Source organism: Drosophila kikkawai, chromosome 2R (assembly GCF_030179895.1).
Source record: "Drosophila kikkawai strain 14028-0561.14 chromosome 2R, DkikHiC1v2, whole genome shotgun sequence".
Lineage (NCBI taxonomy): Eukaryota > Metazoa > Arthropoda > Insecta > Diptera > Drosophilidae > Drosophila > Drosophila kikkawai.
In genome coordinates this window covers 9826337-10319744 of record NC_091729.1, presented here as the reverse complement: position 1 = coordinate 10319744, position 493408 = coordinate 9826337, and the positions used below count along the sequence as shown (strand labels likewise).

Sequence of the window (493408 nt, the reverse complement as noted above, 5' to 3'; positions counted from 1 at the left end):
TTTGCCCAACGAAACCGAAGCGAAAACTTTTCAAATTAAGTCCCAGCAACTGGGGCCGTTCCTCCTGGAACCCAGCCATTATCTCGCAATGGTTATGGGCGGGGTCCTGCCCCCACTCCCACTCCCACTCCCTGTGTATATGGAAAAAGTTCGGAGCCAGAGCTCTGGGGAGTAGCTACGGCTAGTGTGAGGCTGTTAAACGTGCGGCATTATATTAAGACTTCATAAAAGCGCAAATAATTCGCTGGCAAAGGGCGATCGATAAATATATGTATGTGCAAGGCAGGGGACACACGGAGGGATATAGCCATGCCAGCCACCGACCCAGGCCCAACAGAGCAACTCAGTAAACTCCGACGACTGAGCGGCATTATGCCATATCATTCTTGATGAAGCCGATAAAATCCCATTATTAAGGGGGCCCGCCCGTCCCGCTCGCTCTCGGGGTGGCTGCCGCCTGCGGACAGGCGAGACAAAAGATTCGCTCATCCGCTATGAATACCAAATCTCCGCGAGAGCGAGAGCGCGGCTCCTCTTTGTGCCAGCCTCGTAATAGCCGCTCAGCATCCGCTCTGCACCGCACAGATTAGCACCACTGGCCTGCCATTGGCTGGCGCAACGACGGCGGCCATTGCGCCGCGCTGCCTGCCTGGAGCGGGCGAGGTATAAAAGGGCGAGGGATGGCTGAGAGAGGCACACTCGAGCTGTGACCGCCGCACAGTCAACAACTGCCTCTGCCTTTGAAAAGCCTCCGAGAACCTCACAACTACCTACGACACTCTGCAGCCAAGATGCACGGATACCGAACCTACAACATGGAGAGCCACCACGCTCACCACGACAGCAGCCCCGTGGACCAGAAGCCCCTGGTCGTCGACCTGATGGCCAGCCAATATGGCAAGCCCCAGACTCCGCCTCCCTCTCCAAATGGTAAGTTACAAGAAAGAACACTTTTCAATTGACTTGAAACTAACTTTAGACTCTTCTCTTTTGCTTTATAGAATGCCTCTCCAGCCCGGACAACTCCCTGAACGGCAGCCGCGGCTCAGAGATCCCCGCTGATCCCTCGGTGCGTCGCTACCGCACTGCCTTCACCCGCGACCAGCTGGCCCGCCTCGAGAAGGAGTTCTACAAGGAGAACTATGTCTCCCGGCCCCGTCGCTGCGAGCTGGCCGCCCAGCTGAACCTGCCCGAGAGCACCATCAAGGTGTGGTTCCAGAACCGCCGCATGAAGGACAAGCGCCAGCGCATCGCCGTCGCCTGGCCGTACGCCGCCGTCTACTCGGACCCCGCTTTCGCCGCTTCCATCCTGCAAGCGGCCGCCAATAGCGTTGGGATGCCGTATCCTCCGTATGCTCCAGCAGCCGCCGCCGCCGCTGCAGCCGCCGCTGCCGCCGCCACGAACCCCATGCTGGGCGGAGGCATGCCTCCGATGTCGATGCCTGGAATGGGCGGTATGCCCATGCCGGGACACGCTGGACATGCTCCCTCCCCGTACGGACAGTACCGGTATGCGCCCTATCACATCCCGTCGCGCCCAGCTCCGCCACATCCCGCCGCCGCTGGCCCTCATATGCACCCGCACATGATGGGCTCCAGTGCCGCCAGCTCCAGCTACTCCGGTTCAGCTGCCGCCGGCCTCCTGGGAGCCATGCCCACCTCCGTCTCCGCCTCCGCCTGCTATCCGAGTCTGAGTGGTAGTGTGCCCAAGACGCAGACACCGCCGCTGGATCTGCAGTCCTCCTCGTCGCCGCACTCCTCCACGCTCTCCCTGTCGCCGGTGGGCTCTGAGCATGCCAAGGTGTTCGACCGGAGTCCCGTGGCTGTTGCTGCTCCTCCCATGACCACAACGAGTCCGCTGCCCGCCCCAGGACTGCTGATGACCAGCGCCAAGAGACCCGCCTCCGACATGTCGCCGCCGCCCGCGACCACGGTGATTGCGGAGCCCAAGCCGAAGCTCTTCAAGCCCTACAAGACTGAGGCGTAAGCCCTGGAAGACCCCGAGGATCCCCTGAAGATGCCCCAAAGATTGTACAAACTAGAGTTAGACCTCGTCCCTGCCTATTTATTCCCGAAGATTGTACCATAAAGCCGTAGATTAGCCCAATGTAATGCTATTAAGTAGCAATTAAGTTGCGAGATCGAAAATAAATACAAAATATCTGAAAAGTATACGACATATCTATTGTTCTACCTGGGGAGTGGCTGAGTGAGTGAGCGAGTGAGCGAGGGAGTTGCTCTTACCTGAGTCACCATAAACCTGGCTGCTCGGATTAGGCATGGAGAAACCTGGCAGAGACAGCTGCTCTCTGACTGACTGCTCTCCCCTGAGCGACGACCTTCGGTAGGGAAGCTGTGTGGAAAATCGGAGCGAGTGCCGAGTGTCCTTCGGAGTGGCCACCCACAATCAGAGAACGAGGGAATCAGGAAATCAGGGGAGATCCACGGGGGTTTGGCACAAGCCAAAAGGACATAGGGAGTTACGGCCAATGGCATATTAATGCGAATCGGGCAGATCGGGGCAAGGATGAGTTGTTACCCCCGCTGGGCCGAAGCCTTGGCCCACTCCCTGCCACGCGTCAGGTTGCATTGCCAAAACGGAATCAATTGCCAGTGTCCTCGGATTGGGCTCGGCTAATTAATTGTCACCTCACCCGTGGCGCTCTCTTTATATCCTTCCTGTTGTCCCTGGCCTTATGTTTGTTTTCTCTGCGCTGCCAAAACGATTGTCATAATTGAGAAATCATCAGCAAGGACAGAGAGAGAGAGAGAGAGCAGGCAGGTCCTGCTGGGAATCAAATCCCGATTTAATTGCCGGGCCAAAACATGTGTTTCAATTGCTCATCCCGGCTCAAAGGGGTGTCAATTGCTCATAATCCCGCAGCTAAAAAACCAAAGTCAGCTAGAGGCAAGGACTCGGAGGGGAGTGAGAGATACAGGATAAGGATACAGATACGGAAGCCACCCCTGAACCCGGGCCTCTATCTGATATCTAATTGAGCGCCTGGGCATCAAAACATGTTTTGACACTTGCCAGGCGAGGCATAAAAAATGGTCCATGAAGTGGAGTCGCACCCCTTTTCCCGCACTGCTGGTGCCTTGGCTGGTGCTATCCTTCGGTATCCTTTTGGGGGATGCAACACCCCGCACACAAGTGGCAGCATTTTATGATTTGATAATAAAGATACGCGCCACACCAGGGCTTTGCCCCGGGGGAATCCCAGTATCCCAGTATCCGAGTAAATTAAAAAATAGCAAAACAGGAAAATCTCTGCAGGATTCATGGCCTCAACGGTGGTGGCTACTACTACTGCTACCTCGTGCAGGTTGACAATTAATCATGTGGGGATTAGGGATTAAGGCGTGTTGAAATACAGAAATCATCAAGTTGTTTATTGGAAAATTATGCCGAAATGGCCGTAGCGAGGATTAGGCTGGCACAGAGAAGCAGCTGGGAACTGGTACTCCCCTGGCACTCCCACTACCCTGCTCTGCTGGAGGCAGCTGCTCAAAGAGTTAACTGAATAAATGCGATATTATTATCAATTAGGCACTCGCCTCTAATTCGGCATTGTCTCCGCCCGAGGAGCCCGAGAACCCGAAGCCGAGCTCACATACTACACATCCAGCGTTTATGGGGGCAATCAATGTGCGTCTCCGTGGATACATAGCCCATTCTGTGCCGTGTGTGTGTGCGTGTGTTTTTGAGCCATGAATGGCTGCCACTTCATGCGAAGTTCTCCCACGTTCGCTCCCATAAGAAAAACAATGCATTATTCAACAGCCCAAGGCTCGGGCTGCCATATGATGTGCAAACAAAATTAAGTTTTATTGGGGCGTGATGAGTGAGGGATTGGTCTGGGTTTCGTCTTCGGTTTCTGTTTCTGTTTCAGTCCCTGATTTCTTTTAATAGTGAATTAGCACCTCTGAACTGGTCTCTACTACATGGTTTATGGCATCCTCTCCTCCCGGCCCAGCTGCTATGTAGCTATCCGGAGCCGACAAAAGGCAGCTTTTGTGGCCAAAGACGACCGCAATTCGGACTCTCCATCGATTTATGAGCTATGAATTTCACACTAACTGTCAATGAATATAAAGTGATCATCAGAGCCGTCGAGAGAGAGAGAAACGGCAAGATCTGAAGCTGGCCAAAGATCTCGGGGTTTTGTTATAAAACCCCTCGAAAAGCCGTGAAGAGAAAGAGCTACTTCCCAGAGCTGGACTCCGTATGGAGAAAACACTTGGAAAAAATTGAAGGAATATTTGTTTAAGCTTTAAGAAGATCATAAGAAACTTAAATCAAATGAATTTGAGTTTTGAAATAGAAAATTGAATATTAAAATATTTTATTTGTATCTAAAGGATACATTATAGCATCTTGCATAGATGACGAAGAAGGACAAGGACATGAAGTAGGCTCAACTTAACACATCAGTGTGAATTTACTATCAAATAAAAAGGATATCCAACCATTCATTACCAAGGAATAGTGAATCTCCTATTCCTTTTCTGAACCTATATTTTCCCCTCGTTTTTCCCAGCATAATTGCACTCTTAAGCCCAGAGACTCTCAAGCCGCTAAACGAAGTTGAAAACGTTTTATGATTCTGCCAAATAGACGAGCCGCAAGTGGCGGGGGTTTTGCAATCAGCCAGCAATGAATAAACATCTTTGTAAAATGATGATGCCAGCACTGAAATAATTTCACACGTTTCACGCACACACAGCATCCCGAGATGGAACTCGTTTGTTGCCAGCATATATATACACGATATTCGATATATATTCATGCGTCATGTGTCCACCGATTTATGAGTCGTGTCTCCATGTCTCCATGGATGTTTGCCAATTTGCACGCTGTCCATTAACGGACCATGCGCCGTTTATCGGATCGCCGCCAATTCATTCTGGCAGCCTCATCATTTTCATGGATATTAACGGCCAGATAATCGCGACAATCAAATTTCTGGGGGGGCGGCGAGCTCTATTTAGCCAACATTTCCATATGATGTACATTGCCAGGGGGGTGAATCGGACTGCAATTGGTCAGGGTTCACAATAAATGGCATTGCTGAATGGTGGAAGCGGCGATAAAGTAGCCGGAAAATGGTCGAATCAATTGGACGAACCCTGATGGATCTGCTGTGGCCAACCAAGAGATGCAAGTTTCGGGTCATTTCCACAGTTTCCACAGGAGGAGGAGGGGGAGGAGTAGGTTGGAGAGGGGGAGAAATAGGACCATAAATCTGCAGGCCAGATAATGAAACTAGAATGATTGCGGCAATCACTGGTGTGGCGAGTGGACTCCTTGCCAGCAGTGGCACCTCCTCTGCGCATGTCCTGGATACACACACACTGTCGCTGCTCTCACATAGTGATAGATACAGGACCCAGATACATAGAACGATGCCGCTGCTATACATTATGTGGCCGAGGATTACAGATTCCGGACTCCGATCCTGCGCACGACGTGTCAACTTTATTGCGGTTTGACTTTGCCTTTGCCCCTCGAGAGCCTGGAACCTGGAATCGGGAACCGGGAACCCTCCTGACCCACGGCGACCCGCATCCATTCTCCGCTCATGATTTACAATTCACGTTTTTTTTCGCGTTATTTTTTTAGGGGCTTTAATGGCCATCGTAAAGCCGCAGGACCTGGAACACGGCACCATTAGCTGCTCTCTCTGCGAGCTCTGCTCACATTTCGCGCACTGATTCTAAAAAATGAAATCATTTTTTCTCGAATTTCACGTCGCGTCTCGAGCAGGACTCTTTGTCCTGGCCAGACCCTTGTCCTTTTTTTCTCTTTTTGCGCGCTAGCCTCTCCGTGTTGTGTTTTTTTTAGCGCTTCGCCTTACCTAGACAGGATTTGCCGCTGGGTTTTTGGCTTTTATGGCTGAAGAGATGATATTATGCCGGCTTTGTGCGCGGCCTACGGTTCCGTTTTTTAGGCCATAAAAATTAGGCGGCATAAAAAAACTGCATTGGAATTCTAGTTCTAGTTTCAGATTTTTAGGTTTCCAGATTTTCGACAAAAAAATTCGCAATTCGCGGAATTCGGAAGCGGAAAAGAATGGCCTGACCTTGCCTTCTTGCGAGGGCCGTAAAAAAATTGACTCGCTGCGGTGCGCGATATATTTTTTAGAACTGAACTGACCGTTTGACTTTCCCTAGATCCCTACATCCCTAGATCCGCAGATCCCTAGATCCTGTATCGTAAAAAAGCGGGCATTTTCAGCTACAAATAATCGGTTTATGGGCCCGGCCTAAAAAACTAAGTCACAAAGTCACAAGGTTAACCTGGAAATTGGCTTGGTTAAGGATGTGTCACATCCCAGCCGCAGATACGCGGAAACCCGCAGGATCCCAAGGCGGAGATACTTTGAGGTACGAGATCAAAGCTCCTTGCGCCGGAAGAATTCCCCCGAAGATTCACACGATTAGCGGGGGATGCCTCTCGCTCTTTGAAGCCGCCGCCCGAGTGACATGCAAATTAGGCGAATTAATTGCGGCCGTGGTCACGCCGATTAAGGAGCACAGCACCCAAGGTCAGCGCTCCTCCCTCCACGCCAACCGCCAACGGCAGCAGCGGCACCGCAACCACCGATCCGAGTGACCTTCGACCTGCTCGGTGTATCGTGTGTGTGATTTTTGTTCATCTTTTTCACAGGCCATTTGCGTTTGCTTCTGCTGTCCTTCTTCGGCATGTCCTTTTTTCTTTTTTGCATGCTAAAAATCAAGAGATTGTTGATCTGTGCGATCTTAGCCGGAATTCGAGCGGGATTAGGCGTTTACGACCCTCAATCCTCCATAAAACACTAAGCGCTTTTCGCCTAATGCATCCAAGCATCTGTATCTGTATCTGTAGCTGTCGCTGTAAATGTATCTGTATCTTTAGCTGTGACTTTTTAATAGAGTTCTCTGAGGAAAATGGCTGTCTCCCGATGAATGGGAGAGGAATCATCCCCATTGGCAGCTGGGAATCCCGCATCCGGATAGCGGGGGAAGTTGCCGTTCCCATTCCCAAAATACCCCATGGATGCCATCAATTAGCATACAATTAAAAAATGCTTAAACAGGGAAATCGACTTCGAGTCCCGAGTGTCCCAGCCGCAGATGCAGCCGCAGATACATATTTGTATCTCCAAGTGGCGAGGCCAGGGCAGATCAAAGCGACGACAACATAATTGCTGCTTCACTTCACAGTTCTCAGGCACTTAAGATATGTTCATATGGACAACTGCAGTTCCTATCCAGAGTATCTGTGCAGAGAGAGAAATTTAAGTATGAAAAGGGAGTAAATTTAAAACTATCTTATAGGATTAGAATTGAAAAGATGTATCTAAAGACTATTTCAAGAAGATTCAATAAATAAAGTTATTTGAAAATCGTGCAACATTTCGTGCTACTTTTTCAACTTGACTCTTATTTCTTCAAGTGCATACATATCTGTATCTGTCGTGGCCCTTATCAAGCTCCTTGCCAGCATCTTTTTTATGTCTGACTGATGGTGGGCCTGCTTCGAGGGCAACTGGCGCCTGCTAATTGAGATTGCGGCGATCCTTTTGGGCGGCCCACTTGAGGCCAGTGTCCTGCAGCACTTCCGCACCGCGCCACTTCCTGGTGTCCTTGAGAGGGATCAAAATGTAGATCCGACTAACTACGGATAAGGATCTGCATTTCCTTACATCCAGTAATGATAAGCGCGAGAGGAAGAGCGCATACCTGTGTGTCCTAGTCCGAGACTAATCCACAAAATATTGTCAACTCTTTGGCTCTAATCTGCGGCCTAATCACTTCCCTGAAACGCATAATTGTGCCGCGGCTTTTGATACGCTAACAGGAGCAGGGCGAAAGACACCTCTTCCATGCCAGAGAAACCCGGCCGAACCGCAGCCAAGTGGCAGCCGAGATTGGCAAATCCGCTGCGGGACAATGGCAGGAGAATGGCCAACAAGTAGCGGCGAATTAGCAATCCTATCATGCTTTTATGGCCGGGCCCAACTCTTGCCCGCGCAGTTCAGTTGAATCGGAGGATCGGTACCAGGACCTGGATCTGGGCCAGTCAACCCCTTTAGGGCGATAATCCTTCTAAATGTTTGCATTAATTTCGAGGCGTAAACGGATTAGGGCGGGCTCGCTGGGCGTTACCCGCAGCAGAAACCGCCGAGGACCTGCTCCTGCTGATGCTGCTGACCTGCACTCACTCGTTCCCTCGGCTCTAATCCTTTCGCATTTGCAACTGACTTCTGCACTGGCTCCGCCCCTAATCCTTTCTGCCAGGAGGACACGCCGCCGTGGACTCTGCCTGCGCCGCGAGAAGGGATACCGCGCTCTGTCTCCGGGCCAGGCGAAGTCCAGTAACCGGATTAACTGCGATTACCCCAGATGATCCGCAGAAAGTCAATCTGGCAAGGGGCTAATTGAATCCTGAATCCTTTCCAATCCTTTCGCCCATCGCCCCCTTCTGTTTATTTGTTTGTTTTCGTTTGTTTTGAGAATTTCTGGCAATTAAGTTGCCCCGATTGGATGCGCGGGGGCGGGCTTAGCGAATCCTTTAGCCATACCTGTCGGCCCTTCGCCAGATCCTGCCAAGGCTGCAAAGTCAACAAGTCAGCGGCGAATTTCCCTTTTGTCCTCCGGTTGCGTTTTTTAGCCCTAACTCTCAGGTTTTTCTTCAGCCAAATTGCGGAGATGATGCGGGGATTATGCGTTCATTGGGTGCAATTATGGACACATCCTGCGAGGCTGCGCTGAAACTTCCTGCTAAATCCTTTCAGCGCCTGCAGAACCCCTTTGTGTCCAGTTGCGTCGGAGACCTTGACGGCGGGTCCTCCTCCGCAGCATTGCAGCAGCTTGCGTAAAATTTCATAACCCTACGAAAGGCGTTTCCGCGGAAACTCTCCTGCATTATCCTTTTTACCTCTTGCCAATCCGTTGGCTAAAAAACAGCCAGGACTTCCGCGTAACGGCAAGGCAACAAAAAGTGGCTGCAAAAAACGGCGGAAAATGAAAGGAAAAACAATTGCCAGGTAGGAATCGCATGTTTGCGAATTCCGGCAAAGTGAGGTCCGGTTATATAACGGGTTTTTATAGCCAGAAGCTGCCGGAAAAGGCCGTCTCAGTGGCCGTTTTGATTTCGGCAGCCTCCGAGTTTCGCAGTTAATTGCCCGAAGCGACCAGCAATTGCCGGCAATTATAAAACGGCGCAGATGCGACACTGCCTCTCTAATATCCGACTATATCTCTCTGATATCTCCTCTGTATCCCAAAAAAGAAAGGAGGCAGGATGCGTGGGTGGCTGCCGCTCAACGGGTGATAAATGTGCGTGATTTGGAATGAATGCGCATCGATTAAAACCGCAGGGCAATCAATTTAGCGCCTTTTACGCCAAATTGGCTCGTACACAACCAATTAATGTCAGCGGGTGAACTCAACTGACACCCCTCATCCCTTCCACCGAAAAGCCACCCCCGAAAAACAATTACCAACAAAGGGAGCCGGAGGTGGCGAGGATTCCGCTCAATAAACCTCCAATAAAGCGAATCCAGCGCGAGGCGTCGACGTCTAATTGCTGTTAACTCGTCAACTAGGAGACCGGCACCCACTCCCTCATTTTCTGCTCCTTTTGCTGCCAAACAGCTCCTGATTAAACGCAATGTAGGAGGAAGTTGTGCAAACAGGAGAGCTTCTTTAGTAACTTACCAGATTTTACACACACTTGATTCTTGCTAAAAAATTATATACGATATTTATTTATTTTCTTTATTTTAAAAGATTTTTGGAATCGATGTCCCCAAGTATACCAATTTAGCAACACACATCAATCGAAAAACATATATATTATAATATAGAAATGTATTGGATTTTGAAACAGCATCTGTCTTGTTGTATGAACCTCAATTATTTATTTATTTAGGGGATTAATCATGTACACACTAAAATAAATATTTAGGATGTATTAATGGGAAATATATAGGAAATATCTTACTTATTATTAGGAAATATCAAAGGAACCCTAAAACTCCTACCTATACTTGTAATATTTTTTAAGAAGATGGAAACTATTAGCATTATATTAAGTTCATTTCTTTAAATTGTTTTATTATTGAATTGAGTAAAATCGTATTTAACTATTCTGTTATAATATATAACTTATAACTTATTAACTATACTAAAACATTAAAACTTATCTAAAACAGAATTCGTGTGTTAAAAAGCCAAGATCTTTAAAACATTTTACTTTTGGAAATAATATTAAGTTTACTAGGATTACAAAGATTTAAAAGAAAATTAACACAATCTGGCTGTCACAATTAAGTTTCTTAATAAAGTAAATACGAAATTATAATTTGTTAAACAAATTCAAATCAAATAAAAACAAACTTTTAAAGATAAAACCAATTTGAAATGTATTTAGAAAGAAAAGTAGCTTTACTCCTACATTCCATTTCATTTTGAGTTAAAGAAATTTCCTTGTAAGGAAGACCAACTGTACAGCAGACTCTTTTAAAAACAAGGAGAAAGTGGGGGTACTGGGGCGGCGGGCAAGTGTGCTGTTTGCATCATACACCGCAATGAATGAGTGCCCCATAATTGTGACTTTGAGTTTGAGGCGATGCCTCTGCCTCTGCCTCTGCATCTTCCACTTCCTCGCTTTCTTTTTGTTTTCTCTCTACCGACGGCCATCTTTATCAGCCACCCCCACTCCCCCTTGGCGACGCCCTTCCATAAACTGGTTTCTCTCACTTTTTTCTTTCTTTTTCGCGCTCTCTTGACGCAGTCGCTCTTTGGCCGACAGAAACTGCCGCTGATTGGTGGACTCTTTTTGGCGTTTTCATGGAGACTTTCTTGCTCCCATCTTATTTCGCTGAGCAGAGGAAGAGCAGCCACGCCTAACGGAAGCGCTGCTTTCTCCTCTGCCGGCGTCGCTGCTGGCGAGGAAGAAAAACAAAACGAAACGCTGCCATAATTGTCGTTAATGCCAAAACCATGAATACTAAAAAGTTTTTACGAGCATAAGCTGCAGTCAAGCGGGACTGCACGAGATGATGTTCGAATATAAACTAGAATACAAACCTATGCGACATGAAAAGATTGAATTACTAGCTTTTTTTGATTAAATACAAGTTGAGACTAAAAAATTTAGTCGTTTAAAAATTATATTTATTAAAATATTTTTTAGCATTTTATACTTAGTGTATTTTACATGAATTATGCGTAAAATTCAAAGAATACATACAACATACAAAAAGTTTACATCCACTATATGTAATGAATCTGAAAAGTATGCTACATTTTGTATACTACTTACGTAACTTCTTACGTCTTATGACCAGTGAGGTTCAGAGCAGGCAGCCATTGTCAGCTAGCATTTTTGAATCTCGAGGCTTGAGTAACCAGCGTTGCCAGACTGCGCGTTCGTGAGGGTTTCAGCGTTTGAGTGTGCCCAGATGCCGGGAAAGCGTAGATTTTCTGGGTTCTTGAGATTTTTTAGGGGGAAAACAAAATTAATTAATCTGTTTATTTCATAACTTAATTTGTGGATCTGGGTGAACAGAGATGGTTCGAATATCAGCTATGGTTCGAATATCAGATGTGGCTTGAGTGTGGCTGCGATTCGAATATCAAGAAATACCGTATTTAATGGATTTGAGATTTTTTAGGGGAAAACCACACTGTTTCTGGCCACACTGACTATCCAATTCTCCACCGCCGCCTGCTAGCGGCTAAAAAATTAGAAAAATAGTTCAAACTCGCCGATCGATTCGATCCGATCCGTGACAGGCCGACCGCAGACGCGCCGCCAAAAGTGAAAGTATTTGCATACACAACAAACACCCGTCGCGGAGTGGGAGTGGGTCACCAGGAAGAAGTGGAAGAAGAAGAAGCAGAAAGAGGCGGAGGCAGACACAAAAAAAAAAGCCAAAGAAAGCAGGGGCGAAAAATCGGAAATAAAGTGCATTAATCACTGCTAAAAAGGTCAATTCGAGTTAGTTATAGTTTAGTACAACCACATACACGTCAGTGCAATTTATATCGTAAATATATGTGACGAAAATCGGTGTGTTCAGTGTGCGAGCGAGACAGCAAGAGAAAGCGAGGCGAGGCAGGAATATGGGCACAACAAAAGAGCGAAGAGAGCAGAGCGAGGGCGACGCCGCCACAGCCGCTGCCGCCACCCACACAACAACAACAACAGCAGCAGCAACAACAACTGCGGCGACTCTAGAAACAACAAAAACGGAATCAGGAGCAGCAACGGTAGCCACAACAACAACAACAACACCAGCAACAGCAACCACGGCGTCGCAGGAAAAGAGCACGAATGCCGCCAAAAAGATTCGCCGCGCCTTCTCCTTGCCACGCAATCCCTTTCGCTGGTCACGTAAATTCAAAACATCGACGGCCACGGGCGAATTGGGCGAGGACTCCGGCACTACCGGATCCCGCAAGGATAACGCCGAGCGACGTGGCAGCCATACGGCCATATCGTCCTGCGTGGGAGGGGGACGTGGTCGCTCCGGCAGTATTGTTTCCCTCAGCAGCTACGAGGCCCCGACGACGGTCAACGCCAATGCCAACATCAATGCCAACAACAATAACAACAACAACAATAGTGGCAGCAATGCAAACACCACCGCCAATAATAATAACAACAACAACAAGAGGACACGTGTCCTGCGTCGTTCGTCCTTCAGGAAGTTTCTGAACCGGATCGCCCAGCATCTGAGCTCCACGGTGAATGTTGTGGTAAGTTCCATTTAAATACTATAAGCAAACAATGGTTTTTTTGTTTTTAGACGAACTCACCAGGTATTTCAGGAAGACAATCGAACGCAGGGTTTATGCGTCAATAAAGTTTCTGAATTAAATGTTGTAATTTATGAGTAATTGTAGCTGTACATTTCAGGAAGAAATGTAATGAAATAATAAGCTTTTTATGCGTCATTAAATTGTGATTAAAAATATTATAAAAATAACTAAATGAAGCAGTAGAAGCAGCTCAAATTTTAATACTAAGTATCTCCATAGTCGTCTTAATTTATTAAAATTTGTAGTATGGTAAGAATCTATTCTTACCCTAATTCTTCCTTATTTTGATAAATAATATGATAATATCCTAATAATCTTTTCTATTTCGCTTCTTTTCAAATAGGAACTTAAGTCTTATTAAACACCAGAGGTGATATAATAGGCCCTAGGTCCCCCTAATCAGTAAAAGTATTTGCAATAAGAATACAGTTCTATTCATCTGATTCTGTAACGATTAATCTACTCGCAGGCATAACAATAGTTATTGTGCTTAAATTATTAGCAAACAAGAAAGTGTAACAATGCCATGTTTACTTATTGCAAGCTGTCTCTTGTTTGCAATTTAAAGTGTGCGCATAAACGTAGTTTACATAGTTGCAGTCACCGGAGTGCTTCACCTTTCTTTCTTTCTTTCTTTCCCTTTCTTTGTTCGCTGTGCTTAGAGTGCAGCTTCTAATAGCTCGGAACTCTGTGCCGCCTTGCTCCGTATATGGACTCCATATTCCACACTCCGTGCTCCGTGCTCCACAATGGCTCTTATCAGGGAGCTCCGGCTGTGTATTTATGAAAGGCATCGTTTAGTGCGTTATCGGCCGCTTTGTTTTGCTCGCGTCTCGTGCGCCTGCTCTTTGGTCTTTGTCACGGCAGCATCTGTCTCCGAATTGGCATCGTTCTTTTGTAACGCTGCATTTCGCCCTGACTGTTCAGATTTCGTGGACTAGTACTATATAGTACTAGTCAGCACTGGGCACGAATCGCCCTTTGCCACGTTTCACATGCTTTCACTCACTTTTTGTTTTGCTTCCCCATGCTGAGTCACCGCCTGCCCGGGTCCGGTGATAAGAGATACAAAGTATCGTGCCGAAAAGCGGCTTATTGGGACTTTGGCTGGCACTTTGCCTTATTGCGGGGAGTACGGAGTTTCGGCATGGTAATCTATATAGATATATACCTATATATATGGCATGCCACATTCTTTGTTCGCCAGCGGATAAAAAAGCCTTTGTTTACACAACTATAAATACATCGGATTGCGCTTTTTTGAAGTGTATCTCAAATGTTCTACGCTCTTCAGGCGGCAGAAATTTACGATTACCATACGCGAGGACAGCGCATGGAAATTAATTTTATTTTTAAACAATTGCTGTCTCATTATTATCATAATTTTTGTTGTTATTCCAATGAACAAAAAGAGGTTTTCGGGGGGACTGTAACTAGGTGTAGGTGGGCGCCTTTTGTTTTGCAGACAGCAATTGTTCAAACAATTTTTGTGTAAATGTTGCCAACATTTGTTGCTCCTCTCCTCCAGCTCCCTGCTCGCGCTATAATAAACAAACAAACAAACAGGCAAGCGAGCAAGGCAGACACAAAAAACAAGAGTTTTTCAGGTCGTGCGCTGCTGGAGCGAGACAACACAGTTAATGATGGAGTGCCTCGGGTAGAGATGGAGCCTCTTCGCTGCCACTGGGGAATCCAACTCCCGGCAAGGAGAGGCGCAAGCTGACAAATGTGTGCCACGCTTTTGTCTGAGTTTCTTACGTTTCCTAGGGGGGAAAGCGACAACGACAACTGCCGAAGACAAGTGCAGGGCACAATGACACACCCCATAACCTCCTCCTCCGCCTACAATCCCTATCTCAATCCCCCTCCACTCAATTTAGCGATAGGAGAAGCAATTCGTGGCTTCTGGAATTCAATTTGATCTAATAATACTTACAGAGGAGGGTGTAGCGTGTGTGTGGACAGTCCAAGTTCACAAAGTTGAATTATTTATCTGCGACTTGGGGGACTTTCTGAATAGAGAATGATATCTATTTTTCACAAAACCAAAGTCAAACTGAGAAGTATTTCAGAGCCTGCTTAAAATATATTTTAACATATTTGTAAAATCATGACTAACTATATTCTTCTAGTTTAAATTCCAAGCAAAATGTGACTTTTTACATTTCCTTTTATAATTTCACCCTTAAAGAAGCTCCACTGTTTCCGAGTGATTGCTGTTGCTGTTGTAATGGTTTGATTAATTGTAGAGGGCAAGACCTTATGGACGTAGTGCAGTTGACCTTTTTGGCGCTTTGAATTCCAGAACGATAACCGCATACGAAAACAGTTTTAATTTCATTCAAAAGCTAAGCGGCAATGGCGGGTGTTTGATATTGGGGTAATTGGGGGAGTGGAGCACGTGAAGAGCTCAATGAAAACTACTCAGTGTCCGGTTGTGTTGAAGCTACAACTGGCGTTGTTGTTGCTGCTATTAAAGCCATACGAAACCGGGGGGGAAGCTGCACTTTAACGAGAATTGGAAAGCTCAGCTTACTATATATTTATTTGCCTGCTTTATTGCCATATAACTGCACCGTTATTTGGGGTACAGACTTTTGGCCAGTTGCGGTTGTAGTTGTACTAAATACAACTTATAGTCGTTGCTTTTGCTTCTGTCTGTCTGGGTTACCTTTTGTCTTTTTCTGGCACCTTTCACCGACAAAAGAAAACGAAATAGCAGCGAAAAACGAAAAATGAAAAACTGAATACCGAAAACAGTCGGTGGCAAAGCCGATCAACAAGTCCGTACTACTACTATACGGTTGCGCCTGCTGTCTGTCTGTCTGTGAATAATTTCTTAATGACATTATGTGGCAATTGAGCATTGTTGTTAATGCTGTTTGCCGCTTCCAGCGATTACCTCATTGTAAACAATTGCTGTGATTTATGATTCACGCCACTGGCATTTTGTATCTCGCGCTTTTCCTCTCTCTGGCATCGCGCATTTCGCATTTCGCATTGATTATATTCAGAAGCCCAGTTTTGAATAACTGAGAAACACACTCAACACACAAAAGCGGGAGAAATATACACATATAGTACATAATAGTAGCGCGAAAAGCGGAAAAGCGAAATGCGAATAGAAAAACGAAATCGCACGGCGAGAACTGGGAAAAACAACATCAACAGCAATAATATGCCTTATTAAAGATTGCATGCCAAAAATTGCAAATGGCAACAAATGAATGGTGTGTGTGTGTGTGTGCAAGCGGTGCGGAAGGGGGAGGGAAATGTGGTTTTCGGAAGGAGGAAAAGCTATGGCGGAAAAGTCAAAAGTGACACTCTGTGTGTGACGATCTTAACAATAACAAGAACAACACGTGATGTAGAGGAGGCAATTTTTCACCTAGAAAAGTATTTTTGGAATCTATGATAACGGTTGGATTTTAGAAATATTTTAGTCTTGACATTAGTATTTTTAATAGGGTATTTTGGAATATTTTAAATTTCATTTTCTTATTTCTATTGTAAACAAATTTTCTTTCAAATCTAAAATAAATAGTAATAAATTAATATTAGTCATAAAGTAATAATTATTTAATTAATTGCATTATTTTTCTTATGGTAAATAAAATTTAAAATAAGTAGTAGAATTGTGGAATTGTTACTAATTATAAATAAATTTTCTTGTATTTAGAAAATCCAAAAAAAAAAATAATAATAATTCGTAATCATTATGCATTATATATAAATTTTATAACCAACTTAAAACGTACCTATATGATTTTTATAAACGAAGAAGCCTAACTGAAGAATTTCGTTCATATTTCCATTGACTCATTATTTAAGATGTAATTCTTTCAGTGTAGCTCTTACCTTGAACGTACAGTGCCCAACCGTGCTCGAACTTCAATTAAAACAAATACATAGATCTCCAAGGGTTCCAAAAACAGCTGTTTATATATACCTTTCTCCCTGTGCAATCATATTCAGTTTTGTCTATTTCCGTAAGCTTTAGCTTTTTAGCCGCCCTCTAAATTGTGGTTCATGTTGTTGCTCTCTAGTTTGCCGTCACTGCTGTTCTAGTTGTTGTTTTTGTTGCACTTGTTGATGCCTAGATTAGTACGTAACAGCGTGTGCTTGCAGTTCCCTCCTCCAGAAACCCCCCGTCCTTCCTTGCACAAATAACACCTCCACCTCCGTCACTGTTTATTCGCTTCTGTTTGCTGATTTTCTATGATATTTCAAGTGCACGAAGAGGGGTGGCTTTCCAAGGGGGCTGCTTGTATTCGCGATTTGGTTGTTTTCTTTTTTTTTTTGCATTTTGTATTTCCGCCCCAGTAGTTGTAGTTGTAGCAGCAGCAGCAGCAGCTCACACGTAACTTTTGCTGTTGTACAACGGTGCGAATTGTTGTTATTTCTATTGCGAATACTATGGCTACCTATTGTTGTTGCCTTTTTCGCTGGGATTGCCTCGCACGTTTTGCACTCGCCACTGCCTCCTATCTCTCTCGCTCTGTATTGCTCTCCCTCTTTCGCTCAATTCGCTTTCAAGGTAAAATCAATTGAGATCAAACTAATTGAAAAAATGTTTTTCAGAATTTTTAGCCTTTGCATTTATTTTCGTACTTCCATGGCCCGGCGCGGCGACGGCACGTTTATTTTCATAAACAATCATTTTGAAATTAACATTTCGGTTTCAAGGGGGCCGCCCCACGCCATGCCGGTACATTGTATTGTATTCCGTTCTTTTTTTTTTGGGGGGAGTGAAAAATTATGTTTTCAGCGCTTAGGCTGTCTAATTGGCCGTTACTCTTTTTTGTTTCTTGTTTAGTTAGTTTATATGTATATCTCTGTGTTTCCAGACAGCTACGAAAAAAGAACCACGTCATTCAGAGTTAATTACGCGCTTCTCAGGTCGCCCCATCGCCATGATATATGGCCATAAAGTCGCATAAAGAGTCCAAAAACCGTCATCAAGAAGACCAGTAGTCCACAGGGGCCACCCCTTGCACCCATACAGTTACTATACTATATGATACACAGAACGAAAAACTAATGGGTTTCTAATTCAAAGGAAAACTAACTTAACTTTTATGTTAGAATAAATGAAAAGGAATTTATTATATAGAAGAAATTAGAAATTAAGAATACGAAGGTCGGCAAAAACGTATATTCCATTCTTAAATATAAAATATATTTTCTCTTTCCTTCTAAAAATTAATTTAGATTTAAATATAACATTTCAACATTTCATTCAACTGTACTTGCCCCTTTTAAATTCAAAGCTGAATGTTAATTTAAGTAAATGAAATACCGCAGAATACATTTACACCATAACACATATTCCACAAATACTTTTAATTAATGCCACAAGGTCAACTTTCATTTAGATTACACAAACTCAACATTAATACTTATTAAAAGCCTGCCAAACATTCAAATAAATTTCTTTATCTGTACCTTCTCATGATTACACATACAATGTGACAAAATTTCCAAGTGAAAAGTACAAATTAATCGCTGGTCGCGTCTGCTGTCAAGCGTTTTGCCCTTGGCAGAAAAGCGTGGGCCTAGAGACCTGGCAAAAATACCCAGTCCAAGCCGAACGTCACATATCAGTTAAAGTTGACAGAATCCATAGGGGCGAACAGTGCCGACCAGCAGTGTAAGAGTGAGCAGATAAATCAAGTCTAAAACCTGAAATATGGGTTCGACTAAAATTCTCAATCATCGGATTAATAGCACGTAAAAGTCGCTCCAAATGAATCATCGCTAGAGTCCAGTTTTGCTAAAAACAATAACTCGGTTACGTAGTTAATTTAATCATTAAGTGATCACGACACCCCAGCTGAATGAGGGCCATTAAATATTGTCATGAATGAGAGCTAAATGCCAGCAGCTATCACTACAAGTGACTGGCGCACTCGCTCATCGGGAAGGGTTCTATTTGTTATTAATTACTCGTATCTGGAGAGTGCCCCCCAGAGGTGTTGCACTTACGCCACGCACTGTATATGTAGATAGCACTTGTGTATCTGATAAGCGGCGACGACAACGACGGCGACTCGTATCGCAAGGTGGCCTGATTAGAAGCCCATTGTGGGCGCAACCTTGACAGAGCTCGCGTTCGCCACGTAATCGCGCCCCTTTTTCAGAAATGGGCGTGACAACGCCCTGCAAGGTGCTAACCGCGTGCGAGAGTCACTTGGCGGCAATTGCATAACACAATAGATCTAATTAGTTTGCTGGGAGGTGGTTAAAGGCGGCAATAAAGCGATTGCGTCTGGACGGGGCTCGTAGAAACCATAAAGCCAGCTAGCCAGATGTTTGCCCAAGCGCCATTTCAAGTTCATATCTCGCTCTCTGGCAGAAATCCGCAATCCCAGCCTTGGAGCTCATAAATCTCAGCGCGAACTGGAATCAAAGATAATACTGGTGACGCGATCATAGGTGTCACGTGATCGTTTGGCGGCGGGTCGAACTCATTGTTGGCAGCGTTTAAAGTCTGAGAATCGAATGCGATTTCACGATTGACGAATGGGTGGCGATAATGCGAATCATATACGCATATATATAGAGGAGCTCTAATAATAGTCTGCTCGATTGGCCCATTAATAAAATGCCGTCCAACCGGTAGGAGAACTCTCGGTTGGTTCCACAATGGCTTTCAGATCGCTCTCAATTCCGGACTCGATCTCGATCCCACTCTCCGGACCAATTTCATTCATGCCCTGACCAAGATCTCTCGGCGGTAATAACAGCCTCGTGGGGCAGCAATTATCTTCAATTATTTACAATTATTTAATAAAACGTAAGCGTAACAGCAACGAGTTATAGATACAGAAATATATAGTAGGTATCTGCATCCAGTGCTTGTTATTACGTAAAAAGACAAAAGCAAATACCTGGAGTGCAGTGCAGTATTGTATTTATAAGTTATCTGGTCCGCTGGGCTTATCACAAGAGCTCTGGCCGCATAAACACACGGCGCAATGGAATTTTTGCTGCCGCCTGAAACGAAAAACGAAAAAAAATGAACAAAAAACACACACACATACACACAAAAAGGCAGCAAGAATTCGAGAAGCGGGCATAATAATTCGATACATCAAGTTAAGCGGAATACGTTAATGTAAACAAAGCCTTGGGGGATGGACTAGCTGCTAGCCGACACCCATTGAACGTGGGGCAGTGCACGAGGAGGCGACACTTGATACATAAAGAAAAACATTTGGGGCCACTTGGCCACTCGACTCCCGCCGCCCGCAAAACGTATACAAACAAAAGGCGGAGAAATTTGCTTAAATTTATAAATAATAATGACGATGATGATAAAATTGCCGGCGCAAATTGAGACAAGTGGCCCAAGTATTCTATGCCTCTCCGTATTTCTGGCTCAATTAACCAGCCGAAAGCCTGGGGAAAATGTATGTAAAAATGGAATGAAAGGCTGGCGAACGCGGCGTATGCGCAACGTCTCGAAGTCTGCTCCGTCGTCTCCAGCTGTGTGAGAAATGCTTCGCATAGCGGCCTGACCACCGCGATTAGGTCAGCGCTGATATATATACCATATACATACATATATATATGGATAGCAGCTAGATCTGGACATGCGTTGGTTCAGAAATTCCACTCAATTTATTCATTGAGGCTTTGCCCGTGGAACCTGGAACCCTCTGCCTATACCTCCCTACTCTTTCTTTTTTTTTTTTTTGCCATTTTAATCCGCGGCTTTGGCTCAGCTTACATCATGGTCGGGCCCATTTTAATTGGGTTTGCCTCTAATGAGCTGAGCTGCTTAAATTCGGAACCCTTTTAGCTTAGCGCGGCGGCGCCTCTTAATTATTAAGTAAATCAGCTTTTTGGCGAACCAAGGTTAGGGCTTTAAACTTAAGTCTTCCTAAAGAGAGCGGAGGAGAGCCAAGTTCGTGCCCTTTGCAGGGCATCTTTCTATTGTCCAAGAGGGGAGACCACTCGAGAGCAGGCACTTGGCCGCCATTCAATATGGTCCACTCACTCCCCCAACCGGAGGGAGAACACAATACAAATGGCATTTGTTCGATGCAGTCAACGTCAGTTCAATGTCAATTTGCTGGCCAACAAAAGCAACAATTACCCAAAGACGACGTCTCCTCGGGTTCTGAAACAACAACAAAGAGTCTGGCTAGGGGAATGGGAATGGGTTTGGTTGGGTTTGTCATGGATGGTGTCACTAAGCTTAAGCGAATGAGACAACGAAATCCCGGCTAATGTCTTGGGAACTTTTGTGCTGCACCGTGATGTGGCAGCTTGAATATCTGTGCTAACTGTCACCTGGAGACGAACCCCCAGCTAACTGAACACTCCTCTTTCTCTCTCTCTCTCCTCCTTTATCCGGACTGCCGCATCTGTATCTTAGTCGGAGGAGCACAACTCGCCCGCGAACCGCATCGCCTTCATAGATATCGTGCCATTTTACACCGGATGCTGGCGCAGAAAAGAGGTACCCGAAATCTAATCAGTGGGCTAGAGCCTAGCCTCCTGGTTGTGTTATGATCATCACCACCACCAGCCCTGCCCTGCCCACACAGAGATTTATTTCCCTTTTGGCCAATTTACCATTGGCCGTTGCTGATTTCTTTGCCAGTTATTTAGCTTTTTGTTTCCTATCTTGCGTGGGTTTTCGCTTTCAAAAAACCGGCTTTTGTGTTCGATTTGCGCTTCTTTCGGTCGCTTGTTTTGCCCACTTTTTTTAGTTGTTGTTGGCTCTATTGAATCCATTATTTGCTGGCTTTTTGTTTGATATTTTTTCTTGTTTTTTTTTTTTTGGTACAACACACTCGTATATCGTATATCTCTCAGCTGGCATCGATTCGCGCGAACGATGACGTTACCTTTTTGCCTCAGGCTTACTCATCTTTTGTCCGCTTTCGTCACCATATTTTCTTGCTGCATTTCCTAGGGAAATCGGGAAATATGTACATAAGCCCACTTAGCATTGACCGCCCTGCAACCGCCAAGAGTGACCTCCATAGGCGGTTTCGCGGCTGCCAATTTCATAATCCACAAAATTTCATTGCTGAACGCAACGCGGAGCCCGTTAAAGGCACTCGTGTGTTTCCAGAGCGTGTTTATAATATCGTAAATTCATATTTGGACGCCGCTCCAGTTGCACAAAGGCCAAGAGATTGCACTGGGGGAATCACCGCAGCCAGGCGAACACCCCATTTAGAGCTGTATTGTATTTTTATTATTATTTCTTTGCTTTGCTTTTATTTTGTTTTATGGAAAATTTTCGTTGAGCAGAGGAATTCCATTAGGAAGACACACCTCCTCCAACATCCCGATTAAACCAATTTCGATTTCTTTGGTGATTAACACCGAAATTTTCCAGACGATTGAACCCAAGCACACCCCGTCCAGGTTTACCCATCTCCTTAGACCCCTCGCCATAGACTACGTGTACTCCTAATTGGTTCATTAAATATATATCTCGAGCGAATTTCGCGGAAATCTTTGACTCATCTGCATATCATAAATATCCGCTAAACGATTATTATTTACATTTTATGAAAAGAGTATTTTGTTGTTCGACAGACAGACAGGCCTTTCTTTTTTGCAGCTTGTTTTCTAAATTCATTTCTTCATTTATCGCAAATTGATGTCGGCGAGCTGCGCTAAACCATTTTTAATTGGCAACGAAATTGAAACCCAATTGGCCGCCCGACCACTCCACTCCACTGCACTCCGGTGTGATCTGGAAACGAGTTTCTTGAGCAGCCAATTTGTACTCCGACTAACATAGTTCTCTGTTTTCCACTCCCCGCAGGCGAACAAACATGGTCAGGGATCTTCAGCGAATGGAGGAGCAGCCGGCAGCGGGGAGCGAGTACCGCCAATTGGCGGCTATCAGTGGCCGCCAGACCAGACGCCCGGTGTGATGGGACTGAAGAACCATGGCAATACGTGCTTCATGAACGCGGTGCTGCAGTGCCTCAGCCACACGGACATCCTGGCCGAGTACTTTGTCCTAGACCAGTACAAGGTACAAAGATCACTTGCCATCCAGAAAGACTTGCCACTAATCTCTGATCTTTCCCTCTCTCTCCGTCCTTCAGGCTGACCTCAAGCGACGCAACAAGATCAACTCGCGCAAATTCGGCACCAAGGGTGAGCTTACCGAGCAGCTGGCCAACGTGTTGAAGGCTCTCTGGACCTGCAAGAACGAGAGCGACCACAGCACCAGCTTCAAGGCCGTGGTGGATCGATATGGCACGCAGTTCCGCAGCTCCACGCAGCACGACGCCCAGGAGTTCCTCTTCTGGCTGCTAGACAAGGTGCACGAAGACCTCAACACGGCCAGCAAGCGGCGCTACAAGAGCCTCAAGGTGGGAACCATACCAAGTTGGATACCAAGATCGCGCCTAACGCATTCTCTTCCTTGTTCTGCGCAGAACTCGTACGGACGCTCGGACGAGGTAATCGCCGCCGAGACGCTGGCCAATCACATTCGGTGCAACAACAGCTTCGTCCAGGCCGTGTTCCAGGCCCAGTTTCGCTCCTCGCTCACCTGCCCGCGCTGCGAGAAACAGTCCAACACCTTCGATCCCTTCCACTGCATTTCCGTGCAGCTGCCGCAGCTCACGCAGCAGACGATCTTCGTCACTGTGGTCTACATGAAGCAAGTGCCGCGCCAGGTGCGGATGGGTCTGCGAGTTCCAGCTGGATCGCCGATTGTGGCCCTGAGGGAGCAGCTGCAGACGGACACGGGCATCGATGGAGCTCGCATGGTGCTGGTGGATCTGAATGCCGAGGGATTTACGCGCGTCTTCTACGACACACAGCCGGTGGAGACACTGGCCAGCATTGAGACCATCTACTGCATCGAGGTGCCGGAGGCGACGCCGGCTTCCAAGTCCTCTACTCCGGCCGAGACGTCGGATAAACCGGCTCCCGTAGCGGCAGTTGCCCCTGCCCCAGCCGCAGCTCAGTCGCAGGCGGACCTGCTCCTCTTAGTGGCCAACGTTTACCGAGCGAAGGACGGCAAGGATATCACGCGCTTTGGAGCTCCGTTCAGCATGAAGGCGCCGCGAGATTGCTCCTACCAGGACCTGCAGAAGCGGATGCTACGCGAAATGGCGCCGCTGCTCAAGCCAGAGGTCTTCTCCTACGCCACGCCGCTGGCTGAGATGTTCCGGATACGCCTGCAGGATCCCTCTGCCGATCCGGACACCTATTTGGAGCAGGTGGAGCATCCGCTGCTCACCGAAATGATTGACATGGCGCTGTCCGTGCTCTCCTCGGAGGCGGGGCCGCAACACATCAAGCTGCTGCTGGAGTGGAGCTCGCCCGAGGAGCACTTCCTTAGCAAGCAGCAGGACGTGGAGGAGGCCGTTGTAGAGCACGAAAGCGTGGCAAGGCTAAGTGCCAGCAAACCAAGCGACACTGCCTCGCTGACTCTGGAGCAGTGCCTGGAGCACTACACCAAGGCGGAGACGCTGAGCGCCGAGGACGCCTGGCGTTGCCCGCATTGCCAGCAGTACTTGCCCGTGGTGAAGACACTGGGTCTGTGGTCGCTGCCGGATATCCTGGTGGTGCACTTCAAGCGTTTCCGCCAGCACCAGGCCAAAGGTCCCCAGGCGGCCAAGCTGACCACCATGGTCAAGTTTCCGCTCACCGCCTTCGACATGTCGCCGCATCTGGCCCGCGGCGTCCATGAAAGCGCCAGCAGCTCGCTGGGTATTGGAGCGGGACTGGGCCTTGGCCTGGGCTCAAATCCCTGGAAGCGTGGCCGCTCCGGCGACTCGCGATCCTCCACTCTGAACTCGCGCTGCGATCCGAAGGACACGCGCTACGATCTTTACGCCGTGTGCTACCACCAGGGCGATACGCTGGAGACAGGCCACTACACGGCCGCCTGCAAGAATCCCTACGACCGCCAGTGGTACAAATTCGATGACACGCGGGTGAGCAAGGTGCCCGAGGACGCCATCGAGCAGGACATCATCAACAACGAGGCCTACATGCTCTTCTATCAGCGTCGCAGTGTGGACGCCGGCGAGTGTTCCGGCTCCAGCTCGAATTCCGGTGATCACTGGGTGTCGCGCATAGCCCCAGCTCCCTCGTCATCGGCCTCCTCCACTTCTGGCAAGGAGAAGGAGCCGGTGAAGCTGGAGGGCTCCAGTGAGGTCACCGAAACGTCAGCTGAGAAGGCTCAATCCAAGCCGGTGGATATACCCAAGATCTGCAAGGAAAGAGATGAAGGTAAGGGGATCTAAAATTGTATTTAAGTGGACACATTTTAACCCAATGCCTTGGTTTCGTTTTAGTTGTTGAAGAGCCAACGACTGCTGCCCAGGAGAAGCCTGTGGAGGTTGTCCATAAGCTCAACATTGAAGAGATCGCTTTTGCCGATGCCGATGTGGATACCAGCTTAAGCGAGACCAGCAAGACTGAGGCAGTCCCAGCAGCAGCAGCGAAGGATGAGCTTCAAGCGCTGGCCGTAGAAGAAGTCACTCCCATATTTGCCATGGACGAAGATTGCGCCGATTTGGTGGAGGAGGAGGACAAGAAGAAAGAGGAACCCGAGCCAAAAGAAGTCAAATTATCCGAAGCCCCCGCTGAAAGCGAACTAACCTCCGAGGCCAAGACCAATGGCCATGTAAGCTCCTCGTCGAGCTCTTCCTCCTCCCAGAGCTCGCTCTCGTCGCGCTCCTCGCCGAGATCGCTAAGCACCTCGGTGACGGCGGCCTCCACCCTGCAAAATAAGTTCAACGGCCACATGAGCACACCCTCGGCCATGTTCAATGGCAACGGCAATGCACCGCAGCTGTCCTCCAGCCTGCAGTTGTCGCGGCAGGTGTTGCAGAATCACAACTGGCAGGGATCTAGGAGCAGCGTATCGGCGGTGGAGAATGCCACGCACCACCAGCAGCAGCTAAGTCTGCGACATTCCTTCTCCACGAGCTCCAACTACACGGAGACGCTGTCGTCGCTGCTGCGCAAGACGGCGAACACGTGCAGCAAGGACACGCTGCTGCTGATTGACCAGCAGGGCCACCGTCATCCCGCGGGACTCATAGAAGACGACGATGATTCATACATGGGCAGGTCCCTATGGGTAAGTTCAAGAATTACTACCGAGTGAACGAATTCGCATTAATTGAAGCAACTTATGTTAAAGATCTCTCCGGTGACGCCACACAAACTCATCACTGTTTCACCCAAGAATTAGATGCGATATTATGATCCAGGGAACGGAGCATGGACGGAAAACGATACCGAAACAGAACATACACAAACGCACTATATAGCTATAAGCCTAAAGTTTACTTTATATGATATTTCGCGAAGAAGAAGATGTTATACAACTCTGTTTACTTTTAAGATATGTACTCATATATACGATAGTTGCAATATTGCATTAAGTTTGAAAAGTTGAAAGGAAACTTGAGTAGCAAGGCAGAAGGAGCCCGTTACCGTAGCCGTAAGCCCTAGGATTATTTATTCGACGAGGATGCGTTTTCTTTATTTCCCCTAACGAATACATGGACACATTGCTTTGATATTTATTGCGCCAAAACAGTGAAGAATAAGTACAATTTTATTTGATTTAGTTCCCCCCTTTTCCACACGACTCTACCCCCTCTTGTATAGTTCTCAAAACCATCTCTGACGTAACGATGAAGTGCTTGGCATACTAAGTTTAGTTTTTTGTACACGAAACCAAGTTTCAGACTACAATCTATGCGTATAGTTATAGACCTAAAACCTAGATCCTATGTATATTCTCTTTAATTACTTGATTTGTTTATATATATATATTTAATCTATTTGCTAAAACCGTGTCATTTTTTCACAACCACATATACAATTCTGGCACAACTGCAGATGAGAACTTCTTTCGACTCGATGTCTGGCTGCGTTTTGTGGGTGCGTTTATAATGCGGATCTATATATACAAACAAAAAGATATACACACCATATATATATATATTACTTTATAAATAATGTATTCTACATGTAGAAGAAAGCATTACACCAAAACACATTATATTGATAAAGACTCTACGACATTGTTTTCTGCAGAGAGAAAGAACTTTATTACGGTGTAAAATGTTCACAGTGTATTCGTAAATAAACGTGAAGTTGTTGGATATGAAAAATGATTTTTAAATTGGTAAGAATATAAACTAATGGGCAAGAAAGCAGTATATATGGGGTCATATAGGAAAGACAGATAATAATATTTATTTTCCTCATAAAAACACCGAAAACGGTTTTCGAACTAAACAAGAAAGGAAGCTAACTTCGGCACTCCGAAGTTTGTATACCCTTGCAGATTGGTTTCGATGTTTATATTATAGATTTAAATGCTGAAAACACTCACAAAACAGAGTTTCATTAAATTTTACCTATACTTATTATGTTTACAGTTTAACAGTTACAGTTTTACATTCCCAGCTTTACATATTTTATACATTTACCGATCGCTTCTATGGCAGCTATATGATATAGTCGTCCGATTTTTATAAAATTTATACCAAAGTTCTAGAATAATAAAAAAAGCTTATATCTGAGAGTAGATAAACTTACGTTGAAAAACAACGAAGTTATAATTTTTATACCCTTGCAGGGTATTATAATTTCAGTCAGAAGTTTGCAACGCAGTGAAGGAGACGTTTCCGACCCTATAAAGTATATATATTCTTGATCAGCATCAACAGAGGAATCTTTCTAGATATGTCAGGAAGAAATCGATTTTTTGGCCATTTTTGCAAAATTTGATAAGGGTTATTTGATCATTAAAATTAGCAAAAATGGCCAAAAATTTTGATTTCTTAAAATTTTAAATTTGGCATGCAGTTTTTTTAAATTAATAAAAACTAACACAAAACTGCTTTCCGAATCGAAATTAATGCATTTTTGGCTTAGCTATGATATATTTTAATTGTTACCTGCAAGGGTATACAAACTTTGGCTGGCCAAAGTTAGCTATCTTTCTTGTTTTCTATAAATTTACCGATCGTTCCTATGGCAGCTATAAGATAATAACAATAAAACTGCATACTCCGTTTTGCCTTAATATTTACGCAAAATTTTTTAAGAATTTTTAAAGAAAAATTGGAAGAAAAAAATTGGTGCCATTTATTGTGATAATTTTGGGGGGAAATAAACATTTTTGAAAATTTATAACTCAGCCAAAAACGCATGAATTTCAATTCGGAAAGCTGTTCTGCATTTTGATTTTCTTAAAAACTTAACTATAATTTAATTTAATTTTCCATAGCTTTATTTCTTATATTTACAGCACTCCAATAGCGAAAACGAGAGCGTGCGCAGGGATCTGGGAAACACAAGTTCATCAAGTTCATTGTAATTGTTGTAATGATCACCTGATCGGCAGAGGTGAAGCTGGAGGAGCGAGCAGCTGGGATGACAGATCTCAACCCGACAGCAGTGGAGGACGGTGATCGGATCTCGGCTCCTGCAGCAGGCGTAAATAATTAAAATATTTATAAATGCAATTTAAATATGTAAATGTTATTGATGGAACACACAAATATGAATCAATAAAAGATGGTGCAATTTTTTTGTGAAGGCGGCATTTATTTGGGATCGTTTGGGGAAAAATCTAATTATTTAGAAAGCAAAATCTAAATTTTAAAATTCGTTTTCTGAATTTTAAACATTTTTTTCAGATGTTTTACAATTCTTCTACATTTTTAAAAAATTGTTTTAAATTTTTAAAATTTTTCTGAATTTTAAATTTTTTTTCTGAATTTTAAACATTTTTTAGATTTTTTATATTTATTTAAGAATTTTTTTAGAATTAAACAAATTTTTTTAAATATTTTAACTGCCAAATTTGAATTTGAATTTAACTGCCAAATTTGAATTTGAATTTAACGAAGATCAGTTTCAGTGTGCCCAGGTGCAGTTGTAAAATAAAACATAAATTTGGATTCAAAAGGTTTGAGTCTCCGCTAACCTGCGCCGGCTCCTTAATGGTTTGGAACTTGGACATTTTATAACAGTTTATACCAGTTTTCAGTTGCTTACTGCTGATTTCTGTTCGCCTGTTACCCCAGTTTGGGAAACGGGCAATTTGCTTGGAAATGTTCGGAAATTTGGATGGGCTGCTGTAGGGATGTTGTTGTAAAAAGGTTGTTGTTGCCATAAGCTGTTGTTGTCAGCAACAAATAAGTATAAATGCATAAAATGAAATATAACAGTTTATACCAATTATAATTTTTCCCTAATGTTTTTATAACAGTTTATACCAGTTTTCAGTTGCTTGCTGCTGGTTTCTGTTCGCCTGTTACCCCAGTTTGGAAAGCGGCCAATTTGATTGAAAAGTTTTGCTCACTTGCATCAGTGATGCTCAGCTGCATCAGTGATGCTCATCTGCACCAGTGATGCTCATCTGCATCAGTGATGCTCATGTGCATCAGTGATGCTCATCTGCACCAGTGATGCTCATCTGCATCAGTGATGCTCATCTGCATCAGTGATGCTCATCTGCATCAGTGATGCTCATCTGCATCAGTGATGCTCATCTGCATCAGTGATGCTGATCTGCATCAGTGATGCTCATCTGCATCAGTGATGCTCATCTGCATCAGTGATGCTCATCTGCATCAGTGATGCTCTATTGGGACAAAATGCATCTCTAGCTGCCAGTGATGCTCAACTAGCTATTTTGCATTATTGGGACAAAATGGAATCTCACTAACTGCCAGTGATGCTCATCTAGCTATTTTGCATTAATGGGACAAAATGGCATCTTACTAACTGCCAGTGATGCTTATCTAGCTATTTTGCATTATTGGGACAAAATGGCATCTCACTAATTGCCAGTGATGCTTATCTAGCTATTTTGCATTATTGGGACAAAATGGCATCTTACTAACTGTCAGTGAGCTCATCTAGCTATTTTGAATTTTTTGCATTTATTTCTCACTAACTGCCAGTGATGCTGATCTAGCAATTTTGCAATATTTGATGTTTTTTCCATTGTCCACCGCAAGAATGCCCTTCTATTGAGCCTGTTTAAATTATCCCACCCAAAAAAAAAAACCGCATCCTCCTCATAAGTCAAAAATATCAAAGTTTTAAAGGTTTTTTATTTACTTCAGCTTTAAATAAATAAAAGAAGAAAAGGTGAGGTATGTGGAAATGTCGGAGGTCGTTTCCAGTGGTTTCGGCTCGGTCTTGGTGGCACCCTTGTCGTGCTGCCCCAGCACCTGGTCCGCTTCTGCTCCTCCTCGTCCTGATCCTCCTTGCCAACGCTCTCTGTCTCGCCATCGGCATCCGCTTTGAGTTCCTGGCAGCTTCCTGCAATTATATTTAAAAAAGGATAGTTTTTGGGAAAAAATACTAATATTCAAAAAATCATAACTAAGTCAAAAGTGCATGAAACTCAATTCGAAAAGCTGTTCTGAGTTAGTTTTTCTAAGCTTAACAAAACTGCATACTACGTTTATGGCTCTTTTCAATTTCATTTTTTCCCAATTTTTCTCATATTTTTGAAAAATTGGTGCGATTTATTTTGATCATTTTTGGGAAAAAAACCTCATTTTCATTTCATTTTCAATGATCATAACTCAGCCAAACGCATAAAATTCAATTCGGAAAGCGGTTTTGAGTTCGTTTTTCTAATACTTACCTGTAATTTTTATATAATTTTTTGAACAAAAATGAACAAGGGACTAAGTTTTTGCTACTATTTTTAGAATTTTGGTACACTTTTATGAAAATCGGACAACTGTCATATAGCTGCCATAGAAGCGATCGGTAGATGTAGAGAAAATGTAAAGCTAGGAATGTAACTGTAACTGTCAAATTGTTTTGTGTGTGTTTTCAGCATTTTATTAATGTTATATATTTTCTTTTATTTGTGATTTTTAATTATTTAACCAGAATGGCTCGATTCTTAGTAATCCAATTGCAATCTGCAAGAGTATACGAACTTCGGCGTGTCGAAGTTAGCTTCCTTTCTTGTTTTCTTATTTATTTCTCGATCGTTCCTATGGCAGCTATATCATATAGTCGTCCGATTTTCATAAAATTTTTATCGAAAGTCTGAATTCTGAAATAATATAAAATGGCCATATCTGAAAAATGGTGCAAAAATGTTGAAAAACAGCAAAGTTATAATTTTTTTTTTTTAAATATATCGAACATTTGTATGGCAGCTATATGATATAGGCGTCCGATCCGGCCCGTTCCGACATATATAGCAGTGAGAGTATATAGAAGACTATATGCAAAGTTTCATTCAGATAGCTTTAAAACTGAGGGACTAGTTTGCGTAGAAACAGACAGACGGACAGACGGACAGACAGACAGACGGACATGGCTAGATCGACTCGGCTGTTGATGCTGATCAAGAAAATATATACTTTATAGAGTCTGAAAGGTCTCCTTCACCGCGTTGCAAACTTCTGACTAAAATTATAATACCCTGCAAGAGTATAAAAATATTTGGCTTAGTTATGATCGATTGCAAACTCCAAACTCTGTTTTTCGATTTTTTTAAGGGGCTAATTCCCCTTAGAAATATTTTATAACCCACTCAATTTTACATTACTTCCGACGATTTCTTGTAATTTTACACCCTTACAACTCTAGCTTTAACCGCCCAAAAGTATGCCTTGAACCAGGAAGACCATCTCCAAGCTTGACTCTCTCTTGGGCTATGCAAAATTCAAGGTAGAGCTTTCTTTCTTTCCACTTTCTCAACGCCGACGTTCTGCACGCTCTTGAACAGTTGACCGGGGCTTAAAAGCAGACCTCCGCGGAGGTTCAACGTCTGCAGCGATTCGGTTGGTGTCTCAGTTCAGTTGCTGCACTTGACGCGTCTGGTTCTCTGCGCTTGCCATTGCCCATCACTGCGAACGGTTCGAAAGGAGAACGGAAGAAGGCCAAGTCCAAGAGCCGAAGACTCAAAGAAGAACCTAGAAGAAAAGTGCCGAGTGCTGAGTGCGTGAGGAGAGGAGCGGAGATGGATTATCGCCTAGTGCTGGTATGTCATCATTACGGGTGTGCTAAGTGCCGACGACTCCAAGTCAAGTTCGTTGCCCAAGTCTTTTGTTTTGCAATGCGCTAACATTGGCGGACTAAGCGATCACGGCCCACTCTTTACTACCGTTACGTTACCCACTAGAGCTGGCTGGGAACCCGAACCCGAACCCGATTCCGTACGATTCTGGAGCATGCTAATGAATTAAGCTAACTGTGGAGCAGCCTAACGTTCCGCTCGTTCCCGTGCCGAGCAACTTTCCCGTTAGCTGCGGTGGTGTGTGGCACGCAACGAGTTCTATTCTGGCCAAGAATAGCGAGCTCCCAGCTCAGCTCAGTCGTTGGCCAGGTTTCCAATCTGCAATTGGGCTAACAATATTTACCTATGCAAATTGGGATCACTCCGTTTTTGGGAGCAGGGCAAACTTGTTTTTTGGGTCCCATTAGAAGGGGAAAAACAAAAGAACGAGCTCCGTCAAGTGACCCAATTTCGGATTTCATTCGGCGGCGTATTCAAATTGCGCTGTGAACCATGTCACGAGTCCCGAAAGAGAGAGAGAGAGAAATTCCTCAGCTTCGGCTGCCGCACTGCATCCGCCCACCAAGCTGCGCCACTTGACCTGAATAGCTGTGCGCGGCGGCGGCTCTGTCTTGGGGAGGTACTTTTGATTTCGTTCGCCCAGAATTTCAGGGAAAGTTCCGACGAACAATTAATGGTCAAGTGAGCAGAGAGATGCAAAAGTGGCGACTCGGTTTCAGTTGCTGCGTTTGTTTATCTTCACAGCAACAGAAACAGAAACTTGGAAACTTTCGCGCTTTCGCCAAACAACAAAACAACCAAAAGTGTCTGGGGCTGTGCGGGTTCAAAAGAGATCGCTTCTTTCTCCGGAATCCGGACAATGCCTGGCCATTCATGCGGGCAATTAATCTGACTCATGTGCGCGGCCAGTCCCTCGGCAGGTCCGAGACATTACACCAGCACCGTGACCATCTTTTCTCGCTTGTCTTTGTAGAAAATTCTCAGCTTTCTGCTGTTGGCCCAGTTGGCCAGAGCCCAGCCCCAGCAGCAGCAGCAACAGTCGGCGTCGGACTATGGCGAGGAGCAGCCACCGGAGGGATACTATGCCTTCGTGGAGTCCCCCAATGCAGTGCCGCCCAAGGTCAGGCTTCCACCCTACACATTTGTCAATGCCGACTGCAAGGACGTGGCCGCCGGCAAGAAGTCGGCGGTGTCCGTCCATAACATCTGCGGAGATCTTAACAAGGGTCAGATACCCAAGAATCCGCTGGGTCAAAACGTACTTGGCGAGCCCTATCCCTTGTAAGTAATATGGGCTTCTTCAATGGTAACCAAATATCTCTAAAGCATCCTTCTGCAGTGAACTCATCCGTAATCAGACACTGAAGTTTCTCTCCAAGACCCTGCCCGTCCTCAAGGCCGATGACACTCTGCCCAAGGTCACTCAGATCATTCGTGATGAGCCCGTTGAGCAGCTGGATAGCAACAATATCGATAGGCCGTATCCGCCCGGAGGATCCACGAGAGTACGACGTAGTGAGCCCGAAGGCATAGAGGTCAACGAGTACAGCTACTTTGATCCGGCCTTGGACGAGGAGGACCAGCATCATCAGCGGGAGCATCAGCAACGCAGAGCCGCCGAGGAGCGGAAGCCACGAAAGTTCTGCGATGGCGGTGGAGTGTAAGTTGAGACTTTCGAATATATAAAATCAAGGGGATTGTAGAACTTGTAAGGTTTTTATGCGGATATTAGCCGTGGAATTCATCTCTTAATTTGCCGCTAGAAAGGCCCCTTTAAGGAGGTCATCCATTAATCATTAATAACGCCAACAAAACTCTGAAAACAAAGAATTTAAAACCCAGCAAGAACGAAAACTAGGTGGCCATTTCACTTTTCATAGAATTTCTCATGAATATTAATATTTCTTTGCCGATTAAAAATCCAAAAACTGGAAACAGGCATTCCTCAAACTTCTGTCCCCTCAGCTCAATAATCTCTATATTTCTTCGACAGATTCTGCACCCTGTATAGGGCCATCCAAGGAGACACCGGTGGTTCTGCCCCAGCCACGCCCACGGCAGAGCGTCGTGAGGAAGTGGGACCCATTCGGTACGAGGGTCCACCCACGCCCTGTCCCGCCAAGGTGGAGTACGCTACGCCCGTCTTTGCCAAGAATTATCAGGGAGCCTGGCGCTATGTGGTGCAGATACCCTACGAGGGCTACTTTACCCAGACGGTGGAGGTGACGCGCTGCATCCAGGCACGCTGTCACTACCTGGACGGTGGCTGCCTGTCGTCGCCGCGCTGGGTCAGCCTGCTTGTGGCGGAGATCTTCTATCCGAATGCCGAGGACACAGTGCCCTCCAGCTCAACCACTACGCAGACGCCCTCGGTGCAGGACTTCCAGGCCTACCAGCAGTATCTGCAGAAGCGAGCCGGCGTGGCCACCGCCTCCGATGGCACCTCGGGCGGCTCGGCATCGTCGGCGGGCGCGGATGCCCACTGCGATGGTAACGATGAGCTGGGCTGCTTCCAGGTGCGTCTGTACTACGACTGGTTCCTCATTCCCGGCTCCTGCAAGTGCTGGCGTCCGGATTACTTTGCCAAGTACGTGCGCCGAAAGTCGGTGGCCGATTTGTGAGGCTTTACTCGAACTGCATCAGCGGAATTCCTAGCATAAGTTTAAATCCTAGCACCTAGTTACATACCTACTACTATTGAGATGAAATGCTCATTCTAGTGATCCTTTCGGGGCGGAACCCGGCCCCCCAGGATCGCGTAGAGTTTGCAGTTCCTGCAACACAGATACATCTACCAGATACATTATTAACCTAGGCAATTAGCTCCCTCTTTCGACTGATTAAGCCAAGCGCATTGAATTTCTACTAATAAACATAATACTTCTCCCTAAAATTTGTCTGCTCTCTTTTATCCACTCTCTCGCTGGGATTTGGGCTAGGCCAGAGTACCAGTGCGAGCCTCCTCCTGGCGTACCTCTCCCGTGTGTATCTGTGTGTGGGTTGCGCGCTGAAAGATCCACCGAAAAAGCCACAGAAACCAGTCGCGCAAGTTGCGCATGCGTGCGAGACCCGAGACTCGAGAGTCAGAAGACACGAGCGGCGGCTCTAGTGTGCAGTCAATATAACCAGTTGGTTGGGTTTGGGTGTTTCGTGTGGCGGGGAACCGAGCCAAGCTGCATTACATACACAGCGGATTGGATTGGATTGGATGGCATCGGCACAAGCCATCAAAATAGGTGCAAAGCTGGCGCAGAAGCCTTGACGAACGGCCTCAAAAGAACCGCTCGGAAGAACTGGATTCAAATTGGATTTCAGGAGTTGTTGTAACATTTCCGCATAGCTTGGGTAAGTTTTAAGGGGATAGAGATTGTTTATAAACAAAATAAAGGTAATACAAGTCTAGAAGCAGGTATGCATTTTAAATCTAAAGCAAAATCTTTAAGAATTGGGGGTTTTCTGCGGTAAGAAGAGTTGATTTTAGAGTAATTTGATAATAAAAATAAACAAAAATCGACAGACATTAGTAGTTAAACCTTAAAACCTTAAACCTTTTCTAAGCTGTATAAATACTCTTTTCTGGGTTAAAATGTTCAAACAATTTAAAGATAACGTTAAATATTGATTAATAAACAAAACCTGGTAATAAGTAAAAGCCATAACAAACCCATCGAATTTCTAGACGAAAAGAAGCCCAGGCTCAGTCGAAGTTTGTGGCCTGAGTCTTTCGTTTTGACACATCTTCTCGGTTCTCTCAAGATCTCTTTTATCTTAAAACCGAGCGTGCCAAATTCACACACATTCCATTTTGGACTCTGCCATGCAAATGAGCTCCCATGAATATTCAGTTATGCATTGGGACCAAGCGTGGGACAAACATCCATAATCCCACCTCCACTTTCCATTGTGCAGACCAAGATGCTCCGCCAGAATATCACCAGCACCAGTCTGCTCAACCTCAGCCTCAGCGATGGCGGAGGAGGAGGTGGAGCAGGTAATCCTAGCCTGACGGCTCAGCCTCAGCCACAATCCCTGGACATGGACGCCTTACCCAAACAGTTTGTGCTCTCCATGAAGAAGCTCTTCGACATCCTCGATGACAAGCAGAGCGGCTATGTGCGCTACACGGACATCGAGAAGGGCTGGCAAGACGACGGATCCAAGGGATTACCGCGTGGCGTGCTGGATTCCCTGCGTCGCGTCACTCCCACCAGTGGACTGCTCTCCTTCGAAAGATTCTGCGCCGGGCTGAAGCTGTGTCTGCTCCGCAATCAGCAGCAGGCTTTGGGAGAGGTCAAGATGCGGCCCCGTTCCCAGGTGAACCTTTCGTCGGAGATGGACTACAGTTCGCCGGCACCGCCGCCAAAGCCACCGCGACAGGTGCCCACAACATCGCCACCAGCTTTGGGCAAAGCGGACATACGCCATGCCCTCCAGAACTGGCAGCTCAATCTGATGGCGGATGCCGGCAAGCTTCCGAAGTTGCCGCAGACGAGGGAGCAGTTCGAGCATCGCGGCTCGGCAGATGGCGGCTCCTCGTCCACCTCTGCCTCGGCCACCGATTGGAGCCTAGCAGCCCTGCCCGCCCTGCCCAAGAAGTCCAGTAGCAAGCGGAGGGAGTCGCGAAGGCACACCCTCCAGCACGGCATCGACTACAACATGCTGAAGCGGATGAAGCAGCTGGAGGAGCAGCGAGAGCTGCTGCTCTTCGGACTGGATGGCGTGGAGAAGGCGCGGGACTGGTACATGCAGCAGGTGCTCAACGTTCAGGAGCAGATCAAGTATTTCGGTCGCCTGGGAACCAGATTTGTAAGTGCCTCTATCTTCTGCCTGACTAGAACCGTAGTTAAACTTATTGATCATATTGCAGGACCAGTGGTCGGAGCTTCAGCAGGAACGGCTCAACTTCCAGCGTGCCCGCGTCTTGGAGGCGAATCGCAGCCTTCAGATTCTGGCCGACACCTGGGAGCACGGCGGCTATCCGCTGCACATCAATCTGGCCCTGCCGTCGCCCGCCGTCTCCAAGCCCCGCCAGATGTCCGACCTTTTGAGTCGCGTACGCGAGAAGTCGCCACTCCTGTCCGATCTGTACGAGGCGCAGCAGCACTCGCACTCTCACGCCCATCCGCAGTTCCTGCGTGCCATGTCCTCCAACTTTGTGCTGAGCCAGCCCTCGCCGGTGAGCCAATCCTCGGCGGGTTTGGGCGACGCTGATGTGGTTTACTAAGAGCAGGATGCGACGACAGAGACGATTTCACGAGGGGATTTGTAAATATTTAGTGTATTATTAAACGACTCAATGGACTCAACTAGACTAGAGGCTAGAGGGGATTGGGGTAGCGGCGCATGTACTTGTTCAGCTGCTTGTAGTTGAGGTTGTTGCCCGGCTGCACGATGCCCTGGTTTATCGTCTTCTTGGCCTCAAACTTGCGGTCCATGTAGCACTTGAAGCAGTTTTGGAACTGGCTGATCTCCTTGTGGCAGTACTTCTCCACGAACTCGTTGTCCTTCAGGCAGGCGAAGAGCACGCCCATCTCCTGCAGGCAGGCCACATCGTTGCCGGAGTCCGCCTTCCCGCTGACTGTGTTTTTCAGGCGCAGCGGCAAAATCTCCTGGAAGGGCACGTCGGCCTCGTTTTGCGGCGCTCGCCCACGGGCGGCAAACAGGGCACTGGGTACTCGCATCTGGAAGCCCGAAAGATCAGTAATGGCTCGGTTTTAAGTCACATTCCGGCATTGTTTCACTCACATCTCTCGCCTCGTAATATCCAGACAAGTCGCCCCAAACAGCTGTTGGCGTGTTACATCACGACCGCTGACCAACACTGAACCAGCCGTTGCGCGACTCGCGACATTTGCCAACACTGCCGTGTCCTGCGCCGTTTACCAGCCCTGGTCGGGAACAACAAAGTTGACAAACAAATAAAAATACGCGAAAAACGTAAATAAGCAACGTGCGGGCGCAAGCCATCAAGTCCAAACGGAGCCCCGAGCACCAGATCAATGGAAGCCGCCGAGGACAGAGACCAGGCGGCGGCGGCCCAATGCGTACCAGCTCCAGACGCCGTCGCCGATGCTGAGCAGGAGGACGATCTGGGTCGGGATATTGACCCCCTGGGGCTGTGGGACGGCGGTGCCACGCTGAGCAGCCGGAAGCGCCAGCTAAGCCGCTTTCATCCGTACCATGGCTCCAACATACAGCTGGGCGACGATGCCACCGTCGCCTATCGCCGGGCCAGCTTCGCCGATGCGTTGACCTTCTCGGAGCGCCCGCTGGCGCCGGGCGACATCTTCCTGGTGGAGATCGAGAAGATCGAGCGCGGCTGGTCGGGGCACATGCGCCTGGGCCTCACCGAACTCACCCCGAATGTGATCCGCACGAGCAGCGAGGGCCTGCCGCACTTTGCGCTGCCCGACTTGGCCAATCTGGGCAACAGCTGGATCTACCCGATCTCCAAGTTCGAGATGAACCAGCGCCAGGAGCCGAACGACATAATTGAGCCGGAGACGGTCGACCAGCCACACAGTAAGTTAGCTTCTTAAAGTTGCAGGGAATCCCGATCTGTACTTAATCCTTGTTTGTTAAGGAAACCTTTTGGGCGATGCGACGCACGTGCGAACGCCACGCGGCCTGCTACCAAAGAGACTGCTGCGCCCCTCGATGGGCAATGGCAACGACTCGGACATCCTGCTCACGGACAGGGGCTCACGCATCGGCATCATCTACGTGCCGACGGTGCAGAGTGCCTCCAAGGGGGAGCTGCACTTTATCATCAATGGGGTCGATCATGGCCCCGTCTCTCGTGACATTCCGCTCAACAGGTCGCCCCTGTTCGTCGTCATTGATGTGTACGGCACCACCAAACAGATAAGAATCATCCAGCTGGAGGGCAGTAAGTGGCAACGCCTTGGCTTTGCTTTCTCCTTCTCATTTGAATTCGTTTCTTCCCCTAGTTTTGTCCCTGCAGAGCGCTTGCCGCAACGTCATCCTGGAGCACTTTACGGCGAACACTATCACCAAGCTGCCGCTACCGGAGAGCATCAAGAGATTCCTGCTGCGCCGCGATTAGAATCTGGACTATGGGCGCGCTGTGTGCAAGTGTGAATGAAAGATGCGTGTTTGAGGGAGAGTGTGCATGAGCCTGGGTCGTGATAGCCTGTTTACCCACATATATACATATACATATATATATTTTATACGCCTGCAGCGCCACTGAAGTGCCCGTTCATTCCCCATCCCGCCTAGGAGGCGCTTATATATTGTAGTTTTTGTAGACAATTATTGTACTTTCAGTTCGAGTTACCTACACCAATACATGTACTCTCGACGAGCCTATGTTGTAGAACATAACCCTCGCCGTCGGCGTTCGTGTATGTCTCCAGCTCCAGCTGGAGGTCGGGGAGGGATCCTCTCCGACCGCCCTGCCTTTTAGCGTTTCGGTCCCGGTCCTCACTCAAGGCGATTTCCGTTTCCATTACCTCTAAGTATGTTGTTGCTAAATGTAAGTTAAGTCCACGTAATAAAAGATCGATCAAAGTCGCTATAACCGCCTGTAATCGTACTTCGAAACTAGAGCTCTTTATTCGTGGATAACATATAGAGTGTATGTGTGTGTGTGGATAGGGTTAGGAGATACTGTTGTTCTGCTCACTTCACTTGCCGCGATTCTCGGCCAGCTTGGCCTTGAAGATGGCCTTCAGCTCGTCGGCGCCCTCGCCGTTTACCTCCTGGTAGTACGGCAGCTCGGCGAGACGCTTCAGCCAGGCATTCAGCTTGGGGAACTTGAACTCGTCGATGATGGCCACTTCGTTCACCGATGTCACGGTAGCCACGGCGCAGAAGTCGGCGATGGTCAGCTCGCTGCCGCACAGGTAAGGCTGGTCCTTGAGGAAGCCCTCCAGGATCTCCCAGCACTTCTGGACGTAGGCGATCTTGTCAATCGAGCAATCCGTGGATCCATTGTACAGAATCGGCTCGTACAGGAAGCGCAGGCGGGCGAACAGGTGGCCAGAGTCCAGGTGAAGACGGGCATCCACATTGGCGCGCTGCACCAGGTCCTTGGGGTAGAGCTGCTGCTGCTCCTTGCCGTACTTCTCCACCAGGTAGGAGCAGATGGCGTGCGAGTCAATGATCGTGGCCTCGCCATCGATCAGCGTCGGGATCGTGTGCTGGGGGTTCAGCTTGAGGAATTCCGGCGTCAGATGCTCACCCTTCAGCAGGTTAATTGGCCTGGGTACGTGTGGAGACAGTTGTTAATTGAGTTAAGTTGAACGTTGTGTGTGGATATGGGGGGATGTCAGTCAGTGTGGGAACCTACCTCAGTTCAAGGTCGAGCCCGATCGCCTTGGCCGTGAGCAAAACGGCACGGGATGGGGGACTGAGGGTGGCGTAATACAGAGCTGGCTTCGACATGGTGGATGAATCACGGGATCTGGAGGAGAACATTATGTTAATATGCGTTTCTGATTTTGTTTAGGCTAAATTTGGCTTAGCATATAATGATTATTTTCTTAAAAGATCATTTTTCTTTCTAAGATTGGAAACTACAAAAGAAAAACTTATAAAGGTTAAAAAACCTGGTTTTTGATAGGATTGTTGTATAATTTAGTTAAAATATACCAACTGACCTAAGCCTTACATTCCTAATTTCAGCTTAGGCTAATCTTCATTTATAGGGTAATCATTATGTCGATTGATAAACTTGAACTTCTTATTAAGAAACTAACCCAAAGTGCGTTCTGGATAAGGTCAAAGTCCAAATTTTAACTGGTTCAAGGTATAGTCGTGGGATAAACCTATTTGTACAGACAAATCATACGATTCTGCTATCAATTTCCTTAAAAGCTAATCTTGTGGTTCTTTGAAAATAACTATACTCCCCTTTGTATTTCACCATTTCCTGAAACAATGAATACTTCCGATTTAATCTTTGCCATTATTTTTACACTATATTAAAGGCCTTATAAGTATATGTATCTTTTAAGACAACTTCCTAGCTACGACTATGGATAGTCAACCTCAAAGATATAAAGATAGAATTAAGATCCTGAAAAACTGCCCAGCAAAATGTCTAGAGTGGACTTTTAGGAGCAGTTAGGTTTACAGCATAACAAAAGTGAACATTTCCTGTTGACTTCAGTAACTCCTAGAGCCACCCTCGCCGCAAACAGTGTGTCAACAAGCGCGATTCGATCCCCGATCCCCGAGCCGCACTAACCGCGTGTACACACCCTGGGCCAGACTACGTATGTATACCACCAAGCAAAACCAACTCGGACACTGACACTTGCACCCACAGAAAAAAATATCAGATAACCCACGGATCTATGGCACGATAACTGGCCTGCTTATCAGGAAGGAGGCCACTTAATACATGGCAAACACCGCAGACCAAAAGGAACAGCAAGGGGGTGGTCTGCTTCGCCCCCTTACGAGCCGCCCATGTCACCGTTCCGCCGTCCCCTATGCCCCACACAGGCCGCGCAACTTGGAAATTAAGTTTACAAAATAAATGTAATTAGCGGCTCACAGACACACACACGCACACACAAAATCTACTGGATCACGCCTCTCTTGCGCCGGCAAATTGTTTTTATAGTGCCAATGCAGCAATTTGTGCGCCTGTGTGTGGGTTCGGTTCTAATGGGGGGGCTGGCAGGCTGGCTGAGTTCGCGCATCCCGTGGAGAATTGCACACAATCACACTTAATGCTAGTAGGTTAGCTCACTCCCACTGAACTCACAGTTTTCTATGACCGCTCGCCACAAACTCGCAAACAGAAATGAAACCGAGTACTGCGACATTTGCTTTAGTTTGGGATTGCCCGCACGCACACATGACCAGAGCGGCTCTGGTGTGGGTGAGAGCATGATGCAACTGAGCAAGGTGGCTCCCATCAGCTGCGTTGCGGAGTACCGTACTTAAAAGAGAACAGTTTGGGCTTTGGGACCACCTTATTTAACTCCACCATGGGTGAGAGTGGCGCTCTCTCTGTAACTCTCTCGCTAAGATGATGGATGTTATTATTCCATTCGTTTATTATTCATAGGGTTTTGGTACAGGTTAAATCATAATATTCATTAGGCTCTACGAGTATATAATATATCTGTATATATATTGTAGCAGTGGCTCCGTTGGAACTCTCTATTCGCCTGGATCCTTGAGCACGAAGAGAGGAGCACAAAGTAAAAGTAATCGTATTGGATTATCCATAAGTTTTGATCGAAGCGAGAACGAAGAAGCACTAAACACTAATACAAGATCGGATCGTGGGGCGAATAGAGAGCGAGAGAGTGAACATTGCTCGCGTCATCGGAGATTTCCCGGGGGATCGATCCATCCATCACATCATTCATCCTTTCTAGTTGTCCACCATGCTACGCTTGAGCGCCTCCTCCAGATCGGCATCGAAGCTCTCTGGCTTTGAGTAGTCCGCCTCGAACTTGTCCTTGCTGGGCTCCTTCTTGGCCTTGCTGTGGCCGTTTTGTTTCTCCTTGCCAAAGGAGCTGTTGCCAAAGTCACTCGAGAAGTTGTGCGCCTCAAAGGCATCGAACTTGGCAAAGTTATGATTGTCGAGCTGGCTATGGCCCACCTTGAAGTTATCGTCGAAGTTGTCATTGAAGGCAGCCTTTTGATCGCTGGGCTTGGTCGTTGCTCCAATGGATGCCGCCGTTGAGTTCTGGTTCCCACCAAAGTTGTCATTAAATGCATCGAAGAAGGAATCGTTGAGTTTCGTATTGCTAGTGGTTATGCTCTTCGTTCCTGTTCCGGATCCTAGTCCTGTTCCTGTTCCTGCCGTGGCTGCAAAGTCATCGAAATCAGCGAATGCGTCCAGCGCTGTCTGGGACTTCTGGTGGTGGGGCTTGGAGCTGGAGTGATGCGAAGATGTGTTCGAGTGGTGCGAGGGCGCTGGACTCGAATTCAGGTTGAATGCATCGAACTGCGCCAGCAGATCGTTCTGAAGGGGCGTGTGGGCCTTGGGCTTAATGCTGTTATTGTTGTTCGCTATATTACTCAGCGTCTTGGTCGTGGATCCCATTTCATCTGCGGGTTTAGGGGTCATTTCAGATGGTTATATTCAATGATCAACAAACTTTCTACTCACCCTCTGAACTAAAGTCCTCGGCAAAGCTCTTCTTCTGACTGGCTCCCTTGCCTGGGCCTTCTAGATCCCCCTCATCATCGTCCGCAAAGGGATCCTTGATGCTGAAGGGATCCTCGTAGCGGTAGTCCTTAAAGGGATCATCCTTAAAGTCCGTGGGCCCAGTGATGAGGCTGGGAGTGGCTGCCTGCTGGCTGCTGCTGCTGCTGTTAGCCGCTCCAAAGGCATCGAAGACGCTCGATCCCAAACCCAGGGCCGATCCCGTACTGCTCTGGCTCAGACCCGAGCTCTGCAGCGGAGTATTGGAACGCGACAAATGCTGGTTATTTGAGCTGGGGGCGGTGGTGGTGCTACCTGGCGCTACGGCACCCGATCCCGCCGTTGCCGCTGGGGCTAATGCGGATGCTAATACCGAGGTCGCAGCTAAGGCTGAGGCAGCTGCCGTGGATGATGATGACGGGAGTAATGGGTGCAGGGTGGCTGTGGATGTGGGTGTGGGCGTGCTGGCAGCCTGGCTGCGCCTCGCAACGGGATCGTCAAACAGCGAGAAGCTGTCGAGCAGCGACGCTCCAGAGGAGAATGGAATCGCGTTGGGAACCGGGGGAGCTGGTGATAACGCGGGCAGGGGCGTGGTGGTGGTGCTTGGAATGTTGTGAAGCTGTGTGTGGGTGCGTCATGTCGTGTCGTTGTTGGGGAATAGAAATGAAATGAAACAAAATTAAATTAAAACGGAATCAAATTAAGCACGGGAATCAGAGATTACACAACCAAAGGGGGGGTAACCGAAAACAAAACCGAGGTCAACTAAAGCGTTCAAGCAGCCACCTATGGATGAGGGATGTGGGATGTGTCCAGACCAATACCCAGACAAGTCGCAGGTGGTACGTTGAATGATGTCGAACATAGATATTCTTTATTAATAATGCAAAACGTTGATTTTTTTTTTTGTTACATTCATTTTGTGTTTTCGGTTAGGCTTCCCTCTAAAACTTTGTTCTCTCTATAATATATGTGTTTAATGTTATATGCTCGGAATATGTTATTCTCGGTAAAATCAATGCACGGGAAGCTTGTTAGTTTCGGTGTGGTAGTAATCAAGGTCTGACAATCTGACAATATATTAATGCATACAAGTACTTTGATATAGTTGGAGTTGCGTGAGAGCTCCTGGCCTAACTGGGGCAATGCCTTAATGACGCTACGTAGCTGGCGGCTAATGGGCTTTGTTTGTTTGGTAAATAGTAGTGGACAGGCAGCAAGGCAGTCCGAACTCCAGCGGCAGTTCATGCATATGGGTGTGTGTGTAAAATGCAGGTAATATATTTTTATATATATAGTATGGCTGTATAATTGCTTTAAACTTTAGTATTCGCATATGCAGAAACAACAAACAACTCGCATTAAATTCCTGGCAGAGTTCTCGCCCCCACGAAACAAACTAGTAATAATAGTAAGTTAATACAATACTGACACTGCCCAAAGGGTCTGGAATCGAACTAGAATTGGAACTCGGGGATTCGGGTTTGGGTCTGGGGTATCCTTCCGATTTGTGACTACATTTATTTAACACGATACGTAACGCTTGAAATTGATTTCTTTTTCTCGAGTTGGCTGAGTGTTTCGATTGAATTGATTTAGTACATTTAGCTAATTAGGCATGAACGATAGATAATGCTGCTGCGTCCTCTAGTAAGTACATATATACCATGCACCGCGACTGATATACAATGTGATGCTGCTGCGAGTAGCTTTGTACGCTCAAATTGATTTGTTTCGTTATGCTGCTAGAGGACGAGGAGTCCATTCATTAACTGAGTATGTGTGTTAGTACTTGGTATATATATTTATATCGTATATAGAATGGGGTTATCTTAAGATGTTCACTGAAAATAGAGAATTGCAGAGATGAGAGACCAGAGAGAGAGAGACGGTTAGTTTCAGCCACCAAAAGCAAGGGCTACCATAAGCTACGAATATGAAAGCTGGGTGAGTTGTGGGTGGTAATATATGATCACTGGTGCCTCACTAGCCACTACGAGGGGTAAAAACCAAAGGGCATACAAATCGAAATCAAAAAGTACTCAAGATCTACGCTCTTGACAGAGGGTGCTTTCAAAAGTGGTTTATTTCTACGAAAAAAAACTTAGGAAATGTTAGTGATAATCGTAAACGTAAAACCGGGGATTATACAACAACATTTTGGGGGTGCCGGGTGCCGGTGCGCATGCATTACCACCGATCCCAGCGGACACTGAATTGTGAAGTACCCACCTTATTGTCAAAGTCCTCAAAGTCAGCGAACCCTCCGCCGCTGCCGCCAAATCCGCTTGTGGGCTGTAACAGAGATTCGGTTAATTTACTCTCCCTTGTTTGGTACTCCCTCTTCCGATTACCTGGGATGCTCTTGGTGGCGCTGGTCGCGGGGGCGGCACCTTGGACTTCTTTGGCGGCAATGCTGGACTAGGGGACTCCGGTCTGGGCGGGGGACCCGATTTTTGCGCGTTGGGGCTAAGCACCTGACCCTGGCCAGTGGGCGCATGCAGTGCCGCAAACGGATCGCTGCCGAAGTCATCCTTACCGGGCTGTGTATATGGAATCGGATTAACTTATAATCTCTAATTAAGACCTCGTTCTTGACCCACCTCTGGGGTGATGGCGTTGCTCTTGTTAGCGGCAAAGGCATCCGAACCGAAGGGATCCCGCTGCGTCTGTCCAAATCCTGTGCCGGCACCGCTCTGATTGAAGGCATCGAAGCCACTGTCGAAGCCCGAGCTCATGTTGAAGCTGTCATCGAAGCCGGCGGAGATGACCGGCTTGCTGGCCTGCTGCTGGCCAGAGAAGGGATCGCTGGCAAAGCCATTGGTGGCCTGATTGGCCGCACCGCTGTTGTTCTCCTCGAAGGGATCGTCCGTGGGCATAACCACCTCCTTGTTCATCGTCTTGCGGGCCTCGTCAAAGTCCGGCTCGATCTTCAGCTGGTACTCGGACACTAGCTCTGCGTTCTGGTTCTCCATGGCAGCCCGGCAGATGAGCAAGGCGTCGGTCATCTGGCGCTGCGTCTCCATCAGCTGGGTAACCATCGAGCGAACCTTGAGGGCGGATAGTTATGAATAGAGAGGTGTCCAATAGAGAGTGATCTGCGCATCTTACCGAGCTGATCTGCAGCTGAGTGTTCTGCAAATGCTTGGTCAACTTGGACAGCTCCCGGTTGTTGTCGTCGTACTCCTTTTGCAGCGACGTCTCCTCATCCTTGAGCTTCTGCAGCTCTGAGCGCTTGGCGTTCAGCTCGCCCTCCTGCTCGTTGATGGTCTCCTCCTGCATCTGGCATTGGTCGCGTATCTTGGTCACCTGCAAGAGAGGGTATTCCGGGATAAGCAGGGAGCTTAGAAGAGCCAAAGCTTCGCACAACACTTAAGCCAACATAAAAATATATCACATGAACGAGAGCGAACGGAACACAAGGCAAAATATATACAGAAATCATGAGGAACTGAAACAAACCTGATCGTTGGTGCGCGATATGTCAAGACTTACGTTGGCCAGCACGGCCGTATTGTGGCTAACCTTATGGGTTCGTAATTGTAAGTGTAAGTGCATTCACCAGTTTAGTATGGGTTTAGCCAATTGTTAACAGAGTGTTTTGTTGGTTGGGGGAACATGATAAAGAAAGGAAACCAAAGTTGTAAAGTTGTAAAATGTAAAGTAAAATAAATAAAAGGTAAAACCCAAGGGCAAGGCAAGCAAAGATTCCCGCAGATTCTCATGCAAAATAACTACTTGAGCCTGAAGGTCGTCCAGTCGCTTCTGGGCCTCTCCTCGCTGATTTTCCAGCTGCTTCAGCGTGGCCGTCAGAGTGTCCAGTTCGCTCTGTTTCGGATAAGGAAAATATGTCATTAGGATGTTTGACTTTTCCTTATAAAAAAAAAGAGGTAATCAACCCACCTGCAGACTGCGCACTTCGCCGTTCTTGATGCGCACATCCGCCTCTTTTTGGGCAATCTCGGTCTCCAGGACTCGCCGTTCGCGTGCCAGCTCCTCGATCTCCTTGGATATCATCTCCAGCTCCGGATTTGAGTACGTGGGCTTCACCTCCTGCGGCTGCAGGTCCACACCGGACACAACGGCGCGCATTGAAGGCGGCACCATGTTAGCGTTGAGCACATGCGGCGGATCAACGCCGCGCTGCTTGCGCTCAACGAACCACATGGCCAGGGCGAACTGCTCCACAGTCAACTTGCCCGACTGATTGGTGTCGCACAGAGCCCTGAAATTATATGGTTAATAATATATTATATGATTACTATGGGTTCACTCTCATATTGCCATAATCCTCACCAGATATCCGCCAGGCTTCGCTGTGGTATACCCGACTTGATGAAAATGTCCTTCACCTCGAGCCCGGAGACTAGACCGTCCTTGTCGAGGTCCGACTGTCGGAAGATGTCCTCAAAGCGCTTCAGTTCAGCCGGTGTGACCACCCAGTCGGCGTTGGCCGTCACGGAGGGCGGAGCTCCGATGGGTATCAGCGGATCCGTTTGGATCAGCGGCTGGGAGCTAACAGCGCCCACAGGGGGAATGCGCGTCATAGGCGGCACAGCCACTGGCAGAGGTGGAATGGCCGCCGGCGGGGCAATGTCCTTGGGGAAATTGGCAACGAAGCCACCATCACCGAATCCCTCGCCGCTTGGAGCACGCGGCATGGCCGCCCCCGCCGGTGGTGGGGGCATGGCGGGCTTGGGCGGAGGTGGTCCCGAGCCACCAGGCTTCCTTAACTCGGGCGGCAGCACGCTGGGAACTGTGCGCTTTTGCAGTGTCTGGTAGACGAGATGCATGGCCACAATGAACTCGTGCTTGTCCAGGTTGCCGTCCTTGTCCTGATCGGCCAAATCCCAAATCGTGCCCAGGATGTTCATCGGCAGCTTGGAGTCCATCAGCACGCCCTTCACCTTGTTGCCCGGCAGCATGCCGTTGTGCGGGTTCAGCGACTCAAAGAGCTGCTCGTACTTGAGCCGATCGATCACACCGATGGACCAGTCGCCGTTCGCCACCCCGCCACTGGACACCGGCACCGTCTGGATGCGCGACGGCATCGTTTTTGGTATTTCACCCTGGCGACGGCGAGTCAGGTGACACAAAACAGATTAGTTACCCATTTTGGGCAGGCGACGATCGCTGATTACTCACCACCTTCGGCGGATTGGCAGTTTCCACATAAATGTTGTTCATGTTGGCCACTTGTCCCGCCTGCGACAGCGACACCAGCTTAAGGGCCACGAAGAAACCCGGCTTGTCCAGGAAGCCCTTGCCGTTGGGATCGGACAGGTCCCAGATCCTGCTCAGGACCACGTCGCTGAGGCCCGACTTCTTGAGAAACTTGGCCGCCGTCATGGCCTCAATCGCCCCGGTGCCTTTGGGGTCAATCTGCAAAAATCAATAGGGGGTGGGTGTTGGTGGTGGTGGTTAACGGAGGCGGATTCCAGAGCTTCGCTGGCATTCCTGGGCTACCCAAGGCCGCGCCCGCGACGCGCTCACCTGTTTGTAGTAGGCCTCGTAGACGCCTATGTGCTTGCCGCACACCTTCGCAAAGTCCAAATTCATGTCGCGGACTCAATTCCACCAGAGCTTCTGCCTTAAAAAAAAACGCGTAAGCGCAAGCCCTGCCTGTTATCACTCAATCGATTTTTCTCTGGCGGAAACGCTGACCGCAATCCTTATCGGCGGAAGTCCGCGCTGCCCTGCACCTGTTCACCAGCGACGACTTAAGCCAGCTGAGCTTTTCACAGGTGATCTGAGCGCATTGCGGGCCCTAATTTAGCTACAAATTAAATTTTTAAAACGCCCGATTCTTTTGCACGGGTTCTCCACGGAGTGTGACCGGAGACTTTGAAGCGGGATATACTGGATTTGTTAAAATACTGAAGCAGTTGATGGTCATACTGAGCGATGAAGGATCTTTATGTATATCGATAATCTGATATCGATAAATATATCGGTATCGATTTCGTTTTGAATGTATTTAAAATAAATAATATGAAATTAAAGTTTCTGTTACGAAAACATTAATACAGAGTTAAAAAACGTTTGCTTTGAAACTGTAAGAAGCTATGATTTGGGATATTGTATTTTTTTTACAGTTATGAAAGCAGTAGTTTACAAAATAATTGTTTAAATATTTTCTATACCAAAAAAGCAGTTATAAGTTCAATATTCCAGAGAAAAAGACTGAAAATATTTCCTTTAATTTGTTTAATTTCCCCTTTCAAGCTGGAAGCTTTAAAAATAACTCATAAACTTGCACACATGCACCTCGAATGAGCATGTACAAGTTGCAATGCAATTTGTTTGGCCTTTTTTTATAACGCATTTCCCGCTTTAAAGTCCAATTTGACATGATTGGCATTAAGCCTATAAATGGTTATGCAAGTCATTAACCAGTTTAAGCCTTGGCTACTTCAAGGACCCGGTTTTATTCACCCAATTTACAGCAATTTATATGTTTATATAGGCCAGTATATCATTAATATAACGATTTGTTATCTGGATTCAAAATCGTGTTTGTTTATTCAAGTTTTCAATGGAATAATGGCAAATTAATTGGCTAACAGGTGTCTTTTAGAGATCTCAATTATCAGGACACAATCATTACTCAAATCAGCGCCATATTTACCACTTAAAACTGGGTTAAAGGAAGCAGGTTGCATAAGAAACGAATTGAGATATTTACTTTCACATTCATTGCTGACTTTCGAGACCGTTCAATTATGGCCACTTAAAGTCTAATCACACCCCGCACGCACAGCCCAATCTCTTTCTCTCTTACTCTCGAGCTTTGGCTGTAAATCCCCCGAGTTACAAGCGAGATAACAAGAGAAACGGTGATTAGGTCAAGGTTGTAGCCATCGCCGTTGTTACCCTTCTTTTGGAGATAAAGCGAACGTGCCGAACTCTGAAGATTTGGGCGGGACAGAAGAGTATAGAGGAAGAGAGAAGGCAAGACGCCGCTCCAAAAAACAAGTGAAGGTCGTTGACCAAATGCAGTGTGCGCGAAGGAAGCGGCTGCGGCGGCGCTAGACGAGTGCAAGCGAGACCGCACTTTGCGAACCCGTTAATCAGCCAGAAAGAGCCGTTAATCGCTGCGAAGAATTGCAGTAACGAATTTCCAGGCGTTCAAAAGCAGCGGGAAGGAAAATGGACGGGGGCACGAGCTGGACAATGGGCAATTAGCGGCGAAGAAAAAAAATCGGAGCCTAAATTTGATTATGAAATAGAATGGGCATGTAAATGCTATGGCCTGTCTTCCGCGTCTCTGTCGTTTCGGTTTTTTTTTAGTCTTTTTGCGCTTTTGCGAAAATAAAAAAATTTTACCTGGCTTTGTTTTAGTCGCTGGTGTGTGTTTAGTCGAATTGTTGCTATTGCCACACGATGGATTTTAAAATAGCCAACTCCGCGGCTAAGTATGTTTTCAATTTAATGACTGCCAGTGATTGCACAAAATTCCAGGCAACCAGGCAGGCAGCCAGTCAGTCATAGATCACATAATGCGCACTTGCGACTCCAGCCCACATGTACATACTGTGCACCCCGAAACGGCGACGGTGGCCACGAAGTCATGCCGTGGGTTCCCACAGGCACTGCAACTGCTCCCGGGGTAGCAATCACGATCGGATTAAAACGGACGGATCGCATTGCCAGTTGCAGCAGCAGCCATGTCTTAGGGGTTTGAGGTTCCTCTGGCAGCTACTCCTACTCTATTCCCATGAAAAAAGAAACATTATTTATAGTTTGACCCAATGCGACTACACAGATGCCAAAATAGCCAGCTAATAATGCACTGAAAAAATAAAAGTCCCAAAATAAAAAGGGGGATTTTTATGAAAACAGAATAGATTATGAATTCTTATTAATTGTATAAGTTCTTTACAAAGCTTTATTGTCTAAAAAAATTTGAATCCCAGGAAAAATATTTGAAAATATTTATGGTTTTTTGTTTTTGTTTAGAAATATTTCTAAAATATTTAAATATTTTTAAATACAACAATTTTTTAATTCAAAAACGTGCCTTAAAGGAAAGAAAGATTCCAAATCCATTATGGTGTTCAAAAGTTGGCTAGAATTCTTTTATACAAGGAATCCTTTTCAATTGAAATTCTTTTTAAACTAATGAAAGTTTAAAGTCACCGATTTTGCCTTATGTTTTACTCTGTTAAATAAATATGTATTTAAAACCAAATAAAAGGCTCATATATTTTTTATGTGCACTTCTTTTATGGCCCACTCTACCACATCGCGATGATATGGATGACCCCATAAAGCTCTATAAGCTGATATCAAATATGTAAAATATATCAAATAACCAAAACGCATTGTGCTTAGAGCTTAACCTTCTTATTGTCTCTTGCCACTTACCACACTCGGCGGGTATCGAATTTTGGCCATTTTTGGGGTTTCGGCCTGTTGGCTTTGGAACGCATTCAAGCCGAAGTCAATAGCCTCAGGGATTTGCATAATCCCAGCCCCAGCCCCAGCCTCTCGAATCTTGAATCTCGGTCTCCAGTCCCGGATCGTATATATCATATGTCCAGACCAGGTGTGGGTCCAATAAAAACGGAAGCTTTGGCCTGCAATTCGATAAAGTAAGTCGCTAAGCTCAAAGCGACCGCTGACTTTAATGTGGGTCTGTGTACCACCACAGATTTCCATCCACTTCCTAGCTATTGTCTGTAGGATATCGACCCGGTTAATCCCAAGCTCCTGCAGCCATCCCCCTGTTGATGTTGGCTGAAACCGAAACCGAAACGAGTTTTCATATAACACCAACGTTCGTTCCCCCAACTGACTTTTCATTACTAAGCCAAAATCCACAACAACAACGGTAGCGGCAACAGCAAAGGCAACAAACGGCAACCAAAAGAGTTGCGAATGCGCCACACCGTCTGTCCGTCGACTTGCGCCGTTGCGAGATATAGAAAGACAAGACAGTCCAATTTTTCGGTGTATATAAGCCGAGTGCAGCGGCTCAGCGATTCAGTCCCAGCTTGGATCTCGTTACCCGTGCAGCACAGCGAACCGTGGAGTAATTGTTCCCCCGTGAGACGTCGAATCAGCAGCTCAACAATGCGAATGGTAAATCCACAAAGCCGAGCCCCTGCCCAAGGATCTAAATATACAAAATTGTGGCTGATGTTGAAGTGTCCAATGTGTGATGATCAGAGATCTAAGATATAGAGTGAACCGTGCCCGTATCCTCCATTGCAGTTCGTACTTCCTTGTCTCGCCGTGTGCGTGGCATTGGCCCACTTTGGAGGAGCAGTCGAGGAGAATAAGGCCGAAGGTGATGGCAAGACCGTGGAGAAGAGGGGCCTCCATCTGGGCGACTATCATCACTACCAGCCTCATCATGAGCACCACCACGAGCACATCAAGACGGTGACCATTGAGAAGAAGGTACCGGTTCCGTACACGGTCACCAAGCATGTTCCATATACCGTCGAAAAGAAGGTGAGTTTAGAGTCCTTTTTTAAAGGATTCTGTACATATTTTCGAGCCTCTTAAAGTGATCAAAATTGCTCAAAAAGAACTTCCTTATCTTTTATGATACTCACTAATTCCCATATACAGATCCCATATGAGGTGAAAGTGGATGTGCCCCAGCCTTACATCGTGGAGAAGAAAGTCCCCGTCCATGTCAAGGAGTACGTTAAGGTGCCCGTCCATGTCCCCAAGCCTTACGAGGTGATCAAAAAGATCCCCTATGAGGTGAAGGTGCCAGTTGACAAGCCGTACGAAGTTAAGGTCCCCGTACCCCAGCCCTATGAGGTCATCAAGAAAATCCCTTATGAGGTCAAGGTTCCAGTTCCCCAGCCTTATGAAGTGATCAAGAAGGTCCCGCATGAGGTTAAGGTTGAGGTCCCAGTTCCCAAGCCATACGAGGTGATAAAGAAGGTCCCATATGAGGTCAAATATGAAGTGGAGAAGCCTTATGACGTGGAGGTGCCAAAACCATACGATGTGGAGGTTGAGAAGCCATACACCGTGGTCGTGGAGAAGAAGGTGCCGTATGAGGTGAAAGTGCCAGTCGACAAGCCTTACAAGGTTGAGGTGAGTAAAGATTAGTCAAATAGGTTCCCAATATCCTTTAATAAGAAACCTCTAACAAAAACTCCTTTAAAATCACTTTATTAACCCATCTTTCCATTTCTATTCCAGGTTGAGAAACCTTATCCTGTCCATGTGAAGGTGCCCGTGCCACAGCCTTATACCGTGGAAAAGAAGGTTCCTTATACCGTCGAGAAGCCCGTGCCGTATGAGGTTAGGGTGCCCATCGAGAAGCCAATTCCCGTCTATTCCGAGGTGAAGGTTCCAATCCACAAGGAGATTCCCGTCCCACACAAGTACCACGTGGAGGTGCCGATCTTCAAGCATCACCACGAGCACGAGGATGATCATCACGAGGAGTACCAAAGCCACGGCCATGGCCATGGACACTACTAAGGATCTCCCCGGAATTAACCGAAGCCAGAAGCACAGAACGCGAGCACAAGAAGATGAAGAAGCAAGAGGAGGAGTGATAAGAGATGACGAAGAACGAACAGGGAGGAAGAAGAGCGCACGACAAGCAGCGAGCGAGTCCATCTGTATCTCTCAGATACATCCGCGCAGCAACGTTGAGCTGGACGTTGAACGGGTGACACGAGCGGGAGGAGAAGAGGAAGGATGTTTAGGAGAAGAAAGAGGAGAAGAGGAAGAAGGAAGAGGAGGAGATGCCGCTTCTCCAGAGCCAGAGCAGAAGAGGGAGTACCACCAGGGAGTAGCAGTGAGAGGACAAACTAACTCGCTACTCCCGTCGAGATCTTGCGGAAGCCAAAACCCCCCCAAAAACTTATTGGTTTCCGCATCAGTTTTAAGCCAAATGTGTTAGTACTTTTATCATTGTGTTAGACCCTACGATTTCTATTTAAATTATAAGCTAAAGAAACACTGACAAGCACAGCGCGAAAATTAATGGGTTTGTCGGGGCAGAGCGTGCGCGGGCGCGGACGGAAGTGAAAGTGAAAATTGAGCAGCGAGCCATGGCCAAGAAACCACGTAACAGGCAACACTCATGGCGGAAAATGGAGATGAAAATGAAAGAAAACCAGTTGCCACTTACTACAGTCCGCTCTCAGTGGGTATTCTTCTGGCCAGTTCATTATGCAAGGAGCGATCCGATCGGATTGACGATTGCGTCATCGGCCTGCCAAATTAATTGCAGGAAGCACTCGCCGCCGTTCAAAACTTGGCAACATTTTCGCAATTATGGCGGGGCCGTCATAATCGCAAACATAATAGAAGGGAGAGGGGGAACATATACTGATGCATAGATATTGCCAACCAAAAATTGATGGCTACACATGGGAAAATAACGTTTGCTACTGAATTAATTTGGCTGGGATCCACAATATACCACAAAAAGCTGGCTTAAATTAGCATTTTCCAACAGTTTATCTTTTTCAAAGATCGAAGACATTTCCAATCACCTTAATTTTTCTGTGTGTACATTTTCGTGGATCTATTTGCAATTGAATCCGTAATAAACACAAAGACAGTTACAGTTCAAAAACAAAACGCCACTTCAAGTGCGCAATGGCCTCCTTTTGGCGAGGTAGTAAACGCAAAGCGTAAACGTAGCGCATAGCCAAATTGCATTTCGCAACATCAGTTACTGCAATTACCCATCAAGTACCCCACTAATTGCACTTCGATGGTGTAAGCTTTGGCGCGGGCTTACTGTTTGAAATTTGGCGCCTCCATCAATAACAGTGGCAGATTAGCCGGCGGGCACACTAGATGTATAGCGATAGTTAGCCGTTATTTTCACCTGAAAACAGCTGTTCTCATACAAACTGCAGAAAATATCTAACTATCGCAATATATGGCCGATATTTTCAGTAAAAATTAACAGCGACAGGAAATACTTTCACTATAATTCATTTTTGTGCCATTAAATAAAAGATAATTATTAAAATATTTAATTTTAATGGCGAATACAAAAACTGCATCGAAACCATTTTATTACATTAAAAAAAATTGTTGAATTTTTCATTGGATACATTTTTAATGATAGATATATTCCGCCTTTGGTTTTAAAAAACGCCAGAACCGCCTAGCGGTTAAAAAGCTAAATTAATAACACTGACTACAACATTCCACCAACACTGCTATCGATCTGGCAGCACCGGTATTAATTTTGTTGTTGTTGTTGCAAAACCGCTGTCTGTATCCGTTCGCGAAAAAGACTGAATTAAAGCCGATAAAATGTCGGTTACTATAACCAAATACCGCAAATCCGGCAGCGGTTTAGTGGACTTACAGCCGGGCGTGGTTTTAAAACCAATAACCATTGATCCCCAGCAAATAATCAGGGTAAACTAAACTCCACCAAGCAAACAAACAAATTTTTTCCGATTTGTTGACATTTGGCGTTGCCAGACCGGGCCGAAGAAGCGCTCCAGCGCGAACAGCTGTTTAGAAAAATGTGCAAGGGCCGTAGTCGAGATTTTGTGAATTAAATTTCCATTTATCTGCACAGAAACCCGTCGCTGGGAACCCCCAGTTGGAGGCGCGAAATGCCACTATAAGAGTGTCCTCGGGCGGCATCGTAATCAATAAAATACCTGCTGTCATAAGGCCCAGCATGAAGCGAGCAGCAACGGCGACTACGATCGGGGCAACAGGAGCTGTTTCAGCGACAACTGCAGCAGGTACAGTGGGTCAAAAGCACGAGAAACGCAAAGATACTCATTTAAAAATATGCTATATTTCTAGCATCCCTGCCAAAGACCCCGAAATATGTAATAAAAGCCAGTGGCAGTGGGTCTTCCTCCCTGCAGTGGCAGGCCAGGCGGGACTCCCAAGGTCTCGGCGTGGCCATCAGTTCATTGCCGCCCAACACAATCATCAAGGCTACGACGCGGCAAGCGCTTGTGCCACCGCTTGTCGCCTCCACAACATCCTCTTCAACTGCATCGCCACCATCTACGCCGAGTACCAGCCGGACAACATCGGTTCAAAACACCCCAACAGTATCGGCGGACTCCAGAGTCACCTCCGCAGTGCGTCAAGCTGTGTTTATAAAGCGGAATCTCCCGCTGCCGCAGCGGAGCATGCGAAGTCTCACCCTAAACTTGATGGAACAGTCCACCATGCTCCATCTGGGCGTTGCGGGGGAGCACTTGCCGCTGCTGAAGCGCCTCATTTGCCGGAATGCCAATATCACGCATCTTGACTGCTTTATAACCCTAAGGAAACTGCGGCAAAACGAACCCTTTGCCTTGCTGGCGCAGTCCTTCGAGCTGAGCGAATGGGATGTAGAGGAACTGTTCAAGCGCACGCTCATCAAGTTGGCCCGCTGCCTGGCTCCGTTTATCCGCTGGCCAGATGCCCGACACCACAATGAGCGGCTCAAGCATACGCCGCTGGAATTCCGCGCGAATCTGTTGCACCTGCGCTCTATGATCGAGTGCGTGGAAACGGATGTGGCCGAGGGTCTACGGTGGGACAGTTCCAGCAGTTACAAGTTTATACTGTGCTTCGATACGAATGGTGAGGACAGGAACATATAAATTATAATGTCTTAAAGGTCTTAATGGTGTTCTCTTCCTTCCCCAAGGCGTCATTAGCTACGTTTCCAGCGCCTATCCCGGCAAATGTGATGATCTTCAGCTTTTCGAGGCCAGTAAATTTCGCGATAAGATACCCAAGTACCTGACGTTGTGCGCGGAGCCGGGCAAGGCAGTGCCGCGTGTCCGAAAGACTGAACCAGACGATGAATCGGGAGATGAGCTCGACTATCAGCCGCCAGTGGACCAAACGAAGCGATCCCTTAGCAAGTTTGAGGCCCAGCAATTGGGCGGAAAGTTGGCGAACCAGCAATCCCTATGCGTGGTGGACGGCGCCCTCACCTCGAAACGAGCTCCTTCGATACAACTGCCCACGCTAAGGGTCCAAGAGCAGACATGCCGGGCCCAAATGCGGGATATGATTGATAATTTCCGGGAATTCCGAATACTGGGTCATTCGGCCATTCAGAAAAGGTCGCTGCTGGGCTATCTCGATGAAATGATAATTGTGGCAGCTGCTCTCTGCAACCTCAAGCGACAGGAGCTGCACTCTTAGGTTACAACCAATTAGGGTCTAATGGGCGGGTCTCCCTTAAAGTTATCTAGTTCTTAAGCTCGCCAGATATGACATATATTTTTATACTTTAAAGTAACTTAGATGTTGTTTTGAATAAAAACATAAAATTAAAAGAAATTTAGTGGGAACTCTGAATTAAATGTTAAGTGTCAGCTTAGAAACTCGTTTCACGCATACCTTACTCTAAGCTGGCTGTTTGCTCAGCTGCCACATTAAAAACACTTGTTTCTTTTATAATTTTGCTTTATTTGATTGACAAAAATACAAGCAAAACCAAGTAAATACATAATCAACGAAAGTTGTTCAATGAACCGCAGCGCGCAACAACATTGCCAATTTGAATTTGCAAAAGAATACGTTTCAAGTCGTCTGTGATAGATATTCCAAGGGGAAGCGCTCCGGTCGCTCCCATCTTCCGCTGCAACCGCCCTTTAGTTCGTTCTCTCCACTCTTAGGGGGTAATAATTAAAAACTTGCTTAGTTAATAAGTGACTCTGCGTACTACTAGCTAAACATATATTGTATATTGTGTGTGTGTGTGTGTGTGTGTTTGTGTTTGTGGTGTGTGCCTGACAGAACCAGCTCTAGAGCTCCTCATCCTGACATTATAACAAGTATGGTGTTCCATTCATCTCAGAGCTTCTGGATAATGTCGAACTTCTTCTTGAGGTCCACACTCTCGTTCTTCGGGTCGTACTTCTTCTTGGATGCCAGCTTGGCACGCATTTCGGCTGCTGTCAGCGGCAGGTTCAGACTGCCCGCTCGATTGCCACCGGTCGCCGTCGCTGGAGGTGGCGTTATGGGCGTGGACATGCCATTGGTGCCATTCCCGTTGGTGTTGGAGACGCTGCCATTGTTGTTTAGCCCGGCCACTGTGGCGGATGGTGGCGGCGGTGTGCTCATCAGCGTATTGTTGTTGATCGGCGAGGAGGGTTTGTTGCCGTTGTGCTGCTGCACGGGCAGAGGACTAACCACGGGCGGCGGCGACGGGAGACCCCTGTCGACCACATCCAAGTCGGAGGCATTCATGGTGCTGCCGCTCTGAATGCTGCTGGCATTGGAGGATCGCTTAGTGCTCACCATGCTAATGCTGCTAATGTTGGCACTGGCTCCTGGCATCTCCTGCTTGGTGCCCTCGTAACCATTCTGGCTGGACCCATTTCCATTGCCATTGCAGGCGGCAGCGGCAGTAGCTGCTTGAGGAGACTTCGCTTCGATGGCCTTGCCATCCACATCGATGAGGAGCAAACGAACCTCGTTGGCAATGGCCTTGATCCGGGCCACCACCTGCTTGTGGGTCTCGCTGCCAATGGACACTCCGTTGACCTCCAGGATACGATCGCCCTCCTTCAGACCAGCCGCCTCTGCCGGAGAATCGGCATCGACCTTGCCGATAAACTGTCCTGGCTTCACCTTTTCCGAGTGCAAATTAAAGCCGTAGCCATCGAAATCGGGCCTCTTGACTATGTGACAGGTCTTGGTCACGCCCGGCGGCAAAGTGGGCGGTGTGGGTGTCTTGGGGGAAGTGGGCGTGGACATCGTGACTTCTGTGGAGGCAAAGAACAAATATAAATATTATTTTTAATGCATTCTCAAGTTTGGCATGGGGATTTTGAGAGAGCTTAACCGCAAACTGACTTGGCTCATTGAATTGGCGACAGCGATATGAATTTGTTTGGTACTGTTTACTTTTTCGATATTTGTGTGATGATACCCTAGATATACACAGCTTTTAGGGTATATTAATTTATATGCATTTTTAGTTTTCTGCCTAATAACATTTACATAATCATTTATCATATAATTTCCAGCTAAACAAAAACTATTTATTCCGTTCGCTTATTCCTTTACATTGCAGGCAAAGCTTGGAAGCGAGAGCGATAGATATGCAGATTCTGTTCTGTTTTTCCCATTTACAGGGTAACAATCAATCGCATTTGGTGCGTCCACAAATTTGCCTCTAACATTTCTCATTTGGCGTCGAAACATTTAGTGATAAAAGGCCAGATTCCATAATGAGGTTTTGTTCCTTGAAAAGCGAGACAAGAGTCTGGAATGAAAATGTCACAATATCGTGCCAAGTTCGTCATTAAGTTGTGTGCTTTATACGGAGAGAGAGGGAGGAGTTCAGCGTAGGCGGGCATTCAACAAGTCCAGTGGTTATATACATTCATACTATATATTTTTATGGCAATCGGCAACTACTGAATGATAACGGAAACTTCTCGCCCATTCAGCTTTTCGGCCACCTTATCGCAGGCTTCCTTTATGACAGTGCCGCGCCGACATTGACAATACGCTGAGTTGGACTGACCCACATTACCAGCTGACCCCAAAATGCTTGAGAGACCCTGGTCTAACGGAGAGTCCAGTGTCCACCATAGTTTGAAATCCGTACTACGTGCTGTTTGTTTGGCTCTATTTATTCCAATTGGCCAAGCGATTGTTTCTATGGCAAGTACTTGCCATAATTGTAATTGCTCGCCAAACGGCGGCGTTTATGGCCGTGCTTGAGTTTGGGTTTCGCGATGGGCCGTGGAAACCTGCGAATGCCCAAATAGAAATTCCACATGCATGTGCTCATGGGTCAAAATTGATTTAGTACGCCTGCTTATCGCTACAACTACACCTGCACGAAGACAATTTGCTGGTAAGGAACGTGATTTTCCTGTAAAATTGGCAACAGAATATGGCAACAGTATTTGTAGTTAAATATAACCCATAATGTGTCACAGAAAAATGTGTAAAATTTATAATGGGAAATGCGTTTTAAGTTACATAAATAAAAAAGTAGGAAAGCTACAGTAGAACTTTATTTTATGTAACTTGAAAGGCACCTTATGGGTATCTAAACCATTTTGGATTTAGATAAATGGAAATTGCTAATTCACTTGGTCTAATTATACTTAAATTTATGGGAAACCAAAAATAAAAACAGTTTGGAAGACAAAATAGGTACATGTTTCAAAAATTCCGAAACTTTATTATCTAATGTATCCATTTTTATATTAATCTAAATTTATTTCTAAAAACAAATGTCTAAAAATTCCTGATGACCTTCAGGACTTAAACTCTGAATTTGACTTGTAAACTTGCTAATTAGCCATGAGACACACATCGCTTGTAGTCATCGGGGCCTCTCACAATTGAAATCAGATATTAATTGCCCGTAATTTTCAGTCAACGAATGCAGCAGAAACTTCAAAGCCCCTGAACTTTAAATAATTAAAAAAGAAACAGAAAGCAAAAATACTCCAATCGCAGAGTGTCAGGCTTTGCAAATTACAAAAGGCATTTTTGTGTTCCGCCTCGGCTTGAAAATTTGTTTGCCTTTTATTTTCGTACTTATTTATGTTTTTGTTTTGGTTTTTTTTTTTTGCGTTGAAAGTTGAATCATCATCAGAGGAGAGGCTGTAAGATTTATGAATGTTGGCATTAGCTCTTGACGATCACGCCCGCTTCCTCCTCAAATGCGAGGGCTTAATTTATTGGAACAAGATGAGCTCGTGGATAATGACCTTGACTTTCCCACCCACCGCCAATTGTTGTCCAGCCTCCCCCATTGTAAGCGATTTTTAATTCAATACAAAGGTAAACAATGAGGCGCAAAAAAATTCAATTCAGAACCAACAATAAGATTATTTGTGGGTGCTTTAGGGGGGATCTGTTTGCATGGGATGATGGGATTGAAATAATAATAATAAAAATAATAATAATAATTGTTTTCACTCGCATGTATGTGGGTTTATGGCACTCAACCGCTCGATTTGGATTTCTGTTAGGAAGCGGAACTGGCATTTGGAAAATAACGTCACAAACAGGCAACTCAAACAAAGAAATCGTTAAATTGATAGACGGAAATTAAATGCTCGCATAATGCTGTATTTGTAGTTAATAAGGTATACCAATTATTATAAAAATGGCCATTAAATGTAATTGAAGATGGTGCTAGAAAATAATGGAAACTAATCAAGGGTTTCTTTTGTCTTGGTCAATTTTGACTAATTATAAAGCAATTGGTCGGGTTATTTGGCAGGTATTTTAATTATATGTTTGATTATAAGGTTATATAGGGTTTCACGTTCAATGAAGTGTTAAAAAGTCATTGAAAAATTTAATAATAAATTTATTACTTAATTCAAATTTGAAGGATTTTGTGGACTAGAACTTTGTATATTACTATGCAAGGATAATTATTTTAAAAATAAACTAAATTACTTCTAAATTGTTTTAGTTTCGATTTTTAATATTTTAAATGCGTTCGTAAATTAGTGCATTTAATAAATAGAAAAGACTTCAAGTTGATTATATTTCATTATTAAATATTTTATTATCCAAGTTCTTAAAATTTTCTTATAAATACCATTTTTCTTGCTTACTTTTCTTTATTTTCTGTAGGAACTAAGCTATAACTTGACCAGCTCTATAATTGGTACTCTTTCGCAAATTCATAAATCGCTTTTTGTGCCCTGTCAAGCGATTTCCCGTTCGCCAGTTGCCTCTATCCCTTCGGGTTTTCTCTCGATTCTCTCCGCTTCTCGAGCCTCGAGAACTGCGCAAACTTTAATTGAATTTGCAATCAAGCATGAAGTACACACACGCACACACACACTCTCGTGTACCCTGTCAGGTTTTATCATTCAGAATGCTGGCCAAAAGCCCCCTTACCCCCCTCTTGACAGCCCGCATGGGGACAGCAGCAGACAGCCTCCATTGTTGTTACCTACTGTTTGTTTACCTAAGCGGTTTCTCATCATTAAAGCAAATTAGCCGTTAGGCACTTACAGGTAGTTGATTTCGATTCGCCTAGGGATTCTCCTCCGATTCTCCGCCCCGCCATATCCGTTATATACCCGAAAAAAAAACATATAGGGTATCATGAGATTTTCTCAACGGGAACTCTCTCGGTTTGGGCGGCAAACTTGCAAGTTAATTCTAATTAAATTCGGTTTATTGTTACCTTTTCGCACACTCGAAATGAAATTTAATTATAGTCTTTGTAAATAGGCAAACTCTGGAGTCGATAAAAGGAAAAACACAGTCGAATAAATGAGATAAAACTAATTTGCGCGGGGGATTATTCTGGTCTTATCGCAATAAAATTTTAATAAGCATACGTCTCATTGCTGCTTAGGTGAGAAATTCATGAGGCGAGTGCTAAACACCTGAGTCATACCTGGGGGAATTTGCGGGGTGTCTGCGGGGTATTTAAGATATCAATTCCTGGGAACGGATTGGAAATCAGATATTACCGAGTTGGTCGACTCATTCCTCAGCGATTTCCTTTCCCATACAAAAATACTAAATATTCCAGAGTCTAAAGCAATTATTTACAAATTAGTTCCTACGGGCTTTACCCTAATGTCCACCTCCTCGGGCTAATGCGATATAATGTACGCGAATCTGTGGCAAAACTCCCCTAAATACCCTAAAAATCTCAAATAGCCCGGTCATAAATGGCTAAATGAGTAGAAAAACTTGACTTGGCTCTTTATAATTATTATGTAACCCCCCCACTCGCATCATCGGGCATTTTAAGCCAGCTAAAAATAATAAAAATATCAGCTTGTGGCAATAATATTTCACTGCCAAGTGAAGCCGCAATGATAATTCCACTGTTTGTTAATAAAAGTGACTAAAAGTTTGAGGCTACGTAATAAATTAAACAAAGGCTGACGACATTTGCGGGTTCACTTTGGAGTGCTTCAACATCAACTGAGATTTTTATGCAAGCAATAAAACATAAAGAAAACATAAAAAAGTAAACTGAAAGCGAAGAGAGCAGGAAGAACTTTCACTATCTGCGAATCGTGATGGGAGATTTTTAAAGCAAATATATAGCGATTTTGTACAGACTTCAAGGAGGCACACGTATAATTGATTTTCGCTGGTAGGTCTCTATCCTTATCTTAACGATCTGAGACACATTTTAATTCTTGTGTTTGACTTTATCAAATATTGTGGCCGTGTTTAATAGCTTCGCCAGCCTATCTTATCGCAGGCTGTTTTTTAATTAAGGAATTTCTGGCCCATGGCCCTTGTCCGCTCTCGCTGATATGCATGGCTAATTATGTGAGGCTTTATTTTTTTCGGGAGATGACGCCAAAGTGATTAGTTTTAGGGTTCGCTTAGCACCTAAGACGGATACAAGTGGTGACAGTTTCACAGCAGCCCATGAATCACTTGCACACATCTCCATAAAAATTCATTAGCAGCTTCCCTCCTCGCACAAAAGATTCGAGCTGAGAGCTGTGAGTTTTCAGATGCTAGAAGAAGATGCGTCTTGGGTTGTTGTCGCCGCGGGCGTCTGAGAATTGTTAGCAAATACCTTGGAGTACAGCTGGGAAACTCTGCGAAACTGGTTATGATTATTTATTTTTTGCATACCCATTGCTAATGAGTACAGCGAGGGGTATTATAGGCGAAACTGGAGGGTTGTAACAGGTCGATGGGGATTAGAGAAAACTGGTTAAACCTAAGCCTTGTAAGGACTATTTGTTAAGTCTTAAATTTCTTTGTTTTTATCATAATTCGAAAAGAGAAACTATTTCTTAAGTATTATCTAAATTAGTAGTATTACTTTAAGCACGGGTATACTATATTCGAGACATCCTAAACCTCACATTCTTACTGTGGTTTTTTATATTATTCAATGACAGCGACGAATGCTGTAATGTGAATGTAAATCTGTCTGTGACTCTGACTCTGAATGTGACCTGGCTGGCCCCTGGCTTAGAAACTGAGGCTTAAACTGAGCTTCAAGTGTCCAACTATCAGGCAGGTGCATTCAGGGACAGGTGAGAGAAGGCACTTGACTATAAGCCCTTGTCTTGCTAATTAAGCCCCGCCAATTTTAAATATTTGTTAAAATTAAATATTTACCAATCGTTTTGCTATGTTAATATGATTTTTATGGTTTATTTTCTTTGGCTGGTCACACGGGAAAGTCAGTAACAGGTTTGTATATTTTATTTCTTTCTAATTTGGGAAAGCAGTTAAAGAGATGCATTCATTTTAAAGCTGAGACTATAAATAGTAATTTATTTGTTGGGCATCAAATCTTTACTTAGGAGATGATCAGGTGATCATAAAGTGAAATAAAAATAAGAAAAAGCCTTTTTTAATGTAAAGAAATTCTCTTATAAGTTGTATTTTCAATGTAATTAACTTATCCTATGGTACGTTCTTTTCATTTTCATATAATTCTTGATCGTGTAATAAATTAAAACTGAACTGGTAAAAACAAGTGAATCTTGCAATTACGCCTTGTACATTTCATTACCAGCAAAAAGACAAGAGTCGGAAAAAGAGAAACCCCAAGAGGTTTTACATATATCATTTCTTAGCGTTTCAGGTTTCTGGTTTTCGTACAACGGATCTCAGGGCGTGCTCAGCAATCAATCAAAACTTTAATAAGCAATTTGCAGAGTCGCCAAAAAAACAACAGGAAAAACCAAACCAACAAGCTGCGGAGCCAGCTGGGGAAATTACGTGTAAAATTATAGAACTCGCCACGGCAAGAGGAAGTGTCAATAAGGAGGAATTAAAACGCTGCCAAAGCAAGTCTGCAGATGCAACACCAACAGCAACATCGGCACAACACACAAATTGTTTTTGGCTGTAAGCCATGTAGTAACCGACTTGTTTCGCTCACGAAAAAAGCTCATAAAACTTGGCTGAAAAATTCTAGGCGCAATGTATCTGACAGAACGTGTGCATGTGGCACCGCGTAACCACCACACACACACATGCCTTTTGGCTCACAGAGATACTCGTGCACACAGAGCCGCAGATACGGCGGATACCAACGCTGACGACACTGCGGGCCGAGTACAGAAACTTTTTAGCAACCCGCAAAATAATAATAAAGAAAGAAAAAAGAAAAAAAAAAGGTTTAAAGATCGCCCTAAGTGAGGAGAACTGGGGGGACGGCAGGGCGACCAAGGGAGAGCCACTTAGAAGCAGTATCTGTGTATCTCTGTATCTGTAGAAACCTGGTCCTAACCAAATTCATTTTGATGCTGCGGCTGCCTCAAATATTTTTCGTGCGTTCAGTCGGTGAATATTTTCGATATACCCTTTCAAAAGGGTTATTGATCTAGATAAGTCAGGATGATATTCAAGAACCTATTTATTTTAAAATTTCTTCCAAACACTACAAGTATGAAAAGGTACCAAGGATGCATTACAAATTCCGTTAAATGTGTCCCTATTTATATAACTTTATAATAAAATATTGGAGTATATTTATAATAATTTTCATGGCATCCTATATTATTATATTTTTGCATATCCCTATAGAGCATCTAAAATTCGTTCCTCTGAACTCTCAATTCTTCTTTCCTGTTGCGTCTTGGATTTCGTTTTATTCTGTTTCTGTAGTTATTTTTTTGGTTGAGCTTGAGAAAATAAAAATTGATTCTAGAACCTGTTTTTTGGCTTTGCCCGGGTCTGGTCTCCTCTCCGTGGCCGCTTTGTACTGGCCTTTTGAAATATCTTTGGCTTTGTACTTGTTTCGTTGCTGCTGCTGCTGATGTTTTTAGGCGTTTCTTCGGCTCTTGAATCTTGTTTGAGCCTTTTGTCCGATACAAAAAAACATAAAAAAAAGCAACAAAAAGGGAGTAGTAGTAGGAGAGCCAAACATTTTTTGTAAGAGATCCCAGAGTCAGACCCGAAACTCCGGACGGGACTGGGCTTTCGTTTTCGTTTGTCTGGCTAGCCCGACCCATCCATTTAATAAGGCACATATTTTGTATAATTTATACCATTATTTATTTTTTCTCGTTTTTTCGAAAGTTTATCAAAAGCGAAAAGCAAAATTTCTAAGCTTGTATTTGATATATGAACTTGCATGGCTTTTGGGAGAGTTCAGCTTTTGTTTTTTTATATAATACTCGAATCTCGAATCGACTGCGTCAAATGTTTTCTCAGTAAAGCGAAAGACCTTGAGAATATTATAAATTAACGTTTAGAAAAAGCGATGATCGCCAGCTTAAGTATAAATAATAATCATGTACAAACAATACTGGGGCCAAGTGTGCACACAAACACGTTAATGGTATAAAAAAAATACATTTGAAAATGTTGAAAAATACCTGTAGAAATATATACTACACGTTCAGGTAGCATCTATTGTGCATAGACACTGCAATTGTTAAGGTTTTCGCATGCCAGTCAAAATGCAAATGAATGGATGTGGGAACCTTATGAGTCACGACTTGATTTTCGCCTAAAATATGATAAGTAGCCTGAAGTTTCGCGAATTCTATAGAAGCTCGTCGGTTATCATTGTTTACTTATTTCGAATTCAAGGCTACGGATACGAAAATGCGATCAAACCAGACACGATCACTTTCGGCCTTCATAATCAGCTGTTTGCTGGCAAAAATAGCTAATGATTTATAGTTGGGATATTGGGCTTTTGGGAACATTGCCTTTATTCTTCTTCACTTAAACGCATACTTAATCAAAATATCTTTATCTTTGTGTACACATGGGTTAAAATTTGGTCTTTAAATGAATTGGTTAGGGGTGTATCTATAGCGATCTCTCTTTCGCTATTGAACGCCTTCTGGGAATGGCTAAAAAAGGTGTTACGGTAAGACAATCCTTTCTTGGTAAGCACTTTTGATCTTGAACCTCAGATTAACAGGGTTTTTTCCTGAAAACTTCTAATAATTTATAGCACACCTCTTGATTTGTAAATATTTAGTGATAGGTAACCTATTTTTAGAGGCCATGGACTTTATTGGCACATCTTAATCCCATCTTGTCTGATGAAATTCCATAGATTCTGGGCCAGTCCCCCCCTTTTTCCAGAAACTGGTTGTATTTCGGCCATTTCCTATGATCTTGCACAGATCTTTCCATCCGCGAAATGTGTCAAAAAGCTTTGGTCTGCAACCGTGTTAAATGCAAAGCTCGATCGCTAAATTCCAAAGACGCGATCATTAATCGAATTAGCATGGCGTATAGTCACTATATACAGCTGTGTTCACGGAAATAGCAGTGCGACAGACGAACAACTTCAAAACGTTTTTTTGTACATATTCCTTTTTGCAAGCTGATCTATTGCACATTGTTTTTGTAAAATGGAACATAAAGATAAGAATCAAGAAAAAATTCCGTTAGATTTGCTCTATTTTTATGTTTTATTGATATTTTTTCACATATGCAGCTCGTTTTGGCCGATCACTGAAATAGCAGTATTTAATTTTCTTTCGCAAAAAGTGCCGAAATTTCTTTTAATTTTGTAAAAAATGACTTTAATTAAGGTCGTTATTATAGTTTATACTATAATACACCTTTACAACGCAAAATAAAATTATTTTAGTGGGCGCAGGACCTCACTGCTCCATGAGAGAAAGATATCAGATAATTTAGCCTAGAAAGAAGGGCAAAACATGTAAAGAGTCTCTAAATCTTTCAAATTGTTCTTTTAAAATAGTTTATAAGTCATAAAATATGAACCGAACCCAAAAAAACCGAGGTACGATTCGCAAAAACACAATTGTACAGGCTCGACGCGTACTTCGCTTCAGCAAAGCTCGTCCTTTTGCATCCTCTAGGGATATATGAGCGGGAATTGGGATGGGAATCAGTCATGGGACCATTCGCCGGGGACTTATTGAATAAATTTTAGATTCGCGAAGTCCATGGAAAATGTCACTGCTTGGTTACAGGCATATCAAGGCCAGATTGGAGTTCGCCAATAGCCACTTGAACTGCCACATATCAAATTGCGTAATATCCTTTGGACAAATGACTCCAAACTGGTTTTATTTGGTGGAATAGGACAAGACAATATGTCCGTCGACCTCCAGATATATAGTACCCCCCAAACCATACGCTGAAGACGCTGGCCTAAAAATCATGGTATGGGTATACATTTCATACAACGATGTAGGTCCCGTATATATGATCTGTCGGATCAAAGACCATTATGTTTATGTCCAAATATTAAAAACTGTCTTGCAGCCGTATCCTGATGAAAATATGCCATTAATTTGGACATTTCAGCAGGACAGTGACCCTAATCATACCAGCAAGGTGGCCAAGGAGTGGGTTCTTAATGAAAAAGTGGATGCACTGCCATGGCCTGCACAGTCCCCGGATATTATTCCGATCGAAAACTTATGGGGGACATCAAGGGCTACGTATTAAAGAAGTTTCCGACTTCTAAGCCGCAGCTTTGGCAATTTGTGCAGGAGGAATGAGGCCATATTCCCCTCAAGCGTTGCTAAGACTTGGTGGACTCCTTGCCACCCAGGTTTGAGGCTATGATAGCTTCTAAAGGCTATTTAACAAAATATTAGATCATAGTAAATTAGAATCTAAGAAGAAGTAGGTTTCTTATACGATATTTTTAAATTTATGATGAATTTTAGTTTTTCACTGCTATTTCAATGAACGGCATAATATAGACCTTTTTTGTTCATATTAGCTATATCTTCTAAAAGATTTATGTTACCTAAATTAAATGATTGTGGTATTGTTAACAATTAAATACACTAAGCCTTTATGAAAAAAAAATTTATGAAAATAGTGTTTGTAACAGGATTTTCCGATCTTAAACGTGCAGGTCGTTGGGCACTGCTATTTCCGTGAACACAGCTGTACATAGCAGTGACAAGCGCAGAACGCTGAAGATTGGATCTGAATCGTGGCAGGTGCCACACAGGTAAGCCCACAAAAAGATAAAAAGAAACAGTCTGAAAAACACATAGAAAACATAGCAAGAAACCAGTAATACACGCGACAAAAATGCACAACCAGCAAATCAGGTGAAGTAAACCGGTGAATTAATAGCTGCAGCAACAACAACGACCGACTAAAATAAAAGCAAAGTCTAAACAAAAACATAGAAAAAAGCAAAGAAAAAACCATCAAAGAAACCTGCTTTGGAACATAGCTGGAATACCGGAGTTGACACTTGGTATGGTGTGGATTTTGGGGAGTGCCTGGAAGAAGAAGGCGGTGGTGGTGTTGGCGGCGGAGGAGAAAGAGGAGGTGGGTTGAAAAACCCGTCGCACTGAAAGCGAATTATGAATAGCGCCAAAAAGAGAGGCCGCCAAGAGATAAGCGAGTGCGAAAAAGAGAAGCAATATCGCATGCATGTCGCATTCGCACTTATGCAATGCGATCGATCGAGAGAAAGGAGGGGGCAAGTGGCGGTGCGAGCCAGAGGGGAGGCAATAAATCAAAACAATTATTATGTAAGGCGGTGTTTTGCGCTAGTGCGGCCAAAACAGTTAGCAGGGCAACACGTTTTAGAGGTACGCAATATAAATGTATTTTAATTTCGTTTATTTAGTCTATTGATTCAGCTTGGGTACACCGAAAAAAATATGGCATCATTAGTACATGAATAATAAATAAGATCGTTGCGGAGTTCCTATAGATATTTAAACTTATATTTGTTTTATCTTCTCTATATTTGATGAAAATAAAATTATCGAAGTATAACTTCGATAAAAATTCAAAAACTATATTCAGTGTTTATTATTTTAATATATTTGAAAGTTTATTTAGCAAAATGATTTAAAATTAATTGAAACAGTATATAAACATTTAAATATTTAAATAAATAATACAAGTTTTTATCCCCTTAGGGATCCCATTAGTAAATAATACAATTAGGCATAATTTGTGCTCAGTGCATCGGTTAAGGCTGATTGCAGCTTCTCTCGCCTCTCGCTTCCCACTGGAAGTGCTTACTCTTTTCCCCAATCCCGAAGCGCTTTGCGTGTGTAAATTGTTTATTTAATTTCATTATTGAAAATGCTATTTTTATGGCTTTCAATTTGGCTGGCTAACAAATCAAGTGAATTTTTATTAAGTTTGTTAAATCATGGCAAATGATTCAATGATATTTGCTGGGGGGATTACACATTGTACAATATATTTTGCACATTTATGTTTAGCACGTTTCTCCAACTAATTGATTTAATTGATATTCTCGCCGCGAATTCTGCCCAAGTTCAGTGGATTTCAAACTGTCTCAAGGCTGCAAATTTCTCGACTTACCGCTAAATTAAATAGAAACCGAAACAATTCCCTTTCAAATGTCTCGTTGTTGTTGTTGCTGTTGTTTTTTTGCGCTTCTGCTGCGTTGTTAAATTTGGAAATGTTGTTGCAGTTGCTGATGCTTTTGCCACACTCTTGCTTTTTTTTTTTGTATGCAAACGCTGTTGTCACTCACACTCGCGCTTATTGTTGTTGTTTAAGCCTTACTTATCTTTTAATGAAGGAGCTGCAGCAGCAACAACCACAGGCGATGAGGAGCCGAACGACGAACGACAAACGAAAACGAACACTCGAAAAAGTCTATCGTCAGAAAGTAACTGTTGACAGGAGAGCGAGAGAGAGCGGACACGACGGCGGCGGTGTTGTTGTTTTCCTGCTTGGTCGCTGCAGATCCGTTGGAACGTTGTTAACGCTTTCGCGGGCAAATCGAAACTGATTTCGGCAGGTGAGACTGAGAGACGACGGAGTCACAGTCACTACTTCACCAGGTAAGTCCCGATCTTTATCGCCGTGTATTGCATACTTTCAGGTTGCGCACTGGAAATATAGGAGATCGGGAAGGGACTGCAATATCTACTACATTTTATTAGAATATACTTTTTAAAAATCAATAAATACAAAAGTACATACATATTTAAAAACAATACCAATATTCCTTTTACTTTTTAGGTATAAATATTTAGATTTTATTGCCTTTATATGTATGTAAATATAAAAAATATATTCTTCTAAAATAAAAAATAATATAAATTAAATATTAAAAATAAGATCCTGCTCTACAGATAATTTTCCATTCACACCAGGCTTTCAATAACACCCCCTAAATCCACATGCATATTTCAATACGTGCTTTTAAAATCCATTTTGGGTGGAATTAGGCTGAGACTGTTTTGAGATTATGGTTTCGCTGCAGATCCGTTGGAACGTTGTTAACGCTTTCGCGGGCAAATCGTAACCAGTTGCCAATTCAGCTATTTTCCCACTATATCCCAATATATCGATATTTTTTGCCCAAATATCGAAATCGCGATATTTTTGTTTGATATTTTTAGATATTTTCTCCTTGGTCACTCCGAATTTCAAAGCAAAATGTTAGTTAAGGGGGGGGTAAGGTTAATTCGGTGCAAAAATGCACACTTTTCAAAAAAATGTTGTGGCGAAACGGCTTAAGTTAGCTTAACGAATTAAATACCATATAATAACACAACATTTGAACAGTTTTTGATAAATTTTTTATTGAAAAATATTTAGAGGTAGAGGAGTTATAGGGAATCTCCTGAGTCGTCTCAAAAAAAAGTTGGTTTGCGGTGTACATCCTAACTGTCCACAGAATCATCCGATCTACAAAAATTATACCTCATTCGTTAAAGGATAAGCGTCCCGAGGTATTCACAAAGAGTTTTTATTTTTAAAATTTTTTCCCTATTTTTTATCAAAATTTGAAGTCCAACCCCCGATTTTTGACTAAAAAATTAAGTTAATTTGTTAAATAAAAAATATAAGAAAATTAAAAATGAAAAAAAGCTCGACGTGAATACCTGTAGATTTATCTAAAGAAGTTATGTTCCAAATTTTACCGATTGGTTCAGTAGATTTTGAGTTATCGTGTACACCGATTTTCAAAATGGCATTTTTCAGGAGAGCGCTTTAAACTTTGTTATTCTCATACATTGAACACCAACCGACCTTCGTTCAACTCCGCATAACTTCGTCAATTTCACTCTGATCGATGTAAAACTTGGAAACAATATTCTTAAGATGTTGAACTTTAAAAATAAAAAATAAAAAAAAATTACGGAAAAAAAAAGAATTAAATACCTTCCCCCCCCCCCCACCTTAAAACCCCCAAATGATAAAAACCCACTTCTCATTACCTACTAGCCATTGGATAATGCTTTCTTTTTACGCAAATCGAATAATTACTAATGGCAGCTGTATATTTTCCCACACGTGTGTAGGCGAAAAAAAAGTGCAAGTTGCGGCCAAGTGGGGAACCCAAGAGGAATCATCCTATTCACTACAGATTAACGCTTTCAATAACACCCCTAAATCCACATGCATACATATGTTTTTCAATATATGCTTTTAAAATCCATTTTGGGTGGAATTAGGCTGAGATTACTTTAGTCCCGTGTTCAGATTATGGTTTCGCTTTCATGCCTCTTTTACCCACAGAACCCTTGACTCCATTGTCTTGCATTTCAGGCCGATTTCATGCCTATTGTCTGTCCTCTTATCTGTTGTCCAACGCTGCTGTTTCCAAGCGAGTGCCTCACCTGTATGGAAATCAATTGGCAGGATGAGGGAAACGGTTTCTGCATCTGCATATTCCTTTCCTTCTTTTCCTGCATTCTCCGTGCAAGCCAAGTCCAGTGAACATTAATGTGGGATGATCTCTTCGGGGACGATGCCTGTGAAAAAGTAATCAATTTTTACTAAATACTCTCCAACAAGGAATATGTAATCTAGGCTAATAATCGAAGAGCAATGGGGTGGCAGCGGCAAATAGACAGCTGGTCACCTGTACTCTTTTGGCTTGCTCTGACAGCTGACAACTGTCACTTTCGGCCTGCCTCACCTGACGTGTGCTCATGGAATTTATTTAATTTCCGCCTGGCCATTGAAGTAAATTGACTTTCGCCGCCCTCCCACACACCTACTTCTCTATTTCACTGCATGTGTGTTGGGGACAAACAAAAGCTGTGTGCTAATGCAAATTTAGCCCGATCTTTAGATAAGTATCGGGTATGGAATAGCTAGCCAAAGTTGCACAAAGCATTTTACAGAGAAAATATGGTTATTGTAAATAATAAATCATAAGGGAAAATATTTAAATATCTAATATTATGGTATTTCTATGTAATAAAAATTCCTATCAATGTTCGATGATTCTACCTTTTTGTTTTTTGCTTTTCTAATTAATTTTTATTATTAAAATAAATAAAAATTAATCGATATTGTACATGTTTTTCGCAGTGCTATTTAGATGTTTTTAGGGACTCCGTGGCGACATTTCGCTGCTGCGCTCTTATCGCTTTAATTAGTTTTTCAAAAAGTTGGACCGACAAAAACCCTCAGAATAGGCAACGGGACGAAGGGGCAGCAGACAGACAGATAGTTGGGATAGAACTGTATACTGGCAATTATGAAATTGCTAATAAGTCCGCACTTATTGCGGGCCAAATGCATTTAAGGCGCGACTCCTTTACATTTAATTAAGGCCAAGTGAAGGGCGCCACCTGCTCCGCTTTCCGATTTTCCAGATTTCCTGTTTATCTTTTCCTGGGGGCACCGACGGCGCCTTCTTTTAGCCCCCTGCCAATTTGCATGAATATTTATAGGAAATGCAACTCTCGGGAAAGCGTCGCCGGATTAGGCACCAAATTTATATGCACAAAAAATAAAGGAAAAATGAAAGAAAATCAACAAAAACAAAAATCGTTAAAGAAACGAAGAAGGTGCGAATGCAAAACTCCTTGAGATTCGGCCAAAAGTTTCCGGCACCTGCAATAAAAAAAGTTTTCCCTAATCCTCCAGGGGCTTTTCGTAATAAATGATTTAAACTTGCATTTGCAATGAAGGAGAAAAACTTAATGAACGAAAGCTGCACAGATATCTGAAGAATATCGAAAAATCTCAAATCCCCAGGGAAATTTAACGGTGGGAATTTTTTAGTAGATACATATTACCAGAGATTGTTTAAGATTAATTTTTAAACAAATTCAGCAAAACAAAATATAAAAAATATTATATTTTTATTTTCTATTATTTTTATTCCTCATTTATTATTTTTTTTTACCAAATTAATTTCGATGAAAGAACGAGATCCGAGGAAACTCAAATGAACTTTTTTTTGACCAAAGAAACCGTGCAAAAATCGTTCAATCTTCTTAAGCAAGCGACCAGGCGCCGAGAAAACACAACAGGCCAACGAAACCGTTTCAATTCAGCTGAGAAATAATAAAAAATAAACGAACAACTTTACGCTCGCAGCTGCGAATTGTAATTAGCCGGCATGGCATACGCGTGCGTGTGTATGTGTACGAATGTGTGGGTATGTTCGTGTTTGCTTTGTCACGGTTCTTTGCTTACAGCCGTCTCGCTCTAGCGTTCGTCGGGCCAGCTGGCCATCCCTTTCGCTCGAGAGTCGAGTGTATTTTACAGTTTTGAAACGATCATGCGGGCGTCTGGCAAATGGGAGGGCTGCGAGCCGTGTGCTTCTCAGTGCTGCTTGCCTGGTATTCACATGGATCACTTTATCGATTTTACGAAGAAGCGAAAATATGCGATCGATTTAATTTTTGTGATCTCGGAATCGGAATCATTTTCAACCGCCGCCAGATGATCGTGCGGCTTTTTTCAGTGCGAAGCTAAAATCGACCGCGACAGCGGAGACAAAGCACCGCAAAAGAGCATCACCACTGACAACGACGACCAGAGCGATCGTCAAGTGGCGGAATAAATACACGGAACGTGTGTTTTCTGTTAATAAACCAGAAAAGTAAAATAAAAAGAGGAAAAAAAGTACTTGGAGATGCCGGGGATTGAACCCGGGGCCTCTCACATGCAAAGCGAGCGCTCTACCACTGAGCTACATCCCCTGTGCCGGCAATGTCCGCTAAATGCTGTTACAAGCCAAGAGCCCAAGACGAAATGGTGACGCAGCAGTTAGTAAATGTTTGTATGTTGTTGGTTTTGCGAAACGAAAAGTTTAGTGCATAAGGCAACAAATTGTATTTTAATTAAAAAACAAAACGTAATAAAGAATATGAGAACAAATGAAATATATGAAATTGATTAAGTAAGGCTTATTTATTTGTTTAACTTCCTAACAATACATTTTTTACAACTCAGTTGGTTTTACTTACAACTCTTTTTTTTTGCTCCTTACTTGTCGTACTCTATAGTTTGAAAACATCCCTATTCCCGGTTAGGCTTGTGCAAAATGGAATTTGGACACCGGTATGTGCAAGGGGGATGTAGCTCAGTGGTAGAGCGCTCGCTTTGCATGTGAGAGGCCCCGGGTTCAATCCCCGGCATCTCCAAGTACATTTTTTGTTCTTGTTTTTTTTTTCTAATCTTTCTTTTTTCATGTGTGTGTTTTTTTTTCGTTTTCAGCTCTTTAAATGCGTTTTGGAGCCGGTGGCCATGGCCAGTGACTTGATTTATGCGCAACGAGGCGGCAATAATGAATTATTTATGCCAATTTACGGCTGCCAGGCAGGTCTGCATGTCAATTGGCAAGAGCACACAACTATTTCGGGGAAAGAGGGGGCTGGCCGTGGCCAAAACTTGAACGATTCTGTTGGCCAGTGTTTGACTTCTGGCAGCATTTAAGGCCGAGCCGTAGCCACAATGCAGTCAAGTGGTTAAAATGTGTATACCCAAAGTGCTGTGAAAGGAAATTGGCTTGTTCTCACTTTGCAACACACTTGCTCGCTGCTGGAAATTAAAATTAAATTTTGCATGAGCCGGGCCAAGCTCAAATATTGGCCAGGCCATCCTGGACAGGCAATTGATTTTGTTGCGGTCGAGCGTGAGGGCGAGAGAAGGGATTCTGCTCCAGGAATATGGCTTGCATTTTATTTGGTACACTCGGTTTTGACATCCTTCGAGGCTCCTGAGCGCAATGCCTTATTTTTCTTGACACGCATCTTGAGCCTTATCAATTAGTAAGGAATTCAGAGGGCAGAAATGAAAAATATAAATCCGAAAATGCTAAATGCTAAATCAGAAATGCCAAATCCCTTAGCCCAGACACAAGTCGCATAAATAAGATTATGCCAGGTCTCGTGTTGGATTGAAATTAATTACCATAACGACGTCTGGTCGTGTCAGTGTGTGGGATTTATTTGCCGGCAATAAATATATTATAACATTGAGCTCAACTGTGCTGCTGCTGTTTGGGCCCTGATGGACTTGAAGGCATAATTTGAATAAAAGAAAATTCAAATCGAAATTGTCACACAGAATTTATGTAATTGCATAAACACCGCAAGGACATCGAGAGAGTGTCCTGTCTCGAAAGGCCAAGCCTCGCCTCGGCTCGATTCGGTCTGCCTGCCTGACTGCTAAATAATTGAGGAAACAAACTAAACAAATGACATAACCTCAATTTCATGACGTCCTGGTTCGAAGCGAAGGCGGCCAGTGTGTGGCTAGTACACACTTGGATTTGCCTCAGGAAAATCTGGATGCAAATGTGGGTGTTATCGATTTTATGGGCTGTCGCGTTCAAAAGGATCTCCTGGTTGATTAAAGCAATTGTTAAGGTCTTAATTAGACCCAGGTTGATCCAAACAGATTAGTTTAAGTAACTCAGCTGAGATTATGAGCTTTTTGGGTTATTAGAAAGATCGAGTTCTGTGTGTTGTGTTGATTATAAAAGAATTTTGGATCCTTGGGGAATAAAGATTAACTAATCAGAAGTTTAAAACGAATCGCGTTATATGATTAAAACCTTTTCTAAAATAATAGATTGAAAACACTTTACTGTTTTCGAAAGCACAGCACCCCTAAAATATCTCCCAAAGTAGTGACATCGTCATCAGTCATAAAAGGACTTGTTTAAATGAAGCCTTATTTAAAATAATCTTTTGACACTGTCTAGAGAATAATCCCACATCCATAACCTTCAATCCAGTCACTCTAAACCATGCCACCTCACCTCAGGTTAAAACGTTAATGCGCTCAATTCCATTATGGTTTATTCCTTCACTCTACTGCGGCTTATGTTAATCGCCTGACCCCAAGCCCAAGTCCAAGCCGATTCCGTGCCCAATCGAGTAAGAGAGAGAGGCCTCTAATTAGGCAACCACAAGTGCAGGCGCCGATAAGAAATTGGAATTGGAAATGCAGAAGCATTTGGGGCTGTCAAGGACCTAAGACCCCGGCTTAATCACATTAAATGCACATTTAAAATTCTCTTTCGGCAGTCTCCAGCCTGCGAGTGCCAGTATCACATCGTCATCGTCATCATCATCATCATCCTGCGGACGAGTATCAATGTCCGGGGGTTTTTGCGAAAGTGAAAAACCTATACATATTTCCGCTTCCAGGCAGCGTGTGTGTGTGTGAGAGTGCTGAAGAGAGAGGGGAACTCCGGCCAAGGATGGCGACTAAAGGACATCTGGCTGTGCGTGTGTGGTAAATTAATAATGCATTCGATATCGAAGCCACTTTGCATTCAAATTCAATTGTGCATGCGTGCAAATTCAATTCCCCAAAGCCCAAAAGCATAAACTAAATTATATTGCTGCAAATTTAAATGCGAAACTATATTTGTGTGCCTGCCCGGTGGGGTAGAGTTGGAGGCCGAGGCCAACTGGCCTGGGAAGTGGACCCGTGACAATTGCAATTGCAAGTGTCAAAAAAGGAAGCGCCGCAGCCTATGGAACCCCCAGAAATACGGCCAAACTCAACCCCAAACCCAAACCTAGGACACAATCACGTTTCAATTAACAGCCATGGCCCGCACTGTACTGGCCATTCGGTGCTGGCCATATTCGTATGTAAAACACGCACGCAACGGCTGCTCATCGGGCAGGGCTTAATGGCCAGAGTCCTGGACATCATAATTCCGGCCGCAATTCCCAAACACCGCAAACACATGGGGGACGAACATGTGGGGCTGGGGGGCTAGCTAGGAGGCTAGGGGTTAAGGGTTAAAGGGTTGGGGATGAGGTTAAGGAGGAGAGCAGAAAGGGAGGGGAGGGAGTTGCAGCCAGCCAGGGCAAAGTTCTATGGGGCGCATGAACTAATTACGTTAATATGCGACAACGTTTTCATAGGCGAAAAATGTTTTCTGCACTGCGGGCTTCGTACACTTGAAAAAATCAGCTTAACTTGAAAAATGAGAAGGTTTTAGGAAATTATAAATAATAATAAAAGAATATTCTTAGAAAATTTTCGGAATTTCTTAATAGAAATCTTTTCTGATAAATGCAATATAAGGTAATTTTATTTATGTGATGTCAAAACTTTAAAAATCGTAAAAAAATATTAAAAATATTAAATATAATTCAAATTTTTTTCAAATTCTTTAGTTTTATAATTTTGCATATATTGTTTTGTTCATTGATTTATTTTTATAATTTTAAGTTTTAATTTATACTCCGATTTTTTCGAGTGTTCTTCCAGAGAGATAGGGGGGTCGTGTGCTTGCAATTGGATAACCAGCGACAGTGCAAATGTGTGGAGAGCAAATCAGGAGGCACTAGAGTTATGCTCGATTGGTTTTCGACGGGGAAGAGTCGTCGTCCGCCTTGCCAGAAATTGGAGAGTTATCCAAGGCGAGCCGGTGCGTCTAGAATTGGTATTTTCCCCAGAAAATAGGAACATTACGAGGGTTACAGCCGACTGCGGTGCATCAACTGTCAGTGGGGAGCGTCTCTGCATGTGTCCTAGCCTCCACATCCCCACCGACACACACACCGACACACACACAGCCCCATTTCGCATCCACACATCCCCTAGAGAAGCTGCAACTGTTTGGATGCCGGGCTATTAAGAATGCCAACACAACGGACCCGGATGAGCGGACGTGGACCAGTTGCGTACGTGTTGAACGTCGGTTATCATACCTGCTGTAGAACACGCTAAGCCCAGCAGCATTACCGTGCTCCGATCCCCGATCCCCAACCCACTATAAATATAGCTATATAGCCAACCATACCACCCCCCCGCCCGCTGTGCATTCATAAATAAGACATCCAACGAGGCAGCCTCAGCAGGGAGCACATCTCCAGCCTGACCTGTCCATCCAGGTTAACAGGGGGGCGAAAGTGACCACGACCCAGGGCCAAACCAACACTGAGAATAAATAATAAGAAAGTAAAATGTGGCTATCATTCATAATTTAGATTCTTAATTGAGTTTTAATTTAATTGAAAAGATAAAATCTAATATATCTCTTTTAAGATTCATATTTAAATATAATTTGTTCTTGGTTTAATATTTAGAAAATATTTTGTAGTTTTAAGTAACGGAATATAAACAATAGTTTGTTAAGGAAATGTAAAATTAAAAAATGTCGTTGCATACTTTTACAAGCCACTTTAATTGATGTGAAAACTACCCTACTTTTTTTGTGAATTGCTAAGGTATTTAAAGACTTTTAAAAATTGTATTTTATGGAATCCCATTGTTTATTTAATGCGAGTACAAAAAGCCCGTTTTTAATGGTGCTAATCACTGAATTCGTTAACATTTTAATGGATTTTTTTTGGGTTTTCAAGGGGGTTTCTCAAATTTCATAAGAAGTTTTCTTGTAGTGAAACTCCCCCGTGAACGTTGAGCTTGCACACACACACATATTCGATCAGTCACTCACGTACGTCCTCAAAGTCCTGCGGCATCGTTGTCCTGCGGAAAAAGGGGGCTGACAGGCTGCGAGGCAGATGGCCAGATGGATGCTGCTGCTGCTGCTGTTGACAGTGCCTGCTGTCATTCATTCATTAATGCATTTTCCTGATTTTCACTCATTTAACTCTATAGATTTTTCATTTTGCCTATTACGAGCCAGGACATCAGTATGGGACACACAGCAGGGTCATAGAACAAGGGCGGGAGGGGGCTGGTCTGGCGACAGCAACAGAAACAGGGACGTGGCTCATGGCTCTCCGCTCTGGACTCTCGGCTCTCGCATGTCCTGACCTCTTTGGCCTGGTCGGTTGCCTGTTGGTTTTGTCCTGGCCCCGGGAGCCATGCTTCATTTACTTTGTTGTCGGTGGCCATTAGTTTTGACGCACTTTGGACCAGGTCTCTCCACCTGGGACGGGCTGCTGGGCTGGCGGAATGTTTCAATGCCCGAGGGCTGAATCCCGGCCGGCATTGTGGGGTTAAGTGGGCCGTGTGTATATTGTGTGTTTGTGTGTGTCGTCTGGGGGTGAGGATAATGGATTGACAGGCTTCGTTAGCAGGAGCTGAGCTGAGGTCAATCGAATCGCAGGCAAACTTTCAAATATATCACTGGAAATCAGCAATCGATTCCGGATGCAAATCGTAATCGATAGAAAGTAAACATGCGTATGTACATATATCCTTGGGTTAAGTTTGCAAATTGGTGATTAGATATGCTAGCTTATGGGAAAAGGCAGGGATATCCTTGGAAAATATATGATTACATATAGTGAACTATAAAACCATATAGACTGTTTTTATAAGAAATTTAATCAAGATAAAAACATACTTTGTAAAACGCCTAGCATCCTTTATTTTCTTCTTCCAAAATTCTCATCCATCCATAGCCTATCCTTTTGCACATCATCTGAATATCGGTAAGCTCCTTCAATTTCAATTTAACCCCATCAATCGAGAGGTAAGCAAATTCATACTGATGCTGCAGCACCGCAAGAATCATCCTTCCAACTTTCTATTTTCTGTTTTTCAACACTCGATTGTATGCTCCGTCTCCTCCTTCGGCCATCTCACCTGGCTCAAGTGTCGCCTTTTTTTCTGTAGCCTTCCTTGGGCAAACACAGACGACACTTCTTCGGCTTCAGCTGCGTTTTATCTGCTCCCCGATTTTCCAAGCGTTTAGGCAACAATAACAGCAACAGCGGTCAGAGAGCCAAGGCGAGTAAACAAAAGTCGGAATCAAGTCCTTCAGTGGGTGTCCTGCCATGTCCTGTTACTGGGGGTGTCTTTAATAAAAGTAGCTATATTATGGATTGATTATAAATTAAAATATATTTAGAGGAATTTATCGAAGAGAAGTTAAACAGTAACAGTAAAGAAATGATTGTGCCAAAATTAAAAATATTTAATTATAATGAACTTATTAATATTATAAAATAATAATTAGAATATAACAATTAAATATTTGAATCTTAATAATTATTAATTATTATTTAATATCCTTTATAATTTTTATTTATTAAAAAAAACCTGTAAATTATCCTTCTTTCTTCAGAAAATAGCCAAGTGACCAGCATCGCCTGCAACCTTCCGATTTTCCCTTTTTCCTGACGCTGTCCACACTAAATGACGCTCGAGGGCAACGACAAGGACTCGACGCCGGCGCCGCTGCCAGCGTCGAAAAGTCAAAAGGCCACGACTTGGTCTAAACTGACTTTGGCTTTTCAGGTATAATTAATCTTGTTTAGCTCTTGTTGTTGCCCGGACTGCTGCTGCTCGACTCTGTCTGTCTCTCAGTCTGTCACCCTGGGCTCCTATGTTGTTTGTTTGTCTTTCCATTCGGCTCCAGCTCCTTGAACAGGATATTCGCCCCTTCTGGAAGCGCTGCCCAGTAATGTATTTAGAACGAGTTTAATTTGCTCGCCAGCACATTTTTCTCCTTGGCCGAGAAGAAAGGAGGAGAAGAGGAGGGGAGACAGGAGAGAGAGCGAGAGTCCTGGGCCAGGTTAACTATTAATTTTCGGCCCCTGAGCAAGATTAACGAGTGCATGATTGCCTCAAATGGTCTACGAAAAGGGGGTGGAAAGGCAGTGGGCGGTGGGCGGTGTCTTAATGCCCAAATTCATGGCATACTTCAAGGCGACCCTAGACCGAAATTTATTTTCGTCCATTGCAATTTTGTCGCCATTTTCAAGTTGATTTTTATTTTGTTTTTTTTTTTTTCCTTTCGCTCAGGTTCAGGCTCAGGCTCAGGGTTGGTTTTTTTCTCCTTCTTATTCCGCCAACTGCAACTTCTTCAGCTTCTTAGTCCTTTTTCTTGAGGGCGGCCACCAGGGCGGTGGTAATTAATTTTGTTTCATGTCACAGCTGCTCGGTGAATTTATTTTGTTTACAGTTTGGCCAGATAATTGCAGTTCAGTTTGCATAGCACAGTTTGAAAAGCATTTTATCAAATCATTATAAGAACTTTAATGGGGTTTATAATGGATTATTGAGCATTAAATCGATGTGTGAATAGAAATATAAGAAATAATATCTCTCGTCATTTCATACCTGTTTCCTTTCTCGTTGCTTGCTTGTAAGAAATTCTCTTTACTCGTTCTTAAATCGTTGTTCGCTTTTCTCGCCATCTTTACTCGTCATTGTTACTTCTCGTTACAAGTTCTCGACGACTTTATTTCATTGTTACTCGTCCTTAAAAGTTTACAGCGCCTTTACTCGTCATTGTTAGTTGTCGTTAGAAAGCCTCGACATCTCTACTCGTCATTGTTACGTGTCGATTTTTATCTAGATGTAAATGATGCTCAGCTTCTTCTACTGACGAGTAAGAGGTGGCTCCGCTCTAAAACAGCTTTATATCCAAATTTGCTGATGTTAACTGACAAGATCTTTGTATGGTTTTGACAGAAAGCCAAAGTTTTGATTTATTTTTCCAGAAATCGGTTTCCCAACACTGATTTTCTTTCAAAAGTAACTCATCGATTTCTGGCTTTGGTTTCCCTTTGGCAGAAGAGATCTACGAACAATTGGGAATCCAAATGAGAAAACGGAAAATTGTAAAATGAAGAAACATTTCGCATTGATTTTGCAAATCTGTAAGCCCAAACCGGAGAGGACCTCTCAACCTCTCGACACGAAACGAAACGAAAACTCTGACAAAAATTGCTTTCCTCTTCTCCGTCGTTGGCTTTGTTTTGTGTCCAAAAATGCTGCTCGTTTTCGCATTTCTTGTTGGCTGTTAAGTAAAATGTTTTCATTGTATTTGAAATGCTGCCAGCAGTAGCAGGAGCAGGCAGAGCCAGGCGAAAGGACAGGGATTGGCTGCACTATGTTTGTTTGTTATTGCAACAAAGCTGGATGTGTTTTTGCAGTTGACACCTGAAATGCAAACACATTTGCCACAGCCGCTGAACAGGATCAGCATTGGAATCAGGACGACGCACAGTAGCGCCTCTCGAACAAAAGCCGTTGCAAAAATCGAAAAAGTCGTTGTCGCAAAAATGATTTTAACCATACTTATTCGACAGGAAATTTCCCATGGATTCAGAATCTGCTGTAAAATCAATTTTCGGATTTTTTTTGTAGAAGATATGAGCATTCAAAGTTGAACTTTGTTTCCATTTTTGCATCATAAGAAAAAAAAAGGAAAAATTTGTTGACTTTCAGGTAAAATTACACAAAAACTATATTACCTATCGCCATGATTTTTGCTTTAAATAATAGACACATTCATAAACTATAACCCAATCCAAAAAAAAAGGAGAATTGGGTTAGGGCTTGCACAGGTAAATCGCTACCTGCCAGGTGTCCATTTTTTTCACTTTTTTTTGGCTAAAGTAGTCTATATCTTTTTTGGATGGGCTGAGCCACTATACACACTATAACTACGACCTTTGTGGATCTATTCTGGACCAAAATCAACTTACATCTGCTGCGTCGAGCTGCGTCCCCGGAAATGCAACAGCATAAACCAAAACTACTCAGGGTTAAATATACCAAAATACCGACTCAGCTTCATACTAACCATAAAATATACTAACTGTAGCGCGTGTCGGTTACACGTTTAAATAAAAAAAAAATTTTTTTTTCAGTTTTCAAATTATTTTTATCTGAGCAAATACATAAAAATAAAGATAAAAAATTAAATAAAAAATATTTTTAAAAAATTGTCTTCATTGAGAAAAAAATATTTCTTTACTTTGATACCCTTTAAAAAGGCGAATGAGTGGGCGTGGCAGATTTTCCAATACATATGTAAATTTTACAACAATTAACAATCAAATGGCGTTTAAATTATTTAGTTATCTTATTTTGTTCAGAAGTTATGATTTTTGCAACGTAAAATGAGAAAAGGCGCTACTGTGCGACGGGACGAAGGATGCAGATTACAGAAATGCAGATGCACCAGCTGCTGCTGCTTATGGACCAGGATGAGCACCAGGAAGAGTATATATATGTGTGTGTGCTAGTGTGCCTGACAAGCTGCAGTTGTTGCACATGAAAGAGTTCGAAAGGCAAAAGTCTTGTTTTCATTTTCCAGCTACACGGGAAAGTCGAGCCAGCGCTTGACTGTCGAACTTGCCGCCGGAGGTCACTGCCAGTTGACCCAGAGTCTGGCAACCAAATGATTTCCAATATGTAACCAGCCATAGCAAGTTCTGGTCTCCATCGTTTAATCTATTAATCTATACATTTATATTATAAAGCAAAACCTTAAAGTTGATGTTATGAAAAGAGTTACCCAACTTTGCTCAGAGTAAGCTGACTGAAAAATCAGTTTTCCCCTTCCAACAATATTCACTGTGTATACCCGATCGGAGCTGAGTAAGCCATAGTCCTCCTCCTTGATCCCTGTGCTGGAATTTTCGACCTCTGCTCGGCGCTGACAGCCTTTGGACCGCATTTGCATTAAGTGCCGCTTAACACGGAATCTCAATATTTTATGCAAAGTACTGTCCTCCGCCTCCAAGCGCGGCGTATCCTTTTGCATTGCCGAAATGTTGTTGTCCTGCTGCGACAGTCGGGTTTCAATAACTTCCAGGGGTAGGACATGAAGTCTGCGAAAAGCCCATGAATCACGGCAAGTCCTCCTGCGGCTCCGATTGACTGTCAACGGGATTTGGTTGCATTGCATCTGCTTGTGCTGCTGCTGTGGGCTTGGGCTTATGCGTCCTTCTGCTCCTTCTGCGATTTTATACACATAAAGTCCTTGGGCACCTGAGGAAGTTTTCAGTGAGGGTTCTTGTGTGGTTTACTGAAATATTTTTTAGTGTGTGGAAAGGTTATACCATATACTAAGAAATATATTTTAAAGGTATAAATAATATTTGTTATTAATTTTTTAAATATGAAACTCGATCTAGCTTCTACCTTGAACTCAACTCGCTCGTCGTTTCACTCGTATGCTCTTTCTCGTTGCCTTGATCGTTTAATGTTTACGTCGTTGTTATTCGTTGTTATTCGTTGTTACTCGTTGTTAATCGTTGTTACTCGTTGTTTTTTTTGTATTTTTATACCCTTGCAGGGTATTATAATTTCAGTCAGAAGTTTGCAACGCAGTGAAGGAGACCTTTCCGACCCTATAAAGTATATATATTCGTGATCAGGATCAACAGCCGAGTCGATCTAGCCATGTCCGTCTGTCCGTCTGTCCGTCCGTCTGTCCGTTTCTACGCATACTAGTCCCTCAGTTTTGAAGCTATCTGAATGAAACTTTGCATATAGTCTTCTATATACTCTCACTGCTATATATGTCGGAACGGGCCGGATCGGACGACTATATCATATAGCTGCCATACAAATGTTCGATATATTTTTAGAAAAAAAAATTATAACTTTGCTGTTTTTCAACATTTTTGCACCATTTTTTAGATATGACCATTTTATATTATTTATAAATTTTGTTTAAAATTTTATGAAAATCAGACGACTATATCATATAGCTGCCATAGGAACGATCGGGGAATTAATAGAAACAAAATTATAGATTCGTTGTTTTTCAACGTATTTTCATCTACTCCGGGATATAAGCTTATTTTATTATTCTAGAATTTTGGTATAAATTTTATGAAAATCGGACGACTATATCTTATAGCTGCCATAGGAACGATAGGGAAAGTAATAGAAAAAATTACAACTTCGTTGTTTTTCAACGTATTTTCATCTACTCTGAGATATGAGCTTAACTTATTATTATAGAATTTTGGTATAAATTTTATGAAAATCGGTCAACTATATCATATAGCTGCCATAGAAGCGATCCGTAGATGTAGAGAAAATGTAAAGCTGGGAATGTATAACTGTAACTATCAAACTGTAAACATAATAAGTATAGGTAAAATGTTATGAAACTCTGTTTAGTGTCTGTTTTCGGAATTATAATTTATAATATAAATATGAAAACCAATCTGCAAGGGTATACACACTTCGGCGTGCCGAAGTTAGCTTCCTTTCTTGTTTTTAATGAAAGTCGATCTAGCTTTTAGTTTGAACTGAACTCTCTTCTTTTTTCTGGCTCAAGCTCTATCTCGTTGCCTTGATCGTTTAATTATTTCGTCCTTGTTACTCGTTGTTTTCGGTATTCGTTCGATACTCTCGTCGTTCTTCTGATCTTTTTACTCGTTGGCTAGATTTGTTCTTGCTCGTCGTTCTTCTCTAAATGGTTCTTGCTTAGGCTTATACCTTGGTTCTAGTTTAATTTTAAAAGAATGGATTATGGATTTCGATGCTTTCAAGTAACTAAACTAAAAAAAGAAAGTAACTTTTTTTTATAATCAAATTTCCTTGTTTCTCGAACTGCTTCTGCTTCGCTGCTTCGATCCCTTTATCCATTTACCTGGGCAACCTTTCAGCTGCAGTCCATTGTGGCTGAATAGGAATTTGTGCATTTTGGCGATTGCCTAATGCAGCGTTGCATAATTTCAGCAAAAATCAAATATTTGAGCGCGAATCTTTTGTGCCCCATCTACTCTACGTACTAACCTTTACTTCCTTTCTTTTATATATATATATATATTTTTTTTTTTCAGAAAACCCGAGCAGTGAAGCAATCCTTGGAAGGGCAAACAAACTTTTTGCCAGCGCGCCAGTTAATTTAGTCAATTCAGCGAGCGACCTGACCCCGGGAACCCCTTGAAAAAACGAGTGAGGAACCGGCATTACCTCATAAAAAAAAGAATGAGAAACTTGCATTCCGACGGGTGCATTACGTTTCATTTGATTCAGCTGCTGAAATTCTGTATGCAGTGCGAAAATTGCAAACTAAGTCAACAGAAAATTCCCCCAACCTCCCCGAGGCATGCGGGGGATACTCTGATTAAAATTTAAGTTGGCTTTTGCCTTGGCTGGCTAAAATTTCACTCACTCCCCCCGCATTATGCACATGCATACATAATTGGGATTGTGTTGCAGTTTGGCCACGCAATTAGCTAAAATTTAATGTGAAACCAGCTTTTCTCGGGAGGTGCATATCCACGGCTCAAGGCATGGCAATTAGGAGAATTTCCCGAAGTCTGGTCTTCTGGTATCTTCGAGTCCACGGGGACAGTTGGCCAAAATAAATGGCCTGGCAAATTCGGGGCACTAAATCAGTGCAATTTCATATCACACCACATTACTCACCGGTAGCCTGTTGTTTATTCGTAATGCATTTTTGTTATATATCTCCCCTATATACATACATATACTATATATATATTTATATGTGTGTATACCCGGCCTGTGCAATTTTGCTAAGCAAACTTTATGCTCCCCCACCAAGTGGCCATATTTCTAGTGGCCCTGGTAAAAGGTAAGAGCCGAGAAAAAGGAACCAAGGAGCAGGAATGCAAATTTATGGTCAGACAAAGTTGTGTAGACATTGCAAGCGGTGGCAGCAATTATATATTGCAAAGGGGGCTAGGTTTCCAGAGGTGCCAAGGGGGAGGTGACCACCAGAGGGGCCAAAAGGTTAGGTGGCGGGGCAAAAGTAAAAGTGCCCCCAAGGTGCAGCATAAAAATGATTAAATTTCCCTCGTGGAAAAATGTATTTTTTCCCCGTTTAGAATTTCTAGGACAACCTTCGATGGGGAATCCTCTTGGTTTTTTAATAAATATTTCAGGTATCCTTTATACCTTTTTTTTTTAGAGGAAAACTCTATAAAAATTAATCGTTTCTTCTCTGAATAAAAGGAAAACCCACTCCTTTTACTTATTTATGTGTACAACTTTTGGCCAACTTATTAAGTAAAGTGGTTTGGCCCAATCCAGAAGCCATAAGCTCTATCAGAAAGTTGTAAAAGCCGCTTCTCTAATATATACAAAGGCACCTTGAGAGCCGGAGCAAAGATTTACTTTGGCAACATTTCAATTAGGAGCACATTTTTGTGCTGATCAATAGGGAAAAAGTTTTGGTTTGGCCGCAAAACAATGGCAGTGCACAGCCAGGACGAAGGAGAGTCTCAAGAACTGCAGACGTTGGCTAAAAAACGCAAACCCAACCCACAGACTCTCCTTCATTCCCCTCAATTTGTCCCTGTTATGCAAGAGCCTGGGCATCCACCTGGCGAATAAATTACGCACGCACATTTGTCGCTCGCCATCTCGCTTTCGCTGTCAGCCACCGTCGCCACCTCTGCCACTTCCGTTTCCGCTTAAGCCGAGGGATCCACTTCCGCCCGACGCTGCCAGTGCTGCTGCTGCTGCATCCTTGTGCCGGCATAAGTTAATGCGTCTTTATAGGCAATAAAATTTAAGTTTGCCAACTCCCCTCGCTGGCTGGTTAAATTTTTCATGAGCGATTCCGTCTCCCTCCCTGCCGCCCAATAAGTTTGTGCTACCAAAAAAGTTTCCCTAAAACTTAACAAAATTTAGTGGTGCCTGGAAAGTGGCAGTGGGAGTAGTGGTCGTGGTCCTGGTGCAGGTCTTGGTCCTGGCCATTGGCCCTAGCTTGTTGTTCTTGTTAATTGAAGCGTTTGGTTAGTGCAGAAATTAAGTTGGCGGCGGTCTTGGCCACTTGGGCACTTTTACTTACCATTTTCGAAACATAATTACCAGTTAATTTTTTATTAAGCAGCAATGAAAGGCGTCTGCTCAGGGAGATAAGGCAAGGATCATGAAGTCAAGACAGCTTAAAATACACTTTACACTACAAAATTATTTAATATCGAATAAATCAGCTCTTAAAAACTTTAATTGTTGGAAACATAACAATCTGTTGAGCCCTCACAAGCGTTCAACATTGGCCTTAGTATCCCTAACCTTTCGGGATTGAACCCTTTAAATTATTACTAATTCCCCCCAAGGACATTTATTGACACGTAAATTGCTCCCGAGCAACGGCAACAACAAGTGTGGGATTGTTGTCCTGTATCCTTTGCCCGCAGGTGTAACAGCAAGGTGTACGTGCTGTGCAAATATTTTGCTTGGCACTATTAAATTTTACTAAAAACAAACGGAACGGATCCCGCTCGTCCATGCCCACGTTGGAGCAATTTTTAATTAACGTGATTAAATTAATTTAATGAGCTCTCTTACTCGTCCGTTGCTGCCTTTAAACTCACTTTAAGTGACAATTAAATTTTCATGTCCTGCCCGAGTGTGTGTGTGGGTGTGTGGTGTAAGGACAACGTCAGCGACAACGAGACGTAAACATAAACGCCACGTTACGTGTTATGTACGACAGGAAATGATTTTTACGATGCCCAGCAGCAGCAGCAGCGGCAACAACAACCGCACCACATGTCTCATCAACGTCAGCTAGCCAACATCCTTCGTGGCGGAGTAGAGGGACATGGAGGAAAACAGAAGGGTTGGGGCGGTTGGAAAACTCCGCCGACAGGGAGAGGACACTTTGGAGCGGCATTATCATTAACAACATCATGCGAAAGTGGCCGCCTGCTTGGGCTTGGAGCGCATATACACAAATGCACAGAGAATATATTATAAAATTAATTTAAATTATTATTAATAATTAAAATAATAAACTCTTTGAATTTATCTAACAAATTATAATTTTATAAAGTCTTGAATCATAAAATAATCAAGAAAGTTTAAAAGTAAATAAATACTTACTGATAACTTACTTTCTCTCTACTTGCCACCCTTGATAGCCAGAACTTAACTCTTTAACAAATTAATTTATTAATATGTAATTTAATCCTTGAATTCAGTTCATAGTCTTTCCTCTCAGTGTACTATATATCCCACGTTCGCTCCCATATCGCACACACATTGTCAATTGCCGGCGCTGATAAGGGGCGGGTGAGGTGCCACCGCCTGATAATAAAGCAATTTCTGTGTTAATTTGTATGCCATGACCGTGTAACCCCACTTGCCCTAATGGATGTTCTCCGGCCAGATACTGCGGCCAATTGAAGTCAGCGATATGAGGGATAATCCCCAAGAATGGCAAATAAATGTCGGCAACAAGGGAAGCCAGGTGTCTGTCATGTTTCTAACTTGACAGAATAAGGCTACGAATATCTAAATTTAATATCATCAATATTTTATAAAATATTTGTAGAAAAAGGGAATTTTTTACTTATTAAAATAATATATAATATAAAAAAAATAAAAATATAAGTCAGGATAAATATAAGGATGCAGATAAAATTTAAACCAAATGTCTTTCTTTAACTATTATTGTGTTAAATTGTATAACAACTATGATAAAATTGCGATTTATAAGAATATAATTGTATATTCTTAAAAATCCCCCGTTTATTATTAAATTTGTATACAATTTGAAGCAAAAATATTTAAGGAAAGACATTTGACTTAAATTTTATATTTTATTAACAGAATTAAACGCTATAAGTTGTAATACCCTTATAAGCTACAAAAACTATAGATTAATTAAGAATGTGTCACTGACGCAACTTTGCCTACAACTTATTGAAATATTCAATGCTTTTATGACCCAGAAGTTACCCAAAGCCTGACCTCATTGGTATACTCTTTAAGGGTATTATAATTTTAGTCAGCAACACAAAGAAGAAATCTATACCCAACCTATAAATAATATATAATCTCAATCAGCATAAACAACCGAGTCGATCTAGCATAGAACCACATTTTGTCATAATTTTAGTTAACTAAAATTTTTAAATTAATAAATTCCTAAGATTAAATAAGTGCAGATTTTTTAATCTGAATAAAACTGGAAAAGAAAACAAATATAAAGTTATGCAGTTCCTTTGAAAATTTCAAACTGCTAGGGTATACACACTTCGGCTTCCCGATGTTAGCTTTCTTGCTTGTCCCAAATAGTTTAACTTGCAAAGAATTTCCATTACCTTACCCTCTTAGGGTTGAGTAATAATCTCTGGCAATTTTTCAACAATGCGGCACTATCAACCCGACAATTTTCACCTTTTTCGATATCAATAATCCGCACCCATTAATTACATTTGGTTAGGAGTCAGGGGACGTGCACTCAGGTGAGTGTCGGTGGGGCAATATTTTGTGTCCGCTGCCAACTAATTGCAACGGTTACGACGCCATATGGCCACAAAGTCATCGAAAAGGGGAGTCCCCGAAGGACCTAGTATCCTGCATTCGAGCCAGCGATGCAGCGCGCGCTGGTGTGTGAAATAGACAACTTACGTGGCCATCGCTTGTGTCTGTATGCGTGTGTGAGAGTATGGGGGAGGATGCCAAGTTGCAAGGAAAAATGCGGAGGAAAATGGCAAGTTTCTTTGCCTCCACGCCTCTGCTCACCAACTCGCTTTACTCTTCCTGCACATTTTTCACTGCCATGTGCCAGGTTCATGTCGTTTGCTTTCGCCCCTTTTCCCGGACTTTTCCCTTTTGGTTTTTCCACTTTTATTTTCGTCTTTTTTTTCTCTCTCTCAGTTTTAGTTTTCCTGCACTGGCACTTGGGGAATTTACGTGTGCATGCATACGCTTAGTTTCCCATTCCCCGCAGAAAAGGGAAAGCAAATTTGAGAGCCAAGTTCCCTTTGTCGGCTTGGCCTCCTTTTGTTTTCTGGCTCTGCGGTTAAGCAGAAATAATGCATGTGGGATGTGAGCATTCTTAGGCGAAGATATATGCAGATGCATTCCCCTCCATGCCGACATAAGCCCAAGCCATCAACAATATCTCAACTAATGACAGATTGCAGGATGCTCGCATACATTACCTTTTCACAATTCGCCAAATAGCTGACACACTGACATAAGTCCTTGGGAGTTTTACTAACTGTTGAGTTGTTGAAGTTGATGTTGAATTTTGATTGACATACCGTCTGATTTATGTTTTAAAAGGTCCTTAGCAATATATTATTTACAAAAATAAAAACAATAAATATATATTTAAATCATAATTCAAATATTTAGCTTCTGGATATGTTTCTCCCTATTTTTCTTTAGGTTGGATGATAAGTTAAGCAAATAAGAGCTATGAGTGAAATAAAAGTTGATAAAAGTTGATAAAAACTGACAAATAACTTTAATTTTCAAATTTAAAAATACAAAATTTTTACTTTACTCATAACTCTGATATGGGATCTCTGATCTAAACTAAGAATTAACGTATGTCAGTTTGTTTTCACTGAGAATTGATCCATTTCGCTCATATGTATCCGAGCTTTTGCGGTTTTGGGTTTTTATATAAATTATCCGATCCAATAAAAGCTTTAGGATATAATATTTAGATTTTGAGAACATTCATATCACCGACTATAAAATACCCGGCAAGGGTATAAAAAGGGAAATTACCTATTAAACATCCATGAAACCACGACACCCAAAAAACCCGATAAAGAAAAAGTCCCATTTTATTTTTTTTTTTGTAATTTATTTCTTGTGTTTTATTGTATTTCATTGTTTTTGTTGTTTTTCATTGATGTTTGTTGTTTTCATGTTTTGTTTTTTGTTGTTTGGTTTTTTTTTTTTTTAATTTTTTTCCCATTTACTGCTAAATAACTTTAAATGTTGTATTTTCATTATCAATATAATTCATTCTTCGTCATCTTTCTCACTTGCCAGCTTCTTATTCATTTTCATCATATCTTTCATCTCTTTCATCTTCTCGTTGTTGTTGTTGCATTTTGCAAGATTTGTTTTCGCTTTGCTTTTCCTTCCTTGTTCATTCTTTACATGAATAATAACTAAATTTGTTCTCATTATAATAATAAATATAATAATAATAATAATAATAATAGGTAATAATGATTTGTTTATTAAATATTTTTAAAAAATTTTCGTTTTTTTGTGTGGTTTTTGTTTTTTATATTTATTTTAGGAGTATATGTATCATCGCTATCATTTATCATTCGTCAGAGGGCCGTTTTGCCCACCCAAACTTGTTCTCATCGTTATTCTGTCCCACGGGGGGAACTCTTCCTGCCAAAAACTCCGTATCTTACGAACTATTATTCCAATTCATCTTTATTTGTATATGTGTATAGTTAAGTTGTATATACTAGTTCATTAATGTATATTTAATATATGTTTAATACAATGTATATTTATAAAAAATAAAACAAACTACAAAAATATATATGAACACAAAAATAAACAACGAACAACAATTATTCCCTCCTAGACTTCCTTTCGCGAGTATCACAAACACAAAAAAACGACGTAAGACGGAGAAATAATATGTAGAAACTTAACTGAAGTACAAAACAATATAGATACGAGGAGATATAGATAGGACAATCGAGGGCGGGGTTGGGCAGAGGGCTCGACTTCGATCTCTGCGTGAAGAACATAGCGAAAAATTCGTTGATATCACCTGACAAAAATGAATAACTACTTACAGTACGTACAAACATATGCCGTGTATCATAGTGTAATGCCACAGTATGATTTACCGTTGGATCTTGAGTAAAATGAACTGTCCTCTCACACTCCTCAATAAGGATCCTCTTAATATTCTTTACTCTTTTATCCTGCTCTCTCAGTAGTACAATAAATTTAGTTTTCTTTTACGTTGCAACATTCAGTAATTGTATTTTTGTTTTTGTTTGTTTTAGTTTTAGTTTCGTTTTTGTTTTTCTTTCAATAAACACATCACATCATATTCACAATTAATAATCATAATGATCTAATATATATGTGTAAATATAAACTAAAATTAACAATAATAACTATGACTTACAATGAAGGAGACTCTACACATAACTACATTAAACCCTTCCTCCCTTTCTGTCTGTTCCTGTTCCTCCGTCCCAGAAATATTCTCTTGTATTGATTATAGTTTCTGAATGCAGAAAGCATTGCTCGGGCGCCATTGTACACGCGTCAAGTGAAAACTATTCAGAACGTTGAAAGGATCGCATCGAAATCAATATGTATATATATTGGTGTATATATTGGTTTGATGTTAAGGCAAATAAAAGTTTCGTTTCTAGTTTACAAACTCGTGCTATTCTACATGCGCGTCTACACATACTAGGGAGATGTCAAGTCGAACAGAATTCCTCCGAAATCTCTTATGGTACAATGATTCTATAGTGTCTATATGTGTATGCAGTTTAGTTTGCTTAGTAACTAGGATTTCTCATTTCCACTTATTTGAATTGCATTTTTTTCTCATTTTTTCAACTTTATTTTGTATTTTTTTTTGTGTTATTTTAAGAACATATTTATTTTTTACACAAAACTTTATTTATTTTTTTTGTTTGCCATTTTGCAGCTTATTGTATTACTCATTTGTCGTTATTATAATAAATGTTAGTAACTGTTAAAATGTCGACGAGTTTTTAGTTTTGAGAATCTACGAGTATGTGTGTTTATAATTTATCATTTATCATTTATCTTTTATTTTACTTGTTTATGTTATCTAGTTTAGTTTATTATACCCTTGCAGGGTATTATAATTTCAGTCAGAAGTTTGCAACGCAGTGAAGGAGACGTTTCCGACCCTATAAAGTATATATATTCTTGATCAGCATCAACAGCCGAGTCGATCTAGCCATGTCCGTCTGTCCGTCTGTCTGTCTGTCCGTCTGTCCGTCTGTCTGTCTGTCCGTCTGTCCGTCTGTCTGTCTGTCTGTTTCTACGCAAACTAGTCCCTCAGTTTTAAAGCTATCTGAATGAAACTTTGCATATAGTCTTCTATATGCTCTCACTGCTATATATGTCGGAACGGGCCGGATCGGACGACTATATCATATAGCTGCCATACAAATGTTTGATAAATTTTTAGAAAAAAAAGTATAACTTGGCTGTTTTTCAATATTTTTGCATCATTTTTGAGATATAGCCATTTTATATTATTCCAGAATTTTGGTAAAAATTTTATGAAAATCGGACGACTATATGATATAGCTGCCATAGGAACGATCGAGAAATTAATAGAAATAAAATTATAGCTTCGTTGTTTTTCAACGCATTTTTATTTACTCTGAGATATACGTTTTTTTTATTATTCTAGAATTTTGGTATAAATTTCATAAAAATCGGACAACTATATCTTATAGCTGCCATAGAAGCGATCGGTAAATGTATAAAATATATAAAGCTGAGAATGTAAAACTGTAACTGTCAAACTGTAAACATAATAAGTATAGGTAAAATGTAATGAAACTCTGTTTTGTGAGTGTTTTCAGCATTTAAATCTATAAAATAAACATCAAAACCAATCTGCAAGGGTATACAAACTTCGGCGTGCCGAAGTTAGCTTCCTTTCTTGTTTTTTATTTGTAATTATTCGTTTACAACTGTTCCACTTGCTGCTGTCGCCACACATAGAATTAAGGTCTGCTTATAATGGACGGAAACTTATTAGGCATTCTTATTTGGAGAGTACGGGAAGTACGAGTAAGTTGTCTTGCGGAGGCTTCGAAGAGAGCGAGCTGAAGTTGAGTACTACGATTAGGTTAAGGTATCAAAGAGAGAGAGAGAGAGAGTGAGAGTGGGATCCAGGTGATGGTGATAGTGGTAGAAGTGATAGTAGTTGCGATGATGAAAACAAATTTCCGTATATTATAGCCAGCCCTTAAATGTATATGTAGGTAAATCTGTTATTGTTGAACAATTATTAGCTAGATGTCGAGTATTATTGGTGTTATCCGTTATTGAATGGAGATATTCGTACGCTTGTCTCGAGATGGAACCAATTTAAAAATACGTTTAACTATCCTGCTAGCAGTGGCTCTCTTTACTCTGCCTGCCTGCCTCAGTTAAATTATTATTCCTCGTTCGTTTTCGTTTTCATTTTCATTTTGTTTCTTTAAAAGATCACATTTCATGTTTAGTTGCCTTTAGTAAATATATATATATTTGTGTTAATGTATATATATATACGTGTACAGACATAAATATATGTAGTATATATACATATAGTGTATATACGTATGCTTGCTTGTATATATAATAATTAGTTTCCGTTCTGCAATTTATTGTAATTGTTATTCTGTGTGTTTGTGTGTGTTCCAAATACAAGTTTTTCGAGTGTGTTTAAAAACAAGTCACAAGTCGTCTTAATTACAACAGAGCCGTCGTGGGAAATAAGTTCAAGTCGCATATAGACTGGGCAATGGCTATATACATATATAGTGCTTACAAATCGGTTTGCATAGGAAGAGATATATAATAGTACGATACAATTTCGATTTCTGTGTGAGCTTACTCGGGGCCATTCATTTACTAGAGAATTCAGCTAAATGATACACTTTAAAAAAGTCTCCGTCTTTGTTTGTTGCTGCAAAAAATTCTTATCGCTTTAGATTTGATTAAATTTGTGGTTGTTCACCGCATTCGATTTTGTTTATCAGTGTGGTTTTTGATGCTTCCTTTGTATATAAAAAATATGGCTTCTCTGGCTGTAGTTCTGCTGATTTATATTGATCGTTATTATAAAATGTAAAAAAGGATTATGGTTTCTGTACTCTGTATCTGATTTCTGCTTTCTGCTTAATAAAATCTCCGTATGCACATCTGGATCGTTTGCCTCTCGCTTGTAGTAAATCGTTGTTGCAAAAATAGGACGTGACTGTACTTTTCATCTTCATCCTCATCGCTATCGTTATCGTTATCGTTATCGATATTATTGTTATTGTTATGAATTTATTATTAGTTGTTCTGCTGCTTACTTATGGCCTATGTAGATTCTGTTTTGTTTTGATTAATTTTGACTATTTGCCATGGAGAACTGCTCTGTTTGTCAGGCTTAACCTTAGCTAATATTAACACTCCTCACTAATTGTTTATCCCCTTTTATGTACCGGTATTCACTTTTATTTTGTATTTTTATTTGCTTTGAAATATGGAACACTAGAGTTTAAAATAGTTTGTAACTAATTTTAATGCAACTGCGCTCTCCTCTCCTATTTTTTTCGTCCTCTTGTTAAGTTCAATTTTTAATTGCTAATTTTCTTTTGTTTTTTGTTTCTTTTAACAACACTCTTTTTTGTTTTCGTTTTTATTTCGGTTTTTGTAATATTGTGTAGAGTCGTCACTCAATATTTTCCCTCTAATGCATGTCACTTGATGTGCAAGTCGAATGCTTACACCTTTAAGTCTTGCTATACGTACGAAAGAGTTCTGCAGAGCTTTCATCTCTCAGCCCCAAATAGTACTTTCGGTTCTTATTTTTGTAAATAGTTTGTATCAACCTTTAATTTGCATCAAAAACTTCAATTTCTGTATCTTGTGTGAGAGTGTATTAATGTTCGTAGAATGTGATTGTTGAAGTTTTTCGTTACTAGACTTTAGACCTTCAGCCAAGTTCTGCATTTGCCTTTTGATTTGTTCCAATTTCAGCTTGGAGACTGGGGATTGGATATTTATGATTGGTATACGTATCGTGTGGCTTAGGTTGTGAAGAATATATATGCAATATAAGTTATCTAGGTGATGTGTGGAGTTGACAAAAAACGAGTATTCCAATGAATTAGGTAGGTGACAAAACTTTTAATTGAAAAACGCCTATGCGGTGTATTTTCGGGAATCACTGGAGATTTGAAAACGTATATTTAGTCTGTCTAAAAGTAGGCAATGATATACATAGTTGAAGTTCTGTGAATTCTCCGTAGCCGTAAAGATCTTTACAATTTCTAGTTATTTATTTCACAAAATTATATTTCATTGCATACTTTTGGGTGCCCGAATAAATTCCTTTCAAATCTCTAGAGATTTCACAAACGATACACTCCGATTTTATTGACTTAATATACGATGCTTGTGGGAAAATGAATGGAGCCGCCTCCTGATACTCCTCTGACCCAGACCCCCTTCTAGATGCAGGTCGACGGCGCTGCCACTGTTGCAGGCGCCGCCATGGTGATCGTGGTGGCCGGCATGGCAGCCACAGTGGTGGCCACCACAGTGCCCATCTGCGATGGATAATGATGACCCACGTAGGCGTGCTGCTGTTGCTGCGGCGGCGCCGGCTGGGCGGTGTACTTCAGCAGATGTTGCTGCGGTGCCGCCTGCAGCGAGATGAAAGGCGTCGCCTGGATCGGGATGCAGTTGGAGTTGTAGTCGCTGCTCAGCACCAGAGTGGGCGTGGCATCCGTGGTGTAGTAGGCCGGAGAGGCCTTCAGGAAGGTGGCCTGCTGGGGATACTGCTGCTGGGGCGTGGGCATGGTGGCCGTCGAGGTGGTGGACAGCGTGGTGGCCGAGGAGAGCGTGGGCGAGGTGGCTATCGAGCAGGAGGACGACGAGGAGGCCGACGAGGGCGAGTAGGGAGAGCTGCAGTGGTAGGTGATGGTGTGCTGCTGCTGATGTTGCTGCTGCTGCGAGTGTTGCTGCTGCGCGTGTTGCTGCTGCTGCTGATACATGTTGCTGGCGTGCTGCTGTGCTGCCTGCTTGCTGGCGTTGCTGTGATAGTAATTGTTATTGTTGCTGTTGCTGTGGTAACTGAACTGCTGCTGCTGTTGCTGCGGCAGAGGCTGCTGTTGCTGTTGCGGCTGCTGCTGTTGCTGCTGCTGCTGCGGCTCAATGATGATCAAGTTGCTGGCGCCGTTGTAGGCAGCTGCTGTCGCAGGATTGGGAACAGCAGCCGCCGCCGCCGCCGCCGCCTGCTGGTCACTGGGACTGGTGATCATGGCCGCCATGATGTTGGCCGGCGGCAGGACAATCGGTATGTGGTAGTATTTACACTGCTTGCGGCGGCACTGGCTGTTGGCATGGTCGCGGCAGACAGCAACACGTTGATCAATCACCTCGACCTTGTCATCTGTCGGGCGTGTCGTGGGAGCGTTGGAAAGCGGGGGATAGAGAAGAGAGAGCGGCACGTTAGTAACTCACAGGTAGGACTGGGCGCAGGCTAGTAAGTTGGTTTTTGGCATTAGAAAACAGTGAAAGCTTTTCCAAAAATTGTTCAAGTATTTTTCGGTAATAATAAAGTGATCTTTACAGCAGCTGACTCTCAGACAATTACAATCTCATGAGATCTTGTATGAAACGTGGGGAGAACAGGAGACTTTGCTGCCCGGAATAGAAACCTCTCGCAAATATTGGTTCTTTACAATATTCCATCATACTTTTGTGTATTTTTGTGTGTGTAATTATCTTGACAGAAAGCCAAAACTCAAATTTATTAAACGAAATAAAAGAATAAAAACAAATTTAATGGTTTTACATTTCTCAAAACGAAAGACATCAGCCAATTGAGCAAAACTAAACGGAATTACTGGTTGTGTTCTCCTAACTACAACTTAGGCTTAAATCGGAAATCATCTCAACAGTGTCTAGGAGGAGAAAGCACTAAAAGCGTTTAAGATTCAAGATATAGATGTGGAACTAAACCCAAGAGAGCGGGAGGGGAGGGGAGAGTACAGCGAGATATAGAGATAGTAGATAGATAGATAGGTGAACTGAGGGGGAGGAAGAACTTAGGCACATGCACTTACCTTCAGTTAAATGAACGAATCTACAATTTAACCGACTGCACATAGATCTATTAAAATCTTGGCACACCGGGAGGGTGTCCAGTAACTATATAGATTGGGCATGAGAGTTTTTTGTTTGTTGTCGTGTGTGTTTTCGGTTTTTTTTTGGATATGGCGGGATGCAAACGGAAACCAATTCAGGAAATCATAAAGAGTATGTAGGTTTTTGTGTTTGATATTCGGGGGAGTTGGTATTTTTCGATATATATTTTTTAATATATATATATTTCATCGGTTTTCAGTTTCGAAAAAAAGAGAAGAGCAGAAAAAAGAAAAGAAAAAGAGCACAAATTAGTTATATCTCTTATAGTATCGAAATGGTTCACTAGAATGGTTAATGGTTGGTTAGAATAAATACGGTTTCGGTTTTACAATTGCTTGATGTTGGTTGGTGGAGTTCCAGATGTTAGTCGTAGTTAATAGAGCTAACTAGAGATATATGTTGGTATAGGTAGTGGGTATGTCTTCTTATCGGTTGTTTCACATGATACATTTAAAATATATAGATACTCGTATGTTAAGCTAAGTAGTTTTCTCCTTGACTTAAATGGTCTAAAACAAGGCGGCAGAGTGGAAATCATAAGATATGGCAAAACAATAAGAATCTCTGTCTTTGTCTTGATCTTGAGGGGATCTGGTTTGGGGGATATACATACATCATATATATCGCATGTGTGTGTGTGTGTGTGTTTGGTGTGGGGGAACTCAAACGTTAGCTTAGAAATAAAGTTTATAAAGATTGCCACGAAATAAAACACTCCGCTAAAGCAGCAAGTATTCGCTCTGAAACTCAAACTGAAGAATCTGGGCCAAGAAAGCTAACAAAAAGAAAGCTTCGGAAGCGAAGCGCCTGAAGGAGCCAGCTGTGGCTATCTGGGTATGGACTCACTCGTATCTCTGTGTGTGCATGTGGGCTAAGGAACTCAACTCAAAAATGATCTCTGATCTCTCTGATCTGATCGATCTGATTGCTTTTTCTTAGGTTCTATTGGGGCTGTACTAGGCGGTAACAATTACATATCCTAATAGGCGGCACTAGAAATATAAGAAAAGAGAAGAGAAAGAGAGAGAGAGGAGAAAGAGAGATCGTAAAAGTGGGGTTAATACTTTTTACCATCGTCAGATCGGGCCTAGTTTCGGTGCGGCAACGAAAGAGGGGGGAAAATCAAAAGCTGCCGAAAAGCCGAACTCAAAGTTCCTTGCTAGGTATATATAGTATCTCGCTAAACTGAAGCACACGAAAAGCTGGAAGCCAGGGCAAAAGCTAAGCACACAAAAGATCGGCGTTGGAAGCTTCGCCGGGGAATTATTATCGAGGATTAAGAGTGGGAATGTCCTAATTACCTAATTATGTAAAAGGTGCCGTTCACTAGCATCGGACACTGAGTGTACAGGAGACCCCGCTCCGGTTGGGCTACACGATATCGAAATATATATATATGTATAGAGAGAATACACAGAGTTTATATATAAAGTAACACCTCTAGAGTTCGGTTTAGGTGTGGGTGGTGGGTGGCTGTTCTGGTCGTTGTGGCAATGAGGTGTATTTGTGTGTGTGTGTGTGGTAAACAAACAACTGCTAACAGCTATGACACCCCGAGGTGTGTCCAGCTCTCATGTCTCATGTCTCACGGCTCAGAGCTCCGCTCCTCCTGACATCACCGTCTCGGCCACGCCTTTGGCCCAGTTTGTTTGTTTATTTGCCTGTTTGCTCGCTGCCGATTCCAGAGCTGAGCTGAGTCTGAGGAGCGGCCAGGCATTTAATTTGATTAACTGAAATGGGCCACGGGGACTCCCACCCACCTTTACGAGTACTTGCTGCTGCTAGGTTGTGTTTTATTTCCAGTCAAGGGTTAAAAATAAATAAAACTTAGCATATATACTATATAGGGAGGCAGGCCATGCGGGACAGAGCGCGGTTAGGCAGGGCAGACTGTACCTGACCGCTGGCGTCCGTGTAGATGACACAGGAGGCGTTCAGGGGAATTTTCGGACTCGCTAATCGCGGCCGAAAAAAGCCAACAAAATCATGCAATATTTGTACAGAAAAAATATACATGAATATGGTGTATAGTGTGAGCGTGTGGTTTGGGTGATAAGAATGAAAAATATATATATGCATAATCGTTTTAATTTCGGTTTTTGTTGGTTTTCCATGCAGCGTTTGTTTTTCGATCCAAATCCGTGCGTGATTGTTGTTATTCATAAATTAAATATATATAAATATATATATTGCATGCAAATATGGTGAGAGAACATTGTTTTCATGTTTTAAATATTATTTCATAGATTATTGTTGATTTTTTTGCGCATGTGTGTGTTAGCATGTGGAAAAAAAGGTAGAAAAATTGGAAGAAATAATTATTTTTATTCGTTAAAATCCACTGAAGATAAATGAAAATTAATTAGTTTGCAGTAAAAAAGACAGAGAAAGAGAGACTTAAAAGTTAAGCGTAAGCTGCATATGCGAAAAACAAACTTTTTTGTGTACCAAAACCAACTTTCCACCTCGTTGACTGTCCGTAATTTTCGCCTTGATTTCGAATTATGCAAATAGAGTTGAAAAAGCCTCGGACAACAAAAAAAGAGCGCCAAACAGCGGCAAAGGTTTGAGCAGGAAATAAAAGTTTGGGCGCCTCCTGGGCCCCAAAGGACACGAGTTAATAAATGTAAATGTGTGACACCACGCCTCCCCCATTAAAATAACAATGTTTTCGTGTTGTAATTACGGCTTTCAGTACCCCGCATCCAGGCCCCTTTTGGCCGGTTGTGTAATTAACTTGTTGCTGGCGGAAAAGTTTACTTTTTTTCCAGCCGGCTTTGCTGTTGTTCGCATATGCAAAAAAGCAAAACGCACTTAAAACTATCGTAGATTAGTCGGGTTCAGTTCGGTTCGGTCTGGGGTTTTCGGGGGGTTTTTCGGGGTTTTATAAGCTCGATGGCGGCGGCAGCGCGGCAGGCAAATTAGCAAATTATAAAACTGTAGCATACTTTGTCGGGTTTCGGGTTTCGGTTTGGGGATTTTGGTGGGTTAGTCGGCGCTGCAAATAAACGGGGATTAAGGTTTTAACGAAAATAAAAATATATATAAACAGCATTCAAGCGCAGGCTTAAGCCAATGGCAAGCGGAAACTGAAAAAAGCAGAAAGAAAAAAACATAAACGATGAGTAAACAAATTAATAAACAAATTAAAACGCAGCAGCTATATATAGTATATAGTATATAGTAATTGCATTTCGAAGCGCATTTCAAACTTGTTACTGCGGCAGCCGTAAATGCTGGAAATGAGAGGAAAATAAGTCAGAGGGCAAGGGTAAGCTCGGTTCGGTTATCAAGCAGGGACAATCGCTCCTCACAGGACATCATCATCATCATCATCATCACACAGAAACAAAGGCAAATACTTACTACATACATATACACAAACAAGCCTGCAAAAGTCAATCAAATATATGGTAGAAAAATACATGTAGGGGGGCAGGCGGCAGTGGCGTAGATAAATTTTCAAAAGGGGAAAGAAACGCAAGAAAACTTTCACTAAGATCTTTGGGTTTACCAGTTTGCCTTGTTGTGTGTTTGGGTGTTTGTTTTTTTTTTTTTTTTGGTGTGTGGTGTGTGTGTGGTTCTGGACTATATAGCTTCTGGATTCTCCAGCGCTGGAAGCAGTATTTCTATTTGGCACTAGATGTTCTCGTTCTCAAGCGATTCGCGCGGTGACTTCAAAAGCAACTTCACCTAAAAAAGCTTCTCTCGCAACTACTAAACTTTGGCTAACTAAATGTGGGTGTGTTTATATAAATGTGAGTGTGTGTGTTGTGATGTGTGGTGTGTGCATGTTGGTTAAATATTGTGTGTGTGGGCGGAGACACCAGTCTCCTTTATGTTTCAACGACCAAACATTTTACATTTTGCGGATCTTTTCTGATATCCAGCTGTTACGAAAAAGAAAGAAAAAAGTTGGTTTGAAAAGAAACAAAAACAGAAGTCACATGTTAATAACATTTTCTGGCCAACAAGTGTATTGTATAATGTATGTGTAGATCGGTGAGCTAAGCAGATCGGATATAGGATCGAGCAGGAACTTTAATTTGCCACGATTTTTTAAGCTTGACATTTAAAATTATAATTAAAATGATTTCATTTTCACAAATTCTTGTCTCCGATCTTCCTTAGCTCAGTCGATCGAAGCTGGTAAAGGACAAACATTTCTACGACGAAGAAAAATAAAGAAAATGGTGACATACTTAGCATCTATATAGCAAGGTATCAGTTATCGTATATCGTATCATAAGAATACCATTATTTTGGAGGGGAGTAAACAAAAGCTTGGTTTTTTTTCCATATTTTTTTGGGGGGGCGGTGCACCAGCTTACCTTAGAAGTGCTTTCATATAGCTTTACCATCATACCATATCATGCCTCAGAAGCCATACACGAGTTATATACGAGTATGTTGTATGTGAACAAACGCAATGTACGAGTAGTAGTAGTAGTAATACCGGTCTCGACAGCGAGCGAGAGCGATTGCGAGAGAGATACGTATATATAGAGGGTAGAAAGAGACAGCCACTTGCAACGTCACTGCGTGATATTTCATACTCAATAGTCATATCGGAATACTTGCTACAAAAAGTTTCTGTTTCATTGAGCACATGCTGAAAAATTACAAATTACGGTCCAATCGAAAGAATCTCAAAGATAAAATCATGTACAACGATAGGAAAATCAACGGAAAACGCAAGAAAGTCCAACTAAATGAAGGTAAAATCAAAGTAATTACATGAATTCAGGTCGAACAGCAGAAGGTTCTAAGGTAAGGCAGTAAATATCGATATGTATCGATTTCGAGTTGGAAAACATTTTTGATCATATATCGATATTTTGTAAGGAATTGTTCAATGGTAATTTGGGATTATCGATATTTATTGCCGTACCGGACATTTCTCCCCGATATACGTCCTCAAGCGTACTTCCCCCGATAAGTTTTCCGATTTTTAGAGAAAGACGAGCGCTTTCGACGGGCAAAGGAGTAAGAGTAAGGTAGGTAGAGTATGCTCGAAGGAGACGACGGCATTGTTACTGTTTCTTTGGCAGCGCTCTAAACGCTTTTTGTAATGAACTCAAAGAAAAGCTTCAAGTTGTGTGAAGATCTTTTGTAGGTTTTTAAGATATCATGCTAGGGGTAGAGTTTAAGTAAGTCAGAAAATCTTGAGCCTGTGAGAGTTACATCTAGAAGATAGAGATACAAAGTTGCTTGCTTGAAAAAGAGAGTCTTAGATTAAAATAGAGCAAAATGTTTGGCAGAAACTAAAAATGATTCGAAGCATTTTCCTTGATAACATTACAAAAAGCGCTTAACTCTAGTGAGTATATTGGATATTGACATATATGTAATATATATTATTAAATTCCATACACAAGAACAGCTTTAGTCAAACAATAGGTAATATTTATCTGGATCATCCAGCAAGCCAGGTGTGTATCGAGAGTTCTACCAAAGAAAATCAGGTGTACGGTGTGTGTGAGTGTGTCGGGTGGGTGTGTGTGAGGAAATCAAAAGGGCTTTTCTTTTAGTCGAGCAGAGAGCACATTGAGTTTTACGTACGCCTAGACAGTTATCACCGAGGTTCGTTAATAAAAGAAGCGCTTAAGAAAAAATATCGATATCGAAATCGAGTAAGCTTGACTTAACATAAATCTTAGCAAAATGAGTATACCAACTGAGACGTAAAATCATAAATACACCAAACTAAACACAAATCGAAATAATCATTAATCGTTAATCGAAACAGCCAACAAATAGAGAGAGAGAGAGAGAGAGATAGAAAGAGACAACGCACAGCAAACTGTTGTTTATGGATTAGTAGTGGGTGAGAAAGAGAGAATGTTAGTTTTGGTTCGATCACTTTCCAAGGTTCGAGTAAAGAAGCCAACAACTTGTTTTACGGTTTTTACAATAAAACGTATATAATATAATTTCAATATAATTTGTTTGTCTTTATAATAATAATAATACGACTAATGTTAGCACAGATATAACATATTCATTAGTGTTTTTGCTTGTGTTTAGATGTGTGTTTTTGTGTGTGTTCTTCGGCATAAATATGCATATATTTAAATGTTATGAATAATTCCTTCTTCAATGTTTCTTAGCTTGCTCTGTTATTCTCATCTTTGACATGCAATCGAATTGCCATACTTTTTTCGCTCACTGTTCGTCGATGGGAGAGTGATAGCAAATGAGAGCCGGCTTCGGTCTATATTTCCTTTTTTCTCAGTGTAACGCGTGTAACGGTTGTGTGTGATTTGAATTCCGGTTGAAGGCTACAAATCAAAAGGAGGCAACTAGGTGGATTCCACTAAACTAAGACTTCTATTGGACGGTACTGTACTTCTATCTATCTTGAAGAAGGCTCGAGACCCACTTGGATAAATGTTGGAATCGAGTGTGGTTCTCTAAGTGGTTTCGTATATGTATATTAACTCTTTCTTTGTTTTTCATCTTATTTGGTATATTGAAAATCAGCCTAACTCATCATCAATGTTATCCTAGGATGTCAACTGACAATCCATTGCTATATTATTCCATTGTTTTGTTAACATTTTGTTCTGATCTGTCTGTTTGTTGCTGTGTTTTTCTGGTGCATTGCAAAGTTGGAAAAGAAGCGGAATAAAAGATATGAGCTCTTAGATCGGAAATATGCAAGTTGGTTATATCTTGGCGCCATGCAGTGGTGAGTGTTTTGGTTTTTATTTTTCTTGGTTTTTTTGTTTGCTTTAGTTCTTAGTTAGTTCGAGAGCGTTTTCTAAACATTTTCGCAGAGTTTTCGTTTGCTGAAAATTATGGCCAACGGCAACAGTTCTACATTTGTTAACGAAAAAATTAACCATACGACACATACTTTTAGGCAAGACATTGAGATATATGTATGATGGATATAGTAGGTATACTTTTATCTGGATTAGCTTAAATATGTTGATTCAATATTATATTCGTTTGCCGCAGTCAAACGCTGCACGTTTAGTAAGCATCTTCTTATCGAGTATATAGAGTAAGCCAAGCATTAGCTGGCCATAGGCGTATATAGTAGGTTTATGTTTAGGTAAATAGTATATTCAGGATTTTACATCTAATTCTCTACCGTTAGCGTACTCATTTTGCTTGCCATTATATTCTAAGAGCTAAAACATATATAGGATGAGATGGCGCTAGTTTTTGGGAGAGGGATCCGATACCCCTTCTGGGAAGAAGCAAGTGAGGGAAGCGGATTGGGGGATATATAGTATATATAGTATAAGTCAGGCAGTCCTACGATTATGTGAGTGTTTCCGTGTGGATGTGAGAGAGATAGCGGGGCTGGGGCGCAAATGAGTCAAATAATTAGATTCGAGGGTTCAGGGATCAAGAGAGTTTTAGAGATAGTGTGTTGTGCTCTGCCCAAAAGCGCTCGGCAATGCTGGTGTTCGGCGGATCGGGATCTGATATGTCTAGATATCAAGGGAGTGTACATTTAGATCGGGAGTGAGATGTGAAAGCGGCACAACAGAAAACGATTATCAAGTGGATACCGAAATAAGTAAATCAAATAAAGTAAAATACCAACACACAATAAGATATATATATTTGTTTGTTCGTAAACTATATATTTAGATAAACACACGGTATTTCAAATAAAACATTAATAAAAACTATCGAAACTAAACTAGAATTAGGATTAGAATTAGGATAAGAATTAGTGGCAAACATCAAATCGTTGTAAGACATTAGAAGTACTTTAATTAAAAACAATTTTACAGAGATTATCGTATATATCGAATAGTAATGTATGATGTATAGGATGTTCTCGGATATGGAGGTTTTTTTTGCGGGTGCGGGGGGTGTAGGCGGGTAGGCGGGCAGGGGGGGACTCTAAAACTTAGGGTGCGCAAGTCAGTGGCATAATTTTATCTCCGGTTGCTTCGTTCGCTATTATATATCATTTAAAATGGGGAACACACGTCCAAAAATTATATAATAAACTACGCTAAAAACTTGGCGTATAAGTACATAAAACATATATATAAGTATATAAATATCAACGTAAGAAATACATAGAAAAGAACGTAAGGAAAACGGATGATAATCACACGAGATCTAACATTAAAAACTTAGTTCTGCTTGTCAATGATTTTATTCTTTGCTTAACATTTCGGTTACAAAAAGGAAACAATTTATAATACATTAAAGGGGTGGATAGGCGGGAAAGATTTGGGTGACAGATGAAGATCGACAGAGGGTTGATAGATAGATATAGACAGAGAGAGTCGTTAGAAATCAAAAGGTTTTACATAGTTCTGGTCAAATCTCGAGACAACAAAAGATTAACATAAATCAATTTAGCTGGCTTAACAGTCTGAAAAGGTGTATGGGTGTTCGGGTGTTGGGTGTTCGGGTGTCTTGAGTGTGTTAGAGTGAAACGGATAGAGAGACGTGATCGTGAGCGGTGACTGTACTGTAATATCTGATTAGTAAGCTAGACATACGATTTACAGATCGATCCTGGTCATGTTTATGCCTTTTCTCTGGAGGCTGAGCGTGTGGTGGATGAGCGTGTGTTAGAGTACATAGTGTGTGTGTGTGTGGGTGGGTGGGTGTGTATATATCGTATATCGTTTATGGGGTAGCAGCATACAGCACGTACAGCTAGGTATATATATGTATATATGTATATCGTATAAGTATTCTATATAAACTAGACAATATTCGTTACGCATTTCTCGTTGCTCAACAATTTTTTAAACAATTACAACAGCATTCACGCTAGCTAGCTAGCTAGTTTTAGGAAACAGAGACAGCGATAGAGTTATACAAAGAGAGAGATAGAGAGGCGCGGAAAAATGGATGATGAGCGGGAGCGAGAGAGAGACGGCTATGCGGACTACCGCAAGTTTCGGGGAACAGGGACGGCAATATGGCAGACAAGCATATGCAGGCAGCAAACTAGCATACACAACTGTACCCAGCATCATCCTTTCGTTCGCAAAAAGCTTATTCCCTATCACAGTTCTTCGTTGTGTCCTTCGGCTCCCGCTTTTCCCGCCCTCGTCTATAATTCATCGATTGCTATAAACTAGAGTTGACTAAGTGCTATCCGAAAAAAGGAACTTAAGTAGTACTATCAGCTAACATCTGTTTCTCCTCCCTTCGCGTGCGCTTTGAAAGCTTCGTTTTTCTCGTTTCGTTTCTCGTGCGAAAATGGCAACACTTTTGAGTCACAGTGAGGTTATGTTTCGTTTGTCGAATAACTTAATGGCAAAAAACTATCATCAATTATCGTTTCGTCAGCAAGTTTGGGGCATTTGTGGTTAGTATTTGTTAGAGACTTGCAGGGATCTTCGATCCCAGAGTTATCGTGTCATGGTTGGTTTCGTACGTTCCTAACGCTATGAGGCCTATGGTACAACTAAGGTCTAAAAACACTTTTCTCCGTTGTGGTTTTATAGTAGAAACTATACCCTTTCCGAGAAAAACTGAGGCACATAATCTTACGTCTTCTTCGATTTGTTAAACTCTAATGAATCTAATTAAGTGTGACTTTTCCATCTCTGGATGGTTTTGGGGTCTTAAGTACAATTTTAGTGTGTGCCTATCCTACCAGGTTGCTTCCTAGGAGGTCTTCATCTTCTTGTAGGGATTCAGGACCATGGCACTGCCTTGACTGCCTCCTTGGGCGGCTGCTGCTGCTGCGGCCGCTGCAGCTGCTGCATATTGCTGCGCTGCAGCAGCTTGAGTCGGTGGCATGGCATAGGCCGCTGTGGGCATCATTCCCGGATAGAAGTAGCTCTGGGCCTGAGCATATGGCAAGGACGAGGGTGCCCGCAGCAGGGCAGCAGACTGATACTGACTCACTGAAGTGGCCCCAGCGGCTGGTGAACGAACGGGAGTTCCAGGAACCGGAGTCGACAGTCCAGAGCTGGTCATTTGACGCAACTGAGCTTGGGCTTGGGCCTGGGCTTGAGCTTGGGCTTGGGCCTGAGCCTGCATTTGCATAAGGGTAGCCATGGACACTGCCTGCTGCTGAGGAGCTTGAACTGGCTGCGGGCCCGCTGCAGCGGCCACATAGCTCTTGTTCAGGGTCAATCCCGTGTAGGCAGCCGCCGCGGAGGAGGCACCCGGCTTAGAAGCCGCACTGGCCACCTTGAGGGCGTAGTTCTTTTGGGCCACTTCCTTGGCCAAGGCAGCGGGATCGGTATAGTAGCCACTGGCACCAGCAGTGGCTTGGGGAGCTAGTCCCGCAGCCGCAGCATAGGCTGCATAGGCCTGTTGGGCATAGGCGGCCTGAGCCTGGGCCTGGACTTGAGCCTGCACTTGTTGCTGCTGCTGCGCTTGCTGCTGCTGCTGCTGTTGCATCTGTGCCTGGGCGTAGGAGGGACTGGAGCTGGTGAGGCTTACCATGGAGGAGGTGACCCCGCCATAAGGGTTATACAAGTTGCCATAGCTATAAGCGTAGTTGATACGCTGCATGTTGGCCTGAGCCTGTGCTTGAGCCTGAGCCTGAGCTTGTGCCTGAGCCTGAGCTTGAACCTGAGCCTGGGCCTGCGCCTGAGCCTGAATCTGGGCCTGGTTTTGGTAAGACACTGCCGGAGCAGAGGTGGTGGGTGTGGGCAGAATGCCGGTGCTATGACCATTCACCGAGTAGCGCTGGTATGAGGTCTCCCCATTGTGCTTGCTATAACCCCGACTGGGTGCTGCTGCCGGGTTGCTGCTGCTGCTGATGCTGTCTGCATCGCCATTAGCCTCGTCGGAATATGCCGACTTGAGCTGGCCATTGGTCAGATTGTTATTGATATAGGACAAGTAATTGTTATTTTCGCCATTGGGCAAAGGCAGAAGGCTATCGGCAGTTGGGACGGAGGAGGATGCCTCCGAATTGGGATGTGGCGATGTTGCCTCATTCGGTGGCGTGACCGAGGCGGCAGGAACACTAGTGTCTTGAGCTGCACCTGCTGCTGCTGCTGCTGCTGATGCTACTGTTGCCGTGTCTGTGGTTATTGGTGTGATTGTTCGTGTTGTTTCATTACAATCAGTTATTGGGGGACTTGGATTCGAATTCTGATTCTGATTCTGGTCACTGTCTGGATTAATGGCATCGCTGCGATCTGCATTATCGCTGGCCTCACCATCATCGACAGGGGCGGAAGTAGCCACAGGACCTGCCTGATCGGTATTCTGATCGCCATCATCTTGGTGGTTATCTTGATCGTGATCCGGATCACTCTCATTGTTATTAGTACTTGCTATAGCAGATGATAATGCTGATGTTGTTGCTGTTGTTGTTGTCGATGATGATAATGGTATTATATTGGTATTATTAGCAATTACAGCGTTTATGGTACTTTTATTATTAATATTATTAATCATATTATTACTGGCTGTTGCTGTTGTAGTTGTTGTTGTTATGGCGCTACTTAATTGTAGTAGTTGTTGTTGTAGTAGTTGTTGTTGATGTAGTTGTTGTTGTTGTTGTTGTGGTTGTTGTTGTTGTTGGGGATACTCACATGAGACTGGCACATAGGGCTGCATTAACTGCTGATAGGCGGTCGCACCGGGCTGATAAACTGGAATGCCAGACTTTTCGGCAGCTGGACGTTTGAACGGAACCATGCCAGAGAATTGCTTTAGGTCCGCGCGGGGGAAGAAACACAAGAAGAACAGAGTAATTAATTAGTAAAATTTTTATGATATATTTTAGCTTAGTTCCCGCTTAAAGTCTACTGGTAACCATATACATAATATAAATAACAATTGGCTTACAAACGAGCTTGCTTTTTAGTTAATTTTGAGATTTTTGCGCTTTGTTTTCTATTTTTATTTCGCCAATTTCTATTCGTTTTCTCATTTTTCTTGGTGAGAATTACCAAAAATTATACGAAATGTCACAACGAAAGAATTATTCAAACTAAATTCGAACGGATATCGAAAAGGAAATCTAAACTTAGGCGGAGTACTATATAGTTGGCAACGAAATGGAATCGAAAGTGCGTGCAGGTTGGTGGAAAAAGTGGTAAAAGCTTTGGCATTTAACATCTAGATAGTGGATATATTTCTATTGGATATATATTTATTGAATTTGATTTTTTGTAATTTTTATCCGATCAAATTTAATGTTTTATGAGTGTGTGCATTGAAGCTTTAAAATGTTTTTTTTCCTCAAAACTTGATTCCCCTTTGAAGCATCTTTTGTTTGTTTGCCAAATTTCAACTGTTATTCGATTGATCAATTTTATATTGTTGTGTTTCATATAGGTTAAGCGTATTTATCGATTGATTTCGGTTGATTTTGAATGCATGCATTCCTGGCTTGGTTAGTAGCATGTCTGGATATAACATATGTATTTATCGCAAGTTATGGATATTCAGGCAGTAGTCTTTATGGTGTATATATAATATTTATAGTTGGCGGACTACTGTAGGTGGCGATTGTCATTCAGTTTGGAGTACTTACGAAGTTTTCATAGTAAAATGAACCAACCGTTTTAACATCCATCTTTTTTGGCATTTATCGATTGTTGTTGTTGATTATGCAGTTAGTGTATGATTTGTTGTTGATTGTTGTTGGGGTTATCATTGTTTGATTGATCAGGATTAGCACACACAGTTCGCAGTTATTATTGATCGATTTCGATTCGATTCGATTCGGAAAACAGTGAGTAGAGTAGTAGTAGAGGGTGGAGTTTTGTAACGAACGCAAGAGTTTATGGAATCGAAGAGAGCAAATGAAGAGGAGAGAAGAACACAAATGAAATTAGTGGATATATCCTGGGCACAGTACAGAGTGGCATTATGGCAAATAATTCAGATACATATATACATAAACGGAGGGGGTTACGGTACACAAGATACTTAGTCCTAGTGTGTGTGAGTGTGGGTGATGTAATGTGATGTACGATGTACGGAAAACGGAGCGGGATAAACAAAGTCGGCTGCATGGTGCGTGTTCAGCTTATTAACCAGGAAAAGCACTTAAACAATTAAGCTCGCGAAATGCAATCAGCGACGGAGGCAGAAGCGAAAGAAAGAAACTTATAGTTACCGCCAAAAGGTGTGGCGGTTTCGGATACAGGTACAGGGATACATAGTTACATAGCTACAGCTACAGCCTTGGCAATTATCGGTTAAATCATTTTAATTAACACCTGGCAGGGCAGGGAATGTGCTCGCTCGTGTTGTGATTGTGATTTATCATATGCCACGTGTAATTGGTTAAACTCGCTCTTGCCGTTGCGAAAAGTGTGTGTGTGAGTGAGTGTGCGAGGTGTACGTGTGTGTTTGTGCTTTGATTAGTGTAGATGTGCGAGTGTTTGCGCTTTTGATATATCGGATAATGACTTCATTTTGTAAATTAAATGCCGGGGCTTGCATCCCGGATAATAAACGTTAATTGATGGCACTTTGATGTGCATGCTACTGACTAACTGAGTGGGCGGGCGGATGATTGAGTGATTGAGTGGGAGGTGAGTGAGTGAGAGATTGAGTGACTGCATAACAGACAAGGTGCGCCGCCCCCTATGTTCTGTGGTTGGGTGAAAGTTGAAAGCAATTCCTTTGACGCCGCAATAAGGACATGTTGGGTTTGTTCATAATTTAAGTGGTGATTACCGAGAGCTAGCTTGTTTTATAAAGTTGTAGTTTGGTGTTGCCAAAAGAATTATTTAATTATTTTTAAACTTTTTAAAGGCGGCTCAGAAATTGCTATTATTAGAAGTATACTTCAAATATTTTATACCCTACTTAACCTACAAATTGGTTAATTAAATATTACATAGCATACTTTTAAGCATTATTCCAATTGATTTGAAAGCCATAGCAATTTCTGTGGCACCTTGTTATATTCATTTCTTTTCTTTACTATACCACAACACCTATTTTGTCTTATAACAACCTTTAATTAAACTTAGCTCTAATTTATGGCAGATTCCCTTTTTCGGGATTCTCTTCGCCCGCCAAAAAGCATGCAACAAAAAACGCATAACTCTTTCAACAATCAACAAAAGCGTGTTATGTAATTAACAGTTGTCAAATAAACAAGAATTCAAACGAGTTAGAAAAAAAAGTTAACTAAAACACAAAATTTAGAAGAAAAAAAAAAACTAAAACGAAATTCAAAATTCGATAATCGAAAAACGGAAAGGAAATGAAAAAAAAATACCAGTGGGAACATGTCGGTTGTGTCCGCCGCCCGCTTCTTGCCCACTTCCAGTGTGTGATGGCCCATGACAGCGGCGGCAGCGGCTGCAGCAGCGGCGGCGGCAGCGGCAGCGGCGTTGTTTGTGGTTGTTGTTGCTGTTGTCGATGTTGCTGCTGCGCCAGCGTTGCTGTTGTTGATGTTGTTCAGCTGGTGTTGCAATTGTTGTTGTTGCTGGTGATGGTGTGCCGTAACTGGTGAGGTCTGTGTGTGTGTTTTGGGTCGTGTTTTTGTGTCATAGTTTTTGATATTTTTGTGCAAAATATATAATTTTTTTTAATTATAAATTAAATATTATAATTATAATTTTTAAGAATCGCAATAAACAAATTTGGGAATTTCGTGAAATAGTGAATGGTTTTTGTTTTTCAATTTAAATGAAACCATGAATGTACGAAACATTAAAATTTTAAATTTAAATTAAATTTAAATTTAAAATGTAAGATATAAAAATTATTTTCCAATTCCAATCAAACAGGGATTATTCCAGGCATATGAGCAGCCGTCATAAATATGCAACAAATTATTAAAATATACAAGCATTTAAATGATGCGTCCATTAAATTTTTGAGGGATTCCAATTTGAATTATTCAAGCGGTAGTGGTGTTGAAATATTTTTTGTTTACAAACATTTTTTGTTTGTTTGCATTTTCCATGAATTATTAATTATTGTGTCCAATTTGAATTTTTATTTTTTTTCGGCAGATGAGAAATATTTGTTTGAATTGTTTTAAAGTGTGCATTTTGTTGATGTTTCGTGTTCGTACATATATTGTGCATATTTATGTGTGTGGGTATTCAGTGGGTGTGTGTCGATTCCATCCATCGTAGAAGCAGTTACAAGTGTGTGTGTGTTTGTTGTATGTAGTGTGTGTTTGTTGTTGTTGTTGTTGGCACAGGCGAACAGATGAAAAATACATAATAGTAGAAGAGTACGGAAGTGTTTTGATATCGATAAGTAAATAAATAGAAAAAATCAAATTGTACGTATATATAGAGATTATATTCGTAGAGAGATAGGAGATAGAGAGAGAGTAAATATGAACAAATCAAGTAGAAATCAACGGTAATTTAAATAAACACGATTTCCATTTGATATTGCAAGAGAAAGAGCCTTAAATAAATGTTAGGATAATACCAGCTAATTGTTATGATTAATATTCGTTTGTGTTTGTAGTTGGTTTTTTTGAAAGAAGCGTAAAATCATGTTAGTTTATCTTTTAGTGTGAGGGAAAAGCCATTGTTTGAGAACTGCTTTTCAAAAAAGAAGAAGCTTGCGAAAGCCAGCAAAGTGTGAAAGCCTTGTTTTCTTTTCTTACATTCTAAATATCTTAATCTTTTGGCTTATGAACTAACTTAGGTATGTCTTTTGGGGTATTTTAAGCTTCTTTAAGTTGCCAGAAAACCTAGAGATTATAAATATTGATAATAACCATGATATAATATTGAGGTCTTAAATATTTTTTAATGGATAGATCTATTTGTAGCTTTCCATCAATACTTTTTCAATGCTGACGAAACTTTGAAGCTTCCGATATTTTAAAAATCGATTTTATATCGGAAAATATCGATTTTTTTGGATAGTTTGAACAATTTTCCATTTAAAACCGATTAATATCGATATTTTTCCTGCTCTACAAACAACTCAGACTTGATTCGCTTATTTTGACTTGACACATTCGCATTCGAGGTCTCTTTGGGAAACTGGGATATAGAGTATGTACCGATATACCTACCGATGCATCGTTGCTGCTGTATGTATATATATTTAATAAACTTTTAACAACTCAAATACAAATGAAATGATATAGTTTTTGACCCACTTACATTTCGTAGGCTTAGGAACGAAATCATGTACAGCTTCAAATCCCCGGCAAAGTTGCGACCCCAATTTTCGTAGTCGTAAATTCTCGGGACAGAGCTCAATGCTAATGCGTTTAACACCGCAATTGGGCGCTGCTCTACCCCATTTTCCACGAGACAACTGGCCCCATGTGCGCCTCTAATAACCAAGAACGACAAAATAAAGATAAACCAAAACATAACACTGGCAAAAAAAATAAAAATTCGAGGGGCAGGTCACACGAAAGAGTGCACAAATTTGCATTTAAATGGGCGGCGGAGAGGTGCAAAAAGGGGGTTATCATCTCTTTTTCGTTTCTCCTGTGGGGTTTTTTTTGTGGCCAGCCTGCCTTTTCTGGGCTAGTGTCACTGGCAATGAATGCTACAAATGGATTAATTCGCTTGGGCGCGACAACTTCGTGGGGTGCGCATATATGGCCGAGTGTGTGTCCTGGGGCACCGAGTCCATAAAAAACCAGGCGGTCTGTGGAGACTCTCTCTCCGGCGGACAATTCATTGGCATGGAAATCTCTGCTTTTAGTTAATTTTCCGGTTCAAACGTTATCCGGCCCCGACTAATCCATGTCGTTCGTGTCCGTTTCGGTGTCCGTGTCCGTATTCGTATCCGTGTCCTGTACAGGTTGACATTTACATTTTCGGTCAGTTCGTTGGCGCAAAGAAAAAAAAAAGGTGAAAAAGAAGGCGAAACCAGGACTCCTGCCGTGTGTGCACCCCTCGCTTTTCACTTTTCCTCTGGGCTTTTTTCTTCCGGGAAGGACGAGATGCGGCTGCTGTCACGCTTACATGTTGGGATTATAGTTTTGTGGGGTCCCCGGGTCCTTCGATGCGGCAGGTGGCATATTTGGCAGTCGAACTACACACATCGAAGTCCCTTTTTTTCTGTCCTTTCCGACGGCTGACATATGGGAACGTTTTGATTTTTTTGTATTTTTTTTGCGGTGACCCAGAATGCCAAACAGCAATCATAATAAACAGAACTTAAACGCTTATCAAACAGGAACTCAGGGAAATTATATGGGGAAAATCAAACACAAATATATGCAAAGGCAAAGTTTTTTGTGTGTTTGGTCTGTTTTTGTGGTGTGTGTGTGGTTTTGGTAGAGTCTGTCGATTACGCAGTACATATATGTATATAGAGAGATAACAAGGTATATAACTCGATTATAAGTTGGGTAAAATCAGCTAACATTATGCGGGGTTTATGGTGTTTAAAAATTAAGGAAAGATATGGGAGATCCTTCAATCAAAGCAAAGAGATTTACCAGAAAAACTCTTTACTTTGCATGCGGGTCTTGGTTTATATTATATACATAGGATATAGCCGAAAATATTGATAGGAAATATATATATTTAATAACTTGTAACAAGTCTACTTGATATGTTAAAGGAAGAATGGAAAATATAAAGAAAGAGTTATTAAACAGCAGCGCTGCATCGGTTTATATCTTTGACTATATAAAGCTCCAATAAAATGATATCTATGATGTGTCTTTGTTTCGCTATTATAATTTATATGTAACCTATAACTTTAAAGTATTTATAAGGATCGTTTTGGATTTTATGACCTCCCAGCTACGGTGAAATATCAACAACATTTTGCGGGATATCCGAATAATGCACGACATATAAAATAAAAGACAAACACAACATGGTAGACAGGTGCAATAAGGTAAGCGTTTAATTCCCTTTTTTACCAGGGCCATAATCACATTAAACGAGCACCCATAAATACAATTATCAGCTGCTCTGGAGGGAGAGGAGGAGTGGGTGCTTTTGGGAACGTATCAAAGGACATTTTCATACAATAATCACGTTTGTCGTGCGAGGAGAGGCGAGCCCCCGATTGAATTACGCCTAAAATGCTGCAACAATTTTTCACTTTATGCGATATTATGCTGCAATTATGTGTGTCATCTCCCCGCCTCGCCGGGGCACTCCATGCCGTTGTCGTTGTTGTTTGTTGCGTCAAATAAATTTCCAGCAGAAAGCAATTAAGTCGCGAATTAAGTACGGCGCATAGGACACGCAGGATACGGCGGCAGACACACATACACACACACACAAGGACACTTCTCCGGTACGTGGCCATATGTGCGCCGTGTGTCTGCCCGATTTTCCCGGCTTTTCCTCTGCATTTTCCCCGCTCAAACGACCTGCTGCCGTAGCTGCGTGCTCAAAGTTTTACGCGTTGTAATAAATGTTAATTTTGGCCCAACGAAAATCAACATTTATGGCGTGTTTTATGTGAGCTTCAACATATTTTCCCTGTTCCCAGATATTTTTCCCTGGCCTCCTCTCTCCCCTTCGGGATTATGGCAAAAACAAAAAAAAGCCTGTTTGTTTGGTTTCCGTCTGGACGCTATACTTATAAAATATAATTATTTATTGATCTACAAACAAAATTAACATCTAGATGGCACCGGGCATCCGTTCTGCTTGATTGCCGAACATCTCATTTGCCTTGGACAAACATAATTAAGTTCAGCCAAATGAATTTTCAATTAGCCATAAAATTTTATATGATGCGTCGTCCACTGACTTTATTTCAATGACACCCGCCAAATAATATAAAATACTATATATTTTAAGCTCGAATGGAGAATATCCTGGTTACTTTAAATTTAAACGAAAGAGAATTTCTAAAAGTACTAAATATTTCTACTACCTTTATAGTATTTTCTACTTTTATATAATTATTTAATTATTATAATTTACAGCTAATTTCTCTAGTTAAAATAATCGTCATCACTTATTCGATCTGGTTTGTTTCTATACTTTTCGAGTGCATTATCCATGTCACGTTACATCGGGCTAAATTATTCGGTTCATTGATTTGTATTTTTCTATATTTTTGTTTTAAGGATGTGGAGGAGCGGAATTCGCTTAAGCGTTTATTGCATAGCCACTGGCAATGATGCCATTGAATATGCAGCATAAATAAATAGCATAATTTGTGTTTTACAAATTTGTACGATTACACATTTTGGTTTTTGTTTTTTTCCGGCACTTAGGGGGAATAACAGTTATTTGTAAAGAGATTTGGTGTGCGTGTATGTGTGTGTGTTTGCATAAAGTAAATTAAATTGTTTGCATGCAGCATTAACTTCTAATTAAATTTGCTTTAAATCATTAAATCAATGGAGAGAGAGAGATTTGTGAATTTTCGGTTGACTTTAAAGCAAATTCAATCAACTATATTTCGAACTAAGCGGGCTGGCTGGCCTAAGGCCATCCTTGGCTAGGTATATACAGTATATATATTATATAAGTATATATATATATATATATATATATATGTTTATTTATTTGTGTGGCGTGTTAGTGCAGGAGTAAAATTCTGTGTTGTATTTCTCTGTTGAGGTTAAGTTGGAGAACACAAAAACGATAAAATGCTAGGTGAGCGGTAGTTTCACGAACTAATTTGAGGGTTTTTAAACATTTTTTGAGATTTCTGAAGGTTGTACATGTTTTAAAATATTTATTTGAAAGCTTTTTAAATCTATAGGGATTATAAAACAATAATTTTTGGGTTTTTAAATCCCTGGAAATTTAAAAACAATTTTTGGGGGTGTCTAAAAGTATGCCATGATTTTGCAAAGTTAAAAGTCAAACTTATGTATTTATTTGGAATAAAATTACGTTAAATGTTATTAAAATTCTTTAAAATGCTTAGGAATTGTCGGGTTAACTTGAATTACTAATTTATTTTAATATTTATTTATATTTATTTTAATATTACTTTAATACTTCTTAATATTTCATTTTTAAGATAATTTCCTTTTACCTATTAAATCAGTTCGTGAAAATGTGGCTATTTAGGCATAAACATGTTCGAAAAAAGAAATACTTTCGCTGGAAAATCAAGAGAAAAACAAAAACAACAAGGAAAATAATAATCAACGAGGCAGCACTCAAAACGAAGAACGGAAAATATAAAACGAAATAAAAACCAAAAGGGCAAATTGAAAAACGAGAAGGTATCGAGAAAGTATAGAAAAATATATAGTATATAGCCATACCGCAGCTGCAGCAGCGACAGCGGTGGCGCGTGTTTGGGCCGCTTTTAATTGTGCCTGTAGGTGCAGGGGGGGATGGAAGTAGCGGCAGGGGTCGCGTGCGCACCTGCCCTTCACGGCGTCCATGCAAACCGTGATGGAGCCATCGTCGTGCCTGGCGACGCTCTCCTGCGGATGGGCAAACCGGCACTCAGACTCCGCCCGCTTGCAGGCGCCGCGCAGGAATTCGCGGCACACCTGGATTATCGCATCGCCAGGATCATTGCGATTCATCGATTCATCCGGGATTCATAAACCACACACACACGCACGCCGATCATCGTTGGATAGTCATTATCATACATCGCATATACATATACATAAAGATATGATCGATATTCATAGATCGATTTCGCAGCGGCATCGTTGGTTTCGGTTTGGTGGATTTGCAGATTGTTGGTTGGTTTTTCGTATCGGTTGAGGTTGAGCGTTGGCAGCGGATAGCAAAAGTGGCAGCAGTTGTGGTTCAGAGTGGTTTCAGTGGTGTTTTCGGTTTGGTTTTTGGTTGGTTTCGGTTGGTTGGTTGGTGTGTGTGTGTGTGTGTTTAGGCGGAGAAGGTGTATGTGTGTGTGTGTGGAGTGTGTTTTTTGGAAATAATGGAAGGATATTCAGTAACAAGTTCATTTCTTTTCTTTTTTTACTATTTTGTTTTGCTTTTTTTTTTAGTTGTCATCAAAAGAAAAGTTAAGTATTTGCGCAAAAAATATATGTATATATATTTTCGATTCGTTCCAAGTCAATTGAAGGCAAGTTTTGTTTGTAATTTCATTTTTGTTTAGTGGTTAGAGCCGATACAGTTGCATGTTAGGTGTTTTTTTACATGTTGCTGGTTGTACTTGCCTCTTGGAATTCGGTTTTATTTTGTTTATTATTATTTTTGGTGTATTTTTGCTTCATGCCGATTAGTTTTCAATTTGCATTTTTGTTTTAGGGTTGGTGCACTTTTGAGTACGAGAAAACACAAGAGAAACACGTAGCACAAACATAACGAGAATGCAAGGATTATTCGAAATCAAGAGTAAACACAAGGACTTTACAGGGAGCTCGGGGGTTGGACTGTTTGTTGAGCGAGTATTTCGGTGTCTGAGCTGAATCGAGATAGACATATTGAGGGTATAAAGATCTCTTAAAGGAAAAAGAACTCGAAATCAAACAACTAACAACTCTAGGATTATAGGTATCCTCAACGGGGACTGCTAATCTTTGACTTTATATAACTCTAACTCAACTACAACTCTAGGGGCTTTTGGAGAATGGAATGAAACGGGAGCTTCCCTTTGGCTAAAAATAATACCTCTCTTCAAGTTGATAAACTTTACAAAAATCATATAAGAAATGTCAGTGCAAAGAATTCTGTAATTTTTAATAATTTTCTGATAATTTCTTGGGCTATTTACAGAGCTGGAAAGCTTCCTGGAAAGCAGCTGCTAGGCCAAGCTGCTATATGGTGCGACCTTGATCGATCTCTACTGACTCGAATATATAATATTACCAAGATAAAAACAAGAGAGAGAGAGAGCTTATAAAATCAGAGGAAATGAAGAGAACATCAAGATTGGGTTGTTGGTGATTTATTTCGGTTTCAATTTGGCGGTGTTAGACAAATACGAATGTGTGTCAAAAAAACGTTTTCGAATCAATTCTGGTTATTTGTTGTTTTAGGCGAATTATACAGTTGATTTTGGTCGCAATTTTAGCTCGATCATTTTTGGCAAACTCAAGAGAACTCAAAACTCTGTACAATTTGTTTTTTTGTTTTCGTTTTTAGTTCGCAATACTTGTCAGACGTAGTTTAAGATTAATTCTAATTAGAAATATAAATACATAAAGACATGCCACGAAAGGAAACATAAACGAACGAGAATTTCTTTCTTTCTGTTGGTTTGTTTTTTAGGTAAACGAAATTAGATAAAGTAAAACACAACGTAAGCGTAAATTAAATCGCAATAAATTGACTTCCATGGATACATAAATATATATATTGAGATATATAGTACAGCCGCGGATGCGGGGGCATTGGCCCGGAACTCACCTCTAATCTGTCGGAACGTGGTATTTTCTGCTGGGCCACCTGCACTGTCTGGGGCACCACGGGTCCCAGCTGGGAGGCCACGGCCGTGGGATCGGGGCCCAGCAAGGTGGGCACCAGGTGACCCGTTGTGTAGTACGGACTGTACGAGTTGGCCGGAATGCCAGTCAGATACGGATTTGTGGCCTGAAAGGTAGTGTGTATAGATTGATCAGTTCTTAAGTAACAAGAGAGGGCTTTTTTTCTTAAAATGTAGGTATCTTCCTTCTTGTTTACTCTATAATTTTCCTTCTCAATTATTATTCGTAACTCCCAGCTGCCTTCTGATTTCCCTGACCAAATCCCCTTTAAAAAAATCTGTTTTATTTATGGCCTAAACCCAGTCCCGCTTCCAATCTAATGGCTCAACACCCCATTTGGACAGCTTCACACTGCCCCCATGGAGTGACCCTTTCGGCACAAATTATGCTTGGCACGCACTCGTAAACCTTTTTGGTTCTAATGAAAATTCATGCATTTTTCAACAATCAACATGGGGCGGCTTTTCCTTCCTAATGATGGCTGTCGTTTAGCTGCAAATCCACAAAAACCATGTCGCAAATTATTTGAGAATTAATTTTCGATTTGTTATAAACTCCCCCGAGACCTTCTTTCCCCCCACTTTTTCTGCATGAATAAAACATTCCACTGCCTCCCAGTCTTTGGCTCATTTTCGCGCACTTTGAATTCCTCGCTACGTTTTTTCTCTCTTTGGTTTTGGTATTTCGGATATTCATGGTCGTGGAAGTTTCACCTCCTCTTTGCTTATAAATATTCATATTTTGTGGAAAGTAGGGAGATGGGAGGACAGAGGTGGGCAGGAAAATTCAATTAAAGTATTAGAAAGCGTTGTGGAACTTACCACTGCTGGCACTTGGCCCGATATGACCGGCTGGCCGGGCGCGATTCCCATCTGTTGCATCAGTGCATTCTTGAGGGCCAGATGATTGCGTCCATTTATCAATAACTGATCCTTCAGATGCTGTGGTGGATGAAAATATTTGCACGGCGGTTTATCACGATTACAGCGGCCCTGCAAGGAAAAGAAAGCGAGCGGGAAAAATGTTTAGCAAATTGTTCAACTTCATAAATTGCCCGCAACTGACAGGCAGTGAGTGTGGGCATGGGTTAATAGTTCCTCCAAGTGGGGGGGTTAAACGGCAGCTGGCCATAATTCAGTTTCGATTTGTGGGGCTGTGTGGCAATTTAGTGAGCCAGGAAGTGCTTTTGTCGCACTAAATAAATTACTCGAAACGAATTTATGTTAATGTTTTTTCTATTCCTGGGCCATGCGGGTGGTGCCATGTTGATTAACACAAATTGTTGTGCTTAACCTTAATGTTTGGAATAAATAAAGCTCTGTGTGTTTTCTTATTCCTTTTTAAGGAATATACTTCAACTTCTTTTTTTTGCTTTAGAATTATTTAATATAAGAAGTCCTTGTAGCCTAAGGTCACTTTAGTTTCCCGATACTGACGTCATGTGAAATGCAAACTAACGTGCCTTTTGCCTGTTTAATCTTCGCCAGCTTTGAAGTTGATATAATTGGAAGGACTCCCTATAATTTCTGTTATCCTTGGCATGACTCACAGCCCAGAGAGTGCTCTGAATAACTCCATGTTCGTGCTGTCAACACATTTTCCCCCAAACAACACACAAATCCCAACCAATTAACTGCATGCAAGGGTAAGTGCAATTTTCTTTTAGGCCAAAATCTCTGAATTCCAGAATAACCATGAACAATAGCATACTCTCGTATGTACGATATATCGAAATTCGTTTTTAATTGCGAAAAAGTAAAAATTTCACTTCATTAGCACGTGTAATTGTGGCGGCGACTCACTCTCATTTAAGCCGAAATGTCAACAATAATTATAATGACCGAAGGGATGAAAGAGCGCCAGCTAATGCGCCCTGATGCATGCAACATGGCATGTGGAAAAGGGATTTCCACGCGAAACGAGGCCAGACCGACCCGACTGGCTGGCTGGCAAACAAATATGCATGTAAATTATATTTAATTCAGAGCAAATGGAGTTAACAAATATTTGCATACGGCGAGCCGAGCAGCGACTCAACTCAACTCAACTTAAAAATGAGCGGAAAAACATTGAAAAATAAGAATTTTTATACATATTTATGTATGTATGTAAAAAGGGTAAAATTGTGTGTGCATAAATTGATTGTTTGTCCTGGCCAAAAGAGGATAGCGGAGGGCCAGAGACATGCCAACTCGCTTTGGCTTTCCTTTTCTGTTTTTCCCCCTTATCCCTTTTTTTCTCTCAGCTTTTTTCGGTTTATTTCTGCCGCTCCTGCTGATGGCATTTAAAATTTATGACGCCATGAAAGCTGTACAAGATTTATGGCGCCCCCAAACAACTGGCGCTAACTCACAAATAATTGTTGCTGAACAACATTTCACAGTGTACTTTTATTTGCTTTGTTATGACGCTTGCGGAAAATATACACATATTTGTTAGCATATTGACAAATGTGGGCCAAACTGGCAGGAGCAAGTTTTTAATAAACTACAAACTATCGGGGATGTTGCAAACTACTATAAATTAGGCTAATTAATTGTTGGATGCCGAGGCATCTTCACCATCAGCTCCAGCAGCAGCAGCAGCAGCAGCAGCGCTGCATAAATATTTGGCGAGCCAAAAAGCAAAATACTTTGCATTGTTGACTCGCAATTTTGATCAATACATAGCACAGAGTATATGCATACATATTTATTGACGGCAAGCAAATATTTTTCAGCATCCTTCGGAGCAAAACTTTCAATCAGCAACTGTCGTGGGCACACGAGAGCACAAACACAGCCACTTTGGCTTATTTGTTTGTGCTTATTGGCGCCACTGGCAGTAATTTAATGCCTCGATTGAGTTTATTTAACAACAGCAACACTGCGATTTGACTGGCTGTCAGTCTGGGTGCAGCACTCTAATTTGCTTTAATGAAATACTAATGCAATTTTTCACTCTCACGCTCACTTGTTGCCACTTGCAACTGGGTTAATTGCCGTCTGATGGCCCTCGAAACAGGTTAGCTAATGGCTAATTGAATTGCCACCATAAATGTAGTGTGTGTCGAGAGCTATTTGATGAATGAATCTATAAATCGATTTGGTTTTCTGCTTTTTTCTGTTATCCTTTCAGCGTCTCCGACAAATGTAAATTGCATTTGCTGGCCACAATCAAATAAGACATTATTCTTACGCTCCAGGAGAGGGAGAGATCTGCAGGACAGACATTATCTTAGAGTGGCAAGCGAGCTGGCTTTCCACCTCTCCACATTTTCACCCGGGGCCATTTTCTTTCTTGTGGCTGGCGCCCGTAGATATGCAACACTTTCTTGCTGCCGCCGCTTGACATTGCGCCACCGCGATTTTCGTCGAGGTCCTTTTTTTAAGTTTTTTTCCCTTTTTTTCCACACGCCACACTAAACATTTTCATGTCATTTCGATTGTAATCTGCATGACTGCCTCGCTCCTTGGGCATGCAAAAAAAAAAAAAGGAGAGAGAGAGTGCGAGAGTGGAAAGCGAGTGCGAAAATTGCAAATGGTGTCCACTCACGCACGCAGCAGCGGGTGGAAATGTGGGGGAAAAGCGTAGCATATTTGCATTGCCAACGTTCGCGTCCTGCAACTGAAACTGGAACCCTTTTTAGAGCATTCGCCTTTTTTTTTCAGGCAACGCTTCTTGTTTCACAGCTTCGGTCTGATGCAGATTATCCGCTTTAAATTGCAATGATTACTTTTTCGCTTTCCTCTTTCATTTTTTTTTACTCTCTTGGTTTTATTTTTTTGGGATGGATATAGCAGTGATGGCATTTCAGAGCCATTTTTCTTCTTTTGCCAGGCCATTCGAAACAATGTCGCTGTCGTCTAGCATTCTGGCATGCCGGGGGAACACAAGAAAAAAAAAAAAAAAAGAAAAGCTGGGAGAAAGAAAGAGGGGGCCCATTGGCTAAGGAATTTCTCATGTTTTCATGCCAAGTGCAAGTCAGGTCCAGTCATGTATATCGTCGCGTATCGCATTGCCATTTGGTCGACATGCGTCTTGGGATCCTGTCCTGCGAACGCAGCTGCTGCCCATCAACTGGTAGGGGAGCTAGGAGAGGAGCACTCAAGTCCATGTCCTCGTCCTCGTCCTCGTCTTCCACGCTCGTCCAAGTCGCAGGGTATTAAATGTCATTTTGCATTTCGTGACAAGTTGGCTAATCTGACTCGAAAGTTATTTATTTCTTCTTTGTTGAGTGCAAAGGAATTTTTCTTCCAGCTTGCCCTGAGAGCATTTACATGGCATTTTCCCGCCACCCATCAGGCATTGGCCACGGGCCCTTGGTTTGCTCAGGGTTTCTGTTTGCTTGGAACTCCATTTTTCCCTTTACTTTTTTTTTTGTCCAACTTTAGCTACTTTTCTTCAATTTAGCGGCGATAGGAATCGCCTTTGAATGTTAATAAAACGGATTTTTATGCAAATTTAAAACTGTTTAGTGGTTCGACTTAGCTATGCATTAAAAGAAGAAAAAATGCGACTGCCGTCTTTGTGTGCGAAAATAGACAAAGAGTTGGAATAATGCGAATGAAATATGTTCTGAAGCCTGGCTTTTGTTTGATATGGCGAAAGAGAAATGAGTGCCAATGGTTTTTCAAGTAGAAATACTGCTTGGATATAGTCTTTAAATGTGTTTTTTACGACACAAAATTGGTATGAGGTGTCTTTATATCGTTACGAACTAAAAAAACTTTAAGAAAAAGGAAAGTTTACTCGGTAAGCCCAAATTTGTATACCCTTGCAGCTTGCAATTGGATCATTGGATCGATTTATGACCATTAAAAAAATATAGAAACCACGGACATGGCTGGATCGACTAGGCTGTTGATGCTTATCAAGAACTTTTATGGTTTAAAGAGTGGGAAATGACTTCTAAACTTGTGCACTCTTCGCCTTGCCTTAAAGCGTTTTAAAACCACTAGAGCTCTCCCCAGCTTGTTTTAATCTTCACTGACTTATTTGTGCACTAAAAAAATATTAAATGAGATTTAAGAAAATTGGTTTTTTTCACACAGTGCCATAAATAGCACAGGGGCGTTGTTACCAGCGGCAGCAACCAAGTGAAACTTATGATAAGCCACTTTGGAACACACAAATTGCATGTCCTCCGAACTTTTGCCGCTCCTCACATCGTCCTGGAGTAGTGCAAACTCCATTTAAGGCTTTACATAAAACATAAGCAGAAAATGTTGCCGAATAAAAAAAGGAAAACACCAACTACAAACGGCCCCGGCCAGGCATAATTCCCTGACACTCTCCTTCGCCTTTTTTGGTCCGTTCTTAAGCGAGTCAGTTGCCAACAAATTTAATGCAAACTAACGGCACTACAAGCTTTAGCACTTTAGGACCCGCACACACACATGATACAGAGAGAGAGAGAGAGAGTTGAAAACTATTTTCGACGCTTAACGGAGAGAACTCAATTTGTTTTCACTTGGCCAGCAGAACGAACGTAGCTCAATAGCACAAACGGCAAATAGAGATAATCAAAAAGCAATTGCAAACAACAAGGCCTCAAAATAGCCAGGACGACACACGAGCGCTGTCTGTGTGTGTGTGTGTGAGGACACAGTGAGATATTTATTGTATAAATGCCAGGCAACAAAATAAATTAAAAATGACAATTCACAGTAGGCATGGCCAGGGAAATCAAGGCAATTTTCCATGTGCCACAGACACAGACACAGGCACAGGCATAGTTTGCAGTTTAATTTTCAATATGGCAAGCGAGCATTGAAAATGAAAATATTTTCCTGAAATGCAAACAAATTGGCAAAAGGCAAATGGTCAATATTTGCCGGCCATAGAGTAGAGCTGGCAAGCGAGATCCAGGGAAAAGTGTTTGCCGGGCTCGGGACAAAACAATGGCCAAAAGCAGAGGTGCCTGCTCCGAAAGGGGGCTTAGATTTGGAGGGGGGATTGGGAAGGTAGACAACACACCGACGACCAGCGGTGCATGTTAAGCGATTTGCCTCAGACAAAAGGCAACATAGCCGGCTCCTATACATATATATGGTATATGTATGTATGTATTTGCAGTCACTGAACTCCCCCTAAAAGCCGTGCAAGTGTGTGTGGATTTTGCCCCCTCCTGTTTTTTATATTCCGTATATCTCTGCTCTCTCAGTGCATGTATGTGTGCGAGTGCAGAAAACAATGAACGAGCCTCGACTTTCTGTGGCCATGTTTTTTTTCAATCATGCGTTCGTTTCCTCACTCATTCATTCATTCAATGAATGGGGACCCTGCCCGCCACTGCAGTTGCATACTTTTGGGATTTGCAACAGATTCCCGGCAGGATTCAGCCATCTGCCTCGCTTCTATTAACCCGTTTATGCGTTGCGTGTCCTGGGAACTTAAGATATCGCAAAATTAAATTGAATTCTAACCAGATCAGGAAATTGTATGTAAAAGGGAATAAAAATAATCTATAAAAGTAATTGGTAATTACTAATAAAAAAATTAATGGCCAATTTTTAACTAGATTTTGTCAGTTGCGATCGAACAGAGAAATAAACGAAATAAGATAATCGTGTTTAATTCAGATACTAGTTTTTAATTTCTATTAACTTATTTCTTAATTTTTCGTTCCCATTTATTTTATTTAGTTCATGAAATTACCGCATAAATACTAGCCCTTTAAGCACTTGCCCCAGTGCGACAATCTAACTTGGTTGCTTTAACTTTAAACTGGCAACCGAGGGACCCGTTTCAGGGTGAACCATTATCCTGGGGAATAACTGCATTCAGGGGATTTGTGTTAATTGAAAAATGTGCCCTATAATTTTGCCAGCACAACTGTACTCGGGCAAAGTGGATTACCTTCTGGACAGGAGGAGTGCACTCAGTTAATGGAATTCTACTAAACGCTGTTGTAACTGTCGTTCTGGCCCAAAAAGTGTAGTTGGTTGGTGCCTTGCCTTTTCTGCTCCTCCTTTTTTTTTTTGTTCCTGCCGCACTTGAGTTGGCCAAATGGCAATTTCTGATTTCAGTAGTGGCTCTATCTCACTGCCGTGTTTTCGTTTCATTTGCTCATTTAACCTCCTCTTCAGCTGTTTTCCCTCACCTTTTGCCCTGCCTCGCCCCGTTTGGCTCGTTTCATTTGCCGCTTGCTGCTTATCATCCTCGAAATTCACTTAATTTAATTAAAGTGCAAAACGGGAACGGAGTGAGAGCTGGGCACAGAAAAAAAAATAATAAAAACTCGGTGAGAGCCCCATTCGCGAAGCGAAATGGCCAAAAAAAAAAGGAGAAGGCAGGAGACTTCCACATTATTTTTGCACACAAACACTCCACGCTCAAAACCCTGGTGCAGTGGCAGTGGTCATTTCGCTCCCGTCATCATCATCATCGTCGTGGACGTCATTGCTTCATTTTCGCCTGCCGGTTACGGGGCTTCGGCTCCGTTGCGCCCCCGAATTAATTTCCGTTTTGCAAACCAATTGAAAATCCAATTTTCAATACACAAACCATATAACGCCATGCTCTCCTGCACCTAGTCCTCTTCTCCTCCTCCTCTTCCTCTGGTCAGGCATACGTTTAACTAACGTCCCAGCGGCGGACGCGGTGCGCACACGTGGAAAAGTTTGCTCACATTTAAAGGGCTTTAAAAAAGTGGCCGAGCGGAGGCCATTGGCCACTGCACCCGAAAGTAGGCAACACAATATATATACGGGCATTAAACGTAAACCGACTGCAGCCTGCAGGCCGACGTGGTGGCAGTGCCCCTTTGCCCCGCTTCGGTTTGCATTGCCGTGTTTATTTGTACACAGGCCGACACATGCACACACAACACACATATGGCCACATAATGCACGCCGTGGCGCCCGAGCAGGGACTCTCCTGCGACACGGGTTGCGGTGCTTACACTGGCATAAATAACAGAGTAATTTTAAATTTTAAAGTAAATTTCCATTTTTTTTTTTTGTACTGATGACAACTACATTTGTTATTTTACCATTATTCTAAGACTCAGTAATATATCTTACTGAGTAAACACATTTTTTCCTGTGTATGTGCGTGTTTGTGTTTGTAGCACATTGATTTTTTCCCTGGAAGCCTTTTGCCTCCCTATGAGTTGACCACATGGCCATGTGCCGCTTTACAAATTGCAAGGCAGACTCCTGGACACTGGGCTTTGGCATAGCGATTCCCGATTAATCTGGGGGAAGGAGTCTTGATCGCCAGCAGTATCTAACTGGAGGCTTTTGTTTGAATGGAAGGCCCCTGAGGGAATGGATGGCCTCTCGGGGGAAGTCTTATTGCGCAATTGGGAGTAATTTTAAAGGTACAGGTTTGGCCATTTATTTATTCTACCTTTTGTGTGTTGAATTTGCTCCGTTGCAAAATGAATATCAATGAAGAGAGTTTTCGTTCTATTTGTTATTTTATTTGTGCCAAACAATATGTATGGCGTGTTTTTTGTTTTCGAGGCTTTTTCATAAAGTCCACTTTAAAAGCATTTTTAAGCCTAAAAGCATGCTGCGGTATTTTGGGACTTTGTTCGTTTTCCACTCCCCTTTCCCACCATTCTGTTCTTTTACTTTTTTTATGATAGAAATAAATTTTCAACATTCCCATACACATATTTTTCCAACACACGAGGCGAGAAGGCCAAGAGCGAGGTTGTATTATTGAGGATGGGGTCTCGCATTGACTTGACATGACTTGACTTCGCTCGGGTGTTATCCTGACTGCGAAATCGACACTCACATAGATACTCGCATACACGCACACACTCTGACGGAGATTGGCATAAACTGCGGCAACATTTAATGGCGAGCTTCGTTTTTGGCAGACATTGATGACTTTTTAACTGCAGTCATTTGCAAGGCGGCGTCGTTTACACAGCTCTCGCACATACACACACAGCTCACACACTGGCATAGATATGGCAAATGTTTGCCTAGGAACCGCACCACACTCTCACTCGCACTCAAACTCACACTCACGCGTTTCGGTGGCGTTTCCGTTTCCTTCAGTTACGTTCGCCATTTTAGCAAAAGGCGGCGACATCAGGAAAATATCGCGTGACGCGGCGATAAAAATAATCACCATAATGTAATATGAAAAGAGGCCAACGAACGGTGAGGGGTGAGGCATGGTAGGTAGGAGTGAAAAGCCCGCCGCTTGCTTAATCGATTTTCCCTTTTCTGCCCTGTGCCTTCGCAGGCGTGGCCCCATTTAATGCGATTATTTGCGATTTTTTTTCTGTGGACGTCCGCAGTGTCCGCAAATTAACGAGCCCCCATAATAATTTAGTCGCATGCCGTAATAACAAGCCGCAGAAGTGTGTGCCCCACATACAGAGAAAGAAAATGCAGGTCAGTTACATATTAGATGGATAATTGACATTTTTAGAAAATACCAATGTGATACGTTTGGTACAAGCAAAATTTATTTATGGCGCCCGAGCAGGGAACGAAGTAGAACGTCTCTATTAGAATCAATTTAAATGTTTGTCATAAGGAGTTAAGGGATATATAGTAATTTCAATCTTATAGGTAAGTTAAGTTAAATCTCATACGTCTTCTTTCAGTGTACAATTCGGGGTACTTTTTGGCCTCCGGGTTGAGTTGGTGGCCCCCAAGGTCGTGACACAGGCAAATTGATTTCGTTTCATGTTGTCGGACATATGTTGCCGACTTTTTGGCGCCAACGCCGCCTCCGTCGCCGGGCACTGCCGCCGCTCGAAGACATTTGCATGATCGTAAAATGAGAAATAAAAACGGGTTGTGCGGGCCGATGGGCGTGGTCTTGCCTTGCGGTCAAATGAATGGGCGCTGGTGAATAAAAAATTTTATTGCCCATATGTGTTTTGTCCTGGGACATCGTTTGCAATTATTATGGCATACTTATGGGGCCGCCAGCCTATTGTTGCCAACTTTTATTTTTGTTGTTTTTTGTTTTATTTTTTTTAGGGCTGCCTACCACTTTTTTTTTTGCTTTCTAAACTCCGCCACAATGGAGGAGCACTTGACATTTAATACCGGCATGCCGAAGCATTTCAATGCGGCAAACTAATTGAAAAGGGAAGCTCTGACAACAGACAAGGAGAAAGTTTATGGCAAACACAAACAGAGTGGAGCGACATGGGGACACGCTTTTAATAAATCCATCACATAACCCGCATTATTAAAAAGATCCAAGTCCTGACACGAACAAGCAAAGTTTCGCTGGCAAACAAACATGTCTAGCGACAGAGATGGAAGAGGATGCCGAGGAAGAGTACACACAACTCGCACACGAGCACAAAAAGCGCTTATCAAATTTCCACAAACGATGACAATCACAGTGAAGGATCGCAGGACGAAAGGCAAAGCCAAGACCCCGACCAGGACGAAATGATTGGACGTTGTGGTGCTTTGCTCTGCCCTGGTCTGCTCTTGAGTGAATGTAATCGCCAATAAACTGCATAAAGCGCATATGAGCAGGACGGGCTGACAATGGGCGAGCGTCCGCAGGACATCGAAAGGATTCAATCAATGCGCAAACAAAAGGCCAGCAGACCGGGTCGACTTGGCCAGACGAAGAAGACCCAAAGGCACATAAATAATTCAATTGTCAGGACGCCCGGCAAATGCAACATGCGATAATATTACCCACCGAACGAAGGAAAAACTTTGCTGCTAACAAAAATAAACTTTTATTTTATTTTTTTTTTTTTGCCACTGATGTTGCCATGTAACAACTTTATCGATTTACACAAAATGGGGCTCGTTATTAGTTCGAGTTCGAGGAGGGACATGTGTGTGTAAACAGAGGGTGGGCAAAGCAGAAAGGACATCGAGCCAGTTGTCGGTGATAGAAGGCAGAGAAAAGTTGCAGAGGCATTTCCCTGGCTCCTTTCACCTCAATTAAAGTCTCGACTTTTGGCCAGCCGCCTAATCCCGAGTCCTTAGGCCAGGATCTCTATCTGGCCTCATCCTTCTCTTTTTTCCCCAATTTTTTATTGCCTCTCCCCCTGCTTTTATGGCCTGCCACACAGCCCCTTCATCATGCGAAACCCCCGTTCGATTTTTATGATTTGCCACACACCCGGCTACGTTTCCTTTCGATTTTAAAGGCCGGAGAACATAAGTGAGTGTGCGAGTCCTTCGATCGGTCGCTCGGGCAATTTTTTATTGTTAGAAAATTATTTTCTCCACACAACGTTACGTTACGCAAGGAGCAAAAGAAGAAAAAAATTGATTTCTTGTCTTTATGGCATTGTCCCTTTGCCAGTCCTGCTGGCTGCTGTTGGCAAATTTAATATGTTATCCTTCGATGTGCGTCGCCCAGCCTCTTGATGGTGGCATGGTGTTGTTGTTTGTTTGAAAAATATTGAATTTTTCGCAAAATAAAAAGGATAAAGGATAACATCTTTTGCCGTGTTTGCGGAAACCGAAGCAAACCAAGGGGAGCCCAGCAAGTGGAAAATTGTCCCTTCTTTCCTTTTTTTTCACCACCCTCCCCGGCCCTTGAAAGTCCTTGCTTGTCCGTTTTGTGGTTAACTTGTTTCGGTTTCCTTTCCTTTTGATTGTCTAACATGTGTTTCTAGCTTACAATATATACACCCAACTATATATCATAAAATATATATATTTTATATATAGAAATGGGAGACAGAAGATATTTGATTTTAGAAATTGAATTGCATTTAATTTGCTGCTGCTGCTTTGAGAATTTCTGCTGTGTGACAGCTTATTGGCTAGCCATATTTTCTATATACATATATAGTTTGTCTTTTAGGTGTCGAATAAATTATGAAATAACTTTCAGCTCGACTGAATTGTGCAGCAATATCTTTTTCTATCAAATTTATTATGAACTTGGCATCTTTGTTTACTTGCCGATGCACTTCATGTCCTGTCTGCCCACAACGAGTACTCACCTGCAAGTAAAAGAAGAATTGTTGTGATTTTTAGACAAATGTTATTGTTTGAGTTAAATTTATTGTGTGGCAGAAGCCAATAATTGGCATTTAATTGAAGGAAGAAATGGTTAGTTTTAAGCTAAGCTTAAATTAGACATCAATTCAAGTTATTTCAAAGAAAGCAGTTCTAAACAGAGACATTTATATTTTCCCTGAAGTTTTAAGGGATTTCCTGTGAACTTTAAGTGCATTTTATTTTATTTTCATTTAAACTGCCTTCTCGACTGCAGTTTTCTCTGCGGCTGGAAAAATCCAACTGTTGAGTCTAACTGAAAAATATGAATATTTTGCGGCGCACATTTGGCGGGGTTTTATTTTGCTATTATTTTTAGCATGCCTTTTTTTTGCCAGCATTTTTTTGTTCATCAACAAAGCATTAGCGCTTGCCCGCTTAGGGACTTTCACAATGCAGTTCGTTTTTTTTTGTTTACTTGGGCTGAATGTGAGTTTTTGGGGAGTGTGTGTGTGTAGGCGTGTCAGGCCCCCAAAGGCCACCAAACAAACAACAACAAAAAAGCAGAGAAAATGAACGAACAAACAGACGGGGCAAATGATGAGCAGCGGTGGGCAGGCAAACAAATGAGAAAAAATTTCAATTCTAACAGAGAGAAAAAAAATCGTTAAAAAATATACGTATACAAATATAAACAGAGGTGCATGGGAAGGAGAGGGGAAAAAATACATAAAAAATAATATCATGAATGCAATGACTTTTAATGTACAGTTATTGCGCAGCTGTCTGATGTCCCAGACCCCTCTCGCATATACCACTCATACGTATATATTTTAATATTGCATACTTTCTGGCGTTGTTGCTTACATGACGCTGCTGCAAGGAGAGCATAAAATAAGCTGCAAGTGTGCACTGCACCGTATATCCTTTTTGGCAAGCTTCATTGCCACTTTTGGCCAAAATGGTTGGACCGACAGTCGGGCGGGCGCCGCCCGGTTGCCCGCCGCACATACTAATAAGGCTAAGTGGCAATGACAAACACAAACGTACAAACACACCAACACGCAGGCAGGGAAGGAAGGGGAAAGTGCTGCTGGGGCGACAAATGTCTGTTTGGGACTCTGCGGAACCACAAAGCGAAAATTTTATGACTGTGGAATGACCTCATAAGCATGCGTGTTTATTTTTTCCGCCCCTTCCACCAGTTTGGTAGAGTTTTGAACCCGCTTTAAATGCCAAACAAATTGGTAATTGCCAGCATCGGTGGCTATCACAAATGCAGAGGAACACGCATTCCCAAATCAGTTCGATGTCCTATTTTGGCAAACAAAACCTGACCATTAAAAAATATTTATTTTCTGGCATTTAAACTTAAAATTGTTTCGCTCTAACAAAACAAAAATCATAAACTTTCAATGAAAACCACACTTTTCAAATTGATTTTATATAAATAAAGCACCAGAAAACTATAAATTATATAATAATCCACAATAATCTAGTTTTTCCTTAGAAAAAACCCATTTATTCTTTGTTGAAATCATAATTATCTACCAAATTCTTAGTTTCCAGTGATTTAAATTCAATTTAAAATAATTTAAAACCAAAAATCACTCCTTTTTGAAACATTTATAGATCATAAAGAGTTTTCTTTGCCTTTTTTATTATACGAAAAAAAAATATTTCAACTTCCATCAATGTCGGATAGAAAGTGCCAAAGCTGGCATTGTCATTTTGGCTATTTATAGGCAACTGTCATATTGCAAATTGATGCCCTGCACTCGAACCATTAGCCTCGAGTCCTGCTCCTTTCCCTGGCTCCATCCTGCTGCAGCAGCCATTTCTTTTATAATTCTTTCGTTAAGGAAAAATTGCAAGGAACTCGGAAGAAGAGTTTGTCTCTCGCTCGCTCCTTTGGGCCGAGATGCGGCGGCTGCCTTGTCAAGCCATAAAATGTTATCACAAAAAGTATTTTCCAAGTCAGCGCACACACAAAAGCAGCTGAGAAGGGGTATGTGCGTGTATGTGTGTGTGTGACAGACAGACAAACTTCAAAGCAAAAGTTGTTGGCAAACCCACTCACCCACACCCACACACACACATGTGCAGGCAGTGAAAGTTACAAATAGAGTTGCCATAAAATTTCATATGCTTATCACGTGCGTTGCCCTTGTAACCCCCGCACTACACACAAAAACCTCTCAAAAAGCCACCCAGAAAACCCCCCTGAAAAACCCCCTCTATAACGGTTCACTATCCCCTACAACCCGACAGATGGCGCCAAATTGCGCTTGCATCGCTGACATCGCCTTCACACGTCACAAACGCGCGCTCGTTGCCTGTGCGTTTTTGGAGCCAACTGTACCGCAGTGGAGCGAAAATATTTTCGCTATTTTAAGCTGACAACGTTGGATTCCTGCGGCCCTCGCTCTATGACTATTTTATTGTCATATTTATCTACAATCAAGCGGCACACACCCGCGTTCACTGCACTCCAGTTCGCTACTCGAAAACAAAGCATTGCGATTTTCAGTTCTTTCTCTTTTTTTATACCCTTGCAGGGTATTATAATTTCAGTCAGAAGTTTGCAACGCAGTGAAGGAGACGTTTCCGACCCTAAAAAGTATATATATTCTTGATCAGCATCAACAGCCGAGTCGATCTAGCCATGTCCGTCTGTCCGTCTGTCCGTCTGTCCGTCTGTCCGTCTGTCCGTCTGTCCACCTGTCCGTTTCTACGCAAACTAGTCCCTCAGTTTAAAAGCTATCTGAATGAAACTTTGCATATAGTCTTCTATATACTCTCACTGCTATATATGTCGGAACGGGCCGGATCGGACGACTATATCATATAGCTGCCATACAAATGTCCGATAAATTTTTAGAAAAAAAATTATAACTTTGCTGTTTTTCAATATTTTTGCACCATTTTTAAGATATGGTCATTTTATATTATTTCTAAATTTTGGTAAAAATTTTATGAAAATCGGACGACTATATGATATAGCTGCCATAGGAACGATCGGGAAATTAATAGGAAAAAAATTATAGCTTCGTTGTTTTTCAACGTATTTGTATCTACTCTGAGATATAGGCTTTTTTTATTGTTCTAGAATTTTGGTATAAATTTCATAAAAATCGGACAACTATATCATATAGCTGCCATATAAACCGATCGGTAGATGTATACAAAATGTAAAGCTGGGAATGCAAAACTGTAACTGTCAAACTGTAAACATAATAAGTATAGGTAAAATGTAATGAAATAATATCTGCAAGGGTATACAAACTTCGGCGTGCCGAAGTTAACTTCCTTTCTTGTTTTTTTTTGTTTTTGTCGCATTGCCCAATACACAGGCTAAGAATGCGTTTTCCAGCAGCACGAGCGATGCGTCAGGAAATTGGCTTTCCTATTTTTTTAACTTCACTTTTTCCCTTTGACATTTCACGCTTCGAGTGGAGAGACCCATTGTTTAGAGCTGACATATTGAAGAGAGATAGAGGGCTACCGGCAGGCCGATAAGTGTGGCAATACAATGCAATTTTTATGCCGTAACTGGCAGGCTCTAGTTTCCGCAGCCAAAAACTATATAAAAAGCAGTCAAAACTCAATTAAAATTACAGGCAACAACCACCGATAAGGCGGCAAAAATAAACCAAATTAATGGCGACATTTCTGTTGGCATTGAATGGACGCCCACACACAGCTGGCAACGTTCTCCATGTTTTTGGCCCATATTTTTTTAGAGCCAAAATCAAAAAAGCAAAAGGAAAAAACACAGACGAAAAAAGTTAACCAGTCGTGCTCAACACATGTGACCCAGATAATCTTATTATGAACTCATTTCGAGCGCATTTTTGGCACGGAAAACACCATCAAATTAGATTCAATGAGGGCGGCGGCCTCCGTTTCCCAATAAATTGTGGCAAATTATGCGGCCAAAGATTAAATTCGATTCTTATGTAAATATCCGGGGCAACAGGAGGCTGCAGTTAAAGGTTGCTACTTTTCTTTCATATATATATATTTCTTTTTTATCCATCCAATCCAGGTGCCAGGTTCCAGACAAGCTCGCCCAGCCCGGCAGCTGTGAACTGACCCTCTAATCTGCATAATTTGCACAGAATCAAGAGGATGGCAGGGGGAAACCGAGGCGAAACGAAGGTGAGGTCCCTGCGGCATTATAAATAGTCAAAGATATTTATTTGTAATGAGGACCAGGGGTTGCCCACCGAGAAGGAGATGCTGTCTCCACGGGGTAGTTTACTTCGACTTGGACTTTGAGCTTGGACTTCGAACTCGGACTCGGACCCGGGAACGGGTCCGATTAGAGAAACAACATCTGCTCTATGGGCAAAGTTCTCGGCCTAACGATGACCGGGAGGAACCGAGGACCGACCACTGAGTTATGCCAACGATAGACCTTTTTCCCTCGCAAAAGTTGATTAAAAACTGCAGGCGGTGGCCAGTTGATTGTCCAAATGATTCGATGGACAGTTTATGGTCAATTATGCTAAGTTTTGAGTCCTGTTTTGCGGCTTAAACAGCGTCCGACCGCAAATGATAGTTCATTGCTCAATCAATATCTGGTCGGCTTAAGGGACGTCGTTTGCCACATCCAACCAATTGAATTTATTACAAAAGGCAAGACAATTTATTATTAAATAAGCATGACAAATGAATGAAGGCGGTGCCTGGGACAGTGGGCCCAAACGGTAGTGAGTTATGAGTAAAAAATTAATGAACCAATGGTAATAGTTGAAGCATTTGTTTTTGCCACATTCTTTGGTTGGGTAAGCTCTTAAGTACAGCCTATTATAAAACCAACACGTAAAAGATTCCCATGAAAAACCCTGCCTTTTCCTAGAGTCTCCACTTACCGTTTACGGGTAATCGATCCATTTATCGTTGAGGCTCTCAAATATTTATCGATTCTGAAGAAAAACACATCATAAGTTTTCCCAAATCCTCTTATCCAGCCTGTTTATCCCAGCTCAGCATATATCACAGTATTTTCCGCAATTTCTCCCCCGTTGGGTCACCTACCCCAATCCAAGGTCAAATTTTCCAGCCTTCCTCATAGTCGGGCTTCGTCTCCCGAATTTCCACCTACCTCTCGCCCAAGGTCCTTTGTTGTTGGCTAGCCACAGGAGCTCAGTCATGTGTAAGTCAAATGAATTTGTCATGAGGTTTTTCCCCACTGCTGTTATTGCTGCTGCTTAGGAAACCGAAAAAGTGACAGCCCATCCAGGCCACACACACAAACAAATGCACAGGGGGAAAAAAAGTACAAGAAAGGTACGAGATATTAGAGTCTTTAAATCTGTTTGTTTATGAAGTTAAAGGTTAAGACACAGTTACCATGTTCCAATATAAATACTCTGTAATAGAGAAGTATTCTTTAAAATTTAAGAAAATGTAGATTTAAAATCACTTTAAAGCATGCCTAAGAGTAGGCTACAAGGAATTTGGTTTACTAAATATTCAAAGCCTACTTTTAGACAAATTTTTTGTAAAATCTTCAGCTACTTCCAAATTTCTCTCTCTGCATTTAGCCACATGGAAGGATATAGAGAAAGCCACTTGGCAGTTGGGATCGACATTGGGGCATTTATAAATATAATGCCAATAAATACGCAGGGAACGGTGAAAATCTATCGATTGCCCACCTTCTCGATTCAAAAGAGTTTGCTTCTAGCTTGTGTCACCGACAGACCGCCCAAAGCTTGATTGGCAAATGCCGCAACGGGGGTGCCCTTATATCCCCTCTATTCTCATATATACAATGCCTCCGTCCGTCCATGTGTGCGCCAGACTGACGACGCCAGAGGGAAAAAATCAGTAGGAGTGAGGGGGGAAAAACCTGACAGGTGTTTGCCCCGGGCCTTCGGCTTTTGCCCGACTTCCGTCTGACATTTTTAAGTGGCCTCAAAATACAATCCGAAGGCGCTTAATTATGCACACGGCCCAATGTCCGAAAATCTGCAGGAAGCAATTACGTGGGCGGACCTGAAATCGGATAGTGGTGCATCAGGGGGGTGGTCTAGTCCCGAGTGTGACTCATGCTTTGCCCTCTCTTTGGTGTTGATGATGTCAGCTTAGCACAACCCCCAAAGGACTTAAAGGAAAACTAAGACCAGACCAGAAACCGAAACCGAATCCGAAACCAAATCCGAAGTCAAGCGCACAAATCAAAGCCAAGAATAAGAATTTTTGCATTGGAGAAGGCTTCCAACTTGAAAAAGGAAGTGCTTTCTGGAGAAAGAGTAAAGCCAGAGAAGGGTTGCCAGGATTCATTTCTCTGTCTCTCTGCCACTGTTTCTCTTTGAGTGATGGCTCTGAGTCAAAGAGCTCTTGAGTGGGAATTAAAAGAGCAAACGGGGGTTGAAAGAGTAATGAGGTGGCGGGACTTTGTTGATTTGATCCAATTAGCAAGTGAAATAAAAAGGGAGAAAAAGGAAGTCCAATTGAAGCCGAATAAGGAAGTCCTTGGAAAATATTTTTTTTTTTATTTTCTTAGCTTCAAAACGAGCAAAGAGAGACAGGATATCTCCAACCTTTAATCGCGGCCAAAGGAAATCGTATATGGGGAGAAAACTCCATCAGAACGATCCGCAATCACATTAGGAGTTGCTACTTTTCGGCGCTACTTTTCCGGCTCTATTACCCGTGGAAACCGCCGACACACGCACACACATTCAAGTTTAATTAACAGGAACGGAAAAGTTTTGTGCAACAAATCCCAAGTTTATCTGCCCCACGATTGACAACATTTTCGGGGAATAAAGCCGAGACAACGAGACGACCAAGCCAGACCAGACCAGGCCAGGACGAAGGCGAGAAGGTGTAGAAGGTGAGGGAAAACTTTTACATTATTAAACTGGAACTGGTTTGAAATGTTGACAGCAATTTGACAGGGCCAAAAGCCCGGCCCATCGACAACAGAAACATTTACACGGGCGCCCAATTCGGAATGAAACAATAATAACAATAATAGTAAAAAAGACACAAAACCCGATGGGGTTGGGGTGGTGAAAATTCCATGATTGCCAGGACGACGGCGACGACGTCGAGGACCTACTCCTCAAGGGTTGTGTGTGTCTGTGTGTGTGTGTGTCCTGCAGCAAAATAAATAAATAAAATAAAAAGGGATCGCGGGGAATGTAAAACAAATTTGTTTATTGTTGACACTCGAATTGGGAAACGGGATAAGGATAAAGGACGATGACACCTCAACCTTTCATCGCCACGGGCTAAGAGTTCTCCTCTGCCCATTGTTTGCAGGACAACGGGAAAAAAGGGTTCGGGACTTTACTGAGCTATCCTGTTATGGGACACCTTCCCGAGGTGATTTATGAGCGTGTGCCGCCGTCGCTCGCCTCGCTTCTTTTGTACATCATCATATCCTCTTAGCATGCTAATTGCGGCCATTCTCCGCTCTCGGGACACGGGACACATCTTCATATATAGCACCCTGATATCCCGATGAATTCCAGAGAGCCTCCTCCCAATAAAAAATATAAGAACCCGAAACCGTATCCGAATCCGAATCCGAGGCCCAGTTACGTGTGGAACGTGCCGCATAATTCGGGTTTGCCTTTCACTCCGCCTTATTGAATTGCCGCTTCCCATTTGGGACACTTTTGTCGAGTGCCTCCCTCCACCCAGCAATCTCTTTCGGTTTGCCTCCTTGGCATTCATGCGGGTAATTTATGTAAATTTATTGTTCCTTTATCTGTTCTTTTTCAGGCATTTCTTTTTTGGCGAGCACGAGTACTTTTGGTGTCTCCCCGGCGCGTGTTTGCTGTCAAAATATTGGACAACCGAAGGGAGCTGAGCGGGGGAAAAGCGAAAAGCGAGCTTAATCAATTAATAATGAGAATGCAGATGTTTGGTTCAGCTCCTTCTGTGCTTCCATTTCATTTTATTTTTGTGGCCAATGGAACGCAATGAATAAGAAATCGTTTTTACGCTGTTGAATATTCTCGAGTCTGAGTTGGAGCTTTAAATGATTTTTTTCCTTGAAATTATTAACAACCTGAACTCTCCTTGAAAGGAACTAAGTTGGATAGATTTTTGTGGGGCTTTGAGGCTTGAGGCTTTCTTTAGCATGTTTGTCTTAAAGCTTAAATACTCAATTGCAATATATATTCTCTAAATAAGTTTAAGCCAAACCAAGTTCTTCCCCTTTTCTTTCTGCACATTCCAACACTATTTCCTTTACACATTTCCATAGTTCCCTCGGCACGCTTAACCCTCTGCAATTGCAATTCCCTCAACATTTATTGATCCCTTTTCCATCTTAACCCTCTAACGTCCGCTTACCCCAAAACGAATTTGTATTTATTAATAATGTTTTTGGTGTGGAGAAGTGTTAGTGCAGGGAGGGTGGTGGCCCCACCGTTCCAGCGAATTCGACATTTGGTTTTATTGTTTCATGCAAAGACATTTGTACAGGCGTCAGCAACAAGAACAACCCTCTCTCTCTGGCCAGAACTAAACCGAACAAACTCAATTACGTAATAAAAATTTATGAACGCCCCCGACCCACAGAGAGGACATTAAAATTGTTGTTTGCTCTGTTCTGTGTTGCGAATGCTATTGATTTTGCCAGGACACAGTGTGTCCCTCCCGGGTTAAGCCCGAATATTGATGCACAGGAGGCCGGGAGTACATCAGGCCAAATCCCATATCATTAATACTTGTAAAAGGACGAGACCAGCAGCATTGACCCCCATTTGGGAGCAGAGTGTGTGTGTGTGTGTGTTTGGGTAATTCATCTCAATAAAATGCGAGAAATCCACACACAGTCAAAGGACGAAGAAAAAACTATAAAATGTCGCCAGGAAGTGAATAAACAACTCGATTCGAAGGAGGGTTCTCGTGACCAGCGCGTGTCCCATTTCGGAATTTATTAAGGATTCATCCCGAGGTGGCTTCCGCTTTCAAGACTCCTAGATTCTTCGACTGCCTTGGCGGGCCAGAGAGCAAATGGTCACTCAACGCCAGCTGCTAATTGTGAGTGTTTGCGGAACGTGTGAACGACTTTCGTTTGACCTTCCAGCTATCAACGCCAAAAAATCAAACAAGCCCACTACGAAAATTCCCAAATAAAAATCTTAACAAGTTCCCAAAGCCTGGGAAAATAATAGAAAAGTGCCTGTGCGAGTGATGCTGGGATGGACAACCCTTGAGATACATAGATACGAAACTGGACCCGAAGCCTGCTCAATATATTTATAAGCACATTATAATGCATTGTTGTCTCCGTGCGGCGAGTGTCCTTTGTCACATGCACAGCTCAGCATATTAATGATTTCTATTCCTGCCCAAACAACCCGCTCCCAAGGAGTTTAGTTTTCCCTCAAAAAATCAAGGACTGGAAAAGAGGGACTACGACTTCGTTGAAGATGAAGTTCGCAACCCTTTCGGCACATAAATTAATTTTCTTGTTCGCTGAATCTCGGCTTTTCTTGCGGAAAGGTCCGTTAATGATGATCAGCATAAATAGTTTGGTCCGAGGTTCCAGCAGCAGCTCATGATTTGGGGAATTTTTATTATGTATGCAAATGATTATGCGAAATTCCGGTTAGCCGACAAACAAAACATTTTACGAGCATGTGTGCTGCTGACACAAAGGCCCCTGAAATGTTTTCCCCATAATTGAAAATTACGAAATGTTTGCTCGACCGACCGACCGACTCACTCTCCCTAAACGTCCTCGGGTTTCAAGCATCTCGAATATACTCGTATTTATTAAATTAAATTACTCACAGAGGCGAAGGCATTTTTGGGGGCAGAGTTAGAGAACATGTAATTTACCTGGAACGAGAAAAAGGGTGAAATAGTTGGGGTTAGCATTTGGGTTTTCTTGTGAATTTACGAACTAAGATTGTATTTCAAAGTATTAAAGCCACCCATTCATTTACAATATTCAGAGTTCAATAATGTCTTGCCTTCTTAGGAAGTTCGCTTTGCCCGATAGAGTCTCGAATTCCCTATTTACTGACTGGGTTTAGCCCAGCATTTCCGCTTCCAACACGTTTCCTGACCATTGTCTCCGCCTCACAGCCAATTGCACTTAGAGGCCAGCACTTTAAATTAAGTCAAATGCCAAACAATGACGAGCGCCTAAAAGTCTGCAAACAAAGAGCGAGTGAATACCCTCCCATGTGTTCGAGCACGGTCCATTAAATTTAGCCGGCCACTAGAGGCGACCAGCAAACGACATCCGCCAGATACAAGATACATTTCGACTCACGCTTCTGCTTCAAGGTCATTAAACAAAATGCTGGTATATATTGCGGCGGATTGGGCAATTTTTAGCACTTTTCGCCGTCCAAATCCAAGCAAACCGCAAAAAGTCACGTAGCCCGAGATTCAGTCAGGGGTTCGAGGATACGACGAGCTGCCTAACAAGTCAACACAAAAACACGCTCAAGTGCGAAAAAATGAAAATGAAGCGATGTAGTCCGGTGTATGGGGAAAAGCTAAGGGCTAGCAGAGATAGAAGAAGGCTGAAGGGTGCACAGGGACATTTTTTACAAGAAAATATAAGAATTTGAAGATTTTTCAGGAATTTAGTAATTTATTCTATCAAGTAATTCCAGCTATAAATTACTTAAAGAAATGATATAAGCTTAAAAAGTTCCCTTAATATTTTAAAATACTTTTTAAAAAGGCATTGAAGGTATGCATTAAGGATGTTAAATTCCGACTAAATCAGTTTATCATAATTTGTAATATTTCCTAAATGAAATACAGATATTAAGGACAATTTTCTTGCCGTGTGGGAAAGCGACTTAAGTGAAACCCTTAAATTGCGACGGCGACGCTTTAAGTGTCGCCGCATGTGTGTCAGAGAAGGAGGAAACCCGGTGGTGGGGGTAGGTTTCTCTGATTCTCCGCTTCTCAGTCACGAGGGTAACTAACGATAGGTCCCATATGGTAGGGGTACTCAACACTACACAGAAAGAGAGAGAGAGAGAGATAAAGCGAGCAAGCGGAAGGGAGATAGCAATGAAATCTTAATGCCTTAATGGGCCACACAATCTAATTTACTTTTGTTTGCCCCTCTCGTTCTATTGCTCTATCTCTTTCTTCTCCTCTCTCTCTCTTTCCCGTATTCGCCTATTTCCAGTTACTGCTGCTGTTTTCGCTTCTCGTTTTGTGTTGTATTTTACTATAAATGATTTTTTTCGCTTTTGGGGTTTTCTGCCATTGCTAATGCCGTTAGCTTTGCTTTCCCTCTGTTGTTCCCTTGGTTCGCCTCCTTCTCCTACTTTGCCTTCTCCTCATTCTCCTCCTTCTCATTCTTATTGTTGCTTCGTAATCCTATTAACAATGGCGATGTTGTCGTCATCACTGCGTAAGTATATATTCAAACATACCTACACATGTTTGTACATATCAATATACCGTAATGCGACGCCATTTTTCATATGTTCCTTGTTACGGTTCTTTTTGTTTTTATTGTTTTTTCATATACCTATTGATTTTTATGGTTTTTTCTTATGCTTTCTTTGCTTGGGCTAATTAGATTTAAAGTCCATTGAACTACGTTGGCATAGTAGAAAATATGGCTTCGTCTTGAAAGTAAAACCGTTGGTTTGAAATCGATTATAAATCTTAGAAGTGAGCAGTAACGGAAGCCATATATGGAAAGGGATTTACCAAGACTAAGATTAAGATACATAAATGTGTGTAATCTTATTTAAATTTTCATATTAGAAAAGATATAATGATCAGTGACAGTTTCCTGTTATTTTCATGGATATAACCGATTGGGAATTATAGCTGAAAATTTGCATTTATAAGATTTTTAGGTGATTATGTTACATATTTGATTGTGGCTTACATTAACAATTCCATCGATATAATAGTATTACTTAAAATAAGAAAGTATTCTTTTAATTTGATTTATCAATTTGTCTGCCATAAGTAAGCCCATCCACTTGAGATCCTTGTTCCCTGACCGATAACTCCTCTTGGGCCCAGGTCAAATGGGACGCCGTCTGCTGCTGTGCATTATACTAAAAAATTTCCTGCAACATTCTTGCCGAGCACAAAGACAGCTTAATCCCAGCTCACTATAAATCAAACGCTCACACTCTCACATGCTCATGCGCTCGGGAAGACGCAGTAAGCTCCCAGGCGCATATCAAGTTGAGTTTTAAATATTGTAACATTTTTTTTCTCGCATTTTTTTGCGGATCTCCTACTGGCTGGCGGTGCTGTGTGGAGCTAAAAATTCCCTGAAGCTTAACAAGTTTAAGTTGGTTGCACAGAGCTCCTAAAAAGAGCAGGGAAAGCCAGCTGAAGAGGGGGAGGGATTCGCAGCCGAGTGTTAGACGCACTTTAGTTTCTTCTATGCAAAATAGTTTTAAATTACACACCAAGAGAAATTCTAATTTAATTTAAATTCTCGCTTGCCAGACGCCCGAGCAACAGCAGAAGCTCCTGCAGATGGCGAAAAGGATACTCTGCAGGCAGCTTTAGACAGTGTCCCCGTTTTAAAGGAGTCCTCGGAGAAGGTTTCTCAAGTTGTTTTGACATTTATTTATATTTCATGCAAATTAACTGCAGCTATAAATTGACAGTGCACACTTTTGGCCAGGCCTGACAGATGCAGCAATACAGGTGGGTGGAAGAAAAACCCTTTCTCCGGGAGTTTTGACAGGCGCGCGAACGACATTTTCTGCTTGCTTACCGCCTCAACTTTTGCGTGGAAAAACCAGACAGAACTTTCCACCTGCAACAGTCTTTCAGAGTCTCGGCAGATTCGGGTTTTCCTGAAGGCTGCAACATGTCAAAATCTGCGACAGCCGCGAGTTAGCTGAAAACTGAGACACAGAGTTTCCCCCATTTTCTTTACATTTTTGTTGCTGCATCATTTTATATTTGCGTCATGATATGTGTTTTGGAATTTTTGGGAAAACTTTCGACGGAGGGTTGAGTATTAAAATTAAATTAAAACTGAGGCTTAACCTGAACCCTGAGAAGGTAGCAACGGGAAAGTTGAATGAAATTAGATGGCTAAGATTGATGAAGTTATTTTCAGAGGAATGGTTGGGAAATTTACTTCGGAGTGGAGTCATTAGAATTTAATTAGGTTTTTAACATATTTCTAGTGAGTTTCTATCTCCTGGGGGTTATTTTAATATATTTAATATTAAAGGCCTTTTATTATTTATATTATTTTCACACACCAGAATTTGCTTAACTTACCTCACACCAAAGCCGACCAGAAGTAGAGATCACAGATCCCCGATAACCTTCTATCGAACTCCCACGCTTACTATCGATATACAAATGTGTCTACTTATTCATAATAGATAGCTTCCACTTATGCTACATGGTGTTCCTACTATGTTCCTTATTTATTTGAATGAACATTAATGATAGTTTGCTTCTTATCCTTTAATTGTAATTATTAATCTTTTAAAATAAATGAAAATATATTACAATTAAATATATATTACAAGTTCTTACTGATTCCCTTACAGATACACATTTATTTGACTTCATCAAAGACTGTTTGACTACTGTTTCCTCCTGGCTAAAATTGACTTTCCCATCAGGCGAAACCCATTTAATTGGCCGTCGGTGTGCATTCTTTATTTGGTTCCATCATTCAGATATATAGCTTGCCACATATATATAGCACATGTGTAAGCTGCCACTACCTTCCATACAGAGCCGGCAGGGGCAGCAACATAATGATGCGACTTTTGCACTCAAGTTGCCGCACTTTGCATGCCGAAGACATCGCAAATTTGTCGCAACTGCGAATCGCATCCTCGAGATGCCTTTTACCCTCCCCCTCGTCCCGTCTTTTTCTGGCGCTCTATGCCCGTCTCTGTCGCGGTGATGCTGCTGCATTCCTTCTGCCTTGACACGCTTGACAAATTCGCATGCAATTATTTATAGAGAAGTGCCAGCCAGGGCGACGGAGACGAAGACAACTTGAGTTGACTCGACTTGACTCTCGCCTGTCCCCATGAATGAATGGATGAGTGCGCGAATGAGGGTGTGAATGAGAGGCAAGATGGGGGGGGAGGGGGGATGGTGACGTCACTCGCTCCACTTTTTGGGCAATTTAATTATGCAATTTTAAGCAGAAAAAAGAAAACAGATTTCGACGAAGCGGCGGTGCCTCTGTGCTCATAATTTCTGTTTCGATTTATGTGCCAAGTGTCAGGCTGTCATTGCGAATAGCAAAAGTGCAGCAGGGCTTTCTCTCTATTTCTCTTTCTCTCTCTCTCTCTGTTTCTTGTTTGCCATAATAAATATTTATGCTAAATTTATTTGCATCTGCTTTTAGCTTTTGACATTTTTGGCAAACATTTCAGGCGCTTGTTGGCAATTAGTGTCAGGCAGTACCTTAGAGCTTACTCGCTAACCGCTGGTTAATTAAAAAACTTTTCGGCATTTGTTTAATTTTCATAATTTACAATGCGGCTACTGCGTAAAAAAGGTATAGATAAAAACGTAGCCGTAGTCAGTTAAGCGAAAAGTTCCTGGCTTTATCTCTCGCCATCTCCGGCTGGCCTTATCGCTGCTCTCCCCGGCTCTTGGCTAATTAAACGACGCAACAAGTTAATTAGCAAGGACAAAGGCATGACTTTGGTCAGTGCATAAAAAAGGCGAGCGAGTCAAAGGAGGGGAGTCAGCCACTCCCAAAGCTCATCATTTCAATAATACAACTTTTTTCTTTCTTTTTTTTTTTTAATATCACTCCAGTAGCCCGAGTTATAAAAGTTATTAAAACGGCTAACAAAAGGGGCATGCGGTGGCATTCACTAAAGCACTGAGAGAAAAGAAGCTGGTAATTAATACAGATGGATAAAGTGAAGGGTCTTTCTATGATTAGAATTCATTAATAATCTCTTAAAGATTTAAAGAATATTTTATAATTATTTAAAATTTTAACCAGTCTTATTTTCAGAGTGATTAAAAGCTGCCTGGCAACAGCAGCTGGCCATGATTAGCCGGGATCAGGGGTAGAAAAAGGGCCTAAGCCACGTGCATTGGCCCAAATTGGTGCTTTATGGATTGACTAGCTCTTTCAGCCTTTCCTCTTATTTTCCTCTCTCTTCCATTTGTCTCCCTTTTTAGCTAGACAGCAATCGTTCACCTGTACTCATTTCCCTTTTGCCGTGTTTAGCACAGCTTAGCCATCTTCATTAGCCGTAGAGACACAATCAACAAAATGCACAGAAGAGGCTGGGACTCTACATTTTTCCGCTTCAGACCAACTAACCATGAAGACTCATATGGTGGTTATATCCTTAGATCCTTGCCTTGCATTCGCTGACAATTTTCAACCGAAAAAAGCGGAAAAACACAAGGAAAATGGTATAAAAAGTCCAGACCTTCTTTTGGACGGTTTCGTAATTAACTAAAATGCCAAGTGTAGGTCACACACACAGATATAGAAAGAGGAGGGGGTTAAAAAGGGCTTTCCGAGGTTACATAAATAGCTAAATGCAGACAGACAGTCGGTCGAGGATTTCGTTTTAAGCGCTCTTTAGTCTTTAGCCTTTGTTGAAGATTTTATTTTAATTTAATTTAATTTCGCCTATAACGAATTCAAGTGCCATGTGCCCTGGTGCTATGCCCCAAACCCAGCTGGTCAGTGTAATGCATTTACTTGCACTCAACATAGCATTGCACTAAACGTGAAAGCGGAGCTAGGGGCCAGCTAGGGGAAAAAATGGAGAGAAACTTTCGACGTGTGTCCACCATCGCTTAACCCCCGGGCTTATTACGTTTTTCAATTAGCAAAATTAAACTCTCTCTCCCCTCAGTATCCTATGTCCTGTAGTATCTTCTCGCTGAGATAAGGCAGCCAAATTGTGGGCGGCCCATAAAAAGAATTCTATATGGTTTTGTATGTGTGTGTTTGGTGCTACTGAGTGTAGCGGCAAGGACTGGAGAAAATCAACAGCAGAATCAACAAAACAAATTGCGAAGAGGGCAATACGTGCAAGTGGTCTGCCATAGGGGCAACATATGTTGTTGAGGGCCATACAGCCAAAGCCCCTTTAAATCGATATCGATATTTGTTTTAAGCAAATATACAAAAGGAATCAACAAATCAAATTTGGTTTAAAAAATAGAGCTTAACTAGGTAAGCTAACAAATTAGAGTACATTTAATCAATGATTTAATCTCTTTTCACTTGCAATTTCTCGTATCAAAGATTCCTTTCTCTTCTCTTTCCATCAATTTTCTTTGTGGCATTCATAATTTCATTCCATCAACCCTTTGATTCTTTGCCAGTCATCATTTACCAAATGAAACCCATCCAGCTTCAAGCTCTGACCCCAAATTTGATCTAGAGTTATGCGAACAGTGACTGCCATGTTTGCCGTTGCTTTTTATTAATTTGCTCAACACTGCCAAATGGGTTTCCCTTCAAAAAAAAAAAGTTGGCCAAAACGCCCAGGAGCAGCGACAAATGCTTTTTCCGTCTGGTTCGTAGACAAGAACCCAAACAACGCTGGGGAGAAACCAAACAGAAAAAAAAAAGAAACCACCAAAACCTCGACGAAACCAAAACCCAAACTCAGCTTGCGTATCCCAACTGAACTCAACTCAAATCCTAAACGACTGCAAAATATAATTTTTTCCCGGGTTTTTTCTACTTTTTTCCCCCCGGTTTTTGTAAATATTTTCACCCTCTCTTTTTTGGAGTAATGTTGGGGGTGGGCAAACTCTCAGTTTTCAAGTTTTGTGGCAGTTTTGCGTGTTTGCTTATAATTTTGTTTGAGTTGCAGTGCCACGCCTGCCGCCTCTTTGGTTTTGGAGAAAATAAAAATAAGAGAAAGCAAATTTGTAATTACTTTTTCATGCTGCAATTAAAAATGGCGTAAATAGCTCGAAGCGCCGAATAGAACCGGCGAGAGAGCGGAATAGATAGATAAACACTCGACCAAAGTTCGCTTAGCTGCGGGTTTTTTTTGCCACTCTTTTAGTTTATTTTTGGCTGAATCTTTAATTGAGTTATACGGATGGCTGGCAACTATATTTATTCGTTGTGATTCATAATTAAACTATTTTTGTGTCTCCATCACAACGACGTAACTATTGATTTTTATATTAATCCCTGGCAGCCAGGAGCCATTAAACTCACTTTTAATGACGGGAAAAGAACTTGTTATGCGGTTGTGTTGTTGTTGTTGTTGTTGCTGTCGTCATTAGTGCAAATTACAAGCAATTAAACATGGCCAACACAGGCGCTATCACATGCCAAATGAGGGTAGAACCAAAGGAGAGGCGATAGAGAGCGCCGTGGCGATGCATTAAATTAATTGAAAGCATTAAACGTAAACAATTTATAAAGCGCGTAATTCGCCATATATGTACATACATACATACCGCTCGAGCTGCCCTTTTTTTTCAATCAATTTGCAATTACTTAAAGTTCAACGCAAACGCTGCTCTAAACACGAAATTCTCATAAAAATTTACAAGAAGTGGGAGTGCGAGTGGTAGTGAAACGTGCATGTTGCAATAAATAATTTAGCAAGGGGAGGAAAGCAGGATAGCGGGGATACGAGGGATACGAAGGAGGTCAGTGGCCATGTTCTATGCTCTATGCACATGTCTTCGATTCCCCAAGGAAATCACCATAATACGGAGGAGTACGGCAAAAGAAAAGAGCATACGAAGATAGAAGCTTAATCATTTAGATAGCAAGAGCAAGTGAGGTCCTTGTCAGTTTAAGCTTTAAATGTAATTTCTGTAATTTTGTGGGTTTTTTCTTTATTATATTTTGTAAGTAGAAAGTACTAGTGTGGCCACAGTTCAAATAATAAACAGTGTGACCAATGCACATATGGTTTAAGTTAAGAAGTGTGCCCAAACTGCAGTATATTCACAGCACATAGGTAAGAAAATTAAGGAATTCCGATTTTAAGGAAAGAAAAACAAACATTTTAAGAAAAAAACAATATTTTAATTCTTCATTTTGCAGAAACGCTGCTCTAACGAAGTTCTTAAGAAAGTTATTACACATTATTCCTTAAATTACCCAAAAGTGTCCAAACACATTGTAATCGAGGCTTGAAGTGAAGAGAGATATCTCTGGGCATTCTTTGCCAACGCCTAACCAAAGTTTTTGGTTAATTCTTCTAGCACTAATTCCACGAAAAAAACAAAGAGCGAATTAACCGAGGGGGAAAAAATACAAGAATTCTACTTTGTTGCGGCGCCTTTTGAGTTTCGGTGCGGCCTACAACAAGGATAAACATCTGGAAAGGCGCTTTTGCGAGCATGTAAATGGGGGAAATGGCAATGGAATGGGCCAGGCCAAAAAAAGCCACCCATCTAGTGGCAGGACGAACCCTCCACTGTCTGTGTTCCAGTGTTCGTTCTTTGCCTTTTACCTTTTTGCGCATTTTAGTTGGTTGCCTTTGTTTTGTTTCGGCTTTCAGCTTGTGCTTTTTGTTTTGGCCACTCTTTGCCATGGCAACACGCGTTAAATAACACACACACAGACACACAAAAAACGTTAAGTGGATTTGTCTGTGTCTGTGTCGGTGAGGAAAATATTCTAAGCCACCACCATCAGCCACTCCTCCCTGCTGGTCCACAAAGAATGCATGGTAATTATATAATTTTATTTATAGCAGATAAGTGCGGTGAAAATGCAATTAACAGGAGCCGCGTGAATAAATCAAGGCGCTGAAGGGAAGGCAACTTCAAATGTTACGAAATCTTTTGAGGCAGGAAAAAAGCTAGGATTTAATTTGGTAAGATTCAAGTGTGTTTGAGGGTCTTGAATTAAATTTAAGGGAATTTTGTATATTTTTCTGGGAAGCAATTATTTGTTGCGAGATTATAAATACTTTTAGATTTAACATTTAGATACTTTTCATAAAGAAAAATAGCTTAACCCAGCAGACAAAGAGCGAACTTAGTGCGAATGGATCCGAAAAAGGTCTGTTAAAAATTTTAAATACGGACAATGAATCTGACTTTCCGCACTAGTTTCGCTTAATGCTCAAACACGGACTCGCAAACGGACTCGCAAACTGACGAATAGCGGACGAGTGTCACAAATTCTCAGGATTATACACGAAATGATGTCGTAAAAGATACGCAATCGAAATGTTATTCGAGTTCCGAAAATTATAGGACTTTCTGCCACAAAATCCATGACTGGTGATTCATTTTATTATCGTTTATAAGCCTGAATCGTACGTTTTGTCCGCTTGAAACCCGCAAATCTATGGTTTTCAATATCATTAACGAACGTTTTTGTTTGCTGGAAACTTATTCGTATATTGAATTGAAATATTATAGTAATATTTTCTATGGAACTTAAATTCTATCTTCCTTTACGATTTAAGCTTGAGCCAACAAAGTATTTCCCGTATTTATCCCGACCTTTTGCCATATGTTAAATGAACTCTACCCGGCGCTCTTCCGCTCATTTGTTAGCTTGCTCTTTTTTCCTGCTGCACTTCTTTACAAAGAAATAAAGACAGAAAAAAAAAATATATATATGAATTTATTAAACTATAATTCAGTTTGGTGGACCGGACAGAAAGCACTTTGACTCACACCTCGCTCTCTTTGGTTTTGTGAAAGGCAACAAAGAAATGGCCAAGGGAACCACAACAAAAGCAAGGAGGAGAAGCAGCAACAAAAAATATAATAATATACAGGACCAACAAACAAATGGGGGCGAGCACAAGAAGTGGAAAAAAAGGACAATGCAGACATTGGGCGACAGAAGGACAACGACGCCACACGTAAATAAACAAGTTTGCATTACGCCGCGGCGAAGTACGAGTAATAATAAAAACAGAGCAAACAGAATGCAGGCAGGGGGATGGATGGATGGAGCAGGAGGTCCTTATCGTGGTGCCGGGGTATCCTTCGGGGGGAATGGCTGGCAAATACTCCGTTAGTTCGCGTGCCAGGCGGCCGAGGAAAGCGAACTTACTACCACAGCTGCATACAGTGGGGTAAAAAAGTTTTGTTTGCATGTCTGCGGTACATTTCCGCGACAGGCACCGGTCGGTTCGCGGTACCCTTCCAGCACATACCATATTACCCCCGATTATATAGTGTGCCATGTGTCCTGACAGCCAACAGAAGCCCAACTATGGCAAAACAGCCATAAAACAAAGAAGAAAACAAGAACGACCAGAGAAATCGGTGAAACACGGCGCTAAAAATGCACCAAATTATAGGTTAGCTTGCTAAAATGAAATTGTATAAATGGAAACGGTTCACATAAATAAATTCCGTGGGTCGAAGAACAGCTGATGTGGCTGGAAAAGGGAGGGCCATGGTTGGTGGTAAACAAAGTAATTTATTTATTGGCAAATTTTCACCAGCTTTTATAGGGAAATTAATCATAAATGCTGATGGTTTGGTCATTAAATCGATTGCAATCACAATCGTTACAGTATTTATTATAAATATCGAGAATTATAATCTCTCTTTTAATAAATTTAGGACTTTACATTCTTTTTTTTTAACGGTTGTATAATAAATCTCTCCTTTAAAGCTAATCGCTTTGCTCCAAATCAAAATCGATTGGCTTTGGCTCACCTATCGATTACTCGCAATCGTTAAGCCAATCAATGTGCCCATTGAGAATCATTCACTAATCTAATCAAGCAGCAGAGACCCCAAAACAGCAACAAAAGGCAACTTTGTTTGCCTCGACTTCAACACTTTTGACCCCTCCGCCACCCACTTTCACCTCACTCAACCCCACTTCTGCCTCACTTTCAGCCCCTTTCCGTACCCCGACCTTACTTTCACCATTTCTAGGAAACATTTGACCCGAGACCAAGGACCACAACAGAACAAAGCGAAAAATTTCGTATGCGAACGACTTTGGCATGGACTCCTGAGAGGTGGCCGGAAATGGGGGAGGCGTGAAAAAACCACCCACTACCCCCTTTGAGGGGAAAACTAGCGACAGCTACAAAGTGACTGACTGGCGCCATAATGTCGCCGCCTGGTTTTTCTCTCTGTACATGTGTGTAGCATTTGGAGTGTGTTGGTGTGGAGTATCCTTTTTGCCAGGATACTCACACGAAGGCCTCGCCTTGTATACCTAAGCCAACGCGCTTTTTATTGTGGTTTCCCTGTGCTGTTCCAGCTCTCCTATGTATATGTTTAAGCAATTGTATCTTATGGATGTATGCACATATATTTGTATCTTAATAGTTGCGCATTCCCTTTAGTAAATAATAGTGTTGAGTGCTGTTTTTGCCTCAGTTTATGAGCTGTTAATAGAGCCAAAGTGAGCAAGTTAAATTTTCCAGCACGAAATAGAATAAATTCTTGATTTTTTGCCCTTTTGTTTCTCTCTTTTTTTCCTGACAAGATTTACCGCCTATATCTCAAGGCAAAATCAAAGGATTTCGCTTGCCAAAATAATCAGAGAGCAAAGCATTTGAGATTTCAATGAAAAAGGCGGTCCCCAGCTTTGGGAAAAATACAAGAAAATGATTTATTTGGCATGTCGATAAGCGGTCCCAAAAAGAAACTTGAAACGCACAACCCCCAACTTTCCCAGCCACTTTCCACTTTTCTTTTTTTGGACCGAATGGCGTATAAAATTGTGTACAATAGATTGAACATATCCGGCCCCCCCCCGAAAAAAACATGTGTAGAAGTTTAATTTAATAAGTTTCCAGGACATGGGGGTTGTATGTTAAACATGAAGGGATACTCGGCAAAAATAACACAAAAGAATGGCTGAAGAAAGCTGGAAAAAAAGTATCCACAAGTTTTGTCGGCCTGCCTTTTCCGCAAGCTGATGGTTTCACATGTTTTCCTAATTTTGTTTGTTGTAAAGTTCGCCCTGGACTGGGGCTTTATTTTTTCCTCCTCCTTCGGGGCTCTGCTAAGGTCACATAAATCATGCGTAAAGTTAACATAAACTTTGCCTCAAGCTCGCATATGTTACGGCATTTTATACATATATAAATTCTTAAGCGGCGCGTATATAAAGAAATTTAAAACCATTTCGAGGACAGTGAAATTTTAGCCTAATTAAATAGGCTTAGTTGGCCCGAAAGCCACATCATTAATAAACTTGCTTTAAAGTTGCTTTGGCAGAATGGCAACTTCCTGGCCAGGACCAGGCGACTTCCTGCGTGCGGCTGACAGCAGCTACTTTTTTTTTGGGTTTCGATTTCTTTGCTCGCTAATTGCCAGGACCTTCTATTGTCCGCGCCCCAGACAAAGGGACTTGCGAGCAATTTATTTCTTTGAAAGTTGTTTTGTTAGCCCTTTTCCCAGTCTTCGTCTCGCAAAAAGCGAAAGTGTTGATTTGTGCGTAACTTGAGGCGAAGCAGGTGCATCCTGTCGACGGGTATGAGTCCCCCGAGTCCTTGGGCATTGCGTGAGCGAGGAGAAATCAAAGCTATGCAAAGAAGTTCCGACAGAAAGGATTCCTCGTCCTTGGTTCTCGGGGCCTATTGTCTGTTGCGTGGGAAAAGTTTCGCTGATCCCTGCAGGTAGGAAAAAGGCTCAGCTCTCAGATAATTCATAATGGAATTGAACTTGAGGTAGGAACAAAAGGGTCCTGCCAAGGGGATTTCCTGCTAAGAGCAGTGAAAGTGTTTTTATAGATGCTGTCTTTTGTAAAGTAAAGTGTTTGCTTTATTTAAGTTAACACTAATCGAGGAACTGCTAAATATTTTGCAACTCTCTGAACTTTACATCCTGAAACTATTACATTTTAATGATTATTTATAATGAAATATTAATTCATCAAATGGAACTCCTGTCTATCTGTAATATATTCAAAATCCTTCCTTAATGAAGCGAACTGCGTGTGCGATTTACCGATTTTCGGTTATGCCTCTCATTTATTTACTCCCATCCTCTGCCAAAGCCAGTATATATATGTGTGGTATTAGTATATGTGTGCGGCATGATGATATCCATTCGTAACCCAATCATCCAGCTCCATATTGAAACCAACCGACGCTCAATGTTCGAGGAGAGCCGCACGAAAAGCACTTGTGCCCGCAGGCGACGCAGATGTTGCGTCAATTTCATGGCATTTCACCTCCTGTTTGCCCCGGCTCCAACTCTGGCTCCTGCTCCTCCTTGTTGCCTGTTCCCAGCATCCCCCTGTTAGGCCATTTTCCATCCTCTCTGCTCCCCTCTACCCACACCCAGAGGGGCGCATGAAGTGAGCGAGCGCGGATCCGGCAATGAAATTACAACTTGTCAACTCAATCAAGCGCGCTTTATGCAGCAATTTCCGTCACTTGTGTGAGTTCCCACACACATACAGCCGCACACCCCAGGAAAACCCACTCGCGGAACGCACATAATCACCCAATATTAAATCTGCCAAGCCGACACAAAGCTTTGAGCTAATAATCCTTTTTTGATTTCCAACCAAAAAGAATTAACAAAGAATTTTCAGCCTCTTAGTTGCGTTGTAAGCCTTAGATTACCTCCTGTAGCCGAAATTCAGTGTCTGCCCTGCGCATTTCCTTATTTCCCTATTTTTTTTCTCGCATCTTATATATATTTTTTGCGCTTTCCCAGGATTTTAATTTGATGCTGTGGCGTATTTCCCGGCGAAGCCATTCGGTTTAGCAAGGACATCCGCCGGCGCTTCCGGCAACAGTTGCCACCAGCTGGCAGTGTCCTGGCCCAGGATCCCGGCTCCTGTCTTCAATTCGGCGGCGGGGCCTCAGGCAAAGTCTTGAGAAGCCACAGAATTTGTGTGAATTTAAGCAGGATTTTGGTTCAAGACTTCAGGAATTTGCCGAGCGGGCAGTAAAAGTAAAATGAAATACAATTTAAAATTTTATTAGAAAATGTACTTGATAGCTGCACTCATTCCACTTTAAGGTTTTCAAGGATAACTTAGAGGCTATCAAACTTTTTAAAGCTTTTTCATTCCTCTAGGTTTTTTCTTTCCCATTTTTAGTTCCTGATTTGTGGCTGGGTTCGTTTTCCGCTTGAGAACACCCCTAATTGGAACTGTTATCAATTAGCAATTAGCCGGGGAATCTTCGGTGCTGGCATTGCAGGATGTTTGCTTTGGCCAGCATTTAATTGCACGCATCGATTGCAACTCAGTGGCAACTCTCGCTGGCTCTATCTGCCCCTTTTTTCCACTTTTCCGAACAGGCGGCTAAGCCATCTAATGAACTCCCTCCACACTCCACACCACCCTGCTCTGTTGCGCTCCAGCGCTCTGGCACTGCCCCCGGATCCTGATCCTTCTCTAATTGCAAAAATCAACGGAGAACGGAACCCATTCCCAGTTTTTGTTTTGTGGACCCAAAACGCTTTGATTTATTCCGCACATGTGCGTGCTTCTGCCACGCCCACTACTCCCCACGGATGGCATTACAAAGCTGTATTTAGTTAATTACTGTCGAAGGCCAGCCAACAACAATTGAAAGAGATAAAACAAAGGGTGGGACACTATGTCAGGACTATGGGATACCCAGTATTTGCTTGATGTAATATAACTGTCCTTCCCAGAGCATTATATCCTTTTCCATAACCAACATACCCTTGCAATGGGTATCAAAACGCAGCGAATTGAAAGGCGATTGAGATGCGGGCGACTTTTGAAATTTTATGTCTCCAACCGTGAACGTTAAGAAGACCAAAAGCAACAGCAACCACTCCCCGGCGTATCATTTGATCAAGAAAAGCGGCAAGAGGACGACCTAAGGGTGTGGCTATCTCCCCCTGCCTCATCCTACCTCTCTCACTCTATTTACGACTAAATTAAATGTGCATTAAATAACGGTTAACAACTGACAAAGCGCAAGCCAAGCCAAAAGCAAAAATAATGGCGAACGGCAAAAGTTGCTACAAAGAGCCAAAAGATATGGCGAGAGACTAGGGGACAGGGGGAGAGAAATCCAAATGGAAAGGGGAATTGGTCAAACACTGTAATTTGCGATTTTATGTGACACTTTAAGGGGAGTTCGGGGTCGCCAGCGGGAAAACGAAAATGGAAATGGCTAGAGGGAATAAGGAAAAGGACAATGGAATAAATCAAGTAGATAGAAATAAACAGGGTTTAAGATAAGTTAATATATACTAGTAATACATAAAATATATGAAAAAAAAAATATGAAAATACATTAAAATTATATATTTTACATGCTTTTGCCTTCGCATCGACGCTTAGGATTCCCAACGGGTCTAAGCTTGGATTGGCTTTTTTATCTTTAAATGTTGTTTAAACATTAATTTTAATAAAGCAACGATTAATTTAAATTTCAGATGTTTACCTATAAGAAATCCATTTCAAATATCCATATAATTTTCAATTTATCTTCAGCTTTATCTTCCAAATCTTTGCCAAAATCCATCCCAACGCCAAATCTCATTTCCTGTGCCCACTGTTCCAATTGATTTTTAATTTAAATTTGGTGCGTTTTATTGTCCCACCCGAAGGACTCCTCCCCACTGAGAGATGTAAACTGAAATGTCGTCACGTTGATTTGATTTTATTGCGCCCTGTTGGGCAGAACTTAATGCTACTGGACTTTGGCAGGAATTCGGATGGAGGCCGCCCACTTTTATGACCTCCGACCTCGAGACTTGTGCATAAATTATGCGCCCTCTCACTGCGAAACGAAATAAAAATAAGGAAGCGAACGCATAAGTCAAATTTAGAGCCCACTTAGTAGACCAATAAATACCTGAAATACCTAGGAAGAGGCCAAACTCCGGTCTCTACTCTGCCCGACGTGTAATTTTATGACCTGGCCGCAACATTTCTTTGCTCCTCCGTCTCGCTCTTATTAAATTTCCCAGCTTGGAAAAAAATAAGGCAGGAATTTCTGAATATGTTGCAGCTTTCTCTGACTCTTCATAAAAATTTGCTTTATATGCTACACATACTCATGAGTTGGGGGTGAAGGCGGCTTCGGGTGGCTGGGTTTTTTCTGGGGTGGTGCAGTTAGTCTCGGGGCGTGGACAAGCCGCAACAAGAGCAGCAGCAGCAGCAGCAGTAGCAGCAGAAAACAACAATAACCCAAAATGCCAACAAGTATGATAACCGCAACAACAAAAGCAACACTCGAGGGGGGAAAAGTGGGCAGATACAATCTGCAGACAAGAGAGTCCAGGCGACAACAACAAAGGAGAAAAAAAAAATATATATATATATAAAAGTATAAAAAGCGGAAGACAGGAAGATGTTGTGGCACATTTTTCCACTAAGAGTATTATGGAATTTTTATATATTTTACAACTTGTCTGTCTCTCGGCGTTTAGGGGCCGTGGCAAGAGCAGACTGCCTGTGACAGGATTCGGGCATGGAATGCTGCTTTGTTAGTTTCCCTCAGCGAGTGAGTTATTTTTAAAGTTGCCACATGAAGTGGAAAATGACGAAAAACAGAGGAGACTTTAATCTGCAGTGAAGGAAACTAAGGAAAATATGTATTAGAAAAGCAAAGGACCTCAAAAGTTCATTAAACTAAGCTCTACCATAGTTTCAGTGACTTTCAGCAAGGTTTTCTTTATATTTTACTTGAAAAAGCTTATAGTAAATAATTACTTTTTATAAAAGTAGAGCTCAGGGTCTTCAGAAAATTACTCAAAAGTATGCTATGTATTTAATATTCTCCCTTGGTTGTTTGATTAATTAACTACCAACGAATATTTTTCATTAACCTCATCATCCCCTTCTAGCCGCTCAACCCGATTAAAGCTGTTATTTCCTTGAATGCTATCCAAGTTCAAGTGCCATTACACATCCATTTGGGACGAGTTTTTCTCGCATTTCCTTGTGGGCTACACACACACAACAAAAACAAACACTTCATATGTTAATTTTCCAATTAGACTGCGAGAAATGGCACTAATTACATGCGCACGTAACGCAGAACAACAAGAACAACACTGGCTAGAATGAAAAACCAAGAAAGAGAAAATAAAATAAAAGTAGCCACTTGAAGGTCGAGACTGGGCAACCCGAAAGTGGCTCCAGGCTGAAAACAAGCACCCAGCAGTGGCAGCAAAAAAAATAAAGAATAAAAATAAACAAGAAGAAAGCCATAGAGTCGACTGTGAAATACCCGGTGCTCATGACTATTCTATATTAAAAATATTACAAACCTAGGAACTATGTTTTACAATAAATGTTTATATAGATATTTAGTTTTAAATATCCTTTATACTCTTAAGGATTTCTCACCTAAGCTTTACAGTTTATAATTTTTGCAACATTATGAGGACAAGAACATACCCCATTATTTTTAGGCCATACCTCGTATAACACAAAAAATAAAAGGAAAGAAAAAAGGTAAATAAAATTAATTTTATACACCAAGCAGGGCGGTGGTGGCGGCCTCGTCTTGATTATTGTAAAACAAGCCCAAAGAAATGCTGCAAATGTCTGGCCTCAAGTGGGTGGTGGTGTTGTGAGTGTGAGTGTGGGTGTGGGCGGGTGAGCCGAGGCAGGTGGCAGGAGGTTGGCATTAAAACGAGCGTTTGACACGCGACGCGTTTGCATTTTACACGCAGCAGGCGAGGGAAAATTGCTAGCGGAGAGGGGGGTAGCGGTGGGGAATCAAGGATCCAGGAGTCGCATTGTGGGCATTGTTTTATATAACCCACACTCGCCCTCGTCCTCGCACTCACACTCAAGTGGGCGGAAATATTAACCGCACTGTACAATTCTAATTACATTTTGCCAGTCGCTCACCTCAGCAGAAAATACACACACTCTGAAACACACACACCACCTTTAATTTTATTTATGGCGCAAAATTTCTGCCACGAGGTGTGAGTGTGCCAGTGTGTGTTGGTGTTGCCGCAGCATCGCGTGTCGCATTTCCATAAAATGCAGCGAAAAAAAAACAAACACAAAAAAAAGGAAAGAAAAGTAGAGAAATAAAATCCCAGAGCCCGTCTTGACTTCCCTGATTGTTCTTCTTCTTTTTGTCAGCCTTAGCATATGTTCATACATGGCTGTTGGCTGATTTAGCTGCCGGCTAAGGATAATTCCTTCAAGTAGAGAATATTCTCCTGACATACTCTGGGTTGGTTTTGAGGGAAAAATGGAAGGAATTGAGGTAGGAAACTCACCTGGAAAGAGAAAGAAAGGGGAAAATAACTTGATTAGTTTTTTCAGAATATAAAGATTTTAGTATAGGAATAGTGTACTTTCTTGAATAAATATGTACAAAGAAATTCAAACCCTTAAAAACCCATTCCCTTCCTTACTCAATTGTTTAAATCAAACTGTATTTTATCCTTGTTTTGTTCCCCTAAAACTTCTAGTGAATTATGTATCTGATATTTATCCAAATAATAATACATATAAACCAAATTAAATTTCCTGTTTGTTTAGTCTCTGTCTCGCTTGATTGGATGCCCGGCCACAATTTTTGGCAGAAATCTCTTCCATCTGTTGCTAATTATGCAACAACAAGAAAACAACAAAATCAAATTCCGGAAAATACAAAAAGAATAAAAATAGGCAAAAGGAGAAAAATTCATACAATTTTGTAAGCGAGATGACAAATAAGGGGGACATTTTACGCTTAATTAAAGAGGTTCAATAAACCGAAAGCAACTTGGGACCAGACCAGAGAATTCCGTCCCCAAAAGGAAGTGGCTCAACCCTTTTTGCTTTCTCCTCCTTTCTCTTTGTCATGTCCTTCCTGTGTGCAAGTGTGTGTTAGTTATTGTTGCCTTTGCCTGCATAATTGCCAGCATAATTCATAAAACAAAAAAATATGCAAAAAGAGGAAAGGAAACGAGAGCAAGGGAGATAAAGAGGAAATCATTGACTTTATTTTGAAAGCATTTTAGGCTCGTCCGCAGAAAATACAAAGGCAGCAGTGTCCTTATTTTTTACCCCTGTTGTGCAGAGAGAGAAAAATATACATTTTAGTTTTATAAAATTGTTAATTAAATTGAAATTCTTTGAAATTCCTTTGGACATAGCAATAATTCTAATAATAAGTATTTTCTTAATAAAATAATACTTGAAGGCAGCTTATTTTAAATACAGATTTTTCCAGTGACATTCTGGTTATAGAATGGAAAAATCCCTGCCAGGAAGCAGGACACACAGCGCAGAAGAACCCATCATCATCGTCTTTGCCCAACATCAAGCTCATCAAATGCACTGCACAGGCCACTTGCTTTTTAATTAAAATCCAAAGTCATTTGCATGCGCTTTGAAAGAAATTGCCATCTATTCATTGAATGGGTGCTTTTCGCAGGGGTTCTGGTATGTGGGTGGTGCCAGGCAAGTGCATTGTAATGTAAGTAGTTGAGGCTGCAGCAGGGGAGGGGGCAGGGGGACCATTATAATCATTATCAATTGCCGAGCGCTGACAACGAGCTTAACAATGGAGCAGATAAATGGAGGCGACCGAAGAGACCAAGAGACGGCCACAAAACCGGCTGCGATGCATACAAAGTAGGGAAGTCCAAGGATCAGGGAGAGTGAGTAGTATAAGGATGCGGCGAAGTGGCAACTTCGTATAAATGTGTGTGTGTGTGTGTGTGGGCGGAAGGAAGGAAGCGGCGGCCAGAAGCGGAAACGGAAAGCCTTATTAAGCGGAAACATTTCGCCTTTTGGCTTCGTGCGTCGAGAGCCAAGGCAGCTTCATAATTTATGCCAATATTTTTACAAGTGGCATTCCGCAAATACACGGAAAGAAATTGTATGATAAATTATATAAGAAATATAGAAGCTACTTTAAAAGTATGCAATTTCCTAAAAGTAAAATAATACTTTTTAAAATTATTTCAAGTACCTTATAAGCTATTTTAATACAATTTTAGAACATAATTAAATATTACTGTCCAGTGCATATTTTTTCATTTCCCAAGTTGCCAAATCAAATGCGGAGCTGCTGATTTTATTGCCGAAGCCAAATCAGAAGGAGAAGAACGAAAAAATAGCCAAGAAGACAACGGGGACTCGGAGCATATCCTTGGGCTATCAGCTTCGTCCCTCTGGCATATAAATTAAAAAATTGCAATTGACGAGCGCGAAGAGGATGCCGAAGAAAGCGAAATCGAGGCGAAGGGCCAAAGCGCAAAGAGTGTAAGAAATGCTCTCAAAGGATTCGCGGCGGCTTTTGAAGTGTAAATCACGGTGCCAAAGTAATGACAATTCCCTGGCAGTTGCATTCGACTCCCTCGTAATTGGAGTACACAGTGGCCAAATGGAGGGAAAGGCTTTGGAAGGAGCAAGTCAATGTGCAAGCTGATATTTACCGCTGCGGCTGGGAAAGCTGTAAGAGGTATTTAAATGAAGAAAATTGGAGAGAGAAAGGGAGATGGAAAAGCCAATCAATTGGAAGCTATTTTCACTGAGGAAGAAATCTTAGAAAACTGAGAAAAAATTCTTAAATTTTGAACATTTGAACAACTGAAACTTGCTTATAATTTAATAAGTAAGTTCTACCTCAATACATTTACCACCGCTTAAAGCTGCTTGCTAATTTTGCTTTTCGAGAAAACAAATTTACTAGTTTTGAAGATTTATGGAAGGTAGTTTGTTTACCTAAAAGCCCTGCCTGCAAGCCTCTTGACCAACCCTTGGGCCCCCCCTTTAACGTGGCCACATAAATCAGAGAAGCATATTCCACTTAACCAACGGCCACAAGAACATTAAAGTCGGGGAAATGTTGCCTGGATCGGCAGAAAAGTGAAAACCAAAATGCGGCAAACTTTGCTCATCATTAACAAACAAAATATTGAACAGGAGGCGACCCTCCCGACCAGGACCAGAGAGAACCAGTCAAGTTTTTCCAGCAGCAGCAGAAGTTGCACTCAAGTGCCTATTTATCTTATTAAGACGAGGCCAAAAGCAGCTTGTTTTGGGCCCCGAATGTTGGCCATTGTTGTTGGCAAGGCAAGGACACGACACGCAGGCATCAGCTTTATTCTCTCTTTTCTGCCCCGGCATTCATTCAGTTTGCTTATTAGTTTATTTTGCTGCTTCAAGTAGTTTCTAAGTTCCTGCAGAGGGATCTTCTGCTGCTGCTGGTCCGTTTGTTTTGTTAATTTGATATAGGAACCCAGGGCTAGTACTAGTTCCCGGAGACGTGAACGTGGAGTGGAGCAAATAGTTCCGTTGACTTGTCCACTCCATCCGCCATGGATGCTCCATGGATGCTTCGTAGATGTGGACGTGAATGTGAATGTTAGTGAGCAAACAAAATGGGAAATTCTCTTGTTGACATGCCATCATCATCATCATCATCGTCATCATGGATGCTGAATGCTCCTCCTTGGGCTTCTGGATGCCATGAATACGTTTAAAGCGCTGTGAAAATTTTTCGGTTCGTTGTTTGATTTTGTCAACTGCCCTCTTTTCGCTGCCCCATCTCTCTCTCTCTCTCTCTTTCGATGTGTGCTCGTGAAAATGTATGCTAATTGGCTTTTGATATTGTCCCCTGTGTGGGCGTGGGGGCGTAATTTGTTCCAAAAAGTGAGGCAGAGGTCGTGTTGCGACATCATTCTGTGGTTGTCGATGCGTGGTTTCAAAATTGAGTACTAGTGCACACTTTTTAAAACAGTATAAAAGGTGCTTGCTTTTTCAAGTTATTAAATTAAAGACTTAAATCTTTTGGGAATAACTGAAAGATATTTCCCAATATTTTCTGCCTCTGAAAAACAGCTCTACCTATCCCAATTTATAGTTATATCCCCAACTTTGGCACTTTGTTGATTTGTAGATTTTATTTCCCATATTTCCAATAGAAAGAAACACAACACAAAGAGGAACAAGCGTGCTAAACTTTTTAATAAAACCAAAACAACTTCTCGCTTTCTTAATTTATTAAGCTCCAGAGATTCAAAGATGCCAATCCTCCCCATCCCGATGCTGAGACCCAAACACATCCCATCCATTTCGCCACTCGCACGCACCACACAGAGAGAGAGAGAGACAAAGGCTCATAAATATCAATTTCATTGGGTGGCGGCGCATACATTTCATGGTTATCCGGCTGATGAGCGGTGGGAAGCACTGGCAACGTATCGCCAGCGAATCATCCACACGCCATGACTAAAAGTTACTAAATTTTCCGGCCGTTTGCGTCATTAATTTCCAAAAAAGAAGTGAGAGAAAAAAGCAAGTGGGGAGTACGCAGAGCCAAAAGTGGAAATGCCAAAAAGAAAAAAGCCAAAGTCGGATATACACGCAGCTTGGTTGGTGTGGGAAATGAAAACGAAACGAAACGCAAGTAGAAATAATGGGACAGCAAAAGTTTCGCGACCGAACGCCGATGGCCGTGCTCCGATAAGGATAATGGATTTGGACTACCGACCAAACCAAAACTGAAGCCAGAAAGCGCGAACTCAACTCAATTCAACCGAGGGAAAGCGGGGGGAACGGGAGCGGGAAGGTTGCCTGGGCCAAAGGAAAAATTTATTCATTGACAATTGAGTTGCGGGCTGCTGAAAATTGAGTTTGGGTCATCAGCATCCCCCGTTATTTAGATGTCCTGATTCAGGATTCCCAACATCACCATCGTCATCGTCATCGTCAGTTCATCGCAAGTAATTTCAAGTGCTGCATATTTATTTGCACAAACGCTTTGCTTTATTATTATGTATTCCTCTATTCCTGTTATTAGAGAACGAGAACGCCACCGAGAACCGAGAACCGAGAAGTTCTTCAAAAGTTCACCCGCTGAAGTACTTTCTGCGGTCAGGCTTCGTATTTGAAATATTTTCTCGCTTTGAGAAGGAGTCGGTATAAAAAAATGTCAAGTATACTTTTTGGCTTACGAAAGTATGCAATAAATGGAGTGGGGTCGCGGGTGGAAAGTGGGGTTTTCACTTAAAAAAGGGGGTCGTCCTTTACATTTGAAAGGCTTTTCAGCAAAAGGAAGTGAAGCAACAAGCCGGCTAGTGATTTGGAAAAGGGATGCAACCGAAATCAACTGGAAATTTGATCAGTTGACGAGAGAAAATATAACTTAAAAGCTAGCAAAGATCTAAATTTTTACTTTAAAGGTTGAAAAATGCCTACTTTAAATAGCTCCCTTCAATAAGGGACAAAGACAAGCCACCATATTTCAGTCATTCGGTTCAAGTTCTTTATCCTGCCGCAATAAATTCTTTGGTTTAAGGACGAGAGCCCAACTTTAACAGTAACAATACTGATTTGCATAAACTTAACTAAACTGCAAATACATCCCACTCAATTTACATGACTCCCCTGCCGCTTTTCCGGTTTATTTCCCTTCAGTTTTCCCCATGCCGCAATACTTCACATGGCCCGTTTTATTTGGCTAAGGCCTCATTTTATTTTCTAATTTTTTTCCTGCAACGTTGGAGTCGAAAATTTGGTTCGTCTTGCCGCATGAAATGCTTCTTTTTTTTTTGGGTTGTGTTGTCGAGGGAAATCTAGTTCCTGGCAAATGCCACAAAAGATTGATTTTTTTTTTCTTCTTCCTTTGAATTTTATTTGTTGTTATTGCAGCTGTTGTGTCTCGTTTTTTGGCCGGCAGCCAGAAACGAATTTTGTTTTTTGAGTGCTGCGGCGACGACAAGTCCAGCAAGTCCAAAAATATCTCTTTAAGAGCGCTTTTTGTTTAATAAACAATATATAAAGTTGCCATGCTCGACTTATAAACAAGAATGCGAGCAGGAGAGAGAAGGGATGATGGCATGCCGCCCACTCACAGTTATTTATTTTGTGTGTGGCGCTTGAAACGTTTTCGCATTTATTCTTAATTATCAACAGAAAGTTGTCTGCGCTTTTTTTCCTCCTGTCTGTCCGTTTGTCCGCCTGTGCGTCCCCTCTATAAATCTAGTTGGCCACACTGTAGCTGTTGCAGCTTTCATTACCACTGCCACACTCCAATCTGCACACTCCTCCCACACACTCCACGCCACACATTCCGCATCCCACGTCGCCAGTCTTCCTCTTACTTCCGCTTCCACACTCGACATACTTTATCATGACACGCGGCGTATTTCAACATATCTTCGCACACTGACAGATGAGCCAACAGTCAGTGGAAGGCAGACAGGACAGTGGACACCGGACAAGGGACACTCGTCCTGTTGTCTGCTGCTTCTGAACATATGACAGTTTAATTTACTTTTATTTTTGCTCTGTGTGGAATGCAATCCACACACACAGCCAACTGTTTGGTTTTTGCGGCTTCTTCTCGTCTCGTCTCGTCGCGTCTCGGTTTAAAGTTTATGTTTATGTCATTTAATTTCAATTATTTGCACTGCTCCAGCTGAAGGGCAAGAGAGTGCTCCCACTTTTGGCCATTTTAATTATGCGCTCTGGTAATTTATGTTAAACTCTGAGTTATTAGAATTTATGGCAAGCTGCTGGCAAAAACTGTCGGCAAACGGCGCGTGAAATGCTAATGGTCGAAATAAATACGTACATATATACGTTCTTATATACATTTTCCAGCCACGAATGGTCGGCTTTAAGCCCGCCATCCACCTACTCCACCGCTTGGCATAGCCCTGTGCCAGTACCATATTGTATATGCCAAATAAAAACACGAAAAAGCAATCAACTCGGCTTGGCCAGGTTTTTTCAGTACTTTTTTTTAGGGGGAAATAGAAACTTCCGAGCGTTTTACAAATATTGAAAGCCGAACAAGACAAATGAAATGTAGAATTACTCAAATAGAGATGCTCGACATAGTTGATTAAATACTTGAAATGGGATCGCTATAACATTTTATAGTGTGACCTTTCTAGCTGTAGTTTGGTAAAAATTGCAAAGTGTTACCTTGCCATATGCATTTAGGTTAAATTTAGGTCTTGTTATTATTTTTACTTCTATAAAAAACATTGGTCACTTATTAACGTAAATGCTTAATACCTGTTAAAAGACTCCCAGTGTAGAGTATAGAAAAAATAAAGTATTCAACACTAGCATGCCGAACAATGACAGCGAAAAATCAACGCGCCAAAAACTGACAGACGACAAATGAGTAGAAAAAATCAGTCAAGCCAAGGTTCGGGGACATCCGCGTTCCCATCCACATCCACGGAGTCCAGACAATGACAGCAAGCGACTGACTAACTGACAAGCAGACAGTCAGACGTTCAGGAAAAACAAACCGAATCCTGAATTGCTATTTTGGCTGCTCTGGCCTTCCGATATTTTCTCGATAAGCAGCAGCAACAACAGAAGCAGCAGGAACCAAAACCGAACCACAAATTCTGACAGAGTTTTTAGTCAGCTCCTGTGGAAAATCCCATCCACTCGCACATAAATTCCTTTCTCAGCTTTCCATTCCTTTTCTTTTCTTTTATTTTTAGTTTTTTTTTTTCCTGCCTAGCTCTCAAGAGATTTGTTTTGTTTTCGTGCACTTGTTTACTGCGTCTTTGCTGCGAGAATAGAAAAAAAAAAACGCGAGGAAAGTAGCAGCAACAATGCACGAATCCCGCCTGTGGCTCCCACTTTTGGAACTGAACCCCATGCGCCACCAGCACACACATGGAAGCTTACTTACTTTGCAGCTCTGGGGGATTTCCTTATTTTCCTTTGCCGGGCAAAGAGAAAATGTAAATTTACATTAGACGCAAGTAAATTTAAATAATGCGCGTAAAATTTACTACTTTTCTGCGCATTTTTTCAACTTTTCCTCCTTGTGCTGTCCCCAGTTGTCTTCCGAAAGCAAAAAGCTTTAGATAACAGTTATGGTATCGTCCTTTTGTTGTTACTTATCCTGCTCGGGCGCCATTTTGTTGGCGCAGCTTAGAAAATATGTTGACAAGAATAAAGCTGCTGCAATGGTCTTGAGTTTCCGATTTCCTTGGGATAAGTGTGGAGAATGTGACAAGTTATGCGATTCAGTTGGGGTTTAGAGAAACAAAAGACAGGGGGATTTAAGAGAAATTTGACAATTTGCCGAAAGATATGCAGAACTGGATACATATCTGCTACCAAATAAATTCACAAAATATATGCAATTATGGTATAATGCTTTGTTGCCTGAATTTATATTTAATAAAAGTGGGGAAAAATACTTGGTTCTCACTTCAAAAATATGCATTATGAATTACCTTTGGCAAACAAAGCATTTTTACGCCATCCAGCTGGAACCCCACTCGATGGGGCGACAGAAAAAGCCAGCGAAAAAAGAAAAGCCACATCCCTTATTGAGCCTCAGCCGCTGATCACAAAATCCACATGCATTTTTCATGCTTTGTCAAATAAACAGCATCTACATATAGAGCACATGGCAGCCCCACACACTCCGGAGACATTTTTTCAACGGCTAGACGAGGGAAATTCGTGCCTGGGTTACCATTTTCAGTTTTTTTTTCTTCTGCTTGCCCCTCTATGGCACAAAGTTTCGCCCAAACGCTTTGCCTTTTCTTGCCAATTTTGGAAAAGACACAGGACACAGAAAGAAAAAAAAAGAATCAACAAGAGATGCTGCAACGCGGAGCCTGTGTCTAATAAAAGTCTAGTCGACATTATTTTCAACCCTCGGCGAATTATACACAAGTTTGATCCGTTCCGTTCCGTTCAGTTCGACCACCCCGGGTCCCGGGATAAGGACGCGCGAGTCCTTTGGCCCGGCCAATGCAATTTTCGTGCATGGGGCAAAAACGTGGCTTGAATAGCCAAGTGAGTCCCACATTATAAATAAATAAGCAGCCCAAGCACCGAAAACCAAGTACGACGGCGACGAGCACAAAAAAGCTAAGAAAAAAAGGAAAAGGAAGTGAGGAAAATGCAGGGGGTAAACTGCCAAAGAAACTACCCTGTCGATGGGGGAAAAATAGAAATGATATTAAGGCGAGAGAGCGAGTCAAACATTTTAACAAGTCAATAACATGTCAAGTGAAAACTTTTTTAATATTTTCAAATTGTTGTCCTCGTGCTGCTGCCTTAAATGTCAACTCACTTGGCTCGCTTCAAGCCGAAACCCGGTTGTGTGACAGAGCAATTAATCAAAAATTTACCATAATATTTTACGCTACTCAAAAGAATGAATCTGTTGTCTGACAGTTTTTGTTTGTCATGCATTTCAGATTTTTTATTTTCCTTCGGGTGAGGAGGAAGCTGATTCTTGTAGAGCTTTATTGGCTTACAAGTTGGTCTTCAAAGTGACAACTTTGCACAAGACATTGTGGAACGTGGAAATATGGATATTTCCTTTGAAATTTTATACAAAAATGAATTAGGTTTTAGCCCATATATTGTTTACAATTTGTCTGTGGATCCTAAGTGAATTAACTTCGATTTGTGGCCGACTTTCGAGTAACCCTTACAGCTTTTAACTTCCAATTACATTTGGCTTTGATATACGACTTTCAGGCCGACATCGTTGGCTCTCCCTTAACACTTTACTTGATTAGTTTCCGGCTGGAGTTTCATTGCCCACCTGCACACACGACACATACACAGAGACAGAGGGAAAAAGAGCCCGAAAGTCTGGCAATATTAATTTCAATAAATCAACAAGTGCATTTTTAAAATGAAGAAACTTTTGCCCACTTTTTCGGAGCCGAAAACTTCGTTTCGTTTCGTTACGTTACGTTACGTTAAATTTCTCTTCGTTTCGGCTTGAATACAAAATGACTGTGGAATATTATTGAAGCTGGCAAAATCAAGCAGAAAATATTTGCAAACTTTTCGCATTGAGCTGTGTTTACCTAATGTATTAAAATGTTCTCTTCACTCTTTTCCCTCCATTGATGAGTTATATGGCTGCTGTAAGACATTATACAAATGTGGTCGGGCTTTGATTTCATTTCAAAAAGAAATATATGTACAGAAAAGGCCAAAAGAGCAAAAGGCTGAGAGGGAAAAAAACGCGCAGCTAAATGTGCAGTTAGTCGGGGAAAAGTTCAACTGTCATTTTTTTTTCGGAAAAGTGCTGCAGAAGTTTTTGCTTATGAACTTTTTAACAGCATCTGTGGGTGGGTGGGTGTGTGTGAGCTCCCCTTCTTCATCAGCATCTCAACATCATCATCATCGTCATCGTCTTGAGGCGTTTTTCTACTTCATTTTTTACTGTTTTTTACCTTACTTTTTTTTGGGAGAGAGACGGTTTGCCAGCTCAGAAATTTATACTTATATAAGTTATACTGCTCGAAAAATCTGAGTAAAGTTTTAGCTGCAAGTAGTACATAAACGAAACCAATATGCGTGTGTCCCCGCCTCGGTCTGCAGTCAAAGTTTTCCCTCGGGCTGGGGTCCCGTCTTTCTATTTTTTTGCCTTAACCCTCGCTCTGTGGTCTCGAATTCCTGACAAATATCATTATTCTTGTCGTTTTGCTGCTTTAAGCGATTTTCGTGAAGTCGTTTAAACTTGACGTCTATGAAAAATGTTTGGGGACCCCCCCGAGTTCGAGCCAGCAGAAAAAAACTTCGGGGCGGAGTTGGCAAGAAAAATGCATTAAATAGTTTTTGACAATATTAAAAATGGGAGAAAAAAAAATGTCAAAAATCTGTTCACCACTTACGAAAGGGTCAGGACAAACATGTTGAGCAGTGGGAGTTCTCATTGAAACTTACCTGAAAAGAGAAAGAAATATGATTTTAGATATCATGTGGATTATAAATTTAATGTATTTCATTATAAAATTGTTATACTTTTAATCTAATAGAAATTCCTCTACAAAATCTCCATGGTTTTAGCATTCAATTTAAATTCAGTCTAAGGATATATATTATTTTATTTTTTAAGGATATTAAAGCCCTAGTGTTAAGTATTCCCTGTTAACTGCTTAAAGAAAATTATATAAAAAAGTAAATGCAAGAATTTCAGGGGAATCCCTGTTCAGCTTTCGCTAAATTTTCTCTACCTGGAACCGGCATCTTTATTAACCAGATTATTAAAGGTCAGCCAGCCAACCGAGGCCAGTTCATGGCATCCCAACTCGCACACCGAACTGTGTCGCACTAAATAATTGCTTATTTACGTGCATTTTGCGGAGGCGGATTAGGTGAGCTGAGGTTATGGCCAAGCCGTCGTCCCAGCCACGTCCACGTGCAAAAGTTTGCTCTTGCAACTTATTGACCTTTCGGTCATTTGGCCACACAACCACACACTGGTACTTGGGTCAACATTTGTGTGGACCGAAATCAAGTCGGAGAGCCTTGCCTAATTAGTTGGTTTTTGAGGTAACCAAGAAGAGGGCAAACACTCGACGAAGGTAAAGGTGTGTTTTTGGGTGCGGATCGCACTTAGCCCTAATAATACCATTATCAACTGGTCAAACTCTTAGGCTTCAGCATTTAAATTGCATAACTCAACTGGAATCGAAACTAGAATTCCAGTTGAACAAAGTTTGTGTGTGCGGTATTTGTTTAGCTAACAAACCGGGGCCAGCAAAGTCGGCTCACTCCTTTTTCACCCAGCCCAGATCTATATATAGGCACTATATATGTATATGTGTGTTTTTGCTGGTCGTCTGGCGTTTGCCAAAAATCAAATGCAATCAGCGAAAACAAATAATGGCATAACGTGCCGTATTCCCGTGCGGCAATGAGTGTAGAACGTGTTCGGCCCTGCTGGAATGCAAATACAATGCAGTCGGAGCGGAGCTAATAAATATTGAAAGTGGTTTAAAACAAATCGGCAAATAACGTGCAATATGCTTTCTTTTTATATGTTTATAAATAAAGGGAGAGGAGGCAAAAACGATCTGAAAAACTGGCCGAAACAACTGGCAGGAGTGGAAAAATAAACTGAATCGCTGCATTAAAAATGCATTGATGTAAAGGCAATAAAATCGATATAGTCCTATATATACATATGCATCGAAGTAATGCCCGAACTGTGTGAAAATTAAATTGCAGCATAGCAATCCCCAGGGGGGAATGTAAATACAAATTTAAAGAGAGGCTTTTATACATATATTTGTTCCCATATTTCAGTTTATTGGAGTTTTAAATGTCGCACACAGTCTGTCAATCAGTAAGACCAACAAGCTATTTAAAGCTCAATAGGAAGTGATGGGGAATTTATATGGAAAAAATTACGCATACGCCATGTGGTTCCAATATTATTAACGTATTGCTTAATTATATATTTTTAAATATTGTTAAGCCTTTAAATTTGTTAAATTTTAGATCGTTAAGTGGAAACATATATCCTTCTTTGACCTCATAATAATTCATCATAAATCGTGGGTTCTCAAGAACCATTCTTTATTCAGGAAAGTTATAAACTATCCCAGATCCCCATTTTCTGGTCAAAAAATATAAAGAACGCGAGTGTGTTGAATCCTTGCGGCTTTCTGTATTTTACAAACATGTCAAGGGATATATGAAAGCGCTGGACCCATCCCACGTTCGTATGCAGTTTCGAGTGAGCAAGCCTTCGTCGTGTGTGTTTGTTGTTTTTCATTTCAGTGTGTGCAGCAGCAACTGGGATTTACTTTTTGTGTGCCCCATGGCCTCCTGAAAGTCCTGCGAGTTGTCCTGCGACTCGTGGCCTCATGGAAATGGAGCGATGCGCGTAAATTTAAATTAGCAGCCACACCACACATGGCTTCTCCGGGCAAGAGAGTGTGCCTGCGAGTGTACATACATATATGTATATGAAATTACGCATACGCCACGTTGCACCACATTTTGACTACTTCATTACCATGTTTAATCAGATCATTGCGTGTGTCTGCCATTGCAGCCATCTCTTTCTGCTGCAGAGGCCAGTTCATCAGTCAACCGCACTTTGCCCCCCTCAGCACCGTTCACAGTTTTCCATCCACTGCAATCATTTAAATGCTGTGCATTAATATTTCACACACGCACACCCTGCAACACACTCACAGCAGAGGGACAGACAGACAGACACACGCATCTCCTAAAACTAGCATCGTTGTTTTAGTGTTTTAAATAACAATTTGGTTTAGCATAAATTTACGCATGTTTTTGCCTCTCTTTGGGGGCCAAAACTGGAGCTAGCGCGGAGCTGAAAAGTTGGTTTCCACATAATTTTTGGTAGCTTTTTGCCTTTGCTATTGTTGTTGTCGCTGCCATTATTCTAATTGTTATAGTTGCTCTCTCTATCGCCACGGGGAGGAGGATAGTGCTGGGGATAATGGCAACTGTTTGGGTTTGACTTTGGAATGCAAATGTCGAAATTGCTGACAGGCAGTTTGGCGCTGGTAAAATGCGCTACAAAAAGGGAATTTTTGGGAAAGCGATTTAGCAGTAATCGATTGGAATATGGCATGGCCGATATCGATAAATCACTGGGGAAAATAAATCTTACTTTTATATTTTCTGGGGACAAAACAAGGAAATAGTTACATAAATCACAAATATATATAATTTATCGATTACTCATACAAATCGATAATTTTATCGATCTTATCGATATTTCAAGGATCGTTTCTTATTATTTGTTAGAGGGAAACATTTATATTGAATTAGTTTTATAACAATCAAAATAATCGAAAGCGTAATCGATTAAATATCGGCTTTTTAATTCTTACAATAATCAAATTAATATGTTCTGATACTTTTTAACTGATTAATAATTATAGTAATTATAAATATATTCTACATTTCGCATAAAAATACATCAACATTTTCGCCAGTTAAGCTCGATTAAGTTTCCCCAGAGTTTTGGGGCCATTGTCATTATTGACATCGACTCATTTCAGCTGAATGACATTCTGACATATGCCAAGGGTCCTGCCCTCCCCAGCTCCCCTCCATTCATATCTCTATAGATCCTATATATATGTATATGTATCTGGTGCCTGGCTCTCCCGCCTGATTTATGCACATCAATAACACCGAGCGAAACAAGGGGCATAAATCAGTTCTCCGGCAAAGACACGCACAGACAATGGCAAAAACAAATATTTGACTAATTTCGAAGATAGCAAGTGGGCTAACAATAGACAAAGAGCAGACAATGGGTAGCCGGAATAGACCAGGAATATAACCTTAAAACAAACTTGGTCAAACAAAGTTATGGCCTCTGCGGCTGACACACGGGCAAAGTGACAGAAAGGGGGGAAAAGGAGGAGAGGAGTTGGTATTATATACACGAACATAATTAGGAACGAGTCGTTTTAATTGATGGTTAAAGCAAGCTCACAAGCGAAAACTTTGCACTTGGCTTGTTTATTAATGCATCCTTGGCTCTGCAGCCATGTCAGCCTGCTTATTTAGCTCATTTATTTTGAATGGCAGCTCTGGCTAGCTAGATGCACTTGTGGTCAGCCGACAGAGACAGAGAAGTGCAGAGAGGGAAAGAGCTGGAGAGATGGTGGCTAGCTGTCTGGCATTAATTTCCAGCTTAAATTGAGCTTCAAACACGCACGCACACTGCCGGCTTTGCATACTTTTAGGCACACACTCTCTCGCCCTCTCACTCTCTCTGTCTTTGCGGTGTGCTGGAAAATTTATTAGCTCGGAAAACTCCTGCCACCTCCCTCCATCACCTTCGCCTGCGGTTGCACCTGCATCTAAGCTGATTGCCAGTTATCTGTGCATCTTTGTAGCTGTGCGGATTAATTATAGCCTTGTTTAGTTTATAGAGTTGTCTAACGGCATTTGCATTTGCATTTTCCATTTGACGGCACCGACACCGATACCGATACCCCTTTTCCCAGCCCAAAAAAAGGGGCGAATAAATTCGGGGCTTAACAACAACTCACACTCACATAACCATACTTATTTGCACGCAACTAATTAGCTGTCAAAATAGCATAAAATCAAGCTGCGGAAATTGGGGGGAAAAATGGGGAGAAAAAACAGTTCAAACAGTGAGAGAAACGTTGGAAATTAGAAGTAAAGGTAGGATGAGATTTTATTTAATTTCAAGGTTTAGTCATAAAACTTTTATAAAGAAAAGTGGCTTTAATTTTAATTTTAAATTCAACAAACTTGAATTTGATTTTCCCAAAGAAAACCCCTCAGTATAATAACCTTCATTAATTTATCCAACCGCGTGACTGCAGTTCTTTATTCTGCCAAACTTTCCTCACACATTAGAGCTAGCAAAGTCAACATAAGGGACTCCTTTGAACCCTGAGATACAAATGTATCTCCTCAGCACACATTTGAACCTTTATATCCATTTGTCGGCGAGTGTTTGTGGGGAAAGTCAAAAAGTTTGTCCGGCGGTTAAGAAAGAGAAAGAGTGCTGGGAGTTTTTCCATCTCTCGGTCCCTGTCTGTCTGTGTGTGTGCATAATCGAGCGGATACAATCATTTTAATAGACACGCCGGTGTTATAATTTATATGCAACCGTATCCGTTGGCAGCCCTCGTCCCTACTCTCCTGGCCAACCGAAAAATGTGGCAGTTACTAGGCTGCGACCATGGCCAGAGCCAGAACCAGAACCGAAAGCTCGACCACATTTCTATGCCATTTGCATATCTCTCCCCCTGTGCTACCTACCCTTTGTCTACTGCCCGACTTTGTCTGGCCATTATTGTGTTAATTTCCAGTTTGATATGCAGAGGGGCAGCAGGACGTTAAGGATCCATATGTGTGTATGTGTAGGGGGCAGGGACAATATGGTAAATGGCAAAAAAGTTTCCACTGTGGCAGAAACAATGTGAAATATTTGTCGCTTGTTGGTGGCTCTTTGTGATGATTGTGCCCGATAATAACAATGACGATGAGGGGGGCGGCATTTTAGGAAAATTATGAAAACATGAGGAGGGGTCCGGCCTTTCTGTGCCTGATTTTCCCCACTCATTAGTATATTTTGTGAAAGGGTTTACAATTGAGTCTGTAAAATTTAATTAAGTCGTTCTAAAAAGGCCATCCCAAAGGTGCTAGTTAAAAAGGGTTTTAAATATAAATATTTATCTAAGAATGTGTAATTTTAAAAATGAAAATGAACAGTAAACGTGCCATAGGATAGACAAGAGTAAAGAGTTTAAAAATCAGGAAACTTGAATCCTTATTAAAAATATTTAAACAAAAACCAAACATTTTTTTAAACCTAATTAATTATCAACAGAAGCTCTCAATTTTAAACTCTGCCACAAATAGTTAAGCTACTTAAAATTTCCATTCAAATTTGACGAAACAAACACAATTATGAGTAAATAAATAAAAAATACAGACATTTTACAAACATATACATATATACGAAAAAGCGGCAATATAATTTAATTAACAATCGAGGGGAAAAAACAATGGGAAATGTGATAAAATATATACATATATTTATATATATGCACAAAATGAACTGCCAGAACAATAAAATCGAGATGAAGTCACAACGGCAGCAATTAAAGGGAGACCAAATATTAAATTACGAAAAAAAATTAAAGTGCGCAGAAGGGGAGGTTAATTTTGAGGCCAACATAATTATGCGGCGCTTCTCACTCGCTGGCGGACAATGGCCGCGCAATGAGAGATAAATATCAGCGATTAATTTGAAATTTATTGCATGCATTTAATAATTTATTAGTGCGTGAGCGCGAGTCCGGCTTTGTTCCTTGTTGCTATTGCAATTTATGTGCGGCAACAAGAACAACACACCTTCGGACGCACGCACACATTGCGCATACGCCGCATTGTTCGGTGGGCGAAACAAACGTTAATCGTGCTCATCCCTCCCTTTTCCCCCCACAGGGGCTCTGCAGGGAAATTGGAGGGGTGGTGGCATAAACAATTGCATTTAAATTGCATGCCTCGCTGTTTGACTCTTGGCACTGCACCGCATATACATAAATATATGTATGCAGCGTAGTTTTGGGCCCATAAATAAAAGGCAAACAACTCAATTTGCATTGCCGGAGGATCGGGGCATAATATGACCAGGAAGTGTGCTGTCCTGCCCCTCCATTATACCCACCTGTTTTTATTACAGTTCTATATTTTCCCCCGCAATTATCTCCCCTTAATCCCCAACAAGTGGCCACAATCTCCCGCCATCAATTACTAATCTTGGCTAATTATTCGCAGCCAGCTGTAAGAATTCATTGCTTATCCCCAAACTCGGGCAAAAAAAGAGCCCAGCTTTTCCCTCATCAACTCAACTCAGTTCGGACGTTTTCCATAGATTTAAACAAAAACTTTTTAATTAAAAACTTTTTTTTTGTGCTGCTTCCCCCCTTTTCCGTGCATTTTCCAGATTTCACTTTGCTTTTTTTTTTGTAACCAGTTCTCTGCAGTTTTATTTTATTTATTTTTTTATGCGTCTTTTGGCTGGCATTTGTCTGAAAGCCTTTGGGGCTTCAACAACCGCAGCAGAGAGAGAAAAAATAAGAGGAGAGTAATCAGGGAAACAAACTCGATTTGTTGTTGCCGCCGCTGCTGCTGCTGCAACAATTAAAATTGCGCCACTGAGCGCCACTTTCGGCATTGCGGCGGTCATTGGCAAATGGGGCGGGGTGCGAAAATGGGCGTGGCAGCTGAAACAACAGCATCACCACTTAATGTCACATTTCATTAGGCAGAAGAAAAAAACAAGCACAGCAAAGGAAAAGCGGAAAAAAACCCAAAGTTTAACCGCTGGGAATTCTGAGGAAATCCCTGAGAGGGCGAGAACTGTGGCTGGCTGCTGCTTCCAGCCATGAATGCTGGCAAGTGTTTGTGGCTAATAAAGAAAATGTGTTGCATACCTTGTGGCTAAATGAAAACGATTGCGAGCGGCGGAAAAGCTGGGTGGCTTGAGTTGGGAAAAGCGAAAGAAATTAAAGTGCAAAGGATTCTGCTGCTGCAAGTATTCTAGACTTTTCGAATGCAAGACGACGTCAAAGAAAGAAATTGCTAATCAGCAGAGTGGCAGCTGTTCCTTGGTAGTAATTCAGGTGTAGCTTTGCCTCACAAGATAATTTCAAGAAACCATAAATAATTATCAACATCATTATTTCATAATGTTCACAGCCACATTTCTATCTAAGCTCATTTCCCCCTGTTTCGCCAAATTTAATTACTCAACAATTATGCACAAATCCATCAGAATTAACCACAATTAAGTAAAAACTTTGTTGCCCACTTTATCGCATTTCTTTCTGGGCTCGGCGTGTCTTGTCCTCGCTCTCTCGCTTCATTTCAATTATTCAATTTTACACCTTGTGGCATTTCACGGAACAAGGCAAGAAGCGGCGGATGGAGGAAATTCTAGGGAATTTGGCAGCACAAGACTTTCATTCTGTGGCGCATTAATCGCCGTCGAAAAGGACCAACTTTTGTCGAGGCTTCTCTCTCTCTCTGTTCCGCGCCTTGGAACTGGAATTCAGCTGCGAAAAGGCGGAAACCCCCTCCAGAGACAGTTGGAATTTACAAGAAAACTCTAAATGAAAAATCGCAAAAATTCTTTAAGAAATACCATGACATGAGCAAGGAGAGACAGGACAACTATGTCCTATGTTTTGTGGTCCAGTAATGACGATTGGAATTCGTTTAAGCAGTTATTCTAACAATAGCTTTGTAAATAGTCTTTTTCAGATTTTAAAATCACAAGAAATTTCCTACGAAACTTTTCTTAAAATGCTCAAAAAACATTCCTGCACTATTTCTCAATTTAGATATTTCTTGTATCAGATGCTAAATTGCCCAAGAAGTTCATAAAAAGAAAGATTGCGCACAAAATGCACTTAGTTATAGCATGATTACAATCTTAATTCCGTTTGTCACACACAACAAATGCGTGTGTATATTTTTTAAAAATATATTTCAGCCTCCTAACCCGAACCCGAATCCGAATACGAACCTCACCTCGCTGGCTGCTCGCCAAAAGAATTTGACTCGAAATAACACAGTCGAGAACTATAATTTGACACGAATTTATATATCTGAGTGGTTTTTTGTGTATGTTTTTTTTTCTATTTTTTGTTATTTTCATAGACCATTTGCAGCACAACATTTGCAGCGAAATTGACAGATGCAAATGTAAGCGAATTTATAATTGAATCCGCCATTCGACTTCAATTCCAAATGAAATGAATAAAATGTTCAACCGAAATGCCGACCGAAAAATGTTAAATTCTCGTTTGGCCAGCGTAAAATTAACTCATTATAAAATTAATTAAACAATCCAGGGGGGTGGCTTTGTGCACTCAAATGGAGAAATGTGCCGATTGGGTTGCGGAATGAGACCGGCAGTCAGATAATCATGTGTTTGCAATCAGTTTTCAAATCGCCAGCGGCCAACGGGCAGCGGAAACTGGCAACAAACAAAGCGAAAGGCCTACAGGTCGAAGGGAATGGGAGAGTGAAAACAATAATAAAATCAATTTGTAATAAACCACATGGGACGCATGAAAAACGCAATAAAAACGCACAGTAGTTTGTTGTTGTTGCTGCTGCTGCTGCGGCCAAAGCAGCAACCGCAAAAGAGCTTTAAAGTGTTGCATACTTTTCCGGGGTAAACATGCGGGTGTTCCAGGACACACAGGAAGTCGACTGAAACGGTAGGTGGCAGCCAAAGGATATGGATATTGCGTATACGCTTTAAAACGCTGACAGCACAGCGACGGCAAAGCGGAGATTGTATTTAAATAATTTAAATATTCATATATACAGTTTTCAATTTAATTGAGAGCAGACATCAACTGTTGGTTAAGCGTGTTATACTTTATGCAATCCGTCAATAAATGTTGAATGGACTTAAAAAAAAACACACACACCGCTTAATGGAATGAGAAAAATATATAAGCTCCTGGACGGGGATGTACGTGCAAAAACTATGTAAGAATACATTATAAATAACAGCAAAGAACAAAAAGAAAACTTTGAATAATTAAATATTGAGCAGACGGTTTCTGACAATATTTTATTGATAAATCGGAATGAAATACTTTGAAATTATTTCTGTGATATTAAGTTCACAATTACTTGTTAGCATTGCTAATACATAAATTTATATTAAATTTCCCATTAAATTTCCATTAAAATTTTCCCCCTCGAACAAATCCTTTCTGTCATTCCCTTATTTTTCCTGGTATTTCCCGTGTAATTTGTTGCCTTTGCCAAAAGAACCTTCAACAACGACAACACGACATGCAAGCTACGAAAGCATGCAACAGCAACTGTCGCTCAATTGTTGCAACTGTATGTCACAATGGAAAAACATTTACTTGGACTAAAAAGGCACACTCTGCCACCCGCGACATTATTTTTCCGCTGCCTTGTCATTATTATATTTAAAACTCCACAAAAAAGCAAGCGTAAAGTCGTTGGTTGGCATAGACAGGCAGGTGTGCGAGTGTTCCCCAGGAACACTTAACCACACACACACTTTGTGCTCAAACGTGACAGCAAAATATACAAAATATATATATGTAAATATGTACATATGTAAGGGATATATGCTTATATATAAAAATGGCTTCAAGGCTGAGTGGGAGTGGAAGTGGGTGGCCCTGTCTTACCACCTGCCACACACGTGCGGCAAACAAAAAAAAAAACGAGTGGAGAGGCTGTGGAAATTCACCGGGAAAGAGTTTTTCACATCGCCATTTTTTTGTTGTTGTTGTTGTTTCTGACGCTGTCGTTTCAAGCCCACTTAAGTCACATACTTACATACGCCGTATATTTTTGTCTATAATTTTCATTTTGCCAGCAAATTTTGTAACTTAATTAGCATTCTCATATAAATAACTTTTTATTTTTGTCTCGCCTTTAGGCCACAAAAAGTAAGTGTCAACTTTTGTGTGGCTTTTTGCCTTTAATTAAGTGAAAATTAATACGAGGTTGTGATGCTGAAGAAAAGACAGAGAATAGGCGTTTACATAGAACACATTCAAGAAAATTAGCTAAGACTTAAAATAAATAATATTTAAGTAAAAACAGATTTTCCTCTTTAAAAAAGTTAGCTAAATCCTTTTCTATCTCGTCCTTTATTGCTGTTAATTTACTCAAGTCCATTAGTTGGCATTTATTTATAATTTTTCTTTGCCAGACAGTTATTTAAGATATCCCTGTAAAATCTTAGATGTCACTTTGCCCTTCTTCTGGCCAACTTAGGCGTTGTAAACATGACTTAACAAGGCACACACACTCACACTCACATGCATTGGCATTTTCCAACTTGTCATGCAGTTTCGTAAAAGGAAAATGTGGGCGACTGACACTTGTCAGTCTTGCCTCCTTTCTGGCCTGCTCTTTTCAGCCCGACTGCCGCCTGGCGTCGCATAAATGCCTTTTAAGTCGCTTTAATCTCCTTACATTTCAAGTTGTTTGCTGTTGCTGCATAATTAATTAGTGAAAAATAGCAGACAACACGGAGAATAAAAGTGAAAGACGACGGCAAAGTTGGACTGAAGCATTTGATGAGTGTCAAGAAAGGGAGGAGAAAGCGTTGAAAGTGGTGCAGTGGCAGACGCCTCTTTACATTTGGGGCAAAGGCATAAAAAGGACTCTCAAACACATGCATCAACCGCATTCTTCACTCTCTCAATCTTTGAGTTTTTCCGGGCTTTCCCTTATGGGGTTTTCCCGCATATTTCCTTGCCCTTTATGTCACTTTTACTGTACTTTTGTAGCTGATTATTTTAATAAAGCATCTTTTCGCAAGTGTTTGACGCGTCTACTTCTACATTTTAACCTCTGTATTTTCCTCACTCTTGGCTTATTTTTTTCACACTGTCAAGGTGCAACGACTTGGAGCCCACGCGGCGTATGAGTGATATATGATATGGGTCTTCCTTAGCAGCTTATTTCTTTACTTACAACTTATAAGGTTGGTTGAAAACGAGTTCAGCGAACTTTACATACCTGTAAAAAGTAGAGAAGAAGGGGATTTAGTAAAGCTTATTAAAGATTCGGTTTGAGGGGTTTAGGGAAGGGTTATATTTCTCAAAAAACTTTAAATTATATCTTTTAATAATTTCCAGAGATTACGCTTAACTTCTGTCCTCACTTTTATATCCAGAAAAAAATCAAAATAATTTTATGTAAAATGACAACTTCTGGTTGGCAAAAGCTTTCCCTGCTTCTAAGCTGGAACATTTAATGGCCAACCAGGGCGCCCTCAAACGACAACAAAGATTATGCACTTCATTGTCATCACTTCAGCGGCTTCTCCTTCAGTTCCCTACCTCGTCCTTCCTTCGTCCTCTTCCACTCACCATCCGGCTGTCATCAGCTTAAGCTGCATGCCTCAAGTGCACTTAATGTGCAACACACAGCGGCACACAAACTAGCACGAAACTGGGACACAGCCCGCAGTCTCAGTCGCGTACTTTAAAATGTAACAAGAAAATTGGTAATTGCTGCAGGTCACCCCCGGACTTTTCCGCTTTTCCGCCGCCATATTCCGCCCCCCCAGAAAACACCTACAAAGGCACCGCAGCCGCCGCAACAACTTTTTACAGGAGCCATTACCAGCAGAAGAAGAAGCGAGCGGAAGCGGCAGCGGCAATTACAACAAGAAGGTGGCCCTAGAAGCTGACTTAGCAGATGTCCTTTAACCCAGCTTCCAGCTCCCAGTTTTCCCCCTCATTAATGTCACACTGCAGGTCAGATAGCCACCAGGGGTAGCAAATGCCCTTCGCCACCCCGGAATAACGCTCAATCTAACTTCAATCGAGGCGTTTCCTTTGCTCTTTTGCCAGATTGATTTCAAATTTGCAAAGCTTGATTTTCCATGTTGTCCTTTTATCGGGCGTCTTGAAAGAAAATGTCCTACTGACAAAAAAGGAACATTTTACCATATACTTGGGCTAGCAAGAGGGAAAACCCTTTATGTGAAGCGAACTTTAGGGCTCAGTATATCTTTAATTTAGTTACAGATGAAGAGGGGTTCTCTATACAACTCTATATCTTAGATAAGACCTTCGATTCGCGGATATACCCTTGACATCAGCAAATACCGCTTACTGAAACCCTTGGCAGGGAAGGCCACAAAATGGCTAAGCTTCTCCTCTCCTGGCCAAGTATTGTTTTAATGTTATAGCCCAAAAAAAGAGACGACGCCACACCGAGAAACTTGAAATTCATGCGAAACTTTCAACTTGGGAGTCACTTGGCAGGAAAACGAGCAGATTTCCATGGCAGGAAGAGTCAGTCCATCGACATTTGTTGGCTGTTGGTCTGTGTCTGGCTGTTTCTTTTTCCTCTGCTTTTTTGTGTGTGTGCTGTGTGTGTTGTGTGAGTTTGCCCAATTGTAATTTAGTTTGATGGGCGTGCCGCAGACTACGACAATTCCGTTTTACACCCCGCCTCGCGTCACATGTTGCATCATCAACCGAGTCCAAGCCCCCTGGATTGTTCTATCTCTGCAGCATCCTTGGCCACCCATTGGGTTTTATGTGTTTGTAATTAGTTTTTCCAACGGGTAAAACTCCAGGGGCGGTTAGCTAATGCGGGCGACAGGGCGGGGCGTAACTGTCGTAACGGAAACGGAAATGAAATTGCTTGCAATCATTTTTCAAAAATAGTAAATGGAATATTTCGTAATTTGAAATTAGCGCCAAGCGAGAAAAGCGCTCAGCAAAAACCGGGCAGAGAGAGAGGGAGAGAGTCTGTGGGGGAGAGATAATAATAAACAACAGCAGGCGAAGTTTTTCCAAGGGGGTTGGATTTTTGGCAATTTACAAAATGTGCGTTAAGCATTTTTCGGGGCGTCCGGGACTTTTAATGAATTTGCGTCTTAAAGCTGCAAGTAATGGCCAAAAAGTGTTGCCTACTTATCGCCCCCATGGAAAATGTTCTTCCGCCACACAAGGAAATTAAGTGTTGGCTAAATGCCGCCCGAAAAAGGGCCAGCAAGAGTTTCGGTTAAGCCGACAAGATGAAAATTTCCAAAGCAGAAAAACATCGTAAATATTAAAGATTCTTGAGAGTGATTTACGTGGAAGTGGCTTACGAGTAGGGAGATTACTTAAGAAATAATATTAAGAGGTTTGGCGAGTTAAGAACTTCTTTGAAAACTAAAAATAATGTGTTCCCATAGCCTGCTTATATTAATTATTTCTACTATTTAATTTCTTACGAATTTCCCTTTCCTCTTGAAGGATAAGTATTGTCCCCCTACGTGACCATACAAAACCTCTTCACTCACCCCATCTTGGCAAACGATAAAACATCAATGCAAAAAGTTTCCCAAAAAAAAAAGAAATTCCTTTCAACAGGAAATCGTTCTTCCCCTCAAGTCATGCCCCAAACATTATCATCATCATTAAATGTCATTATGTAAATAAAACCAAATAATGGGCAAACCGTTTCAGCCGCTTTCGATTTGGGGCAACTTTTCAATAGCGAGAACCAAACAAAGTTGGCCAGGCAACGTGAAGTGCCTAATAAAGTTTCGGTCCTGCTGGAGGTCCTCCTCCTTAGCCCCCCTATAAATATGCGTCGACAAGTCCCGCAAGGACTAAAACCCAGGATTCTGAGTGGGGATAAAGCGTGTGAGAGCCGCTTGCGTGAAGTTTGCATGGGGCAAACAGCGAAGCGAAAGCAGAGACGACAAAAGACGATGCGGCAAGATTACGCATACGCCGTGTGACACACACAAAGACTAAGCAAATACGGAATTAGACGCTCGCCTGGCATCGCTGCCTGTTTACCTTTTCCTTTTCCCATTTTTTCTTGTTTTTTGTTCTCTGCCTGCGCCTCTTAAATGCCTGGCTGCGCGCAATGAATTTGTTATGAATTTATAGGGGGCCAAATGAAAGTAATAAGTTCCATGTGGATGCATCTTTTCCCGCGCTCCCCCACTCTAGCGCCAAACGTGCGACAAACGACCATGATTACGCTTTGAGTAAGACAACAGGGAGCTCAGTCTACAGCCCGTTCCCCAATTCCCCGCTTCCTGCCAGGTTAACTCCAATTTGAGAAGGCACATAATGCCGACAATGCTGACAATGTCGTCTGCGCTCCGCTTACCCCGCGGGCGCCAGAAAACATTTCTATTTGGCATTGCTTTCGTTTTCAATTTGCCTGCCGCCGTCGCCATCGTCGTCGTCGGCGTCGTCATCTTGCCTCCAGCAGCTGTCCAAAAAATAAAAGGGAGCAGGGGGGCAGGCAGGGTTGGAGCGTGGCTGTGCTTTTGTTGGCCTTTGCCGTGAAAAACAATAAATATTAAAATAAAATTCGTTAGGTCGGCGGAAGCCGAACAGATCCGTTTCGCAAATGCTTTAAGCACCCTGACAGTAATTTGAACATGTAATTTGAATGTTTCCCAGAGACATTCCCCGCCCAAACGATTGATTCTCCGTCTTGTTCGCTTTGGGAAATATTCATTTTGCTGAATTCCATTCATTAGTATTCATTAGGGTTAGCCAAACTCATTAATTACCGTGTTTATACGCCAGCCGAAAAGTTTCATTAAATGCTGTCTGAAATGATGTTTACTCAACACCCATTCAACTATTCAATTGAAATGGAATAATTGCACAAACTGGGAGAGTTAATTTATTAACAATATATATAATTAAAATATGCTTGATCAGAGGAATTACTTTGGAAAAAATCCTGACATAAGAAGATTCTTATTTCGATTCTCTCTGCTACCTCTGTAACTGAAATTTAGGGCTCAATTTCATGGTGTAGGTTTACAAATTGCATAAACCAAATGCCGCATATTCAATTCAAAAGATACTGCGATACCAGACAGCCAGACGCAGGAGCAAAAAGGAGCCAACTTGTCCTTGCAGCGGAGACCGGAGACGAGAGATGCTGCTGTTTATAATTTTATCAACTTGTATAAATATGACAAATCGCTTTATGACTTCTCACGCAGCAGGAGCGCCATGTCGGCAAGGCAAGCGCCACATTTCTGGCCAAGGAATAAGGAAAAAGGGACTCTTAAGTTGAGGGAAACGAGGGGCAGCCGAGTGGCGCCTTGCAGATACCAAAGAAAGCTATATATATATATATATGTATATGGAAAAACACCAGCTCAGCAGCTCCGGGCATTCAAGGCACCCAAAAACAAGTAACAAGAAGGAAAATAAAAAGGACCTGAGAAAATTCTATACGTATGCTTATACTAAAATAATCAAGAAAAATGCTTTCCACTAAATCAGCAGACGGCGACGGCGAGCTTGGGAAAAGCAGCCAAAGGTTGCCCAGGAAATGAAAACCGCAGGCAGCTGACGACGATGACAGTGTGTCTGTCCTTTTCCTTTCCATTTTCCACCCTCATATTTCCCGCAGTGTATGAGCGAGCTGAGGCTGATTGTTGGTGTTTTTGCAAAGTTATGTTCTGCGGTCGGACACGGGGCGTATGCGCAATCTTCAGCGTGCAGCTTATGCGCTTTTCCGCCTCACGCGCTTTTCCGGCAGAGCTGCACTCACGATGCTATCGAAGTGCCAGTGTTTTCCTTTTTCGTCGCTTTCTTTCTTTCATTTAATTTTTTTTTTCGGTTCCTGTCTTTGTTTCTTTCCTCTGCTCATTTGCATAATTATGTTTCCTTTACGGTTTTTCTGCTGTGTGTGTGTGAGAGGTAGCTTTTCTTTCATTTTTTTCAGAGTGCCTTGTTAAATTGAGCGTTAAATTCGCTGCCTCAATATTTGAGGCAAACTTAATTAGTGTGGCTAGGGAACAATAACGTTTAAATTGTTTGCCAAGCTGCAGGGCCAAAATGGATCTCGCAATGGAAGAGAGAAAGGAGGGTCTTGAAAACGTAAAAGTTATGAAAAGACAATTATATACCTTTATAAATGATACAGGGAAGCTCATTAAGACACAACTCAAGGCCCACAATGCAGAGATTTTATATATTTTATTACCAAGTCAAATGAATTTGTAGAAACCACTACTAAAAACTCACTGCACTAAACTTATTCAAACTTGTACTTAAAACCCAAATTCCATAATACCTAATAAAGCAATCACTCCTCCAGGATCAACTATTATTGGGTAGTTAACATTGAAGTTTATCTATATACGCTTCCTTGATGGGCCAACTCAATTTTCTATAACATCCCAAAGTAATCCCCATTTCCATAACTTCCTTACAAGGACACACCGTCGGCTCACTCAATTATCGGCAAACATAATGTGGACATCCCCTCGGATTTGGTGTCTTTGTGTGTGTGTGCTTGTGACATCTTACCTGGTGCTTACCTTGCCAAATGGCATCTCGCCCTTAGGCAGAGGACAGCCCCCAGCTTTTGTGTCCTAAAACTCCAGTCAAGGGGACCCCGTCGCCGTCGTCGTATGCTACATAATTTTGTCACTAATCCGGGCAATAAGATTGTTTAATTTTGCGCTAAACTTAACGCTTTCTTTGCCTTCCTTCTTCGCTCCTTAGCTGGCAGCTTTTCCGGTTTTTCCTTGGCTTGCCCCCGACCCGTGGTCTTATTCTGCTGGCGTGGCTTGTTTTTGTTTGGCATTCCCCAGGACGGAAAGCCCCAAAACCCCCAACCGCCACGTCTGATTCACAAAGCTATGCAAATTGAGGCACGGCACACCTGCCGTGATGGTGGAGGTGGAGGTGGAGGTAGAGGCGGAGGCGGAGGCCGCCGGAGAAATGGAACGTAACGTAACGAAATGGAGTCGAGGTCTCGGTCTCATGTGCATTGGCATACATTACCTCTAGTAAATGTTACAATCTAGTGCCGCTGCCGCTTTTCCGCCCATTCCGTCCCCCTTCCGAATGCTTTATTCACGCGTCAGGATCCATGTCCTGTGTGTGTGTGTGTGTGTGAGCCTCATTTCGTTTGATTTCGTGCCTGTCCTGGACTTTGCAGCATTTCCCTCGTTTTTCCTTCACCGTTTTTTTTATTCTTCTCTTTTTATATAGATTGTGCGCTGCTTCCTGCTCGCTTTTGTGTGTGTGATAATAAATTTGCCCTGGTCTAAGGCTTGAAAAGGGATGGGAATCTTCTGGGGGATTGCAGCATGCTGGGGCTCCTTTTCTCAGTTTGCCTTTTCGATGCTGCTGCTGCTTCGTGGTCCTTTTACTTTTTTAAGGTATTTTTATGCAAACAAAACTCGAGTGTATGCAAATATTTGAGTTTTAAGTGTGTTTGCCTCCCACACACACACATGGGAATGAAGAGAGGGCAGCAAAATTAAAAACCGACTCAAATGAAGCATAAAACAAGGGGGGAAATACCACATCCGAATACCCTGTAAATTCTTTGTAAATCTTAATAAAGAGAAAATTTGAAATCGGGTAAAAACGGAGCCTAAAAGTAAGCTATTATATATTTCACACCATATGACATATTTCAAAGTAAATTCTATTTACAACTTAACTTCAACAGCCTGTGTAATAGCCATAGAACAAGTAACTGTAGCAAGTCCCTAAAAAGGCTAAATAATGCCAAAAACTTTCTTTGTTATAAGAACTCTAAAATTCCCCAACTATCTACCCTCTGTTTCCCTATCTTCCTCATCCTTCCCATGGCCACCTCTTCGCATTTGTTCATTTTGCTTCAATAAATGTGAAAATTATTAAATTAAGTGAGTGCCTTTCTCCATACTGGCTTTCAACATATGCCATGCCCATTGTTTAACCCCCTTGTGCCCACTCCTCAGCGGCTGGGGCCGGGCCGCTGCTCCTTGCTCATCGCCTTCTGGGAAACGAAAGTGGTTTTATGTTTATAAGCAAATAAATTACTGTGTAAATAGGTTAAGTTCCCAGTCCTTGCTCTTTGGAAAATGCCTGCCCGGGGCCCACGGAACAACAATTTCCTCCCAGTTGGGACTTTTACCCACACATATGCGAGTGCGGGAGTGGGAGAACGTTCTCGTATCCTTGTGTCTTTGGGGATTTGTTTTTGTGCCCTGCTCCATCTAATTCCTTTTTGTCGGAGTCCTTCCCCCGAAACGTCGTGGCATTTAATGTGACAATTAAATTTCATTTTAAATAAAATATCTGAATATTATTTAGCCTTGTGTGCATGGATGTGTGCTGTGCACATCCTTGAGGACCTTCAGGCAAATGTAAATGGCTCTCAGTGTGTTTATAAATAGGCGAAATCTGGGTTTCGAGATCAAAATTATTTGATTAGGTGAGGATGCTTCAAGAATTTTACATTTCAATGAGAGAAACGCAGATTTAATTTAAATAGATTTGGGCTAAAATTTACTTTGAGAAGTTTGTACAGGAAAGTAAAGGAATTTTTAATGGCTTGCCTTTTCAATGCTTAAATATTTTAATATATAATTAACAATTCACACATATAGCTTTTTATTCAAGTATATATTTCTGCAAATACTTTTCTTTTACACCTTAATTAAAGCCATTTATCTTTGACTCGGTGTTGCTGTTACCTTTAACTGTTGGCAGAACTAAGTGAAGCTGACGCCCCTGCGGGTCATGACTCACTGCGAAAGTTCCCTTTAGTTTTCCCCCTCAATAAACACATTTCTAATCATTTCCCATCGAGTCACATAAATTGTCGCTATATCTTCTTTGCACCAGAACTCCTGACACTTTCGGTGGCACTGGAGAATGATAAATTCGCCTGGCGTGTGTGAGAGTGCGCAATGAGAAATTATCAAATAAAACTGCTGAAATAATTACAGAGCGAGGCGAGACGGCGACGGCGACAACGGAGACAGCGATGGAGAAATTGTGGCCAGAGAGTTGTCCGAAATGAAAGAAAAGTAATTAAAAAGTGCGAATGAACGAAATAAAAACCGAAAACGATGGAGAAGTGAAAATTAAAACGAAACGAGGCGAGGCAGCAGCTGAAATTCGTTGACGCTTCCCATTAAGCTTAAGGGAAGCTGCTCGCTGTCAACGAAAGGATTAAAGCCAAAAATAATGATAATGATAATAATAATAATAATTATGAGTGAGAGACAGATTGTCACAAGTTGTCAGGAGTGAGTGTGGCGTTGGGGTTGGGTATTAACCTTTTCAGGGTTGAGGCAAATTCATCAGGCACTCGAGAAGACACTTTAAGTTCGTTGTTCGTTGCCAGCGCAGCTTAATAAACATAACTCATACGCAGCGTAGGCCACAAAGGCTCCCTCATCATCATCGTCCTGGGCCCACAAACACTTGAGGCTGTCTAAGGATGCTAGGGTCTCTGTGTGTGTGTGTGTGTTTCTCGAGTGTCAGGTAAACAAACAGGCGACGGAGAAAGGTAAGCCATAAGGGAAAGACAGAGGAGAACGGAGGTTGAGAGTAGGCTGCGGGTAAGGACACATTTCCTTGCCTTTCGAGAGACTCTTGAAACTATTATAAATGTTGACAATAATGGCTTTTTAAGCCTATTTTCCAGCACTCCGGAAGACCAGGCAGCCGCCGCAGCCTCCGCACCTGCGACAATAAATGTCATTTAAATGAATTCATTATAATAAGTCAGCTTGATAGATGGCATACTGGCATAGCCAGTAGCAGGAAATCGTTTTGTTAGACACCTCGAGTTATATATATTTACACCGTAATCAAACATTATGATTACTGGCCAAAATGGAAATGGCAAACCTACTCTGTGGACTGGACTGGACTGGGTGACCACAGCCTGTTTTTAATTGGGCACACAAAGCTTACAAGCGTATTAACATGGCCAAAAGCGAGCGGCTAAGTCGCCAATCTCAAATCGATTCGAGGAAGAGGAATCGCCAAGAGTTAATCCACAAGCCAGAAACTAAACCTCAAAGCATATGCAAATCATGTTTGACAGCACACACACTCACTCACATAAGAAGGGGAAAAAATTGAATGAAAACGCCAGGGAAATGGAAAACACACTCTCCCATGACGAAGAGAGAGGAAAGAGATGAAAAGCCCGAGTGAAGCAATCTATGATACATGACTTTGTGCTGAGATTATAATGCCCGCTGATTGTTTAATCGCTTGGAAAGTGATGGAAAAGTTGGCCATAAGTCCCCAACCCCAACCAGAACCAGGGAGCGAGATATAGTATACATATGTATGCCAGGAGAGGGAGCTCTCCGGAATGGCAGAGGAAAGCCATTCGAGTGTGCCAACGATGGCAGCAAGTTAATATTTCCATATGCCACGGAGCGATAATGTGATTAAGGTTGCTCTCGTCTGGCGAGCGGGCACGGAGGCGATAACCATAACCACTGAGTGCGAGGACAGTTATCGGCACAAGTGGCAACAAAGTTAGCCCCGAGGCAAAAGGACTCTATATTGCCACAACGAGAGCTAATGAAACGGCTTGAGCCGGATATTATCAAAGGGAAAGAATAGAAAAATGTGACATAAACTTTGTTGTAAAGGTAATCCAGCTGGGAAACAGTGGTCTCCCATTGAAGATCATAGTTCTACCAAGGAAAGTGAGGCTTGTCTTTAATCAAAACAACTACCTACCAACTACCTTACCTTTCATGCCACCGATCCTCCAATCAAACCCTTATTCAATTGCTTATCTGACCGAATCCAATAATGTTTATCCAGTCTCATGGCAGCCAGCTAATAGTGACAGTCCTCTTAAACGGCAACCGCGCCATGAATAGCTTGTTGATGCAACACTCGAGCAATCAATAAGCCAGCGCTTTCGAGTAGCAACTTCTCTGCGGAACAACAATGCCGGGCTAATGCCTTTCACCCACATCCCCATCTCCCATCTCCCAGTCCCCACAAAAACCCACGCCAAACACTACTGAGTGATATAAATATGCGACCATTTTCGAATGGAGGACAACGCGGCGCCAGATAGATGGCACAAGTCTGGGACTGGGAGTGGGTTTATGGTGGCTGGGCGACTGCTGTAAGGATAGTTATAAACAGTAAAAATGTCTAAAACGTTTGCCAATCCAAGGGATAAAATCTCTCTGGCCCAGCGTATTTCTTTTCAGCTGGCAGAGACAACAAACAAACGACAGTAAATCATTCTCAGCTGCGAATGGCGAACAGCGAATGGAATTTTACACTGCGGGGAATATTTGATTGAAATAATATTTATTTAAATATAACTGAAGAATTTATCTTTTTGAAGAAATTTAAGATTTTTAACTTGAAAAGGATCAACTTCCTTAGAATTACCTACTGCAGTGTTTTTTGTCCAAAGAGATTCGTGTGAAGAAACGATTTCTTAATCTGAACATAATTACAACTATATGTAAATTTCTCCCTGTGCACTTTGGGTGGCTCTTTGGCTGGTGACTAGTTCCATTTAGATTTTTATTGTTGTCGCCATTTTTCTCCTGGGAGGAGAGACTTTTCGCCTACTTTGTGCTGCGGCAGTAAACATACCGAAATGCTTTTTGAATTGTAATTTTTTCCTGCAATCCTCCGGGCTCTCGGACTTTAGCAGCTCCTGATTTTGATTCCGATTCTGATTCCGATTCCGACGCTGCCGATGACGTTTGTCGATGAGCTCTCGCTCTTCCCCAGTCGTCCTCGCTCTCTCTCACCCTGATAAGCGTGATTGAATTGATTTTCTATTTTCTATTTTCCTCACCATTGTTGCTGCTGCTGCTGCTGTTGCGCCACTTTGCTGATGGATATCAATTGAAATGCTTAAACAGGCGCTTTGCGCATTTTCAATTTCTATTCGCTCGCACGCAAAAGAAGAAAAAAAGACTGGGATTTTGTATACCAAAGAAAGATATTTGTTGATTTTGGCCAGGCCAAGCCGGCAACTTAAATTGTGCTGTCAGTTTGGTGGAGAGCGGCGGCGGGGAGTGGCTAAGCTCCAGCTTTCGATATTGATTTCGCGTGCAAACGCATGTGTTTGAAAACCCAGGCTAAATGACGGAAGTAATCCATTGATTGCTCGGCCATTTTCCAGGGGAGAAATAAGGAAATTTTGAAGCCGATTTATTGGGTGATTTTTTGAGGAAAGAAAATACATTGTTGCAATGATTAAATCACAAATGTAAACGGTAATCAATTGGGAAATTTAATATAAATTAAACCCCATGATAAATACTATTCCCTTTGACAAGATGAAGGAATTAATGTGAGAGCTTTTAATAATATCATAATTAAATAATTACATAATTTATCTCCAAGAATAATAATCCTTAAACCTTAATACCCTCTTCAATTAAGGGCCATTCCCCCTGATAGAACCCAGCACAAAGCAGAGCTATTTAAAATATGAAAAGCACCTTTCATGCTTAAAGTAATTTAATTTTATCGCCCATTCCAGCTTTCAAATCAACTCCCCTGACAGCCTTTAGTTTTATTCATTGAAAATATTTCATTTCCTTTGCCAAACACAAATTCCAATGAACTCCCGGGGCCCCACCTCCACTCCTATGTATATCTATCTCATAATATGCAAATTCAATGTGTAAGCGACAGTACGAGTGTATTCCTGGTCTTCATTGTTCACTTTTTGCAGATATACACAAGGAACGGGGCGGGGGCCGAACACAATTCAAACATTTATCGATTCCATTGTTGATTAGCATTTTCCACTCCACTCCAAAAGGCGCTCCCTCTCCGCTTCATTTGATTTTCATCATCGAGGAGGGGCGGCGGAGCTGAGCAAACAAAGCAAGAAATGCCAAAGGCAACTCCCCGAATCGTTTTGTCAACCCCTAGATTATATATATAGTATATAGAATATGATAAGCACCTGCCCTGCTCCCAAACCTGTTTGCTTTATTTTCAGCCCTGTCCGGCCTGGCACCTCTGTAATTTGATGACCCTGTGCTGTGCCATCCCGAAACTATTAAGTAAATTGAATATCTTTCTATTTTTGGTTTGCCTTTTTCCATTCTTTTCCTTATTTTCTGTTTTTTTTTTTCAGGTTTGCCCATGCTTTGCTCAACCGAAAATAGAAGTCGAAGGAGAGGAGACCGAGACCGAATCCGAGACTTGAGTTCTAAATTACACTAATGGACACCGAAATGTAACCGAGCAAACTTTTCAGATGAACTGCAAAATCTGCAATGGGAGTGTGCCCCCAGAATGCAGATGAAAAATGGAGATGGATCCCATGTAGTCATCATCATCATCAAATGACCAGGGAAATGGCTGGGGGAGCTTCTAAATAGCTGCGCTTCAAGTGTTTGCCGCAAAATGTGTGCACAGGCAAACTTTTGACCATAAATTATGGCATTTATTCAAAAGGCAAACGCTCCGGAAGTCTAAGGGGAGTATTATCCTTTCTCCGTCTCTCACCCATCTACTCATCCTCTGTGGATTTTCATTTATTAGCCCTCGTCCCAAACCCCCAAAAACTTGCAATCCCAATTGACAGACAGTCTCGAAATTTGACCAGCCGTAGAGAGAAATTGAATTTCTCGTTAGGAGTTTGACCCTGCACTAAGGAAAATTATGCACTAGTAAGGTAGGAATTACATTTTTTATATATTTTAAAATGTTAGTAAACTTTTTAATGAGAAATTTAACATAGTCTTTATATTTCTTAAACCAAAAAGAAATGTTATAAAAGAATATTTATAAATTTTAAATTTCAAGAATTTACACAGAATTTCAAGGATAAATCTTAAGCATTTCCTTCTTCCTGAAACTCTCTAGATTTTCCTGATCTTTTTTCCGCCTGTATAGAACGGAGATGGAGTTGCAGTTTTCGACCCAGAGCGGCAGCTGTCATGTAAAGCTCATTTAACAATGGCAACCGAGGCGGCATCATCATCAGCCCAGCCCCCGTTCAGATCCTGGAGCATAAAAAGCGCAAGTTGCTCCATGGCGCGTGCAGCTCGAAGGCGCTGCTTGCCGCATGCCGCAGCTTCATTAAAATTGCAGCAACCAACCGGCAGATGGAGAAAGGGTTGCAAATGGGGAGCGGGTTCAGGGGAGGCGTACCAGGGCGAAGTGCCAGCAAGATGGCCTAACGACGTCAGCACACAATGGGGCACACAATGCGGATGTGTGCGACAACAACTACAAAAAGGAGAACAAAAAAAAAAGCAAAGGAACCGAAACGGCAATAGAACATTCCACAATACACCCAAACGCCGGGAGGCTCAGCGAGAAGGATGTGGAGGAGCAAGAGCTGAGAGCGTGGGCTTAAAGCCAGCAAATGACGTTGAGTCTAAGTAGAAGTCAATGACGCACTCTGGAAAATACGACTATAAAAATAGAGCTTTAGTTTTAGAGAAAATTATAAGCATACTATAAAGACTACTCAAAATATAAAACTATTCGATTTTTAAACACAAATTCTCTTCTAAACCTATTATACTAAAAAAAAACAGCTAAAATTATTTCAAACCACTTTTTAATTATACACAAGCCTCTTCAAACGCCATTAAATATTTTCCAGATTTTTCCAGAAGCTTTCCCACTGTAAGAAACCCAGCCCCAAGACGCCAAGGACCAAGACGGTGGCAAGGACAGCGACGACATCTCGCGTGACCTGAATTATTGGTGGCATATTGCCACTCATTGACTTTGCCGCAACGCCCGAGGCAAAAGAAAATGCGCCACTCGACTGAAAGGAGCGAGCGCAAAGAGGAAGGAAAAAGAAAAATTCCGAGAGAGAGAAAGGGGCACAGGATGCTGTCGAGGGTCGAGGCAATGCAAGGAGTGGGTCCATTGAAGGAGCTTTAAGTTTACTGGGCAAACAATTTGCAGCGACCGGCTTTAATCAATTTCTCTTCAAAAATGCAACAGTCAAGACAAAAGGAGCAAGGCTGGGTAGGCCAAGAAGGATCCCTGGCATGCTTGTATCCTTGCATCCTTGCATCCTGGTGGCCTGGCCTGGCAAGGCGATGGAGTGCCGACAAGGCTGACAATTGTTTGTCGAGTTTGTCAAGCGTGGGACGCGAAATGCAACAGGAGCAGATTGTACTGCAGTTGTGGAGGAGCATTGTGGCAAGCAATGTCGTCCTTTTGCAATCCTTACAAATGTGACGCTGCTTTGTTTGTTTGTCTCGCTTTATTTCACCACTCGTCGACGACATTGCGGTTTAATAATGTGTAAAGTCAAAGTTATTTGATATACCCAAACAGAGAGGCATACACACAGAGTCTCCCCTGCGAACACTTCCAAGGATACCGCACACACCGCATCCTGCTCTGCAGTTAGTCATTGCTTGAGTCCCTCCGCTCGCTGGCTTTTCTTCTTTAAATTTATTGGGTTTTCTGTCTGCCATTATTTGTTAGGCCCTCCTCCCTTGGCCACGCCTTCACCTCCGCCTCCGGATCTGCTCCTTTCCTTCACACACTCCACACACACGTCTCATTTCGTTCGCGCGTTCCGCAAAAATTGAAAATAAATTGAATGACGTTTTTATTGATCTCGATTTTCGTTGGAAGCGGTCTGTGTTTCTGCTTTTCCTTTCCGTACTTAGTTTGACGCTTAGCTGTCGCTCGAGAAAAACAGAGAAAGATATTGGACGAAAAAAAATAATTGAAATCAAAAGAGGCGGGCAGACACAGTCTGAGTTGTGGCTTAAAGCGGGGAATTTCTTTAATGTCAAGTGAAAATTTATTTGTAAAGTGAAGAGCAATTATTTACATTTCATTGACTGATTGTTTGATTATTGGATTTTAATTGAATTTCTGCCTTAAAAAGATAAAGCAAATAGGCGGGAAATTTCGCGTCTGTTCTGCAATATCCAACTTCGCTTTAAAATTCCACTTGTCACTCAAAGAGAGCCATGGCGACACATTTCCCATTCTCCTTTGTTAATCCAAATTCAATCAGCAACGTAACAGCCGCCTTCGTCATATTTTTCCTACTCCTTCACTGCTGCCAAATAATCCAAGACAGTCACTCAAAGGTGACTTGATCAGCCCAAAGAGTAGTCACCTGTCTCCGGACTTCGTTCGCCTGATTGACACTCGTATGAATATATAATCTCTCGTCGATGTGTCGACGAAATGAAATTGCCAGTCCCAGTGCCAGAGTCCAAAAGTGAAAAAGTATTTATTTGTAGAAGGCGCCAATTTCATATGCACCCCCCATCTCTCCCTTGTCCTGTTGCCGACATTGCATTAAAAGCAGCGGAAACTTGTGACATTTTTCATTGAAAGGAACTAACGGAATGGTAGAGATCGCATTTATATTCATCCCGGCCGGGCATTAGTTTTTGCTTTGCCTTTGTCTTTGGCCATATGAAAAGAAATTGGCGCCCCAGCAGGGACCTGTTTGTTGGTCAGAATGGGAAAGTTTATCTGGCAGAGACTTTGGCAGAGTCTGGGGCGCCCAAGTGCAATTTGTCAGGCTCGTGACTGGCTCAGGAAGAGCGAGAGCGGCTGCAGGCCGGGGGAAAATGCTGCGAATTGCTGCTCCGGAATTGGGAATCCGGCAGTGGGAAAAGCACCTCGCTCCATCTTGGCCCGCTTCATTTGTTGGCTTAAGTAACTTAACAACTTTACGCTTGCAACTCGCGTACGCGACGCGACTCCTTCGGCGACGTCCTCTTGTTTATATTGATAATGTGCCATTTATTTTATTTAAGGCATGCGCTCGCCCGCTCGATTTGCAGTCACGTTCCGGAATCGGGACTCAGAAGACGCGGAGTGGACGTGGAGTGAGGAGAAGGCGGCGACTCCTGCAAGGCGACAGGACGAATGAATTGTGTAGGTTTCAGCAACTGCGAAATGGCACACTCGCACACATGTGAGTGTGGGCATGTGCAAGGACATGCCACAACTTGCTGTTGCATAATGCATTAAGTGCTGGTGGGAGAAATATCCTGGCCTGGCTGCAGGAGTTGCTCAGCTGAGTTATTGACTTGAAGTTTGTTGCGGAATTTCCAAGTGCAACGTGTGTAAGGCATAACAAATTAGGCGCGCCTGGCAAGCAGAATGTTGCAAGGATAATGTGATAGGTAGGGAGGGGCCAAAGGGTGGATATATGTATAATGGCACTTTATGGGGGACCAGACACTGCACTTGAAACTGATTTTCGGTGATGCCTTAAGCTAACGAGAGATTTACGCAGTCTTATGGCATTTAATAGGGTTTGCGAAAACAGACCCAAGGTGGGGGATTAAATTGTTAAGGTATCTTAGGGATTCTTCCCTTAGGGAATGTTTTGCACTTGATATTTCAAGCCTACGCAGACAATCGACTTTAAGGCAATCATTATCAAAAATTGTAAGCACGATTCCATGGCAACGGGCTAGCATGTCAAGTTGTTTCCTTTTTACCAATTACCCGAAAAAATCGCAATTTTTACAAATTGATTCAATGACAACCGCAAAGTTTTCGCTCTTTGCATTTACATTTTTTCTTCTTTCTCTTCTATTCGGTTCCTTTTCCCAACTATTGACGATTCCTCTTCGCTTTCAGTTCCGCTCATTTGTGTGCGCTCTATTTCCCATTTTCTGGGAAGTTTTTATTTAAATTGGATTTGCGCTTCTTTCTTTCCTTTGGTTTATTTTGTACATTAAGTTGCTCTTGCCATTCATTTCTTCTGCCCGGCTGCTTATTATTATTATCGATTTCAATGCTGTCCAGCGATTTTTCATGGCAAATTGGAGAAGCGAAAAAAATAGAGAGCAATAGAGGGACTGAGAGTAAGATGGACATATAATGGAATTAAAAATAATTGGATGACATTGAATATGTGGGTGAGTGAGCAGAATCAGGGTGCTGAAGTGCACGAAAAGGTCCTTGCCAGAGCCAGAGAGTTCCTGTTGTCTTTAAAATTTAATTACCAAAGTATTTCCGAGGCGACGCCCGAGGCGGACCGGAAATTCAAGCGTCAACTACGAAATTGGAATAAAGAACAACACAGAAGCCCCCGAAGGATGTCAAAGTGGTAAGCTTTGTTCCACAACCTACTATCTCCCTAGCTGCCTCTCTCTGTTTTATCTTCTGTTTTTTTTTTTTTTTTTTTTTTTTGCGAGCGGAAGAGTTGCCATTTTCATTTTCTTTTGCGAGCCCCGCCGCCATTTTCTTTCATTCTTTTCGACCATAATTTGCATGGCATGGGAACTTGACTTTTGATGGCCCGCCGAAAGGGAAAAGCGAGGAGAGCGTACGGCCGACGCGGAAAATATGTTGCAGCGGCAGTGTTGGCGGAATATAATAGAAAAATAAGGTGCCACACAATATGGCCGAGAGCTTTACAGTTGGTTAAGTAGCAAAAGCGCGCGAAAGGACGCCGGAGAGGCAGGCGGCGGATAAAGTGCCACCAGGCAACCGGCAGCCCAGAAAAACTCTCGGGGAAAATCGAGGGGCATTTTTCCAAGCGAGGTCGCCATCGCACAGCGCCAGAGCATGGCGTGAAAATTGTGTTGACAAGAAAATTATAAACCGGAAAATGTTTTATGTTGTGGCTATGCGATTTTTCTCCCTCAGCTCTCACTTTCGTTCTCCGCTGCTCTGGCTCTGGTTCTGACGCTTCCTTTCCAAGTGGCTTTTAAATTTTCAGATGGCTCATTGTGGTCAAATTAAATTGAGGGGAAATTACCAATGAAATGATGCCAATTTGCTGAAAGGGTCAGAGGTCGCTGGGCGAAATAAAGCAATGCTTGACTAAGCTAAAAGGCATTTAATTTGGAAAAGGATTTTGGGTTTTTCTTTATATATATATATTGTGGCTAGACCAAGAGTATACTGATACTTTTTAGTAACTATTTTAAATAGAAACTTGAGATAACAACCTATAACACCTTTAATCCCGGCATTGACCCAATTTCCCGCCTTCTAACTCTACTTTAACTTGTTCTTTGTGGGCCAAATGGCATTTGAAAGTCTACAATGCGGCAACGTAGCTATAAATTAGTGTCGCGGCCGCGGAGAAAGAAAAGTTTAAATACACCCAAGTACACGTGGCATACAATCACGGGACATGTACATAGGCCTTTCGTCCTCGAACTGTCGGCCATTATACATACGTATGTATATGTATTATGTGCTGGTTACTTGCCACGTTTAAGTTCGTTAAACATTTAAGCCCAGCTCGGTTTTGTGTGTCAAGCACACATACACATAAGGATATATGTATGTACGAGAATGAAAACTCTTGGTGGGGACAAAAAGAGGTGAAAATGAGTGCAAACACACTCGCCTACAATTACAGCACTCAAAAAGGGGGGGCGGCGATGAAGAAAAACGTGGGGAAAATGGGAAAAATGCGGAGACCGAGGCTGGTGGAGAAAAATGCTCGGCGAAACGAAATTGCTCGGCAACTTTACTGCATAGTTAATTAATAGGATAACACAATTAATTTGTGGGCAATGAATGTCTGAGCTTTATTTGCCGCCCAGCCAGGCAAAAACTACAAGTGCCCAAGGGTCACTGGGCGTGTATATGTGTGTGTCCTTTCCACATCCTTATCCACATCCAGCTTGCAGCTGCTGCCCCACACAGATGATGTGGATCCTGAAGTCAGAACTCGCTTATCACGCAGCTGTGGCTTCGGATAATTGCCAAAAGGCTTATGAGATTTTCATGGCAAAGGCCGACCCTCTCCTAATGATCCATCAAAGATAATTGGAATTGGTAGGGTCCGGTTAGATTAATGATGGCTCGGACACTATATTCGGATAAATAGTGGAGTCTTGACCATCAAATTATGAATATTAAATGTGAAATTCATTTTGCCACGGCTGAGATTAGATTGTACGAGATGTTACCTTCATTTTGATAATATTTAAACAAAGTAAAAAAAGAGAGAGTTACATTTTGAACCTATTTAAGACAATTTTAGAGGAGCTTTTAATTTATATTAAGAAAGCTAAGGAAGAAGCCTTATTTCTACTATCCTTATTTGAACACTAAGTAAAGCAGCTCTTTAAGTTCTCTATTTTAGGTTTGACATCTGTATTTCACTAAAAACTTTACAAGAACAGATATATATATTGAGACAAGCTTTATAAATATCTTATTTCCGCTTTTAACAACGAACAAAGAACATTGTGTAATATGACTAATACATTCATTGAGGCTTCGGCCCAAAAGGCAAACAAGGCAAAGATGGGAGGACCAGCCAGTGGCTCAATTAACGACGACTCCTCACCATCCAACCATCCGCAAAAAAAAAGTATATATGTATAACCGTGGACTCTCTGAGCCGAGGAGCTACTTACAAACATCAGTTTTAACTATTGTTTGCACACTCGACTCAAGAGCGAGGAGAACAAACTGGAGGTGGAGGCGGAGGTGGCAAAAAAGGACGAACTATGCCCAACTTTAAGGACCTAACTCGCTGTGGGTTCTTTTTTTTTTTTTTTTGGAATAACAAAAGGCCGTTGGCCAAACAAGCTGCTAGCGACGCCTAAAAAGCGGCAGCCAGAATTTTCAAAACGTAATTTTTTATGCTGTCACAAATTTGATGGTGATGCTTCCCCTCCCTCCTTTCTATCCTGATGATGATGGCATTTTGTCAGCATTATATAGTATACATAAAATACTCCACTTTATGTTGCCATTCTTTGGCAGTTGTTTGTTTTGTTGCGGCTAAAAAACAAAAAGCTTTATAAGAAAAACACCCGCAAAAACACGCAGACATACACCCGCCCACAAGAGAGGCAACTTAATTTTTTGTTGCCGCCATTGTCCTGCAGGAAGGAAAAAAGAGCTGCTTTCACCCTTTTGTTTTCACTCCTGCTAATTTGCCGCGTTGCCTTTTTGCTTCAATGGAAAAAAATTCAGGGAATCCGCTTTGCCTTTGATTTTGTCTGCCCTTCGGCAGGCAGGTTGTTTGTGTCAGGTAACAAAATGCAAGAAATTAACGAAAAGATCAATAGACTCGATTCCGGGGTAAAGGGGTTCTCTTACAGCTAAAAAAACTTAATTTAATATTTTAATTGTTTGAGCTTTACCTTGAAGTTGTCCATGTCTAAGAGTTGCGAGGCCTAAAAATCACTCGAACGGTGATAAACAGTATTGAGTTATTTAATTGCTTTATAATATTGCACAGAGAAAAACTTTCCTCCGCACTTCATTCTAATTAGGTTATAATGGGGTTTCGATTGGTGGTGGAACTCTCTTATTTGTAAGCCAAAAGCTGAAGCCTTCTACTCGGGACCCAAGACTCAAGCAAACTCACGCACACACAATTCTCAAGCTCAGCTCGGCGCTTCAGCTGCATTTAATTAAGTCTATTTTATTTGGTAGGCACTTAGAGAGACAGCCACTAAATATAGTGTGTATTTAAGTATATAGTATATATAGAAGCACAGAGATACCAAAAACAAAATGGAGTTTATAAAAGCACAAAAGCACAAACAACAAAAGCGAGACAAGATCAGTTTTCGTTGAGGCCCTAAAATCGGGGTTTTGGTATTTTGGATTTGTTCTTATTCATTTTTTTGTGGGATGAGAAATTAAAAGACTTGAAGCTTACGGTCTACGAGTCACACGAAGCAATAGAGGGGGGAGTAGGGGTGGTTTTATTTTCGTGAGGGGCTTAGGTTTGGGGGGGGGAATACTGACCTTGATGCTGTCGTAACAAGCGGTGACCTTGCCGTTCTGCACCTCCACGTTGGCCGGGGGATGGGCGAACTTGCACTCGGTGTCCTGGCGCGAACATTTGTTGCGCTGAAACTCCCGACAGACCTCCAACTGCAGCCAGCGCGAGTCCTTGCCGTTGAGCAGGCTGTTCATATTGACAACGTTGGCCATCGTGTTTTGGGGTTATATGTTTATATAACTATATCTGGTTACGGATCTGGGTTAGCTGGAGTTTATATAGTTTTAGCCTAGCGACTAGAAAATGTTTTTAAAGATTTCTTTTTTTGCTTTTTTGTTTTTCTTATTCGCTCCTCTCGCGGCACGCACACACAAAAAACACTAAAATCAAGAGCACGGATCAGCACCTATTTATGTGTATTACATATAGCATATAGATCTATAGTAGATGGTATGATTTCAGTTGGTTTTCTTTAGTTCTTTAGCGTTTTTGTGGAGTACAAAGCTTGTGGGGATAGCTGATAGCTTGGGCTATATAATTTTGATTCAAATCGAACGCTTATTCAAATATATATAGATGTGTGTTGGTGTATATATATCTATAGATAGACGCAGCTGTTAATTTTGTTTTTTTTTTATATATATATTTTACTGCTTTTTTTGTGTGTAAGCTGATTTTACATTATCTGAAATGAGAGTAAAAGAGAGAAATAGAACTTTAGGATCATACCAACTTGGTTTACATTCCAAGACAGATAAATAGAATGGCGAAAGACAGAGACAGATAGATAGATTTATATTCAAAGAGAGAGAGATAGAGCGATTCTAGATTGAAATGTGTGAGATGTGGAAACTGATCATGTTTGGTTCTTCAAGTACATATTCATTGGGGTTAGTAATGCGCAGATCGTTGGTGTTATGGTTTATGCAGAATGCAATGCTCAAATGATAAGACATAAACAAAAGACGGTAGACAGACATATCCATATTATAGAGTATTTATTTGCGATAGAATTCCTAGGCTAGATATGTATGAGCGAATGGTGTGCAAAAATAAAAGTCTCGTTCCATACAACTTATGATATAGTCACTAAAAATAGTTCGCCAGATATACATATGCACGAACGGATATCTGGCTGTATTTGTATATGTATTTATGAGTATATAGAGCGCGAGCAGCGATTGGCGTCCAGTTTGAAGCTTCCTGGAGGGGGGGCGCAGGGGTATTGCCAAATTGCCGAGAGCCAATAGCCACAGCCAAATAGTCAAATAGTCAAATAGCCAAATTAAGCCTAGCCCCTAAGGCAGTTCAGCGCAATGCACATAGACCAAATAAAAATTAATACTACGAATAAATATTATCAACTAAGGTGCACTAATGTTCGCAGAGATATACAGATTTATATATATTGTATATTGGGGTATCTTCCGCCACGGATCAGCGGTGTATATTTTGATTTTGTTTTTTTCGATCGTTTAGCCAAAGCAACATTTAAGAGAGAGACACCGCCGTAGAGACAGTCAGTCGTAGTTCTATCTCGAATTCTATTGGCAAATTTCTTTTTATAGCAAATGGAATAATATTGTTAAACGCACTTACCGATCAAAAGATATATATTTTATATTTTATCTTTATTCTCAATTAATTAAGTACTGGAAAAAATTGTATACATATATATAAATAAATATATTCAAATAAAATGCATTAGGGAATACAATATAAGCCGTCGAAGTAGGAGAGGAGTGAAAATAAGTGTTTCTGTAAAGCCGCAAATGATTCAATCATCGATGACGGCACACAATTTGATATTTATATTTTGTTGTTATTAGCATTTGAGGATTGTTTTTGTTTGTTTGCCTTTCCCCTCCTCCCCCCCTTTGCATTGTACTTTGTTTGAGTTTGTTTTTTATCTTTATTTGCCTGCCGGCTTGCAATAGTTGTTGTAATCGTGTGTGTGCCCTTAATCTTATCTTATCATCCGAAGCGGCATATGAATCAAAGTTTTCAAAAAATGAAAATCTATTAAAGCTTTTCCCTGCTGCTTTTATTTATTTGTATTCTGGGCCTGAACTAGGCTGGGAGAGTGTTCTCGGAAAATTACGAAAATCGATTATGAAATGGTAGAGCAAGTGTTGCAATTTAAATTGAAATAAAGAAAACGACAGGCTAAGGTATAATTTAAATGCTTAAAGTAAACTGTAGAGAAAAGGAAGGTTGTTTAAATACAAAAACCAAGAAAAGAAACTTTAAAGATTAACAAGAAACAATGTTTAAACTTTGTTTGTCTATAAACCTTGAGTAAATACAATGTGGCAACCAAAATAAATGTATAAAACAAAGATTAGTTTGTTTACCATGAGCTTTAAGTTATAGAAAAGACAAATATCTAAAAAAAAAAACAAATGCCTGATGGAAATTAACAAAATATTTAATACAAAACCAAAACCTTTTCAGCATTTTCCCATTCAGCTCAATCAGAATTATTCTGGAAATCAGAGACTACCAAAATTTCCTATCTCTAGACATTTGGCATTTCGAAAGATATGGCACCGACACACACCGACACTAAATTATCTCAGCCAAGTCAATTTGAAAAGATACCGGCGGCCAAGACAATTAATAAACTTTATAGAGTATACACACAGACACACACGGGGACTTGTGTGTGTGGGTATCTATCTATTTTTCGTTAGTATATGGATTTGTGGATACGTCCGCATGATGTCAGCTGCAAATTGCTTTTCCGTATTTCAACTTGATTTCCAAAGATATAAATTCTAACTTAATTTATGAGCTGAGAAATTGAAGCCCCATCATCTCTGATTACGTGTGTGTGTGTGGGCTAATGTTTATGGCATGTATTAAAATAATTCTTGAAAAACTTTTTCGGCTAAAGCGAAAAATCTCTATACACCGAAAAGTGAGAAAAGAAAAGAACACGCAACGCCCACACAGGCGGACGTGGCTGGGCATCAGGCTATATAGAATATATAGAAGCCATTATAACCAACAGATACAGATTCAGGCACCGAAATCGAAACAGAAACAGAAATTAGCAGCCGTGTCATTGACGCAGTTCGAGAAATTTATGGCCAGAAGCGGCTGTGGAAAACTCGCCACGAAAATAAACTTCCGAATAGTGTTTAGACGTGAAAATTGGGCCAAGAATAATCGAAGGTTCTCCTGCCTGTGCGGATATATACAGTATAATCCGGGCATTGGTGCATCCGCCGACCTACAATCAACCTTCGGTCGATCTCACATATGTATAGAAGGACCCTCACATTTCGGTTATTAAAAAATCATTAAGAAGAGAAAAAGAGATAAAACCTGCGGACAAAAAGCGATGCAAATTGATATAGACCCAGACCCCAAAGACAAACAAGTTCAACAAGTTTTGTCCGTAGGTTTTGTTTTCTTTTTTTTTTTTTGTCAGTTTTATTTTTTCGGTTTTTGTTTCTGTTTCGTATCAAAAAGTGTTTTTGAAGGTTAAACTTGCCGAAAAAAAGCTGGAGAAACACTCTGAGAATCAGAGAAACCGTCAGTCTGTCAGTAGGAGAGAGTGAAGATTGAAAAACTGTTAATTTCCGAAGTTATCGCAGGTCCACTAAATATTTGTTCACATTTCATAAGTGTTTATGCAAGCTGAGTCAATACAAGAACGGAAAAGGCAGCTGTGCTGCCTGAAGAATTTTTGGGGCAATTTTAATTGCACCTGGAATAGGGTTTACGACTTCTGGGGGTTATTTCCAAGTTGAATTATTAAAAAAGTTACTATAAGTTCTTGTCAAAAGCAAGAGGAAATATTAATTTACACCTACAAAATTGTAAAGATTCTAAGAACAGCTACATCTAGATATAGGATAGTCTAACTAATTAACAAATTCGAGTTATTAATTTTATTAGACTCCCTTTTTTATGAAATCCTTCAGATAATTTACTACTGACGGACAAGAAGCTAAATAGAGACTAAATGTAATAGAAAACAATTATTGGATGATTAGATTCGATAAGATTAGAAGGCACAAATTGGCATATTAAAAAACTACTCATAGAAAATGAAATATATTGAATAGCACATTTATAACTCAACTTTTTAGCATAATTTGAACTGGTCATTCCGTCCCAATCAATTATCCGCTCTCAATAACTTATCCAGCCATCCATTTCCCAACACACATGCCCCACATTACGTAGAACCCATACCGAATCGAGAGTGTTTTGCTGATAAGACGACGAATATACAACAAATGTGTACAACGCTGCCAGTTCACAGTTGGCTGTTAAAGCGTATATTGTATATATTCTGTATTTGCAGTATATATTTAATACTTTTTTTTTAGATATGCGCGACTCATGGGAATCGTATACGAGAACGACGACTATATCAACTCGAGAGCGGCCGTCGACTCACACACGAAGTTAACCCGCACGGGGCAAAGTTATGACTAAGGCCAGGGCACACACAAGTTGGCTGCGACTGCCTCCGAGGGCCAAAAACAACAGCGAAAAGCAGACTTGTAACTCTCACCCCGCCGGCGACAAGTTAATGCATTTAAAGAAACATTTACGCAAGCCGAAGCCGTAGCAAAACATCGGTCAGTAACCGCTCGTTGGCTCTGCAACATTATACAATGCTCCTCTAACACCGCAGGGAGAAAAATAAAACAAGCCCAGGGCCCACCCCACAGCTATGACACATATATTTAACGATGCGGCCATAAAAAAAAGTGAAAGAAATAGGTGAAAACCGGGGAGGTTGCTATCAATAAATGAGATAAGATAGAAAGAGAGTTATGGGGGCCACACTCACAGGTATCTATATATATTTGCAAAAATATAAATATGATGGATCTTTTTATACTTTGCAAATTTACTTGGTGTTATTTGCCAAAGATTACCCAGTCGAACGGAAATAAATCTATTATTAAAATGTTGTGTTTCAAGTTGAAACTGCAGTTGGAAACAGGAAACTTTCCCGTCCACAAGCGAACCATAACCGAAAACACCGCCAAAAGATGGTAAGACTTAAATGTCAGCCATAAATGGCAATCGGCTAAATGATCGTTTGGCTCGGGATTATGTCATGCAGGTGGGTCGCAGATGGCTCTATTTTATTCTTTCGGCCAAAAACTACTCCAAACATTGAGTTTTGGCTTGCCTAATTAATTCTCATTGTCATCCATCTTGACTTGGTTAATTAATTTGGCAGTACACGATGCGTGGGCCGCAAATGTTTATCTTTTCTCTGCTCTTTTAATGTTTCTTGACTCGCTGACTGATTTCATTGACAGCTATTAGTGTTTTTTTTCTCCTTTGTGAAATCTCTTTCGAAAGTTGCTGCTTAGATAAAAGAAGTGATACATTCATATTCACTGCGGATTGCATTTTTCAGGCTACTGTCCCTTATTTGGTGTCTGTGTATAATTTGGCAAAGCTTTCGAATGGGTGCTGAAAAGATCTGCAGATCGATCTATATATGGTCCTATGGCTATGACTAATGGGAAAGCGGATGAAAACGAAGCGTGCCGAAAGCGTGAATAAATGAATTTAAAAGGGAAGAAGAGCGATCGGATTTCATGGCTTCATAAGTCAAGTTTCCGTGAATACAGAAAATATTATTCCCTTTTTTAAAAGATCAAAGATCAATATTTTCATTACTCTAGCTCTGGGAGATTACCCAATTCAAAGCAATTTAAGTATAGACCTTGGAAATCAACTTTATGGAAAAACCATTAACTTTAATCTCAGGCTTTCATTTTCTTTGAAAACCTTGCCCTAGTCCCTAGTGATCTCGACTTGTTTCAAATCAAATTCAAAGCTCTTTGTCACGTTTCTCTCTATCTACCGAATTCATATTCAAATTTTCGTTCACCCAGACAAATCAATTTCTTTAGACGTAAAACGCGATCATCACTAATTACGTCAGAGGTCGGAAAGCTATATAATGTGTGTATATACATATAACACTGAAAGAAGAGGCCGAAAAAATAAAAGCGAACGAGGGAAATCAAAAACAAAAATTCATAAATGAGAGCGCTGCTCTCCATCGCTCTCATATACTATTTTTTGGCATATTCGTAAACTTTTGCTTATCTTGAAAATACGAGAGCGCCACACAAAATTGAAATTCAAATACAAAGGCAAACACATCGAGGCGTTGAACACGATGAAGGAGAGTCAGAGCCACTAAATGCCCAACAAATTTTCATAGATTTCTGTGCCCAATTAATTTAATGTTTATATTTTGCTCTTTTTGGAACCGAAAATAGACGCCGGAGAGCGGGAGAGCGATATTTATAAAATTCAAAATTCCTCACAAAAATGCACAATTCACAAATGAGAATTGAGTTAATCTTTGAACTAATTTGTGTGCACATAATCACATTGCAGACACGCCTCGAAAGCCGCACAGTCTCTCGCTCTTTCCCCAAAAGGTTAAACAATCAATTCTGCCTTCAATTGATCTCAATTGTGCGTTGGACCAAGGGCCAGTCGAAGGGTTAAGCAGGCCGCTGTAGAGCTGGTGACAAAATCGATGGTGTAGACAAGCAAAACAAGATTTATATAATCTAAAATAGCATTAAAAATAATGAAATAAATTTTAGAACATAATAAAAACCTTTTTTTAAAAAGACAACCGATACTATCGCTTAAGTTTTGCATCTCTACGCTAATATTATATTTTTCATTATTATGCAAAAGTGTAAGAACTTTGTTGTTTGCTCTCACAGACAAAAAAAACATATATACATATATTGTTGAAGGGAAAAATAAAAGGAACTTATTTTTGGACTGCTTGCAGCACTTCCAAAATGCTGCCAAAATGGGGAGAGAGGTTTTTCGACTGCTGCTATTGGGGCTTTCTCATCTTTCTGTGTGTGCGTGTGGATGCACAGCTGCAGATACATCCAAAAAGATACATCCAAAATGTGCGGCAGCTGTCGCTTGTTATGGGAGATGCCACAGATACTCGGATGCTAGGAGGTACAACATCAACAACCAACGAAACACGTTCGAAATTTCTTTTTCAATTCGGTTGTGTGGCTGGTTGTGTGTTTTTGGCATGTGCTAAGAGAATTATGTTAGGGTACGCCAGCTCTATATAATTGAAGAAGCCATATTAGAAGGCAAATTAGGTGTAAAATAAATTGAAAAGGAATTTTTCCAAAAACAAACTATACTTTTAAAAAAAAATACGACTCCTAGACTTGCACATAAACCAATTTATAGGGAAAATGAAACAGATTCTAGTTTAAGTGATAACATTGACGTAATGTTCTAATCAGGCAAACAAAATTTGCAAGAAATCAAACTTTTCGGACCAAATTTGCTAAAAATTCGAAACTTTAAGCACCTTTAGAATTTCAGACTCCAGCTGGCACTGAGTCACCCTAATCTTACGATTCTTCCAACCACACATAGAGATTTGTTTTTTGTTTTCTTCTTTCTTCCCGACTTGTTTGCTGCCTCTGCTGGCGTCGCAGCTGCTCAGCGCTTATTGAAAAAAGCAAAAAAAAAAAAAAAAAACCATCGCAGGCGAAGAAAAGTTTTAGATATTTTTAGAAGACGAAAAAAAGACACGAGCACATGTTTCAAAATATCACAAAAGATGAAAACTAGAATGAAGGCGAGAGCCCAACGAAATTGAAATCTAAAATCTTTGAAAAGGAAGTGAATTGTTTACAAGAATGCAAAATATGGATATAAAACAGAAACCCAATGGAAGTATTTCTGGAAAAATTAGAGTATTCCTAAAATCATTATATTCCTTTCAAATCATAGGGATATTAGCTTAAATTGTTTAAAATAATTACATTATCTGAAGTATTTTTTGAACTTCAAAGTCTGTATTATAATATGTTCCATATAGTTTTAGTTAGTAAGCTGTTTACAAAGTTAATTACTTGTTCAGAAAAACCGTCTGTATCGATTTCTAGACAATACAAAATTTCATATATTTTCACAGCTAATGAAAAGTTTTTATTGTGGGCATTGCTTTGGAACTTATGCATTTTTTTCAAACGCACCTTAGACACCCTTTGCCTGAACTCTGACACCTTTTTGAGTGCTGTCATCTCGCATCAAACTTAAAACGCGAAGCGTACAAATAAACAAGTAAAAACAGCGATTTTTCCACACTTTCGACATTCGAATGTTCGGTGGGTGTGTGTCGTGGTGCTCCTATCGATATTTACGACCTATTGAGAAGAGCTTAAGGCACAAAACACTCGTACTACAACTCAAACATATATTTCTCACAGCGACCGTTTCTTTTTTCATCTTTCCTATTGCCGCATGGCTTTTGGCGAAAAATCGAATCGATTAGTCATGCCCAAAGTCCTCAAGTTTTCAACCCAATCCCCCTCTTTCTTGGCGTCTTTAGTTTGGGTTTCGATTCGAGTTAGAGTTTGAGTCTTTCGAGTGGCGCAGTAAAAGTGAATGACTTGTCAGAGAGTATTGAACAAATGGACAGAAATAACAATTCATTTTGGCATTTTCCAAACGATTTCTTTGACTCACATTTTACAGCAACACAATTTTTGACACTTTGGTCGATGATGATGATGGCATTTAAAAGTAAAAAAAAAAAGCGAAATGTGTCAAAGTTTTTGCTTTTGTTTTCTAGCAGAGCTAATTCAATTTGCATATCTCAAGCGTAGGAAAACGAAACAAATCGGAAAAATTATAATAACAATCTTTTTTTGCAACTGAAATCGAGACTGAAACCGATACTGAAACTCGGACTGAAATAAACATAAATTTTATGGTAACGGCTTGGCAAGAGTAAGGGGTTTTGGGTGGAGAACCATCGCATAAAAAAAACGTGACTTTTCAGTCTATGTATTTTGCATGTTGTGCGGGTACAGTGCGTTTCACGAGCTTGATTGGAAATAAAATCAAATTAAATTAAATTGGCGACAGACTTGAGTTAAGTAATTAAATAAGCACAGTAATTGTTTTAGATTAAAGAATTATGTCTGTTTTGTGTTGCCATTAAATAAGATTTCAAAACATTTACTGAGTTGGCTGATTAATTTTATTGTTTCTATTTATTATCACGTTGTACTAATACTACTGAGATGTACTGTTAAAAATCGCTTGGCTCAGATTTATTTATTTATTTCGCCTAGCCCTGGCCCGGCATTAGAATAAAAATTGCTAAATTAGCAATATATTTCAACACGACTTGCCAAAGTTGCTGTTTTTTTCAGTTAATTAACACTGCATGCAGACTAAATAACTGATATATCTTTAAGGCCCTTTCTCATATAATGCATAATTTATATTTTAAGCCTAATAAAGTGGAATGCCAATTCCCGTTTTCACTCTGACAAATTTCGGTTTGCAATTTGTTGAATTTTAATTATTATTTCACAGTTCATTAGCCTCAATTTCAATTTGATTTTCGGTCATTAGGCTTTTCAGTGAACCAAATAAACGAAATATTTTATTTTAACGGATTAAGCGGGGAACTCCTAAAAAATACTTTTTTTTTGTGCTTAAGCAATAGTTTATTTTAATTTTTACGGTTATTAAACGTTCTGAATTATAATCGTTAATTAGTTAAAATTTCTGATAATTTATGTTTATTAAGAGAACTTCTTGACTACTAAAAAAAATAAACTTTATATAAATCTTTAAATATTTTGTATAGTTAATTTAGCAGTATAGTTATATCTATTATTGTTCAAAAAAAAATCCCCAAGACTTTTGCTAGATAATTTTAACTATTTTTTAAATATTTTTACACAAATTCTTTATAATTCTGTGTCTTGGATAATAGGAACATATAAAAATATATATTTTTGAAATCTTAATACAACAACTAAACTTGTTTTCACATATCTTAGATGCTTCTCAAAGTTAATTCTAAAATTTCGTTAGCCAACAAATTTAAAATGTAAATAAGTTTTACATTTTAAAATGGTTTGAAAACTTAACTCTTTGAATTTCCATATTCGAAAATTAAACTGCAGTTCATTAATTCGAATACTTTCTCTAATAAGAACTTTCCTTGCTTGTTATTTTTTGCTTATATTTATGACATACAAATTACTAACTAGGTTTTTTAATTTAATTCCAATATTTATGAAAATTAAATTTCTGTAATACAAATATTTATTAAATACTTTTCAACTAACTTTTTTTTAATTTTTGTAATATAAACCGCTTTTTTCGTATAACTATTAAATATTTGTATCTTCTTTTAACACAATTTGTATATTTTTAATGCACTTTTTCAGTCTAACTGTTGGCACTTTTGCATTTTTTATGGGGTTTCTGCACTTTGTAGGAATTTTACTTAACTTTCTGCTGGCATTCTTTTATTTTCTACTAACTTCTTTTGAATAACTTTCCCTGTAAAAGTTAATTTTTCCCGTCATAAAAGAGAATTTCCGCCTTTTCACTTAACACCGAAAATTCGACAACAAAAAAACAAACAAAACCACAGAATAAGGCGGAGATAAAAAACAAAATAACAGACAAAAAACTAACTCAACTCAAGACGCTGGCGAAAGAGGAGAGACAACAAAATAACCAAAATAGAGTGACAGAGAGGAGACGAGAGGGAGTAAGAAGCAACGATATTTTTTGTTGGTTTCTTTGTTTTTGTTTTTTTAGTATAAACACCTTCGGTTGTCCAGCTGACTTGTTGTTGTTGTTGTAGTTGCTTGCTGCTGCTGTATTTGCTTGTTGTGTTCCTTCGTTTTGTTGGTAAATTAAAAAATGTATTTTTAACCTCTTTTGTTGCCTCTGCTGCTGAGTGTGCTTGTATGTGTAACTAAACACGCGCGATATTGAAGAAGTAGCTGTTGTTGTTGCTCTTGTTGCTTTTATCGCTGGCAGCGCTGCGACGTGACGTCATTAAGATGCCGGCGAATATAAAAAACAATAGCTTTTTACTCTGCAATTTTCCCGTACAACAATTCCCCTGCGGCTTCTCTTTTTGCACTATTTCTTGTAATTTTCTTTCGCTTGACACGACTTCTTGCCTCTGCAACTGCTTCTTCTTTTCTTCCTTTTTTCAACTGGCACACACTGATGTCACTTTACTCACACACGTGCACACACGTGCTTTCACGATATTTCGATAAACTTCCGAATTTCAATACAAGTTTGGGTTTGCTTTTTACGATATTTTAGCGCGCTTTTTAAGTTACACTTATTGCGATTTTGCAGATTGGTTTATGGTTGGATCTCTTTGTGATTATTAATTTTTGCGATGACTGTGCAAAAATGTTTCCTCTTTAGCTGAGTTAGTGTTTTTATTTTTTGTTTTGCTTCTTTATCTTTTGGTTTTTCTTTAGATTTTTCCTCCGGCAGGCGCAACTCGACTTTCACGAGCGAAGCGAATTTTGCGAAGGGAAAAAGCGGAGAAAAGCCGTTCGTTCGGTGCGAGTTTCAAAAGACGAATGAGCACAAAACGTAGAGCGCAAACGGGGATTTCCAAAATCTAGCGTTCGCGACTCGCGAGTGTTTTTCGGTTAGCAAGAGAGGAAAGCCACTCAAGAGAGCGAATGCGACTGTTATGCGTAAGGGTTTTAACAGAATTTTGACGATTTTATCTGGCAAAACTCAAAAATTGAGTGTCTTGCAGAGCGTTTACAGTGAGCGGGAACTTTAACATGGCTTTTTAGCAGCGCAGAATTGCTCACTCACTCAATTCTTGCGCTCTCGCGTACGCTTATTGGATTATTCCAACTGGAGTTGCTTGCGCTGCTGGCTGTGTGAGTGACCAAAATAAGAGAGCGGCGCGCCACAGAGCGTAAGAGTTTTCTCATTAAGTGTAATATTGAGTGGTTTTAGGGGGGTTTTCTTTGCGGCAGAGAAGATGGCTGAGCGGAAGGGGACAATGAGTTCAACGAAGGCGAGTTGACAATCAACTAATAGCTACTAAAAGGTTAACTTGGCCAAAAGCAGCAATACACCGGGTTTATTTTTTTGATTTTTTGGCGTAGGTTGCGGATCGTAAAAAACGTCAAAAGTAAAAGTTAGTTTCTTTAGCATTTTAATATTCAGAAATTAAGGCATAGAATCGATTTTTACTATAATTAAATTAATGTTTAGCGAAAATTTAATGGTTTTGTATTTATAATATGGTTAATTTTTTTTATATAATTAATTTAAATTAGACATATACGCCGCCGCGCCACGCCGCCGCCGCCGCCGATTTTTGCCTTATTTGACGCGCCGCCGCCAAATTATGAATGCAACGGCGCGCCGCGGCGCGCCGCTGGTGCGGCATCGGCGCAGCTTCAGCGCGGCCTTCAGTGTCCTTGTTCTTTATAAAACTTAAAAAAAAAAAAATAACTCATTAAAATGGCCTTTTTGCCTTATTTGACGCGCCGCCGCCGCCGATTCATTCTGACTACTACGCCGCCGCCGCCGAGTCATTTTGACCTCTACGCCGCCGCCGATGCCTTTAACCATCGGCGTAAACCTCTAATTTAAATTTGATTAAATTTAAAATTTATTTATAGTATTTTCTAAATATTCCAATTTAAAAAATTAATTATATTGACATAGACTTTTTTTTATTTATTTGGTATATTCTTGAAATTTTTTATATAAAAAAAGGAGTAGTTAGACGCCTTCTCTTTCTAGCGAACATAAATGTATTTATTCATATATTTTTATTTCATATTATATAATTTATATTTATAGAAGTTTTACCTTATTTTTGAAGATTTTTCAAAAATTTAGTTCAGCCCTGATAGTTGCATTCTCAAGGTCATTAACTGATTCACAACGCAATGCTTTGCCTACCGGCTATTCCATTGTCGTAGGCTTTTTAGTTTAAGGGTATTTTATGCCGCATATTCAAATGTTTCTGAATATTGAATTTATTAATTTGTTATTTTATTTTGATAATTTAATATTTTAAGCTAATTTCAATGGGTGAAATCTTATACATGATATCTTGTACATTTTTAGGAATTTTTTAAGACTTATTTCTGCAGTTCATTTAATTATAATTTTTCAATTTTGGAATAACCCAATTTATAAATTAAATTCTTCAATTTTTGTAAACATATATAGTACATCTTCCTAATCAAAGTTTCTCAGTGCTTTTATTTGGAAGCAACAACACTATAGATTTATATTATTCTTGGGCACCTTTTGCTTGGCCCCGTCAAAGTCACCTTCAAAATGCGTTCGATATGTTCTAAATCATTTACGTAAATGCATCCCATCCATAACGGTATAGCTAAAGATCCGAATGCAGGCCCAGCAGAGCCAGAGCCAGAGCCAGAAATAGAAATATGTAACGCACATACACTCAGACACCCGCAGAACCGCAGAGAACTCTTGACATTTCTATGTCATAAATTTGTTCTTCGTCGTTCTTTGGATTTCTTTCTATTTTTTTTTTTTTTTGGCATCACAAACCGAAAAACATGTTAACACCACCCCCCACATAGCAATTAAAATATATGGGAAAAATTAGAGAGAAATATCGGCAGAGCAACAACCAAGCACTATAGGTTGGACTGGGTGCTGTGTGTAGGTTAATTGTAATAAAAAGTGAATGGAAAAACGATGGCAAGAACTAGAAATGAAGCCGAAGGAGAACCGGCATGTGAAAGCCACACGGGAAATTATTTTAATCCTATTTTAAAGCGGTTTTTTTGATGTTTCTTAAAATTTAGATGGAATAGGAAATTAGAAAGGAGTGACTTCTTATCTTTTTTTAAATGAAAAAGAAATAAAGCTTATCGTTATAGTTTATTTTAGAAAAACTATTTATTAAATAGCAAGTTAATTTTAATAAAAATGAATGAGCTATCAAAATTATCATATGATCAAAAATGTAAATTTTCCAAGAATCTTTACTACTAAAATCATGTATATTATTAATAGTTAATATTTGTAGTCGAATTTCTTTCTCTGCACACACACTCTCCGCTTAAGAAAAATCGACGGGGGCAACGTCGAGAAAGAGAGAGCGACCCCGAGACCAGATCGAGAAACGCCCCCGCAATGATTTTAGCTCCACTATATATCGCCATATTCCCCCGGCCACCTTTTACCCGGCTTATTATTAGAAGACTCTTCCACTCTTTTGGCGTTTGTGTGTGAGTTTACTATATTTAAACGTTTTCAAATTGGAGTTTTATTTTCTTTCTTTTTTTGTTTTTGGTAGAGTGACCCGAAAGAAAGCAAAATCAAGCAGGGGAGGGCAGAAAAAGTGGTAATGGAGCCACGGGGCAAGTGAAAGGTTTTCTCGATCCGCCAATGATGTACTCACAATAATTTACAAAGTTACAATGGGCCATTGAGGGAGTGGTAAGCATGGATAATGCAAGTAATGAGTTGTGTTTTGGCAATAATAAGGTTACAAAAAGGGGTTTGTTATGAGAGGATCGATTGGTTTTTTAAATGGATTAATTCTATTTTTTTTTTAAGATTTATTTAGAGTTTATAATATTACAAAATACATAAATTGAGTTGCTTTGGGTACTTAAAATTTCCCTTTTTAATAAAAATCTATACAAAATTGTAATAACAATTTAACAAATTACTTTTTTAAGCAACGAAATTAAATATAAAAGACATACAACAATCAATAAGTAGTGAAGATCCTTGAGTATCCCCAAAGATGTCAAAATTTAAGTTCCTTTAAATATTCATAAAGTATTCTTAACTTTAAAATTTCGGCCTTAATTCAATTTAAATCTTTGCTGCCAGCATAAATTTTAAACGATAAACTATCTAGTCACAAAATTATAAATAGTTTTTACAGCAGCAAGACCATAGATCTTTGTATTTATGGAAGATGTTATCGGCAAATGACATCTCATTTTCTCGGTACCCAAAAACGCCCACCGGAGCATCTTGAAAACTTCATTAACAACACATTTATCGGCTAGGGTCTTTGCTTAGCAGCAGCAGCATCAGCAGCAGCATCAGCCTTGTGGGCAGCTTGCGTCTGCCTCAGATACATTCACAGACACAGATGCAGATACAAAGCGCGAGCCGAAAGATACACGTAGTTGTGGAGCGCAAAACCGGTTCCAGGCAAAATAAAATCAAAAGTTGCGCAGACGTCGCCGACTCAGCTGCTCGGAGAGATGCCGCTGCTGCTCCGCTGACCAAGCTTAAGTTTTGGGAATAGCGGCGGGAGATGCAGGGCATCGGGATCGGGATTGGGTTTGGGTTTGGGTTCGGGAGTGGGGACTGCGGACTGCCGACTGTGCCGAGTGTGGCTAAAGTACATAAAAAGCAACGTTTTTGAGATCGCTGCACGGCGAGAAATGTCGTAGATTCTGGAAGCTAGTTTCTCAAGTAAGCTTAACGTGTTTTTAAGAGAAAAAAATATTAAAGATTAAGCTGGTCGAGTTGCAAGCCTTGAATATGGAACCAGAAATAGAGCTCCGAAATTATAAAAGAAAAAAAATTGTATCTTATCGATAAAATATCGCTGTTCAAAATTAAATAATCGAATTATCTGAAAATTTTCTATATCTATTTTTTATTTCTATAAAAATTTTTGGAAAAACTACAACAAATTCCATTTGAATATTCATACAAGTTTGTATAAGTTAATGAACTAAACTTTGTTTTAAGGTCTATAAATAAAATAGAAAAGGTAAAAAATATTTTTTTTAAATAAAAATAAAATAAATGGGTATTTTTTGTTCAAGATATTAAAATATTATTTAATACATATTGTAAGTATAAATAAAAGCTTGGAAAAAAATTTCTAAATAGAAAATAGTTTTTAATAAATATTTTTTTTGTATTATTTAATTGGAAGAAATAAGTTTAAAAAATCAGATTTCTTAAGAAAAAAAAAAGTTACATAAAAAAAAATTATATCCAAACAAATACACATGTATTTTGTTCCTATTTTTTTTAAATTTTCTAAACTTATGACTATCCTGACTTAAAAAAGATCTCACTGTTGTAGAACCTTCTTTCTTGCTTTGTTCTTTTTCCAGTGTAGATGCTGTATTTGCCGCCGCGTTCGAGTTGAGAGCAGTGTGTGAAGTGGAAGTAGTACTAGTGTAGGTAAATCAGTTTGGGGAGCCGGCATCGAAACGAGTTTACTTCTCGTTTCTGCTACACCTTTTGGCTTTGCTTTTGCGCCTTGTTCCTTGTTCCGTTCCCCGGTTCTCCTTTTGCCAGTTTCATTCCATTCCGATCCGTTTCGAGAACTAGTTTCAAGGCTTTTGCATTTGCTGGGTGTGCCTCAGTGTGTGTCTGTGTGTGTGGTGTAGCCAGTAGCGAAAAAGGAAAGATAAAAAAGAGCAAGGAAAAGAAAAAGGAGGTCGCCTGGCTCCACAAGAATGGAAACAAGGGATTGGCATTGGCTCGCGGGGAAGACAGAAAGAGAGAGAGAGATCGGAGAGCAAGAGCGAGTGCGAGAACGAAAGCAGGAAAACAAGTCCCACCCTAATCTAATTAGAAATAACGGCAAGAACAAGAAGACGCTATTATTTCTGCGCACGCGATCGCAACAAGAGACCGGCTAATGCATATAAATTGGCATAAATCAGCAAAAGTCACCTAGCCAGCCGAAAACCCAAAAGCCAAACCAGTTTAAAGCCAACCAGAGCGAGAGGGCGCTAGTGGGGGATCAGAATTCCAGATCAGATCATCGTCATGACGTAGTTGCAACCTGAGTCAGCCGCTCTCTTACGAAACTCCCAAAGAGTAACAGTGGGATCCCTGGAAACTGCGTGGGCGCCACTAAAGTTGACTCACTCGGAATTCCCCTGCACAGAGTTCTCCCCACAAATGGAGATCTTTCACTCAACTCAACACCCAGCTGAGCGGGGCTGCTCTTGAGTGACTGAGAGCCAGCGCCAGATAGTCTCGGAACAAGTGTTCCCACTTTTAATGGGGGTTGTTGGCGCTGCCTATCTTGAGTTGATAGCTGACAAAAAATAACTCAAAGGTAGATAATAGGGTTAAGGAATGGAAACTTAAGTAAATTTGAATTTAAATTTTTTGATTTTTAAGAAATGCAAAATTAATTGAATAGTTTAATATTTGAATATTTTTGTTTGATTAATAATTTTTTGTATATAATTAATTTAATTTTTAATTTTCATTTTATCACTTTTATTAATTTCTTTTTTATTTTTGTTAATTTTTAAATAGTATAATTATAAACGGAAAAAGAATAAATACTTATATATAAAAAATAATTCCAGAAAATATTACAACCCTTAAAAAACAAATGTTAAACATAAACAAACTCATAAATATAAAAAAAATCAACAATATATTTTACAAGTGACAAATCTTAAAATGAATGCATATTTTTATAATATTTTAATCTGAAATTATCCCTTAACTTGTTAATTATTTGTTTATTTTATTATACCCTTGCAGGGTATTATAATTTCAGTCAGAAGTTTGCAACGCAGTGAAGGAGACGTTTCCGACCCTATAAAGTATATATATTCTTGATCAGCATCAACAGCCGAGTCGATCTAGCCATGTCCGTCTGTCCGTCCGTCTGTCCGTCTGTCTGTCCGTCTGTCCGTCTGTCCGTTTCTACGCAAACTAGTCCCTCAGTTTTAAAGCTATCTTAATGAAACTTTGCATATAGTCTTCTATATACTCTCACTGCTATATATGTCGGAACGGGCCGGATCGGACGACTATATCATATAGCTGCCATACAAATGTTCGTTAAATTTTTAGAAAAAAAATTTTAACTTGGCTGTTTTTCAATATTATTGCATCATTTTTGAGATATAGCCTTTTTATATTATTCCAGAATTTTGGTAAAAATTTTATGGAAATCGGACGACTATATCTTATAGCTGCCATAGGAACGATCGGGAAATTAATAGAAAAAAAAATTAAAGATTCGTTGTTTTTCAACGTATTTTCATCTACTCCGGGGTATAAGCTTATTTTATTATTCTAGAATTTTGGTATAAATTTCAAAAAAATCGGACAACTATATCATATAGCTGCCATATAAACCGATCGGTAGATGTAGAGAAAATGTAAAGCTGGGAATGCAAAACTGTAACTGTCAAACTGTAAACATAATAAGTATAGGTAAAATGTAATGAAATAATATCTGCAAGGGTATACAAACTTCGGCGTGCCGAAGTTAGCTTCCTTTCTTGTTTTTATAATAATTTTTGTATTCTTAAATCTTGTACTTCTTTAAATCCCACCAGCAGTATCTACTATTTAAGTTCCTCCCAAAAGTATGCAACATTTCGTAACCCTAGAATATTTCCATAGTCGTGGCCCCCCCCTTTCTCTTACTAATTAAATTTCGTGTGCACCTTTTCTCTCGATTCCTTATTTCTTTAGTTCGAATTAAACTTTGCCTTCGCCTTATTTTTCATTCCTATCGCCGCTCTCCATTCGAATTCAAATTAAGCAAATTACCGAAAATTTCGTTTGTTTTAAACCCCTCACCCCGGAGCCCACCCTCATGGTTAACCCCGCGGAGGGAGCTCTGCTTCCTCGCTTAATTACTTACAACTAACTGCAGGGTGCAAAGTTTGCACAGAAGCCACCCACCCAACGGGCGCTGCAATTGAAACCCAAGTTACAATCGCATATCAAGCCCTAAGACAAAAGGCAAACATGCTTGGCTGGATTTTCCCACACCCCCCCAGTCGCCCCGCTGCCGCCTTGGGGGAAATGGGAGGCGTGGCAGCCAGACTGCATAGTCGAAGAAATTACGCTGATTGAACACTAATTTATTTGTTTGTTTGTTTTAACATTTTCGTAGAGGGCGTAGGGGGAAAAGCGCGAGTGGAAAAGTGGATAAAAAGTTTTACCTTCGCCAAAGGTGCAAAATGCCAGCAGCTCTGCATGGGTGTGTGGGTGGTTGGATGTGGGTGGCCTTCCGCCACCACCCTAATGGCCTTAGGTCCGTGTGTCTGAACATCTTTTGGCTTTCTGTTGCCATTTGTAAGTGAGGTTCTTTGTCTCTGCCACTGCCGCTTTTTCGCTTAATTGGCTGTAATTGAAATCGGTGGAGGGAAAGGGGGCTACCCGATTTGATCGGCATATCGATTTCTAATTACAAGCAAACTCTGCTCTCTTTAGGACCCAAATTTTTGAGTTTACAGGTTACAGGTTAGGTTAAAGCAGTACCGAAGCAGTGCCAAGCAGTGCAGTTTTCAAGTTGAGTTCTTTGCTTTTTTCAGCAAACGCAAGGACGACCATTTTTTCTAGTTTGTGGTCGGGCGAGTCTTGTTTGCCCAAAAATTCTGATATATTCACGTTTTGGCTTTTGGGCCAGCAGTTTTGTTCGTTTTCTCTTAGTTTTTTTGCTATATTCTCCCGTTGCCCGTCTGATGTGGCGACCTTTTAGCGAACGTTTTCGCCATTTTCAGTTTTTTTCGCCCCTGGGCAGCAGCAGCGAGTATGTCGCTTTTCACCCATTTCATACCATCAGTTTTTCCACAGTTTTCCATTCTTTGTTTTTTTTTTTTGGGAGTGTGTTGGGCTCCCTGCGATCACTGTTTGTGTTTTCCGAGTACTTGGTTATGGTAATCGAATTTCGAATTATTGCCCTGAGCTATATAGCGAATATATCTGGCTGGGGAGGAGGGATTGTGGGGAAACCCCGTGAATATGTCGCTTTATCCTTTTTTTTTTTCTTGTAGACCTTCCTTTGCGCTTTTCCTATGCCAAAAAAGTTTTTGTTTGTTGCGGAAGATGAATCTGTTTCTGTTATTTTTTATTTTTGGTTTTGGGTTCTGGCTTTCCTTCCATGCTTTTTTGTGTTTATTTTCCGAGGTTTTTCCTGTTTTCCGTCATCGTCGTGTTGTTGCTGTTGTTGTTTACATCCTGTTTTTGGCGCGCTTTGAATATTTTGCGGTGCATGTTTTGTCTTGCAATAATTTAATTGTCGGATTTGGCAGCTTAAAAGCAGGCGGACGCCCGGAAAATGCGGGGGCGTGTCAGGTGTGGAGTGTGTTACTAGTGTTTTGTTTGTTTGTTTGCACTGTTTGTCAGCCAGCGTGACACTATGTGCTTTATTTATGTTGGATTTGGCTTGCTGATGATGTTTGGCCTTTTGTGTTTTGTTTTCTTCTGACAAATTGCTTAAATTAGTTTGCCCAAGAGTGATTTTTTTTGTCAGTGCCTCCGGAATTCACATAAATCTTCTCAGTAACTCTAATTTTCCGATCTCAGCAGGCTGAATGTCAGAAACTTCATAACCTGGCCTAGCTCGTCGGCTCTAGGAATCATTCCAACGCTACAGCTCCAACCGACAACATCACAAAAAGTATTTTTGAATATTTTAGCCGAATTTTAAACTAGTAAGTGAAAATAAGTGCTGAAAATAATACAAAAAGAAAAATCTATAAATTATTTGAAAAAGTGTAAACAAAGTTTAGAAAATATTACGAAATTATTGACTTTGGCTAGGGACATTTCTGCTCTCACGAAGCCTTCCAAAGGCTCGCGATTGTCCACTATGTGTGCTGCACTTGCGTCCTAGCTCGTAAATTATCCAGGAATCGTACAGGTTTACTAATCGCCTTCGGCCTTCCCCTGTTCCAGGTCAACATGGGAGAAGATGCACCTCCAGAAGGCCCCCCCCCAGCCCCGGAAGCACCACCAACCACGACCAAGAGTGGAGCCTCCATGATGTCTGTCAGTCCTTGGTTCACCACTGCCGTAGTTGCCGCCTATGCAGCCAGAGCCTTGTGGGTCAAGTTGCGTCACGCGGGATCGGCCTCTGGGAAACGGAAGCTGCTGAAGAACGAGCTTTCTAAGGAGCAGGAAGATGAAATCGATTCGGACCCCGAGGTGGATTCTGAATATGAGTACGAGGCCGGGGACAAGGGCGAGGTTGACGAAGCTCATGCTGTTGTGCAGGACGGGATGCTAAAGCACTTGGAATCTGACACTGGGCCCATGATTCGATCAAGCGAGTTGTAGCCGTCGTTAATTTTTAACCACCAAAGGATCAATACATCTACACGACACGAGACACTGAAGCACCTACACTAATTGTTGTAATGTTTGCGAATTCTTAGGGGAAGAAAGCCTGGCAACCATTTGGAATCTATAGCCAAATGGGGGACCATCAAATTGTTAGTTTAAAACATTCCAAATTCATGACATTTCGGTTTTATAACTCATACTGCTACGATGACAAAGTTGTAAATATATCTTTAAATTTTTAACCTGCACAAGACGAAAATTATTTGTGCTCGACGGAGGTTTTCAGTGTGAAAATTTAGGACTAAAAGGTTAATTCGGTGCAAAAATGCCCACTTTTCAATAAAATGTTGTGGCGAAACGGCTAAAGTAAGCTTAACGAATTAAATACCATATAATAACACAACATTTGAACAGTTTTTGATAAATTTTTTATTGAAAAATATTTAGAGGTAGAGGAGTTATAGGGAATCTCCCGAGGTCTCAAAAAAAAGTTGGTTTGCGGTGTACATCCTAACTGTCCACAGAATCATCCGATCTACAAAAATTATACATCATTCGTTAAAGGATAAGTGTCCCGAGGTATTCGCGAAGCGTTTTTATTTTTAAAATTTTTTCCCTAATTTTTATCAAAATTTGAAGTCAAAACCCCGATTTTTGACTAAAAAATTAAGTTAATTTGTTAATTAAATAATATAAGAAAATTAAAAATTAAAAAAAGCTCGACGTGAATACCTGTAGAATTATCTAAAGAAGTTATGTTCCAAATTTCAAACCGATTGGTTCAGTAGATTTTGAGTTATCGTGTACACCGATTTTCAAAATGGCATTTTTCAGGAGAGCGCTTTGAACTTTGTGATTCTCATGCATTATACACTGACCGACCTTCGTTCAACTCCGCATAACTTCGTCAATTTTACTATGATCGATGTAAAACTTGGACACAATATTCTTAAGATATTGAACTTTCAAAATAAAAAATAAAAATTAAACCAACGACAGACTGCAGCATCTATTTTTGGAGTTCCCCTATTATTATAGCTTATCCCTGCTTATATTGGCGACCTTTCCCGTTGATTTCTCATAATTGAGCTGCAATGACCTGCATCGTGTGTTGTTGGCTGAATGTCCTGAATCTTAGGTATATCCTCCACTCCCATTTTATATCCCCCACACATTTATATATAGATATATCCCCCTTGCCAGCTGCTTCAGGTCCAATTTGAGCTGCAATCCGTTTCGCTGGCAACTTGGCCAAGTTTCAGTTTCAGTTGCAATTACTTGGCGCACCTGAAGTGGAGGGTCAAAGGTGAGTTTGTCTGTGACGTTGCTAATTCTATCCACAGTTCCTTCCTACCCCTGATTATCTATCCCTTTTCCTCTGTATCCCTATTTTTTATACTCGGTTCTACAAGCCAAAGGCCTTAGCTGCTATGGCTCTTCACCCTCAGCTCTTAGTTAGCTTTTAGTTTATAACTATTTGTTAGCTTTAGATAAATAAATAAATAAATACTCGGTACTTGGTGAGTACAAGGTTATTATTTAGCCATGTCAGTCTGTTTATAAGTTCATTTTTCCGCCCGTGTAAATTCATCTCTGGAACTATAAGAACTAGAGCTACGAAATTTGGTGACAACATTCATAACCGTTGCACGCAGATGAAGATTGTTTTCCCTTTTCCATTTTCATTTCTTCCCTCTCAAAACACAAAAAATCACAAAAAGGATAACCCGTAGTAGTGAATTTTGGTTCAGAGTAAAAAAGGTTATAGAATAGTTAGACCGGAGTAATGTTTTTACCAAAATCTTTATTCTGTTGGTCATATTCAAGTTCCTTTGAACTTCACTCACAACAGTTTGGGTACCAGTTATTCCATACGAAATCTCCATATAGGTATGTATTTGTGAAATGGAATCTATTCATGTTCTCTTACTAAATCGCACTGATGGGGGAAGCATTTGTCTATAAAATAGTCCATCAGCTTTTTTGAGGGTGATATACGTTACAGTTTGCATAATTATCTTAATTGCAAGTCAGAGATGCGATTCATTTGCGGCTTATGGGCAATTTTGCAGAGCTGCAGTACTTGTCATCAGTAATTCATCAACATACAGGTCAGTGTTATTGATGAATCATCGATGAGAGTCCCTACAAGTTTGTGATGAAATTAACATGGGCATATCCTAGGTTGTAATCAGTAATTAGGTCGAAATTTGTTTTCAATTGATTGCTTAGTTAATTTGTTTTCACTTGAAAAACATAATATTAATTTAATGCGTAATTGTTGCTGTTATCAGTCTGATGTGGTGACCTTTTAGCGAACGTTTTCGTTGGGTTTCACCCATTTCACACCATCAGTTTTTCCACAGTTTTCCATTCTTTGTTTTTTTTTTTTGGGAGTGTTTTGGGCTCCCTGCGATCACTGTTTGTGTTTTCCGAGTACTTGGTTATGGTAATCGAATTTCGAATTATTGCCCTGAGCTATATAGCGAATATATCTGGCTGGGGAGGAGGGATTGTGGGGAAACCCCGTAAATATGTCGCTCTATTCTTTTCTCTTCTTATTTTGTAGACCTTCATTTGCAATTTTCCTATGCCAAAAAAGTTTTTGTTTGTTGCGAAAGATGAATCTGTTTCTGTATTTTTATTTTTGGTTTTCGGTTCTGGCTTTTCTTTTATGCTTTTTTGTGTTTATGTTGATGGTGGGTGTGTGTTTTCCGAGGTTTTCCCGTTTTCCGTCATCGTTGTGTTGCTGCTGTTGTTGTTTACATCCTGTTTTTGGCGCGCTTTGAATATTTTGCCGTGCATGTTTTGTCTTGCAATAATTTAATTGTCGGATTTGGCAGCTTAAAAGCAGGCGGACGCTCCTGCCGCTGCCCGGAAAATGCGGGGGCGTGGCAGGTGTGGAGTGTGGGTCGAGTGGTTGTTTGTTTATTTGTTTGTTTGCTCTGTTTGTTCATCTGTCCATCCGCCAGCCAGCGTGACACTCTGTGCTTTATTTATGTTGGATTTGTCTTGTTTGGTCTTTTGTGTTTTGTTTTCTTCTGAAAAATTGCTTAAATTAGTTTGCTTAAGAGTGATTTTTTGTTACTGTCCCGGAATTCACATAAATCATATCAGTAACTTTAATTTCTATCATAATGAAAATTTATAAATATTTTTTCGATCTAAGCAGGCTAAATGTCTAAAAGTTCATAACCTGGCCTAGCTCGTCAGCTCTAGGAATCATTCCAACGCTACAGCTCCAACCGACAACATCACAAAAAGTATTTTTGAATATTTTAGCCGAATTTTAAACTAGTAAGTAAAAAAAAGTGCTGAAAATACAAAAAGAAAAATCTATAAATTATTTGAAAAAGTGTAAACAAAGTTTAGAAAATATTACGAAATTATTCACTTTGGCTAGGGACATTTCTGCTCTCACGAAGCCTTCTAAAGGCTCGGGAGTATCTACTGTGTGCGCAGGACTTGTGTCCTAGCTCGTAAATTATCCAGGTTTACTAATCGCCTTCGGCCTTCCCCTGTTCCAGGTCAACATGGGAGAAGATGCACCTCCAGAAGGCCCCCCCCCAGCCCCGGAAGCACCACCAACCACGACCAAGAGTGGAGCCTCCATGATGTCCGTCAGTCCTTGGTTCACCACTGCCGTAGTTGCCGCCTATGCAGCCAGAGCCTTGTGGGTCAAGTTGCGTCACGCGGGATCGGCCTCTGGGAAACGGAAGCTGCTGAAGAACGAGCTTTCTAAGGAGCAGGAAGATGAAATCGATTCGGACCCCGAGGTGGATTCTGAATATGAGTACGAGGCCGGGGACAAGGGCGAGGTTGACGAAGCTCATGCTGTTGTGCAGGACGGGATGCTAAAGCACTTGGAATCTGACACTGGGCCCATGATTCGATCAAGCGAGTTGTAGCCGTCGTTAATTTTTAACCACCAAAGGATCAATACATCTACACGACACGAGACACTGAAGCACCTACACTAATTGTTGTAATGTTTGCGAACTCTTAGGGGAAGAAAGCCTGGCAACCATTTGGAATCTATAGCCAAATGGGGGACCATCAAATTGTTAGTTTAAAACATTCAAAATTCATGACATTTCGGTTTTATAACTCGTACTGCTACGATGACAAAGTTGTAAATATATCTATAAATTTTTAACCTGGAAATGAATGCATTACTCTTGCCCGTAGGTTGCAGGTGGAATTTAAACACTAATAAAAGAATAAATGCAGTTTTTATACGCTCAAGATAGTGTGCAGTAGTTGGAACCAAGATCGAAAAATTGTTTTTGACCATATGTATTTATAATCTCTATCAGGTTGTTCTTGTCTGCTGGTTACCAGCTACAGAATATGGTGGCATTATAATTAACAATCAACTGGAGCTTAAAAATGTTCATTAACGACAGACTGCAGCATCTATTTTTGTAGTTTTCCTATTATATCTCAGCTTATATTGGTGAACTTTCCCGTTGATTTCTTTTAATTTAGCCGCAATGACCTGCATCGTGTGTTGTTGGCTGAATGTCCTGAGTCTTAGGTATATCCTCCACTCCCATTTTATATCACCCATACATCTATATATAGATATATCCCCCTTGCCAGCTGCTTCGGGTCCAATTTGAGCTGCAATCCGTTTCGCTGGCAACTTGGCCAAGTTTCAGTTTCAGTTGCAATTACTTGGCGCACCTGAAGTGGAGGGTCAAAGGTGAGTTTGTATGTTTGTATTGGCCGCTGTTGTTGCGCTGCGGTGACGCTGCTGATTCTATCCGCAGCTCCTTCCTATCCCTGATTTTCTAGAGATTTTCCCTTGCAGCCCGGATTTCCCTCCCCTTCTATCGCTTTTCTGTTGACTTTGCGCTTTCTATTTACGCTTCTGCTGTTGTTTGTTGAATTCCAACTGCAATTATGTGAATTTTTACCGTGCACAGCATAAAACATTTTCCCGGTAACTCTGCTCCGGAGAAGGTTCAAGCAGTTGAACCTGGCCCCGGCCTGCAGCAGCAGCAGCAGCTTCGGGGCCAGCAAGTTCTGGCCAAGCTCAAAGTCAAACAGCGTCGGCAAGGTAAACTGAGCTTGAAAGTCAATAAAGGGGGCGGAGAGTTCGAGTTGCAGAGGGTCTGAGTTGCCCAGATCTCCACCCGGTGAGTTTTGAAAAGCGTTTAAAGCGCGGCCCTTCTCAATAATTTTCTTTATTCACAAATACTTTCCTTTCGAATAAGCAGGCTTTGACGATTTCAAATACAAACGCCAGAACAATAAGGTATTTCTTTCAAATCTCTCGAAACTACTAAGAAAAATTTCCAATGCGCGTAACTTTTAGAAGTCTTTGTTTAAAAATCATAATTTTATGTACTATTATATTTGGATTTGCAAAGCAGAAAATCATGTCGGGTCGCACGAACAAGCCACAGGTGAGACTGCGACTAGGGGAGTTCATTGTTTGGTAGATTTGATCATAATCATAATATATACTGTATATGCAGACGGTTCTGACCGGTCTACTAGTTAATAGTAACGCCAAGCGTGTAAAGTGGAGACAACAACAGGTGGCGAAGGAGCAGCAACAGGCGTTGAAGCCGGAACCAGAGCTGAACCGTGTGGTTGCTCCCAGGAGATCCTATCGCCCTCACATCCTGAGGCCCTCGACAATCCGGCGAATCTGTCACTTGCCTGCCGAACAGTGCAACTCAACAACAGAGGCCAAGGTGAGGTATTTCAATTCGAAGTTCGGCAAATGCAGTCTGACCGTTTGCCACGAGGACATCTGTCCTTATACCGAAGTCTGCAAGAAACATAAGAAGAAAAAGCCGAAGCCTTCGATTTCGATGATGAAGTCTATACGCCGTATTGTCAAGAGATCCGCTAGGAACTCGGTGATTCCCAAGGGTAAGCTCAACAGCCGAATCGCCAAGAAAGCCACGAAGTCTCCGTAGACTCCACCTACTCTTCGCTCGCCACTGTAGTAAAGGACTTCAAGAACTGCTATATAGCTCTCTCATGCCAGTGAAGAATAGTGGGTATTTTGTATATTTTTACTTGATCAACTATGCGTCCTGGGAATAAAGTTTTAATACATGATCATAAGCACAAATAACTCCAAGTTCTTATTAGGATTACAGCCTGTTTTAGTAAAAAATCTAAACTTTAGCAACCTTCCGTCGAACCTTGAGAAACCCCATCGTGGCGAAAGCCCTCACTAGTTATTTTCACAGATTTTGGTATCCTTTCCCCCGCAATCTCTGGTTCTTCCTGGCATTCCATTGGTGTCACGTAGATTTTTCGTTTGCTTTGAGTTTTCAGTTACACGATTTTTTTCTGGGACGGGACGAGGCAGCGGCAACTAAGCAATCACCAAATAAAAAGCCATCGGACAGTTGCTGAGCTCAGTTTCAATTTTCACTTAAAACAAAGTTGGCAAAGCGGACGAGGCGCAGGACGCGGTGCAGGACGAGGTTCAGGAGTATAAAAACTGGCTGAACTGCATCTAGCATCTCGCGTCTCGTATCCGCATCCACATCGACATCCACATTCACATCCCAAGAATCCGAGGGTCGCTGGGGCGTTAACAAAGCGCGCGAGCCGGCTGCCAAATTGTTTTTGCAACTACACGTAGAGAAATGTGTTGTACTTGCAAATATATACATATTTATTTGGGTATTTATTCTTTGAATATTAGAATATTAGTTAAGCATAATTATAAGAATCAAAATGTTCTGTAAGTAAATTAAGCAGCTAAACGACCAAAACAAACGTTAAATTATAAAAATCTATTTGAAGCTAAAGCTTATCTTGGAAATTAATCATTATTTTCAACATTAAACTATTCAACTAAATAGGTTTTAAGTTTATTCACGCTTTTCTCAGTGCACCTGTTGTTGGGTTTTGTAATCAGAGCAAAGTAGACGCAGACACATGACGGAAGAACTGCCGCCCCTTCTGGCCCCTTCGACGGCTTACGTGATTTCAGGCTGCCAAATCACGGATCGGGTTGAGAGAAAATTGTGGATAAAAAATAAAGAAAAAAAAAAACCAAGGAAAAACGGAAAGACGAACAAAAAACAACAAAATTATGCTGTCGGGTTAGCCAAATATTTCTATATGTGCGCCCGCTGCCATGATGAACCAGAATCGGCAAAGGAAAAAGTAAACTATGGCCAGGATTTACAGAGAGATAGAGAGTGGCGGGAGCGGGGAAAGCTGGAAAAGTTTGTGTGGCTCACGTGACATTTGTTTTGGCAAGTGTCCTTTTCCCCCATTGTCGTCAAATCAGCGAACGTACCTGCAATGGAAAATCAAAAGAGTGGGTGGCCATTAGTAAAATTCGGGTTTTCTCAGCTTTAAGTTGTCTTTTGTAATGTGAGAATGTAAGCGAATATGGGTGTTAATAATATAAACCTCTAGAGACCATGTATATTAATTGTAATACCCAGTAAACTTGGCTCATAAACAGGCGACTAGATCTAGCCCACCAATTCTAGAGCTTTAGAGAGATCAAGAATATATAAAGCTTCTTCTAAACTTCTAAATACCCTAAAAGGGTATAAAAATGAGACTTCATTTCATCATAAGCACTTATACTATCCATCGACCGTTGTTGAATACTTGTTGTGTGATTTTCGAATGGAACTCTTTCCTACTAATTCGAGGCTAATCCATTCGATACACTACAAATTGATAAAAAGCTTAAACAAGAAAGGAAGCTAACTTCGGCACGCCGAAGTTTGTATACCCTTGCAGAATGGTTTTGATGTTTATATTATAGATTTAAATGCTGAAGACACTCAAAAAACAGAGTTTCATTACATTTTACCTATACTTATTATGTTTACAGTTTGACAGTTACAGATTTACATTCCCAGCTTTACATATTTTATACATTTACCTATCGCTTCTATGGCAGCTATAAGATATAGTTGTCCGATTTTCATAAAATTTTTACCAAAATTCTAGAATAATAAAAAAAGCTTATATCTCAGAGTAGATAAAAATACGTTGAAAAACAACGAAGTTATAATTTTTCTCCTATTAATATCCTGATCGTTCCTATGGCAGCTATAAGATGTAGTCGTCCGATTTTCATAAAACTTTTACCAAAATTCAAAAATAATATAATATGACTATATCTAAAAAATGGTGCAAAAATATTGAAACACAGCAAAGTTATAATTTTTTGTCTACAAATTTATCGAACATTTGTATGGGAGCTATATGATATAGTCGTCCGATCCGGCCCGTTCCGACATATATAGCAGTGAGAGTATATAGAAGACTATATGCAAAGTTTCATTCAGATAGCTTTAAAACTGAGGGACTAGTTTGCGTAGAAACAGACAGACGGACAGACGGACAGATGGACAGACGGACAGACGGACATGGCTATATCGACTCGGTTGTTGATGCTGATCAAGAATATATATACTTTATAGGGTCGGAAACGTCTCCTTCACTGCGTTGCAAACTTCTGACTGAAATTATAATACCCTGCAAGGGTATAAAAATACTTTTTCAGAAAATACAGGGCTTAATTTGTTGTGAGTTTTGACAAAAGTATAACCAAAAAAGATATACTAATCCAGATTTATAGTAAGACATAGTGCTTGTTGCATTTTTATGCATTTCTCATGTTTTTATTTATACAAAATTAATTTAGCTTTACATCACATATAACATTTTGATTAATTTGATTTTATTTTCTGAATTGATTTTCAAAAATACATTTATTTACATATTTAGCACATATGTGTCTCGTATTAAAACTACTCGGGGTCAAAATTTTTGTTTAAAATAGGTACAGGTGCTTCAAGTGCCTCCTCCGGAGATAGCTGAACATCATCGAATACCAGAGCAGTAGTAGTAGTAGTAACGGGCGGCAGCGTGTATAGTTTGCGAGTGCTTTTCATGCCAAGTAATACACTAATCTGGCCAGGTAGTTGTTCGCCATGGTATACAGCTCGAAGACACTGCAATTTTCTCAACGTATAGCCGTAGGGACATGACAATGACCCCACATTGGACACCATATGTGGCAAAACCAATAGAATAAAGACTGCCGAAGTTTTGAACAAGACAAGCGGGCATATCATTTCGTTCCTGGTTCAAAATAGCAACTGAAAAAATATCAGGTGTGCCTTAGTCATCGAAGGTGTGACAAATCCTTGCTAATTTAACAATAATGAATGCAATTTGTGTGTGAAAAAACTATTTAAAAGATTAGGTGAACTGAGAAAATTAAGAACTTTATGTGGTATAAAAACTAAGCTAATTCTACGAAAATGATTTTAAAATTTTTAATTCCATTTTGCAGCTACATTGCCCACAGATACTTTAATAGATACACATACCGTTAGAGCTTTTCCCGAGCCTATTCGCACTTGTCCCCGCATCTCCTCTCTTTCCCTCTACATCACGCTAATAGCCATTACGCCAGGATGTGTGTGTGTCGCCAACGGAAGGAGAGGCTGGGATGGGAGGAGGACGGGGTGGCACTTTCCCTGGTTAAGTTTGGTTAGCTGATTGTGCCGGCATTCCATCATTGCCTTTGCCGCTTCCCGTGTGCCGCTTTTAATGAGTGAAATGAAGTAGGATACTTGAATGCGGCAATTGCCTGCTAGGCGAGGGAAGCCGTAAAAGTTTTCGAGTGATCCCAGGACATAGAAAACTGAGGGGCACACACCTTAAACCATTTCAATGTTGTTATTTGGTTTATTTAAATTTGAAAATATATCAAACAAATATTGAAACATCTGTGTTTGTGTGTCTTTAAAAAAGTTCCCAAACGTCCCCAAACATTAAAGTAAGCTGAGATCAGTACTACTCCTTTATAGTACAATTGACATTTTATGAATTCTTTTTTACGGTGTATATGTATTATCTCCATGACTTTTTATCCTCCCCCTTTTCAGACATTAAGCGTTTGCCATTTGTCACTCAGGTGAGTTTTCCGCCGGACATCGTGGCGTATGCGTAATTTCTGCCAAGGAGCAAGGGAACTCAATTCTGAAACACACCGAGCTAGACCGATGAATAATAATACAGGGAAGAAATAACCAAATTGCTGAGGATTATGTATCAGAAATGTTTGAAATGAACTTATATGAAATATGAGTGAGTGAGAAATATGAAAAAAACTGCCTTAATAGGTAACTGAGATCTTTCTTAAGCCATATTGTTGTTTCCTGAGCTCAAAATTGGGTGAAAACCCTTCAAAAAAAAGACCATATTCAATGCCAAAGTCCGCGATAACTTGTAGAACTTTTTCCACCAAACAAAGATGAAAAGCGAGAAAGAAATGTTGCAGGTGGCAAATGTCAAAGCAGTGGACTCTGGCAGCTGAGGGACAGCAGTCTCGTCCTGCTCCTTTTTTTTTATGTTTGCCCGTTTGTTCGTTTGTGCCATTGTCGTTTGCGAACTGTCACACGGAAGAGAGTGCACTAAAAGTGTCGCCTTACGGCAACTGACTTGGAAAGATAATCACGAGGGGTGTGCAGCTTTTGATAAAGGTTTATCTGGGCTGGCGTTGCAGCTTACCTTTTTGGCCGGGCAACAGTTTCGGCTGACTGGCTAAGTTGGCTTCAAGTTGCCACCGACTTGACTGACTTGACTTTCATCATCATCATCGTCGTTTGCCATGGCAAAGGGGATAAAAGGGGAGGAAAAAGAAGGAGTATCTCGTGATGTCGCGACAACTTTCGTTTTTTACCCCTTTTTGCAGTTGCTCGTCTTGTTTAGCATTTAATTATTTGAAAAATGCGCCAAGGCGTTTTGAATTACAGCAAGCTGAGAAGCAGGAAGGAAATCGGATTGGATAGGATGTGGACAGGGCTTAAAGAAGACCGTTAGTAATAAGGGTTAACTCTAGGAAAGTAGTTGTATCATTCGTCGAAAGTCGTCAGTTTGACTAACATTGAAAGCGTCAAAATGTTGCGGCCCTGGTTGCCAAATGACATGCTTTCTCAGTTCTGATTCGGTTGCCACTCTGCCTCCTGTCTTCTTGGTCAAAATTTTCACATCTCCGCATCAACTTCAACTCAAGAACTGAATGAAACTTTTGCTTATCTGCGTCACAACCACAAAACCGAATACCGACTCCAGCCAACCGCATCGCTATCCCCCTTTTACCTTCGTGCACTGAACGAAAACTAGCATTTCGTATTAAATTTGATTAGCCTTTCAGTTTGATCTAAATTGGAAATGTTTCGAAATTGAAAATATTATTAAAGAGATTTTAAAAGATATTTATTTTGGGCACCGAAAAGTATGCAATACTTTTTTACAATATAAGCGAGGGATATTTTATGGTTGGGGCCCTCAAAGTTACAAAACTCAGCCTAAAGAGCACCTATTAACTCAATGCAAATAAAATAATAAAATATTTTTTGCTTAGATAATTGCTCTTATGTCGAAATTTTCTGCTTAGCTATTCTCAGCTTAAGATTTTCCTTAAAATATAAATTATTTCTGATATAAAGCTACTATAAAAAACAAATTCTTGCCTAGTGTATGCTTTTCCTTTTGCCAAACGTCTTGAGGCAGATTTTTGCTTTTGTTGCTCTTACTGCTGCTGTGCTGTTCTGGTGTTTCTTTTTTTTTGTGTTTGCTGCGTTTTCCTTGGATGCATCTGCTTGTCTGGTCCTTGGATGGCTGGTTCTCCTTCTTGGCCCTGTTATTTCTACACATGCTCTCGCCCAGGACACGCTCTTTGTTGCTGTTTGTGCGTGTTTCATTTTATTTGTTGGCACAAAATTGGGTTTTAGTGGATTTTGTGGCAAATGATTTTTGCTGGCTGCCGTTACGCTTGCATAAACTTTAATTTAATTTTTGCACAGAAGTTCCCCGAGCAGCGGAACAAAAAATAAATAAGAGTATTTAGTTGAGAAGCGAGGAAGTAGTATAACTTACCTTTTTGAATGAATTTAATATGGGAGTTTTAAAAAATAAATAATACCGTTTTTAGGGGTATAAAGATTGTATTTTAATATTTTAATTACATTTTATTATAAAATGTAGGACAAGTATAGTTGTTTTGTTTTAAATAAATAAAAAAACAAACTTGAAAGTTGGAATTAAAATTCAGCCCTGTTAAGCCCAGGAATCTCACGACTTAATTCCCAACCGATTAAAGTCCAAACTTTGACTTGATCCACAAAGTTTTCATTGGAGTTTTCGGCACTTCTCCAATCATTTTCCCAATCGCCTTCAATCAGCATTCACCATGTGCACGCGTTTATTGAATTGCATATTTTGCTGGCAAGCCACAAGATACGCTTCCATCAATTCAAATGTGTCTGCCACCATCTGTCTATATAAAATATATGACATATACAGAGAGACAGTATATTCGGGACATGGCAGAAGTTTTTAAAGAAATGCACAAAAGTGCAATTGAGTTGAAAGACGTGCCAAAGGGCGTGCACAAGCTAGAAAAGCCATAAAAATGGCAGCTAAACGATTCGAAGGAGCAGCAGCAGCAGCAGGAGCTGGAGCGGGATGGCGATTGATCCTGTGCTCAGGTGAAAAATTATAGCGTAAAATTCATATTTGATGACTTTTTGATTGCCAAACCGAAAACGGCTGCAGCCCCTCCCTCTGGTGTCACCGAAAAACGCCTCCAAAGCAATCCGCACAGCAATCCTCGACCTAAGGATTCTGCCTTTGGCTCCTACGGATTCACACAGCCACATAATGCTGGGGAAAAGTGCTTTCAATGGCGTCATTGTCAAGCGTTCTTGCCACCGCCAACGCAATCATCATCGTCCTCGTCGTCGTTATCATCAAACATATCCACCTCCACCTGAAAGGGAACTACTACTGCACTTGCCGTACATGTCCTCGATGTACACAACCACTGGCTGATCCAAAGCAATGCCAAATCCCAGGGATTAAGCTGCTGGCTGTGAACTGGATGGCTGCTTGGCTGCTCGGATGGTTAGATGGATGGCAGCAGAGGGTGCTACGGATTTTTCCTTTCATTTTTCCATATTTCGTGTCGTTTGTCATCCTCGAGACCTCATGATGCTAATGATGATGCTGCTGATGATGATGATGATGATGACGAGAACGATGTGCTCGAGTTCCGACTGAAGGCAGGGCAAATACTTGCCATGAAGACTGCGGTTCCAGCTCTCGATATGAATTTTGCAGTTGCAAGAACTCGATTAATGATTCCCAGCTTTGTGGTCACTTTAAATAAATTTGTCACAGAATTTTCTTTCAGAGAGAAGTTTAGTTTACTTTTTCACTTATTTACTAAGGTAACCTTTACCATTAAAACATTTATTTAAAATAAATCAGGCTACATTTTCATTAAACATTTGAAAACCTGCTGCAAAGCTAAGACATTTTTGAACCTTGTTTGGTGGTAATTTCATTTTTACATTATAACAAGGCTTGCTTTTCATTTTACAAACAATTCCCGACTGAATAAATCAATATCCATTAATCAAACTCGTGTGAGGGAATCAGAAAAAAGTCAGACAAGTCAGACGTTACTCGCGACCCATTAAATCCCTGAAAACCCATTAATCGCTTGACTCCTTTCTGTGTCAGTCAGCTAATTTCAATTAATGTAAAGGCATAAGGATGAGCCCTGAGCGAGGTCCTTTCAGGGCCTCTCTGCCAGCTAACTGCTAAATGGTGTTGATGTGACGGGCCACGAATGCTGATGACACTAATGCTCGTTCGCACACAGGCACACGCGAACTCTGATCCAGGGCACAGGACAAGGGACACGGGGCAAGGGACTCGGGACACTGGACGTCAATGTGTTAATGACTCGATGGCATTGCATAAAACGGCTACGCTAATTTGCATTGTTGTGCGAGTGTGGGTGGGGTTTCTGGGCCAGTGTGTGTGAAATGGCCGCTGTCAGCGGTGTCCTCGCTCTCGTGTGTAATGATTTGTGCCAGTTTTTTTCTCTCACCCCAAATTCCCAGGCAACCTCGGCTTATGTCATACAATTAATAAAAGTTTTCACGCCCGCAAAAAACGGGAAAAGGAAAATAATGAGGAAGGCTGCAAACATTTTGTCACACGTTGACCTTAATTACATGGCCCTTCAGCGTGAAGGCTTTAAACAGCCACCTGGTTTCAAATTAAAGGAACACCAGTGGGTACACATAATGCTCGGATTTACGACAGTTTGGGAGTCTTAAATTAAAATTGATTAAGTTATTTTGATAGAAAGGGAAGAAAACAAACATTTCATAATATAATTCTATATAAAAACAACTGCTATAATCCTTTTATCGCTGACCCAAAAACGATATATTAATCAATCCTATTTGTTAGGGCCTCACCTCACCTCAAACCAAGTGCATTTATGAGGAAGTGGCAACTAGTCTGACTGGCGGCAGCCAAAAGCCAGATCCAAATCCGAAACGTACTCCTACTCGGAACTGTGACGACAATTCCAGCAATTTTTATATGCCATTTGCCGATTTTACAACTTTGCTGGCGCCTGGCTTATGCCGAACCCAAACCAACTGTGGCGCTCAGTTCTTATGGCCAAGTTTGTTGTCAGTTGCCAGTTGCCCAGTGACTGTTGTTTTTGGCATTGGCGCCACCAGAAAGGCAGAAAGGATTCCCAGCCAGTCGGCTTTCGTCCCAGAACCATTTTTTTTCCCCGTCAGCCGGGGACGTCGCGTGTTTGGGCCATTTTCCGTTTTCATGGCATTCGTCGCCAAAATGGCGTTGCGTGCTGCCGCTAAATGTATGTGGAAAATTGCTCAGAACAAGAACAAATATAAAGATGAAAGCTGTGTGAATATCCTGTAGTAAAAGCTGGGTTTATGCCATCATTTAAAATATATTCATTATAATATTTTGTTAAATTTCTTAAGGAATATACTGAAGGAGGGAATCTCCTAAAACTGAACTGGATTTCTTCTTCAAGTAATTCGAAATTTAAATACAAGTGGAGTATCTCCCATGAGGCCCAGGGTATCGGTGTTAAGAAAATTGCATGGCGGTTTGGGAGAGACAGGATCTGCGAGTCTTTGAGGCAAACATCGAAATTTGTATGCGTCACAATCGTTGGAGTCGCAGTCGCAATAACAATCACTGCGAAAATGGTGAATCAACTCATTGCTCAGGGAGAACCTAAACTCATAAAAAGATTTATGGCGCTTTCAAGGCGAAGCTCCCAAAGTATTCACAATGAGAAAGGAAACTAGGGGGCGGTTGTAGAAGCAAAAAAAAAAAAAAGAAAACAGGAATCGGAAAACTGCGTGCGAAAAGTGCTGTGTATTTGCGGGGAAATACGAGTCAAGGAACGCAATAAAATATATGAACAAACTCACATTAGGGAGGGAAAGTTCATAAGGAAAAATCACCGAAAAAAGTTATCTGTGCGGAATGTCGGCATGATGATATATAAATCTAGATGTCAATGTTATTTTATGGCTCCGCAAAAGGTGTGCGTGAGGACTAGGAAATAAAGTTCTTAAATTCCTGACCAGAAATTAGCTTGCTTGTGCTTATAAACTAATAAACCAAAGATTAGGATCATTTAGATGTAAAGATCTTTATAAAGTATTATATTAAATATCTATATTTTCTTAAATAAAATGTCTATAAGGCTGTAATAACTTCGTCGTATCCCTTTCCCATTTGGGCATTGTTTTAATGCATTTTCCAGGCCGAAAACTTTTGGGGCGTGGGCATAAAGTTTTCCCCCAATTTCGTTGTGAAATTGGAAACTTTGTGCAACAATAAAATCGCCAGAAAATAAATTAAAAAAAAAACCTACCAAAAAGCAGAGAGCAAAGCAATGGCAGCAGGCTAACAATGCAGGCGGTATAAAAAATGGGCAAAAATAAAACGAATTGCTAGTCGCCTGGTAGAGCCCACTTAAGCGCAGGGCCAAGGGGTGAAAAATGATATATCTATGTGTATACAGAAAGGCAGACGTCGCATTTAAATAGCCGACATCCTCAGCGTCTTCCGGAGCGGTGAATTATGCCGGACATCTGAAATATAACTTATTGCAGAAGCCCTATTCTTTTGATCGTCAAGTCACAAAGCTAATAAAGTATATATGTATTATGGATCACAAAGTCCAAAATGTACTTTTTTTTCAACATATGCCAGTGTATTAGAGGTATACTAAATATGGTTTATAAAAACAAACCGCAGTTAGCTTATTTTTGTATTAAAGATTTTATAAAAAATATCTAATTAATCCACTTATTAATACTTATCAGGAATTGTGAAGACTACCAACTTTAATTGTAATGTATGTGGTAAAGAACATTGATCAATATTTACGTCATAAGGATTGCTAATACGCCACGTTGCACGCTGAATGTAACCATTACCAACAACAAGAAAAAGGAAATATACTAATAGGGAATGAACTATACATATATCTCTTTTCAGCCCTTTTAACTTCCTTCAATACATTTTTTTATGATCTCAGCAGGCCGAATGTCTAAAAGTTCATAACCTGGCCTAGCTCGTCGGCTCTAGGAATCATTCCAACGCTACAGCTCCAACCGGCAACATCACAAAAAGTATTAATAAATATTTTAGCCGAATTTTAAACTAGTAAGTGAAAAAGTTCTGAAAATAATAAAAAAAAAAAAATCTAGAAATTGTTTATAAAAGTGTAAACAAAGTTTAGAAAATATTACGAAATTATTGACTTTGGCTAGGGACATTTCTGCTTTCACGAAGCCTTCCAAAGGCTCGGGAGTATCTACTGTGTGTGCAGGACTTGTGTCCTAGCTCGTAAATTATCCAGGAATCGTACAGGTTTACTAATCGCCTTCGGCCTTCCCCTGTTCCAGGTCAACATGGGTGAAGATGCACCTCCAGAAGGCCCCCCCCAAACCCCGGCCCCACCACCAACCACGACCAAGAGTGGAGCCTCCATGATGTCTGTCAGTCCTTGGTTCACCACTGCCGTAGTTGCCGCCTATGCAGCTAGAGCCTTGTGGGTCAAGTTGCGTCACGCGGGATCGGCCTCTTGGAAGCAGAAACTGCTGAAGAACGAGCATTCTAAGGAGCAGGAAGATGAAATCGATTCGGACCCCGAGGTGGATTCTGAATATGAGTACGAGGCCGAGGACAAGGGCGAGGTTGACGAAGCTCATGCTGTTGTGCAGGACGGGATGCTAAAGCACTTGGAATCTGACACTGGGCCCATGATTCGATCAAGCGAGTTGTAGCCGTCGTTAATTTTTAACCACCAAAGGATCAATACATCTACACGACACGAGACACTGAAGCACCTACACTAATTGTTGTAATGTTTGCGAATTCTTAGGGGAAGAAAGCCTGGCAACCATTTGGAATCTATAGCCAAATGGGGGACCATCAAATTGTTAGTTTAAAACATTCCAAATTCATGACATTTCGGTTTTATAACTCATACTGCTACGATGACAAAGTTGTAAATATATCTATAAATTTTTAACCTGGAAATGAATGCATTACTCTTGCCCTTAGGTTGCAGGTGGAATTTGAACACTGGTGGTCCATACAGTTTGTAGCTGGAATCGAGGTCGAAAGATTGTTTTTTGACCTTTATCCTTTCCCTTGTTGTTTTTATACTCTCTAACTGATTGTCCTCCGGTGGCATAATAATCTGGCAGAAAACTGGATTCAATTGGCGGTCAAATTGTGTCAATTAAGGGCTAACTCAAGGGCTGCTTTGACGACATCAGAACACCAATGAGATAGATTTACAAATCCTAGAAAATATAGGTAATAATGGTTAGGAATAATCCAACTGTAAACACATCTATATAACTCTTTAAAAGCCACTAAAAGCAGCGGAAACAATGCTCTCTGCTTTGATTCACTTTACTAAATTGCATGTGCAATCGTCTTAAACAATTTCTTCAAATTTCGCATTAGTTAATTATCAATGAAAATGTGGTAGCTTGCTGCCTCCGTGAGCATTATAATTGTTGCAGTTGCATTTGCCGCTCGATGTGGCTGATGTTTGGCTGCAACTCCGCGATGATTTCGTAACATTTCGCCGCAGAAACGTGCTCTAAATAAAGTAAAATGTATCGAAGTCGGGCAACAACATTCGTTCGTTATATATTACATTTTTTCAGCAACTTCTTGTGGCCGCTTTTTGTTAGTTTTTGTTTTGTTTTGCTTTGCCTAAACACACACACACACACTCTTTTTTACATTTGCTCGATTTCCTTGACGGCTTTTCCTCAAATGAATTTTGTTTTTGCTTGAATTCAATATTTTATCTTGGGTTTCTTTTCACATAATAAACGCGCTTTTGGCATCAATGGGGGGAGGTGCTGGAGTCGCGAGGGGCTCGGGTCGATAATTATGATGTTGCCTTGTTGTTGTGGTTATCGTCATCGCCTGCCACGATAATGTGCCGTTTGCCCCGCCAATCTCGGCCAGCCCCTCCGCGCCTGGCCCAGACTCTGCGCTTTCATGTAATATTTGCTCACAATTATTGCGAGACGACGCAGCCACATAGTGGTTAATGCTTTAGTTGCTGTTGTTGCTCTGCCAGTTGCGGTTGCATGTTGCAATAACAATTTCGCTTTCGCTTTCCAGTAAGGTAAGTCTTTCGCTACCCATTACCCATTAGGCAGGGCGGGGATGTTGGTTAAATGGGAAGTACGGATTGGTGTATATGAAATTCCCTGTCCACGTATTTGTTCTGCTTAAAATAATTTTAATTATTTTGATAAAATAAATAAGATTACTTGGATTGGAACCAGTATTTCGCAAGAAATATAAATTCGCCCAAAAGTATGCAATGATGTATAGATAATTATAGTCGGTGTCATTTGTTTGTTTACCAAATACTAAAAATGTAATAAATAGTGGACAGAGGTATATTTATATATTTATATATAAATTTTAGAATGCAGAGAATATTAATATTAAGAAGAAAATCAACAAACAGCCCAAAAGTATGCAATGATCCACAGATTATTCTCGCTAATTTTGGTTGTCAGAATTCAAAGTCCTTAAATTCTATTTATTACCGCAAATATATTAATCCGTTAACCCTTTCAATGGACATCAGGTGTGTCGACTACTCCATTTCGATTCTGATATGGATCGGTTTTAATTGTGACTCATTTGCCGAGGGGCGCGACATGAAAGTCAATGCGCCAGCGGATGCAACATGCGAGTGGGCATGGAAAACAGCGGAATATTGCCGGGACATGGTCGGGCAGGGCCGGGGAGGGTTCATCGGTATATCGGTAGCGATTAGAGCTGGATCTGGCTTGGTGGAGCCCGAAAGAGTTGTGTGCGACACTCATATAACCCATTGGCGGTTTCCGCAACTGCCTTGCTGCCATTTACCAGCATTCTATGGCTTCATTTCGAGCGCTCACATTTTATGACCAACGATAACTGAGCTCTGGACCATTCCGCCAAGTGTTAAAGTCATGCTAATGGTGAGTGTGAGTTACTAAGAAAAGTGATCATTAATTTACTACTCTAACTTAATTGTACATTTTTATATCTATTTCAAAAAGAAGCTGATTTAGGTTCTTTAGTAAGATAGTTCCTTACTTATTGTACCAAAATCCTGCTCATAACATTACCTCTTCTCCATTTTTATAATTAAATAAAACAGTTTTATTGAAGTGCAGTGGCTGCTGCATATTTCCTTCCATTCAGACCCATTACGCAGTAAAGTTTTCCATTCAAAGTTTTAATAACACGGAAATGCAGAGTGAGACAGAGAGAGAGGGAAACCCCATACCAATCTCCGAAAAAAACCACCCACTTCACGCACCGAAAAAAAAGGAAAGTAAAGAAAAACAAATGAGCAAAGGATTAAAAAAGTTTCCTGCCTTTGCCTTTATTAATTTTTTTTTGCCTACCCAGAGTTGCTGGCTGAATTCAATTTAAATTTAATTACTTCAAATGGGGAACTTTTGACACATATTCGGGTGGCGGGGGTCCCAGAGTTAATGAGCGCAGGGCAAAGTCAAGTAAGTCGACTTATTTGTCTGGCAGTCGTTTAGCCGTTTCCCTGATTTAATTGTAGAGTCTGCTCGCGGCTGAAATCGCAGGCATCTTTGGCTAATCAGATCAACGTTATTAGCTGGGACAACAAAACAATTGCAATCCTTTTTCCACCACCCGTAATTGCCCCCTCTGGAAGCCATTTTCATTACAATTTGTCGTCCCATTGATGTTGCCCTGCCTCAGAGCGGTTCTTGTCTGATATTAATCCGATTGTCTCCGACATAATCTTCCCAGTTGTGTGGGTGTTTGCATATGTCTATGAATTGTTTATAATGCCATTGTAGGCAAATTTCAGATGAACTTGTGTTATGTCGGCTTTGAAATAGTTTCCTCTTGTTGACTTAAAGGCGGATTAATTAAGGTAAACCCCAGTAAAGGATACTATTTCCCTTTCATCTATTAATTATATAATTTTTGGACAGATTCTTAAAGCCATGCTTGATGGCGAATTAGAAGCTGAACCCCAGGCACCTCATACATTTTCGGGTGGCGTGAAAATGCCAGAAAGTGACTTTCTGCCGCCAACCCGGAAGAGCGAAAGAGGACGACCAAGGACCAAGACGTTAGGAAGATGGAATCACCGGGGCGGGTCGGGGCGGTACGGGCCAAAAAGTAACATGTTGGCATCGTCTAGAAACTTACAAACATGACATTAAATGTTGCCCGTTTGCAGACACAAAAGCAGGTGAAAGCTGCAGGAGCAGCGACACGAAGGATGCTGCAGAATGCTGGGAAAAGTTTTTCGGTGGCGCAGCTGAGGAGAGATTTTCTCGTTGCGACGTTGCGTATACGCCACCGTTGCCATTTAAATGCCAGAAAACGCGGCAAACTTCTGCCACCTATGGGAATTTCATTTGTTGTTCATTTTTAAGCAGTTCGCGATTTGAATTTTGCATCGTTTTCAGGACTTCCTTCATTGTTTTTCAGCACAGGCACAGGAACAGTCACCGTCACAGGCGGGAAAAGAAGGCCGCAGTAAATTTACACAATGAAATCTTAAGAGGTCCCCGGGGAAAAACTTTCAGGGAAAAACTTTCAGGAGCACACACCTGAAATATATAAGAACTACTTGGACCTGCGCTCACGAACAATAGTACCTGGCATATGTTATTAGGGTGGGGAAAATACCCCACCGTTTGACCGGAAGTTGAGCAAAGTTCAAATTACACATGAAAGATTTTGGCGAGTGGGTGAGAAGGTACACATATATGGTGGCTGGTGCTGTTATTCATTCGCCTTTGCAAATAAATGAACCGGATACTGAAACAAACAAATTCAATTGAATCACTCTCCTGGGCATAACAATTGAATGTGCCAGCCGGGCAGGGCTTTCCACCATCACGTCGATGCGAAAAAGAAAATCTAATGAAAATGTTCAATTTGCTGCAAACAAACGCAGGAAAATCTAAACAACAAATAAAGGAAGCAAACTAAAGCGAGCTAGAGAGATATGGAGGTTGAAAATCTTTTTCCACAAAACAACACTCGTCGTCGTCGTTGTTGTTGTCATTTGTTTAGTAGTTTGTTGCACTCGGCTGATTGAAACTTAGCTTGTGTTTTCCCCCCCATTTTCCTTCTAACCATGGATACCCGTTTCAAGGGCAAACAGCAGGAGGCAATTGTTTGGCAAATGGAATTGCCATGTGAACTTAAAATTAAGAATGATCGGGAGATTAAGTGTTTAACTAACCAATTTAAGGGCTATAAATTGCCCAAAGGGTAAACTGCTGAAGTGGGTTAAGTTATTATGACAGGAAATGTGGGCTTTTTAAGTGATTTTAGTAACTAGCAGGTGTCCTAATGTTTATTTAGACATTTACAAAAAGTACATAATAACTTAAGACAGGTAATTAGCTTTTATCTCTGCTGAAGTTTAACTAAATTATTAAGAGAGATAATAGTTAAGCAAATAAAATTCCACAAAAAGAAAGAAGAAACGTTTTTTAAAGCAAGATTCACAAGATTTATTTTCAGATTTTAAACACATCATTATCTAAATGAAATATTACCAAAGCTAGCTAATATTTATATTAATACGTTTAAAACACGCCAAGCACATTAAACTTCATCTCAATTCCCCAAAAGATATTATCCGTTATGCAAAACTATCCACTTATCTTTCACTTTTCTTCAGTTTTCTTTTTTTTAACAAATTTATTTGCCATGTATCTGTTTTATGGGCGTAACCTATGACCCTGTTGATTTTTGTGCACTTTGTTTACGCGTTTCTCGGCACTTTGGTCTTTGGCTTGGCGACTTGGTGGTCTCTTCTGTTGGCTGTTTGAGTCGTTAAAAGTTTTACGTCTTACGGTCACTTGGACTATTAGGTGTGTCTGGCCCAGAGGGGGACAAGGGAACGGAGCGTATTAATATTGAATCCTGTTGTGTGTGTTTGCAATGTGCATTCGCTGAGCTTAATTGATGGCCGCTATTAAAAAATGCACGACAAACGAGCGGCGAAAAACTCAGTCACAGTTTTTGGCCATATATCAAGCGACCCACAACTGCAAATGAACTGCAATTATCAAGGAGCAGCCGCAAACCGCTGCAGCAAAATACAACAAAAAAAAAAAAACAACAAAATGGAAAAACAACAGAGGCAAACAAGTGAAAAACAGTTTTTCCAGCAATGCCCGCAATGCAAATCATCATTAAATAAATTACTCATAATTATCGCCACCGCGCTGACTAGTCTTGCTTTTCCTTTACTTTTTCGGTGCAAATTCGCGCTGGCCATTTGTCTAACCCAAGTCAAAATTTTTGACTAATTTCGATTGCAGCCCCGGGGCCCGAGGGGCTCTCTTTTCAGTTTTCGCTTTTCCTTCTGTGGATTTTCCGCGCGCCTCCAGCCAAGTGGGCGGCATTAAGTCGTGTAATTTTCTGTCAAATTTTGTATGATTTTTGGCTTGATAAAATGACCGAGTCTTGTCTGTCTTTTGGCTTTGGCATTTGCTTCCTGGTCCTGGCCACTCAACTCGACACAACTCAAACTGGACAGCTATCCGTCGGTTGCTCGTACACAATAAAAATGCAAAAAAGATTGCCTTCAAAATTGGCAGGCACTCATTGAAATTTCATTGTTTTCGGAGTGGGCGTTTTTCTAATCAAAGAAAAAGCTTGCACAATACCCAAGCAAAATTGCGTTTTCCTATTTTATGGCATAAAAAAAGCCAAGCCCAAGTAGGAACTAGAGATTGTTATACAGGTGTGGTAAGTAAATAATTAAAATGTACCTGAAGGTTTGCATAATTATCAGTAAAATTTAAATTAAAATACATTATTTGAGGGTCTTTTCTTTAAACTTTGTCTCGATTCGTATAAAAAGTTTGTAATAAGTTTCTTTCTTAGTTTATGCCTAGTTTTACTTTTCTTTATTGCCTTCTAATACACTTACTAACCCACAGAAGCAATCGTTCGCTTCATTGACTTTAGTGGGTTTTCCCTTCTTTTCCACACTTTTCCATTGCAATTTTCGCACTCAAGTGGATAGTAATTTGTGGTCGTCTTTGAAGAGCGGGATTGGCTTTGCTTTTCGCTTTTCGCAGTTCACTTTTTGCCTTTGCCGGCAAATCGGATAGTTGAACAAGTCCATTTCAGAGACCCAAGCCGAGTGATTGAGAGACCGGAGTGATAGTTCATCGGCGGTTACAGATAAAGCCACAACGCACATATCCATGAAATAATGATTGTTGAACATACGACGGACATTTGTTATAACATCTGTAAATTGCAACCAATTGTGTCTGCAAAATCAGGGGAAAATTGTACAAGATAAAATCTGTGTTTTAAGACTTGGTTAAATGTTCAAATAAAAAAAGTAAGCCTGTAAAATGCATTAGTTTGTTATTTAAGAGATTAGTTGTCTTGTAAAATTATTATTTATTTTATTTATTATATTTTCAAATAGTTTATATTCTCTCTTGAATATTTCCTTTATATATTTCCAGCCAGAAACTTTTCCGTTTAGTGTTGCCTGATAGCTGGCAGTTTTAAGCTTTCAGCAAATTTGGAAAAAAAGGAAAAACCTTTCATTAACCAGAGCCAAATTATGAATGACGCTCTGTCGCTGTGCCATGGCGACAACTGTCAAAACAGGCCGAGTGTCGAGTGTCGAGTGTTGAGTTGTGAGCGGTGAGTGGTGAGTGCTGATGGCCGCGACTCCTCTGGGGGATGCCTTATATAATGCACTGGACGAGCGCAAATGATTTACACAAAATATTTTGCAATGTGCGTTGGCAAGTTGCTGCTTAAAGCCGGCCTGTCTCGGCCATCAGCCATCACGGTCTCATCCCGCCCCCCGCCCAATGCCGCCTGTCGCCGTGAGCCGTAAGTCAAACAAATCAGTCGTGCCAGAAGATTAATGGCGGCATTATTGTGTCGCCTGCACAGTCATCCTCATCGGCATTCGGCTTCGGCCCTTCGGACGCCAGTTTTCCCCTCTTTTTCCCCCCATTGCAGATCCCTCAGAGCTCGGCAACCCAGCTACCAGCTACCGGCATTGGCAACTTCATCATGCGGCTGGGCATCGGGATTTCGATGATGGTGGTGCACATAACCCGCTCTGAATGCGTCGTCACTCACGTTATGTCCTAAGGGGTTCCTCCGCTCAGGAAGATGGGTGCGTGACACGAGAAAAGGCTCCTATTATGGTGATAATTTGACTCGAAATCAGAAGAATTTTATAAAAATATAAATCAAATACGAGACTGTTATATTTCCAGCTAGAAAATATTTTATATAAGGTTTCTTACTGTATATTTAAAACCCCAAACACGTAATCTTCTCTAGCCCGGCTCATTGTCTGCGATTTTTCTTGCAGTAAATAATTTTTCATGCCAGCTGTCCATGTTATATGTCTGTCTGGCTCCGTCCGTCTCTGGCCGCCCGTCCTTGTCCGCCCCTGCAGCCGTATTATAGCCCATTGATCAGTTTGTTTTACTAGCTCCTGGACTCTAGGACTGCCGGACTCCCGGAATCCAGCTCGGAACCGGCAAGAGCTCCCTCCGTCTGGTTTTGTGTACATTTTGGATTATGAACTCTTTAAGCTTGGGCTGCCTGTGAATGGCAGGAGAATGGGAAATGCACGGGCAGATGTCGATGTCCGATGGTCAGTTGGAGGCGGAACAATCGAAGGAGCGGTGGAATGGACGAGGTAGGGAGGTGGCAGGCTTTGTGGTCAAAGCCGGTCTGGTTCTCGTTTGATTATGACGGATGTGGTTCGGTCAGCAATGCGTTTTGAAGTCCTGCCAAACGAAAATGAGTTCAAATCGTTGGCCAGAAGAATGTGCTAATGCTTTAAGCATCGTTTTAGCAGCAGTTATGGAGTATTTAAGGTAAGTTTGAAGGTGTTTTAGATAATCTAGATCTTTAACTGGTATATATATACACCTCAGAAAACTATAGATATGCACTCCCTCTCAACCTATTGCATTTGTTTTGAATCCCGCCAGGACAAGTGTCTTTTGTTAGCCCTCCTGCGCCGCCTTTGTTGTCCTTTATTGGAGGAGGAGAGTCTAGGCTCCCAGGGACCTCAGCAAATTTGTTTAGTTTATTGGAGGGCAAAGGGCTCTGACGACCAACTAAATGGCTGCCTGACAACTGGATGGCATTGTCCTGGGAATCCTGGGAGTTGAAACGAAGCAGTCGCTGCAGTCCTGCAAAACTTTCGCAATGCGAAGAACATTTAATTAAATTCCTTTGCACCTTAAGTGCTGCGCTAAAAATTCCACACCGCTCCTTCATGGCCATAACAAATTAATCTCTGCGGGTTCTAGGGGTTTTAAGGGTTTGGGAGGGATGGTGTTTCAACTCCCCTGCAAGCCCTACAAATGAGGCATTTGATTTTAAAAACTATAGCAAAAGTTTCCGCGACAAAACGGTGCCTTGTTTTATGTCGTCTACTGTCGCTTTTATGGCCTGCAGCCCCGTTCAATCAGCGGCTGAATTATGTTGACATGGCACGCACAACGCGGGTGTGCATATATACCCAGTGTATATATGTTTTTATATATACTGTATAGCATACTTTGGGGCCAAGAAGGCCAGGAAGCGACCAAACCGACCGACAAAGTTTTCAATTTACGTTTTTAAGGCTTGCCCGCAATTTCGCTGGCGCTGCCACATCGCCTTCAATTTCGCAAATGCGCCTCAACGTCCTGGCCACGTAACCGGAAGGAAATGCGCAACAAAGCTTTTCTTATTAGCATGTGTGGGCAGAGGGGGCAGCGCCTGAGATAGTGGGGGTTGGGGTAGAAGGATACTTTTGGTTGTTCTGAGCCTGTTTAATCGATAATTTTCTGCCCGGGCGGGCCTTCTTCGACTCCTAGAAAATGGCTTGCCATTTTATGGCCTAGCTGTGAAGCGATTTCCGTCACGAGAGAAGTTTTTGTTTTTATAATTGTGGAGGCAGCTAAAAAATTGGGTTTATTTTTAGGTAAAAATTTAACCAGGGGTTAAGTTAAGTTACAAATTAATTCATAGATTAAAAGCAGAGGCATAGAGTTCTGATTTGGGCGTAACACTCTTTGGCTTAGATATTATTAACCCATTTTGTTCGATCTCAACATTTCCCTTTTTAATGACATTACTCGCAATTAATCTCCATAGACAGTTGAGTGACTGGCAAACCGTAAAGCGATCTGCTACGACAGCCAAGAAGCCCAGTGGAAAAACGTGGAAAAATCAAACTCGAATCAATTGCCGAAAGCCAAAGGGCAAAAAATTGGGTGACATAGAGAAAGGGAGAGGGAGAGACGTCGACAGGCAGCAGCCACTTTTCAATTTCTTTGCACGCACACCCATCTATCCCCTGCCATCCATCTAACCCCATGCCTGCTCCCCATCTCCCGGTCCATTTACTGGGAATTACCACCCATTGGCGGGCCACCCACGAGCGATGTCCTTGCCCAGAGCAACGCTTGACGCTTGTCCTTTAAGCCACTTGCCGTCTTTTGTCCTTGGGGGCAATCAATCCGTGTTAATGGCTCCGCAGCTAAATCAAAAAGATTGCCACAGCATAAAAAGAGAGAGAGAAAGCCAAGGAAAACACCCGAAAGACAGGACACGGAAAACAGAAGAAAACAGAAAGAAAAAAGAAAGAAAGTAGGAGAACTTTGCACAAATATTTTCCCACTTGAGTTTTGGCCAAATCTTTGCCAAAGATGGCGCAACTTAAATTGTTGTAATCCCATTTGTTGCTGCCTTGCATGTGGCCCGCTCCAACTATTTAATTATGTAGTATCCTTCAAGGAAAACTTGCCTCCCATCGAAGGAACAACTTTGCACACACACACACACACACACCCTCTGAAAGCCAAGGCCCAGATGATGCTGGGTGTAAAAGGGGGGCAATTGCAATTTGTATGCCCGTCAAATGCGGCTCGTTATTGCGAAATTTAGAACTGCTCGAAATAATTCCAGCAAATTTTCGTGCAAACGAGCCAGACGCCGCCCACACATACCCGCACACACACAGAACTCCTGGCTAAGTGTGCACCTCACAAATGCGTCTAATTGGTGTTTTGGTTGGTGAAAATGGGTGAGAAATTAAATAATCATTCTTCTAGGACTTGAGATTTAATATTTAGAAATTTAGGCGCTTATCTAGGTACTACAGAAATCGGTGGTAAATTTAAAGTCTTAAGTATGTAATGACATTTTTGATGTTCAAACATAAGTGTTTATCTTTCTTTAACAACCCTTAGAAATAATAATAATACTTATGCTTAAATATTATGGAAAAATATTTACTAGACTTAAGACCCAATGTAAAGTATTATTTGTAATAAAAAATTGTTTTCTTTCTCTACGATACAGCCGACAAAATGTTAACAAATCGCAGGATCAAGAACCAAAATACATTTTCCCGAAGAATCCGGCCTCATTTTTATTGAAAACTTGCTATTTCAACCCCACAAATCATGTCTTAGCCAAAAGAGAAAGGTCTTAAAGTCTCCTAGAGTTGTTTTAATAACTCCCTTAGATACTTCCTACTAATTTTCCCAAGTTTATCTTGACATCAATACGACACCTATGTCGCCTGATCGATTCCAAAGTCAACCTGCAACGTCGCCCTCTAAAACCCCACCCCATTAACGCGCCCACGTCCTTTGCCAGGGCACGTGCATTAAAAACTTTCGGCGCCAAAGTTGTCCAGCAGAATCCGGAGTCCGAAACGCATACGATCCTTGGCAAGGCTAACTGAACCGAACCCACAGCCGGCTAAACCCAAGGCAAACTGTGTTTTTGAACTGGTGCAAGCCGGAAGTGGTAAATGGCGCGAAGTGGGCGAGAGAGCGAGTTGGGGGTTAGAGAAAGGTGTGCTGGGATGGACGGTAGGTAGGTAGCCTGGCTATGGGCAAGCTGACGTAGTTTAATTATGTAGAAATCGAGACACGCACTTTTGCAGCCGACACCGGTGAACGATGCCCAGGCAGGCTGTGGATCCGTCCTCCTCTCACTTTCTCTCTCCCCCGCCTTCTCTCTGCCCCTCCTTCTCTGTCCCCTACCACCTATCTCTTTCACAACGTTTGCGTGTGCGGCATGATGCAATCGACACGCCCACTTTGCGACACCCACGATGCTCATAACTGGCGCACGCAAAATATGTGAGGTTTAATACCCTAACTAGGGGTTATGATCTTTAATAAGGCAATAAGTTGATAAGAAATAATACTAAGGATTAATTAATATTAGCAATAATGTTAGGTTATAGTAGCTAAAGCTTAATACTTATTCTCCCTGAGACATAACACTATGAAATTAAGGTAGTTTTAATAGTAAAGATTCTTCAAAGACTGTCTAATCTTTAACTGTAAGTTAAGTATAAGTTAAGTTTCAAGTTAAATTTAACTATCAGTTAAGTTAATATAAACAAAATATCTTATAAAGTGAACTCCCTTAAAAGCCAGGTTATAATATCCTTCGTAACCCATCCTCCCCTAATGATATACGAAGGCACAAGCGGAGTTGCAGGAGCAACTGGGATACGGTTACCTCGTATGCGATTATAAATTCTGTTGCATGTCAGTGGTTTTCAAAGTTGGAGCGATTCATGGCTTCGGTTCGCATCGAGTCTGGCTTGGTCTCTGCACTGCGTAACGGCTGGCAGGTGAAAATAATGGTGTGGAATTGCATTAGGCCAGGATGGATGTGCGAAATTTCCCTAGACCCAACACTTGAAGGTAGGTAGGACTTCCTGAGACTGCTAGAGTGCTGGAAAAAATGCAACTTTCATCCGGCGTCAGGCATAAATTTTAATAAAAAAGAACAGCAGCCAAGACCTTTTCGCAGTAAACGCTTCCATTACCTTTATTTTTTTGTTGGCATTTTGTATTACCAACCGTAGGAGACAGTCGTTTATATCAATTAGCCAGCATGTCTGGCATTTCTGCCACAGGACAACACTTGCTGCAGGACGAGTTTAAATGGAATCGGTCCTTTAGCTGGCCTAATTGATTTATTTGTGGATTTACTTTCCTTAAAGATGGTCACAAAACTTTAAAGAACCAAAATCTGGTGGGAATTTTGAAAAAAAAATCAAACAATTCGCGTTGCCAACGCAATTTCACACTTTACCAGCTACAAATTGCAGCATCATAGCCGGGAAAATGCCCGGATACCTTTCACTAGCCACGAGCCTTGGCCAAGATTATATAGATGACGACGAAGGGCTTGGAATTTTATGATTTATGAGTGCGTTCCCAGCGTTCTCTCCGCCGCCCTGGCTCATCATCAGCCTTGCCTTGGCTTTTCTTCGCCTTCTACCGAATTTTTGTTGCACTTTTTTCATCTCTCTTTTTCTTTTTTTTTCAGTGGCCAGCAAGCCTTTGGGTCAGACGGGGCTCCGGCCATTTGATAAATGAGTTTTCCACATTTTCCACTCGGAATTATGAGTATTGCCATTGCTCCCATTAGATCCCAGGCCATATCTCACACACTTGGTCTTTCAATCTGTCAGCCTGAGAGCAAATTGATCCGGCATCAGGATGTCTCTTTTTTCCAGGATTTAATGTGAGATTAAACAGTTTAACAGGGATTTGCACTTTGTACTAAGATGTGAGAGAATAGCTTTTAGAAATTAAATGTTTTGTTGTGCAAAAAACCCCAATTAAATCGAACGGAACAAAAATATAATCGTAATTTTTGAACATTTTTCCACAAAATATCACACAAAATTTATTTACGACCCAGACATGGTGCAATCCTCTTTTCCAGGACTCCCGGGAGTTTGAGTTTAGAACATTTTCAACTGTTGCGCGAGGCGATTCGTGTGTGTATTTTTTTTTTCTTTTTCATCGTCGCCATATAAAGTGTGGGGGAAAACGCATAAATTTTATGACTGAATGGCCCGGAGTGGTGTGTGGATTTTTCGGGCTGGTTGGAGAGAGTTTGCTGCACTCACTCGCATACAATATGACAAAAAGTGCGCTGAAATTTTCAACTAAATTATTCATTGAGCGCGCAATTGAGCTGGAAATGTGCACAGTGAGGCCCGCGTAAGAGGGATTGGGACCGGGACCGGGACCGGGACTGGGGTGTGCGGTTTGAATGTCTGGCACGTAGAAATGCCGGCTGTTTGGCTTCCTGGCCCTTTTTTTTCATGTCAGACTACCATTTTGTATTTTTTGTGTGTGTTTTAAAGGAAGGGGTAGCGAATATGCCACTCAAACACTTGACACTTTGTGTGAGATAGAAAAAAATAGAGGGAGAGATATAGGTTCGTGGTGGGAGATCGGCCATAAACGGATGTGTTTTGGCTTCTGGGGATTTCAGGGAATTTGAAATGGTTGAGTTTATGGCCTTTTAATGATCGAAGCCATTTAAGGTTTCAGTCAAGTTACTGTTAAGCCAGGTAATTATTTTATAATATTCATATAGAACCATAAACGTTAAGTTGTTAATTGAAATATAAAGTAAAATTTATGGAAATTGATATCGAATTCATTGATACTACTTTAACATTTAAATAATATATAACTTACCTATTTCTAGTTTGAAAAATACAGAAAAATATCTCCGTTTGACTATATATTCACCCATTTCAACACCTTATGCCTCAACTTATCTCTAATTGATTTCAACTATAATTGAATCCCCTCTGATCAACTTAAATACCCCTTCTATTCACTTAACTTCTATTCTGTTAATCATTCGCAAACAGAGCCCCAGAAACCAGCTTAAAACCGGGTATCTATTAGAGCCAACTGAGTCATTTGAATACCAAATGAAGAACTCCTCCTTGTCGGCCCAAAAGCCACAAGAAGACAGCGGGGGAAGGAGAGAAGAAGCAGGCTGGCAGGACTAGGACTTGCATTATTAAGAAGACGCCGAAACTAAGTTAGGTATATTGGCACAAGTCCTGCCCAAATAGTTCACTTCAAAAATCCACACACACACACACAGTCTCCGGAGTTTGTCTTCTTAATTAGTGGACAAGCTGGCAGTTTGCTTTGTGGGGATTATGATTATTATACGGCAATTATGCGTTTGTGTCTTTTGTGTCAATTGTTTAATAAGTGAGATGGCCTTGTGTAAATTCCGGGGGATTCCAGGGGGTCTGACAAAATTTGTCTCAATTTGAAACTGACGCCGGGGTGAATTTGACAGCCATTTTGGCTGGCTAAGTTATGCGATCTTGGGCCCGGTTTTGAATCGATAATTATCCGGAGCTGCAGATGCAGTCAAGTGCAGGCATTGTTTTCCCCCTTTGGCCACCAACAATATGCCACAATTTGGAGGCAGTCGGTTTTAGAGCGATAAATGTGTCCCCGGCAAGAGTCCTGTCTGCTGCTGGTTGCCGGCCAGGACTCACCTTCAATAGACAAATTAACATTTCGACAAAGGCAACCTAATCAAATGTCACAATCACGCATGCGGCTGTCCCTGGCAGCTAAAAACGAACCGAACCGAACCGAAGCCACTGCATGTCCTGGCAAATCACCCATCCACTCCCCTCAACTGGTCCTGCTGGATTTGCACCCCGAGCTCACCCGAGCTCCCTGGGCCAGATCCTGACACTTTTTGTGCTGCCCTTCGCATAACTTTCACTCTTGTCAGTTGCAAATTACATCGCACGTCTGCAGCAGCAGGATCAGGAAGGAGAGCGGCTGAAGGGTGTCGTAATTTAAAGCTTATTTTGACACTTCACCCGCCTCGCACCATGGCAGAAGGAGCAGCAGCAGCAGCAGGAGCAGGAGCTGGAGCAGCAGTAACAACACCCAATTTGCATCTTTCAAAATCGTGTTTTGTTACATTTTGTGCATGCGCAAAAATTTGCATACGACAATTAACACTCCAAAAGGAGACTCACATGTGCCCTGCTCCTGGCTATGTGTGTGTGTGCTCAGCTTATCCTCTGCACTTTGCCGAATGCAACAGTCCTGCTGATGCTCCTGCTCCTGCTCCCCCGTACCACATTGCGTATGCGTAATTTTGTGTCTTCTGCTCAACGGCAAGAAGCAGTGGAAACAGGACGAGTGCCAGTGGGATATGTTAATGGAGTTGCTGTTTGAAAAGCAAACCAACCTAATGAGAATTTGTAAATATTTGCCCAACACAACAATCTTTTGTTCACAGTGCAGGCAAGAGAGAGTCAAGCAAGATCAATGAGCAATTTAAGGCGAATTTGGGAAAGGAAACCCAATCTATTATTTTAGCTTGAAAGATAATAGCTGTCTTAAGATTTAATATTTAAATACATTTATACTCAGATCGTTTCACTGTAAATTCGCTGCAGTTTTCCAACCGAACTCTACAATTTACTCAACTTTTCGTAACGAAATTCCGAAAAATCCACCCCTTTACATACCAAACCCAGCCCTTTGCTGCTGGTATATCTTTAAGCAAATTAAGAACCGCAATCAGCCGCAAACAATTCACACAGAAATCGAAACGACAGAGATCCGAAATCCCGGCAAAGGGTTGCAAGTTGGCCGGAACGGGGGGGAGGATATGGAAGGAGTAGGAGGAGGAGATTGTTGTTTGATGGCGATGCCAAGAAATGTCATGATAAGCGCGATACGGGGGAAAGGGAAATGGAGAAGCGGAACTGGGGAGTGGAGAACGGAGATTGGGGAGAGGAGAAAGGAGAAAGGGTAGCATGGAGGCAGGACGAGACACACACAGGGGCATGTTCATGCACACATACACACTTAATACGCTTAATTGACTTTCATGTATGCACGAGTGAATGCAGCGACATGACAGCGAGCCAAAGAGAGAGGGGAGACCGAAGGGACCTCTGGCTAAGGGGGGCTGGCATGTTGGCCAAGCTGCCGCTGCCACTGCCACAGCCACTGACGCCAAAACTCCTGAACTGCTGCTGTTGCCAACTGACGCGAACTCATGCGACTGGTGGCAGGCATTAGCGATGCGAAATGGTCTCCGAAATTAGGCACAGACCGACACCAAAAAAAGGCGACTAATCCCAAAGCCAAACATCAAATGGCAAACACCAAAAATAAGACAAAAGGCGAGTGTCAAACAATTGCAGAGGTATTTGAAACGAAAGAGGGATACCTCTCAAAAGTTTGAATAGGGTAAAAAGTGTAAAAAAATGAGATGAACTAGTTTAATTAGTCATCGGAAACAAAACTAAATATAAATTTAGTTCAAATGCAACTCATTCATAGCAAACTGGCAGAGAGAACCCAAACATTTTTCACCTGGCACACCCAAGTTGGTTTTCTTTTTCTCCCTTGAGTATTTCCTGGCTAAAAGGAAACCCCAAAAAGAGTGCTAAATACAGGCGTTCCAGGGAAGGCATTCAGCAGCCCCATAATCGCTGGCAAATCGGTTACAAAAGGTTTCGGAAAAGTCCCCGATCTGCAACCCCTTCGGGGTTTCCCTCCTCTCGCCTGCTGCTGCTGCGGCATTCAATCACCGATTCACTTCATTGAATCACTTATTCAGTATTTTGCCGTTGCAAATGCCGATGTTTCATCATCATATCACCTCCCCGGCTGGATTTTGCACCGCCCCTCCACCTCCTCCTCCTCGTCACGGCCTCGATTCGAATGGTGTTTGGTATTGTGTGGATTTTGTGGCTCTTTTCTAGCACCTCTCTCCTATTTTCAATTCGAGTGTGTGTGTGTGTTTGTGTGTGTTTATGGGTGTTGTGGGTTTGCCAATCGCATTTGAATTTGACTGCAAAACTTGACAATTATGCTGGCGCTTCTTTTCATGGCTTTAATCCTGTCATATTTGCGGCCGATGCTAAATATGCATGTCGATGTCGGTGAGGAATTATGTCAATGAATGGTCGGGGGGTTTATCAACAATATGCCAGATTGAGTGGGAATTTTGTTGGGTTAAAATACGCTATATAATGCTTTCAAATCGTTTAAAAAGGTGTCAATGAGTATGCAAAGGTTATGGGTAATATAATATCAAAAGGTATACGCTTGAATCCATAGTTTTTAAGTAACAAATCATAATTCTTTGACTTTGCCTTGTCATGCCTCGCATAATTTGTAAGTGCATTAAGGCCCCCTTGACTTCAGCTTGCACTTTGGCAAATAAGATCTGAACAAGGGCACATCCTTAGTCCCTCATAATCTCCTTCTCGAAAGCCCGCCGGAGTCCCTGTTGTCTCAGTTATTTGTCTTGCCAACACAGGCGTTGCTCTGAATAAAGTCAATGTCAGACGAAGTGAAACTCAATTACACACATCTCCCACCCGAACTCGTACCTGCGAATAAAACACACTCACAACGAGCAGGGGGACACATGCATCACTTTTATTTATTTACAAACTCTCCTCCTGACACAAAGCCTAGAATAGACATCTTTATCTGTGGAGGGGTCTAAATAGCATACTCTTTTTTGAACGGGTTACCTTTCTCAAAGTGCTAAATATGTTAAAATACTTGTTTAAAATACATTTTTTTTTAAATTAAAATCGAGTAATGATTTATTTTTAGTAAGGAAAAGATAGTAAATATTGTCCTTTTGTATTTTGCCTTAGCTTTAAGCCTGCAGGGTACTTTGAAAATTATATAAAATCAAAATCAATACGATTTCCAGTTTATTAGCTTTTTAATTACAGACTTCAATTTCAGCAGTAGCCAAGTTTTTACGGTTTAAAACTGATACGGAGACTGGTTTATAAACGGCGAATCAATAAAACAACTTTGTTAGCCACTTTAAAAATATCATTGTTTTTTTGGTTTAATTGTTGTATAGGAATTATGATGTAATTTTAAAGATAAACTATAAACTTGTTTTGAGAAAAAATGTATAAACATTTAATAAAATTTTAAAAATTATTAGATTCTTCTCTTTGTATTTTCCCTTTAAAAAGAGTATAAAGTGTGGCCTCTTTCCAGCAGCTTCTTTGGTCCAATGTTTATGTGAGGGATCAACAAAAGGATACAGACACACAGAAAGAGAGAAGCTGAGGCAAACATTTTCTGCAGCTGCAGCTGGCGCATAATGAGCGCAAAAACATCCTGTGCTGATTGTCTGATGCTGCCACTGTCGTCTTAGGTCACTGAGAAAAATGTAGGCAACAAGTCTAAGAATAAATAAAAATAAACAAAATAAAAGATAAATAAAAAAGAACAAAATAAAAGATACAACGAAAAGTTAAAGTTTGATTTTTCCCAGCCGACAAAAACGGTGGTTTATGATATTGAAAACGAGAGTTTTGCGGGTTTCAAGCGACAAAACGTCCGATTCCGGCTCATAAACGATAATAAAGTTAAACACCTGTCATGGGTTTTATGGCAGATAATGCTATAATTATCAGAATCCGAATGAGATTTCAATTGCGGACCTTTTACGACATCATTATCGGGTATAATCCTGAGAATTTGCGATACTTATTCACTATTCGTGCGTTTGCGGGTTCGTTTTTGAGCATTTAGCGAAACTTATGCGGAAAGTTCGATTCTTTGTCTTTCTTCTTTCTTTCTATCGTTCTTTCTTTTTCTGATCCACACTAAGTCCGCTCTTTGTCTGCTGGGTTGCTTAAAAATAGGTTTACCCATAATTGTAATTCATTTAATAAGAAAATATTTTTTTTTTAATATTAATACTCCCTTTCTAAATTAAAGATATATCTTAATTTTCCCTGTGCACTTCTCTGGTTCATATTTTGCAATGCTTGCCAAGGCAAGATTTGTGCACTTTTAGCGACGACGACGCAAAGTTTCCTTGCCCGCTCCTCATATGATTTTATTTTATCCTGTGTTTGCTGACTTTTGAACGCGGCCAGGACATGAATGCGAATGTGAATGCGAATGTGGATGTGCCCTGGGTCGTCCTCTCATGAGTTCAGTCGGCGTGTCGCCAGTTTTGTTGACTCCCCGTCGAGTTTTAGCGACATGTGTCGCATTCTTCGCATCCTGCCAAAGTTAAATGGATCTCGTAATTGTTGTGCCCCTTGCCCTCGGCTGGTTTTCTTTTCGTATTTTTATAGAAATTGCGGTTTAATTGCTGCATTTTAAAGCCATTGAAAGGACAGAGGCATGTCCTTTGCAAAGAGGATAACACGATACTCGCTGTGACGGCTTTGTTGTCCCGTGATTTTCTCCCAGGAATGAGAGTGAACCCCCGAACCCCTTTTGTGTGCGTTCCTGGGGGTGAAAACACTTGCCAGGACCCTGGAGAGACTTTTGATTCCTTGGCTCGAGTGGTGAGGAAGCTGGGAATTCGGTTGCCAGTCAACACCTCTCAGGTGGTCAGCAAGTCAATAGATTTCAAACGCGTCTCTCAAGGGATAATGGGAGGAGTTTCTTGGAAACTTATGCATTTTAAATATATTTAACTTAAAGTTGTAATTAGTTAATAGCAATGTTATACTTTTATTTTGTTTACCCATTGTGAAATTCAATTTTCCTTTAATTTAATTGCCAATCGAAGAGAGCACTTTGCATGCTGCAAAGTTGCAAGATCAATCCCATCAATGCCGTTTGAATGGCAACTTTGTGCATAGAACTACTTCTGCGATGCATTAAAAGCCAAATCGTTGGGTGCTAAAAATCCATGCAAATAGCTTCCTGAATCCTCAATCCAGTAGTCTGAAACCTGAAACTTGGGTCCTGAATGCAGGAGGGGCAATTTTCCGTGCAGTTGCATTTGATTCTGTGGGAATCAGTTTTTTACGATGCGCGGGGGGAGAACTGAACTGGTAATGAAACGTCTATAAAACTCAAACGAATGCACACAAATCGCACAAATCATTTATCATAAAAGCGCATAGTGCCTTGCAATGCCTCCCCTTTAGCCGATTTCTTTTCGCCTTTTCCCTCAACCTTTTCCCAATGAATGCTCCGCTGAATGTTTTCCACTAATCAGGTACCTTTGTTCAACTCACCTGGGCAATAGAAGGCAAAGAGACGCGGAGTCGGCTGCGTTGGCGTAACGTAAAAGGAAGCTGTAAGTAGAGTAAGCAGGTAGATGCATCAGAGGAGACACTAGTAGGAAACTGGGCCAGCGAAAAGAATAAGGAAATGAGAGCGGGTAACCAGCTTCGGCGAGGCACAAAAGCTGTCAGGCAGCTGCCGAATTAATTACTGACTTGGCTCAAAATGCATAACACACATCAAAGTGGAAATTAATTATTTCCCTATTAGCTGCCAGCGAAGCTGTTTCGGTTGCAGTTTCAGCCGCCGCAGAGTCGTCGATCGGTAGACACGTTGACAGATTGCCAGTTATATGTACAATCGGCCTAAATGCTTCGGTTAACGCCCGTCGAGAGTTGCGGTTATGAAAATAAATTAACAGGAACTGCTTGCCGCGATGACGAGGCTAAAAGTAGCAAAATAATCCTTCAATAGCCTGAACGAACACATAAAGATATCGATTTAATGATTTCAGTTTTGATTAAAGAAAGCATTTTCAAATTGGCGGCAGTTATTGAGTGCCACGAATAAATTCCAGTTGTCTAAATTGCACATAGAAATTAAGTAATTGATGCGAAAATAAACATTTTATTTGAAAGCCTTGAGGCGCCTATGCAAATATATAATCAAATTTCCTGATAAAAGATTTCGTGGTTTTTTAGGCCTTTAAAATGGTTTAAAAATATTTAATAAATATCAAACGTTTTTAATGTTTTCTCTTAACTTTTGAGGAAGCTTTTACCTAGCATCTAAAGTTTTATAACTTTGTTTTGTAATATAAATTAATAGTTACCCCTTACTACTTACTAAAAATGTTAAAAATAAAACCATTAAAAAACTTTCTCCCTTCTTTTCTTTAGTTTTTTTTTGGAAATCCCAAAATCTTTATGGGATATTATTTAAAAAATAAGTTATATCTGTAAGACTGTAAATTATTTAATAGTTGTCTGCATTTTATTGCCCTGATCGCTGCACAGTTTCATTACTCGGTTTTAGGTTGCACTTTCGCACTAGGGATTAAATAATAATAAAAGGCCAACAACTTTCTAGTCGTCATGTTGGCCAAGTCAAGTGTGCGAATCATATTTCACCATCCGCATCAATATGTACCGCACAGGAGGGTGTCCCGTTGCACTTTCCTCACTCTTCACCGACAGGAGGGCGGATTTAGTGTGTGGTAACGAGTCGAGTGATAAACAGGAAAATCACTTGATATTCGACACTAAAGCATTGCCAAAGGCCACGTCTTCTGGACACATGTGAGGCAGTTTTCGCTGGGAAGGCGATGGCGTTGCCATAAACATTTTAGTGTCTGCAATTAATGAAATACCCGACGGAGTCGTGGGACAGGTCTCCTATCAACTCCCGACGTTGTCATCTGTCAGTTTCTCAGCTGGCTTACTTTACGACTTAGTGACCACGACTAAAGGCCGTATAAAAAAAAAAACACAAAAACAAATCGGTTAACAGGATAGATTTATATAAGATAAAGTTGTGGCAAGAAAAGGAAAAAAGTAAAGCCGTTCAGTCGCGAAAACGAGAAGCTCGCAGACAGTTTAAATGCAAACTCCCATCGAGGTGTGAATTTGTAATTAAAATAGTTCGATTTATGGCAAGTCGTTCAAAAAAATAGCCATTTAAAGTGGTGATAGAAAGGGAAGTTTTGATTGAAAACCGTTTAAATAGAATTAATCAACTTCAGAGGATGTAAAGTCATTAAATAAAGTAAAGGTGCAATTTGTTAGCTAGAAAGTTTACTTGAATACACGAATAGTTCAAGAAAATATGGAGTCAATCATACACTAACTTAAACTACGATTAATTGGGAATAAATACTTTTAAAATTGTAGACCAGTTTCTGTTTATTATTATATATTATATATATATATATTAAAATTTTACAAAAATATAAGAAAAACCCTGCAAAAATTAATACATTTATTAATAAAAAACCACGACTCTGTGGGTTATAATTAATTAGCTTCAATCAATTAAATTTTTACCGCACGAAAAACTGCAAAAGCAGCAAAAGCAGCAGGACAATTCCAATTTAGACTAGGTTGATTGTTTAGGCCAAAACCGTTGCTGCAAAAAGTCTAAGGAAAAAGCCAGCAAATCTGAGACTGACACTGAGATGGCCAAGATGCAACTAGCAACAAACAACTGGCAACTTTATGGGCCAATCTACTACTGCCAATGAACGGAAACAGCTCGGCACAGCTGGAAGTTGCCGAGATGAGAACCGAGAAAGCTGTGAGAAGGAGGAAAGCCACCGGGGGCATAGGAGCAGCCGGAAAATTGCGGGGTGGACCAACATCTGGCCGAGGGCAATGCGAATGTTGTTCGACAACAACTGTAGCAACTGCAGCAGAACAGCAACAACTCTATATACATATATATATACATATATATATAGGAACTCGTAGACTCTGGGACAGCTATTGAAATCTGCTTTGCTGATTGACGTCGAATGTTGTGGTTTCGGTTACGATATTTGGTACCAAAATACAACCAACACTCCCTTGCCACGACCATCCCTATGATGAAGATGATAATGATGACTGTCAGGATAACGATTATGACGTTGGTGTCCTGCAACATAGTTTGGAATTTGTTTTGAGAGGGCAACGAAACGGCAGCAGCAACTTCCTTTGTTGCCGAGCAGCTTCCAATAAATTAAAGACAAAACCCAATGTAAATTTTCAGCTGCCTCACAGCAACTTAGCTAATCAGGAAGAATTTCCAAAAATAACCAAAAGTCAAAATTGAAATGCTTTAAAATCAAATGAAACGAAGCCATTATAGTTGAAGTGTAAATAAAATTTGCTTTATTGAAGTAATAATAGTTTAAAATATTTTAGAAACAAAAAAATTAAAAGTAAATTGAAGTATATAATAACAAATGAGTTTACAATATTTATGAATATTTCAATAATTTTTAAAATTAATACATTTATTTTAAATTGTCATAAAATATATTTTTATTTCGTCAACAAATTTAAAGCAAAATATTAAATATAAATATAATAATGAAACTATTTTAAGTTGTTTTTTTCACATTATTCTTGACTATTATTTAGTATAAATATTAATTTTATAACTTAAATTTTTAATTCTTAAACTTTGTGAGTACCAAATTGAGTTCTATAAATTTTTATAGCTTGTTAGAGTTTTTATTAACTAACAACAAAATATTTATAATTTTCAATAAATATTTTTAATGCAAAGAAATATTCTTTTATCAGGTTTTGGTTAATTTTATGTAACAATTTTAATTCTGGAATAGTTTAAATATTTTATAAAAGAATAATTTTCTGAATAAATAAAAATTTCATTTGTTCTTTTCATTTAATAATACATTAATTATACTTAAAAAGATTTAATTTATTAATTTTAAAATATATAACATATATATTTTTTCATTATGATTCCGATATTTTAAATAGAACTTAATCAAACTATAATTCAGAATTTCTTAACAAATTAAATCTATTAAAAAATATTGAAGATCATTAATTAATAATAAAGAATATAGATCGACTGCACACTTTCTTTTTTATTTCTACTTTGACATTGATATTGAATTATAATTTTGTATATATATCCAAAACTTGCATCTATACCTCTTTAGTCTTTCTGAAGATTAGCTTAATGTTGTCTGTTTCTTGAGCTTGTCACACAATATCTTCCTTTTACATTATTTTTTATGCACTTCAAAGTCCACAGGAGCTGAGTCCTTTTTTGTTTTGTTCACTTGGAGTTTATTTCCGAATTTTCGTTATAAAAGACCGATCGGGGCAAAAGATCGCGAGCTGGAAAAACGCGCGCGCAACTTAGAGGCGAGGAGGAAGTGGGGGTCAGAATTATGGACAAAGGATAAAGGATATATAACTATAGAGGCGTATTAATCCCGACTGAGAGAAGCTGAGCGAAACTGCAAACTGCAAGCGCGACAAACGTTGCCCTTGGCTGGCGACGAACTCTAATTCTACGAACTTGTGGAACGACTGAGTACCGCACGTAGAGGAAGTCGGCTGGAGACTGAAGGCAGAATCGGTCTACGGCGAATCGGTCTCGGAATTCGTTTCGGAATCGCAATTTTTATCGCTGAAAGCGGCGGCAGAAGCGGGCGGCACTTGCAGTCGCAGTGCGCTTCTTGGGCGGATTGCTAGTTGCAGCAGCAGCAGCAGCAGCAGCTGGGGCTTAAACTGAGGCTCCTCCACCAAGAACTCGCTCGAAGAACTCGAGCTGCCGAAGACACGAGGCCAAAGCCAATAGTTGCACTCGACGCCGGCGTCGCAGCGGGCGCAGAATTGCAGTTTGCACTCAACGAGCCTAGAGCTCCGAGCTCGGCTTTCCCTTCGGTTCTAACTCAACTCGCTCGGCTCCTTCAAAAATATTGGGGGGTTCGGAAATACCGGTATCTTCGCACCCAACTAACATTCCAGGAAATGTAAGCTAACAGACCTGTTAATGCAGGAAATAAAAGCGAGGAAATGAAGCCCCAAGCTCAAGAGAGACTTCCGTTTCTCTGCTCTCTCTGCTCTCTCTCTCTCTCTGGCCAAGTGAAAGTGAAAGAGTTTTTTTTTGTTCCCCTATTTATGCAATAATTACTCAAAAACTAAGGCCGGATTGTGTTAATTTATATGTTTTGCAATATTTGTATACTTTTTGCTTTGGCCGTGCAAATATCAATATTTGAGAAATTCAGTTTCAGCCGTCTGTTTCCATATTTTGCCATATGTTGTTTACCCCAAAGTGCAACAGCAACAACAAACACAAACAGGCACTTGAGCAGTTGTTATGCCACTCTCTCGCAAGTGTTGTAAAGCTCTCCGGCATCTCTTTTCCGGCTCACTCTCTTACTCTTGGCGAAAAGCTCTTAAGAGGCAAGCTTGCTGAGCGAAATGGAGTGGAAAGTGTGCTGTGTGAGTGCAGTTTTCAGAGATGCTGTTCCCAGTATTTTTGTAACATTTTCCTTAAGGGGAAATTTCAAGATTATTAAGCATTATATATGAAATAAATGCATTTATAAATGAGTTTTAAGTATTTAAAAAACTGAAATTCATTGGGAAGAAAATTATTTAAATATAAAATCCTATATTGTAATTTATTAACTATTATAATTATTAATAATTGTTTATTTGAAATATTGAAAATACCCAAATTGATAATATGCATTTTCACTTTGACATTAAAATATGAAGAAAACATCTTCTAAAACCTCCAATAAATATTATTTTTATCCACCATTTCCTGAATCCAGCTGAAAAAACACTTTTAATTATTTTCTTTTCTTCCCTTATTTCCAGTTCAAAGCCATTTTCCTTTCGCTTTTACTTATTTCCCAGCATTCATTCAAATTCTGACTGGTTGGCTTATCAAAAAAACAAAAATGGAAAAAATAAATAGAGAAGGGAAAAGCAAGAGGGAGAAGAAAAGACGCGCTGCCCAGTGAAGTTGAAAATAGTTTCCTTCCTTGGCGACCGCAGCAATTTCCACAGGCACTTGCTCATTTTCAGCTGCCACTGAATTTGCATAGCCATTTAAATATTAATTTCAAATTGTCTAAGGATTGCGCCCCTCTCCCCACCATTCGTAACCTTTCCGGGGGGCCAAAGCAGGCAACAAACAAATTAATGGTTCTGCAGCTCAACCGCATTTTGCGGTCTTGCCTCTCCCTTTTCCACTTCCTGCTGCTTCGGTTGCTGATAAGCTTATGTGTGTGAGTGTGTGGTGTATGTGAGTTCGGTGTGTGTGTGTGTGTGTGTAGGGAAAGCTAAAGGAAAATGCAATGATATTTTCCAGTTAAATAAATAATGAACAACCAAGTGTCTAAAGTTGAGATTTGTTTTTGTGAAGGAATGCTATTTTTGGGCAATAAAATTTCGAAATAATTTTTAAAGAAATTATTTAAAATAATTAAAATATATTTTTATATACCATAATATATTTTTTTTTAATTTTTCCAACTTTGACTTACAATTTTTAGAAGTCATAACAAATTCTTTATGACATTTTTAATACTTTAATTTAAGTATTTACGTTTTATATCAACAAATATAAATATCTATTCATATTTTCTAGAATATCTACTATTAATTATTTCTATATTAATTATTTCTTTAGTTTATTTACTTGAAATTATTATTTATTTGATGAAATCAGATAAATTACAGATCCTAACACCTCCTACACCAATTCGATTGCATACTTCTCGGCACCTGAACCCGTAGTATTCAAACCAAAAACTCATTTGCCTCTCTATAGATCTATTTTTGTCTCGCCTTTCACCTTTGCCAGGAAGCCAGCTCTGTCGGCTGCTCTCACTCGCCTTGATCTGTGCACATTATAAATTTCAGTCATGTTTCTAATAACTTTGAATTAATCATCTTTTCCGGTTTTGCCTTAGCCGAGAGGAGTTTTTCGTGTGGCAAAGGAAAAGCTAGGGAAACACGCACACGCCTCTGTGGCAAACTTCTTGGCATTCTAATGCGTTCGCTGGGCGGTGGGTGCTGCTTGGTGTCGCTCGCACTTTAAAGTTGGCCTTTAGCCACAAGGAATGAATTGTAATCCAGATGGAAATTGGCCAGGCTTATGCAAAAACCTGCAAAAATGTGACTAAAGCTGGGCCAAAGTATATTTGAGCCTGCCTTCCGGTTGTCTGCCCGCTCTTTCTCTCTGTGCTCAACATCCGGTGGCCATTTGATCAACTTGTAGCACCAACACAAACACACAAAGATACAGAGATGGTGACATTGGCAGACAATGTTTGTTGCTGCTTTCGGTATATTTTTTTTTAAATGCAAGACATGCTGCCTTTTAGCCATGTGCCATCTCAGCAGCCAGCAGCAAGCAGGCAGCCCTGCTTAGCTCTCGCCTTTGGCTGGTGTAAATTACGGCAAATATTGCGTATACGCCACGTTTGCACTCTGGCCAGGCACTGCGGGAAAACTACTATATTTATGGATATTTAATTTAAGGTGATATTTAATTGGTTAAATAAATAAATATTATATTAAGGAATATAATTGAAAGACAAGAAAATGGGGTTTAAGTCTAATTAAAGCAAGGCTGTTGAGTTTTACTTTATATACATTTTATAATTAATACTTATAAATATTAAAATATTATTGATTATTTACTTTCGGTTAAAAAATTTAATTTTAAAATAAATTAAATATAAAGAAAGTATTTTCAACCATGAATTTCGTAGGACTTTGTAATAATTGACAGTAAATTGTGTTTTTATGAATATTTATAAGCTTAATTTTTAAATTAATTAATTATTTAGAAGATTCCGTTAAAATATACTATATATTTTCTGGTTCAAAGTTTCTTTTATTAATACGTGAGTTATAGATAAAGATTTTGTGAAAAATTTTTTTAAGATTTAAAAAAATACATAAAATACATACAACTTAATACATTTATCTGGTTTAAAATTTAGTTAAGAAACACATTAAAGATATATTAAGAACTTGAAAGTTATGTTAAAAAATACCATTAATTATTTAAAATATTTTTTATTTTTTAAATTGATTTTTAAATTGAAATCTTAGATGTTTTATTATTAAATAAATACTATTGGAAGCTACTTAAAAAAGTTAATAATAAATTTGTTAAAACTGTTGTTACAAACATCTAATTTGTAAGCTTATATTTGTTAAGATCTTTGAAATTACATCCAGAAATCATTGTAGACGAATATATTCTCTATTTCTTAAGACACATTCCTCATACCACACCCACATTTCTCGCAGTGCCTTCCTCTAGTTGTAACGCTCAAAATGAGATGCCTTTGGTGCTGGCTGGTGGCTTGTTTGTTCGTTTGTCAGTTGTTGCTGTTTGGCAAATTATTATTAAGTAAGCAGTCTAGACACTGCTCTTCGCACACCCAAGCCCAAGCCCCAGCCCCAGCCCCTCCAGCTTAATACATTTTTGTGGGTTTCGTGTTTTGATAACTTGAAACTTTGTCTCGCTCGGACAGGTGTAGGAGCAGGGGAAGCTGAGCTGAGGTGAGACTTTCTGGCACACTTTATCATCATTAGCTGGCGCACAAGTTTTCCCGGGAAATAAATAATTTTTGCCTCTATATCGCGCGGGGCTTTCATTACATTTAATTACCCAAATTTGTCATATATATTTTGTTGTAATTTCATTTTTTAATTCAGCCAATTCGTGTAATTTATGACAATTTTTGAATTATTCATAGTTGAGAGCTTAACGGCGCCGCTGAAATTGTGTGGATTTATGCTGAACTTGGCCAAGGTAGGCATAATTATATTGTGGACTTGGAAAGTGGACGAAAACTTTTTCCCTGCCCCCGAACTACGTGCTTTGACAGTTGTAACCAAAGGCCATTAACAAGTTTTTCTTGTTTTTTTGCCAGCGGTACGCCGCAGGAATTTACAAGATGTCCTGCTAAGAAGTCTTTCACTTTAAAGCCATTGGTTATGCCAGGCACAAATGTTATTTTTGGCCATTCGGGTTAAATAAGTTATGAGAGGAACACCTTGTTTGGGGTTGAAAATTAAACACGCGCCCATCAAATAAACTTTACTTTTCCCCCATTACCGATTTCCTAGGAGGTTTGGAGGTTGTTCTTAACCCCCAAGGGTTTTTCATACTTTTATAGCTGCCTCCATTTGTCACTTATTTGTTTGACTTTAAAGTGTAGAGGCCACCAATTTTGGCCAGCGAAAACAAAGAACATTTATCAGGCGGGTTTAATCTATGAATAATAGAAGCCAAAACAGAAGCCGAAACCGAAACCGATTCCGCCAAATCAGCACAAACATTTAATGGCATTAAATTCGAGCGAAAAATGTCAAAATGAATTCCACGAAAGCAATGCCAAATAAGCGAAGCGAACAAGTGGAAAATTGCATTGCGGATTTTCAGATTGTTAAGAAATGGAGAGCTCAAGCCATGAAGACTTGAGTTTACCAGAAAACATTGCCAATTACTTAGATCATCCACAAACTGTTTTATTAATGGTCCTACAAGTCCTCTAAGAGTGGATAGATAAAGGATTAAATGGGGTTTAAGGTAAAGGGGATTACCCTTTAATAGAAAACCAAACTTGTTTAAGAGTTTAAGTTAATTATAACCTTAAAGGAAGCTTAGAACACTGTAAAATTCATTAAAATATGTATTTAACATTCCAAAACTTATAAATAAATAAATTTCTTTGGCTTCTAATATTTCCAAAATAATATCTCTTGATTTTTACATGTAAATTATGAGTCCAACTGCCGAAATTACCTCAAAACCCTTGAATAACCACTGGGTACAACGCTTAAAAATGCTTCTTAATTGACTGCTGACAGCAGCAGCAGAAAGGACACTAGCAACTAAGGAGAGGTCCTAGGGGAAGAAAGAGACCACCCCGAGGACTTCCCCCGGAGAGAGGAAATATGGAATGTTCTATGACCGCAATGAAGCGCCAGCTTGTGGCATGCAAATGTCGCTCGGTTCCAGCTCTCAGCTCTTGGGCGCCTGCTGGTCGACTAATATGCAAATTACACATGCAGAACGCGTATAATTTCTAATTAATTATGCCATAAATGCGCCTTTGCGTGCCCGTGTCTGTGTCTGGTCATTTCCACATGCAAACATATTATTCACATCAGCAGGCCTTCACATACATTTCCCTCTGTGTGTGTGTTTGTTTTTCCGAAAAGCCACGCCCCGCCTGCGGCCACCTTAAAGTCCTTCTTCTTACTGCTGCTGCTGCTGCGAATGGCGGCAGGTGTGTTTTATTTTTATTGCAACTTTTGGCACAACTCTTTGCCTCGCTCGTCTTGGCGGAATTTTTGCAAGAAATTCGCATCAGTTGCAGTTGCTGCCGGTTACTGTGGAGCCTAGCGGCAGGTGTTTCAGGTATTAAATTAAATACGCAGGATTATTTTACTGCTTATTTTATTATCTATTTAAATTTTGCCTTTCTTTATGTGGTTAGCATTCAAAAATAAACCTTTGGCTGTGCTGTTTTTGATGGATTTAACCCACTGTGCCTGGGCAAGACATTTGCAATGTAAAGCGAAAAATTCCCCAGCGCTTTCAATTTCTGTTTTATGCTTTTGTCTCAGCGTTTATTCTTTTTTCAGCAATATTTCCAACTAATGAGCTGCAATTTGTTGCAAATGGTTGCCGGAGGAGAAAGAGCCCTGGCATGTGTCGCCATCTTAGGGGTTCTCTTGTAGTTAAATATCGGATAATATCGAGTTTTGTATAATATTCTTGGGGTTAGCAACCTAAGTTATAAGTTTAAGCCTTAAATATTTACATTTAGTAATCAAAATATCCCAAATTACTTGAAACTCCAACTCTCAGATATTATATTAGCCCCCGGTAATCCCTTAAAAATACAAGAAATAAAACAAAGCCTCAGGGCAGGCCACAAATTGATGACATCCTGCGTGTGTGCGTGTGAGTCACAAGAAAGTCATAAGGATGGCTTCTGCAAGGGAATTGGCTGGCGGCAAGGACTCTTGCCCGATGCACCGGGCAGAGTTGAAGGACATGCGACGGCAGTGACTAACGCTGATTGAAGTATGATGCGAAAAGTTCAGCGGCGACCAAGTCCTTGGAAATGGGGGCGGGGCAAGGAAAACGGGTGGAAAGTTTTCCTGCCAAATGAAGCGGTCGAGTCGGAGAGTCCGAGTTTTTGGCCTGATCGATGTGAGTGGCGTTTTTTGGGCCGGCGCCATTATTAGCCAACGGTTTTTACATCTTTCCTGGGATTTTCCCTTCTTTTTTTCCAGTATTTTTTTCGTTTCATTTTTGTTTTTTTGGCAAGCCAACTTGGTCCTGGCCGGAGAGAACCCGTTAACAGTTAAGTGGATAAGCCAATTTATGAGTTTCGAATTTAACTTTGTCACTTTGGCCACTGGCCCCCAAACCCTGCTCCTCCTGCTCTTTTTTTTCCACTGTGGCCGTCGTCACTTGGCACATTTAAGTGGATTTGTTTTGCTTTATTGGTTTCGGTCTCGTTCTCGTTCCCATTCCCATTCCCATTTGGTTTGTTGCCGAGTTTAGCTTTGGCCTCTGCCTCCGTTGTCTGGCCATGGTACTGACATTTTTGGGCTAAAAGTTTTTAATTTTTATATATTTTTACAACTTTTGCAGCGGCCCAAATGGCGGCGACTGTGCCTTTTTCCTGCCTGCGGATTTTCACTTATATTTATTTCCTTGATTGCTGAGCTTGTTTTTGGGGAATCATACACTAATTACCAAGGCAGAGGAGGTTCCTGGTTTTGGATTTTAATATATTTTTAAACAATTATATTCTTAGTGTGCAAAAAAACTTGACTGAATTAAGGGAAACCTTTCTCGGGGCCATCTATAATTTCCTATGTCTATTTCAAAAATATTTCTAAATAAGTATTTCCATTACCCATGTTCAGAAAGAATACACAAATATGTTTATCAGAGAGATAAGAGCCTCTCTAACATTTTGGTCCTTCGAGCCGGATCTTATCTCTCTGATATTCATACTTGTGTGTTCTTTCTGAACCACCAATGTTATCTTTAAAATTTTCGTATTTCGTACGTACATACGTATACGTATGATCTTGACCCAATTTGTAAATATTCCTATAATTCAAGATTTAGTTATTTTTTTTCTCAGTGTCTCACTTTATTTCCGCTGTTTGTAGCTTTTAGAAGCTCAACCCAATATTTATCGCATCTTCAGAGGCTTTCGGATTTGCAAATCATTAAAAAAATACTGGCAACTGCAAAACTTTTAGCACTCTCAGCCTTTCGCCGCCCATTTTGGCCAATTAGGATTAAGGCGAGCATTTGAAGAAGGAGAAATATAAAAAGCAGCGATTAGCGCAGGACTTCAAGGCAGAGGAGAGTGCAAAAAAGCTTTCGGTCAACTTTTGGCCTTCAAGTGGCTGTCGGTTTTAATTTTTTTATGGCCCGCCAGTCGGGCTAAGGAACTCTGGTTCCAGGTCACGCGCGTTCCACCGAAATTGGCCACAAATCTAAACCGAAAACAGAAGACAGAGAGAGTCCCGTGTCCCGAATGAATGCAAGCTGATGATGATGATGAGGCAGTGCCGAAGGTCCTTTCTCCGGCGTCTCCTGTTGATCGTCTGGGTCTGATTTGCATATTTGCCAATTTACAACAAAGAACTGCAACGTGGACTGCTTACATATGCGACACGGGTTTTTCGCACGGAGCAAGGACCTTCGGACTTTAACAGACTGCTGCAGCCTGCGGTCAGCTTTCCGTATTCATAATCAGCGGATAGTTGCAGAAGGACGACGTCCAGTCACGCAGCCAGCCAGGCAGCCATTTTTGTCTTTTTCCCGCTTGCGGTTTCCGGTTTCATTTATTTTTTTTCGGATTTTATATTTTTCCTATTTTTTGTTTTCTTGGTATGAGTGCAACTTCTCGTTTTGGGGCATGCCTTCAATTTCTATTACTTCTGCTGACGAATTTCGCTTTGAGTCCGCTTTGTTGGCCACGCTTTATTACTTTTCCGACAGCAGCAGCAGCAGCAGGAGAAGAGAGCGACGGCAAGGATTCGGTCATTAGGTATGCATGTCGCGTCTCAATGCGAATTTTACCCTATCTCTAAGGGAGGTCGAATGTTTTTAGATATTTCTAGAATATTTACAAATATTTGGGAATGTAATATGACATAAGAAATAAGAGAAGAGCTGTGATGGTTTCTTATTTTGTTTAAGTCTTAAAACTTAAAAAAAGCTAAAACCAATTTTTTAATATATTTAAAAACTTTATTTATTCATAGTTAAATTTCTAGCTAATTTTATAGTAGAACTTTCAGTATTTATAAGTTATATATTATTAAAAAACCTCTTCTAGAATCCAGAGCATACAATGTTCGTTCTAGGACTCCTTAATAGCTTTCCTGGCTCACTCTTCACCCAATTTCCACTGCATTTTCTAACCATTGCGGCGGCCAGGGCTTCCTTTGGCTTCCTTTTTGGGGTCCTTTGGCTTTAATAAGAAATGCCGTCTCAAGGAAATGGGCAGACACCTGCCCCATGATGCTCAATGCATTTCTGGCCGGGAATGCAGTCCTAGGACCAAGAACCAAGGGAGGATGTGATAAAAATTAACGAGCCCCGAGGGGGTGGCCCAGGTGAGATGAGCGCCAGTCAGCGAAAGTCGAGTTTTTAAATTTTTAAACATTTAATTCCGAGTCGAGGAATTTTATTTGATTTAAATATGCATCCACCTTACACCTGGCCGCTCCCTGGCAAATTCAATCCGCATTCGAGAAACTATTTGTGGAAAGAACACTTTCGCGGGACGCCAGGGCAGGGCAAAAGACAAAAATAACTACATAAATTATTTATGCAATATCTGAGAATGTGAACAGCGCCAAGGAGAATGGCAAAGAGGCCAAAGAATAAGGAAAAAGGAGAGAGCTCTTGTTGTGCTCGTTGCCAGTTTTATTTGCGCCCTAAATGCTGCAACATTTTGTTTACGGCCACCGAAGGAGTCGAGAGCTGCCTGAACAAATGCTAATTTGCTGCAGATACTACGGGAAGGAGCATGGTATCAGCATTGGTAACAGCCATGGCCATCAAATAATCATATTTGATTTATTTGGGCCGAAATTGCAGGCCTCGAAATGTATTGGCACATATTTTAGAGCCTTACCACTCAGTAGGAAGTATTTTTCTCAAAGGAAGTTGAAAGTTTATATAAGTAAAGTGCTTAAAATTTCATTATAAGACTCGCTTATACTTCCCTCTTCCTCTAATCCCTGAGCTACAGAGTTCCAGCACGTTTTGTTTTGATCAAATTTCTATTTGAAAAAGAAAATAGAAAAAGGACTTACCCTGACTCCAGTTGATGGCATTATTGTCTAGACTTTATTGCAGGTCTTTCTATATATTATTATATATTTCAAAAATTGCGAAATTTGCGCTTTGAAATTGCAGTTGGCGAGCTTTGCAACAGAAGCTTTTGCACAAGTCCTTAAAGCTTTTCACAGCTGCCAGTTTTGCAGTTGCAATTGCAGCTTTGAACCTACTTTTTGCATTTATTTTGTAATCAAAATAAAATATTAATTTAAACATTTTATTATAACAAAAAAATATGTATATTAGTTTATAATTTATTTATTTTTAGCACTGCAAATACACTCAACTTCACTTCCACTGGCTTCAATGTCGGAGACTTTATTTTAAACACATTTTAATGTAAAAGACGCTATTTTTGTGGTTAAAAAAAAATTTCAAGGGGTTTAACCAAAATTTTAGCAGCTGCCACAACAATAATAATAAAGGACAACAAAGGCGGAATTATGCCACAGGACAAGCAGCTGTTTTGCAACTGAGAGCAGAACCGGAACAGAGAATGCGAGTCCTGTGAGAGTGGGAAGTGAGAGAAAAGCGAGCGAGCTTTTGGGTAACTTCGGTTTTGGTTGCATTCACCAAGGATGCACGGGGTATATCCAGCGGGTTTTAAGGATGAAAACCGATTTGATTCTGGGAAAATATATTTATATATTTATTTAATAAAAAACAAATATCAAAGGAAGCTAACTTTCATAAATTAAAGTTTGAATACACTTGATCACTTTGGATATCGATATTTATCGATACAATTTTGATGTATAATTGACGTTTAAGACATCTATACCATAAGCCAAAGAAGCCATCAATTGGAAAGCATTTTTACGTTAGATTTTATTGGATTCAGAAATTTCTTTAATGAATTTTATAAATAAAAATATTTGTGAAAAATTTAAAAATAAAGAAAAACTATTTAACTATATTTTATTAAATGGTTTATGCAGGCACATATGATTTCCCTTAATCTAAAATCAACTCCTTGAAGTAATACTTCGTTCTTTAATATTAGTAAAATTGTTCAAGGCCTTAGTCCTTTAGTCCTTAGACCTTAATTTACCTTATAACACAGGACAAACCAACTTCTGTAGTTTCCAGGGTATCCACTAGTCCCATTAACACTTTATTTTCACACTTTTGTTTGTTTGGCCTGGCACTTTGCGGCCTTTGCTTTTTTAATTTAAATGTTAATCCGCTTGCATGTGCATGCAGTGGCCTCCGCCTCCTCCACCCCCCTTCTTATTTGCTTGTCCTGTGAACTGGCATATTTTTCATAATTCCTGTGGCTCCCCAAAACCCACCTCTCACACTTGGCGTACTTTAATATTTGCATATGAGGCAGCCACACCAGACTGACGCCAAACTTAAATGGAAAAAATTGTTAAAGCGATACCCCAGCCCTCCTCGTCTTATCCTCTTCTTGAGCTCACTTAAGTTTTTATATCCTGGCTCGCACACACGTCGCTTTATTGTGTATTTGTCTTGGCTGCCGCAAATAAAGACGGTCTAAATGCAAGACGTCGCAGCAGGAATGAGTTCGGGCCAAAGGAGGGAATTCATTAAAAATTAATCCAACGAGTGCGAGGTATATTTGGACCCATTTCCGCTATCCTCCCTGTTCCTGCTGTCTGCTATTCAATTACGTATGCCACGGCAGCCATGAAAATGACCTGCAGCGCCGTCGTCGTCGTAGTGGTCCTCCTTCCACCGCGGGCGTAGTAAATTCTAACAGCACTTGGGGTTCACCTTTGGCCACCCTCTCTCACCTGGCTTTCCCTCACAGCTCGTTGGCTTGGCTGGCTGGCTGGCTGGCTGGCAGTTTTATGTGTTTTGTCTTCGCATGCCGCATAAACGGAATTATTTACAATTTATTTTTACCTGAGCTAAGACCCTCTGGGAACACGTTAAGAAACTAGGACATTATTTTTTCGTTACTTTACAATTTTTATATTTAAATCTCAATAATAAATACAATTCAAGTGAAATACTTTTGATAATTTTGACTTCTTCAACATAATACATGTAATTATACTCGAACCCAATAATTTCTCCCAGTGCTGGGAGAAAACCCCAAGGCAAAGATGAAGCAGAAACGAAGAAAAGCCAAAGGAGGTGGAAAATGCCAGGACAAGGGCCAGTGACGGAGCCAAGTGCTGGCATTTGGTTGCCGCTTGTTTGTTTTTGTGCTATTCAAAATGTCTTCATTGCCGGACTGAAGATGCCATGCCGGAGCTGACCAAGGAGCCAAAAGGAGCCAAAAGCAGCCAAAAGGAACAAGTAGCCACGACAGCAAGGACTCTGCTTGATTGCCTTTAATTTTAAGATTAAAAGTGTGCTCTCTCTCGATGTCGGGGACTTTTAATTTGAACCAATAATTCGACGAGCTACCTTTAAAATGCATGGTTTGTATTTGTGGTAATCAAAAAGAATGTATATAAGAGGACTTGCCTTTGGATTTGAGTTCAACGGAAACAAATTACAACTTTCCAGCTGGAAACGGTCATTATAATTGCTTTTGGCACAAAACATTTGGCATTTCCGGAACCTTTCGGACATTCTTTGGCGGAGCAAAAACTAACTTTGATCGCAGTGTACACCAGATCATGTGAACGCACATGATAATACCGGCTATCAATATACCTGCATTTGACATCTCAGAAGCGGAACTTGGCGTGGTTTTCAAAGTATTAAGTTCAGGGGGCGGTGTGGGAAAAGAAGGTATGGTATAGTTCGCTCCATCAGCCATGGTTGATTCGGTGTCCTTTGGTAGAGAAAGGATAAGATTGGTCTTAGCATATGCTTAAGAGTACTTACTTCGAGTTTTTTTCTTTTATTTTGTATATTTTTTTATATTTCTTTTGAAGAGTCTGTAATTTCAAGGAAATGCCAAAATATAAAATGATATTTGAAGTAAAAGTCATTGAAACAGGGCTGTAGAATGTTTTAATTTCAGCAGAACTAGTAAAAATGATAATTTAGCAAACCTAAATGGAGTCCAGCATTAATCTAAATGGTATTTAGCCAATTTATCAGATGAGAAAACTAAAGATCCACAAGTGTTTTGCTTGCTTAATTGACTGGTTTCTGATTTGCATTCCAATTGAAAGATATCTCCCTCTGTCATATGCTGGAGGTGGCTTAAGTACATGAGGCCAGAGTGCAGCTAAACTGGCATTAACGCCAAGGATGGCAGAGGATGCGCCACTTGAGCTCTCAGTAAGGTACTCGTCCTCTCTATACCCAACCTCATCCTCATCATTATCATCAACATCATCAACATCATCATCGTGCGGCTCTCATAAGCATAAGTATAAGCCTGAGCGATGATAAATCATTAGGGGCCAACGTGTTGCGGCCAACTTGACTTGACAGTCACTGCAGCATTCAGCCCGCTGTGGGTGTTGCCTGAGGGTGGACTGGGTGTTGCCGATGACTCCTGTCCTGTTCTTCCTCAGTGATGAGAGTCACGGCTGAGCAGAGCTGACTCATCAGTTTATATCTACAGAAAGTTTGATTTAAGCCAAAGAAAATATGAATATGAATTGATTTTAGTTATATAAATATATACCTATAATAAATTTAAAGTCTTTGCTTGCCATCGGCAGCCAAAAACTTCCCCAAAATATCCGCCTCATAATTATGCTATTCAGCTGCAGTAAGGACCCCTTCCTTTGTCTCGTTCTATCATCACCGGCGATAATTATTAATGCGCACCTCAAGTTGGCAAATAATGATATAGTGCTCGATAGATACTCAGCACATTTGTGTGTGTGTGTTGGAAAATTTATGGGCAATACGTGTGGTATAAACAATTGGGCTGCGTCCCTCCCCCCTCTCTGGTTAGCAACCCTTTTGAATCCATTCCGTCACCTGCTGCTGATGGGTCTCCATTTAATAGGGTTTGGGTTTGCCCGTTAGCTTGGCCTTTTTCCGCTTCGACTTTTCCAACCGCAATGCGACGCTCGTTGCAGAAATGCAAATCAGCTGAAAATACTTTTCGCTTTTCTAACATTTGCATAAGGAAAATGCACTAAAAAATGATTACGATATGGGAGTTACGTATGTGAAATGATATCTAAAATATTTTTAAAATATTCAAAGGAATAGGAGTTCGGTTTTCTTTTAATTTAGTTTATTTTATGTAATTTCCAAGTCTTGAATATAATTTAAGTAGCAATTTTGTTTTGTTTCAATTATCTTCTGTGACAAATGTAACTTGACTTACCAACCGATATCAATTTTCTGTTTAGAACTTCAAGTATTTAGCCTCCAAATGTTTGTTTTTTTTCATTCTTGCACTCTCCTATAATTAATCAGCGGGTAAATGCAAATTACTTTTCCGACTTGACGTTGCAGTATTTGTTCCTGGTCGTGTTATGGCCCCGCCTGATCCTGACTGCTAACTGTGTTAACCGGAAACGGAAATGTAGCTTGCATAACAAATGAATTTCGCTGAGGGGCGGCCGCCACTGCTCCTCCATTCCTTTTGACAAGTCACCAAGGCCTCGTGCCATTGTTCGTCCTGCCAACCCCCAAGTTGCTCCCATTCCGCCCCGCATTTCGTTGGCACAAATTGTTTTTTCCACATATTGCCAAAGGGGGTGAGGTGGGTGGTCGGTGTTCTTATTTGAAAGACAACTGCCAGTGACAGGCCTCATTTCGGCTCAAGACACAGCTAGAGACTGCCTTCGAGGATGAAAACCCAGCCCAGTGCAAAGGCGAATTGCATTTCGTCGGGGGAAAATTTATGAACATCATTGCCATGCGTCAAATAAATGTCAAAAAGTACGCCAAAAGTGCGGCCATTAATGCAAAAGATCTGTGAGACCAGCAAAAATATTTCGTTTTCCATCCGCTGGACCGCAATAAAAAAATTTCGCAAAAATTGTTCGTCTGGTTTTTTGCATTTATTTTTTGATGCTGCTGTTTTTTGTTTGGCATGTTAAACACAATTTTTTAATGAATTTTCACGCCACTCGAGTGTAAAATGCCAGTGTGCTGGCGGTGGGGCTCGTGCTACTTTTAAAATGCCATAAAACTAAAAAAAAATAAAAATATTTATTCCCCCGGGCGGCAGTGGAAGTGAAAAAATTGTTTTTCGAAAGTTTGTTGCTGATGTTCCTCAATGGTTGTTGCTGCTGCTGACCATCATTTCTGAATGCCAACGCTGTCTGCCCGAATGTCTCTCTTTCAACTCACTCCCTCCCTGTTTCCCATTTTCCCGGCTTCTGGTGATGTTTTGTGTGAATTTACCAAGACAAGGCAATGGTGGTCTGAATGTCCTAACAGGATAAGTGGTTCAATTGGCTAACTCGATCGGTTTGAAAGTGTTAGGTGGCTGTAGAAGAATTGATAAACCAGTTTATTTAATTGGAAAAAGTAAAATGTGTATAATTCTTTAAAAAAGGGACTAAAAGGGAGATAAGAATTGGTAAAATTAGCTTTTACGTTTATTTATAGCATACTTTTAGGCATATATTATATTTTTAATGGAAATTAACAAGGAAATATGTGTTTCCGATTGAAAGAAAACAGCTAGTTCCTAAGAAACCGTATTAAAATGAATTAGATTTATAAAAATAAATTGTAAATAATATTATTATAAGCATTTATATTTTTAAAATAATTTTTTAAAGTTCTTGAACTCAAAAAAAAACCTTGAAATTTTAAATGTATACCTTTTGGAAACCCCCAGCTCTGTTTCCCCTTCCCAAAGGGTATTTACCATTCCCCATGATAATCCCTAGATATTCATCTTCCACTCGCTTCTTGTTTTATTTTAAATTTTGTTCTTGTTGCTGTTGTTGTTTTCATTTCGATGCTTCAAGCGCAAGCGACAGATGATAATAAAAAATTTTATTACACACAAGCTCATCCATTTGACTTAATGGCGGTCGGAATGTTGCAGGCTTTTAATGTGCGTCATCATCATCATGGAGGGGTTTTTGGGGGACGAGGAGCAGGGATATTTCCCGTCTAGGTATTCCGCAGCTTCTGTTTGAGCTGTTGATTGTTTAATAATTTTTATTTTTTTCCTTTGCCTGCCTCGGTCTGAGCTCTTCTCAAGTGGAAGTGCATGTAATTTCATTTGCAATTTGCATTTAATTTTTGTGCGTTTTTTTTTCGGAGAGAGAGATTTGTAGGCCGCCGCAGTGATTGCAGCGGCGACTGTTGGGATGTCAAATAAAATAATATGCCAGTATATGTACTGCATATTCCCTACTCCCCCAGCTGACACTCAATAAATCAGCGAAATGTGCGAGCAAAATAATAATTAATGGCCGAAATGGTTGGGAATGCATGAAAATTTGTGAAAAATTACACAATTTCCTTCTCCCAATTATAATTGCCAGCGAACCGAAATGAGCAGTGCACTCTTAGTATGCGGCACATGTAGAAAATGAGTCAAGTGCTGGCCATCCCGCCAAAACGAAACGGAAGCAGACAACACACTTGGCTTAATTCCGTCTAACTGTTCGTCTCCCATTCATTGGCCAGTGCTCATCATCATTTGGCACAGCCGCATGTTCAATATGATTCGTGACATGTTAGGGAATTAGTGCTGGAGCCACCAGACCACCCACCTCCTAGTACTCCCCCTCCCAAAAAAAACAAACCCCAGGAGCTGTCCAAGTTCTGTTTCTGGCCACGTGCGCCACATGTTTGTCATGCCAAGTGGCGCCAAGCGGCCTCATTAATGTGAGTTGCTTTAAGTTTTATTTATTTATTATTGGACTTTTTCCGGGTCTCACTGTTTTTCTTTTTTCTCTTCCGCTCTCCCCCCTCTCTCTCCCTCTGACTGATGCCCTGTTGTTTTTCCTCGGATTTGTGCTGGCTAATTGCTTTTTGTTTGGCCCCAGAAACGGAACTAGCTCGAGGAAAATTAGTAAAGCTCAGGAAAAATTTAGTTTGTTGGCTAAACAAGACAAGGGTCTTTGGAGAAATAGTTCGAAAGTTAAGAAAAATGTCTTAAAGGTCAAATTAAAAAATAAACTTCATTAGTTAATGTTAAACACAAAATAACTAATTAGTTTATACTATTTGTTGTGCCACAATGTTTTCTTTGATTGTCCAAAAACCTAATTTCAAATCTAGTTAAGTCACTTTCCAATTCCTTTCCGTAGTTGCTACAGATTCTCAACTCATTTCGTCTGCTCAAAATATCAAGTATCCGACGTGTGGCCGTTGCTGGAAGAAGTTGCCGCGAGCGCTTTGAGTTTCCCTTGGCGAGGCAAGCGATAGCCAGTGTTGTCACACGCAAAATAGTTGCTGCCAGGACCTCGTCCTTGTTTACAGTTTGCATTTAACAGCATTGCGGCCCAAAGTTTGAGGCGTGTCTGGTTTCCACACGAGTCCCTGGTCTCTTATCATGTTAGTTGGGGCTTTATTGCCTCGAAACAGTGGCGCAAGAAGTATTTAGTTACATGCCCCGCCATGCGGGTGTCAACTTCCTCGGTTACCCAGCCCTCTCGTCCTTGGTGTCTCTGGCGTCTTCGTCTAATTTGTAAAATTATTCGCACGTACTTTCTTATTAGTTTGTTGTGCCTTGTAAAATTGTTGCCCGAAAAAGCGAAACTTTTGCGGAAAGGCAGCCGGAATATAACGTATCTGTTTCGGTTTAAGGGAGCCAGGGAGTTTTTTCCACATACAATTTAAGTTTAAAGGTTATGATTTTTTAGTTAGGAAAACTATAAATTTTGTAACAATTTTCCAGTCTATTTATTTGTCAGGAATGACCCACCGCTAGCCCACTCAATCAAGCCAAGCGTTAAAAAACTCTCGACCCGAAAAACAAGAGGCGGAAAAGCCTTCAGACAACAGAAAATTTCCATTTATCAAGCGGCATAACAGCGACATTTGATCAAGATATTAGCAAATGTTCAATTTATTTAGAAAAACCGCCGCAGTACATGGCCAGCAAAAAGAAAAAGCCTCGCTCAAAGCCACACACAAAACGAGGAAAAACAAGTACTAAGCACTAAGGTGCGGGTTACGGGGGTGCTGGGTGCAACACGGTAAAAGAAAAACCCAAACCGTAACCGAAAAATGCAAATCGAGCTGGGGGAATTAGTGACAGCCGAGCGGAAAGACCGACTCCACTTTCAGTCCGGCTTTTTCCCTCAGAGCTTTCCCAGTGTGACATTTGCAATTGACAGTCGCATCGAGTTGAGGTTTCCCGGGAGCGGGAAAGTCAACTGCAGCCTTTCCTTTCATTCGTTCTTGCCTCTGCGACAATTTAAAACTGCGAAAGTTTTAAATGTTCGCCTCGCTCCTTTTTATTTTCAAGTTTTTCCGCCTTTCCCCCGGCGCTTTTTCCTTGCGGCAAAATGTCAAACTGCGGCCAAAAGTTCGTGTGCAAAATGGCGTCCCAAAGGGGCGTGGCTGGAGGGCAGGGCAGGGCAGTGCAGGGAATTCCAGCCGCCGGCGAACACGTGTGCAGTTTTCCAAAATATTTCTTTAAATTTTCCCCATTCTCAGCGATTAATTTACCCGAAGAAGGTAATACTTTTTTAAGCCGATTAAGATACCCTTTTTGCACAGTGGTAAGCGGGGTGCTAACATGTCCTTGATTTATTATAATAATTTAAATGTTCTAAGATAACAAGAAAAACCTAAAACAAAGCCTAAGCCTACAGAAATTCCATGCTTTCGACCCCTGCTGACTCTTTTATTCTTTGTATTTTCTCTAATACCTTTTCATAACTATAATCCTCGTATCAATGCTTCAATTAACTAATTATTTATGAAACCATAAACCACTGTGCCATTGGCCAGGTGAGAGGGGACAAGAGCACTTACTTTTAATTAGCAAACAAAACGAAAACGAAATCGTAAATGAAATGCCGCCGAAACCGACCAAAAGTATGCAAAACTTTTGTTATTGTCGCCAAATAAATTTCACCAATGCGACTGCTGGGGGCGGGGGAGGCGTGGCTGGTCCAAAAAATACGCAAATAAGGGAGGCGGAGGTTGCTGGAGGTTGGGGGGGAAAACAACAAGCGGCTAACAGAAAGTTCCACCGACAGCAGAATTATGTGGCGTCAAATGCGGCGCGTCGCCTCAGGGAAAAGCGCCTGTAACCGGAGCTACCGTTGAAGGTGTGGGCGTGGCCAGGCGGTTTTCCCACCTGTCTCCGACCCCCCAACTGCGGTTGCCGTCGGGACTGAAATTTATGCTGCTGTGTGAAATTTTACGCGACAGGTGGAAAAATAAAAGCAAAGGGCCAACAAAAAACGAACTGCAGCGCAAAAAAGTTGCATGCAAATTTCTAAAATGGAGAAGGAAGTGCTTCAAGTCTGTCTGAATCTCTTCCCTCGCTACCCTTCTTCCGGTGAGAATAAATCCACTTAAATATTTAAAAGGACGAGGCAAAAAGAGGTCCCTCAGCTGTCCGGGTATCCTTCTTTAACACTTGATTAGCAGCGCTTCCTTACTCCTAAGTGGGGTTTCCATGTTAACACTTGCCCACAACAACTGTCCTCATTAGAGAGAAGGGTTCGCCGGCTCGTGACTGGCAACGTAAATCATCAATTAAAATAAATTTCCATCTGGGGGCAATGTTTGAAATTAATTTTTAAAACGAAATGTTTTCGTAAATTATGAGGGTCACTTGAAGTGGGTCCCAAGGATATGACTGGTGGGCTGGAGAATTAGGTAAGAGAGAAAGGGGTTGGCCAGGTGTTTGCCAGGGGTTAGCTCAAAGTTTAAAGAAATTTTTAATATTTCATTATGACATTTAATGGTTTAAGTACAGGGAGACTGAAGTTAATAGAAGTGAAGATATTTTGGGAGGGTTTTTATTTTACGAATTGTTTGCAGTATTTTCTGTCTTTTTAACCATTTCTTTCTGCTTAATTTTCTTATATTTATTTCCAAAATCATATACAATATACACTGCGCGTCACCAGATTAGCGCCCCCCCTGGTGCTCGCGTTTGAAGTCAAATATTATCAAAACTATTAAAGATTGAACTGTACAATTATTATCCAATATAATTCAATAAATTCTCTAAATAAAAACATATATTAGAACGCAGTTGGTATTTGCATAGAATTATATTAAATTAAAAACTAAAGAAACACGTTTATTTGGAAGAAAAAACTGCGTCATCAGATTAGCGCCCCCAAAATATAAATTTAAACATCTTTCTTAACTTGCTGAGCACAGCAACCATTTTTTTTTTGCTGTTAAATTAAACATTTTTCTTCAATTTGACATAAAATATGGGCAGAGGAACAATCTTATCTTCGGAGGAAAAATCGAAAATCGAAGTGTTCAATGAATGTGGACTTCCTCTTCACAAAATCATCGAAAAAACGAGAAGACATCGCAAAACCATTGCAAATTTTCTTCAAAATAAGAAAAGCTATGGAAAAAATTACAAAGGAGGTAATAACAGTGTTATTAGTTCCGCAGATCGCAGTGCTATACTTCGAGAGGCGTGTAACTCCCACGACTCTACCGCCAAAATAATAGAAAAACTTGTGTTAAGACAATAAAATCGACTTTTTTAAAGGTGATCAAGAAAGCTGACCCCTTAAAGAAGCTAAAACTAAAAAAAAACCACCCCTTAACCAAGTGCGAACAGAAATCCGCCTAAAGTTTGCTCACACGCATATGACATGATCCAATGAGAGGCATAACGTCGTATTTTCAGACGAAAAAAATGTAACCTAGGGGGTCCTGACGGATATAATTATTTCCACTATTTACGCAAGGAAGAGCATCATCTGGATCGCTTACATAGTCGGGTTGGAGGAGTAATGGTATGGGGAGCCATATCCTATTATGGCAACTGCGAACTGCAGTTTTTAACCCCAAAGATGAACGCGGAAAATTACAATTGCGTTCTAAAAACAGCATTTCCCGTTTTTAAAAACTTATTTGGAAATCTGAAATAGCATTTTCAGCACGACTAAGCCCCAATCCACAGAGCCCGGTCCGTAAAACTATGGAATCAAAAGGAAAATGTCAGTGTCCTGGAGTGGCCCCCATACTCCCCAGATCTGAACATAATAGAAAACGTCTGAGGATGGTTAGCTAGGAAGGTGTACGAGGGTGGCAAGCAATATGCTACCAAGGAGGATTTAATTCACAGTATAAAACAGGCCTGGTCAACAATAACGTTGGAATATTTCAAAAACTTGTATGACTCTCTCCCCAATCAAGTTTGTGAAGTCCTTGTAAACAAGGGAGGGGCAACCCATTATTAAATTTCCTTAAAAATGATTCAACTTAATCATAAAATTGTTAAAGATAGTATTTTGTAAGAACTTTATCAAAAAAAGTTAAGTTAATGTAGGTGGCGCTAATCTGATGACGCAGTTTTTTCTTCCAAATAAACCTGTTTCTTTAGTTTTTAATTTAATACAATTCTATGCAAATACCAACTGCGTTCTAATATATGTTTTTATTTAGAGAATTAATCGAATTATATTGGATAATAATTGTACAGTTCAATCTTTAATAGTTTTGATAATATTTTACTTCAAACGCGAGCACCAAGGGGGGCGCTAATCTGGTGACGCGCAGTGTATATACAAAGTGGGAAACCCCTTTCCCTGCAACCTATCACTTAATAATCCCAAAGAATGCCCCGATAATGATCTGGCAAATGCAAGCCCTATTTCAAAGTTGGCCGCAACATTGCAAGTGGTAATTGCAACTCAGTGGCAACCTCTGATAGCCTTAGACCTGCCGCTTGATTCTTTTTTGTGGGCTTCCAGGAAAACGTTTACCCAAACCTACCCCAATAAGTGTGGGGCATATAAATTACGGGAATAAAAACTGAAATTGCTGCAAAAACAGAAACACACTTAAAATACACACACCGACACACACAGAGAAGGACGTGGCCAGGCAATGGCAAAAACGGAATATTTATGAACGCACCACGCGACGAGGGAAAGCGAAAATGCGCCAAACGAAATTGTGAGGGGAACGACGACGGGTCTCTGAATGGAAATGGGAATGAAACCAAGACCAACGAACCAAGTCCGAGGTCCTGTCTACCCTCCCCTGTATGTGGCATGGTATGGCTTGGTATGGTATATATTTTTCCTTCTGCCGGGCAATGTTTGCTGGCAGATAAAGCAAATGGCAAAAGTGTTTTCCATGCGCGATCGATAAACACGGCGCCAGCAAGGCGGGACAAATTTTCATAGTTCAAGTGGCGCCTAGGAAAACCCACCGCCTTTCCGAGTGAAATGTGGCCAAAGGCAGGCGGCAGTAAAAATTCAGCTAGCAGCAAGCAGCAAGCAGCTAGCAGAGAAATAAATGCGATAAAAATTATTGCGGAAGTGCGCAGGGGAACACAAAAATTCAAGAAAATGAAAAGAAAAAGGAGCAACAGGAATGGGTTTGACGCGTATTTTTGGCCCACTCTTTTGCACCTCATCATCAGCCGGTAGGGGGTCCTTTGTGATTCCGTTGAATCATCGCCAAGGACGACAACGAGAATTGATATCACGTGTCAGTCCAACGTCAATGTCACTCAGTCACTTCCTCGTAGTCGAACTCGAACTCGAAGGCGGATCATAAAAACCCCGGCTCCCCCATGAGGCTCGGCTCTCTCGGATCTGATTTTATTTTACGATTTAGGCGTGTGTTGGCCTTTAGCTGTTGCCAAATTAGTTACCAAAATTAACTTGTCTATTTGCGTGGATTGCCTTTTTATGGCGACTTTGACTTGGACTTGGAACTTGGGCTTCTTGATGTTGTCATAAGCAGAGGGTTTGAGGGTATAAAGATGAGTCATGGGACGAATTGTTGACAGCGATTTATTTGATAGCTGCTATATCGGGGCCAAGGCTGGAAGTCGTTGCGTAAAATTAGGCAAGTCATTAAATAGGACATTCGGTGTGATTTCGAAACTGTTTTGCCAGTTAAAAGGTGGTTTTCTAATTACTTAATCAACCTAAAAGGACTTTTATAAAGGGAAACAGCCTTAAAAGGTGTTTTATGTTTAATAAACAAAAAGTAACTGGTAAATTGCTTAAGCAAAAACATTTCAACAAAGAAGATTTTAATCTGAAATAAGTTTTTTTTTTAATATCTTTCATAAAATCAACGAAATCATAAATATTTATTGCTAAACCGAGATGTATACATTAAAAGTTACTGTATAATACCAACCCCTCAAACCCATAACCTTGACACTGTGCAGCAATCAATTTCTCCCATCGCTTTTCCAATAAATGCATTGCGCTGAGACAATAAAACTCTATGAAAACTAAACAAACAAGGGACGAATGGGTCGCGGACCCATTGTATACACAGATATGTGTCTAGATTGCCGCAACTAACGTTTGGCCAGGACAAATATTTACCCTGTCGTCTCGCTTCGCAGTCCGACTCTCCGCCTCTCATCACGCACAAACGCACAAATTACAGCGGATTGGTGGGTCTACGGGGGGTGGTGGTGCAATTCGCGGGAGGGTGGGAGCGGTGTCTTGACCAGTGCGAACAATAAGCAATAAAATTATATGCCATATTATACATATACACAGCAATCCACTCACACGCGCTGCAATATAATTTTGAAATCAGTTAAGTGTTGGCTTTGTTCGAACGGAGCTTCAAAGGCAGTCCTACACTGGGATTAATTTATAGCAACAAATTAAAAAAATATATATTTTAACCTAAACTTGTTAATTTAGCATAATATTGTTTTTGTTGTAAATAGTGTAGATAATATAAAATAAGTTAAGCTTAAGGTAACTCTAAGAAACTTTTGTAAGTAAATATCGATCAGAAACTGGGCAATCGATATTGTTATCGACCGTGCATGATCGTTGAGGTGCAATCAGAACTTGAAGAGACTACCTAGAGAGAGGACTTATAGAAAGAACCGTGGGAAACTACCTTAGAGAGCTCCAACGTATTGAATAAAGTTAAAGTTTACATATTAAAGCATAATTTTTTTAAGGATATCCTATGTTACCATACCAAAATTAAAATCCATCAAATCTTTCTCAGATTTTAAAAACCTGATTTTAGAATTTATTTAATAATCCATTTCTTAGCTACGGTTATTCATTTTATTAATAGTTAATTTTTATGGAGATGGTGCAGATATGACATAGAAATCTAAACGATTACAAAGCAAATCAAAGGTATGCTACCTTACTATAAAAAAACAAACATTAAGATATTCTGCGTTTTAAAATCCCTTAAAAGAGTGTCTAAAAGTATGCTATAAAATGTTTCAGGAACCAAAACAAGCGGCTTTAGAACCTCATCGATTTTTGTAAGTCAAACTTTATCCATCAATTTTTCATTGCATTCTTTTATAAATATTTTTTATTTAATTTTAAATTTATAGCAATTTCAGTAAAAAATGCTAGAACCTTTGTTTTTTTAAGAGCTCACAATATATAGATATGAATATTCATGGACTTTTTTCGTAATGTATTCCCAGTTATGGTTCCAGTTCTATTCGCATTCCAGCAGCCCAGTGCAAGTCCAAGTTCTTGTCGTCCTATCGGCCGGCAAGTCTGGCGTTTATTGTCGCGCAGTCCTGGGCGAGGAGTAGTACATTAAATGCGCATCATAAATTTCATTACATTATTATGGCGTTGTTTGCGACAACAAGCCAAAGCCGTTAGCCGGTTTGGGCTATTTTATTGGATCGCCTCCGCTGCAGCGACGGCAAATCACATAAATAAAACTATCCGATTCTATTGTCTATCCATTCGCCGCCAACTTGGGCTCTTGTCTTTATTAACGCACTAATTATGGGGCGTGGGCAATGCATTTTGTCAGCATAATTTATGGGGCCGAGTCAGTCGGTTTTTTGTTTCCCAACCATTTCTCCGAGGAAAGAGCCGGCACACGCCTTTATTTTGCCAGGCCAAATAATAATAATAATAATGGTGGGACGGCGTTGCGTAGGAAAATTATTATGTCTTGCCAAAATTTAAACAAAGGCGCAGCCCTCTAGCCTTGTTGTCTGGGAAATTGATGGCTTTGCACTGGCCAGCGACAAATGGCAGTGAACTTGTGTCAATGGAGCATAAAATAACCTAACTGGGTCGCCGGGGGACCGGGAAAGTATACACATAGGCTGGGTAATTGGGTTTTGAAGGGGGTCTTCAGGTGTTGTGGTTCAAAAATGACACAAAAATGTTCGGTTTTACGTAAAAATTCCAAGGAGAAACTAGTTTTGTAACCCAAAAACTATCCTTTTTAATCAAGTAAAAGAAAAAACCTTGCTACATGTTTCCCAAACCAAGAAAACACTTTCACTACATCCTGCAACTGCAGCAGCAAAAAAATGGAATATGTTCCTGCAAACTGGAGCACAAAACTTAATTTCCAGCCAAAACATTGTTACGCTGCAGTGCCATCGAGATCGGTCAGACAACCGCAAGGAAAAGCCAATCAAACTTACAAGCTGACCACTTGCATGACAGGACCCATAACCAGGAGCCATAACCCCACTGTAAGTCCTCCTCCTTTCCGGCGACAAAACTGAAGGCGAAAGTAATTTGCAAGCCACTTTGCAGGGCCATAAAGGGGCGGAGAGCAGGCGAACACTAAAAAGTGCTATAGAAATAATTGAAAAATTTGCACTACATTGAAAATCGAATTATGAAGAAAGTGACGTTGGCGCAGGAAATATCAATTAGCACAAACAAGAGCTAAACCCCATTAAAAGCTTATTTATCCCGGCCGAAAATAAAGCGGGAAAAAGTGGAAAAGGGAAGCCAGCTGTAAGCAAATAATATGGAAAAACTTTACACAAACAACCCTTGAGCTGCAGGAAGTGGACGGGAGGCAGGAGCAGCAGCAGTCGGCGGGAGTAGCTGTAGCTGTGGAATTAATTGCTTTATATGGCGTGATAATTTATTGAAGCCCACGATGACCAACATGGGAGCAAAGGCAAGGTCCTGGTCCTGGTCCTGGTCCTGGTCGTGGTCCTGGTCCTGCTCCTGGCCGTGGCCCTTGTTCTGGTCCTGCACTTCCCTGCCAGCCGGGGATAACACAAGTATTATGCCAGCAACGAGGCGTAAGGGTCAATCACATTAGAGACATGCGATTCGAGGGTGGTTGGTCCTGGGCTCTTATCCTTTTCCCAACTCCTTGCCTGGTTGGTCAAGGGTTGCCCTCTGCATTCTGCAATCTGATTATATGTGCGAAGGAGGGTCGGGGTAATACGTTTTCCCTGAATAATAAACATGCCAGAGGTACTATGTGTTTGTTATGATGCCAGGGACCACATCGAAAATATATATAGTTTATGTGTCTGGTTGAGGGTCTTAAAGTAGAGTTCGATTTCAGGGAAAGATCCTGCCTAATCGATAATATAGCCTGGTAATTAAACACCAAGTGAAGGCATCCTTGAAGTCTACGTATTCTTTGGCAGTGTATTCACACTTCACCTACACTTTACTGCACTTAATTTTTTCGCTTTTTGAATTATTTAGCTTTGCCCGCGCAACGGATTTACGCACTGCCACTGACCACCGCCGAAGGGTCTTTTGACCAACTCAGAGGTATGTATATGGTATGAATATAATCAGGGCATTCAATCGACTTAATTTCATTATGAATACCAAGGCAGCTAAACGCCGTTGGCCCCCAACTCTTGCCATGATTTCCTTTTCGCCGCTTGGCCAAAGCTGAGCTCATAAATAATCTTGCCAACTTGTCGGAGGACAGGAGGACACTCGCTCGGTCTCTCCGGTTGCCCGGTCTTAGCCACAAGCAGCTGCTCGAGTTGCAGGGGGCTTCACCCGCTCCATCCGCAAGGACTCCGCTTTGGCCGCTGTTGACAAACAAATATGAAACTAATCCTTGGTAATTAGTGCGCCAACTTTTGCTGCATTTTGAGCCAGGAAAGGACCCAAGGACACAAGGACGGGGACTTGTAGTCGCTGATGTCGCTGCTGGTGGGAGCCCCAGTCTGCTCTTTCGGCATCTCAGTGTCAAATACACTTTGGGAAAAACTATAAAAGAATTATAAAAAAGAAAAATAAAATATTTGTTTGAGGAAAAAAAAATTTAACATTTAATATTCTTTGATTGTTTTACATAAACTTCATAAGACTTAAGCCAGCAGGGACTTTTGTTTAGTCTGTATTCGTTTTTTCACAGTGTAAAGCTAACTCCTGGTCATAGGAAGTTAGCAGATTCCTTGTGCTTTCTGCTTTTTGCGGTTTTCCCGGTCGCATCTCGTCGGTATTTTTTTCGTTTCTATTTTTTGTGTTTTTGCGGCGGTGTCGTCGTTATTTTTATTGGAAAAGTTAAGCTTGTGTTTTGATAGGTTTCAGTCGTAAAGGGATTAATTAGTGCGGACTTCGCACCAGCGGTTCCGCCGGCAACAGGATAAAGCCAGTGTCTGGGGGCAAGCTCAACATGCCGCCTCATGTGGCAATGCATAATTAAAGCTAAAGCTAAGCTGCGTTGCATAAAGTCCTGCCAGCGTAAGGGAAATGGGAATGAATCGGGAGTAGGTAAATGAGATGGCTTAACGAGGAGTATTTTGCATTTCTTTCACAATAAGGCTCTTGAATGTGGGAGAAAGTAGTTGGAACATGAACTTGCGATAAGAGCTAAATAAATAATATATAAAATCTAATTATATAACCAATCCAGAACTCTATTACTTAGGGAATTCCCCACATAATTCTCCATCTGGCCAGTTGTCTTCACTTGAGTTTATTAATTTTATTTCGCGATTCCCACCAATCCCCTACCCTTTCTTCAGACATTTCTGCGCTGAAAATTCCAATGCTGTAGAATTTCTCCATGTTTTTGCCGAGTCCTTTCAGGGGGGAGACTCTTTCTTATCTTTTTATTATGAACTGCAGCGACAATTTTGCTAGCCGTGTCAGCGCATGATTTACGAGGCCGTGGCGTACAAATGAAAATTGTACTAAAAACGGTCAAAAGGGGGTCGGAGTTCCGAGTGCCGGAGTCGGGACAAACCTTTTTTGTGGCTCTGAAGTTTTGGCCACAAAACAGGAAACGGAAATGAGTGCGCAGAACGGCGATGGCGACATGTGAAATGTGTTTGCCACCGACCAAGAAAAACAAGCAAACAAAAAAGGAGACCGGCAAACACACATGCAAAATAAACGGGTTCAAGTGGCGCTCGTAAAAGCGGGGAAAAAGGGGAAAGCCAAAGGATAACTGTTGAATTGTTGGCCATAATAACAAGGCAGGAGGCAGGCGACTCCCATGTGTGTCCGTGTCTGTGTTGGCTTGTCGCGTAGCAACTTGTGGCTAGCTTAATAGCAGTTAACGGCATACCAGCAAAAGGGGTGCCCAACGGTTGCAAGGAAGGGGGCAACCGGGTCAGAGGGCAGCTCAGGGGTTCGTCTGCATGTTCATCTCAAAAGAATAGAGATGAAAGCACTCTAAAAGTGTTTATTCGGTTAATAAATTTCATTAATTTGTTAACCAGATGCTCACTGAAAGGAAGGACTTTCTCGAGAGGACAAAGAAATGTGAGTTAATGGTGATGTCTGTAAGTTAAGTTAATTCTAGTTTAGAATAATAATAATAATAATGAATTATCAATATATATTTTTGTTATGTTTCTGTTCGTTAAAGCTTCATTAAAAATTTGTTAAAATCATATCATATCATCTATGTATGTGAGCAAGTTCAAAAATATACCATCACTTAGCCTTATATTTGGTTGCAAATTGAATAAATTTAAGAATAGGCTTTCCTTTTATAAATTTATAAATTAAACGATTTATATTTCTCCTTTTAAATGTATTTATTTATTCAAACAATACTTAAACATTACCTACAAAAAATAAATCTAGTAAATATGTATAAACCTTTTGAATAAATTAACCTTTCCTTCAAAAAGCTCAAGTGACTTGCTAGAAAATCAAGGAAAAAACTAAACAAATGCCCAAGGAGTACGCATAAAAGAAATGTACAAGAAAATGCGATTAAACCGAGCAACCCGGCTGTTCTGGGAAATGAAATAACCGTGGCAACCGAACCGCGTGCTGTGAAAACAATCCAATCAATTTATTAATTAAGCAACCCACCCGGAGGACCAGAGGAGGGCCTGATGTACGACTGCAGGAGGACTATGGGTATGCATGGGTGTACATATATATACGGCCGATCTGTCTGTCTGGCGGAAATGCTCCCCCACCTTCTCCCTGGCCAACGATTGTGCGCGTCTATTTGTCTAGCTTTGTGCAATGGATTTTTAATGTTTTTCTCGGACTCGACGCGCGGGAGGACAATAATGTAACGCATTGTTAAGTCCGCTTGGCACTTTTCGCACGCCAGCTGTGTCCGGCTGGAAAAGCAAAGGAAACCCCCAAGGAGGAGAGTCAGCTAAACTGGCTCCGGTCTTTAATGAGCCCCAAACTGCAATTACGCAAAACATTTGCGCACTGCATGTGTCTCAAATGCGGCGGAGACGGCGTCGTCTGAAATAGTTTTAATTGCGTTTTGCTTTTTATTTTATTGCACGTGGCGCCCTAACAATTTCGTTATAGCAGAGTAAGTTGTGCTTGAACAGGAACTACAGGAAATCCATTAAATATTAAGAAGCTGGTGAATCTTTTGGGAAATGAAGCAATAATTTTTAGCCTTTATAGCCTTATAAATTTGTTTGTCTTTTAAAACATTACTTAATGAACTTTGACTTTAGACATTTTCTATGCAAACTAGTCTCTAAGTTTTGGATTCAAAACCCATAACTTAAAGTCCCTGAATTTCCTATCAGTGTAGGTACTATATAAAAATAACAATCGTCATCGCAATAACAGTTTTGAAGCTCTAAATAAAGAATATTTCAAATAAATCCCGCACTTGAAGCGTTTTTTATTAGCAGCTCGAAATCGGACCCCAGTAGCATTGTTAAAAGTAATGTCCTTTAATAACAAAGCAAACAAGGACTTTGAGGATTCCCTTCTATAAAGTAAAGAATGCAAATGCCAAGTTACAGTCGCAGAGAATCAGCAGCCATGGAGAGACTTTTTTACCTATCAACTTTGCTGCTCATCCTTATTAGTTGCCCAATCCTGGCCAGTAGTCAGCTACAGATTCCTCTTGAAATCGCAGAGGAAAATGAGCAGCTGGAGAACGACATAAATTCCTTTTTTCGGATTATGGATCGACTCAACGATGAACTGGGATTCTACAGTTTTATCCCCTATACGGGAAATGTCTATCTCAGGCCTTCACTCGAGCAACGTCTAATGGAACATTTCGCGGTGCCGATCTATTCAGTTGCCTCAGGCAAAGGACCTCTCAATCGTCGTTATGAAAAGGGTAAAAATTTGGTGATCGTCCTATTTAGTGGCTTTGATGATCCGATTCTGGCTGTCCTCAACGACACGGAACTCTCCAGTGGTAGTCATTTCTACAGCTTCCTTTACGTTCCGCAAGGCAACAACAAACGGTTTTTGACGATGGAAGAGATGCGGAAGTTCTTTTCCTGGTGTTTTGAGACCAGTATCGATCATGTGCTGCTTCTTTTCCAAAGCGAGTCCGAATTCGAGACTTGGACATATTATTATTTAAAAAATGTAACAGTGACAAGGGTTAGGAAAGGAAGAAGTTTGAATAGTATGGTGCGAAATGAGGGCTATAGATTTTCCGTTCAAGTTGCCAACGATCTGCCTTCTATTTTTTGGGTAAGTTTTGGTATAGAAGTCGATAAGCTCGATTATAAATATAACAACAATTCGTGTGTCACAGTACAACTCAACGGAACAAGCGGATGTGATTGGCGGCGGAAACATCAGTCTGTCCGGACCCATTGGCCTCATGATGGTGGAGTTCATGCGCTACATCAACGCCACCATGGATATACTTCCCATCGGTGAAAAGCAAAACTCGAACTATGACATATTTCAGGCGGACCAGAATGTGGACATGGTGGCCAATCTGGTGATCAACGACAGCCTCCCCTTCAGTCCGGTGGTGTCGGATACCCAAATTTGCCTCTTGGTGCCACACCGCCGGAAGATTCCGTCGAGCAGATATTTCGACAGGGTGGTTAGTCCCAGTGTGCACCTGCTCATGTTGCCTGTAGCCCTTTTGGTATTTGTAATTAAGTACATTGCTCACCGTCGTCGGTCGCTGCTGGACGCGTTCTTCAGCACCTTGCGTTTTCACCTAGGAATACCCCTGCCCGAAGGTCAACTGGAACGATTGCCTCTGGCTGACAAGATAATAGAGGTATATTCCCTTCTGTTCCTGATGATCTTCATCAGCGTTTGTGGATCTATACTGAGCAGCGTCTTAACGGCGGGACTTTATTATCCGCCGATCACGGATGTGGAATCGATGCGAGCCAGTGGCCTACGGATCATCACAGAAGACCCCACAATACTGCAGGCCTTTAGGGACAATCGCATGCCCAGCTCATTGGCGGATCTAGTAGATTTAGTGGACGACCATACGGTCTTTAAAAACTTACAAAACCTTAACGACAGCGTTGTCAATGTGGTTCGAACGCCCAACTGGCGGGGACTTCGGTTGTATCAGGAGCGTCTAAAGACCAAAAGACTCGCTATTGCTGGACCAAAGCTCTGCTCTGATATCCGCCTCCTGCGATTACCCATCTCCCCAAGGTCGCCCATGAGGTTCATTTTTAAAGATTACTTTGACAGGATTTTCGAGTCGGGACTGGAGCAGAAATGGATTAGGATGGGTTTCCAAAAGTTTCGGGAAGTTTATGGCATTACAAAATTGCCCACAGATAAGAATAACGAGTGGAAACCGTTGACCATATCCTTTTACTCAATTTTTATAACATTATTCATGGCCGGTATGCTTTTAAGCACTTTAGTCTTTATAATTGAGCTCCTATATAAGAGATATCGTGGCTAAGATTATTTATCACGTTAAAAGAAATTTAAATATGTGTTTTTTAAATATTATGTGTGTATAAGCAACGAAAGTTTTTAATAAATCTTGCACCTCTTGCGCTTTTATTGCACCCTTAAAATGTCTTCTTAAAACACTGGAACAAAGGCAATGATCTAAATTAGATCGTCTGTTGTTGGGCTACGAAACTTCTGACTGAAATCATACAAGAGTATAAGTGGCAAAAAAAAGTAACCTCTTAAAATTATGATAGTTTTCTTCTTCTCGATTGGCAGCCTTCGTGGTCAAAGAAGGATTGCTTCAAAAGTGGTGATTGCTGATTTCTTGGAATGACAGCCTGCTTAAAGTAGAGTTTCTCTTTAGAATTATCAAAGTAGCAATGAAATATGGCCAAAATCGAATCAATTGTAGAAAAGATCTGATTAGCCTCTGCAACTCTTGATGCTGCCTTGACACTTGCCTTTTAATTTTAGGCTAATAACATGATAGAAAGGGGGAAAACTAGAATTTCCTAAAATAAATCTAACTATTTCCACTCACAATTGAGTAGGTACTCTTGAGTAAAATTCTTGAAAACTGCTCAAGGAATTTGGTTGTTTTTTTGCCCCTTCGAGATAGTTTTTGGCAGCGCATGCGCCTTTTGTGTGCGCTTTTTCGGCAATAACTCACTCAAAATCTAGTTGTTTTTTTTGTGGAAGCCTGCACTAGGTGGCCCTGCGATTGGGGATGAATGCAATTGGCGAAAGGGGGCGGACCGAGGGGCTGCTGGGCTGCTGGGCTGAGGCAGAGGTAGCACAATTCCAGCTAATTGGCAATAATCAGGCATCGACCATAAATTGGCGTTAACAAGGCCGACAAATCAGCGGAACGCTGGCCGTTTGGCATTTTAAATTGTGATTGAGCTGGCGGCATAAATCAGACAAATTGAATTACAAAAAAACAAGGCAGCAATAAAATCTAGCAATTATATTTGTGCACTGCACACTCGTATGTAACATGCGTGTGTGTGAATTTTTCTGGCCTCGCGACAATTTAATTACAATTGGTCATGGAGAGAAATTGCAGTTGTCGCCGCACTGGCGCCGCAAAATATGCTAATTTATATTTATATGGATATGGAGTTATTCCCTTGGCGGATTTCCGCCGCCTTTCCCGCCTCCTCCCGCCTCCTTCCGCCTCTAAAGTTTGCTTCCAGCTCCAGACTGTGTGAAATATATTTTCGGCGGCGACTGCGGTCGTAAAATTTATTGTTGCCAAATGCATATTTGTCACATTTTGCAATGTGTTTGGCGGCCATAGAACAATTTATAAGCAACTTGGGACTTTGGCTAAAAGCCTTCCCCCATCTCCCAAAAAAAGAGAGAGAGAGCCCTTCTTTTGCTCTTTTAGGAAAAACAAATATTGTATATATTTAATTGTTGCTTTTTGGGAGGAGTCTTCAAATGGAATTTGCTAGAACCTACAAAATTTCGATGACATGAAAAAATGCAAAATTTAATAAAAAGGTTTACAAAATGGAAGCTAATTTGGATATTTTGGGAAAGGTTTAAGATAGCCAATTCAATTTAATTCCAGTTTAATTAGAACTACCAAAACTTTAATTCATTTTTAATTAAATTTAATTACTTTGGCTTTTAATGGGCTAAGAAATCTATGATAAGACCCCTTGAAGTCCTATGATATAATATCGGCAAGCCTCCCCAAAACTTCTGGCATTTTTGCTCGTCCTCCAAGGCTTTTGTCCAACTAAACTTCCCATCAACATGATAATTGGCTAACATTTCCATGGAAAAGTATCCCATTGCCCTCTGCCCTTCAGCTGTCACAACACTCTCACCCACAACACACACACACTTCACACCTCAGAGACTCGCTGAATGGGAATCCCCCAAATGCTCGCTAAACAAAAGAAATGAAGTCATTTGTAATTAATGAGGTTTGTCACCCCAATTTACCGCAACTTCCACAAACACACACACAAAAAAATATAGAAAGGAAACATCAGACGGCAAAGGGAAGGGGCCTGGAAGTCACCTGTCTTTCTGGCATATTGAAAATCACAGTCGGTGAGCAACACAAAAAAACTGAGCCATCCACAAAACAATCTAATTATATCGTTAAGCACACCAAAATTGGCAACAGATCCACCCCCAAAAAAAAGAAGCCTCAGGATGCCTGGAGTTTGGTGACATCCTCTTGCCACCACCGACACCTTGTGACTGACTGACAGTCCAGGGGGACGCATGCTTGACCCTGACAGACAGGCTGATTTTCGGGGTGACAGTTTCCGTTTGCTTGTTTAATTAAAATTATGTAAATAAATTTATTTAGCTGACACTGCGCTGTAATTAAGTGCAAGACGGGGGCTCAGGGGGGTGGCTATGCATCTGTTGCCTGACAAATTTTGGTCCACCTTGGCGGACAAGTTATGCGCTGTCTTTGCGGGGTTTACACTTAGAAAAGTTTTATTGAATAACTATTTTACTTCAAACTATTTAGGGTTTTTAATTATTTCATAATTAATTACTTAGCATTAACTTTAATATGTTTTTGCAACTCATTTTCTCAGTTATCTTAGCATTAATTAACTATTTTTTTCTCTGTGCCACTACCTTTTGTCTCTGCTCGTGTCTATATATGCTAACAAATTAGCCTTGAAATGAGCAATTTGCAGGCCATGGACGTGACGGAGACGGGGGCAGGCAGGATGTTAGTGGAGGCGTTTTTGGGTGGCTGAAAGGAGGAGAAGCTGTCTTCGCCGTGAATACAAACTGAGCTGACAGCTGCTGTCAGTGGCCGCCGTCAATGGCGGAACGTCAGGGTGTATTAAATATTCCTTCCGGGTGGCGAGAGGCGTGAAAAAGCAATTAAGTGTGAAGTCCTTAAGGATACAGAACCAAAAAAAAAAACAACCAGGGAAAACAAGTTTTTCTTTGTCGGGAACACAAAATGAAAAATGATCCGAGGCATGCTAATGGAACTCCTTTACATCACGTACTTTGCGCAACTTAAAGTTTCAATAAGTTCCAATGAAACCCACTCACTCGCTTTCCGCCATTTGACAAGGTTTCCATTCATTCTGGTCAAGAAATCAAATAAATTTCAGAACAGTTGACCTCGGAGCCCTTCGACATTCATGGCCCTTCATAAACCGTCGCCGGACTAATGAAATGCCAAAAGTCACTCAGAGGCCCATTTCACATACATATATACAGAGGCATATATGTCATACAGTAGTCCACCTCACACGTGCTCTGTTGACGTCACCACAGTGAAGCCATGTTGACATCAACATGGGAGAAAATTGTTTTGATGAATGTGCCGATTTAATTGATGAATGACTTTTTAAGCTGGTAAAAAATCGAATGGTATCACGTTTTTCCTGGCCTGAAAATTGCTGTTTCTGCACTGGGAAAAAATATGTGTTCCGGAATTTACTGTTTAAGAACTTCTTACAGTAAAATATAAACTAAAATTAAATTTTAGATGATACTATATTTTTAAATTAACCTATTTTTAGTTCTTAAAGCACTCTGTTACTTTTTTTTCGACTGTTTTCAACGAGCCCTTTGAAGGATGATCCCCTGACAGGTGAGCGGGCTTTAATTAAGTTACTTCGAGCTGAACCCATAAATATGTCGAAAGGCCAACGAATAGACAGCGTTTAGAGCTGGAGGTTTAACAAGGCCAAAAGGTGTACTACACAAACTCAAAGTCCAGGCAAGAGCGCAACAATTGTATGCCGCAAATATCAATAAAAAACCCGATACAGCATGGAGCTGTAATGTTGCGATTTGTTCGCTCCTCCGAAACACAAAAGGCAACCCCACAAAGGTTGGAAAATTCGGTGGAAACTCGAGCTTCAGTCCCCGGCATGCAATAAGATAAATTCCAGGCAACACACACAGAGACCGACCTTTTGGCTTTAATCGTGGTACGGGACACAACAAAAAAATCAAAAACACTGCAAATAAAATCCAACGTCAAACTATAAATAGAGCTCCTTCTGCATGTGCATGTGCTGCCGTTATTGGAGTGAATTTCTGGCAAAGTCTTGTGGCTTAATCTACAACAGCATGCGGTTTTCCGCCAGCCAGGAACGCCGGCAATAAAAGGCCAACAACGGGAGCCGCCGTATGCAGCAGCGGTTAAATATTTAAAGCTTTTGGCTTACGAAACCCAACCGATTCCAATGCTGGATAGACAATCGGAGAGAGTCAAGTGTTATAGTGAAAAGCAAAGGTCTTACATATCATGAGGTATAATATTTATGAAATATAGAAATGAAATATTAATGGATTCGGGCTTCTCTGTATTAACAAACGGGAGAAGGTAATATAGCATAGAATGATTTTGAAGATATTGTGCATAACGAAACATCTTTAGAAAGATCCTAAAGGATAAAAAGATAATACTGCACAACGATCCTGTGATACACCGTCATCTTCCGCTGCTAAACCTGATCTTTCTGCAACATCTGTAATCTCTTTTATTGCTTCTTTAAAGCCTCGATCACTGCGTCCCGTTTTCCGAGCTTACCATGCTACTTGATGTCCTTTGTTTCCTTGTTTTCTTGTCGTTGCCTATTTGAAAAGTCCAAATGTCAAATCGAACAATTCTAAATGGCTGAAAATATCGAATAATGTATGGGACCACCTTTTTTTAGCTGCCGAAATTTTCAGGAAATTTATAAGAAATTCCCGGAAGATTAAATTTGGTTATAAATTAAAATTAAATTATAATATTTCTTTAGTTTATCCGTAGATTATTAATTTAACTTAACTTATTTTGGCGATCTATAACTTTAGTTTTTTCCTGTTTTTAAGGTTATTTCTTTGAAGACTGGATAACTGAATAGAACACACATGCATACATACATAAATCTTTATATTTCCTTAACACCCCTAATACCAATCAATTAATTAATGAAAATCCATCAACAGAAACCAAATAAAATAATATTTTTAATCACTGCAGAAAAGCTCTTAAAAGCCCCAGCCAGATTTCAGTCCTTAAAAGCATTTTAATGCATCATAAAAATTATGGTGATAAGATTTCGCCCACTTTTCGAGCACTTTCCTAATGTCATATTTCCGTTGACCGTAACTGGGCTCAAGTTAATTATCAGGCTTAACAGTTTGCTAGTTAAATTTCCCGCTGGCCAACAACAAGGAGAACATACAAACGTATAAAACTTAATGTGCCGCGTGCGCATAAAACAAAATTTCAACTGCAATTAGTCGTGCAAGGCTCTCTCTTCTCTGGAAATGCCCCCCAAATCCCCGGCATTCATTCCTCTGATAAAAACCATAAAAATTTTTCCGCCAACATGGCAAATAATTTGGCTAACGACATTTTGTAACTAATGCTGGCCAACCGCAACAACAACAGCGATAACCATTAACACGCCCCCTCGCCCTTCGAGGAAAATGCAACAGAGAAAAGCCAAGGAAAAGCAGCAGGAGCGCAAGCGACAGCCAGCTGGTCATTAAAAGTCCACCCATAACAGTTTATTGTAATGCGACCGCTCTCGTAGGCCAACTGGACAAGTGGCCAGAACCCCCGGCCACGCCCCCTGATCCCTGGTTGTCCCCCTTTCGTATTCGTGCCGCCCGGCGTTGCCACTTAATTAGAAAAGTTTTAGCGCGCCACGAGACAAAAGCCATTGACAGCGACGAAAAGTTCGAGGAACGCCCTCGTTCCCGCTAATTTTACCCACTTCCATTGGCAAACTGCATTCCGCTGGCCAAAGGAGTTGGATGGAGGAAAGTTTGGGACAACCAAGGAAGCGGTGATACCCTAAGATAAATAATTATATAATATTTCTTTTTCAACAAAATGGATTTGTACCATTTTGTATATATATATGTATATTTGATTATTTCATTTACATTTTAGCTATATATATTTTTTTATAGTTAATCATTTCTAAAGACTGAAAATTCGTTTTATCGAATGGTTTTAACATTATATCGAAAGTTATCGATTGATTCAAGCTCATTTGTACACCGAGATCTGCCAAAGGGTTGTATAAAAATTGTTATCGTTGCAAAAAAAAATAACTATCAAAAGATTAAAACTTCATAACAAACTTGGTTCGTGGATCAAGGAATTTACCAAGTCCAACATTTATGCATAACCGTTATTTTCCTCTTTTCAAACCTCTTCCAAGACAAGTTATACCCCAATGAAGCTCAAAAACATGCTAAATGTTCTGCTATTAGCAGCAACAAATGACATTTCAGAAAGACAAGTCATGTTTTTGTCCTTTGAGGAACACAGCCACCGAAAGACTTTAAGCAATGGAAATTCGCCACGAGAATGCCCATGAAAATGGGCATGAAAATGGTTGCGGCAATGGAGGTTAAGTCAACAGAAGCCACCTGGTACCGGAGAACGGATCTCCTTTTAACCCTCTCTCTCTCGTTCTGCATTCGGTACCACTCTATTTGCGCATTTTTTTCCAATTAATTGCTTCTACGTGGGCGTCCGTTCCGCGAATGTCAACACAAAGGGTGCCGCGGACCAAGCTCCTGCCCCAGTTCGATGGGAAATGGTGGGCGGCCACCCGCTGGCACTGCTGACACAAACATATGCGAAAGCCAAAAAAAAACAAAAAATGAAAGAAGATATAGACTCATCAATGGGTTTCAATTGAAAATTTTTGCACGGCACCGGGCTTCCTTCAGCCTTTCATTTGTTTGGAAATGGGAATTGGAAATGCGAGTGCAGCAAACAATAAGCAGTTACAATCGGTAGGCCTCCGTCCTCGTTCTGGCTTTTCGGGGAGAAACAGATGTTGGCCGCAGGTTGGCACAGCTGCTGCGGAAATATCTATGCAAAATTTAGCCAATATCCGTTGAATTGGGGTAAGTAAATGCCGCAGGCAGCAGTGAGAAATGTTTCATAATATTTGCTTTTTCCATTACTAAACTGATGGATTTGAGAACGCATAGATATGGGCATATTCAATAATTTAAAAAATAATGAAGCTTACTCCTTTAATGAATAAAAATAAGTAATAAGTTTGTTATTGCATTGGAACTTCTCTAAATACCTAGAACCCTTTTCTATATGGCATTTCTTTTTAGTTTCCTGAAAACACTTGATGGTTTCCTTTCAAACATATTGTCATCTAGCAAACTAGTTTCCATTTCATATTTAAATAGAAAAGGGCGCGTCTACGCCCTATTTCAACACCTACTTGGAAAGAGTTGCCAGCCATCACGCGATATTCTAACAAATTCGCGACCATTTATCATTCGATGACACTTGCCTGGATGGGAAAGCGATATCGGTAGTTGACTGAAGGTTGGTCATATCATCACCATCCAATCCCCTCAACTGCCACGCCTCCGTACTATTCTAAGGTCTCTTTTTTTTTTTGTTTTTGCACCGCTGTCAAAACAAAGACATCTTTTCTCTGTTCTTTTTGCCATCGCAACCACAAACAAGCGAATTAGCTGCTCTCCCGCAAGGACTGCCGATGACAGGGTCTTTAGGGGGCTTAAGTGGGTGTGGCGGCAGCAGAACGGCATGGGGCAGGGGAGTGAGCCTGGAAGACTGTCAAAAGCAAGAACCAAACCCAATTGGCGGCTCAGGACTTCGCTGGCTGCAATGGAGGGACATCTTCAAACATGCAAGTTGGCGGCAATTGAAAACTCATTGACAGTTGACAATGGAAAAAATAATAGAAAAGAAAAGCAAATCGACAGCAACTGGTGGTGGGTTTGGTGGAGAAGGGAGTCGAAACTCAATTGCAGTTACATTTCAATGTTGGCTGGATACCCTGGACAAAGCATTGGGAAACTATATAAGGATAAATGTAATTCAGTAATTTGTACCTATATACATTTTCTTATAGAAATAATAGGAAATTGTAGAGTTATAAAATAAAGTGGTAAAATGGAAGCGAAGTCAAAATGTTTACTTTTTATAAAAATGGAAAATTTATATCAAATTACACACCTTATTCAACTCTTCTTTTTATCTAAACTTTAAATATTTCAAGACTTTCGAAAGTATAATTTGGAGGCACTACAGGGTAACTCATATTTCCTGTACTGCAGATTTTTTCACATTTTTTTTTTCCTCCACAAAACTTTGTTTTGCTGCTTTTGTCGATGACAGGCAGCGTTCAGTGTCCTTGTTTGCCGCTCCTCAGGCTCGTCCTTGTTGTTATTCATTCATTTGTTTTGGCATGCTGAGACGTTTTCTATTTGAAATTGTCAGCTGCAATTGATATGCATTGCTGCAGTTGAATGTCTCTTTGTTTTGTCTACCGATTGCGGTTGGCAATGGTAGCTCGGGAAATTGATTTCCGCAATCATGCGACCATACGAGTATTTCCCTTACAAATCAGGAGGCGAGCAATTAAAACGGAAATAGCGGAGAAGAGCTCGAGCTCGGGGAATCACATAAATTGCCGCACAGTCGAACGCGCGCTCGCCTGCAAGTATGCAACGGCTGGAAATGCATTTAATTTTCGGCCAGCCAGTGAGCACAGGAATTTTTCTTTGTGATTTGAAATTTAATGCACGTACTCAATGAAGAAATTCCAACAGCAGCGCATTAGTAGACAAGCAGGAAAAGCTGGAAGAGGTGAAGGAAAAGCCGGGGAAAAGCGGGCAAAGCAACGCCTGCCAATTGCTTTTCAACATATTTGATGCGACGACGACTTTCGACATTTTGCAACTTGGCCACGTACAGCAAAAAAAAAAAAAAAGTAAAATAAAATAAATAGAAAAGGAAAACCAGATGGAAAAAAGGAAGCTGCAAGAAATCGTTGCCAGCAAAGTGCAAAACCAACAAGTGCAGCTGCTGAAAAACAACTGCGACTTTGGTTAAGCGTACAAACTGTACATAATGCACACACACACACACACACACACAGCCAAGTGGAGTGAAGTATACGCCATGTTGACCCAACAACAAACATAAAATGTAATCGCAGCTAATAAGAAAACTAAGCAGATCCTTGCTGGTCACGATTTACGCTCGTTTCGCATTCGATTTGCGATGCGCCACCGCTGCACCACTGTCCAACACGGCAGGAACAGTGGAGCAAAATGAGTTGAAAATAATAAAAACGGTTGGAGAAGTTTGGGGATTTCATAAAAACCTTTTAATTAAACTATAGAATAATATAAAATATATATTTTAAATGATTTAAAAAGCTTCTAAAATATATACATGGCAACATCTAGTACAATCTGAATAGATTTGAAATAAATTTAACAGTTAATATTTTATATAGTTATTTGTTTGAGATTGTACAAAATAATATTGCAGTCTTTTGTTTTTAAAGAAAAATATTTATTAAATAAAATAAAAAAGTATATATTTAGTTTGTTTTCAATTATTCAGTTGCAGTTGGATTTCATTCATATTAAGTAGCTAAAATTGAAATTGTTTCTTGTCCTACTTTGCCCCACTGTACTGGCCAACGGACCTGGGCTGCCATGTCAATGGACATTTAATGGCGTTCCCCATTATGCGCCGCATCAAATGTGCCAAATACGCTTCGCTGGCAATAAATGCTGCATGGCAAGGTTTACCCTTCGGATGTGCCACCTTTCTCCTTTATCCTTTCGCCTTTCTCCTGGCCGAGACTGTGTCTCAGGATCCGGCTGTGAATCGGAGACCGGATCCATCGCTCCCTCTTCGCTATGGCCTCATCTGGTCTGGCTTGGTGGTCTCCGCCTTCGTTCCGGCCACGATTTGCAATTTTGTGTGCATCAGGCTCGCTCAGTGCAAGTCTCGTAATTTTTCGTGAATTTCTTCACGTACTTGCATTCCATCTTCATCGCTCCTCGTCCAGCGATTGCCATATCTTCTCGCTCCTGTCGCTCCTATATCTCCTCTGCCACGTCCTCGTCCTGTCTGCTGGCCAGCTTTTGGCCCCGGCTGCAGCACTGGATTGTAATGGCATAACCTTTGAATAAAATTAGCATTATCGGTGCTCACTTTGGCGGCCATTCCGCTTCGCCTGTCGTCAGGTGTCTGTGTGAGTGTGTGTTTGGTGTGTGTGTGTGCGCTGGGGGATCAATAAAAATGCTCAATGACTTTTTGAGCGCCATATGATGCCCGAAAAGGCCATTAAAATAACAGCCAAGACAGGGCCAAGCAGAGGTCATTGGGATTAAGCTGGTCTCACACTTCAGTCCTTTCGAGTATTAGCTATTACTTGAGCTTTTAAGGAAACTTAGAGGCTTTACTTTTAATAATAAAAAATGTTTCTAAGTAAGTTTTTTTAAGTTAAAAATTGGCTTCATTAACAAGCTAACTAAATGCCAGAGAAAATGTCTTTGACTTAGTTATGATCGAAATCAAATTGAATGTCTTAAGAATATGAAAAGTTTGACTCTCCAAAGTAAGCTTCCTTATTTATTATTACGAATTGGCTGCAAGCTTCTTTCCATATTCCTTTATTTACTTACCAAAACTATTAAACATAAATCAGGGCAGCACTAATCAAGTCAAAAGGCAATTTCTGCCTAGAGAAAACTTTTTAATTTCCATCGTAAACTATTATTTTTGGGCTGCGCGATCTCAGCCTCCTCAAAGTGCAAATGTTTTTTGTGGGACACACTCTCCACACACATCAATTACGGGCACTCACTGTACCCAGCTCCTGGCCGGAAAACTAATTGGTGGAAAATTAAGTTTTTGCGCCAAAATGATGGCAAATTGAAATGCAATCGGGGCAAAGCGGATTATTGAAAAACTTTCATGATTGAATTCTGCTGGTTGGTCCAACCATCCACACCATCCCTGCCCCCCAACTCTTTCGGTTTCGGCAAAAAGCGCAACGAGGACTTACTTCCAAACAGGATACTCTGGCCATGTGCTTTTGTATGAGGCCCATATGCGATTGGCAGAGCTTATGTCTGTTGTGTGTGCTCTTGCCAAAAAAAAAAAAAGAAATCGGAGGCAAAAAATAAGAATAGAGAATAAACAGGGCCAAAAAACTGTGGCCCACACACGGCGTTACAACGATTTATATTTTGCTACTTTCGCTATAAAAAATAAATATGCAATAAAACAAAACGACAACGGGAGCCGACATATGCATTATTGTCTCGCGCTCGCCCCGACCCTATGGAAATATTTGCTAGAAAACGAAGACATAAACCTAAAAAAATATGTATATATGGGTATATGGCGCATTTGGCAGTAAGGAAAGCAGGCGCAAGACCAAAACCAAGACAAAGCCGTTCCTAAATGCCAGTAGCAGTTGCACAGGGAGAAAATAATATATTGTTACTAAAATAATACATTAAAATCGTATTAGAAAGTCTGGTATTTTCTCTTTATTTCTAAGAAAAATATATTTTTATTTAATTTCCAACTATTTGTTTTAATTTTCTTTAAACTTCCTACCTTTATTACTATTTTATTTTAATTTTAGCTTATAGAAACACCAAATTTTACTGACATTTTTCCCTTTGTGCAGTGCCGAAAGAAGACAGCGAACAACAGGGCGTATACGTATCGTATTGTTCTACCAAATTGCGCTCTCAGCTGGCGCACGACTTGACTGCAACTCGTACTCATCCCCCTTTCTTGGCATTTGGCATGCACCCGGAAAGAGGCAGGGTGTGGGAAAGGAGGCGGGGCACTTTATGAAGCGCGCATATGTTGCACCCCTTTGTGCTACATAGGACGGGGGGGGGGGGGGGGGGGGTAAGTATAATAAAAATGAAGGACTCGCCGCTGTATTCCCCAGGCAAATCACTGCAGTCTCGGTCTGAGGCGAAGGCTATAAAGCAAATCGTTTGACATTTGTTTTGATTTGCCATGATTGCTAAAAATATCCGAGAGACAGCAATGACATCGGGCAATGGAGATGCATAAGTGATATGGCAAGGGAAAGGAATGCTATTTGCAGGACACAATGATTGCTAGGGGTTAACTGAATGTGAAGTTTACGTCATTAAGAAAGTAACAATATACTATAAAAGTTTTAAAAGAAGAAAGTTAAATGATAAGGGTAACTTTTGATTTGGTTTACAATCATTTAAGAACTCTAATTGATATTATAAAATCCTTACAATTTTGTTAATAATATTTAATTTTTGTATCAAGCATTTATAACCTCAAGCTAACAATCCCTAATATGTTTAAGTGAATCTGATGCTTAGTATTCTTCGTTGACATCGACTTATAAGCCATAATCTGCCTTAAGCACAACCCTAATCCCATTATTACTCCCCCACTGCCCCCTCCTTTTATCCCCTTTCCACACAAAAGCCTCACGGTATATCGAATTCAATAATAACCTTTTCGCACTCACTTACCCATTCCCATTGTGGTGTCTTCATCATCATCATATGCGACTTAACTGACCCGACTGACCCTCTTAAGTGACTGCACTTCCACTCGCCGAACTGGTAAAGTTTCTTCTTATCATAATTTCGAAGACAATTAGCCAGACGAGGTGCTCCTTCGATACAGCAACATAAGAAGCCCGCTCCAAGGGATCGTATCGATGGCGCCGAAACTTGGTCCGGGGCTGCAAGAGCTACTTAAAGTTTACAGCCGACGGGGCCAAAACAATGCCAGACAATAATTGGCCAAATTTATTGTAATTAGCCGCACACGCAAGCCAGGCACCGGGCATTCCAGTAACCCGACACATGTGTCCGGGCTGCGGCGTAATTATTATCATTACGGAGGAGGGATGCTTCTCCGGAGGTTGGACTCCGGTCTCGGGACTCGAGGCTCGGAAACGTGTGTCACATGTGTGCGTGGCGCGTTGAGAACGCATTTAATTGCACAAAGCCTCTTTGCTCTTAGAGAGTTTTTAAATAATTTAGTTGTGTCGTTAGGCCGGTGGAGTGTCCTTTCGTGCCTCCCTGTCAAAGGCATCTGGCAGGACAAGGTAAACGGGGCGGCTACGTAATGCAGTCAAGTCACGTCACACAGAATGTCGCTAATTTTTCTACCTTTTTTTCGTACTTTCTCTGCTTCTGTCTCTCTCTCTTGGGCACAAAGTTTCCTTCACTGCAATGCGCTGGTTAAAATTTTCCGTTTTTTTTTTGGCAGGGGTCAAGGAGGGATATTTTCAGAAGGATGATATACCGAGGAAAAGGATGGGTCGGTATTAACAGGAAGTGACTTAACGTTGGGTAAGCCGTTGGTTTCTTTTTAAAATATTCTGTTTTAAGATGTTTTTTTTTTTTTTTTTTTTTTTTTTTTTTTGTTGGAGATTCTGGAGAATCTTTAAAGTTGGATGTAAATTACATTCAAATGTCAACTTTAAAAATCTTTCAAAATCTTTACGAAAGCATGAAACAATTTTCTTAAAGTCTTAAAGTTCTTTTAGTTTTTAACAGTATTTTAAGTATTCCTTTTATGATTTTACAAATGGATTGAGCCAATAATATCACAAATTCTCTAAAAACTTCGCTAAAACTTCGCTTTGTGTGCTTAAATTTGTAAGAATATCTTTTGTCAAACGCTAGGTACAGTCACCAACTCGCACGGTGAGCACGAGCATAACGGTATATCGCTAAGAAGTGCAGCACAGCGCACAGGGCACGTTTCCTTTTTGTAAACTTTATTATTTCGTGTTAAAAGTAAATAAACTTAGCTGGCAACTTCACCTCTCTCTCTCTCTCTCTCTTTCCCCTCCTCTGAGGATATGTGAAAAGAAGGCAGGGGATTTTGGGGTTGGAGGACACCTTCTACATTGTTTGCCATTTGCGGTGGACGGCGACAAGTTCTGTCAGGCAGCCAGTCCAAATTGAAATGGGACATTAGACGTTCACACAAATACTCGTACACAAACACTTACAGAGAGAGGAAATATTGAGAGAAAATAAAATGCGTTTTATGTGCGAAATACATGTACATCCAACAGATATTTTTAAAAACTTAAATCAAACTTTTATGGAAATTTAATTTAAATATTTTATGAATTTTTATACCCTTGCAGGGTATTATAATTTCAGTCAGAAGTTTGCAACGCAGTGAAGGAGACGTTTCCGACCCTATAAAGTATATATATTCTTGATCAGCATCAACAGCCGAGTCGATCTAGCCATGTCCGTCTGTCTGTCTGTCCGTCTGTCTGTTTCTACGCAAACTAGTCCCTCAGTTTTGAAGCTATCTGAATGAAACTTTGCATATAGTCTTCTATATGCTCTCACTGCTATATATGTCGGAACGGGCCGGATCGGACGACTATATCATATAGCTGCCATACAAATGTTCGATAAATTTTTAGAAAAAAAAATTATAACTTGGCTGTTTTCCAACATATGTGCACTATTTTTTACATATGACCATTTTATATTATTTCTGAATTTTGGTAAAAATTTTATGAAAATCGGACGACTATATCATATAGCTGCCATAGGAACGAGCAGGAAATTAATAGAAAAAAAATTATAACTTCGTTGTTTTTCAAATTATTTTTATCTACTCTGAGATATAAGCTTATTTTATTAGTTCAGAATTTTGGTATAAATTTTATGAAAATCGGACAACTATATCATATAGCTGCCATATAAACCGATCGGTAGGTGTAGGGAAAATGTAAAACTGGGAATGTAAAACTGAAACTGTCAAACTCTCAACATAATAAGTATAGGTAGAATGCAATGAAATAATATCTGCAAGGGTATACAAACTTCGGCGAGCCGAAGTTAGCTTCCTTTCTTGTTTGTATTGATAATAGTGTTTTTTTTTTCTTACCTATCACTTAATATATCTGATATAATTTAATTAAAATTAATATTCAACAAATTAAGCCTACTTTTGGGCTTATTTTTAATTGATTTCAAACCTTGAATAAGATATTTTTCGCCGTGTACCCATATATATTTACATGGCAGCTTCTGTCGTCGCCGCGACTGCTGACAACTTGAACAACAACAACAAGAACAACAAACAGAACTTCAACAACAACAACAACGGGAACAACAACAACTGAACACTAAGGCACACACTCATTGTGAATGACAACGCCCCTGGTACGTGATTTCATTTCCGTTGTTGCCTTTTGTGCATTGCTCGTAACTTGACTCGTCCTGCTATTTTTTCCACCCACAAAAAAACCCCATTTTCCACGTTCTTCTCTGTATATTCCTTATTTTTTTTATTTTCTGTTAAAGCAGCCCCAAATTAATAACCCACTATATAAAAAATAGAAGCGGGAAAAGTCTCGACTAAATGTGACGACTAGTGGTTAGTGGGGTTTATCTTCTTTGTTTACTGTGTATATATATATGATAACTAGTTTGATGGCAAACTAGTTGACTCCACCCACAAGCGAGGGTAGGTTAAACATTTTGGGATTTCAAGATATTGATATAAGATATATTTCAACAACTATGATTACTCAAATAATGCTTAATTTTATATTCTTATGTGCTTATATTTTTCATAAAGCTTATATGTGGACTATAATATTTCTATACAGTATACAGAAATGTAATAAAATAACTTGAACCATTAGGTTAAAATCAACAAGAGGCTTTTTTTACATACATATTCATGCTGGAAACTAACTTACCATCTTAAAATTAATGTATTATGGATAGCTAATGACGTATCAGCATTTTTAATCACAACATTATGGATTCAAGAGCTGTATTATATTTGGCCAAAAGCAAAATTAGCTCACAACCGGTTATTATGCTTATAGAATTGTGGGAGCAAATAGATTTAATGTCATTCAAATTTATTCCAACTCCAACGAAACCCCAGACGATGCCCACCATTTATCATGCCAGCAAACAGAAAAAGATCACCCTTTATTTTTGGAAATTTTCTCTTCCGACAGCCAAAGGTTGTTTATGGCCAGAACTCGGTAGATCTTATTAACACGGTGCCATTGACTGATATTATAAGATGTAAATTTAATTAATAAATCATTCAATCGACCTTTACATGGCTACTTAACAAGCCCATCTTAATTACGGGAAAACAGAGTTCGAAAAGTCCCCGAAGTAATGGCTTAGATATGCCAGAAAATGGTCCAGTCAATGTCAAGGACAGGAAGATGTGAGAAATATGCGTGTCTCTCAAACCAGTTATGATCGTTTGGATGTGGCAGCTGGGTCCAAACCCGAGTGAATAAACAATGCTTTAATTGGGATTCGCCTATAATGCCATCTGCTGATATACACGCGGTTAAAAGCGGGCCAAGTAAAAACAATAACGGAAGCCATTTGCCATGCAAATGCTAGACAAAAGCCAAGCCGTATCGATCGGCATTTACATACGTGAAATATAAACAAATGCAGAGGAGATGATTTCGATGCCTGGTAGTTAAAACTAAAACTAAACTCTGAAAATTAACAACACGTTTTTTGATGTTTATGTCATGTTATGTTTGCGGACCATGAAGACCAGCCAATGCTCAGCTCCCTCCCAAGTCATAAAGCAAACAGAAGATGACAGTATAAGTATATGGATTTTTTGACCTGTGTGTGCAAATTAAATTATTAACTAGTTGCAATTTAATTCCTGCGATGAATAACGGAGGCGCACACTTTGCGATGATGAGGAAATAATTTATACCGCCAAAGAGCGCTGATGAAGCAGTCATAATTATCCGCGATATTGTACTATGAGGTTTTATGCGCTGAGGTCCAAGCAATTATCTTAGGTGTGGATCATATAATTATGTACTTTTTGCTTTTTCTGAGAAGATCCAACCGTTGAAAAACGTTATTCCATAAATAGTGGGGGCCTTGAAGAGCAGCAGACTGGTCGAATACATTTTTTGGGGCTCACAGACGTCAGCCAGACCTATTTCTATGGCCATAATCGCGATCAACTGGTTTTGTGGCAATTAATTGGCCACCAAGGGTTCGTTAGATAACCGAAATTATGAGCTGTTTGTTTCTCGTAAATCGGTTTACCATAAAATAGCATAAACGTATTGTTTGTGGGCGCCTCGCTGGGACAATGGAGTCTATTAAGAGGTCTGCAAGAGGCGACTAAAGTGTTGAATATCTCCGAATTCTTTTAATCTAGAACAATGGCTTCTAACCTTTGGCAAAACTAGTCGTAAAATGAGAACCAACCAACCAGTTTCTGTTTCTGCAAAGTCATTATTGCAAATTTCCGGCTACACCTGACGCATGCGCCGAGAATACAAATAATCTATTAATCCAACTGACAAATAAAATCTGCAAACGCCCATAAACTATGCCGTTAGCGGTCACTAACTCAGATTAATGTCGCCTGAAAGTCACTTTGGGTGTTGCCCGCCCCACTAAACAAGCAACCCATCCATCTAACAGCGACGCGATGCTGTTGGCTCCTTAATTCGCATAAACGGATTAAGTTCGGATGCACAGATTGACACTTCATTCTGACGACCCTCGGCGGAGCAAAAACCAGCTGAACAAAAAATACAAACCCATCTGATGCTGAATATTCAGATGAGGCGTCGCTACGTTGACGACGATCTTCACCTAAGTTCAAGTTTTTTGCGGCCTGCAGAATTTTTGGGCTCGGTCTCTCGGCCGCCGGTATAAATAGTTAGCGCCTCCATCCGATCAGACAGAAGCGAATCAAACGCTCGTGGAGTAACAGATCGTAGCTGTCATCATGGTGAGGATCTAGCCAAGCGCCCCCCGGAGGAACAGGATCGAGGATTATATGACTTATTCGCCTCCTACTTTTTATATTTTAGAAATTCATGGTTATTGCCTTTGCCGTCCTGGCCTGCGCCTATGGCGATGTCTCCCATTTGGGTTACGACTACTCGCCCCCGGCACCGGCTCCGGTTTACCACCCAGCCCCTGCTCCCATCAGCATCCCAGCTCCTGCTCCAGCTCCGGTTTACCACCCAGCCCCTGCTCCCATCAGCATCCCTGCTCCCGCTCCAGTCTACCACCCAGCTCCTGCTCCCGCTCCAGTTGTGATCCCTGCCCCAGCTCCCGTGGCCATCCCAGCTCCCGCCCCAGTGAGGACCTATGTGCCACCTGCACCCATCAGCATCCCTGCCCCTGCTCCGGTCTACCATGAGGCTCCTGCCCCAGCTCCGGTCTACCACCCAGCTCCTGCTCCCGCTCCAGTTGTGATCCCTGCCCCAGCTCCCGCTCCAGTTGTGATCCCTGCTCCAGCTCCCGTTAACACCTACATTCCCCCAGCACCTGCACCAGCTCCAATCCACATTGAGGCTCCTGCTCCCGCTCCCGTCTACCACCCAGCCCCGGCTCCGGCTCCGGTTTATCATGAAGCTCCTGCTCCCATTCCCGTGAGCATCCCAGCTCCTGCTCCCGTCTACCACCCAGCTCCAGCCCCAGCCCCCGTGGTGATCCCTGCCCCAGCTCCCGTGAGGACCTATGTGCCCCCTGCACCCATCAGCATCCCTGCCCCAGCTCCAGTCTACCACCCAGCTCCGGCTCCTGCTCCAGTCTACCACCCTGCCCCAGCCCCCATCAGCATCCCAGCTTCCAACCACCAGGTTCTGGAGGAGATCGAGCCCGTGTCCAACGATGGATACCGCTACAAGACCGTGCGTCGTCGCGTCTACCGCCACCGCTTCTAAACTTACCAAAGCCTAACGAAAACTGTTTCCTAACGAATCCCCTCGGGGGATTGCAATAAAAAACTACCGCCTTCGAGTTTGTTAAACAAAAAGAGAGAAGTCTTCAAATTGTTTTCCAATCATAGCAAATCACATGAGCCACTGCAGGGGAGGTGGATAGCTCCAAGTTTTCTCCGGCCATTTGAGTGGGAAATTTATGAAAACCCAAGGAAATCAACTTGCCATCGGACAGATAGCGCTGGAAAGAGGTGCGGGAGGAGGAGGAGGGGCCAGGATAATAAGGAGTTGCAAGCAAGTTGCGGAACACTCCCCAAGGACTCGTGGTCCTCCTTGCAGGTCCACAGTCGCCGCCGCCACTCCACATTTATCACGAAATTTATGGCCTGGAATGAGCTTTGATGATGTGGAAATTTTTTCTCGTTAGATTCAAAAGTTTCCCATTGCACTTAGAAAATGGGAAATTGATTCAGGACAACTAATATATGCTTAGATGTGGGGAAAATTGGTTATGATAATAACATATGGACGGTGGAAATACAGGGAATTTAAATAAAGTAATAAAGTAAAGATTTTGACTAAAGCAAAATCATAATTAAAAGAAAAAAGAACAAAAGACAAAAGAACAAAATTGTTAAAAGATATTTATTGCTTAAATGTTTAATAAATATTCAATATTTAATTCAAATGTTTAGCTTGACAAATAATAAATAATTTAAACCTGCTAATAACTAAATTTCTTGCCTAATTTTAAGAGCTTAAAATGTAAATAAATTTACCTAAAATCCCAATCAACTTTTGGGTGCTTTCTTATAATATTTTTTCCTTGTGCAACCCACACGAAATCGATGAAGCCGACGCTCGAGCTCAAAAAAGAGACGATGCCGAGTGGATTGGCCTCATCAGACGACCACTGACCACTTGTGGCTGCTAACAAGTGCCAGGATGGAAACGAAGGAAGGACATCGACAGACGAGAGACGCTGCAGAAAATTAACAAGAAAATGCAACGACAAATGTCTGCGGAGCTCTTTTCATTTTCATCCCCCTTGCAATTTGATTAGGGAATGTCTGGCCATGGCAGACTTTGGGGGATCTGCCTGGAGTCCATCCCCAAACTGGTGTGTCTGAATTCCAGGACAACCGCAGAGCCACATATTACACTTGCCACGGCGCGCATACTAATTAAAAAGCAACAAACAGCCAAGCTTCTAAAATTAATTGCGTAATTAAAACAAAATCATTTTTTTTCCAACTTCACCCCACACCCTTGGGAGCCACCACATTGGATTGATTGTCCCAGCTTATTTCGTTAATTGCATTCTGGTCAAATATTGGCAGCTCAATTAAATGAATTAAAATACATTTTTGCTTTGAGCATAGGACTTTGTACCGAAGGGATGCTGGAATGGGGAGACTCCCAAAATTATTTGACAGGCAATTACAATTTAGGGACGACCGCATTCCCATCAGCAGTGATTAGTTTTTGCGGTGCGTAAATTAATTTTTGAATTTTATTTTTTATATTTTAATTTTGCACGCCTTGTGTAGGATGGGTATACAGCTTAGTGCCGAATGAGAGTGTATATAAACTGCGGCGACACCATAAAAAATGTATTCTAAAAAAACAGAATTAAATATTTTTATTTTTAAAATTTATTCAAATATACATTTTAATTTTAACAAATTTCAAAAATGGTATGTAAATTTATTAACCGAATTTAAACTAACCCAAAAAGAAACTTTATAAAGTTGAATTAAATTTAAATTAAGTTTGTAATTACTAATTGGTGTTTCAAATGTTGTTTTTTCATTTAAAACAACAAAATCGAAAACAAATATCGATTCAAGAAATGTGAAAATTTCAAAGCTTGTTGGAAGCATAAAAAGACCAACAGCTAGAACATTCAACATATTAAAAATCCGTCATACAACCTTTTTATTATTTTTTAAGAAATAATAAAATATATATTTATTTTTTTATTTTACAAAATTGTTAACAGCTTTTTAAATTGACCAAATTGTACTAAATATTAATTTATGGAAAGCGCATCTTAATGTTCATGCTAATGTAAGAGATATTTTATATTTAAGACAAAATTCTCAATATTTTCACAATAAATAAATTAATTTCAGTACAACAGTAACTTTACTATTCAATTCCTGTTGTCATATTTCCAAACTACCTCCAATATCCACCATATTCGATCCGTTCAACTAATCCCCGCCAGCGATTAGTTGAAATTCGCATAGTCACAATGCGAAATGGACTGCATTTCGGGTAATTTTCAGGCTCATTGCATCCTGCTCCGTCGGGCAGAAGAGAGACTGGCGATTAAATAAAAAACCGTCAGGTACGACGGTCGGCCAACAATTGACAGTTGGTTGCATTTCCAACCGCACTTAATTAGCAGTTAATGATGCCTGATTAACACGCATTATGGCTCCGAGAGACATCCGCGGCGCCCAAAACCACCCAAGCCCGGATACACCCAATTCCACCTGTCCGGCAGATGGTCTGAAATGTGTAATCAATGCTTTAGGCGCCGCGGATTACAAAATAATCACGAGGCAGCCGGCCTAAAAGTATGCAGAAGAAAATGCGCCAGTGAAAAAGTGAAAATTGTGTGGCTGGGACAAAAAAAAAAGAGAGAATATATCGTCATCAATAGCAGACTGACCAGTCCTAAAGCTGGTAGTCGAACACCTGATATCCTTTACATTCTTACATGAAATATTTTAGAACAGAAAAGTACACATTTCTAAAGGAATTAACGCAGGAAAAACAAGTGAAATGTTTGCTTAATAAAGATATATATTTAAAAAATCGGATCCTAACTGATTTTAAAAGAATTACATAAAATTATGAGGCTTACATATACATATTAACTAATTAAGGTATAGCTTAAAATATTTTAAAATAAATATTTTTACAATTTTTCGACACAAACCATATCACGTATCTTCCCCAAAAAATACCCCTTAGCCCCCGGCTTACTCAATAAATCGGGCGTAAAAATTGATGGGTCCCTCGAACCACGAATCCCGGACCCAGAGCCCGTCGCAGGACGACGGCTGGCTTACGGCTTACGGCTTTAAAGCGACACTGCGGAATCGAACGTGCGGAGTGGAGTGCACATGGATATGGGACATGGATCGCTGCGAAATTGACAGTATCAACGTAATTATATCAGCAGGAGGGGCCTGAAAGCGGGAAACAAAACAGTAAAAGGCGGAAGTCCGTGGGGGAAGAGGAAAGGAGCAGCGTCAGCCACTGAAATATGCAAACGTTGACTGCCTTCATTTATTTTTACTGTTACTGCATATTGGGGCGACATCGGTGGCGCTGGTAGGGGAGGCCGAACAAGAGGCGCGAAAATAATCGTTATCCTGGACAGGTGGGTCCTCGATTCCTCTGGCCGGCGTTCGATGCCAGCAGTTGCACTTCATTTGCAGCATTAATTTGTCGCCCGTTGATTTATCTGGCCTGGCTATATGTACATCGATACACAGTATATATATATATATATCGGGTAGGGATATATACCGAGTCGGCGAATGAATTTATGAGTCGAGGGAAAAATGTCGAAAATCGATTGGCGAGAGTTTGTCACTTCCACTTCGGAGTTGACCAAGTCAACGGCTGTTGCATTTTGAATATTTATTAAATCAACATTTTGCACAAATAATGCAAAATAGTTATGCAAATCTTGTGTAAAAATGAATGCGAAATGGATCTGGTTATCTCTCAGCTTAGATCGTGATTAAACAGATATATAATTCATTAGACTTTAAGCAGACGGAGGTTTAAGCCGATATCCATCTCGTTAGAGGGTCGTTGAACTCTTTAGTTATAATTTCTACGAGTTGGATTTATCATTTCATTAGCAGATATTAATTTTCTAGCTTGAATCTAAGTTTTGTAGTATTTTTTTTACATTTTAAAAGGCTTTTAAATAAAGAAGTCTAACCAGAAAAACAATTTTCTCTTAGTTTATTAAAATAAACTACATTTTAAGAGGTTGTAAAAATATAAATCTACTAAAAACAAAACTGTTCACATTTAATTATTCATGTCAACTACATTTTAAGAGGCTGTAAACGGTTTGCAGAATCAACTTTGACCCTTTGGCCAAACTATTTAAATCCGAGCGAGGAAAAATATTTGTTTGCCATGTGGCATTTTCCAATACCATTATTTCTGGTTCCCTCATGTTCTCTATTTTTTCAAGCCCTTTAAGGGGAACGAACTATATATTTTTCCTTATTTTTTTTGTTTTTTTTTGTGCCCTCGGATGACGCCATCCGATGCAATGCATGTCAACTATTAACAGGCAAACAACTAAATTACGTATACGCAGCGTTCCATGACCAGCATGACGGGTGGTGCAGCGCTAGAGCGTGTTTGTGTATTTGCTCGAAATACATTTGCAGTTTCGCTTTATTGGCGCTGCGAAAATAATGGAATTGTCAAAATAAAAGGGGTTAAGTGCTTGTTTGCATAGCTTTTTGACAACTCCGATGAGTCCCCTCGTGTGGATGTTATGCAGAGTGCGAGTATTTTATTTGGGGAAAACAAATTCAACGGAAATTAAATCACAGTGGCGTCGGCAAGTCTCCAGGGACTTTTGGCACCGACCGGAAAAATTGTTCATTAGCAATTTGTGTAATTAAAAGGAGAGAGTGCCGCGACTCAAGTGGTGTCCTTCAGCCAAGTGGCACTTCCTCCTCCTCCTCCACCTCCTCCCTGTCTGGCTAATTTGTTTTCCGCTTGGCAGTGACACATGGCGTCGGTCTAGCTGGCGTCATGTTCAACTTTTGACCCGGTCGAAACCACCGCCGTTGCTTTCTGATTCTGATTCCGATTTCTGGCCCACTAGTTGCCCCATCTGCGTATAATTAAGCAATAGGCTCAATAGCAATGGCCACCTTATCATAGCCAATCAAGAGGATTAATGACCGCCGACGACTGCAGACCAATAGACTAGGTGGCCCCCGTGTGTAGGCCTGTTGTGAGTTGTGCCAAAAGCCAGACTTGGTTTCCAGTTTTCGAGCGGCTTTAGTTTTGGTAGTTCAATTTGATACACTAAGGCATAAATGTTTTTATGCAAATGATATTTAAATTAAGGCAATGGCAAAAACAAGCAAGTACGAGTGGAGATCAGCGGGTTCAGCTAGGTTGACTTTGAGTGGCGCTACATATTGTTGGTTGTTGGTTTTACCTGGCTTGAAAATGCAAAAACTTTGTGAATTGGGCTTTAAAATTAACCTGAGCTTAAGAAATTTCAACGGGTTGCAACTTCAGACTAAAGATAGAACTACAAATGGTTACTACTATATACCAGAAGAATTAATATAAGAAGGTAAACGTTATTACTCGAAAAAGGTTACTCTACGATCGAATACGAATACCCCCCTTGTAGACTGTGTAGGGCACATCAGTTGACCATTGGCGGGGCTCGTAAAATTCTGGTTTCTGGCATATTAAGAGACCCTGATATCCGCACTTCTTCACTCGGTCTAATGTTTATCTTTTGCCTCTGCACCGCGCCCAGGTTTTGGTATAAATACAACCCGTGTGATCCGTCCAAGACATACTAGAAACGCCAACGTTCCAAGTAACACATCCAAAATGGTTAGTATAGCAGAAGACTCTTCTTAAAGGGCTTTTAGATTGAGAAATTAAATCAATATTCTTTAAATGTTGCAGAAATTCCTGGTTGTCGCCGTCGCCCTGCTGGCCGTTGCCCACGCCGATGTCTCCCACCTGTCGGGTTACAACTACGCTCCCGTGAGCGTGCCAGCCCCGGCCCCAGCTCCTCTGCCCGTGAAGGTGGCCCCCGCTCCCGCCCCTGTGAACACCTACATTCCCCCAGCACCTGCACCAGCCCCCATCCAGATTGAGGTTCCTCAGCCAGCACCAGCCCCGGCTCCAGTTGCCATCCCTGCTCCCGTGAAGGTGGCTCCCGCCCCTGCCCCAGTGAACACCTACATCCCACCTGCACCCGTCCATGTTGAGGTTCCCGCCCCGGCCCCAGCTCCAGTTGCCATCCCTGCCCCCGTGAAGGTGGCTCCTGCTCCTGCCCCGGCTCCCGTCAACACCTACATTCCTCCCGCACCCGTGAGCATCCCTGCTCCCGCCCCCGTCAAGGTCGCCCCTGCCCCTGCCCCCGTGCCCGTCCTGGCTCCCCAGCCCGTCCTGGAGGAGATCGAGCCCGTGGCCGCCGATGGCTACCGTTACAAGACTGTGCGTCGTCGTGTCATCCGCCGCCGTTACTAAATAGCAACTCCTTAGGGATCCCTTTTTAGAGATCGTGAGGATAGCTAGAAGTACAACAAATAAAACGAAAAGAGATTTTAATAACTAAAATATAGAAGTTTTTATTTTTTAGGGGTTAAAAATACTTTGAAGGTATTTAGGTAATAATTTGGGTTCGCCTTCTTAAAACAAGAAATTTGAGGAAACAAATTTGACTTAAAAAATAATTAAGCAGAAGATTTAGTTCTAAAAAACATAACAAGATTATACTAATCTAAATTTTTAAATTATTTAACTTTCATATTTTAATAAAATGACACAAAGTCAAAGTCCTTTAAACGGTTTCCTTAATTTAACAATATTTTATTTCAAGATTTCCAACATAGAATTAAAAGTCTTAAAGAAAATTTACCCTAATCTCAAATAAAACAGAATACAAGCCATTAATACAACCTTTATTATATCTTCTCCTCAGAACTTCAATCTTTTCAAGAACAAACACTCCCCGCGTCTTAACCACTTGCTAAAACACAAAAATAAACTGTTTTATAAGCCAGGTGTTGTGTGTGTTCGGAAAAGGCAAAGCCGCCAGTCCGGACTCATGTAATTAATTAGGCTCTGCCAACAACAGAAAACCCAACAACATGAGACACCACCGCTAGACATTGTCAAGATCAGCATAATCTAAGCAAATTGAAATTAATTTTGGCATAAACTTGAAACGACGCCATAGGCCCGGCGGTCTGCTAATAATTTGCCCAGAGCCTCTCAAAGCAGAGACCAGAAGACTAAAAACGAGAAATTAAAATAAAATAATTAAGAAGAGACAAAACGCAAGCCAATGGAGCGTGTGACCCACGAACATTCATCAAAAACACGCAAAATGAAAACAAAATAAAACCATTATTCAGCCATCAAAAGGTTTGTTTGATCTAATTAAAAAAAATAAAGCTATTGAAGACTGAAACAAAAAGTCAGATCAAGTCAAAGCAAAGATAATGCAGAATATGGAAACTAAAAACTAAGCCATCGAAAAAAAAAATAAAAAAATGAAACTAAAACCCGTCAAACTGCCTTGGCATTGGAGGCTCGGTATATGGTATACAGTGTGTGTGTGCTCGGTTTCGGTTTCTTGGCTGATATCTTCCGAGTTTTTTGAGTGAGGCTAAGACCCCCATGTATCATGGGTTCATCATGCAATTAATTTAGCTGCGGTTGACCCGCAGCAGCACCGAAAAACAATGAGCTATAAAAACCGCAGGCACACTTCGAGTTCGGCAGCACAAATCAACTTGTGATCCAAGCAGCAACAAGCCAATCTTCGCAATATGGTGGGTACAAGGATATACCAATATTAAGGATTCTAAAAAAAAGAATAAGAAAGAAAATAAGAAGAATTTCCTCAAGAGGAAGTCAAAGCCTTGCAGTAGTTACCAATTATATTGGTTATTCATAAAAAATACAACTCTTCTAAAGGATTTTATTAACGAAAAACAGATAGAAACACCCCTTAACATACATATTTCCTCTCCAGAAATTCCTGATCATCGCCGTCGCCTTCCTGGCCTGCGCCTACGCTGATGTCTCGGAGCTGGGATCCGGTGGCTACGATTACCCTCAGCCTGTGGCTCCCAAGAACACCTATATTCCACCCCCACCACCGCCGCCGCCGCCAGCACCCAAGAACACCTATATCCCACCCCCAGCAGCTCCCGCCAAGGCCTACATCCCACCCCCACCACCACCACCACCACCGGCGCCCAAGAACACCTACATCCCGCCCGCACCTGCCCCAGCTGCCCCTGTTGAGACTTACATCCCTCCTCCAGCAGCTCCTGCGCCCGCCTACATCCCACCCGCACCTGTTCAGGCCGAGGAGCCCATCATCGAGGAGATCGAGCAGCCGGCCCAGGACGGATACCGCTACAAGACCGTGCGTCGCCGCGTCTTCCGTCACCGCAACTAAGTCGCTACAGCGACGTCTGTTGACTAATGTGATAGGCCCCAGCAAAGGTCACTTTGCTGCGGAATCTGTTAATGTTTTGTTTTGAAGATCGATGTTTGTTTTATGGAGATGAAGAGTGAATAAATGATGAAGAGCAAGTAAAATTACAGCTTATTAATCAACGAGGAAGGGTTGGTGTTGGTATTAAATATTCAACAAGCTACAGTTCATCCACCCAAGTAGGCTGGGAAAATGTTCTAAAGAATATAAGAATAATCATGAAAATACAAAAACTTCCCCGCTTTAAGGGGAAGAGTCATCCGTTGCCAGGATGTGTCTGTTACGGGAAAACGAGGAACGGAGATCTGGCCGCTGCTGGCTGTCCCGATGGCTTCCGATCGCCGTGATCCTGGTCATATTGGTATGGTCCTATTACCTCTTTGTCTACCAGGTCTGCATCCGCAAAGTAGACAACTTAATCTATATGGTACTCCTCCTGCTTGGCTACCACCTATTGCTAGTCATGTTCCTGTGGACGTGGTGGAAGTGCATCTGCACGTCGCCCGTGGAAATACCCAACCAGTGGCAGATATCAGACGAGGATGTGAACAGACTACAGCAAAACAATGGAGCTGAGGCAGAAGCACGAATATTGGCCAATGCCGCCAAGAATCTGCCAATACACATGTCCACCAAGGAGGGATTGGTGCGATATTGCCGCTTCTGCTGGATCATAAAGCCGGACAGAGCACATCATTGTCGCAGTTGCCGCATGTGCGTCATGAAAAGGGATCACCACTGTCCCTGGGTGAAGAACTGCGTCCACTTCCACAACTTTAAGTACTTCATACTCTTCCTGTTATACGCCGAGCTCTACTGCTTGTATATCTGTGTAGCGATGTTCTACGATTTTTACCTCATCTGCCAGTTCAAAGCTGAAAGCCTGCGCCGGGAGCACACTTGGGCCCTCGCCCAGCATGCGGCCGTCTTCATCATTAACTTATTCACCCTGATCATGTTCACCATTAGCGTGCTTAACATGGCCAGGAATCGCACCACCATGGAATCAGTGCATCCTCCATACTTTTTTGTCGGTGGCAAGAACAAGAATGGCTTCAACCTTGGATTTTGTGCTAATTTTCGAGAGGTTCTCGGCGATAAATGGTACCTCTGGCTCATTCCCATTCAAACCTTACGCGGCGATGGCCTGACATTTCCGCTGGCCGCTGAGAGTGCAAAATCAGCAAGAGTCCAGGATAGGAGGGGAGAAGAAGGTCTCACAAGGGCCCGGTATAACATGGCCCGATTGCTGGGCATTCATATAGCAAACGATATAGACTATGCAACTGATTAAATGATATATATTTAATTGCAAGAACTATAGAATAAGCAGCATACTATCTTCCTCCTCTCAAAGCAAACAGCTTCTACTTGAAGTCCTCAACTCAAGGAGTGGCGACTCCATCAACATCTAAATTTACGAGTCATTGGCCAGTGCAGCGGCATCCGTATCAGCATCGACTCCCGACTCCATTGCAGTCCGTCCCGCTGAGTGGCCGGCATCCTCCATAAATCCTCCGCATTCCAGCTTCCTTGGCTTGCCTCTCCTATCCACTCGATTTCTATCCCACACAACCGAGTCGTTTATAAAACGCTTAACATTCGTGACATATTTCGCATTTGGTCGCCGCTCGCGTCGCTCGCAGAAATTTATAGACTTTATCCATTAGGAAAACAATTACGAGTGCAAACAATGGCCAATGTGCGATGCGGACTCCCTGGCCAGAGGCACTGCCTCGGGGCATTGAGCATATGTTGGGATTGGCCCCAGGTTCATTGTCCTCCTCGGGCGGAGTTTTATATATTTTCTTATTATGCTGCGGCGACTTGTCGACTTCTGCTGCAACACAAATCCAATTACCTTCAAAATAATAAACTTATGTACATACCAAAAAGGAAAAGAATGCCATCTAGAGTCCTTTCTTCCTCCTCAGCTCCTTGGCTGCCGCACGCACATTTTGCTTTATCAACTGTTGATAGACTCCGTGGGGAATTTTCCGTATGTCACGACAAAGAAGGAGCTGGGAATGGAAATGGAAGCTGCTGTCTGCTGTTGGTCGGCGTTTTTTCTTCCTTTTTTTCGCAGTTCTGTGCCCACTCTCTTGCACTAAGAAAAATATATAAATATTTTAAAAATAAAGAAAGATATAGGGTTCATACTGCTTTCAAGTCGTGTGCAGAAGCAGCAGCTTCATTATTCCCTTCGTTTTAAGTATTTATTTTTCTCTCAGTGTCTATCCCTCTGGCTGACTTCCTCTGCTTGTTTGCTGCTCATTATTCGCCTTTGGCCGGGTCCGGAGACGTGTTCCCCGGTAGTTGGCCGCCAAATGCACGAGCGCAAATAATTTTTGCCACTTGCATGTCATCAGCATAAAGTAAGTGCAAAATATGTGAGCGGAAATTCGCCTTAGAGCGCAAAAGTCAACAGCAATTGGCCCAAGGACCACAGACCATCTTCTGTCGAAAGGAGGAGAGGAAGGATCTCGCCTCCATGGCACATGTCCATGCCATGGTCCTGCCCCCTTCGTAGCTTATTGAATTCGCATATTTTCCCATTTTGCATTATGGACAAACATTTTTCCCATTTCGCCATCCTTTGTTTTTTTCGCTCTCTGTTTGATTTTGTAATCGAGGATTTGTTTGCTTTGGCTGAATCGATTCGAGGGTTGAGGGGGGTTTGGAAAGCACTTTTTGTCCCTGCTCATTGAATGTTTCAGCAATTTTTGGTTAAGTCAAATTGGTCTAGTCGTCGGTTTGACCTTTTTACTGCCAGACTTTCGAAAAAGAAAAAGAAAGGGGGGAAATCTATTGGAATGCCTTTGCCCCGCTGTGTTGTTGGCAGAGAACATGTGTTTGGCCTTGAGCGGTTTGTTTAGGCCATTCGTCGATTGCTTATTGGCGGCAGTTGAAGAGGGTTGAATGTGTGGAAAATTGGTAGGAGGAAAAGCCATTTGAATAGTGACTTTGACATTGGAAAAAGAACGTGGCTGATGGGAACCTGTTGATAAGAAGGATTAAATTTGAAAATTGTGGCTTTTCCTTCCAAGATGCCAGATAAAGGGAAATTACTTGTGGTTATTGCTGAAGTAAAGATCTAAATAGTTGTTATTTTTACATTAAGTTTAGTGTATTTTCCTGTTCTCTAAACTTTGACGTAGGTCAAAGTAAATACAAGACAACAAACACGTGTTCAGTTACAATTTCTCTTCATTATTTACTCTTCAAGTGCATTTTCGGAGATGTTATTTACAAATTACACTCGAGTCAACAAATTAACAATAACAATTAACTTTCTGCTTAGTTGCGGTGACGGAAGACGCGACGACGCACGGTCTTGTAGCGGTATCCGTCCTGGGCCGGCTGCTCGATCTCCTCCAGCACGGGCTCCTCGGCCTGAACGGGTGCGGGCGGGATGTACTCGGGTGCCGGGGGTGCTGGGGGAATGTAGGTCTCCACTGGAGCCGGGGCAGGTGCAGGGGGTGCTGGTGGGATGTAGGTCTCCACGGGAGCAGGAGCTGGCTGCTGGTAATCGTAGCCAGACAGCTCCGAGACATCAGCAAAGGCACAGGCCAAAAAGGCAACGGCAATGATAAGGAATTTCTGGAAAATAATAAACATGGAATTATTATAATTATGCAGATTTTAACTTATAATTTAACTGCTATTAAATATATTTAAAATTTGATAGAGATATCACTGTTTTCTGGTTCAATTGATAGATCTCTTGAAAACATAAGATCAAGATATGCTCCACTTTCTGGCCGACGACTCACCATGATTTTCAAGTGTTTAGGCTGCGCTCAACGGAAGATGTGTGCTACCGATGCCAAGATCTTCCATGGCTTTTATATGGCCAAGACTCTTGGGCCACAGCTCCGGTGCCAATGGCAACGGAAGCAACATTAGCCGCCGATGACTTTGAACTTGATCTGCGGCTGATCTTCAATCGCTCACTCAAGACTTGATCGATGGATCCAGCAGATTCGAACCGGATTTGTTTTCGGATGCACAGGCCATAAATTGATGGAAAAGTTTGATCACGTTTCGTGTTGGCTATTGTCCGCCTAATGCATCGCCTGTCGCCCCATTGTCTTAACGTGGCCAACTGATGACTGACTTCTCTAGAGGTCACCATCACCACCATCACATATGGACGAGTTTGTGCTCGAAAAAATCTCGAATCTTGACTTTTGCTTTTGTTTTGGGGCTCCGGGGCGCAGCCCTTTAATTGATTTGCTTGTTGAACTCGGCCTTGTCCTTCTGCGGCCCCCGCACGGAAAATACACGGTGCTCGAGCTGTGGCTCTGGCTTCGCTTGATTAAAACCAAATTTAATTTGCATCTCTGTGTTTGGTTGGCTTACTCGGTTTTGTTGTTATTACTCGCTGGCCTGGGTGTTTATTGCCGGACCTAACCCCAATTACGAAAGCCGATGGGAAACTGCAGTTGCCAAGTTTAAGTGGGGGCCAAAAAGTTCTGTTTGGAATCAGTTTGCACAGTGGGAGGATTTTTCGAAAACTTCAATTATTTAGAAATTAACTAGCAAGGTTTACTTATTAGGTTTTTGAAAATGAAAAAAAAAATTAACAAGTTTTGAAACTACTTATTAACATTTTATTTAATAAAAAATCTATACAAGAAAGCAAAAACTATTTCGCATATATCTACAAATACATCCCACTGCCTGATTTCTGATTTTCTGCATTTCCATTGCGATTTCCTTGCCTCCCCTGGCATATTTTCATTTCATTTCGGTTTTATTTTGCAGCTCAACATTTTCATTTCTTCGTTTTGCTTTCCACTGTTCTCTGCCGTGTTACTTTTGTGGCCCTTGATAATATTGCAAATAATTTTCTTTTTTATGTTGATTATTTTTTGGACACCCTCCGGCCCAGACACCTGAGCTGCCGCCGCCCCCCCTCCACACCTTTACAACCTTTTTTATTAACTTCGTTTTCATTTGTACCGTTGCCTTCACGAGCTCATCATATTTTAATGTGGAAGGGATTCGGCGGCATCGTCTTTTGGCTTTTCTTCTCCAGTACCAGTACCAGCTCCAGCTCCATTTCCAGCTCCTGGCTGTGTTCTATGTTTCAAATTATTCTCGAGAGATTTGCAGTTCGTGATTTTATGGCAGTCGCGGGGCAGAAACAGGAACCAGAAACAGAAACAGGGCAGGAGAAATCAGCCCCAGGACTACTCGCCAAAATGGGGGATGGAAGCCACCATTCACTGTGAGTTAAGACGTTTCCCGAATGCAATTGCAGCTTTGGCTCTTAATTACCCCGCTTAAGTCCGTATTAACTCTGGCCTAAGCCTTTTTTAATTTGCCCCCGCCTCTGGCCGGTAGCTGTCGTAATTGAATTAGGAGCCAGGAGACAATGCAGCGTCGCTGAACCTTTCACGCTGTTATCCTTGATAATTAATTTAGACGCCATTGTCCAGTGCACTCCCCTCGGCAACGGCAAATCCTTTGCCATTTCATATCACGTGCCACGTTCTCCTCGTTCAACTCCAGCCGGTTTTTTGTGTATTTTCTTTTTTTTTCATAAATCGCCAGGACACACACAAAGTTGTCCAGCTGCTACACACAGGGGGGGATAGGGAGGGGTAACTGACCCCCGAAAAAAATAGGAATAGAGAAAGAAAGTTCCCATTTTTATGGGGAAAAAATGAAGCGGCAGTTTTGACAACGCACGTCCTGCCTGAAAAGGAAGAGAAAACACTCGAGAAAATTCTATAAAATATTAAAGTTTAAAAAAAGGTTGTTAACTTTTTTTTCAATATATGGAATAAGTTTATGATAAATGACTTATAATTATTATTTAAAATAAAACAAATATATATTTAGCTGCATATAAAAAGCAAAAAATGTTTATGTTTTAAAATATACATTTTCTTATAATTTAAAATAAAATTGTTCCTGTTTATTTTTAACAAAATCTCTTAATACCTAATGTAAAGCTTATATTTTGTAATATACATAAATAAAATACAAGAATTATAATATAATATTATTATTTAATATTTTTCATCTTAGTTTTGTCTTAAATAATTTACCTTTGAAAAAGTTGTAAAAAATCAAAATAATTAATCTCCAATAGGTATTTTTCTCTCAGTGTAGTAGTTAGGTCCAGGTCATGTGGCTTGCATATGGAACTACAATAGACAGGTACAAGATGCACACGTAGCACGCAGTGCCAGAGGAGCGACAAGAAACGAAATATGGAATCACCTTTTGTAAGTTCGGGGCCATGAAATCGAGTTTACATCTTACTCCTCCGTTTGGCAGCGTTGCCATAATTAAATGTCAAAAATGACGCTACGTGCAGAGCAAGCAAATCGGCTGACGAGTGCCGGGGCAGAGTTCACAACAAGAAAGAAGAAAAAATGCTACTTGCCAGTGGGGTTTTATGCAACTTTCAGACGAAAAATAAATATATAAACTTATTTAAGCAGTTGTCGAAACCAAAAGTTCTAGGCCCAAGAATCGTTGCATACTTTTGCTGTCGAGACTAATTGCTAAGACCTGCGACTGAGGAACTCGAGGTTGCAGGTTCAATTCCCAGGCAGACTAACAGTTTATTTTCTTTTTCCCTGATATTTTCCATTTTTATTTCTATTTCTCCTTTTAAGCCGGTTTTTACTGACAAAGAGCCCCCAAGAGTAACTTTTCTTGATATCAATTTATAATTTCTAGTATCAAGAATAGCCATTTGTAATCGCTTAATTTAGTGCCAGAAACTTTTACACAAAACGGAATACAAAATAACCAAAGCCCTACAAAAAATTACGCCAAAAGTAATTTAACATTGGCGGTGCTTCGCCCCCTCTCGCAACCGCTGCTCGCATTTGCCAAACTCTCGAACAAGTAGCTGCAACTATTTAAAGTTTCCCTTTTTGCTGTTGCTTTTCCCTCAATGTGTATCGTAGTTTTTATTGCCATTCTCTATTATTTGTTGCCCCTCTGTCGTTCCATATGCATATTATGCCCACGAGGCATAGGAAAACAGCGTCTCACCCAACGACCGCTCCGCTGCAGAAAGCCAGACAACAACAACAACGACGAAGACGACGACGGTTATGAAAAAGTACTTAACCTGCACAAAACTTATGTGCCAAGAGATTTTATATATTTTTTCCTCATAGTCGGGCAAAAGTTACAACGACATGCCAATTTTTCAAAGGACCAGGGAGGCAATAGGTACTCCAGGGGAGCACAGGGCGGTCCTGGCAAGCTTATAAAATATTGCCAATAATACGTTGTTAGCGGAGTTGCCTCCCCGAACGCTGAACGCATTTCTCCTGGCAGCAGCCAAACTTTTAATGCACTTCCCACAATGCACAAACGGAATGAGCCAACTTCGACTCGGCACTCCGCTCCAAGGGGAACGACGACTAACCTCCCTGCTGTAGCATTAATTTGTCAGATAAAAGTGCGGAGATTTTATATATAAATAGCTCAAAATAAAAACTAGAAACAGTAAAAGAATAAGAACCTCATTAGAATGTACACTAACTGTTATCTTACAACTTTGCTAGAACTATTTTTTGTTTTCAAATTTATTTGTTAAAAAGGAGCACCACTCAGAATTCGCCCTATCCGTTACGAACCGAGCGATCATCGAAGCCCTGCGCCCCGAAGGATACGAACGCCGGAGCGCCGCACCACAAAGGGCACTGGGCAAATCCTCACGCTGCCGAATAGGACGATTCAACTCATCAACGCGGGTGCACTTGGCTTTCAGCTAGAGTGAAAGTATGTGAAGACTGACTACAGAAATGATCCTGTGAAGTATAGTCTTAAGGATTGAGTACCCGACCTGTGGTTCTTGGTGCGGCGCAGGCCAGAACCAGTTGGGAATTTCAGGCGCTAGCGCTGGGAAAAATGAACAGCCCGCGGGTCGATAAGAGCACGATGTATGGGAATGCCAGCATTTGGGGTGGGAATATCTTCTAATATTTGTTGTTGCTCGTGTTTCTCGCTTGAAAACTGCTAGAAACGATCAGAAAATACAAACAAAAATGAAGAAAAAAAAGTATTTCAACTTGGCAGCGGTGGGATTCGAACCCACGCCTCCGAGGAGACTGGTGCCTTAAACCAGCGCCTTAGACCGCTCGGCCACGCTACCATTTGATGGCTTCGTGTCAAATGCTCATGTAGAGCTACAGCTACAGCCTGCATGGTGTTCTGACATTCTGAGCGAGAGCACAACACAGGGGCACATAAGTTTTTGGGCGCTGCTAAACTATTTTTATTTTTACTGCCGCAACACCTTGTCTTTATTTTTGCGCCCACACTGCGGCGCATATAAATGCTCTCATTTGGGAAAAGGAAAATGTCAATCAAACGAAATCAATTTCGCCGCAAGCCTTCCGCCTTTCGCTCTGCGTCGTTCGCTGTTCTGCTGCATTAAAATGTTTATTATTTGTATTTTGCAAAACTGTCAGCAGTTTTCCAGGCGGCGTCAGCTTAGAAATGCGTTTAAAATTCAAATGAAAATGCGAATTTATGCGTGACAGGCGGTGGTCGTGGTCGTCTTCGCTCACACATGCAACCGCAGCAACAATTTCCCATTGTTGCAGGCCATAAACTGAAGCCGGTGGAGCTGGGAACGGGCTCAAGCTGGAGCAGGAGCGGGAACAGGAGCTGGAGTTGGGCAGAAGACTCCGCAATGAAATTAGAAAATTGCAATAAAAATCTTTGCACGGGACGACAAGCAAAACAAAAACAAAGTCTGCGGTTGCCATAAGGGTGCTGTACAAGGCCGCAGCCGTGGGGTGGTAAAGGAGCAACGGAGCAACGCAGCATTTGCGGTTTCATTAAAATGCCACCGAAAAAGGGAGCAAAAAGTCAGACGCCGCGTCAGCAGGGGAGATACTTGCCACACACGTGAATTTATACAAATTTAAGGGCGACCGGCACGGGAATAATTGTAAAATTGTTCAATTCCCACTCCGGAGAGACGGACGGTCGCTGGGAAAACACAAAAAATCACGTACAACCAAACGGACTGAGGCGAGCTACCTGGTCGTGGCCAGGTGCAAACGCTAATGGAGTTAATTGTGGGCATTATCAAGAATGTCGGCAGCACGCTGCTATGTCCGATTTAAATTAAATTTCAAACAATTGACAAATTGAAATGCCAAGAACGGAAACTGAACAATAGCCGCATTCCGAGCGCTCCAGAAGAGGTTTAGATGGATGTCCACTTAATATGCCCGCCAGCAGGAGCTGTAAATGAAATGAATGACTCGACGAAATAGTTTTGGCCAGACCACAGAGCTGGGAAATTACTAGAAGCAACAAGGAGCAGCCACAATGGAAATAACTGGAAGCAAAGACAGGCTGAAATGCCAGACTTCCAGACTTCAAAGTACACATTTTCATGACAATTCTAGCAAGCAGACAGCGCGGACTTGTATGTGCGATTTCGACCGCCCGCCGCCATGGGGTAGCGTGGCCGAGCGGTCTAAGGCGCTGGTTTAAGGCACCAGTCTCCTCGGAGGCGTGGGTTCGAATCCCACCGCTGCCAAGTTGAAATACTTTTTTCTTCATTTTTGTTTGTATTTATTTGTGTTTTCTGATCATTTCTAACAGTTGTCAAGCAAGAAGCACGAGCAACAACAAATATTAGAAGATATTCCCACCCCAAATGCTGGCATTCCCATACATCGTGCTCTTATCGACCCGCGGGCTGTTCATTTTTCCCAGCGCGTGCGCCTGGAATTCCCAACTGGTTCTGGCCTGCGCCGCACCAAGAGCCACAGGTCGGGTACTCAATCTTTAAGACTATACTTCACAGGATCATTTCTGTAGTCAGTCTTCACATACTTTCACTCTAGCTGAAAGCCAAGTGCACCCGCGTTGATGAGTTGAATCGTCCTATTCGGCAGCGTGAGGATTTGCCCAGTGCCCTTTGTGGTGCGGCGCTCCGGCGTTCGTGTCCTTCGGGGCGCAGGGCTTCGATGATCGCTCGGTTCGTAACGGATAGGGCGAATTCTGAGTGGTGCTCCTTTTTAACAAATAAATTTAAAACTCCTGAAATGTCCTTAAGATCTGTATATTAAATTGTTCCGAAAAGGTATTAGTTTCCATTGTTCTGTTGTTTTTAGAACACTTCAGTTTTAAAATATATAAATATTATTAATTTGTAGAATTTTCATAACTTGACTATTTAGTTGTAATGAATTACAAATAGCCATAAACATTTTCTGCTACACGATAATTAAACGCAAACTTTTCTGGTCCCTTGGTTGAGATATTGTTATTTCCGCTCTAAACGGCGCTGCTACTTTGTGAAGCAATTAAAACAGCACTTGAACGGCGACCCTTTTGCTGCTTCGCTCGTTGCCAGTTGCCAGTTTCGAGTGTTTTTGTTGCACGTTGACAGTCCGTTAAAGGTGACACACTGGATGAGGAGGGCTCGGCGCGGCCCATTGTGCATAATAAAACATTTTAGTGGGAAGCAGATTTCCGCTTTTTTGTTCCCTCAAGTGCGCTTCGTGCTCAAGACTTGGCAGTCAAGTGGTCGAAAAAACTGTAAATTTGTAATAAAATTTTCGCTAATGGCCCCGGGATAGGGGGCCACTAATTACTTAACGCTGCATATGAATGGTCCTTGAGCGGGGGCGTGATTTTTGGCTTAATTCAGAGCTGCAACGATCTCAATTAGTAGATGATGCTGATGACTACTTGGAAGTGCTTCAAGTGCTCTGTGTGTGTCCTTGGATAACTTTTCCATGTTCGTGTTTTGGTTGGTTTTCTCGTTGAATATTTCCAGGTTCCTGCGTAAGGCATAAATATTTGAGGAGCTTGTCTGTTGCACGCAACAACAATTAAGTGTTGCCTAGTTTTTGTCAACCGAATCCCATTTGGCCCCACTCAGGGGTCTCGTTTTTTTTTTTTTTTGCCATTTCTGTTGCCAAAACACATCACAACACGTACTGAAAATTTATTTAAGCAATGCAAAGCAAATACCAGTGGGGACAGTGCGGTTAATACACATAGAGAAGTCATGGCTTATTATAAATATCTAAGGCCTATTAGTTTTAAAATTAAATATAAATAATAAAATAAAATAAAATACCAGTTCTTTAAACTTTTTCCACACTTTTTCCTATGATATTTATGAAATTTTAATGAATGAATAACACTTAACGTTGTTTTTATTCTTATTTTTGAAGGATTTTTAACTTCTTTATAATTTATATAGTTTAGTTTAAAAAAATCTATAACAATTATGACACACACTGTACTCAGTGTTCAAGTTTGCTTACAATTCTCGTATTTTTTGAGTGCTTACATAAAAACACATTTGAAATGCGGTTAAAAGGAGGCGAAGGACGCAAAAGGAGTCTGGGGAAAAGGAAAAGCAAGCACAGCATTTGAGGCGGTGCCACCTTAGGGGCCGGAATTGACATCATCATCATCATGCATCGAGGGGCCAATCGATGATGATAATGATGCTGCTGCTCCTTCTTCTTCTACTGATGATGATGATGGCAATGCGGCTGATGCCGTAATTGATGTCTTTGCGACATGCTTTCGCAAAGTGTTTACGTTGGGAATTACCCATGTGTGAATGTACGAGTGTACGGACCACGGACCACGCCCCCAGCTAGTTGACAGGCTGCCGTTTACGTGCACTTAATGAAATGTGCCCCAAAATGGAAGCACGTACCGGGCATCTATTTAATGAGCCTGCCCGGCAAGAGGTCTCTTCTCTTCGAGAAATTTCGGTGGGTTTGGTACCGGAGAGTATCTATGTATGTGAGCTCATGAAATTTTTAAATGTCGCAGCTAAAATTCAATTTAATTTGGCTTCCTGAAAATGCGCTCCACAGGAGCAGCTATAGCTGCATTATTCAATGGCACTCACACGTAAGCCGCTCAAAGGAAAACAGAGGAGGAGGATATGGAGAATCCTCAAACGCCCCCCAACTTCAACCGCAGTTTAAAATTCATGTGAGCTTTTCAACAATTTTCCCCAAAACAAAATGCGATTAAATGTGCGGAAAATGCTGAGCTCTTGTTCTCGGTTTCGTTCTTGTTGTTGCTGGGATAAGCCACAATGGGTTAAGGCAACGTCTTGTTTGCACATGTGTCGCTGGGGGGGTGAGGAGCGTCACCACATAAAAAGTGGGAAAAGAGGGGCACACACACACACGCAGATGCCGAAGGTGCAAAAATGCGTTAAACATAACATGCTAATTCCTGGCGCCTGCAGCTTCAATCTTTCACCTGGCCCAGGGTCGTCTCGCAGCCCACTCCTATTCCCATTTCCATTCCCAGTGCCATTTCCATTCCTAGCCAGCGTGCGGTGGGAGATCCTTCTGCTCCAGGACTCGTTGGCTATGTAATACGAGCGTTTTGTGTGCCATTTGATGCTGAAGTTTTCCTCTATTTTCTGCCATTTGCCTTTGTGCTATGTGTGGACTTGTATTCCCTGCCAGAAGGTATTTTCATTTCTGAAAGTAAAACACTGAAATCTCTTCGTATTTAGCAAGTATTAAAATCTTAAAAGAGACAAATTTATTAGGTAAAACTAAGTAGTTATCTATTTATTATTTCTGGTAAAAAGTTCTTTATGAAATACTAAAATATATTTAAATAGAAAAATAAATACAAAATAAAACACTAATAATATTTGGCTGGTAATTAAATTCAATATTTAAGAGTATTTACACTTCTTCCCTTCAACCGTTTTTTTTTTACTTTTTTGTTTGATTTTTTGTGCATTTGTTTTTCCTACTTTTGCAAAAGTTTTCCAGGCTGAGGCAGACAGGCGCCAAAGGGCGTGGCAGTTTGCCTGACTTTTTGACTTGATTAAAGTTAAACTAAATTTAACAAAATATTAAATTGGAACTGGGACGCTTGATCGTTAATCCCGCAGCCCTGGCCAAAGCTTTTCCGAGCTTTTCCTCTCACACACTCTCTCTCTCCCATTTATTCACGTGCTTTCAGTTGTTTTTTGCCAGCCGCCAATTCGGTTTGTTTGTTTTTTTGGCATGGAAACCCCAAAAAACGGAGGAGCTGCCTTTAAATATGGTCCCGCTGTCCGGATTGGCATTGCCGTCCTGGTGCTGCACACCGCCGGCTGGCTGGGTTGGAAGGCGGTCAACCAGGATGCGGAGTCCAAGGAGGCTAAGGTCACTGCCAATGCCAAGCACGAACAACTGCGGGCGGCACTTGCGGAAAAGTGACGTAATGTGGAATTATAAATACGAAAAATCCAACAAGCTGCAAGAAACTGTGTAAATAAAGTTATTATTGTTAAAAAATATATAGAAAAAGTGCATTGTATAAAATAATAAAACAAAATTAAAAGTTATTCGATTTGTTTTGAAAAATAAACAGAAAGAGAGAGTAGCTTTTGTGCTTGTGATAAAGAGAAAGAAAGCTTTCGATAATTATCGAATTGAATTATAATTTATGGGATTTACTTAAGTGTTAAAATTTTATTATGAAGATTGAGAAATTGTTAAGCAAATCTATAACATTTAAATTCTTTAAAAATGTATATGTAAATTTTAATAAACTCAGAAAACTCGTGTTACGTGTTACGTTGATCACTTACCATTTTTCATTTCCATTTATTTGTATGTATTTTTTTTTTAGGAATTACATTACATTTCCTAAAAAAAAAAAATTTGGAAAAATTGTATTCTTTTCAAATATCAATACTCTTTTTATGAGTTCACTAATATCATTTTAAAAGATAGGCACAGTACTAATATTAGCTAAATAAATAAAAAGTCGCTATAGACTTGTGTTTTCAAGATATCTGTGGCAATCCTTCAAAATGCTATCCATGTTTTCACTTATCTTTGGCCTACTGAAGACAGAATCTTACTGCTTATAAATACTGTCTGAAATATACATATATGTACATATAACTCCGAGATTTCATGTTCAAACACTGCTCTGTTAATCAAGTAAATATTACCTGAACAAGGTGATAAACTTGGCCCAGAGAGAGCAAATGAAGGCAGCTTTCGCTCTTGATCTTGCAGAAAGCTCAAAGCCAACCCAATCTCAAAATATTTTCTGAGCTCGAGTTCAGTAACGCAAATCACAGAACCGAGGGCAGAAGTCGACAACACACCTGGAAAACGTTCTAAAAAATATTAATTAAACGAAATAAAAACCCATGGAGCTGCATTCAAGATTGCTGCTGATTGCCGGCCTACTGATGTTGAGCTGGCATTGGGCGGCCGGCGTGCCCAGGAGTCCACCAGTGGATATAGTTCCGACAACAACGCATCAGGAAAATCTCAACAATACTACTGATTTTAATACGTCGGATGTATTCGTGCAAAGCATTTTCGAGATAAATCCGACATGTCGACCTGGTTATATACTTGTGGGCAGAAGGTGCCATAAAATGGCCTAAAGTGCTATAAATGTCAGAGGTGAACGTGTCTACTAAAAGTAAACAACAAATAAACGATCGAATATGAACGATTTTTGGCAAACTTCCAAAAACAAGTAAATTGTCTTAATAATCAAAGTAATAAAAGTGTCAGTGAAAAACGTGCTTTTTACTTAGTTTTTATTTCTATAAAAATAATTGCATTAAATAAATTCACGCTGGTCTTCGACAACGATTTAAAAACAGCTTGAAGCCCTCGGGACAGGGAGAGCTGGGGTGGTTTTCCAGTGACAAGAGTAGTGACACCACAAAGAGAAGATTTAGGAATATACGCAGGTTGTGTCTCATCTTCGATGCAGTTATATACTTTCTAGATGCGTCTGCTTCGACACGCGATTCCAAACTAATTTGATTTCTTTATTTACTATTATTTATTGAATGGGTTCTGGGAATGCTCCCGTTATCTGCTTTCACCCCGGGAATATTTGCGATGTAATCGCATAATCATGGGAGTAAAATGATCTAACAATTTACATTGACAGCTCGACAGTTCGGAATTCATCTGAAAAGTGTACACATTCCTTCATATTTGTGAATAAGAAATGCGTTTATTTGTTATTCTACAAATGCGTATTTATAATTTATAAATTAAAATGATCATTTTGATGGATTGTCGTATGCATTTTATAATCATTTTTAATTCATGTTATTATTTTTATGCATTTTTTTTCATCACGCTTTTGATTTGTTTTGCAAATTACCCGTTAGCTGAGAAAGTAACTAAAATAAAAACGTATTGTTTGATAAATAAAAATATAAAAAATTAAATGAAAAACTATTTTTAGATAGATATTATTAAAGATTTTATTTTCATAGTTACTTAAGGTTTTAATTTCACACAAAATATTTGTAATTAATTTAAAACATATTTGTTTAGAACCCTGAGATGCATATTAAATTCAGGTTGATTTTCGTTTTGTATATCTTATATAACCCTCTGGACAGTTGTAATTATAATAGTTTTTCAATAACAATATGGCTATTACTATGAGAAAATTTAACAATATTTGCAGGTAGAGTGATTCATCTTCGATTCAATTACTTCTTTGATGCGAATCCTCCGACACACGACTCAGAACTAATTTGTTTAGATTTTGAATGGGTTTCGTGAGTGGTCATGTTATCAGCTTTCAGTTCGGGATTATTTGCGATGTAGATTGAGAATACATAATCATGGACATAATGTGATCTAACAATTTACATTGACAGCTTGACAGATTTGAATAAATGTGAAAGGTATTCGTATGAGGAACTTTTGGGGAGAAGCCAGGGGTGTGTGCATATATTAATTTTACAAATAAATATTTGGCAACTTGATTAACTTTTGTTTACCTAAAAAATATATATATTTAAAGACCATTCTATCATAATTATTATATATATACAAATGTAGTGCATTTTTTCAAAACATTTGTGCTTTCTTTAAAAATGTATTGATTAATACTGAAAATAAAATGAGCAACCATTCAAAAAACTCGACTAATATCTGAAAATTCCATTAATGTATCAACATTTCACCAATTAATGAGATATTTTTATCACTGATCATATACATATTTACCAATTTCCCTCTACCTTCGCTACCCTCATTCCTTTGTGATCCTCAGAGCACTCGTACTTTCCATCTTACATAATAACCCTTATCATTTTAGGAAATATATCTCTCAAAGTTCTCAGTACTTTTTAATTACTCAGAACAATGCACATTTATTGGCACAACTCGGTTTTACAATTTTACAGATATATGTAGATAAAACATTTATTATTCCAGATTGAAGAGTTACGTTACTCTTGACACTTTCTAGGCCTTCTTCCGGCAACGTCCAGCCATCCTCTCGGTTCCATTGGTGCAGATGGGATCAGTGTCGAAAAGGTTCCGCTGATTCACCGACTCCGGGCGCGCCTCCTCAGTCTCGGACTTGGGATCCCGCTCGGATCCTGACCTGGATCCCACTCCTTGGCTTAGTTCTGGTGACAGGTAGTCCTGGGTGTTGAAGAGGTCACCCAGATTGTTAGCCACATTGTCGCGTGTCGAAGTCTGGCCAGGAATGGGTTGGATCACTGAGGAGGCTTCTCCGGCTTCTGGATTCTGTCCCGGTCGTGGCTGCAGACTGTTTGGAGTTTGGAAATTAAACTGCGAGAAGTCGTCCTCTTCGTTGTTGCCTGGACGAGGCTGAATAGGATTGCTGGAGCTTCCCGGCTGATGTCCAGGCTGCTGGAAACCTCCCCCTCTTCCTGGGCTTTGACCTGGTCCTGGTCGCGGCTGCAGGGTATTCTCACCACTGCCGGTTTGCCGGAATCCTCCGGGGGAATAGGTCGGCAGCTCATTGCTGCCTGGTTGCCTGGCGTTGAGGTCACCCTCAGGTTGCTGGAAGCCAGGTGGTGATCGATTCGTATCAGTTCCTGGCTGCTGAATGCCAGGTTGTCCTCGATTGGAGCCTGTTCCAGGTTGCTGGAAGCCAGGCTGTCGCCTTCCATTGAAATCTCCTCCTGCCTGGCCTCTGTTGAAGTCTCCACCCGTTTGTCCCCTGTTCAAATTTCCTCCTGGCTGCTGGAAACCTGATTGTCCTCTGTTGTAGTCTCCACCCTGACCCGGTTGAGGTCTGAAATTGGAGCCAGGCTGTTGACCTCCAAAGACGTTGCCGGGCTGTCTATTTCCAAAGTGACCGCCGCCAGGCTGTTGTCCAGAGAAAGGACCTCCAGGAAACTGGTTGACGGGATACGTAGGTGGTGGGTAACGACCATAGGTTGAAGACTGTTGGGGAGGAAAACCTCCAGAGAAACCCGAGCCGTAACCAACCCCTTGTCCTTGTCCATGTCCAAATCCATGCTCGTGTCCGTGTCCGTTTCCGTGTCCATGTCCATGTCCGTATCCATGCCCATGATGCGGGCGATGATGATGCCTGTAAAAAATTTTATAATTAAAGACATTAAAGTGCAACATATACATTTTGAAAACAATTTAATACTTTATTGATAAGTAACCCTTATCAGCTTTCTTTTATATATTTTTTTTTCATCCCATTCTTCACTAAGAAAATTATAGTATACAGTAGAATCTTACGTTTCTGGTCCTCCAAATCCGCCCTGTCCTCCGTTTTCCACATAGTAAGGATTCTGAGGACGTGCATCTGTCCAGTGACCGCCGATTAGGAAGATCAGTGCCAGAGCCAAGCCCAGAGATAAGAGCTGGGAAGCCATTTCTGAAACAGAATCAGAACCAACCACCAGCTTTGAATATTCAAAAGAGACTGAGTTGTGTCTCGTCTTGAAACAGAGATGATGGCACCCGAACAAGTGTTGTTTATACGCAGTTGATAAGCCAGGTTCATGACATCAGATAAGGCGCCGATTACTATATAGATTCCACCAATAGAAGGGAAAAACAATTGCATTTACATACATCCGTTGACTGAGTCACGAGTTGAAGTCTCCAAACTATAATTACTCTTTATGTACTTTTGTATAAAGTTTCCCCCACAGAAAGTTTCTCTCACTAATGTTGATTTGGTTTGCTGGGGGATTTTTGTTTTTGTTTGCCGCGATTTTTGACTAATCACCATCACACTGTGCCCCATCAATCAGCATTAACATTTCTATTCAAAATAAAATATCACTTTATTGACTCTAACATGGATCTCTTAAGACTAAGCCGACTTTCGGCAACGATTCGCCCGCAGCTCGAAGCCTTCTTTGCATTTCGGGGATGTATCGATCAATATTCGATTGTCTACCACCGGCTTCTCGGTGATCAACTCCTCCGAATCGGTCGAAACGAGCTCAGTTGTCTCTTTAGTTGATAAAGAAGTTATTTTTGTGGTCGAAGGCACCTCCGTTGTCGTTGAGTTGGCACTCGGCAAGGCGAACTTGGAGGAGAATACGTCTTCATCGTTATCCTTGGGAAATACTATGCGATCGTCGATGCAGGGCCGAGATCTGGCTTCAATCGAGAGGAAAAGCAAACACAAAGAGCCCAGGCACAGCACCAATAGGTTAAGAGCGAACGACATCATCGGACAGATGCACGTTTGTTTTCTACGACGAAGCTCCACAGACTGAGACACTGGGATCATCTTCCCATTCAGACTGTCAAGTTATACATATTCCCATGCCCACCGAAAGCCTAAAAGCCAGACAGATAAAAGATCACGACCGGAGAGCGGAGTTGATGGGAAAAAGCCAGACACACCAGACATGCTCTCCCACAAAATAAAAACGTAAACAAAGCAGCCGCAAAAGCTTTTAAACATTTTCGTTTTGTGAACTACACTGATTCGAAAATCATTTAAAAATTAAAGTCGCAAATGTAATTAAAATATATATATAGTAAACGATAATCCACATCTTAAGGGTATTATTTGTTTACATAACTTATGTACTTAATATCAACTTACAAATTCATTTGCTTCCGGCATCGATTTCCTTGCAGCTCGTATCCGTTTTGGCATATCTTCGGAATATATAATAGATCAAAAATCTTTTCAGGGGTTATTGTTGATGTCGCTCTGGGGCCCGAAAAACCGTATACTTGATCAGCTATGGAGGGCATTGATCGGGCTTCAATAATGACGGAAAATAAGGGCAGACAACAGATTCACAGTAGCATTTTGCTTAGACAGCTTAACATTATATGGCAAAATTGCGTTTCTTTGCTATAACGAATCTTTAAAAACTGACATATGTAGATCACATTCATAACTCCGTTCTAATTTCGATCGGCTTGCCGCTTGATGGAAAATACTTATTTATTATAGTAGTCATCGTATATTATAAGAGTCGTTTCCGTCCATATTGTGGTAGGCTAGATACGAATAAGGCCCACTGTACATTGTATTAGCATAGAATCAGGATAAAGCCCATTGTATTGAAGAGCTATACAAGACAAAATCCCCGTTAGAGTTAAGTATAAGACTGTCATCTCTGTCTATCTCGCACACTAGCATTAAGGGACAAATATGTATGTATACCTATCTCGCTTACGCCTCAAAAGGTATAAGTAGAGGAAAAGAAACGACGCCGCGACATTCGGTGGCTCGTGCTCGAGGAGAAAAGTTTAAATAAAGCATCGGATTTATATTCTTAAAAACAATTATCACGTTTACAACATCAGAAGTGGTCATTACTCACTATGCCTGACATAGAGTTAAAGCAGTTCTCGGTGCTCCAACTGAAAAATTGGTTGGGAGCTCTCGGACGCCCGACTTCCGGCACTAAAGCGGAATTAATCGCGCGTCTGCAAGCTATCTCCCCAGAGACACGTGGCGACCCGCCAGCCAAGACATCGAGCAGCCAGGACGATCAGCCACCAATCAACCAACCGGCAGCAGAACCAGTGAACGGGACAGATGGAGCTGCATCTTTGCTGGTACTGCAGGAGCAGCACGGTGGAGACTTGCAAGAAGTCTCAGGCGACGCGCAATTAATGGCGTCACAAGCCTCGGAGAATTTCGAGTTTGAACAACTATCGCTCGTGGATGCTGAAAAAGCCACCCTACAGAAGATTCGTGATGAAATAGACGCGAGCATGGCCGTATTGCAGAGGATTCACACAGAGATCGACGGCGCAAACAAGAACAAATCCGTTCATGTTCACCAAATCCATGACGTCATCAAAAATACCATGGAAAATTCTAGAAGTGCTAACATTGGCGCCAACAGCGACGCTGTTAAGTTTAACAGCACCAAAGTGACCATCACCGCCGATAACATTGGTCCGGACAATACCAGTGTTGGAAAACAGATCGATGGAAGTGTTGATCAACGCATGAACACAAATGTAAACAAACTACTGGAATCTCCGGCAGCATCGCTTGCTTTGGCAAAAGAAGTTACAATGGAATACAACGGCAGCGTGTGTGCGCGCAATTGGGTCACACAGCTTCAGAACATTGGCAAGGTGTATAATTTAGACGATGGCTGCATGCATATGCTTCTGATTGCCAAACTAAAGGGAAACGCACAACGCTGGCTGCACGCAAACGCCACGCGCATTCTGGAGCCGGCCGATCAACTTTGCGAACAACTTATTATGACGTTCGGCGTTAAAATGTCCAAAGGAGAGCTGAGAAACGCATTCCAAAGACGTCAATGGAGTCCAGAAGAGAAGTTTGCCGCTTATTTCGAGGACAAGGTTATGCTAGCTAACGACATCAACATCGATTTGGAGGAGCTTCTGGAGAACATCATAGAAGGCATCCCAGCACCAGCGCTGCGTAACCAGGCACGCATACAGTGCTTTTCCGAACCGATGCAGATTCTGCGGGCCTTCGCGGAAGTCCGTTTACCAGAGCGCAAAACTGGAAGCACTTCGACAAAGCAGCTATCTGGAAGAGTTGCATCCAATAAGGACTTGCGGTGCGCCAACTGCAACTCCAAAGGGCACTTCGCCAAGGAGTGCCTCAAACCGAAGAGGGAGCCCGGTTCCTGCTACGCCTGTGGCACGATGGGACATTTCGTCGGACAGTGTCCGGAGCGCAAGAGTGCGAACACAAACAACTATGTAAGACAGATTAAGATTTTTTTTCACAATAGTTTTAAAACCCCATTAATTGCAGAATGCCTCATAGACACAGGGAGCCCAATTTCATTTTCGAAAGTAAGCAGTATACCCAAAGAAGTTAATTTAGAGACCGTTTCGGAGAACTATTTCGGGCTGAATAAAAGCCAACTGAAGATATTTGGAAAAATTTTGTGTTACATATTAAAAGAAAAAATAAAATGTTATTTTTATATGTACGTGGTCCCAAACGAGTCTATGAGTCATAATGTAGTTCTTGGAAGAAATTTTATGGAAGCTTGCCAGCTAAAATTGGATCTAGACACTTTGGGAAAGGTTACAATTGACCCTTTAGATATTAAAAGAGATAGAAAAACAAATAATGATAGATTTAGTCATACAGTTAGTGATACAGTTAGTGAAACAGTTAGTGAAACAGTTAGTGATACAGTTAGTGATACAGTTAGTGAAACAGTTAGAGAAACAGTTAGTGATACAGTTAGTGATACAGTTAGTGAAACAGTTAGAGAAACAGTTAGTGAGACAGTTAGTGAAATCGTTAGTGAAACAGTTAGTGAAACGGGGAGTGAAACGATTAGCAAAATAGTTAGTCCTAAAATTAGTGAAACAGTTAGTCCTACAGTTATTAATGAGGTTATTGAAACAGTTATGCCTTTGAATACAGTTATGCCTAGTTATGAAGAAACTGTTAAAGAAATATTTAGTATTGATTATATGGAAGATGAGCAAATGAGTTATATATGCGGCACAAATAACGACCAAGGCTTAAACTGCCGATTAGAAGAGATTATTAAATGCAATTACTTTAGCGTAGAAAAGCCTGCAGAACCTTTCGTCAAATGTGAAATAAAACTGAATTTGGAAACTTCAAAACCATTTAGCTGCGCCCCAAGGCGACTAGCTTATTCAGAGAAAGAAAAATTGCAAAAATTGCTAGATGAATATTTAAAAGATGGAATTATACAACCCAGCGAATCCGAATATGCTTCACCCATAGTTTTAGTCAAAAAGAAGACAGGAGACATAAGATTATGTATAGACTTTAGAAAACTGAACAAGGTTTTAATTAAAGACAATTATCCGATACCGCTTATCGATGACCTCTTAGACAAACTGGTTAACAAGAAAGTTTTTTCGAAACTTGATTTAAAAAATGGTTATTTTCATGTGTTTGTCGATAAGGAATCGGTTAAATACACCTCGTTTGTTACGCCTTTAGGACAATTCGAATTTCTTAGGATGCCAATGGGCCTGAAAACTGCATCGGCAGTGTTTCAAAGATTTGTTAACAGAATTTTCGAGGATCTTATTAGAGAGAACAAAGTGATTGTATACATGGACGACATCATGATCGCCAGTAAGGACACTGAGGAACATTTTCAGATCTTAAAGGAAGTGTTTCTCAGGTTAGCTCAAAACAAATTAGAATTAAGAATGGATAAATGCGAGTTTCTTCAAACTAATATTAAATATTTAGGATTCATTATAAATGGCGAAGGCATTAGGGCTGACGACAAAGGGATAGAAGCCATACAAAATTTTCCAGTTCCAGACAAGACACAATCCGTGCAAAGTTTCCTAGGCTTATGTTCATACTTCCGTAGATTTATAAAAGATTTTTCAACATTAGCGAAACCATTATACGATCTTTTGAGAAAAGATGAAAAATTTAAGTTTGGAGAGAAGGAAATGAACTGTTTTTCAACGCTTAAAGAAAAGCTAGTACAGGCACCAGTTTTAGCTATTTACAATTACAAAGACGAGGTAGAGCTGCACTGTGATGCAAGCGCTCTTGGTTTTGGTGCTGTGCTATGTCAAAAGAAAGAAGACGGGAAATTACACCCCATATTTTATTTTTCGAAGCGCACAACTGTCGCTGAGGCAAAATATCACAGTTTCGAACTGGAGACAATGGCTATTATTCACGCACTTCGAAGATTTAGAATATATTTATATGGAAAACGCTTTAAAATTATTACTGACTGTAATTCGCTTACTTTAACCCTTAATAAGATTGAACTTAATCCGCGAATAGCTAGATGGGCGTTAGAGCTCCAAAACTACGACTATGAGCTCATACATAGAGAAGGAAAAAGAATGCAGCATGTTGATGCTCTTAGTAGATGCACAAATATTCTGATTGTAGAGTCGAATACGTTCGAAGATAATTTAGTAATCTGCCAGGCCAAAGATCCAAAAGTTCAGGAGATTAAAAAACGGTTAGAAAAAGACGAACATAAGTTATTTGAAATGAGAAACGGAATTATTTATAGAAAATGCAACGATGGCAGACTATTATTTTATGTTCCTACGGATATGGAAGAGCATGTTCTATATAAATATCACAATGAGGTCGGACATGTAGGTAGAGACAAAATGTTGGATAGTATTTTGAAATCTTATTGGTTTCCCAGTGCCAAAGAAAAATGTTTAAGTCATATAGAAAATTGTTTAAAATGTGTCGCGTTCTCCCCTAAAATAGGCAAGGAAGGATTTCTGCATTGCATTCCGAAAGGTAGCAAACCATTCGAACTAATACACATCGATCATTATGGTCCAGTCGACTCAGGTAGATCAAAAAAACACATTTTTGTCGTGATCGACGGTTTTACGAAGTTTGTACGCTTATATGCCACAAAGACTACGAATACAAGAGAAGTCGTTACCGCCCTGAAGGACTATTTTAGAGCATATAGCAAGCCTAAATGCATCATATCAGACAGGGGAAGTTGTTTCACATCCAAAGAGTTCGATGATTTTGTATCAGAGTTTGATATAAAGCATATGAAGATTGCAACTGGATCACCTCAGGCTAACGGGCAGGTTGAAAGAGTCAATAGAAGTTTAGGTCCAATGATAGCGAAGCTAATAGAACCAGAGAAAGGTATATATTGGGACACAGTAATAGATAAAGTTGAACACGTGTTAAATAATACGCTACACCGTAGTATCAAGCAAACCCCAAGCAAAGTGCTTTTTGGCTTAGAACAGAGAGGAAAAACTGTGGACGAGTTAAAAGAAAAACTAGAAGAAATAGATAATACTCCAGAAGAAAGGGACTTGAAGAAAATTAGAACCGAAGCAGAAAAGAATCAAGGAAAAACTCAAGCGTATAACAAAAAGCATTATGATAAGACCGCAAGAAAGCCATCTGAATACAAAAAAGGAGATTATGTGATGGTGAAAAATTTCGACTGCACAGCAGGTGTTTCTAGAAAGTTAATTCCAAAAAATAAGGGTCCATATGTAATTTCAAAAGTATTAAGAAACGACAGGTTTTTGTTGAAGGACGTAGAAGGTTTTCAGGTATCCCGTAACCCTTACCAAGGTGTCTGGAGCATTCAAAATATTAAGCATTGGATAGGCAAAAAGAAAAAGCATGATTAAGCAATAAAAAATTACGGCAAACTGCAATAATATGTAAATATGTATAAATATAAGAAAAATTGTTATTCATTGTAAATATACAAATAAGTAATATAACCCATGATCAGGGGATCAGCTAGTCAGGACGGCCGAGTTGTGGTAGGCTAGATACGAATAAGGCCCACTGTACATTGTATTAGCATAGAATCAGGATAAAGCCCATTGTATTGAAGAGCTATACAAGACAAAATCCCCGTTAGAGTTAAGTATAAGACTGTCATCTCTGTCTATCTCGCACACTAGCATTAAGGGACAAATATGTATGTATACCTATCTCGCTTACGCCTCAAAAGGTATAAGTAGAGGAAAAGAAACGACGCCGCGACATTCGGTGGCTCGTGCTCGAGGAGAAAAGTTTAAATAAAGCATCGGATTTATATTCTTAAAAACAATTATCACGTTTACAATATAAAGTATAGATATTCTTGATTAGCATTAACAGCAGAGTCTATCTCAACTATCTATCACCTGCAAGGGTATACAAACTTCGGCGAGCCGATGTTAGCTACCTTATATTGTTATTTTTGAGGAATACAAATACTGATATCTGATATTCGTGTGTTTAGTTAGTTTTTCCTACATTAAATAGAATAGATTTTTTCAATTCCCATGTCAGTCTTCAGACTTATAAGCTAGCTTTCGGCAACAATTTCCTTGCAATGTGAGTCCTATTTTGCATTTTTTTGGGAATGACGAACAATGTAATAAAGGTTCCATTAAACGGAGCCTCGGTTTCGCTGGAGATTGGCTTAGCTTTGGTCGTTGGGTTCACTGCGTTTCCTTGGGGAGATTTTTTTGAAAAGGACCTTGATCTTGTCTCGAGGGTGGTGAAAAATCCTGCTAAAAGCAACAGCAGCAAAGTGGTAAGATCCACATTGCTTCGGCGATTCTTCAGAGGCTGATTGCCCTGACGATAATCTTCAAAGCTAAAAAGCTTTCAAAAGTGAGCATCGAAACAACGCTTGAGCTCTCCCAAACAATATTTTGCAGCAGAAAGCTTTTTAAGGTATATATATATGTATATTGGTACACTAGTTTACACTGACAAAAATCAGAAAAAGCGAAATTGGGCTTCGATAAAAGGTTTTCTTTTGTTCCTTTTCAAATATGCGATAAACTTACTTAGTTTGTCAACTCATTTCGTTTAAGTTTATTATTTAATTGTATTATACTAAGCAGAATACTGATCTCATTTTTTCAAAAATTATATATGCATCAAAACCGATTTAATAATAGTTCAAAAATACATAAAATATTCACAAATACTTATATAAATGCGAATTTGGCGAATCCTGATAAAATTTAATTTTAACAGAATACAGACTTTGGAAATCATGTTTAACTCTAATTTTAAAAGAAGTTGATAACAAAAATTATAAATTATAATAATTATAATTATTTTATTTAATAAACCATTTTTTACTAGGCATTCTTGCGACAATGGGTGGCGCTCAATGTGAAGCCCTCCGGACAAATTCGTGTCGTTTCCAGCGTTATCCTTGGCTCCAGCACCACCTTTATCTTGACGGTCGTAGGAACCTCTGTTTGGTCCCAGGGACGCTGGCTATTTGATTCCGGCTCGCTGCCAAAGGTTATCACCTTGGATTCGCTGGAAGGACGGGTTTGGTTTCTCGGTGTAGTAGGATTACTCCCCTCCGGAGCTGGTTTTTTGATCTCTTCTTTCCCTTTTCCGGTTGTGGTTGCTGGTGGCTTTTCACTTCCGGTATCTATACTAGTACTGGCCATTCTCGGCATGCTTTTCTTGGCTTCCTGGGGCACCATGAGAAGACTGACATTCGTCAGACGTGACACTTCGGCCATTTCCCGATCGATTTCCTTGAGACGGGACTCCAGTTTGGGCTGTGACTCCGAGGGAAAGACAACGCGATCGCTGGGCAACCGAGCTGCAGCATTTGGTTCCAATGCCAGACACAACCAGACACCGACAAACAGAAACAGCAGCTCCGGCCAGGGAAGCCGCCGTATAATGGCCATAATCGTAAAAAGTTGCTTTTGCAATTGAAGGCCCAAGTAAACACGTTCACGCTGGCCAGTATCGCACTCGAGACTGAATCTCTCCCACCGGTCTCCGTTCGGTTTCAGTTTCTGTTTCTGATTCAGTTTCGAGATTCCTACTCGGCTTCAGATTCAGCTCGAGAGGCCAGCGCCAAGAGAGCCGAGTCATTAGCTCGTTAGTTCTACGGCAAGTGTGCGGGCTTGTTTGCTCCCAGATAAGGCCTACAACACGGGAGCTAACTGAAAAGCTCTTACATAATTAAAAATTTTAATCAGCGAATCAGCGAAACGGTCGAATAACCGCAATGCGAATATTTATTTCAAGGCTCACCCACTGCATCTGATACTTGGTTTTCTTAAAAGGGAATAAATACCGGAGTGAATAATCTTAGGTATTCGGAAATAACTGGTAATGGGATAGGTCATTCCGAGACAGAAAGTGATTAATTGTGAACTCAAGAAATTATCTGGAATATAATAATCAAGGAATGTTATTAATCGCACTTTCTGAATGTATAGTTTGCTCCATAAAATACGGCATGACAAGTTTTAAGCTAAAATCCATAACTAATTCAATAAAAAAATCCTAGTTTATCACGTCTCTTGAAAGCCTTTTGAATGCTTGTCACACATTAAGAGACAATGGGGACTCTTTTCCACAACTAATAACATTTTCTTCGGTTTAAGCCTTACTAATAATTTGGTAATTACAATTTACCAATACTTCTCTATATTTAAAACCTCGAAAGAGTCAGTAATGATTAGATGTCATTAAAAAAGTTCCCCAGTTTATATCATCTCATCCCTTAAGTGACTTTCTACCCAGTAACCTGAGCCCGAGCCGTAAACTGCCTAATAAATGTCAGCAATTTGAGCGAATAATTTTGACAATTCTATTGTCAGCCGGCAGGCGGAAACCACATAAGGCACACCAGCCAGGAACCAGAAGCCTCCCCAATGCTTAAGGACCCAGGACCCGGGACCCAGGACCCACATCATCATCATCAAAGTGCTTGTCCTTGGGTGGTGGGCATAATTTTCGCGAAGTGAAAAAGAAAAGGCAAACGAAAATTGAAACATAAAAATGTCATTTGGCCCTGGGTGTATCTGTATATGTATGTGTGTGGGTTAAATACAGGGGACCTTATTTTTTTCGCTGTGTACCGCATAAAAGTACATTAAAATAATGCCTGTTTAGGTCACAGACAGCTGAGGCAGGGCCAAAGGCTCGTAGAGTCATTTATTTATGACAGCCACCTTATTCGGCTTCTCCCCTTGCCACGAATGCAAAATTTATGCTAAACAGTGGCTGGAGAGGAGGGTGGAATGAAAATCTCTAATTGCAGGGGAGGGGTCCTGGGACAATAGTCCTTCTGCCCGGCTGTTAATCAGTGCAAGTTTCGGAAAGTAATCAGCAAATATTTGCTCACTTTTTGTTGCGATTTTCTCAAGCATTTTCTTCATTTCCATAAAAGCTAGCCAGTCGGCGGCGGCTGCTCATTGTTTGCTTATTGTTTATTGTTTATGTATTTCCTGCCAAGAAATGGCAATTTGAAATCTATCAAAGCAGATCTGATTTGGCTGGGGCAACCTTCGACGGACTCGAGGGCCCTCGTAGCTGGTGGGTTGCCTTATAAGCCACTAACTACTTTCACAATTGTCTTGGCCAGATCGGAGTCGAAATGGTTAGCAGAAAAATGTGATTTTGATTCAGTTAAAGTTAACCTATCATTGGAATAGTATGGCATCCGCTTTGTGGAATAATTTCTCCCTGCTCGTCCTTGGCCTACTGGTAATCAGCAGCAGCAATTTACTCGCGGGAACTCTGGCCACGGACAGCGAAGTTGTGGAAGCCGTCATCGATGTAACTGGTCCCAATGAACCCTCAAAACTGAATATGGAATCGACGTGGGACTCCCAGGGAGCCATGCAGGTGCAGCCCTACAATATCCTGGAGGCCAACTGTCCCGAGGGCTATATCCTGGCCAACAAACATTGTCATAAACGTGTCTAGTGCGAAGAGTTGTGAATAAAATAACAGAAAACCTCAACAGTGGATTTTAGATGTTTAAATCTTAAAAAAAACCTACATTTTAAAGTTTTTTCTCTTAAATGTAAAACTCATTAAGGTGTTTTTTCCCGAGACCCACACTCTAATTGATTAGTTCCCTTACTTTCCACTTAGTTCAACCGCAGATAAATATTGCGTCTGGGTTTATTTTTAAGTGCCTTGAGTGAAGCCCATTTTTGCAGGAATCCCTACACCCACTATTTCCTCGCACATTCAGCTTCCTACATCTACTCCTTTTGGTCAACTATCAACCAATATGTTGTGGTCGTTTCCATGTCTAACCTGTCCTCCGCTTTAGCCCAACGTTACCCCAGGGACGAGGTGGTCCGGCTAACCGCATACATAATTTGCGACAGCAACCGCAAAATGTGGCTGGAGAGGAGTGGGAAGCAGATACAGGAGCAGGAGTTAGGGCAGCAGCAGGATCCCCATTCCTCGACTCATCTCCTGACTGATATGCAGCCCGGAGGCTGTCATTAGTTAGAGGTCCATTAACAAAAATGCAACCGAAGGCATCAACAGCGTTTGAGCCCAGAGCCCCAGACGGTCGGTCGAACGTCATTTACAGGTAGCAGCTGCATTGACAGGACCCCTAAAACAGAACGCTGCATGGGTCCGGAAGCTCCGGCCGTATTAATTCTCCACCGAGAGCCCATGAAATATGACCGCACTCGGGGGCCACTCTGCTCCGCTGAATGAGTTAATTAAGCGTCTCACGGCCAGAAACATAATTTCAGCTCATTTATCAGCGCGTTTCGTGCGGAGGTGTATGTAAATTTTGGCTTAGAGATGGGAAAATGTCAACGGTTATTCCCCCTTTTTGCATAAACATGGTGAAGTTTCTGTATAAACCGCACACAAAGGATAAATTCGGAAGGCATTGATGGTATCAACGGGAAAATGTAAACAATAAATATTGTTTCAAGAAATATATACAAACCTGAGAAAAACAGTCAATAAATGCTTGCAATGAATTACTTGTTATTTATTTTTTCTAAATTTTCATTTAGAATTTAAACCACACTCTTTATTTTCTGTGTACTCTCTTTATTGGCAAAAGGTCGGCGGGCTTACAGCTGCTGACCCAGGGGATTGTCCAGCCAAGGATAGACGACGGGGCACTTGTCGCAGACATTTAGGTACCGCTCCTCGCCGGTGGACAGCTTCTGGACATGACACTGGACGGCACGACAGTCTGCCTTCGGAAGCACAGGACAATCCTTAAAGGGTGCGCCCAGAACGGGTTTCTTTACGTACTCCAGCATCCGGGAAATGCCGGTGAAATAAACATCCGGATAGGTATTCAGATGGTTAATAAATCTGTGGAAATATAAAGAAAAAAATTTGCATACTTTTGGACATTTGAAATATACATACAGATCGCGGAAACATCTCTTCAACTAACTATACTTATTAAATTAACTTAATATTTGTTTAAATATTATAAATAAATATAAACTCACTTTTTGAAGGCCCCAAAATAATTGCGTCCTCGCGCGAACCAAGCAGCATGCAGATACATACCAAAGGGAGCTCGACTGCCCTGATAATGGCGGTTAAAGTTTTCCAGCATCCACTCAAACAGTGCATCCACCTTGTCCTCCGGCGGATAGACGCAGGCATCGATCATGGAACAGCTATAGCCCTCGGTGTCGGTCCACGTGACCATGGGATTAACCCACAGGCCAGGTATGGAGGCCTCCGGACAGGGACCGATCTGGCAGTCCTGCTTCGACTGATAGTCCAGGGTGTAGGGCCACATGGCTGGGTCCTTAAACTGCTGCGTTGGCCAGGAGCTGTCGTAGCTCAGGCCCAGACGACGTGCCGCCTCAAAGGTGTTATTTCCGGAAATCTGGAGGAAGGGCAGTCGCATGCCCTGAATACTCTTGGGATTAACCTTGGCGAAGGCCTCCAGCATCTTTAACTGGGCTCCGAACTCTCGCTCCACGGTGGCCACATCCGCTGAGCGCCAGTAATCGGTGCCATCGCCGTGAGTCACCGAATGCAGGGCGATCTCATGACCTGCTCTGTACAGGGCATTGACCCTCACATAATCTGTGTATTCGTGGGACAGGAAGAAGGTTCCGGCGGCCGAACAGCCATCCGGATTGATCAAACCCTCGAAGAGCAGCTCATACTGGGCATAGTTTACCGCATTTACTGCATCGTCAAAGGTTATGGTCACGAACTAAGGATGATTTTTGTAGAAATAAAGGAGTAAATATAAAGATATTTTCTTGGTTTTAGGCTCTGCTCCTTCTCACCTGGGGAATCTCGCTCTCCTTGCCCTGAAACTTAGACCTGGGCAGCACGGCATCCGAGCAACGGCAGTCGGGCAGCTTACAGTTGGCAGATCGGCAGGGTTCCGCCAAGGGCAGTACCTCCTCCTTCTGGGCCTGCTGCTTCTGCTTGTTTTTCACCTTCTTAGACTTGGTCTTGGCCGCCTCCCCAACAAGAGTGAGGGCCAAAATGAGGCCCAGAATTAGCAAAGTCGAGTACTTCATGCCTCCGGGCTAGCAGTCGCTCTTCTCATCCGGCAATGCTGCTTTCGGGGCCTCTTATAACCTTTGAATAACTTCGATATATCTTATCATTGGATGGAGTTTGCTTGTTCAACACGGGGTGTGTCTTCCCACCATACATTTTGGGTGGGTCTGGAGTGACCTTGGTACATTCGCAGGGCACTACTAACTTCGCCCGAGCGGAATAAAAAACAGACAGAACTTTCAATTATACGAGCAGACAAGAAACCACCAGCGATCGAAGTGGCAAAGTTTGCCTCATTAGCATAACCAAGGAGAACTTAACAGCTGAGATTTGCCGACTCCAAGTGGAAAACTTTTCACACTTGCCGGTGGAGAGATCGCAATCGATGGAGCCCCAAATTATGACAGTCACTCCTCCGCCGCCAGCAAATGCACTTCAAATCGTAAACAAGTGCTTCACAAAAACTTTCCACAAGGCAGGCAGCTCTCAAAAACAAAGCACAAGAACAACTCCAACCCCCGGCCAATCGGGGGAGCATCCAAATCCCGGCGAGCAAACAGCAAAAAGTCAATACAAGATTGAGGAAAAATCTGCAAGGACAAGGACTCCAGGGAATAAGGCAGAGCAACCAGCAGGCGGAAGACAGAAGAATTCATTCCGCTCCCCTATTATTCGGGGTGCACGCCCCGAATGCGATTTGGTCACGTTCTGGGGCGTTGCCATCCATGCTGGCTAGGAGCTGGTCCTGGAACGAAGAGCCAACCAACCGCCAGCTAGCCGAATAGAGCCTCGGAAAATCGGGCGGCAAAGTGGGTGGCACATCGCAGGACACTCGGCTCCTGTTGTAGGGGCAATGCAACATGTTTGAGTGAGTTCGATTCGCAGGACTTTGGCCTTACATCATCCTAGCCGTACGAGGGACCCTAATGAAGATTGAAGTAGCGCCGGCTGGCTTATTGAAAGTTGATTGACAGTCAGGTGAACAACATAAGAGGAGGCCACTCTATCATATTTTTCGCTCATTAGGAAGGCCACTGCACTTCAAAAAATGTAGGATAATTACTTCAAGAGAAGAACTTTAAGGGTTCTTATTTGAATGAAGAAGATTAGGAAGTTTATTTAAGATTACTTGAGAGATCAAGCTAATAAATACTCTCTCTCTAATCTCTTTAGTTAGTAAAAAATTTCAAGTAGCATATGAAAATTCAACTCAAATTATTATTATCTTTTATTTCCCACTAATCCATGGGGTAATCAAAATTATTCAATCCTTCCTGATTAAGGCACACCTTCCCCCTTTGCTCTGTGATTGGTTCACACTCCTTCATCTTTTTGCTCATTAGGAGGGAGCCACCACTATGCCGAGGCGTTGGAGTGTAAAATCAAAGGGAATCCTTGCCGCTCACGTGACTGAAACTGCTTTAATATGCAAATTTCGCAGGACTAATAAAAAAGGTTACTCATATGCGTGGAAGATTTCCCAAGTGCAGAGGAAATCTGCACGCACGTCTGAAGCTGAAAACTATTAAGGGGGCGCTCCGCCCAGGGAACTTTCTTCTACTTTTGAGGGTGTGAAGTCGGTGCGTGTGTTTGCCAATTTTCGCGATAATCACACAGCTAATTTGCATAGCACTGAGACCAGCAAATCTAGGCTAATCAAATCAAATCAGCCAAACGAACAAACTCAATTTGCGGTGAGGGTATTTATGGGAGCATATTCATGCCACTATGTAAATATACTTGTACTTGAATTATTTTGAATACACTTTGTTAGGGGTGTTTCAGTTAGTTATCAGTTTGGCTTGTGATTTTAAATTGAATTTTTCTTGAAAATTTTTACTATATCAGTTAATTTGTTTATGTATCAAGGGAGCTATAACTAGGGATATCGAAAAGGAAATATCGAGTTAATACATCGATCAAAATATCGATTTCAATATAATATATAACATATCGAAAGATAATTATCGAAAATGTCGCATTTAAAATGAAAATATCTCTACTAATGGTAAATTGTTTTGTATTTAATAATAATAAATAAATAGTTATACCTGAAACATATTTAAAAAATATAAAAATAATATTTTTATTATTTACCTTTTTAATATATAACTATGCAGTAATGAGATCTTGATCTCTTTTCCCTTCCCCAGAAACCACCATGCTTCTTTTTTCATAAAAAATATTGAACTTTAAGACTCATTAATATAATAATAAATCAGGAATCATATAACAACAATACCCATTTATTAATGTAATTTAATATATCAGTACAGCTTTATATTCATATAACATTATTCCGAAAGAGCATCCACCTTTCCACATAGTCCTTCCCTCTTTCATCCCCGTCTCCTGCTTCCCTTGAGATCTCCTGCCTTATGATAGGCCTCAAGAAGTCCCTTTCATCCATCTGTTATTGCGTTGATGGGACTATGCAAATCTCGGCTTACCGACATGGCCTGGCATTACATTTCAAATTATTTTCGGCGCAGCAGAGATAACAATCCGAGGAAAGCAAACAAAATTCCAAAAAAAAAAGAAAAAACAAAAAAAAATAGTAGGCAAAATTCCAAATTACAAGCAAAGGATGACGCAGAGGATGCTAGGAGGAGTACAAGGGGCAGTGGCCAGGAGAGATCTGCCGGAGAACTGGGATGCGGAGAGGACGTCACGGTTTTTCGCAGATTTGCAGGAGAATGAGGTGCGGACAATGCATTATCTGGGCCTGGCCTACTTGGTCCTCTCCCGGCGACCAAGGCTCCAGCTGAAGGTGCCACTCGCCACCATGAACTATGTTGAGGGCGGGTCCGCATCCGGGATCCGTGTAGGCTTTGCCCTTCAGTTGGTCTTCACCTGTCCGGCAAGATATCCGCTACAGGTGCCGGAGGTGGAGATCGTCGAGAAGCGTAATGTCAGCGAGTCCTTGGAGGAGGCGCTGCGCGTGGAGATTGCCCAGACCCTGGAGCAGCACCTGGGCCTCCAGATGATGGTGCCAGTGATCACGCGGCTGCAAATGATAATGAACAGCGAGATAGGAAGGTTTCCTCGTGTTCCTCCACGTGCGGCGAATGTGTAATAAAGTATAGCCTTCGTTTAGTTTGTGTTACTTTTGTTTTTAAACTATTCTACTACTGTAGCTTGAATTTTGGTGTGAAAAAAGTCCTTCCTTACTCGTACCTTTTTAGAAACCATTTTCCACCAAGTCTTCATTGTGAATTTACTATTTTTTTCACTCCTTAAATTCCAGAAATACGTGACTTTTGGCCTTGACAGACGGCCACTTGGTGCTCCAGGATCTGAAGTGGGCGAGCGTTAACACGTGCAGGACGACGCATTAATTGGCGACTCCTGCGCTCAACTTATCTGTGTCTATCCAGGACCCTTTTTGGCTTTGCATCCTCACATTTCCTTCCTGTGCCAAATGAAATTTGCAGCGCCAAAAAGGATGAAACCAACAAGAAGGAAGAAAAAAAGGAAAGCCAAATGCAACACATGGAGCTAGTCAGACTCCTTGGGGCGTTTCCTGTTGATCCTTGAGCGCATAAGAACGTCCTGCCGTCATGCCGGATGTCTCTGGGTAATTTAGATAGCTGCAGTTCCCGCTGCTGTGCCGCTCAAAGTTGCATAATGTCACTTCCAAAGTGTCGCAGGGCAGAAAGGACACCGCCAGGCGTACTCCACCCAGGCAGGACATGCAGACATCTTAAAGCTGCGATAAGCTGGCAAACGATTTTTATGAAATTCCTAAGACTGCCAGTGCTGCTCGTGTGTTTGCTTACGACTTTTATTCTTTCCCCCTATTATTTTTTGTGTGTGTTTTTGGCTTTTAGTCAGCATCCTTTTTTTAATGTGACGACCGACTCAGTGTATGCCCGAAGGATTTGTGCGTAATGAAAAACTGTCACATCAAAGGATGGGCCTAAGCCATTCCTCGCAGGTACGAGTGCAAGTATGTGTGGAGAAATTGAAAATCGCTAGCCGGAGCGGAACCCAAGAAGCATTAAAATGGCAAATTTGCGACCAGGACTCCGGCCAGGACATTTATGGCCGACAGACGGCGACGACAAGGACATAAAAACGGCGGCGACGCCTGCATGATAAGCGCATAAATCAGTCAACGTTACGTATACCTTTTCCAGCAAGGCCAAAAGCTAAGCCCAAGACTTAGGACTCTAATATAATTTTTGCTTTAAGAAAAAAGCTACTTGAGTAACTCCTTGCAGGTTAATTGTGGATTCAAATGGAAGAAGGATATCTATGAATCTTTAAGAAACCCATACAAATCTTCTCCTGCAACTCTAATTTGTTGTAGAAGAAATCCTATACCGGCAAATCAGGATTTCTTATTCCAAAGTATTATATGCGCCCATAACCGAAACGCCAACGGAATGCCTTATATGCCTTATACAAGAAAACAGCAACGAAGGACGAAGGACGACACAGAGAGCTCATTGCTTATGCTCGAACACGAAGCAAATTCAAATTACAAATTATGTTTTCGTCATTGACCCGAGAGCTTTACGAGGAATTCCGCCTCTGTCTCCGCCTCGTTCTTGGCCTGCATCCCCATTCCCGGTAATCCAATGGTCAATGTCCGCGCGGTGTCAACTATTTAGTTTCCGGTTTTAACTTGCGCCATAAACCGGGCGTTATGTGTCCGCTTTTATGGCTTCTAGCGGCGTCCCGGCTTCATTGTTTCTTAATAATCCTGGCGAGCGTCTTCGGAGTGCACACGTTCTCGCATTAAGGATGTTTATGGGCCCAGACACTGTTTCTACAGGGAGACCCACTCGCTCTTCTGCTGCTATCGAGGGGTGGTAGCTCCTCATCCTGCTTCCTCCTAGCTGCATGCCACACATACTTCCGCTGCGCTGCAGTCATAAATGCGCTTAATTGGCAATTTTTGTGTAAGCGTGTTGAAATTTTTATACCCCGCCCGGACTCGACCGAAAGTTGCAGTCATAAATAGGAAATATGTTCCGTGTTGCCGTGAAGTGCCAGTCTCTCGGCTCGCAGCTCCCAGTCCCCCGCTTTTATGGGTCATGCATGAATTTGCTGGGATTTATATGCGGGCTACATGACCTGGATTCTTATGGCCATGCAACCGGAGCCATTCCGTTGGCTAATCAAAAGATATTTCGGCAGCCGCAATAAATGAATTTGGCTCGACCGCAAATGGACATTATCATTTTTATGCCTTGGAACAATTTATATAACATTTTATTCACAAAGATTTTTGGGACCAGACCAGGAAGTAACCCTAGCAAAGGTTGGTTTTGGAAGGTGGGGAAATTAAGTGAAAGGAGAATCGAATTCTGTGAGCTTGAGAAATTCGAAGAAGTCAGAAATCTTTTAGAGTTTCCGGCGTTTCAGAGACCAAAATGCAACCAACCCAAGGATCTGATTGTGGTTGTCCTTACCTTCCATTGAAATCCAAGATTGAAAGAGTTACAAACTTTGGTATCTAGTTACGATCCTCTGAGAGAGAATTTAAACACCCATTAAAAGAAACAAACACAAAATGTATGTACACAAACTTACTCTCATAATAGAAAATTCAAACGATTTACAGAGAAAACCTTAAGATTATGAACACTCTTTACTAAAAGTGAAAAGGTTACAGCTTAATATCCTTAAATTTCACTATAATTAGTATACTGTTTTGAATAACCATAACTTTTGTGATCTCTGTATCTCCAAAAATTTATTATAAACTCTCAACCAAATTTAAAAAAATGATTGCTTTCAACAGGTTTTACTCAACTTGGAATATTGATTGTTGACTTTAGCTACGAATAAATCAAACCACCCATTCTCTTGGTCCCTAGACCCCTTTATTTGCTATCCATGGAAAGGACTCTCGGTTCATCGAGGATTCGTAGGCTGGTGGTGCAAATTGAAGCTGTCTCGGCTGTTCGTGTGTCCCCCGGAGTCGAGGTTAAGGCACGCACCAAGTTAAGACCGTATACCCCCATTCCCCTCGTCGACTGGTGGATTCTATTAAAATTGCCTGTCATTGCCGTTGCCGGCATCGTTATTGTCCGCTATGTGGATCCACGGGATCTGCTGCCTGCTCCTGGAGGCAGGCCCAGGCCCATCCTCTTTTCGGGATGGCAGACATGCTTAGTCCCTTGGACGACGCTGGCGACGTTGTCTTCTGGCAGGACCATTATTCTTCAACAACGTGCATTATATTATCCTTTGGCTGAAGGCATTTGTATGCTGGTCCCGGGCGCGAATTGCATTTGGGATCGGGTGGTTTCGGCTGCTTCCTGGACGCTTTCCGGGCCCCCAACTAACTCCATGGCCTTTCAGCTGTCGTCAGTGCAATTTGTATTGCCGCCCGTCGGTGGCGTCTGTAACTTGTTTTTTATTGGTTTTCTCGTTTTAAATTTCAATTTGGAGCCCTGTAAGCAAGATGTATGTACAAGGCCTGCCGGAAAGCCAGGAATTTGGTGCTGCAGAGCATATGTTGACAGTGTCAGGTGCGCCAGCAACGATGGGCGATTTATTTGCGTCAACCCGGCCAGGTTGACGCTTTCAAGGTGCTGTGACTTGTTGTCCCGACTGCTAACTGAACTGTCACTCAGCTCTTGGCTTTTACTTCTTTCAATTACACGCAGAGAAAAATGGCAACAAAATAATCTATTTAAAAAGGAAAGCATGACCAGTAGCTGCTTTAATTAGACTCTGCCTTGAATTCTCTTTCTAATTTTTGTAAAGACCAAACAATCGTTGGAAGTAAACTAAACATTTCTCTGCATTTTTCCAGCGCAAGGTTATTATGCCATTAGGGGTTACGGTGCTGGCTCCCATTTTACACCGCATTTAACCCAAAAAACATGCCACTTAACAGAGAGCATTTATCAATTTGGGAGTGTGGGTGTGAGTGGTGAGTGTGAAAGTGTTTCCCCCGTAGCCCTACGTGATTTTCCGCCCCCGCATTATCAGGCATCAAGGAGAGCAACCTCATCCTTGAACCCTCATGACGCTGCACTCTCTGGGCGATTATCGAGCGCTTCCGTTTCCGTTTGCTCGTTGTGCGGCTTTGGGCCATGCCCCGAAAATTACATGCCTTTGTTTTTTATCTAATGCCATACGGCATTATGCCTAACCCGGGGTCTTAAGGGTCTCGGTCTCGCATTCCTCCTCCCCCTCTGCCAGGCGGAACGTGTCCTGGGACTCTCGCAGGATTCAGATGCGCAATTCGATCTTTTATCAGTTGTCATCGTCGGCAAATTCACACATTCGCATGGGCATTTGTCGCTCTGCTTGATTTGTTCCACCGTAACGGGGACAGTGGAACAAGATGAGCAGCTTTTTGGTGAAAAATAGATTGTCCCAAATAAATATTTTATTTATTTAGTAAAAACTAAACAGTAAAATGAGTATGAAGCTTGCAATTGTCGTAGGGTCTTACTTAACATTTAAGGTTTTACTTGATGTAGAGCTCCGACATACAAAATAAAGGCACATCTATGCTCAGTTTTGAAAGATCCACAGAGTAACTTATAAGTATAGTTGCTTTCTTGTTAATCTATAAACTGATTAATAATTATGCCCAAAACGCGTGTTGGTCAAAGCCAGGGTTATCAGTGCGTAGGTCGCCTTTGGTCATCTCTATCACTATCAAATGCCTAGCCACCGGCTTAAATTTGGCTGTTTTTCGAGCTTTTTACTCAGTTACTCGATGAAGATGGAGGCAATTACTCGTGTTATATGTCTGCTATTGCTACTCGGAATTGCGGCAGCCCACAAACCCAGTCCCGATGAGGTGGCCCTGAACGAAATACTTCAACGCATGGACAACACCGCCAATCCCTGCGACGATTTCCAAAAATTCTCCAGCGGAAATATGAGTTTCGAACCTGAGACCTACAATTTCAATGGTTTAGTCAAACGGAAAACCAATGACAGAATGCAGAAGGTGTTTGATCGACTCAAATATAGAGTTCTGAAGGACCCATCCAGTTTGGAGGAGAAGGTGTGGCTTTTCTACAATACCTGCCTCACAGCTCCAAAGTTCACGCACTCGTGGAAGCACTACATCGGATTGGTGCCTCCAGGAAGGGGCCTCACCTGGCCACATCTTACACCCCCCGGCAGCCTGTGGCCCGAGGGGAATTTCAAGTGGCTGGAGACTCTGGCTCGGCTGCGACGCTTCGGACTGAACACGCTGCTTATCGAAATGAAGGTACAGTTAAGCGGGGACGACAGCGGCGAGTTCAAGGTGCTCATTGGAAAACAGAATATCCACACAATCGAAACGGAAAAGCAAACCAAGGACCTGCTCATCACGCTTGGGGTGTCCCGGAAGAGAGCTGGAATTCTGGCCCGCGACATTACGGTCCTCGAGAGAAATATAAATGAACTGGCGGAGCTTAATGATTACCGAACCAACTTGACCATAGAAGAGTTCGAGGTAAGAACGGGCTTATCCCTGGGCAACTACCTTAGCATCGCTTTCGGCAGCTCTTTCGACTCCAGTTTCGTGGTTGAGACATCTGAAATGGCATATCTAGAGCGACTGCAGGATCTAATGGATAAATTCGAAAGTGAAACCGTGGCTAGTTACCTGATGGTAAGCTTCGTTCGGTATCTGAGAAGCCTGGATGGCAGCGGTGCAGAGGGCGATCCCCGAAAGTGTGCCGCGGCTGTGGCCTTTAACATGGAAACCGCAAGTGAGCTGCTCTACAAGGACTTCTACTTCAGGCTGGGAAAGCTTCAGCGGTATAATGACGAGGTCCAGCGGCTATTCGACCTCATCCTGGGCCAACTGAAGAGCAACCGCTTGAACCTAACGTCCGAAGTAGCGCAGTTGACTGTGGGAAAGCTACCGAATATTCAGAATCAGCGACGCTTTGTCAACGACTTCTACTGGAACCTCAACCTGGAATCTAGTGAGCTGGACTTTGCTGTGATGCACTTGAAGGTATTGGAGCACCGCAATCGAAAGGTCTTGGAGCAACTGGATGGACAGGTGCCCAAGGACAGGGAATTTTTACTGCTTTCCAACGATAAATATGCCAATGGCGACTTGGAACCCTTGGTGTTTAAGAACACCGTTATCCTTCCCATTGACATCCTACAGGAGTCCTTCTTTACGCCCGAAATGCACGATGTCTTCAAGGTGAGTCTGCTGGGCTTTATCCTGACCCGCCAGATTCTGAAGAGCTTTGTGCCCCACGAACTGTTAGTCAAGGGATCGATGATGAGCTCCTTTGAACCAAAGCTGAATCACGACGATCCTATCGCCTGGCTCAATAAAACAGACTTGCATTCGACCGAGGATCGTGAGCTCGATGTGATGGCCCTTAAAACTGTCTACAATTTGTACTTTAGAGACGACTCCAAGTTCAGCCAGGAACAGCCGAGCTTCACCAAGTTGCCGTTAAGTCAGCTGTTCCTTCTGAACTTTGCCCAAGTTTACTCAGGAGAGGCGGAGCCTAGAGACACCAGGAGGCTCAATCAGGTGGTGAAAAATCTGCAATCTTTTGGTAAGGCCTTCAACTGCCCCACTGAATCCGTCAGTAAAGAGTGAAATGTGGTAGGATATTTAATTTTTTGCAAAAAATATATTAATTAACATAAAGTAAATAATACCATGAACCTGTACTTTTATTAAAGTTAAACAATATTAAAGAACTCTTTAGTACTCTTTTTGAGGAAACTCATTTTGCTCTACCTTTTGTGCGTTCTCGCCCCACTGTCCCTCCAACTCTGGTCCGGGGGGAGCACATTGTTTCACGTGCCATTTCGCAGCTGGAAATTTGAACTTTTTCAAGCACCCGAAGCAAAAGAACTAAACGAATTCGCAAATCCAGAGACGAGGCGGCAAATGTCGGACGGATGGATGAAGATGTGTGCTGGATGCGTGCCTAAGTGTTGTGTTGCATTTACATGGCTAGATAAACCCCTGGCAGATATCGGGATGTATATATTGGGCTGGGTGGGAGGAGCAACTGTCGCTGGGGCGTGAATTGGTTACGCACACACAAGTCCAATGGAGCAGCAGGATCTGGGCTCGTGTGTGGGGCATATTAAGCAAAAATTAGCAACAGTTGTGGCCCCAACAGTTGCCCCATTTCCACCTCCATTTTCCGAATATGTCAAGTTAATTTAATGTAGCATGAAGGGGAGGATGGGTTGGAGTTGGAGGATGCCATATCTCCCCGGTGCCATCTGTTCCTCCATCATCATGTGTTGCCCGCCTACGTGCAATAATTTGTGCAATTACTTGGCAAATTTGCTGCTGTCCTCCGGCTCCACCCTGCTCCAGCAACGTGTCCCAAAAAAAAAGAAAGAGAAATTCAAATAAATTATGCCCCTGGCATTCTACAATTCTATTGCCAAAAAATTCTTCCTTTTCTTCGCTTTTTCTTGCGTTCGAAATTATGCATTTAGTTTAAAAAACATGTGGAGCATGTTGAACCAACTACGTGAGGGGCATAGACAAAAGAAGAGCCGAAGAGCCAATGGCCCAGAAATATTGAAATATATTTACTCAGAGCGTAAAGACTTGGGAGAGCAAATTTAGGAAAATTTTGTAATTTTCCAGCGTGTTTTTTTGGGGGCTCATAAAAATGTCAAATCGTTTGCATACACGTCACTTTTGTGACAACTACTTGACAGACATTAATACACTTAAGCTGCCTGGTAAGAACACGGGCATTATCCTTTAGCCTCATATCCTTGGCGCCCCCCTGGAACATCCTTTATCCCCCGAGCAAACGACAAGCGGATGCGATGGCGGCATGCCAACATAAATGACATAATATAATAAACCAACAGCCAGAGCAGAGCCAGCGAGTGAGCACATAGACTTGTATGAAAAGTACCAACAAAAATTTGCTTAGACAGCAACTCACATGGCATCCTCCCTGAATATCCTTGGGATGTCAAGGGAGTCAGTCTCTCTCCCATTTTATTTTTTATATATATTTTTTTTCGCCCTCTTAACAAATTGCTTTTGTGCAAATTTTGTCACATCCCCGGCACACACCCACGGAAATGCATATAGGGCCAGATGGTACACATCCTTAGTCCCTCCCCTCGTGTCCTGTTTAACTTCATTAGTGCAGTTTTCGGTTTTATCTCTATATTTTTACTGGCTCTGGAGGAGCCTTTCTGCAAGGCTTATTTTTCCTTAACGAATTTGATTTTTGTTACAATCACTTGACCGGATAATCAGGACATCTAATGGGGGAAATCAGTTTTTGATTCAAATCGAAGACTGGGTCACACAGTGGGCCTTCCATCAGGGAAATTGGAGCTTATATTGGGCGAATAATACCTTTCAAGAGGACAACTTTTAGGCTGGTTTTAAGGAAATATAAGGCATATTTAAGGGGGTAAAATAAATAAATATTGTTATGAATTAAGATAATAGTTAATAAATATTATAAATGTTTTTTAATAGAGTAAATGACTCAATATTCCGAAAATAAAATATTAAAAAATTGGTAATATAAACATTTAAAAGAATTAAAATTTTAAAAGTGTTTTATTAAGTCAGCCACCCAATTTAGAATTACTAAATATTTATTCTTAAAATGTCAACAGATAAATTAGCATCAATTTATTGTAAAGAAAACTTTACCAGACTTAAAAATATAAAATACTTCAGCAATACTCCCAATATTTATTTTTTATTAACTATTTATAGACTCCCCTCAAATATGAAATTTCGCACATTTTAAAAATTTGCAAACTGCTTTTTAACACACTCCCAAAAAAACCTCGTCAGCTTGTCAAGCTCTTCATATCCACATCTTTTTCTCGGACACGGTTCATTAGATTTCCTTAGACCGTGACTTGGCTTCTGGTTGGAAGGCTTCCTGCATCGGGGCCGTCATAAATTCTAAATAAATAGATTTGTCATAAATTTTTCGGTGGCTGCCGCAAGCAAAGCACACACAGTGTATGCCCCATGTGCTTTGGCTGGCGAAAAAGATGAAAAGCTATTTACATTCTGCTGCAAGGACAACGGAGACAAGACAAGACTGGGATTGGCCACTGCAAAGGCAATTTATCATAAATATTTGTCAAGCGACTGCAGCAAGCTTATTTTACGCTCGGACAAACACCGGGGAAACTACACACTAGTTCAAGACTACGAAATAACTTAGCTTTATTCTTAGATATCTACAATCTAGATGGGATGGGTTGGGTTGGGTGGGGTGGGGTGTGGTCACCAGGAACAGGAGGAGGTTATGGTGGCGGTATCTTCTACAAGTACTGCCATATCAGCCAAATGGAGATCACCACTCCAATGACCAGATCCATGGGCAGACTAAAGGTATTCCTGCGGGCGTGCTCGTTCCTCGCGATCTCAATGATCTTGTGGGTGGCCTGGAGCCACTGCTTCACCACCGCTGCCTCGGAGGCCACAAAGGAGAACTCCTCCCGCTTGCCGCTGGAAGCACTGCTAGAGCTGCTACTGCTGCCTCCCTCCTGCTGCTTCACTAGCAGATTGATGGTCTTATTGGCATTGGAGGTGGCCAGCTCTAAGGGTCGCTGTAGCTCCACATTCTCCCAGAGGTAGTGCTGCCGGAAGGCCAGCCTTTTCTTACGGATTTCGGTGCAGACCAGGCTGCGATCGAAGAGAAAGATCTTGGCGCGATACTTTTTGCGGGTAGGAAAGTGATGGGCATCGAACTCTGTGGAGCGGCGGAAGTTACCCAACTGCAGGAGGTCCAGCTGGGGAAAATATTTAATAATATTATTTGAAAAGCTTTGTAACTAAAGAGGTCACTTCTCACCTCATTGAGCTCCTCTATATTGGGTATCTCCTCGGCCTGGTTGACCACATCTAGAGCGCGTCTCATGCGCGTCTCTAGCTTGCAAACCGCACTTAGCACAGGCTTGCAGCTAATTCCACTCTTGTAGAATTCCTGAAAATATTAAAAAACTTTAATTAATAATTTACTAAATAATTTAAATGAGATCCCATACTTACCGATATAAATTGCTGCAGGAGCAACGGATATCTGGTCAGTCTTTGGATGGGCTGAACTAGGAAGCTGTCGATGCCCAGCTTGTCTTTTATTGAAGTTTGATAGGTCTAAAGAATACATAACTTTAATAAAATTGTTATCTTTAGAAGAGTTTCTTAATTATATTAACCTGCAACCATTCCCGATGATCCTGTCGCAGCTGCATAGAGGATTTCTTGCCCATGGTGAAGCTGACATAGCAATAGAAGCGATTTTTCTAAGGGAACAAAAGTAAATAAGACTTTATATTAGATGATAAATATAAAAGCTGCACTTTAGATGTTTTTAACTTAATTAAAGCCCCAGCCAGACACATCATCACAACGAACCCCAACTCAAGCCAAACAAGGTCTTAACCCATCTTAACCCCAGCCAAACTTGGCCAACCTTTGTGTCTAAGCCATGTGCTTCCATCTCATACGAGTTTCGTTCACATTTCGCACTTCGCTGAGATATATATATATGATATATACATCGTGCTAGACAAACACATGGGTGTACAGGCCTGCTGGCGAAATCATAATTTCTTAAGCATTTAAGTCACGTAACACCGAGTTCGAGCTCAGAGGAAACCCTGACAGAGCCAGAGCGAAAATTTGAAATTCCTGTCGCTATCCGGGGGGCCAGTGCCAATGCAAATGTTTTCCCAAAAAACCCCGAAACTCCGAAACTAGTGCAAACTGCAAAGAAAATTGCTTGTCTAACGATTTCCTTTCCATTTTAATTTCATTAGCTACGCCTGGGTGCGGAATCAGAACTCGAAGTTCTGCATTTAGATGATATGATAATCATCTCTCTGCGGGCTCAGCCATAATAATATCTCCCCCATTCCAGCCCGGGGCCCCCGATGTTTTGCATGTCTAATGCGATTTGGACGGACAAATGACTGCGTTAAACAATTGTCGTAGTCTGGCGGCCAAAGGTGACAATCTATTTTTGCATCTTGCGAAATTTTGCTCGGTGGGCGGATATTTTATTAGCATGAAATTCCTATCCGCAATGCATTCCCCTTAATTTAGCAATTTGGTGTCAGTATTTGGGGAATTTAAAATTATATAGCAAGTCTATTTCAAGTTTACACTCTGTCCTATAAATCAAGCCAAAATCTCAGCCAGTTTAATGGGCGGAGAGGTTTTTGATGGGTTTTAATTTCAAAATAATGGCCTTTATACAAGCTTTTTTTTCTATTCGGACGCTTAAATGATTATCTAGGAAAAATACTAAAACAATGATCAATTGGTTTTAAATACAAATTAATTTGTTTTAAAAACAAAAGCTTCACATAAATTAGATTTACTATATAAATCTATAAAGAATAATAACTAATTCAAAGGCCAGAAAAAACCCAATAAATTATTTAAAAGTGCTCTCATTTTTTCTGCGTTCGTAAACAATTCACAGCCCCTTCAAAATCATCTGCGTTTGTTTATTTTATGGCTAAACATCAACGATTGTGATCGCCACCAAATCGATTGCCTCAAATCTGAGAAATCCCCGACCCCTTGGCCATTTGAAACCTAAAACTTTTAATTGATTTTGCGCCTGAGAAATCGAAATAGAATCGACACGCTTGTCACTTGCCTGTTCTTGGCCATTTAAAGCCGATAAATAAATGAAGGCGACTCTATTTATGGCCCGTTCTTCTGGCATTTGTTGGATGCGAGATCTCCGGCTGGACAAGGCCTGACATTAATCAAAACTAGGCCTCTTCAGCCGCAAAACATCAATATTCGTGTGTCAAAACTAATCGATTTGGCAATTTAACTTGTGAAAAGCCTCCATTAGCAGGCGACGAGTTTGAGGGTAAATTCATAACATGGTTTTGTATATTGCCTGTGCTAGCGTCTATTGTTTATACAACATGTTGCCAAAATAAGCAAAAAAAACTTGGGAAAATATGTATAAACAAATCTTTTTTGAACATTTTTATGATATATATTTAGCCAAATTATCGCTTTAGCTCTGTGCTCCTGTGAGTCAGGAAACAAGAAATAATGCCAAGTGGTTGCCAGAGAGGAGAGATACAAAATATAAAGAAATGAAAACAGCATAAATCAGATCTCTGGGGGCTTAGCATGTCTGTCGAGCATTAAGATGCCAAATCCTCGGGGAGCTCAACAGGAATGTTACCTGCTTTGGAAACGGTTCTGCAGTCTGCCTGCTGAACTGTACAGAAAGTTAAACCTTATCTGCTGTGGGCACTTCTGGGAACTGCAGAATGACATAAGAGAATTCCACACAAACCCACTTCTCCTCCTCCGGCAATTTCAATTTAAATTGATCATTTGCGTTTGTCAACACTCGGCCCGACATGGCCACATGGCCGCCGCGCAGAGAGTCCGAAAAATCATTCCCAAACAGAGCACTTTAACGAGATCCCCGGCAGTGTAATTCATGTTGATTTGTTGGGGATTTCTATAGCTAAAAAATATATATCTAAATGTGCGACTCTCCCAGCCACAGAGATGACGTCAGCTGCCGGCAAATGAAGCCCAAGCCCAGACATAAAAAAGTCTGTTTGCTTTAGCAATTTCTAACCGATTTTCGTAACTGAGTGCCAGCTCTCTGTGTCGTTGTTGTTCTTTATAATTATTGTGTTCTGGTGATTATTTCAATCTTATCAGCTGGGGACTTCACTAAGCCCCCCATTCGTCATCCGCTGCTAAATACAATACGTACATATATCTTTTTATTTTTTGGCGTTTTCATTAACTTAATTTATACGAAGCACGCCGCGGCATATGAATGAACCTGCTGACACACAATTCTTGTCCGAGGTGTGAGCAGAGAAATATATTACACAGAATTAAATATAATAAAAATAATTCATTTATTTTCAAGCCCAATTGGAATTCCTAAGCAGTTTGCATAACCCACATGGCTTCATTTGCATTTATACACGAGTCTCTCGGACTAAAAATAATATTTTTAAAATATCCAACAAAATTTAACAATGCTTGACAAAGCAAAAAGGTAATGAAGAAACGAGAAACCGTCACTCATCTTAAAAGCAGCAATAGCAGGTGTCAAGTGAGCACAAAAAATGCAAAATAATAAAAAACAAAACTTTTATCAACTCTGCTTTGGGTAAATATTTGAGGTTGAATTTAGCTTGGAGTGCCTACGGAAGAACACAAAAGACTGGTGATCGATGGGATGTCGGAACCTGTCTAACGGCTACTTGGCTAAATGACACGAGTTTCGGCTAATGGACCCAACCCACACAGTCTCCCCTGCGTTTCTCTCTAATTTACTCACCTCAAAGTGTACGGCAAACTCATCGAAGAGACCCTTGAGATCCCGCTGATTGCGCAGCATCAGCGGCAGAATCTCCTGTTCGTGGAGCTCCAGTATCTCCTCCACATTTCCCAGCAGTAGCCTCTGCTTTGCCTCGCCACTCAGTCCCTCCGGCACATCCTCCACGTCCTTCAGCTTGCCATAGTTCAGCATTCCCTTCTTCAGATTGTTTACATAGTTCACCTCCGTCTGGATGAGCTCATCAATTATGAAGCTGATCTTCTTGGAGGCATAGATCTCGGTCTGGTCGCACGGAAACAGATTCTCCAGTGACAGTGTATCCTCATCCTCGTGGCTAGGTATTAATTGTTAATTATGGTTAACTCAATTACCAATAATCCGCTAACAAGAGTGAGTGTTGGGTACTTACTACTCATCGCCCAGGGTCTCGAAGCTGAGCGTGTGCGAGGGGAAAGTGTGGAAACCATTGTGTGAGTTTCGGTATGTCGGAGATGGGTTCGACGCACAGGTGCTGCTGATGGAACTCAATGAGATGCCGCTGCAAACAAATGTAACAGAAACACAAGAACAACAAGCCATGAGAATAATGGGGGGACTTGCAAAAAATGAAGCAAACAAATTACAAAACATTAAATAACATTTCGATAAGGACAGCAAGCATTGAATCAAATCCAAATTATGACTTAAATAGCCCCTTACCATCACCACTTCCTCTATAAAAATAAACAAGATAACAAGTGCTATCTTTTAATAACTTCCTTCCGCTGCTGGCAAAAATAAAAATCCTTTCTTATCTAATATCTGTCCGCCAAATTAACATGTTTATAATGCATGTCGTGAACTCGATCACCAATTACCCTGAAAAGCCTTAAAAATAAAACATTCCTGGCGTATACGCTATCTTATCACGTATACGCACAGTTGACTGTAAATCTAAACTATGCCAAAGGTCGGACATGCCATTAATGGACATTTATACGATGATTAAAACAATGCACAGCTGTCAGATGGTCGTAGAATCGTGTTGTGAAAACAAAGGGTTAAGCCTTACCTATCGGTATCCAGCAGACTGGCTTGCTTCTCCAGCAGCTTGCCATTGGAGTTCGTTGGAGACTTTGGTGGCGAGGTGGCTATCGGTGAGACGGGTGACTCCAGTATCGGACATTCTTTCGCGGGTGCCTTGTCAACCACATCGGTCGACTTGGCATTATCGGCTTTATCGTTGAGTATATGCAAATAGACGTTGAGCACTTGCACCAGGAATATCACCAGAAATGTCAGCGCCACGGAAATCACATCAAACCAATTTAACGTGACCAGCGTCAACTCCATTATCGCTGATTTCTATTTTCACAGCTTTTTCTATATAGATTTTTAGGCACTTAACATAACCGTCGACGAATTCGACGCATATCGATGGCAGTGGCTTTTTTATTATACAGAGATATGGCCAGCACACGCGATTCCGTTACCGATCTTCTGCGAATCAAATGCGAAACTCGACTGAGCGGATATTAACGCTGAGCATTCGCAAAGCGTAAAAAGCTTTTAAAGCTCCCACAAAACGATCGCTTGCTCTTTCTTGGGGGTTTCTCTTATTTAGTTTAAAACAAAACAAAAAAGCTTAGCTGACCACGCGCCGAACACTTTGTTTGTAAACATGGAAAAACGATCTGAAACTGTGAAAATCATTTCAATGTCTGGCATTGGAATAGAATTCATCGGAGCCTGTAACACTTTTGCTTTCATCGTGGCTTTATGGCCGGGGCAATAATAGCATATAATCGTTTATGATTCCATATTTGCATATCAATTAAGGGGCTTTTGGCTAATGGCCGGGCAATAACTGTAATTATAGCCACTACCTATAGTCGTGGACATTGATTTTGCCTTGAACTTTGGTGTATTTTTTGTGTGGTTTTTGTGGAATGCAAACTGGTTGGATTTGCTTAGACCTGGCATGTTTTGCCACACTCTAAATAGAGTTATAAATCAGAAACCAAATAGTTTTTAGACAGTTAGAGGTGGTAAAGATTTTATAAGCTATGAAATTATATAGAAAGTATGCATTTTCGTACTTTTTTTTCTCGAATTGCGGGATATTTTGTAAAGATTTTCATAGTAAAATTTAAAATTAATAAAAACACCCAACAATTATAAATTAATAAAACACCCATTTTGTTTTCTTTCATTTCTATTTTTAAATTAATTAGATTATGCGCAATTCGATGATATTGTGGATATTTGTGGATATATTTTAATTAATTAATTAATTTGTGATCGAAAATCTCTAATTTCTAAAAATGTAACTAACGTAAATTATCTGTATTTAAATTAATTATACTTAAAAATATACCTTGCTCAATATTTTCTATATTATCGAATATTGTATATCAAACATTCTCGATTTTTCTGCCATGTAACCCTATAATATAACATACATTTTTTTTGTATTTCCGTTTTATATAACGTTTAGTAATTGTTTCGAGTTTTTGTGGTGATGATCTCATAGAGATCACCGGAAAACCAGCAATTGTCATTTGCATCTTGCGAATTTCACATGTTAAATTGCTCACATTTTATTGGCTTTATTATTTATACAATTGATTTTTTAGACAATCGGTCGGAGGAACGTATAATTGAAATCAAAAGAATTCCCTGATGAGGCAACAAAGAACAGCGGGAATTATAAATAAACATCGAGCACTTCTGGGCGCTATTGATGAGCAGCAAGCAGGCAAACAATAATAATTGCTTATATTTATTTATATGCGCCATTTGTTTATTTTTATACATTTTCTTAGTGATGTCACAGGCGGTTGCAAGTGCCGCCCCGAACCGAAACAACTTGTTCGCTGCTTTGAGTATTCCGTGTCGTATCATTAACAGTATTAAGAGTGATGAGGTATACGTCGGCATGGAGGAATGGAGGCGCACAACAGCTGCCTCACGTCTGGCTCTCATGACAACACCGATGGCGTGCGACCTTTCCATGATAGATTCATTTGTTTTGACGTCTGTGAAGCGTGTGATTTCGCTGGCAGAGAGTGGAAGGAAGTGGCAGATATACCTAAAATAATTTTCAAAAATATTTTCTTAATGAAAAGCTGTGGGAAATCATACAAGTAAAGACATATTTAGGTAGAATCATTCAGAGGTTTAAGGTATTTTCATCAATTGAGCATTAAATTCTTTTCTAGATATTTCTTTATTACTTGTGATCCCTTAAAACATAATTTGTAAAGCATTTACCATTTTATTTATAACATTTTCTCTACAATTGGCTTTATTCTAAATATGTATTTTAGTTCATTAATAGTTGATGATTATTAAATACAGAAAAACATAATAACTTAACAAGGTCGGCACAAGAGAAACTTTCAACGAGCTACAGTTTGAGTCAACAATAATACAGGAATATGTACACTTAGAGTAACTAAACTTAGAATACAAAGAATATTTGGTGATTTAGCATTCAAATCGAAAGGATTTTGCTGCAGTTCGCGACAAGCGTTGAGCATATATTTGAAACGATTTCGATTATTGAATAGACCCGGCCTTCTTGGCCCTGAGGCAGGGGATTCGGGATCACCCCATTTTTGTTATCACTGTGGATTTCCCGTAGTCTGGCAAAGATCCTATCTCTCTAGAGTGTTTTCATTAGGATCTACGAGGCCGCATACCAAGTAGTGCGATTGCTGATGGTGTCCTCGTCCGGTTTCGGCATTATCCAGATGTTGCCAATGCCACTGTCTGAGCTGAAGCGATTCGAGTCGCGATATAGCGAAAAACTGGGAGCCTTTCGGTGCAGATGATCGTTCTCCCGGGAGTAGCGCTCCTGCAGCTTGGCCCGCTCTTCGTTGGCAAAATTGTTGATCATGTCCCGGATTAGGTCCAGCCAAAGGGCGATCTGTGTGGGATCCGCGGTGAATTCGCACTCCTGCTGCTTCCTGCGCTCATAATACAGCGTAAAGGACTTGGTCTTGGCCGAAATGCCAATGTGCTCGCAGGGATAACGACCATGGAAGAGCAGGCTCTTGCCCTTGATCTCCGTGTAGATGATGCACTTGTCAAAAATAAAGACCTTGGCCCGGTAGCTACGCTTCAGCTTGTGATCGAGCACCTGGAACTCGTTTACCTTGCGGAATTTTCCCTGATAGAAGACATTGAACTGGAGGAGAGTAGCAAAAGTCAGTTAGAAAATTCCCAGAAAATGTGAGAGAGTATTCTCCTACCTCATGACAATCTACTATGTCGTTGATGTTCTCCGATTCATTGGTGGTGGTCAGCAAGGAACGCAGACGCTTCTCCAGTCGGCAGCATGATTCAATCAGTGGCTTCATCACTATATCGCGGTTTTTGAAAAAGGTCTGCAGAGGTTTTTATAAGATTTTAATTAGTTTATTGAAGAAGTTCCCTTGTTGAGTTGTTCTTACATTGATAAACTGCGTGAGGAGCAAAGGATAACGGGCCATGCGCTGAATAGGTTGAACCAAGAAGCTGTTGATGCCCAACTTGTCATCGCGTTCCAGGCGAATGCTCTAAAAAATGGAATATTGTGAAACTTAGCATGTTGCTATTGAGCTTCAAATTTATATTCAAACTCACAGTAAAGTAATTTTTGTAGAGATCGCATAGCTTTAGAGACTTTTGCTTGTTCATGGTGAAGATTACATAGCCGTAGAAGCAGTTTTGCTAAAGGGTCCAGAGATATCAAATTAGTAACTGAATTATAACAACATTATTCAGTATCAACTCACATCCAGGAACTGCAGAAATTCATCGAACAATCGCTTCAGATCCCTTCGATTGCGTTGCAGCATGGGCAGGAACTCATCGCGATGGAACTCGGCGATCTGCTCGATATTTCCAAACAAGTCATACTTCTTGCCGCGCAGACCCAGTGGCAGATCCTTTCGCTGGAAGATGTTGCCATAGTTCTCGATGCCCGTGTACAGGTTCTTCACATAGGCCTCCTCCGTCTTGATCAACTCCTCCAGAATGGGATGCACGCACTTGTCGCTCTTGTCCCGCAGTTCGATCTCCACCTCCTCCTCTCTGGAAATTAGCATTGGGGTTTTAAGATAATGCTTATTATTGGTCAAACACTAATACTCACTCATCTCTGGGCTGGTAAACCGAGTGAAACTTGCCCACGACATGCTCGTTTGTGGTGCCAATGATTTCAGTCTTTCGTCTCGGCGTCGAGCGATAATTTCTAGGGAGGAAAAAGGGGACTTCCATTAAAATAAATACTCGTTATCTGAGACTTAACGAAAATAACAACACCCCCCGACAAGAACAATAATAACAACAGTGATAACTACTTAGATAAACCCCCGCGGGAGCTCTTCGGATGAGTCAGCCTCGAAAGAGGCTCTACAAAATGATAAGAGCCGTGTCAGTGGCAAAGTCAACCTTTAAGCGTCTGGAAACCGGCCCAGATACTATCAGGGCATTCATATTCGCATGGTTCATGAGTCAGAGAGAGGAGTCCGAGCTCGAAGGCCTCATCTCGGGGACTCGTCAGGCGACGAAGTGACATTTGATTCCTTCCTAAAAATGAGCACCACCATGTCATATAATTGGCCCGCTTGCTCTATGACGCGCAGAATTAAATCAAGCTTTAGGATGATGCCCCAGGCTAACATGATCATTAGACACATGGCCAGAGCGGTCACCACGAAGCCCGCGAGCTGAAAGAATACTTTGCAAGGTTGGCCATGGAGAACAATATGGAAAGCGAGAAGTACTACAGACCCCAGCAGTGCAGCTTTCGTGGTAATTCCTTCTGAACGACTCCGTGGATTCCTGCGCTTTGTATGAGACTTCGGATAGATCCGGTGTCCCGGAAGGGTCTCCTCGTTTTAGGACCTCCTCCGTGTCGTAATCCAGCTGCCTGATCTGGATATCGTGGGGGTACTTTCCCGTATCTCCATCTCCGGGGTACGACGAGCTATGAGACCGTGGCGAATGTGAAACCCTCTCGGAGTCGTAATCCACCTGCCTGATCTGGATATCGTGGGGGTACTTCTCCGTATCTCTATCTCCGTGGTACAACGAGCTATGAGATCGTGGCGAAAGTGATTTTGAACGCTGATGCTTGGGGGGTGCACTTGCACTACTGAGAGATGAAAGGGAGCTCTGCGAGTGTCCCCCAGTTGCCAGAGTATCCACACTAGAAAATTCCGGCTGGGAAACGTCCTCGCGAGAGCGTCTAATACGAGGCACAGGCGGAATCGCCTTTTTTTTCTTCCTCCGAGGCGGCAAAGCATCATCCCTGGTGCTAGTTCCCGCGGATACGGATACGGATTTTGCTGTAGGGTGAGTGCTCCACCTGCGTGGGGGCTCCACCTCCACCCACACACGCTCCTCCCGTTCCACCAACGCCTCATCGGACACTTGGCGTTGCTGAGAAGCTCTGCGGCTATGCGGAGGCGAAAATAGCTTCTTTTTTTCCTCCTGGTCTTTTTCGTGGCCATCCATAGTCGAGGATGGAACTGGAACTGCTTCAAGGCAAAACCTGATTTCCAGAGGCACATTTTACGATTTTAGTCATATTTAGTTTCCCGCCAGCTTAGACTTCACACTGCTTGCCTGCTCTGTCTCGGATTTTTTGTTTATTTTTTAGGATTTCCACTCACAAACCTGTTGGCGCAAAGTGCTCCAAAACTCAATTAACACTTTGCCAATTAAGTTTCGACAGTGCGAGTGTAGTTTGTTTTATGGCCAGGCTCGCATAATTTGATTTTGACACCGAAAAGGAATCTCAGCGACCGCGAAATCTAGTTACTCCACATTGAACAACAAGGCTGGCTCTAATCTATTGTAATATCATATATATAGTCTATATAGATTTTACAGCCCTTGCCAGGTAAAGTCTGCTATTTGAATGCAAAATAGAAAAAAGTAGAAAAAAACCTAAATAAACAAGATTTATCTATTGAAGCAGCTTGAGAGAGAACTATTATTTTTGTAATTACAGCCCTCTAAAAATGTGATTCATCATTTAAATAAATAGGGATGCAGATTTATCTGTGATATAGGGTGCCTTTTCATATCAACTTTACAGGAAATGTACATTTATTTTTTAATATATTTTGTGGTTTGATTAATTATTACTTGCTTTGAATTGTAAACAACATTATTAGATATATTTTATTATAGAAACTAAATATTTGTTGATTTAGTGTCCTTTTGTTATTTATTAAGTATTTTTTAAGTATTTATTTATCATTCATTAGGTATTCATTTAGTATTCTCTCTGTATTTATTGAAAAGCCATCAAGTATTCATTTGGAATTCATTTGATATTCATTTTGTTATCATTTAATATTTATTTAGTACTTATTTAGCACTCATTTTTAAATTTATTTAATTTTCAAAGAGTACTCATTAAGCTTTCTTTAAGTATTAATTTAGTATTCATTTGATTTTATTGTATTCCATATCGCACACGCATCCTATAAATAGGTTTCTTTTTAATATTTTAAGAAACTTAGATGGTCACTTTTCCAGGCGCACCTTTATTGAAGTACATATTTCCACGAAAACCCAGAAAACCAGATAATGGAAATCGAAACCACCGCTGCACCTGAACTTTCGTAAGTAAACTCAAGTTCTCGTAGCCCGCCCACTCCGATAAGACTTATCAGTAATAAAACACACTCACCTTGGAAAATCGTTGCGCATTTTCAGCGGTCCTCCCTTGGACTGATCTGCACTAATGGAACGTTGGACCTGCTGCTGCTTGGACTCCTCGATCTCCTCACTCGGCGGCAGCACCTCCGAGGTGGTGCCATCCAGCACATATTCTCCGCCCTCGACCGCATGTGGATCCGTTTCAAAGTCAGAGATCTGGTCCACTTCATCCTCGGAACGCACCTCATCGATGCTGGTGGCGGGAATGCTGGGTATGGAGCTGCTGCGGCTGCTGCTTAGGCCAAGGCGACGTATGCCACGCGGCGGCGTGGGTGGCGGTGTGCCATGATCCTCGAAGGAGGGATGACGACGGTTCTCCAACAATTTGAGACTGTTCCGTTCCTGCTTCAGGAAACATATGTTGGTCTTGAAGTTCTCGAAGCGATGCACCTTTTGCCGCACGTCCAGCCAGGCGGGATCGGGCGTTTGTGGTGACATTGGGGGCTCCTCCGAGGGGATAGTGGCATCCACACCAGCCCCGTTCTCCGACGCCGCGCGCATCTTGAGCAGAGAGCGGCGATTGAAGGCGCTCACCGTGTCGGAATTGACGGAGTACGAAATGTGTAGCGAGCTGGAACTGCTGCTGGCGACACTATCACTCCGTGCGGCGTCGACGGACTCCGGTTGGCTACTAACGAGCGTGCTGCTATGCCGCTCCTGCTCCGCCGCCTGCTGGCTGATCCGGCGGCGCGAGTTGCGTTTGTTGAAGTTTCTGTTGCTGAGATTGCGTTCCCGACGGAAGGGCAGCGGACTCAGATCTTCGTCGGCCATTTTGGTCTGTCTCCGCCGTTGATAAGACTTATCGTTACACCACTCCGGGGGTCTCTCTCTGTCTCTCTGGGGCCTGTCTCCGTCTGCAAACTCACTTGCTCATTATCTCACTGAGCGAAATTCGGTTCTCAGTTCTCCCCCGAATTAAACATTTATGGCCAGCTATTTGGTTTTACTTTTTCTGTTTTTTTTTTTTTTTTGTTATTTTGTCAAGCAAGTGCGGTATATAAAATGTTTATCTTATATTTATTTATTTTGTTTTAAGCTTTTTTGTGGGGTTTTGTGTGTGGAAACACGTATTCGTATCTCTCTGTGTGTTGGCGTCAACTGTTGCGCTTTTTTCCCTTGCCTTTTGATTCTTATTTCGTCGCTTTATTGCGCTGCAAAAACAGAAAAATTTGTAATTAAGGCGATTTATCGTCAAAAGTATTATAAATAAAGTATTAAAGTCGATTATGAGGAGCTAATTAGACATGTTTCGGAGGAAGTGGTCGACAGAAAGCGAATGCAAATTGTGGGAAGGGAATTAAATCATTAACGAACTAGGAAATCCAAAAATTGACCTTGTAATTTAGTTAATCTTAGAGTTAATTTAGGTGTTAGGTAGTATATATTGAATATTATATCAGAGAACATTTTATAATTATTTATAAAAATAATAATGAGCTTAGAATAATTACAATTTACTGTAATTTTAGCTAATACTCCACAATTTTTAAATTTATTTTCCCTTGAGAGCCTTATATAATTATAAAGCATTATATACTTTATTCTAAATTATAATCCCCTATGCAGATGCTTAAATATTTGCTTAGAATTTAACCAAAAGACAGCAGAAGAGTTTATTTTTATGACAAATGACGTCAAATTGTCGGAGGTTCGCGATGAAGATCGCTTGAAGTGCGACAGAGAGCCGGCTATGGTTTTATATGCATAGTCACACATTCTGTGATAGTTAATTATGTGTGACGTTGCTTTTGTTGTTCCTACTGTGTTTTATTTGAGCAAAAAACAAGTACAAAGCGCTCGCAAACCGCAAATGAGGCACGACAAAAAAGCAAATAAAGAGTGAACGGCTTGCCAGCTCGCTCGATAGGAGGAAGTACGAAGTTCCCTTGAACAAAAGAAAGTGGCAAAAGTCGCTGAAATGCAACATTTCAATTCCGGAATTGCCGCCTGACGGCATTTGAATGTGTCTTTGGTACTGAAAGATCTTTGAATCAAAGGTTTATATCTTTGTTTTTTAATTAGCTTTAGGTGAGACGCGAACCCTGTCATTGTCTTTTCAACTGAAACTATAATTCCTGACCTTACCAGTTGAACTCGTTCTGAGTTCGGATTTCTCTTAAATCTACAAATCTATTGGAAATCTCCTTTGTCCTGAATTTAAGCCAACTTTATGATCATTAAATGGCAGCCAATAATTGCAGTCATTGTGGCTTATTTATGACCCAGTTAGATAAGTTCAGGTAAACCCTAATGGGTGCTCTCTCCCTCTATTTGAGCATAATCTTATCGAGGGTTCCATATTTCTGTACGGGTTATACAAGTTTATTGGAACAATCAAACATTGTAGCTGCACGGGCTGTTCTTTCACACAAACTAAAAAAAAAAGTACCTATTTAAGATAAATGATTCATTGAGGACGACTTTTATTTTTAATTTTACACCAAGGCCTAGGTCACAAGTACCTCTAAGTTTAAGAAATTATTATGGATTTATTGTGCTTATAGAACTCCCAGCAAAGGGGGATTTATCAAGCTTTATTTATAGCCAGACTGGCAACTGATTATGGCCGCTTAATTGGCCGTTTAGCGTCGTCACATGCAGGTTCCGTTGTGTGTTAGGCAAAAATGTTATATTGATTTGGTACTAATCGGGAATATATATAAAGCTGGGACTCACTGAGTACTTTCACGGGTGCATTCTCTTTTTTTTTAGCTTATTATCTTTATGTCGTTCCCCTTGTTTATCGCACTCTCATATTTGAATGGGTTTTAAAGCCACTTCTTGGTATTTCCGGAGCACACCAATAAAGTCCAGTAATCGTGAATCGGGGAGTTTTTTCTGTGTGGGTTTTGTGTTTCCTATCTAAATGATGTTTATCAAATCGATTTGATAGAGAATAAAGCCAAATAGATAGATGGGAGCCTTGGAACTATATTTTGTATACCAATTTTGATGATACGCCAAGTCAGCTAACAAAATACGGGGCTCTATATGTGCGTGTATATCTATATCTATACCTGGCTGTGTTACTGTTTAGTCAGCCGATTACAGAGATACAAATGGGCTGAATAAAGCAAACGGAATAATGGCTAAAAAGTGGGGAAAAACGCTCGTTACTGACACGGCTTTGTACGAGAACGATACTAAAGTCTGTGCCGTGAGTACATACTTATAGTGAATATTTGAAAACAGATTTGACTTTAAATGGAGTGATTCGTGGAAAATGTATTTATTTACTTTATTCTCAAAATAAGAAGTTGGTGAGAGTATATAGAAAAACAGATTTTCCTAAAGTTTAAGCTGTTGAAGTTTTTGATTTAACTTAAAGTTTGAATGGTAAATTTCAAGTAATTTTTGAACCAAAATTTAAAATTGTCACCTCTCCTTTTTTAGTTTGTCAAATTATAATAATATTAATAATAAACTAAAAAATATTGATTTAGCTAACAAAAATTACACTTTTTCTCTGTTTATTTGTTTAATTATTGTTTAAATTTGATTTCTGGTTTTTCGCACTGTTGATAATTTGTGGGCACGTGTTAATGAGACAGTTTTGTAAGCGCGTGCAGGGCAAGATACTCTTTTCGGTTTAAGTCTCGCTTCACTGCCTGGCCTTCCAGATATTCACTTGCCAATTTTGGCACTTACATTGTTGCCTGCTTTTTTAGATCGTTATTATTCGCTGGCTTAAGGTCGCGGGTTCGAGCGTGGCCCACGCGGCGTATACGCAATGTCGACTGTAGACCGTTATTGGCAACGATCGGCGAGAGAAGAAGAGCGAAAGAAGGAGAGAGAGAACGCGTAGCGGTACGTTCGCTCACCTGCGCATTTGAATTCGCACTGAATGGCGGCATTCGCAATGCAGCAGGTGCGAGAATTATCGGCTCTCGCGATCTCACGGCTCTCGCTGTGCACATATTTACTTTTCCCTCTCTCGCTGACTCTCTAGCTGCCGCCAGGTTTTAACCGTTTGCCCGTCGTATTAGATATAATTTTTTTATGTGCTCGCCTTTTTTTTAATATTTAGATTGCTCTCGCGAGCTTAGCGGTTCCGTTCTGTGTCGCATTTTCCACAGCAAATTATTGTCATAATTCCGCCAGGCGCTCCCCTCCGCCTCCTAGACCGACGCGTCGGCTGAGTTTCTTTATTTGTGGAGTGCAACTGCAGGCGGCATAAATTCTTAATTAGTATGAGCTACACTGGCACAAATAGATTTCTTTTACTTTGTCACAAGATTTCTAAATTAAAATAAATATTGATAAAATAATAATGAAACATTTTATTATATATAATTTTAAGATCACAACAAGTAGCCCCCAAATACGCCAGAAATCCGCCCGAAATGCACACGAAATGCCCTCCAAATACCCCCAAATGCCTTCAGAAAAATAGGGGTACACATTCAAACAAACAGAAAATATTGTTGGTATATTATAAACTCTTTATGAGGAATTATTAAGCGAAGATTTAAAAAAAAACCACAACTTCTTTTTTTTTTATTCCTGATATGTATCATATAGCCATTATATCTATTTTTATTTTCAAATTTTTAAATGATCAATATTTATTAATACAATAGTTAATCACCATAATATAATAATACGTATAAGTCTACTTAATAATAAAATTTTTAACACCATACATCATTTTAATTTCTTTCGGTGCATCATTGTGCTTCCAAGCAAAAAAAAAAAAAAAAGAAAAGGAATGCGGGAAAAATTCCCCCACAACCAAACAGTCTGGCAGACTAGCTTAAGAATCAAAACCGAAACAATATAAATATTTTCCTGACTAACTGGGAAGACTTTAGACTTTCCCGACCCAACTTTACCAAACGTTGAATTTCGCTGTAATTCGTCATTCCCGAGTATCCTCACCTGTTTCTGTTTCCATTTTGCATTCGTCAGCGTATTTGAAATATGTCTGCGTTATCGGCCGCGATTGCCATATCTTATCAAACGGGTCTGTCCGCAATCGGAAGAGCTGAGTAAACACACCACCGCATTAAAGGCCACAAATCGGCCATTTGCTGCGGGTTTTGGCTTGATTCTCCCAGAATTTGCTTGTCTTCTTGGGGGTGGGGAGCTGGTCAGTTCTTCATCTTTCTTTCTTGCAACTTTCTGCTTATCTTTGCGCATTTTCGAACGTTCACGGCCTGGCCAATAAAACGCGAAAAAATTGTCAAATCTACGGCTAAGAATTTCGGCCAATTGTGGGAGTCCCATAGCATTCGCAAGCTGGTGAAATCGATTGAGTTTATGGTACTTATTTTTGGTAGAACCCAATCGGAGTCCAAGTTATAAAGTGTTGGGGAATCACATTGTTGTTTATAAAGGTTCCGCATGTTGAAAAAGTAAGAATGAAAATTTTGTAAATTTAAAAACATCTTAGAAACAGGTGAAATTATTATCTTTTAAAAAAATAATTTATTATAAATGAAAATTAAAATTTTTTTTGTCTTTTCATCGTTAGTAATTTTTTTTAACATTTTTAACTCATGCTTAGTTTAGATTTATTTTATGAAAATACGTTTCCTACGCACATATTTTAAAATAAATATTTTTTATTTATTTAACACATATTCTCGATAATTTAAATTATATTAAATAATACAAATAACGGTCACTTAGCAGAGGCAAAATCTTAGCTAAGTTTCCTACCTTACTGGGACTGTTTTAGGATAGCGTCACCAGGGGTCGCCACTGTAAAAAGTGTGTCGTACGCATTTATGTAATAGTCTATTTACACCGACCTGTGTTACCTATCGAAGTCGAAATTAACGAATATGATCCTTAAATTACAATAAAATGTGAATGAATGTTATTACAATTTTGTTTTACCAAATGTCATAATATTTTAGTATATTATATAAGTTAATTTTTACCTCAGTGGATTTTATTTAATTACGAAAATAATTTAATATATACAATTTTCCATACCAATATCGTGCATATCATTTTATGATTATTTTCTTGAAGCTTTTCCAACTTTCTTCCTGCAATCAGAAAGTGGTTTATTACAAGCTTAATAACGATGCAGTTTTGTCTTTTGTAACTACAACATGCGTCCTCTTGGAATCCACCTCCATTTTGGAGCAGTGATCGAAGGCTCTGTCCTGAAAATCCAGAAGATTTATAATAGTAAATAATATAGGTAAGTCCAAAGTAAGGCTAAATGTTGCCGGAATTGACCAGGTAAATCAAGTAGCTGACCTGCAAAAATAGGAAGTCCATCAAAGCCCTAAAGGTGAGCAGAAACTTCTGGATCCTGGAACCTGATGAGCATCAGGTTGTCTCTGCCAATTTTGGCCAGAATTTCCAAAAGTATTTAATACACACCTGAGCATTTCACATGGTTTATTAAATTGTGTTTTATTGTTGGTATTTCCTTTTGTTTTTTTGTTCACATTTTCAAATACATTTATATGAATAAATATATCATTTATATTACTATTTTTTGTCATTATCATCCGTTTCTTCAATGACACCATAACCTTTCGCTTTTTCATTTAACATGAGTATATGTGGCTATTTTAAATGGGAATCCATTTGTGTTTACTTCGATTTGAAATAATATGGGGAAAAGGAAGTTGCAAATAGTGAATGTTATTATTTATCTAAAGTAATAATTCTGCCATTGAGCTAGTTTTATTTGTTTTTTTGTTTCTGTTCTGCTTGTTCGTGTGTGAGGACGATCGTAATAATAGTTAGCTATTTTCCGTTGAGTAAGCGTTTAAGTTAAATAATAATATAAAACGTAATTGTAAATTATATAGATACATATTTAACATTTTGTACTTCTTGTTGTTGAGTGTTTTGTTTCCGTTTCCGTTCTTCCTTTTTCTGCAAGTTATCAAGTTATCTCCAGCTGTTGGTTTACTTTTCTTGTTGGTTGGTTTCCACTTTTTCGACTGAATTTTGCACATTTACTAACAATTGCCCGCATTTAGTTAATTTTTACAATAATAATGTTGCTTTTAAATGTGTTTCTTTTTTTGTTTTTGCACAACCTTTGCTTATTTTTTAATAAATATGCATTTTGTTTTAGTTTTTTTTTCGTGTGAAGTTTTTTCATGTTTTTTGTTTTCTTTTCTCACTGACTTAGTACAACAATAATTATATAGTAAGAAATAAATTAATGGTTTTTATTATTTTATATATTTATATATATATAGCTGCATATATGAGTTTGTTGATTTTTGTTTTTTTTTTTTCGAAAACACTTAAATTGTTTTGTATCTAGCTCCTTGCTCAAAATGCCTTGACTTTTTGCCATTTTATAAACGGCCAAAAGCACTCAGCATTTTAGTCAGAATTACAAATTGTTTCGCTGTCTGGATTTATTCAAATTTTCAAAAGAAACGCACAGCGCGCAGTGCTTCGGTGTTTGCCTTGGCTCGTCGACTCTTCTCTAATCCTAAGCCGGGTTTTCATTCCTATTGCTGGGGAAGCAAACCAAGGTATTTGAAATTAAAAGGGGCGGAAGTTGTTTGGCAAAAGAAATATTTTGAATCTTCATGAGCCCTAAGAAGAGACAAAAACATCCTTTTTAGAAGGCAAACCATATCGATTATAATTCTTTTTAAATTAAAGCTCGTATTAAGTAACAATTGCTGAGCACGGTGAACCGCAAAGGTTGAGCACTGCCGCCGCGTCTTTTAACGGAGTTGGAGTCGAAGACAATTTGTAATTCTTGGTCAAGGTTCTCAGAAGATTTGTTCTCCTTCTTTCTTAGTGTGTGTTTTTTATTCATTTTGCGCATCAGGTTGCCGTTTGTTTGTTTGAACTTTTTGTGTGAGTTTTGAGCGCGTGACATTGACATTAACAAATTGGAATCGCGCAGAGAAAATCGCATTTGAATATATATGTGTCGGAGATTACTTTGAAATGTTAGATGTAATTACTATTTGTAAGACTCTAAGTGTATCGAATATAGAAATAAATGAAGAGTAAAATAAGTAACGAGAGAAAAGGAAGAGAACTTATTAAGAAAGAGCGTGGTGGGAATGAAGAGAGTATTCCCTACCGAGTGTGGCGCAATGACGAGTAGAGAAGGACGAGAAAGTAGAGAAAGGAAAAAGTGCAAGTCAGTTCGAGCGAGACTGTGAAGGAAAGCGGACGAACTATTTAGTCATTGCGACTCACTGCGCTTAGAAAAGAAAAGGAAACTACCATGGCCGATAACATTGACCCCCCATCCCCGACATCAGAAGTGGGATCACCACCCCTACAAGACAACCCGGATAATGGCTGGCGCACACTTCTGGAAGCGCAAAGCAAAGTGATTGCAGAACTTTTGAAAGCTGCACAGTCCACGTCGACGCCTGGCGCACGTGCCGTTTCTGCAGTGCTACCATCTTTCGACCCTGAAGCTGCCGACGCAGACGCAGCAGCATGGTGCAAAACGGCGAACCTGATTTTATGTGAACATCCGCAAGAAGGTGCATCCTTGGTAATGACGCTCAGCAAGTCGCTTCACGGTAGCGCATCGCAGTGGCTGTCGCAAATTTGCTACCCTGGGATGAGCTGGACACAATTTAAGGAATTGTTCATGGAACGCTACGAAGGCAACGAGACGCCTGCAGCATTGTTGCTAGACATGCTGAAGGGAAGCCCAAATCCTGAAGAATGCCTCTCCGTGTACTCCAGCCGGTTGGTTACATCACTCTTGACCAAGTGGAAAGGAATGACGCACGAAGAAATTGCTGTATTGTTGGTCCTAGCTCATACATCCCAAATTGATTCCAGACTGCAGAGATTAGTGTTTACAACAAATCTAAAAACACGTGCGGAGCTACAACAACAACTGAAAGCTCATACGTTCGCAAAAAAATCTGAATACTCTGGAATGGAGCAAGGCCCGGAAAAGAAGAGGTTCAAGACGCAAACGCCGATAAAATGCCATAGTTGTGGAAAACTTGGACACAAAGCAATGGAGTGCCGCAAGAGAAAAGCAGAGGAAAGAAATGAGACGAGAACAGCCCTTAGCAACAGCAGACAAGCCGTTAGATGTTATAGGTGTGGCAACATTGGTCACATTGCATCAGTGTGTACTAAGGGGACAGCAACAGCGAATATAAACATCGAGAAGAGAGTGGACATGAGTGCGGTACTTCAGCCTAAGGAAACTGCAATACAATCTGGTGAGCGGTTTCCATTTTTCTTCGATTCGGGTTCCGAATGCTCGTTGGTGAAAGAAAGCATAAGCGAGAACCTTGCCGGAAAGAGATTCCATAATCTGGTAGTGTTGAGAGGCATAGGTGACAATGTTGTCAAAAGCAATAAGCAAATTCTGTCCACTGTACAAATTTCAGGATTTAAATTTGAATTGTTGTTTCACGTAGTTGATGAAAATTGCCTTAAATATGACATGATAATTGGACAAGATATTTTTCAACGTGGTTTTGGAGTTACTTCACAAAGTAACAAATTCGATATTTATAGAACTCAAACTGTAAATAAATAAAACATAAATAAAACGGTTCAGAGACGATGTATCGCTTTAGTGAGAACGAGAAGCTAATAGTAAGGGAGAAAATTCAGCAAATGTTGGAAGCAAAATTAATAAGACCTAGTTGTTCTCCTTTCGCTTGCCCAATGTTAATGGTTACAAAAAAAAAATAAATAAAAAAAAAAAAAGGATGGTAGTGAGAGATTGTGCATTGATTATAAAGAACTACACACAAATATAGTATCTGATAGATGTCCCTTGCCATTGATTTCAGATTCGATAGAAAGAACAGCGTTTGTGACCACGGAGGGTCAATATGAATCTTTAGCAGTGCAGCTTGAACTGAAGAATGCGTCTCCTATATTTATGATGAAATTGTTAAAGCATTTGGGGTTTAGCATAATTGTTTGCGATGGTTTGCATGGATGACGTGTTGGTCATGGCAGGCTCGGAAGATTAGGCTTCCCGAGGACTGAAAATTGTATTATATGTTGACTGTACCAGGGTTTTCATTTAACGTTGCCAAATATGGGTTTCTCGAACCTACTACGCAGTGTCTGGGCTATGAGCTACGCGGTAGAGAAATCAGACCCAATTCCTAGAAAATTCTTACGTTAAAAATTTGTCCTTTCAATCGGTGTAATTAGGCGTAAGACCATTTATTGAATTGGCGTCTTATTTTTAAAAATTTGTGTCTCGATTTTCTCAAATTGGGAAACCGATTCTTTAACTTCAAGTACTTTTTCGTGAAATTACGATTTTCAGAAATTACAACGAACGTCTTTTAGTGCTATTACAAGTGAGCCTGTAATCGTTATTTAGTTGACAGGTGTAAGCTCTTGTGGATATGTTTCAATACTAATAATTAATTAATTAATGGAGACCCTTATGTTGGTGCAGTATATTGGTAGAACTATGTGTCTTGTGGAGTCCAAGTAGCCTTCATATGAATTGGAAACATTGGTTGGCGTACTATTATTCTAACATTTTTGGCATTATTTGCTCAGATGAGAGTTCGTAGTCTATACTGACTGCAAATGTAATCATTGCGGAAATAATTGAAATTAAGTGCATCATCGGTGGCCATACTTAAAATCGTATGATTTTAAAATATAGTATGTGGATTTATTTTTGTGTCCAGAATTCACGTGACTGATTTCAGGATTTATTGATATAGTTTATAAACAACTAAAGATAATTGAAATTAAATTGAGTTACAAAGAGGGGTTTTAAAAAAAAATACAGAGAGGTGTGAGGTAGTGTTGTCTGCCAGTAGTGTCCCTTAAATTTTGTTGGTTGATTATTAATCAAAGTTATAAATCCGTTATGTATTTGGGTTAAAAAAAAAAAAAATAGACTCAGCAAGATTTATCAATGTTGTTGGAAATGACTAAGTTTAAAGATTGTTGAAAGTTGTATAATGTGTAAAGCTCTAAAGTAGTCATCTGGCTGGATACCAGGACCGCAGAGGTGATGGCAAGATGCTCTTGGCGGGGTGCAACTTGCGGCGAACTGCACAGTTAGTAGTGCAATCAATGCAAGTCCTTAAGAGATGCCAATCGGACCCATCCTCTGGGCTTGATACCACCACATGACAGAGAAAAGTATAGACAAAGAAAAGTTTAAAGTTGTGTTATGCTGAGCTGTCGGTAAAATGGTGCAAAAGGAAGAGCACTAAGATTAAAGGCAAGATGAATTTAAAATGGAAGAGTTGTTAAGAATGAGAAAGGAAAGAAAAAAAAGGATAAAGGAATGAAGATGGAAAATTAAGATGAAGAACGGCACCAAACAGAGCTGGATCCGAAGAGGACCCTTTGTCATTATAGAAAAGCTTGATGGTGGCCGATATGTTTTGAGATATTTGTCGAGTAAGCGAAATTTTAAGTAGTTGCCTGCGATGCCTGTTGAGGTAGATGCAGATGAATGCGAGAGATCGCCGACTGAGGCACTCGTAGGTATCATAAAATCAAAGCAAGAGATCTCTATTTTAAGATGGTTGAGGTGGTGCCATACACAGGGACTAAATTTGAATGATTGTGTGAAGCGTCGCTAAGGTGCGGCAAGAGTCCGGTACTGTGGTATGTGTGTGTGGTAGCCAGACGATTGAACTTGAGCAGAAGAGAGCGTGTACTCTAATTGATGTGTTAAGGAATAGCCTGCTAAGTTAATGTCTGATGGATATCCAAACTGTTGGGTTTGTGCAGAAGAGAGCATGTACTCTATGGTCGTGAAAGATTATCCTGCCAAACTAACATTTGAAGACACTGGAAGTGTAAGCGAGAGATCGCCGATTGAGGCACTCGTTGGTGGAATATAAGGCTATGAGGGTCCAGAGAGACCGTGACGCAAAAGGTGCGTGTGAGCGTTGCAAAGTGTGCAGCAAGAGCCTGGCAAGAGTTTGGTACAGTGGTAGCCAGACGATTGAACTTGAGCGGAAGAGAGCGTGTACTCTAAACGGTGTGTTAAGGAATATCCTGCTAAGTTAATGTCTGATGGAATTCAAAATTGATATCCAAACTGTTGGGTTTGTGCGGAAGAGAGCGTGTACTCTATGGTCGTAAAAGATTATCCCGCCAAACCAACGTTTGAAGACACTAGCAGTGTAAGCTAATTGATATTGAAGAGTTATTTAGAGCAGTATGAGTAAAGAAGCTAAGTTATGATTATTGTAAAGATATAGCAATGAAGTTTGAAGGCCAATTTTATGTAGAACTAAGCAACACGAGGTCGTGTTATAGTCAGGAAGGCCGTGTCGGAGATTACTTTGAAATGTTAGATGTAATTACTATTTGTAAGACTCTAAGTGTATCGAATATAGAAATAAATGAAGAGTAAAATAAGTAACGAGAGAAAAGGAAGAGAACTTATTAAGAAAGAGCGTGGTGGGAATGAAGAGAGTATTCCCTACCGAGTGTGGCGCAATGACGAGTAGAGAAGGACGAGAAAGTAGAGAAAGGAAAAAGTGCAAGTCAGTTCGAGCGAGACTGTGAAGGAAAGCGGACGAACTATTTAGTCATTGCGACTCACTGCGCTTAGAAAAGAAAAGGAAACTACCATGGCCGATAACATTGACCCCCCATCCCCGACATATGTAATTAGTTCTCGTTTCGCCGCCTTTGCCTCGGCCTCCTTTTAATACTGTTCTCCAATTTCGAATTGTAAACAAGCAAGTGTAAGTAGCAAAAAACCCTAGAAACAACTTAAACTAAAACAAACATTGTACAATATTTGATCTCTAAAAGAAGTCGGTTACAGTTACGAATAAAAACAAAAATAGCCCGTTTATACAAAACTATTATTAAACGTAAATTACAATTATAAAGTAAAATATTAAAAATAGATACGTAAAACCTTCCCTTCTGCTCTTTTGTATATACAATAAATTATGGCAATTCAAATGGAGTTTTACCGAAATGATACTGAAAGCGAACCATGCCTCAATTTCACGAGTTCATTTCAATGCTAATCTGTATGTTTTTTCAACATTCAAGCATATGCTGAGTTTGCCTGAAATTTACAATCTGAATCTCAAGGAACTAAAGGCTTTGCTTACTTTAAGCCTAAGCCTAAATGTCTCATCTTTGTACTTCTGCTCTTTCACCTGAGATCCTCTGAGCTGTACCTTTTTGTTGCCATCATTCTGTAAGCATTCGCACTTTTGGTGTCTAAATATTCATTTCTCAGAACCTAAGGACATACCATTGCTCTCCACTCTTCAGACACCTCAGCTAACTACGACATCTTGTTTCTCAGTTCTGGATTTTTAAGTGGAAAGATCAATTGTTTGAAATCAACTCGTGAAAATGCGGTCCGAAGCAGTCACTCTGGGTTAAAGCCTAGAAGAGCAAGCGTCCGTAATCGTTTTGGGCCGCCTTCCTGCCTGTTGGCTGCATTAAATACGGCGGCGGCATTTCTTGCTGCGGGGCGCCCAAGCTGTGCGACAGCTCCCAGTTGTAAAAGTGGCGCTGCGATTGGGATTGGGATTGCGACTGCTTCTGCTTGGCACCCCACAACGGACGCTTGTTATGCTGCTCGTGGTGTTGGTATTGGAATTCGCTTCTGGGCCTGGGGGGGTCATCATCGTGCTGTCCTTGCAAGCGGGCCTCCAAATGTCAGACATGCGGCTTGTGCTGGCCACCGCAGAGACCGCAACGGATGCCTGCCCAGTGGCAGGCGCGAAGCGGCGGATAGCACCACAGGCAGGGTACAAACAGCGAGAGGAGGGCCAGGCCCAGCCAGCGCTTGCTGCAACCGGCCTCGCTAATGCTGCAATCGCACGGATGTTGGGCCGTCTCGCCCTCGGCATCGCTCATACAGTGGTAAATCATACAGCGGGCACAGCCCATGCCGGAGATGCACTCGTAGCCGCTGCGAAAGGGATCCGGGGCATATTCGCAGGCTCCGCGACTGTTGAATTGCTCGCTGTACAGCTCGTGGCAGTAGCGGCAGCGCAGACGCGTCTCCTTCTTCAGGATGTCGGATACGTTTGGCTTGTTCAGGGGCTTTTCCGCCCCACCGCATCCACCGGCACCGATTGGCACCGTTTGACCCGCTGCCATGGCCTGGGCCGCCTCCAGAGCGTTTCGCTTCTTCAGCGCACTGATCGACTCCCGCCGAGCGTTAAGCACCTGCGCCCCAACCGGCTGGTCCACCACCGGATAGTTGTAATCATGATGTACCGACGTCAGCGTCACGTACGAATAGTTCTCGCTGGCCGCAATCTGTCCGGCGGCAGCCGCCGCAATCTGTCCAGCGGCAGCCGCCGCCGGCGATGGAGCAGCCGATGATGGCGGTGCGTCTGGCGGCGATGTGGTGGCCGATGTTTTGTCCGTGGATATGTAGTGAATGGGCGGCGGTGGCAGCTTCTCCGAGTCAGAGTTGTTGCTATGCCGGTCGCTGACGCTTTCTGCGATAAAGTAAAACAAGGTTTCAGATTGCAACGCATTTGGAATTCCCCTGATTAATTTATATATTACTTACTGTGACTTTTCTCGCTGCCCTCGGGGCTAGAATGGATCTTTTGTAAACTCTCGCTCTCCACAGGTAAGTCCAGGGTCATGAAAACATCATCTTCGCCAACCGAATCATATTTGGTCAGCGGTGGGCATATTATCGTCGGATTCGATTTGGCCAGTCCTGAATAATGCAAAGAGAATCGGTCTTAAGTGCATGGGAAATAGCATTGAATCGCATTAAAGGCAGAGAACACCCACACGCAAAAGCATAGAATAGTTAGAGTTTCACAAAGAGAAAGATATAGAATGTAGTCTATAGAGCATAAAATCTGTATATATATTGGTGTAAGCTAGGAAATCTCGAAAAAGAGCTCCTTAAAAAGCCGTAGTGACCTGTAGACTATATATACTAATTCACAAAACAACACATGTGCTGGGAGCTTTGAAGTGCTTGGGCATTACTTTGTTTTCCATCATAGCAAACAGCACACTTAGACTTAGTTAAAGTACGGCCTCAGATTAAACACTTACCAATTCGATTGAAATGATAGATTTAAATATTTTGTTGATTTGTTGTTTGATTTTTTGTAAACAAATTTGCAATAATCCAATGTAATTGTGTTTGGTGGTTATTATTTTGATAAGTTTTTGGTATTGTGGCAAAAGTAGAGCATAAAACATACGAAAAAGTTATATATATTAGTAAACGAAAGCAAATGCCAAGGCAGAGACAAATACAGGTACAGATTTGGAGGCAGAGGCAGAAACAGAGGCAAAGGTTTGGATAGAGAAAGGCAAGTAGTTGGTGTTGGTTAGGAGGCGGTGAAAGGCAACTAAAGCGGGCTGACAGACAGAAAGCAGAGAGAGAGAGACAGGATGTGCAAGCCGTTCGTTCGCTCATGCAACTAGCAGATGGAGGTGGAGCCGGAAAAGGGTTTTACCATCGATCAGCTCGTTGTAGGCGCGCAGGACGCCCTTGTCAAAGGCCCGCGCATCGGCGGCCGTTTGAAATGTGAGTCCGTTCCGCTGCTTCCCTGCGCGCCAATGATGAAATGTGGGCATTACTTTGTAATACTTCAGATCACGATTGATCACACAGCTCAAGATTACCTGAAATCGAATCGGCGAATTAATATCTTTTGTAAACACTTCAGGCGGCGCTCTACTTACGCTCTGATCGGATATCCTCTGCCCGTAGATGATGTAGTCATGACCGGATGCCAATGGGGATAGCCTAGCCCGCTTCCGAATGGAAACGTTGGCCAGGCCACCCCCGGCCAGCGGTAGCCAGCCCTCGGTGCTCTCGTCTCTGGTCATTACCTGTGCGCGTACTGTAACTAAGAAGTCGCTGTAAGATGGAAACCGAGAAGGGAAAATGCAATTAGTTTCAATTGTAAAATATAAAATATAAATTAATTTAATTTAATAATTATTCACGATTAGGCATATATATAATAGGAACCAATGACACCTGCTTATCCTTCGTTTGAGGCTCAGTTTTGTGTATGAAACCGTTGCCATTGTAAAACTCACGATGGTTTTCAACGAATGCGCTCCCTCAAAGTCCCTGAGCTCCGTCTATATCTTGGAGAAGATGACCTACAAGTGTCACTAATTTGGCTAATTCAATTTTTCGGGCAGTCGAGGAAGCCGTAGCAAGGATGCTAGTTTTTGCCACCTGCCGACTGCAGGCAGGACATTCTGAATCATCCGGACGAGAGTAAAAAACCAATGACAACTAAAAATAACACCAAGTCCTTCGGTTTAAAAATACTAAAGCACACAGCCGGCACTGGGCGAAAACTTGTGCTCCTATTAACGTACAAATCTATTAAAATTTATGCTAAATAAAAAAAATATCACTAAGGTTTTTTAAGATTTAAATAATTATTTATTTTCTAAATATTTTTACTTTTAAAAACTCTTTAAAAATATGTTTTTAATTAAAAACTATCTTCTTTAAAGCAATCTAAAATCTCAAACTTTTTTATGGTCTCCACGAAATTTGTTTTCTTGAGTGCCCAAATGCGATTTTAGGGGTGTCGAATATGCAAAATGATATTCAACATCCGGCCATGGGGAATTCATTCTTGAAAAAGGGCCGCAACTCCAGTTGACGGCGGGTAGCTCTCGTCTCCTTATGAATGAGGGTCACATCAAGTGGAGTTGCTAGCGACCTGCGCACAAGTTTCGAATAAATTGAGTTTGGCGGGGCTTGAATTGTGGCAGCGGAGTTCCCGGGAAAATATCCCAGAGTTACAGGTTACTTACAGGTTACTCAATGAAAAAAGCTCCAAAAAAAAGGGAGTTGAAACTCCACTGTGCCGCCTGCCTGTGGGTCTGTATGGGAGGGATATGTATGTATGTGAGTGGTTTGCCAGTGAGGGTACCAGTATGTGTGTGTGATATATGTATACACATGCTTGTCCTAGTTTCGTTGGGGTTTAAAGAATGAATATTTTGTCGCGACGTCACACAGAGGGTCTTGGAAGCCAGAGAACGAGAACGGAACGGAATACCAGGACATGTCAAGGACTGTGGGGCTTTTGTATAGTTTTCATTCAGCTACGTCAGCTAGTCAAGGATATTCCGAGACAGTGTGAATGAAGGGAAACTAACGGAACTGCCCAGGGTCAGAGCATAGCGCATAACGGGTTTTCATTGACAAAGAGCAGCGCTAACGGTCGCTCCGCTAGAGTTGCCACCCATTCGCAAAGCTGGAACAGGGTGTAGTCGAAATAAAAGGGACTATACTACCAACTCCGCCAAACATAAAAAGGACATACCCATACAGTGGCACGCACACATGTACATGTACAAATATAGAAGAGCCTGCCCCAAGCCGAAACTAAAAGTCTATCAATATTTGGAAGCTCTCACCCACAAGCACAGCGCATGCGTGGGAAAAAGACAGTTGAAGAGAGAGAGAGAGACCAGCTCCAGTTATCTTTTTCCATGGACTTGTGTTTGTCTGCGTCTGTGACTGTGTGTGTACGGGAGTTGTCGCCTATTAATGATCTCTGTCTAAATATCTTAACAAACTATCTTGACAATTTTTAGCTTTCTATCATAATTTCCATTCATTATTGACTCGAGAGAGTATCGCTTTGGTAGTTGTTGGCATCACCAAAACATTGTTGCCAACTGAATGGCTCGAATACTCCCACACACACACACAAAAGCAGGCACGCAAGCTCAACCAGAACACCCACACAGAGGCGGGCTGCAGCAGAAGGCAGAAAAAGATGAATGAACAACGCGTGTGTGAGTGTGGGCTTCGGCCTGCGTTTGTGTCGGTGTCGCTGTCGCTGTCGCTGTCGGTGCCAGTGTCGGTGTTTGTGCACACCCACTCGAAAAGACGGAGAGGCGAACAACAATAAAAAGTTCCAATACACAGCGCGCCCAGTTAAATAGTCAAATATGTAGTTTTGATAGCCAACCATCTAACCACCAACAACAGTCACCTACATATCTATGTATGTGCATATGTACATAAAGGCGTACATATTTGCATATCTGCCGTGTCGCGTGGTCACGATGTCCCGCTTACCGTTACATTATTCACATGCCAATCAATTTACAATGCAAAATTGAAATCGAATTTTATTTCCGCTGCAAACTATACAACGCAAGCGGAGATTTTTTCTAGAGGATTCAAATACAATAATATATATTTTGTATTTTACATTACTTGCATTCTGATATACAATGAATGTATTTTTCATTCAATACTCCGAGTTTTAGAATTTAAAAGACTCTTCTGTGAACGCAAAGCTTTTAGAAATTCAAGTATTCCAAGGCTCCTTAAAGTAGGCAGTGATTTTTTTGGAGTTATATGAGTATCCAAGAAATCAAGAGATATGTATATCCCACTTGAAAGTATCTACCAAGGATTTATTTATTCTGTTAAAATTTTAGGGATCTGAACTACTAAATTTAGCAAATGTTTCTTGAGATACACTTCAATCTCCAGACAGAATGGTACTGATACCTAAAGAAACCGTACGAAAACGTACAGGCACGAATAGATAAAAATGAAGATGTCCTTAAGATCTTAGGACGATTATCTTGTCCAAAGATCTTAAGAGCATCTTCATCTTTTGCCTGAAGGAGACCAACTCAACAATATGTAGCTGTATCTTTAGGTTTATAAAGAGCACCCTCTATGATAGTCGTGTGTGAGGGCCTGTCGCAGATCAATTCATTGTGGAAAAAGAATAAGGCTAAAGACATGAATGAAACTACAGGAACCTTGGGTGCGATGTGGATTTTTTCTCTGTTCTCGTTGCGCAGGCTTTTAGCTTTAGCTTTTGCCTTTCCGCCCAGATGTATTGCTGTAAATACTGGGGGGGAAAACGATTCGCGGGGCGAAACAACAAACGGACAAACACATAAATGACATCATTTTCGAATAGAATTTAAAGAGCGCCAGTGGCGCGAGGCAATAATACGTGAGTAGTCGTAACAACGGCAATTATTGGACCCAGAGGCGAACGGAAAAAGAAACCGCACCGCCACGCACATAGGGGCGTTCCATTTCATTCATTAAAAGTGTCGACAGACAATGTGGAGACTTCAATTCGCCAGACGAATGACATATGACTCACGCTTCCTTCATTCATTCGCCGCCCCGGTTTGGTTTGGTTGTTCATTGAGGGAAAGAGCAGGAGCCTGTCGACTCAATTAAAAAGCGGACCATAAGTTGAAGAATTGTTTTCGACCAATCAGGCGCCAATTGGAGCCAATTAATCGTGGCACGCCAATCGATCGCAGCTAGCCTGCAGCCCTGAACGCGGCTCGAAGGCCTGTGCATCGGCAACATCTCTCTACTAAATATGACTTTATTTTAAAGGTAGTAAAAAATATATTTTTCTAGTGATGTGAAAATGCATTGGTCATCTGGCTTAACTTAAGATTAAACTTCAGCAGCTATTTCTCCAGCCGTAAAATAAGTCCCCCTTGTATTGAAGCTAGATATAAATGGAACGTTTGTAAACTAGTTTGCTACGCTATACAAATTCCCATTCAACAATTATGAAGTTTAATATTTAAGTTCCAAATTCAACGTAGATGAGTAAATTTAAATGTCTCCTTGAATTCTGGTTAGTACAATCTTATACAATAGTTAAGACAAGGCTCATAATACTTCGTTCGAATTTTGACTCACCTTTCATGTCCTTCTGTCATGGTTCGTTATCAGAAAGATTCTAATATAGCAGCGTATAGTGTCGGTGTTGTTGTTGTTGGTGGCGAAATACACCATGATTAAAGCATAAAGACATTCAGAGCTGCTGCTGCACAAACTGTTTCCGAAACAAAAAGAACCAAGGACGAACGACTAGAACCAAAAAACAGCAGCAGTGTTCAAAAGTAATGGCTTTAAATCCTCTTCCTTCCCTCGATGACTGTGGCTTATTTGTTTGTTGTTCTTATTGTTGCTGCTGTTGTTGTTGTTATCCGATTTGATGTATCTATTGGGATCCTGTTTTATTATTTGGCACAATCTTGGGGACTTGCAATAGTATGTGGAGGGGGTGGGTTTATTCATTCACTGAAAGAGGGGGCGGGGAGAGACGACACATAAATTAATTTCCTTCGACTCTAGTTTTCTTCTTTTTTCCCCGATTTTCCGCTGCAAAACCGAGAATCACTTTTACTTTTCTCCAAATACACAATACACAAACGGGGGCCACTTATGTGGGCGTGTAGACAAACACAGTGGAAAACTTCGCGCACACACGCACACACTCGCACACGCAATTTTTCCAAGCAACAAAAGATGTAACAGATGAAAATGAGCGGAGAGCCCAGTGGCTGGCTCGAATCGCGCAGTTTTCGCAGCCAAATCGCCCCGCGAACTGGTTAATTGAATTTGTTTATGCCTTTTGGCCTTCCGTTCGACGCGAGCCCTGCTTTTTATTAACATAAAATTTGCAAAAGCGAAAATTCATTCATACATTCCACCAAGGCTAGGACGAACGCGCTCTCGCTCGCTCTCTTCAGCTTGCGCAGAAGGTTTTTGGGCGATTTCTCCATGTGTGTATATGCTGCTTGCTGTTGCTGCCTATATTTCGTATTTACATACGCATATACATACATGCAGGCGAAAAGACTGCAGCGGGGCTACATATTTTCACGGATTTTCCAGTTTTCAGACTCGCAATTGGCCTGCCGCAGCCCCATTTTACAACTGTTTTCTCTCGTTCTCGCTCCGTCTTAATTTACTTAATTACGCGCACGCATACACACACACACGCACACCAGGGCAGACGCAACAAAAGAGGCGAAATTCGCATTGATTTTGTGTCCCCCGGACCCCCCACACCACGCGTTTATTGTGCATTTACTTGTGCAACTCGCGGCGCCGTCCTTTTTGTTTAAACTCTTCTAATTCTTCAATAAGTGGGCCCGCCGCCTGCTCCGTTCGTAAAAATTTTATTAGGGATGTGGAAATGTATCAATGTGTCAATATATCGATAATTTCTTCTGAAAATGATATCGAAATCGCGATATTTTTTGATCTGGCACTTTTGGTCGCTCATGCACTGGCGATCTGGCAGCCCTGGTCGCTCATGGCACGAGCGTCCAGCGTTGCCAGATCGTCCGTGCACGAGCGACCAAAAGTGCCAGATCGTCAGTGCACGAGCGACCAAAAGTGCCAGATCGTCAATATATCGATATTTTTCCTGGAAATGGGAGTGCTGCCAGACTTTTCGGTCCGAGCGACCAGTGTTGCCAGATCGCCAGTGCATGGACAACCAGTGTTGCCAGATCGTCAGTATATGAGCGACCAGCGTTGTCAGATCGTCAGTACATAGCGACCAAAATACCAGATTGTTAATATATCGATATTTTCCCTGAAAATTGGAGTGTTGCCAGACTCTTCTGTCCGAGCAACCAAAAGTACCAGACCGTGAAGAGTGCATCGAGCCAAGCTCCCCACCTTTTGGTTGATCGATATAGGTGTGACCAGCGACCTCAAGTGTGACCGGCTGGTGCCCAGCCAAAAATCAGCCCATTGAATTTTTCTTCCTTTCCCTGTTTTTGCGAGCGTTTGATGACGGAAATTTGCAAGTAGACCGCTGAAAATGGCCAAAAAGAAAAGCGAGGAGCACTCCGGTGCCGATGCGAACGACAGCGACTACCAGGAAGAGCCCAACTTCGAGGATCCGCCCAACTTTGTGGACAACATCAGCGATGAAGGTGAGAATGCCTCCGACTGCCAGCGCAGCACACGCGGAAATCTAACCTCAATGTGGGAGCGGTGTGCGAAAGTTGGCGTATATATTAATTGATTATATGTGATGCACTTGCAGATCTGCTCGGCGACATGCTGGCCCAGCGCCCCTCGGAGGCGGATGGCGTGGAGAGCGTGGTGGTGGTCGACAACATCCCCAAGGTGGAGCCGGTCCGTCTGGAGAAGCTAAAGTCGGTTATCAACAAGCTCTTCTCGCACTGCGGCGACATCGTCAATGTGGTGTATCCAGTGGACGAGGAGGGCAAGACCAAGGGCTACGCCTTCATGGAGTACAAGCACGCCGGCCAAGCGGAGGAGGCCGTCAAGAAGCTGAACAACCATCGGCTGGACAAGAACCATACGTTTTCCGTCAATCTTTTTACCGATTTCCAGAAGTAAGTCCATTGTTTCTCACTTTAAAGCCCAAGCAAAGCTAAAGCCGACGTCTTACAGGTACGAGAACATCCCGGAGAAGTGGGAGCCGCCAACGGTGCAGACATTCAAGGTGCAGAGCGACCTGTACAACTTTATCAACGATCCGGATGCCTACGACCAATACTGTGTGGCGGCGGAGACCGCGCCAAACTGCGTGCAGGTGGGCTTCTGGCAGAACGTCCTACCCGAGCCCGCTGAGCTGGAGACGCGCGAGCGTTTCACCGACACCTTCGTCAAGTGGTCGCCGCTGGGCACCTATGTTGTGACCTTCCACAAGCCGGGCGTGGCCATTTGGGGCGGCAGCAGCTTCCAGAAAATCCAGAAGTTCCCACATCCCGGCACCCAGTTTGTGGAGTTCTCGCCCTGTGAGAACTACCTCGTAACGTACGGCCCAACGCCCACCGGCCAAAAGATCATCATCTGGGACATCCGTACCGGCGCAGAGAAGCGTTCGTTTGTGGCCGATGGTATGTCTGTGCTGTCCATGTTCCGCTGGTCGCACGACGACAAGTTTGTGGCGCGCATGGGCGAGAACTCGATCCACATCTACGAGACGCCGTCGTTCTACCTGCTGGACCTGAAGTCAATCAAGATCCCCGGCATTCGCGGTTTCTCGTGGTCGCCCACGGACAATGTGATCGCCTATTGGGTGGAGGAGCAGAACCAGATTCCCGCCCGCGTCACGCTGATGGAGATCCCGAAGAAGCGGGAGACCCGCAACAAGAACCTGTTCCACGTGGCCGACTGCAAGCTACACTGGCAGAAGTCCGGCGACTATCTGTGCGTCAAGGTGGATCGCTACTCCAAGCTGAAGAAGGACAAGAAGGATCTGGACGTCAAGTTCCTGGGCATGTTCTACAACTTTGAGATCTTCCACATGCGCGAGAAGGAGATCCCTGTGGATTCGGTGGAGATTCGCGAGTTGATTTTGGCCTTCGCCTGGGAACCCATCGGGAACAAGTTCTCCATCATCCACGGCGAGCCCAACTCCTCCAACGTGAGCTTCTACGAGGTGAACAAGGGCGTGAAGCCCAGCTTGGTGAAGCGGCTGGAGAAGAAGTCCTGCACGCATCTGTTCTGGTCGCCGCGCGGCCAGTTCATCGTGATGGCCAACCTCACAATGGGCACCTTCGAGTTCGTGGACTCCACCAACGATTACATTATCAGCGCATCGCCGGATCACTTCCGCGCCTCCGAGGTCGAGTGGGATCCCACTGGACGCTATGTTGTGACCGGAGTCTCCTCCTGGAAGGTAAAGGAGGACACTGGCTTCAACATGTACACGTTCCAGGGTCGCATCATCAAGCGCACCATCCTCAAGAACTTTGTGCAGTTCTTGTGGCGCCCGCGTCCGCCTACCCTGCTTGGCGAGGAGAAGCAGAAGGATATCAAGAAGAACTTGAAGAAGTACTATGCCGTCTTCGAGCAGAAGGATCGCCTCCGTCTCACCCGGGCCTCCAAGGAGCTGCTCGAGAAGCGCGCCCAGCTGCGCGAGACCTTCATGGAGTACCGCACCAAGCGCATCGCCGAGTGGCAGGATCAGAAGAGTCGTCGCGTCATGCTGCGTGGGCGTAAGTATATCCTGCCTCGGGATTTCATATTATTGGTCTCTCAAATGCTATATTTTCTCTTTCTGAACAGATGTGGATACCGACAACTTGGAAACTGAGGAAGTGGATGAAGAGATTGTTGAATTTTTAGTCAAGGAAGAAATCACCCTGCTGGAGTAGACGACCCCCGGCTACGCCACACGCCCGCTGTCGTCCCCTGCCCCTCTTCGTATCCCTTAAAGCGATCCTGTCGCCTCCCACGTTTCGTGTCCGGGACGCGTCTACGCCCTGGTTAATGCCAGGGCCCTCTACACCCATTATCCAAGCCAGTAGAGCGCGTCTGCTTGCATATTCATCTCTAAGCGGATCCTTTGCCTATACATACAACATACAATCTACAATTTTAATATAAAGTAGCAGTTCCCACATAAAAAACCATCGCGAACAATAATCAATATTGAATGTCTTTAATCGAACAGCGTCCTCCTTGCAGTATGACTAAAACTAGTTTTGCAATGTATTTGTATGTAAACAGCAAGAAGAAAACGAAAACAAAATATCCCTTTGGTTTTTCTGTTTTTTCCGATAAACGATACTTGGGTTGTGTGCTTATCGATAACCAGTTACCGTTAGCAACGGCTTTAAACACCAAAGCAAGCGAAGTTTTGTTAATTTTTACGCTTAAAATACTCAATAATGGATTCGGGATCACCAAGAAAGAGTGGAAGGAAAAAGCGGAAAACGCAGACCACCAGAAGCTATCGGAGGAGGGAGCAAGAAGTGCAAGCCTTGCTCAGGGAAACTGATAGGAAAGGCAAGGAAGAGAAAGTTGACTACGAGGCGCGTAGCTTGCAGTTCTTCCATGGCAACGAGGACGAAAGACGGGAGGAAGGGGACTCGCCAGTACATGAGACGGGCGGCCAGGAAAGCGATGAGGATTCTGGCGGGGAGCTGGCCGCGGAACCTTCGGAATCGCCCACTCAAACGTTTATTCAAATCGATCTGCAGGATCCGCCGCTAGTTTGGAATCAGCTCTTCAAGCAGCGACACTACTACGACGAGAGCTTGCTCTACCGACCGAGCAATACGCTGCACTTTCAGCTTCAGCAGGGTGACGTACGGCTGAAGGATTACCAGATTCGCATGTTGAATCGCTACCAGGAGCAGGCCAAGAGCTCCTCCAACAAGCTAAGCTCCCAGCTGATAGCCCAGCTGAGTGAGGTGAATCCGCCCAAGTTCATCATGGATACCACTTTGTATCGCAGCGTTTGCCACAAAGAGTTCAAGAGCGTATTCTTTGAGCCCGTGACTCCAGATGAGTTTCAGGGATTGCCCAACCGGCGCTGCTTGAAGTTGAGCCTGAAACAACTTCGATTCAGCCTCCATCCCCAACTGATGGAGGAGCACCGTCTGGCCCAGCAGCTGGAGGATCTCTTCGACGTCTACATCTATCAGAGGAAACACCGGGTCTGCCGGAAACTTAGAGAGGAACTGGAGATTGCCCGGCAGGTGGCCATCAAGCTGCTCGCCTCCGCTGGCCAGGATCAGACCTCCGAGGTAAAGCGGCAATTCAAGCTAACGCAGCAGCTGAGGCAGCGCTACTACTCGGAGTCGACGGCCGAGCGTAATCTTCTACAACGCCTGCTGAAGGAGTGGGCCAAGCTAAAGGAACTCCGCCGCCAGCAGCAGTTCCAGTGCACTCGCTTTCAACTGGGTCTCCGCGTAATCCATCCGCCCGACTTGCAAGCATCCTATTCCGCCTGGAAAGAGAGCTTCGAGACGGATTTAGCGGAGGTGTATCGGGAGCAACTGGAGGTCTTCTACACCCGACAACGGCTATGGACCGAGCAGAGGTCCCACAGCAGGAAGTCTGCCTCCCAAGCAAAGCCGCCCCGCAAGCCCCAGTTCGATAAGATCATGGCAAACTTGCGAAAGGAGTACGACAAGGCCTTTAAGGATCCCGTAGAGCCGTTTGTGGAGATCATGCGCCTGCGTGCGGATGAGGCAGCCGCCAGGATCTGTATTCCGGGCAGCGCACAGTTGCCCAAGGCCCGCAACTACTTTCTCAAGATCTTCCTGGATGGAGAGTTCGTGGGCCAGACCAGAAGCTATCGCCTGGAGCCGGATCTACAGATCACCATTAACGAGTGCATGGGAGTGTTGCTGGAGAGGACTCTGCCGGAAAATCTTAATATTTGGGTGGGTTACCTTGAACTGTTTTCGGTTTTGTATTAATATCATGGGAAAACGGTATTTTATTTATGTATTTATATCTTAGCTCTATGAGAAATCCACTCTGACGCCTAGAAGTCGTCGTTTGGCCCAAATGACCACACCCTTGCTGATGAACTCCAAGGATGACGCAGTCCACGAGAAGCTCAGTTTTCAGACTACATCCTCTGCCTCCACGCAACTGGCGGGCGATGTTTATGTGTTCTACGACTACCGCTCCGCTGAAGGTTTAGGAGGCGAACACAACCTCGATGATGTTCAAAGACTCCCGATGGCACTGCGACAAAAGCTTATCCCTCCAAAGCTCCGCGCTTTGCCAGAAGCATCCAAGGAGTTGGTCACTCCCAGAGCTCCTTACGGAAGGATTAGACAGAGCATGCTGCCACCCTTGATCTTCCTAGAGCAGCAGCTCCAATTCTGTGACATTGAAACTCTTCTGGAGGACAGGCGGCTCCATTTGCTCCGCTCACGCCATCAACAACGGAATCTGCACACCAAGCAGCTGCGCTTTGTGCCCGCCCTGGAGAACGAGATCACCGAGGAGGAGCCGTTGCCAGATAGCCACGGCCTCGGCCTGGGCCAACTCTTGGATCAAGGAACCTACTGGAATCCCATCGATCTGCACAAGCATCGCGGCCGAAAGTTTATTAAGCTGCTCTACGAGGTCATCAGCAGCCAGAGCGCCAGAAGGGCGAAGACCTTACAGACCCCTATGCCCCTGCTCCTGCTGGCAGAAGATTCGGACCAGGCCACCGGATGGCCGGCCCTTTGGCGTGCCATCTGCTCCGTTTTCCAACAGCAACCGGAGTCTCTACCTCGAGAGCCATCGGTTTGGTCTGGCCCGCAGCCCATGCATGATCTCTACCAGCATTATAACGTTTCGCTCCATGTGGTGAGGGCAACTGGGGTGCCAGTGCGAAGTCGTCATATCCTGAACATCAATGAGCGACGCACTAGCGCCGGTGGCGATATGAGCACCAGTTTATTCGTGACACAAAGTGAGTACTTTAACCTTTAACCCTGCCAGAGATTTCCAATTGTCCTTCATCCTTCTCTAGCGCTTATGTACTCTAATGTCCGACCCTTTGTGACGCTGAGCTATGGACAGCGTTTGTGCCGGAGCCGCACCGCCGAGGGCAGCAATCCCACCTGGAACGAGCAGCTGCAGCTGCAGATCCACAGCCAGTTCGGGGATCTGCGCGAGGATCTGAAGATCACCTTGTTCGACGAACTAATCGAGCCGCAGTACAGCGACGAGGCATCCGATCTGTACCAGCGCGTCCAGTGCAATTGGTTGGGCGAGTTCCGGGTGCCCATCAACACTCTCCTGGTCAGCCGAAAGGTGAGCAAACTCACCTGAATTATACTTAAAAATAACCATTTGACTACCCAGTTTGAGGGATGCATTGAGTTGTCCATGCCAAAGGTCCTGGTGGGCTACAAGCGCCCCTTGATCGACTCGGTAACTAATATGTCCACGGATCAGTATCCCGAGTTCAAGGAGGCCGTACATTTGTGGTTCTACCTGAGCATCGAGCCGAGTAAGGGAGACCTAATGCCTCTGCACTCGAGTGCCCTGGCCTGTGCCGAGATGCCGGAACTGCAGCATTATCTCGGCGAGAGGAAGTTGGAACTCGTGCAACTTCTGCCGCAGCCGCAGCGCTACGTGGAACCACTGGTGTGCACGGCTCAAGGGAAGAGGGTGTGCCTAACGAGGCTACTGGACCCGATTCCCCTGCCTCCGGCGGTTGCCAGCGGAGAGAATCCCGTGGAGATTTCCTGTCGCTTCGTATCGTTGCTGAGTCAGTTGCGCTCCTACGATCCCTGTCAGAGTTTCCGCGGCGTTTGGCTGGACAATCAGACACTGCTGGACAGCACCTGGTGCACGGTGAAGGATCTGGGTGTCCTGCTCTGCAACTATCTGCTAGCCTTGGGTCTGGAGTGCTGGCTCATCCTGGGCGTTGCCTGTCCGCATGGCGAGTGCTCCTTTGTGCTCTTCCGCCAGCCAGAGACAGCCGAACTCTTCCTAGTGTCCCCCGCCACGGGAAAGCGCTATCAACTGCAGGATGTCTATTGTCCACTGAGACGCGTCTTCTGCTTAGTGGGAAAACACAATGTAAGTTGAAGAAATCTTCAATCCCTATAATTCATAACTTTTATTATTTTCAGATTTACTTTAATATTCAAACGGAAAACCGCGTCAGCATGACTAACTTCAACCTGCAGGACGGCTCCTGCTGGTTTCCCCTCTTCAGCCGACGCGTTCTTGCCCCCCAGAGTAGCGTCCAGAAGCTCGACTATATGTACAAGCGGAGCAACGATCTCAGCCAGCTGCAGAAGCATATCGAGCGAAAGATTATGAAGAAGATAAGTGCGTGGCGCAGCACAAGGAAGACCGTCTGGAATCGGTGGGTACTTCCCATAGATAAAAGGGATTAAAGATTATAAACTTGAATATTATTAATAAATTCTTTTGATCCTTTTAGAGCCTTTCAGCCGCGTCTACAGGAAATCCTAAGCGACATGGAAAGCCTGGCCACCTTTTCCCGAGGCCGTTATGATGAGCCCGTTTACAGCGAGCAGCTGGAACAAGAGTATCCCAATTACAGGGTAAGTTCTTCTTTGGTTTGTTTAATACATAAATAAATGATAAAATATAATCAATAAGCAGCTAGATTATATTGTCAAAAAAACGTAATTGTAGACATGATAAGTGCCTCAAAAATGCCTTCAATCAAAGCTTAAGTATTTACTTTTTATAACTAGAAAAAAGCATCTTAAAATATAACAAAATATAGTTTATAAGTGATAATATTTTACTGCAGGACAACCGGTTCAAGGTCTGATATAAAATGAATGGGTTTAGCTATACATTGGTGAAATGATTATCAGCGTAATATGTTATATGACCATTGCTTATCTTTGTGACCGAATAGTTTTTTGTGAAGAATTTTCGGCAAAAGCTTCTGTTTTGGTTTAAACTAAGAAAATTCTAAATATCATCAAAATAGATCTATATATGTATGTACTTTCCCATTGACAACACACACACTACGGGGGAAAAATATCATTGACTCGTCACCCAATCATCAATCACTATCTCCCAATCGATCACTGACCCCGCTCCTGTTCTTCTACCACTCAGCTCTACGGCTTCACCCTCAACTTTGCCTATACCAATCTGGCGGCGATATCGGAACGCATACGGACGACCTGCATCCATTATAACAATGACGCCTCGGTGGAGTTTTGCGTGGCGGTACACCTGCATGCTCACGTTAACGATGTTATCTCGGTGTGGTTGTTCCTGATGTCCATGGTGCCACTATTATAAATATATATTGCAATTTAAATAATAAGAAAACCTTTTAGAAGAAGGTTTAATTTAAAGATCTCTATAATGTATCTTTTCATCTGGAAAGGTGATAATTATACAGTTGATAATAATACTTTTATATAGTCATCGAAATCAAATCAACTCACCCTCATTAGGGGCTTTTCTTTATCGGTATCAGTGTGATTCATATACAACTTTTTTATATCAGAATTAATATTTTATGAGTCTTTAATAAGATATTTAGGGAATTCTACAAATTCTAGGACCGTAATTATAATAAACTTACTTCCTTCGGAACTTTACTCCAATAAGTCGTAAATCACAATCAAAAGTTAATACAAATGGTATTACATAAAAGATTACGAGAAAATCAAGTGCAGTAATCATACCTGCTTTCCCTTTCCCAGTTCAAGCACGTGGGGGGAACAAGTACAAGTGCCTCCATGTGGTGGTGTGATTCAGAGCACCCGAACCCAAATTGAAATGCCAGAGGCTATCCCCCCAAGTTGGTATAGGAATCGCCTTATCAGTTTACAAATGCAGGCCCAACCGAACGGACTGATTTTTATCGCCTTCAAAAACCGGCGGCAAAAAAAGAAGAAGAAAACACTGTCGCCGCAAATATAATCTATTTAATTTGGTTTACAGCCCGAAAAATGTGTGTATATGTACTTATAGAAAAAGAGCGTGTAGTGTACGGCCCGTATTTATGATAAGCGATGACGAGGACTGGGTACGGAGGCACCAGGTGCCTCACCTCACCTGGAACTACGACGACAACGGGGTTAGTTCGCAGCGCACCCTGAAACCGACTATACGTCGCCTGATACCGCTCCGATCTTCGTTTCTATACTTCAGCATGTTCGAGAAACTGGCGGAGGATTATGCGAAATGCAAGCGCTACGTGAAATGGCTGTATTTGCTCTACGAGCTGAACACACAGATCGCCATCTGTGAGCCCTGGGAGAAGGTTTTCCTCAGTGAGTACTTGTCCACCTACGCATCCCGCACATACCCACATACAAGTTGTCGCAATTTGTGATTGTCTTTGCTCATCGATATCTTATCTGCGCCGGTCGTTCGTTCGGTCAGTTTGCGGGTCTTAGTCATAGGCGCAGCAAAAGAATAACAGTCCTCCCGCTTTCTCTTCCACAGACGTCCTGCTCGGATCCTGTATGTCCCTCATCCTGTACGCCTCCTTCGCCTACGTGCCCGGCTACTGTTTGAGCGTCTTCCATCTCCTGTGGCCCTTGGCGGGCGTGCAAAATCTCACTACTGGCTCCGTCTGCACCGCGAACATAGACGGCTTTTGTGGCAACGAGAGTGGAGCAGTCCTGTAATCTTAGTTTAGTCTTATCAGTAACAATAAATAATTTTAAAACGCAACGGCCGTGACGTCTTAATCCGGGTGCTGTAGCTGTCAGCTATGTGAAGTCATTGGTGGCAGTGCCTGTTTTTGTTAAAAGGTCTGGCAACGCCAAAATTTTCGGTTCTTTTTCTCCCTTTTGCTCGAGTTTTCAGCGTTTTCTAATTATATTTTCATTTTTCCAAAAGCGCGAGGGCTCGAGACTCACCTTACACCTGTAAAAACTATGAGTGGCGTGTAAAAAATAGGGGAAAATGCTATTTTCCTGAGCCCAAGTGTGGCCAGGTACCGTGTTTCTCCGGTAAATTTAATCGTTATGGGCAAATCAGCAAACGGTCACACCACTTGAATTAAAGAAACAAAATAATAACAAATATTGCATTAAAATTAACCATTTCTGGCCATGTCAAATGATAAGCGGACGGTATATGTGGGCGGCTTGGCGGACGAGGTAACAGAAAGGCTCCTGAACAATGCCTTCATACCGTTCGGAGATATAGCTGACATCCAGATGCCGGTAGACTACGAATCCCAGCGCCACAGAGGATTCGCCTTTATTGAGTACGAACAAGGGGAAGATGCGGCTTCTGCGATAGATAACATGGTGAGTAGGAAACCCTATATATCGTTGTATGAAACACTACATTCCACATCCCTTTCAGAACGATTCCGAGTTGTGTGGCCGCACGATCCGCGTTAACTTGGCCAAGCCCGTGCGCGTGAAGGAGGACAGTTTCAAGCCCGTTTGGGCGGACGATGACTGGTTACAGAAGCATGCCGGCGCAACACTTCAGGCCGAAGGAGACGCGGAGACGGAGAAGGTGGAAGAAACCCCCTCCACCGGTCCGGCTGTCATTGAAAAGGCAGAGAAGCGCAACCCACAGGTGTTCTTTGACGTGCGAATTGGCGGTAACGATGCTGGTCGTATAGTGATGCTGCTAAGGGCAGATGTGGTTCCTAAGACAGCCGAGAACTTTCGACAGCTGTGCACGCACGAGCAGGGTTACGGCTACAAGGGCTGCTCCTTCCACCGCGTGATTCCGGAATTTGTAAGTGGCTAATCCAGTCGTAGCTTGGTTCCCGTGTATACAGTAAATTACTTGTTTCTAGATGTGTCAAGGAGGCGACTTTACGAATAACAACGGCACTGGCGGGAAGTCCATCTATGGCAAAAAGTTCAACGACGAGAACTTTAACCTGAAGCACAACAGCTTCGGAACTCTGTCCATGGCCAACTCGGGAGCCAACACAAACGGGTCGCAGTTCTTTATATGCACCACAAAGTGAGTCAACCGTAGACATTCTCGAAATAATCCGAAATTAAATCGTCTTTCCTTAAACAGAACCGACTGGTTGGACAACAAGCATGTGGTCTTTGGTCATGTCATCAGCGGCGCCGAGGTAGTACGCAAGATGGAGCGTTGTGGCACCAAAACGGGAACGCCCAACCAGAAGATCGTCATCTACGCGTGCGGAGAACTTAAATAAAGCTAGGATTTCACAAAAGACTACTCTTCAACGTTCTCATTTATTGAAAAATCCACTAAGTCATAGGTAAAAGCGCACGCAGTGCACTTCGATCGGTAGCAGGGTGATCCCACCTACTGGAAGTAGGTCCTTGGCTTCCTGAACGAGAACAGCTTCCTGTTGCCCTTGTGGTGGACACGCTGGACCAGAGGGAACTTGATCTTGGAGTCGTGGAACTGCTTGACGTGCACGCGACGCGTCTTGGCGGCGGGGATCGACTCCACCTTGATGATCTGGATGGAGTGGGCACGGGCACGGTGGCGGGCGCCCATGTCGCGGTAGCACTGTGTCACGGCACCGCCGACGGTCAGGTCACGGTACTCGCGGTACATGTTGTGGGTGCCCGAGCGGGAATCGTAGCGCAGCCAGATACCGAAGTTCTTGATCTTAATCGGCGACGTCTCGTACACCTGCTTGATGGAGACAATCTCGCCGGTGGTCTTCTTGAACTTCTTCAGCTGGCGCAGGAAGTACCAGAAGCGGGATTTGGCGACGATGTTGTCGGGAGCGAAGATGCGCATCTTGTAGAGCGGGGTCTGGGGCTCCTTCTCGCTGGGCAGCTTGCGGCCCACGACCTCGTACTCCTTCAACTGCAACGGAAAGACATAAATTAGTGAAATTGCTCGTTGTAAACAAATGCGGCGACAGACGGGCGAACACAAACACACGCATGGCAGTTCTGTTGGTTTCTTTTTCTAGGTTATGTTTTCGGCGACGCATCTAAATTGTGAATTCATTTAGTCCAGCCTTCCAAGTGGCTTGTATTTCCAAAGCCATGACGTAGAACTATGCACTACATTATTTAAGTCAATTAGCTGGCGAATAGCGCCCATTTTCTTTACGAATAGTGGGCATATTTTCAGTCCACGACACATTCTTCTTTGACTTTGCTTTTTCACACAGAAATAGCTTATTTAAACTATTTGCAACTAATGCCATGCATGCGCCTGGCATCTGCCTCGCTGTTGTACACTTTTGAGCCGCAAAATTCGATCATTTAAATCATTTTTTTGCTAAATACTAACCAATCCCTTGGCTCTCATGTTGGACGTTCACGCGAAAAGGAAACGGAAAGAGCTTGTCAAATCGAAAAATCGACCACCTCGACTCAGGGCTGGCAAAAACGATATCGATAGCCAAGAGCACGAAAGAGTAATTAAAGAAATTGTTTAAATATAGCCAGGTACAAGGCAATTATTCACATTATCATGAATAATGAAGCATTAAATTTCCAATTACTACGTTTAATTAAAATATTACAACTTATTTCTGACTATCGATATGTCAACACTGAACCGCGATGCCACAGGGTTGCATTTTTGGCAGTCACACCAGCACGCTGCGCAAGCTATCGAAACTCCGCCCATCCCTAGCTTCTGCGCGTGTTTCAATGGCTGTAAAAGCGAAAAATATTGCTAAAAAGTTGTTTTTCCCACGTAATTCGAGCGTTCTCGCCTGCAATTTTTCGCAATTCGCGGGCCTCATACAATACTTAAAGTGTTGCACGCAATCCGCAGTGGGAAGGAACGCGAACAAAGTGAGCAGAACATAAAATGCGAAGCGTGGACGGCGACGTGCAAAAAGAAGAAAATTTTATTCCTCGTTACCGAGACGCGCAAAAAGGCGAAAAGTCTGGATTGCGCTAGAGAATTATTCACTGTTGTGAAATAACATTGCGCAACTTGTGGAGAGTCCTGGTGTGTTATTAAACAATTGAAACCAGGCGCAAATTGTATAAGCAGAGCGCCCGTCTGGGGCGCGCAGGGACGAGCACTCAGAGGGGTGGGGGTGCCGTTCTTGTTCAGTCTCGGCCAATCCGCTGGGCAAATCTCTCGGTTTCGGTCTCTTGGTTCAGTTGTGCAGCGAACTTCCGTGAAATCGGTTGTTGTTTTGGTGCGGTACGTTCTCTTTGCGGTTTGCGCGCGTAAAATCATCTCCTTTGCCCGTCTCTCTCGCCGCCGTTTCTCTCTCTCTTGCCGCTCTTGCTCGTCTCTCACCCGCGCTTTGTGGGAAAATTCTACCTAAGCACGGTACAGCAACAACAACAAGCGGGGGAAAAAAAAACGGCAACAGCAGCAGCAACAACAAGAAGTCACAGGAGGAGAGGAGCAGGTAAATAAACGTGCATAATTGCTGTACATGTGATTGTAGTATCATTCCAAGAATATTTTAAGTAAATTCGTTTATTTTTAGCGAAAAGTGGCTCTCGCTTTTCGGTTTTCTACCACTTATTTTGGTATTTTCAATTATTTTGCTTTGCTATTTTGCTTTTGTGCCAGGGCTGCACACTCAGAATGACCGGTGACTTTTTCCCTTCTGCAATTGCAATGTTTATGCCGTAAAAATATATTATCAAACAGCGGAATCTCGTATTTAGAGCCGCATAAACGCATATTTATGGACATTATCATGGATATGGGTGTCAATCCTAATACCACATTTTATAAAATAATGTTCATTTCGCTTTCAGTTGTGCTGAGAACGCTACGAATTCGCAGAGAGAAAGAGCGAGAACCGGAACGGATTCAACGCAAACGGCATGCAAAGGTAATAAACTATACAAATTTCGCCCCTCAAAGTGCGTTTAATCGACTAACGCTCTGTTTGTTTTTTCTACAATCTGTTTTTAGCGTGTGAATGCAGAAAATATGATGGAAGCATTGGATCAGCAACAAACCAAGCTAACGTCTACAAAAGATGCTGGAGACGCGGGAACAGGAGCAGAAGTCGGAGCTGGAGCTGGAGCGGGTACTGTCTGTAGCGAGGAAGATGACTTCGAGGAGCCTCATCCTGCGCTGGGCTTGGCGGAAGAGGATACAGCAAACGAAAACAATAACGCCGCTGCTGATGGAAAGCGGAAAAAGAGCGCAGATGACGTGATAGACTTTACCCTGGCAAATGGCCAAAGCAGCAGAGATAGACGAGAGTCAAGAGATGGGGCGGAGGATGACGCCGAAGCAGCCGTTACGGAAGAGACATTAAAGGAATCTCCTGTACATTTGGAGGAAGATAAAGATCTTGAGAGCAAAACAGCAGCATCTCCCGGTGAAGCATACCCCGAGTCTGAGAAAACAGAGCAGGTCGATGATGTCCAAGACGAGCTCCCAGAAAACACAGCAATCTCCATAGAGGATGAAAGCTTGGCGCATGATAAAGTAAATGCCGAAGTGACTCCCCCGCCTGTTATAGATCTGGAGTCGGATTCTGATAGTGGAGCTGAGGAGGAGTTTCTGTCCTTTAAAGATCCCAAGAGCCCAGTTCCAGAGAGTGACGAAGAAGTGGAAAGGGAAGAGGAGGAGCAGGAGGAGTCCCAGCCCTCCAATGAACTTTACAAAGGTCCAGCTGGTGATCGGGTCTCGGCAGCAGATGAAGACATGGATTTAGTTCAAGAAAAGACACCGCAACCCACACGAGAATTTATGTTGGAGGAATCGGACACTGTGGACTCTCCCTCGTTGACCATGGATCTAGATCACGTGGATGTACCAAGTAGTGAGAATGGGGATGGGCATCCCCATATCGAAGCCATTAAGCTTGAGTCCGATTCTGAAGAGGAACATCCGGGGGAGAGCACCAAGTCAAAGGGTGCTGCACCTACTGCCGCTGATGTCGTCCCGCCGATCAAGCTGAACGGAGCTCATCAGTCTGCGAAAGAGGGACATAAGGAAGAGGATGCAGAGGAGCTTCAGCAGGAAGAAGGTTACGTGGAGCAAGAAGAGCCCCAGCAACTGTCTGTGATAACAAACCACACTGGCACCAACGTTGATGCTAAGCCGACAGCCGCTTCGCCGGAGCTGTCCCTCTCTCGGGTGCTACCCATTCGAAGGAGCCGCAGCAGGAGCACCAGTTGCGGGAGCAGCACCATTAGCTCTGCTTCGCAGCCCCAATTGATTATTGATCATCCGGAAACTGATCAAAGTGCCAGGGTGCCGACGCTGAAGCTTTCCATGAAGCGCAGGCGCAGCAAAAGTTCCTCCGTCAGCCAGCCCGACCAGCAGCAGCAGCAGCAGCAGGACCAGCCAGAGAAGCAGCGGCCGAAGGACGAAGCAGACGGCTCGTCCTCGCTGCTCCTGCAACGCCTCCAGGGAAATCCCAATGCTGGTCCATCGGTCACAACCGCGGACAGCCAATTCCTTAACTGTGCCAAGTGCAATATGCAGTTTGAGTTCGAGAGTTTTCAGCAGCTAAATGAGCATCAGGCTCAGTGCCGAGGTTTTGCCAGCAGCGTTAGCACGGGCAGCTCCACGTTGCCCTTGAACAAGGAGCGGTACTTCCGGTGCAGACAGTGCAGCAGTGTCTTTCAGTGCTGGAACTTCTTCAAGCACATGCGGGATGCGCACCAGCTTTACTTCTGCTTGTACTGCTCACACGTATTTCACGTTGCCGAAAAGCTGTCGCTGCATCTAGAGAACAAACACGACATCGACCAGCGCCATTTCGCCAAGGAAGGGTGGATGCTGCAGCGGGAACAGAGAGATCGGGCCTCACATTTCATCTGTTGCTCCTGCCAGTCAACTTTCCTCGAGGGCACTGAGTTCGAGACCCATGATTGCTCGCAGTTCATGCAGCCTTGCACTCTGTGTGGCCAAAAAGGCGGCCATGCGGTCGGCTGTCGGAATAATAAACGAAAGCCGGCCAAGAGACGCAGAAAGATGCGAAAGCCGCCGGAACCGACTGCTCCGCCACTTTTGCAGGACCACATTGTCCAGCCTGCTCCCATAGAGATGGAACTGGTGCAGTTCCAACCGCAACCTCAGCAATTTAACCCTGCGGAGAACAGTAAGTTGTATAAGTTACCTATTACTAAGCCACATTGCTTCATCATTATGCTCTTTTTGCAGTTCCAGCGCCCGGGCCCGTCGCAGAGCCTCCAGCTCCTCCCAGTCCTAAATTGGTGGTGCCCAAAATTATGTTGCGGGTACCTAAGGAGTTTCAAAAGTCTGTGGATGCTGCTCTTAGCAGCACCGACACGGAAGAGGAGGAGATGGACGTTTCGCAGCCGGCAGAGGAAACGGCGCCACTGCCGGCCGATGATGTGCCGATGGAAGCTGCACCCCCCGAGAATTTGCCAACGGAAGCAGCACCAACGGGACCATCGCCAATATTCAGCTTTGATGACTCCCCCGCGGCCAAGCTGAACCGCGTTTTGGCCGAATTAGAGCGCACCAAGCTGGACATTGAGCGTACCAAGGCGGATATTATAACAAAGAAGCAAGCCAAGGTAATTATGGCCCAAGCCGAGGAGAATATGATGGCCCAGCCGGCGGACGTTCGTCTGCAGCAGCAACAGCCACAGCCGGACGAGCAGCGTCGATGGTCGCTAACGCCGCCTGCATCTCCCCACAACAACACCAACAACCATAACAACCACATGAATCTGCCCCAGCCACCGCCGCCAGCTTTGATCACTGAATTTGCTGATCAGCCCGATGCAGAGCGTCGAAACAGCCTCGGCAGTGATTGCATGGACATAGATGACACCTTGAATGGTCCGGATTACGCGGATAATAGGGAACAACACGTGGAGAAGGCACAGGAATCGCTGATACGACCTCAAAGTTCTCAGGAGAATCAGACGATACCTCATTTTCAGCCATCTCTGCCTCCTCCCCCTCCGCCTCCTCCAGCCGATGGCATAATGGTTGCTGGAGTTGAGACGCCAACGGTTGATCTGCAATTAAACCGCCCGTTGGACCGATTTTCAATGGTGGACTTTGTGCGCTTGTGTTTAAACGCGGTGTTTTCTGTGTGTCTGTACTGCAACCATGCGCGGCGGATCGCGGTGAACGGAAAGCAGCTGGTGCTGCACTTGATCAGCCAGCACCGCTTTACGGCGACAGTTGACAGCATTACAGCCGAGGAGCTGTATGCAGAGACAATTGTGGCCCGGCTGAAAAGCTTCCTGCCCCACCTCGAGCAAGAGTATCTGAACGCGGCCAGTTTCTGCACTTTGGAGAAGAGCACGTATGAGGTGCAGGATTTCAACGAGCGTATCTACGAGTGCTTCACCTGCCGGTTCATAACCTACACGCACAAGGAGCTGTACACGCACAACCGGAGGCTGCACATGAAGTCGAATATTACGTGCGTCATGTGCCAGATGAACTTCTATAGCTATAGCGAGATCCTGTGCCACATCTGTCCCGGAACGGTGGGTGGCAGTATCTATGACCTAAAGTTTCGATGCTGTCTCTGCGATGTGTCGCCCCTGCCCTCCGCCTTCCGGCTGATGGTGCATTTGAGGAAGCAGCACCAGGCGTGCGACATCTGCCTGGAGGATTGCCAGAATCAGTCGAAGCTATCGGCGCACGTGTGGAAGCATAAGCTGTTGCATTTGTGCTATCGCTGTGGCATCGCCTACCGGAACAAGCAGGACATCTCGAAGCATCTGTTCTGGAAGCACGGTACCGAGAGTGCCAGCTGCAGGAAGTGCTTACAGAAGCGCTGGCGCCATGTCTATCACTTTTGCGTGCCGCCCGTGCAGTTTCCGTGCGAGCAGTGCGGCTTCAACTTCAGCAAGGCCATTTACCTCGAGGTCCACGAGCGGATGCACTCTGGCGACTTCCGCTATGCCTGCGCCGAAGAGGGCTGCGAGGAGAAATTTGTGTCGCGCAAGCTGCTCCTGAATCATGCCAGCAGTCATGTGGTAAAGGAACTACCACATGAAGCTCTGATGGCGCCGGCGGATGAAGCTTCCACGGGCGGCCAAAAGCTGGAGGAGATGATAAAAAAGGAGTCGGAAGAGGAGGGCGTGGAAATGCAAGATGGAAAGCCGGCTGAAGGACAACATTTGGCTGACGTCGAAAAAAAGGATTCGGACAAGAAGGAGGATTCCGAAAACAACAAGGAGTCGGTGAAAGGGTCAACTGACAGCAAGTCGGAGAATCGCAAAAAGCGCAAGAAATCCAAACGCAGCAAGGAATCCCTCGAGGACCTCAATCTCATCGCACCCAATCTCTCGGAGTCGGACAGCAGCGATGACAGTGACTCGGATGCTCCGCGAAGCAGCCACCAAGAGCAGCCAGCAACGCTGCCGATGCGATCCTCTGTGGACGACCTAGACATGCCCAAGGTGATGCTGTCACCATCCTCTGAAAGCGATGCCGACGAGCCGATGGATGGAAAGCCCAAACTGGAGGACAAGGAGCAACCAGCTGTTGAACAAGTTCAAAAAGAAGAAAAAGAAGAGCAGAATGGATCTAAGACCGAAGGAGAAGGGGACTCCAAAAAGGAAGATGAAGAGGAAATGGATGTCTCCATTTGGAAAAATCTCCTGCAAAATCAGGCAGCCGTTCCCGAAGAGCCGGCACCAGTTAAGGAAGAAGAAATTGCCACCAAGATTCTCGAACAGCCACCTGCCAAGATCCATGTGGCCTGGTCGGATCACGATTACTGCAAGCTGCACCGCACTCCTCCCCCCTCGCCCGTCAAGCAGAAATCCACTCCGAAGTCCGCTAACAAAAGGCCTGGCGGTGGGAATGCCTCCAGCGATAGCGACTCTTCGAGCTGCTCCAGCTCTTCGGACTCGGATTCTTCGAGTTGCTCCTGCGGCACTAATTGCAGCTGCAGTTCCAGCAACAGCAGCAGCTCCAGCGACGACTCTGACGATTCTGATAGCTCTAATAATGCTGCAGGCTCACCGCAGAAGCGTGCTCGCAAAAAGTCGCTGAAGCACAAGAAAAGCGGAGAGTCGCTTACGCGGGCTGAGCAATCTGAGCGAGGTCACGAGGACTTGGATATCAATGTGACGGCCTTGAATGAGGATAATCCAGCCCCTGCTCCGCCATCACCGCAGCCGCCGATGTATAATGAGTCCGACTTCGATACTGCTTTCTCGGAAACGGATGAAGAGTTCTACGACCCGCATCCCCAGAAGCTGGCCAACGAGCTGCTGACGCAGAAGCGCGAGGCTCTCCTTGCGGAGCATGCGCCCCTGGTGCCGAGCAACAATTACGATATCGTGGAGAACAGTCGCCCTTCGACCCCATCACTTCCGGAGGAGGCGCTCGCGTTTGCCGATAAGCGGGAACGGGTGAGAAATAAGAAAAAGAAGAGAGAACGAAAGTCTACATGCAAGTCGGGCAAGATGCCGCCGATGGTCGTCAGTACGCCGCTGCCCATGGACGCGATGCCTGGAGTTTCTGCAATGTCTGGGATGTCGTCGATGACCGGAATGGTGGCGCCTTTGGAACCACCCACTCCTTTGCCGGCGCACCACGAGGCGCCTCTGTTTCCCGTTACTCCCCTAACCCATCGCCATCTACAGCCCTCGGTCACGCCGAGAAGTGAGGGCAGCAGTTGCTCGGATGCCGATGGCCAACTGAAGCGCTCCAAGCGCCAGCGAAGACCCAACAAGTTCTACGGCTACACGAGCGACGATGAGAACATGAGCACCATATTGGCGCCGCCGTTACAGGTTGGGATGCAGCTGATTAAGCCCCAGCCCCCGCCACAGTTGACCTGGGCCAAGGAGGATCTACCCACGCCGCCCAAACAACGCAGCAGGAATAACAACAACAGTAGCCATCATCACTCTCACTCCCATAGCAATGGCGGAACCCCGCTGGCAGGATCCTCCCGGAAGAGGAGTAAGCAGCGCTCACTGCTGGGCGCTGGCGGATCTCGATCCGCGAAACGCCACAAGCCGGATCGAGAGGATAACTTACCACCCATTCCAACCCTCAAGATCCGCCCTAGTTTGCTGCCCACTGCTCCGCCCACGGACAGCAGTGAGAGCAGCTCTGAGGATGAGGACGTTGAGGTCAATGTGACCAGTTTGATACCAAACCCGCAACTAGCACCGCCATCCGCTGGCTTGCTGGCGCCACCAGTTGTGGCGTTGCCGGTGCAACCACCACCTCCACCGCCACCAGCGGCCACGGCCTTTAATCAACCCATTCCGCCTGCCCTGCTGCCCAATCCTGGATTCGCCACGCTGCAGTACTTCAAGGCCAACAACATCCGGTATCCCATTCGACCACCAGCCGGAGCACGTCTCGCCCGCGAAGGTGAATCGGTGTACTGCTACTGTCGCTGCCCCTACGACGAGGTGTCTGAGATGATTGCCTGCGACGGAGACAACTGTCTGATCGAGTGGTTCCACTTTGAGTGTGTGGGCATAATGGTGGCGCCACAGGGCAAATGGTTCTGTGCCGAATGCCGGCCGAAGTACTCCGAGGGCTCCTACCAGGGCGCGAACCCTCAGTGACGCTGAGGCGGGCTGGCTCTAACGACATCCTTGCTTCCTCCTTGCAACAGCCACAAATAATAATATACTATAACTACAACAAAACCCACTACAGAATGGATTACGCTTATTAATTGATAAAACAACATGTAGTCGCTTCTTCCCGGTAATCAGCTGGGAACGAGATATATCTAAAACTACTAACAAAAAAAATAAACCCTCTTTATATATTTATATATTACGTATAAGTAAAGATCGAAGAAGATAATTGTGTAAACCCAGGCTCAAAGATGCTCTCCGCGGAGGGAGCGTAAGCTAAGCTAATGCTAATTCAAATATCTGCAACAAGCTTATATATAAATATATATATATATCTACTTCGATAAGTACTAAATTTGTATATAAATATAGAGATGTGTAAAATAGCTAGAGTACGCAAGAGATCCCATAAAAAAAACCTAGGCAATAAGGGCCTTCACTTATACATAGCAGTCCCCAAACTTAGTTCTTAACTAAATCTACATATAAAATTATACATGACTATGATTAGATACAAAACCACAATCGAAAATTAAATGCAAATCTCTGAATGCAATCGATTATGAGAGAAATAAACAACACGCATCAATGTGAGAGACATATACAAAAGCCACTATCGAAACTAATTGTCCTAATTTGTTTGGTCACTCCTAGGAAGGGGCTAATATTGGTTCATCAATCCATATGGTAATCAACAAGGCTATATGACTGGGGCTTTTTAACAAGAAGAGACTCATTAGTAATTGAATCTGGTTGAAGATAAATTTAAATTTATCCTCAGTTGGATTCTAGTAAAATCGGGAATACTGATAATATATACATATGTTGTAGGGTCTTACTTGAATTTTAAAGGCCTAAAATATACTAAAGCATTTCTTGTTTCATAAAATATACATACATCTAATGGTAATTCGTAAATATTCCCAAGAAAAGTCCTTGAGGTTTTCGGAAATTTCAAGAACTCTTTCTCAAGCATATGCATTTCAGGGAACTCCCTTAATAAATCTCAAATAACTGTGAACAATGGGTTAACCCAGCCGTCCAGGCTCGTGGCTTAATATCCTGAAAAAGGAATTCCACGTTCCCGACTCTGATTATGCCAAAGTAAATGCAAATAAGCCACGACAAGCCAGCGAGCCAGCCAATGTTGTTGTAGTTGCGCACGATGAATGGGCACGAATGGCGCCAGGGTCAGTGGTGGGGTCATCCGGACAACCAACCAACCATCCACCCAACCATGTTTGTTTACCAACAGCACGTTGATTTAATTGCTATTATGGCCAGGAGTCTCACCAGCGACTCGCAGCGAGAGCTGCCTTTGGCGAGTGGAATCAACAACCACAACAATGTCCAATTACAGGTGGTGCCGGGCGGGGGTGGCGGCCACTGGGCAGCGGTCAGTGGTCGGTCGGTGGTGTGCGTGCGTAGAAATTACCATAAATCTGATGGCTGGAATAAAAAAGGCTACTCTGGTGAACTTGGCCAGCCAGTTCGTGTTGAGTTTTTGCGGCGCGAGGTTATCCGGAAGAGCGGAAAGGCAGACACTTTTGAATATTAACCCGACCTGCGTGTCACCGTAGTGAGTCGCTTCGCACATTGCCATGTCCACGGGACATCTAAGCGCCGAGCAAACAAGAGCCCACTTATCCTGCCTAGCTGGTCGCATCTAGGCGGTGGCCATGGTTCGTCGGGCCTCCAGTGTTCCGCATCTGAACAGCAGCGGCGGGAGCAGTGCGGACAGCGCCGGTACGTCAGGTAGCCGACGGGGTCGGGCGCCCGTTGCCGGTTCTCGTGGTAGCCGGAAGACGCCTTCGTCCACCGGTCAGGGCCAGCGTCAGGGCTCAGGGAGCAGCAGCAGTGTGCCACGATCCCGTAGCCTGACTAACGGCATGCGTCGTCTCAGTCCGCAGAAGGGAACGGGCAGCAGCGGAGGCACCGGCAGCGGCGGAGGAGGTAGTTCCCGGAATACGCCTTATTTTCTACGTTCACGCGAGAATGAGTAAGTGTGGGATAAGGATTGCGATGCTTCCCACCGTAATCAATAGGTGATAACTTGAGGACAGTGAAACCTGCTTAAAATATTGTTAGGCCAAGACTCAAGTGAAGCCAAAAAGGTTTGACCAGGAGTGCCATAGATTTAGCTGTGGTCTTTAAACCAAATGAAAAAGCGTCCAAAAACAGGAAAGCCAAAAGCCAAAAAATATTGGGCTATTAGACACATTTTTAATTAAGTTTTTAAATTCATAAATTAGGCGACTAATTCTTTAAATTAATAGACTTAAAAATATATTCTAATAGTGTAGAAAAAATGAGTTTAATTAGAATAGTTGTACAAATATTATAAATATCAGGTATGCCTTAAAATCCAAAATTAATCATCGAAAACTTTAACTAATAATTAATTTTTTATTTAAAAAACCTTTTGTTATAAAAGCTTCTCAAATAATTGTAAATGAATTATCAATTAAAGTTTACAAAATGGTTACTGTACTTATATTTTTGGAATTTTAATAGCGATATACACATTATACACGCTCCCCTGTTGTAAAGCCTTGGCCAAAGTCGTAATATAGGCAATTATTTATTAAATGAGTCTATATGGGCGTACTGGGGAAATGTATTAATTTGCATCAGACCATTTGGCAGGACGGGAATGGGAGGCAGGGGGTAATGATAACACGACAGGTCGGGAGTAGCCAACTAGCCAACTCACCCCTAATCGGCGATCCATTAAAAACCGACCAACTCGAGGCAAAGGAAAAGAAACCGGGGAAAAGCCACGGGCCAAACCATAATGACCACGCACAATAAGTAATCCAAGGGAGATAGACAGGAAAACTGTCCGGCGGACAGGCAATCAAGCGGACGGACAGACAGCGGACGAGCAGTTAGCCTCCATTTAGGCAGCGGGGGCGGAAAAAAGAAGGCAAGTATCACCAAAGATCTGGGGGTTGAGTTCTCGGCGAGCACGACACAAATCGATTTTGCAATTAAAGCATATTGAAGTCCGCGGCTGTGAGCACGAGTATGTGTCCTGGCCTATCTTTGACCGGAGTTGAGAGCGAAAGTGACATATTTATGATAGTTTTTATTTCGGTCTCCGCACAACGGAGTTAAGGTTAAGGACCCTAGTTCTTTGCCTCGCTGGCAACTGGGTTAAGTTTGTGGTTAGAAGTGGTACCGAAAGGTTCATCAATTATTCAGGCAAGAAAAGGTACTACACTCCGGTTACTTCAATGAAAGTTTGAAACCTAATTATCTAGGCCAGGAAACTCGTGTAATTTTGTTGCTCATCTTCCAGAGAAGTAATACCAATACTTTGTATTGATGACTGCAAGTCTGCAATTGGCACCTATGTCATTTGGTAATTAAGTCTGTAGGTATATGGAACTAGGAGTTTTTTTTTTTAGATAGAACACGATTAATCCCAGCAGCGTTATAATTATTTTCGAGCACGCATGTGTTTCAGTCTTTTGATTAATGAATGCGTTGATAGCCTTATGATGGACGACACACTCTTTCGAATTGGCAGTGCCCGCCAGTTGTCATAAATAATATTTATTAAATATATATAGTATACGACCATAATTCAACTAGATCTGGCCCGGGCATCGATGTACATTAGCTAAATTCCCGGACCTGCCCAAAGTACACTTACACCGAAAGCGAATTCGCGTGCGTAGCGACCAGTAGTCGGGAGTTTGAAAATCCATACAGTTCGTATATAGAGTATGGATTTTCCTGGCATGCACACAGAGAGTTAGGTCATAATTACGCCCCTAAAGATAATCAAGCCTGACAGTTCGTTGCCTAAACTTTTGCATGGCTAATAAATGTCTCCCACAGTCCCAGCGATTCAAAATCAGCGATTCCATGACTGAGAAATAAAAGTGAGAGTTCCAGTTTCTCGCTCGCCGCTACGCTTTATTTGATTCGCAAACAACTGACACGAAAAAAACCCATATTTTCGATGCTTTTAAATCGGCACTGGGCAATTATTTGATATTTGTTTCATGCTAACATTAACCTTCTGGCCAAGTAGGCTTCTATTTACACAGGCTTACAAATATGTTAACGACTGGCCAATTATCTATAGTATCTTGTATAGACAAAGGAAATTATTGGTCTCTTAAAATAAAACAAAGCTTGAAACAACTAAGAATTAAATGGAAACAATAGTCTTCGTAAAGTTTAAATCAAAAATGAGTACCAAACAAACCTAGGTTAATATAGAATAAGTTTTAGCTAGGTCAAAGGATGAGTTAGTAAACCAATTACAAAATTTCCCAGAACTTTTCAACAAAAGAAACTCTAGTTCTCAGCTACTTATTTCTGTGGTATTAATATATATTGTCCAATAGATTATTTAGCAATGACTGGGGGCAAAACCACTAAAAGTTGATTGAACTTTTCTTAGCACTAAGCACTTAAGACTTCGCTCCCCAAGGGGTTCGTGTTAATTCTTCTCCATTGGCGCCTTCTGAAATATTTACCAAGAGCACACGGCAGGCCCAACTCATGTCTGATTAATATACGTGGACGGTAGATTCTTTGGTAGTATGGCCATTAGGCCATGAATATTTAACAAGTCATTTACGTGAAAAAGTTAAATGTCAGCTCCGTGCCACACACAATCACGCCAAGATGGCGCATCGCACATACGCCGCGTTGTCCGGCCTATTTGCAGTTCAATAAACTGTTTATATTGGAAACATTTTCGTTCTAGATAATTGCGGGGTTAGCAAACACAGCTAAAACAAAAACTTGTGGAAATCTGAATCAATAACTTAGGGTCTTGTATTTACATATTTCCATAAGGCAGCGGACGATAAAATTTTGTTGAAGCGAATTTGTTAATCCAATTGAAATGTAACCCCCCGCACTCTTAGGTAAACTAATTGCGACCTAGTGTGAAATAAGGGGCTCCAATAAAACAGAAAAACCCGAAAAGCAGTGAGCCCTGCTGCCATCCACCCTTAACCTTGGTTATTTATAGGCCAGTCAACGTCAGAGCTCCATCAAGTTCAAGGCAATTCAACAAAAATTCAGCGAATTCGCAGAAGCCACAACAATTTTATTCCATAAAATAATGGGGGAGCTGGGTTTCACTTTGATTGATTAATTGCGATTGTGGAAGTTTCGTTGCCAAGTTTAGGAGCTGCTTGAAATCCCGCATGGAGAGAAATAAGTAATAACTATTATTTATTAAATTAGCTTTATTGGGATAGGCCACGGCAGGTATTTATAGGAATCCTTTAGGGAAAACCGCACAATATATGTATCTATAATGACCCGAGGTAATTTCCACAGGATTGGTAGTGCCGACACCCTGGAAATCGTGGCCTCCAAGTCCACGGGCAGCGAGGAATGCTCCACGCCCGAAGACAATATCAATGTGGTAGTGCGAGTGCGTCCTCTGAACGACAAGGAGAAACGAGATCGCCATGGATCAACACTGCAGTTTCCCGGAAATGGACAGGTTATAGTAAGTTGTATGTCTAAAATCTTGTAACTTGTATTAATGCCGAACCCTCGACAGCTTGAGGGTCACGATGTGGGCCAGAAGAAGTCACATAATCGGGACAGTGTTCGCGTCTTCACCTATAATGTGGTCTTCGAGCCGGGTGCCACACAGGAGGACATCCTAGACTACTCAGGCATCAAGCGCATCATAGAGATGGGCATTGAGGGATTCAGCTGTACGGCGTTTTGTTACGGCCAAACGGGCTCCGGCAAAACGCACACGCTGACAGGACCCCCGGATTTGGTGAGTTAAGGAAATGTTTCTGAAGGTAAATTTTGGACTTTGCTATCTTGTACATATGTATATTCCAGTTCGTTGGCAAACCGAATCCCAAGGATCCGCGTCATGGCCTCATCTTCCGTTCGTTTGTGTACCTCTTCCAATTGATTAAGAATCGCAAGGATGTCAACTATGTGCTCAAGGCCTCGTTCATGGAGATCTACAATGAACGGGTATGTTGGTGCCCCACGTGGGACTCGAGCTTGAATTCCCATCAGAAAAGTCCGAGGCTTGACTTGACCTCTGGCCGTTCAATTTAAATTTAAATTGCATTTGACCATAATACTGATTGCGCCTAACCCCCTCCAAACATTGTATTGACCTCCTTTTAATGGATGTCAGCACGCTCAACCCTCGACCACCACTTGACCGTTTGGCCACCACCCACCTTTCGTGGTTTGTCACAATGCGTGAAATGTTTCTGCATTTTGCGTGGCATTTTCAATGATTTGTTTTCTTAGCCCTTTCCTCCTCCAATTTCCTTATTGGTTTCGCAAATTGAATTGAATTTTTTATTGCGTCCTTAGGTAATCGATTTGCTCAATCCGGGAAGTGCAAGGAAACCGCTGGCGGTCCGTTGGTCCAAGAAATCGGGTGGTTTCTTCGTGGAAAACCTGTTTACGGTGGACTGTGAAGAATTGGATGATCTGTTGGCTGTTCTGGAAGAAGGTAAGTCCATTTTGGTTACAAAGTTTAGAGGTTCTAAAGTCCTAAATATCCGTCTTCTATCTTCAAGGTATGAGAAATCGTGCTGTTGGCTCTCATGCTATGAACGACCACTCGTCTCGATCCCATACGATACTCACCGTCCACATCCTGTCCGATCAGCAGACGGATGGCGGGGTATTCCTATCCAAGCATGGCAAGATCAACTTCGTGGATCTGGCTGGCAGTGAGCTGACCAAGAAGACCATGAGCGAAGGCAAGACCTTGGAGGAGGCTAACAACATTAATAAGAGCCTTATGGTCCTGGGCTATTGCATTGCCTCGCTGAGTGACAACAAGAAGAGAACGGGCCACATTCCCTACCGGGACAGCCAGCTGACCAAGCTTCTGGCCGATAGTCTGGCCGGGAATGGAGTGACCCTGATGATCGCCTGCGTTTCTCCAGCCCATTACAATCATGCAGAAACTCTGAATACTTTGCGCTATGCCTCCCGGGCCAAGAGAATACGCACCAAGCCCGTGATCATGATGGATCCGCGAGAGGCACTTATTCTAAGCCTGAAGCGTGACATCCATGCACTCCAGATGGAGAACGATCACTTGAAGGCAGCCCTTAATCTGCACCATCAGGCAGCCACAAATGGTGCCGGACCCACGGAAAATAATCTCCTCGAGCTGCAGCTCGACCGAGTAAGCAGCGGTGGCGGCGGAGTACCCGTTCCCAAAGTGGATCTGGAGCGATTACCCGAGCTGGATGGCTCCGAGCTGGCCGAACTGGTGAAGCTGTACATGGCGGAGAATGAATCGTTGAGGCAGGAGAACAACCACCTGTTCACCGTGCGCGAGACGATTCTCAGGGATCAGGAGATCGTGTGCCGAGAGAATGAGCGTCTGCTTAAGAAGCTGGAGGATGTGAATAAGTAAGTGCGTCATGTGGGTGGATAGGTCAGACTTAGGTCGGTGCGTCTTGGTTGACCGGGATGCAATCTCCATCAGGCTTGGCTCATTGTTCTCTCCCATTTCTGACTCGTTCTAGATCGAAACCGAGCGGGGACGAGGACAATGAGCCGAGCAAGGAGACGCAGCCCAAGGAGTGAATAAAAAATATATATCAGACGTTTTCTACTTTATAACATGTTTTTACGGAGTGTGTATTTGTAACTGTTTTTCAAAAACAAGCCTAGAGTGTGACTAGTAATGTAAGAGATTTGTAATAAAAGTTTGTTTCTGTTCCTACGAACTTAAGCAATACATCAAACGGGAAAAGGGTTAATTTGTGCCTTGAGTTAGATAGATTACATTTGTATAATTACCTCATTGCAGAGTCTGCGTGCGTTCACCTTTGATACCGGCACGCCCGGCTATATCGCCGACCACTGGAAAGGAGACACCCGGCACTGAGATATGGACCAATCCCGAGCCACTTCGAACTCCGCCGGGACCGCAGCTGCCTCTGGACCAGAGAATGTCGGAGAATGCCGAGAAGCGGACACATACCGCCCAGAAGCGTATCGATCAGCAACGCATAGCTAAAAACATTCTGATTATGGCCAATGCATTCCGGAAACCGGACGCAGACTTGGCAAAGGAATTGAACATTAACCCGGAAAAGGCACCTGCAAAGCAATCGAACGACTTTATGCCTGAGTGAGTTAATTATTGAACAATCCATATTCAAACTTGTAAATCTCTCTTTTATTATCTTCAGCATGCTCACTTAGAGGCCTTTTTAAAGGAGACACAATGTCAACTCAGAGGATTATATAAATATATATTTTTGCAAAGGAAAATGGAAATTATAATTATAAATAAAATCGTTATTATTTAGCATATTACGTACTAAAGAAAATTCTTTGAATTAACCTTACTTGGTTTTTAAAAATCCAAGCTTTTTTGATCAAACTTCGTTCAAGCTTTTTTCCACCCCTTGAACCTTTGAAAAAGCTTTAGGAAAATCCACAGAAAAGCCGGAAAATCGAATTACCATTCCGTACGCGGCCACACTTTTGTAAATATTGATTTTTCAGCGCCCCTCCAAGAAATATCTGCGTAAGGTAAAGCTCACCGACTGACTGGCAGCAAATCGAGGAAAATAATAAACATTTTGGGTGAAATATTGCAGCTCCCAAGTATCCGGCGGCAGTATTACCATACCAGCATCCACCATAGGTCTCGCCGAGACAGCTGTCCTGGACATAATGGCTGCAAACCTGCAACAGCAGCGCTCCATCAACTCGCAGCTGCGACGCGAGGTGGGAATCGAGAGGATGCCCGTGTCCGAGGCCTGCTCCCTCATGATGAAGTACATGCTGGAGAACGAGGAGGAGGACTGCCTGCTCAGCGGCTTCACCCAGAAGGTGAATCCCTTCCGCGAGAAGAGCTCCTGCAGCATCCTGTAGGGTGTAGGTCTGCAGTGACCAGAACCCCCCGTTCCTAGCAGTATTATCCCATAAAGTATACTCAAATGCGGCGCAGATTCCAGAGATCATAGCCGCCAGGCCGTGTCGTGTCGTGTAACCTATTTGATGTTCGTTGTAAGTGTGTGCTCCGACCTCAATTATGTCTATAAACTGAATATATATGTATACAATGGATCCGGGCGAGAATTGATGAACGAGTAAACAATGAGAAGGGGAACCGTCTTGAGCTAAATGCCTGCACATCTGTGTATAGTATATAATATCGTGTATTTTGCTAATCCTGTAGCTCTTTATTGGAGAAACTAGCAAACATCCTGTCTATACCTATATAAATGTTTCGTATTGAGATATTCGACAAAAATAAAGCTATGTAGCAGCGACTTTCATGTAAATTGAATTGTATTTTTATAAATATATTGGAAATTTCCGGTTTATTGGGAAAATGTCGTCTGAAAAGTACTGCCAGAGGTCTAACTGTAGAAGCCCGAACGGGTCTGTAAATCCCTATTTCGTTTTCCTTTGTGAATTTCGAAAGAATCTTAAAAAGCGAGGCGTTCTCAACCTGAAGCCGACTTCCGTAGCCAAAATTGCTGGCAGAAAGTGGCGGGAAATGACTCCAGCGCAAAAGTGGGTGTATATCGAAACAGCCAAGACAAATAAGGCAAAGATTAAGGCCTCAAAATATCGCAAAACTGAAGAGGCTAAACAATGCTGCTTTAAAAAGGAGCAACATTTTAGAGAAAAAGGTTTAAATAAAAAATCAAATCTATCCCTGGTTGTCCCAGTTTGAGAAAGCAGTTCTAATTGGAATCTTAGTGCAGAATGGGAGTTTTACCTAATTGGAAATTATATGATTTTTCGAAATTATACGTTGTTATAAAATAAATTATACACAACAGTCTGCTGATCAGGCTAAACAATGACGAGCTCAAAGGGGTCAACACTTTACCAAAAATCATTGTAGATATAAAATTAAATCCACTCCTTTTTTATACCCTTGCAGGGTATTATAATTTCAGTCAGTAAAGGAGACCTTTCCGACCCTATAAAGTATATATATTCTTGATCAGCATCAACAGCCGAGTCGATCTAGCCATGTCCGTCTGTCTGTCTGTCCGTCTGTCTGTTTCTACGCAAACTAGTCCCTCAGTTTTAAAGCTATCTGAATAAAACTTTGCATATAGTCTTCTATATGCTCTCACTGCTATATATGTCGGAACGGGCCGGATCGGACGACTATATCATATAGCTGCCATACAAATGTTCGATATATTTTTAGAAAAAAAAATTATAACTTTGCTGCTTTTCAAAATTTTTGCACCATTTTTTAGATATGGCCATTTTATATTATTTCAGAATTTCGATAAAAATGTTATGAAAATCGGACGACTATATGATATAGCTGCCATAGGAACGATCGAGAAATAAATAGGAAAACAAGAAAGGAAGCTAACTTCGACACGCCGAAGTTCGTATACCCTTGCAGATTGCAATTGGATCACTAAGAATCGAGACATTCTGGTTAAATAATTAAAAATAAAAAATAAAAGAAAATATATAAAAGTTGTATATTTATTCATAACATTAATAAAATGCTGAAAACACACACAAAGCAGTTTGACAGTTTTTCCTAGTTTTACATTTTCTCTACATCTACCGATCGCTTCTATGGCAGCTATATGACAGTTGTCCGGTTTTCATAAAATGTATACCAAAATTTTAAAAATAATAGCAAAAGCTTAGTTTCTTGTTCATTTTTGTTCAAAAAATTATATAACAAGAAAGAAAGCTAACTTTGGCCAGCCAATGTTTGTATACCCTTGCAGGTAACAATTAAAATATATCATAACTAAGCCAAAAATGCATTAATTTCGATTCGGAAAGCAGTTTTGTGTTAGTTTTTATTAATTTAAAAAAACTGCATACCAAATTTAAAATTTTAAGAAATCAAAATTTTTGGCCATTTTTGCTAATTTTAATGATGTAACCCCTTATCAAATTTCGCAAAAATGGCAAAAAAAATCGATTTCTTCCGGACATGTCTAGAAAGATTCCCCTGTTGATGCTGATCAAGAATATATATGGTTTATGGGGTCGGAAATGACTCCTTGACTTAGAAAAATATTATTTTGTATTATAAAATCGGATTTTTTATATTAAAAAACTTCTTGATTTTTTTTAAAATTAAAAATATTATAACTCGGCCAAAAGAGCATAAATTTTAAATCGGAAAACTGTTCTGTGCTAGATTTTCTGCAGTTAATAAATCTGCATACTTCATTTAAAAATTTTGAAAATTCAATTTTTTATCAAAATTAAAAATTTTAATGATGTAACCCCTTATAAAATTTCCCAAATATAGCAAAAAAAATCGATTTCTTCCTGACATGTCTAGAAAGATTCGCATGTTAATGCTGATCAAGAATATATATACTTTATAGGGTCGGAAACGTCTCCTTCACTGCGTTGCAAACTTCTGACTGAAATTATAATACCCTGCAAGGGTATAAAAATGACAGGTAAGTATTTCAATAAAACTGAGTATGCAGTTTTATTAAGCTTAGAAAAACGAACTCAAAACCGCTTTCCGAATTGAATTTCATGCGTTTTTGGCTGAGTTATGATCATTGAAAATGAAATGAAATGAAAATGAGGTTTTTTTTCCCAAAAATGATCAAAATAAATCGCTCAATAGAAGGGCATTCTTGCGGTGAACAATGGAAAAAACATCAAATATTGCAAAATTGCTAGATCAGCATCACTGGCAGCTAGAGAGTTGCCATTTTGTACCAGTAATGAAAAATAGCTAGTTGAGCAACACTGGCAGTTAGAGATGCATTTTGTCCCAATAGAGCATCACTGATGCAGATGAGCATCACTGATGCAAGTGAGCAAAACTTTTCATTCAAATTGGCCGCTTTCCAAACAGGGGTAACAGGCGAACAGAAATCAGCAGCAAGCAACTGAAAACTGGTATAAACTGTTATAAAAACATTTGGGCAAAAATAATAATTGGTATAAAATGTTATATTTCATTTTATGCATTTATACCTATTTGTTGCCGGCAACAATAGCTTATGGCAACAACAACCTTCTTACAACAACATCCCACCAGCAGCCCATCAAAATTTCCGAAAATTTCCAAGCAAATTGCCCGTTTCCCAAATTGGGGTAACAGGCGAACAGAAATCAGCAGCAAGAAGCTGAAAACTGGTATAAGCTGTTATAAAATGTCCAAGTTCAAAACCATTTAGGAGCCGGCGCAAGTTAGCGGAGACTCAAACCTTTTGAATCCAAATTTAGGTGTTATCTTACAGCTGCACCTGGGCACACTGAAACTGATCGTCGTTAAATTCAAATTCAAATTTGGCAGTTAAAATATTTTAAAAAAATTTGTTTAATTCTAAAAAAATTCGTAAATAAATATAAAAAATCTAAAAATGTTAAAAATTTAGAAAAAAAATTTTTAAATTCAGAAATATTTTTAAAATTTAGAACAATTGTTTAAAAATTTAGAAGAATTGATCCGAAAAAAATGTTTAAAATTCAGAAAACAAATTTAAAAATTTAGATTTTGCTTTCAAAATAATTAGATTTTTCTCCAAACGATCCCAGATAAATGCCGCCTTCACAAAAAAATTGCACATTGATTTCACCATCTTTTATTGATTCATATTTGTGTGTTCCATCAATTACATTTAAATATTTAAATTGCATTTATAAATATTTTACTTATTTACGCCTGCTGCAGGGTTTTAACTAGCCCGGAGCCAAGATCCGATCACCGTCCTCCACTGCCATCGGGTTGAGATCTGTCATCCCTAAAATGTTTATTTCCCGCCGAAATTATCACAATAAATGGCACAAATTTTTTTCTTCCAATATTTCTTTAAAATTTGTTTAAAAATTTTGCGTAAATATTAAGGGGGTCTTCTCATTGGCAACTTTTTTTTCGATTTTTTTTTTTTGCATTTATTTATAGCTTGAGACGTATAGCTGCCATAGAAGCGATCGGTAAATGTATACAATATGTAAGACTGGGAATGTAAAACTGAAACTGTCAAACTGTAAACATAATAGGTATAGGTAAAATTTAATGAAACTCTGTTTTGTGAGTGTTTTCAGCATTTAAATCTATAATATAAACATCGAAACCAATCTGCAAGGGTATACAAACTTTGGCGTGCCGAAGTTAGCTTCCTTTCTTGTTTATTTTGAATTCCCTTCAACGTTTTCCAGCACTTGGATGGCACACAAACAAAATTTTCTGTTCTATTCGAGTGTTGGAAAATCTCAAGTAGGCAGCTGTTCAGCTGTTTTCGGAGTGTTGGAAAACTTTTAACGTGGTCTGGCCTGGCAAAAAGTAATTTGTGAAATAAAACATGAGTTCTGGCTTTGTGACTGAAGCTGAGGCTGCCGAGCAAAGGCAGAGACGTCAGGAGGAATGGGAGCGTGTACGTCAACCGGAAGATCCAGTCGAACGACCCGAGGAGCCCTACGACGCACGCTCATTGTACGAACGCCTCAAAGAGAATAAGGATAAGAAGGACATGGAGTACGAGGAGGCTCACAAGCTGAGTAGGTGATCAAAACACTGCAATTAGCCGGTCCATAAAACACATTCAATATTCAGAGAACCTGATACGCGGGCTAGACGATGACGAGGTGCAGTATCTAGAACTGGTCGATGCCCGCAAAATGAACGCGGAGCGTCAACAAATGCGAGATGAGGAGCTGGAACTAAGGGACTTTCGCAATCGCGTTGAAAAGCTGCAGGAGGAGAGCGTGGACAAGGTAAAGCCCATAAGTAATAATAACTAAACACATTTATACCACCGAATCAATCATCTGGAACCCACAGAAACTGCAGGCGGAGCTTAAGACAACGGCCAAATCCGCAGGAGCTGCCGTTGTTGGACGCAGCACTCAGAAGTCGTTACTTGGCCAGGGCATCAAGCGAAAGAATGGCGAACTGCCCACCACCAGCAAGTTGGCCAAGACAGCCGAGGATGAGGCAAAGGAACCCGAGAAGACTGCACCCACATCGACGCCCAATACGCTGATCACAGACAAATATAATACAGGCGCATTAAAGTGCATCGGTCTGCTGCCGGGCATAGGATCCTACACGGAGTCCAGCGACTCGGAGGCCAGCACGGACGATGACGACCACGCATCGTGCACCCGCACAGATCTGTGCGGCCGCAAGATACTGAAGAAGAAAGATCAGTGCGCCGAGTAGGATCAAACAGTTTACTTGGATTCTTATATGTAGTTTTTCTTTCCTTGCAACAGAATATAGCCTAGAGTGTAAACGTAGGTGGTGTGTTACGCGTCCTTCTTTTTGTTTCGATTGCGGTTTTTCACGTTCGTCATCTCGTAGAAGTTGCTGCCGATCTTCTTGCGCTTCTGGCTGCGCTCCAGGGCTCGTTTCTGCTTGGCCGTCAGCCGGGGTGCCCTCGAGGTGCTGGGGCCGTCGTCATCGGAGCTGTTGCCAGCGTCGTCCGAATCTCCCGGCTGCATTTTGGCTATGCGGAATTTTCCGGATGACGTGATGGCCAGCGCCTGGGTCTTCTTCGCCTTGGCCTTCTTGTGCACCACGCGCTGCAGGTCCTCGTTGTACTCGTCCTCCGAGTAAAAATCGTCGGCTCCATCGCTAGACTCTTCCTCCTCTTCGCCAAGGTTGTGGAGGCGTGCCTTCTTGCGGGCCGCGCGCTCGGCCTTCTGCTGCTCCAGGAGCTCCAAGTCGATGTGGTCCAGCTCCTTCACGTCCTGTTGCTCGTACTCAAGACCTACGCGAATCTTGCGGAAGTCCTGAATCTGCTTGAACTCGCGTGCCTTCTTCACCGACTCGCTGACAAAGGTTGGCGCCTCGGACTTGGCATCGTCATTGGGATCTTCAGGCGCAACCTCTGTCTGCTTGCCCTCCTGGGATTTGGGAACGGCGAATCCCTCTGGCGGGACGTAGAACGGCAGCTTGCCGCGCTGCCAATCGTTGAGCACCATGCGAGCAGATTGCGTGACATCCGGCTCACCTCCCTTCAGGAGTTTGCCCGACTTCTGGGCCAGCTGCTCCAGGAAGTGCTTTGACGTGTTCCAGTGCTCGATTTTGTAGTTTTTCGAAATGTATTCAGGTCGCACGCGTTGGAGTAGGGTGTCCACATAGTCCTCGGGATTGGTTACCAGCTCCACACGCACCACACCCTTCAGCACCTTCTCCGTGTCCGTTTCCGCCGACGGATACACCACACCGGGGCAATCGATGAGGAATATGCGCTTCATCAGCGTGATATACTGCCACACCTTGGTCTCGCCGGCAATTGGAGCCACGTTGCAGACCTTCTTGGAGCGCAGAGCATTGATCACCGAGGATTTGCCCACATTGGGATAGCCAATGAAGCCCACGCTGATCTGCTTCTTGTCCAGATGCAGCTTGCCGAGCTGGCGAAACAGGTTGATGAGAGCACCTACAAAGGGATAGGATGATTGAATATCTTTCAGAGATTTCTCATTGGATTTACTCACCCTTGCCAAAGGGATGCTGGAGGGATGCATGGAAGGCTATGGTCGGATACTCGGCACTTAGGATGGCCACCCATCGCTGGGTAACCCACACAGGCACCAGGTCCACCTTGTTAAGGATGAAGAACAGATGCTTGTGCGGCTTTTCCTTGCGCAGAAACTCCTCAATGTACTTGGAGCGCGTGCCCATGGGATCGCGAGCATCGAGGACCTGGAGCAGCACATCGGACGCATCTACCACCTTGTGCAGCTCGTTCCAAATGCGCTTGCTCTGCCCGGCGCCGAATACCCAATCTCGCACAGCTTTCTTTTCGCCGGTGTCCTCCCGAATCAGATCCAGATCCTTGGCGGAGTCGTATTTTTCATGTTGCTCATCCGCGGCTTTGCTCAGGTCCTCCAGGTCTCGCACTTTAAGGCTGACTCGCTTGCGCTGCTTCTTCGGTCCAAATGTGCTGTCAAAGCTCTCGGTGTCCAGCAGATGAACCCTCTTGTATTTGGCGGCCTCGTTCAGCAGTGTCACTGGCAACTGCGATGGCTTCATGATCACCTGATAGGGATCCTTGACAGCCTTGCCGATCTCATCCTGGAACTTTTGCAGTGCCGTTTGTGAGATGACGCGGGAATTGCTGAACCATTTGGGTGTGGGCTCCACTCTAGCCATTGTTCCAGCCGGTAGGCGCCCCTAAAAAATACATGTACATGAATTTTAGTATAGCTTTGAAGGACATTTTGAGAAAGTTGTACAGAGTATTCACTGAACTGTACCTCAATATTCACTGGTTTTTAGAAGCAAGAGCATCGACTTTCAAAGGTTTGTCTTGGATTTCTATTATATTTCTATTACCTTAATTTTTCACTAACAAACAGGACATTGTTATAATTTATTCAAATATTACCGCCATTGATATTCGCATCGATACTATCGCGATAGTCGAGCTTATTGCGTTGCAGTCGATCCCCGATTAATGTACCGGGCTGCCAACTCTGCCATTTTATTGCGTTTTGTGTAATTGAATGCACAAAGACTAAAGTTCGCACACGTGTTTTAGAAAGGGGAAGAACTGCATCACAAAGAGGTAGATTTACAATGTCCCAAAGGCCAACATCGTCGCAGAACATGAAGCGCGGAAGCTCTTCCTCCGGCGAAGCTCCACTATCGCAGCAGATGAAGCAGAATGCTCAGAAAATGAACGATTTGGTGGAGGAGCTGCAACAGGAGAACTCCGGGCGCAACCGGCAGCCGGAGCGCCACAACATCCATATGGAGCAGTTCAACCGGGAGCGCGAGGGCATTCTACTGCAGCTGCAACAGGAAATGTCCAACTATGCGACCATTCAGGAAAAGTTTCAGGAGCAGGAGAAGTCAATGCAGTTAATTATTCAAGAACTGGAGAGCGACCGCTTGGCCTTGTTAGACGAGCTTGCGGTTAATGATGTCATGAGCGCGGACAGCATTGACGACCTAAGCGAGGAGCTGAATGGACTAAATGACAAGCTAAATGGGATGACCGAGGACACCTCATGCCCTATCTGCATGTCCCAGTGGCAGGCTGAGGGCGGCCATCGTCTGGTGTCGCTGCGCTGCGGTCATCTCTTTGGGAACAGTTGCATCCGCACGGCTCTGCGTCGTTCGCGTCAGTGCCCTATCTGCATGAAACGGGCTCATCCTGCCGACGTGCGAAAGATCTACGGCAGTGCCGTTTTTCCAAATTGAATATTAGCTGCGATTATTGGAATCCTGAATCTGAACAGCATTTCGCTTATCTTAAGTTTTTATTTCCCTAATCTACGAATGAGATTGAATTTCATAACTTGCTACCAAAAGTAACAAGATCTCTGTAAACAAAACTGTTTAAAAATGATGAGGCGTGCCAACTAAGCATATTTAAAAGACACTAAATAACCAAATGAACTGGGTTTCTCAAATTAATTTTAAAGCATATGAATATGTAAAGTATTTGCTTTATAATAAACAATGTTCTTGAACACTATTCTTGTCAGTAGATTTGTTATCAAAATCATAAACACAGATTTCAACCCAGGGACAAATAATTGCAATGCCACCTGTTGAAAGGAACTCACCTGGAAGGGGGCCGGCGTGAGGATCTTTCCCGTGCGATCGCGCTTGGCCTTGAAGTTACGGTACATCTGCAGCCGCTTGATCGTGCCCTTGGTACGGGGGTGGGCGACCCCTTTGAGTCCCTCCTTGGAACGCTCCGGGTTCATCGAGTGGTTGGAGTGGTTGAATCCCTGCGTCCGGGGCTTGCCCGGGGTGCTGCGTACCTTCGGCATGGTGGCTTGATTGCGCCGCTTGCCTTTTAAATATATTAAAATTTAATTTTACGGCACTTTCAGGCCAAGACACACGTGTTTTGGTTGAAATAAAAAACAAAAGGGATTTCGTTTTACCCAACACTGTTTTCGTCGACTAGCAGCACTGGCTAAGAATGCGCTGGCGGAAAATCTCTACCGCGAGAACAGGTCACACTAAAATCAAAACAGCACGAAACATAAGTTTAGGAGGGGATTTGAACAATTTTATAAATTAAATAAATAGCCTTAAGAGCAAGATAAAAGTGGCAAAAAAAAAAAAAATGCAAATTTGACAACAGATGTTGTGGTTCTATTTGTCCCATTATTGTGGCAGTCGTGAGCCTTGAAAAGCTGTTAATTTTTTTCCCCTGGCCACAACTGTGTGACCCGAACTGTGCCCAAGAAGCTGGTTTATATCCGTGTGCATACATATCCGCTTAGCATAATGGCCACGAGCTTCGGCTATACTTAATAAACTTAAAAAAATAGTCTAAATACGCTGCTTAGCCCAGCAAAGTGATAATGTGAATCAGAGCATTTAAGCCTAACTGTAGTGATTAGTTGCAACCCATTCGAATAATAGATTCATATTTCCCAAGCGCGACTTGGAATTGCCAGTTCTAGTGTGTTGGTGTGCGTGTGCCTGCTTGCGTGTATGAGTGGCGTTTTGGAATGTTGCCCTGCACGAAATTCAAATAGTGACCATCCTTGAGTCGAGCTTTTGCTTCGCTTTGCACAAGTGATCGCGATGGACGCGCACACGCTAAACGACCTGTTGGAGTGCTCCGTCTGCCTGGAGCGGCTGGACACCACCTCGAAAGTGCTGCCCTGCCAGCACACCTTCTGTCGCAAGTGCTTGCAGGTGAGTGTAATGGAATGCAATGGGTTTTCCCTGGGAACTAATGCAAATTCTTTGTTGCAGGACATTGTGGCCAGCCAGCACAAACTGCGCTGTCCGGAATGCCGCATTCTGGTCTCGGTGAGAATTGACGAGCTCCCACCAAACGTTTTGCTGATGCGAATATTGGAAGGTAATAACGCTGCCGCCCACACCAATCGCACTCTCAGCCTTCGCTGAAAGTGCGGCTAACTGGCATTGGCAATTGAACTGCTTTTACTTTGCCACCACTATAACTATAACTATCCACTTCTCTGTTCTTCCCCACCCTGTGTCCGTAGGCATGAAACAGTCCGCAGCCACTGGCAAGGGCGACAGCAAGAGCGAGGAGTCCGAATCTCAGCCGGAAAAGCAGAAATCGCAGTCATCTGCGGAATCGACGGCCACGCCCGTCCAAAAGAAGCCGCCATCACAGCAGCAGCCACAACCTCAGCCGGCACGCCAGAAGCAGCGCCGCTTCCTACTCCCCCACGCCTATGCTCTCTTCGATTTCGCCTCCAGCGAAGCCAGCGACTTAAAGTTCAAGAAGGGGGATTTGATACTACTAAAGCACCGCATCGACAACAACTGGTTCGTGGGCCAGGCGAATGGCCAGGAGGGAACCTTCCCTATCAACTACGTGAAGGTGTCGGTGCCGCTGCCCATGCCGCAGTGCATTGCCATGTACGACTTTAAGATGGGGCCCAACGATGAAGAGGGATGCCTTGAGTTTAAGAAGAGCACGGTCATCCATGTCCTGCGCCGTGTCGATCACAATTGGGCCGAGGGACGCATCGGCCAAACAATCGGCATATTCCCGATAGCATTTGTCGAGCTAAACGCAGCGGCTAAGAAGCTGCTGGAGAGCGGAGTGATCAACCATCCACCGTGCCATCCCCCGCAACAGCAGGGTCAGCGTGCGCTCCCTCCGGTTCCCCTGATCGATCCCACAGTCGTCACGGAGTCCAGCTCGGGATCCTCAAACAGCAACAGCACGCCGGCTAGCAGTAACTCCAGCTCCACATCCAGCTCGAATAATTGCAGCCCGAATCATCAGGCATCGCTACCGAACACGCCCCAACATATGGTCGCCTCTGGATCGGGATCTGTTCGCTTCCGCGACAAGGGAGCCAAGGAGAAACGGCACTCGCTGAATGCCTTGCTCGGAGGAGGAGCTCCTTTGAGTTTGCTGCAGACAAACCGCCATTCGGCTGAAATCCTCAGTCTGCCGCACGAGCTAAGTCGCCAGGAAGTGGCTTCCAAGCCCACCTCCGCCTCGCAGTCGTCGCGCGTGCTGAAGACTAATGTCCAGCAGCAAATGCCGCCCACTCTGCCGTGGGGATACTTGGCCCTCTTCCCGTACAAGCCGCGACAAACAGACGAGCTGGAACTCAAGAAGGGATGCGTTTACATTGTGACCGAACGGTGTGTTGACGGTTGGTTTAAGGGCAAAAACTGGCTGGATATAACTGGGGTCTTTCCGGGCAACTACCTGACGCCCCTGCGCACCCGCGACCAGCAGCAGCTAATGCACCAGTGGAAGTACATTCCCCAGAGCACGGATGCCCAACAGGTGCACCCACAACAGCAACCGGTCGCCCAAGATGTGCGTCTCAATAACATGCTGCCCATGCAGCCACCGGATTTGCCGCCACGCCAGCAGCAGACTAACGCCACGACCACGAGCTGCTCCTCCGTGTGGACAAAGCCGGTGGAGGCGCTGTTCACCAGAAAGTCGGAGCCTAAGCAGGAAGTTGCAGCCGCCACCGCCGCAGCTTCGAGCAGCAGCAGTTCCTCCGGGGCAGTGGGCCTGATGCGACGTCTAACGCATATGAAGACGCGTTCCAAATCACCGGGAGCATCGCTGCAGCAAGCACCGAAGGAAGCCATCAGTCCCAATCTTGAAAACACAACTAAACCAACAGCAAAACTACATCCAGTGCACGTGAGGTAAGTGCTTGGCAGAATATCATATTCAATTTGACGTTAATGTGTGATTTTGTATTCCTTCAGATCCGGGTCCTGTCCCAGTCAACTACAGCACAGTCAGCCACTTAATGAGACCCCCACAACAACAGCAGCAGCTACTCCGTCGGCAGGACAACAGCAACCGTTTCTGCCCAAGCAGCTGCTGGCACCCACCAGTACCAGTGTCTCCTACGGATCCCAGCGCATTAAGAGCAACAAGGAGCGTCCGCAGTTAATTTGGTTCGTTGATTAGATTCCCAAGAGGCTACAAACCCCACTAACTATTGAAATTTAACGCAGCGCAAGGCAATCCCTAGATGCAGCCACCTTTCGTAGCATGTACAGCAACGCGGCTTCACCGCCACCCCTAGCACCCGCCTCTTCCGTGACTCCAACCATCTACTCAGCAGGCGGACAGCAGCAGGCGCTGACTGCAGGTGGAGGAGGTGGCCAGTCGCAGTTGCATGCCAATATGATTATTGCACCCAGCCATCGGAAGTCGCATAGCCTGGATGCGGGCCATGTGCTGTGTCCCAGCAGCAATGTGATCACCGAGGCAGCCATCAAGGCCAGTGCCACCACCAAGTCAGCCTACTGCACAAGGGAAAGGTAAGCTTTCATCGAGATACTAAGGAGTTGGGTGAAAAATTGACAATATCTGTATTTGCAGTCGCTTCAGGTGCATTGTGCCGTATCCACCCAACAGCGACATCGAACTGGAGCTGCATGTGGGCGACATAATCTACGTGCAGCGCAAGCAGAAGAACGGCTGGTACAAGGGCACGCATGCGCGCACTCACAAAACCGGACTCTTTCCCGCCTCCTTTGTCGAACCGGATCCATAGGCAGCCTTTCAACAGGACAAACCAGAATTTATTAAGCGAAATTCCAAATTACTTGTCAAAATTAGTTTAAGTCGCCGGTCGATTCGGGCTTCCAATTCGCAATCTCCTAATGCTCTTTTTGAAAAAGAATTAGTTTTGTACTCCTCTCCCGCTCGAATGCGCAGTTCGCCGTACTTTTTATACAATCCCTAATCAAAATAGGCTAGTTATTAACGTAGGTCCTAAGCCCAGGTTACTTAAGCACTAGCGACTAGTTAGCTAGGAAGGAAAAAGTATGTTGAAGGAACACTAACAATCTAACAGGTTCTCGTGGCCCTTTGTACGATGTTATTTGTAATATACGAGTTTTCCCGTAATAAACATTTTGTACACACACGAAAGTCGTTTGAACTTAATTTATTCCACCAAGCAAAACATCGAGGCTAAATGGGGTCTGCGCTTGACCAAGTCGAAATTACTCGCTCTTGTCGAATTTGGATCCGTAGATGGGCACATACTGCAGGACCACCTTCCAGTCGGTGTAGTAGAGCACCGCCAGGCCAGCAGCTCCACCGAATCCAGCTCCAGATCGGATGCTACAAAGTGAGAGACATTATTTTGGAGTTCTATGTGGCGGTTATGCAATGTGTGCTCTGCGGTCCGCGTTCACAGGAATTCTTGTGGTTCCAGGATGCACGAGGCGATGTAGCTTATTTATACTCACAAGGACGACGCGATTTCAGCGTGCTTCTTGCCAAAAGGGATGCGGAAAGCCATATTTTCGTCGAATAAATTACTTTTCTCCTGGACAGAAAACAGAAAGATTCGCAATAGATGTACGGCTCGAATGTACTAAAAAATACTACGGCAGTATGACCCTTCACAAAAATGGTCAATATTTTACTAATTAATTTTTTTTAATTACCATTAATTAACTTTAAAAATCGAACACAGAACAACTTTCCGAATTGAAAAAAATGTGTTATTTATTTATTTATTTTTCCAATTTCTATTATTCATCGATTTTTTTGTATTAACTCCCGGCAAACATCGGTGATTTTCCATCTCTAGTGAGAACCACAAATTTGTCATCAACAATTCAGATCGTTTGGCCAAAAAAAGTACTTACGATTTAATACATCACAATGAATGTCTCTGTTTTCGGTGAATTAAACACGTTCGAGCTGTTTGTCCTTTGCACAGTAATACCGGCAGTCTTTGTTTACCTGTGGTCCCTGATTTCCGGCGACATGAAGGTAGGCACCAAGTTCTTATCAGAAGTACTATTTCATGGAATTTACCTTTTCTGGGTTTGCAGAACTTCAAGGGCAGCAAATTGGCCTACTCGGTTTTCACAGCAAAGGATCCTATTAATTGCTATCAGGACTATGTTCCCGAAAAACAAAAGGATTCCTAGGATAAATGTATAAAACTTGTATATAGCAGGAAATCTGGGTGACGAGAGCATCTGGATTTAGAAGAATAAATGGCTCCCATCCGTTCTCTGCAAGGAAGAACGTTATTTCGAAATTGTATTGTTTATTGGGATTATAGGAACTTTCTTTAAGCCACGGGGAAATAAAGTAATAATTTAATTTTCCCATCTTAATTGGACTAATACTGTCTTCCCACACAGCGCATCTGCGAGGAACGTTTGGGATTTTTCGCAGATGCGAAACTCGTGTTCCCACAGAGCTGCATCAAAGTGCATCTGCATCCGAACAGCTGATCGATCAGCTGTGGCTCATGAAAACGTAAACAAAGGCGGTCGAATTGGCAGTTGCAAATTTGAAATGGAGCATTTACCAACTATTTTGGCTGTTGTACAACAGCAAAAGGCACAGATTGCGTCAGAATTTATCCGCAATAAATTTAAATGAATTAAATGACATGGAATTTTAGTTTTTCTAATGATTTTTCTTTAACAAAGAGCAAATTCACCGAAAAGTGTCTATAGGTGGTATAGGCATCCAAAATCTTTAAAATAAGGTAGAGGTAGGCGGTTTATATTAAATAGTAACAATTGGGGACATATTGGGGCAAGAATATACCGAAAAACGCCAACATCTATTTTGGGCATGCTTGTAGCTTTGGCGCCACGTTTTAAATTCCATATCTCATTTGTTTCTCGCCAAGTGTGTATACACTTTCGTAGTGATGGTCAAATTTTCAGAGTTGCACCGAAGAACTATCGCCAAACAAACGGTCGTTACATTTAGATGCGCTTTGATGCAGGGCCAATTGAGAAAATTCGGAACGGCAAAACCTTATGGACCGTTTGTTCAACGGATGCCAGATGCGCTTTGACGGTGTGTGGGAAGACCCTATAATGAATGAAATTAGTTCTCCAACAATTTGTTTATCAGGATTTTAAAAGTAAACAACTGTCCAATCGCCGTATGAATCACCTTTATAGCCGCACCTGGTCACACCCACAAACTAGGTTTTTTCCCGTTAACCTGCAACAGCCTTACTGAACGACGATTCATAGACCATAGAGCTGTAAAAACATCGATAGTGCCCCTACTCGATGTTTTCGATAGTGATAGTCCAAACCATCGATATTTTCGATAGTATCAATCGAATTAGTATTTAATTTTTTATTTTGTATATTAAGCGTATTTGCTTTAAATTTTTTAATTGCGAGGTATGAATACAGCTGTGACAAAAACCATATAATTTATTAAACTATTAAAAACACATAAAAACACAAAGGTTAAAAATTTAAAAGATTTTGACTAAAATAATAACTTATATACTTTTTTTTTATTCATTAGTTAGAAAACTTAAAAATTCTCGTATGTCGTTATAAGCCATTATCGTTTGCTTTCTGATGCTAAAATCGAGAACATTAAAACTTATAATGAAATACCAAGCAATGAAATGACTAAATGAATGAATTTTATTTTTATTGATTATAATTATAAACGAAAACATGATTATAAATTAAAAACGCGATACATCGATGGTGGAAAAAAAAAATCGAGGTATCGCGCAGCCCAGCCACTATCGATAATATCGATAGTACCATCGATGTTTTTACAGCTCTAATAGACCATTTAACGCAATTTTTGATTTGTTAATTGTTTAAACGCGCTTTCCACCGTCGGATACTGCGGATTTCGATTGCATCCTGTGCACTTTCTGGTGCCCATCCGCACCTGCAGACCGACCAGCCCGAAAACAGGCCTGGGGACTTCCCATAAACACAGACAAAGAAGCCAAAACTACGCAGAAGACGAACAAAAACAATGTCGGAAACATACGGTTTGTCACTACAGAGATATCTAATTAGTGACTATTTCTAATTAATTCTGGTGCGGGGCACTTACCTAGATTACCTGTTCAAGTTCCTGATCATCGGCAGTGCGGGCAGTGGCAAGAGTTGTCTGTTGCATCACTTCATCGAGAGCAAGTGTAAGTCAGGGTGCATTTTCAGCCTGCAAATCCAGGAATCTCAATTTACAAACATTTTTGCCAGTCAAAGACGACAGCTCGCACACCATTGGCGTGGAATTTGGCTCCCGGATCGTGAACGTTGGTGGGAAATCGGTGAAGCTGCAGATCTGGGACACGGCCGGGCAGGAGAGATTCCGTTCGGTGACGAGGTCATACTATCGAGGCGCTGCCGGGGCCCTCCTCGTCTACGATGCCACATCGAGGGACTCCTTCAATGCCCTGACAAACTGGCTGAATGATGCTCGCACCCTGGCCAGTCCAAACATTGTGATTCTGTTGGTGGGAAACAAGAAGGACCTGGAGGAGGCGCGCGATGTTACTTTCCTGGAAGCCAGCACCTTTGCCCAGGAGAACGGTTTGTTAGCTAGACGTACATTTCTGTATTGTGTTGATAACGCGTCGCCCCACGCAGAGCTCATCTTCTTGGAGACCAGCGCCAAGACGGGCGAGAACGTGGAGGAGGCGTTCCTCAAGTGCTCGAAGACCATTCTGGCCAAAATTGAGACGGGGGAGCTGGATCCCGAGCGCATAGGCAGCGGCATTCAGTACGGCGGTGCCGCCCTGCGCAACCTGCAGACCCGACAGCGCAGCATTAACAAACCGGATTGCACCTGTCGCGTGTGAAGTGTGCGCTTCGATGAGCGAGCAAATTAATCTCTACATTATCTCAAACCCGGAATGCGTCCACACTCGTCGCATTCCACCTTAGTTGTATCCCCCGTATTTGTGTGTGTGTGTCGCACCTTTTTTTAGGTTCGTATTTCGTTTTGCTAGATTAATCATTCCAAAATGTAAGCGCATAGTGCGTCTTCTGTTCGTTTTAAACTATGTACTCTTAACCATCTTGATTTCTCTTGATTACGGATATCTCCGATTGTTACTTACTATTGTTTGTAATTCGAAGCACCAGGCCAGTCGGAAAGGGCTCGATGGGAGTGGGCGGAGTAGAATGCACTCGGCATTTTTTTATTGTAAATAAGAGGCGCTTTAGGTCGTTGACGACGTCGCCGAATGTAAATCTAACTCAAAGGCATGCACGCGGTAAATAAAAACGCAAAACCATTAAAACAAACGTTTGTTTTTCGTTTTTTTTAATGTAATATAAAAAAGTTTGTTTATGGGATTTAGCCTAGGGTGCAAAAGGATGTTTGTTATGAACAAGTAAACCACTTTTTATATAAAAAATATCAATATATAAAATTCGAATTGGTTTCTAAAATAACCAAAAATAGATGCTAAACTTGTAAATTTTATATTGAACCTAACTACGTTTTGCATGAATTTAAAATGTAGAAACAGTTTTTTAAACTGGCCTACGAAAAATGCATGAAAATTGGTAAAAAAATATTTAAAATATTACTGATTTGCAGAAGGAATAATGTTTTTCTTTGTTTTTACTTTGTATTTAACTATGATAACCTTCATTCCGCTTTCAGAGGATCATTCGGAGACCGAAATATCCTTTGAAAGCGCAATGGAGATCCTCGTGGTTAAACACAGCGTTCAGAGCACACTCGTCTAGGCATCGCATTTGGCCAACTTTTGGAGTGCGTGCTTGGCAGCCGCCATCTTGGCCTGATCCCTGTTGTTGCCGAATCCGTACACCTTGATGGTTTTCTCCATGCAGGTGAACTGGCAGCTCATCATCACCTTCTCCTGGTCGACGATGGGCGAGCCGAAGACAGGATTCGCCAGCTTGTGCTCGTAGAGTTGGCGGATCGGATTGATAGGCACGTTGCGCGAGAATTCCTGAATCTCTGGCTCCAAGAGGTTGTAGATGACCTGCCAGGTGCGGTTGAGATCGCGGCAGTCGAGGTAAACGGCTGCAATCAGCGCCTCCAGAACATCGCCCAGGGCTTTCGGCACATCCACATTCTGTGACATATTATATTCGCCCTTGGCCGGTGCATCCCCTTTTCCATGCTGCGTGATAGCTGGCGAAGCTCCCGTCATCCCGGTCATTTCTTCATCATCATCTTCATAGTCCAGGGGAGAGCTCTCAATGTCGCTCTCCTCGAGCAGAATGCGCACATGGTTGGTCACCCGATGACCCTGGCTCTCCTGAAAGCTTACAAAGTTGGCTATCGTCTCCGATAGCAATGCATTCTCCGCCAGGATGAACAAGTGTAGCTTGTGCCGCACACAGATGCAGGCCAGGGTCGTATTGTTGACCAGCGCCGAACGCAGATCCGTGAGCTGGCCCGGGGTCATCTTGACGTTGTTCTCGTAAATGTGCGCAGAGATGAGGAAGTCCAGGATGGCGTCGCCCACAAACTCAAGCTCCTGGTAGCAGCCGGTGACGCGATTGGTGGGATACGAAGGATGGGTGAGGGCCTGCAGCAGATATCCCCGGTCCCTGAACGTGTAGCCCAGATTCTCCTCCAGATGGGTGTGGTTGATGAGGAAGCCATCGATCTCCGTGGTGGTCACATTGGCCCGCATCCTGTCGCCGCTCAAGCTGAGGTCCAGCAGCTGGGAGAGCGGCTTGCCAATATCCGCCTTGCACACGCCAAAGTATTCCAGCATCCGGAAGCCGTGCTGCAGTCCGTAGTTCTTTACGATCACGCCCAACAGCGCCTCCAGGGTGTCGGCCACCACCTTGTCGGCGATCTTGGTCTCTCCCACGCAGAAGCTCACCTCGGCGGAGAAGTCGGCGCCAGCGTAGTGGCTGTTCGCGTTGCCCTGGCAGCTTTCGACGAAGTTGCGATAGGTAAGCTCGTCACAGCTGCCCTTGGCCAGCGACTCCTCCTCGCTGAGCACCAAAGCGCGCAGATTGTGTGGACCCACTAGTTCCGCCAGACCCGGCTTCTCTCGCCACAGCGCCAGCACGTTGTGCGGCAGACTAACGCTGGGCGGTATCCAAGTGTACTTCGGAGTGAAGAGCGAGTTGCTGATCCTCGTCGGTATGTCCGTTTCGCTGAGGCAGTACAGCAGGTTCCGGTTCGACACTAGCTTGGACTTGACCTGCGTGAGGGTGCCCTCGTTCCAGTCCGAATACTTGCTGGTCAGGTAAAGCGTGGCGCTCAGCTTGAGGAAGGAGTCGCCCAGCAGTTCCAAGCGCTCCATGTCGTAGACATCCGAACACGCTGCCGATGTGAGGGCAGCCAGAAATTGTCCCTGCTCCGCTGGCGTAATGTTCTCATCGGACTGGCTGATTTGCAGGACGGAGAGGCGGCTTTCCGGGCAGGGAACAGCTGTCGAGGTGGCGGGCATCAAGGCCGGCAGGTCATTGTTGGCCTTTGCAGCCGACCTAGTGCCGTATACATTCCTATTGGACATTTTGAACTGCGTCTCCGTCCAGAACTGCTTGTCCGCGAACTCCATCTCGTCGATCTTTGACACGTGACCCTGCGTGAAGTTGTAGTAGTAGCTCAGCTCCACCGGATAGATGTTCATGATGTTCCGCGACAGATCCCTCGGCTCCATGTACTGCTGCCAGGAATTCTCAAAGTCGGTGATCTTGAGGTTCTCCATCTCCGTCACAATGGACTTTGTGGGCAGCGGCTCCAGCAAGGAGCGCGGCTCCTCGAAGTCCTCGTTGGCCACGGCATTGCCCAGGGGGTCCACGTTTCTCTTGAGCGACCAATCTATCTCCAGGGCCTTGGGCCTGTAAGCCACTCCGTTGATGGGCAGTTTGTCCAGGCCGAGATGGGCATTGAATCGCCTGCGCAGGGCCTCGGCATGGAGGAGGAAATGCAAGCGCCGCAGAATGCTGGGCAGGAATATGGCCTTCAGCCAGAGGTCGCCGGGAAAGGCAAAGTTGAAGCACAGCTCTGGTATGAGAACCACTTTGGCCCTGGCCTTGCTTTGGGCCGAGGTCTTGACCCGGTTTTGGACGTAGAAGTTGAGCTGCTCCGTGACTTCCCTTACCTCGATCAGGAACTGGTCGCGGTGCACCACGTCCCCGATATGGTTGCTGTACTTGGACATGGTGAACTCATAGTAGGTCTTGTCCAGGTGGTTCTTCTCCATGAAGCTGGAGGGAGTGAGCTCCCTGTGCACCTTGGTGACCAACATGCGCTTCTCCTCGTAGTTTGCATACCACTGAGTCACGATCTTGCCCTCGAAATCCTCGGGCCGGGGGGCTGGCTGCTGCTTGCGCTGCTGCACACTGACCTTCTGCGGGCGGGGCAACTTCTGGAACCTTGTGACCAATGGCCAATCGATACCCTTACGCTGACCATCGCTCAGCACGGATATGGGAACCACCAGAAAGGAGTTCTCCTTGCCACGTCGGTCCAGCACGAAGTACGGCTGCCAGATCCTTAGAATATCGCGAAACAGCATGCCGTGGAACTGATGCAGTAGCTCCAGTTGCTCCTCGTTCTGAATGACCACCTCCACGGGAGTCTCCGCCACGCGGACACTCACCTCGCCCTGGTTGCTGAACAGCGGCATCTCCGCCAAACGGGGCAGTTTCTTGCGCAGCAGCAGGGCATAGTTGCTGGCCGTCTGGAGGTTTAGATACATGTGTTCCGTGTAATCGTTTTTCTCGAAACGCGGCTGCAGGCAGATCTCATAGGCGTAGCACACCTCACCCACGCGGGGTCGGGCGTCGAAGAACTCCGCCGGACAGGCGGTCTTGTAGGTTTGTAGCTTGGTAGCCTCCTTGCGGCCCACCGCAGTCACTGAAATGAACGAAATGTTGCTTCACTCTCACTTACATGAATGAGCACTGCTTGAGGCACTCACCATCGTCGCCGTACTTCTTCCAGTGCTCAAAGTGGATGTCGGCAATGGCGGTCATTCGCTCTTTCAGAGTGAAGGGCAGGAATCGCTCGTTGAGTTCTCCCATTTGATACAGCTGCCTGCAGACCTTGAAGGCGGCCGAAACTTTAGCAGATTTCACGCAGTCCATGGGATCGCTCTGAAAAAATGAAAGCAGCTTAAGAACTTCGGTGGCAGCGCCCCTTCAGGTGTAGCTTACATAAATCGTGTCCTTAAGCCTGGAAGTGAGTGGCAGAGTGATGGAGACCACGGGCTTTCGAGCCGCAGCCTCGCCGAAGAGCTGACGGCGCTCGCTGTCGTCGAGCAAGTTGATCCACGGAACTACGAAGCCAAAGGCATCCGACGGCAGGCTCTGGCAATAGCGATGGAGCAGGATGAGGGCGCTACTGGGCAGAAGCAGGGCGCCATGCTCGTTCTTGTACGGCGGGATTATGTCCCGGAAGTGTTCGGTGATCTCGTCTAGTTGGGGTTCGGCTCGGTCCAAAACCCGATCCTTCAGATACTCGGCAATTTCGGCATGGGCCACGCGATACTGGCCAATTTGCTGCGAGACCTTGGCTGTTTCCACCTCTGACGCGAACAGCACGAACTGGGCCTCCTTGGAGCGAGCTCGCCCCTTCGTCTGCACGTACATGTTAAAGGTCTTGAGGGCATCCAAGATGAGCACATAGTTGCAGGCCTGCACATCGATGCCCTCTTCCAGTACGCTGGAGCAGACCATTAGGTTGGCTTCGCCATCCCGGAACTGCTGGATGGCCTGGAAAGGAAAATAGCTAAGCTTCTGGAAGATGTTATGGAAGGACCTTGGCGCCACCCACCGTTTTCTGAAAATTGCGCTCCAGGACGTTCTCGAAATCTTGGGCAATGGAGTTGCGGCCCACCATAAACTGTGGCACCAACACATCGCGTAGCTCCGGCGAGTCCTTGATGAAGGCCAGTAGCATGCCGAGAATGCACTTGCAGGAGTAACGGCGCTCCAGGAAGACCAGACAGCAAATGTCCTTTGGCTGCTTGCCGGCGAATGTCTTCTTGAGATATTGCAGGAATCTCTGCACCTTCGGGGCGGAAAAGGTCATGATGACATTCTCCGTGTCCACCGAGCTGTCCTCATCCACCAAGTCGTGCAGCTTGGCATCCAACAGGTGCCGAATATAATCGCACACCTCAATGGCGCCTCTGTACATGGTTTTCAGGGAGAGTGTCTCTGCCTGGCGCTTCTTGATTTCGAACTCGACAATCAGCGATACAATGGCTATGGAGGCGGGGTATAGACCATACTCCTTCATCTGGAACTGGAAGTCGTTGAACAGCGTCTTGATAGCTCCCTTCTTGTGCGGATCGCGCTGCGCCTGCAATCCCTTGGACTTGCGCACCGGCTGCTTGCCAATGTTCATTGTGTCCAAGCACTTAAAGAAGCTCGCAATATTCTCATTAATTCTGACCACAACCTGGAAGGCGTGGATGTGCGCAGGATACGTCAGCAGATACTCTTTGGGCTTGGTGGAGTACCTACAAAGCGGGGAAAAGAGAGAATATCGTGAGGGATTCGCATCAAGGAGCCCGTGGTCCTTACAGCATCACGTTCTCCATCTCCTTTGAGTCGGATACGGTTATGATTTTTCCACGATACGTCGTCTCAAGCTCTTGGAGCATCTTAGCCACCTGCTTGATTTCATTACCCTTGATCAGGACTCCCGTGAGGCCCACAACGCGTGGCAGCTTCTGGCCTTGGCCAACGCACAGGAAGAGCCGCATGAACTCGCGATATGGATGATGGCCAGTTCCGTGGTGACATTCGTCGATTATGACAATGCTCACGGAGCCGAGTTCCAGGTACCGCTGAGCGAACAAGTCAAGAATCACCTGGGCGGTGCCCACCAGAACCTATTAAAAGTAACGTGGTAAATCGTTATAGTTTCAATTGTTATGGTCCTGAAGGGTATGCTTTTTATGTAGGTTGTAAGCATAGATATTAGGCTATGGGAATTACTAGCTTCTCTGGGAATGTAAAGCTTCTCTAAAATCTTTGCTTTCAACATACATATATCACTATGTTCCGGCGTGTCCTTGATGAAGACCAGCAGAAGCGAATTTGACAGAATCTAGCATATTCTAAAACTGATTTCGAAATATTTGAGTGCATTCATTAATATTTAAATGAAAAACATCACAAAAATAGGCTTGTTTTGTTTTGATAACTTATAAAACAAACTAACTTTTGTTTCTAACATCACTCGAAGAATACAAAGAGTTAAAAAGAAAACGCAAATATGTATGCTCTTTAAGTTTAGTTAATAAGTAAAGAACAACATGTAAAGTATGCTGAAACAAGAAAGAAGGCAAACTTCGGCACGCCGATTAAAAGAAGCTCAGATCTCAGAGTAGATAAAAATACGTTGAAAAACAACGAAGTTTTAAAATTTTTCTATTAATTTTCCGATCGTTTCTAGCTATAAGATATTGCCGTCCGATTTTCATAAAATCAAAACCAAAATTCTGAAACATTATAAAATGGCTATATCTCAAAAATGATGCAATAATGTTGAAAAACAGCCAAGTTAGACTTTTTTTTTTTCAAAATTTATCAAACATGTATGGCAGCTATATGATATGGTTTGAAATGCAAACTGAGAAACTTTCAATTCTTTTTCCAGCCAATAAAGCCTAGAGAATCCATTTGTCTTTTTCTAGGCAAGCTTATCCCTCAGTTTTGATTCTATATTTCAACCCCCACATCAAATGTGATAAGCATTTGAACCTCTTACAAATATTAAGTATTAGTTTGCAGATAAGAAACATATACATGTATTGTTTGGACTCTAAAAACATGATCTTTGGAAGTTTAAAAACCAAAAGTACTTGAGTTTATGTAGAAGCTCCATTAAACAAAGAGAAATGCGAGTGGACGCCTCATAACTCATTGAAATCCAATTCCGAGTGCGGCTGTAAAAATGCTGATCCTATTTCCCTCGAGCAACCAAGACCGCATATGTATATACATTTGTAGTGTATGTGTGTACTTTTATGTATTCCAAACGTGCCGATATGCAGCTGCGACACGTCATCGCTTCCCCCAACCCCCATTTCCTTTCTTATTTCTCTAGCTGGTCACTCACTTGATTATCGCGAATTTCATCCGTCCATTTGCCTCTGGGCCAATCGTCGACGCCCTGCTCGCCCACATAGAATCCGACCTTGAAGTTGGTGTGGCGTTTCAGGGCCACTGCCTGCTGGCGAGCCAGCTCCACGGTGTTGCACATGAAGAGGGCCCGCTTTCCGCCATTCTCGATGGTTCTGATGAAATGGGAAAAGTAAACAAATCAGCAAGGGGGCTTATCAAAGAGCAGCCTAATCCAAACTCACTTATCCATGTCCTGCGAGAAGCGCTTGAGGGCCAGGATGGCCACATAGGTCTTGCCGGATCCGGTGGGCAAGTAGATAATGCCATTATGCTTGGTTATGTAGTCCACCAGACGCAATTGATAGTCGCGAGGCTGTGGGGAGGAGCACAATGCTGATGGAAATCCAATACGCAGGGAAGGCACGAGGAAGAAGAACCCACCTTTATTTCGATGGCCTGCATGTTGTCCCCGCTGTCGCCCATGGTGAGCTGCTATAGTCCGCTATACTTACTCTTCGCGATGCAAGAATATTGTAAAATAAAATCGTTCGATTATGCACGGAAGCTGTTTCATTCGTGCCCTTTTCTCGAGGAGTGTTTTCTCAAACTGGCACCGACGACGTTCGGGCCGGTTATTGCTGACGTGTCCCCCGATCACTAGCTTGCTGGATTTCGTAATGCCGAGGAGGGTTGCTTCGAAGCACAAACTCGGGGAATCACCGGTTTTTGTTGGACACAAGAAAAGAAATTACTTGGGGTCGAACCACCTGTGCGCCCACCCTTTTTACGCGGAACGGATGCTATTCAGTAAGCCCGGCTCATGAATGTATTTATAATAACTTATTCACAGAGTTTGACTTTTAATTGGGAAGGCCTACCACAATCACTTTAAGAGCGAAACAAGAAACTTCATTAAAATAAACTTAACAAAGAAAGGCAGCCGGCTGTGGAGTGTGACCAGCAATAACTCTGTAATGCACGCGTCTAGTCTTTAATATCAAGCACCGACTGGGCACACTGTGAATGGCGGGAAAAGCTTAGCGGATTTGGTTTTGAATACTTATCAGTGCTTTTCCCCAAATAAATTTTCTTGAAAATGTAAACCCAAATCAATAGGTTTATCTTAAATATTGAATTTTCGGTCTGCATAAGATTTTCTTTGGCTGTAGTTTGTAAAGTTTTTATAAAATAAATTATATCACTACTTTATTTTGTGTTGAATATATATATTTAACTTTATTGATCAGGATCGTCACATCTTACACATAACATTTCCCTATTGGCTTAAAGAGATAACATGAAAAATAGTATCCTAGCGCCTAAGCAGCCTCACGTCTTGACAGTCTCGTCTTCTGTCTTCGGCATCTTGCCGCCGGAGAGTATGTGCTGGATCTCGATTATCGTCTTGCCCTTGGTCTCCGGCACGAAGAACAGCGAGTAGAGGAAGGAGAGCACAGCGATCACGGTGAAGATCCAGAAGGTGGGCCCTGGGCCAATCCCCTCCTTGAGGATCGGGAAGAGCAGCGTGACCATGAAGGCCGACAGCCAGTTGCTGGTGCCGGCAATCGATCCAGCCACACTCTTCACATCCTCCGAAAAGAGCTCGGCCATGACCAGCCACGGCACTGGCCCGAATCCGATTGAGAAGAACACAATGAAGATGCAGATACTAGAGATGGGCAGCCACCCAAAGTTGTCCATTGATCCCGGACTGCTCTCCTTTAGCTGGAAGTATACGCCCATGAGGGCAGTGGTCACGGCCATCAGGAGACCGGAGACCAGGAGCAGAATCCGCCGGCCAGCCTTGTCGATAATAAGCACTCCAACCAGCGTGCTGAGAACCTGGGTGACTCCGATAATGATCGAGGCCAAGCTGCCGGATATACCAGAGCCTGTGTCCTCGAAAATTGAGCTGGAGTAGAACAGGATGGCGTTGATTCCCGTCCACTGTTGGAACACCTGCAGCAGCACAGCAATGCCGAGACCCTTCAAGACAATAGGGCGACGCAGGGCCACTAGGATATTGGTCTGAAATTTAGAATGATAAGAAAGGTATCAAATAAAATATATAGATTTTGTTTACATAATTAAGTAGTTGAAAGCCCTTGTAGGACACTATCTGAGCACTAGTTAGTTCCTGTATTTTAATTTCAATGACATGACACTTACTGATAAGGAGTATAAATAAATATAAAGATAAAGAAAGCTGAATTATTTTCATGACTCTGGCAAGGTTAAGAAAGCTGGGCCTAACGGACATTCAAATTGAATATTTTATTATTTTCAGTTCCCTGATCATATGAACCTTTAAATGAACTCTTAAATACATACCTTGGGTTGGTCATTCTGCCTCTGGGTCTCCTCCATAATCTCCTTGAACTCGTCATCGATGTCGGCATCCTTGCCGCGGAGCCACTGCAGAGCGGCGGCAGCATCCTCATTTCGTCCCTTGATGGCCAAGTAAACCGGTGACTCCGGCATAAAGAAGTGCACGAGGGCAAAGATCAGGGGCAAGATGGCGCACAGGATGTTAATGGTTAACAGGGGTAAGAAGGCTCCCACCAAATAACCATAGAACACTCCCGACACGATTAGCAGCTGGAAGAAGGCGCCGATGGTACCTCTAAGAGCCGTCTGGCTGATTTCCGTACAGTACATAGGCGCAGTGACACAAAAGGCCCCGCCACACATGCCCAGGATGAAGCGTCCGCAGTACAGCATGGCCACGTTATTTGCCCAGATCATCAGGACCCAGCCGACCATATAGGGCGGAATCAGTGCCAACATAGTGGGTCTGCGTCCAATCCAGTCGATGGAAAAACCGATTGGTATGCAGATCACTGTGGCGCCCAGTGTCAGCAGCGAGGATATCCAGCCAAACTGGCTGGATGTGATCGTGAAGCCGTAGTCATAGCTCTGCGTTATCATCGACTCCACTGGTGAGGACCAACCGATGCTGGCGCCCATGCAAAGGGCACCGAAGCTGGCCGACAGCCCAGCAATATATTGCGGCAGAACCGATCCTTTGGACATGATTGATGCTTTCTCCTCGATCGTTGCAAGTGAACTGAATTAGCCACGCGACCGTTATTTGGCTGGAAAAATCGCTTTCCATGCGATAACTAAAGCGCCGCCGCCGACAGCGACGTCAACTGCGAGCCACTGCAAGTTATAGTCGTAAATCAGTGACTAGCAGTAAGTACTACTCTCGATCGGAGCAGGAAGAGGGACTGGAAGGTGAGGGTGGGTGGAGGCACAGCGTCATTGAGAGCCCCGAAAATCAGTTTAGAGCAGAGGCACCTAATTAAACGTCTGCCGATACGCTTGTCCCGCTTCCACCAACAACACAGGTAGTTAGAAGAGCAATCAAGTGCTTCCATATAACAATTGTCCGATTATGCCCTGCGGGGGGGTATCCCCACTAGCCCTACCCACCTGGATTGTTTGGGTTAACTAGGATTTGGTTCTGGGATTCCCTAGATACTTGCTCGATCAGCTTCCTTTTCGTGGGAATAAAATCTTTAACATATTAATTTTTTTAATTGCTGGGATCTTGGGTATAACTTTGTATAGAAGTGATTTGTAAGTTTTCATAGAATTAATATGTTAAAATTTAAAAACTATAAACGAGTCGTTGGGTATTGGTAAAATAATTATGAAATATTCGAATTATTAATTGAAAGTGGATATTCGACTTTACCTTTATTTCCCTGTTTTTATTAGTTAGGACGTTATTAGAGCAACGAAACGATATTAATATAATAGAAAATTTGATATTGTCTCTTAATTTATGAGAATTAGTTAGAGCATTCTGTGTCGCATTCACTTTTAGGTGCTAAAATCAGAGCTAAAGTGACATTTTCTTTGAGAAACAATTCTCTCCTTTGGGGCATTACCGATGCCACATACAGCTCCTCCCAATAATATAATGATAAAACAATTTAATGAATCTTAATATTCTTCTATAACATCTAATCAGCTATTAAAAAATCAAGTAAAATAAACAAACTTGGGAATCCATATATTCATGCCCAAGGCAAAGCTCCCTTAGCTCCAAAAACTAGCATAGTGTAGTTTCGTCTTCGGCTTGATCTTAACTTTATTTCCGGTATGTTGTGATTTACTACTGAACAATTGGTTCTGAGCTGCCGTGTGAAAACGAGATAATGAGAGACCCTACGACGACACAAAATAATTGAATGGGCGTAAATCGGACGGAGTTCATCTAATCTCTCTGGAAACAAACATCGCTGCGAGCATCACGCCTAAAACACATGTAGAGGAGGTTGAGATTGGGTCGAACTCCGAGAACTGTGACAAAATACCCACATAACCGGGCCCACTCGAGAGCCAACGGTCACCTGGCGGTCAAGCGGGCCTATCGGCAGTAGAGGACTCTCCCGATAGCCGGGAACGATGAGCGGGCTCGGCCGCAGCTGATAAGTGATTACCGCGATTGATAATATTCGGCTGAATAACCCAGTGTGAAGTAGTCCCGAGGGCTCTCCTTGTGGGCCAATAATCATGTAATAAGCCTTATCGAGGCAAAGCCCCCCCACACACCGAGGCGGGCTCTTGGACTGCAGTTGTTTTCCAGCGATAATGGACTTCGAAATGCATTTCGAGTATCCCCCGGGGCCGCCGCATCACAGGTATTTCCTGATGATTTACAGTCGTAAACACTTATCGTATCCTCGATTCGAGTGTTTTTCGGTTAACAATACAACAAGTCTTTATTACGTCGCACACAAATACAGAACGGTTGGGTTAGTCACTCCCGCTTTTGGAGCACCGGGAGATGCGTTTGTTTGTTTGCTCGCCCCCGGTTGTATAACGGGGGATTAGCTCCAGGTGCGGATCTGGATCAGGATATCTACTTCTTGCGCTCTGCTTCCTCCATGGCCTTCAACATTTTGGCGTCGTGCTGGGCATGATGCTCCCGGATCGCCCGTTGCAGCTCCTCGTGGTGGCTTTTACTCTCCGGTGGGTACAGCTCGCGCTTCTTTTTGGTCACCCACTCCTCGAAATACTCGGGCTGATTGAAGATGTGGAAGAGAGTCACGGGAAAGGCCATGTACATGCCCATCTTTGCCACCTCCAGCACCCAGGTTCCCATTTTGTTTGGTTTAGTAACTGGTTTTGTTTGAAAATATAAAGAAAATGTTGGATTTCGGCAAATAATTTGTGTTTTTCGGCAAACTATCAACAAAAGTCAGCTGTTTGACGGGTGAAACAGTGCTGAAAAGCGCCTGCTGGGCAGCATAATTAGTGTTGGAAAGGGTATGATTTGTCTTGGGACAAATGTAACAAAAACCGTTATTGGGACAAAACCTTTTAAATATTTAGTTTTGTTTTATTTAAAGAAATTATTAAAGATAATAAGTAAATCAGTGCTATGATTCCTTCAAATTCTTATGAAACTTACATATTGTTATGTATACGCTCTTGAACAATCCTTCAGCTGGCCTCAAAACAGCACAAAATTGTAAGTTTCCCCACTGCAAACTTCAAAATGCTATCTCAAGCACTTGTAAACACATTATTCAACCATCTAATCAGCACGGAAACTCTCACGTACCCCCAACGTTGCCTTAATACCTTTAATCCTCACATAAAGAACACCACTTACATTCCGATTATATATAATTATATATGTATTTTATGGTTTTTTAAGCATGCATTTATAATGTTAGGACTTAGGCTAAAATTTTAGAACGCGGCCAAGTTAAAACGAGAGAACGTGTCATACCGAAAATGTTTTTGTTTCTTTGTTTAACGGAAGCAATCTTTTTCTTAAACATTTTGATGAGAAATGATTTTTTAAAACCGTACAACGGTTTTAACGTTAGATTATGCAAATATCTTAGGAGTGCGATTGGCTCGACTTAAAGCTAGAGGGCCGTCTCGCCCGGATACTCCGCGGGAGAAGTAATTAGCAGCTTTTTGGTGCGCGAATGGTGCTCCTCCTGGACATTCTCCTTGTTTTCCTTGTTGTCCGCCTCATCGTCGTCGTCGTCGTCTGGAATAAGGACAGACTTCAAGGGCGCGCCTGCCGATCGCTTTCGCCCATTGCTGTTGGCAAACGGTGATGCCAAAGTGGGCTCGTTTCCGTCAAGGCAGTATAGCAGGCTGGGACTCAGATCGGATTCGTCCAAGTCATCGATGTCCTGCGTGGTGCTGGCTCCACCGAAGTCATCCGAGCGACTGGCAAACGACAAGTCAGCCGGACTGGCTGTCAGTACGCTGCGTGTGAGCAAATATTCCCTAAGGATTAAGTAAGACCCATTTTCAGTTGAATCAACCTCAACATCGTTATTGCAACTCACTTGAAATCACTGGACAGGGCATTCGAGGGCTTGGAGTCTTCGTTGCTGTTGCTACTGCTGGTCGTCCGCTGGCGCGAATTGAGTAGGGCAAAGCTGTGCTGGTGCCTCAAGATATCCGCATAGCCGCCCAGGGATGTGGCATCCTCGCTGTGCAGCGAAGGCGGATCTAGTTGCTTGGTTGGTGTGCCGCCAATCGAGTCCTGTTCCTCCTGCTCAGAAAGGCTCAGGTTCAGCTGCTTGTCGCCATTGCCAGCCAAGGCTGTGAGCAGCATCACGGGCTTCCTTGAACGCGGCGTCATTATGGATTCCTAAAAGAGCAGAATATGTTATGTATTATGAAATAAGAATTAAGATTAAATTAAATTCTTAAAATATTCATTGCAAAATAAATTAGTAGAGAGATCTACGATAAAATCTAATATCTAAGATAAGATTATTTCTACCAAGATTCCTATCAATATTTTTGTATAAAACCTGCTGATATATGGGAACTTATCGCACCTGCATCGCCTTGGGCATGCGTTGAGTCGACTTTGTAATGGGCGACATGGAACGCCGGCCCATGTGAAGAGCTGGTGTGCTCGTTATGAGATCCATGTTGCGATACACGCTGCTCTGCAGGATCTGCTGGTAGCCCAGGCTGAGGGCAGGCAGTTCGTTCGAATTGTTCTCCGACAGCGTATCATCGTCATCTTCCTCGTCAGCTTGGTGTGCCGTCTCCTCCTCATCGCTGTCATCGACATCCTCTAGCAGGGGAGCATGCTTGGCCTCCTCGCCACTGGGACGCCTTCGCAGGGTGGCAGAAACACTTCGCACCAATCGCTTTGTTGTCTCCGGCGTGCTGAAGGGGAACCTGAGATTGCCCATGCTGACGCCCTTCATCAGCTTTCGGGTTATCGATCGGCCAACGTGACTGCTGCTCGCAGCCATTGTGCTGGCGCCCTCGACAATGGGAGTGAGTGCTCCGTCATCGTCGTCGTCGTGAACCTCACCGGCGTGCACCTGCGGCAGTATACTTGAGAGATTAGGCTCCGACTTGTAGCGCGAGGATTGTTGCACAGGCGTGGAGGGATTCGAGTACTCCTCGACCTCCAGCAGACGGTGCTCGTCCCAGGCCACGCTCTTCTTGTCCATCAGCTGCCTGGCAGCCGCCGACATAATTTTCAGTGGCGTCACACAACAATCAGCATCGATTTCGTCCGCATCCTGACCGGGAAGAGCAGGTCCACCGGCCGCTCCGTGCGGCAACTCCTTCGACTGCTGGCGACTGACTGGCGCCGAGATGCTGCCGCCGGGCGCACAGCTGGAGCTGCTGTCCGAGGACGAGGACTCGATCTTGAGGGAGGCGGATGAGATGGATTTCTGAAGCGGATGCCTTGGGTTAGTGGCCAGCGTGACGCTGGTGATGGTCGATGTGGGTGTGGGTGGCGTGGGGCTCTGGAAGAGCACCCGCAGCTTGGGTTGCTTCACATGCGACAGGTTGGGCGTCTAGCGGTGGGTGGGAACGATGCGGTCAATGAGAAGACATGCAGTTAGTTACTGAACACAGAAATCCATGCTACCAGAGTCAGACTCACCTCGGCACCACCTGCCAAGTGGAAGCTGGGCGGCGGCACCCTCTTCGGGGTGCGCGACATGAGGCTCTTGTGGAAAATGTGCTTCTTGATGGAATCGCCCAGGGACTTGGCACTCCGCGTAGCCTCGTTGTTCTTCAGACGATTCATTACCACCAACTGCAGTGGCGTGCCTAAAAATCCAAGTAATTACTGAACAATCCTCCTTAATTACAAACTCTTCATACCCTGGCCATTTTGCTTGTTAAACTGCTTGATTAACCGCCTCTTCTTGGACGACTCCGGCATGCTCTGAATGTGAGCGTATAGCTGCGCCAGCTCCGTGTCCGTGTTATTGGTGTTGGTGGCCGCTGCGGTGGCGGCGCGATCTACAAAAGTGTACACCGTGTTGACCGTCGAGACGTCCGAGATGGACTCGTCGAGCGTTTGTTCCGGCGACATGGTTTTCTTGCGTTTGCGCTCAAGAAAGTACGCCCGGATGTCGGTGGACAGCTTGCCGGGCACCTCGAAGATGTCCACGCCGCGGACGATCATGTACGTCACGATGCTGGACATTTTCTTGGCCTGGTAGTGCAGCACCTCCGGCGGCAGTTGCCTCGGGCAGATCAAGTGCGGCGTGAACAGGGTGGCCAAATTCTCGGCGCTCATCTTGTTGCTCTTTTCGTGCTGCGCCACCGCATGCAGCATCTCGATGATGTGTCGCAGCAGGTCCCGATGCTCTTCGGGCAGGAGCAGCAGCAGCAGTTGCACCGAGTTGAGCAGGTGCTGCTGACGCTCGCCACTGGCCGCCACCTGTCCACTAAGCGCCTGGCAGAGCGGCGCTATCTGCAGATGGGCGGGATAGTGGGCATCGGTGAGCAAGGGCTCCGGCAGCTCGGCCAGGAAACTCTTGAAAACGGTGGCGCAGTCGTGGGCGGAGAAGCCGGCCAGCTCAAGGTCCAGGGGCTTGTCGTGCTGGATGTGCAGCCGCAGCTCGTTTTGTCGGGACACGGCTCCTGCTTTGCGGAACAGGCCCTCCTGTGTGAGATCTGTCAGAGAAGCATAATAAATAAAACAATTTTCCAGCGTTTCAGGCTAGACTCACTCTTTTCCAGCATGAGGAACTCCTTGAGCTCCTGCAGATGCATTAGGAAGCCTGGATCGATTTGCTGCTGTAGCGTTTCCGTGGGACTATTGCCCACAGACTTGCTTCCCGAGCCCTGCGCACAAGCGGTGGCAGCTCCTGCTCCATGGCCCAGACGGTGTTTCTTGGACAGGCGGTTCCACTTCTTCAGCTTTCCCTTCTCCTCGTACACAATCTCGTGGCAGGGGAGATCAAACCTGCAGGTGGCTCATTAATTATGCGTTATACACCCAATGTCAATCCACTTACTCATCCGTGTTAAGTTCCAATTCAAAGGAAAGGTGCATGCGCACCAGGGATTTGTACTTCTCGTAGTTGCAGCGACGCATGCGCGCGGCCAAATCTCGGTCTCTGGGCTCACTCGGGCTCGCATGGTCCATCGTAGAATCCTCTTATTCGTGCTTATCGAGTCAACACTGTTCAACAACCACAACAACAACAACAATGACAGCGGAAACGCAAAAACAACAACAACGGAGTTGTAGCAAGGACGACAAGTTTGTTCACAAATCCCGAAGGTTGCTTCTCTCAAATTCCGCCCGTTGTGAATTCCGTTTTGGGAGCGTTGTTTAATTGCCGATCATATGTCGCCCGGGCACATATTTTTTCATTTAACCCAAATTTTAACTGCTGAAAATTGAACGAGACGCTACCGAACAGTGTGACCACGGCTAGAGCGCCAAATTATGCCCATTTCAGCAGAGATCTGGTAGCACGTCGGAATAAGTGGATTTAAATTGATTCAAGACATTTTCCATGAGCAAAATTACTCATTGCTAATTTTCCGAGGTTTCAAATAAAGAATTTTCCGAACAAAGGCACCTGTAAAATGGTGGAAAATTCAATTCGGCGTTGCCAGACTGGTCAGAGAACCATTTGGTACGCGCGCTTCCCAACACTGAAGGTATGGGGAAACATTTACCAACACCAAATAAATAATTGCACATTTGGACCATTGTTTGATCGCATTTATAAAATATTCCTGTATTAAAATGGTGCTGATAATGCCCGTTTCGCCGCCGGAGCACGGCCTGATGTACACGGCCAACAACATCAAGCTCAAACTGGGCGACAAAGTGGTCGGCGAGGGCACCATTTACATCGCCCAAAAGTGAGCTTTTTTTGCACAAAGCCGGCGTCTGCCGCGACGTTGTTATTGTTAATGATAAAACACCCCCGCTTTTCCAGCACGCTTTCCTGGCAGCCGAGCGACCTGGCCGAGGGCATCTCCATAGAGTGGAAGCAGGTGAGTCTGCACGGGATCTCCTCGAACCCGCGGAAATGCATCTACTTCATGCTGGACCACAAGGTGGAGTGGAGCGGCGTCTATGGCGATCCGCCGCAGCCGGCGGTGAATGGTCAGAACGGAGCAGGAGCTGCTGCCGGTAATGACGCCGAGGTTGATGAGGGCAATGGCAGCGACGAGCACGATGAGGAGGAAAATTTCGAGGACGCCGTGGACGAGCAGTTTGAGGAGGTGACAGAGTGCTGGCTGCTGCCCGACGACATTCACACCGTGGACACCATGTACAGCGCCATGACCACTTGCCAGGCGCTGCATCCGGACTCTGCGGACAGCGATTCAGAGGACAGTGACCCCATGGAGGACGCCGGCGGCATGGACGACGAGGACATGGAGCAAGATGCGCTGACACTGGGCCGCAACGGCGGCGAGGTGGGCGGCATGCAGAACCTCAGTCTGGATGACGACGACGAGCGATTCGAGGACGCCGACGAGTGAAGCCACCATCACCACTACAACCTACTTATAAGCGGAATCTTTTATACCAGCTTAAGTCTAAAGTGTACGAATTGTAAAGATACATCTGTATTTGATTAGCTTTTGGAATACTATATAATAAACGCTGTAAGCGCGCCTAAGAACTGAAGTTTAGGGACTCTCCTTGGTGTTTTCCTTGTTCCGTGCAATTTCCGCCTCTAAATCTTGTTCGCTGATCGGCTGGGACAGCTGTGGGTAAGAAAGAATTATTAATTGGGAAGAATTATTGTGGAGGTCAGATGACCTACAGCCTGGGCCACATCCGCCATGACGAGAGCCTGTCGGTAGGCATCGCCATTTGAGGGCACTTTGTCGTAGTTCCAGTAGGTGAACTCATCGAAAACGCCTGTGAGTCGCAGCTGCCGGTCCGAGGATTCGCTTAGCGGCTTGTCGGTTTCCTGGAGCACCAGACCCCGGTATCCCTCTGGCACCTTCAGTCGCTCGCCCATCAGCGGATAGCCGCGCAAAGCGTTTGTAAGAACGCCAGTTCCAAACTCGGCTGCTTCCCTCGTGTAGTTGTTGAAGTACTCCTCCACATTGGCCTCGCCGTCGCCGTCTACCTTGGCCGGCAAGTAGTGCAGATCCAACGACTTGCTTTTGGCCAAGTTCTTGCCATTGAAATCGAGGGTAATCGACATTTGTTTATATTAGAAATAAGAAAACAATATGGTTTTGCGCGCAGTTTTAACTAGAGCTGGGAAACTATCGATGGTACTATCGAGGTATCGACTTTTTCCTTTTTTTGAGCCACCATCGATAGTTTTTTATCACTATCGATAGTACGGGACTATTTTTATATCTCTGCTTTGTTGCTGAAATTTAGTAAGAAAAATGCAAACAAATATATATATATATGTATATATATATTTTTTTTTTTATAATAAAAATGTATTCTAAATTAACTTAAATTGGAGTTGGTGGTGAAAAATATTAACTGAATCTCAAAAGAAAGGGTGCGTCTACGCCACGTCTTCAGAGTCTAAGCGTATGTTTAGCAATGGTAATACAATTTTATTTGTGCAAAGTTGCTTGGATAGAATATTTATGTTAATTACTTAGTCAAAACATATTGAATAGTATTATAATTCTATTTGAAATTGCTATAACTTTAATTTGCAAAAAGAATCGTAAAAAAACGATACTATCGATAGTATCGAATTTTCGTTTTCAAAACATCGAAAATATCGAATGGTGTCACTATCGATAGTTTCCCAGCTCTAGTTTTAACACTAAAATAAGAATAATAATACCAAAATAAATTAAAAAACTTGTGGATTTTAGGTTTTTTCCCAAGCGGTCACGCTGCTTTCGGAATATCGCGTGACGTTGCCAGACTTTGTACGGAATAGGAAGGTACGGTGGGAAAATGGAACACGGGAAGATTTTTTATTTTTAATTTATTTTGTAAATAAGGTACTAATTTGAACAAAAATAAAGTTTATAAATGCTAAAAAATTCATTTAAAAAGACCTTAATAATTGGATTCGAAAACCGAGGCCAGTGTGACCAGGCTACAAGTTTGCCGAATTCTCGCCTTTGGCTTGAATCAGGTTTTGGTATTTTCAGCTAGCTTCTCTGCACTCTAAAAAAATCGAATCCAACCGCCGAAAAAAGCAGAAGCGACGCGCATAATTTCGAATGTAAACTGACGCGCAGCCCGCAAGTGATAAATAAAAAAGAGTGCTAGTACAGTAACAGTACGTCCGGCATTCAAGTGCGCGCAACTAGAAAACGCATTTGCATTGGCAGCAGCAGCAGCAACAAAAACAACAATGGACGAGTTTACTCAGGTACGAAGGCTGACGCCCTTTGTCTGCGGTGCACGAGTGTTGGTAATTGCATCCATCAATCTCCATTTCCATGGAATTTCCGTTTTCTAGCTCATGCTCGAGAAGGCGGAACAGCGCAGTCGCGCCCTCGGCATCAGCAACGCCAGCAAATTCCCCCTCTCCGAGTGCAGCGTTCCGACGTCGGATGCCGCCGCGGTGGCTCCCAGGAGCCACTCTCCGGGTGTGCAGAGCGCCGCCAGCAGCAGTGGCAAGGTCGTGCTGCTAGACAAGGCTTCGCTGGAGGCGTCGCCATCCAAGCCGCTGCGTCACTATACGGCGGTCAAGGACAAGGAGAACATGGAGATGGGCATTGAGATAAACATAACCACAGACAAAGCAATTGGGGTAAGTTTCGCTCACCCACCCCTGTCCCGTTTCGCGCTTTTTTGCTTATCTCTTGTGTGCTGGAATTCGGTTCCTCCAGGTGCAAGTTGAGATCCAAGAGCAGGAGGTGACCGACGACGACGAGGAGGCGGAGACACCGAGTCCCGCCCTGGAGCCAGTTAACCAGCCGCTGGCGAGACTCAGGGACACTTCCCGTAGCAGACTGCAGCGCATGGGCGCTTTGTACTCGAACACTGACGACCTCTCCTCGCCCATCCACCGCACGGAGGGGCAGTTCCATGCGGGCGACGACGACGATATGACCAGCCGCTGCAGCAGACAGCCGAAGCAGAAATTTGGGAAACTAGCCGCTTTAGCGGACACTATTAACCAGTGGGAGGACGACACGGCACACCACGATGTGCACAGACCCATTGAGGCGCCGCCACCGAAGCCGGATTTGCCCAGTCGGCGGGCAGAGAAGGGGCCTGCCCCGCAACCCCCACGTAAGGACGAAGTAGACGAGGCTGCCCGGACCAAGCAGCTAAAGTGGGATCCAAAGGTACTGAGCTCATTGGAGGCCCAAGGTTTTCAGCGCCGCGAGTCGTCGACTATTAAACACACATATGATTATGCCAAACAGGGAGAGCCGGCGCCAGCGGTCAAGCCACCAGTGCCAGAGAAATCGACGACCGTCAGCCAGGTGGCCAGAACCTTTGGGTCCTCTGCTCCTCAGCTAGCCAAGCCTGCACCAGCTTCAGCGCCTGCGGTGAGCGTGAAGTCTGGTTTGGTTTCCGGCCGAGCAGCCATTTTCGAGAATAAAGCCGGTGGCAGTGGACAGTTGCAAGGCAGCCAGCGTAACCAGAAGGATCCCTGCGAGCTGTCGCTGAAGGAGCGCATGAAGCTCTTCGAAACAGGGAACAACAAGGCCATGCTGCCCAAGGCGCCCATTGGAACTGCTCCCAGTATTAGCCAGATCAGGCCCGAGGAGGCGAAAGGTAAGAATTCCGAGGCTTAGATGCTCGAGTTTTACATTCAATTGGGGTTTCTCATTTGCTCCAACAACAGCCCATGTGGCGGCAGTGCATCCGGTGACCGCTGCGGCTGCTACCACGGTATCTGCTGCTGCGGCTAAACCCAAGCCGGAGAACAAGCTGCGCGACAAGGTGGCCGCTCTGGTGGCCAACGCTCAATCCAGCTCTGAGAACAGGTTCAAGGAAATCGATCGCCAGAGACAGGAGGACATGCAGATAATCTCGAATCGTTTCAACAAGCAAAAGGAGCTTTTCGACATCCAGCAATCGGCCAGTGTTGTGCCTGCACCGGTTCCAGCACCTGCGCCAGCTCCTAGTAGATTGGTGCGTCCCATGCCGCCGCCTCCGCCACCGCCCACTGTAGGACTTTCACCCGCATCGGCCAGCAGCAAGAGGCGTTCACGTAAGCGAATACGACTAAACCAGGGAAATTCGGAAACCTTTAGCTGATATTCCCGTAATTTCAGCTGGTGATGCGCCCATCACTGACGAGGACTCCAAGCGAGCCCGCACATCTCATTCCGATCGCCTGTATCCGGCCTTGTCCGACCTCGATTCCAGCGGGGACAACTGCTGTGCCACGGAAACGGCCTCCGCCACCGATGACAGCCACCATCTGGACGAGGAGGAGACGGAAAGGTGCGCTGACAAATGCTACTCCTGCCTGCTATTCCTGCTCTGCATCGAGTAGCTTTCCCCGACTGATAGGCATAAGACACTTATAGCTTTAGACCCCTCGCCCACCCCCTAGACAAGACCGACCAATAAAATCGCTTGCTTAACTAACCGCTTATCTTTGATTCGAGCAGTTGCATGGATGAGTCGGAGGACCAGTCGCAGACTGAGGACAGCAGCGCCGGTATGTGCAACGGCAGCCTGGGCCGCGAGATAATGAGCGCCGTGCAGCGCAACGAGGCGGAGCATCAGCAGTGTGCCAAAAAGGTGAGCGAACAGGTAGAAAACTCGCAACCCAGCGGGCGGTCGCCATTAATCCCCTTGAATTCCTTTCAGACGGTGCACTATGCGGACCAGAACATGTACTACAGCCACGAGGCTCACGAGGACAGCTCGTTGAACTCGTCGCAAGCCTCGGGCATGGATGATTATTTGAATCAGGCTCTGGGCGAGGATTACGGCAGCACTCAGGACGATGAGAGCGAGAGCGGGGATGATCAGAATGCCAGTCGGCTGTCCTTCGGCGTAGGTTATCTTTAAAACTGCTAGGATATTCTTCTAAAATAGCCTGTTTTCGCAGAGCAAAGGAACCACGGCCTCGAACAGCTTCTCCTTCCGAAAGAATCCAGCCACCAGCACTTGCACACCCATCGATGAGCACTCGGATATCATGGACGTGCAGACGCCGCTGCCCAGTGGAGCGCAGCCGGTCAAGTCCGAGCTGAGCGTGAACCAGGACAACGACAACCTGGTCACCTTGGTGCACACTGTGAGCTTCTACCGTCGCCAGCAGAGTGCCAACGTAAGTGAAATCATTCAAAGTGACTTTACAGATAATTAAATAACCTTCTCCGCTTTCAGAGCTCCAATTCCACGCCCGTGCGGAAGATATGCCGCGAGCAGCAGGTGATGCGATCAGCTCTCGCAGGGGACTGTCATGCCAAGCACAGGCTGGAATATGACTCACCGCAACAGGGCGAAGGTGGGGCGGCTAGCATGGACGAGCAGACCGATGAGGACGACGATCAGGCTCAGAATGCGCGCGACTCCAGCGAGGCCTCGCAGGCCCAGGACAAGATCAAGAAGCTGCTGAGCGAGGTGTGCAAGCAGCAGCAGGTGATCGGCCAGGCAAGCCAGGCCCTCAATCTGTGCGCGGCCACCGTCGAGTTCTCCGGCTCTACGGAGTCCGTGGAGGGGGAGCGGTATCTCCTGCTGGCAAGTAAGTCTTCACATCCAGCTTCCAGATCGATTATTGCTAACGGATAATCTCTTCCCAGCCCATCGTCGGCAGGCCTGCCTGGACGAGGTGCAACGTTTGCGGGTGGAGAACAGCATGCGTCCCGTGGGCGCACCCAAGGAGAAGGGACTGCTAACTGTGAAGGACATCACGATTCCCCTGCGCCAGGAGTATGTGCGTAAAATGGCTTCGGGCAACATTAATGGACATCACTTGGTGTGTCTGCTGAAGTACAATGAGCACGTACTGGCCACCAAGACTGTGCCCACGATGCCTGGCCTGTTGTCGGTCAAGTTCCCCGACGTCTTGCAGCTGAACAATGTGTACGCCGACTTCCGGGTAAGTCTTTAAACAGCTCCTAAGTTATACAGTACGCTTTAATTTAATTTTTTCTTCTGCAGATCACGTTGGAAATCTATGGCATGCTGGCCCAACGCGATCAGCTACCCCACGAGCTCAAGTATCACATTAACGTGAATAAGAAGGGCGGCGTGAAGACGCCCAAGAAGAAGAGTGGCGAGAATCGGCTGGTGATGCCGCCGGTGCAGAGTCCGGCCGGGCCTCATGTGGTGCGAAAGCCGCAGCTGGTGCAGTATGGCTTTGCCATCTTCTCGCTGCGTGAGATCCAGCGCACCAGCTGGACGCTGACCCAGGTGTTGGGCGTCAGCCCACTGGAGGGCGTCGTCCATATGAAGGTTAACTGCGAACTGTCCGTGAGCGTGGAGTACAAGGGATTCCTCACCATGTTCGAGGACATCTCCGGCTTCGGGGCCTGGCATCGCCGCTGGTGCTATCTGAACGGCTCTGTGCTGAACTTCTGGAAATATCCGGACGATGAGAAGCGCAAGACGCCCATGGGTAGCATTGATCTGAATGCCTGCAGCTCCCAGAAGGTGTCAACCGCACCTCGTGACATTTGCGCCCGCCTTAACACCATGCTGCTGGAGTGCGAGCGCCCGGCGATGGACACGGACCAGGAGTCGCTGATAATCGTGCCCAAAGGACACACAACCACTGTGCGGCATCTGCTCTCCGCCGACACGAAGGAGGAGCGCGAGGAGTGGTGCGCCTACTTCAACAAGGCGCTGACGCTGCTGCGCGCCTGGGGAAACACCCACTAGACCCGAGTGGGCCGCTTGCAATTGCTGTCAGACCGCGGACCACGAACGGGCGGGTTGTTTAAAGTTTTCTCTTTTTAAGTTTTACTAACCTTACTACTTTAATTGCGTTTGTCTCATTTTTTGTTTTACGTTTCCCATTCAAATTAAGTGGATTTCTGTAGGCCTTGTTTGGATATAACTCGTAAAATTCATGTACATTGCATTATAGGATGTCCCGCTAAAATCTATATATATATATTAAATACATTTAAATCCCAGTAAAAAGGCTGCCGCCTGCTCTATACACTGAATTGTTTATTGTTTATTGAATACTATTATACACATACATTCACATATATCGTTTTGCAAGAACTCATGGCTATGAAGGAAGTACTGGCTACGTGGCTTCCGTGTGTTAACTATCTTTGTATCTCCCGAATCGAAAAGAACAACAAGTGAGAGTTAAAGCTTGCGTGTTATCACGACCCCGACTTGCCCTGCTCCGGCTGTTCTAGTGCCAACCTCCGCCCCGGCACCAGGCTCGCTTCGTTTTTTCTGTACTGTGTAGGTGGTTCATGTCAGGTAGTTCAGTGTGTCCTTTGTGTTGCCATCGGAATTGACTCTAGTGTGGAGATAACTTCCTTACGTATGTATGTATGTTATGTCAGTTGGCCGTCGTCGGCCTAAAGGCTATCTACAAAAAGTGGATTACGCGTTGCCTTCTTCTTGATACTTGAGTGTGGGTGTTCGCTAGTTCACAACACTATCAATTGTATAGATATATATATATATTTCATATAGGTATATATATAATATGGTATTTTCGACTCGAATATCTGCTGTTAGTTGTAAATTCTCCAAAATTATTACAGTTTGCCAGATATGCAGGATATACTTGTGTGTACTTTGTACAACAGTAGCGCGCCGCTCTCGCTGGATCGGGTACGGAATATATACATATATTCATATATATATGCAAATTATTTACACAATCTCGCTGCTGGAAGGAGGGAAGGAGGGAAAAATAGAAGTCGAGAGCCCGGCTACCGCTACAGTTCGATAATGCATTCGCTGGATTTGGATAGACACCGCTTCAAACTGCTTTGGATAACTCCCTATGGCAATAAAACTGTCAACATTCGCTAGAATACAATGGGGCTAGACTATGTATATAGTAGTATATAATACTGAGAGAAGGATACTTCCATATATGTGTATATATGTATCTGTGCTTGTGTCTCTGTGGCGGTGGTTGTGGTGCAGTTTGCAACGCAAAGATAAAGCCGAATTTCGATGCAAGTCTTGATGTTGCTGAATTGATATATTCACTCATAACCTAAGCACTAAACCTTAAACAGTTGCCAATATATAAAATTGAAAAAATAATGCACTAAGCTTACTTATATTCGTGGTGTGTTTGTGTAGGTGTGTGTGTGTTTTGTGTGTGTTGCTAAGCACCTTTAATGAACATTTTAAAATTCAACACTTAAGGCTACAACGGAATGTACAGTAAACAATGAAATAAATTAAACAGTAAAACGATATGCGTAGAATACTATACATAAAACACAGCCACCAGCTATCACTCCCCTGTCCTGGTGGCTGAATTAGTGTTTCAGGGGCGAGTTCCTTACGGATTTGCTGCCACACCGGCGGCGGGCGAGGTCACCTGGGCATTCTGACGCCGCAGATCCGACTGAGTGGTGGCCGTTATGATAGTGCCCACAATTAGCATCACAGCCATGGTTATGTTGGCGGCAATATCACCGAACGTGGTGAAGAGCTCCGAGTAGAACAGGGTGAAGCAGATGCCGAAGGTCTGGGCGGAAGCGTTCAGCAGTCCGGAAGATGTTCCCTCGGGCTCCGGGAACGTGAGCTCGGCTCCGAACTCAAAGCCCACGGGCAGGTAACCAGTCATAAAGAAGCTGGAAGTAGGAAGAGGTTTTCATTGGTATTTATTTCTATATTCTCCTATTAATGAAAGATTCTAGAAAAGTGCTTTACTTCAAATTACTTTTAAAAATTATTAAAATATTTGAAGGCTAAATTAAATTGATGAACCTTTTCTGACTGCTGAACCTTTGCAACATAAATGTGTTGCCAACCCAAATGGGTGTTGCTAAACATGTTTCTAGCTACATTTTCTTATGCATTCCGCCAGGTATTTGTACTTCTTTTATTTTTAGGAAATCTAAGATCTAAACCAATTTTGTCTTTATCTGTTATTGCCTTTTAATAGAACTCTATAGACTATATAACCATTTTATTAATACATATATAGACTATGTAAGAATTTAATTAGAAAATAGAATAGTAAGGAGAAAAAACCTAAACCGACTTACCCCAGCAGCGAAGCTGTCAAATAGACCACCGCAATGTGACCCGTGTCCAGGGTGAAGGTGAAGATCCACATGCCCACCATGGAAAGAGCATAGACCGCCAGCGTCGTCTCCCTGTGGAGAGAGGAAGAGAGAGAAGGGTAGAGAACAGCCATAATGAGTACCGCTCATTAAACATCGAGTGCCTTCCCATTCAATTAATAACAACTTCTGCAGCTGCCGTGCCAAAACTTTCTCAAGCAGCTCCCACTCGTAGCCGACCACACGGCGTATACGTAATGAGTTCGACTCGTGCCCCTGGAAGGCCCTTCAGCTGTTGATGGTTGTACTTACTTGAATTTATGCGTCTTATCCAGCACAATGCCAGAGACCACGGAGCCCAGCATTCCGGCCAGCACAATGCTGAGCCCGATACGTCCGGCGTCCACCTCATGACCGGGATAATACTTCAGGACCACCTGTAAACAAATCCGAGCCATTAGCCTCCATTAACCGCTCATTAATCGAGTGGCCTTGAACTCATACCGGATTCAGGAGCGTGGAAATGGCGTAGAAGACGCCCACATTGATGCCGTAGGACAGGAGCAGGAAGATGAAGTTCCGGTTGGTCATCAGGTTCTTCAGCGATTGCATGAAGCTGACTTGCTCGGCTTCCGAGTTCTCCAAGCGCTGGGCCTCCTCCTGGGCGGCGGATGGAGGCGTGGGCGGTCTGTCCTGGAAAACTAAAGGAAAAAGAGAAAGTCTTAGCAAAAATGTTTCGTACATTTAGCGGGGATTAAGGTATTTACTTACATATCACCATCAGTACGAGCAGGATGGTGGTGAGTCCGGCCACCAAATAGAACATCATCTGCAGATCACGGCCCACAGTCTCCAGATCCGGGGAATTTGGCACCAGCATGGGTGGCAGCACAAAGCCAACGGCCACGCCCAGCTGCAAGAAGAGAGGGAGAGATAGGCGGGGTTCGCCATTGTACACACAAGTTGCTTAAAGCGGAATCTGGTTCCGGATCCGGATTTCAGCCTCGGAATCCGCTGGCATTTCTGCTACGCTTCCGGACCTCAACTTTCTTCTCGCCCGCCACACCCCTTATCTGACGTTATTTACGCTGCAACTGTGAAATTGATTTATAGTGGGCAAGACCCTGCTAGATATCCTGCTCCTTTTCCATTTCCAAATCTCCATTCCCTTTCCAAAAACCCAGCTGCACTAGATGCTTGCTTCTCTGTTGCCGTTGTGTTTTTGTTTTCGTCAAAGTTTGTGGCGTTGTTCTACGGCGGAAAAAAATAGATGTACACCCCGGGCTCGGCTGTGACAGCTCCGCTTTTTTCCGCACACACGCCATTGCACAAAAGTTGAGCCATGCAATTTTTAGTTATTTTCCTTGATTTTTTATGGAAGGTTGCCGCTAGGGTATCTCATGGGGATTGTGCAAGGGATACCTGCTTGCCTAACAAGCTATAAAATAATGATGATAATACTGAAGCGAAATCGAAAATACAAGGAGTTGTATTTTGTACAAGTGGCCCCTTCTTTGAATCATCCCTGTTTTATATTATTCTCTATTTGTTATCCTTTTAAAGGGTATTTCTATGCGAGTCACTGATTCTTTTTGTTTACCATATTGTTTGGACCCTCTATAAATCGGTTTTAGTGGCAGGGCCCGTATTTAAAACCCAGTGACATTTGACAGTCAGGAAAATAAATTGAATCGTAAAAGCACTTTTTCCGTCTGGATTTTTCATCCAAATTGAGTTAAATTGTGTCTCAAAGGGAGATATGTTTAAGCGAAATTGCTGTGCAATTTAATTACACCGATGCTCGGGTCAATTAATAACAGCCTCTGAGGAATTTCGATATTTCATTTGAATTAAAACACCTTGGTGCACCTTTTGAATTGCAAATAATCGGCTGAACTCGAATTGCTTTCATTAAAGCAAACAACAAAGGGCCTGGTGGAAACTGTTCCATTTCACACACAATAAACCAAACGAAGCTCTTTTCTTTTGGTTTGCAAAAGAACAAAAGGACGAGCTGGTGGTGGGGTTGGGGGTTGGAGACAACCCAGTTCCTGCTGTCGTTAAGTGAAAACCTTTGGCAGTGTCGTCGTGACCATCAGACACCGATTGCTGTAGCCGTGGATGCAGGTGGTCCCGCTTCTGGTCGTAGATTGTACCACCTTTTTTATGGCCGCAAACAGAATCAGTTTTAACATCTTTGCTTAACGAAACCTTATTTTCGAAAGGATTTTTGAAATGAATTACAGATTCCGAGTTTTTCCCGCTAATCTAGGTTCATCTGGAAAATCTGTGAGATGTTAAAGGTGGAAAACCCAAAATGGAAAATTCTACTAAGCCAAACACATCCTTGCAGCTCAATGTTGTGGGAAAATTTTAAAGCAGATTCCTGCGATGTTCCAGGATTTTTATTTTCAATCCAAACTTTTATTTTGCAATTTCCAATTACTTTGAATCCGCCCGTGAAATATAAATTTAAAAACCTACCACCCCCATATTTCAGAAATATATATACCAATAACTGTCAAGGCTTGCCTGGCCTGGTCTTATTTTATAGCTGACAATAAATTTGAATAATTCTATTTGATTCCGGCAATGAAGCTCGGGATGGGACATAATCGAGTAAAAACAGAAATACGATTTCGAAATACACTCCTGCTTATATGAATGCACGGGGAAGAGACTCATAGAATTGCAGCAATTTGCATAAATGTATTCAAGAGATGGGTTATAAACCAGGCAGATGCCAGGAGCTCATCTGCATTTCCACTTCCCTGCACTCTGCTACCTCTTGTCCGTTTTCTTTGTCCTGGCTATTTGGGCTTTTATGAGGAGGCGCAAAAGGACAGTCGAGTGGGACTCGCAGGCTGCTCAGCGATTGCAGTCTGAGCCTCTCCGCGGTATCAAGAATAAATATTTGAGCCGCCTGGAGACGGGCTTGTAAAAAATCGAACGCCGCGTCTGAGCCTCGCTAGCTGCTCGTCATGCCCTACCGGAATGGCATTCGCATTCGCATTTGGCCCTGGAGAATGTTATTTTCGACTTGGCTGGCTTGGGGAACTCGTTCCGGCCGTGTTTACATGACCATCCGGAAAAAAAGCATCGTGCAAAAAAGCAAAAGAAAAAACGGTGGAAAAGAAACTGTGTTTGCTCAGCACTCTGGCAACAATGCTCCTCCGCCAAATCCGCTTCATCCAAGCTCAGCCAGTCAGGAATCACAGATTTGAGGGCGGAGGGTGGCTGCGAGAGCGCGTGGTGCGTCGTCCTTGCCAGATAAGGCAGCCAAGGCGATTGGGCTAAGGAAGGAGCAAAGGAGCGGAGGGGCTGAGCTGGCTCATTCAATGTCACACGGTATGTGGGCCATCTACGTGGCCCCTGCTGGGTTTTTTATGAAGGCTCTCCTTGTTTTTTTTTTAGCACAAATTCGGCTAGGCGTTTCGACAATGGATTAACCGGGCTGGGAGCGCTGGCTTTAAGCCTTGCCTTCGCCATATTTGACCCACTGTTCCGTTATCCTCCACGTACTACATCACGTGGCCCACACATTGTAACATCCCATTGTGACTTCCTACCTGTGACAAGCGGAAATTATAAGCCTTTTCATCTGCACTCGGGTGAAAGGCAAATATGACAATCCCCCGGCACCCTCACATTCTGCGTTTAGGATGCAATGTCTCTTGCCTGGATGACAGCAGAGCAGAGGTGCTGCACGCGGCTGTTCGAGTCGCATATTTGCACTCACAGACCCACTGCTCCGATGCGCTCGTAAATCAACATTAAGAGCAAACGGGGCACACCCCCATTTACCCATTGTCCCAGGCTTCCACTTCCACCTGCCATTGTCATTCATCACCGCCGCACCTGACACTGTTGGCTAATGGCTAAGCAAGCGGCCTAATTGTTTTGCGGCGTTTAAGCCCATAACCTGGCTCGGGTAAAGATGGCAGACATTGCGGATAGGCATGACTTGTTTACGTTAAGTGCTTGTTCTATTTTGTAATACCCCTTAAAAGCTATAGTTTAAATAAATAGAGACTTGCATCCATTAAACATCTTAATCCACGTTAAAGGTAAAGAAAAGTTATATGACTTGAACTTGAGCTTAGTTGTAGAAGAAAAAAAATATATATTTCGATTACAGAGTTAAAGATAGATATTTTTGCTAGTAAACTCGGTTTTATATCGTTAAACACACATGTGTTTTTGCAGCTCTAGTTTTAAATTCATATTAAATAGCATTCAGCTATCAAGCTTTAGTTATTTAATGTTCTTTTCAACTTAACTTTAGTATTTTATTTCATAAAATGTATTTTCATATTTGCTAGTCTATAATATCTCTATAGTACCAACCTCCTTCTCCTATATACCCTTATAACGAATAATAATGGATAAAATAACAAGCCTTAATTCCAGTAAAATAACTGCATTCACCTCAAATGCCTAGCAAATTAGTTTATGGTTAAAGAAAATAGCAATGTCAGTGCCTAAGCACTTTGCGGTTCCTGAATTCTCAAGAATCAAATATTCAACTGGTTGGCCTGACCGACCATACACACTCACTCGGGGCGAGCTCTTGAAACCGCATAATGCTCGACACCTCGGCCCAGATTTGCCTCCGCGTTGACAGTTCAATTGTCCAGAGCGTGGAAGGTATCCCAGCCAGGCAGCCACTTAAAGCGATACTGAATTTCGGAGAGGTCATTTCGTTTTGTTTGCCACTGCTGAATAAATTGAACCTCGTGCCCGCGGCGGCCCAGATGCGGATGCAGTGCTCCAAATTGAATCCACTCAAAGAGCCTTTCGCATGCATTACCATTGAAACCATTGAGGCGAATGAGGGGGCGTGGCACTAGAACGGCCCTGTCGTTGTCAGTTTTGTTTAACTTCCCGAACTCTTTTGGCAATTTCATGATTGCCTGGCCGGGCCAGCAGAGTGGAGCAAAATGTCAGAGCAGGCCACTTCCGCCCACCGGATGTGGGCCTGACTCTCACGTTCTCCCATTTGCCTTTCGTCCTGATTTCATCCTGAGTGCATCAATCTGCCGAGCTGGAAAGGCTTGCAGCCTTTTCTATGTTAATGCAAATTCAACGGCTCACTAACTCACAAGACAATGTCGGAGCAGGCTAACATGGCAATTGGCCATCAATAACGCAAGTAGGTGCAACTTGGCGTATACTTGTCGCCAGTTCGTTCGTTGGGCTCCACCATCACACTCACCTGATTGCCAAACACTCCCACGCTGGTGGCCGACGACACCTGGTCGGGGCCGAACCACACGGCCGCCAGACGGGCCGGCAGTGACAGGATGCAGACCTGGGCCAGGGCCACGATCGCCTGCCCAATGAAGCCCACATAAAAGAGAGATGGATCCACCGAGAAGACCTTGATCCAGGCGCCCACACAGGTGCCCACGATGCCAACCAGGGCGGTTATACGAAGGCCCTATAAGTAAGACACGAATAAAGAAGGGCAAGGTTTTAATTATTAAAAAAAAATTATAATTATAAACTAAAATAAATCTCTCCACTCTGGTGACTTGAGTTCCTCAATTTATTTCTTTAGTGAGTTAACTTACCACTTTGTCCAAAAACCAACTGCCAGGGAATATAAGCGGTATGTACAGGATCATATAAATCATGGACGTCCAGTCCACCCATTTATCGCTGATGCCGTAGTAGCTGAGGGACAAAAAGAGAAGCCATTAGAACGGGGAATCCCCCACGGGTGTGCACTTGACTGGCGGGCGAGCGGGCGAGATGCGGGAGTTAATTTATTCAACCCCATTCATTTGGCCCTCCTCAGTCTAGCTGGTTTAATGAGCTTTATGAAAACTTTTAATGAAATGTGAGAGGCGCTATTCCGTGCAGCAAATATCGCCGGAATTGCCGGAGCACCCCTCGCTGGTTGGTTCACTCACCGTGTTATTATGTTGTTGATGATGGTGTATTGTATCCACTGCATGGCATTCGAGGATGAATAGAACACAAAGAGAATCAGCACAGCCCAGCGACGGGCGTAGACTTTGTAGCCTGAAAAAATGGAAATAGAATGCGTTCAGGTGAAAGCCACTTCAGGAGAAGGCTTGAGGAACGTCTCAAGGCTTCACCAACCTGAGCCGAAGGAGGACCCCATGTAGCTGCACCAGGATTAACCGGATTAGGGGCAGGCTTGCCTGCCGTGTAACACTACTAACTCAGGGATAACACTCTGACTCTGCCTGATATTCATGCAAATGGTTGTGCCCCCCCTCGACCCATTATCATAATACGTTTTCCACCCCTTTTGTTAGTGATTGCCTGGCCTTAAAGGGATTTCATAGTTCCCTCCAACCTCCCCCAAGGTCGCAGTTTAAGGCATTGATTTCCAAAAGTTGGGGAGTCAACAAACAGCTAAAATCGCAATGATACGGACATTGTGTAGGTAATGGCTATGGTAGCCTTAATATTCAGTGATTCTTTATAGTTTGCTAAAGGGTTTTTGTTCGAAATTGGCTTTCCTATAATGAAAAAGTTTACTTATTGTTACAAACTGCTTATGGGGTTACAGGGGCACTGCATTGTTGCTTTTAGTGATTAAAGCTATTATTGTTAAATTATTGAGTTTAACGTTAAGGCAGACAACAATCAAATACCATAAAACCATTTTAAATATTTTAAAAAGGTTGTTATAAAAGTAGTTTTAATTATGTATGGGGCTATGAAACCAGATTGTTGTTTTTTACTAATTAAAGTCTTTGGGTTTTACGGTAATTAAAGTAATAATGTGGTATCATTAAAAAATGAAAAGGTTCTAATATATAGAAATATCAATAGTATATAGTAATAACAATAGTAGTATAGAAATAATAATAGGATATAGTGCTATAACCTAACCTCACCTATACTTCAAAAATAACTTTCAATTTGTTTTTAAGTTGGATAAATGTTAAAAATCCTGATAAGTAATATACCTATTCCTATTACCTATTTCTGCATTATAAATAGCACAATTTAACATTTGAAAATAGCCACGTTACCTCCTACACTTATTTGGTTCCCATAGAAATCAATACTCAAGAGTTCGATTAATCACGTTCATTACGAAGGTAACAAAGTGCAAGGATTTCCAAAAGCTCTCAATCTACCATTTATTTCCTTGCATACTAAACAGCTAACTGGATATAAGTTAGAACTGTTACTTTCTATTCAAATGAAGTGGAAAACTAGCTTTAAACACAGACAAATGCTCTCCTGACATTCGACTTTCATTCGCGCATTTTGTGTGCACTCACACTCTGGCCCAAGGGAGACATTTGTGCGTCCCTGGAACACTAACAAATATATATGATTAAATAAATGTTTGCTTCCATATAATCCCCGTTCGAAATTAAAATGGCTTGTTTAAGCGCATTCTGGTATATAGTAGTACATATAGTATATATGGCATGCATTGGATCTCGTGTGCATTGGCTTTTCTGCTATTTATAGCCATCCTTTTTTGTTCCAATTTGTGACAATTCAGAAGCGACGTCACTAACTTTTTGGTTTGCATGACATTGAAAATACAAAACGCTTTGAAGCCGTTTTTTACTTGTGTTTCATATATATGTACATATATAGATTAAAATACCCAGGTATGCACAAACACCAGCAGGTGCAATAGCCATGCATATGTTTACTGTGCACAGAAAACACTTTTTTTTAAGTTTTAAATATGTTAAAATAGGTTTAAAATAGTTTTCATTACAAAAAAATTATTTAGAAAGGATTAATTAATTAACAGAAATGTATCAAATAATGCAAAAAGCGTAAAATTCATTTGGAAAGGTATTCAATTTACAATAAGCAAACAAGGTAAGCCGAAGTTTGTATACCTTGCAGTTTGCAATTGGATCATGAAATCGAATTGACAATCGATCATACCTTTCCCATAAATGGATTTATTTACATTTCGCAAGCATTTAAGTGTTTGTTATTATTATTAACAAAAAAGGAAGTTAAATTCGGCACGCCGAAGCTTGTATACCCTTGAAGATTGTAATTAGATCATTGAGAATCGATTCATTTTGATCAAATCAAAAGAATACCTAACAGGAGAAGTTTTATTCAGATAGCTCCAAAACTTGGTTGTTAATGCTGATTAAGAATATGTGGTTCATAGGTTTGGAAATTACTTCTTTACTGTTTTGCAAACTTCAAAAAACCTAACATGCCTAGATCGATACGCCTTTTGATGGTCGTCAAGAAATGTTTTCTTCACTGCCTTCAGCAAGGCTGTTAATAAATATTTAGCATTCATATTTATTTCCCTACCTAATAAATATCAAAATGTAATTCCTTTTTAAAGGTTAAAATTACAAAAGTGACAATAAATCGACATACATATATTACCGTTCCTAAGGTAATTGAATTTTTCTCCGTGTATGCATTTAAGTGAATGTGCGGCGCTGTGGCTTTGGTAGTCTTTTGCCAAGTGCATTTGCGTGTGGTTGTGCGGTGCTCGGATTGCACTGAATACAAATGGCAGCCGCTGTGTGTGCACATCCAAACACACACACACACACACACCGCCCACAAACCCAAACACAAACACTGCGAAACTATTGCCTACCTTGTGGTGCAGTTAAGCCAAAATGGTGGCTCATGTCTGACATGCAAAGTGCATGTGCCCATACAACTAAATATATGTTTGTATATGTTGTAGTACACAGCAGGGAAATGCAAACTAGGCGTGTGTTTGGGTAATATAACACAAATCATAACTTAAACAAGGTCTAAGGAGAGGCAGCATAGACTAGGGAACTTGGCGGAGTAATCACAAAGAGCATCAGGGTATTTTAAAAAATAAAATACTATACAGAACCGCCTAAAAAAGATAATGGCAATTCCATATCAGTATCATGTTGCCACCTCAGTTATTCACTCCCTTCCATTAGTATCTTAATCATTTTAATCATAGTGGTGGGACTTGAATCAAACATTTAATCATATTTGGCACAACGACATCAAATACTTTTGACATTTTCAAGTGCTGACGTTGAGATTAAACTATATTGATATGGAACTGTCCGAGTTAATGACCTATTGGGTGATATTTTATTTTGTGTTGACAACGGCCGACAAATGTTGAAACTACACTTGGCCCTCGCTTAACACGAACTCTTTTAGCACGAACTCGGTCTTACACGGTTTCAAATTTGCTCCCATCCCCCTTTTAACACGCTAAAAACCTCGTTCTTAAACGATTGCAAAATATCGAAACAATCAAAAATTACTGATTTTTACAAGGAGCCACCAAAAAAGAAACCATGTTAAAACAAACTGGCTTTAACTATAAATGCCACCAAATGCATTTCATATTATGAATTATGAATTTTTAGTTATCAACTATGAATTATGATATGAATAAAACATATGATCTCCTTACTTTTTAACATTTTTTAGTTTCTATAAAGTTTAACCTATTAATTAATTATAAGAAGCAACTTTTTTAATTAAATACCAACTTTTAAGTTTGAAAATATGAATGGTATGCTTTTATTAAAGGCATATACATAATAACTTTTGGTTAATTTTGAACAAATGTATGAAACTTTAATAAAAACATACCAAATTTGAACAATAAAAAATTTGTTTTGCTGTCAATTTTGAATTTTTAGAACGTAACCCCTTATTTTGTACTGAATCCATGTTTCGCTTAACACGATTTCGCTTAACACGAGGTTTTCTAGGAACGTAACCCCCGTGTTAAGCGAGGGCCAGGTGTATTTGATATAAATACTACTCTAAATAGCAACACAAATTTAATATTGAATCCCCCAAAAACTGTTTACCTGGACAACTCACCTTCTGCTGGGGCATTGGCTGCTGTGGCTTTGGCCGCCTTGCCCTCCTTGTCCTTGGGCGTGATCATGTCTGTGGATTTGCTGGTGACTATATAGGTCTCGGTACTTTCGACGGCACCGCTGGCGCTGTGCTTTAGATCCATCCAATGGGTGCTGCTGGTGGGGGTCAAAGGTCGCTCTGCGTGCTGTGTCCTTGCGGGCAGGTGTAAATTCTGGGCGGTTGTGCTGTGGCAGCGATTGCCGTGATCGGTGGTGTCGTTCAATTGCTGGGTGGATTGCTCTCTGTTCTTGATTCGATTTCGGCAGTTCGTGGTTTCTTAAACCGAAAAGAGTTCTAAAAACAGCAGAAAGTTAAACAAAATTAGAGGGGAAAAGAGCTTACTAATTGGTATTAAATTACTGCCGCTCCCTAATCCAATTTTAACAGCCACGAATTTTCATAGAAGATACTTTTTTGTTGTTGTGGTCCCGGCAAGTAACACACATTATATTGTGCTTATTGGTTGAGGGTTGCTGGCAGTTTAGGGGAAAATTATGTAAATAATGTGGTTATTGTTAGCTGACCCTGAACTTGGGAAAACCCAAGTATAAATCTCTCAAAAGAGCTAGAGAAGTTTTGCTAAGTTAAAGGTAAAAGAGCTGATTGAATAATAAAAAATCCATTGTAACTTGTTGGACTGGGTAATTTATTGTTTTAATACGTGATATTCTGCTTTAAAAGTTTGTACTTAAAAAAGCTAGTCAAACTACATACCTTTTAATAGCACAGATATACCTAAATGAACAGAGTAACTAACTAAGTCTAATACAATTTTTGTTTATTTTTTCCCCTGTCAATACTGCAAATGAGCAAAAAAGCCATAAATCATTTAATATACCATCTATAGAAGCCACTAAAAGTCATGTTCGGTTTGGTTTGCCCTCCCTTGATTTAATTTCAGCTTTTAACGAACAATTCAATGTGGTTTTTGGGTAAAGCAAACAAACGCAATCCCCGATATTAATACGCCTTAATTAGCTTGTTGACCGCTGGGTGATTACACTGCAATTTGCGGATGCTCTCTCGGCTTTAATAAAGCCATTGAATCAAATTTAAGCACGGAATTCACCCTCAGGGCCACTTGTTGCCCCACTATTCCGCATTTTCAGTTATTTTAGCTTCGGCTTTGCATTCAGCAATAGCTTCAGCATCGGCTTTGGGCTTAGCTCTGGCTTTGGCTTTCTGGGAAAAAATGCAATCAGCGACAGATGACTGACTTTGACTGCGTCTGCCGCCAAATAAATTGAGTGGATTGCCCGTCGAATTGGAATGCCGGGTATTCCGGTTGCTCGGATTTCGATTTGGATTTGGGTCGCTTTTTTGGGTTTCATTTTCATTATCGCTGATAGTTCTCGCTCCCCCAACTCATTTGGCACGTGCGAAAAATACACTTCTAGCATGGCTTAATGCCATTAGCTCTGGGATTAAATAGTATTTTCCCAAGTGATGTGCCGTGACCGATTGACAAATCGTGCAAACCGTTTTTCCTCATTTCCATATCTGCTAATTAGATCGTTCGTTAGCCACGTAATGGATTTTAAAATTGATAATCACTGCATTTGAATCAATTTGCGTTTTGTAAATGCCACTGGCTAGCTAGCTTTTCGCACAATCGGAGGCCGTCGCTCGAGCAGAGACAATTACGGTTCTGCCTTGGAAAGGTTCTTCAACGCCTGCAAGAACTTCGGATTGCTATGAATCGCAGGAATTCGTATTGTTTTTATTCGCGTCGGAACACTCAAGATTAGCGTCATCGCCGATGGTTGCCCAACGGCCATTACCTTTGCTGGGAGGTGGGTGGGTCTCTTCGTCGAGATAAATACTCGTAAATGGAGTGGTATTTCACTGGCACTCGATGATAAGACGGATTCTAGACGCTGGCAATGCACTGAGAATAAACTACAGGCCGAGGTTAGGAATTTCATGTTGTATTGGAATTTTCTTGACTTATTTATGTACATTCTTTATTCTAATTATTTATTTAATTCCGTACAAGCGGGGCTTTGCATAAGTGAAGTGGATTTAGCTCTTGGGTTTAAGCTGGCATTACATAAACTACCTACACTCGAAAAAAAGGTATTGATTAAGATTAATTAAAACAGGATTTATTATGTACATATTTAAATAAAGTAAATAACCTATAAAGTAGCAAAAATCTAAAAAAATGGTAGAAGCTATCTATATTTTTCATAAAATTGATCATAAATCTATATCATAAAAGCTATTGAAATTATCCATATAAATAAAACACAAATAAATAAATATTCTTAAATTGATAATTATGGAAAGTTTTTAATGCTTGTTTTTCCTTTCGGTTCTGTGGAAAAACAGCTTTGAAAAGTGCAAAAAGAAATAAAATAAATACAAAACTTGTTATCTTAAAAACCTGTTTTATTTTGACACAATTCTTACGCTTCTCTAACCAATTCATAACAAAAAGTTAACAAAAACATTAAGAACAGCTTTAGTTCTTATTGTAAACAAGTTGTAGTGTTTCATTATATTTATTAATTGGTATTCTTTGTTCTGCGCTGTAAAATACTTTTATTTTTGTTTGTTTTTAACACTTTTTATGACTATCAGGAGCTTCTTCAAAAGCAGGAACTGTATGATTTATGGATTTTTATTTTTTTTTTCAAATCGAAGACATTTAAACCTTATCTTTGAGTACTTGCTCTTTCTGTCTGTTTAATTTTTCGCTCAGTGTAGCTTAGCCGGGGTTCCGAATCAACGTAAATAACTTCCCGAAAAGTCTGGGCATCGGAAATTGACTTTCATCCGCTCGGCCCACCTCCGCCAATAACACGCACGTACACTTTTCATGGGGATTTTCGCGGGGCCAATAAAACTCGTACTGGAACCCCCCAATCCGGGCGGGGGGATTATGGTAGGTCAGACCTGACTTTTAAGCCCTCGCAACACCACCTCCACACAGTGCATTCTGTTCAGTGCACTCTCCACTCTTCGCTTTACTCACTTGGCACTCTTCACTCTTTCTTGGCACGTTCTTCTATTCGAACTTTTAAAACTAAGTACTGAGTAGTGGAGTAGTGAGTACTAGAGTACTGGAGTACTGGAGTACCGTAGTACCGGAATACCGCTACCGGTACTTAAACAGAAGAAAAAAACGGAGAGAAGACCCGGGCACGCAAACGCGAACGGACAAAGCGGTACTGAAACTGATTCCGAAAAGCGCTCAGCTCTCGGGCATAAACAGCAATGTTGATTTGCAAAACGCTTTCGGCTCGCCGCCGCTCACTAGTTGTTCTTGCTATTATTGTTGGGATTGCTGCAAACAGCTGATTTAGCGGCAGCGATGACAACAAAGTAAACCAAATACACTCACTTCGAGGGCCCGCGATTAAGGAAACGTGTGTTCGCGATATTGTATAAATTGTATATAGATTGTAAAACATTCAAGAGCCGCCGCCAGGTGTTTGATTGTTTTACGGTCGCCTAGAGTATTCCATCGTCATTGCCGGGTTTTATTTTGCCTTTCTCATTATCACCGAAAAACGAGTGACAAATATTGAAACACGTTTGCCCAGAGTCTGGTAAGATGGAGTGCTTCAACCTTAAAGCGTAGTGCTCCGACTTTTGGCGCTCACTGTTGGTTGGTTGGTTGGTGGGATGTGAATACGACTGGGAGCCCACCAGCACGGCACGGGCACGGACACTCATTGCTGGGTAACGCCGTAAAAACAAGTCCAGCTGTCGTGAATCAGAGGGAATTACTGGGGGCACCAGCTTGAATGAACTCGGGCTTGATAATACGTCTTTAGAGTATGAACAAGGCCTTTGTTCAGTACTAATTGAACTGTTTTTTGGGGAAATCCAATTATAATATGGTTTTTTTAATACAAAAAATATTCTGGGTACTTATTGAACTTTTAAATTAAGGTTTTTTTTTATTAAGAGCTTATTAATAACCCTTAGCTTTATATCAGAAAGTTTTTAAAACGAAATAGTCTTTGTAAATGCTTTAAAAATACAATATTACTTGGTGACCTAGTTACCAAAGAGTTCTAAAATTAACTTTAGATAAACATGTATTTTCGGAACATCCAAAAGATATTTCAGCGAATCGACTAATACAACTTTAAATATGATGTTTTATATAAATAAACTTTGCAATGTTTTGTCTTGTCTTAAATATATGAATTGAAAAAAAAAAAATTGAAATGGGAAATGTAAGATATGGTAATTGAAACCATAAAAAGGCTAAGATATAAGTTTGTGGAATTTTAAACTAGCAAAATAAATGGATAATATTCTAAGATAATATGATATAATAAATTAAATTGTTAAATTTTAAGAGTCTGAAAACCCATTCTAGATTAGCAATGCGACTGGTAAGGTATTAAAAAAAATTACCTAATTGCAAACTCTAAAATTGAGCTTAGATAGATAAGTATTGTTATAATATTTAAGAGATATTCCGACGAATTGCCAAATAAGAAAGAAATATAACATATACTCATAGCAAATCTCTCTCCGATTTTATTCCTAAATCTTAATAGCTTAAAATAAAATTTTAATTTTATTTAAAACAGCTTCTAAAATTAACAAACCCTTAGTGGATTATTTAAAATTCAACTGCGGCTAATTAGATATTCAAGCAAAGCTAATTCTCCAATTGTCACGGGTCTTCGTACGGGTCTCCCCCTGTACGTGGGACACAATTGCACTTGCAATCCATTTTAAAATTCTTTTATTTGTTTAGCTCTCCCCTTTATTGCGCTCCCTTTATTCATATATATTTTTTTTTATCACTGCCGTAGCACGTGTACTGCCGTCCAGGTTGTGCTTCATATTTTTCATTTCGCAGTTTTGTGGTTTTTATTGAATAATTTGCCTGCGGGAACTTCCACTTCCCTAGTCGTGGGGTCGCTGCTGTCCAGACGACGACGACGGGTCCCGCGGATCCGACGGTGCCCGCAGCGTGGTAGCGACGCCATCGCCGTGGCCGGGGGTCATTATTCGATTAAGGCAAATTATTATGTTTTATTATTTATAATGCAAATATCAGCACAGACATGGCCAGACGCGGCCCGGCGGTGGGACAGTAAATCGCTGCGCGGTGTGAGGTGAAAGTGCTTTCGTTTTGTTTCGAGTGCCTCCCATGAGCCATGCACTTGGCGAAAAAATTACTCCTCTATATAGAAATATAAATTATGAGGCAGATTATATGTATTCTTTTAAAATAAATCTCTATTCGTGAAAATAGATCATCTCATTAGTTGAATAAATTCCCAACTAGCTCTAGAATAGCAACAAAACTTTTTCTGAATATTTCATATTTAATAGTTCTTTCTTTTAATATCCATTATAGCCATGTTATGCTTTGTTCTTAGTTATAAATATTGTTTTGCAACCAAATTTTCTCTGTGTATTTGTAGCTGGGATTCCAGACTTATCACTGATTTGTACTTTGTCACTCGGCAATGCGAATTTCTCGCGCGACATCATCTGTACCCTACACTCGTTCGCCGATAATGACCTCGTAATTCAAGTGCTGATAAGAATTTAACATGACATTACGGCCGATTAGTGTATTAGGGGGAATTACTATTATTAAACGATGGCAGCCGGTTTGATCGGATGTTTTCCACTGATTTTCTCCTGTCATTTCGAGTGGTTACAACTCAGGGGGCTTCAGGCCTTAATTTAGCAATCAGGTGACTTATGCAATTCAAGTGGTAAAAAGCCCCCTTTAAACTAGGTAATTTATAAACCACTTGGGTGTGCATGATAAGTTTTATACATATATGTTTGAGTTAAAGTCTTGAAGATGATACCCTTAAAAATAAATACATTTTTGTTTCTTATCTCTCTCTAATTTTATTTTAGTAATTGGGTTAATAGAGAGCTATTTAAAAGCCATAAGCTAGGATAAAATCAATAATACAATAGCTAAATTTAATTTACTTCGTGTCTTAAGAGCCTAAAATTATAAATTCAAGGAAAACTGTTATGATAACCAAGAGACTTATTTATTTTTACTATTTCGCACAAACCTCAAGTCAATCTATTATTCTTCTGACAAACTAACAACAAGCCGGATGATATGGCCAGCTGTAAAAGGAGCAATTCGCACGGCTCCTTGCCAGGGTACTCAGCTAGGACATCACACCCCAGCCTCGTCGTCTCGGTGCCCCGCGAATGCGAGCCATGCTCTTTGGCGGAATCAACAGCCGTACGCGCTACTAATGGATTCTCACTGCGCCACCAGCTCGTAATCCTTTTAAATCCCCATCCTAACCCAACAACAGCAACACCCGTGCACTTGAGAAGTGCGCCCGAGGGTCGATTGCAACATTCCTCATGTGCCATGCTGTACTGTGTTGCTGGGAACAGAAACAATTGCATTCGGGCTTTTGTCTTGATTTCCTTTTCGCCGGACTGCTGAATTCGAAATGCAATTTGCTGCTGACAAGTGGCCGGCGGACACAATGAATCGCAAATCCAGCGCAATCCTAGCGCCAATTAGGCGAAGGACCCGCGGAAAGGGAAATATTTATGCAGCCAATTTGAACGCGAACGTGCTCCACACCTCCGGGCCATTTGCGGCCAAGCTCATCTAATGCCAGCTTCAAATCATAATCAGGAGGAGCAGGAGCAGGAGCGGGAGCAAAAGGAGGTGGCGGAGGATAGCCTGGGATAAATACGTTTTCACGCTTCCTTGGAGCGGAAGTGCCAAGCTAAATAATCGGGCAATATTAATCGTCGACAGTTGGACTTCAATAACTCAAACTGGGAACCTTAATTACCTAGCTGGGTAATAAAAGTCATTACGACCTTTATAAATTGCAGAAGATAAAATATAAGCTATACAATTTTTGTAAAAAAAAAATGAAGGCTACAATTTCGAGAAGTGCAGTGCGACATTATTTGAAGATGGAATGAATAAATCCTTACAAAAATAATATTTATAGATTATATTTTATATTTATATTCTCAGACATTATATTTTTAATCCTTATATTTTTTAAAAGTTAATTCTTTTAGAAAAATCACAATTATCTTTAATAAGATACGAATATTAATATCAGTGATAACCTCGTGAGATTCAACCTGGAAAATATTAAAAGGAATATTATTCTTATGCTTGTTTTGATTTTAATTGCCTCTCTTATATTTCTAAAAATGTTCAAATCAAAGGTAAATCTTCAAAGAAATCACTTTCCTTTGACCTATAATTGAAATCTCTTAGGTGTAGACCTACAGAAGGCTTTTTTCTGTCACTTAGAACCAACCTCAAGTTTAGGCATTCAATGCTATCTAATTAATCTCAAAGAAGTTCATGTTAGGGAGGCTCCTTCGTATTTGTTTAGCCCTGTATATGCGTTTCGTTGAGCGGGATAAGTGGCATCCCGTCTCTTTATGTCGTCGCGTCCCTCCTTTGTGGCTCACTGAGGGCTGGGGGGAAGTGGAGCGTTGTGGCATCGGTGCTGTGGGGAGGCTCATTAATGCGTCCTTCGTGGGGCAGGCACAGCATTTGTCAGAACCGTCTCTTAATCCCCAGCAAATCGCGTAATTATATACGTACACAAAGCGCACAAAAAAAGCCCACCCACCGGCCGCCCAGCCTAACTGCGATATAATTTCCGCAACATTTATTTATTAATTAAAAAATTTGTGCCATTGACGATGGGGCTTACGACTAAGCTAGATAAATTACCATAAATTGTATTTTATTGCCCAAGTTTCTAAATCACAAAGAGAATTCAGAGCAGAGCTTTTCGCCAGTTTGGAACCTGAAAGTGTGTAGCATACTTCCCAGCGCATTGCTAATTTCCTATTATCAAGCGAAAAGTTTTCGCCGCAGCAGCTGGAGGCAGCTCTTGTACCCTTTTTTACGCCTCGGCCACATGCTGGCCTGCTCTGCGGTTCAGTTTGGTCTACTTTAAATGGAGAAGGACCAGACGAAGGCGGGATTTTCGGCCCCAATTATGCAATTCTCGGCTGGCAGGACGACTGCCGGCCGCCGCATATCTGGGCTGCGATTAGTGTGCAGTTTTGTTCGGTTCTCTGCGGCCAGATGCGTTTTTAATTGCATCAAAGACGGCTTCCGTGGACGCCACCCTGGCCTTGTCAGTTTCCTAATTGGACATTTGTAATTAACTTCACTGGCAGTCACCGGCGATTCAGTTTTTTCCTCAGCTTTCTGTCTCCTGTCTCCTCTTGTGCCTTCTCCCTCTGCTCATTTTTCACCGTGCAGTTGGCATTTAATGCACTTGACTCTTGTCCCCCCGGTTTTACCGGGTTATTTATGTATCGCTCGTTAGTTTTCGGCGGGGACTCTTATTTATTGGCTACCCTGAGGTGGTTGGACAAGGTCGGATTTGGTTTTTTTAAGCTCCTGCTGGACACTCGTCCGCTCGCCCGTCCTTGACTAATGGCCCAGGGAAACAAAGCGGTCTAATTGCATTGGGCGAGTGTCTCCCGTTTGTCATAATTAACCCAGACGGAGTGAACAGAAAGTGCATTTTGTGGTCAAGCGGCAACTTTATGCATTCATTTGTGCTGCCACCAGGAAGTGGCCTACTTTCCGCCCAAACTGAATCAATAATTTCTGACCTCTTCTGGTCTTCTATGCAGTCTCGCTGCTGCAATCGACTATTAAAGTTGCATGTCTTCGGCTGTGGCGCAGCTCTCGAGCACTCAATTACGTGGCGAAAGTTCTTTCGCCCCCAATTCCGGTCCACCTCCCATGCCCGTCTATTGTGGAAAGAAGGCGGCAATCGACCTATTCGGTAAAAACTTGGGGGTTGACTGGGCCAATTGATAAATTCAATTGGTTATGTCTGACAATTGCAGGGGTCATATTTGGTGCATTCTGGTAAGTTTGAGCAGAAGCTTTTATATTTTTATTTCCTGTTCCTTTATCAATAATTTATTAAAGACATGACACACTTGTCTCGTAGTACTTCCCCAAGAAAGGCAAACACAAAGTCTATATGTGTACTTGTGCTAATAACAGGTGACTTTTCCTTTTTCTTTTCCCTTTTCCCATCAAAGAATCATCTTTCCCCTGCTTCAGACCCCAAGTTTAGTGAAGAGGAAATGTTGATTTTTCGAAAAGGTAAAGGTAATATAATTACAGATGTGTGTCAGTGAAACAAGAACAGAGGCTACTGCCGTTGTATGCCCTTCACAGCACTCACTGAAAATTAATTCTGTGGCATAAAGTTGATTTTTAAATACAAATTTACACAGGAAATGTTTGCAAATATAAAATAAACATTGTAAACTCTGGTAACAAAGGAAACAAACCTTTTATTACCCACATGAACGAATGTATTACTGCTTCTAAAAAACGAACTTTATTACTTAAAAGCATATAAAGGCATACACGTACATAAAGATATTTGTAAGCATAAACGTTATATACCTAATAAAACAAATATCATTGTTATGTTAAATCAGCCTGAGTAATATTCTAAGAGTTTTTATAAGCAAGTAAAATTTATATTCCTTAATTTATGAGGATTAAGCAAAGAGTGGGATGCCCCAGAACAAGATAAATGCTGTGACTCTTAAATGAAATGAATATACTAGTAAAAGGTAAGAATTTTTGTCCCTGGGCAGAGGGTCTTCTAATAAGCTCAACTATAAAGTTAGCTTTAGTTTATCCAGGTTTATCTCTGATGGAATAAACTTAATATAATAAATAACAATCAAAGGATATGCTTACATATGACTGTTGAAAGTCAATTCCCTAAGATATTAGGGTTAAGCCAAGAATGGGATAAGCTGAAGCCTGGCAAGGTAAGATAAATTCCCCGACGTACCTCAATTCACTTCTAAATGCAAGCCTTTCCATTGGATATCCTGATTAAAGGTGAGAATAGATGGCCCTGGGCAGAGTGCCTATTAAAGCTAAAACCGTAATGAGCTTAAGCATTCAGCGCGCCCTCGTATTGGGGTTGAGACTCACTATTTGTGTGTGCGTGTGAGAGTGCTTCAGTTCAAAAACCTCCAAAACATTACGTCACAAGCTCGGGCCACACACAGACGTGGAGGCACACATTGAAAAGTGCTGCGGGCCAGACACCAACACAAGACCGATATAACACGGCGGCGGCTGCTCTCGCACATCTTTTGCCGAGCTTTGGACGGGGCCAGCTGCTGTGTGTGGGTTAAGGGCGGCGGCGGCGGAGGCCAGGGGTTAGGGGTGTGGAAAGACAGATGGGCAGATGGAGACGATGATGGCCCTGCTGCTGCGTCTGTGTTTTGCGATTGTCTAGCTCGGCTGGCTGACTGACTGGTAAGCCACACACAAGCAGAAACCAGAAAGAACATGGAAAAGTGAAGACACCTGGACCCGGATCTGGGCAACACTTCTGTCTGTTGTTCCGCTCGCTTTTCGCAGGCGGAAAAATCAATTTATGGATTTTAGTTTCCTGCATATTTGTTTTTATTCTTGCCCTCTGTTTCTGCTGCTTCTTGTGCCTTTGACACGTTCGCGCCTCTTGAGCGTTTCAGTGCGTCTGGGAGGCAGCTTGTTGATGCCGCAGGAGCGCTGCAGATCTGGAGGTGGCTGCTCGGGCGCCACACTAGGCAACTCAACAGCCCGACAACTCGCAATTAAAGCAATTTCTTTTAATTGCAATCAAATGAGACGAGAACTCGAGCTTCTGCCTTACTTACCCCTTCTCCAGTGCGCTGTGTGGCCTCGCCTCGCTCCTTGCTCGCAGGATGCAGGATATAGTCGGGGATCTTCCGTTGGCGCGCTAAAGCTAAAGTGCCGTGACAGTTGTCGTTGTGTGTGTGTATAGTGCGTATGAGTGTGTGCCAGGGTTTTTGTGAATGGAACAAAAGAGCGAAACGGAATTCATTTATTAAAAGGGGTTGGGTGAGACTTGGTCTTGGATTTCACTGCACTGGGCTACTCGCTTTCGCACACGTACTTGGGCACTTTAAATATTTGCTCGGCACTGCAAAAAGTTCCCTCCTTTTCTGCTGCGGCTGCTGCTGCTGCTAATTCTGCTTCTGCTAAAGAGCCAACACCTTGGGAGGAATCGCTGAACAGGACTACTGGAATCCTATTGCCTCCGTCCATTTTATACGCCAGGCGCTTGCGATCCACACGCGGCAATCAGCTGGCCAGGATGCTGTGGATGCTGGGCTCTCTCTGGGGCCTAGGTACTGCGCAGGTACAAACAAGGC

The 493408-nt window shown here is 42.2% G+C and overlaps 59 protein-coding genes, 3 long non-coding RNA genes and 6 other non-coding genes across 106 annotated transcripts; 42 read left to right on the top strand and 26 right to left on the bottom strand.

Moving 5' to 3' along the window:
- The first annotated feature begins 725 nt into the window (after positions 1-725).
- Positions 726-2055, top strand: eve (even skipped). The gene is made up of 2 exons (XM_017171561.2): positions 726-930; positions 1002-2055. The coding sequence occupies exons 1-2, from the start codon at positions 792-794 to the stop codon at positions 1985-1987; spliced, it is 1125 nt and encodes a 374-aa protein (XP_017027050.1). The 5' UTR covers positions 726-791; the 3' UTR covers positions 1988-2055.
- A 9652-nt stretch (positions 2056-11707) lies between these two features.
- Usp15-31 (Ubiquitin specific protease 15/31) lies at positions 11708-26931 on the top strand. The gene is made up of 6 exons (XM_017172034.3): positions 11708-12753; positions 22610-22825; positions 22899-23168; positions 23235-25044; positions 25110-25900; positions 25964-26931. Exons 1-6 carry the CDS (start codon positions 12118-12120, stop codon positions 26012-26014), a joined length of 3774 nt encoding a protein of 1257 aa, XP_017027523.1. The 5' UTR covers positions 11708-12117; the 3' UTR covers positions 26015-26931.
- A 4713-nt stretch (positions 26932-31644) lies between these two features.
- Positions 31645-34726, top strand: spz6 (Spaetzle domain-containing protein 6). The gene is made up of 4 exons (XM_017171568.2): positions 31645-31807; positions 32817-33124; positions 33183-33503; positions 33837-34726. Exons 1-4 carry the CDS (start codon positions 31787-31789, stop codon positions 34462-34464), a joined length of 1278 nt encoding a protein of 425 aa, XP_017027057.1. The 5' UTR covers positions 31645-31786; the 3' UTR covers positions 34465-34726.
- Positions 34727-35099: 373 nt separating this feature from the next.
- LOC108078335 (suppressor APC domain-containing protein 2) lies at positions 35100-37109 on the top strand. The gene is made up of 3 exons (XM_017172138.2): positions 35100-35188; positions 35753-36649; positions 36711-37109. Exons 2-3 carry the CDS (start codon positions 35759-35761, stop codon positions 37065-37067), a joined length of 1248 nt encoding a protein of 415 aa, XP_017027627.1. The 5' UTR covers positions 35100-35188; positions 35753-35758; the 3' UTR covers positions 37068-37109.
- On the bottom strand, positions 37106-37726 carry LOC108078339 (small ribosomal subunit protein mS37). Its single transcript, XM_017172141.3, has 2 exons — positions 37589-37726; positions 37106-37524 (listed from the first exon to the last, which is right to left on the bottom strand). The coding sequence occupies exon 2, from the start codon at positions 37522-37524 to the stop codon at positions 37162-37164; it is 363 nt and encodes a 120-aa protein (XP_017027630.1). The 5' UTR covers positions 37589-37726; the 3' UTR covers positions 37106-37161.
- Positions 37727-37842: 116 nt separating this feature from the next.
- On the top strand, positions 37843-39401 carry LOC108078336 (neuralized-like protein 2). Its single transcript, XM_017172139.3, has 3 exons — positions 37843-38365; positions 38427-38732; positions 38794-39401. The coding sequence occupies exons 1-3, from the start codon at positions 37843-37845 to the stop codon at positions 38907-38909; spliced, it is 945 nt and encodes a 314-aa protein (XP_017027628.1). The 3' UTR covers positions 38910-39401.
- On the bottom strand, positions 39377-41679 carry GstE12 (Glutathione S transferase E12). The gene is made up of 3 exons (XM_017172140.3): positions 41583-41679; positions 40158-40271; positions 39377-40069 (listed from the first exon to the last, which is right to left on the bottom strand). Exons 1-3 carry the CDS (start codon positions 41675-41677, stop codon positions 39493-39495), a joined length of 786 nt encoding a protein of 261 aa, XP_017027629.2. The 5' UTR covers positions 41678-41679; the 3' UTR covers positions 39377-39492.
- Positions 41680-41857: 178 nt separating this feature from the next.
- Positions 41858-48834, bottom strand: Eps-15 (Epidermal growth factor receptor pathway substrate clone 15). 4 transcript variants are annotated; one of them, XM_017172074.3, is made up of 12 exons: positions 48474-48834; positions 48126-48362; positions 47277-48049; positions 46884-47205; positions 46719-46808; positions 46443-46505; positions 46092-46289; positions 45584-46030; positions 45335-45523; positions 45213-45275; positions 42945-43599; positions 41858-42883 (listed from the first exon to the last, which is right to left on the bottom strand). In XM_017172074.3, the coding sequence occupies exons 1-12, from the start codon at positions 48537-48539 to the stop codon at positions 42201-42203; spliced, it is 3786 nt and encodes a 1261-aa protein (XP_017027563.1). In that variant the 5' UTR covers positions 48540-48834; the 3' UTR covers positions 41858-42200. The 4 variants fall into 4 exon arrangements, with proteins under 4 accessions (XP_017027563.1, XP_070139962.1, XP_017027564.1 ...); XM_070283861.1 differs by having other exon boundaries at positions 42945-43230; positions 48474-48833; XM_017172075.3 differs by lacking the exon at positions 46443-46505.
- Positions 48835-51980: 3146 nt separating this feature from the next.
- Vajk4 lies at positions 51981-53905 on the top strand. Its single transcript, XM_017171570.2, has 4 exons — positions 51981-52064; positions 52197-52439; positions 52560-53039; positions 53148-53905. Exons 1-4 carry the CDS (start codon positions 52056-52058, stop codon positions 53430-53432), a joined length of 1017 nt encoding a protein of 338 aa, XP_017027059.1. The 5' UTR covers positions 51981-52055; the 3' UTR covers positions 53433-53905.
- Positions 53906-55170: 1265 nt separating this feature from the next.
- Positions 55171-57193, top strand: Camp (Cathelicidin-like antimicrobial protein). The gene is made up of 4 exons (XM_017172198.3): positions 55171-55343; positions 55510-55681; positions 55746-56522; positions 56590-57193. Exons 1-4 carry the CDS (start codon positions 55236-55238, stop codon positions 57093-57095), a joined length of 1563 nt encoding a protein of 520 aa, XP_017027687.1. The 5' UTR covers positions 55171-55235; the 3' UTR covers positions 57096-57193.
- A 145-nt stretch (positions 57194-57338) lies between these two features.
- LOC108078372 (Na(+)/H(+) exchange regulatory cofactor NHE-RF1) lies at positions 57339-70569 on the bottom strand. 2 transcript variants are annotated; one of them, XM_017172200.3, is made up of 2 exons: positions 70143-70569; positions 57339-58663 (listed from the first exon to the last, which is right to left on the bottom strand). In XM_017172200.3, exon 2 carries the CDS (start codon positions 58653-58655, stop codon positions 57750-57752), a length of 906 nt encoding a protein of 301 aa, XP_017027689.1. In that variant the 5' UTR covers positions 58656-58663; positions 70143-70569; the 3' UTR covers positions 57339-57749. The 2 variants fall into 2 exon arrangements, with proteins under 2 accessions (XP_017027689.1, XP_070140011.1); XM_070283910.1 differs by lacking the exon at positions 70143-70569 and adding an exon at positions 58755-58767.
- Positions 59371-350549, bottom strand: LOC108078030 (uncharacterized). 2 transcript variants are annotated; one of them, XM_070283911.1, is made up of 2 exons: positions 349892-350549; positions 59371-59380 (listed from the first exon to the last, which is right to left on the bottom strand). In XM_070283911.1, coding segments are annotated over exons 1-2 (573 nt in total). In that variant the 5' UTR covers positions 350464-350549; the 3' UTR covers positions 59371-59379. The 2 variants fall into 2 exon arrangements, with proteins under 2 accessions (XP_070140012.1, XP_017027079.1); XM_017171590.3 differs by lacking the exon at positions 59371-59380 and having other exon boundaries at positions 349591-350549.
- TRNAA-UGC (transfer RNA alanine (anticodon UGC)) lies at positions 74672-74743 on the bottom strand. Its single transcript has one exon. It is a non-coding gene; the product is annotated as a tRNA-Ala (tRNA).
- TRNAA-UGC (transfer RNA alanine (anticodon UGC)) lies at positions 75116-75187 on the top strand. Its single transcript has one exon. It is a non-coding gene; the product is annotated as a tRNA-Ala (tRNA).
- mbl (muscleblind) lies at positions 96288-265710 on the bottom strand. 20 transcript variants are annotated; one of them, XR_011444478.1, is made up of 9 exons: positions 214087-214863; positions 203475-204136; positions 122397-122567; positions 121499-121681; positions 119431-119664; positions 113512-113751; positions 110861-110978; positions 99284-99368; positions 98468-98607 (listed from the first exon to the last, which is right to left on the bottom strand). XR_011444478.1 is itself a non-coding variant. In XM_017171644.3 (8 exons), the coding sequence occupies exons 2-8, from the start codon at positions 203661-203663 to the stop codon at positions 97664-97666; spliced, it is 2079 nt and encodes a 692-aa protein (XP_017027133.1). In that variant the 5' UTR covers positions 203664-204136; positions 214087-214863; the 3' UTR covers positions 96288-97663. The 20 variants fall into 20 exon arrangements, 17 of the variants coding, with proteins under 17 accessions (XP_017027133.1, XP_017027134.1, XP_070140099.1 ...); XM_017171644.3 differs by lacking the exon at positions 99284-99368 and having other exon boundaries at positions 96288-98607; XR_005991103.2 differs by lacking the exons at positions 113512-113751; positions 119431-119664 and adding an exon at positions 111808-111849.
- On the top strand, positions 194337-196275 carry LOC138928029 (uncharacterized). 3 transcript variants are annotated; one of them, XR_011444496.1, is made up of 5 exons: positions 194337-194457; positions 194509-194723; positions 194782-194845; positions 194920-195462; positions 195654-196275. It is a non-coding gene; the product is annotated as an uncharacterized lncRNA (long non-coding RNA). The 3 variants fall into 3 exon arrangements; XR_011444495.1 differs by having other exon boundaries at positions 194338-194457; positions 194509-194845; positions 195684-196275; XR_011444494.1 differs by having other exon boundaries at positions 194338-194457; positions 194509-194845.
- On the top strand, positions 223570-224594 carry LOC108078444 (uncharacterized). The gene is made up of 2 exons (XM_017172332.2): positions 223570-223712; positions 223957-224594. The coding sequence occupies exon 2, from the start codon at positions 223963-223965 to the stop codon at positions 224335-224337; it is 375 nt and encodes a 124-aa protein (XP_017027821.2). The 5' UTR covers positions 223570-223712; positions 223957-223962; the 3' UTR covers positions 224338-224594.
- On the top strand, positions 227499-228507 carry LOC138928065 (uncharacterized). The gene is made up of 2 exons (XM_070284346.1): positions 227499-227640; positions 227871-228507. Exon 2 carries the CDS (start codon positions 227877-227879, stop codon positions 228249-228251), a length of 375 nt encoding a protein of 124 aa, XP_070140447.1. The 5' UTR covers positions 227499-227640; positions 227871-227876; the 3' UTR covers positions 228252-228507.
- On the top strand, positions 229583-230437 carry LOC108078443 (uncharacterized). 2 transcript variants are annotated; one of them, XM_070284556.1, is made up of 2 exons: positions 229583-229754; positions 229849-230437. In XM_070284556.1, exons 1-2 carry the CDS (start codon positions 229691-229693, stop codon positions 230274-230276), a joined length of 492 nt encoding a protein of 163 aa, XP_070140657.1. In that variant the 5' UTR covers positions 229583-229690; the 3' UTR covers positions 230277-230437. The 2 variants fall into 2 exon arrangements, with proteins under 2 accessions (XP_070140657.1, XP_017027816.1); XM_017172327.3 differs by having other exon boundaries at positions 229595-229754; positions 229827-230437.
- LOC138927826 (uncharacterized) lies at positions 240746-241764 on the top strand. The gene is made up of 2 exons (XM_017172329.3): positions 240746-240885; positions 241128-241764. Exon 2 carries the CDS (start codon positions 241134-241136, stop codon positions 241506-241508), a length of 375 nt encoding a protein of 124 aa, XP_017027818.1. The 5' UTR covers positions 240746-240885; positions 241128-241133; the 3' UTR covers positions 241509-241764.
- LOC138928050 (uncharacterized) lies at positions 248394-249404 on the top strand. The gene is made up of 3 exons (XR_011444535.1): positions 248394-248637; positions 248770-248929; positions 249254-249404. It is a non-coding gene; the product is annotated as an uncharacterized lncRNA (long non-coding RNA).
- On the top strand, positions 295448-297320 carry LOC108077940 (Ionotropic receptor 56a). Its single transcript, XM_017171478.1, has 2 exons — positions 295448-296119; positions 296184-297320. The coding sequence occupies exons 1-2, from the start codon at positions 295448-295450 to the stop codon at positions 297318-297320; spliced, it is 1809 nt and encodes a 602-aa protein (XP_017026967.1).
- LOC108078007 (skin secretory protein xP2) lies at positions 314835-315900 on the top strand. Its single transcript, XM_017171562.3, has 2 exons — positions 314835-314888; positions 314971-315900. The coding sequence occupies exons 1-2, from the start codon at positions 314886-314888 to the stop codon at positions 315829-315831; spliced, it is 864 nt and encodes a 287-aa protein (XP_017027051.2). The 5' UTR covers positions 314835-314885; the 3' UTR covers positions 315832-315900.
- On the top strand, positions 321421-322117 carry LOC108078008 (skin secretory protein xP2). Its single transcript, XM_017171563.2, has 2 exons — positions 321421-321462; positions 321538-322117. The coding sequence occupies exons 1-2, from the start codon at positions 321460-321462 to the stop codon at positions 322105-322107; spliced, it is 573 nt and encodes a 190-aa protein (XP_017027052.1). The 5' UTR covers positions 321421-321459; the 3' UTR covers positions 322108-322117.
- On the top strand, positions 323363-324160 carry LOC108078009 (uncharacterized). Its single transcript, XM_017171564.2, has 2 exons — positions 323363-323417; positions 323621-324160. The coding sequence occupies exons 1-2, from the start codon at positions 323415-323417 to the stop codon at positions 324050-324052; spliced, it is 435 nt and encodes a 144-aa protein (XP_017027053.1). The 5' UTR covers positions 323363-323414; the 3' UTR covers positions 324053-324160.
- On the top strand, positions 324285-325965 carry LOC108078042 (palmitoyltransferase ZDHHC15). The gene has a single exon (XM_017171603.3). The coding sequence runs from the start codon at positions 324363-324365 to the stop codon at positions 325383-325385; it is 1023 nt and encodes a 340-aa protein (XP_017027092.1). The 5' UTR covers positions 324285-324362; the 3' UTR covers positions 325386-325965.
- LOC108078061 (uncharacterized) lies at positions 327374-328017 on the bottom strand. Its single transcript, XM_017171626.3, has 2 exons — positions 327865-328017; positions 327374-327691 (listed from the first exon to the last, which is right to left on the bottom strand). Exons 1-2 carry the CDS (start codon positions 327865-327867, stop codon positions 327389-327391), a joined length of 306 nt encoding a protein of 101 aa, XP_017027115.1. The 5' UTR covers positions 327868-328017; the 3' UTR covers positions 327374-327388.
- LOC121503037 (small nucleolar RNA U3) lies at positions 331673-331895 on the bottom strand. The gene has a single exon (XR_005991222.1). It is a non-coding gene; the product is annotated as a small nucleolar RNA U3 (small nucleolar RNA).
- Positions 332141-332222, bottom strand: TRNAL-AAG (transfer RNA leucine (anticodon AAG)). The gene has a single exon. It is a non-coding gene; the product is annotated as a tRNA-Leu (tRNA).
- TRNAL-AAG (transfer RNA leucine (anticodon AAG)) lies at positions 333545-333626 on the top strand. Its single transcript has one exon. It is a non-coding gene; the product is annotated as a tRNA-Leu (tRNA).
- LOC121503036 (small nucleolar RNA U3) lies at positions 333880-334102 on the top strand. The gene has a single exon (XR_005991221.1). It is a non-coding gene; the product is annotated as a small nucleolar RNA U3 (small nucleolar RNA).
- LOC108078040 (uncharacterized) lies at positions 337049-337662 on the top strand. Its single transcript, XM_017171601.3, has one exon. It carries the CDS (start codon positions 337102-337104, stop codon positions 337294-337296), a length of 195 nt encoding a protein of 64 aa, XP_017027090.1. The 5' UTR covers positions 337049-337101; the 3' UTR covers positions 337297-337662.
- Gbp2 (Growth-blocking peptide 2) lies at positions 340172-341781 on the bottom strand. Its single transcript, XM_017172289.3, has 2 exons — positions 341590-341781; positions 340172-341428 (listed from the first exon to the last, which is right to left on the bottom strand). The coding sequence occupies exons 1-2, from the start codon at positions 341724-341726 to the stop codon at positions 340327-340329; spliced, it is 1239 nt and encodes a 412-aa protein (XP_017027778.1). The 5' UTR covers positions 341727-341781; the 3' UTR covers positions 340172-340326.
- Positions 342119-342634, bottom strand: Gbp1 (Growth-blocking peptide 1). The gene has a single exon (XM_017172290.3). The coding sequence runs from the start codon at positions 342596-342598 to the stop codon at positions 342173-342175; it is 426 nt and encodes a 141-aa protein (XP_017027779.1). The 5' UTR covers positions 342599-342634; the 3' UTR covers positions 342119-342172.
- LOC108078054 (uncharacterized) lies at positions 343576-345198 on the top strand. Its single transcript, XM_017171618.3, has 2 exons — positions 343576-345024; positions 345080-345198. The coding sequence occupies exons 1-2, from the start codon at positions 343654-343656 to the stop codon at positions 345089-345091; spliced, it is 1383 nt and encodes a 460-aa protein (XP_017027107.2). The 5' UTR covers positions 343576-343653; the 3' UTR covers positions 345092-345198.
- A 1148-nt stretch (positions 350550-351697) lies between the features above and the next one.
- Positions 351698-352498, top strand: LOC121502905 (uncharacterized). Its single transcript, XM_070284238.1, has one exon. It carries the CDS (start codon positions 352226-352228, stop codon positions 352496-352498), a length of 273 nt encoding a protein of 90 aa, XP_070140339.1. The 5' UTR covers positions 351698-352225.
- A 1014-nt stretch (positions 352499-353512) lies between these two features.
- On the bottom strand, positions 353513-355075 carry Cda9 (Chitin deacetylase-like 9). The gene is made up of 3 exons (XM_017171531.2): positions 354820-355075; positions 354019-354743; positions 353513-353875 (listed from the first exon to the last, which is right to left on the bottom strand). The coding sequence occupies exons 1-3, from the start codon at positions 355057-355059 to the stop codon at positions 353626-353628; spliced, it is 1215 nt and encodes a 404-aa protein (XP_017027020.1). The 5' UTR covers positions 355060-355075; the 3' UTR covers positions 353513-353625.
- Positions 355076-357506: 2431 nt separating this feature from the next.
- On the top strand, positions 357507-360869 carry LOC108078053 (uncharacterized). Of its 4 annotated transcripts, none has more exons than XR_011444573.1 (3): positions 357507-358122; positions 358290-358619; positions 358698-360869. XR_011444573.1 is itself a non-coding variant. In XM_070284440.1 (2 exons), exon 1 carries the CDS (start codon positions 357630-357632, stop codon positions 358116-358118), a length of 489 nt encoding a protein of 162 aa, XP_070140541.1. In that variant the 5' UTR covers positions 357507-357629; the 3' UTR covers positions 358119-358122; positions 358290-360869. The 4 variants fall into 4 exon arrangements, 1 of the variants encoding a protein (XP_070140541.1); XR_011444572.1 differs by having other exon boundaries at positions 358685-360869; XR_011444571.1 differs by having other exon boundaries at positions 358290-360565; positions 360795-360869.
- Positions 360870-362738: 1869 nt separating this feature from the next.
- Positions 362739-364583, top strand: LOC108077941 (membrane metallo-endopeptidase-like 1). The gene has a single exon (XM_017171479.2). It carries the CDS (start codon positions 362739-362741, stop codon positions 364581-364583), a length of 1845 nt encoding a protein of 614 aa, XP_017026968.1.
- Positions 364584-366526: 1943 nt separating this feature from the next.
- LOC108077964 (rho guanine nucleotide exchange factor 25) lies at positions 366527-372798 on the bottom strand. 2 transcript variants are annotated; one of them, XM_017171504.3, is made up of 7 exons: positions 372347-372798; positions 371705-371833; positions 371296-371629; positions 368168-368254; positions 368001-368105; positions 367804-367935; positions 366527-367741 (listed from the first exon to the last, which is right to left on the bottom strand). In XM_017171504.3, the coding sequence occupies exons 1-7, from the start codon at positions 372625-372627 to the stop codon at positions 367271-367273; spliced, it is 1539 nt and encodes a 512-aa protein (XP_017026993.1). In that variant the 5' UTR covers positions 372628-372798; the 3' UTR covers positions 366527-367270. The 2 variants fall into 2 exon arrangements, with proteins under 2 accessions (XP_017026993.1, XP_017026995.1); XM_017171506.3 differs by lacking the exon at positions 371705-371833.
- A 1730-nt stretch (positions 372799-374528) lies between these two features.
- Positions 374529-379767, bottom strand: LOC108078396 (kalirin). Its single transcript, XM_017172252.3, has 7 exons — positions 378968-379767; positions 376415-376513; positions 376056-376353; positions 375904-375990; positions 375732-375836; positions 375531-375665; positions 374529-375466 (listed from the first exon to the last, which is right to left on the bottom strand). Exons 1-7 carry the CDS (start codon positions 379765-379767, stop codon positions 374963-374965), a joined length of 2028 nt encoding a protein of 675 aa, XP_017027741.1. The 3' UTR covers positions 374529-374962.
- Positions 376884-378125, bottom strand: LOC138928023 (uncharacterized). Its single transcript, XM_070284053.1, has 2 exons — positions 377056-378125; positions 376884-377002 (listed from the first exon to the last, which is right to left on the bottom strand). Exons 1-2 carry the CDS (start codon positions 377779-377781, stop codon positions 376973-376975), a joined length of 756 nt encoding a protein of 251 aa, XP_070140154.1. The 5' UTR covers positions 377782-378125; the 3' UTR covers positions 376884-376972.
- Positions 378576-380016, top strand: LOC138928024 (uncharacterized). Its single transcript, XR_011444489.1, has 2 exons — positions 378576-378899; positions 378994-380016. It is a non-coding gene; the product is annotated as an uncharacterized lncRNA (long non-coding RNA).
- Positions 380017-391540: 11524 nt separating this feature from the next.
- Spred (Sprouty-related protein with EVH-1 domain) lies at positions 391541-399850 on the bottom strand. Of its 2 annotated transcripts, none has more exons than XM_070284197.1 (6): positions 399750-399850; positions 398570-398953; positions 394573-394750; positions 394344-394512; positions 393428-393583; positions 391541-393353 (listed from the first exon to the last, which is right to left on the bottom strand). In XM_070284197.1, exons 2-6 carry the CDS (start codon positions 398587-398589, stop codon positions 392560-392562), a joined length of 1317 nt encoding a protein of 438 aa, XP_070140298.1. In that variant the 5' UTR covers positions 398590-398953; positions 399750-399850; the 3' UTR covers positions 391541-392559. The 2 variants fall into 2 exon arrangements, with proteins under 2 accessions (XP_070140298.1, XP_070140299.1); XM_070284198.1 differs by having other exon boundaries at positions 393428-393517.
- Positions 399851-400423: 573 nt separating this feature from the next.
- Positions 400424-403183, top strand: eIF3b (eukaryotic translation initiation factor 3 subunit b). The gene is made up of 4 exons (XM_017172029.3): positions 400424-400605; positions 400719-401034; positions 401093-402645; positions 402716-403183. The coding sequence occupies exons 1-4, from the start codon at positions 400491-400493 to the stop codon at positions 402802-402804; spliced, it is 2073 nt and encodes a 690-aa protein (XP_017027518.1). The 5' UTR covers positions 400424-400490; the 3' UTR covers positions 402805-403183.
- Positions 403184-403313: 130 nt separating this feature from the next.
- Cc2d2a (Coiled-coil and C2 domain containing 2A) lies at positions 403314-408404 on the top strand. The gene is made up of 7 exons (XM_017172028.2): positions 403314-404823; positions 404903-405854; positions 405915-406198; positions 406250-406972; positions 407026-407264; positions 407343-407466; positions 408002-408404. Exons 1-7 carry the CDS (start codon positions 403321-403323, stop codon positions 408188-408190), a joined length of 4014 nt encoding a protein of 1337 aa, XP_017027517.1. The 5' UTR covers positions 403314-403320; the 3' UTR covers positions 408191-408404.
- Positions 408405-408849: 445 nt separating this feature from the next.
- On the top strand, positions 408850-409533 carry LOC108078278 (serine palmitoyltransferase small subunit B). Of its 2 annotated transcripts, XM_017172031.3 has the most exons (3): positions 408850-408977; positions 409052-409173; positions 409349-409533. In XM_017172031.3, the coding sequence occupies exons 1-3, from the start codon at positions 408913-408915 to the stop codon at positions 409531-409533; spliced, it is 372 nt and encodes a 123-aa protein (XP_017027520.1). In that variant the 5' UTR covers positions 408850-408912. The 2 variants fall into 2 exon arrangements, with proteins under 2 accessions (XP_017027520.1, XP_017027519.1); XM_017172030.3 differs by having other exon boundaries at positions 408903-409173.
- Positions 409534-409869: 336 nt separating this feature from the next.
- cyp33 (peptidylprolyl isomerase cyclophilin-33) lies at positions 409870-411067 on the top strand. The gene is made up of 4 exons (XM_017171815.3): positions 409870-410163; positions 410222-410608; positions 410670-410842; positions 410903-411067. The coding sequence occupies exons 1-4, from the start codon at positions 409963-409965 to the stop codon at positions 411045-411047; spliced, it is 906 nt and encodes a 301-aa protein (XP_017027304.1). The 5' UTR covers positions 409870-409962; the 3' UTR covers positions 411048-411067.
- Position 411068: 1 nt separating this feature from the next.
- RpL18A (ribosomal protein L18A) lies at positions 411069-412261 on the bottom strand. The gene is made up of 2 exons (XM_017171817.2): positions 412112-412261; positions 411069-411676 (listed from the first exon to the last, which is right to left on the bottom strand). The coding sequence occupies exons 1-2, from the start codon at positions 412127-412129 to the stop codon at positions 411161-411163; spliced, it is 534 nt and encodes a 177-aa protein (XP_017027306.1). The 5' UTR covers positions 412130-412261; the 3' UTR covers positions 411069-411160.
- A 185-nt stretch (positions 412262-412446) lies between these two features.
- On the top strand, positions 412447-420921 carry MESR4 (misexpression suppressor of ras 4). The gene is made up of 4 exons (XM_017171814.3): positions 412447-413198; positions 413557-413633; positions 413717-415865; positions 415928-420921. The coding sequence occupies exons 3-4, from the start codon at positions 413735-413737 to the stop codon at positions 420292-420294; spliced, it is 6498 nt and encodes a 2165-aa protein (XP_017027303.1). The 5' UTR covers positions 412447-413198; positions 413557-413633; positions 413717-413734; the 3' UTR covers positions 420295-420921.
- A 1055-nt stretch (positions 420922-421976) lies between these two features.
- Klp54D (Kinesin-like protein at 54D) lies at positions 421977-428643 on the top strand. 4 transcript variants are annotated; one of them, XM_017171608.2, is made up of 8 exons: positions 421977-422311; positions 425623-425797; positions 425852-426079; positions 426148-426288; positions 426643-426784; positions 426852-427701; positions 428105-428428; positions 428490-428643. In XM_017171608.2, the coding sequence occupies exons 1-8, from the start codon at positions 421992-421994 to the stop codon at positions 428500-428502; spliced, it is 2193 nt and encodes a 730-aa protein (XP_017027097.1). In that variant the 5' UTR covers positions 421977-421991; the 3' UTR covers positions 428503-428643. The 4 variants fall into 4 exon arrangements, with proteins under 4 accessions (XP_017027097.1, XP_041632978.1, XP_070140344.1 ...); XM_070284243.1 differs by lacking the exon at positions 421977-422311 and adding an exon at positions 425254-425500; XM_070284242.1 differs by lacking the exon at positions 421977-422311 and adding an exon at positions 425254-425500 and having other exon boundaries at positions 425561-425797.
- A 47-nt stretch (positions 428644-428690) lies between these two features.
- LOC108078003 (guanine nucleotide-binding protein subunit gamma-1) lies at positions 428691-429593 on the top strand. The gene is made up of 2 exons (XM_017171556.3): positions 428691-428835; positions 428904-429593. Exon 2 carries the CDS (start codon positions 428980-428982, stop codon positions 429178-429180), a length of 201 nt encoding a protein of 66 aa, XP_017027045.1. The 5' UTR covers positions 428691-428835; positions 428904-428979; the 3' UTR covers positions 429181-429593.
- On the top strand, positions 429194-430112 carry LOC121502896 (uncharacterized). The gene has a single exon (XM_041776959.2). It carries the CDS (start codon positions 429644-429646, stop codon positions 429989-429991), a length of 348 nt encoding a protein of 115 aa, XP_041632893.1. The 5' UTR covers positions 429194-429643; the 3' UTR covers positions 429992-430112.
- Positions 430113-433481: 3369 nt separating this feature from the next.
- On the top strand, positions 433482-434520 carry LOC108078199 (PSME3-interacting protein). Its single transcript, XM_017171880.2, has 3 exons — positions 433482-433779; positions 433835-433995; positions 434063-434520. The coding sequence occupies exons 1-3, from the start codon at positions 433584-433586 to the stop codon at positions 434441-434443; spliced, it is 738 nt and encodes a 245-aa protein (XP_017027369.1). The 5' UTR covers positions 433482-433583; the 3' UTR covers positions 434444-434520.
- On the bottom strand, positions 434441-438120 carry Ns2 (nucleostemin 2). The gene is made up of 3 exons (XM_017171879.3): positions 437806-438120; positions 435727-436405; positions 434441-435668 (listed from the first exon to the last, which is right to left on the bottom strand). Exons 1-3 carry the CDS (start codon positions 438013-438015, stop codon positions 434530-434532), a joined length of 2028 nt encoding a protein of 675 aa, XP_017027368.1. The 5' UTR covers positions 438016-438120; the 3' UTR covers positions 434441-434529.
- LOC108078200 (E3 ubiquitin-protein ligase RFWD3-like) lies at positions 436591-437714 on the top strand. Its single transcript, XM_017171884.3, has one exon. It carries the CDS (start codon positions 436811-436813, stop codon positions 437435-437437), a length of 627 nt encoding a protein of 208 aa, XP_017027373.1. The 5' UTR covers positions 436591-436810; the 3' UTR covers positions 437438-437714.
- Positions 438121-438243: 123 nt separating the features above from the next.
- Positions 438244-442022, top strand: POSH (Plenty of SH3s). Its single transcript, XM_017171885.3, has 6 exons — positions 438244-438898; positions 438959-439067; positions 439216-440863; positions 440927-441121; positions 441182-441490; positions 441552-442022. The coding sequence occupies exons 1-6, from the start codon at positions 438785-438787 to the stop codon at positions 441724-441726; spliced, it is 2550 nt and encodes an 849-aa protein (XP_017027374.1). The 5' UTR covers positions 438244-438784; the 3' UTR covers positions 441727-442022.
- An 85-nt stretch (positions 442023-442107) lies between these two features.
- UQCR-6.4 (Ubiquinol-cytochrome c reductase 6.4 kDa subunit) lies at positions 442108-442577 on the bottom strand. The gene is made up of 2 exons (XM_017171887.3): positions 442430-442577; positions 442108-442301 (listed from the first exon to the last, which is right to left on the bottom strand). Exons 1-2 carry the CDS (start codon positions 442480-442482, stop codon positions 442181-442183), a joined length of 174 nt encoding a protein of 57 aa, XP_017027376.1. The 5' UTR covers positions 442483-442577; the 3' UTR covers positions 442108-442180.
- Positions 442578-442766: 189 nt separating this feature from the next.
- LOC108078202 (uncharacterized) lies at positions 442767-443235 on the top strand. Its single transcript, XM_017171886.3, has 2 exons — positions 442767-442961; positions 443024-443235. Exons 1-2 carry the CDS (start codon positions 442851-442853, stop codon positions 443120-443122), a joined length of 210 nt encoding a protein of 69 aa, XP_017027375.1. The 5' UTR covers positions 442767-442850; the 3' UTR covers positions 443123-443235.
- Positions 443236-444733: 1498 nt separating this feature from the next.
- Positions 444734-446236, top strand: Rab4 (RAS oncogene family member Rab4). The gene is made up of 4 exons (XM_017171872.3): positions 444734-444972; positions 445042-445122; positions 445187-445519; positions 445577-446236. The coding sequence occupies exons 1-4, from the start codon at positions 444957-444959 to the stop codon at positions 445786-445788; spliced, it is 642 nt and encodes a 213-aa protein (XP_017027361.1). The 5' UTR covers positions 444734-444956; the 3' UTR covers positions 445789-446236.
- Dcr-2 (Endoribonuclease Dcr-2) lies at positions 446227-453944 on the bottom strand. Its single transcript, XM_017171870.3, has 8 exons — positions 453455-453944; positions 453256-453386; positions 453009-453186; positions 451466-451776; positions 450711-451401; positions 450092-450649; positions 449857-450031; positions 446227-449792 (listed from the first exon to the last, which is right to left on the bottom strand). Exons 1-8 carry the CDS (start codon positions 453494-453496, stop codon positions 446683-446685), a joined length of 5196 nt encoding a protein of 1731 aa, XP_017027359.1. The 5' UTR covers positions 453497-453944; the 3' UTR covers positions 446227-446682.
- A 288-nt stretch (positions 453945-454232) lies between these two features.
- On the bottom strand, positions 454233-456090 carry LOC108077952 (facilitated trehalose transporter Tret1-2 homolog). The gene is made up of 2 exons (XM_017171492.3): positions 455345-456090; positions 454233-455041 (listed from the first exon to the last, which is right to left on the bottom strand). Exons 1-2 carry the CDS (start codon positions 456044-456046, stop codon positions 454343-454345), a joined length of 1401 nt encoding a protein of 466 aa, XP_017026981.1. The 5' UTR covers positions 456047-456090; the 3' UTR covers positions 454233-454342.
- Positions 456091-457719: 1629 nt separating this feature from the next.
- LOC108078028 (protein PET100 homolog, mitochondrial) lies at positions 457720-458252 on the bottom strand. Its single transcript, XM_017171589.3, has one exon. The coding sequence runs from the start codon at positions 458127-458129 to the stop codon at positions 457887-457889; it is 243 nt and encodes an 80-aa protein (XP_017027078.1). The 5' UTR covers positions 458130-458252; the 3' UTR covers positions 457720-457886.
- Positions 458253-458653: 401 nt separating this feature from the next.
- On the bottom strand, positions 458654-462817 carry RhoGAP54D (Rho GTPase activating protein at 54D). Its single transcript, XM_017172112.3, has 7 exons — positions 462286-462817; positions 461998-462233; positions 461141-461941; positions 460917-461086; positions 459841-460827; positions 459340-459647; positions 458654-459277 (listed from the first exon to the last, which is right to left on the bottom strand). Exons 1-7 carry the CDS (start codon positions 462414-462416, stop codon positions 458905-458907), a joined length of 3006 nt encoding a protein of 1001 aa, XP_017027601.1. The 5' UTR covers positions 462417-462817; the 3' UTR covers positions 458654-458904.
- A 134-nt stretch (positions 462818-462951) lies between these two features.
- Positions 462952-463925, top strand: icln (chloride nucleotide-sensitive channel icln). The gene is made up of 2 exons (XM_017172113.2): positions 462952-463147; positions 463225-463925. Exons 1-2 carry the CDS (start codon positions 463029-463031, stop codon positions 463775-463777), a joined length of 672 nt encoding a protein of 223 aa, XP_017027602.1. The 5' UTR covers positions 462952-463028; the 3' UTR covers positions 463778-463925.
- Positions 463864-464671, bottom strand: LOC108078316 (ribonuclease H2 subunit C). Its single transcript, XM_017172114.2, has 2 exons — positions 464065-464671; positions 463864-464005 (listed from the first exon to the last, which is right to left on the bottom strand). Exons 1-2 carry the CDS (start codon positions 464452-464454, stop codon positions 463928-463930), a joined length of 468 nt encoding a protein of 155 aa, XP_017027603.1. The 5' UTR covers positions 464455-464671; the 3' UTR covers positions 463864-463927.
- A 720-nt stretch (positions 464672-465391) lies between these two features.
- Positions 465392-470326, top strand: scra (anillin, actin binding protein). 2 transcript variants are annotated; one of them, XM_017171972.2, is made up of 12 exons: positions 465393-465606; positions 465697-465990; positions 466070-466531; positions 466613-466967; positions 467038-467406; positions 467471-467642; positions 467813-467945; positions 468015-468203; positions 468259-468480; positions 468540-468897; positions 468956-469254; positions 469317-470326. In XM_017171972.2, the coding sequence occupies exons 1-12, from the start codon at positions 465589-465591 to the stop codon at positions 470034-470036; spliced, it is 3591 nt and encodes a 1196-aa protein (XP_017027461.1). In that variant the 5' UTR covers positions 465393-465588; the 3' UTR covers positions 470037-470326. The 2 variants fall into 2 exon arrangements, with proteins under 2 accessions (XP_017027460.1, XP_017027461.1); XM_017171971.2 differs by having other exon boundaries at positions 465392-465606; positions 466070-466967.
- Positions 470327-471406: 1080 nt separating this feature from the next.
- HisT (Histamine transporter) lies at positions 471407-485849 on the bottom strand. Of its 2 annotated transcripts, none has more exons than XM_017171975.3 (10): positions 485583-485849; positions 482198-482530; positions 478291-478402; positions 477949-478051; positions 477591-477815; positions 473147-473288; positions 472880-473076; positions 472688-472812; positions 472358-472468; positions 471407-471940 (listed from the first exon to the last, which is right to left on the bottom strand). In XM_017171975.3, the coding sequence occupies exons 2-10, from the start codon at positions 482337-482339 to the stop codon at positions 471646-471648; spliced, it is 1452 nt and encodes a 483-aa protein (XP_017027464.1). In that variant the 5' UTR covers positions 482340-482530; positions 485583-485849; the 3' UTR covers positions 471407-471645. The 2 variants fall into 2 exon arrangements, with proteins under 2 accessions (XP_017027464.1, XP_017027462.1); XM_017171973.3 differs by lacking the exon at positions 485583-485849 and adding an exon at positions 485214-485428.
- Between the last annotated feature and the right edge of the window lie 7559 nt (positions 485850-493408).

Excerpts from the sequence above, each read along its gene's own strand:
- LOC121502905 (XM_070284238.1), top strand. The coding sequence starts at position 352,226 with ATGGCATCCGCTTTGTGGAATAATTTCTCCCTGCTCGTCCTTGGCCTA.
- LOC108078339 (XM_017172141.3), bottom strand. The coding sequence starts at position 37,524 with ATGCGAGTACCCAGTGCCCTGTTTGCCGCCCGTGGGCGAGCGCCGCAA.
- eIF3b (XM_017172029.3), top strand. The coding sequence starts at position 400,491 with ATGGCCAAAAAGAAAAGCGAGGAGCACTCCGGTGCCGATGCGAACGAC. Across the intron at positions 400,606-400,718 it reads GGACAACATCAGCGATGAAG|ATCTGCTCGGCGACATGCTG; the intron begins GTGAGAATGCCT and ends ATGCACTTGCAG. Across the intron at positions 402,646-402,715 it reads TCGCGTCATGCTGCGTGGGC|ATGTGGATACCGACAACTTG; the intron begins GTAAGTATATCC and ends CTTTCTGAACAG.
- Spred (XM_070284197.1), bottom strand. The coding sequence starts at position 398,589 with ATGACAGAAGGACATGAAAG. Across the intron at positions 394,751-398,569 it reads ATGACAGAAGGACATGAAAG|CGACTTCTTAGTTACAGTAC; the intron begins GTGAGTCAAAAT and ends TCCATCTTACAG. Across the intron at positions 393,584-394,343 it reads CTACAACGAGCTGATCGATG|GACTGGCCAAATCGAATCCG; the intron begins GTAAAACCCTTT and ends TGCATTATTCAG.
- LOC138927826 (XM_017172329.3), top strand. The coding sequence starts at position 241,134 with ATGGGTGAAGATGCACCTCCAGAAGGCCCCCCCCAAACCCCGGCCCCA.
- Ns2 (XM_017171879.3), bottom strand. The coding sequence starts at position 438,015 with ATGCCGAAGGTACGCAGCACCCCGGGCAAGCCCCGGACGCAGGGATTC. Across the intron at positions 436,406-437,805 it reads TCACGCCGGCCCCCTTCCAG|GGGCGCCTACCGGCTGGAAC; the intron begins GTGAGTTCCTTT and ends TGTATTTTTTAG. Across the intron at positions 435,669-435,726 it reads CCAGCATCCCTTTGGCAAGG|GTGCTCTCATCAACCTGTTT; the intron begins GTGAGTAAATCC and ends ATCCCTTTGTAG.
- icln (XM_017172113.2), top strand. The coding sequence starts at position 463,029 with ATGGTGCTGATAATGCCCGTTTCGCCGCCGGAGCACGGCCTGATGTAC. Across the intron at positions 463,148-463,224 it reads ACCATTTACATCGCCCAAAA|CACGCTTTCCTGGCAGCCGA; the intron begins GTGAGCTTTTTT and ends CCGCTTTTCCAG.
- LOC108078316 (XM_017172114.2), bottom strand. The coding sequence starts at position 464,454 with ATGTCGATTACCCTCGATTTCAATGGCAAGAACTTGGCCAAAAGCAAG. Across the intron at positions 464,006-464,064 it reads TGGCGGATGTGGCCCAGGCT|CTGTCCCAGCCGATCAGCGA; the intron begins GTAGGTCATCTG and ends TCTTACCCACAG.
- HisT (XM_017171975.3), bottom strand. The coding sequence starts at position 482,339 with ATGGATCTAAAGCACAGCGCCAGCGGTGCCGTCGAAAGTACCGAGACC. Across the intron at positions 478,052-478,290 it reads ATCAACAACATAATAACACG|CTACTACGGCATCAGCGATA; the intron begins GTGAGTGAACCA and ends TTTGTCCCTCAG. Across the intron at positions 477,816-477,948 it reads GTTGGTTTTTGGACAAAGTG|GGCCTTCGTATAACCGCCCT; the intron begins GTAAGTTAACTC and ends TCTTACTTATAG.
- LOC108077964 (XM_017171504.3), bottom strand. The coding sequence starts at position 372,627 with ATGGAGTTGACGCTGGTCACGTTAAATTGGTTTGATGTGATTTCCGTG. Across the intron at positions 368,255-371,295 it reads AGTTTGCCGTACACTTTGAG|AAAAATCGCTTCTATTGCTA; the intron begins GTGAGTAAATTA and ends TTGTTCCCTTAG. Across the intron at positions 367,742-367,803 it reads ATATAGAGGAGCTCAATGAG|CTGGACCTCCTGCAGTTGGG; the intron begins GTGAGAAGTGAC and ends TATTTTCCCCAG.
- LOC108078003 (XM_017171556.3), top strand. The coding sequence starts at position 428,980 with ATGGCTGCAAACCTGCAACAGCAGCGCTCCATCAACTCGCAGCTGCGA.
- GstE12 (XM_017172140.3), bottom strand. The coding sequence starts at position 41,677 with ATGTGTGCGTGCGGGCAATCCCAAACTAAAGCAAATGTCGCAGTACTC. Across the intron at positions 40,272-41,582 it reads GCGAGCGGTCATAGAAAACT|ATCCCGTGATTCATCCACCA; the intron begins GTGAGTTCAGTG and ends GTTCTCCTCCAG. Across the intron at positions 40,070-40,157 it reads GGGCTCGACCTTGAACTGAG|GCCAATTAACCTGCTGAAGG; the intron begins GTAGGTTCCCAC and ends ACACGTACCCAG.
- LOC138928065 (XM_070284346.1), top strand. The coding sequence starts at position 227,877 with ATGGGAGAAGATGCACCTCCAGAAGGCCCCCCCCCAGCCCCGGAAGCA.
- LOC108078202 (XM_017171886.3), top strand. The coding sequence starts at position 442,851 with ATGAATGTCTCTGTTTTCGGTGAATTAAACACGTTCGAGCTGTTTGTC. Across the intron at positions 442,962-443,023 it reads TGATTTCCGGCGACATGAAG|AACTTCAAGGGCAGCAAATT; the intron begins GTAGGCACCAAG and ends CTGGGTTTGCAG.
- MESR4 (XM_017171814.3), top strand. The coding sequence starts at position 413,735 with ATGATGGAAGCATTGGATCAGCAACAAACCAAGCTAACGTCTACAAAA. Across the intron at positions 415,866-415,927 it reads ATTTAACCCTGCGGAGAACA|TTCCAGCGCCCGGGCCCGTC; the intron begins GTAAGTTGTATA and ends CTCTTTTTGCAG.
- LOC121502896 (XM_041776959.2), top strand. The coding sequence starts at position 429,644 with ATGTCGTCTGAAAAGTACTGCCAGAGGTCTAACTGTAGAAGCCCGAAC.
- LOC108077940 (XM_017171478.1), top strand. The coding sequence starts at position 295,448 with ATGGAGAGACTTTTTTACCTATCAACTTTGCTGCTCATCCTTATTAGT. Across the intron at positions 296,120-296,183 it reads ATCTGCCTTCTATTTTTTGG|TACAACTCAACGGAACAAGC; the intron begins GTAAGTTTTGGT and ends CGTGTGTCACAG.
- UQCR-6.4 (XM_017171887.3), bottom strand. The coding sequence starts at position 442,482 with ATGGCTTTCCGCATCCCTTTTGGCAAGAAGCACGCTGAAATCGCGTCG. Across the intron at positions 442,302-442,429 it reads GCTGAAATCGCGTCGTCCTT|CATCCGATCTGGAGCTGGAT; the intron begins GTGAGTATAAAT and ends CTCACTTTGTAG.
- LOC108078040 (XM_017171601.3), top strand. The coding sequence starts at position 337,102 with ATGGAAACCCCAAAAAACGGAGGAGCTGCCTTTAAATATGGTCCCGCT.
- Cda9 (XM_017171531.2), bottom strand. The coding sequence starts at position 355,059 with ATGAAGTACTCGACTTTGCTAATTCTGGGCCTCATTTTGGCCCTCACT. Across the intron at positions 354,744-354,819 it reads AGGAGAGCGAGATTCCCCAG|TTCGTGACCATAACCTTTGA; the intron begins GTGAGAAGGAGC and ends AATCATCCTTAG. Across the intron at positions 353,876-354,018 it reads TATTTTGGGGCCTTCAAAAA|ATTTATTAACCATCTGAATA; the intron begins GTGAGTTTATAT and ends ATATTTCCACAG.
- LOC108078396 (XM_017172252.3), bottom strand. The coding sequence starts at position 379,767 with ATGGCCGACGAAGATCTGAGTCCGCTGCCCTTCCGTCGGGAACGCAAT. Across the intron at positions 376,354-376,414 it reads GTTTACCAGCCCAGAGATGA|AGAGGAGGAGGTGGAGATCG; the intron begins GTGAGTATTAGT and ends GCTAATTTCCAG. Across the intron at positions 375,837-375,903 it reads TCTACAAAAATTACTTTACT|AGCATTCGCCTGGAACGCGA; the intron begins GTGAGTTTGAAT and ends TCCATTTTTTAG.
- Camp (XM_017172198.3), top strand. The coding sequence starts at position 55,236 with ATGTCGGTTACTATAACCAAATACCGCAAATCCGGCAGCGGTTTAGTG. Across the intron at positions 55,682-55,745 it reads TTCAGCGACAACTGCAGCAG|CATCCCTGCCAAAGACCCCG; the intron begins GTACAGTGGGTC and ends CTATATTTCTAG. Across the intron at positions 56,523-56,589 it reads ACTGTGCTTCGATACGAATG|GCGTCATTAGCTACGTTTCC; the intron begins GTGAGGACAGGA and ends TCCTTCCCCAAG.
- Klp54D (XM_017171608.2), top strand. The coding sequence starts at position 421,992 with ATGGTTCGTCGGGCCTCCAGTGTTCCGCATCTGAACAGCAGCGGCGGG. Across the intron at positions 426,080-426,147 it reads TGACAGGACCCCCGGATTTG|TTCGTTGGCAAACCGAATCC; the intron begins GTGAGTTAAGGA and ends TGTATATTCCAG. Across the intron at positions 426,785-426,851 it reads GTTGGCTGTTCTGGAAGAAG|GTATGAGAAATCGTGCTGTT; the intron begins GTAAGTCCATTT and ends TCTATCTTCAAG.
- LOC108078335 (XM_017172138.2), top strand. The coding sequence starts at position 35,759 with ATGCTCCGCCAGAATATCACCAGCACCAGTCTGCTCAACCTCAGCCTC. Across the intron at positions 36,650-36,710 it reads GTCGCCTGGGAACCAGATTT|GACCAGTGGTCGGAGCTTCA; the intron begins GTAAGTGCCTCT and ends ATCATATTGCAG.
- LOC108078200 (XM_017171884.3), top strand. The coding sequence starts at position 436,811 with ATGTCCCAAAGGCCAACATCGTCGCAGAACATGAAGCGCGGAAGCTCT.
- scra (XM_017171971.2), top strand. Across the intron at positions 466,968-467,037 it reads CAGGCCCGAGGAGGCGAAAG|CCCATGTGGCGGCAGTGCAT; the intron begins GTAAGAATTCCG and ends CTCCAACAACAG. Across the intron at positions 467,946-468,014 it reads ATCAGCAGTGTGCCAAAAAG|ACGGTGCACTATGCGGACCA; the intron begins GTGAGCGAACAG and ends AATTCCTTTCAG.
- POSH (XM_017171885.3), top strand. The coding sequence starts at position 438,785 with ATGGACGCGCACACGCTAAACGACCTGTTGGAGTGCTCCGTCTGCCTG. Across the intron at positions 438,899-438,958 it reads TCTGTCGCAAGTGCTTGCAG|GACATTGTGGCCAGCCAGCA; the intron begins GTGAGTGTAATG and ends TCTTTGTTGCAG. Across the intron at positions 441,491-441,551 it reads GCCTACTGCACAAGGGAAAG|TCGCTTCAGGTGCATTGTGC; the intron begins GTAAGCTTTCAT and ends CTGTATTTGCAG.
- LOC108078199 (XM_017171880.2), top strand. The coding sequence starts at position 433,584 with ATGAGTTCTGGCTTTGTGACTGAAGCTGAGGCTGCCGAGCAAAGGCAG. Across the intron at positions 433,780-433,834 it reads CGAGGAGGCTCACAAGCTGA|AGAACCTGATACGCGGGCTA; the intron begins GTAGGTGATCAA and ends TTCAATATTCAG. Across the intron at positions 433,996-434,062 it reads AGGAGGAGAGCGTGGACAAG|AAACTGCAGGCGGAGCTTAA; the intron begins GTAAAGCCCATA and ends TGGAACCCACAG.
- Usp15-31 (XM_017172034.3), top strand. The coding sequence starts at position 12,118 with ATGGGCACAACAAAAGAGCGAAGAGAGCAGAGCGAGGGCGACGCCGCC. Across the intron at positions 22,826-22,898 it reads TTGTCCTAGACCAGTACAAG|GCTGACCTCAAGCGACGCAA; the intron begins GTACAAAGATCA and ends TCCGTCCTTCAG. Across the intron at positions 25,901-25,963 it reads ACATGGGCAGGTCCCTATGG|ATCTCTCCGGTGACGCCACA; the intron begins GTAAGTTCAAGA and ends CTTATGTTAAAG.
- spz6 (XM_017171568.2), top strand. The coding sequence starts at position 31,787 with ATGGATTATCGCCTAGTGCTG. Across the intron at positions 31,808-32,816 it reads TGGATTATCGCCTAGTGCTG|AAAATTCTCAGCTTTCTGCT; the intron begins GTATGTCATCAT and ends TTGTCTTTGTAG. Across the intron at positions 33,125-33,182 it reads CTTGGCGAGCCCTATCCCTT|TGAACTCATCCGTAATCAGA; the intron begins GTAAGTAATATG and ends ATCCTTCTGCAG.
- Gbp1 (XM_017172290.3), bottom strand. The coding sequence starts at position 342,598 with ATGATCCCAGTGTCTCAGTCTGTGGAGCTTCGTCGTAGAAAACAAACG.
- LOC108077952 (XM_017171492.3), bottom strand. The coding sequence starts at position 456,046 with ATGTCCAAAGGATCGGTTCTGCCGCAATATATTGCTGGGCTGTCGGCC. Across the intron at positions 455,042-455,344 it reads GGCAGAATGACCAACCCAAG|ACCAATATCCTAGTGGCCCT; the intron begins GTATGTATTTAA and ends TCTAAATTTCAG.
- LOC108078030 (XM_070283911.1), bottom strand. The coding sequence starts at position 350,463 with ATGGCCATTATACGGCGGCTTCCCTGGCCGGAGCTGCTGTTTCTGTTT.
- LOC108078028 (XM_017171589.3), bottom strand. The coding sequence starts at position 458,129 with ATGGGAACCTGGGTGCTGGAGGTGGCAAAGATGGGCATGTACATGGCC.
- LOC108078443 (XM_017172327.3), top strand. The coding sequence starts at position 229,647 with ATGCGCGTAACTTTTAGAAGTCTTTGTTTAAAAATCATAATTTTATGT. Across the intron at positions 229,755-229,826 it reads GTCGCACGAACAAGCCACAG|ACGGTTCTGACCGGTCTACT; the intron begins GTGAGACTGCGA and ends CTGTATATGCAG.
- LOC108078053 (XM_070284440.1), top strand. The coding sequence starts at position 357,630 with ATGACGCAGAGGATGCTAGGAGGAGTACAAGGGGCAGTGGCCAGGAGA.
- cyp33 (XM_017171815.3), top strand. The coding sequence starts at position 409,963 with ATGTCAAATGATAAGCGGACGGTATATGTGGGCGGCTTGGCGGACGAG. Across the intron at positions 410,609-410,669 it reads ACCGCGTGATTCCGGAATTT|ATGTGTCAAGGAGGCGACTT; the intron begins GTAAGTGGCTAA and ends ACTTGTTTCTAG. Across the intron at positions 410,843-410,902 it reads TTCTTTATATGCACCACAAA|AACCGACTGGTTGGACAACA; the intron begins GTGAGTCAACCG and ends TTCCTTAAACAG.
- LOC138928023 (XM_070284053.1), bottom strand. The coding sequence starts at position 377,781 with ATGGATGGCCACGAAAAAGACCAGGAGGAAAAAAAGAAGCTATTTTCG. Across the intron at positions 377,003-377,055 it reads ACGAAAGCTGCACTGCTGGG|TATTCTTTCAGCTCGCGGGC; the intron begins GTCTGTAGTACT and ends AACCTTGCAAAG.
- LOC108078278 (XM_017172030.3), top strand. The coding sequence starts at position 408,903 with ATGATAAGCGATGACGAGGACTGGGTACGGAGGCACCAGGTGCCTCAC. Across the intron at positions 409,174-409,348 it reads CTGGGAGAAGGTTTTCCTCA|ACGTCCTGCTCGGATCCTGT; the intron begins GTGAGTACTTGT and ends TCTCTTCCACAG.
- LOC108077941 (XM_017171479.2), top strand. The coding sequence starts at position 362,739 with ATGGAGGCAATTACTCGTGTTATATGTCTGCTATTGCTACTCGGAATT.
- LOC108078336 (XM_017172139.3), top strand. The coding sequence starts at position 37,843 with ATGGAAGCCGCCGAGGACAGAGACCAGGCGGCGGCGGCCCAATGCGTA. Across the intron at positions 38,366-38,426 it reads GACGGTCGACCAGCCACACA|GAAACCTTTTGGGCGATGCG; the intron begins GTAAGTTAGCTT and ends TTGTTTGTTAAG. Across the intron at positions 38,733-38,793 it reads AATCATCCAGCTGGAGGGCA|TTTTGTCCCTGCAGAGCGCT; the intron begins GTAAGTGGCAAC and ends TTCTTCCCCTAG.
- LOC108078372 (XM_017172200.3), bottom strand. The coding sequence starts at position 58,655 with ATGTCCACGCCCACTTCCCCCAAGACACCCACACCGCCCACTTTGCCG.
- Eps-15 (XM_017172074.3), bottom strand. The coding sequence starts at position 48,539 with ATGAATTTGGACTTTGCGAAGGTGTGCGGCAAGCACATAGGCGTCTAC. Across the intron at positions 46,506-46,718 it reads TGGACGACCTTCAGGCTCAA|GTTAGCCACAATACGGCCGT; the intron begins GTAGTTATTTTG and ends CGAACCCATAAG. Across the intron at positions 46,031-46,091 it reads CTCAGCTGCAGATCAGCTCG|GTTCGCTCGATGGTTACCCA; the intron begins GTAAGATGCGCA and ends TCCGCCCTCAAG.
- RhoGAP54D (XM_017172112.3), bottom strand. The coding sequence starts at position 462,416 with ATGGACCATGCGAGCCCGAGTGAGCCCAGAGACCGAGATTTGGCCGCG. Across the intron at positions 462,234-462,285 it reads TTGGAACTTAACACGGATGA|GTTTGATCTCCCCTGCCACG; the intron begins GTAAGTGGATTG and ends AGCCACCTGCAG. Across the intron at positions 461,087-461,140 it reads TAACAAGCAAAATGGCCAGG|GCACGCCACTGCAGTTGGTG; the intron begins GTATGAAGAGTT and ends TTGGATTTTTAG.
- Gbp2 (XM_017172289.3), bottom strand. The coding sequence starts at position 341,726 with ATGGCTTCCCAGCTCTTATCTCTGGGCTTGGCTCTGGCACTGATCTTC. Across the intron at positions 341,429-341,589 it reads GGATTTGGAGGACCAGAAAC|GCATCATCATCGCCCGCATC; the intron begins GTAAGATTCTAC and ends AATTTTTTACAG.
- Vajk4 (XM_017171570.2), top strand. Across the intron at positions 52,440-52,559 it reads CATATACCGTCGAAAAGAAG|ATCCCATATGAGGTGAAAGT; the intron begins GTGAGTTTAGAG and ends TCCCATATACAG. Across the intron at positions 53,040-53,147 it reads ACAAGCCTTACAAGGTTGAG|GTTGAGAAACCTTATCCTGT; the intron begins GTGAGTAAAGAT and ends TTTCTATTCCAG.
- LOC108078054 (XM_017171618.3), top strand. The coding sequence starts at position 343,654 with ATGCCTGACATAGAGTTAAAGCAGTTCTCGGTGCTCCAACTGAAAAAT.
- LOC108078444 (XM_017172332.2), top strand. The coding sequence starts at position 223,963 with ATGGGAGAAGATGCACCTCCAGAAGGCCCCCCCCCAGCCCCGGAAGCA.
- LOC108078042 (XM_017171603.3), top strand. The coding sequence starts at position 324,363 with ATGTGTCTGTTACGGGAAAACGAGGAACGGAGATCTGGCCGCTGCTGG.
- Dcr-2 (XM_017171870.3), bottom strand. The coding sequence starts at position 453,496 with ATGGGCGACAGCGGGGACAACATGCAGGCCATCGAAATAAAG. Across the intron at positions 450,032-450,091 it reads GGCTTAAGGACACGATTTAT|AGCGATCCCATGGACTGCGT; the intron begins GTAAGCTACACC and ends TCATTTTTTCAG. Across the intron at positions 449,793-449,856 it reads GAAGAAGTACGGCGACGATG|TGACTGCGGTGGGCCGCAAG; the intron begins GTGAGTGCCTCA and ends CGTTCATTTCAG.
- Cc2d2a (XM_017172028.2), top strand. The coding sequence starts at position 403,321 with ATGGATTCGGGATCACCAAGAAAGAGTGGAAGGAAAAAGCGGAAAACG. Across the intron at positions 404,824-404,902 it reads CGGAAAATCTTAATATTTGG|CTCTATGAGAAATCCACTCT; the intron begins GTGGGTTACCTT and ends TTTATATCTTAG. Across the intron at positions 407,265-407,342 it reads AGGAAGACCGTCTGGAATCG|AGCCTTTCAGCCGCGTCTAC; the intron begins GTGGGTACTTCC and ends TGATCCTTTTAG.
- Rab4 (XM_017171872.3), top strand. Across the intron at positions 445,123-445,186 it reads TCACTTCATCGAGAGCAAGT|TCAAAGACGACAGCTCGCAC; the intron begins GTAAGTCAGGGT and ends CATTTTTGCCAG. Across the intron at positions 445,520-445,576 it reads CACCTTTGCCCAGGAGAACG|AGCTCATCTTCTTGGAGACC; the intron begins GTTTGTTAGCTA and ends CGCCCCACGCAG.
- mbl (XM_070283991.1), bottom strand. The coding sequence starts at position 203,663 with ATGGCCAACGTTGTCAATATGAACAGCCTGCTCAACGGCAAGGACTCG. Across the intron at positions 122,568-203,474 it reads CTTGTTACGACAGCATCAAG|GGCCGCTGTAATCGTGATAA; the intron begins GTCAGTATTCCC and ends TTTTCCTTGCAG. Across the intron at positions 121,682-122,396 it reads CGGGCCAAGTGCCAGCAGTG|GCCACAAATCCGTATCTGAC; the intron begins GTAAGTTCCACA and ends ACTACCTTTCAG.
- eve (XM_017171561.2), top strand. The coding sequence starts at position 792 with ATGCACGGATACCGAACCTACAACATGGAGAGCCACCACGCTCACCAC. Across the intron at positions 931-1,001 it reads TCCGCCTCCCTCTCCAAATG|AATGCCTCTCCAGCCCGGAC; the intron begins GTAAGTTACAAG and ends TTTGCTTTATAG.